This window comes from Xylona heveae, assembly GCF_001619985.1.
Source record: "Xylona heveae TC161 unplaced genomic scaffold L228scaffold_4, whole genome shotgun sequence".
NCBI classification, from domain to species: Eukaryota; Fungi; Ascomycota; class Xylonomycetes; order Xylonales; family Xylonaceae; genus Xylona; species Xylona heveae.
Window position 1 is genome coordinate 1,799,326 of NW_017264196.1, and position 403,736 is coordinate 2,203,061.

The window sequence follows — 403,736 nt, forward strand, 5'->3', positions numbered from 1 at the left end:
CAGGATTGTAAGACAACGGGAAAGCGAAGATAAAAAAAAAAAAAAAAAAAAAAAAAAAAAAAAAAAAAGGAAAAGAAAAGAATGGGAGAAGTAAATAAAAAAGAAAGAAAAGAAAAGAAGAAAAGCAAAGGGCCGCAAATGGAAGAAGGAAATGGTAAAGACCAAAGGGATGAAAGAAGTCAAGGAAAGACATACCGTTGGCAGAAACGTCAGGGTATCCACGGGTAGTACGAGAATTATTGTAGCGGTCCGCGCCATACGGAGGATTGTGGTTGGCAAAATACGCTCCGACGGCAGCGGCCTGGTATGATGGCAAGGGAAAGACATTTGAAAATCCACCGCCAGAGTAAATGACTTGTTCGGCGGCGCTCTCGGGCTGGAAAACGCTGGCGCCGGGGTTGACCTGCGTAGCGCCCACAGAGGTAACGTAGGGGCAGGTGCCAGGGAAAGAAGGGTTAAAAAGGCCGCTGGAGCCGTCATTGTATTCGCCCGTCGTGGGATCGATGCACTGGCCCCCGTTTCCAGCAACGCCGTAGTCACCAGATGAATAGAGGATGGTGACGCCCTGAAGACCCAATTTGAGGTATTCGTTGCACTGGCGCTGCTCGTAAAAGGGCGTGAGGTCGGCTTCGTTGTAGCCATACGAAGTGGAAATGACCTTTGTCGCGGAGAAGCCACCGCAGTTCTCGGGTCCCTTGTATCCTCCTGGGTAGGGGTCAGGGTATGCAGCATCCTGAGTGTAGTCGTCGCCGCCTTCGTAGGTGCAGTAGGAGCCGTCAATGGCGTCGAGGAAGTTGTTGAACGAACCAGACTCGACCGGGTCGCCGACTTGGTAGAGGGTCACTTTCTGCGGGTAGACAAGACTCATGGCGTATTCGAGATCCAGGTCAGATTCGCCATTGTACTCGAAGCTCTGGTTGGTAGTTTGTGCGTATCCACCGTCAATAGAGTTGAGTATTGGAGACTGTCCAACGAGCGGCTTGGAAAAGTTGCGGAAGAAGAGGTCCAAGTCTCCCTGGAGGTACGCTTGGGGAGAATACTCGACGATACCATAGCTGTTCTTGGGGTTCGCGAAGAGGTTGGGAGGAAACAAGTACAGCGCGCGCAGGCAGTCGGGGGTAATGTACTTGTCACAGTTGGAAAGCTCTTCGAGAATGCCAAAGATGTCAATGCTCGCACCGAGCTTTGGAAGAGAGCCCGATCCGGGTTTGGAAATCGACTTTGCCGTGCCGGGAACAACATTCTTGCCTTCGGCAGACTTTTGGCGCTTCTGCAGCTCGTTTTCATCGCGCCGACGGAGCTTGGCATCGAAGTGAACGGTAGGCGAAACAAAGTCAATGTGCTTGCGGAGATGGCTTGGAAGGCTGTACTCCTCGCAAGCAACGTGAGGCTGGCCAGTGGCATGCTCGTAGACGTAGTATTCCGTCTTGAACAATTTCTCGGCCTCTGCAACCGAAGCGTCGAAATGAATCCAGTTCAGACCCTGAGAAAGCCGGATACGGTCCGAGGGAATTCCTGAATCTGAAAGCCAATCCTTGACAGAATTGACAGTCTCTTCAGATGGAGCAAACATTTCGGCAACCTCCTTTGCAGTCCAGTGTTTTCCAAACTTATCAGACTCGGGATGTGAGACTTCCATCAAAAAGTCATCACCCTTGTCCAGGTTCCTTTGCGCAAGTGCAATGCGCACAGGCAGGATTGCATCGCTGCGGAGCTTGACACTGCGGCTCCAGTCCGCAGGAACTGCGTCTCTCTTCTCGTGAATGACATGATTCGAGGCAGGAGACGCCAGCGCTAGAGCTCCAAAGCTCAGTGAAAGAAAAGAAGAGAGACGCATGGCTGCAATGAAGGACCAATGTGCAGGATTGCAGCAATGACGCTGGGGAAGCTGGCGGAATGGCGATCATGTTGTCTCCTTATATTCCTCTATTGATTCTTATCGTGGACGCGACTTTTTCTCCTTTCCGTTCATGGCAGGATGAAGTTGATAGCACGAGCTCACGCGGGCGATGTCGCATGTCCTGTATCTTGCATGCCCTGCTGTGACAAGGATTGGCCGTTGTCAAAAGAGGCTTGGGGCCCGGCTCAAGCGGCGAGCTACAGGACGGATAGGAGCTATAGGGTACAGGGAATAGAAAGGAAGTATTTGAGTGGATCCCGGAGAGAAAGACATGGACAGCAAAGTTCAGATGTCAAAATTGTTCCAATAGGGTAAGACATCCGTGCAAACAACTACCGTAAGAGGAGCAGCCATGAATTCGGACTGTGCCAGTAGGTCTTTCATCTGCCACCACAGGAATCGGAGAGACCATTGACAGAGACTTTGGCCAGAGGGGCCAACCAGTGGCGGTGTGGGTGCCATTGCGGTCTCTGGATACCTCCAGGTTGTCGGATTCCAACCGACTAACTAGGAGTGTTCAATTGACGGCCCTGCGTGTTCTGTTCTTCGTGCAATACGTAGTAATGTCCTTTCGAGCTTCCCAGAAGGGATCATATCCCTGAATACCCTTGAGACGACGAACCTGCTTAGTCTGGCTTAGCATCCGTAAGAGGCACGAGGATTCAGACCCTGTCGATTCAACCCGAACCTTAACAGAACTAATTATATTTCGCCGCGAGGTCGCAGACTGGCCCTAGGCCACGCACAAGGAACAGCACATGTCCGTGCTTATCACACCTCCCAAGCGTAGATATGACAAGCACCTTCTAAATCAGCATAGCGCCGGGGCATTTGCTCGTTTCATTTCATCATGATGTCGCTCCGCCCCGCATTCTCGCAGAACAATACCGGTGAAATCAAGCATCATTGCTTGGCGCTCACGCATCTTCTATGAGATAAAGTGCATTATTTGTTGAAGTGTATCCAAAGGGGTGCCTTTCGACTTCGGTTAGAAAAACAAGGCGTTTGTGGTCTTGCGAATGAGCTGGGCTATGTGTACAGAGTACCCTTTCAGCCATTCAGATAGGCGAACATCCGCACCATCATTGGCCAACCTAACCAACATGCAATTAGCACTCTGATCCAATCAATGATCGCAGTGACTTCTAGTAAACAGGAACAGGAAACCCGTCCGAAGTTTCCAATATCAAGCATGACTGAAAGAGCGTAGGGATAGCCTTGTCAATCAGAAGCATGGCTTACTCACTTTGGATTGCATGTTTATCGCTTTATCCAGCGACACACCCTGGCTCATTTGTTCATGGGTCAAGTGTATGATGTGATTTACTGCCGACAAGGCTCCATGATGATTGCACTGCTCGCATTGCTCCATTCCCCACTCAGTTCGCTAGAATCGGACCGCCGAGCATAATAATGATCATATTCCATCCAACTCATTACATGCCGCTGAGATCCTCTTCTACCCCGCCGCGATTGCGGACCGAATGAAAGGTCCAAATTTGGATGCATGACTGCATCTTCTCCCGAAGTTGATGAAACCTTCGGGACGTTCTTGGCGGAGTCTAGGGCCATGCCGCAAGCCTTTCCATTTTCTCCAACCGCGGCCAGCCGTGAAGAAGTTTCGGGTATATGAGAGCATCGAAAGGCATCATCTGACGATGTGTATCGCATTTCTTTATTCATGCCCGACTTGGATTGTCGCACGGCTGCCCTTTCTGGCCTCCCAAGAATCTGCGGCTCCCCGTCCCCACCTAGTCGTACACAAGCTGATCCGTTTGGACCTTCTATTTTGGACGTCTGAAAGCCATTATTGCTTCGATTGCTGCAGAAGAAATCTAATGCTTGTCAGAGTCAGATTCCCTGCCGCCCCTGTTTCGGAAGGCTGTGTCAACTAAGTAAACTGGGAATACCCTTACCATCTTGGTTCGTGAGGAGTTCTCCAGCGCGATTAGCGTCGATGCCTTCATGTCGGGGATCGCTTTCAAGTGCCTGGAAACTGGTACGACTTCGACGCTCGTTTCTCCGTCGTCGACATAACCATAGCAAAGCAAGTAAAATTACCGCGAATGCTGCACCGCTAACAGAGCCTACCACCACAGGAACTTTGGAGGGACTGGCACTTGATCCGTTCGATGCATGAGGCAAACTCGATACGGATGGTGCAGCTGACGATGGTGATCCAGTGACAATGACAACTGTTGTAGTGGTGCTTCTCGGGAAATGGCTTTCCGAAGATGATTGTGTCACTGTCTGTTGTGAGGATGGTCTAGACGTAACAAAGGCAGGAAGTGCTGTAGATGCAGATCTGCTTGTCTTTGTAAGTGTGGGAGGCGGCAGAGACAATAATGACGATGTGCTTTCTATTTTGCTTGATTGAGCTGGCTTCTCCCGGCTTGTGGTGCTTGTACTCGTTGCACTCTGTTCAGTCGTCAAAGTATTTGTTGTCGTCGTAGTCGTCAGTATAGTAGTTGTCGTTGTCGTTGTACTTGTGCTGGTTGCCCTTCCAGGGTTCAAATCACTCGCTCTTGGAGTAGACTCCGTGCTTGACACTGGTCCAAAATCCGGACATGCCGGTAACGCACATGGATCTGTCGAGCAACAGCCTCGAAACCCGTTCGAGGCACAAATATAATATTGCCTTGGAATATCGCACGATTGCCGCGGAAAGTTGACAATCATCATGCTTTTGACATGTTATTATATCAAATCATCACCAGCAAAAAATGCTGTCCGCCCGCCTTGAGCTTCAAGGAACCAGCCTGAAGTCAAAGGTGTGAGGCGCCACATCCCAGAGTCGTCATCTGGGACAATTCTACGGGGACCCATTGCTATAAACCTCTCTGGATCTTTCTTTAAAAACATTTTATCTTGGGGTGGAATGCAAGCGGCGATGGGATTATTCTTGGCGGGTGATGTAGGGCGTCAAATGCCAAAACGTTGTTTTGTAGCAAGGCGTCTCGCTGTTCTGATTGGCATATCTGGTGTGTGGTAGAAGTACTGTACAGTTATACCAAGCTTGATGAAACCTCCAGTTGTTACAGCGCCTTCTCGCCAGGGGCAACCCTTGGCGGCTCGCCATGCGATCTTATATCGCGACTGCTAATCTTTACTTTTTTTGCATGAAATGGCGTCAAATTTTTAAAATTTAATGGAACATGTTTCATTCACGGCAGCAGCAGCAGGAAAATGGCATTGGCCGTTGACAGCGATAACGAGACGCTATGTATTGACTCAGCATGTCGCTGCCTCTGTTATGCGTCAACCATCCAAAGCGAACGAGCACACACTCAAATGACAAGCTGCATATGCACTAACACCCTGATAGATTTCAGGAAACAATACAAACACATCGCGTCCTCAACGTTCTCCATTGGTCGCGGATTTATATCTCGCCTTGGCGCAGGCGCAAATCTCTTCTACAAGAACTCGTCCTTTCCTAAAGTTCAGCCCAATGCTAAGACTACCGTTTCCCAAGACATGTCGATGAAAAGAATGGGAATAAATATTCCCTGATCCCAATCATGGCACCGCAAAGTTGTCCTCAGTCATGCCACTATTGACTCCTTCCTGCAAGCCCCAAGCGCACCTTAACCCCGTTCGCCGGCGAAATGGTCAAACTGAGAAACTTCTCAATGGGGGTCGAAGAATCGACAGGCTCAATCTTATCGAAACGTTGAAGAATCCGGACGACAACATAGGATGCTAAGGTGAGAGCGAATTGTTCTGTTCATGTTTTGTTAGCTACTATCTTCGTGCTCCACAATCAAACCAATGATGATAACCAAAATTGTGCGAGAGGGCGTTAAAAAAGGTGCCAAAAGAATGCAAAGACATCAATTTAGAGGTCGGGCGAGGGGGAAACGTACGTCCGAGACAGATTCTTGGTCCTCCATTAAAGGGCAAAAAGGACCAGTCCAACTTCCGACCTTGCCATCGCTCGGGGCGGAACTCGGCCGCATCATCACCCCATATATCTGTACGACGGTGCATCGCATATACCGAGTACGCAACGACCTGACCCTTTCGCACGGCTACGGGCTTGGTTCCATCTGCCCCTCCGCCGACGGGGAGAACAGTGTCCGCGGTCGCGCGGCGGTGATTTGCCGGTATGACGGGATAAAGACGTAAGGCCTCATATAAGACGTGCTGCAGATATGTGCAAGACTTGAGACGGTGGAAGGTGAGAAGTTCCTTGTCGGCGGAGCTGCCTGCGCCAAAATCCCGAATGATCTCCTTTCTCAGGCGCGCCCAGACATGTGGATGCCGGGACAAAAGTAGAAAGGTCCAACTGAGCAGGGATGCGGTGGTATCTCGCCCGGCAAGAAGGATTTGGAGAAGATGCTCGCGCAACTCTTTCCGGTTCTGTGTTTCCTCCGCCAAAGCTTCGAGAAGCACATACTTTTCATATGTTTCTCCACTGTTAGATTTTTCCGGCTTCTTTTCTTTGTGTTGACGAAAATTCTCTTCGATAAAGTAATCTGCAAAGCGATGGCAGAATTGGCATGCCCTGCGGTATTTGGTGCTAAAGAGATGAATGAGCCAATAAAACTGCTGAAATCGGAAACTCCAGGAGATGTAGTCTTGGGCAGTAGTGAATGCTTCACCAAAACTGTAATTTTCGCCAGACTTGCCCGCTGCCATGAGTGTGGCGCGGGTCTGGACTGTCTGAGCATCACCGGTAGTAGCGGGTGCCATGGCAGTCAATTGCGAGTCGACACTTGTACCGAAGAGAAATTCTGTTGCGTTGTCCATGGTCAGCCTGAAGAAGAGCGGTTGCAGATCAATCTCGTCGCACCATCCGCTCGTGGGATCTGCCGGGATAGCCTTTAATAAGTTTTGCATGTGTCTCTCCGTGGCTTCAAGGTTGCTGATATGCTCTCGCATGAATTGTGGCCGCATGATGGCGCGGGCATGACTCCAAGTTGGCCCGTCGGACGTAAAGATTCCATTCCCAATCAAATATCTTATCGGACGGTGGCGCTTTTCACCAATTTCAAAATCCTTGAACTTAACCCCGAGGATGGTTTGAATGTTTTGCGGATCCGATGTGTTGATCACTTGGTCCCCGAAAAGAACATTTCCCTTCCAGGTGGCGCCCAATTCGTAATATTGTTTGCAGACCCAGTCGTCCAGAAGGTCGCCCTTGAATGTAATAAGTTTGTATATGGTGTCGATGCCCCAAGGGAGCTTGTCTTTAAATAAAGGTGGATCTTCACAACCATTTTCCCGAGCAAATTTCTTGAAGCGACGATTATCAAGGACACTTCTGAAAGCATAAAAGATGACAAAGGAAACACCAGCGAAGAACAAGTTCCGAATTGTCAGAACGGAATCCATAGCTACGCTGACACAAGATCCTGCACGGACAGGGCGTGCAGTGTGCTGGTCAAGGAATGGTTGGACTGCGGACCACAAACAGGTTGAAAATTGCGATAGAAACAAAACCAAAAATTTTGCCGCCTTAAGATAATAAGAAGAGATCCAGAAGGCTTAAGGATTTCCCATGGAGCAAACGGCAAAAAATGAGCAGTTGGTCTGGACCGCTAAGCACGAAGTAGTCGAGAAGATTTATCATGCAAGTCGACGAGACGAAGAGATCCAAAGGAAAATATTATCTTATATGCTGGAAACACAGCTAAAGCAGACAACGAATGAAGCAAGGTTGAATTGGAGGTTCGACAAGAAACCAGCGGGGGGGGGACTTTTAAGTTTTATCTGACGAGGTCATTGGTTTATCGATCCCGCGCGAGCACTGGAGAACGGATGGGTCCTCATTCCCCGACGCTCGATTTTGTCGCAATCCCTGTGTTTCCCCGCTCTTATCCCGTCCGTCAGCAAGGTTAATGTGCAGGATCCACCGCATCAGCTAGGGCCACTGTTGAGGCTCGGTTTGTACCGATAGTAGAAGCTCGATTTGGTGCATGTTACCTCTCATCTAGTTTTCTTCAGTGTCATGGCGGAGTACTAGTGAAAGACGTAGTTGGGCCCAGGAAAAATCTCGCATTGTGCTCATCAGTGTCGCGATCAATCGGCCGGACGCGTAGGAATGGCATAACGCAATAACCTAATTGGCGGCGAGGCCCCACGTCGAGTGGGACGCACCATGGTGATGGGAGGGCAAATGTGGTCAGCCAGACGCGAAAGCGACATCGCCGGGTCCAAGGACAAACATGCTGCTCGCGAGGTCTTTGCCTAACTTGGTTGGTTGCCGCTATTGAACGTTGGAAGGGTCCACGACGGGCCTCGCTTCTTCGCTATCATCTCAACAATAATGGAGTTAAATTTGTGGTCCTGAGTCATTTAACACGTTGATCTCAGAGGCTCAAGCACTGCAGAACTCTGTCACTGTATCAAGGCTTGTTAGCATCCGCGGAAATCTGAGCCAAATCCTCTCTTCTGGATTGCAGCGGAATATATTAGTTCTTCAATTTGTATGAAGCCGCCGAATACTTCGTATCTCGGAAAGGGCACAACGAGGGGTCCCAGTCGAGAGCATCCAGGGAGATCGTACATAGGCATCCAAGCGACTGCCGATTTTCGGTCTATTCCGTGTATAGTAACGATCTCGCCCTTTCCCAGGGAAGAAGCTTTCTGTGCAGATTCAAGCATTTGCTGCGGCTGCATAAATGGTCTGAGGACTCTTCCCGCCATGGCTGGTTTCTGGGTACTATTACGGCCGTATTAATTAACCTAACGTCTATGATGACCAAAGTAAATGATGACGTGAGAGAATTTGCATGTAGAGCCAATTGTATTGCACGGATTAAAGTCATCTAAACGTGCTTTGCATGTGCCGTACACCCTCTTCCCTCGGAGAAGGATCGGTTCTAATTTTGGCGCGCCCTCTTGATTGCAATTGGATCAATTGGGTGCTGTACTGTTATGTGAAGATGGTGAATGATGTTTCTCAGTCACGAGTAAACCTTTCTGTCTGAGCGCAACTACGAATTGGTTAAATAGGGACCATGCCATGCCCAAAACACCGAGGTCCAGCAACGCAGGCTGGACCTGGGTGTAGTTTCGGGTCAATAGCCAACCCGAAGCTTCCCCTATTTGGTTTTATATCCAGGCATTGCCTAAAATGCACATTTAACGCCGAGGGCATAGGGATAAAAATTTGTACTTTTGTTCGTCTAGTATACAATGGACAAGGATTAAATGAAATCTCAGGGAATATATCTGTACAACTTAGAAAAAAATAAAAAATAAAAAATAAAAAAACATTTTGAGTGCAAAATATACTGGACCATATCTGGCCATTATCCTTGACACTCCCTCCACACTCCGTGCTTCATGCTGTCCGGGGAAATGTTTCTTTATCATCGAGGTCGACGAACAGAGGATCTTGTCGGTGCTTCATTTTGATTCACCTTGGACCCATCGACTTTGAGAATCTCAGGCACCGACAAGACGAGTTAAGACACCTGGTCTGCGATGAGATTCCATATCTTCTGCTTCGTTCCGACGTCGTAGCTTCCCACTTTAGCCCCGAGGCACAGACTGTCAACTAGCCTTTAAACGAGTTTACCGCATTCCTCTCAAGAAGTTATCCTCCTTGATCAGACTACGTCTCTTGGTACGCATAGCCTTGGTCAATTCGTCTCGGCTGAACTTCGCTTCAATGGCACCCTGGGCTGTTCCATCACCGGCAGGCAAATCGATACTCTGCTCCTGCAATGGCACCTTGGGAGCAAGAGACTCGGGGTTGAGAAGGGCCAGCTTGCGGAGACGTTTGGCCGCAAGTCGACGCTGCTTTCGAGATTTTGCTACCGACGTGTTAGTAGTTGCTTCAAGGAAACTCGAGGAATAGGGAAGATAATCGAAATGAGAAAAATTAGATAAGACCACATACAGTATAAATCTCCCACCTCAGCCTCCTTCTCATTAGCCGCTTCTTTTTCAGCCAAACACTTCCACAACCAAGCCGGGTACTCTGAATCCTCTTTGGCAATGGGATCCGGCTGGTTTTTGAGAAAAGCTAGACCCTTAAGAGGGGTGCCTGCGGGGACCGACGATACCGGGATAGCAGGTGCTGAAGACTTCGCAGGAGTTCCCTTGATACCCTGTGCGGCAGGCGATGGCGTCAATGGCGTGGAAAACGGTTGAGCAGCAGACGTGGATGTAGCAGAAGAAGGACCGGCTCCATCAGGACCCTGGCGGCCCTTAGCTTGGGTTGCGGCGGCGGGCGAGATGGCCTCGGCGGCATGAGTAAAGGATGTAGAAAAACCTCGTCGCAGTGAATTCAGGCGCGAGACATCGCTTTGAAGGGACAGAGATGGAATCCTCGAGGATTCGGCGACAGAAATAGCAGTTCGGATAGAAGAAGGCCGCGAAATCGCCGCCGCAGCGCGAAGACAACGGTGGCAGATCATTTCGAGGAGCGGCGAAAAATACAGTCGGAAGTTAGATATTCATGCAACAAGGCCGCGATCAGCCTGATTAGGGGAATTGGGGTCCTCGAATGCCCTAAAGAGTATGCTTTCCAATAATGCTTCTTGAATATTCCGGACCGGCTTTGGTGTTGTCTACCGATACGGAGTTTTGGTATTTATTCGCTTAGTCAGCGGTCGTTGAAAGGGAACTGCCACAGCATACGGAGTACGCCCTTGAAGAACCCAGGGTGATGCAGTTCCGGACCTCGGGACTCAGTGGAGGAGCTTTCGCTCACCCAGCTATTTTTCCAGTGCATTGAAAGTTGGAGAATGGTATGTAGAAAAAAAAAATGAATGTATTGTATGGGTATTGTTAAGATAAACCCTGACAAAAATAGATATCCAAAGATTCCAGGAACACCCCCACAACGCCAGCAACACTATGATAGAGCAAGAGAGAAAGTCTCGAAAGAGCAACGCGCCACAGATATGCTGGACAGACCAAATAAATGCTGTGTCCATTGCTGACACCATGACCGTCCTTTTCGGTCCATTCCTCTACAATGAAACCTTAGATGACGTAAGACCCCAACTTACCAACCATCATCATCATCCCAAACATTAATTCCCTCGTGAACTCGTCGACGTCGTAAAATGGACCAAAAATATAAATCAAACAAGAAGGAAGAAAGAAAAAAATGGGAAGTATCGACGGGATAAGTGTCCCTGACAATATGCATAATGTGAAATGTCGTTGCTTTTAGGCACGCACAGACGCCGAGGCCGCGCCCCAACGAAGCTTCCGAAGCCCACCTTTCATTGCCTCTTGTCCACAGCTTGATCCTTCACTGGTACCGAGGACGCCCATTTCAGCTTTGCCGGCTTCCTTGCCCATAGCATAACCAGCCGAAAAACTAATGGCACTGACCAAGACGACAACACCAGCAGAGACAATCCAAGTCAACAGAGTCGGAGAAATGTTTTCATCGGGACTACGGCGGACCTTCTTTGCTACACGCCGCTCCTTTCCGCTGCTGGATCGTCGCTTTCCCTTGTCGGCGGTGACGCTCGCGGCAGCGCTGGTGCTGCGCGACGAGGCGCCAGATGTCCGTCGGGCAGGCTTAGGGGACTCTTGAACCTGCTTGACACTGTCTTCTTCGCCCATAAGGTCCGATTCGGGAACCATCCTCAGGGTGGCGGGTTCAACCCGACCCGATGCGCCCACAGCGGTCGCACTGGGCTGATTATGTTTGGGTAAGCCGCGGGCAGCAGCGGCGCAAGAGAGTAAGGTGGAGAGGCTAGCACGCAGCGCCGCATCGTTTTCAGCCTGATAGGAGGGAGATATGACGTTGAAAGGAGCGTGCTGTCGTCGACGCTGACCTGGATAGGAGTGTCTCTGGAGCGGACTTCGAGAAGCGGGACGCGGGGCAGGAAAGTATGATCCGGGGATCTCGTGCCGGGGGCGGTCAGATTGAGATTGTGGTGGGTGGGAGAAAGCGTTTGGTTGAGGTGTGAAGACCATTTCCTCCTCACGAACGCCAAGAGCGGTGCCCTCCTCATCAGCATCATCCCCATCGAAAGTAGTTTCATCCAAGAGAGGCTCTGCGAACGGCCTGTTAGATCCCTGATTACGCATTGTTTGAGGAGGCGCAAGCTCTTCGTTTGACGATGTCATGACAGGGTCGACGTCGCTTTCGCTCTCGTCATATTCCTCTTGGCTGCTTCCTGCGCTGGCCGGACGAGGAACCAAGGAAGCTTCAATCAAACTACCGGGAGGACCTCTGCGGCGTCGGCGGGATCCGGACTCATGTTGCACGCGAAGACCAGTCGTCACGACTTCATCTGCAATCGAAGAGAGCGAGGAGGAGGACGGCTGAGAAGATATCTCAACCCAGGAGTCTGACATGGCGAATCATCAATATGGGAGTCTGGCAGCCAGCAATAGGGCCGAGGCTTGGGAATATAAAGACTTACCGTCTGATCGCTGCCTGCTAGACTCGGATCTTAACTGGCTGACTGAGCGAGGCGAGTCCTGAGCAGGTCTCCGATGTCCATCCTGGGCTTGCCCAAGAAGTTCAAGGTGCGAAGGATGCATCTATTCAAGTGTTTCTCTTGATGCTTTCAAGTAAGCTGAATTATCGTAAAGAGAGCAAGTTCCTTAAGGATTGCTGAAGGGCCCTGTACGTCAAATGAAAAGTTGTGAAGCAGGAAAGTAACACAGCGTGAACAATGTGACACTTCCAAATGCCTAGCCAGGAAAAGAGGGTGGCTGAAGGGTCGGCCAGGTCTTTGTCTGAGGGTCGTGGAGAGGCGGCACTAGTGAGGGGAGGGGTCACAGTTGGACCCCTTTGATGCAGTCAATACACCACCTGCGGGAGGGGCAGAGTGTTGTCTGAACAAGCAGGGGAGGGGGTGATCTTGCTGAAGCGGAGATGAGGTCAGATGTCAGTCAGCCGAGTTCAGCGGAATCCCTGCCTCAGGAAGCAAATCAAGCTGCTTCCTGGAACGAGGTTTCAGCTTCAGTCGGATGATTTATGATACGAATGGATGAAGATGATAACAGAAACAATGATCAGATTCCCGACAGGAGATTCCTGGTTTTGTAACTGCTCCTAGTTGCCTCTGCGATAAAGAGAATAGAGGGCAGAGCAAGGGGAGTTGGGTCAGATAAGAGCGAACAGCCGAGGATCTGGGGACGATGAGGGGTCTCCGGTGAAAGGAGATACCCCGCTTACAGGTACCCACTACCCGTCTCACATATCGTGAGTCCGCCAAATTTGAGCGGTGAAGCCTTAAATGCTCGTGGTTGCTTGTACCCCATGTCAAGTCGCCAGATCACGACAGGGACGAAGAGCGCTTTGAATGATGACGAGGCGATGGGGAAGGGTAACTTAAGCTTTGTTAGCCAGGGTGCCTTTGATAGCTCTCGGAAACGCGACCGACTTCTCATTGCAGAACTAGGTAGGTAGGTAGGGTTGGTATGCCGGTCTGCTCTTTAAAATTAGGTGGATTTGCCAAACATGAAATAATATTGTACCTTTCGATTTCCATTGTCCTTTACCCACCTTCTGCACTGTCAATGTAGCTATGGTATGTTCTCTGAGTTCAAAAATAGCTTGTCACCTGTCATGCCGCTACTATATCGCCCTTTGGACGTCTACCACCCCAATGCCTGAGTCAACATACCACCACCTGATGCCCGCTTTCCCCCCAATGGGCCAGCTCCACAGTCAGCTGCGGGCAAACTGATCGACCCAAATACAGTGCAGGGCGTGTTCCATAATAATATCTCTATCCGTGAACAGCATATCATTCGCTTGTGCACTTAGCTGTTGACATTTTTGTAAAGGGCGGCGCAATCAATGATTACGATGATCATGAACAGAATCATGTTTTTCTGTCCCTGGGCGAGTGTTCTTATCCGTTTACTATTCTTATAGCCATAATCCTGATCAGTATTTAAATTGATGGAGCTTGATGACAAAAACATCCTGGATACACCGTAAATACCTTTTGGCAGCTACATACTTAACTACACAACATGACCCATTAACGGTCGAAAAATCCTGCTTGACTCGGACACACGGGACCCATGCCGCAGTATGTTTCAGGCTCTAGAAGATCCACAATCTGAAGAGGATGTAAATTAATTCGCTGCGTACCTTAAATACCTAGATATTGCATCAAGTACGCTTGGCCCGATATCGGGGAAGAGCAACCTCAGACCGAAATTCATCACGAGCCGATATCGGTCTTCACACAAAGAGCAAGAGCAAGTGGAAGACAAGTAAGCAATTTAATCTCATTCAGCGTTGTACCCGCATAATGCAGAAACCTCAGAAAGTAATTAAAACAAACCACAAACTTTTGGGCAAAAGGAAACAAAAAAAATTAAATGGCAACAAGCCATGCAAAACCAGAGGTGACGATTAATCCCAGTGACGTAGTGTAGCCCAATGGTCCGTACACCTAGAACCTCTAGACCCAAAAGACCCTTACCTTAGTTCGACACAAAAAAATGAAAAATCAACGGGAAGAAGCAGTTTAGAAAGTGACCTTCCGGCCCTGGAAGTCACCGAAACCGCCACGGTTTGTCGTACCGCCACGGCCTCCGCGAGGACCGCCGCGGCCACCACGTCCACCACGAGCACCACCACGGGGGCCACCACGACCGCCACCGCGGCCACCGCGGCCACCAGCATCACCACCAGAGCGGGCCGAGGCGAAGTCGCAGCGGATGGGGCGACCGCAGATCTCAAAGCCACGCATGTTATTGAACGCCTCCTTGGCCTCCTCGACGGAAGAAAACTGGACGTAACCAAATCCCTTGAGGTTACCGGATTCACTGCCGACAGGATTAGCTAAGGCAATTGATTGAAAAGTATGAATGGGCTTCTTACGGATCAGTAGGCAGACGGACAGCGGTGACAGTACCGTAGTAGCCGAACTGCTCGCCGATGATGTTCTCGTTTGCCTCGAAGGAGATGTTACCGACGAAGAGGGTGTCGCTTTCAGAGCTGACCTGGTCGCCAAACTGTTGGGCCCGCGAGCTTGCGCGGTTTCTAGCACCGTCATCGGAGCGGGGCGTGGAAAAGTCGACATTGGCCTCACGACCGTCAATCAGAGCACCCTTCTTGGCCTCGAGGGCGGCGGCAGCGTCCTCAGGCTTGGAGAACTCAACGTAGCCGAAACTGGATCGTGTTAGAAAACATCTTCAAAAGCTATTTGCAAGCACTTACCCCTTCGAGCGACCAGAATCTCTATCAGTGACAATACGAGAACCGACAACCTCGCCAAATTCCTCGAACTCCCGTCCAAGCCACTCGTCGTCAATATTCCAGCTCAAGTTGCCAACAAAGAGTGTAGTTGTGCCTTGAGCGGCGGCCTTAGGCTTCGACTCGGAGACCTCAGTCTTCGACTTCTTAGCAGCAGTGTCGTCCTCGGCTTCCGCCTTGCGCTTCTTGGGGCTGGACTCCGCCTCGCTCTCATCAGAAGACTCCTCGCTGCTGCTACCAGAGCCGGACTCAGAATCAGAGTCAGAAGACTCATCAGAAGAAGCCTACAAACGGGACCATTAACTTAAGAAAAGGATATTAGATCGAAGTTATGTCAAAATTTACCTTCTTCTCAGTCTTCTTCTCGGCAGCCTTGGCTGGCTTCTCTTCGGCGGAGCTCTCCTCAGAGTCGCTGTCGCTGTCGTCGCTGTCGCTCTCAGATTCAGACGAGGCTGCCTTCTTGGCGGCAGGCTTGGGGGCGGCCTTAGCCGGCTGCTTCTCTTCCTCGCTCTCGCTTTCGCTAGAGCTCTCACTGTCAGAAGAAGCATCCTTCATTTCGACATCCTTCTTCTCGGCCGCCTTCTTGGCGGGGGCAGGCTTCTCATGCTCGGAGTCGGAAGAATCCGATTCAGAAGAGGATCCAGACTCGGATTCGGACTCGGATGAAGAATCCTTCTTAACAGACTTCTTTCCGTTCACCTTAGCCTTGGGCTTCTTAGTCTCGACCTCAGACTCGCTGCTGGAAGAGCTAGAGCTCTCCTCGCTCTCGCTTTCGCTGCTCGACTCAGGAGTGGGCTCCTTAACCTTCTTGTCCTTTTTACTCTTCTTGGACTCGGTCGAAGCGGCAGCCTTCTTGGCAGCCTCCTTACCCTTGGCCTTGGGAGCCTGAGAAGGCTTGGAGATACCACCAGACTTGACGGCAGAGAGAGACTTGTCGGCGCTCTTGACCTTCTTCTCGGTCTTCAATTCCTTGGATTTGGCCATTATGAATTAAGTTTTTCGATCAAGATCTGAGTTCAGTTAGCAACACGGAAGCGACCAGAGGCAAATTTTGCAAGAAAGAAAAGTTCTTCCGATGACCAATCAATTTGGTCAATGGAGATGATCCCAGCCACGATAATGAATATCGCTCACAAACTTCGTAATGAAGTCGTAAGGATGTGAGAAGCAACACACAAAAGGTTATGTTGCTCAGTCTCACTACGTGCGGCAAGCCCTCAGAAGTTCACAAGCCCACAGAAGTTAAATGCCCCCGGATGCCCACAGCCCACAAGAAGACCCACGATTCAAAAGCGAACAAGCCACTCTCAAATGGTACCTCAAAGTAGTATGCGAACGGTCAAAAGAGCCCACTGTAGCCACTGCCCACAGGTCCAAAACAATTCTGCAGCTGTTGCGAAAAACAACTGGTGAATGCCCACGGAGATATTATTGTAGCTTGGCAAAGAGAGAACACTCTCTTGGAATAAGAATATCCGACTCACCCACAAAAGTCAATAGATTTCACGATGGTTCCTAGAAGAGAATATCGCGATGGGGAAAGGAAAAAGTAGAAACGGCGGAAAAAGTTTCTTAAGGGACTGAGAGCTTTCTCACCGCGCACGGGTTTACTTCTTACACCATGCCTAATATAGTCTAGTCTGGGGTGAAAATCACATCTCTTGTTCACCGAGGCGACACGGGTGGAGCAAGCGAAGAGTGCAGGACACAAACACTTCTAGTACTTGCGAGGTTGCTGGTAATTTCAATCTTTAAGCGAACGGGAAAGGATGAACCGAGACAAGGCTACACCCAAGATGGTATGGGCAGAGAACATAGGATCGAACGAAGATGTTTCTGTGAGCTTACCAAATCTGTCAAGTTTACGGCGATTACCGAATACATCCCTGAACACTTGTCAATGTCTACTTTGTTTGGGGGGGCTTTCGAGGGGAGCTCAAAGGAATACTAGAATCGACACCTTTTTCTTTGTGACCAACGCGGCCAATTTGTTCCCCTTGTCTGAATCATGTCAATATAAGCAGGGGAGATTGCCCACCAAAGGCTTGAGATTTTGCCAAACATCTCGTACTCCTATCTATGGCAATTTTGCCCCTCATTCACTAAAGCCTCGATATGCCGCCGAAAACTCCAGCTTCAACTCATCGACCGCGACGAAGAAACAAGATCTCCACTGGTCTACCTTCCACTCCAGGTCATGGAACCTCGATTTTCGATCCTTTAACACAATCTCAGCGTCCTGCATTTCCTCTAGCGGCATTCCTTTGGCCCGCAAGAGGAACGACATCGCAATGGGTTCTGCTACCTGTCCTGCTCATGGTCGTAGGCCTCTTTCGATGGGCGATAGGTTTATGGGGCTATTCCGGTACGGAAAAAACATAAATTGTTTAGCGAAGGACGAAATTTTTTTTTTATAAATTGCTAATGTGTTCTTTGAACAGGATTCAATTCTCCTCCTATGCATGGCGACTTTGAAGCGCAAAGGCATTGGATGGAGATCACGAATCATCTGCCTGTTTCCAAATGGTACTTTTATGACCTGCAATGGTGGGGCCTCGACTACCCACCGCTGACGGCATACCATAGCTGGCTGTTGGGAAAAATGTATGGACGAAGATTCTTCTACTCTTTCACAAATATATTTCTCTAATCATCCGCAGTGGTTCAAAAGTCAACCCCGCTTGGTTCGCCCTAGACACTTCGCGGCGCATGGATGACCCAATGCTAAAAATATATATGCGAGCGACGGTCATTATCTCAGAATATCTCATCTATATTCCAGCGATTATAGTATTCTTCCGCCACTTCCGCCGCAGAGAAGCCGTCGATACGTGGGAGTCCTCAATTGCTCTGCTCGCCTTTCTCATGCAACCGGCAACGATTCTCACTGATCACGGGCATTTCCAATACAACACTGTCATGCTTGGTTTCTTTCTAGCGGCTTTGTCGAACATTTTGGCGGGAAGATTGTTGTGGAGTTGTATCTTCTTTGTTGCCGCGCTGGGCTTCAAACAAATGGCTCTCTACTACGCACCGCCAATTTTCGCGTATCTTTTGGGGGTCAGCGTCATTCCAAGACTGCATCTGTCACGCTTTCTTGGTATTGCCATTATTACAATCCTCTCCTTTGTTCTTTTGTTGGCACCCTTTATCATAGGGGTGGCCTATGATGTGCACCGGCAGATTCCGATGGACGAGACCGAACCCCCTCTCCTTTCCATAATCCCTTTCCGTTTGGATCGACAGGCATTCTACTATCCATTCGTTCTCCAACTTGGGCAGATGGTCCACCGCGTTTTTCCATTTGCTAGGGGTATTTTCGAAGACAAGGTTGCGAATATCTGGTGCGCGCTTCACACATTCCACAAGCTGCACAAATACCCCCAGATCTGGCTGCAGCGTATATCTCTCCTTGCCACATTGGCGGCCATTGCGCCTTCTTGTTTGGTTATTTTTCTAAAACCTCGACGCGACTTATTACCTTTGACGCTGGCGAGCTCTGCGTGGGGCTTTTTCCTATGTTCTTTCCAGGTGCACGAGAAGAGTGTCTTGTTACCACTCTTGCCGATGACTCTTCTTCTGGGTTCTGACAGTGGCCTTGGACCGAGCAAGCGCTCTTGGATAGGCTTTGCAAATATACTTGGCGCATGGACTCTGTTCCCACTGCTCAAGAGAGACGAGCTGCGATTTCCCTACTTCATTTTCACTCTTCTCTGGGCATATCTACTTGACATTCCGCCTGCCTCTCTAGGCGTTTACACGTCCTACCATTCCCAGCCTGAGACCGCAGTCGGATTGCCAACCAAGTTCTTGCACATTTCCTTCTACTGCACCATGGTAGTGTGGCATTTCTTTGAATTCTATGTGGCGCCGCCACAAAGGAAGCCTGATCTTTGGGTGGTAGCCAACGCAGGCATCGGCGCCGCCGGTTTTGGTATTTGCTATCTCTGGTGCACGTGGCACTTGCTCTTACAAAGCAAGCTTTTCTCGGATGCTTCGCCCCAACCAGCTGCGGTAACACCACTGAAGCAACGCTTGCGGTCAAATGGCAGAGCAAAGCAACTTTGATGCCGTTGTTGTCACATACAGTCTAATAGAGCCGTGGGTACAACACCCCATTATTTCCATTACCTTTGTTGGCGTTTCCATTGGTCAATTGAGAGAAGAGATGATTTTCTAAAGCTACAGAAACCTGTATAGTACAGCCTTTTCGTTTTATTAGAGTAGAAAGTATGAAACATGTTATTCTATGAACCAAATCCGTCAATGCTCTTGCGCCGATTCCATGCTGCCGGTATGTATAAACTTCCCCTCCCTATAGTATAGTACGGGTATTGTACAGCGCTCGCTGCGCGTCAATCATTTGCTTAAGGGAGCTTGAACCCGTAGCCAGCCATGCAGCTCCTGTACTTGTCGACGAGGCTCTGGCAATCTTTTTCGGCGTTATCGCTCTTGGAGAAGAGCATGCACTCGTCTCGGGAAGCCTTTTCGTCCTTGCAGACACAGCAGGGCTATTGATAACTCATCAGCAAAAACAAAGATCGAAATCCGGTTCGTAGCGGGATAGGACGCACCTTGACCTTTGGAGCTTCCTCGGCGGTCAGCTTGACATCGTTGCCCAAGTTTACTGCTGTGGCGCAATATCAGTAATGATCCAAAGTGCGAATAGGGTTCAATTGGACGGCTTACGAGCAGGCGCAGGAGCAGACATATTCGCTTGAACAGACAATTGTTTTCCGAAAAATCAAGAGAAAATATCAATCAATGAAATGACAAAAACAGCAGATGAAGGAGAAGCATTCGGATTGAAACTCGGAATCGCAAATGTCGCAATAACCCGTCTAGAAATTACTAATAATCTGATTTGTCGGTCTCGGGAATCGGGATTAGATACTCCGCGCGATAGAGACCAAGATGGTTGATTTGATGTAGGTCTGAGGTCAAGTGCCCTCCATGCAACATCAATGGTATTTCTAGGGTACCGTATCCACACAAAAGCCGCCAGGGCCGCCCGAGCCCCACGATGCCCCACTAGACGCTAAGGGTTCAAGTTATTGGTCTCGATCTGCCTCGAGCAAAACAGTTTTGGTATTCCCCCCTCCAAACAAGCAAATCGCCAATCTCTCCCAAAGAAGCATTGACTTTGGTCTCTTTGCTATACGCTCACGTTCTACATTCTTCTCTGCGCGCATCATACACAATGACCGTTACTAAGGTCTTCTCCCTCGAGGGCAAGGGCCTCAAGCTTGACACTGCCGCCGATATTGAGCCCCACATTGTTCCTCTCCGCGACAATGACAGTGTCGAGGAAGTCCGCTTTGGCGGCAACACGTTTGGAACGGAGGCAAGCAAAGCGCTAGCTGAGGTTCTCGCAACGAAAAAGTCTCTTCAGGTGTGTGCTCCTTCTCAGACGAGCTCCCATTTTGCCTCTTTCGCCGAAATCCATTGAACGTGTTTTTCAAAACTTTCGCGTCTCTTCTTTTCAGCCCATCGCATGACTAACACCTCTGCTATAAATCACAGATTGCAAACTTTGCTGATATCTTCACCTCCCGGTTGCTCTCTGAGATTCCTCCAGCGCTCGACGCTCTCCTACAAACGCTTCTTGCGCTTCCTCGCCTCCATACCGTCGACCTCTCTGACAATGCCTTTGGACTCAATACTCAAGCGCCTCTTGTCGCTTTCCTTTCCGCACATGTTCCCTTGCGGCATCTGATTCTCAACAACAATGGTCTTGGCCCTCACGCTGGTGTCCTCGTCGCCGACGCTCTGACCGAACTCTCGAAGAAGAAGGAGGCCGCTCGGAAGGAGGGCAAGGAAGTTGCCGAGCTTGAGACTGTCATCTGCGGGCGTAACCGTCTCGAGAACGGCTCGATGAGCGCATGGGCCCAGGCTTACTCTGCTCACCGCGGCATAAAGCTTGTGAAGATGGTCCAGAACGGTATCCGACAAGAGGGTATTTCGCACCTGCTGCGCGAAGGTCTCCGCCACGCTGCCGGCCTGCGCGTGCTTGATCTCCAGGACAACACGTTCACTATCATGGGTGCCAAGGCGCTGGCCGAGGTTGTTGGCGGCTGGACCGCTCTGGAGGAGCTGGGTGTTGGCGACTCGCTTCTCGGTGCCCGGGGCGGTGTGGTGCTCGCTGAGGCTCTGGCAAAGGGAACCAACGACAAGCTCGAGACTCTGCGCCTGCAGTACAACGAGATTGACATCAAGGGTGTGACTGCATTCAAAGACGCCGCGAAGGCTGCTCTGCCTGCCTTGAGACGTATCGAGCTTAACGGCAACAAGTTCAGCGAGGAGGATCAGACTGTCGACCAGCTCCGCGACTTACTCATGGAGCGTCGCGAAGAGGCTGGTGTTGAGGAGGACGACGAAGACAAGTGGGGTATTGACGAACTGAGCGATCTGGAAGAGGAAAGCGAAGAAGAAGAGGAAGAAGAGTCTGAGGAGGAAGAGGAGGAAGAGGAAGAGGAAGAAGAAACCGACGCCAAGGCGGAGAAGACGCTCAAGGAAGCCGACGAGGCAGAAGCCGAAAACGTTGCAGAGCAAAAAGACAAGAAGGTTGATGATCTCGCCGACTTGCTCAACAAGGCCGAGTTGAAATAGAGCTTCTAATTCTCACTATCGGTATGATACAGTGATAAGTGGGCGCTGCCGAGTAGACGCTATACACGCGCCTCTCTCCCTCTCAGCACTCTGGATGAAGCATTATGGCCGTTCCTCCTAATAGAGTCCGTCGACGGTGACTCGTCTCTGCAGACTGTACTCAGAGTGAAGGTTCTCAAGAGAGCTCTGGTATCATTCATGTCCAACCGATAGCTTTTCTTCCCATCTGTCCCAGTTGGTTAACTCGCCATATGTACACTGTTCGTCTTTTGCTATATCGTTCATGAGGCGACTCATCTTTTTTCTCCCTTCCCCTTTCTCCTCTTTTTTCTTTCTTCCCTATCATATTCTCTCACCAATCGGGGTCTCGCCCATCCTGTTACATTCCCGTTTCTTCATACTTTTCTCCAATCTCACAGGTTCCTTCTCCAGCCCCTATTCACCTTTCGAATATTAGTTTTTTATTCTGATTTCTGGTTGGTTTTGTTCTCATTTTATTTTTGTTAAAAAAATCTTGTTGGCGTTCAGCGGTATTTATCACAGCCTTACAAATCCTAGAACCCAATCCAATTCCAGAAAGATCTCTTTTCCCCTCTCACACACTTTCTTTCTCGCGTCGACCCCTCCAATGGCCATCACATGCATTTTACAAGGTGTTTTTCAAAGCCGTTTTAGAAATCTTCAATTTTATTTAAAAAAAAAAATGAAATGATATATATAACCTACGTAAAAGAGACTGGATTTAAACTACATTAAGGTACTATTGCCGGGATACTAAATCTACTGGTCCTATCTCGACATCGACATGTCCCCATCCCTCTCAGCCTCTCTCCTTCCTCGTCTTTGCCGCGTCATTATCATCGTTGTCACTGCTTGGGGATTGTGGCTGGGTCTGGGACTGGAACTGAAATTGGTCCTTGATCCCAGCAGCATTAACAGACTGCTTATCAACGTCCAACGTACCCTTAGTTTCAGATGACAAGACAAGTCTCTTCGGCGCGACGCACAAACTGACCAACGTCCCGACGCTCACCACGTATGTATACAGGATCCACAAAGACACCTAGGATGGAAATGCTTCCGAACCAGTCGAGTGGAAATGATTAGAGATTGTTGGAAGAGCTGGCGAAACGGTGTCTATAGTATTGTCAATATATATATATATATATCTATTTCAGATTTTCTGCAAGGACGAAATAGAAATGCTTTTACTTAACAAAATCCATAGCAGCCAAGAACAGGCTCAGCTGACACATGTGAAAGCTAGAACTTAGCATGATCAAATATGCCATAGATCAGGATATTGGTCTCTGCTTTGTTTCTCGAACATACAAATAATGCAGCAATCATGACTAATATTTGTGAGCGTAGCATATGCAGAACCTCCCTGAGTTGGCAAGCACCATCGCTCAATGGCACAGCACAAGATTCCTTGCTGTCGAGATGCAAATGCTCTGCAGTCATAATGAGAACCTGTTTGCTAACATTCTAATTGACAACATTTTTGGATTTTTCACTGGTTGGCATATTAGACATGGTGTTTGTTTTCACTGTTATCATGCTAAGATCCACCTTTCCCCTGTAGTATCTGATAAAACACACAAGTTCACAACCTGACAGATGCCTGAATTGTGCAAAGGTATTTTCTTCAAAAATGAGCAAAATTCAGTTGAGCATTTTCACGGCAGGATCGAGGTGCAATTGCATGAAGAAATAGAAGTAGCGGCTTTGGCTTCGGCTTTGACAGCATCATATATCTGAGAGACCGAGAGATTGATAAAACAGTCAATAAAAGTGCTGTTAAGAATCCTATATTTCCTAGTCTCCTAGAGCTGGCTTAATCATCGCATGTCCTGTTCTCAATTAGATTAGTCTATAGCAGATCAAATATCATTCATTCTCAAAGTATTCCCAAAGTCGATTTTCTTGGAGTTCAGTTCAGCTTTAAGGATTCTCTTTGCTGGTCATTTGTTGGAAGAGAGAACGCCGTTACAGTTATCAGATGAAGTGGGAGGTGGGTTAGCTAGGCGTTCCACTTATTTGATACCCGCGTCTTAACTGTACTTAGGCGAGCTTTGCGATTGATTTAGCGCCTGGGCGCCTGGACTGGCGGTGGAGTCTCCTGATGTCTCAAGGCCCCTAGCTCCCGTTTCGTGAAAAAGTCACAAAATTGTCTGGGCCAGATTGCTTTAAAGAAGAGCGGAACTTCAGTTGGGAAAATTGCATCCCATGATGATTGCAGTGATAACTAAGTCCTTTAAAGTATTATCTTTTTTTTTTTTTTTTTTCCCAAATGCTTTGTAATATGGTGCAATATCTATTCTTGATACCAATATTCTCCGAATACAATTTTACTGTATAGGATCATGTTAATGCACAAGCAGTTGATTTACCAAAGGCGTTTCTCTGGTAGAAAAACCAGTCCATGATTCAGGAAGAAGACAGATGATATGGCATACGGCGGTGGAAAATATCCGACATGTTTTCCTAATATTCCTATGTTCAAATGGTAACCAAAGGGAGAGAGAGAATCATTGTTGAGTTAGAAACAGTCACTTCGTAACATGTTTACTACGTAGAAGAATTTCATTTTCATTTTAGCCAGTACAACATCTAATGAATGTACATGGAAAGTGTCAAGATAATATTCTGGCAATGTAAGAAACGTGCAGGATGGCTTATCACATGTAAAAATTATCTATTTTCAGACTAGCGGATTGGTCGCTCTCACCTTCATGTTTCGGATCATCAATACACCGAATGTCTATCTTCTAACTGATAAGACAGCGCCGACGATAGCCGACTTGTCCACCCCAGTTGGGTATTCATTGACGAGGGAATCCTGGTGACTACTAATTTCAACTATCGAGTTGCTCCTGAAGCTAAGAAGAAACTTGCATTTAGGCTGATTTGAAGGTGCCGAGAGCCGGGCTCATTGTTTATTGATTTTTGAAAGAATAGAATTTGCCAATTTGGCAGCGTTCCAGATATGTGAAAAGGTTGCATCAATTAGTTGAAGAAAAAGATGTAGCTGCTCATACTCGTAGATGACACCTGAGTCGGGATGTTGCAAGAGTTGCCGACAGCCGCGAAAGACTTGTACTTTAGAAATTATTACCAAGCGTCGTATATCCCTCGATACAGTTGGGCTTCCTCGCAATGGCCAAAGGTCAATCCCGCGTGGGGGTCTAATCAGTATAATTGATGTGCGATTCGGTTATTTGCTTGGTTGTCAAAAGAACGCTACACTGATAGTTAGCCTTAGCTGCAACTATCAAGGACCGATAGCTCTCTCGCCCGTGTCTTCTCGACACTCTGGGCGGTGACAAGAACGACGACTGCTCTTTATCGTTTCGATCGTTTTGGTTCCAGTCTCATTGGCAACGCACGAGTGAACGCCAGTTTTCTACTTAGCTCGCCTACAAAGTATACAGAAGGAACGCTGCGTTTGATTTCTTAAGTCAATGTTGACCTAATAGGTGTAGAAATCTTAGATGGTATTAGCGGATAGCAGGCCAGCGCTACGTCGACAAACCACCTGGTTGAGTGGCGCTTAAACAAGGGCGTTACAACACGCGGCCATTCAAGGATCGACATCCTCGTAGAGTCGAATAGGATTGAAAAGTCAGCGAACTTATCATGCCTGTTCGGTTGACTAGTACAGAGTATAGGCTTCATTGCCCTCCTGTGGAAATTTTCCGCGGGATAGGATTGCAGGCATACCTCGAGCCGATCAGAGAATAACCCAGCGAGCTAGCACCATCGGCTGAATCTCGTCCTCGCCTGCAGACTCAGCTGCGCTCTGGCCATCACTCTCAAGCATGGCCGCTAGATACATCCACCGAACCCCACCTAGTTGCCCTTAAATATCCTCTGTGGCGTCGACTCGGCCCTGCTGCATTTCTGTGACGGGTCTCGTGCCAAATAAACGGACCGCAAAATCGCCCTTGTGGACAAAATTTGCACGAACTCAAAGAACTATACTGTCATTGTTCTCTGTGATTCGAAACTCAAAAGTCAGACAAGAAACTTGTGCGGGGATCAACAGCCATGCTTATGGTTGTTTATCCAGCTTGGTAGAGGTGGTTTCGAGTAGCTAATAGCCCTTTTCCCGGGTACCAGTGTCTTAACAAACTTGGCTTTTTCGCCGTTCAGGGTTAGTCTGAGAAAGTAATGGCACTTTAGGTTTGCAGAGTCGAATATTTGCGGTTCAAGCTCTGGTCATTATCAACTTGCGCATATCGCATCTATGCCATTGCTTCAATTGCTGTTTGGCTTGATCAGTCATGCATCTCGAAAAGCGAATGGGCAAGAAAAAAAAGTCTCGTATAGTTACCATTATATTGAATACGATATATCTCACAGATGGTGCAGCAACAATGTGACACCCTGTTGTTGGTGGTGGTTGGAGTCACTCGTACTGGTTGATTGGAGTTGTTTCGGACCGTTTTTAACCGAGAGCGAGACTAAAAGCGGAAAAAGGAGTTTCTGACACCAACGTGACGTGTTTCCCAATGGACTTGCCGGTCCCGCCAACCGTGCGGTCAGGACGTTTTTCGAATCAGTTAGTCTTCCCGTTGTTGCCTCCAAAGAGAGGGAAAGGCAGGGCGAGATATGATCAAACTAGCATGGTTACCCCCCTCCAAGCGTCTCTTGCAGGGCGCAGTAGGGCGGGCTGCAAACTTCTTGACTTGCAGAGGGGGAAATTTACTAATGAACAGGATTCACCTCAGTGTGACTCGGCCATTTATATGCTAAACACGTCGCTCGTTCTCTCAAAGCTGTTTATGGATATATAGTCGACCTGTGAAATTTGCTATTCAGCCTGATTGAATATTGAACAGATAACAGTGCCGCTAACGCCAGTGACAACTCGGACATTGACGACATAGTCGACTGCTGGCCAGTCTGTCTCTCATGGAACACATTTCTACCAACTCAATTGACTAGGCCACATTTCATTCCCCTCTGCGGCAAACATTATGGCGACGACACGGACGAGCCATGAAACGAGCGCCTCGAGATCCTCGAGCTCATCGAATTCGTCGAGTGACTCGAAAGAGTGGGAACAGGGTCATGACTCCTCCGACTCAGAGGCATCCCATGCAGACATTGCAACTCCGGCGATCGAGACTATACCAGAGATCAATAGCGAGCCAAAGGGAAAGGAAGAACTGGACCTTTCGCTGCAACAGTCGCAACGGGGATCTTTGACTCGCACCTTATCTCGTATGTAAACTCTTGTTCCGGCGGATTTGGAAAGAATATGTTCATGGAACGAACTAACGTCGATTTTCCAGGGACCATGTCCAGAGTCCGTACCAATGCCTCAAGAACGATACCTCCCGTGTCAGAAGAGGACGATATTATTGCACAAAGAGCAAATGGAAGGACTGTTGTAGGATTTGAGCTCGAAGATCCTGGGTATCCCGGCAATTGGTCCAATGTAGGCGATCTTTTCCGTTGGATATATTTGATGTCTAAATTTTAGCCGTTCTATCGAAACACTAACATTATGAAACAGAAATGGAAGCTAGCCATTGCCCTGGGTGGTATTTTAATGACTCTCAACAGTACTCTGGGTTCGGCCATGCCTTCCGGAGCTATGAAGTGGATTGCTTCAGACTTTCATGTCACTAATGCCCAGCAAAAGGTTCTACCCATCTCCACATATCTGCTGGGTTATGTTGTTGGACCTCCGTTTTTAGCTCCTTTTTCTGAGTTCTTCGGCCGACAGCGTGTGCTACTGGTCACTTTTCTTTGGTTTACAGCGTTCACATTGGGAACTGCTTTGGCGCCCAATTGGCCTGCATTTCTCGTTTTTCGATTCCTGTCCGGTCTAGGAGCCTCGGCCCCCTTGACGCTAGCCGGAGGAGTCTATGCCGATTGTTTTCCAAATCCAGTGTCCAGAGGACGTGTTATGGCCTATTTCTCTGCTGGAACCGCTGCAGGCCCCATGGTTTCTCCAATCATTGCTGGATTTTTAGGCACCGTTTCATGGAGATGGGCTTTCTGGGTGGAGCTCATGTTTGCCGGATTAACTTTGCCTTTGGTCTTGTTTCTTCCAGAAACGTTCCCGCCGGTCATTCTACGGAGACGAGCAGCAAAAATGCGAAAGGAGCAGCACACCGATGCGATTGTTGCCCCTATGGAGCTAGAGGATAAAAGTCTGGAGAAAACGCTCTTTGTGAATATCTTGCGATCTATTCAAATGTTCTTCACTGAACCGATTGTCTTGTTGGTTTGTCTATACCTTGCCTACACATATGCACTGCTTTATCTCTTCTTCGAGTCATTTCCGATCATCTATCAAGGTATGGCGCTCTCTCACTGGCACTCAACCACGCGAATCTAATGGTGGCAGGTATTTATGGCATGAAGCCTGGTATTGCCGGTCTTGCCTACCTCCCGAGTAAGTTAATTTTTCGCTTCGCCATTGTTTCTGAGTACCCGAGCTGACGTTTTGGTAGTTTTAATCGGAGCCTGCTTTGCCATTTTTATTGTCTATTACTGGGACGGTCATGTCGAGAAGAGGCGAAAGCTTCATCCCGATCAGGAGGTTTCTATTGAATATCGACGTCTTCCCCTTGGTTGCCTTGGTGGCCCTTGCTTGGTCATTTCCATGTTCTGGATTGTGAGTAGCTCTTATTTCATCTCGTCACTGATCGGCCTTAATTCTAATGCGATCCAGGGCTGGGCATCCAAGAAGTCCGTTCATTGGATGGCACCCATTGTTGGTGGCTTTCCTTTCGGAGTCGGTCTCACGACCATTTTTATCTCTCAACTTAATTACCTGGGTGATACCTATGAGATTTTTAATGCTTCAGCTTTAGCCGCTTCGAACTGGTCTCGATCGCTTTGTGGCGCGCTTCTCCCCCTCGCTGCTGCACCCATGTACGGCACCTTGGGTGTTGACTGGGCAAGTAGCCTTCTGGGGTTTTCGGGCATTGCTCTTTCCGCTATTCCATTTATTTTCATGAAAATCGGCCCAAGAGTGCGTGCTCAGAGCCCTTTCTGTCAGTATTTGGCGGAAAAGAGGGCGGCAGAACAGCGCAAGGAAAAGATTCGAATCGAGAATGCCAAGCATGAAATTGCCCTCGATAACAACCTCTCCTAGGATGTCGTTTCGAGAGCGCCCGATCCTTGTATCATTTGACAGCTTCATGGACTATTCTGATAATTCGACGACATTTGCATTCATAGCGACGGCGTTATCATGGTTTCATTATGTTCAGACGGGCAACAGAATATTTCTCGGTCTGGCCTGCATCGGGACGGCGCAGGGGCAAGTAAAAAGGTCGATTCATTTCAAAACTCGGTCTACACAATCTAGATTTTCATTATTTAATGCTCCTTTACAAATTAATAATAATCATATCCCTGAGTGTTCTACTATCTTAGGATCGCCCATACCTTTGTGGCCTTCTCATCTAGTAAGCCAGTAAAACAATGCGGTAGACTCTTACGGTGCCGCTTCGTGCTTCTATCTTATCTTATCTCTTATATCAATCGCATCAGATCGACCTTGTCGCCAGTGCTCAGCCTGGGCGTCCCCTCGACCTCCCTGCTCTCGAAAGAATACCTATTCGCGCAACGTCATTTCTTTGTTTGACTTTTGATATTTGGGAAGGGTGGGTATGCTGCATAGTCTATGCGGATTCCTTTAACGCCATATTCTGATTACGATCAAGCGAGTTAGCTTAAACGCGCATGTGGACACCTAGCTATTCATGACGCCTCATCGCGCTGGCGAAGAACCTACAGCTAACGCTATCACTTTCATGACGAATTGCTCCATGGCGTTACCTGTAGCTTGATCGAATAGTTTAACAAAGTAGTCAAGCAGACGGATACATCATGCCGGGCGCCGACAGTGCCTCTATATTCTCCGCCGCTACCACAGCACCTACAGTTGCCGAGACAATCTTTCCCAAGGGACCAAGCTTCACGTTGGACAATTTTTCCAGCCAAGATTTCATTGTCAAAGAGTTCATCGAATCGCTTTCTGACAGTGCAGTGCCAACGAACCGGCGATCTGGGGCGTCGTCTCAAGCATTCGATCCTAAGCCTTTTATTCGGACATTCGAGTATGCCCTTTCCCGTCTTGGATCGTTATCGGAAGAGCTGGAGGGCCATGAGAATGAGCTCTCAGCGGCAGTACGCCGGGCCGAATTACAGCATAATCAGAACGTCGCCTCATTAGGGAAGAAGCTCGACCAGACCATTGCATCCTTTCACCGACTTGATACTTCGTTAAACGGCAGCGCAGGCGACATTGGGCAGACAGAAGCTGGAGGAAATGTCGCTATGCGAATTGGTGAGAGGTTGGAAGAGTTAGATAGGCAACGGCAAAGAGCACAGGATGCGCGGTTTTTGATACTGTGCTGGCTAGAAATTAGCGAACGCGGAGAGCTGGCCTCTCTGGAAGACGTTCGGAGACAAGGCGGTAGCGAAGGGAAGCTTCGATGCGCACATATTGCCAGGCAATTGCTACGAATAAGCCAGAGACTTGATCCATCAAGCTGGGGACATTCGAATGGGACCAGCCGAGCGGTCAATGGCGATGCTGGGCCCTCAGGCCGATATAATACAAAGGAGCTTATCGAGAAGTTCCTTGAAACATTGGAGAAGGATTTACTCAAGCAGTTTGATGACTTTTACAGGAAGCAGAGCCTTGAAGGGATGCGGGTATGTTTGGATCATCATTGTAATATGGGGCTTGATGCTTACCACGTCAAGGAATGCGCGATTGCGTTGCGGGATTTCAACGGCGGTGCCAGTGTGGTTGGACTGTTTGTCAACCAACATCAATTCTTCATCGACCGAAGTCAACTGATCAGCGAGGAAGTCAGCTCAGATGCTGAGATGTAAGAGCCCATTAAGGAAGATACTGTTTGAGCATTTTGGTGACCAATTTGATAGCTTGGAACGGTTGGCGGATCCAGATGCGGAACCACCAGGAGTCGAGCCGAGCCTGCAGTCGCTTGTCGATGAAGTGAGAATCGTGGTTCAGGAGGAATCTTTTATTATTAAACGAGCTTTCCCTTATTATGAGCTCGTGCTCTCCAAGTTTCTTCAAAGAGTGTTTGAGCAATCGGTGGGTATTTACAAACGCAGGGGTATCCTTCTCCGCTAATTTCTTTCTGCTTTTAGATCCAACAACGTCTTGAGTTGGTACTTCAAAAAGCGAATTCCATTTCATCCATGGCATATTTGCGATCTCTTCAAGCTTCAAGGAGCTACATTCATTCCCTTGTAGATGATCTCAAGGCTCACGGCCTTACCGAGCACCCTGAATCCATATCCTCCCAAACAAGCACCGTTCTAGACCAACAATTTGACGACCTCTTTGTTCCCTATTTTGTTGGATCATCCTACATTGAACGAGAAAAAAAGAGTCTTGAAGAGCTGTATTCCTCGTTGCTTTTCAAATTTACTACATATCATGTATGTCCTTCTCTACACTTACTCGGTACACAGTAATTTTAACGTATACTCCAGGCCCGCCGACGCAGAGTGCCTACTACGTTCATGGCCTCTCTGGCGAAATCTGGCAGTGAACTTCTTGCAACAGCGCGTGACGCTTACATTGACCGCCTAGACTCGTCAGACCTCTCTCCGGCACAAAAAGCCATGCTCCTACGAGTTGCGGGTTTAAAGGAGGGAGATGCGAATCAAAACAAGACCGACATCGAGGTCTCTGAACAGGACGGCATTCTCAGTATTCCCAACGCCAAGCGAATGCTCAGGTGGCTCGCAGAAGCTGTTGGCCGGAGTCTCGAACTTGGCGGAGGCAGCGACACTCCAAAGGATGTAGCTGCCCTGCTCAACCTACTTTTAGCCAACATGGGCGAACTCTACATTGAGACCGCATTGGATGCGTAAGCCTTTTCCCCCTTCTTTTCTTCTCCGAGCTGTAAGCTAACGAATAATTCGGGCAACAGGGCAAATGACTTTGCTGCTTCACAAGAAAACATCAAATCTGAACCTGACCTTTCTTATCTCCCCGATCTTCGCAATACCATTAGTGTTATGCATCTTATGATTACATGCATCAATACTGTGCTTGTGCCTCTGGCAGGTTCCAAGCTTGTCGTACGCCGCGACATGGAACGCACCGCAACGCTCGCAATTAACCACATGGAAGAAAAAGTCAGCACGGTCATGCAGCGGACTATCGATGTCATTTTGGCATGGGTCACCAAGTTGCTTGCCAATCAGAAAAAGATCGATTTCAGACCAAAAGACTCTGACGGCAGCAGTGGAAGGTATACAGAACTGTTGCAGACGCCGGTACGTTCCTTCCCTTCCTCCTCCTCTACCCCTTTTGTCATCCTTTTTCCGTCTCATTTACCACTTTTTCTCGTTGTGATGTGTACCGTTTCTCCTGATTCCATGGTGCTTGCTTCTCTTCTTCATCCCATCTAATTCCAAGCCTCTCCAGCCATGCCTGTCCATATATACATTTGTTTCCCGCGCCCGAGACCTCGCCTCTCGGGCGTTTGACGGGAAAAATCTCGAATCATTCACTTCGGAGCTCGCCATTGGTCTTCGGAATCTACTGCTCGACCACTTTAAGCGCTTCCAAGTAAATGCCGCGGGAGGCTTAATGGTCACCAAAGACGCAACCAAATACGCCGAATTACTCCGCTCGTTCCCCTTACCGTCCTATTTTGCGCCTGCGATTGATGTTCTTCCAGAAATCGGCAATTTGTTCGTCATTGGACCAGAAGCCTTGCGCGAGCATCTTCGCGGCGCCATTCCTGCCACTGGCACGGGTCCTAGTACCAGCAGTGCCGGCGCGGACGCTGGTGCTGGAGCTACCGGTAGTGTAACGCAAGGCGCATCTGCAGGATCGGCTGGGCCAGGCGGAGCGGGACGTACCTCTGCGCTTGTCACGGCGCTGGATAGGAATGATTTGCGTCTGTACATCCAGCGGAGAGAGGACGCAGGGAGCTTGGCCGTGCAGTCTATTCTGCAGGCTTTGTAATCTGGCGATGAAGTATGTCTGAAGGGTGAGAGTAAATGGGAATGAGGTCGTGATATTGGTCGCGCGACATTATAGTAGGTGGTCATTACCATTGTATAATTACAATTGTAGCTAGGTATAATTGTAATCTAATTATCGTATCTGTTACATTACAATTACCCGTTACAATATAATCAGACTTCTGATATTGGCCTTTTCCCTGTACATCAAGCCATGTCATACCATGGCCGGTTACTACTTCATCCTTCTTTCCTCGTGTCCATTGTATCCGAGACTTTTATGTATCAAGCACAGTGCACGACTCCGTTATCATGCGTATGGCACTCTTTCGCCGCACTCTGAGTCGTCGTCGCTGTCTTTGCCTCTTTTGTCTCTTTTGTCACTGTTGAGCTTGTCATCGTCGTCATCGTTGCCGTCGCCTCTACCGCTGTCGTCTTTTCTACCACCGTCGTTTTCTCTGCCGTCACACTCCCTGTAGATGCCGCTGCCGTCGTCGTCGTCGCAGCCGCATGCCCAGCATGTCCATGATCCCCCTCACCTCCATCCACTTCCCCAACCCCTGAACATCCCTCCCGCGGCAGGGCTACATCCCACGCAAACACATCGAGCGCAAAATATCTGAGCGTCGCACTATTCCGCACCGCCAGCTGCGGCTTCGTCTGTGCCAGCTCAAGCACCTCTTCATACGTATCCGCATAGTGATCTACTACATTTTCGCTGATGCGCGGCATGTGGTAGATTCGATGGAGCAGGTCAGACGCAAAATACGCAGTATTAGGTGCCTGGGACACGGTGTAGCCGTTGCCACATATCCCCGTGAGGGGTCTCCGCGAGGTGTATGATAGTGGACAGATGACGGTTTCGTCGGTGGCGTTGGAGCCGCGCCAGTGGCCGGCCCAGGTGGTTTCTGATGTTGTTGTTAGTTTGCTTCGGTCTCCTCTTTTTGTATGTGTGTGTGTATGTGTGTGTGTTTGGATTATATTGGTTTGTTGTTTGGCTTTTTCATCCCCAGAATTTGTTCTTGGAAACTTATTTTTGGGGGGGCTGGTTGGGGTTGGAAGGTGAATAGGGGAACAAAATCGGTCTCGGTTTCAAACGCCCATACTTGGGATACTTGGGATACAGGATATGGCTGTGGGATGACCAACTAAACAAAAGGGACAAAAGGGACGGGACAGAAAAACAAGGGAAAGGACATAAAAGGCAAAAAGAGACAAAAGTAACAAAAAAGAAGGGAGGGAAAAAAAGAACAGGAGAAAAAAAGGGGAAAAGGAGAAAGAAAATACCATGAGCTTTACAATTCCCATCAATGTCATCGCACCGAAACCATATGCCGCCCTTATCCGCATTGACTACGCGGTCGAACCACCCCGCCGGCTCCGCGGTCGATGCGTTGCCGAAATACTTGGTGTAGAATCGCGAACTGGCGCCGTGGCGGAGAATATGGTCCCGCGCGTGGCCCGCGAGAACCATGGCCTCGTCGAGCGCGAACTCGAGCTGGCGTCGCTCAGTCGCGTTGCAGGATGCGTGGATGGGATAGCGGGTCACGGCGCCGAGGTTCCATGACCACGGGATCTGGACCTGGACCTGGTCGTGTTGAGGTGACGATGAAGAGAAGCCGAGTCCGGCGACGACGGCGCCGGGAATGTCGGCGCTGGGGAGGAGACCTGCGGCGCCAGAGCCGGGTGCAGATGCAGGTGCAGGTGCCGCATGTCCGAGAGTAGCGGCGAGTAGGATCACCGCAAGACTGCCGCTGCTTGGAAAGGAGGGTAGGGTTGTTGGGAGTAGCATTTTGAGTCTTTGACAGGAGACGCAAGATAAAGGTAAAGGCTGGATGGAAAGAAAACAGTAGTAGTAGAGAGGGGGAATATAATTGCTGGACTGGTTTGATCTGTTGATGAAGAACTAGAAAAAAAGGGGGGAGATCCAAAAGATATATATATTATTTGAAAGAGGTGCAGATAGAAAGATCAATGATGAAGACTATAGAATGAGACACACAGACGGACAAGTCATTTTGCGAAAGAGAAGTGGCGTAAATTGGTTCTAGCGCAGAAATGCCATCTAGATGCAGGCATTCGAAGCTTCATCGGAAGGGAAACCAAAGTAAAACGCGCAATAAAGCAATGATGCAGGAAAGTCAAAAGCATCAACAAACTAGAACTGTTTGCCGTTCCATCAAGGTCCTCAAGAAAGTGGAAACAGAAGCAAAGTAAAAGCAAAGTCATTTCCGTGGAAAGTCCTTGGCAAGGCAGAAATCAGAAAGCAAAGTATTCCTTCGGGAAGTTAGTCAACGGTAAAGAGAAAGATTCAAGGTCCAAAGTTAGGGATGGGTTGGTGGTAGGTGAGCTGATTCGATGGTGAGCAGGGACGAGTTTGACAGGGCAACCATGGTCAGATCCAGACCGCCATGCCGCAGCGCCAAGAAACAATACCTCGAAATCATGCGTGTAAGTCGAATCGATTAAATAACAAGCTGTCAAAAGAAAAAAGAAGGAATAAAATGAGGAATAACGCAACAATTATCGTTACGCCATGCGGGACGAACGTCTGTGGTGGTTGGAGCGTTTGGAGAGGTCGGCCGTCGGCCGTCGGCCATCGTCCACATCGCCAAGCGGAGCGGACTTTGTGCCAAGAAGAAACACCTCCAAGACTCAACGACCAATGCTCAACATCATGAGGGGGAAAAAAGCCTTCACTTTCGAGACAAAAGTGTCTGAATTAGATTATTCAAGGAAAAAACGAGTGAAGTGATTGACAGCAGGTTTGGTAGCAATGAGGCGTGCTGAACCTGGCCAGCCAAGACGTGGCGGCGGAGGGCCAAGAGAAAAAAGGACCGAAGGATGGAAATGGTATATCGCCAGGTTGAGGGCTTGGCAACCGGCCTTTTTATAAGTCAGTTGATTTCCACTTCCCCATCAAGGGACTCATGTTTAATGTCATTTCTATGGTGTGCATACTTTCGAGAAAGAATTTTGTTGTCGTGGAGATTACTTTCTTAGTGGAGAGTGGGGATGAGTCTCGAACAGTGTCGTTTTACGAGACAGAGAAGCATTGGAGGATCACGATTGGAAGTCGACGCACGTGGCGCCCACATGTATTTCATGATGCACGGAATATACTCGATAGAATGTCGAACGCCAGCTGAGGGCGCAGGCAAATGCATCAATGGTGGTGATAGATAGTTGTGACTCCGCTATTATTCATCGCCTAAAAACTTCTTTCTTACCTTCGCGGCGGAGCGAACTTGCTTTCCTCTTGGCAGCGGGTCAATCGTGCCAAGCCATGATCAGATCCTGTATCGAGCCATGGCTTGAGAAAAAACTGCATTTTGAAAGTAAACAGCAAAAAATTTCAAAGTCCATAGGAAGCAAAAGGTCTAGCTAGAAAATGTTTGCATCTTGGCAGTAACCACCAAGGTGCTCTGATTGTGATGATGAAGTCTTAAATTTGTCAATTGTAGCATTTAAACATGCATGAGGGACATTGTCCGGGTGGTTAGAGAATAGTTTACCAGTCAGATATGTTCTTCGCGACGACAGTGGTGCTGTCTGTGCTTGCAGCGCACTCCGTGCAGGCGCAGACCTTCACCTTGACAGGTTGTCACATACACGGCGATGTAGAGTGAGTACTGTTGCGATTGAACGTAAACCCGCAGGAGAACGGTGACTGAATGGAGTATCAGATACTGCTTTCTTCCCAATGGCTCAGAGGTGCCATGGAAGACATATGAGCCACGTACCGCAGCAACGCCGACACCATCAACGACAATAGCAAGCGCAAGTGCAATAGCCACAAGCACTACAGCCACCACAGCATCGGCAAGCAAGACAGTACCAGCTTCAGTGACTGGCTGTCACTCTCATGGAAATAGCCAGTGCGTAAAATCTCCCATCTGATCCGTATTTACTGCTGATTGTTGTGGTGGTCCTGGTAGATTTTGTATGGCAGGCGAAACAGAGTACCTTGTCCTAAACTCGCCCACTGGAACAGGAAACCCTCCATCGCAGTACTCTGGCTGCCATGCCCATGGTTCGGAGGCGTGAGTGTCTAACGCTTCAGAGTCGTCTTTGAGCGTCCAGCGGAGAGATCTAAAACACGTCTGACTTTTTTGTGACCAGATTCTGTATGACGGAAAGTGGTGAAGAGGTCCAGATAGAAGCCGCAATGGACGAGGAAGAGTCTCATGAAACACATGACCACTCCGAAGAGAGTGGATCTTCTCCATCAGGCAATGGCAAGGGCAATGGAAAGAAGAACTGTCATTTTCATGCTGGAGTCGAGTAAGTTGGCAATGAAATACATTCCCGTACCAACCAAACAAACCCCAAAGAAAACATTACCACGACAGACCCTCGAAGAAGGAGCGTCTATGCCGTAGCTCTTTTTGACTGACGATATAAGACATTGTATTGAAGAAGGAGAATCGGAGCATAGCAGTGACACCAAATCTTGCGACCGCATCGACAGGAATTACAATATTCCGCTCCGTATCGGACTGCTTTTCGTGATCCTGGCGACAAGCGCAATAGGTATGCCTATAGAAGACCCTTTAGGGACCGATGAGCTGACTTTGACTTAGCTGTCTTCTCTCCTATCCTCCTTGCCCAATTCACGCAAGTAACGCTAAACAGCTTAGCTTTTACGGCCCTAAAGCAATTCGGAACCGGCGTAATAATTGCAACTGCATTCGTTCACGTTAGTCAAGAACAGTCAAACAGAAATAGAAATTTCAGGCTGACAGGATTAGTTACTTACACATGCACAACTAATGTTCGCCAACGAGTGCCTGGGAACCTTGACGTATGAGGCAACAACTACCGCCATTGCAATGGCCGGAGCATTCCTCGCATTTCTGTTTGAATACATTGGCGGCCGGCTTGTCATGTCTCGATCTTCTCGCAAGTCTTCCCCCGGCACGGATCATGGTTCAGATATTGAACAAGTGACTCCGAAAGAAGATCAAAGGAAACATGGTTTGACTGCCTTGGGGCACGGCCATGGACTGGCAAAGTCGGATGATCACTTCAAGGTTGGCGTGATGGAAGCCGGCATCATTTTTCACTCGATTCGTAAGAGGGCCTTCCTTCGAGGCAATCGGATATGCTGCTGACAAACTATGTAGTAATTGGTGTCACACTAGTCGTAGCTGGCGACTCGTTTTTCATAACCCTATTCATTGTCATCCTTTTCCATCAGATGTTCGAAGGGATTGCCCTTGGTACTCGAATCGCTGCTTTATCATCGCACATGATAACAAAATTTGGAATGGCGAGTGCCTTTGCAATCATCACACCAATTGGAATGGCCATTGGGACTGGTGTGTTGAAGCAATTTAACGGCAACTCAGCCTCGACCATAGTCGCGATAGGCACCTTGGATGCCCTAAGTGCAGGAATCCTGCTTTGGGTGGGGCTGGTTGAAATGTGGAGTCATGATTGGCTCCATGGCGATCTAGCAAAAGCCGGTGTTGTAAAGACTATCGTTGCTTTGTCTTTTCTGTTATTTGGAATGATCCTCATGAGCGTGCTTGGAAAATGGGCGTAAATGCGATCATCGTATATGATATAGATGCGTTATGTCAGTGGGAATTTAGGGCGTATCAGAAAGAGGTGATAATCTTCTTATTTCTTTCACTGCGGCGTCACTTCAGCCATTTCTGGGTAAGGCAACGCGTCTCACGAGAAGTTTCTGCACCGTGGGGTCCAAAATCTGTTCCTGGTTAGTTTGGAGAAAAGTTTAATTTAGCTGAGGTGAGATCTTTAGCATAAGAATGAGAGTAATGAAAATCTCCATGATCTCATTTGGTAACTGTCCATTCGTAATATGCTGTCAACTATGGTTGGTCGAATTTTCAGGTTATGCGCCTCGCAATAGCCCCAATGTAAATGACAGGAAGAACTCGGCTACATGTCTGAAAACCAAGACACTTGTCCTCAGAAACTTGGAACCTTGACCGGTGACAGAAATTTTAGAAATCTTATCTCATATATTGCATAACAAAGGGGTCGTGCGTAGATAGAGACGCCACCGACAACAACAGGAATGACAAATAGAAGCATGAGCAACGTGACGATAAAAGCAAAAGGGACCGGGCTTGTTAAATTCAGGATATGATTGGGTCACATAAAAATATTCCAAATCAACAGCAGATGATGACAATTAACAATGCGGGTCTCAGAGTCGGGATAGAGTGTCGTCGGTCAGCCGCATGTGCACCCGATCCGCCCTTGGCGGGAAACGCGTCTCCGGAAGATTCCAAATACCGATAGGCGCTAGGATCACCAATTGATCCGCCCACTTCGCCTCGGTTCCCACCCCCCCTTATGTGCTCATCTCCACCCGGCCCCCCCAAACCTCCCATTCACATTCATCCACCACCAACATGCTTGAGTCCGATCCATACATTATCGGCACCATCAAATAGGAGTCACGCACAGCAATTCAATTCTTGTGCTGGGCCCAACAAAAGTCTTCCTGCTATTTTGGTACGTTGGATTTCATGAATCATACGATGCTTTGCGTTCAGGGCCGGTGCCCACATGGTTCCATGCTGCTATCATATGAAATTAAACTCGTTCGTCTCTGCGATGAGGTCTGCTTACTTGTTGTCGCTCCCTCTTTCGTTTTGGGAATTGTTCCTTTTTTCCCCTCTCGCTTTGGCCCCTTGTTTGATTTAAATAACTTGACCGCTTCCTTTTTGTTCTGGTTATGTTGATGTACATGTATAATTTGGCCTCCGTTTATGGAAGTACTGCTTCGTTATACCTGTTCTACCTGCTCATCACGCGCCCGAAATGACGTCTGCTGTAACTGATCGCCCTTCAGTGCTCCCACTCAGAGCTTTGCTCTCACCTTTAGAGAGCCCTGGCAGTCGTCGGCTCTCTTTGTCTTCGTCCATTAGTAGCAGCGGTTGGTCGTTTCTCGGTAGAGCAGACGACAATCGCGCCGGAATGTCGACGTTGTCCCCTCCCGAAGGGTCGGGAGGCGGTAATACGAGTGGCTATGGTGAGTTCCTTCTTTGTTATACTGAAAGCTGTGAAACTTTATCCCCGCATTTACCCCTTACGTATTGCATGTGCAAAACACGTTTTGCAGGAGCTCCTTACAGTAATCAATGCCCTTTGTCTTGCTCTAACAACGTAACCATCCGTCATGTTATGCTGAGAGATCTGGATCTTTTCCTTGGCTCACCGTTCTCTTGCCGTCGGCACTCTCACACGCATTTGGTTTTCTCCTTGCTCGCTGCTATACATTTTTACGATGCTGTTTGCCATCAAATTCGGGCATCTCTCTTCGAAAAATGAATGCTGATGAGTATCTGGTGCTTCATTAGGCAGTGGAGAATCAAATAGCTCGAGAAGTCCGCTTAGTCACTTGAGCTTGTCACTATTCAAGAGCTTTTCAGATAGGAAAGCCACACGAGGTATGTCGGTTGTCTTCGCGAAGCGTTCGGCTTTTTGCGGCAACAATTGTTCTGCACGGCCATCTTCTGTACAGGGAATGATACCTGACTCTTTGCAGATGGACAGGCTCCCAAGAAAAGAGGACCAAAACCAGACAGCAAACCTGCTCAGACTCGCCGACAGGAGCTGAACAGGCAAGCGCAGAGGTATGATTTCGGGAGGATCTACATTTGTTTCTACCTTGTTATCGGATTTTATGCTTACTCGTATTTCCAGGACGCACCGCGAGAGAAAGGAGCAATACATCAAAGCACTAGAACAAGAAGTGCTGCGATTAAAGGAAACCGCAAGCACTGCCGTCCGTGAGAGGGATGCGATCGCTGAAGAGCTTCGCAAGCTGAAGGCGCTGCTGAAGCTGCATGGAATCACCTATGATGAAGGCGATTCGCACCTGCGCAACGACGACACATTTAGCGGCAGCGCTTCAGGAAGTTATGCCGGAGGCATCTCTGGTACATCACCATCCACTGGTGGACATGCTTTCTCTTCGCCGCCTACCAACCCGAGTGTGTCGCCTTCCGGTGCCCATAATTTGCAGGCGACTCCACAATCGCAGCAAGTGCAAGGAGCCCAACCACAGCTCCCTCAAGGCCCAGATTTGGATCAGCTTGGAATAGATTTCGTTTTAACGTACGAGCGAACACCATATCTCTCGCCTCCACCGCAGTAGTCTTGTGTAGTAAGCTCTGGTGCACATTTGCTGTTTATGTTTCGCCTCTAGGCTGTTTAGCATTTGTCATGTATATCTGTGTATATCAAGTTCTGACATGTGGGCTTCTTACAGTCTTGAACATCCATGCATGGATCACATTCAATTCCTCTTGGTGAGAGCGGAAGGGTCGGAGGAAGACGTGGCTGGCCATGTCGTCATGGCTAGCTGTCCCCCTCATGATCATATCAAGAATCACCCAGATGTCCCTTACACGAAACCTCCTGAGTTGCGCAAGGCCGACCTGCGAAGCCTTTTGGATGCCAGTATGAGGGTTCAGTGGGATGGCGAGATCCCACCGGTCAATGCATGGGCGATGATATTCAATCACCCGAGAAATAGCGAGTTCACTCTTGAGGATATCGAGTCGATGAAGAATAATCTCAAGGGAAAGGTTCGATGTTATGGGTACGTTTACTTCTTCGGACATTGCCTCCTCCTCTTTGCTTTTTTATTTCTGGTGTTCTTCTGCAATCGTGTCTTCCTTTTTCAGGACTTTTGCAATCCTGTGGTCACATCTCATCAACAAATCCTTTTGTGATATTTCTATTCTGGATTTGCTCCTTGCCCACGCTGACAATCTCTATACACTACAGGTTCGGTGCTGTTTTGGAAGATTTTGAGGTCCGGGACGCTATCAGCAACGTCCTCGCCAGCAAAGTGTATTGATTGATTTCGCTTAAAAGCGTGTAAGGGGAGCGCGGTGTATGTAATATTTGTCCGATAGCAGATGTGTATCTGCAGGCGCAAAAGGGTATAATTGGACATTCGTTCATCCCAGTGATAAAACCCTGAGACTTCTCGTAACGGGCTTTATAGTTCCAAATAAATTCCTAGTGCAAGCTTAGCTGATTGATTCTGTGGCAGAATTATCTGCAGCTTCTCAAATCATCACTCGCCTAGATCCAGCCCCAAGTAGGCCAAGACTAAATCCTATAATGCGTGATACTCATTGGGAAACCGAACTCGCGGGATTCTCGGTATTTTACCTCGGAGATAAGCGAGTGTTTAGCGCGCGGCCGGCAGGTAGCCGATCGAACAAGGGAACGAGCGAGGAACGAGGGAACCCTGCCGGGCCCTGACGATCCGAAGGGTCATGAAGTCATGAGTCGGTGGGGAGGCTATCGAGGAAACGACACCCACGACATGCGTGCTAACGTGGCCGTTATTTCATTTCCAAATAGTCTCTAAACTGGAAACTTGAGGTTCGAGCTCTAATTCACAGTCATTTTTTTTTGTTAATACGACGGAATGTGAAAACTAAGAAGAGCGAGAATAACTACTTTTTACCACGGATAGACATCCAATATCAATGTTCTGTTACCTGTTCCTTGTCGGGCATTGCATTTCCTAGCCCTTTACTCTTTTCACAACCACAACAAATTCCGAGACTGAATCTCTCAAACCCAGCCTGAACCCGCAGGTTTTGCACCTCTAAACTCACCTGTGCTTGTTTACTTTTCCCCACTTTCATCTTCCCCTCACAAACCCTACTACAAGGCAACTATGCGAGATTCTCCCCCGCAAATCAGCGACGTCCTCACTTCGCTGCGTCGTTCTTCTTCTCCTCGTGCCTCTAGGATCATATATACCATCTATACCACACTTCGCGGAACTGTCATCCTTACTCCGTGGATCATTTATCTCGGCGCCACAAATATTCTCCTGTCTTTACTACTCCCCTTTTCATTTCTTTTCCCCACAGCCGTCTACGATATTTCTTCTCTTCTCGCGTGGTCCGTATGGGCAGGTATCCAAGCAATCTTCACAAAGATCAATGGTGCAGAAATTACCTTTTCATACTCATACAAAAATACAAGCCCAGCAGCGGGAACGGCAGCGGCAGCATCAGCTGATACAGGAAATCGCAAAATTCACAAGGTTCATGGAATTGGCAAATCCAGTGGAATCGACATTTCCCCGTCCATTGACACGGAAACCACTACCTCTCGAAAGCAGAACGGCGCACCTACAGCATTAAATAATGCCTTTATCCAAGAAGACGTGGGAAAACAAAGAGACGGCGCAATAGCCGCTAACAAGATCTCTACCAATAACATCAATGATATCCTACCACAGCACGAATCAGCCATTGTGATTGCCAACCACGTGTCCTGGACAGACTTTTACATGATCCAAGCGCTGGCGTCGCAGGCCGGCATGCTCAGTCGATGTCGATGGTTTGCGAAGAAGCAGTTACGCTGGGTCCCGTTTCTGGGATGGGGACTCTGGGCCATGCGCATGCCGCTGGTGAGTAGGAAGTGGATGGTCGATCGGCGGGAAATGGAGCGTGTGTTTGCCGGAGTGGCCGAACATAAATGGCCTCTTTGTATGTCACTTTTCTTCCATTCCATTCAGATTTATTTTGTCAATGTTTGCGTTGTTGTTCATTTTCCTTCCCTTTTTCTTCCCTTTTTTTTTTTAAAAAAATTTTTTTTTCGTTATCTTTTTCCTTTCTCTTCATTTTTTTATTTTATTTCTTTTTTTTTTTAATTCTCCATTTAGATTTCCCTTTCTCATTCCCTTAGTCTTTTATCATAGCTCATTTTCCTTTCGGCCCCTTTGACATTTTAATTCATTGGGATCTGTATAAGTCTAATGAGATATGTGTAAATCTAATATGTATATTAACTGACGAGATAGGGCTCATCTCCTTTTCCGAATCCACGCGATACACACCCGCCAAATACGCCGCCACGGCCGAGTGGTGTCGCTCCCACCACCGTCCGGTCCCGCAGCATACATTGTACCCGCGCACAAAGGGCTTTGTGGCTACTGTCCAGCAGCTGCGGCGGAGCGCACCCCATGTCAAGGCCGTGTATGATTTGACTCTTGCTTATGCTTCCCTGTCTTCTTCCTCCTCTCCTTCTGAGTCTCTTTCTGAGTCTCCTTCGTCAACCCCATCTGCGTCCCCTTATTCATCTTCATCTTCATCTACCGCAGATCCACATTCCTCCTCATCCTCTCCTGGCCCTTCTTCTTCAACCCCCTCAACCTCGTCTTCCTCTTCATCTTCCTCTCCCTCTTCCGTTTCTACTTTCCCGTCACGATCAGCAGATACAGCAGATACAGCAGGCGAAGGAGGCGGCGATGGAGGAACAAAACCATCAGTCGCCCCAGTCACACCAATCACACCAGTCGCAGCAGCACCAGCACCATCATTCGCATCGGAGGTACCGGCAGCAGCACGCGAAGCAGGCGGCAAAGCTCGCTCCGGTAGTGGTGGTAGTGATGCCCCTCTATCGTCGCCACCACAACCACCACCACCAACAACAAAAACAACAACAACAAAAACACCCCACTTCATGAACGCACCAAGCATCTACCAGACTCTCTTCCACCCACACTTACGCCACACATGGCGCTTCCACATACACGTCGAGCGGCACGAGCTGGCCGCGCTGCCGGACACGGACGCCGGGCTGGCAGAATGGTTAGAAGGGCAGTGGATACGCAAGGGCCAGAAACTGGAGGAATTAAGACGGGGGTTGGAGAGAGGTGAGAAGTGGGGTGAGAGGTGGGGAAGGGAATTGTAGCTTGGTTGGGTAGTCTGGCTCTTTTCTTTTCTGTTCTTTTTTTTTCACATTTACTTTCTTTTTTCTTTTTTCTTTTTCTTTTTCTTTTTTTTGGGCCCTCTTGGCATGATAGGCCTTGACACGTTAAGCGCACACAAAGACGTAGTATACGATGGACGTGGAGAGACAGATATACATATACATATACATGCTTTCTTCATTCACCAGTCACCATTCACCGTTCATCAGAATCAAGGGGAGATAAAAAGAAAGGAAGAAAGATTCCATCTACGTTCGTGATATTCGGGCAACATCGGAGTAAATGATGTGTTAAATCGCATCATATCTTTCCCAGAGACAAAAAGTCCAAGTGAAAACCGATAAATGACAAAATGACAAAATGACAATACGACAAAACAAGTGATAAATGATAAATGATAAATTGATGATATTCTCCCTACCAAGTAGTCCATAATTCATAATCCACAACCATAACCCTAATGCCTCATCCATCTCACACATTCAACGGTCAACTGCCGTCAATACTTTTATCTACCTACCACTGCGCAATCCGGTAGCCCTCGATAAACTTAAACCTAATATAATAGATGGACTTCAAGGTTACTAAGTAAAACACACCCCGCTAATACAAATGAAGAAGGAGAAAGAAAGAAGAGGTAGAAGAAGAGGAAGAAGGATGTGCCATCTACCAGCACCTATCAATAACAAGTAACAAGGTAAAAGGGTAACGACATGAGGTAAAATAGAAAAAAGAAGAAAAGGAAAAAGAAAAAGAAACAAGGACCTCCCATCTACCAAGGTGTACAAACAGCCCCGTCAAGACGACAACGGGGAAATGACTCCGTCGACCTACGAAAGAAATGAAATAAAAATAGAGGAGCAAATAAAGAAGAATAGAGTGAGAGTTAAAGATGGGATGAGGGATAAATAAGATAGTAGAGGGACGGGGAAAAAATACACCATCTACTTCGCCTTTGGCGTGGGCGACATAGAGGGCATTGAGCTCTGTCCTTGACTCGGTCGGGGTGTTGCCAAGGCTGCCAATGTCGGTGTGGATTCTTCTTCCAATTCTTGAAAAGCATAGTCCTTTTCGTCAATGCCAGAATCAGTAGAATTTTCACGTCCCAGTCCTACTGCGCCACTGGCACGGGCGGCACCTTTAGCACTACCACCAGCATTGCTTCCGTCGTGGTCATCAGCATCAATGTCGACGGCAATCTCGTCTCCCTTTACTTGTTTGCCACCAAGTGTCTTTGAAAAGACTTCAGGGGGTGTGAGCGTTGTGCGCGGGACTGGCGGAGTGACTGGTGCACTCGCGGTACAGATGGGTGGTTCGCGATCCAAAGAGAGCCGCGGCGAGGTAGGGGTAACGTCGTCATCACGGCCTTGGTCTTCAGACTCGGAAACCGCATTCTCCTCGCTCTCCTGGCTACTTGTTCGCATCATTTCAATACCAAGCCTCGAGCCGCGGTGGACGCGCGGTACCGGACTTCGGGGCGGCGCAACGAGCAGAGGGTTTCGGTGTAGTCGAGCAGGACTTCGTGGACGGCCCGGACTCCGTCCTAGTTCCTCGTCTTCATCATCGCCAGACTCGGCACTCTCGTGGCGGTACCGCTCCAATGACGTGCGCTTGGCCTTGATAAGTTCCATCGACTTGGGACTCTTTAGTAATCTGGTTGACATTGCTGGCGGCGCGGAATTGGCATGAATCAGATGTGGCGTCAGCTTAGGCGATAATTTGCTTGGCTCTGGTGGAATTCCTTCCTCTGCAGAAATTATTCCAAGCCCTTTGCCCGCCCAGTCGTCTCCTTGCTGTCTGCTAATAACCACTGGAATGTCCTCGGCCAGCGCAGATTCGTTATCGCCAAAGAAACTTGAGCTGATGGAATCGTCCCGACTTGACGCGTGGTAGCTGGCTTCTGGAAGTTGAGCAAATCCCGACGAGTTGGAACTCGGGCTGTCTTCATCGCGTCGCGATTCTTGGCGTAAGTTTGATGGGGGGAATGACGGCGTAGGTATGTGTGGCATGAGCCCTGGTTGAGGCGGCTTCCACTGGCACAGTCGCGACATGACCTCGGTCAGCTTGGAAATGGTCGGGGGTTTCTCAATTAAAGCATCAAAAGAATGAGGAGCTTGCAGATCCTTGAGATAGCCAGTGACTGCCACAATTGGAGTCTGCGAATTGACATTTTTGGTGTCACGGATCATCCGTGCGACGTCCGCACCATTGATGTGGGGTAGCTTTGATTCCATCATAATCACATCAAACTTGACTTCACCCATGGCGTACCGCATAGCCTCAGAACCGTTTGGAACTGCTATTGTTCGACATCGAAGCTTTTCCAACAACCTCTCCATGACCATTCTGGAAACAGGGTGATCTTCACAGATGAGCACGTCCAGCGGCCTGAAGACCGGGCCGTCCACGAGTAGTGAGGCGTGAGACAATTTCCGTGAACTCTGTCTCCTCCTCTGCACTCGCAAAAACGCCCTTGTCCTTGGGTCTTCATTGTCAGATGATGACGGCGATGCCTCAATTACTTGACTGCGACGCTTATGATGGAAAAGAGGAGTCTCTCTAGTCACACGATCGCTATCTTGCGAACCAACCGTCTGGCTCCTTGCACGAGGTGGCACGCTGCCTGATTGACGATGGGGATGAGGATGAGGCATGATGAGACTCTTTTCGGGTGATGCGACTTGGAGTGGAGGCTGATTCTTGGTTGTCTTGATGGGAGAAGATGCAGTCGAAGCGGTCTTGAAGCTCGTTGACAGCCTTGGCAAATCAAAAAAGCTCGGCTGAAGACCTGCATTTGGCTGACTCGTCGACATAATAGAAGAAGAACTAGACGTCTTCCTTCGCTCATGATGTTGTCCCGTCGAAAAGGAAACCAAAAGTGGAGATGAAGGCTGGGAGGCCCGGCTGGGTGAAGAATTTGCCTGGCTCGCATTGGAAGGCGAGGCAGGCCTGGCACCTTTACTGGACGACAGTGTCCGCTTGAGTGGCATTGGAAGCATTGGGCTTCCGTCAAGGGATGGTGCGTTGCTGCTGCTCGAAGCGGCAGCAGAAGCTGGAGTTTGGACTGAGCCCTGAGATTGGCTCGAAGGTGGCGGCGGCGGTGGCGGCACCGCTGCATTGGGTAACTGAGTTGCCTTGTTCAAGGCGTCGGCTCGCAACTTCTGAATAACATCCCTATTCGCCTTTTCCAATACAGGGAGATTCTTGAATGCGAAATTGCCAAAATCATCCGTCGCCACAGGCTCACTCAGGCGCCGGCTCCGGCCATCCCGTACATGCGGCGGGATGTGAAGTGGCATCATGCCCCGTTTGATAGAATTCACTTGATTGCGCACCTTTGATAATGCATCGTGTGGTCTCTCCTGGTAGTCGCCACCAGGTGTCGCGGCGGCAGGAGAAGCCTGGTCTTCAAACTCTTCGGCAAAAGTTTGCAGGATCGCACCACGAGGGTCAAAATATTCCGTATCCTCTGGATGCCCCGGAGCTGGTACAAATTGAGCCTCGTCCTCCAAAAGCGTGTCCCAAGTGACGCCTTCAAACCACGGGTGCCTTTGAACCTCTTCGCCACCATTGGCATACTTTTCCTCGAGATTCGATCCCAGACGAGTCTTTGGATCACTACACATTAGCCGTTCCATCAAATCCCGGGCTTCTGGCGAGACTGGTGCTTCTTCTTCTGTCGGCCAATCAATCCTTCTTGCCAAGATATTATCAAACACCTTGTCTGGAGTATCAGCGTGAAAAGGAGGGTATCCGAACAAAAACTCAAACAGAATACATCCAAGAGACCACCAATCGCTCATTTCATCTTGGCCAACGCCACTGATTGTTTCAGGTGCCAAATAGTCAGGTGTACCAACAAACCTTCGATCCTTGTCTCCAGGGTCAAAGAGAGCCATGGGCGGTGGAGCAATCATGGTAGACTGAGGCGGGGTGTGCATATGGCTCAAGCTGGAATGGCTAAGTGTTGGGTGAAGGGCATAGGGATCGCCACCAGATTCCTCATTCTCACTCTGCGTCTCCTCTTCAATCGGGGTTCGCCATCGGGGCATCGACTGGGGGTAATCGAGTGGTTCGCTGAGGGAAAAGTTGCGAAACATGGAGTGGAGAGCTTCGCTTCCCCCACTATCGCTCCGATGGCCAGATGTCCGCCGTGAATTCTCGCGGCCAAATGAGCTTTCCCGACCCAATGTGCTTTCACGGCTCAAGCTAAAGTAAGAAGGTTGACTGAGACCTGGGTCAGGAGTCAGGTGCGGTGTCGAACCGGGCGAGTGCCCCCCCTGCAGGTCAAATGAAGCAGATCTTGACGATGCCATGGATGCAGAGCGAATGAACGAGCTTTGCTTGAGCAAATCAGGGCCGGAGTCGTTAGATTTGCTATCCAAGATACGCTTCTGACGACCAATCAAACCCATTCGTGACAGCCCAAAATCTGTCAGCTTTAAATGGCCTTTCTGATCAATAAGAAGATTATCAGGCTTGAGGTCGCGGTGCACAATGCCTCGATTGTGCAAATGTTGAACTCCAAGCACCACCTCGGCCAAATACTTTTTCGCCCAGTCCTCGGGCAAACCGCCGAGGACCTTGATCAACGACGCACAGTCACCACCGTTCAAGTATTCCATGACCAGGTACAAGTAATCCTTGCTTGAAAAAGTCCAGTATAGCTTGGCCACGAAGTCACTCTCACCCTGCCACATCAAAATGGCTCGTTCAGCTTTGACATTGGTCACCTGATTCTTGGCTACCATGTCAGCCTTCTTCAAGACCTTCATGGCGTAGTAATCTCCCGTGACCTTCTTCTTCACCAAGTACACACTACCAAAGGCGCCTTTACTGATCGGTTTGATTATTTCAAAATCTTTGATAGAGGGAGGTACCGCTGGAGCCTGAGGTTGACTAATTGACGAGAGACGCGGTGAAGGAGGGGGCCGCATCATATCCGACGAAGCTGCAGACGATTGCCTTCGATGATGGTGGAGAGCATGATGTTGCGGTGGTAACGTGAAAGCCGGCGATGAGAATTCTCCGGTCGAGAGCAGCGGTGAAATAATAGGCGATGTAGCAATTTCTTGCGCAGCGCTCAGCCGCGGCTTCGAGATGCGCAGGGGTGACGACGGCACTACGTTCCTGGCAGGAGATGGTTGCCGTCGCGGCGAGTTTTGGCCGGGGAGACTCAAGTTCGAGCGCGAGCGTTCCCGCGAGGCCGACGTTCGACCGAGACTGAAATCCGTAATAGGAGATTCTGTTCTCCGGATGCCCGGAATCACTGAAGATCGCATGCTGGCATCACTGTCATTGGCATCGCTTTCAAAGTTGAGCGAAGCCTGCTGCGACAGCTGGGATGGCGCATTGATATTCACGGCACCCTTGTATGACCGAGGTGTGGCCGCCTCGCGAGGGCTATTCGACCCTGTGGATATGGCAGCTGAGGATTTCCTTCGATCATAGCCGAGTGAGGGGTCAGAGAGGTTTCGCAATGCGCGAGCAAGGGAAGAATGTCCATCAAAGGATCCAGCAAAGATACCCCCAGTCTCTTCATCAGTAAATGCAGAGGCCTGCTCTTGCGTCTCGTCGAGCCCTATCTCTGAACCACGTACAGACTCGTCGTAGCGGTCATCTGGCATTGGCCCATCTTCGTCTGCCTCCACCTCTTCCTCTTCCTCATCCTCGCCATCGTCAGTAGAGTCACTCAGCTGACCAGCCGCAATCCGAGCCGCCTTACGTACAGCGGCGTCGATACAGTCTTGCACGAGTACGGTGAATTCGACGCGAATACGTTCTGAATACTCGAGAATCTTGCGATGGCGCATGACCGCGTCCACTTTGGCGCGCGCGACTACCTCTGTATCAGCGCACAACGCAGCCAGACCCTGCTCCTGCTCAAGCGTATTGGTGCCAGGAGACTGCCATTGCATGACTTGCGAGATGCGACTGTCGGATTGGGGCGATTGCACACGAATCTCTCCAATCTCCAAACCCTTGGAATCCTTGATGGCTGGTGTGTTGATCTCAATGGACGTGTCACAGAGATCCAACAAGAGCTCGACGATGCGGGTTAGAGGCCGTCGGATGGCAAACGACCTTCCCCGAGCATGACCCAAGCCGCTGGTCGAAGATTCTCGGGACCGTGGGCCGGACACGGCAGGCGATGCCGCTCCAGACGACGGGCCCGAAGAGGATGGCGTGGAAGAAGGTCCGATGGGTAAGCCACGGTATTCGGCGGGAACCGTGGCCGTTAGGGGCATCTCTGCTGGTGTCGAACGGTTGCTGTGCACCTCGAGCGCATCGAGCACCTTGACAATGGCATTGCGATGCTCAATCAAGCCCTCTTGGGCCATTTGGACCTCGAGCTCGGCTCGATGCTCCTGAAGACACAGCTCCGAGTGCTTTTCAAACCACCAAGGTGTGATTTGACGCTCGCAAATGCGACACAGAACAGGCAGCGGTGGCGGGAGATTCTCAGGGTCGTCGACGCCCACCTCTGCCAGCTTGGTCAAGTACTGGGCAAGCACTTCTGCGCCAATGCCCAGCGCCTCCACCAACATGGGGGGCAGGTCGATAGTAATCTCTCGTGGTCGAGCTGAAGGCCGAACCATCCACATCGTCTAGTCCAATAGAAACTTTGTTAGATTCCTGGGGAAACTGCCTTTTTGGGGAGTAAATCAGTCAAAGGACAAATATTGTTACTTACATGACTCACTTCACCCGAGGTCCGGTCATAGACAAGAATGCCCTGGGCCTCGAGGCTGATGACCGAGGTCCCCTCAGTTTCGCTGACCTCTTCGGGGCGGAAACCCTCCTCCTCAGCATGGACGGCAGCATCAATGGGGTTAGGCTTCAGTCTTGAATCCGGGCCCATGCGGACGGAGAAGCGAATGATGTGGCTGCGCGAGTCGTCCTTCTTCATAAACTCTGCAGCATCGGCGAATGCATTCTTGTTGTCAAGCAGAACGTCTGAAATAGGTCTTCCTTGCACCGACTCGGGAGCGGTGCCAATGACATCTCTCCACGAGGGAGTAACCCATCGTATGACGCCGTCTAGGTCGACGTCCAGGATGACAACGAGCGTTTGTTCGGCGGCTTCCTTCAAGTCTTCTCGTCCCTCACGAATATCTGCACTCAACGTGCGTTCGACAGTGACTCGGTTCTTGGAGGGATCGCGCGGCCGTCCCTCCTTCAAGGCCACGACGGCCGGGGGCAGGAGGAACTCTTTTTGCTCAGATTCGGCCATTGTCAATATTACAAGGTGTTCGTCGCTGTTGCGGCGGGGGTCTCTGTACTGCCATGCACATCAATCGGTTGATGAGGGTGTGCCTGGGTGGGCAGTCCCCCTCGAAGCGGCTTCCAGTCTGTCCAAGGCAGGGCGATTTGTCTTGTTTCGACGCTGATGGTCCTACTAGGATCGATCCAACGAAGCCATGCTGTTCCCGAATGCAAGTAATGTCACTCGGATTGTGCTTCTCAGCGCATCAAAAAAAAAAAAAAAAAAAAAGGTCGTGTTGATAAGAAAGGGGACAGACGAGCAACGAGAAAGGTCCAGAGGTAATGATTGATAGCCGTCGGAGGTTTCGATAATTGAGACACGGCGGGGAGGGAACACGGACGCGGAACGAGACGAGCTCGGTCAGGATCGGCAGGACGAGCCGAGGGCACAAGAGAAAGGCGGCAAAAGGCACACAACCCCCTGAAGAGACTCGTGTTGGAGAATTGCTCGAGCAACGCGTCGTGAACTGTTTGAAAAGCAGTGCTAAGATTTCAAGAAGATATGAAAGGGCTCGTGGGAAGGGGGATGGATAAGACTGGTATGGAGGGGTTCGTGGTGGTAGGTTAGTCTGCCTCTTAGGTTAAAGTGTATTGAGGATGACGGGGGTCGGGTGCTCGGTGGTGGACGATTGTTGCTGCTACAGCACTACCGCACCTTTGTACCGAAACTCAGAGCTGCGGCTACTGCGAAAGAGCGGGAGATAGCCGAGCCAGCACGTCGTCACCGATGGTTCGATCCAGTATCTCTCTGTTGCTGTTCTGTGAGCTACACCTGTCGCCGGTGTAATAGTAAACATCAGTTTATCAGTTGTATTATTCATGTTATCAACAGCTTTTCATGTGTAGGGTTGCAAAGCCAGTAAGCACAATAATTATTTTAGCGAGGAATAGTAGTAATATCAGTGCAAAACACCAAAGTCAGAAACCTTAGTGCACTGCGCCATGCATGCAAAACCCTTGCCCCGACCCATATCCACACACTCACACTCCACTCATACATCCATCGACACCACACTTGCCCCTCGTTTCATCCTCTCGGGTTGTGGCCCGTTGCCCAAGCGAAAGCACACTATATGCAGGCAGACGCAATCGGAGGACGACGCTCACAACATTTCTACCTGGTGCTCACAAGATACCTACCTTAGTACCTTAGTACCTTAGGTACCTTTGGTAGGAAATGAAGCACATCACCCAGAGCCGTATACCTCCAATAGGCTCCAGTACGGCAGTCTCCCCATTGAGACAAGACATTAGAGGAGGAACATGCCCTTTTTTTCTACAATGTGTGATGGTTGCACGGCTGCTGCAACTTCAGCAGTATTCAATGCTGGATTTGAGTCTGTGTGCGTGTGAACAGATCATAGAAGACTATGGTTTAGAAGATCATTGCTGTTCCCACACGAGATCATATGCCTCCCGAAAGCGAAGCCAAATCAGTTGTCAGATGGGGGAGACAAGATATGGATGTGCGTGCGGGGAGGAGGGTTCCAGCACCGAGCAGGGGACCCTTGCAGGCTCGCACGCCATTCCTACCGGAGTACGTTGCAGCTTTTTATGCATTATTATTATGTATTACAGTACAATTTCAGCACTGTGCACCCAACCACAATATATATAAAAGAAGGGATTTATTGCATTGTTTCCCCTCACTGTTGCAAAGGGAGGACGGACACGGTTATCAGCCACTCAGAGAACGAACGCGGAGACGACCCCGACAGTGTGGGTATTGGTCATCAAGTCCGTTGCGGTCATTGATCTTCCCCCCACCATAGGGAACGCCAACGGTCATCACTACGGTACAGATGAGCATTTATGGGGATAAATAGTATAACTTCTCAAAGGTCTGATTAATAATGTGTGCCGTCTTAGGCAAGTAGTTCTTCCCTTCCTTCCCTCTCAAAAGTGCCTGCTCGTATCGTCCATGATGAAATGTCTAGCCGGGTCATCTGATCTCCATCTTCCCTCCCATCTCTCGTCTAGTAAGCCGGGTCCGGCTATCCACGCTAAATTACGGGCCAGTTTCTCTTTAGACTTTCACGGTTAGCGGAAAAGGTTAACTTGTCCCATGTTTCCACACCACCCCTCTACGGTACTTGCTTCTGATCTATAGCTTTTGAGAGATAGACAGAAAGTGTACAACAACAATTGCCAGATGTGCCGACTACCTGTAATCGCTACCGTTGATCCTTGCAGTCATTTCCCCGGGCCTTAGGCCCCCCCATTCGAGCATGGAAACAACTGTGCGGATACAGGGCATACACTGCACATATATCTGCTGAGTTTTTATATGCATGCCCCACGCTTTTTAGCAACGAAAAGCCACGAAAATGGACGGGGGCTGCCGATATTGCTCCACTTTTCGCATGACTTTGACTGACAGCCACACGCGGCCACCAGTTTATTTTCTTTTTGACTTTGTGCCCGCCCCTTGGTATGTCTCTTCACCTGATCATCGTGATCAAAAAGAGTCATCATGTCCCCTTTAGTATTTGCCAAAACATGCAGGTCATTAAGAGACAAGCTTTGTTCTCCACAATGAATTTCTCTTGGCATCGGCCCATGTATGAATTGGTTGGCATCGGGCCTCGAGCGCGTGACACTCTCCGTGCTTCGGCCGACACTCGTGCCTTCCCGTCCCGGGTGCCTTAATCTGCCTTTCCGTTATCGCCTCCTTATAGCGTGCAGTTAAAGTTGCAGACGATAGAATATTCGTGGCTTTTCATACTGTTGTTTGGGAGGCTTTTGTCACTAGCCTGAAGCTGATGTTAGAATTTTCCCAGTTATAGCTCTCCATTGCCGACTGTATACGGTAATCCCTGAGCTTGCATCCGCAACGTCCGTCCACGTCAAAACCATGATTCTTATTAAGATACGCCCGTTACTATTAAGATAGCGTTTAACATATTAGTAAACAAAAACCCTTCCACGGAATTTTCTACTCAATCCACCCCATCCTAAGATGCTACCTTATACCTTAGTCAATTGATATACATTGTTCACATGTACATTGGCCGAAAAGGTTGCACCAACCCCGCTCTAGAAATTAGATGGCCCCGATCAAGTGGCAAAAGGAAAAGGCATCGGTCGGTTCCTGATATCTTCTCAACATATAATCTTGTTCGAATCATGGACCAGCTTTTTTACTGGTCCTTCTTGGCAGCAGTTGCGGCAGATTGTGTCAAAAACCATTTCGTCGTGCGCTCAACCCCTTCATCAAGGCTGACAATCGGCCGATAGCCGAGTCTTTCCTTGGCCTTTCCGATATTATAGTACCTCGTCATGCACGAGTATCGGACTTGCTGCCTCGTCAAGGTCGGCTTCTTTCCCACCGCCCAGTAAACCCATTCCAGGAGGCTGGCAAGTGCCAATCCCCAATCCTTCTGGATCACGGTAACATTGAGACCAGTGGTATCGCCAGCAATATTCCAGATAGCTCGAGGGAAATCCCAGAAGTAAACAGGCGAGTCGTTGGTAATGAAAAAGGCCTCTCCGTCAACACGCTCGTGGTCTAGCGGAGCGGTAGTGAGGAGGTGCGTATTTAGCAACGCTCGCGCAGCAAGAATATGGGCATGCGCAACGTTGCCCACATATGTAAAATCAAAGAGATTGTTGTTGTCACCCAGCTGAAAGCCCGTCTTCCGCTTTTCATAGACATTGATCATGTTGTTAACGACCTGCACATCCCCTTCGCCGAGGATGCCCGCTGGACGGATTGCGGTGGTGAGCATGTTTCCGTACTTGCGGTTGGCGTTCAGAACAGTCTTCTCTGCCTCAATCTGATACCCAAAACATTAGCAATAGAATACAGAATTCAGTCTTGCTGAAAGGAGGAAAGAGCAAAAGAGAAGAACCAAAGCAACGACAGCACGATCGGTGAGCGTACCTTGGTCTGTGTGTAGTATTCAGATTGCTGCGCTCCTTCAACATACGGCCACCGCTCATCGGCATTTATTAAATCAGTCGCATTATCACTGACAACACTTGCGGAACTGGTATACACGAAGGCCTTGACTCCGCCCGCTTCTCCGGCAGCCTCGATGAGATTCTTTGTTCCCTTGACGTTGACGCTGTACATGAGATCTTTTCGATGTTCAATCAAATTGGGACTCGCCGTGTGTATGATAACGGCAGGCTTCACTTTGTCGAGCACTGAGCGGACCTCTTCAATAGAGGTGATATTGCAGTCATAGTAGGCGACGCCTTCGTGGCGGTTGCGGGTTGTTCGCAAGTCCAGCACTGAGACATTCGCCTCGTACTTTTCCTTGAGCATTGACACAATGTGACTGCCAACAAAGCCACAGCCGCCAACAACGACTGTATTGCCCAGGTTGGGGCGACTTGAAGTGGCCATTATGGGCAAGAGGCGGTTGAGGTTCGGTTTTGCGAACGCACGGTTTCAAAGGGGTGACGAAATACAGCAGGATCGAGACGATTGAAATGCAACCTGCACTGTATGAGACGTGATTACTTGGACGTTATAGATTGGTTCTATGTCAACCAAAAGTGCACTCAAGAAAAGATGGATTCGGGCAAGAAATCGACGGAAGAGGACATTCTGTTGGAGGGAGCTCCCAAGTCTGGAGCAAGTCTCATTGGCTGGCGCCCCTGACCTCAGACGATCAGACCGGAGTCGCTTCGTGCCGATGTCGCTAGCGATCCGAGAGATAAACCTCCCCGCTCGCTCCCACATGACACAATAATCCTTGGCCTGGGGGTGTTCCAATGCGGGCGCCTCGTGGGGGAGGACACAGACCGAGACGCCCTGGCAGCTCGTGGCATATACACATACGCATTGTCATGTGTGCATTGGGTGCAAGAAATTCAATTTATTAACCGTCAACATAGTAGATATCTTTTAGCAGATGTTGACTTTGGGGTAAATAGAAAAGCATACGTTTTTACACGAAAGTACGCGAGGGATGCCTTCTGGTAAATTAAAACAAAAGAAAAAAACCCCTAAGCATAAGAACATTTGCCCATGCATGCCATTTTGCGCCGAAAGTGCAACAGTAAGCAAAACCATTTCTTGGCGGATGACCAGACTCCCGTGGATAAAACATCGGAATGTAAGTGCTGCAATAAATCTTCGGGTAAAGCCAGAGAGAGGCTTAAGAAGATTAATAGGCATTCGATTGACAAAGTGAGGGCATTTAAAAAGCCGTAGCGGGTCCGGTCCATAGATTGCATCAAGGCGAGTGCAATGAGTGTGGAAGATTGTTCTACATAAGATTCGGAGGTAAGCGGTCAATACTGCGGCAACCTCCCGTGCGGAATGGGATTATCTATTCTCTGCTTTCGGGTCAGCAAGTCTTTGGCGTTTAGGTACATCCGGAACACCCATAATTGGGCTAAGACTCACTCCATACTCCTCTGAACTGATCTTCGCAGACGTCTATTGTAATTCTTTTTATCTTCAGCGGAACCCCAGAAGAGCTTGGACGCTTCCGGGTTGACCAGAGTTCGCGGGTCATAGGGAGGCGAATCTTCTTCAATTGCTTCGATGATAGCCTCTATATGAGATTTGACTTCGTCCTGGCGATGTGGAAAATAACAAAGGACGCCGTCCTTGGAAATACGATGATGGAAGAGATGGGTCTCGAAAATCACCCTTGGTTGCTCATCAGGGAAGCGAGGACTGAAATGAGCCTTAATCCTGAAAAGTCCACCATCCAGGTTTGTCATGGGCCGACCAAAGTAAGTCAGCTGCCAAACAAAGGGATTGTTGTCAATCAGCCCAATATCCATGGTGACGGTATCGTTGCGCTTGTAGCTTTCGACAATCTGTTCGTACTGCCGCTGAAGAAGATGCGCAACGCCCAGTTCCTTTTGGACTGCAAGGATTCCTTCAGTAGCCCAGCGATGCGTTTCCTCGTCGAGCGCCGTTCTGATGACTTTTACCCTCCGTTCCAGTTCCGAGTAGAGGAACTTTCCATCCATGCTATTGCCAGTCCCTTCAAAAGGCATTTTAGCAAACTGTTGTCCCTCACTTACTGATATTTTCGCTTTTGCAATAGTCTGAAGATATGAGTCGTAGTACATAATGAACCGTCGCTTGCAGAGGTCTCTAAAAGGCTCGAATGACAGCTGGGCTTCATCTAGAACTTCAATTTCAGAGTCAGGCGACAACTGGACGGGTGGATCAATTGTTCCATCTGGCATAATGCCAAGATATTCCTCAAGTCGCTGAATTACTGAAACACGGAGGGTTTCATGACGAATCTGGTCCAGAGAGCTCATGTCAGCAAACCAGAGAACTGATGAATCGCGCATGGAATGACCTACTTTGGCAATGTAGTCTTTCATGCTCTTTTTGTCGTACTCGCTTTTGGCGTCTTCAAATCCAGGCTCGTTCTCGTATGGATTGGCAGACATTAAGCTCTGGATAGAGATCAAGATGGACTCCAATCCTTGTGCCGAGGACCACTCCTCGCCTCGCTCTCCGCTCCACGTGCTGAGCGCATCACTGCATTAGTCTGACTTCGGTCAAGCAACCTACGGAACAATAGCATACCCTAGGATGGATCTAGATATAGTCATAAGTTATTCATCCATCTATTTGCAAAAAGCATCTCAAACCAAGGTTTTGGGTAGCTTACAAGCAAACCTTTCCCCCCGCATAAATGTTGGGGTTGAAACGGCATCGGCCCCCATTTGTTGTGATGGCCAAAACAAGTGGTGCCTTGCCCGGATACTCTTTTCCTCGCCATCAGAAATACTTTCTCAATGAAATAAAGCTCCTCAGAGTCCAGCTAACCTTTCCCAAATTTTAAAGAGAACTATATGCAGAGTGGTCAGATATTTTGCTCAGTGGACATGGTCAGACAAAACTCACCTCAAAGAAGCCAAATTCGTAAGGCGTTTCAGGTGGCCCAATGATGAGGGCTCTAACGTTCCGCACGTCGACATCCTGGCAAGCTACGGCAATGGCTTGAAAAGGTGCGTTAGATTCAAAGTAGCAATGATTTTGACAATTGGAGGTCTTACAAAGGTCGGAAGTTTTTTGAATCTCACTCAGTTCCTACAAATTAGCGTTTTGATAAGCCGAAAGCTTCTAGTAAATGTGCAGGCAGCGGAAGCAATGACTGACCCGCGTTATGCGGATGATGGATTGATTCGACATTGGACGTCAAGGCGCTTCCTAGAGCAACGTTCAAATGAGACACTTGATGGCCGGGGCAAGGGTCTGCGCTGAAAGCGAGAATGAATGAACCCCTTCAGGGGGGATTTCGATATTATAGAAAGGTTTACGCTCATGCGTTACAGGAGTGAGAAGAAGTCGCAATTAATAAGGCAAAAAAAATTGAAGTTCGTGGCTAAGTTGAAGTTTGGGATCGAGCTGATAAAGGTTGGTTGCACCAAGCCCCTCCACGTCTATCGGGCAGCCGAGGAGGGCTCCAGCAGCCTTATTAGCAAGGTGCTTGTGCAAGGGCAGTGAGCGACTAGGTATTCATTCACTGGCGCCGCTCTCTCTCTCTCTCTCTCTAAGGTAAATAAAAGACGTGAATACAGCATCAAGAGAGGGAAGCAGTGCAGGCCTTCGTTGTCACGGGTAGAGATAATTACTGGGTCAGGGCAGGGCTCGGACATGTATCAGGGAGGTTCTGGACTTTTTTTGGATCGAGCCTACCTGACTGGGGGCCTTGTTGACCCCGCCTCAGCTTGCCCTGCGGCCCCAGCTTTGATGTACCCAAGACTTTAGGAGACTGCGCTGGTAGCGAGTCGTGTCCATTCTCTTTGTGGTTAGCTTCTCACAAATGCCATTGCTTTCCCGGCCCCCAGAGACAGGTGTCACACATAAGGGTTACTCGGGGAACAAGTATCTGATACTTGCTTTGGAGCACAGGGAGAACAGAACAGATCTATCATTCAATTCTGTATCTCTCTTTTCCGGTATGCACAGCTTCAGCCACCTGCACATAGCGGCAGTAGCCTTGCAATTCCCATGGTCTGGTTCCATGTTCTGGGTAGATACAGCCTGTTCCAACCCCTCGGGCGTCTCCACAGACATGGGCGCGTTCAACAATGCTTACTTTGCAGGGACCTCATTCTCATGACGGTGCTAGGAATATAAAAGCCTAGTGCCTCACTTGGCCTCTCGTTGTCGGGGACGGCCTCCCAATCAGAGTGTCTTGAACTGCATCACGTGTGTCTAATACTGTTCTGTTCTTATCAACAACACGTCTTCGATTAAGAGGTGAACTAGGTCGTATTCCAGGGCAAGCGATCAACAAGCTGTCAAAGCAAATAATAGCCAGTAGGAACGGTTGTAATATATCGGCTTTCAGCTACGTGTCCGTGTTTCAATCATCCATGAAAATTCTCTGTATCCTCTGGGAGGATTGATAATGACAGCGCGGGAAGGCCAAGGTTCGACGCCACAGGCGGGCGCCAGGGTCCAAGTCCCACCCGAGCCAATGAGCTTTTTCTGGTCTGTTTCTTAACTGACGGTGCAGAGTTACGGACCCTCATAAAAGCACCAACACATACTATAACTTTGCCTTTGATTTTAGAATCACGATTGAAGGCTATTCTGAGCTTCTCTGGCCCAGCATCGTAGGGTGCACATATCTTACTAGCATTTTTCTCATACAATCAACGCCAGTACAATAGTTGCACGTGACTAGCCACCTAACTCCAACTGCTGGGTTGGGAAGAGGTGGTTCTCAGCACTATTAATAGACCACTTCCGGTGACTACACGTACTAACATGGTACTCTTTTTCGTGTTCGATTAACCCACGTCAAATACGCCATCATCATATCATCTTGCAACGAGAAACCATTGATTCAATAGCTTCTTCTAGTCACCTTTGGTGGCACAGAGTGATGCGGGCTGTGCAAAATCTAAAGCGTGTCTTTGGTCAATTGAGAATCCTTGGCATAGCCATGTCTTGCTGTCCGTAGTTAGCTATAATCTCTTCGCTCACCAACGTTTGAAGTGACAGCCGCCGGTTACATTTAGATTGGGACGAAGGCACAACCTCACTTGGCCGGATTATAATCATACCTTGGTTATTTTATTTCTGGCAATTGAGATTTCGACTCCATGAAAATACCCTTATTTTAGCACACGCGGCCCTGCTTAGAACAAGCGTTTACCCATGGCAACGACTCGTGGCCTTCAGCGAATATTAAGCCTGGATAAGGACACAGGTACAGGAACCCCCAGGACATAACCGAACCCATTCGACGTCGACATTCCACCACCATCACCAACCCCAAGGCCTGACCTTTCTTGTCCTATGTTCCCCCATTTATCGCGTCGCATCACGGTGCATCTTCGTTCGTTACTTTCCGACTTTTGAGTTTGCCTCCCACGTCAGACTCTTCCCTGCTACTGTTGCATTTCTGATTTTTTTTTTTCTTCAGTCTCTCTCTTCTGCCCGATTTTGCCTGCTGGTGCGGAGACCCTTTTCTCCCTGCCGTACAATTCCCTTTCCTCGCTTTCGGTCGTTTCAAATTGGACAGGGATTCTCTCGACCCCAATTCACACTGCGCGATTCGTCGGAGCTAATTTTACGTGTTGAGGGCATCAGAGATTGATCGTGACTTCAGACAGCGACTGAGCAACAATCCTGCTCTTGGTCCTCGCCCGTCAAACACCATCGCGCGTTGACAGTTGCACATCGCTTCTTGTTTGGTCACTCCCCTGGATGGTGAGGTGCCTCACACTCTTTTGATCGGTTGTGGGCGCGACGTGACACCATCAAACCACAACTCCATTTCAACACTCGGCCGCGACAAAATTTCCAAGATTTCACCATTGCAACCGCTCCTTTACCAGCCTGCCTGGGAATATTTCGACCACTTCTGGATATCGCCATTGTCTCTGCCGAAGCCGATCGCGCTGGACGCCCCACGCTCCTTCGATCAACCCATCTCGGCGGTCAGCCCGAGTAAGCCCCCATAGCGCACACAACACTGTCTCGCAAAATCTGAGGGATATCCAGAGAAGAGAGTGCAGACATAGTTGCACGTGGTATAATGTGTCCCCAAGCCAAAGGTGACACGGGCACGGAAGGCGGTTCCAATATCGCGTCAGAGCCGCAGCGCTTAAATCCCCTGGGGAGTTCTGAACACGCCCCTTCTCGCCCACAGATAGAGAGCCTTGGTATCCCAGCAAGTCGTACCTCGAACGATCAATCTGCCAATCTCGGTGGCTCCGCGAGCCTTACCCCCGGCAGTGAACCCGCTCCGCCGTCATCCCCAACTCGCAAAGGACGAGATCGTGCTGGCGATGCTAAAAGGGCAAACGGCCGTAGTCGGTCGCGTGCCAGTGGCAGCCGTGGCCCGCGAGATGCGCATGGTTCTCGAATTTGTCGGAAATGCAATGAACCGTTGACTGGTCAATTCGTTCGCGCACTTGGATCCACGTTTCACCTGGAGTGTTTTAAATGTCGAGTACGTTGTCGTGCCGCCCTCATACCGATGCCTCTTCAAATTTAGAATGACGAGGTGCTAACCTTTTGCTTCCCCGTGCGATAGGACTGTGGCCAGATTGTGGCTTCGAAATTCTTTCCGGTAGACGAAGAGGACGGATCTGGCCAATACCCGCTTTGTGAGACCGACTATTTCCGTCGGCTTGACCTGTTGTGCTTTGAGTGCGGAGGGGCTCTTCGTGGCTCATATATCACGGCGCTGGATCGCAAATACCACATTGATCATTTTACCTGTTCTGTCTGTCCTACCGTATTCGGTGCCCAAGACAGCTATTACGAGCATGAGGGCAAGGTTTACTGCCACTACCACTACTCAACTCGGTTCGCTCAGCGGTGCAATGGATGTCAGACGGCCATCTTGAAACAGTTTGTCGAAATTTTTCGCAACGGTCAAAACCAGCATTGGCATCCAGAATGTTATATGATTCATAAATTCTGGAATGTTCGTCTGTCTCCAGTTGGCGAGAATGTTCAACTTCTTACGCACAGTGTTGATGCTACTAGTGAGGAGCGTGAAAAGGTTCGGCTGGAAGAAGAGCATATGGAAGAAAAGGTCTACAGAATCTGGAGCGTGCTGTCCGCTTTTGAAGAATCGTCGGCTACTTGCATATCGAACATGTTACTGAATGTCAGCAATGGCGCGTATTTTGATGGCGTTTTAGTCGCCAAACAATTCATCTGGCATGTGGACATTCTTTTTGCATCAATCGATAGACTAGAGAAGCTCATGACTTCTCACGGCATGAAGGGTACGTATATCGCACTTTCGGCCGCAGTGCTACCACATTTTCGCCCTTTGTCTCCGCTCGATTAATCTTTGCTTCTCTTTCTTTTGTCTCGAAATGATATGACCAGTTTTCTAACAGTACTTTTAGGTCTCTCATATTCTCGGGAAGCAAAATTGCTGTGCAAAAAGATTGTAGCATTCTTTTCTTTACTCACTAACACCCAACATACCGGTGTGAAGAAGCTCGGAGTCACACAGGAACTCCTCTCTCTCGTCACCGGTCTCGCCCACTACCTCAAGCTTTTGATTCGCATCAGTCTCCAGGGAGCCCTAAAACTTGAGCGAGAGAAGGGCAATCAGGATGGATTATGGCACTTTTTGGAGGAACTGGGAGACTTGGAATCCATGAAAGAAGCAGAAATGTCGCTTGAAGCGGCAGCCGGCGTCCAAGGCCTTGCTGGAAAGGAACCCGATCGGTGTTCTGGCTGCCGAAAGCCGGTTGAAGATGCTTGTGCCCGCCTGGGAGAAGGAAGATGGCACATAAATTGCCTCATGTGCAGCGGCTGCGCGCGGGAATTGGGGAAAAGCCTTGCGGATGCGCGATGGGATCCTCATGAGCGGCGTGTCTTATGCTCTACTTGTGCTGAAACGGTCCCTGGAGTAGACAATGAGTTTCAAGCCGTGTCTCGGCTACAACAGTTTGTGTTTCTACTACGAGTAGCTCTGGCTAGAGTGCTTGTCATGCTCAAATCTATGCACCACACATCTGGTAAGTGATACAATCATGCGCCCTCTGCGCAGGGGTCTAAGTACTGATTGGGAAAATTTTCATCCATCCAGACGATCCTAATCTGACCGACTACGACTCGAATGAAGGTCACCGTGTTTCTCCGACCGGACAGCTCGACCCACCGATGCTCAAATCTAATACGCGGTCAAAATCTTACGGGGCCCCTGTGGAGGAGCAATCAAACTCGTCTTACGCGCAGACCATGAGTGACATCCAACGGTTGCGGTCCACCCGTATGGAGAAACAAGTTTCTTCTTCCATCAGAAAGGCACGCACTTCCAAGATTATCGAAGCACCAGAGAGTCGAAACATTCGACCTGGTTCAGCGGGCGCGGATGGGTCAGACGCGAAGAATCATGGCTATCAAGCCGTCGACGATCGTGAGGCCAATGCAAATAGGACTGCCGAAGTGACGTTTGGAAACCAGGATTCGCTTACCCTTGATGACATTCCGCGAATTGTAGCAGCAGAGCAAGCAAGGGAACAGCGACCGAATGCATATAAACATGCCCGCAACCAACTTATTCAAGCCTCGAGCGTTCAGCAGCCAAAGCTCGTGGGTGGCCACCAACGAGGAGTCTCTGGAGGGAAGGAATTGGAAAAACTGGCAGAAGAGCCCTCGGCCCAAAGAACAAAGCGGTATTTCTCGGAGTTATCCGCTCTGGAATATTTTATTGTCCGACATGTTGCTGTTCTTTCAATGGAGCCGCTTTTGGAGGGCTATTTCAACCTTGAGGAACTTCTTGAATTGATTGAATCACGGAAGCCCACTTTCTGGGGCAAGTTTGGGAAAGCATTCAAGACCGAGCCTCGGCGAGGGGGCAAGAAAAGAGGCGTTTTTGGTGTGAGCCTGGACGCTCTGAATGAGAAGGATGGTGCCGAGTCTACACATGGAGTTGGACCAGGTACTCTCAAAGTACCAGCACTGCTCGACGATGCAGTCACAGCCATGCGGGGAATGGACATGTCAGTAGAGGGTGTGTTTCGAAAGAATGGCAACATTCGTCGCTTGAAAGACCTCGCCGATCAGATTGACAACAAGGGATGTGATGCAGTAGACCTCTCCAAGGAGAGTCCAGTGCAAATCGCTGCCTTGTTGAGGAAATTCCTCCGTGAACTGCCGGAGCCGCTACTGACATTTAAGCTACATCGGTTGTTTGTCACTGCACAACGTACGTATCGCTAGTGAAAATTTTTGAGTGAAAGAATAGTTTGCTAACATTTTATTTAGGGATTGCTGATGAAGAAAAGCGCCGTAGAGTGCTTCATCTCACTTGTTGTCTCCTGCCCAAGAGTCACAGAGACGCAATGGAGATTCTTTTTGCATTTTTAAGCTGGACTGCGTCCTTCTCACACGTCGATGAAGAGTCTGGAAGCAAGATGGACGTACACAATCTGGCTACGGTGGTGACGCCCAACATTCTTTACGCTGACAATAAGGCTATTGGCATGGATGATAGTTTCTTGGCGATCGAAGCTGTTCATTCGTTGATTGAATTTAACGAGTCCATGTGCGAGGTATGTACACCCATTGAACATTACTAATGCTCTTTTTAGGCCTCTTCTCTGACACTCTTACAGGTTCCTGAGGATCTTCAGTCCATTCTCAATGACACTGCTTTGTTTAATGGCAGTGCAGACATTACTACTAAGGAAATCCTAAAGCGGTATGGCGATGTTGGTCGTGCTGGTCGTCAAATCCCTATCGTGGAAGAAGTTACTCCGCCCCGATCAAAGGAGGGCCGAACTGCTGCGCCAACATTTGCCCGTGTCGATACAGATCCCTCGCAGGTGCATGCATGGCAGAAAGAGAGCTCCGTCAGGCACGTAACGGGACCTGGAAACCAGAACTCCATGTATGGGATGTCGGGCAGCAGCCACACCGCTCTTCCGCAGCACTTTCACGACTTTAGCAGCCAGACAGACAGCCCAGGCCGCCCACGCGCAGGTTCAGATAGCAGTACTGGTGGCCATGGAACGCCTAGTAGAATCAGCCAGTACCGCAATTCCGGATGGGGTCGGCCCCCTGCGACAGCGTCGCCTAGCCCTGTTGGCGTCACAGGCGCGGATTAAACCATTTTCACCGCAAGCCTCTCATCGATTCTTTGTGGCTTGTTCCCTTGTTTTTTTTTTCAACCCCTGGTATCTTTCAACTTGTGTTCTAGGGTACATGTTTTATCTTATCACTGGGGGATACAATCATCATCATCAACGCTGTTTTCGCAGCTGTTTTAATACTTGATAGCCTTTCCTTCTCATTTTCATTTTTTTTTTCTCGTGTCTCTTGTTTTCTCTTCTACATTTACCATATTCTTTTTCCCCTTCATGTGTCGCCCGGTGTGGCTAGGCGTTTTATTTTCTCGTCATCAATTCTTAACATTCTTCTTTTTTTCTTTTTCTTCTTTCTCCTCTCATCTCGGCCTTGTAATCAAAGAGAAGAGACGTGTTTTTCCCCTTTTTCCCTTTGCATGCCATAGCCTTTCCTTTTTCTATGGTATCTGATCATCTTATTCGCTTTGAGCCTTTTTTTTTCTTATAATCATCGCCCTGTGAAACATTTTTTATTCTTCTTCATCAGCCGTTTCTTTTCTTTTTCTCTTTTCTTTTTCTCTTTTCTTTTTCTCTTTTCTTTCTTTCTTTTCTTCTTCTTCGTCTTCCCTTTTACTATTTCCTTTTCATTTATTTATTTATCCCTCGCCCCCCTTTCTTAACTTTCTTCCTAAACATGTTTAAAATTCTCCTTCAATTATATTTTCACTACTACATTAAATTCCCAATGTGTTAAATCTCTTTTCTACTTTCCCCCTCCCTCCCCCTCCCTTTTGTCCCCCTTCTCTGTGGGCCCTTGTCTAGAAATCTCCCGGCGAGGAGTATTAGTGAACAACAATTATTATTATTACTATTACTAGTTTTCAGGTCTCATGCCTGTTTCTGAAATATTTTTTCATGGCCCGTCGGTTTGTCCATACTCTTAAGGTTACATTGCCCATTGTCGGTCTGTCCATACTCCTGACCTCCTGACCTCCCGTCCTAAGTCCTATCTACAACTTTTAATTTCACGTCGTCTGCAATAGAATCTCCCCCTTTTTTTCCCCCGCTTTGGTGTTCTGTTTCTTAGGACTGTTCACTTGATCAAAAACGAACCTTCGATTGTGCAGTAAGTTAGTAATGAAATCAAGTGTCCGTGTAACTCTCTAGATAACCGAACTATTCTGCATGCGCTCCTCGGCTTGCTTTTGCTTGTGGGAAAGTGTCGTTCGTTTCATTATTTTCGCCCCTTTTTTTTGGTGGGTGTGGGGAGGGGGGGGGATACAACAATACAACAACACCAAAACACAAAAATCTGTTTTGCACACACCGCTCAGTGTTCAGTCCGTCGACAACGAGTGGAAAAAACCCGACGTCAAAATCTGCGCCAGTTCGTAGTGCGAGATATGAAAAACTGAATTGCAACTGTGATTTCTATTTGGGATATATAGCATACCAATACAGAAACCATGCGTCTGCCTTACGGCGCGCTGATAGAATAGAGATAGCGTAGAATGAATGGGTGGGACCTGGGTGACTGACTAGATGAAACAGTAGAAACGATATTTAAGTGCAAAAAGGCAAAATACGCAGATGGGGTATTTACAATATCGTCGAGGTAGGTATGATAGTGGTAGATACAGATAAGTTGGTTTGAACATGTACGAGAAGAAATGAATAGAAAGGAAAAAAAATAAATAAAAGAATAAAAGAAAAAGTAAAGAAGAGATAACCAAAAAGAAAAAAAAGAAGCGAAAAGAAAGAGAAAACGAAAAATAAAGGCGAAAGACAAAAAGGAAAAAAAAAAAAAGGGAAGACGAAGAGAGGTTCAATACATTTGCACAATGGTTTCGCCCTTTGCGTCGATCCAGACCGGCACGGGCGGTGAGGGTGACGGTAGTGGAGGTTGTTGCGGAGGGGCATTGATAGATGTGGTATCGTCGATCAGGGGCTCTGGCAATCCTGACAATCCTAAGGAACCCGACAATGACAAGTTGTGCAAGTTTGCCAATTTGGCAGACCGGGGAACAATGCGGCGCTGACTGGCGAGATACGCGACGAGGTAGATGTGCGGGATGATTTCGCCCCAGCAGTATATTTTGACAATGTTCTGTTGACTTGCCTGACGATGATGGTGATGGGCGATGGATGCTTGAGATGCTGCGTGCTGCGACGCAGCACCTGGGCCAGCATCAGTATCCGCATCCACATCGACGGTACCCCGCCAGCACCACACGCCCCATCCGGCTCGTCCAGTGCCCACGAGGTCTTCTAGAAATGCCCAAAACGCGTCCTGCACGTCCTGGGACCACGGAGAAGTACATATACGCCAGTATCCGCGCTCGTTGGGCCGGATGCTGCGCGCGACGCGGACGGGTTTGAAGCGTTTGGGCAGGTCGAGTTTATCGACAAGCAGAGCGAGAGAGGGGGTGATGTGTGCGGCTGGAGGCTTGTCGGTGATGGATGTAGGAGGGGGCGGAGGATGGATTTCGCAGGAGGATGTGGAAGGTGGGATGATGCCTGGGGATGATTGGAAGGATTGAAAAGATGCTTGGGAAAGCTGGAAAGCATGAGGATCGGTCGTAAGTGTGGGGTCAGGGGTAGGGGTCTGGAAAGGCGTTACAGTAAATTCGAGATTAGGAGGCGTGGATTGAAGTATGAATGGGCTGGATGGATAGGAAGGAGTTTGACGGTGGGAACTGTGCGGGGGCAGTTGGTGAGGAGTGTGCTGTTGTGATTGTTGGGAGCTAGGAATAGGAGGAGGAGAAGAGGGTAGTGAAAATGGAGCTAGAGATATGGTAGAATTATGTAGATCTCGGGGTCCCACATCGTCACGAGGTTGCTGGAGAGATGGTGCAGAAGATGTTGCTGGTGCCTCTAGCGGAAACGCGTCAGGATGTGAGTGTATTCGTTGAGTGATTGGTTGGGTTGGACTGTCTGGTGGAAGAGAAGAAATTGGGGCTATTTGATCTTGAGGAGAAGGATGTCGAGGAGCAGAGGAGCTGGAAACCTGGGATATATAGGGAACCGAGCCTTGAGAGGACGCAGATACAGGGTATGACTGGAATGATCTGATCTCGTCCCTTGTTCCCGAAGATGTTGAAGATGTACACTCTGGTTGCGACGAATATACTTGTGTATACGAAACTCTAGGGACCTGAGACGAAGGTAATATCGGTCCCTGGGAAGGTCTGAAAGCTTGTGAGGATACTGAAAATTGATCGGCTTGCGAGGTTTGAATTGATTGAGATGCGTTCCGTGTCTGGGAACTCGACATTCCTGGGGAGAATAGTTTGCGCCTTTTATTTGATATTTTCAGAAGCGGTGATTGCGGTAATGAGCCCCATGGAGGAGATGAATCTGTTGTTGTAAGAAAAGGATACGTCGGCACGGGAGACGGTTGAGAGTTTGCGACTACGCTTGGTGGCGTATCCCATGAGTCACGTTGAGGATGTTGATCGTCTGTTAGTAACGAGGATCTTGCGCCCGTCTGAACCTCATTATCTGCATCTAGGAATGCAGAAGGGGTTGTGTACACGGTCGAGTCCTTTTCGACTGGGGCGGTCTGGTCCTTCTGGGGAGTTGCTTGGGCCGTTTGAAGCTGTGCCTGGCGGTGATGTTCCACTTCAAGGAGGATTCGACTATAACCCTCACCGTCAAAAGTTCCATCCTCTTCTGCAGAAGTAGGAGCAGACTGCGTTGATGTAAGTGGCGGGCACTGACCGTCTCGAAAGGATTGTTCTTCAGATGATCTTTGGGCCTGTGAATCTTTGGTCTTGGTTCCAGCCGTGGGAGTGGGACGTTGAGCAACTTGATAGTCGGCAGTAGGATGGTCTTGTATTTCTGTACTTTCGATTCCTTCCTTCGCAGAAGCATATGGATCGACATTTTTGTGACCATTTTGCAATGTGGCCGTCCCTGGATAGCTGAATTTCAGGCTGCCCAAGCTTACGCTTTCCGCCGTTTCGAATTCCAGATAGCTCTTGGCTTGGCTTCTGTATAATGCATCATCTCGCGTGCCGCTGGGCGCCGAGACGTGCACCCATATTTCAGCTTCTTCAGCGCCCATGACGATCTCTTGCTTGAATCATTCCACCTCGATCATCCGTTCCAAGCGCTTCAAGCCTGTTACTGAATAAAATCATAACGAGCTGCGAGCAAGGATAAGGCAGACGGTTTCCGAGTGCAAGGCAAATTTTATTGCTGCAAACTCCACTCCGTGCTTCCAGCAAGCCACATGGGGTTTGCAGATATATGCTAAGTTCCAGAATCCCGTAAAATTGTTGCAAACCAAAAAAGTTGCCTGTAATGATCGAGCACTAGAGGTTGCCTGTTTGGGTTCAGCATGGCGTCAAGAAGCTCGGACAGTTGCCTACTACGAAACACTCGACTGTGGGTTAACTTACCTGATCTCGCTTAGCCATTAGCTTACCCTGGGTCGCCTGTCAACGCTGTGCGGGAGTCACCCGCGTTGGCCGGCGAGCAAGGTTTAGCACACTGCACTAAGCGCTGGTACAAGAGATCACAGCCTCCTGCTCTCCTCCTTCTGTGCGGCAACCCATTTCATGAAGGCCTGAATGCCATGATGGATCTGCGCGCTGAACATCTTTCTGTCAACCATCAAAATGGAATTCTCGATATCGCCCGTTAAAACCGAGGACGTGGATTTGCTCGTACGAAAAGTCGAATTTCCTGCACATCAAGACAATCCGCTCTATCGTATAATGTTCCCGCGCTCAATAGAGCATCAGTGGGAGCAGAGAGAAGACGAAATAAGATGGATGATTGATGGCCTCCTTGAGGCAGTTCATCAAGACGATGAAAGTCTGTACAAAGTGTGCGGAGTAAATGGATTGCCTGTCGGATTGATAGGTTGGACCACTAGTCCAGGCGCTTTTGCAAAGGGGATTAATGGTGGAGATTGCTCTCAGACTAATCTCACAAATAAGTCTGCATCGGAGCAGGGCACGAGGGAGCAAAACCAGAACAGCTGGGTTCCTCCTAATTTGGACGTGCTTTCATGGCTCAGTATCTCGAAAAAGCTCAGAGAAGAGAGGCAAAGAGTTCTTCGGAGTTGCCCCAGCAAGGGAATATGCCGTAAATCTGCAGCCAATTTAAATGATCTTAGGCCTTGCTAACGTCGTTTAGGAATTACTTTTATGGCTGTGGATCCGGATTATCAACGACAAGGGATTGGGTCTATGCTCATGGAAATGTTTTGTCATGATGTTGATAAAAATGTACAAGATGCTCTTGTTTTGTCTTCTCCTGCTGGGGTCTACCTGTACTCCAAGTTCGGTTTCACAGCCGTGGGTGTTGTGGAAACAGACCAAGGAAATTTTACGAGTATGTTAAGGATTTCAGGCTCTGGTCTCGGGGAACCCAGGAAACAATAGCATTTTGTTTGTGATGAGCAACAGCAAGCCAGGCAGCACGGTTATGAAATGCATGTCATAATTATCAAAAGTTTCAAAGAAAGCAAATCATAAATGACAGTGTTGCTAGTATATAGAAAAGAAAACTAAATATAAATGGATTACAAATTAATAGCATGCTCAAAAACCCAAACCCCAACACCCGCTGTACAAACAATCTTAGGAGCATCCATGGTTTCGAAGGCTTTCTCTCAGATGTCAAGCAATAGTCTTTGCAATATAGTATCCTTTTATAGCTATTTTATAGCTTTACTCAATTTACTACTGTTTCTTTCATAACCCATTTGGTGCTCGATGCGTCCCACTTTCCCCTGGACAGAATCAAGTAAAGATAGATTAGATTAGATAGACTTCTTATTCTAACGAACACCAGCCACATACTGCCGAGAAAGCCACACCCACACAATACACGGCGGAATTTGCCATTTGCGCAAAACCACAAGCGACACCAAATTGCTTCCATATCGACTTTCTCCATCGACATCAAACGGGTCAATACTGTACAAGTACAGGACCTCAAAATGGCACCGGCAATCTCGCTGACCGACCTCGTGTCGGCTCTCCCCAACGATGAGTCTTGGGGCCCGCCCGTCTCCGCTGAGACTATGGTTGATGGTGTGCCCTACGCCCCGTACTCCAAAGGCGACAAGCTCGGGCGCATGGCAGATTGGAATACCGAGGGCAAGGACCGCGAGAGAGGAAGAGCTGGCTTCCAGCGTGGCTACAGAGGTGCGTTTATTTCTGTCTCGATACTCTTACGTATCGTATCCAGTTCCAGTTCTGTGTTTTCTTCTCAAGCCGGAGATCATATTTGTCGAGAACCCGTGCATTTGGGCATGGCTATTTCTGTTCGAAAATCCTGCAAGAAATACTAGCTTTGAGGCAACATTTCCATCACATATTACTATAATCGGGAAAGAAACGTGGGCAAACTCAGGATGACCTGATTTGCCTTGGATTTGATTGTTTTATTGATGTTCAACATTTCAAGATAATTCATTTTTCGAATTAAGACTGATAGGTGAACAGATCAGCAGGTCTACGGAGCTGGCAGTGGCAGCCTCTTCGCCGTCCAAGTTGCCGAAGACGAATCATCCTTCTCGGTCGTCGACAACTCTCGTACTTCCACCAAAACTCGTGGTTTTGGTCGTGGTGGTGGCACTGTGTTCCGTGGCCGCGGTCAGCGGGGTGGCGCGGCTGCTCGGGGTCGCGGTGCCTTTCAGCGTGTTGGCGGACGCCAACAGGGCGGTGACCGCTATTCTGACAACCGTGGCGGTCGCGGCGGTCGTGGCCGTCGTTTCGGCTGGAGAGACTACGACAAGCCCCAGCGCACTCGTGACTCTTCTGTCCAGATCAAGCCCGAGTGGCAGATGCTGGAGGAGATTGACTTCAACCGTCTGACCAAGTTGAACCTCGAGACGCCCGATGGCGAGGACCTCGACGGCTACGGATTCCTCTACTATTATGACCGCAACTACGACAAGCAGCCTGGAGCCAAGACTGCTGAGAAGAAGCTCAACATTGTCGACCGCGCCGCTTACAACGTCACAACCTCTAGTGATCCCGTTATCCAGGAGCTGGCCGACCGCAACGAGGCCACCATTTTCGCAACCGACCAGATCCTGTCTATGCTCATGTGCGCTCCCCGGTCCGTCTACTCTTGGGACATGGTCGTCCAGCGCCAGGGTAACAAGATCTTCCTCGACAAGCGCGATGGCTCGAGCCTTGATATGATCAGCGTCAACGAAAACGCTGCTGACGCTCCCCTGGAGACTTCCGAGGGCAACAAGGATTCGCTGAACAACCCCGGTGCTCTCTCGCTCGAGGCCACTTTCATCAATCACAACTTTGCCAACCAGACTGTCATCGAGAACGATGCCCAGAAGGTGCAGATGGCTCATGAAAACCCCTTCTACAGCCCCTCTGAAGAGTCTGAGCCTGCCGCCTCCAAGGCGTACAAGTACCGCCGCTTCGACCTCTCTCTTGAGAAGGACGAAGAGCCCCTCAACCTCATCGTTCGTACCGAGCTTGATGCTGTTATGAAGAACAACATTTCCGGCGAGGACCAGTTCGTCACCATTCACGCTCTCAACGAATTCGATAACAAGGCCCAGGGAAGCTCCGGTGCACTTGACTGGCGCACCAAGCTCGCCTCTCAGCGTGGTGCCGTTGTTGCCACGGAGATGAAGAACAACAGCTGCAAGCTTGCCCGCTGGACTGCCCAGTCAATCCTCGCCAAGGCCGATGTCATGAAGATTGGGTATGCATCCTTCCCTTCTCCTCCGTCTTGACTGAACTGGATAATCTAACACTTGTAATAGTTTCGTCTCTCGTGCCAACCCCCGGTCGAATGATCGTCACGTCATTCTTGGTGTTGTCGGCTACAAGCCTCGCGAGTTTGCCAGCCAGATGAACCTCAACATCTCCAACGGCTGGGGCATTGTCCGCACCATCGCTGACATGTGTCTCAAGATGCCTGAGGGCAAGTATGTGCTTGTCAAAGACCCTAACAAGCCCGTCCTCCGTCTCTACGACGTTCCCTTGAACACCTTCGAGGAGGAGGTTGAGGAGAAGGAGACTGTTGAGGAAGAGGAGGAGGAGGAGGAGTAAATTTATCCTTAATGGTCGATTTATCCGGTTTTCTTTGCATCTTTTGGTAAAAAAAATTTTATGAACTGTCCTGCGGATAGGGAGTAAAAGCTTGTGGACTCTTTTCGTAGAATAGATTGATGATGACAAAATAATCTGGTTCTGTCTGAGCGAGCCAAAATTGGCGGGAAAGGAATCTTATGGGTATTATTACTGCTATAATTTAACTGACCTGATGTATCGATGGCATTAAAGTGTTACTTTCAATTCCACGTGGAAGCATCCGTGATGGATAATCTGTGACGGCATTCTCCGACATTCACACCTGTTTGTCCGGCGGGCGCGTGCCTTTGTGTCGTCGGCACGTCGGGGGTTTGGGGGGGATGCGGCCGACAGGCGGATGTTTTGTCTCTACCCAACTCGGAGCTATACAGACACCAACCAACAATTATCTAATAGTGCATGTCCCTGGAGAGCCAAACGTGGCTGAATTGTTTAGCCAATAGAAGAAGTATCTCCTGGGCATTGTATTATTACTCGAAGAAATAGAGAATCACGTTGCAAGCTTTCGAGAACGCCTCTCGTCAGGAACGCGGGAATCGGCTCCGCCGCCTATTAATTGACGAATATCTGTCGACTTTATATACCTGTCATCTCAGCTCACAAATATTTAAGGAGTTGCAATTTCGTTTCAAAGGGGCATTGCGAAATCACTACTATTTCAAGCACAATATTATTCTATGGACTGCCGCCGAGCTCGTCAACAAGTAGATGTCATATTCATCCAAGTCCTCTTAAGAATAACTTACGCGACTCGAGCGACTGTGAAATAAGCCAGACGCGATACTTCGAATACAGTGGACATAAAACGAAGCAATTTGGCTAGCTGGATAATATTACGCTCAAGCTTGCTACGAGGAGCCCGCTATCCAACATTGAATACTGCAGGTGGCAGTTTTCCCTGAGCAAGTCTCGAGGGCAAATTCTGACAAGAGGGGGAAATAGGAAGACTTAGGGAGCCATATTTGGAAGCACTGGCAACACAAGGGGATACTGCTGGTATTGACGCTTTGTATCCATATTCGGCAGCAGGACTGCTGTGGAGCTGGGCACTCAATCATTGCTTTTGTGTAGAAAGTACATGAAGGATTGCCACTATGGCTCCAGTTGGAGGTGGAAACATTAAGGTTGTTGTGAGGGTGAGACCGTTCAATAACAGAGGTAAGTGAGATATTGCGAAAATCCAGGAATCCAATCAACGAGTTGTGATGCGATATGTTGGGCGTTTGGAACCAATACCTCGCAGCACACACGAGTTGGGTTTAGGAAGAGGCTCCATTCTCGAGGGTTCCTGACAATAAATATAGAGATTGAACGACGCGCAAAATGCATTGTTCACATGAAGGACACCCAGACTGTCCTGACGCCTTCTGGAGAAGTCGAGAATCATGATCGACATCGCGGCGGCAAGCCGGCCAAGGGCCAAGGTGGAGATGGGCACAAGACCTTTGCTTTTGACAAGAGTTATTGGTCATTCAACAAAAAGGACTCCCATTTTGCTGGGCAAGACGATCTCTTCGGAGACCTGGGTCGGCCATTGCTGGACAATGCCTTTCAAGGATACAACAACTGTATTTTTGCGTATGGTCAAACGGGCTCTGGAAAATCGTATTCGATGATGGGTTATGGCGAGGAAGCAGGAGTCATACCCAGAATTTGCCAGGACATGTTTGAGCGAATCGCGGGGTTGCAACAGGAGAACGGAAACCTAAACTGCACCGTCGAAGTCTCATACCTGGAAATCTACAATGAACGTGTCCGCGACCTGCTCAACCCTTCGACGAAGAGCAATCTTAAAGTTCGTGAACACCCGTCAACTGGACCGTACGTGGAGGATCTAGCCAAACTGGTCGTTCGCTCGTTTCAGGAGATTGAGAACCTCATGGATGAGGGTAATAAGGCGCGAACCGTAGCCGCGACGAACATGAACGAAACATCAAGTCGTTCTCATGCCGTCTTTACGCTGACGTTGACTCAGAAGCGTCACGATGTGGAAACAAGCATGGACACCGAAAAGGTTGCCAAAATCAGCCTCGTCGATTTGGCTGGCTCAGAACGAGCAAATTCAACCGGAGCAACTGGAGCACGATTGAAGGAAGGTGCAGAGATTAATCGTTCCTTGTCCACTCTCGGTCGTGTAATAGCGGCTCTAGCGGACGTGTCCGCTGGGAAAAAGAAGAATTTGTCCATGGTTCCATATCGTGACTCGATTCTAACATGGCTGCTCAAGGATTCGCTAGGAGGTAATAGCATGACTGCCATGATTGCTGCCATCTCTCCCGCGGATATCAACTATGAAGAGACCCTTTCGACATTAAGATATGCTGATTCCGCCAAACGTATCAAGAACCATGCAGTCGTTAATGAAGATCCAAACGCGCGGATGATACGCGAACTAAAGGAGGAGCTGGCGCAATTGAGATCGAAATTAACCAGCGGTGGAGGTGGCGGAGGGGGCGTAGCTGTCCCTGCGGACGAGCAGTACGCGCCAGATACGCCTCTTGAGAAGCAGATTGTCTCAATAACCCAATTGGATGGTACGGTCAAGCGGGTATCCAAGGCTGAAATTGCAGAACAGCTCAGTCAATCGGAGAAGCTGTACAAGGACCTTAATCAGACCTGGGAAGAAAAACTCCAGAAAACGGAAAAGATTCACAAAGAGCGAGAAGCTGCTCTTGAGGAACTTGGCATTAGCATTGAAAAAGGGTTTATTGGCCTTTCAACGCCCAAGAAGATGCCACACTTGGTCAATCTCAGCGATGATCCGTTGCTCGCCGAATGTTTGGTATATAATATTAAGCCTGGGACAACAACTGTTGGTAATGTCGAGACCGCTACCACAGCAGAGATACGTTTGAACGGGTCTAAGATCCTACATGAGCACTGCACGTTCAGAAACGTTGACGGGATAGTCACGGTTGTGCCGAACGATAATGCGGCCGTCATGGTGAACGGGTTACGTATTGATCAGCCCAAACGACTGCGAAGCGGCTACCGTGTCATTCTTGGAGACTTTCACATATTCCGCTTCAATCATCCTCAGGAGGCACTTGCAGAGAGAGCAGAACAGACAAGCTTGTTACGACACTCGGTTACGTCAAGTCAGATTGGATCCCCAGGACCTCGTACAAATGGGCATGAGAGGACCATCAGCAGGACAAACTCTGAACTTGAACTCGATAGCAGTGCGCCATCATCGCCTTTGCCTCGGCGATACGGAGAAGATTTCGACTGGTCATACGCGAGAAGGGAGGCTGCGCGAGCAATTCTTGGGCCGGATCAAAAGATATCTGATTTGGCAGACGAGGAATTGGACCATTTATTTGAAGACGTGCAAAAAGCCAGGGCGTTCCGAAGAGGATTCCCAGAGAGTCGCCTAGAGCAGGAAGACGATAACGAGTCAGCGACTTCATATCCCTTCAGAGAAAAGTATGCTTCCACTGGGACAGCGGACAGTTTCTCTGCCGATACGGCTCTGACCTTCCCTTCTACCCCTCGGGAAGGTGAGGCTGATGATAGGCTGCGGGCGGCACACGAGGAGATGCAGAGTCAGCTCGGGAAGCAGAAGCAAGATTTTCAGGATGGGCTAAGGGAGTTGGAGACTACAGACACAAATGCCAGCGATGTTCAGGGCAAGGAGGGGCGCTTGGAAGAGGCTCTAAAGGCCACAAGGGCGGAGATGCAGGCACAGATGGAGCAGCAGAAAGCACAATTCGAGGAACGTTTGCGACAGATGAGCGAGCAGGATCCGAAACAAACAACGAATCGCAATCTGCTGTACCGAGACAAGGAGCTTGCCGTGGCAAAAGACAGCTTCCAGCATTGGAGGCGCCGGAAATATGTACGCATGGCGGAATCCATTCTGCAAAATGCCGCGGTTTTGAAAGAAGCACAGGTAATGAGCCAAGCCATGGACAAGAATGTTGTGTTTCAATTTGCTATTCTTGACGTTGGACACACTTTTGCTTCGTCCTACGACCTAGTGCTCAGTGATATTGCTGGCGAGGATGACGAGGCATTAGACGATGCGGGCAAACCATGCGTTGGGGTTAGAGTCTTGGATTATAAGAATTGTGTCATCCACCATTGGTCTCTAAAAAAGCTGGAAGACCGAGTGCGGTCGATGCGTCAGATGTATCAATATATTGATCGGCCAGAATACCTACAGCATTTCCGGCTAGAGAATCCGTTCTCTGAGGCGTTTTTGCCAAGATACTCTCTTGTGGGCGACACTGATGTTCCTCTCACTGCAGTTTTTGAATTAAAAGTGCAAGACTTTGAGTTGGATATAATATCACCGTACACGTCGAACGTTGTTGGCATTCTCAAGTTCTCGCTGGAGCCATCCTCTGCGGAGGCTCCGTCATCGACGCTGAAGTTCAACGTGGTGATGCATGAGATGACTGGTTTTGCAGAGCGCGAAGGAACGGAGGTACATGCACAACTTTTTGTACCAGGAATATCCGACGAAGGCGGTGCAACCACGACGCAGATGATAGCTGACTTTGATGAAGGTCCTGTGAGGTTTGAGAGTGTTCATAGCATGAGCATACCACTCTCGAGTCCAAGGACGGCTTCGCTGCGGATAGCAATCTTTGCCAAGATTACACCGATGCACCTCGACATGCTGCTAAGTTGGGACGACATGCGCGATTCTGCGCCGCGGAGGAAGCAGAAGAAGAATGCTCGGATTCCAGAGACGGAATTTTATGCCGAGGAGCGGCATGATATCTTTTCAAGGCTGCAAATTTTGGAATTATCTGAGCAAGGTGACTACGTACCAGTCTCCGTATTGCAGAGTAACCCACTCGACGCTGGTGCCTTTCAACTCCACCAGGGTTTGCAACGGCGGATCGTCGTGCAGCTAACGCACAGCTCGGGCGATGCACTGGAGTGGAACAATATTTCACTGTTGCGCGTTGGAAACATTCGCCTCGTTGATCCGCTTGGCAAAGTTCCTGATCTCAGCCCTCCAACACCAGATATTCCTCTCAAAGTGTTTTCCGAGCCCGTTGTTAAGCAAAACGCCAATGGAACGAGCAATGTCACTATTTGCGGACAATGGGACTCCAGTGTTCATGAGTCTCTCCTTCTTGACAGAGTGACAGCCGACAAATACCGCGTACAAATGACGATTCTATGGAATGTCCCGTCAGCCCGACTTACGGAGCCGGTTGAGTTTTCATTAGATGTATCGGTACAGATTCAGCCGCGAGCTGCCCCTCAGCCATCCATATTCATGCAGCTCTGGAGCACTGTGCGGACGGTGCATTGCGTGGTGGGTATGTTCTCACTCGCTATCCGTCCGACGTCTGCGAAACGGGCCGTGGATCTATGGCGGATGAATACACAGCACGACTATGTCAAAGGAGAAGAATTGCTCACTGGCTGGGCCCCAAGAGGCGTGTCTCTTGTCAGAGATTACATCGCTGCACGGAAACGTAGACGAAGAGTTGCCGAGATTGAGACAGCCAGGGGCGTGCTTACGAGTAAAGCTCTGAGCCCTCCTGAACCTCGTTCTTCCTCCAGCGTTCCTCCATCTGATTCAAAGGATGCTCCCGTTCCTGCAGCCGAGAATAACGTACTCTCAGGAGCAGTAGATGGATCGGCAGATGAAAACGAGTCACAACTTGATCAAACACAGGAGCAAGACCAAAGTTTGCAGGACCAGGACCTGGAGCAAACACTTTACTCTCCACACGAAGAAGAGCTTCTCAGAAAATATGTTTGTCTATGGCAAAGCTACCGAGACGACCCTGGCGAAAAGATTCTCTCACAACAAAACACGGAACCACCTCAACAAGGCGCCGCCTTTGCTCTGGGAACCCCGGATGGAGAAAATGCCGCTGGACCCCCAACTCTAGTTGCTGAGGTCCAGCACATTGCCAAAAAGTGAGTTCATCCTTGCATCGTAGATCAGCGACCTTTCCGCCTTTTTTGGGTCTACACATTTCCGAGACTCGCACTGTCTGCAATTTGTTCCCAAACCAGCTGACAACCCTTTCTAAAATAGCCCCTCCGTCCTCAAATCCGGAACCCTATTAACCCCCAACGAGTCCAACACGCACTGGGTCCGGCGACACGTCGAGCTACGCCGACCATACCTGCACGTCCATTCTGTCCCGCCAGATGGCGACGGCGACGAAATTGACGCCATCAACCTGAGCAACGCGCGCGTCGATCACCAGCCGCAAATTGCAAAACTGCTTCGCGGAAGACAGAATGTGTTTGCCATTTACGCTCCGCAGAATACATTCCTCTTTGCGGCCCGCACCGAGCGTCAGAAGATTGAGTGGATTCTGAGAATCGACCAGAGCTATTTTGGTAATGGAAACGGCAGTGGGAGTATGAGTGGTAGTGAGTACGAGGGCGAGCAGTGAACTGAACAGCCACCGGTAGATGACACTGCTTGGAGTGATTTAATACCCTTTTTTCTTCCTATTTACTAGTGGCTTATTTCTGTCATCTTTTCACTTTTATCTTTCATCTATCTTCTATTCCTTCTTCATTTTTTCCTTCTTTCATTCACCTGACATCTTCGTCCCTCTCTCCCCCCTCCAACCCCCTTCTTGTCCCCTTCTTACTCAGAAGAGCAAAGACGGGGGTCGTTGATTTTACACACCCCAGCGCATTTGAGCGTCCCAGCATCTCAGCAACTGCCATCTAAGCATCTCCGCATCATTTGTCATCTTTACTGCATCTTTCTGCATACTATATAAACTGCGCCATCTAGACTCACCCACACACGCCCATACGCCACGAGGCAGATATACACCTATCTTATTCTAGAAACTACTCTAGGTAGCCACAGCGGATATCTACAAACTGAAGAAATAAAAGCACTTGATAAAAAAAAAAGGGCTAAACTTTTCTAAACGCCACTTCCCGTGGTAATCTGAAACTCGCGCAAAACATTCTCTTCTGCGGCGCCACGTCGCGGACATCGTGAATGACCAGCTCGTCGCGCTCGCTCACGGGACTGGCGCCGCCCTCGAGCACCCGGCCCTTGGGCGCGACGAACGCGTGGCCCAGCTGCGCCGAGAGCTCGGCGGCGATTTTGACGTACGCGTCCTGGTTGTCGTCGGATTTGGTCGAGAAGCAGTGCACGTGGATCATGGGCAGTTGTGCTGTCGATGGCGCGGTAGCGGCATCGGCAGCGGCGGCCCCAGAGGTAGCGGCGGCGGCGGCCCCAGAGGTAGAGGACAAAGGAGAGGAAGATGAAGAAGAAGGATCGGGCTCAAATAGGTCCTCGTGGCCGGCGTAGACGCCGATAAAGGCGGGCAGGAAAGAAGTAGCTGTCGCGGGGAGGTTCATGACGTAGTGCTGGAATGTGCGCGGGAGTTTTATCCTCTTGATTTCTTTGGGGGGCTGAGGGACGACAGGACCAGTACCACTGCCTGCATTGGCCTTACTGCCTGCACTGCCTGCACTGCTCGCTGCGCTCGCTGCTTTAAGCTCGCTGCGGCGCGGAGGTTTACTCATAATCACAACATCAGACTGCGGATCCTGCGCCGCCTGGAGAAGCTGTTGCGCCGAGGAGCGAATAAACTCCATGCCGTCGCCGCAGAACGCGCGGACATACGGGGAGACTTTATTCCGGGCAATCGCGTCGGACAAGCTGGCGTAGCTGGCCGGGTTGAGATCGTTGGCCCAGACAAAGACGCCGCGCTTGCCGGCGGGGACAGCAAAGGGGCCGACGCCGGCCATGACGTCGCACACCGCGGAGCCCGGCGCAAAGGACTCGACGAGCCGGCGGTGTTCCGTGTTGAGCCGGCTGTTCCAGTACACGGCGCTGTAGTCGAAGTGGAACGTGCAGTCGCCTTCCTTGACGACCACGTCGAGCGACGGGTCTCCGGCCAGAAGCTCGTACGAGAATGTGCGGTACTCGGACACGGTGCCGACGTCGTCGGTCTTGTTGATGACTGTGCGCACGGACGGGTTCTTGTCCACGAGCACGCTGGCGATGAGGTGCTTGTATGGCAGGTACGCCGGGCGCAGGTTCAGGTGCGCGACGTGCCCGACGATGCTGAAGCCCGTGGGAAGCTCGTCTTGTTCGTCCTCGGGCAGGATCGAGGTCATGATGTCGTCTATGTGCGGTTAGTGTAAGTGGTATGCAGAATGCGTATCCAGTTGTGTATGGAAGGAGGAGGGGAAGAAGGGAGGGGGTAGGGAAGATGAAGGAAAAGAGGTTAAAAGACGTACGATATGTCCAATACTCGTATTCTAGCTCAAGATTGTACGGAATGACACGCACGCTTTCTGCTTGCGCCAGCTCAGTGAGCACGGGGCCCCATGTGGATGCATCTGTCGGTACCATCAGCATATGCCATCCTTCATATATAAAACCAATCAACGAGTCTACAAGGGAGAAACGCCTCCCTCGGCGCTCTAACAAGGATTGCATACCATTATGTCTAACTTCTGGTTCCAAGAGCAAACACTTCTTGCCCTGGGCCGCAATCTCGGGCTCCGGGTCCGGTCTGATAATCGTGATGCGGTCCAGCTGGAGCGCCTCTCTGCTCTTCTCCAGCGCGGACCGGCACTTGGCAATGTTGCGGTTCTCGAGCACCCGTGCGGCAGAAAGGGGGACCGTTTTGCGGAAGAAAGGCCGGTCTAGCACGCGCATAGCGCGGTTGATTGGCGGGCGGAACATTTCCTCTCTGGGTACCTCTCTTGTAGACTTTTCTGCTGTCCCATCAAATGTCTCTGTCGATTTCTTTTGTATCGTCTCGCTTGGCGATGTTGCCGTCTGGCTGTCGGGCTGCTCTGGCTTCTGTTTCTTCTCCGGAGGCGCACTCATGTAGCCCTACATATGTTCGGAGTGTTAGCCATACGCTTTCCCTCCAAGCTTATACAGAAAAGCCCTGTCACGATTTCTTGCTCCAACGGCATTGGGCCCTTTCCAAAGGAAAGTAAGAATTCAAAGACTAGTACGAACCTGTTGCGCATCCATTGGAGGTATCCCGATAGACCCAAATGAAGAATCAATGTCTCAACAAAATTCTAGAAAACACAAGACTCTATCATGTCATATCATGTCTTGTAAATGCAGTCTTCTTTGCTTCTGCCCTGGTGTTGGCGCTGTTTGCTGGGTTCAGCACAGTATATCGGAGGTTTCTACCGCTCCCCGCGATATCAACTTTAGAACACCCTGCGAAATTTTCCAGTCAGCGATATAGACCATTAGCGCGGTTTCCTATACCTAATTCTGCTCGTTGTCCCTCGACGTCGCAGTTACAGACGCGCATACATCAATGCATTTGACACTACAACTCCAAGAATAGTCTTAGATGAGACTCACTGGTTCTTGTCAAAATGATACGAGGGTAGCTAAAAGGAAGCAAAAAACATATAATTCCATGTAGTTTGACATTACAACTCCAAGAACATTCTCAAACAACACTCGCCTTCTTTCTTTATTTTTGCTTTACTTTTCCTTTTATCAAAGATCGCACAAGACAATTAAAATAATAGATGCCTATAAAAAAAAGCATGACTAAATAAATGGGTATAAAACATAGCAGCCGAAACAGAAACAAAAACAAAAGGTTAAAAACAAAGGACAAAAGAACCAAAAAAAAAAAGGAAAAACATACAACAGCGGGGATTCGCTGGTCGTCACCGACCCAACTACTAGTCCGCCGATCTGAGGCTTATGTATGGCAGAGCGGACGGGATGCCCAGTTCTCCTCAGTCTATGGTCGTATGTACTCATTTGTTCTTTACTAGAAACTATATCCCATTCCCCTCGCATAATTCAATCTCATAGTTCCGTGTCATTTTGACATTGCGTCCGGCAGGGACCTTCAGCACGGGGGCACGGGGGCACGGGTAGTCGAAATGTTGAAGAGTCCAACGATTTGACCAGGAAGTCGTGAATCTATTAACAAGAAAGACTGTAGCTAGAAAAAAGGGAATCACAACCTAAACTACTTCTAGAAAAGGTGGATGACGCTGAGATATGGGCCGAGTCGGTGGTCAAAGGGGTGAAAACAATAGCCAATATAGGTAGTTAGTGATTACAAATTCAAATTTGTATTGTCTTATAGAGTGATTAAATTGAAAGAAAGAGGAAAAAAGAATAAGCAGATAAGCCCGTCCCATCCGTCCGTTCGGCCGTCGTTCAAACCATCGTCAATCCATCTAAGGCGTCAAAAGAAAAAAAAAAGAAAAAAAAAAAAAATTCTCTCATCAGAAAAGTCCATCACACTTGCAGTTGACAACACATTGCAGATGCCACCCCTATTCTCAAGTTTCCAGCCCGTTTGGTTGCATTCGCGCAAAGAAACAACCAGACTAGCAGTCTCACAAGTGCAACTGTCACTTCAGTTCCATCCAAATAAACCACGGGAAGAGTTGAGAAAAGGACAAGACAATGAGTTGCATTCTTGACCTCGAGTCTAGGAGACAAAATTGCACTCCATACAATTTGCAATCTTGTGCCAAAGCAAGTCCATAAGCTGTCAAATTCGTGACTCGTGACGGTATGGTGCGGTGAAATAGTATATAAATCACAAGAGGTGAAAACGTGATAGAGGCGTAATACATGGAGTAAAGGGTGAAGGAAATAAAAAAGAGTCTCAAAACCGCAAAGCGCTGGCGTTATGAAGACGAAGAAGAGAAAGTTAGACAAAAGCAACCATACAATAGAACAAAGAGTTGGGGGTTTTGGAGTAAAGATGGAATCAGACGTCAAGGCACGCCTAATGTGAGACAGACGGCGTGGACGCATGGGTATAATGAGTTGTAAAAAAGCATGGGAAAGAAAAGAAGATGGGGGCCTGCAAAAGCCCGTCCCCTGAAAAAAAAAAAAAATAAAATAAAATAAAGAACATTTGAAAAACGCTACTCCTCCTGACAACAGTTTTGCGCTCAGGAAGCGCCAGACTGTGCCTTTCAACCGGGGTTGCACCCAGACGAATGGAAATCTATCCGTCTTCTTCTGCATCCTCGTCTTCTTCCGGCTCCTCACTTTCGCCTCCTCCAGTACCACCAGCGACGAGACTGGCTTCACTGGCTTCATCCGACTTGCTCTTTTTGGCCGGTGTCGTCGAGTGTCCTTCTGATGTGCTTGCTTTTCGCTTGGTGCCCGTTCCTGTGGCGTTGGGAGCAGTCGCGAGCTTGGCTGGTGTATGGCTGATGGCATCTTCCTTTTTGTCACTGCCGGCCTCGCTCAGCGGTGCACCGACGATGCCAGTGCCCTTTACCCGCTCCATCTCCGCTACTTCGTCGGCTGTCAAGAATCGCCCACCGGGTCCACGTGGCCGTCGCATGGCGTGATTATGCCGTGACTCGTGCAGGTAAGGTTTCCGGCCCTTGGACGTTAACCGCAGCGCCTCCTCCAGCCGTTGTCGTGCGACGCGTCGCTTCAATATACGGTGGAATTGTTTGGCGTTGACGTAGAGGGGTGATTCCTCGGCCGCACCGCCAGCAACTTCGGGTGACGCACGATGTTGCGCCATGGCAGGCGGCTGCGACATGGTCGGGGGAACAGAGCCTCGCGGTCCCGCATGGTTCATGATCGGGTGCGAGTTAGCCACCGCTGGGCTAGGTATTTGCTGGCTCGGTCGACGTTGCGCAACCATGGCCGCCTGTCCGGGAACAGCACCGACTTGTGACGGCAGCGAGGGCTGTCCTGACAACTGCCCGGCAACGTGCGGCGGCGTTCGGCGCATGGGCTCCTTCTTGGAGACGCCTGCCATGCGTGGTGAGGCTCGAGGATCCTGCCCGAGACTGGCCGGTAAAGGTCCTTCGGGCATGGGATAGTATGCTTGTCCTGAAGCCGCTGCTGTTGCCATGGCAGCTGCTTGCGTCGGAGAGATGCCATAACCTTGATGCATCGCCGGTGCGGCGACGCCATATGGGCCAGGGTAACCCATTTGCGGATGTCCGGTTTGCGCTGCCGCCGCTTGCTGTTGAAAGGCGTGTCCCTGAGACGGTATTATGGGTGATGCTTGCGTATGTGTCGGATGTGATTGATGCATCTGTGGCGTCTGTGTGGGAGGAGAGGTGATGGAGCCGCCGGGCGCGGTGGTCTGCGTCGCAGGTGTATATCCGCCCTGAAGGCGCGACTGTGGATGATGGCCGTGTGGTGGCGGCTGCTGGTATGGACCGTAATCCATCATCTCGAGGTCTGATTGTCAGACAGAGCGAGATGGCGAGAGGATCGTCGAACGAGCAAGTGTTTCCAGCAACGAATCTTCGTCGCGCGTAGTCGTAGAACTATCGGTGGGAAGGAGGATACGAAAAGAAGCAACTCGATATAAAGTAACGGGTGTGGCGGTGTTGAGTCGCAGTCGTCACTGACCAAGAGGAATTGCGCTCGCCACAATAATGTGCCGGTCGAGAATGGATAGCGAAAAGCTGAACAATTACAAAGTGTCCGAATCCAAGGGCACGGCCACAGTGAAAGCGCGTCGCTCTGTCGTCAAAACAAAGGCAGCGGATGCGGTTGGTCGATTCCGTCGAGAGCGACTCGGGGTTGTAATGGTCGGGACTGGAAAAACTACAATCCTGCAAAGTTGATTAGCTTAGGGACATGTCCGCCCAGCATTGACCTCGCTTTGGCCTTGATCATTGCTCGCCACCGCGCGCGCAACAAAAAAAATAAGCATTCTCTCACAGCCTTACTTTGGCTTTCGTCAAGGGCAGCCCAACTGATCGACGTTGCGCGCGCCGGGGCGAAGCCTTGGCTTCAAAGGATTGGACCAAGAAACCCAAAGAAAAGGGGGCCGGGGCGTACCTGGGATGAATTGGGACAAAATCAAAGGTGAAGCTGTCCGGTTGGAACGTTTGTTGTTTCTCTCGCGCGCGCGCGCCGAGGAGATCTGGTATAGTCTGCGACCCAGCTACTATAGGCGATTGGCGTCACCCGGCAGTGTGGTGATGCGCTGGCAAATGAGGTGGCCACGGCCAGGATCGATGGAGGGGTGGGCGAACGAAAGAGAGAGCGTCGTCGTCAGAGGGAGGGTGGGAGCGGCGTCGGTCGTTCCAAAATAGCCGGTTGATGTCAGCGCAGCAGAAGCTTGTGCTGTGTGTCTGTCTCCCTCGGGGGCAACCCAGATTCTAGAAGAGCGGGATGTCGGGGACGCTAATCGACGACGGCAATGGTCATCAACGCGCTTCAAGGGACAGAAAGAAAGGCGTGCGGGAGCAAGACAGTTCTTCGCGCTTGATCTCAAGCGGGCGAAAATCTACGTTCCCAAGGTCTGCGCACAATGGCAACGATTCGCTGCTGGGGGTGGGAGGCCGACGAAAGAGAAGGTGTCGGTCCGTCAGGGTCCACGGGTGATCGCGTGTGCGTACAATGTGGGGAACCGACGCTTGAGAATGAACTGGGAAAACCGTTGCTCGTTAGCATCGCTCAGGTATACGTCTCAGAGGGCCATGGGCAAAGGCACCATGGACATAAAAGGGCTGGGTGCATTCATAGTTCGGGCAGTACCAAGGAGGGGGCACGGTGTGGAAGTGTGAGAGTGAGTTGGTGGGTGGGTGTATGTTTGGGCGTGGTGTGGTGTGGTGGATGAGGGTTAATGCGGTATGCGCTGGCAGCGACATAGCCCCAAGAAAAGAAGAGCGAGAGAGAGGGAAAAGACATACTTTGAATTGGGTCAGCTCGCCGAGCTGTCGGGACACCCAAAAAGCAATGATGCTTCGCCTTATTGTGCCCGATGACGTGGGCTCGCCTTTCTTCTGGGACAGTACCTGTTTGGGGAGCAAATGGACTGATGGTCCACCCGAGAAAGGAAAATAGGATCCAAGAGCGGTCAATGTCAATGACGATGAGGATGATGATGATGATGATGCGAATCCAACGTAAAGCGTGTCTTTTCAGTCGCTTCGGACGCGTCTCGTTGAGCCTGATGCGAAGTAGCCGATCACGGAAGTTTTTTATGAGCGAAAATGTGACCGGGATCGCCGCAAGCACAGTATGGTTGAACAACCAACCGGTTCTTCCTGGCTCAGAGTCGAAGCGCGACGTCAATTGAGCGGTTCAAACGGAGCGCGTCACGGGTCGGCGCGACGTTACTTCGGTTTCAGGCGGCAGAGGGCAGACGCCTCGCGGTTGCAAAGGGGAAAAGAGAAGAAAAATATTCCGATGGTCAAGGACGCAACACGGTCGCGATGTCACCTGGTCTGGACAGTGCGGTCGGAAGTCCCGTTTTGGCGTCTGTGGGGGGGTGTTTCGTGGTGTATTCGAACCAACGCAATGGGGCGGAGAGTGACCCAAGAAGCGCGGAGTCCGCAGACGATTTCAGTCACGAGCGTTGGGAGAGCTTTTGTGGCTGCCCGTTGAGCTCACGAATGGGAGAAGAGGAAGCAAGAAGTAGGACCTGGGGCTCTGTGTGTGTCTGTGTGTGGGTGGTAGGAAGTGACCGGCAGAAGACCTGATCAATTGGATGACGAGGTTGGGCGGCCAAGCGAGAGACGTGCAGAATCTCACGACTTGGGGGGGGAGGGGGCACAAGTGAGAAAAGGACCAAAGGAAGCCTGACGGCAGACTGGCGGAAGTTGTCGCAACTGTCTTGGTGTCTCTTTCCGCCTTTTCTTTTTTTTCCCCTTCCTTTTTCCTCTTCCTCGTTATCTTTCTCGACTTTTCCTTTGTTTGCAGATACCTTCAATGGCGTTAGAGGCTGTCAGCCTAGCCCAGCCTGGCCAGCCAGCAAGCAGAGGCAGCAAGCAAAAGCAAAGAAAGCACCGAGAAGCAGGCAGCCCTGTCAGTGCACGCGCGTGGGAGCTCTAGAAAACAGAGCGTGGTGTCGAGATGCGCAATCGTCAAGGTCGATGACGATGATTGGTCGTTGAATGTTGACTTGGGAGGCTGGAAAGGAAGGCAGCGAATGAGTTGGACTGATTGGGTGGAATTGGGGGGGGGGCCAAAGGTGAGGAGGGAGGAGGGAAAAAGGGAAAAGAGAGAAGAGATTGGATCAATCAGGATCGGGCACAACCGATGAGAATATGATTATCGCTGTATCGGTTTAGTGTCGGGAGCAGGACCAGATGGGAAAAGCATGGCCGAGAGTCAAAAGAGACGGAGTGAGAGGAGCCAAAGTGGTTGGTCCCACTGTATCTCTAGTTACTCTCTCGTCCCCCTCGCTCGGTAAGGTAGCTAAGCTTAGCTGTCAAAGCAGAAAAAGTCACTCGCCTAGCGTCATCAGCCACGACCGAGGACCAAGGGCGACAGTTGTCAAGACTGGACTACGGAAGTAATGTACCGTAGGTAGTGATGAATGACATGACCTTGGAAATGACGGAAGATGAGGATTCCGTTCATGGGAAGATGATAACAAGTACGACAGCGGCAGGAAGAGCAGTGCAGTACCGACCTAGAAGAGTCAAGAGAGCCGAGAGAGAAAAGTCGAAGAATACCTACCTATAGGCATGCAATGATGATTAAGGACATGCATCCATTCTATCGTCGTAAGTTCCGGAGGGCAGGGGAGAAAAAGAGACCGTGGCCGTGTCTCTCGGGCACAGCAACTCTGGCCGTCATCCGAGGCAGCCTCACTGACTTGATACCCTACCTGTATCGCCCTCTACTACGATATCGATGAAAGCCCCCGGTCATAGAAGCACAGGATGACGAATGAGTTGATGTGACAAGCATCCTTGACCAATTGACCAGCTTTCTTTTTTTTTTTTTTTTTTTTTTCTGAGCCATTAGTTAGGCCGTTATATTGGCTTTGTAGGCTGTCCTTCATCATCATCAACTTCTTCATCAACGGCAATGAGTTGGAGGGGGGTGGTGAAAGAGCATCTGCCATGTTCTATTACCTGCGTAAAAGTCTAAACACTGTGCCCGGGCACAGAACGCCAAGGGTCACGGCGCCAAAAGGAACACGGAAACGCCCTGGAGCCACCACAGTAATCTCAAAGGAAAGCGCATCAGGATTCATCAAGAGAACGGCCCCCAAGTAGTGAAGCATCTCGCCATGTTGAGCAAGGATTAGGCACTATTCGTGGCGCCCCGGTCAAATCGGGGCAGCGGATGCCCTCGTACTGTTCTGTACCTTTTCCCGTCCAGCATGGTCCATTTCTCTTTTGAACCCTTCCCGCGTGGGATGGCTGCCGCCTCAGACTCTTTTAGTTTCACGATCATCTCCTTGCCAATGTCATCATTGCACCCGCCCTGCTATTAATTTAAATTGTTATATGACTCTCTACTCACCGTATAGCCATTGACAGCATGGTCACAAGCAAAAGAGCATTAATACGGTCGGTATATATGCCTCTGTCCCCCTGCTGAGACAAGTCGATCCAGGGGAGCCGAGAGGTCGGGCAGAATACTTAACTAACTTATAGCTAGTATTATTATTATTATTATTATTATTATCATCATCATCAGCCTCGCCGCTGAAAAGGTGGTCATGGTCGCAATGCAAGCACCAGGACAGGGACCAGGGCAAGGACCAGGGTGATATGACTGAAGATGTTGTAAGCATTTCATCTTTCTTCGTCCATACCTCTGTACGTATCACCGTTCCTTTGGGTTGCTGCTGTGTCCCACCCTCCCCGTCAGGGACCAGGGCACGACATTGTCCCGTAAGAGTAAAAGCTCCTAGACATGCAGCAAACATGGACAAGGACAACGACAATGACAACGACAAGACAAGAATGGCATTGTCCATCTTATCCTTTTTACTTCTTCTGTATCACCAATGTCCTCGTACATATGTCAGGAGAAGAAAGCAAGACAATGTAGCTGCACATCATCACCGTTACATGCGAGAAACGTTCCGAGTACAAAAAGTCGGTGAACCGCTGCTGGTCTTGAGCCTTGTACTGCCCGACATCTGCGGGCGCCGGCGGCAACAACGGTCATTGTCGCACTCTGTTGAACTGATCGTACCCAGGCTTCTAATGAGACTCCTGAGGTCAAAGGCCAGGCACAATGGGGCAGAACCCTCATTCCTTTACTATTCCGCATATAATACTCCGTATATACGTGAAGTTACTTAACCGGCTCATGGTACAGTAGCATTGCCGAACGTACAAGGATGACAGAACTGCGGCATGCGGACTAAAGGGATAATGACCAAACAGATATAACTCAGTAAAGAGAGAAAATCAAATAAAAAAAATAAAGGTAAAGTAAAAATAAAACTCGTCCTTGTGTTTAATGATCAGATCTATACAAAGTAATCCGTGCACCAGGTTCTTGCACGTGTTCACAGGAATCCAGCGACAGGGAGCCACGCCGCAAGCCACCAGGTCATTCGCCCCCCGCGTGCAAAATTAAGAAGGCGGAGATCATGACTCTGTAGCGTCACCAATAGAACACGGGCAACCTGTATTACGAGTTGCGGACACGGGTATGTCTGGCATACGACGACCATGTATAGCATCAGCCTCGCATTAGTAGGTAGATCTCATTTCAATGAGCAACACGGGCAGACTGTAATTCCGGATCTGTCCCGCTGAAGAATATCCCATGCCGAGCCGCTTCTGCCACAGCGGCTCGTCATCTCTCTCTCTATCTGGGAAATGCCGTCTGGGGTCCATAGTCTTGACCAAGGACGCGGCACGAAGGCCCTGGGCGGATTGGCAGGAGTACAGAGTATTTTCTTATGACCCTCCTCCACGAGGGCGATCGGCGGTTAATGAGGCATCGCCGCATCAATGCATCATTTAACCTGAAATTAATGTGGAAATTGCATGTCCTGGTGTCCAATATCATGACCACCGTATATACTACCTAAGCAGCAGCAACAACAACAAAACAACCACGACCATACGGAGGTATAATGTGGAAATGAGCTACCTTGTCGTTTCGGGCATGACGAAACTTGGAGCTTGGAGCTTGGAGCTGTTCCTGGTTATATACTCCATCTTCGACCTATCATGGCCTCAGCCTAGCCCTCTGTGTCTCAAAACAATATCAAAACAACCCTGACTCTCTGAGATCCGATGTTCCGCGAACCCTGTCAATTACAATACCTTACCTTACCTTACCTTATATATCTAAGGTAACTTACTAGGTATCTTATGTTATGATTGCACAATCCGAATCCATTATATAGGATAATACAACAATCCTTGTCCACAGACGGAGGTATCCTTACTTTATATATCATATCTCATGTGTGGCACTTATGTGGCTACTCCGTACTGAAATGATCTTCGACACATCCGCCACACATCCGCATATCCGCATATCCGCATATTCGCATGCCTTACTCCGTAGCAGGGTAGCATGTCCGCATTATTAGTAACGCACGTCCTGTAGATCATTCTGCTATACTTACAGAGTATACCCAAGTACTGACCTTGTAAGCCGCTACTAATGGGACGCGTACTCCGTAGCTATCCCGAGGATCCCCAATTAGAGAAGGAGACAAACTCGCTATTCGCACCGTACGCCAATACGCCCCAGACTTTAGTTCCCTCAACATGCTCATTGGCAATACTCTGGTAGTTTTGGAGTTGGGTGCCATTGCCGCCCAACTATTTTACGAGTAGCATATCTCACACCATACGGTATTTTATACGCTTTCTCTTTTCGCTGAAATGGGGGACGGTTCCGTACGTAGCGGGGAGATCTAGTTAAGCGCTCTAGGCTTCTAGTTAATAGCTTAATTGCAGCGATGAGATTAATCGTTTTTTTAATTGATTTCATCGCTGAAATAAATTGATTTATTCATTTCATTTATTAATCCAACCTATTGAATCACTACATATAATACTTTAACAGGGTAATTCAACTACCCATTAATATTAGCTTGGCCTCAATTTCGGGGAAAATCCGAGGAAGAATGGAGAGCTGAGTGCTCAATTGCTTTTATTTGAGGCTGACATGAGGGCGGTGGCAAGGATCCAAGATGAACTGCAAAGATTTACATGGTGGTAAAAGTAATGCGGGATAACAGAATATATCATTGGGTGAAACACTTGAAAAGAAAAAGGGAAAAAGTAATAATAAATAGAAAAGATAAAATGGTAGAGAACAACGAGATAATATAAAGGGTGACCTAAACTAAACAGTAGAATATGCTAGACTCGGAACAGTTATTCCTACAATCATCCGGCGCCTTATTACCTGAACCTAGAACCTAAAACCTAGAACCCAGAACCCAAACCTAGAATGTCAAACCTAAAACATAGAACCTAAAACCATACATTTTCTGTGCGCCAAGCAGTAGTATAACCTGCATGAAACCCGAACCCGAACAATAACTTCCCTTGCAAACCCCGTTCGAGATAAAGAAATAAGTAGCTAAAAATGCGTGTATACACTCTCCTCCTTCTCCCCGCCCCCACCAGCACCACATGTGACCAAGACTCCACACAGGATGCCAGCTTTTCACAAAAGCCAACGCAGCCAACTGAAGGAACCTAGAAAGAGACAAAAGATAACAGTGGCCTAATTCGCCTAATTCCTATGCCGTGCGGATATCACCGCCATTAGACTCTCTTCCGAAGAGTCCGTTTGGCGGTACCGGTTCCAGAGACCTCGGGTTTTGTTCCGGTGGCGGTAGCGGGGACCTTTCTGATTGATCCCGTTGCAGAAGCGGAAGAGGCTTTGGGAACTGGAGGTTTCTTCGTGACCGGTGGCTTCTTGGTCTTGTTTACAACCGTGCTTGTCGTAGAAGTCGAGGTCTCGCTGCTGTTGCTGGGCCGACCGCGACCTGCCCGGGATGGTGGGGCTGCTGGTGGAGCTGGAGTTCGTCTTCCTCGCCCGGGACCTGTTGTTGTCGAGACTGACGCCGCCGAAGCAGCAGGCGTGACTTTTCGTCCAGCTGTACGAGACGTCGTCGTCGTAGTGCGGGTTTTGTCAGCTTTGGCAGCCGTAGAAGATGGTGCAGGAGCAGTCGTCTTCATGGACGATGTTGGCCGGGCGAATTGAGGCTTGGGAGGAGGCGCCGTTTGTCGAACGGGCGACTTGGGGAGGGTCCTTGAGTTTGCTGAACGTGGTGACAATACTTGAGAAGACTGCAATTGTGTCCTAGAAATGGCGCGGTTGTTTGGAGCCGTAGCCGGTCCAGGAGTAGTGCCGGTCTTGGCACGTTTCTTGGGAATGTTCAAGTCATTTCCGGCATCTTCATTCTCTTTGCCTTGAACTTCAACGAGATGCGCACTTATCATGATAATGTTAGCGAGATTAAATATGAATGATGCGATTGAAAAGCAAATGTACCTGGAGCGCTTGGTGCCTCTTGAACGAGGGGTGGGAATCTGTCTAATAGTCCCCTTTTTCGGCGATTCCACGCGAGCTTTGGGTTCAGATGTCTGAGGGTTAGGTAATTGACCGGCAGAGCTGGAGGATTCTGCCTTGGCAGGCTTGGTGGTAATTGAAGTGGAAGGCTCTGAAGCGGGTATGGCGATGGCATCCTTTTTCTCGTCGGCTGGTCGCTTGGAATGCTTCTCTAGTAATTCTCCCATGGTGATCTTACGAAGAGCAGTGGGAATTCGATTGACGCGAATCTCAACGCGGGTTTTGAGGCCTTGCGCTTGAAGAGCGTATTGGGCACGAAGCTTTCTCGCGCGTTCTGTGACTGAGAGTATACTGTCAATAACGCGTCGCAGTTTCGTCTATGCCAAGATTATGCACATACTCTCTAGTTGAAGGTTGTTGATAAGCACCTGCTTCTGCGCTCGAGTGATTCCCTTTCTTGGCCTTGAGTCGTTTTCATTTACCGTCCGTGACGGGGTTGCAGGTTCGATTGAAGTCATGATGTTTTGATCCGCGCGGGACAGGCGGACAACAATGATTCGCGCGTTTTATGTCGAAGAATAATGTCTGATGTGGGTAGAGAAAACTGCCTTGGTTGTGCGAGCTGAAGTAAAATCCGTAGTGTGAGAACAAAACTATCCCTGGGTGGGCGACAGTTGAGGATTGAAAGAGCAGCGAAAGTGTCGAGGTTGGTTGGAGAGCAAGAGTGTAAACAATGGGGGCTGGAGGCTCAAAGTCTTGGCAGGCACGTCAGCGTCTTGGGTCTTTGTCGGTTCGCCGGAGAGCTTCCCTAAGCAATCCGGGTGATAGCTACAACCACCAGTACAGCAACACTTACGGCATCGACTCTACGCCGTTTCTTTCACTCTTTCGCCGACCTTGTCATCATTTCCTTTTATTTCAGCCTTTTTTAATCTATTAACAGAAGACTGAGGTGCCAGATAGGCCCAAAATACCGTCAATATGGTCCTCGAAGCGACGATGATCATGTACGTGCATCTGCCACCATTTCGTCATTCGGATATGAGAAGCTTACTATGACATGAAACAGCGTCGACAACAGCGAGAGCAGCCGCAATGGAGATTATGTGTACGTTATCTGCTTCATTTTTATCACTGAATCCGTTGAAAATTTCGTTGCTAACGTTGGAATGCGCAGTCCTTCACGATACGACGCTCAATCGGATGCTGTCAACCTGATCTTCTCCGCTAAGACACAAGCCAACCCCGAGTCATCAGTCGGCCTTATGAGCATGGGTGGAAAGGGACCCGAAGTGCTGGTCACTTTGACGACAGATTTCGGAAAGATCCTGGACGGCCTGCACCGGACCAAGATAAAGGGAACATCACACCTGGCGACAGGCATTCAGGTGGCCGGTGTATGTAATTTTTGCATTTTCCTCTACAGAGAAAATGGCTAAGATCGTTGCGCGCTAACTCTCTATATTGGCATTCAGCTCGCTCTCAAGCACAGACAGAACAAATCCCAACGCCAAAGGATAATCGTTTTCACATGCTCGCCTATCGAGGAGGATGAGAAAACCTTGGTCAAGCTCGCCAAGAAAATGAAGAAGAACAATATTTCAATCGACTTTATTGCTTTTGGAGAACTCGACGATGAGATTACCAAGAAGCTTGAGGCCTTCAACGAGAACGTCAAGGGTGGAGACGGTTCGCATCTGGCCATCATCCCGCCTGGCCCCAACCTGCTTAGCGACTCAATAGTGACGACGCCCATCCTTGGGGGAGATGGTATGGGTGGTGCCGGAATGGGCGGCGCTGAAGGAGGCGAAGGCGGCGCCAGCCAATTCGAGTTTGGTGTTGACCCGTCTATGGATCCCGAGCTGGCTTTGGCTCTCCGGATGAGTTTCGAGGAAGAGAAGGCGCGGCAAGAGAAGGAGAAGCGGGAGCAGGAAGAGAAGGAAGGAAAGCAGAACCTGGAAGGCATACCGGAAGAGTCGCAGCCTCTTTTAAACAATCAGGGGGAATCTAGTGGAAGCGGTCAAGGGGACAAGCAGGATAAGGATGGCGATGGCGGAGACAAGATGGACACGGCATAAACACTTTACTTTCAACCTAGATGGACATGTAATTTCTATTCTCTTCTGCAGCATAGCTGGCGTATCTATGTACTCAAATGCCAGAATCAATTGAATTTTGATACTCTGAATGTATAAATCTAATGATGGGGTATTGAAGAGCATCTCTAGATGCAAGATTACCACACTCAATCATATGTAAATGCATCCAAACCCGCTAAAACGCCTCTCCATGTCTAACGCCAAGAATATGCAATTCCGCTTTGCCTCCTTCCATACCAAATTGACTTAGCACCACTTTATTGCCGGGGCTTGATGTAACTTGCCAAATGCCTGTCAAACGCGTCACACCGTATCGGCATTTCAATCTGATAGAAGGGGTTCTTCATGACATAGTCCGAATAGAGCTCGTACACTTTCCGAATAATACCATCGATATTCGGCTGGTGCGGTTCTGTAAATAGGAGAAACTTGGTGCCGGTCAAGGTCTGGAAGCATTGCAGCCTAAAGCTTTCACTCTCAAGGACTTCGATTCCTGTCGGCGGCTGTCCAGGGGTTCGAGGTAGTGGACAGAGGTTCTTTGTGATGGCATGCACTCTGCAAGGATGGTCAGCAAAACCAGATACTAACACGGCACGACGTTGTGTAGTTGAGTCCCTTCAATGGCGTTACATACCCATGAAACGTGCCAGCAAGGACCAGATAGTCGTTAACGCTGAGCTTGTTCAAGCCCTCGTGGAATTCGCGGTGGTAAATGAGACCACCGGCCTTGTTAATGACGATCAGTGCAAAGACGACCCTACACGTTTATTAGCATCCCAGAGCACAGAATTTCCAGAGTGTCACAGATAGCTTACATGACTTTCCACTACTGCACGACTCTCAGTATTCCAGACGTTCGTTGGCGCAAGGGCGGGTTCAACACATGAAGCTGGGAGGGTAGTCTGTATAGGAGCAACAGTAGACGATTGTTGTTGACTCTCTTTCCTTTTGCAGATACAAAACGATGTTGCAGTCTTTAATACGGAATCGTAACAGATTTGACCTCAAAAGATCCAGGACAACGTCGCCAGTTAATACTCCACTATCATCTGGTATCAACCTCCGCAACGTCGGCTGCACCAACGTATCGCGGCCGCAACGGAGCTTCAAGCGGCAAGTTCCGCCCTGCCATCCTTCCTTTCCATCCCACTTCACTCTCCCGAATCATATCGACCATCAACTCTCCACATTCGATCCAGGACATAGATTACGGCGTCTATTGTCCTAAGCCTCAACGTATACTTCTCGCTCGTCGGACACTCATCGTCTACAAACGCGCCTTGAAGCCGCCCAAATAGCCAATCTCAGTAGGCATCGGCAAAAAGAATCGCAACCTGATTCGCGGCACGGATTTATCTTGGGAATAACAATTGTTTTACACGACTCCACGAGCATATCAAACCGTCGCATTCAGTTATATCTACTACCCCGACGCGCCCAAATCCAAAATGTCTATGCACGCGCCCACGTCTCGCACGCGCGAGAATCCCCCGGGAGACGAAGAAGCCACTGCAGAACTCAGACTGGGAGAATTCCAGAATGTGCCTACCCTGACGCTGTCGGAAGCCAGACTTCTTATCAATGCAGTCATGGATCATCGAAAGGCACAGCGCAAAGTGGAAGAGACGGAGTGAGTCCTTTCTCTTTCCCCTCCTTATCCTGCTTTGGAAAGCCACCAAACAACTACGAGAATCGGCCGAACCATGAAAGATAAATACTTCGTTCTCATATACGCCCAAGAGAGCAGTCAAACACACCAGACTATGACCGCAAGAAAAGAGGACTTAAAAGCTGACGGTACTTCTTCGCGAATAGAATGCTCATCAAAACCCAAGATTACCTCGACGTCTTTGCGCGGTTCAAGCAAAAAGAAAACATTGAAGCCGTGGAACGTATGCTCGCGACACATGTCGAGCTCGAGTCTTTTGAGAGATCACAACTCGGTACGTTCTTGCGCTCCTGCTCCCATTTCATATTACTAGTTCCATACATCCCCTGCACGTTTGATTGTCCGGACGAACTTCCATTGAAAACACAAGTACGTGCAAGATATCAAACTAACATTGATGCCATTCCCCCTCTAGGCTCACTATGCTGCGACACTGCCGAAGAAGCCAAGACCCTGATCCCCAGTATCGCGAACAAGATTAGCGATGCGGACCTGCAGGAGCTGTTGGACGAAATTACGAAACTGAGGAATTATACTGAGTGAAATCCACTCTAGTGATTCCTTTGTTTTCTTTGCTTCTCTTTCATTTTCCCTTTACCTTTTCTCTTATTACATTCAAGACGGCCTCAAAAAAGAAGTACGCTGCAAAATCATTTCGGTCATAAGCAGGCGAATGGCGTCCCTTTTTTTAGCCCTTTTTTCGTTTTGGCAATTTCTTCATCCAACACGGCGCGTATTTTTCCAACTTCCTTCTATTCACTTCATTTATGCAGCCGGGGCATATTTGGAGTCCTCTTTCTCCTTTCATCCCCACTTTTCTGTTGGCTTGTTGGCTGTTCACAAGAGCACAAGATCAAAAACGGCATGGCTTTTGCAAGAAAACTTAAAATTGGCGGATTGCAGATTCTGCTCCCATCATATGCAATATTACCAATTAAGGACGGGGGTCATAAGCTATTATAGAATATATCAATAAATACAATTTCTTATCTTTATCTTGGATTAGCATGGAGCATGTAATGCCTTACTGGATCTCAGAAGCAATTGACGTCAGGGACGTCCTCCGTATTGCCACATATTTGTTGAACGTTGACCAGACAAGCCGTTAAAGGGCTGTGAACAGTACGCATGTACACTGTAACGTCAGTATTCGACTGCGTTGTCCAGAAACCGGTTCTTGTTTTCTTACTCCCCTTATATCAAGTATCGAATAAGAAAGATGCACATCTCAATTGGAATGGCTGAGTGAATTCCATGGCGGTCCAAGACAATTCACTTAGGCAGGTTTGGTGCATCTTACATGGTTCAACGCATTTATAGAAGGCACAGTATCTGATCCTTAGATATCACTTTAGATAGAACTAGATAAGATCTCCCAACAAAAGAAAACAAAACAAAGGGGTCTCAGATCCCATAAATTCTTCTCCGTCCATTTCCAGCTCCGCGCATTAAACGAGAAATGAAAGGGGGCAAAAGTAACAAAAGAAAGAAGGGAAAAGAAAGTAATAAAAAGAAGATTGATAGGTGAAGTCAAGAGGCCTTCCGATGATATGCTCAAGATAGCAAAATGGTCGAGTGAGCTTTTCCTCTCCTTTTTGGGAACCAAGAAATTGGCAGGACAAACGGAGATATGATCATAGGAAAAAAGTCCGAGTGATGTATACTGCATTGCAAACAAGAGCCACCCCCAACACTTAGTCTCGAAAAAGTAATTTGAAGGTAAAGCAGTGAAAAGCAAGCGTGCAATTAATAATTCAGATCGCCAGCGCCGCCTCCGTCGACGGCATCCAAGTCTTCGTAGCTCTTCAGGCTCCGGCCTTGGACCGCTTCGCGAGGTCCGACAGCGGCTGCACCGCCATCTCCCCACTTTCCAGGCCCAGCCGGTCGAGCTCCAGCACCACCACGAGGTGGGCTAAGTCTGCCTGCAGCATTCCACCTTGCATCGCGTGGATTTTGTCGTCGATCATACGGGCCCGAACGAGCACCATAGCGACCGCCGCCGCCTGCTCCTCCTCTACGCATTGGCCCAGGAAGATGACGGTCATCACCTCCTCCCATGTCTGGAGGTAATCCATTCCAGCCGCCAGGGGCTTGCACGGGGTGGTGTGCCATGAATGGAGGGAACCCCGACGGGACGCTGCCGGCCATTCCAAACCCGAAGTTCATCGGCATGTTTGCAAGGCTGAATCCGCGCGGGGTGCCTGCCGGCATATGGCCCCCACCAGCGGGAAAGTGGCCATTACTGCTGGCATCTGGTCGGCCCGGTCCGATGCGCGCAGGATCAAGACAGTAGGCGTTTACGAGTGTGAGCTTAGGAGCCATGTTAGCGCAATCATCAAAAGGGGGGAATGGAGAAGATATGCTACGTACATCCTTGGTCAGATTCTCAAACCAGTCAGCGTGACGCTTTTCAACGTGTTTCCTCCAAAAGTAGTCGGCCTTGAAAAGCTTGGTACATTCAGGAATCTTGCACCTGAACTTGGCTTCGTCCTCCTGCTTCACGTATTTGTTCATTTCTTCTTGGGCAGCATCTTCAACGGGTTTCCCTCCAATCTTCTTGAGGTCGACATTCTCTGGTTCGACGATCTGGAGGATTTTGTCTTCAAAGGTCTTCACCCAATTGAAGGCCCTCTGCAGTTGCTGTTCGCTTTTCGAGCCCGGTTTGAAAAACTTCTTTTCTTCGGTCACAATTTCACCATTCTCGCCTTCCGTAATGGAATCTTTTCGGCTGAAGGGGAACGGCAATCCATATGCACTAGCCTTGGCAGCTTCTTTGGCCGCACTGCTAAGGCTGGCTCTCGGCCGACGAAGATGACCACCAGGGCATTTCCGCGTAAGCTCATGCACTGAGTCGCTTTCAAACACACAGAAGAAACAAAAGTTGAAGACACGTCGGAGATACTCGACAAGAAGATCAAGCTTCTTCTTTTTCAGCAGTGTATCCTCATCGTCTATATCTTCATCATATGTTCCCTCTTCTTCTGACTCAGCCTCCACCGCTTCCCCTTCCTCATCTTCGCCATCTGCATCAAGATCAATTTCCTTCTTGGTCTTGCTCACCTTGGGCAAGCTAGTCTCCGGTGCTTTGATCAGTCCGCGATCTTTGAGTTCTTGGACTTTGTCCTCAATTTTAGCCAGAGCACTGACTTCCGACTCGAATTCTTCATCAAACTTCGACGCCAATCGGGAAGCTAACTCTAAGTCTCTGTCGATTCGTTCCGGTGCCGAAAAGAGATCCCAAAGCGCCTTTTTCCGTGGTACGTTTGGAGGCACGTGAACTCCAACATGGCAAGTGAAGTCGCCTCTGACTTCGTCATGAATAGTCTTTCCATTGATGGCTTCCAGAGCCTTCTCTGCCGGATTGACGTTCACGTCAGCAGCTCCTTCCTCACGCGTGTTGCTCTCAGCAGCTTCTTCCATTTCTTCATCGCGGCCATCTCCTCGCTCCAAGCCCACATTCTGCTCCGACGATGGATGGAGCATCACCCAGCCAATTCTGTGGCATTTTTTCAGTGGATTGGGATCACTCAAGCTCAGCCATCTAAATCCGCCATCTTGCTCGCCTAGGTGTTCTTTACAGAATTCTTCAATCTTCTCCCGACTCACAGTCGGTGCGATTGTCTTGATTAACAACGCTGGCTGGAAAGCGGATTCGTCCCTGACGTCACCGCCCTTGACCGGTAAGAGGTCTCCCACCTGCAAAACCTCAGCAACAGCAGTGGTTTCTCCTTCCTCCTTTTCCACAATACCACCCTGCCCGTTGCTTTCACTCTTGTAGATTCCCTCGAGAGTAAATTCGTCAAAAATACCCGAATCCAGGTCCTGCTCCCATTGCGAGTAGTTCCCACGTCGAAAATCCGTGAGGCGACGACGAAAAGGATCCCTGACTTCTGGAAGATAACGCTCCTTGAACCATTCCTCTCCTTTGTGATGCTGAACAAAACTTCGCGACAGCTTCACTTGGAGCTCCTCTTTGTAAGCATCGTAGGCAGCTTGTATCAGCCCTTTCTCCTTTTCACGTTCCTCGCGAGATTCACGCTCTCCCTTGACCCGATCGTTCACTCGTCTACCACCAGTCTTTTGTCGCTCTCGATCTTCCTTTATTGATTCATTGACTCGCCACCACTCCGCGAACCAGTTGAATCCGACCTGGAAGTCGAGGGTCAAAGGATTCGGCAATGGATTGACACGGACTGCGGGCTTCCCTGTATCCTGCCCCGGAACATATCGATCAATATGAGCGGGCGGGGGCGATGCCCGTCTCCGGTCATCCCGATCGCGTGTGGGCGTATAATGATCATCTCGGCCGGAACGTGAATCAGGTAAGTATCGATCTATGGCAACTGGAGAACGGGACCGACCTCGGCCTCTGGTACGACGGTCTGAAGGTCCTACACATGCATCCCAATTAGCCCAGCAAGGAACCAGACGACCATGTAGTGAGGTTATTGGAGCGCCGCAGATGTAATAAACGAACAGAAAGGCAAGCCACATTCGACCAAAGATGCATGAAAGACTGTAGTATCGTTCTCGGAGCTTCTGCAAGAATGTCCCAAGTCTCTCTAAGAAAACAAGGCCTTGGAGACACATGGATTTCAAAAAGAAAAAAGGATCGTTTGATCTGTGAGGATCTAAATAGCTGCTTACCAGGAGACCTGCGCCGGTAGGAATCCACCGAAGGCCGATCTAGAGTATCGTCGCGTCCGGTATACCTGGACTCGCTCCTCAGAGGTGATCTTTGGTCTACTGGAGACCTGTTCGGCTGATAGGTGTCCATGCCTGTAGCCGGGTAGGTTGCCCACAACGTCTAGATCCGAGCTCGTAGAGCACGCGTTTGTTTGGGTGTCCGTAGGCAAGTCTTTGGATGACGTAGGGTATACGATTCTGATATCTCTTTAAGAGATTTGAACAAGAGCGAACATCAGGTGATGCCAAGTGAATGCGAACGATGCAACGAGTCAAAATTGCTGTTTGCCGACATGACCGCAGGTTAGAAGGATGATCTCCAAAATATGTGTAGATAAAGTGAACGGTAGCACGATGCAGAGAGATAAAAAATTCAAAAGGACACGAGAAAAAGAGAATGATTGAAAGTGCTTGTCATAAGAGATGAAATTGAGGGAAGCTACGACCGCGGAGGACGAGGGATGAGAACAACGAGATGATAAGGAACGCTTCTATGCGGCCAATGGAGATACAGACAAGCAGGGAGAAGACGAACAAGAGACTCTAGAAGCAATAGGAACAAGTAGTCGACTCACGAGGTCAAAGATGCCTCAGACTTGGGGGCTTATAGACGCCGCCTTAGAGTTGGTGAAAGAGCAAGATCAACGATTGGGAGAGCAATTGCGAGTTGGTCCTCCGCAGGGGGAGCTTTGATTATGTCAGCTGAACTGATTCGCTTGTGAAGAATAGGGTACATTAGAGTACGATGGCGTATTCTCCAGTATTCAAGTGTCGATGATCAATCCCGGGGCGGATGAGAGGGCGGGAAGCCGAGGTTGGAGCAGCCAAAGAAGGAATAGTCTCGGTCGGGGTAGCTGTCTTCCATTTCGGGTAAAGACTTGTCAAGCTTGGGACCCCTCCCTTTGCTCAGTTGTAGGATGAGCTCATGTCGCCGCCTGGGCCGTCTGGGCCGTGCTATTACTATTGTAATGAACTATCCCGCGCTCACGGGGCTTGAATATCCGCTTTTTACCTGCCATTATCAACCATAAGACACCCAAGTAAAGTTCTAACTTGGATTTGATCTTCTCCGCTACCAGAAGCTTTACATTTTTTAATATCCTCCCACTCAAACACCCAATTCACATCGCTTTCGTAAGGGCAAAACGCCCAAACAAATATAATATGACGTCTTATATTCCATCAATTACCCTACCCGCCCAGGTGTTTGCTCAGCCTGCGGTATCTATTTTGCTGCCCATTGCGCTTGGTACTGGCGTTGGCTTTTCTGTGAAGCGTAGGTTTATTCTTGCTTGTCTACTTTTGTTTACCGATCCGCTGATTGAAATTTGCCCTTAAAGCCAAGGAGACACAGGAAACTTACCTTGCATTGAAGCAGCCACCGTATCGGCCTCCTCCAAAAATATTTCCGCCAGTTTGGACTGTCCTGTATGGACTGATGGGCTTTTCCGCGTACCGTGCCTGGACCACGGGCATGGCATCTTTGGATCCGCAGAAGGTCCTCCTGACCAAGGTACTGCGCCTTGCTATCCCACCGCCGTTGGGGCCATGTACTAACGAACTTTCCTTCTTTCAATGCAGCAAGGAGCAACACTTTACACGATTCAGCTTGCTTTGAATCTTGTCTGGATGCCACTCTTCTATGAGCTGAAAAGACCAATTGAGGCGACTGTTGATATCGTCGCTTTAACTGGCGTGACGGGCTACTTGACCTATATTTGGGGTCAGGTTGATGAGGTCGCCGGATGGGCCTTGACACCATACCTGGCGTGGCTAGGATTTGCCACCTACTTGAGTGTGAGTTACACTTGGAAATTTATTTCTTGAAACTTGCTGTAGTGCTAAAATATATCTTGTTCTATAGGCTGGCACTGGGTATTTGAATGGCTGGACTTTCGCTGATAAGGAGCGCAATGTTCCTCCATCCACGAAGAGCGAACACACCAAGTATGTTGATGAAGAGCCTGAGAAAAAGTAGAAGTGTCTACGCAATGTGAACTTACGGGTGGGAAGGCGCAACTAATCGGGTGGTTTTATTCGATTCAATATCTACGGGTTTCCAGTATGTTGTCTTTCGCACTTACAAGTTTTGTAACACGCGTCTCGATAATTGTGAGGTTTTCGCAAATACTGTATGTTGAGCTGTTTCATCCGCGCGAGGATTTTATAATGACCCAGGTGCTATGAATAGCCTGTCTGAGCAATGCCAAGTATTCATCGTAAGCTAAGGTTGGTCTTTGAAGACTTTGGCGCCAGATGCCTTGAGTAAAAATGCCTTTCTCTAAATGACGAATATGAGGTTGGCATCACAGATGGGACAATGCTGAAACTTTGAGCTAAATATGGGCAACATATAGGGGGAAAGTAAATTGTCCACTGTATATTAAGTTTCAATGTGACTTGGCAACAATATGGAAGCTCTCAGTCAATCCGGAGGGAGGCAGCTTCCTTGCCGTTGGCCGCCTGTAGAAACTGAAAGATTAAAATGCTTTTCAAGGCCCGCCACCCTTGGATCCCTGCAACGGATAGCTTCAGATTGTTTTCCTTCCTCATAACTACCAAAATATAACGCAAGTTGGACAACAGGGCCATTCGGCCTTATCAACCGTTGTTTTCGGGTATTAACGGCGGCTTTGTAGGGTTTGGTCTACTTGGTTATCAAGGCGGGAATTGCTCCTGGGTAGAAGTTCTGGAACTCATTCTGAACCAATTTCAAGGGTCATCACGCGTGTCAAAAAGTCACAGAGCATATAGCTGAAGTAAACGGATGAGGGGAGTTGCATCCTCGCCAACTTACTAGTTATACCTTAGGTACCTAAGGTACCTAGCCAAGACGTTTGAAGCTTCCGAGAATTCACACCTCGACAGAGTGTGCTTTGCGCTCCAAGGCAAATTGAGGGTACAATAATTACTTTTGTTGAATGGTTTTTAACAACAGCCCTTGGTGGTCTAGTTGGTTATGGCCCCCGGCTGTAATCGAAGTCTCTTGGACTCGAGCAAACTCGAGTATCCAATGACACCTGCTTACCGGGTGGTCGCGTGTTCGACTCACGCCCGAGGGATCAATTTTTTTTTCTCCCCCAGAAATGCCCGTCGGCGGTACGACGATGAAAGGGAAATATTTCTTTGCTTTTTATTTTATTTATTTTTGTCTTTTTCGAAATCTGGTAGAACACAGTATCTTCATATTAAATATCCAGAGATTTGCGATTCATTGCGAAAAATAAGTTATTATGGTCAAAACATTTTGTTCCATTATTTTTCGAAATCGAAAATAAGTTTTCTTTGCGGTCACGAAGTCAAAGGATTGATTCAATAATGATTTCGTTTTGATCAAATTATTTTCTTGACCAAGCCAACCAAAGAATGCAAAATATTAAGATATATATTAATAAATACCTTTCCTAGCGGCAACAATCTTGATTAACAGCAAAGACAAGAATCCCAACTCCACACCCGTGCAGGGATGTCGCATAAGGCCGAGGCGGCTGGAGTGGAAATGCTGTGGCGCACGGCATCGCGAAGCGCCGAAATTCCGACTTCGGGAACAATGACGGCGTCAAGGAGGCTCGGAGGTCAGCCCTCAACAATAATTTGGGACCTCGGCGTTCTTCCTGCTCTGAACATGACCGCCATATCTAACTTTGCTTCAAAAATAGCCAGCGATAATTTTATTTCCTATACCTTTTGACAATAAAGTGTAATATAAATGCATTAGCAATCAGCGAAGCTGCTTTCTACACTAATCGTTAGCTTTAAACTGAGTATACAATAATCCAAAAGCCTTGCATGGTCTTAGCAACCATGGCGAGCAAAGCTCCAGACCTACCTAGGGTATCATTGATCTATGATCTAATCTTGATGATTCTGAATACCCTGGTGGAGCTCTTTTTTAGAGCAATAGAGGTTCGCGGAAGATGGAAAATACCACGCAAAGGCGGTGTCATACTGGTCGCAGCGCCGCATGCAAATCAGGTATGTCAGCAGCTCATTGCAGCCCTGTTGTATCACCCAGTCAAATGTCTTTTCCCTGGAGCATCTTCTTGTATCAAATTCCTTGCTAATCATACCTAAAAAGTTCGTTGATTCTGTGGTCCTAATGCAGATCATGCGAAACATGAACCGGCAGGTCTCTTGGCTGATGGCCGAGAAATCATTCGAACGGAAGTTTGTTGGCGAAATTGCCAGAAAACTTGGCACTGTTCCTGTTGCCAGGACCATGGATAGAGCTAAGCCTGGAAAGGGCTCTGTTTACCTGCCTGATCCGATTGAGAATCCTTTGCTTTTACGCGGCATTGGAACTGATTTTACCGGACCAGATTTTGCCGTTGGGTCAACGATTTACTTACCAGCTATCAATGGACAATCTGAGCGGCTAGATATTGCAGACATCCGGGGTCCTGAAGAGGTTATTCTGAAGAAAGCACCGAGCTCCGCAGATGCCCTTTACCAGCTCACGGGAGAGCATAATGTTTTTGGGCTTGAATCGAACGTTGATTGCAAAAAGGGATATCCTAGCTTTGCAGGTTCCAGATACAAGGTTGCACCCCATATGGATCAAAGTCATGTTTACCAGGCTGTCTTCGATAGACTAAACCAGGGCGGCTGCGTTGGCATTTTCCCTGAGGGTGGTAGTCATGATCGGCCAGACCTTCTGCCACTGAAAGGTGTGCTTAAAGTATCTTAATATTTCACGAGAATCACTTGTTTGCTAATTCTACTCTAGCGGGTATAGCTATAATGGCACTCGGTGCAAGAGCCAATAATGCCGATGTCCAAGTGATTCCTGTTGGGCTCAATTACTTTCGCGCGCATAAATTTCGATCTAGAGCTGTCATAGAATTTGGTGACCCGGTCGAAATCCCAGAAAAGCTTGTTGAGATGTACAGGAAGGGAAGGCGACGCGAGGCTATAGGGGAGGTGTTAAATGATGTTTACAAATCACTCATCTCTGTCACGTTGAATTGTGCTGACTATGAAACATTGATGGTATGTTGGCGGTGGATTACCATAATGGAAAACTGCTAAAGCTTAACTGTGTAGGTCATCCAGTCTGCGAGACGTTTATACGCTGCAAGAAATCCGAAAATCTCGCTGTCTCAGGTTATCGAAATCAATAGGAGGTTGCTCAAGGGCTACAATGAACACCAAGGCGACCCAAGGATAATGAGACTTTTCACTGCCATTGATCAGTACAATCGACGGCTACGGCAATTGGGAATTCGCGATCATCAAGTCGAAACTGCTCGGCTTTCTGCATCCAGAGTTCTTTCCACTCTTCTCTATCGCTTTGGACTCCTCGTCGTTTTGAGCGTAGGGACATTACCTGGACTCGTTCTCTTTGCACCCGTTTTTGTTGCCTCGAAGATCATCTCAGACAAGAAATCCAAAGAGGCGCTCGCCGCGTCAAGTGTCAAGCTACGAGGACGCGATGTTATGGCCACTTGGAAGCTTCTCGTTGCACTTGCTTTTGCGCCTCTTCTATATACAGTCTATTCATTGCTTCTTGCCTACTGGACTTCTCGAAATCGCATCCAGGGCTATATCCCCGATGATGTGCCAATTTGGCGAATTATTTTTCTCGGATTCATTATTTTCCCAGCAATCAGCTTTGCTGCTTTACGCATCGGAGAAGTTGGCATGGACATTCTCAAATCCATGCGGCCATTGATTCTGTGTCTAGTTCCGACATCGGCCAGTACATTGGGAGAGCTCCAGGAACAAAGGGAACATTTGTCAAAGGAGGTCACAGATCTAATCAATACTTTTGGTCCCAGCATGTTCCCTGACTGTATGGCGACCCAGGCCAAGATTGCACAGCAACTGAAATCTCAGATCGCTAGCATGGCTCTAGACCCAGATGACTCCTTTGATCATTTTTGGATTCATCATTGAACTTAGGCATGTCATTGCCTGAGCAGTCTCTCCATTAACGGGGAGACTCACTCTACGATTATCGCATTCTGCGCATATTCCTGCTCTCTAGCTCTGCATTGAGAAATTTAACGCATCTGCCAATGTCAAGCATTGCAAAGGTGTCTAAGTAGAAAGGGACCTTCATGAGATATTCAAATGCAAAGACCCCGCAAAGCTTTGCCATAATAATGATATGAATGTTCAGACATTATTTCCACCGCTAGCGGATATAGAAACCATTTATCCTTCGAGAAGATTTGAGCGCCATCTCAAATTGCTTTTTAAAATGCTTGAACGGGCGTAGAGCACTACGACGGAGACAAAACGCATACGGTGTACGTGAAGGAAAACAAAACTTGACGGGATGGTCCCATGCAATGTGTTGGTGTCCTGGTGTGTACCAAGGTACTTTACTTTGTACCTCGTACTCGACAATCTTGTGATGCTGGAAAACCCAACTTGTTCCGCTTACATTGTGGTAGCGCTGATTGGTTGGTCGGTTGTGTGGAAGGGTACTTTGGCCGAGGGCCCGGCAACGAACTGAGGAAAGCTTAGCGGCATTATCTCACGACTTTGAAGCATCCCGATTCCTTCAACCCCATCCCTCTCATTCTCCAATCCACAATTCGGCATTCTCTTGTGTTGCCGACCACACGTCATTCCCTTCTTTCCTATTCAATTTAATATACTATCATCTTGATTGGAAAGCTTTGGTTGCCTTCGGAGGCTGTGGTCAAGATGAGCTCCATGGGAATGCGGAGCTTTGCCTCGTCAAAGGTTCGTAGCATCGCCTCCGACATTGAGCAGAGAAACAATTTCCGCAATTGAAGCTGAATATACTGGGGAATATGTTGCTGATTGATGTTGCTGTACAGCTGTCGAGAGGCATTAGAACGCCTGCTCGATACTTCTCGTCCACGCGACCGGCCGGTACGTGATTTACGGATTTCCTCGCACTGTCCTGTGTCAATGTCGAAATATTTCTGATCAATTGGAATGTTAGCTCGCATCATTGCGAATCAGCCGCTGCGCGCCAAGGAAGCCTCTCCTTTCGTGAGCAACAAGTATCCTGTTGTTGTACGTTTCCCCCGCATGAAAAAGGGTGCTTTGAGGCTGTTCTGATTGTTTCCCTAGGATCACGAGTACGATGCTATCGTTGTTGGTGCCGGTGGAGCAGGTCTCCGTGCGGCTTTCGGTCTGGCCGAGGCTGGCTTCAACACTGCCTGTATATCAAAGCTTTTCCCCACCCGTAGCCACACTGTCGCTGCTCAAGGTGGTATCAACGCTGCGCTCGGAAAGTACGTTAGGTCAGACACACGGTAGAAGAGATTCTGGATGCTAAATCTTCGCCACAGCATGCACGAGGATGACTGGCGGTGGCACATGTACGACACCGTCAAGGGTTCGGACTGGCTCGGTGACCAGGACGCCATCCACTACATGACTCGTGAGGCCCCGGCCAGTATCATTGAGCTTGAGAACTACGGATGCCCTTTCTCCAGAACGGAAGATGGCAAGATGTATGAAATATTTCCTGTTCGGACACAATCTGGATTCAGTTCTATTGACATTGTTCTAGTTACCAGCGTGCTTTTGGTGGACAGTCCAAGGAGTACGGCAAGGGAGGCCAGGCCTACCGGTGCTGCGCTGCCGCTGACCGTACCGGTCACGCTCTGCTCCACACTCTCTACGGCCAGTCCCTGAGACACAATACTAACTATTTCATCGAGTACTTCGCTATGGATCTGCTCATGGAGGACGGTGAGTGCAAGGGTGTCATTGCCTACAACCAGGAGGATGGCACTCTTCACCGTTTCCGTGCCCACCACACTGTTCTCGCCACTGGTGGTTACGGCCGTGCCTATTTCAGCTGTACCTCTGCTCACACTTGCACTGGTGACGGTATGGCTATGGTTGCTCGTGCTGGTCTTCCCAACCAGGACTTGGAGTTCGTCCAGTTCCACCCTACTGGTATCTACGGTGCTGGATGCTTGATCACTGAAGGCTCTCGAGGTGAGGGTGGCTACTTGCTCAACTCTGAGGGTGAGCGTTTCATGGAGAGATATGCCCCGACTGCCAAGGATCTTGCCTCTCGTGACGTCGTCTCTCGATCCATGACCCTTGAAATCCGCGAGGGCCGTGGTGTCGGCCCTGACAAGGACCACATCTACCTCCAGCTCAGCCACTTGCCCCCTGAGATTCTCCACGAGCGTCTGCCCGGTATCTCTGAGACCGCCTCCATTTTCGCCGGTGTCGATGTCCGCAAGCAGCCTATCCCTGTCTTGCCCACTGTCCACTACAACATGGGCGGTATCCCGACCAAATACACCGGTGAAGTCCTCACCATTGACGAGCAGGGCAACGACAAGGTTGTCCCTGGTCTCTTCGCTTGCGGTGAGGCCGCCTGTGTCTCTGTCCACGGTGCTAACCGTCTCGGTGCAAACTCTCTGCTCGACCTTGTCGTCTTCGGCCGTGCCGTTTCCCACACCATCCGTGACAACTTCACTCCTAACACGCCTCACAAGGAGACGAGCGCCGACCTTGGTGCCGAGTCCATTGCCACCCTCGACAAGGTCCGTACCGCCGAGGGGCCCAAGAGCACTGCCGATGTCCGCCTCGCCATGCAGAAGACTATGCAAACGGATGTCAGCGTCTTCAGAACGCAGGAGAGTTTGGATGAGGGTGTCTCGAAGATTCACGAGGTTGATGCCATGTTCAAGGATGTTGGCACCAAGGACCGCAGCATGATCTGGAACTCTGACCTTGTTGAGACTCTTGAGCTCCGTAACCTCTTGACTTGCGCGTAAGTGACTTATTTCTCCACATTTGGAGAATTACCAGAGCTTACTGAACTTTTTTCGAACAGTGTCCAAACCGCCGAGGCCGCTGCTAACCGCAAGGAGTCTCGTGGTGCCCACGCCCGCGAGGACTACCCCGACCGTGACGACGAGAACTGGATGAAGCACACTCTTACCTTCCAGAAGAAACCTCACGGCAAGACTGACTTGACCTACCGTAACGTCGTTGGCCACTCGCTCGACGAGAGCGAGTGCAAGTCTGTCCCTCCATTCAAGAGGTATGTTTCTGCACTTTCCACTTCATCAACGCGAAAATACTGACTCAAATTCCGCAGAACTTACTAAACGCATTTTCTCCGACAACCGAATAGACTCTCCTACACTTGAGAGTTCTAGTATATTTACCCCACGATTGTTGGCATGTAACTTCTTCATGTATTCGACCTAAATGCGAATGCCACTGGCAGCCATACACGCGTCAGGCATTACAGTAGGCTTTTTTCTTTTTGAGCCTCTTACTTTTTTTTTTTCCCTTTACTCTATAATTTCCCCTGCGTTTTTGTAACTTTTTGCGCCGTGTATGGAGTCAGCATCCCTTGTAAATGGAATGAATCTGTCAAAAAGAAGAAAGAACAAAAGCAAAAAAACTAGCATTGTGTGTGTCCGTTCGTTTCAATGCTTAAATGTGAGAAGATGTCCACAAAAACCGTAAAAGTTGTGTCCTAGTACTACCGGAATTTGTCTCGACAACGTCGAGTTCTTTTGGTCCTTTTCCCAGTCTGCCCCCTCGCTCTCCCATGCAGCGCCACTTATCCTTTTGCTAGTAAAATTCATTATTGGCGCTTCCCTGGCTCACACAGCGAGTATATAACCCAATTCCTGCCCTCCCCCACAACCCCGATTCCCTCTGCATAGCTTGATACTAAATTGTGAGGATGGAGTGGAGACTCCGTACCGCAGGCTGGCTTGTTATAGCATTGTTTCTCATGTGCAGCAGATTGTTCTTTGTTTCTTTCCGGAAGGTAGCTTTGGGTTGATATGTCCTGGCCCTTAGCTAGCAGAGATGTCTACTGTATTTATAAATCCAGGCTCTGCACCCTTTTAGCTTGGGATAAGAAAGTCCAAGTACCGGAATTGTCCGGGTTGGAGAGATGATGACAGTGGGACAGCCCAAATTTATTGCATCATGTAACACTAAAAAACGTGTAATTTGCACCATATATCATTGAATGGAAACGCTACCTGCTACCTTATAGATGTAAGAAAAGAAAAAAAAGGGTTCCCCATGCAAAAGTAAAATACAATCCGCCGTGCCCGAATACTAGCCGGCATGCCCAACCAAATGTGAGACAAACTCTCGAAACATGGGAAAATCTCGTCTAGTTGTACTGCATGTACGCAGCTGTCGAGTTGAATTTCAAGTTGCCCTTGATGACCTTGTCAACTGCAGCCAAGAAGTCCTTCTCCGTGGCAATCTTTCTCCGTGCGCGAATGGCGAACATGCCTGCTTCCGTGGAGACACTGCGAAGCTCTGCACCCGTGGCGTTGGGGCAAAGACGGGAGATGAGTTCCCATCGAATGTCACGCTCCACAGACATACTCTTGGCGTGGATGCGGAGAATGTTGGCTCGGCCCTCCATGTCGGGGAGGGAGAACTCAATCTTTCGATCAATACGGCCTGGACGCATAAGGGCAGGGTCCAGAGTCGAAGGCCGGTTAGTAGCGAACATGACCTTGATGTTTCCTCGCGAATCGAAACCGTCAAGCTGAGTGATAAGCTCCAACATGGTTCGCTGTACTTCATTGTCACCACCAGCACCGTCATCAAAACGGGCACCACCAATGGCATCGATTTCATCGAAGAAAATGATGCAAGCCTTTTTTGTTCTTGCCATTTCAAAAAGCTCTCGGACCATTCTTGCACCCTCGCCGACGTACTTTTGCACAAGCTCACTACCAATCACACGAATGAAGGTCGCGTCTGTTCGGTTGGCGACGGCTCTGGCGCAGAGAGTCTTTCCAGTTCCAGGAGGTCCGTAGAGCAGAGCTCCCTTCGGCGGGTCGATACCCAGGTTCACAAATCGTTCGGGGGAGAGCAACGGCATTTCCACAACTTCTCTGAGCTTCTCAATCTGGTCTTTGCATCCACCAACATCTCCGTATGTGACGTCTGGCTTATCCTCGACAGTCATCATTGTAACGCTGGGATCGATCTTGGGAGGAAGAGGAAGAAGAATCTGATACTTGTTGCGGTCCACACTAGCGGAGCGTCAGTAAAATAAAAGCGAAACCCAAAACGCAACGATCCTTCAGCAACATACCCGACACGCATGCCCTCCTCGATATCTGTTGGCGCAACTCGCTCGCCGAGGTTCACGACGAACTTCGCTATTTGCTTCACGTTGATGACATATTTGGACTTTTCCGCATCCTTCTCATCTTGGATAATCTTTGTACATCTTGCAACCTGAAGCGGCTGCTCTTCCTGCATACGTTGTCGATCGGCAGCAACATCCCAAAGGTGTGGCGGGGCGAGACCGGTGTCCGATTCCTGGTGCGATATTTAGTAAAAGGCGACATGATTGACAACTTGGACTAGCTACCTTAACACCTATATTCCATCCATTACAATTAGCAAATCTTCTATCATTTTTCGACTGGATGGAAAAAAGACATACCAATCTTCTCATTCACGCTAGTTTGTTTGTCCTTGATTTGCTTCTCAAGCCTCTTCAACGCATTAGCGTACGGCGCGGCACCGTAGGTTTTCAGCACCTGGATGTCGCTTTTGGGTGCGTTAGTTAATCCGTCCGTGAAAGCGCAGCGTGTCCATATTTGGTTCCATCTACAGAAGCTTTTGTAGTGGTTAAACATACTCATCTGATAGAGGAGTGATCTTCTTCTCAGGCTCCTCCTCGTCGGCGTAGTTCTTCTGGTACTTCTCCCAGTTTGCACCTGTGGCGCTAGGCATGGTGCGCTATGTGATGTGTTTGGATTGAGTTTCGAATTGCAGATAGAGTTTTTAAGCTTTTCTCTTTCCGAGATGGATACAACGATGACAGAAATGGTGAGAATGACCGATGCGTTGTAATTGGAGGTTGTAAGCTAGCTGGAGGTTGAGAACGAGGTAAGTTGGGTATGATGATAGTGATGCTTACCAAAGAGAGTCGTGCCGGGTAAGCGTCGGTTCAAGGAAGTTCACCGAAGCATGTTTCCCGAAATGGTGTTAGCGCGTTATCAACTCTTCAGTAATTCCCATTCCGTCGCGTCCTGTCGACAGAGTGGAATAGGTCGTGGTTATCTGTTGTTACCTTTTGTGCTTCGAATTTAAGAGTGTCTTCACCGAACATGGCCTCAGTGCAAGCGCCCTCATCAAACGCCGGCAACAATGCCTTCAGAGTTCGTGAATCTCAGTTTTTGTGGGCTTGTGACAGTACTAAGCATACTGCAGGATAAGGCGAAGCCTCAGGCGGTGCGGACCGCCAACATCGTGGCTGCAAGAGGTAAGGAAACTCTATTCATATTGACTTTATGAAACTTTGCTGAGTTTTAAATAGCTGTCGCGGATGCCATCAGAACGGTGAGCTGGACAACCGGAAATTCGCGGCACTTATACTAAAGCAACGTACAGTCCCTTGGACCTCGAGGAATGGACAAGATGGTGAGTAATAGTTCCTCACGCTCTCTTAAAAGAAGAAATACTGAAACTTTACAGATTCAAACTGGCAAAGGCGAGACTCTCATCGTACGCAAGCTCCAAAATTATACTCTTTTCGGCGAACCGACCCCCGCTAATGAAGATAGACCAACGATGGTAACACAATGCTGAAAGACATGAGTGTCATGCACCCGGCTGCAAAGATGCTCGTCGATCTCTCTGCTGCTCAGGATGTTGAGGCTGGTGATGGAACAACCTCCGTTGTCGTCATTGCAGGAAGTCTACTTGGAGCGGCGGAGAGACTGCTCGGAAAAGGCAAGCGACCCGGAAAGACGATTATACATCATTACATGCATTCTAATACTGTGAAAAGGAATTCACCCGACCGTCATCTCGGAATCTTTCCAGCGTGCTGCCGCCGCTGCTGTTCAGACTCTCCACGACATGTCACAGCCTATCTCTCTGACGGACCGCGCTACCCTTCTCCAAGCCGCTTCTACGTCTCTTTCGTCGAAGATTGTCTCTCAATATTCCAACCTCCTCGGCCCGATGGCCGTCGACTCCGTTCTTAAGGTGATCGATCCTAAGACTGCTGACAATGTCGACCTCCGTAACATCCGGATAGTGAAGAAAGTTGGCGGCACTATTGACGAAAGCGAGATGGTGGATGGCCTTGTCCTTACACAGCCCGTGATTAAGAGCGCCAACGGACCTACAAGAATGGAGAAGGCCCGGATAGGATTGATCCAGTTCCAGCTAAGCCCGCCGAAGCCTGATGTATGTCGCGCAAACGACTGAGCGTTGAAGAAAGGGCTGACATTTGTGCTATAGATGGAAAACCAGGTCGTTGTCAACGACTACAGGCAGATGGATAAGATTTTGAAGGAGGAGCGAACGTATCTTTTGAACATGGTCAAGAAGATCAAGAAGGCCAAATGCAACGTTCTCTTCATTCAGAAGTCTATTCTCCGGGACGCTGTTAACGACTTGAGTTTGCACTTCCTCGCCAAATTGAACATCCTCGCAATCAAGGACATTGAGAGAGACGAGGTTGAGTTCATTTGCAAGGTGAGCCACGCAAGAAAAGAACCGTATGAGTTAGTATTAATTTGAATATAGAGTACCGGCTGCAAGCCTATTGCCGACATTGACTCCTTCACGGAAGACAAGCTCGGCTCAGCGGAGCTCGTCGAGGAGGTCCAATCCTCAGGCGCCCGCACAGTCAAGGTTACTGGCGTTAAGAGTGCTACCCAGACCGTCTCCATTGTCTGCAGAGGAGCAAACTCTCTGATCTTGGATGAGGCTGAGCGTAGTTTGCACGATGCGCTCTGCGTCATTCGCTGTTTGGTAAAGAAGAAGTAAGCTGTACCAAGCTTCTATTTTATGAGCTATGGCTAACGTGTACACTTGCTAGGGCTTTGATTGCTGGTGGTGGAGCTCCCGAAATTGAGGTCGCTCAAGCTCTTGCAAAACAGGCTCGTTCCCTGACTGGAACCGAGGCCATCTGCTGGAAGGCATTTGCCGATGCGATGGAAGTCATCCCTACCACTCTCGCTGAGAACGCGGGCCTCAACTCGATCAAGGTCGTCACAGACCTGAGACACAGACATGCCATCGGTGAAAAGAATGCTGGTGTTAGCATCCGAAGTGGCGGCGTCAAGAACAACATTACTGAAGAGAAGGTTTTGCAGCCTTTGCTTGTCAGCACGAGTGCTATTGAGCTGGCTGCGGAGACCGTGAAGATGATTCTGAGAATTGATGACATTGCCCTTGCGCGATAAATCTAAAAAGAAGTTCTTTGATTTATTTGTATGATACTTGAGCCTCATTAGACATTTCATCAACGGGAACACATCATTCATATTTTTGCTCAAATAAGACCGGATTTGCCATTGCGTTGGAACACTGTGCATTTCGTTACTGTACACCAGATGTTCTATGAATTGATATATATATATATGCTTTAAACGACTTTACTCTATTTCACTGCCTTTGTTCATTTCACGTTGCCCCAGAGATAATAAGCTTAAACGTGACTTGGCGCCGTCATTTAAAGTCGATGACGCGCCTGACTCGCAAACGACGCGTCTACCGAGCCCGGCCTCCGCCATAACGTCCTACCGCATTGTGTCCACCAACGTATGGCCATGATTTTTCAAGCAAACAATAGCTGTTCCAACCCTATCAGAATGTCCAAAAGAAGGACCCTGGATAGTTTCTTCCAGCCGCTGCGAAAGAAGCAGCAACTATCTCCCGAAAATGGGACGGCACAGCGCAATGGCATTCTCAATAACCACCGTGTTTCAGGATTAAGCCAAGACAGCATTCGGCCAGAGGAAGCAAAAATTCTCGAGGACGGATCTGAGGGCGTCGGTTTACAAGATGCCCGGGAATTATCATCTCACACTACTTATCCTTTCCCAATACCGTATCTCCCCTCCAACATCCAGTCCATGTTAGGGTTTGCGCCGGCCGCAGAACCAAGCGTGATCAAAGATCAGCCTGATTTGGATTTACTTTATTTTCAGCCGTATATTCCAAAGGAGATAGCGAGAGACTTGTTTGAGTTTCTCCGCCAGGAATTGTTCTTTTATAGAGTAAAGTATATGATTAAAAGAGGAGGCGTGGAGACGTTGATCAATACCCCAAGATTGTAAGTGTAACCACATCACGATGGAGGTCGCTGGTTGGCCTTTTATCTGCTATCATTTGAATTGTATCATACATGCTTCGATTGCTTGTTTCATCGTGGGATTATAAGTTCAACTTGTCTGTTGACTTGCGTTGCGTTTAAGGGTTTCCCTTTATACAATTGCTTGTTATTCCGTTGTGCTACGTATTTCATCCTGCACTGATTTAATTATTTGCATCCATGATTCGAGCATTCGAGCAGGATTGATTTTCAAATGCCTTTTTTTGTTGGTTTTATATTCCATGTTCATTTTCCCTATTCAGGGTTTCGTATAGCAACCCGCAACGTTTGTGTACATGCGCTGCCTCTTATCATCTTGCTCTTTGTAAATATGCTCATGCTTCAGCGTAACATTCATACTGACTTTTAGCATTAGTACCACGGTTTTTGGCGTAGACGAAACCTCCCGCTTTACCGCAGACGGATCGCTGGTCGATTCGTCCACAGGAAGACCCGTGCCTAAAGATCGATATAGATGCAAACCACGACCAATCCCACAATGTCTTAACGAGCTTCGAAAGGTACGGCTCCAATTTGACTTCCTCCTGCCCAAACAATCGCTGTTGGTGTTACTTTTCTTGCCCTTTCTCTTTTCCTTTCCATACTGCAGACTTTGAAAAGCCAATGTCACTCACACCTATACCCCGCATAGCTCACAGAAGGAAGTACAAATACTACTTATAATTTCTGTCTTGTCAATTATTACGCCAGCGGATCGGACAGTATATCCTATCACAGCGACGATGAGCGCTTCCTTGGTTCAAATCCAAGTATCGCTTCCTTTTCACTGGGCGCGAAGCGTGACTTTTTAATGAAACATAAACCTCCTACTGAGAGACCCGGAGCGCCAGGAATGTCCACAGCAACATCGACGTTGTCGTCAGAAACCGCAGGTCAACCTCTCAAATTTCCACTCGCATCAGGGGATATGATTCTTATGCGTGGCCCAACGCAAGCGACTTGGCTGCATAGCATTCCGAAGCGTAAAGGCAGAGAAAGTGACCGCGGAAGGATCAACATCACGTTTCGAAAGGCAATGGTACGCGGCGGCACGGAGAATTATTACACGTATAATGTCGGGATGAGTGCAAATGCAGATGAAAATGGAGGCCGGACAGGGGAGAAAGGGGAGGTGTATCGTTGGGATGGAAGGAGGGAGGAGATGGTGCAGTGGCTTCCTCCTGAGATTAAATCAGAGAATTAGTGATAGGTCACGGAAAGGAAGTAAAAGTAGGAGCTATTCTGACGTTTGCACCGAGCACTATATGCTTGAGCAGCAAGATCCCTGTATCATTGCAGCTATGTACGTCCCATGAATTGAAAAGGATGGAATGAATTATACAGCCTTCGCAAGTGTAGGTCTATACCTGGGAGAAACACAATCACAAGATGTCTAATGTGACGTCAGAGAAGATACATAGCTGAAGCCTTTCAATCGCTGTAAAGTTCAACCACGTGGGCGGGCAAAAGGATAGCAAGACCAAAGCTTCAGTCATAGGTCGAGATGGGTATGATTAACGTCATTGCGGGTGTTTGGCCATCTAAGGACTCTGGAAGATAAGGCATATTGATATTCTCTAATGGCATTCTTCGGAGAACGTGAGCACGGTAGTCGGAAGCCAGCATTTAGCTCATTATTGAAAGTTCGCAAACTCATTCATTTCACTTTGCCGGGTGCAGTAGATCGGAAGTAATTTGCACAAACTCCATGAACAGCATTTATTCCATATCCCTAGAATTTTATACTGCTGTTGCAACGCTCGGCGAGCACGAGAGCCTCATCGTGTTACACTCGTATCCCTGCCTAATGTTTTGATCTCCATCACCCAAGCGCGAGAAACACAACATCTACTTCAGAGGAATGAAACGAGAAGAGTGGGTGGCACCAATACCGGGCCGACCGTGCTTGACGGGCTTGCTGCGGGGTCGTTAGACGCTGGTATTCCACAAGAAAATTTCGTAGTTGGAGTGAAACGTACTATGAGATGGAGAACTCTCCCAGGTAGTGGCCAACCATCTCAGGCTTGATCTCAACCTGGTTGAACTCCTTGCCGGAGTAGACACCGACGACGCTGCCGATCATCTCGGGGACGACGATCATGTCACGGAGGTGAGTCTTGACGAGGTCAGGCTTCTCGTTGGGTCTAGCCTCCTGCTTGGCCTTGCGGAGCTTCTTGATCAGGCCCATGGGCTTGCGCTTAAGACCACGGTTGAACCGACGGCGAGCACGGGCGTGGACGACATCCCGGAGCTGTTCAGAAGAGAGGTCGAGCAGCCTGAATCGCATTCCATCAGCATCCTGTTTCCTCCAAATGGCTAATATATCCAAACTCCAGACGGTGATATAGGCGAACATACTGGTCAAGGTCGACACCACGGTAGGAAAACTTCCGGAACTGTCTCTTTCTCTTGAGCTCTGGATATCGAAAGTCGGGTCAGCGTTTATTCGTATATAGCGGTTTCGATTTCGTCGTGGTAAAATTGCCCGTCCAAAAAGATTCCATCCTTTTATCCAAACTCATGTCGCCCAAAGGTATTTCCGGGTATCCATATAGCGCGTGTAAAATAGGGAAGTTGAACATACCAGCAGCCTCCTCAGCGTTCTAGACAAAATTGACCGGTTAGCGATGCGTACTGATATATCGAATGACGGCTTGCGGAAACCATCATTTGAAAGTAAAACTCACGTATTCAACGTCAGCCATGATTGCGATTATCTCTTCGAAGCTGGATTGACTCTCTTCGAAAAGCCCGTATGGGTCGCTGGGTGTTGGAAAGGCGTCGTCGTTAATCGTTCGTCGAGCGTAGGCAATCCTCACACACACTCTCGAAGTTGCGTTGAGCCGGGAGCTAAGCGAGTCTTGGCGTCCAGCAGTCCAGAGCCGAGAGACGGTAGGGTAAGGGCTTGCCCAGCTCGCCAACCTTGGCGCCTCATGCTTAGATACTACGATGGATACGAACAAGGCGTTATCAATGGCGAACGTACGTTCGATGACGTTTTGAATTATCCGTATTGTAGCTTTGGGCTGTGTGAAAATTCCTGGTGGCTGTTCATAGAAATTCTATGAGCATCTCTTGATATGGTTGTGGATGGCGACGAATGCCTCAGTAATTGGCGCTACAATATTCTCTCCCGATCAATTCAATCAACTACGCTGCTCCAGTATACACTTGGAATTTATCAGAAAGCGGCTTTAGCTGCGAAAACTATTCACAGCAAAAGAAAGCAATTCAGGGATTAACGGAATTCGGAATGATAAAAGTGCATAAATGATATATCATCCAGCGAATCATTGATGCAATTTTGGCCACAAAATCACGAAACAAGCGCACAGCATAGCACACAAGTAAAAGCCAGTGATGAAAAAGGGTATCATCCTCAAAGGACTTTCCATTTTGTCGCAGCGCTACATAATGCCTATATTTTGCATAACAGTAGTCTGCATGGCCACAGAACTTGGAGAACGCGCTTAGTCGAAGAGACCGAAGCCCATGTCCTCGTCAGACTCCTCCTTCTCCTCCTCCTTCTTCTCCTCGGCCTTCTCCTCAGCAGGAGCGGCGGCACCGCCGGCAGCGGGGGCGGCAGCAGCACCAGCGCCACCAGAGGGAACGCTGGCGAGCTTCTCGGTACCCTGGGAGATCAACTGTTTGGTGCATTAGCGAAGATGTATTTCTCGAGTTTCGACAGTAAAATCGTACCTCGGCGATGTCCTTGCCTTCGAGCTCAGCAACGAGCTTGTCAAGGCGGTCGTTGTCGGCCTCGATACCAACAGACTCAAGGACGGCCTTGACGTCGGCGGCAGAGGGGTTGGTGTTACCACCAACACCGAGGAGAAGGTAAGCGGCAAGGTGCTTCATTTTTATGGAGTCTGTAGGAGTCGTTGCCGTCAGCGCATCTGTTCCAAGGATCCATCGTCACGCACGAGCACGGCGGAGCATTTCAAATTTGTCCGCCGTAGAACTCGCGGGAGTGAAGAGAAAAGGTATCGCATACTCTTAGTTGATCGTTCAACGAACAAGAGAATCAATCGATTTAACCGCGAGTTGAGCGGAGACTGAAACGTCAAGTTCTGTGGGTTGAGGTTTGAAGAGTCGGAAAGGTTGGAGGAACCGCACGCGAAATTCAATTCAACTCGGCTCGGGCTCTGGGACTTTGCCTTGCAACGGCAAAGTCTGAGTGCGCTGCTCTAACCGCTTCGGGCCAAGTGATGCTAGGGCTCGCTTATGTCTCGTCCTTGCCGGGTAACACCTCTACTCTTCGGACTTAGCCACTGCCTGACATTTCTTTGTCCAATTATTGGTTCGGGCCCGCTTTTGGGCTTAGTTCTCGGATCCCAATCTGTAACTTGACGTCCACTTCTTCTATCATCGTCGACGGACCCTTCCCTTCCCCGCAATTCACTGACACTGGATCTTTCGCTTTCGAGTTCTCGCCCAACTCGTTCTTCTATAAAGTGCCGGTGGTGCGCGCGTAACTCTCTCGTTCTTCCATCTTCCACCGAAACCGAAGGTTGCGTTTTCTACAACACAACTGTACCCGGCGTTATGCTTAATTCCCAACAAACCCCTCGACAGCGGTGATATTCGTGCTCGAAACTTCTATCGAGAGGAGGAATACTCCCTTAAGATGAGTGTATGAACCTTCTCCTCTCGTAAAAGATTTTCTAGGATCAAACTTATCTTTTGTGCAGTTCCTCAACTCTGTCCTCTCCTCTATCGGTGGCGGGACACCACACATCCCGACACCACCGCGCCCTGCTCCAGCAGCCACGGCTCCTAGATCCACTCAACTACCATCAAGGAATGCGAGGAATGCCGCAATATCTGTGACATCCAACGAGACAAGGCCACAAGCGAATTCAGGGCAAAAACGAAAGGCAGAGGAAGAGATTCAACGCAATACGAGCAAGGCACCAAAGAATGACTCTGCGCGCCCGGCTCCGCCACCGAACCGGTTTCAATCTTCAAAGCCGATTGCACGACCTAATGGTACACTATCGAACACGCCCACATCGACAGCCGCTGCAAGAACCTCATCAGCGACCGCAACAAAAACCGCTCAACCTCCTCCAGCAGCTGCCGCATCATCCGCGGCAAAAGCGCCCCCGAAGAAGGGGTCCTATGCAGAAATTTTAGCCCGTGCCCAAGCAGCACAGAGCTCATCCAAACAGGTCGGAGTCATCAAGCACAAGCCTGTGGAGAAACTTACTCGGAAGGAGCGACTAGCTCAGCAGGCAGAGGCAGCGGCTAAAGCGAAGCAAGGAGCCTCTGGTAAAGCCCGTCCTGACGCCAAGGATAGGGCAGGAAAAGGCGCAGCTGTGACCAGTGGGAAGGGATCCGACTCAGAGATTACCAAGAAGAAGCAGCCTGTTGATGTCGGTTACAAGGGAACGATGCGGCCCAAATCCGAGGAACCCGTTTACAAGGGCACCATGAACCGAGCACGAGAAGCGCCTGCTCCAAAGGCCAATACCCCACGACCTTCTTCGAGACATGCCACTTCAGAACTCGCAAAAGCTGGAATGCCCCTTCGTCCTCCTTCCCGTTACACTTACGCAACGTACTCGGATGAGGAGGAATCAGAAGGGTCGTCTGATATGGAAGCTGCTGCGTATGAACTCGAAGAAGAAGAGCAACTAAGTTTACGCACGGCCCGCAGGGAGGATGAAGAGGCACTGAACGAAGAGAATGAGCTCAAGCGTGTCAAGGAGGAAAAGAAAAGGCGGCTGGCCCAAATGGCTGCCAAACGGAGATAAGGCCCTGCAATTGCCTCGATTCTACCCTCTTTCAACACTAGCCGTTTGACGCCCTTTCATTTGACCACCTTCCAAGTTCAATTGAATAATTCAAGACTAAATCACACTTACGTCCTAATATCTAACACCACACTCGTCCTCTCGAAACACTGCATGGCGGAAGACGAAGCATTTTCGGCGCTATCCCCTTTTATTCTCTTCTGTTTCTGTTTGCTTTTCTCCTCGCCATCCGTTCTGCATCGCTATTTGCTTTTTTTAAACACCTTCGATGAACGAATGAGCGCCAGTGTTTTTTCTTTCTCGTTACATATTATCAAGCGGAGCAAGGAGAAGGGGCGTTTTCTGAGATTATTATTCTTATCACCTGTTTATCGTGTTCAGTGGTTCTTTCCATTTGTTCATTCAATCATCAACTGCGCCTTCCATTCCTGGAATCATGCTTATTATTAACTCTGCAAACCATGCACATTCTCCCATAACGCGTTTGAACTCAAGTCCCTTCATGTTTAGTGAACCCAACAATACATTTCTGAGTTTGGGAACAAGCCGCGCATTTATTACAGACTTTTCATCGTCTGCGATACCTACCGCGTATTTGGGTAGCAGTTGTTCAACAGCATGAAATTAGTTAGGATTAGTACCAGACTGTGTTCGAGTTTGGATTAATATTTAACATTCTCATCATTATCATTATCACTTAATTTATCATCTTCATTATTTATCAATTTTACCATTATCATTATCATTGTCATCGTCACTGTCATCATCCCTTAATCTATTCTTATCAATAAATTGGTCATTGTTCTAAGTTTTTTATCCTTTTTTTTATCTCACCAGTATAACAATTAGGGCGATCGTCTCTCTCCCTCTTCATCTTTGAATAGGACATGGAAGGAAAAGCTTACTATCAAGGAACACTGTAAAGTCCACTCCGTTTCGACATTATAACGTTCCAGGAGATTCGGGCGCAGTTTGTAGCCTACCAATTGTTGCCGGACGCCCAAATGACCACTAACGGTATTGAGCAAGTACATTTTATCTAAACGATACTATAGACGCCGTATATTTTATTTCCTAACATAAGCGTGCCCGTAAAGAAGGTCTTGTTGCCATTTTAAATCGAATGCAAATGATTCGTTACTTTGCTATCGTTATCACATCAAGAGAGGCATTCTGACCTCTTAATTTTATTTTACAGCCGGCTTTCCTCCCTTTCACCAATCAGGTTCTGGAAAGCAACGGTGACTTGCTCCGTTAAATCACTCGCCTGGAGACTGCGGCCGTGCTTCTTATACGCCAACCGCGAGCACTCGCGAGTAATGCTAGACGCACCAAACGCGACGAGAGCCAACAATTCGGACTCGTCCATATCGTTTTCGTGGTCCCAGATACGGTCCAGATAGGCTTTTCGGTATGCAAGGAGTGTACCCAGAGAACCGGTCAGCGTGTCACCTTGGCCACCAGAGCGCTTGTATCCGCCTTCAATGTCGGAGACGAGCGTGCGTTCGCCATTGGAAATGTAGTCCACTGCGCCCTTTTGGATGATGGTCACTCCACCAAAAGCCTTGGCCAGAGTAGCGCATAACTTCGTCGGATCGCCATTGGTGTCGACACCTTTTGCCTTGGCGAGACGGCCGAATTCGACAACGTTGGGAGTAAGAATGCATTGCTTGTAGCCCTCAACAAGCTCAGGTCTGGTTTGTGCCAGATACAGTCCGTCAGCGTCAAGGACAAATGGCAAGTTTTGCTTCCGTGCCTCTGTGAGGACCCTCGCGCAAGTGTCGAGCATGAGTTCGTCTCGACCTAGACCAGGTCCAACAACGAGGACATGAAGACGCGAGAGCATCCCGATGACGGACTCAGCGACAGTGTCGGCATTCTCGTTTGCTCGGAGATTCTTGGATTGTCTCATGTAAGGGTGTACCATGAGGTTTGGGGAATACGTTTTGATGACCTGTGAAGGAGAAGAAAAAATGAGTATAACAGTGAGGGTATGGAATTACCCATTGCTTAGAAAGACTTACTTGACCCGCTTGAGGTTCACAGATAACATGGCTCTATTCGCTGATGGTTAATTTCTGACATTTTATTGATTTGCAGCAAGATAAGTGCAATAATTTCCAAAGGGAAGCTGGGCCATACCATATCACAGCCCAGCCGTGCCGAAGCCATCGCAGAGAAGTATGGTGCGCCAGTATAACTGCACAATGGGTGTTAGTCACGAGTAATCCAATCTACACGACCCTCATCTAGTCTCGCAGCTTGCCAGACAATAACGGGGAATTTACTTACTCTTCACTGCCGCCAATGACAGCTACTCGTCCCAATTGACCTTTATTCGAGAATATTTGTTAGATCTCATGAGATCCATGCCTGCAAAGGCAACTCTCAGGACTGAAGGACCAGATCACTCTTACCTTTATGAAACTTCTCAAGCATAGGAGGTACCATCTTGTGGACCTTTGTGAGTAGGTCCTTGGTAGTTTGGGAGACCATTTTCGACTTTAGTTGGTCTGATGCTTAAATTAAAGTGTTCGTGGAAAGTATATCGCAAATTATAGATCAGACAGTTTCCGACTGCCTTTTTCAAATTATGTCTGTGTAAGAATCAATGATGCTAAAATCTGTCCGAACGAATGTTGTAAAATCGAAGTTCAATCTAAGCTTATTAGTAGCAAGGTCCCTGGTCTAACACCAACATTACGTGCATCTGTTGTCAGCGTTGTGCTGTGTACATAGTAAACGAAACTTGGGGTGGCATGATGTCACCTCGATTCGGCAATGCTTCTTTCGGCCTCGATCAACGCTCGGACCACGTCGAAACTCCGTCTACAGAATAAGCTGTCTTTCCTGGGCTGAGGAGTCTATTATAGAATATAATAATTGTAGTGAGATTGAATGGTAATGTAACGTATTTTTATATAGACTGCTAAAGCAAGTTTGAAAAATGCAGACCAGACAACTTTGGTCAATTTGCAAGTCGTAGATAGAGTGACCCAATTCTCCTCACTGTTTGAATATATTATTATATAGATAAATCCCTAAATTAAAGAAGAACTTCTATGCTCGTAAATCACATGGACCAATTGCTTGTAAAAAGTCGTAAATGAAGAAAAATGAGAAATATGCGCCTTCATATGCCAACCAATGAGAGAAATATGCAATGATGCGGAAGATAATTTACAGGGAAACGGTTACGCCTACGGTGGCGTCGCGATATCCAGCAACGGCATTGGATTCTCTGTACGAAGCCATTCGCCGTTAAAAGCATTGATCAACCAGTTGTTGAGTTCTGATTCATTTCATCATAGTCAGCGTCCGTTAAAATTTGGTACGACAGCCAGGTCGTTCATAGTCTGAGGCTCAACCGCCAGCACATTCAGATAAAACTTACTATCGAAGACGATCCGGTACGCATTATGGAAAGAGATGCCATGGTCAGAATCAGGGAAGACGTGAACGTCATAATTTTCAATTCCAGCCAAGTCGAGCTGATCGAGCAAGGTGAGCGAATTTTGCATGTGCACGTTGTCATCGGCGACACCGTGCATGAGCAAGAACCTGACATTTTGACCGAGAGCGGTGACATTGCTGATGGAGGCATTGGCATAGCCATCAGCATTCTCTTGCGGTGTACTCATGTAGCGCTCGGTGTAAACAGAGTCTGCGCGACATGTTAATCTTCTGTTGAGCAGCATTGAGAGAATTTGACCCACCATAAAATCTCCAGTCCGTTACAGGAGCAACAGCCATACCATATTTGAAGGTCTGCCCAGCGTCCTGTTCAAGTGTCTTCAACGTCATGAACCCTCCGTAGCTCCAGCCCCAAATCGCCATTCGACTTTCATCAACATAGTCCTTGGCTGCCCAAATCTTTGCAGTCTCAATCTGGTCATGAGACTCATAATGTCCAAGGTTGTCGCGCACTATGCACCGGGCTTTCCGCCCAATGAAGCCAGTACCACGCCCATCAACCGTTACGACGATATAATTCAATTTTGAAGCCAAGTATGACTGGAAGTCAACGACAAACTTTTTGTCAACCATCTGCGAACCTGGTCCCCCGTACAGATAGAAAAGAACCGGATATTTCTTATTCTTGTCAAAGTGGGGAGGCCGACGCTCAACCACATTGAGTTCAGTACCATCGATTTTGACCGTCTGATAGACCTTGGGAGGCAGTTCATGTTCCCTTGCCAGTTGGGCGAGTGCCTTGTTTTCTTCAATAATATCTTCATACTTCTCGCTGTTACTAGGCGTGTTGATGACTTTCTGCCACGGAACGTTCGGTCCTTGGTAGGTCAATAGCGCAAACTTTGCTCCAGTCGAAAAGGATACGCTGTAATAGCCTTCTTTCGACGTATCCGTCATAGATTGCAGATCAGTACCGTCGAGCTTCACGCTGTACACGTGTCTCTGGGTGGGGCCTTCTTTCGTAGCCACAAAATACACACGATTGTTGATGAGGTCCACAGCGGATGGAGCCTGTACAACCTCCCAGCCACCGGAGGTGAGCAAGGTAGGCTTCGGATTGTCCATAGGTGAAAAATATGCGAGATGATCATAATTGTCATGAATGACGGTATCGATGTACCCATCATACGGACGACCTTGAGCGTTGCTTGCTGGAATGTATCGTGTTTCTTGGGAGACTTCAAACCAGCCGCCATCTAGAGCAGAGACATCTTGCGTCCGAACAACTTTGCCTGACCGGGACTTGACATCGATCAAAACCACAGCTAGTATATCGCTCACTCTGTTCGTTTCCCTGATCAGGACTTGTCCTGAAGAGCCTGCCCAGACGACCTCAGTGATAAGGCGATCTGAGTCAGGAAAGTCATCGTCAATTCTGACAGAAAACACCTCCTTCTTTTTGATATCATAGAATTGCAGATCAACAATGGGGTTCGGTGCTCCGGCCTTTGGATATTTAATCTCTCGCACCTCGGGGTAGCTCTCCTGTCCTTCTTCGGGCCTTTTCCCACTCGGCCTCGAGACAAAATACTGAATGGGGTATTCAGGAACGGTGGACTCGTTTGTCCGAAGAAAAGCCAAATACTGCCCATCTTCGGCCCACCACGTAGCGCTGTTTCCGCTGAAGACCTCCTCCTCGTACACCCAATCGGGAACTCCGTAAAAGAGTTCAGGTCCGCCATCACTGGTTATTTGTTCAACTTTGTCAGAAGAAAGCTCGCGGATGAACATGTTGTTTTCTCTTGTGAAGACGATTGCATCTGATTGCGGAGACCAAGATGCCAACTGAACTCTACCTTCAGGATTTCCTGGATCAAGGGCTTGCCCGGTTTGAGATTGAACGTCGAAGATCCAATACCGACCAGTGAAAGAATGACGCCAATTATGCTCTTGGTGAGAAACAACCAACACTTTCCGAAGATCATTGCTTGGCCAGACATTGCTCGGTTGCACGAGTCTGTTCCCAACCTTGAAATCGGGCTTTTCCATTAAGGTTGTGAACGCCGTCGAGGACGAATCTTTTTTCCGGTTGCGTATATCTTTCACAACCAGATATGGCTGACCATTCCCGCCATCTCTTTCGAGAAGCAAGCCATCTTCGCCGTTTGCGCCTTTGATCCAGGATATGCCGTGGGCTTTGGGCCGCCACTGTCCCGTGAGGACTTGATCGAGTGTCACTTTATGTGCGGATCCTCGAGAAGAAGTCGCTGTCGGATCATGCGGAAAGCTCGAAGCATGTCGATAAGAGCCTCTAGCGATAAGAACTATTAGAGCGAGGGCCCAGCTGCCAATGAACGCTGCTGTTAATATCCATATGATTCGTTTGAGTTTCTTTTCAACCGGTCTGGTACGCTGAGGCAAATCAAGTCCCTCTTCAAGGCTAGCAGAATCGAGCTTATCATCCTGAAAGTGCTGACCTGACTCGAGACCTTCATGGTATGAGCTCCGCGACCCGTTTCTGCCGCGCCCATTTATGTGTTCTAATATCAAGGATGTCGTTGAGGCCGATGTCACAGAATCACAGGACGGCCGACCTCCGAGATCACCTGCAGTCAACGGCTGCTTTTCTTCTTCATCATGTGTACGTTCTCCGGACATCTCGGAAGATTGTATGGCGCCGAGGGACGAGCGGGTTGATACTTTAGCTGTGGTAACCACGAAAAAGTAGAGACCGCATGTGACTAGAAAGAATGAAATTGCAGTCAAAGAGAGCTATAAACCGTCAAGACATTTCACAGTCACCAGAATGTGCCAGATGATTATATGGAGGAGGAAAGAACGAGAGGAGGCAGGCCGGGGCGCTCCAAAGGGCACGAGCTTGTTGATGGTCCGCCAGCCAGCTACGGTCGTTGCGTTGCCTATCGAGAGATATCATCGCTAAATTGAGTCTAGTGCGTCCTGATAGGGGTCCTAGATTCGGCGCTCCAGCAATTTAGATTCCTTTGTCTTAACACCTTATTGATGCCTCGTTTTAGTCAAGCCCCAATTCTTCCATTGGCTTGCGTTCACGATGATCCGGGGCTTCTTGACACAATTGCCTGGGGAATGAATAAGTTTACAATGATTAGATTATTTTGCAGTGTTTCTTTAATAAGAGTTACGGAAGCGGTCTCCACCTCAAGACCGCTCGATCCTGTTGTGGAATTTAGCTCCAAAGTTAGAGCAATGTGTTTTGCGGGGACGACTTAGATCTCACTCCGTAAAAGAAACCTATAGTAATGCCTGGTTGCATAAGCCAATCATAGGCAGGTTGCTGGCTCACAGGTGGACAGGTCACTGCATCAACCTAACATATTTCAAATAGGAACTACTTGCCCTGTCAAGGCGAGAACCATTGATTTCCAGTAAATTATTGAGTGTGACTAGAAAAGCGCCCCTTGGGTTAAAGTTGTTGTATTGGCAAGCCGATGTGAAAATATCTGATTGTATAAGGGCTATCGAACAAAGGTTGCCGGACATGCTATTAATTACACAGAAGCCGAAGTAGTTAGTTTTGCTTTTATGGATGATGGTCGAAGATCTATTGTGTCGATTGCCGGGAAACATCCCAGTCATCAATTTGAAGCGTGAGCTGTCCGCCAGTTTGATACTCAATGTGGGCTGCAGAGCCGTCTCTCGGCCGCCAGATTTAATGCAAGACTCCAATGCCCGGAAACAAAGGAAAAGAAAACAAAATATTACAAAGTCCTGCGAGGGTTGTCAGCCAAATCACCATAGTTCCGTTTCTACAGAAAAAATGAAGTATATACCCTAAGAAGTCCTGTACATGCTATTAGCAAAGGAGACACCGAGAAACTCATGGATACTGGAACACCTACTTCTTTGATACTTCCGATAGCGTACATACTGCCAACGTCACTTCTCGTACCAATGAGTTTAATGCGAATATGCGTCCCTTTCTCAATCACTTGGTCTCCGTTGTCGGTAAATTGAGGCGGTGTGGCGTTAGCATCGTACTTGATCTCAGAGGGGATCAACTATAGTAATATTAGCTTCCACGGTGCTCAGTTAAAGCCTCGAGCTATAAGGCGCTATACATGGGTAGACACGAAAACAGGTAGAGGCCCAACGTCAGCAAAAAAGCCCATCTTGTTAACCGAATTAACAACGGCGTCAACCTAGACGAAGCGGAAAAGTTATCTCAGCTTCAGAGTTCCAGCCAGAATAAATATTGGGCTTCCATACTGTCTCTCCTTTGAACGGTCTCCACACAACCGCTCTATATCGGACGGTGTATTCGGCGACACCGCTTCCAGGGATGACACGACCATCCGAGATATCGTAAGTGTCCATAACGCAAATAATGAAGTATTGACCGGTACATGTGCCCTCGACATCCTCCAGAAGGCGGTTTGTCAAGTATTCTTTGACGCGGGGCCCGAAGAACGACGGATGGAGGGTGATGACCCGCTCCAATTCGTAGAGGAAGAACATGGCGATTCCGTTATATATTATTTCGTTAACGAAACTGTATTCTTTTGATTTGCTGATTTCGCAACCAGGCCGCAGGAGAGATCGCGAGGGCAGAAGCAGGTGTAGCGGTCTACGTGCGAATTGCGCCTAAGAGCCGGAATCGTCGCAGTCCATCCGTAGCAACGAGTATGACTGCTTATCTACAGGGAAACAGTCCGAATGAATGCGCAGGTGAGCGCGGGCGGCTCACAATAAGTTGAAAAGCGGCCGACGGCACTGCTAACTATTCCTGAGATGAGACCCATCCCATATCTAGGGCGCCAGTAGAGCACTGGATCACATACCAGTCAACCTAGGAAAAACGAATGACGATGGCAAGCACTGTCGTCCACCCTCTGCTCGCTCTGCGCCTCTATGTCAGAGAGCGTAGAGGAATAATCGAATTGGAGGACGACGTTCTGGCCGCGCTAAGGGCTTGATGGAGCTGAGAATGTTTGCTGTCCAAGGGAACTTTTCCCCATGACGATGTTGGTGCTGCGATATTCGCCTTGAGCGCGTATAACGGAGAGCCCCGAAGTACCGAAGGCACGGGCCTCTCGCAGGACTCTTACCAAATGCGAATTCAGTACGGAGTAAGTTACCTTACTTTCTCCAGCTGCCGACCTTACGAAGCCCAAATACCTCACAGGATATATAATTCAACACGTTTTGAAGTGATGGAACGAGGAATGAAAAGTAAAATAAAAATAAAAATGGAAAAATTAGATGTTGCATTTAATTTAATGACTCTACTATTCTTGCCCTGAAGTGTAGTGTGCTAGTGCCCATCGAGTGATCCAATCGCACATCATCGAGTACTGTCCTCGGCAGGCATGGAAGGTAAGGTAAATCCGTCATTGGGCTGGTAGTTCAGGTGCTCGAACCACATCATTCTTTCCCCAGTTCCCGCTCCCGCTTCTGCTGCTGCGTATATCCCTTATCCATTTGATACGTCCGAACACGCACTAGATATTCTTTTTCGCTTTGATAAAGATACAGTCTTGAGAGTGAGCCTCATTTTTGAGGCATCTTCCGCGGTTCTGCACAGTTTATGGCGATTTGATCTTGGTCGCCTATCAAGGTATCATGTCGCTCAATCTGGAGAAGCAGCTTCTATTCGTACGCGATTCTTCTGACATTTCAATTGCACTGATATGCTCGACTAACCACCGAACCCGCAGTATGGGTCTTACCATCATCATCCAGTAAGAATTACGGGGGTAAATCCCTGGCACTATGTCGGCTTATGCTCAGTCTCGAACCTCAGGTCAACGTCGGTATTCATATAACATGCGTGCCGCTGATTTTGATGACGGCCTTTCTCTTTGTGAGTGTATCCCCATACGAATCTAAATATCCATCCTTTCTAATGCACATACCCAGGGCACGAATACCCCATCTTTGCCTCTACCAGACTGGCTCGTCATTGACAGCCTTCCACCAAATTTAGGCGTTATATCCTCCATAGTATATGCTGCTCTTTATATATTAATGGAACCAGTTGCCGGAGGCCTTGCAGCACCACTCCTGGTTGGTGGTGCTGCATATATGAACAAGCTCACATCAACGTACGGCATGACTGCCAACTACTGGGCTCTGGGAGTCCACATTGTTGCATGGATCGCTCAGTTCATTGGGCATGGCGCTTTCGAAGGAAGGGCGCCAGCTTTATTGGATAATTTGGTCCAAGCGTTGTTCTTGGCACCCTTTTTTGTGTGGCTCGAGGTTCTCTTCTTCCTTGGATATCGACCGGAGCTTAAAGGGAGACTGGACAAGGCTGTCGAGCAGGAAATCACCAAATTCAACAAAGAGAAGGGAGCGAAGGCCAATGGCACCAATCCCGAGTATTGAAGAAAGCGAGGTCATAATTGGTGCCGTCATGACTTAACATGATCCTCAAGAGGGCGAGTATGTAGAGAATTATAATGTTGTAAGTGGATCGATGCAAATAGTAAATAATTGTTGAGGGAAATGCATTGCGGCTTGATCAATAGTACTTGTAGGGGTAGAAGGAAGCGTGGGTTTATGCAGAGGATCAAGATTAGTCGCAAGCGATGCGATATCGAAGAGTTGTTCCTGTTCTCTATCGTCTATATATAATGATATTTTGAGATCTCCATCTTTCGTCGTCGGTGAGCTTTTCCGAGTTCCCTCGCCTTTCCCACAGCTCAGAGAAAGTTGGTGTCGAGAATGTCTTGGCAGTGGGTGGTTCCCACCAATCAACGTGGCCCACCCGTTAGCCGGTTCCCTCACTCCCCTTCTTTCTCTCGACGTCTTCTCCTCGCCGTCCTTGCACATCTCCATCCGCCATCACAATCTCCCCTCAATCCCCGTCAATTGCATCTGCAATTCCGACGGACATCTCTTAATCGTCCTCCGAATCTTTTCGAAGATGTTCAGGAACGCCATTCGCCAGTCCAGCCGGACCGTCGGCGCCATCTCTGCGACCGGCAGAATCGCTGCGGTACGTCCATCAAATCTTCATCCTCTGCGGGCTTTAATAGCCGCCAGAAGGCCCAAAAATCATCATCGCGTGTCTCAATTGGCTCAATTAAGCTTTTTTAAAGCTTGACCGACATCAAAGAGGTGTTTTTGGGACCTGATGGATGATGTGGGAGCTGGTTCTGCAGCTTTGCCTGTCCTAACCGAAGCGCTGACATTTCTGCTCTCTTTAGGCCCGGCCCGCCGTCCCAGCTGTCTTCAACGGCGCCACCAAGCAGGTCCGAACCTACGCCGCTGATGCCAAGGCTTCTCCCACCGAGGTCTCTTCGATCCTCGAGCAGAGAATCCGCGGTGTCCAGGAGGAGGCTGGTCTTGCTGAGACCGGCCGTGTCCTTTCGGTCGGGTAAGTACACTTTTGGTCGTCAATGGCGTTCAATCACCACTGCAAATTGCAATTGAAGGTGTCATAGAACCGTAAACGAACAATGAGCTAATGGTATTTCAATCTAGTGATGGTATCGCCCGTGTTCACGGCATGAACAATGTCCAGGCTGAGGAGCTTGTCGAGTAAGTTGAGGGATTTTCCCAATACCTTCAACCGGATACTGATGACTATCAAAGGTTCGCCTCTGGTGTCAAGGGCATGTGCATGAACTTGGAAGCCGGCCAGGTCGGTGTTGTGTTGTTCGGTTCCGACCGTCTTGTCCGTGAGGGCGAGACTGTCAAGCGTACCGGAGAGATCGTAAGTCTTGACCTCGGCTTGTTTGAGAAATTGGTCCGTGTCTCTAATTAATATTCTAGGTTGACGTCCCCGTCGGCGAGGCCATGCTTGGCCGTGTTGTTGACGCTCTTGGTAACCCCATTGATGGCAAGGGTCCCATCAACACCACTGAGAAGCGCCGTGCTCAGCTCAAGGCTCCCGGCATTCTTCCCCGTCGCTCTGTCAACCAGCCCGTGCAGACTGGTCTCAAGGCCGTCGACGCCATGGTTCCCATTGGCCGTGGTCAGCGTGAGTTGATCATTGGTGACCGTCAAACTGGAAAGACTGCCGTCGCTCTCGACGCTATGCTCAACCAGAAGCGCTGGAACAACACCAACGACGAGTCGCAGAAGCTCTACTGTGTCTACGTCGCCGTCGGTCAGAAGCGTTCCACCGTCGCTCAGCTCGTCAAGTCCCTTGAGGAGAACGATGCGATGAAGTACTCCATCATCGTTGCTGCCACTGCCTCCGAGGCTGCTCCTCTTCAGTACCTTGCTCCTTTCACTGGCTGCTCCATTGGTGAGTGGTTCCGTGACAACGGCAAGCACGCCGTCGTTGTCTATGACGACCTTTCCAAGCAGGCTGTTGCCTACCGTCAGATGTCCCTGCTGCTCCGTCGTCCCCCCGGTCGTGAGGCCTATCCCGGAGAGTAAGTAAGCTCGATTGTTGAATGCATGATGTCTTTGCTGATCGTTTCTCAGCGTCTTCTACCTCCACTCTCGTCTCCTTGAGCGTGCTGCCAAGCTCAGCGAGAAGCACGGTGGCGGTTCCTTGACTGCTCTTCCCATCATTGAGACCCAGGGTGGTGACGTGTCTGCCTACATTCCCACCAACGTCATCTCCATTACCGACGGTCAGATCTTCTTGGAGGCTGAGCTGTTCTACAAGGGTATCCGCCCCGCCATTAACGTCGGTCTTTCCGTCTCTCGTGTCGGTTCCGCTGCCCAGCTCAAGGCTATGAAGCAAGTCGCTGGTAGCTTGAAGCTTTTCTTGGCCCAGTACCGTGAGGTCGCTGCCTTCGCCCAGTTCGGTTCCGACTTGGATGCTGCTACTAAGCAGACTCTTAGCCGTGGTGAGCGTCTCACTGAGCTGCTCAAGCAGAAGCAGTACACTCCCATGGCCGTCAACGAGATGGTTCCCCTCATCTACGCTGGTATCAACGGATTTTTGGACAGCGTCCCGGTCAACAAGATCCTTCAGTGGGAGCAAGACTTCCTTGCTCACCTGAAGAGCAACGAGTCTGACCTTCTCTCCCAGATCGAGAAGGAGGGCCAGCTCAGCAAGGAGGTTGAGGGCAAGCTGAAGGATGTTGTCGATTCTTTCACCAAGAGCTTCCTTTCTTAAATTTGACGACGTGTCGATGGGCAGCGTCGACTGTCGAAGGCGCGGCGTAGACTAATATGGTTGATGCTAGCTGTACAATAAGCATGCTCATTTCTTTGCGAGTTCTACCATTGTAACATCTCTTCTTTCTCCGCTCGTGTATTTGTTTTGTGCCTCATTGTATCCCATGGGAGCAAAGATCTTTGTGCATATTTGCTGCATCAGAGAACGTAAAGGCTCACGACAGGCGTCGAGATTAGGAAGGATGAGATGATGATTGGAGGCCCAAAGGACGAGCTATGAAACGGTTGTACTTAAATAAAGTTGTTTTCTTTCTTGATTCCAGAATTTTGGGCAACCAAGGACATTCCGTGACGGTGGTATACTGACAATAGTTTACGAGTACGTCGTAGATTTTGTAATGTGATCCGTGTATTTGCCGCGTGCAAGCCAATGCGCATGAATGCCTTTTTAGCACCTCTTATTGGAGATTGATCAAGTTTCAATGCTACAATTACGGTAGACTAGAATTTTTGCATTTCTCGTGGATTTGCCACTCATAGATATCCAGCGCCATTGAGGCAAGAGGGCCTCTTTAGTCACACGACTAGGATCGTCTTGGAAGTCAGTCGTCTGATGCAAGTTTCAACAGATCTTAATCTATAGGGACTGTCTTTTGAGTATGATTTTGAGTATTGTTGGCAGCATGTCATTCTCCATGAACTGACTTTAGTAACATCTTTACTAAGGCACACTCTGCATCACCAAAATCAAACGTTTACGCTCAGCACCATATGAAAATTGATGTAGAATATAGGTAGGTAGGTACCTGAGGTATTCGATAATCAATCAAGCCTGGATTCGGCCGGTTCCAGCATCACTTTCGGTGCGGATTCGTTGTGTCACCTCTATGCCAGACCAGCGAACCCCCCTCTCGTTCGCCCTGAACGAGGGTGATCAGACCCTTTGTGTTGAAAAATTCCCAAGGATAATTGTGTAGCTTTATTGATAATTCGAAAGACATTTCCCGTTGAATTCCTTTTCAGTTTCGCTGAATTTGGCGCAGACTCCAGTCAAATATCGACGTTAGAATTTAAGCCACAGTAGTACTCCGTCATGTCCAACTGGGGTTCTAGCCGAGGGAACCGCCTAGCCGCTCCGAGCGCACCTGATGGTGGTGCCTCCGCGCTCTCGTCTGCAAGTCTTGCTTAACTCCTCTAAACCCCGAGGACTGCAGCGGACTCTATTACTTGCGAACGCCTCAAATTTTGAAAATTGCCCGTCGGAGGTAACTCTATCCTTCGTCTTTTCCGCCACCTTATCAGGTCTAGTCTCGACAGAGGTACGTTTGTGGACGGCTTGTTCAACCTTCTCCCCCTCCGCGGTTGCTTCGCACTATGACACACGCTGATGTCTGCGGCGCAGATTCCTTTGAGGCCTTTTCGAGCGTTTGAATGCGCCGTTCAACCTAGACCAATTGGCCGCACGCTTTCCTCACGATTTTCCATTACTTTCGCAGTCTGGGCCAAACGCTTGTTGCCCACAGGTTCTGCAGCACTGGGGCGCAGAACTGTACGAGTTCGATCACATCAAATTTCCATTTCGAATTCGCCACGTGGGGGACGTAAAGATTCCTGACCGCTTCCTTCCATAGAGGTACATCGCCACTTCTTCCTTGCATTTTGCGATAAGACAGTGTGGAGTTGGGATACCGCTAGGCTTTCGAAGAGGAGTAGCGCGTCCCGTAGATCTGATCGATCCTGGACGAGCTTCTGGTGAAACTTTGATTCGACCAACCCAAATAACGGAGTATCTGAGCTCTGTTCTCTTCTCTACTGGGAACGCTTGGACAAATACAAAGGCGACCCAGGGAGCCAGTTGTGTGGCGAGCCACCATTGGAACCAGGGAATGTTGTCACCCCGGTGCAAGGCTGTCCTTTGATTGATCGCACCATTTACCCCACCCCAGCTTCGAAGAGAGCCAATCCAAATCCTTTGACAGACGCAAAGGAAGATACCTGCACTGAACAGCCTTTGGAGCTTATTGGGAAGTTCCTAAAGGATCCGGCACCATAAGCGCAGAATTGCACCATATTGGGTTGCTTTATATCGACGCCTGGTCCCGCCGATCGCGCCCCCAGCTTGAGCACCCGCTAAATCCTTTATTTCTCCGACTTTCACTGCACTCGTTATGCCTCCCACGCCTCCCTCGACCACGCCGTCAAGTGGAGGGAGCCACTCCCCTGACGTTCACTACCGGGTTGTACGAAAGAGGAATCGAGTGCCTCTTTCCTGCGGGCCTTGCAGACATCGAAAGTATATGCTCTCCCGTTGCTATCGCGTCTAGAACGCAACAATGACTTTGCTGCTGTTTGAAATCAGCTAATAATCTGTCTAGGCTCAAGTGCAACCGGGCACATCCTTGCGAGAATTGTGTAAAGAGGGGCGACGCGGAATCATGTAGTTATGCCGCTGCGGGGGCTAGGAAGCGAAATCAGTCAAGTCATGACTATGCTAACTCTCCAGACGAGATGCAAAATCGTATTGACCGTTTAGAAGGCCTAGTTCTTTCACTGATGACCAACGGCAGTCAATCTGCAGGTCCGGCAGCAGCCACTGCAGCAATATCAACCCACGCGAGTACGACGTCACCTGAACAATCACAAGGCAATGACGAAGAGGATATGGATCATGGTGAAAATGAAGAGGAAGAGAGTGAGACCGATCAGGTTGCTCGTTCATTTGGAATATTAAAGGTGGAAAACAACAAATCCACATATTTCAGTGATGAGCACTGGGCTTCACTTCTCATCGATGTACGCGTTGGCCTCCATTTACTCAGCGAAACATCAAAAGCATGACTCATTAACGTTATTTGTTTTGCACAGATTGCTGAGGTGAAGAACTTTTTTTCCAATCATAAAAGGCAAATTGCCGAGCAAAGTGACCGACTGCACCAATCCAAGGTGTCGAGCGATATGAATCCTTATCCTTTTGTCTTCGGTGCGACAAGGCCGCCAAACCGAGCAGAAATACTTGCTGCGATTCCAAAAAAGCCGATGGTAGATAAATTGGTGGAGAGGTACTTTACCTCATACGATCCAGCTCTTCGTAAGAATCTTTCTCTCTTGCTCCTTGACTCCTGTCAAACTAACCTTTAGCAAGATATCATACATGCGCCGCTCTTTCGAAAGCAGGTGAGTCGGGTGGCCCTGGACTGGGACCGTTTGGGAACAGTACGAGATATGAGCAATCACTGACTCTTCCATAAGCTTGAACAATACTGGTCTGACCTTCGACAAGCGAACGATATATGGATTGGATTGCTTTACGCTATAATGCGCCTGGCGATGCAGTCATATACTCGGATTGGCGACGAGCCACAAGAATTTCGGTTCCGGAGCGTAGAGCTTGCGAACCTTTACCGGACCCTGACGTGTCAGTGCTTGGTGCTTTCGGATTTTACTATGCCCGTGAACTACACCTTGGAGACAATGATTCTCTACATCCAGGGAGAGTTCACCAGAAGCCGGGAAGCGGAAGTAGGCGTTTGGGCAATGGTGGGTATGATTGTACGACTGGCAATGCGTCAAGGCTACCACCGCGATCCCTCGCATTATCCCAATGTGACACCTTTTCAAGTGGAGATGAGGCGTCGCGTTTGGACATATATTCGAATGATGGATATTTTGTTCTCTTTTCAGATGAGTCTACCAAACATGATCCGGAAAGAGGACAGTGATACGCAGCTGCCGCAAAATTATTACGATGACGACTTCGACGAGGATACCAAGGTGCTGCCGCCGCCAAGACCGGGATCTGAGTCGACACCGGTGGCATATATGATTAGCAAAGCTCGGCTTTCCTTTGCTTTTGGCAAAATTGTTGGCCACCTACATACACGGTCCCTTTGCTCGTACGATGAGGTGATGCGGCTTGACAATGAGCTGCGCGCGGCGTACGCGATGATTCCACCTCATCTTCAGCTTCGACCGATGACTGAAATGGGTCGTGATCCACCTAGTGTCATAATGCAGCGATTTAGCCTGGACTTCCTGTACAATAAAGGCCAGTGTGTGCTTCACAGGAAATTCCTCGCTCGGGCTCGAGAAAATCCTCGATACGCGCATTCGCGTCGCACGTGCGTCGATTCAGCCATGGAATTGTTGCATCACCAGACTGTGCTACATACCGAGTCTCGACCACAGGGCCGGCTACGAGGCGTGGAATGGTTCGCGTCGTCTCTCACAGCACATGATTTTATCATGGCAGCAATGATCGTCTGCTTGGATCTGTACCATGGCACCGAGGTCAAGAGCCCTAATGGCACCTCCGCTGACTTCTACACGTGGGGGCTTGAACGGCGACCGGATATGATTCAGGCGCTTGAAACTTCTAAGGCTATTTGGGATGGTCTCAAAGAACGTTCTGTCGAGGCGTACAAGGCCTCAGGGTTATTGTCGGTTATGATTGATAAACTTCGCCAAGACCGAGCTGGTGTACCTCCAACTCCGCCCTCGCAACCATCACCGGCCATGCGAGGAAGCACGTATCCAGGCGGTGGCAGCTTCCCTGTCACAGATGGAACTTTTGCATATTCTCGGGAAGACCCCAAACCTGAACATTCCGCTGCCATGACCTTGGGCATGCTGAGCGCGGGTGGGATGACTCCGAACTCTGGAGCCATATTTGACCGTGCTTATTATCCTCCAACACTGGGCGATGTAAATATTACGGATGCTACCCCAACGACCAACCCAGTTGGCAATGCAAATTCGAGCCTGACAGATTTGGCGCCTCAAATGTCACTAGACCCACCAGTAACTAGCTCAAGCAGCAGCGCACCAACAAGTGGATTGGATACATCGACGGGAGTAGCAGCGAGCGCACCAAGTCCATTCTCCCTCTTCGGTAGCGGCATAGCACCGACAGCAGCAATGGATTTCTCCGCACCGAATCTTGACTGGGTAAGTATCCACTGTCTGCGTGTTCGTTCATCTAGCATATTGCCCAACGGAGTCGCTTTTGTAAAAGTAACAAGCCCGTGCTTTTGAACTATGCTGACAATTATATTTCAGGATGCTTGGGATTCATACATACAAAACAACAGCCTCGATCCGAACATGAACCCCTTTTGGTCAGGGAACAATTTTGACATGACGTTATCTGTATCTTCAGCTGACATGGGGTTTGACCCGTTGCGGTCGCCTTCCACAACGCATCAACCATCACTTTCTCAACCGGAGCCGCAAACTCACCATCCAGCCGCCTCACAAGCTGGAGGTTCAAATTTAAGCTTCACTTCTGCCCCCGCTGGCACGGGAACCGGGTTCTCGGGAATGAATCCTTCGTCCGGAGCGAGCTAGCGTTGAAGATGATTGTGCAATTCGCGTTGACTGGAATGCAAAGCGAAACCCACAGATTTGATGTACCTCTTTTTCAGTTCAAGTCGACTTTTGAGATACCAGATACCATGTCACGATAACATTTCGGATCTACTAATGGAAGGGACATGGATGAAATGCAAATAGGATACGGCGCCATGGGAATACGATACGATAGCACTTTTCTTTTACTTTGATCTATGTTGGCTTACTCGCTTGAATGGTATAGCTTAAAATTTTGTTCTTGCCAATGATGAATCCCTTTGTTTATACTTCGACCCTTCTGCAGCAAGTTTAATAATATTTCAATTCAACGTGGAAGAAACCCTTTTTTCCCCTTCCTTCTCAACAAGGCGCATGCGCCACTGGATTTTGGTTCTTGATATCTCCATTGTCGTTTCATGCTCAGCTATGGGGTTACAGCCATACTTCTTTTGTTCTTTTCCCTGATGACTTTTCCTTTGCTAAATGGGGTTTCGAGGTCGAAAAGAGGACATTGGCACACAGAGATGCATGGATTTATGAATATGACATGCGAATTATTGACGTCACATTTTTGCTTATTACATATCTTATCGTTGCTATATATACTGTATTTGAATTGGGGGGTTTTAAGAGGTTGTAGAGGGTATTCTTGATATCATCATGGTCTACAGTCGTACAGTATCTACAATCGTTCAGTGGAGGGTTTTGATCGACCGAGGCGAACCGATCGTCTTCTCGGTTGATCCCCCGCTTAAGTCCGATTAGACCCTGGACGAAATAGCATGAACCCTTGACTGTCCACTGCCCCACAGGATGCCCTGCAGAGTGTGGTAGCTTGCAATACTTGCCGTAATGCATGTTGGTTCAGTCTCCCTGCATTCGAAGAATTCATCAGTAGTAGATACCTAGATAAATGTCGTGCTTTTTGAGATTAGTGAATCGATGGTGTTTGGGCAGAGGGTGCGCGTTCGCCGGGTAAGGAAGGAGCAAAACAAACAGGGACGAGAACCCCCCAGGGTGACAGTGCACTCTAGGTAGGTCGTAATCATCTGGCCCCTCTCTCTCTTGAAACACCGGCCACGCCACTGATTTATTGGCTTGCTTCAACTTCCGTCTCAAAGTGATCCTTGACCGGAGTGTTTATTTTCCAGAGTCGAAAGGCTTCCATCATTTTCCGTTCAAGTTTAACAAGTTGTGACCATCCCTCGTCATCGCTTGAGTCTCAAAACAAACGACGTGCCGAACAACAAGATTTGACCTTCACTAAAGAGCACCAAGCGGCGGGAGTTTTGACAGGCTTGCTGCTTGCTCTTGTGTTTCACCATCTACGTAAGCTCCTAATCCTCGTTCCTTAGGTTTATCATCTTGGGCCTATCCATTGGCTTCCGAGGTACACTTTCAACCCGTGGCATCGGAGACTTGGGCGTGGATTCAGAAAGGCTGACACTACGCAATCATAGACAGTGTCAGATTGGCTGAGAACTATTCGACGCCATCGCCATCATGTCGCTCAAGGCCGCGTATCAGAGCTTCCTGGCAGACCCAGCGGCTGCTGGGTTGTCTGAGAAGGCCGCAATTAACTATATCCCAACCTTGACTACCATCAACGAGCCGTCTTCTATTCTGAAACATTTATCTTCGCAGCAGAAGCTGCTCAGGAAGAAGAATGAGAAGGTTGTAAACGCAATTGAGAGCCAAGATGCCCTCTGCCTCGACGTCGAGACCACCCTCGAGTTTATTAAAGGCGGAGGAGCATACTTGCCCGGCCTGGATGACAATTTCCTTGCCGATAGAACCGTTACAATCCCCATTGTGAGCAGTCCAATTTCCTATTTCTTGACCATGTACAGACTAAATTGACATTGCCCATAGATTCATATTGTCCTTTTTGATCCACAAGGGAAAATTTCTCAGATTCGCCTTCACTGGGATCAAGGCGCGCTGCTCAAATCTGTAGATGTCATTGGCTCTCGTGGCCGGAACTGGCCTCTCCATGACGGTCTGGAACAGCTTCGCTTGATAAACAGCAGCACCAAATCTGTTGGGAATGAACACTCTTTGGCACATAATGCTTTCAAGACTGACCCAGCAAGCGCGATGGCTAATGGCCGTCCTCAATCACCAAGCAAGATCACTGCGACCAAAGACCCTCACGCCAGTCTTTCCCTGTTTGAGCCAGTCGACGACCCCGAGCCTACTCCATCTCGTCCTGCTCCCGTTCTCCCGAGAGCTTCGGCGAAGCCACCACCGCGAGAGTATCACGATTTGTTCGCTGAGCAGGAGGTAGTTTACTCGCCCAGCCCCTCAGTGAACTCGCCCGAACGCCGACCTGGAAGCTCCATCGCACCAAAAGGAGGCAACACTGGCAAAAACTTTCAGCCTTCTCGACTGTTTGATGCCGAACTTTCACCAGCAGAGAAATCTGTCAAAGCGTCCGAGCGATTATACCGGCCGAATCCCAAGCGGTACGAGCACTTTACCTTTGGCGATGGAGAGGACGAGCATGCAGAGCCCTCCAAACAAGCACCAGTGCGCTCAAAGTCCGACAAGCACGGCTCGCAGTGGGACTTTGAAGATTTTGATACTCCGGAAAAGGTGCGCACCAAGGTCCGCGCTCATGAGGTTCGTCACTTTGGCTGGAGTGAGGAGGATGGCGATTATGTTGTCACCCCAGTGAAAGACGGCACCAAGGCGGCCAAGCCCAGACGTGACGCAGAGAAGCATTTTGAGTTTCAAGACGACGGTACCCCTCAGGGTGCAAAACGCCCGACGGGACCGCCGAGGGGTGCCAGCCATAATGCCGGACTTGGATTGTACAAGAATAATTTGTTCGGGGACGAGGACCATCCGCCGCAGGAAGCCGCCCACCCAGATAAACCCCTGGGAAATGTAACAAACATCAATCGTAACAAAATCTTCGACCCGCACTTTAGTCTTGCCGATTTCTCACCTGCCGCGGGTGATAAGGCTGACGCGGAAACGAAGCCCGTGCCTGAGGATCGGAAGAAGGCGGTCAAGATGATGATGTCAAACTGGGACTCGTATGATCGTTCACCCGATCTCGGGGCGGAGAAGACGAAGCCCGCTCCCGAGGATCATAAAAAAGCCGTCAAGATGATGACTGCCAACTGGGGTTTGTACGACCAGTCTCCAGATGCGATGGGCGCACAAAAGGAAAATGTCACCCATCGCGGGATCAAGACTGGAGGAGACGGAATGGGTGGACGCAAAGGAACCCGTAGCTGGGCATTTGGAGAAGAGAGCGATTCTGAAAAAGTATCGGGACCAGTGCCTACAACTCGACGGTTCCCTGGCGCGACGAAGCAACAAGCCGACAAGAATTTCTGGGATTTTTAAATGGTGAAGTGATGTACGGTCAACATCGGAAGGTCAAGGCAGATTAAGCATGCGACGTCCTGTGCATGAAGATTAGACACTGTCTTAATGATAGTCCTGAAACTGCAGGATTTTCTGCCAAGATTGAAGAATTTTTCTGAATGATGGCCACACAATCTTGTTCCCTTTTCCTTCTTCCCGTCAAGCTGTCGGAATTGTTGCAACCGAAAATTGGCATGGAGTCTTGGGATCGGCACATGCATTTACACGATTAATGTGATACTCTGAAATTTCCTCTTGTGCCTGATGCGCTCTTGTCTCTCTTTATTTTCCGTTTTATATTATCTATTCTTCTTTCCACCTTGTTTTATTGAATGGACATGCCTCGAATGACATGTGATTTAGCTTAGAAAACTACATCATCGATGCTCTGCTCTAACAAGACAATTATTCCACTTGACTCATACGCAAATTGATCATTCATGTCTTCTCTTATCATAAAGCTCTTTTCCTATTCTGCGAAGTAGAAGTATTTGAGCATCTCGTCTAGACCCCTCGGACTTGTACGTATCATTGAAGAAAGTGGGCCTATGGGTTACTTCCAGCGGATGAAACATGCTCCTTTACGCATTTTCTTTTCCTTTTTTTTTTTTTTTTTTTTTTTTTTTTTTTTTTTTTTTTTTTTTTTTTTTTTTTTTCTCATTTTATTTTGATTATTGCTCTGCTTCTTAAACGTGTCTCGTAAAATTTTTTTTTCCCAAAGGTTCAGGATATAATGCAATGCCTCTCGACAGCCGTGTCAGATGGGACTCCTCCACCACAAAAAGAGGGTAATTGACAATTGTAGAAAGGCGGATCAGATCATACGTCGTGTCTGTGTCATGCCGTGTCGCTCACTCTTCCTGTGCCCTACGTACGGTAGGTAGGCGGAGTACAGAGTATGAGTTAAGTTAACTTACTGTTTTGTAGCTTTGTTATTATCATTGTACACCGTAACCGTAGTACAGCACTGCAGCAGTGACACACCGACTTTTTAGCGGCCCGGCGACCAGCACTCAGGTCACTGCGACCCATGGTCCCACGGTCCACCCAGATGGGCTTTCTGTACGTTAAGTGACTTGGTATAATACTGTCGTACGCAGTTCGGGAGCCCTTACGCCGGACCTGATTTCTCTAATGGGGCAGAAGTCCGTGCCCTCCCAGAAGGAGATGCAATGCAGTGTAATGCGGATCCGCACTGCTGGGAATTGCTTCGTACATGGACATGGACATGGACATTTATTTTATTTTTTTATTTTTTTATTCTTTTTAGGAGAGAAAAAAAAAGGATGGGGAAAATGCGGAGGTGGTGCGTTTAATTTTTCCGTGTGATCATCCATGGTAAATTTGATGTTACGGAGTTCGTTACTGTCAATGTCATGGAGCAAATTGCGTATTGTGGCCGGAGTTATACGTACAGTAGCACGTAGTAGGGTTTGTTGATTTTTCGACGTGGAAGGGGGCGAGGGCGGGGGAAAGAGGGATGATCGACTGCTCGACTGATCGACACTGTGGAATCGTGGATCGTTTGTAGGCCAAGGTGCCTCGCTGTAGCGGGAGACAGACCGTGTTGCCACCGGGCAGTTGACCCGTGCTGTACTCTGTAGTGTACTTCGGGGTACTGCTATTATAATTAAGTTGGACCTGAGCGAGTAAAGACGTCCACTACAGTATTTACACTGTATACTGGGTAACTTACCTAAGGTAGATAATTTAAGCCCTGAAACCCTGAAGGGGAGACGTTACAGATCACCAGCTTCTTAAGGTAATGAACCGCAAATACTGATAAGTTGGCTATGACTATCCAACTGACCTCGAGATATCTCGAAAGACTTCCGGCCTTGCGGGATATGCTCTAGACGGCCTCCTGAATAAGGTAGACATGTTTATACGACGTGACGACCACCATTCATAAGGTCAATATGAAATACCAAGACAAGACGAAAATGCTAGGTCTCAAGGGCGGGAAAGAAATAAATAAAATAATACGAAAATAAAAAGAAAATAAAAATTAGAATAAAAATTAGAATAAGAATAAAAATAAAGGATTTAAACTACTCCCTCATTCTTGGAAACATGACGACGAGGCAGGAATTGTAGGAAGTAAAGATGAATAACTAGTACGATTCTACGAATATATATTCATTGAAATTTTCGAGGCCCTAGCAGCCTAGCTACATCTACAAGTAAGAAAGGTAAGCTACAAAATATATTACTTGAATCCGCGAGCCGCGAGCCTCACTAGGAGAGGACTTAATCACGGAGTAATACTCCACTCGCCCCAATAAGTGTCACTAATATTCATCTGCCCGAGGTTGTTGGACTGGAAATTGTCCATGGTGACTTGCTCCCCTCCCACAGTCCAGTTCGAAATGTGAAGGTCCATGACTACACCAGGAGCAGCTGGAATCTCACTCTGACCGATATCTAGGCTGTTGTTCAGCAAACCGTCTGGGAAGGCCACATTCTCGACGATGAAATCCCGGTAGCTTTGTAAAGGCGTGATTCGGATCAGCAAAGGACAGAGCCCTTCACAGACCACATTCGAGACTTTCAGACTGATGGCCTGATTTGGGTCTGGGGTTAATCCATCTGCATAGAATGGGGATGCGCCAATGATGGCCGGGGGCACGATCATATAGGGACCGAGATAGCGTGTGTGAATCACGTTGAGTGTATCGATGACTATCCCGCTAATATTTCGAGTGCTCCAGCCCATCTGGATAATGGGGTCATTCAGGCACTTCCAGATAGTGGTGTTGATGACCGAAGCGCCACTATGGTATACCTTGAGGGCGTCGTCATTGACGTGCCAAAAGACGTTTCGAACAGTGCTATTCGGGTAGAGCTCTGGACCATCAGTCTGACCGAAGAACGCTCCAACTTGCTTATAGTCAATGATCTCGCTGCTGATGGCGGCGTCTTCCGGGAGGAAATCCATAGTATTGAATGGCGGCGCAGTGATGGTTGGCCCATGGCAGAACCACTTCTGGCCAGCTTGAATATCGTTGTGCCACCACATCCGGAGGCTTGTCGCATCGCTCTTTATGCAGTCGTAGTTCTCGTCCACATTGGCTTGAGAGACGTAGTTCTCACCAGACAAAATACCGTGTCCAGTGGCGTAGAAGTAAGAGGCATGGGTGGTATACTCAATCGCACCTTTGACATACGCCCCTGGGGCGAGGTATACCCAGTAGGTTTTCGGATCCAGGACCATATGGTTTGAACCTAGCTTGCCCGACTGTCCAGCGGTGTTTTGGTTCATATAGTATACCCCAGGAGGGAAATAGAGAATGGGCTTCGAGCCCCAGTCTCCATTGTTTATCGGGCCAGGCTTCATAACATGAGTATCTGGCCCGTGCATAGGAGGAATCACGTCCTGCGGGAGAGATGGACTCGCAAAAACCACGAGGGCGTTTAGAGGTTCAGTACCGACCTCGTCGCCTCCGGAAAACACGTAGCCGGTCCCGTTGGCACGGAAGGTGTAGAGGTCATTCTGGAACTCGACAGAGAACCTGCGCCCATTCGGGTCCGATGGAACCCTAACAATGAACTAAAGGGGGTTCATGGCGGTTGAATTGAACCGGTGGCTGCACTGGCTTGTGGAGTCGCGTGGCTCTTATCTCCCCCGGAACAATCCTCGGAAGGTTTGTTATACTACGAGTAGTTATGGTCGACTAACTTGCTTAGTTGAGGCACAGCTTATCTATGGGACGGCCACTCAAGCCCTGATCCGGACCCTGAGCTTAAACTCAGGTACAGTACGGAGAGCTGTCGACTTCACCATGTTTGGCTGGGCCAATGGCGTCAGCAGCGACGTCGCAGTCGTCTCTCTCTCGTCATCGTGGCCAGATAGCCTCTGATATCCAGGGCACCACCAGCAATGCTGCACGAACTGACGAGGAACAGGCAAAGGACTCTGATACGTTCCAAGCGTTGGGAATATGATGGAAACCCCTCTGAGCGCCTCGCACAGTCTGTAAAACACTCAAGGCTTCCTTCAGACGAGGCAGCTGGCCTTGGAGGAACAACAATGAAGAGGCTGGTCGACTTATTGGCTGTCCGCTGCGTATTGCACAAGTTCGAAGGAACCAGGGCCATGGTCTGGCTCAAAACGGACAAGCCCGTTTGAAGGCCTTTGACACTGGGTTTTTGAAGCGGCAACGTGTTTGCGCTCTTTGCCGGGGAAGATGATAAAGAGGAGTTGGATCCAGCTGAGACTAACGATGAACTTTTGTATCTTCTCCTTCTTCACCCAATCTCTGACCTCAACCGGGGAGGCGACGAGCTTCACAAACTCGGAAACCTACAAAAGAGCAACTCGGATGGCACTACATATCCTTTCAGGTTCCTACCCGAAGCCTCTATGCTTTGATCAAACATCACAGTCCCCAGGATGCATCAATCTTCCTTACTGCCTTACGCTGTGAAGCCTCAGAGAAACTCTGGATGATACTCTAGTATGATTACACTAAGATCTCGGTAATATTTATATTACCACGAAGCAGAGACCCGCGGTGAAATCGATGCAACGCCAGATCTTCAGCGCACAAATAACATTAAGCCTCAGATCTGATCTTAGACAAGCAGTCATCTATTCGTAAATGGCGGGCTTGGGAGGACTATAGGTATTCGTCCTAACTCTGCCGAAGCTCATGCCTCTGGAGTAAGGGACGTGTTTGATGCTGTAGAGGTCGCCATGGGGTTGTCATCCTTACATGTCTATGGGTATCATGATACTTCAAAGGGCCTTCAACTCCCTAGTAGCCACCTTGATTTATATGACCATGAATATCATGAGGCTGTCTGTCTTGAACCAGCCCGGGTGCTTCAGAGGATGGGTACAAGTTCTGATATTTCTGCCCAGGACCTGCCGGACGAGTAGAATTATCTTAGTAGAATAGATCAAAAAGAGCTGATTGAATAATAGAGAGCTATATAGGCCTTTTAGCTGTATTCTTTATTGGGCTTGAGCCTGTGATAAAGTGTTTTCATTCGAGATCAAGTGGATGGGATCAAAGTAGAGTTATAGCTAATGTTAAATTTAACTACGTGCATTGCTGGTAGACACCAAGATTCTGTTTGAACAAACTCCTAATATTGTAAGATGATGGATTAACAGTATTTTCTCTGTACGTGCGTCTATGATTATCTTCATAGGCATATAGCATGGCAGTAAGCTAACAGCTGGCAACTTAGAAGGGGATTCTTTACCAGCATAGGTACTGAATATTTCTTCAGGATATAGATCAACTATAAACCTTTACAAGGAAAAGAGTGCAGATAAGAACCATCTCCTTTACAGCCTTTCCCGCTCTCCGCCCTTAATGTTGGGTTATTACCTCGATTCCTCCAATGCTGAAGCCAGAGCTGACGGTTAACGAGGTAGCTTACGTACTGGTACCGCTGTACTGTACTGGGTGATCCACCCGTCATCGCGACCGATACGCTTAAACGCCTTAGAGCGATACCCGTCCCGTCCGTCAGATTTAGTCTTCGTTTAGCAGGGTCTTACCGCTCTTTTCTTGGCTGTACCTCGGTACGTGCACTCGCTGGCGCGTCCTTCGCCTCTACGAGCCCTCGGAGGACGACAGAGGAAGCGAGGAGCTGGAGCAGGATCTGCCTGGCCCAATACAAAGCACTGTACGCAATGTACAAGTCGTGGTTTTTGTCTGAAAGCCATCTATCATGGCTGAAGTTTTCAATATTACTTGAATAGTGATGTAAGACAATCACTGAGACTTTTTTTTATTTTTTTGATAAGGGAACATTGAGACTCGAGTTCGCATGGTGTCTCGAGCACAGCTGAGTTGGAAGTGGAAAGAGCAATAATGATACACGAGTAGTCCTCATCGGGAAAAGAAAGATTAGTTCTTCTGGGTAGGCTGAACACTACTACGAGCGTAGAGGATAGTGCTGTACGACACAGTATGTTATACACTAGCGCTACTGCGAGCGGGGGCTGGCACGGGCGTAACGCCTTAGACTTTCTGTTGTTGAACAAGAGTCGAGACAGGCGAGCAATGGTGAGATGCGTATGGATTTTAGTTTACTAGTACCTGTATACGGGACAAAAGTAGCAATAGAATAGTATTGGATAAGCTAAGCTACAAGTACGATGCGATCAACTCCTCCTGTTTTTATCACATCGCGTGTCGGTTGTATCGGGTAAAAAGGGGATAATCCCAACGTGTTTTTCCAGTTGGAATGAAAATATTATACCGGAAGATGCTGCTCATTGCCATGTACGGAATATTATAATAAAGCGAGAGATGGCAATAAAACGGAGACAGAACGAGAGATGAGATGAATTAGGATATGGAATACTCCGTCCGTGTGGGGACATGTGTGGGGTCACCATGGGGTTTTTTATTTTTGATATATTGTGCAGCACAAACTTTCATAAGGTATTTCAGAGTCTACCTTGTATATTTATACCTTGACGAGCAAAAACTTCCTCGGTCTCGCTCCGCCTTTTCATGGCCTGCATCCTGTGGCCCATTGAACATGGATACAGGCCATGTTTTGGAGGCGGTAAGGAACAAGACCTGTGCGTACAGGATACCCTCGAGGGTCTGGGCGGGAGGTGACACGGATGAACTCGCGACTATGACTAGAAAGGGTTGAGGCGCATGAAAAGCGTGGCAGGCACGACATGACGCGACCTCGTCCCCTCGAGCCGGCCCTTAGTCGCAAATCTTTGTCTTGTATTTCTGACTCGCCTTTTTCGCGTCGGTTTCTCCACGACTCAAATCGAATCGGGAAAGAACCAAACTTGTTTGTTTGTGCCCACCTTTTCTTCTCCTTCTGTCCCCCCTTCCTCTTCTCCACTTCTCCACTGTACTTATTGTACTAAAGTTCAGTAACTCCATATTGGTCATTCGCTCACTTAGTCGCTCAATTATTCGCTCATTCATTTGATTGCCACTTCTCAGTCTCTTCGGTTTGGGCAAGGTGTTCAACATGGCAATTGGTCCTTTTTCTGCATTTGGTCTGCCCCTTTTCACATTCGTCTCTTTGCTACGGTAGTAACCATCTTTTGTCTACCTAGATGCTGTTTGATTTGTGCTACGTTCAACTTGTTTGGGTATCATGTACTGTATTGGTATTCTACCTCGAGCACGCGCCAACTGAAGCGTATCATCGACCCTTGTCAACAACCCCGGTTGACATGTCCTTTTTCGGGGACTTTCTCTCTGAACAGAAAGGAAACTGCGCCTCACGACATGGGTACGCGCTCGCTGGCGTTGCCATCCTTGTCATTCTAATATGCCACCCTCGTACGAGAGATCTTGACGGTGGTGGAATGGTACAGTAGAGAGGCCCAGTCGGACGGACAGCCCTGGCCATAAACCATCTAAACTCCCGGAGGTACGCGGTGCTATACCACACTCGATTCTTGCTTTCCCCCACCCCCAAATGATCCATGACACGGCCGTTGTGGCTTTTGCCGGTCGTTGAGAGCGACGAGGGAAAAAGGGAAAATGGGAATCGACTATTTCTTGTAGGGGTCCAGGCCAAGACAATTTGTCTACTTGATTCCCCCCCTTCCTTTGATGCTGTACCCGCAGTAAGCCAGGGCCCCGTAAATTTATTATTACAATTATTTTTATCATCGTTTGACGACACGCCAATGATGGTGACGACCGAACATTCGCTGCGTCGTTGCCGTCGTTGTTGATGACTTTTGTTGTAAACTCCTTGTCGACCTTTTCTTTCTATTCTCTACCTACTCACCTAGATCGTCATTTGAAGATTTACCACTCGAGACGGTTGTTGTAATGACGCCTGCCCGTCATCGTTCTCGTCCGCCGGAGCAGACCGCACTTCCTTCCCTGTCAGGTTTTCTTCGCTACCTGCCAGGGTAGCTCCAGGGCAGCTCGCACCACCCCAAGAGCTTCCGAGCAACGGTTCTGGGGTGAAAGGACCATTGCGGGGCAGTCCCCCAGCTTCAACCCAGAGCTCCCCTTTGACTGCAGGCGGGACTCAGCGGTCAGTAGACCAGGCAGGAAAGGGACGAAAAGGAGAAGGAGAAAAAAAAAAAAAATTAAGGTGAGAAAAAACCAATACGTGATCATGGCAGAGAATGGGATGTCGCTTCACCACTGCCCATTCACTTCACCTCTCCTTCACTGTTTCCAACCCCTTTCTCAAGTTTTCCCTCACTGGATCTCACTGTTCCCAAAATTGAAGTAATGTTTGACTGCGTTCTGCATGCCATTGATGTTTTATTTTGACATGCTAGAGTGCAAATTGCTCAATCGCTTGAATTATCTTTAGCTTGCTCTTGTTTGAGTGGTATTGCTTGCTCATGCGTGAAAACAGTCTCGCCATGGCGCGCCCTTCTTTGGATATTCGGAGGAAAACAATGGACCGCAATGTGGACCTGGTGTCTGCTCAGCGGACCTTGGGCCATCGCCGCACTCAGAGTCAACGAGACGGGTTTCACCCTCCTTTCCACTTCACCACCGCCTTCTACGTTCAACAACACCAACCACAACAACGATCATCGTGCTCCACGGAGAAATCACGCACGATGAAGACTCCCAGATCATCGACGACAGATTCGAGTATGAGCTCACGGTCCCCGCCCGCTCGACCGCATTTCATAAAACGCATATTTCATCGAAGCTCTGGCAACGAAGCCGGCTTCGCTGCCAAACCTGTTGAGGCCGAGATGTCAAGCTCACTCGACCTTCAGAGGCCCTTTGCCAGCCATCAGAGAAAATCCTCCGTCTTGTTGGATCCTTCACCCCACACACGTCCATTGCTGAGCAAGCCGCGGGCAAGAGAGGAAGCAGCCGGATTTACCTCCGCTAAGATCAAATCCCCAACTCCTCAAGTGTCCCCTCAGACTTCCTCATTTCCATTCGCTGCTCGGTCAACCCCTCCCTCAACCAAAGAGACTACCGAAGAGGTCGTTGCTTCTTGTGGACAGTCAACAACGACTGCAAACACTCTTGTTCCTCCTTCCGCTCCCCAATCCCCCGAGCTACAACGCGAGTTTAATACCCTGTCGATCGAAGCTTCAAAACGTCGAGGCGAGATCGCGATGGCTGCTGCCGCGTCTTATGAATATGTTGAGCCGTGGAAGGACTACCTTCATTTTTATGCTGCGGTACGTAGAGAAAGTCTCATGACGCAAGATCCCTTTCCCTTCCCGCAAAGAAGATTGCCCATGGCGAACAGCCGGCCGCAGCTCGCCTCATCTGAAGCGCAGCTGAAGACTAACACAAGAACTTAGGGAGCCTACAACCTCTCAAACCCGCCGTCGCCTCCTCGCAAGCACAAGAGTTTCCCTTACCTCCCTGCACCCATTCCGCCTACTGAAGCCGAGCGTTGGGAGCAAGTGAAAGGTCTTCATCTGAGAGAGTTCAAAGAGGACATCATGGAACCGCTTAGCAGTGTCGTCAGATGGACCATGAAGAAGCTAGGCACACAAAACGCGGTCATCAGCCTCTTTAATAAGAAGTACGAGGTGATCAAATATCAAGACGGCTATGTCTTCCCCAAGAATATTCTTCGCGAAGAAAGTTTGGCCGCACATGTTATGGTGAGCGATCAGCTTGTGGTCATACAGGACACAAACAAGGTAAGACTGGTCAGGTCAAACAGCATTGATCCTTTTTCTAATACTCTGGCTAACGATCTCAACCTTAGGATTGGCGTTTCCGAGGTCATCCGCTTGTTGTTGGTGAACCTTTTATCCGATACTTTGTTGGAGCTCCAATCATCTCGTCTTCGGACGTCATTATTGGAGTTCTCTATATGTTCAGCGAGCACGCCCGTTCCGATTTGCCTCGCTCCTTCCGTCAGAATTTTACTGAATGTGTTGAGTGCATTGGGAGGGAACTAGAGCATTGGCTGCAAGACCTCCCAGACATTGAACAGGGCATGAACGAAGACGGTCCCCCATCGCTCCAACGACTACTGGCGCCGCTGCCAGCTCCTCCCGCAGAAGCCCCGAAACTTGCCGGCGAGGTTTGGTCCCTTGAGGAAATGCTCAAGATGACTCCGGAGGAACTTGGGGCTGAAGCTAGCACGACCGATGCAGCCGGGTATGGGGACCTCGATTCTATTATTTCCCTTAGCATGCAAGACGAGAACCTCCATGAAGACAACAATGATGGAGTCGATGAGGAAGTTGCTGGTAATGAAGACGTGGACATACCAGCTCGCCCGCCCACCTCCAGCTCGATTTATTCGGTTCCTGGACTTCACCCGCTGGAGATCAAAGCTCAAAGACCGTCGGCCGCGCGATCGGAAACAGAAAGGACCTCAGGCTACAATTCTTTTGCAGGTGCAGACCCTGCCGAGCAGCCAATTAGCAGTGATCTGATCCACATGCCACGTCCCGTCAGCCCCATTTACGAAAAGAGCGACGAACCGATTTTGTATCCGGCATACAATGCGCAGCCCAGGCTTGAAGAAGAGCCGGGAGCGTACCCGGAAATTCCCATCCTTGAAGGGACACTCATGGCCGGTGCTGTTGATGAGGCCAATTTTGCTCTCAACCTGATTGCAAATAGACTGGGGTTTGACTGTATTTATTTCGCTCACGTTACCGCCTCGGAGGACCCCGAGCGCCCCATCCCCGTCCATGTGCGAGCAAATGTAATCGCAAGTTATCGCATGAGCAAGCCGTTTCCTATCTTAAACGGCATGGCTCACTTGAGAGCTTTACGTGATCAAGTTGGGTCTGTTCATATTCTTGACGAACATGAAATCAACCGCGAAGCGATGCCATGGCGAGTCGGAATTATGGTTCCAATCCTCTGGGATGATAGACACATTGGGATGACCAATGAGGAGATGGGAAGCGTACTCAGTGCTGGGGAGATTCCAGGACTCCAAAGCTCGGTTGACAGTGTTCAGGCGCGTGCATTGAAAGGCATCGTGCTCGTTGGGCTCCGATATCAATTTCCTCCCCATCGCCAGTTCAAATGGTCTTCGGTGGTGAACCTCTCTCTTGCTGGCCAACGCTTCTCCGATCTATTCTTCCGGCAGGCCTATCCCGACTATAGGGTTTCGCATCAGGAGATGTGGAATATTGCCTCCGATGGGACGGATTGCGACATGGAGGATGGCAGACCGGACTTTGCGCTGATCTCTGGGACAATGGGCAAAGCCAATACTACCCACAGCAAAGTCCACGACAATTGGCGTGCTCAGGAGCTCTTGTCCGCGAATGGCTCTGACCCCGAAAATCTCGACAACATCATTGCAGAATTAGAGCGTCAATGGTACGTTTCGGATGAAGGTCTCCAACATTAGAAGACTGCAAGGCCCATAAGCCTCACGGCGGATTCAATATAATCTGATAATTACGACATTCGAAGAAGTTTTTAAAAAAGATACGATACCCCCGATTTGATAAAAGTTTCTCAGCGAGATTACGGTTACGTTTGTTTTAATTCGTTTCGAAAACCTGATGTCAGACACAGGCACGGTCTGATATGGAGTTACCTGGTGTACGCGCGTGTATTGGGCGGCATATTGAGCGTTGTGTGGACTCCAGTTCCTATTTGATTTGCAAACACTTCGTGTCTCGCGTTGCAATTTACACGACATTAGTTCTGCCATTTGCATGCATGACTGGTTATGTTACTATTGGTATTACTTGAACGACAACGACTGGATTCAGATAATCCGGTGTCGATGCACATGCTGTGACCAGGATATTCTATCTGTCATCAGATGTTTCGACCTTCAGTTCTGGATACTCATCCGGATGATTATGGAGTAGCTCACCATGGATAGCTCTCCCATTGCAACGACGAACAAGGTGGATAACGGTACGAATTTACGAGAGCACGGAATAGGATAACAACGAGATACGAATGCCAACTGCTCATCAGCTGAGGCTTTTCCCTTCTCGAGGCTTTCTCCTTTGCATCTCGTCTGAATTTTCTATTTTTCTCATTTTCCTAAGGCGGTGTTTCTTTTACGGACGGAAAAGCTTACAAAAAACCCTCCTTTTCTTTAATCTACGGGCCTGGCGTTTGTTTTTCCAGCTACCCGCGACTTTTAAGTCCTGGCTGTAGCTCTTAGTCTTTACCTCGTTTCTCTCGATTGCCTAGTACCTCACTGCTGTTGTTTTCCCCGTCTTAGTAGTTGTGGCTCTGTGTTTTTAGTCTCCCTGGTGGACAGACGTACACTTGTGCTGCGACGAATGATGGAAAAAGGCATGAATGGGAGGGAACGCGTCGAGGTCGAGAGATTTGCATTTCTTCCTTTCCCACTTTCCACATAGTACTATCTTGCCGTAGGTAGTTTAATTTATCGGACAATGGGGTTTGCTAATTATTTACTTTATTCTGAATTTTGTCTTTGTCCTGAATCACTCAAAATGCTCTACTGTAGTGTCGTAGTGGCCGTTACAGTGAAAGTCCAGTTATTTTTTGGCCGAAGTATACTAAGCTAAGTTACCCGAAACCAACCCCAGCCATTGGATTTTCGGTTCGGTTCTCCTTAAAGAGGCTGGGGCTCGGCAACTTCCCCCGGATTCCAAGTGACAAGCGGCTAGAGGTTGGGAACGAACGCGGCGAACTAATGGCGTCAGACCGAGGAACACTGCCTTTATCGATAACCAAGGTAGCCGTGTCTGTTAAGGACTTGGGACAGAGCATCTGGTAGTCCAGCTTCTCCCAGACTCATTCCCGATAGTTGCATTCTTCCTTACTCTTTTATTCTCTCTTGCTAATAGATGCACTGATTCTACTTCTGCAGCGTCGTTTTATTCGGAGAAGTGATGAGCTAGAATTTCTACCAAGGCGAACTTGATCGTTACCCAGCCACCGCTTCACCCCCACGTTATCGCGGCGGTGTCTATTGGGCAAAACCTGCCAATTACACACTGTTAACTCCCGCCCAACAAATTCCGGAACTTGGAATTTGACTCCGACAGGGGAAATTGAACCGTCTTCTTTGCGACGAACGCGTTTGTGAAATCGGGAGATATCTTGATTGAGTTTACATTGATTAACGCTGGATTAGAAGCCCTATGAGCCACGACTGCACGGCAAACATCAAAGATATTGGAATGCTGGCGGTAAGTTAAAGGGCTTTAGGTCCCTGCGAGGTTATCATATTACAAAAAATTGAGAATATTGAAAAGTTGAGCTCAAGGGAGCTGAGAAGGTTGGGTATATATCGTATATAGAGGACGAAACCACAAGAGGAGGATCCGAGAGTTTCGTGGTTGAGGTGCTGTGAAGGAGGAAAAGGAAGTGCAAATATACTGGCCCGACCAGACGCAGGAGGGTTCGAAATGTACAGAAACCAAGGAAATGACTTCGGAGCCAATAGAGGACAGGGACGGGCTGCACAAGCACAGGGAGCAGGACAGCGACAAGAGGGCTGGGGAAGAGGGAGAGTTGGATACTCTAAAGTTCCTTTAAAGGGACTCTTCGCTGATGGGGTTTGGTACTGCAATTGCGAACCACGTTTACCGGCATCGCATTTCCAAACGAAGAATGGTGGCAAGAATCACGGCCGGTGGTTTTACACCTGTCAAAAGCCACAGCATCAACGTTGCAAGTTTTTTCTATGGGAAGACGAAGCAAAACCGCGAGAGGCAGCTGCTGTTCTGAACAATTCGCGCTCAGAGCCCGAACCTGTGTCCGGCTTACATGCGCAAGCTAAAAACGAAGCTCCTCGCACCCCAAACCAACAATATGGTCATAATAATACAATTACACCTCCGCGAACGGGAAGAGCTGCGCTACGTTCTCCGTCTAACACGGCTTCTCCATCTCCTTCCAGGGCGGCGAGAGGGCCATCAAACACCGCAGCTGATGAAGAGCCATTCGAGTGGCCACTGACGGGAGAGGAAGAGGTGGCGCTTACCCAAGAAGTGGACTCAGCTTTTGAACATGGGGCCAAAAGGTCTGATATGGCATCAAATAAAGATTCCGCCCGCAAAATCCCACCTGATCCATTCCCAGAGACGCCGAAAAAGGGAAATGGTGCGGGTTCGGAGACATTAACCACACCCGGGAAACGGCGGCGGTCTCTGTTTGAAGAAGATGGAGCCATCGGATTACCAACCCCAGTCACAGAACGTAAAATTGACAACCCATTCCTGACTCCTTCAACTGACAAGACTCGTCGGAAACTCTTTACTAGTGGTTCTGAAGCCGTGATAGCTTCTCCAAATATCAAGACGGAGTTTCCATCATCTCCGTCTGCTACACCAAGTCCTTCACGCTTTCGAGATGTTGGCGGCACGGAGGAAAAGCAGTCAGAATTGATCAAGGAGGTTTTTGGCCTTCTTGAAGAGCACGACGTGCGCTTGAATCAAGCTACAAAAGATGCGTTAGGGCTTTCTTTGGGTAAACACGCTGTTCGGATGCAAGGTATTGCAAAAGGGTAAGTTTCTGCAGCGATGAGCTTTTGCATGGAATGTTTACATTGCTGATGGGGGATAGACGAGACATTTCCCGAGCAGTGATCAAAGAGCGAGATGCCAAGATTGCCATGTTGCAGCATCGCATTGAGACGCTCGAAGCAGATCGAGAAACGGACAAGGCCATGATCTATTACTTGAAGCAGAAACAGCACGAGAAAGATTGAAAGTGGTTCGTCCTCTTCGTGCGACAGGAAACCTCAGATACGAAATGATCGCGAAGATGTATCCATATTGGATGGCATCCCCTTTTGACGCTGCCCTGGCTATCAAAAGAGGGTTTTCCATGTGGAACAGATTACGCTTATGGCACTTTTGCGTACGGATTACTCGTGGACGATTCTCGATCACGTTGGACAATATACATCGCCTACTCACTCTAAGCTACAAGGTTCGGAACGAAAGGGTCGAAGCCTTATAGGGCGCACTCAGATTGGGCCGTCACGGACGTCGGTGATTTATACAGACAATGCTGAGTAAAAGGAGTCATGACTCTGCGTTCGCGGGACCCCTGGTCAAGGCTGTGCATCCATGACAACGCGTGGGCCTTGATCGGCCTTCGGAAAGAAAGCTCCTCGGAGGTCGGCATGGTCAAGGGTTTGCCACAAGAGATGAGGTGCTTGAGTATTACATTGGTCTGATCCACATCTTCAGGGACGATGATGGGCTTTCTGATACAAATTATATTACGAAAATTAACGCTTGGATGATTCAAACGTGAAGAAGAGAGACATCATGGGCGCAGTTTGGCTTCTCGGCATTTCTGGGCGCTTAAAGGCGGTCGGGAAAAGGGACCTGGCCGCTAAGTTACGTCTAAGCCCCACCAGCTTAGTTTACCTCATGAATACCTAGACCCGCTACCAGTTTTGATGAAAAATAAAGTTGCGTAAAAGTAACTCAGTTTTGTTTCTGAGGCTACCGAGAGCGGTCGGAATTCGCCCCATCGAAACCGGTCGTCAGCTTGCATTTGATGAGTCTTGGGCCTAACAAAACTCAAACGGATGCAAATAGTAATTCTTACTACTATCCGTAGAGACGCCCTCTCCATCCCTGCTACTTCTTGTCCTTATATGGTCCCATCTTGCTGTTTTTCTTGTGTCCTGTTAGAGGCCCTATTTTTGACTGTAAAATTAGTCTGAAACCCTCAGCCAGTGAAGCAGGATTTTCTGGAGGAGCACGCGTACAAGTTTACGTCCTTGTTTAGACCGTCTCGGGACCCTACGTCACCCCAGGCTCGTCCCCACCACCGTCGTTCTCTCCACGATCTTGACTGTGCCGCCATACCGTCGATCACGACGTGAGGGAGAAAGAAAAATATCAACGCAGAGAGAACAATGGCCGACCAGGCCAAATCAAATCCTCCTGCTGTCGTATTGAACGGCATGACTCAAATGGAAGCGCCTGGCAGCGGCGTCGCCGTTGAGAAGCCTTCGCAAGAGGATCCGACGGTCCCGCAGGAAGCAGCTCCGAGACCCTCAACAGATTCAGCTCCCGCACCGGGCCAGATACTGACCGGCAAACAAGAACACTGTGAGCTGCGATTGTCATCAGACATTGTTCTTCATTCAGTTTAGAAACTGTAAGCTGACCGTATCATTCCATAGACCTCAAGCGTGAGCTTCTTTCGCAGCAAGTGCGTTTTGAAATTTCCGAACTTTCTTCGCCTACTGCCCTGCAGCGTTTCGGCGCCCCATTTCGGTCAGAATTTGGTGAAGTAGCTCCGATAGATTCAGACCTGCCGATATTGCGATACATTTTTGTGCATCATGTGCGAAACTTTCCATTTCTAGACCAGGCGCGGGAAACGGAATTTTGGCAAAATAAGTTACAAGTGGTATGTCAAAGTCCTCTACGCTGAATTCCTTTAGGTTACTGTGCTAATAACTTCTGGTTGCACTAGTTTCTAGAGTCGTTTGCCAACAAGCATGTCTCTTCGTCGGAAGATCGGCTGGAAATGACCAAGCGTCGGAAGCTTGCGATCAAGGCGCAGAAGCTGGTCGAGCTCATGATGGTTTCCGGTATACCTACAGCGTCTGGATATGAAGAGCGGATCCGATTTTCCGAGATTGAAGTGGTTGATCGCGGTGCGCAAGAGCAGGGGCTTGTGTTGAACATGCCCAATGGCCATGAGATTAATGGGTGGAATGTGAACATTGCTGGTGTGCGCACGACATCTGTGAAGCGCACTGTTCGATACCATCAGCATGCTGTAAGTTGAAGCGAGACAAAAAAGAGGCTGAAACCCGGCAAGAATTGGAAACTAATTCAATGAATTCGCTCGTCTAGGAATTCCTCATCAGCGTCAAGCAAGGAAAAGGCCCCGAGATATTTATCGGTCGACGATACGGCGAGTTTGCACGCCTGCATAAACGTCTTCGCGTTGAGCTCCCCGGAAAGGTCTTGCCACCGCTGCCTCGAAAGAATAAGAATTCGACGACATCAAACTTCCTTGGCGTCAATGGCGACGACGCGTCGTCCGTGTCGTCCGTGTCGACACAAGATAATACTCCATCTGATGAGGGCAGCGGTTTGAGGAGCTTTGTTGGGTTAGGTCATCGACGGGGTGGGTCCCTCAACAGTGTCAAGTCCCCACGAACCTCAGTTGAGAGTGTGCGAGACTCTGTGGTACTCTATCGGGAGGACCAGCGTGTTTCGCTTCGCGCGTTCTTGAGGACCTTATTGCAAAACCAAATGATTTCAGAGACAAAGGCCATGAGCGATTTCTTGACCGGCCGTCCCATTCAACTCAATGAGGAAGAAAAGGCAGACATTCAGCGACGAACCGAAATGGACGAGCGACGTGTCGAGGAGCAACGAAAATTCTATGAGATTGCACGGCAAAGGGCGAAAGAACTTGATGTGTATATGGAACGGTTCCGACGGGATATCGTTGAGAGCAGTATGTCAATTCATGCTTGACCTGATAGAGCCCTTCATTTTACGCTGACCATTTTCGGACAGACGGCTTGACCAAGCTCTTTAGAGAAATTCGGGTCAAACATAGCATCGACGAGCTCAGCGTCGAATACAAGAAATTTGCTGAATGGCTCCGTATAGAGTAGGGTTTGAAGCTCATATCTTCAAGGGTCATATTTGCTAATATCTCGTGCAGAGTTGCTGCCACGATATACCACCTTTTCCTGGCGGAAGACAATTCGCCAGAGATGTTTGCACAGGCAAAGAGAATACACTCCCTCATTCCCTACACGCTCCTGAAGAATGTTATCCGCATTGCAAATCCAGCAGCAGTCATGTCTGGTGTCTTAGACCTGTTCCTGGCTCAACCCTTTGGATCTCGCTCGCTGTTGCAACGCATCTTTTCAATGGCGCTCAATGACGGCATCAGATCATTCCAGAAAGCTATTGATTCAATAGCTCTCAAGATTGATGATCCGGTCTTGTGTGAGAAATTGAAAAAGTTTTGTGACTCCGATGAAGAAACAAAGGACATCATCCGAGCAGAGGCTGCTAGTGAAGACATTGACCTCTTGGTGGCCATTCTGCGAACGGATCTTCTTTCGCCGCCTTTGACGCCTGACCAGATTGGAAAGGTATTCAATGCATATGTCGCATGGAACAATGCCGTGGAAAACGTATGACGGAATACTCTAGATCTTTCTTTTTGAATTACGTGCAGCTGACATTTTGTTTTTCTTTTCATAGGTTGATGAGGAAATGAAACAAGGAGCACAGCTCTTTGCATCCTTGAAGCAGCTACTCAAGCTCTACACTCGTCAGAGGGACAAGATGATGATGTTAAGCATCATTGAAGAGGTTTGTCACCAATGTCTCTGGCCTTTTTGCTATACCTAGCGTTTACTAATCGACCGCCACAGCCTGTTACACTACAGCTTTTCCGGGACTTGTTCACCATCTTCTATGAACCGCTTGTTCGGGTGTACAAGTCAGCCAATGTGTACAATAGTGTGACCGACTTTGCCGCCTTTTTCGAAGACATGATCCATGTCGTTGAGCGCGCACAGCGACAGGACGTCGCCGCTGACCCCAACCAGACTGTCCAATCATTCATCGACCTCTGCGCTCGCCACCAAGACAACTTTTACAAGTTTGTTCACGAGGTGCATCTCCACGACAACGGCCTGTTTGAGCAACTCATGGGCTGGCTAGAGGGCATTCTTGAATTCCTCCGAAACGGGCCCAAGGGCGGCAAGCTCGATATGAATGCCTTGTTCCAGGGCGCAAAGGACGTTGGACAAATTGACAAGCAAGTGGCGCTCAAGGAAATTGACGCCTTGATCCACTGGCAAGAAGAGCGGAAAAAGTGGCATTACGACAAGACCAGGCAGAAGATGGCTGCCGATGGAAACGCTGCCACCGTAGCAGATGCCCCAGGCGCGAATACCTTTAAGAGTTCAGACTTTGGCCTCAATGAGGTGAGCACCCCTTCCCCTCTCTTCCCTTTTAATCTTTCTAATCTTTCTCTCCTTCTTCTCCTGTGGATTGACTTTTAGCTAACATAATTCGACTGTAGATGGACCTCCAAGATCTCAACATCGAAGATGACGACGAGGCAAGCGAGTCTGAAGACGAAGACGAGAACCTCGACCCCTTTGCGGCAGAGCGTAAACGTCGCGCCAAGCGGCAGGACCGCTTACGGCGCACGGCCGGCGAACCTATCAAGCCGCCCGTCAGCGAGCTTCTCAAGCTCCAGCCTGGCTTCCTCGCCATGCTGAGAATGGTCTTGGCCGATTAGTTCTTGCATCTGGATGTCCATTGTATGGTTTGATCCAGGAGTGCATTGCAACTTTTCATTAAACTTGGCCCTTGCTCTATTTGTACTCTTTTCCTACTTCTTTCTTTCCAAGGCTGGTCCTTGTATTCTGTCCTTTTTCACCGCTTCCACCCTTTTTTTTTTTTTGTAGTTTTGCTCTCCTCTGCTCTGCTCTGATACCTCCTGTGTCCCTGTCTCCTAATCTGTTTTTTAACACTTATCACTTTTTACATTTTCACATGCAGCTTACGCCTTGATTGTTCGTCTTCGATGCGTTTACGGGGGTTTCGTGAGCAGGTGTGAGCCGATTCTTCGTTGATTCATTGATTGATACGTGTATTGTTCTTCTGTTCATATACAATACGATATATCAGCGCATATATATAATACATTATCCGTGCATGACAATCACAATTACAATTGGATATGGGAACACAGTACATGTGCTTGACAGCGAAGGAGGGGATCATGAAAAGAAAATAATTTGCTTTGCTTCCCAAAGGGAGAAAAAAAAAAGAGTTCAATGGCATTACACGTACGGGTATCAATAAAAAGTTATTTCACACTTCATCGCGCTCTATCTCAAGCCTCAAGCCTCAATTGCACCCGCACCGCCACCGGCGCCGCCGCCTCCTCCAAAATCCTCATACCAGTAATCATCATCCAGGCCTTCGCGGCTCGGGACTTGCGGGAGGAGGAGAACGCCTGACGCGTAATCATCTGCTGTCCCTGCACGTGGGTTTATCCCGCCTGCGCCTGCACCTCTAGTCTTGACTTCTCTGCTGCCTCCTACTCCTACTCCTTCTCCTCTTGCTCCTCCTCCTCCTCCTCCACCACCACCAACCGCCCCCCCAACTCCGCCACCACCGCCATCATGACCATGCCCGTGCCCATATTCATCAACATCATCATAATCACGGTTTAACGCAAAGGTAGATCCAAAATGGGACGTGGACGGGGACAGAGAATGCGCATCATACCGGACATTAAGTAGTCGTATCTTCAATCCATACGAAGCAATCAGCTCGATAAGACGATGCGTGTGGGCCGTGAGGGGCGGGTGGCCGAGGAGCATGAGCAAGGAGTCGAACCACTCGGCCGCGAGGTCGGACGAAGGGGTGGAGAGGTTGAGCAGGACGGTTTCTGGAGCGGGTGCGGGTCCGCTAGAACTTGCAATGGCTGTGCCTCCTCTTGTTCCGGGTGCTTTTCCACCACCACCACCACCACCACCACCACCACCACCAGCAGTAACGGCAGCTCCAGCAGACATGCCCGTGTGACGGCCTTGGACGGCGGGTTGGCTTGGATGATGTTTATGCTTAGAATGGTGGGAGGAAGAGGCGGTAGAGGGATGTGGGAAATGAGATTTTGACGATGCTGATGCTGGTGGGTTGGATGATGTGCGCGTGAGGATGGCGATGCGGTAGAGTTCTGACGATGTAGCAGCAGCCGCAGCCGCAGCCGCAGCTGCTGATGAGGATGATGGGGAGAGTAATAGGGATGATGAGGACGATTTGGAAGTTGCATGGTTTGGATTGAAAGATGATGTAGGGAAAGAGGAGGAAGTATGTTGTGGTTTTACCGCGGTGTTTGTAGCCGGGTCGGCGTGGATAGTGGACGAACTGCTCGTTGTAGCAGTTGTCAATGGCCGCTTTTGCGGGGACGAGTCGTTTGGATCGAAATTCGACACGACGGAGGACACAATGGATAGGTCGACTATATTTCGTCATCGGTAAGTAATGCGTTACTTTTCCTTCTGGAGAAATGGAGAGAGTGACCCAGGGGCCGGATGGGGGAGGAGGAGGAGAGAGGAAGAACTCACTCTTTTCAGAAAGCATCTCTAGACTCGGATCCAGCGTCGACTTTTCGTTAAAGGTCGCATAGTGGAGATATCGTCGATTATGCGACAGTCGGACGAAGCGCCACGATGCAGGCAAGAGGTCTTGCGGCTTTACAGGCCCATTCGAGGGGTTGGGGTCTGGTGCGCCAGGAAACCAGGCGCCCTGGAGTAAACATCTGATTCGTTGTTCCTTGACAAAATGTAGAGCTTCGTAGTCGAGCTCGTCACGAACTTGCCTAGATGCGAAAATGATTTAATTTTTCGCAGCAACAAGATAGTCTCGAACAGGGGGACAGTTTACCTCAAGTGCTTGCCCCAGACGTCTTCATAAGCCATTTCCAGCAGCTCCATTTGAATCTCTCTCAATTTTGCACAGTCAAATGCTGCGAATTCCTCTCGCACCTCGTCGAGATCAGCTGTCCGTGCAGCCTGGCCGACGACCTGGTCAACAAGGATGCGCACTAGATCCACTATTTTCTCAAAGTCCACCTGTTCGGCTCCAGTGGTTTTCCATAGGCGGAAAAAGGCTTCCAGAGCGCTATTGTGCAGTCTAGGCCACTGAAGAAGCAGTGGCCGGAAGAGTTTCTCAAAAGACGTTCGCGACTCAAAAGCAATGTAGCCCTTGGCGTCTTCAATCTCTGACTTGTCAATCTCAAAATGCTCGTACAGAATCAAAGTAACGGCAATGCTCGCTCGGGCAACAGGACATCGCTGATCCTGGGGCAACGCCAACTCTTCCAAAAGTAACTGCTCGTGGCAAAAGTTTTAGCACACGCTACTCTCACTTTTGATTCTAAAAAGAAAATCACTGCAACTCACCTTTTGAAGTTCTTCTTGGCGCTTGTTCGCATAATCTGCCAGATCCAACATTCCGAGGACGCCTACTTCGGCAAATTCTATCGCCGGAGCTTCAGACTCGAAACCGAGTCGACGCCATTTTTCTGGATGGCTCTTTCGGCTTCTCTTTGTGTCGCCGTCGTCTGAGGCGGTTCCAGGAGGGGTCGGGTTGCTGGCTAGATACACTCCCTTCAGTGCCTTCCTATGTTCCGAACTTGCTGGGTCGACCATGACATTCCGCCATTTCCGCAAAAGCACTTTGGTCAACGCCTGGAATTCCAGCAGCGGATGAGCCAGTTCCTGTAATGCACTGCTTTGCATCAATAGATACACTGCTTTAAACGCGCCTGATTCTTGTAGCCGCTTGACGAATCCCTGCCAATCCCCTTCCGGGTCTGTGCTGATCGCATCCCGCATCAACGAATTGATCAATTGTAGCGAGTTTGCGCACAGCGCGTGGTCGGCCGAGGATAATTTGCCGACCAAGGTCTCAAGGAATTTGGGGTGACGGCTGATGACAGGTTTAAGTGCTCTAAATCCAAACGAATATGCTTGCGAAGACCGACCCGCGGCGAATGAATGTGAAACGATGGCGACAAGAATCGACATTGCGCCCCGAAGTATATTGACGAGAGGGTGCGTTACGATCAGCTCGACGACCTGTGGCAAAAGCAGTCCTTATTAGCGCACTGTTCCATATGATAATATATTCTCGGCATTGACTGTTATACCCTCTCAACCAAATCCTCTGCCACAGCTTCCCAGCCGCGATCGACGTCCAAAAGCCTCGAAAACGCCGTAAGCCCATACGCCAGAGTATTTCCCGTCGCATTCATAATCAAATGTCGTAGTCTCACGAGACCGCCGGATGCGACGAACACCTCTGCAAAGGATGGATCTCCTATACTTGATTGGAGCTTGAATGCAGCCATCTTGCGCACGGAATCCTCGTCGCTATCGAGGCCGAGAACGAGCTCGGTGAGGTCGAACAGATCGCCTTCCACCCCGTCTGAAAGGCCAGCCATCTTGTTTTATTCAAAAAAATTCCCAAAGATAGTTTGAGGACGGCGTTAAGCTGGGCTCCCCGTGAATCTCCCAATCTCGGGAGCTACTGCATGAAATCGGTGCGGAAGCTCTCCTGAATTCGATTCTTGGCCAATATTCCGCTTCCAAGGCGTTGCAATCGTGATTTTCAGAGCCACCTTTGTCCGTATTTTCGTGAGCTCGTAACAGTCGCGTCCTCTTAGCTGGGGTTGAAAGTCTCCTTCGTCAATAAAATTGTAATCCAATATTGTTGTTGTTGTTGTTGCCGTCCGAACTATCAACTGTCGTTGGCTCAACCATGTCCGTCGGCCTATGCCGATTTTGGTAAAAACAGGGGTCCATCACACGTCGTTATCGCGTCTTGTCGGCTATCCCTCTTACCTCGTCTCTCCGCGGCAGGAGATTTAGCTAGGTACTAGACTTTGAATCGCTCTACAATGATATCACAGGCATGGTCATCCACATGCCACTCATATGTGGGCTATGGAATAATTGCTACAAATTATTCGTTCAGCAAGGTGTCAGTTATAGAATACAAATGTTGCCTCAACCCAATTCACCAGGTCAGCTGGAGATTGTCATGAGCCAGAACTCTAGATCCAGACAGTCGGGGGAATGCAAAAGCCACCAGCATCATTGTCCTGATTTCCTCACACATACTGATTGGCTGGCACTTCTAAAGATGGAACGATAAAAAATTTGCAAATTTAGAGTTTTCAGAGCCACAAGTTGGCAATTGTATGGAAGGCTATGACAAGTACAATGTGCTTGTGCATAAATGTGTCGTTCGGTAAGTACAGTCAACATATATTCAGTTAGATAAGGTAGCTGCCTCTATATAAGGCGTCAACGCCGCTCCACCAATGGGTTTTTACCTCGATGTGGAATCCGTTGAGGTTCCTCCTCCAGAAGCCAATTCTTCATAATCACAGAATTTAATTCGTCATCCGATCTATACGTAGTCCCATCCCGGAGGCCCTGAAGCATATAAAGCATTTTCGGCCCAACAATGCTGGCCACACTGTGGAAGATCTGATCAGCCCACTTATCAAACAGCCAATGTTGGTCTTGGAAGACAGGTATGCTCCAGTGGGCGATGATGATGAGAGCTAGGGGATGGCGTGCCATGATGAGATCGAGGAATCTGTCTGAGAGAATCAACGGCCAAGTAAATAGGATCGAAAAGTTTGGTTCGAGTGGCGTGCTTGCAAAAAAAGAATAAAGTTGCACCAGCGCCGCACGGGAGATTCTCTTTTCTTCAGCTGAAAAGCTTGCCGTGTCAATAGCGGCTGCTAAATGTGAGAGACGACAAAGGATATCAGTATTGTGCGAATGAGCAGGAGTAGAAGAAGAAGAAGAGTTATCTGGTTTATCTTTTAGCCAGGCGGTGACTGCCGGGTCCGTTACATATGGACACGATGCCGGTTGAAGATGGTAGTAACCGCGCAGTGCGACCAGCAAGTCCCGTAAGCTGTCAATGGTTTCAGAGGGTCTTTCACCTCCAAGTGCAAAGGGCGTTGTGAGGCAGAGGAGTATTTGGAAGAACGTAAATGTTAACGTCGCCGTGGCATTGTGCTTGTTGATCCGGATTACGGACGAGCGAAACTTGGCCAATCCAGCTGCATTGCTCAACCGCGCTAGCTTGACATATCGCGGCGCATCCTCTGGATATAGATATGCGCAATGAAACGATGAGAGGGCGTCTACGGAGTCCATAAGGAACGGGTGGGCCTGGGCCTCTCCAAGGACCATTCTCGTCCAGAGCCCTTCCCGACAGGGAGATGTTAGGGCAAACAATGTGTCTGCCGTGGCACTTAGATAATGACGTGTGCACTTGGATATGTGGACGGATAGTTCAAGCTCCGCACGGAGGCGCGGCTGTGCACGCGCTGCTTTGGACACTTCCAGAAACACCCGTAGTTGGGCATGAGGCGGCACGTCGAGCGCGTTAGAACGAGACAAAGCCACAGCCCTCGCCTGCTCATAATTTGAATCCTCGGGAGCAAATTCCCAAGTACAGGAAACCCTGTTGCGTGTGCAAGCCACGCATTTGGGTTTCCGTTCATCGCACTTCTTCCGCCGTTGGCGGCAAGTCAGACATCCCGTACGCGTCCTAAGCCGCCGAGGCTTCAGCTGGGGAGGATTTGGCATATTGAATCAATGGAATCGATAATCTTTGATGAGACATATAGACAAAGCAGTCATGTCAAGAAGTGAGCTGTTCAGTTCCAATTTAATACGGCCGATGGGCGCGATATTAAATAGGAGGGGCATTCTTCTCATCTCCAATAAATAAAATGAAATGGTCAGATCGACGAGCTGAAGGAGGTTCAGCTCCGCCATTGCAAGGCTGAGTGGGAAAGCTGTTGTCCAATATAAAGGGAGAACTAGTAGTTAGAACCCTGTAATAGATGGAGTTGAGCCCCACATGGGGGCGCAATGACTTTTCCCGCTCAGCCCTGTCGGTCCGGTATAATAAGTTCCCGGCTGACCAACAAATGCCTTGAAAAGAGCCTCAAAATGCAGGACACCTCACTGACGATTCAATTTCTAAAGATTGTGTATGGCGAGTTATCGGCCCAAGTTGTTTGACTCACGATCAGTAGGAGCAAAGGGACACCTTACCGGCATACAGAGGCTATATATCAACCCGATTCATCCATAAATAGACCAGCAATGCCATGCTAACTTCATAAGCAAGACGGGAGCCCCAGAGTAGCGTTTATTTTCCTAAAACAACAACTTCCAGTAATTCAGTTACAGTATTTTAGAGGAACAGGATATCCAACTCAATCTCTCGCTGTCAAGCAGCAAGTTATATTTACTATATTATGACTGTGAATATACACTCCTGCTGATCCAAAAAGGGGGGGGAATACGGATATACTCACACATTCCCCGAATTCCCCGGAAAACAGAAGACGTGAGCAAGGACCAAAAGCTTGTCTACCATGGATACAGGGATAGATAAATCTTATTTCCCCAGGTATTCCTCTTATCCCCAGGGACCAGGGTCCCCCCCCACAGACGGACCCCTTGCTTCCAGATCCCTTTTTCCCACAGTCCCACCCCCGCATGTCTCACAAATTCACACAATACGTTGTGGGCGGGCTGCGCCCTTCAATGCACGTACAAAAAGAAAAAAGAAAAGAAAAGAAGAAAAAATATTCCCGGTCTCTTATCAGGGTTTGCCAAGGATTGTGAACTTGTTGCGTACCTGAAGGTTTCAATTGAACCTCCCACAATTTTCTCCACACGGGCCCCATGGCCCCCATGGGGATGAAAGATAAGAAAACAATGACAGCTACAGAACAGCGAGCACACGAGCACAATGTAAATTTTAGCGAGAAAAGGGGGGAAATAATAATGCTTTTACATCACGGTGTAATGAAGAGGTTCAGAATTGATAAGGTTTTAAATTTTTTTCTTTGCTAAGGTATTCGTGTTCTTCTTCTACGACGTTCTATCATTAAGTTCGTGTGCGTGCGTTGCGGCAATGAATAGGTACAACGAAAAGTGGACTGGTATGTTGTATGCGTGGTAAACTTGGGAGCCCCCCAGATCGTAGAACACCAATCAGTATCTTTTCTACATTGGATACTGCGAGCAGAAAACCTTTTGCTCCTCCTTTTCGTAGGATGGCCTCTTCTATAATCTCTTACCGCGCACCACGGTCACCTCATTAGATTACTTAGGTTCTGTATATGTGGTGCGCGAGTAAACCGATCAAGGAAAAATGCGATCAGAGAGGCGGACCGTAAATACAAGACGTAACGATGAAAACGATGACGAAAAGCCAGGGCAAGGCTGTTACTTAGCCAAAGGTCAAAAAGCCCAATGGACAAAGGAAAGTATTGGGCCCAGCAACCCCGGCACCGGGCTTCTCGTTTCGGTACGGTGCGTAATGTAGAAGGTGAATAGGGAAAGGCAAGAGCAAAAGCAACAAAGGAAAAAGGAAAGAAAACTGTCCGCAAAGCTCAGAAATCCTTCCTTCCCAGGATATGCCTCCCAAATACAGAGGAAACGGAAAATTAATGAGGATGGGAATGATGGCACGTGAGAAGAAAAAAAAAGCAATGACTCAGGAAACGAGAAACAGAAAAAGAAAAATGACCATCCTGGTAAGCGCTCGCAATGCAAAGTGACCCAAAGGAAGCGGGTGCACAGACAATGAGAAATCTTTGGTATGAGGGAATTAGAAGAACGTCAAAGACATTTTGCCACAGAGGAAACGCCGTGGGTTCTAGTAAACGCCGCTGCCGCCATAAAGATGCGATGGTAAGTAGTCACCCTCTGGGGAGAGAAATGCAAAGGGAAAAAAGAGAAAAGGAGAAAAAAAGGTCAAAGGAAATTATGTTATGAGTGCTTCCGGAATTTGCACCTTTCCAATTAGTTCGTAGAGCGAGCTCTGGTTAGGTGAATGCTGATTGCCGAAGACGACAAAAGAAGCAAAAATAATTCTCGCAACCGCGAGGACTTCATGCAAAAAAAGCAGTTTTTGGTTTATCGTCGCCAGCCAACGTTCCAGATAACGTGGGCTATGTCCTTTGCGGTATTGACGGTATCGACGACTCTGCCGAAGAGGCCGGCGGCCACAACATCATCTTCGTCCTCCTCATAAGGCATAAACATGCCAGAAGGAGTGCGCCGAAGACCGCTTGGAGTACTCGTACCTTCCGATTCAGTTGACGAAAAGTGGATATGAGATGACGCGTCGTAGCTGCTGTTCTCGCGATGGGAGACTCTGGACGGCTCCCAATCCAAATCCACATCTTCATCTTCCTCGTCAAGCAAAAAGTTGCTCGATGGCCGGGAAGGTCTGAGAGTCTCTTGTGACGGCGAAGGGGACAGTTTCGTTCCCCAGAACCCACCCACTTGTTGCTTTGGAGTTTCGTCCTCGGGGGTATCCTTGTATTTGAGCGTCGTAGAGGGCAACTTTGCAATCGTCTTGTTTTCTCCATTGGTGCTGTTGCGGGAACTGTTGCGCCTCGGCGGTTTGGGTCTGCGAGGGGTCTTCTTCATCATCACGAGTCCGTCGTCGGATGAGTCATCGTCGTCGTCTTCATCCATTGCACTGTAGTCATCCTCCTCTTCTGTATCCTCGGCGCTGTCGACGGCAATGCATTGCTCAACCTTTTCAGCAAATCTGATGTGTCGCCGCTCGCCGCTGCTGGGTGACGGGATCCCAGATGATGAAACTGACTCCAAAGCACTTGAATTGCCACGACTCATGGGAGGAGACATGACACAGGAGGTAATATAGTCGGAAGCAGCACGGCCGACAGGGGGGCGGTTTCCATCTCCATTTCTGGCACTCTGTTGAGCCTGAACTGCCGCAGCGGCTTGCTTCAGCAAGGACGCCGCGGAGATGGACCGCTGCAGCATGACTTCCGACATGCTTCGCTTCTTCAAAATGGGTTTCTTGTTGAGAAAAGAGTTGCTCTTCGAGAGACGACTTTGCGGTTCCGACACTGAGGGCGAGAAACTCTTATTGGAGCCTGGTTGCAAGGGGCCATAGAGCCAAGTCACATCACAATCCTTGAGCCTGCAGAGGAACAATTAGCAAGACAAACAACGGGGGGAAAAGCGGAGTTTAATTTACCAGTTTAATGTTTCTGGCGAGACGGTTCGTAGATGATACTTTGACTTGGCCCATGTCCGCCAAGACGCATTCTCCAGTCGCGAGCTCTGACCGTATAATTTTCTTTTCGATACAATATGTTTCCATGATGACCAGATATCCTCCTCCTTCCAATCGTGCGACAGGTAATCCACATGTCGAGAAGGTTCTGATCGGATGGCCGTGTCATCCTCGGCAGCAAGCGCAGGCGGTTCTGGTGATGATCGTCGAGGGCTGTTACTTCGCACAGAGGAGTCATCTTTCGGATTCTGTTCTGTATTTGCCGGCTCTGATTCATCATTCTGCGGCTCAAGGCTCGATGACGTATCCAAATCCTCAATCTGCTCGTAATAGCCGACATCGTCATACGACGGAAACACTACGGGATCATCTTCGAGTGAAAATTTGGATTCTGACGAGAGGCTGCTCACTGATGTCGAGTCGAGAGAAGAGGGATTGGAAAAATTGGTGTGAGAGAAGTGCGGTGGTGATGAGGGTGCGGAGGAGGTGGTCGAGACGGAAAAGTTGTGATCTCGGTCATGACGGCCGTATGACGATTTAGATTTGGAGTAAGATGATTGCGGGTTGTCAAAAAACGAGGACTGCGATGGCGCCGAACGACGAAGATGGCTTGTGGAGAAGTAATCACCATCCCGTCCAGCGGGCACCGAGAGTACCTCGGTCATGATGAGAGAGTATTGGAATTAATATGAACGAAGCCCTCAATCAAGGCTTGGGCTGAGGCGTGAGAGACCAAGAGAGAAAATAGGTGTCAAGCAGCCTAAGCGGAGAGCGGAGGAGGATGAATAATTTGAGTGGATATTGGTTGTCGTCGTCGAATGGACCCTGAATTAAATCAATCACCTCCACCTACATGAAAGAAACAAAAAAGATGGAGGAGAATTGAGTTGGGGAATGATAAAATGGGGATCTCCAGACCGGCGTCTGCAAATCTCCAGGCGAAGAGGTTTAGGCGAGACTCTGTGGCGAATGTGTCTCTTTCGCGTGGGGTGTCCCCAGTCAAAGGCTGGCCGTTTCCGCCCGTACGTAGTGCGCGCCCGGATAGATAGCAATCCCCACCCAAGGAACGTCAGAACGACCCAGATGGCGAAATGACCCAAAAAGCTCCCCAATTGTTCCAAGGACAAAACAAGCAGATTGTGAGATTCCGGGGGTGGCGGCCAAGATATTGTGGATCGATGTGATTGTTTGTTCCACGAGGGAGGAAGTCGCCGAGGATTGCAGGTAGGTGATTCTAGGGAAGGCTCGAATGGGCGATTGGCGCTTGGCTTATCAGAGACCTCAGACACTCCAAATTGCCGCGCGACACAGCGGGGTGAATGGAATGGGCAGTAGTCAGGAGAAGAGAGAAGAGGGAGCGAGAGGAATTGAGGCTTCACGATTGAAGACTGAATTGTGAGATGGTCGAGAAAGAGAGAGGTGAGAGTGTTAAAGGGAATCAGAATGACCCCAAAGGTGACGGAGCAGGTGAGGAGGGGGAAAGCGTAGTGGTCATGCAAGTCAAGAGAGTAGGAGGGATAAGGGAAAAAGGAACCGGGTCGATCAATACATAAAAACATATCACCATCATGGATGATCGCAAGCATGGAGAGGATGGGATGGATGGATGTGGATAGTGCCCTTTAGACTCCACCCTTTCCGATCCGCTCAAGTACCCGATAAGTACTGGCAAAGTCCAGCGCTATCAACCCCAAGGCAACGCAAAGGCAAAATGGATCAATCGTAGTGAGGCATGTTACGCGGTCGGATGAACCACACCAGCCTCTATTCCTCTTTGACACATCTGAGAATACCGTGCGCATCCTCCCATCGATCGCTTGCGGTAAGTTGCCTTGGCAGCTACGAACAATTGAGAGTCCCTCGATGGACGAGTCAATTTCAAGGAACGATAATACCAATGGGAAAATGATCTCGAAAAAGTTACCTGGATACATAACGCACACCCACATTCTTATTTTGTCCAAAGCAGGATCAAGAGAGGGGTCCCGTCGTTGCTTTGGAATCCCCTGGAGAGCTCACCGTCGCACGCCCTGTCTTCTCTAGCGGCAGCCTCAGTCTCCGCATCTTTCAATTTCCCCCCCTCAAGCCAGGCATCGATTTGATCTTTGCCTCAGTCGGACTGGGAGTGGACTCTTAGATTCGCTTGTCCATCCATTTAAACACATGCTCGATAACGGGTAGCAGGGATGAGAAGTATACAATCTCCTTCTCTGGCTCTTACTCCTCTGTCTGCTCCTTGAAAGGATGGATGCTAATGGCGTGGGTAGTGCACGGTGCTTTCAAAGGCGATGGAAACGGAATCGCGCTCTAGACGCCACCAGGACGCCCAAGCTCCAATTGTTTGTGCGCGTGTGAGTGAGGTCTGGAATGTGTATAATACAGTATCCACACTGCATCTGCATGCCCCGTGGTCGCGGTGCAAAGACGCTGCCTCTCTTTCCCCCACTTGGAGCGGGTCAAGTTCGGACTACGTGCGTGTTGTGTGTGTGTGGGGGGGGAGAGGGGGAAAGGAGGAGGATATTGTTTTAACGGTGCAACGGGGGGCGCCATCGGATGGCATAGCGGTCGTCTCTTGACCTGATCGCCGTCGTGGATAGGCTCGGAGAACAGCCAGTGAGGATCCACTCAATTGGTCGCTTTCCTAAGCTACATTGTTACGCCTTGTTGGTCTACGAATTGGGCTGCACTGCTCGACCAAACACAACTTGGCGATCTCTTAACACGAATTGCCCTTCTACTGACCTGGGTACTAGACGAGCAGATTAATCGTCAATTCCATCCCATGGTAATACATAAGGACAAGCAAAAAAGTTCCTTTCTTCCCGTGCAATAACTCTGGGTGTCGACTACCACCTTGGTGGGAGTTTGAGTTCGAGCTGACATGAGGGTAGCGATAACGAGAGTACGGGGAAGCTACAGAGACAAGAGGTAGATTTGGCTCGAGTTCAAACGACATTGGCGATAAAACCTGGGGAGACAAGAGACCTCGTGCTCCAGTGTCGGGAGCGTACTGGCCACACCTAGCCTAAGGCACTGCTATCGTGTCCTTAACAGGACCCTCCCCCGGTCGCTTTCCCGGCTCTACTACGTATTCGGAATACGGCGACGAAAATCTCTCTCTTTCGAGTCCCAAGGTACTCGGTAAGTAGCCAATCTACAGCCGCGCCACCACAAAGACGTATGATGACATCTCGGGGATACTGTGAGAGTACTTCTCTTAGCCTGAATAGCACGCAGCCCAAAATTTCCCCGTTTGAGCTTTCGAAGTCCGACCGGGTGACACCAAATTGCTCTCGGTCTACGGAGCCAATCATACCGTGATTGGGATATCATTTCTTCCTTTTTATCCGTTAAACGCGTGATCATTAAGAGCTCTTCGCCGGGCCTTTGCTTTTTGCAAGGCAAAGGCGAGCAAGAAAGATTTGTTGTATTTTATTGGCCATTCCTCCAGCGGGTTTTTTGAGAAACCAAATGTGAGCTTGAAGGACCCAATCTCTAAGCGGGATACTTGAACATCAGTTTGTTTCCTTGGAAAAATACTTTTTTTTTGTGGAATGGTTTATCCTAGGGCCAACTACAAGGCGACCAACAAGGCGACAAACAGATGCTCCTCCTCTGCTCTCCCCCACGTTTCTTTCCCACTCCCGTTTTCCCCATCGGTGGGCTCGGCGTTAATCCCTACCGCTGTGGGTCTTTCTCATTGGCGAACAATGCAACGAGTGTCTGTCAGAGCAAGTCGGTCCGGACTCGCCGCATGCTCTCTCGTCTATTTCCCTCCCCTCACGCCATGTTCCAGCAAGCAGGACTGGGGTTTTCCTTGCGGGCTTTGAGTGTGGCTAGAATCACTCACCCATGTCGCTGATGTGTTGTTTATCCCTCTTGCAAAGACGCGAAGAGATCCGCCTATCCTCCTGCGTCTAGAAGCCGGATAAAACGTTTTATGCAAGTCACACACCTCTTTTCAAATGGTTAATCGCCAATGGTCCTGTCACCTGCCAATTGGAACAGTTACCAAGGTCTCTGTAAGTTAACTGTATACCCAAGATGACTAAGGTAATTTCAGACATTTTCTCCGTCGCTCATTCTCGGGAATTGACGGGACTGACCAAAATTCTCACTTACCTAACGTGCTACGAGAGCCCGAGGCAATAATTCCCCCATGAAGTTGTCGGCCCGTAGTCCGCGAAGTGTCATTACTAGACCCTTTTGATGGCGACACTCTGCAGTTATTCATAGCAGGGACTTTCCCCATTGAGAGCGGTCGACGTTGCTGCGTTCGGTGTGTAATGTCATTGGTGTCGGACTTGGGATGAGCTAACAAGTCCCTCCACCTCGCCTCGGGGCGTGCGGTAGCGCAGACCTAGTGGCTGACGTACTGACCAAGTATCTCACTGTAACTGCCCTCCCCTTTCCCATTGTCTCTTTGCGCAGAGAACCCTAACCGTGAAGGAAGATCATAACGAGTAATCATCCACCAGTAGGATTGTTTGCGTTATCCATCTTGCAATTCTGCCCGCTAAGTAGCCTTTTGATCCCTTTTGACGGGAGAGCAAGACGACTATTATTGAACGCTTATCTATTGACGCCATTAGGTCCCGTTCCAACCTGGATCCATCGATCTGATGTTCAAATCCAGTCGAAACCCCGTATTATCATCAAAACTGGCGTCCTCTTTCGATTGCTATGATTGGAACAGATGACGTTTATGCTCTTCTCCCTCTCTTGGGTTCTTGGTTCCGAGCATTGAATGGTTACAATAGCGACGATGATAACGTGATGGTGGCTGATTTTCTCTTTCAAAGACTTACAATACGACTTTCTGAATGCAACTTCCTGAAGAGGGGACAATTCCACACTACGGCAATGGATGAGCCGAAAAGATGCCTGATTTTCTCAGGCCATTATATTTCATCTGTTATGACGGTGTGAAAGATGGGCAATGTTTTTTATTTTATTTTTGAAGTGGGAGAGTCACTGGCTGTTTGAATTTAGCGGCGGGATTCTGCTCAGGGAAGTTCCCTGCTGAGCTCGCTCCGCTTTCCCCCCTTGTTGTTATTGGTATTTCTTTGCCCCCATCCGCCAGGCCACTCTTGCTCGTTCGTCTGCCTCTATCACCGGTGTCGAAACGGGCACAGGGAAGACCCTCGATGATATTCTGCAAGCCATCGCGACCCGATGGTAGAAGATCTCCTTTGCCTCAGTCGACCGTCGTTTCTTCTGTTTAGGCTAACAGGTCCCTTTCGGAGTATACGTAGTCGTCCATCCACCCTCTTGAAGGCGTGATGCGATGACTGGCTGCCGAATTGATCAGCAGCCCTGCGCCAATACGGCTCTACTGCAAGCCATGCATTGTTTTTCTAGGCGACGTGTGGCAGCAACTATTCTTCTTGAATGATGAAAGATATTTGTCCAACATTCTCGGTCAAAAGGCAATTCGATATAGCCAGAGATAGTTATAATTTGCTCCCCGGCATCATGGATAGAGTTTCGGCATCAGCCACCCGATCAAAAGGGCATTGAAGAAGCGGTGACCCGAAACATTGCCCCCCGTATCATCCTGTGCTGGGCCATGGCAAGTCCCCTCAGGAAGCTTATCCATTGTGTAACTTTGCATCATTGTCATGCAATTCTGTTTTGTATGTTTGCGAGAAAAGAAGAGCGTCAATTGAGGGTGTCAATTGAAAGGCGTTCAGTCTTCGGGCGCTTTGTCGGAGTGTTAAATGTCGATCGCAATCACATCAAGCTTCCCCAACAGTCGATCATAGAACCACGGACCACGAGTGGTTCATTGCCACACACGCGCGTGCATCGTGAGGTCGCGACAGGGGACTTTCGGTTGACTTTTCAATGTTCGTTTCGACTTTCCGGGGATCAGCATTTAGAGCCGATTGATTGCCTCTCTACCAGCGCAAGTTGAACGATGGAGAATTACCTTTGTACCGGACTACAGTAGGTGATCTTCATAGTTCCGTGCTGTTCTTGCACTCGCCAGCAGCAATGTCTCGGAATGCTGTAGTTTTGAACATTAAAAGTACCAGTATTGTATCATCAAAAGCACTGTATCACAGGACGAATATTAGTTCCGAGACTCGCAGGCCCCAGTCCAAATAGTACAGACAAACAGGTCCTACAATACAATGGCATAACGACACAGTATTTAAACCAATATAAATATCCAAAATGCCGTCATCGGCACTCTGCAGCTCTTTTCTCGTCATTGTCTCGGGACATTTAGCTTGGCTATCACCATGCAAGTCATTTTACTGTCACTGTCACTCTCCCTCCCCATCGTTTCCCCCTTGCTGGAGAAGGACCCAAGCTACTGTAAAATGACATTTCCTTTCGTCACTCACGTCCAGCCTGAGCACCGGAATAGTAGGGTTCAGGGAAAATCATTTCACTGCATGACTCGAGCATTGACAAGGTAAAAGGGTAATTGTGGAGAACCGTCGCGTCCCTGTATGAAATTGGGAATATGTTCCTCGTCCCCCCGCCCCCGGGGCCCCACTCTTTCCCCACTCCCACTTGCGGAACCTAGGTACATAGTCTCCCTGTCAAAAGGCCAGCCTCCTTACCTTCCTACCTAACCTAAGGTAACGATATTTACTGCTCGTAATGCTCTGTATCTTTTTTTTATTGTTATTCATGCGATCCGTGTTATCCATAAAGTGGAGAACGCAGTAACGCACTCGGGTAGAAAATCGACGGTAGGCGCCCAGTGCGCATCGCAGGCTAAGCCAGCACAGTTTAAACGCCATGGACCGCTGGGTGTTGCCGTCAGGGTCGCAGGGTCGTCTTACGTGTCTCGCAATGATCGTTCTCGATTCAGTTTAAGTTCTCTCTGTATTGCCCTAGCGTTAGGGTTTCTTATGCCCTGTACTCTAACTTGCATAACTTGCATAAATTTCATTAGTATTCCCATCCTTCTCTCGTCCCTTCTCATTCTCAATCATGTCCTTATACATCTTCTCTCTATATTACCTGCTGAAATCTACACAGATAGAGTACTTACACAGCTACATAACAATTTTATTTTGCTGTCCTGTTCTCTACCTCTACATTTGAGGTGCATGTCCATCATCCTCTTGTCATCTATCATCTATCATCCATCCTCTGGCATCTGTCCATCGTCAGTCGTCCGTCCGTATTCTACAATGCCCAGTATACAGCATACAGCACACAGCACAAAACATACAAGCATACCGTCTTTTGCATAACTTATTCATTATTAGTACACATCTACTTATACAGAGTAACAGAATACTCTATACTACCTGAGGTATGTTATGTCTGCACAACTATAAGTCTATACAATATACACTTTTTATACAGATCCTTGATCCTTTGATTCCTGAGGTACAGACTAAGAGTATGTTGAACTCGGAGCTTCATGTAACCAGTAACCAGTAACCAGGTAGCCAGGTCACCAGGTAACCATTTATATCATAAGTCTATAATGTTTGGATAGGTATAATATTACATATGGATATGGCCATATGTTACTACATAGTGCACTGACCTCAAGTTTTGACTTTTATTCTCTTTTGGCTGCTTTCGTCTGCGCCTCTTCGGCTTTTCGACGCTCTGACACTGACTCTAGCTCTTTGACTCTGCATCTTTGACTTTGATCTGCAAGTTGTATCGCTGAAACTGCAACCACTTACTAGAGTTGTAAGTTGTACCACTGCTCCCATACGTAGTCCGCCGGTGCCAGTGCCTGTGTCTGTGCCGGTGCCAGTGCCACTGTAGCGGTGAGCAGGCACTAACCTCTCCCGTATATATCCATCTACATCTGTACGTTTGTCTAGGTATGTTTACGTCTATATGCGTCCCTACGTCTCTGTCTCTACATATTATCCCACCAAATATCTACCTTACATCACCGCATTACTTGACCTTCTATACTCCGATTCCCGATTCCTGATTCCTGATTCCTGTAGATCCGCCATTTTCGGGGATCGGGTATACCCAATACCCTGTAACCTACAACCTATACGGCATACCCTACGACCTATGACCTACAACCTCCATGCAATCTACTATGTAAAATCTACAATCTACAGTTTACAATCTACAGTTTACGATATACAATTTACGGTTTAGGATTTACAAGAATATGTTTGTAGAAGAGCCCGAGGACCGAGGGTAAGCAATGTTAGCAATGTTAGCAATTGTAGCATTTAGCTACCTGCCTAAGCTTAGATACTATACCGTATACCCGATACCTGGATACTATTTATCATTTCTGGTCAGTAGTCATGACTCAGTGGTCATTAGTCGCCTGGTGACATGATGACTGCCGACGTGACTAATTGACAATTTGGCAATTTGACAAGTTGATGATTGAAGCGACCTTAACTTACAACAACAACAACAACTATAAGAAGGCAGCGGAAGAGCTTTACTACGTTAATGTTTATGCGGAATAGCAGAGGTCTATACGATCTGGCTCATCTTATATGAGTCCATGACACGCTTCTGGAAAAAATGTAAATTGTAATCATACAGTGCGCAGCAAGGAATACTAAATAAGACAAGTAAAAATAAATAAACGCAAAAACACAAAAACAAATACAAAAAAGATATCAAAAGAAAAGAATGTCACAAGGGAACAAAAACAAAAACAAGAAACAGAAAAAAACAAAACAAAAAAACAAAGGAAAAAAAGTGAACAACGCACAACAGCGGGGATTCGCTGGTCGTCACCGACCCAACTACTAGTCCGCCGATCTGAGGCTTATGTATGGCAGAGCGGACGGGATGCCCAGTTCTCCTCAGTCTATGGTCGTACGTGCTAGGAATGCAAAAGATTGGGAATATATACCTTTGACTTTGGAGCTGTTTGGGCTTTTACACTCAATACGAAAATTGGAATGAACATGCCCTAATGCTAATGATACGAATGCCCTTTTACGGACAGATGGATTAAACCCAGCAATTTCTTCAGCATTAAACCATGCATAGGCTGTCAATGTCTATCCTACAGAATAAAAGTAACATGTGAATTCACTAAAAGTAGGTCTAATAGTCATGCATCAATTCGCATCGTAATACCCCAGTAATCATATCTACTGATCCAATAACCACGCTATACATCCTCGTCGCTCTCGTCTCCTAATAGCTCACCCTCATCCGTATCCACCACCGCATAATCATGTCTACCCCTTGCAAACGAGCTTCTTGTCGTGTAAGTGCGCTGGCCGCCAGACCGACCAAACCTGCCTGCGACACTTCTCCATAGAGACGCAGCGAGGAGTGGAATGGCAGCAAGGACGGCGACGAATCCTGAGAGTGCCGCAACTGGATATGTGACCCAGGGACTGTTGGTGTCGAAGCTGGGACCGGATTCGCCCAGACGAATGCGCCCAAACTTACCGTCCCAGTTACGCCAGACCCAGTAGCCGATACCTGTGGCGACGGCAAATGGGACAGTGATGGCGAAAAACAGTCCCACGCCGGAAATTCCCTTGCGCTTCTTCTTGAAGTCTTCTTCGCGGCCAGGGCAAGGGTGGACTTGGCCTGTAAGTTCGAGCTCGCGACCGCCCTGGCAAGTGGAGAGCGGAATACGACGGTAGCCAGTGGGCTCGTAGAATTCGACTGCCTCAGGATTGGCAGCGCAGTATTGGGAGTGGTCGGGTTCAGGAAGGCCTTTGATGAGTCGGCACGCACCATCGTTTTCGAGCTCATAGTTGTAGTCACTGCAAAACATTTAGTATTGCTGGCTTGGAACGTAGAAACGGTGAAAAACACTCCACAAGAGGAGCGTGCATAATGTCAAAAGAAGAACATACCATTCAAAGTCTTGCCGGGTGCAGGTGCAATTTCGTGAAATTTCATGAAGATGCTGGATCTTCTTGCCGTTGAAACACACTGCATCCGGCTTCTTGCGGTGGTATCGTGCCACATGGCCAAAGAGACAATTATCTTCCTGAAGAGGGTGCTTGGGTTCCCAAAGGTAGTAGTCAGACTTGGGATCCTCAGGGTCATCCTCGTTCAGGAAACACTGGGTATCAGAAAGTCCAGTAAAGTCAAGGTTCACGGTTGCAAACTTGTCACTTCCACTAGATGTCTCCTTGCCCCAGAGGAGGAAATTGCGAGAGTTGTCGCTTGGAACAGTCGAGATATCCTCAACCAACATCTTTCCTTCGGTAAATTTGTATTCACGCCAATTCTTGCCTTCATCAAGCGTGTAGAAGACAACGTCAGTCGGAGTACTCTCAGAGACAATCACAATGATAGATCCCTGGTCACCATATTCCCACATGTACGTTCCCTTTTTAGCAGCTGACCAGGTGATTCCGCCGTCACTAGTGATAAAAGTGTCACCGTCCTTGTACCGGCCAAGGTACTCGCCGACGTTTCCAACTGCCATCATAAGGCCAACCGCTGATGGCGACGAAAAGGTGTCTCGTGGGTCCTTGCGCTCAGTGTAGCCATGCAGATGCAGCGAACATTTCTGGATATCTCCCTTGCAGTCATACGAGGTGCCATCGGCATCCTTGGCTGGTGGGTCAATGAAGCTCCACTCAGCCCCGTCATTGTGCGTGATCATGCTCTTGAGCTTCTTTGCCTCACCAGTAGTAGCCCCCTCGGCGTTATCGACAATGTTCACAATAGCAACACCGTCAAGGCCCTGCATCTTTTCAAAGTCGACATAGCCATGGCGGTTTCGATTGACTGCGCTCAGACTTAGGACATACGAGGTGCCGTTGGAGTTGCTCTTGATGATCGAACCGTACTCGTGGTCCTCCAGCGTATTGACAGTCACATGGAGAAACACAGAATGAGTAGAGCTGTCCAGCACAGTATATGCTTGCTGATGTGGCACCCGGAAATTGGGGGGGAATAGAGCATCGGCAAAAGTCTTTCCGTCCACGCTGGCATCGACCTTGAGCGTTTTCTGATCCTCATCTTTTGCTGCCACAATGATAAATTCGGACATGGTAGCGAAATCAACAATGTCATCAAAGTAAATCTTGCTATCCTGAAACCAGTTCTCGCTGGCAATCAACTGCAATGGCTTGTCCGGATTTTCATCCTTGAATTGTTCACAATAGACAAGCTCTTCGCTGCCAGCACGGTCATCATCGGCAACGAACTGGCATTTGCGAACGTAGCGGAGAAGTGAATGCCACTCATCGCCGAGCGAAGTCGAATAGTACGCCACAGCGTGACAGTCAGTTCCAAATCCATCGCAGCCTTTCGATCCCGTCCATATCAGCCAGTCTTTCTTCTGTGGATGGAAACCAATAATTTGCAAACGATGCGTATTTGGTGGAACTGGTGCCTCAAATTCGTGGATTGTGTAGCCACGGTCAGTAGAGTAAAAGACCTTCTTGGTGCCGGTAATGAAGAAGACATAGTCGTTAAAATAACGATGAGGGTAGATGGCCAGGATACTTTCGCCCTTTAGTATCTCTTCCCAGGTCTTCCCATGATCATGCGTAATGAAAACATCTTGTTGGTCAGTGCGCAGGATGATGGTCTCATCCTCGCCATGGCTCGTCTCCGTCCGCTCGAGGTAATAGTATTCCCTGTAGCTATTCGAATCAAACGTTGTAGGTTCATGGGAAACCTCGCCACTCGCTGGCACCTTGACCGTGTCTCTGCAAGGTCTATCAACAGGCTTTTCCTTGTCGACAGAACCTTCCATCCGTATGTCGCAGTGGTCACCGGGAATCAATCTCCAACCCGAGCTTCCCTTGAACGTATCGTCCGCACTCTTACATTCTCCCTCCGGAACGGACAGCCTCGCAACAGGTAAACACTCGGTACGGTCCCCAGATCGCACAAAGTTATAGTCACATTCGAAATCTTCTTCAGTGCATTTGCATACTTCATACTGCCGCACGGGATCTTTGAACTCCTCATCGATGAAGCAATCTGCATCAGGCTTACGCCTCAGGTAATATTCCTTGTGGCCCATGAGGCAGTCGGGTTTGCCCTCCTCATCGAGTCGGGCATACCACTTCTCAAAATCCTTCTCGCCACATTTGCGCTCATGCAGTCCCTCAAAATCGAGAGAAATGATTTCATGTTCAACCTTTGAACCGGTTCCTTTGTCGGCGATCAGGACAAATTTCAAGCTGGTCGAATCTGGTGTGGTTGAGAGTTGCATTGCTCGGACCTTTTCATCAAGATCAAGGGATTCCCAATCCTTTCCGTGATTGATTGAATACTTGACCTTGCTTGTCGACTCGGTATCTTTGATGGCCACCAAGACAGAGCCTTGATCGCCAAATTCATATATATGTGGCTCATCCAAGGCCTTTCGCCAAGTCAGCCCGGCATCGTCCGACACATAGAGGTCTCCATGTTTATATGGTTTGAGGAATTCTCCAGTGTTGCCAACTCCCATGACGAGCCCAGGGGCTGGACTAGAAAAGATGCGCCCGGAATTGCGCATTTCCGTGACAGAGTGTAGATGAAGATTATCTTTGCCGACTTTGAGATTTTGAAACGTCCGACCATCATCAAAGCTAATCCGACTTTGAATCTTCCTGTCTGTGCCAATAATCGTGTCCTCAACTTCTTTCCAATTCTCGACTGTATTGACCAGGACAATTCCGTGAATGCCCTGGACCTTTTCAAAGTCGACCAGGCCGAGAATGTTGCGATTCGTATGCTCGACGTTGCGAGTAAAGTATGTGCCATTGGAGTTGCTGGTGAAAAGAACGCCCATAGGATTCAAAGGTCTGGTGGTCATAACATCCAACTGGATGCTATAGTTGGTTGACTCAAGTATAGTATAGGCATCTTGCTCCAGCTTATGCTCTGCGGGGAATTCGGCGCGATGCCACGTCTTTGCATCGCTTGTGACGTAGAGCGCTAGCTCGTCCGTGTTCTCAGCCTTTGCTGCTGCCACAATAAACTTCTTCACAGCAGCCATATTGATGACACCGGGAACCGTGCGACCACTATCCAAGAGAGGCTCAACTTCTTCAATGAAGTAGTTGTCTGATACGACCAAGCGGAAATCCTTGGGCAATGGAGAATATTTTCCTTCCACAACACAAATGATTCGATCTTCTTCTTCGGCATCTATTCCGGAATCAAAGACATTTGTGGATTGTGCAAAAATGCACATTCGAGTGCTGTCGCGCAGCTTTCGAGTCGTCTCAAAGCCATTAGTTGTATAATAGGTCTACGTATTTCCAATGACAAGCACATTGTTAGCCCGTTTGGGATCAATCTAGGAGAAAAGAATAAGAGCAAGACTTACCGCATCTTTGCATGTCCAACCCTCACAATCGCTTGCATGATACAGCACCCGGCTGCTGTCGGCAGCGTGGAAGCTAACTAACGGCGAGGACAAGCTCGGAGGTGATTCCGTGCTGAATTTCTGCCAAGTCTCACCCTGATCTCTTGTGATCCAGTGATCGGTATCGATGCCAAAGACGTAAGCAATTTTGTTATCGTACGGATGCTTTATTAACTTCCAAGCTCCATTCTCAGGAACGTCTTTGAGGCGGTCCCAGGATGCGCCAGCGTCGCTGGAGCGGAAAACGTTAGATGCTTCGGCATCGTGAATTAAAATCGTGTCTGTATCGTCAAAGTAAAATAATTCAGAAGGCACACCGTCGAGTGTCGTCTTCGAAACAACCGGGTCTACCTTCTTTGCGTCTGCGAACCAAGCTAGGAAGAGACATGCCAATATGGCACACCAGGAGGAGCTCAACCTCGTCATCTCGAAATACTTGAGAAACTGTTGGCCGTCATGGAGAACTGCTGAGCTGGTCCAGTATGCCTTGAGGCACAAGAAGCTCTTGATGATTGCTGGCTTCGTACCTTGTCGTGAATGTTTGGATGCAAATGGTGGCCTAGATGAGTACGGAGTAGGGGACCGGTTGGCCTAATGTCGGTGGTTGGACAAAACACGTTTGCAGCTGACGGGAAGCAAAGTTTCGGGTACATAATTTTACTCATGTAGTTGGTAGTCGGAATAGGTATCAGTACCTTCGGAAGCTCATCCCCGAGACGCCGCGCCACACGTCAAGGCAGGCACCAGGCGCTGTTATTCAGATGGTTACTAAGGTATCTGATCCTCGAAAGCTACTGCCGACAACAACTGACTCTCAGATGCGGACTAATCTGAAGTTAATCAATGACTCCTCACGAAAAGTCCATCAGAGAAGCTGGCAGTTTATCGTCAGCCTGTCAATTTTTACTTTCTGCTCACGACAGGATAGAGCAGAAAACAAGAGCTGACGTGGATGCCACAAATGATCCATGGAGGCCGTGACAATTGGGCAGGACCCAAACAATTTACATGTCAATCTAAATGCGTCTGTAGCTTAATTCCAGGCATTGGAATATGCTCATAGCTGGCACGATTCACAATCATTTGATCATCAAAAGTTCGACACCATGAAAGTCCTCTATAAGTCGTCTAACAAACATCTTCAAAGATGAAAAAGCGAACTGCCAAAAAATGCTCCAAACCTTTTCCCAAGTGATATCTACCCTCGCCATGCAAAGAAACGCCTATGAAAATGCACCCCTCAGACACTCATAAATCGTGAATATAAACGCTGAACTAGGGGCGGAGCGAGCCACGGTAATACCGCAGCCTCTGTACAAGCCCCCAAGTCCCTGTTGGCGCCAGAGAAGCTTTCCGGTGCCCAAAAAGGTTCGCTTTCCATGCGTAGCTAAGCTCACATCTTCGGTCTGCATACGCGATTTAATCGTATCTGCGGGATAAAAGAGAAAATTATAAGAGATGCCGGCCGCGGCGCCAGCAATGAGTTGCTGGTAAATGGGCAGCGAAGCATCTGGATTACCGTGCGCCGATGAATAGGCGCGGAATAGATGAGTAACCCCTTCGTAGGCTCCAAACCATGCGGATGACCCGCCAGTCTCTCGGATAAGTGTGCCTAGCTGACCATGCCAGAATCCGCCAAGTCCCTGATACTTATAAACTGATGCAATGACTGCCAGTGGACCAGGAGCTCTAAGCTTTGCCGCCGAGGGTGTCAAAGGGACTTGCATCTTGCATTTAACGAGCTCAATTGGCGTAAGCAGGATAGAGGTGAAGGCTCCAGATGCGGCTCCGCAGCCGAGAAGAGCAGACATTGGAAGGGGCTGTTCAGCCGGGAAAATTGTTGCTCGTAAAATGTCTTGAGAGAGCCGGTACTACAGATAAGGTTTTAGCTGAAGGTCTCAATCGAGAAATTGATTACTTGAATGCGTACACTGAAAAATAAGCTACTTGTTTCTACAGCAGCGCCAAATAAGGGCGCACTGATGCCTCGGTACAGTCCTCTTACGCCATCGTGCCGAAACGATTGTCGAAAGCAGTCGAGCGGACCATTGTATCGTAATGGCTGGTGGTCAGGCTGCGATTGGAGGCGTACTTTAACGGTATCAAATGGGTACTCGACGAATTTCCCTGCTATGCCCGCAGCCTTCATACGAGCGGGTCGTTAGCATACTTGTGCAGAGAAGAGGTCAAATCGAACAATCACAGGGACAGCAGAAACTCACTGATCCAAAGACAATATCTTTCGCCGCCTCAAGGCTCTGGTTGCTTGATTCTGCTCTTCCAACCATCTTTTCGGCCGAGATAGTATCCTCAATCATCACGGCCATCGGCCGCTCTGCGGCTTCCATCCTCTTGGGTTACTTGCAAAATGAGGGGATTTTTCGTAGAGACGTTGCGAAATTTAAAAAGGCACAAAGAGAAATGGGAAACGACGTAAGACAGAGTGTTATCTCAGACCCATTGCATTCCAACGAGGATCCACTGCGGAGTCGAGCGGTGTGCCCAAAAGAGAGGCGGCCTAAATTGTGGGGTCTTTGTCGTGCTTGGCCGAAGATGTGACACACTTCAGACCTCTCGAAGTCTAATCAGATGGAGACCACAATAATAATTCCCTTGTCTTGCAAGGCAAACGTAGAGTCTTGGGTATGTAAAGTACAAATGTATAAAACAAAATAGATCATGTAGCAAGCCAAAAAGAAAAAGCAAAGCAGTTGGTCTAAAGGCAACAAAAATTTTTGGTCTAGGAGGGGGCCAGATTGTGCAAACGGCAGGGATTCAATTTAGGGCGGAGTGCGATCGGCATGTGCAAAATTATCTTATCCGATGGAAGCCAATCAGATAATCTTTCCGCCATGCCGCTTACGAGAAATTTCAGGCCGCTCAATCTTCTAGTTCCAAGAGAAAGAGCCGGGAAAACAGGGAACAATCACCCCCTCGTACTGAATTATTACTTCATTTTTGAGGGTGATCAAAATGTCTACCGACACTGCAGCGACTGCTACGGCTTCGACGCCGGCTGAGCAGCCTGGAAGTACCGTTGCACCTGGCATGCGCAAGAATGGTACGAAATGCTCTGAAATCGTCCCGCCTTTTGGCATTTCAGTCCAAAAGACTCTGACATGTGGAATACAGGAAAGCAATGGCATCAACCTAAGAGGCCATTTCGCCCCCATGCGGGACTCACGAGCTATGCCAAGCGTGCTGAGGAACGGAAACAACTTGCTGCTATCAAGTCCAAGGAAAAGGAGATGAAGGATGAAAAGGAAGCCGAGCGCAAGGTAGGTCCAATCTAGATATATTGGTTACATCCAGTCGAATTCGACCATTTGGGAAGGCGCAACTCATCGCTAACTGATTTTGCAGCAACGCATCCAGGCCATCAAGGACAGACGGCAAAAGAAGGAGGAGAAGGAGCGATACGAGATGCTGGCCCAGAAGATGCACCATAAACGAGTCGAACGGTTGCGACGCAGGGAAAAGCGAAACAAACTTTTGAACTCATAAAATCATCATCATTCCTCTTGACCTTTTCAAAGGTTCATTAAAGCGGCGTTTTGGGAGTGCTGGCGGCAGAGGTTTAGTTCGCAAGACGGGTCTTTTCAGTTTCTGAAACCAGCATGGAAATATTCATATACCTGGAGCATCAGCACCTTCCTAATTTTCTTCTGCCTCTCTTATACAATGTATACAATGCGGAGGATACAAGTTCCATGAATGTTTAGCCCATAGTGCAATCTGGCATTTATCTACGCTCTGAGAGTTCTGCTCCTACTTCTCTCGCTCACTAAAGAGCTTTGGCATACATCCACACATACTATACAATGCAGATTTTCATTATGAACCAGTCTTGATAGACCTACTGCTTTGAATTTTCAAAATCGTTGCGAATCCTTGTTGCAACCAGCCATCTAAAACCGCTTGTAAATATCGTCTTTTTCCACATCGAGACTGGGGCCCTGACGGGCCTCGGGTAACTAATTCGCGATGACGATATGGGACCTGGGAAGCAGCCCTTCCCGCCTCATTGCATTGTTTACGGCTTCGATGGATAAATATAACGAGCTTGCGTTTCCCTCGAGGACAAAGCTCAGCCGTACTCAGACTTCAGATGGCAACCTGACGCCTTCGAGGTCGGCCACTACGCCGATCACCGGCAAGCGGGCGCATCGACACTACCCTCATCGGCACCATCATCACCATCATCATCATTTCCGCGACAAGTCTGGGCCGCAGTCTGCAACTGCAATTCAACCGTCCTTTACTTTTGGCGAGTATGGACATTCCAAAGGGAGTTGGAGCCTGGGTGGCACGCCCGAGGACAGCGTGCCGGTAAGTCGCAGGGAGAGCTTGACCCCAGGGGTAGAAGGGAAAGTAGCCCGGCGGCCCCCTACCGCGGAGGAGAACGCCCAAGCATATGAAAAGGCAAGATTGCGAAACGAGTGAGTAATCCAAGAATAAGTCCTCGTCCTGTTGGATACTGCCTACGGTGAATTCATGGCTAACTGTCAGCTTTCCAGCGAATTGCGCGCGACTCTCAACAACCTCTCAACGCAGTCTACGATTACTACTCGTCGCCTTGATGAGACCTACTATAGCATTCTTGAGAAAGTGTCCACGCTTCAGTCTAGCATCCACGCGTTGAAGGAGCTGACTGAGCATGTCTCCCGCCTGCGCGACGATTATGAACAGGATACGTCTCAACTGGAGGCGGAGATGAATGCGCAGATCGATGCACTGGACGGTATTGAAGCACAGGCGGATCGTATCAACGCGCTGCAGGGACGTGTCAAAGAAGGACGAGCCAAAGTCGATGCACTGGGGAATCGGCTGGAGGATGTAAGGGCAAAAGTTGAGACCTGGGAGAAACGAGAGGGAGAGTGGCAGTCGAGAACAAGTCGGCGACTCACCATCATATGGGGCACGATTCTTGGGATAATACTTGTCCTTTTGCTCGCCTTTTTCTTCCCGTTCAAGCACATCTTCCGTTCTGGTGGCCCGCCGATCATTCCGAAGCATCCCAATGACACTTGTTCCGGGCCAGACGTTCCAGATGAAAATGCTCTGGGTGCACCACAATCGCAACTCTTCTACGAGACAAATCCTTGGAGCCTGAGCGCGGCAGTCTCTTCGACTAAAAGCGCAAATGCGCGCGCCACAGATGCCAACGCTTGGGAGCAGAGGATATTTCGAGCCTTTGATGAACTATGACATGGAAGATATTATGTTGCCATTGGCTCACGCAAATTACGATAGAAGTCAATTTCTGTTCAAGAATTGACTCTTTATTGAAGCTCTCTGATATGACCTCTGAGAGATTTCTGAGTCTCTTTGGCCATAACCGCTTACTTTCTCGGGCCTTTTGGGCATTACCAAGAAGACTCCCTCGGAAAAACTTGGTGTCAAAGAAATTCGCACAGTACTCCCAAATCAAACACACCTACACCGCCTTCATCCTGGATATATAGCACCGACTCCGCCGTTTCAAGCAAACACCAAGTGTTCAGAAAAAGGTTTCTCGTACGCATAGCGCAGCCGCGCAATTAGGCAGCCAGATCCGCAGGGCCAAAAGACATAGGTAGGAGCTATTGATATCAATGATCAGCGCCAAAAAGAATAAGTCATTGCTCCTTATGCGGTGTACCAACCTCCTCAACAGTTCGGACAACGCAGTCGCCATTCTTGTCATACATGAAAATGGGCATTTTAAGGTCGCAGAATTCGCGGATGCTAGAGTCCTCAGTCAGCGGCTACCATTTCCGTTATGTCTGGACAGATTGTTGGAGCTTTCTGTAATGCCATAGGAGATGCGGTGAAATAAAGGATTAAAGGCGGTAGAGATAGACCAGCGCGAATGTAGACTTACAATTGACGACACATTCCGCATGGCGAAGCTATTTCAATATCAGCCTGCTTTGCATCCAATCATGCTTCATTCAAGATTCTTATTATTGGCCTTACCCGGAGGAGTGATGTTTGTAGAAACGGCGAGCGCCTTGAAAGACCTTTGTCCCTCTGTCTGCATATATCATATCTCATTAGCCGCTTATTCTCTTCGGTTGATTCGTTGTAGATCTCCTCGCGCAGCACTGATTCCCGACAACCCCGGAAACCAAATTATCTAGGGAATGAGTCCTGAAAATCATACCACTGCCTTGGACAACGCCGTCCGCTCGGCGCATAATCCAACTGGATAGCTTGCGTTCTCGACATTTGCTCCGGATATCAACGCTCCGTCATGAGTAAGAAGACATGCGCCGACTTGGAATTTCGAGTACGGGCCTAGATCAAACACCAATTTCTTAGCATATTATTTTTTTCCCCTTTCTAAAAGAAATCATTTCGCCAATTCCCCACTGGATAATTTATCAGAGGGATTGTTGGATTTTTCTTCTTCTTTTCGCAATCATAAAACCTCCTCCCCAATCAATACAACCGTGATGGAGATGCTGAAAGCTAGCTAAACATTGAAATAAACTCACAGTAAGCCCTTCCTTTAGCACTCGCGCATTCATCCCGCAAATTTTGCAAAACTGAAGGCTCAATGTCCCATTTCGAAGCAAGTGAATGCGTCTCGGTGTTGATAATCTGTGTCATATTGAAAGGAAAGAAAGGGAAAGGAGGAAAGGAAGGAGGGAAGGAGGGGCATGCGGGACATTGCGGCGCGTCGGATTTAAAGGGCCAGCTGCAGCTAGATTACGTCCATATTAGGGAAGGATGAGATCTGATAAGATCTTATGACTAGCTTTCTGGTTTAACTTAGCTTCGGAAAGCCTGGCGAGGGGCCGACAGGCGTAAGAGATAAGGAACGTAAATGCATGAAATAGAGAATGTTGAAATTACTGAGACCGGCCAATGGAAATTATATGGATCTATATCTAGCGTGATTCACATGGTAGAAGGATATGAAATCATCTTTATTTCTTGAGAGATTGAATTTTTAATATCATAATTTTTTTCCCTGCAAGTTATATGGGAAAAAGCGTGAGATACAATTTTCATGTGAAAGGTACAGCACGCATATGTTTATCCTAGTGCAAGTCCATCAATGATGTCTGTCTCTTGCAAATTTCACAACATTCAGGATCAGAATTAAACATTCGAGCCTACTCCTAGATGGAACTGCATTTCTTGAAGATAGCTAATAATTATCCAAAGTATTCCATTGAAATAGCGGGATCACTGACGGAAAAATATTCCTCCGGCACGGGCAATGACAGCACCATACTCTAGGCCAATTCTCGCGGCGCGATAAGCAGCGGTATCATTTGTCTATCATTGACGTTGTGTCAATCCGCCTCCGAGGAGATACAGCTCCGCATTGGACAGCGAAACGTGACAAGTCATTGGAAGCTTTTTCTTTTCTCTCGTTATAGTCGCCGACTCATCATGTTCTTAATTTCTCTTTCCTACTCCAATACGTTCAGCTTCCTTTTTGACTGGCCTTTCCATTAATTCTTGGTATTTGTTTCTGCCTCTTTCGTTTCGCGAGCATAGAGAGCTACACCTTCCGCTGCACTCCAAAAATGGACTCAGAGTATTTTTCGCCTTATCGATCAGACGGGAAGCTTGTGTGTAGCCGTGGCCAAATTGTTAATCATTTAAAGCATTTTATTCATTAACACGGGTGAAACTAGTACGGCTTCGTCTGCGTCGTGACTGGCGCGACTCGGCCAGTGGGTAAAGCTATTGCTCTAGAATTAGCCGGTTAGTATTTCCATCCCAATGTACGCGAATACGCCAAATATAAGACATGTCTATCTGATGGTCATGCTAATTATTACACGTTGTAGCTCACGGGGCGGCTTGTGTCTACGGTGCGAAACACTCTCTACAAACCGCCGATTTGACTTCTTATGGACTGCATAACTTACTTACACCTAACTCCAGCATGTTCGGTTGCACCGAGCGAGAATTATCTCGAGCTTGCGGAAGAGGTCAACGCAGCTTACCCGAACACGAAAGTTATTGGATACCCGTATAATATCTCGAATGAGGAGGACACACTTGGGCTAATTGACGATGTGTTGAACACCTGGGGAAGGTGAGGTCACGACTCCGTTTGAAATCCGCGCAGGGCCATGGAGACGTTTGGGCAGAAAGAGGTTTTCCTTTCCTTACCGATTCAGCCGCTGATCGTACACACCTAGGCTTGACGTTTGGGTCTGTAGCTCGGGGCTTCTTGGTCCGCCCTCGATTGTGGAAACAACCCCCGACGACCTTCGAAAGTGCATCGAAGCGAATTCGATGGCGCCCTTCTATGCGCTCAAATATGCTCCGCCGGCAATGAGTAAGACGACACCAAAGGGAAATTATCCTAATGCTGCGCCCAAAGATCAGAGCTATGGTAGTATTATCGTGGTGAGCTCTGTGGCGAGCACCTATGGAGGTAAAAGTCCCTCGATTTGGTAAACCTGGACCATATTTTCTGACCGCCTGTTTTTCTGAGCAGGTTGCTGGGGACCATGCTTCACCATGAGCTCGCATGCGGCCTTGGGTGTTGTCAGAGCTGGCGTTGCAACATTGAAAGGTATGGTCCGCAACTGATTGGGCACTTTATGGGGCTCCCTGACAAGATTGACAGGAACCGGAATTCGGATCAATTGCATATCTCCGGGCCAGATTGATGTAGGTGTGGACCTGAAGGATGTAAGTATATCCTCTTTGTAAATGAAAATTTTCTCTTCAAAACTGACCAAAAAGTTTGACGCTCGGGGACTTCACTCTCAACTCCCTCCGGCCGCGTTGCAGTCGAACGAAGTAAGTTTTCGGGAGACAGCATACGCCCTTTCTTCTAGAACAATTTGAGCTGAGATTGCTAGCAGGCCCAAAAACAGCACATTGGCCTCGAACGTGCTGGCTTGCCGATGGAGGTGGCCCGGGTAGCGGGATTCCTTGCTAGTGGCTTCAGTAGCTATATCACTGGAGCCAATTTGGTTGTCGACGGTGGAGCATCGTAAGTATTTGCTGTTGGGATTCCGTGCTGAGCAATTCTTGACACTGATGGATTAACGCGTAGGACAATGTGCCCATTAACTGTACCCATTTGAAATGACGTGATAATTTGCTCGTCGAGAAGCTCCATTATAGATTCGTAGACTTAGCTCGAGATCCTTGAGATCCTTCCAAATTTTTTTTTTGAACTTGTCAGAGACGCGAAGACAAACAAGCAATTATTCCAGACCAATCAGAGCCCAACAATGTCTGTCTGCTAATAATGCCTCCTTCGTGCGGCGAAGAAGGACGGCTTAATGGATCCTGTGACACATTATAAGCAATCTGGGCCATTCAATCGGAAACGCTGCAAATGGCGGTTATCATCTTTGCCGCTAGCGACAAGGATGAGGCCAGTAAGCCAGACTGGCGTGAGCCTGCCACTACGGCACTTCCAGCTCCGGTCTTTGGAACAAAGAAATGATCAAGCGAAATCTGCCAACAGTGGTCAATCTGGCATTCTGGAGTCAATTGCCATTTCCAACACGTAGAACAGTCATGCAGTATGCTCTTCATGCTTTCTCCGCGTTGGCGAAATTGCCAGGCTGATGCTGCCATTGGAGCAAGCATTGGACCTAGAAAGCTTAGATCTGAGCGAAGGAGAAAGTGTCCATGCCGCCGTTTGATCTTACAATGCTATTTCGTCCTAGAGGGTGTTTTGGAATTAACCTGACCCTGTCAGCAACTTCTTTTCGAAGTAGCGAGGTGGTTTAGACACAAACTATCCCGCGAGGGTAGGGAAGAGCTTTGGAGGGTCTTTCTTTTTTCGAAAACTGCTTGTTAAACTAATAATTATGGCCTTCAGGCGATGGGCTTCTCAATCCAAGTTGTACCGCTGCACGATATTGATAGCGACATTTGAAAGAGGACTGATTTTACCTTAGTATCTCACAAAACCAGACTGACCTGCCGTTGTCGCTCACATTACACAGCGTAATTGCTGTCGCCCACGCTGTCGTAGCTGCGGGGCCCGTGCAGCAGGGCCATGGGTTCGAACGGTGCTGCCTGCTTGCGCGTGGTTATGCCGCCACTCTAACCATTCTCCACAGCCATTTGAAAAAAACCGATTTTGATTGATCGTGCTGTATCACTGATGAACTTGTTCTATTCCATTTGCTGCGCCGCGATTAAACGCTGAAAATCCAGAACAGGTGGTCCTTCGGTCATCGCCGTCAGGTCCGTATGGACGGTCGGCGAGCTTCAGGTAATATCATCCGTATGGCGGCCCATAATGATCTGATCGCATCTGACCCCCGGCTTAGTTGTCGCTTCTAACTTTTAGATGGTGCCTTGGCGACAAACGAAATGCTCCAGGGTCCAGGGGTCCTAAAGCTAACGGGAGGAACGTGCTCAAAGTTTTCACGTCTCGAAAATTTTTTATTTCGCCGAAACAACAAAGAGAATTCGGCAAAGTTAGCTCAAGCTCCCTCCTGCCAAATCTTCTTGGCTGAATCTAAAGGCGACTCTAATAGATTGCAACAAGCGCGATCGCAGTGAAAGCCTAGAAAACGTTAACGTCAATGAGGGCTCAGGCTGGGGGATGTCCGCCAAGTCAATGTGAATGACAGCTCATCACACGTACCATATATGAGGCTATACTGCGAGTGCTTTATTGACCAGGATGAAGGGAGAATACGTCTAACACCGTTCTCCCACAGAGGATTACTGGGTTCACATCTCCGAGTTGGTGGCTGGTCGTCTATCTTGAAGTCAGGGGAGGCTCCCGCTATTACAGGGTTCAATGCTAGTTGGCAATGTTGACATCAGTACTTTGTAGACGCGATCAATTTCAACCATCATGGCAAACAAGAAGGTAATATGAGACAGGCGAGTCTCTCTGGAATTAACATTTATTGAGCTTGGATCATAGCATGACATGCCCGACGACTTGTTGTGCTCTAGTCCCAATCCAAAGCTCAGGTCGCGTGGGCCGCCCGACGGGACGGAATGGACACGCTCTTCAATCATCATGTGCGTGTGTGTCTCTGTCTCACGAGAAAAGCGCCCTGAATGTCTCGGTTCAGGCAAGTCTGAGTCGATTTCCACCTCGTCACTTCCCTAAACAGCCACAAATGACCCTGGCCCAGGAGAAAAGATCCTGCTCCCAAGTCTGGTTGTGTCCCAATTTGAATTGTTCTAAGTAACTTTTGATTTTTCCTAATGCGGGTCGTCTTGGATAGAGTAGTATTCTCTCGGGACGTAACTGTTCTCCACGAGCCCAATGATCTCGGAACCATGGTTCCTTCTCGAGCTACCGAGGGGCCTTCCCAACCACTGCCGTAGTAAGCTTCGGATGGCGGGGGCAGCACGGAGCTTATGGACGGACCCAACCGTGGTCCATCAGAGGTTATTGGGCGATAGCCTGGTTCTCCTTTTGGCTGTGTGAAGCCTTGAAAGCACTCAGCCGTCCAACCCTCTTACACCGACTCTTCCTCCATACATGGGGACAAAAAGGCTGTTTGGATTACCCCTGTCTCTTTACTCTCCTGGCTCAACAGCAGAGGGTGTCGAGATACCAGGAAAAGGGCGATGCTTCTTGGGAAGGACCTGTAGACGGGGGATAGAGATTCCCGAGTTCAAAGGTCGTATGCGCCCCCAACTATTTGATCTACAAATACGAAAAAGCAGCCGCACAAGGTCACCAACATGAAGATTCAAGATTACTCTATAGAGCACAGGGCAGAGGGAATGATGGTGAGTGCCTGGGAAGTGTGCGCAGGAGCGCCTGTGCTTCCTAGTGGCTTCGTTCTAGAACCAGAGACAAAGTGCAGTCGCCCACCCGCGAAACTCTCAATCGACTCGTTTTGGTGGCGGCTTTGCCCACCTTTCCTTATTGCTCATCTTACCATCCCGTACGTTGTTGGTCCTTGATAGAGCCCATGCCCATGCCCCTGACCATTTAATTCCCAGCAGAGAGGTTGAGAGGGGCCACTCTCATGCTCGGCGCATGCAGGTTTGGGGGGCAAAGGTCGCTTCTTTTAACTAGCTGGCCAAATGTGATGGAGCAGCGGACTACGGCACACTTACTCTTGGTCGTCTCTGCTCTGTCCCCCGTGTGTTAATCGCCCATCGTCATGAAAAAAGTTACTTATTCGCCCTGGCCTGCCCCCTCCCGCTCGCTGCTGCCGATCCTGACGTTGACCAGGTGCAGCTTCCCGTTGAAATGCTCCCCACTGCCCACCTCCTTCTGTCTTTTCACGTCCTAGATTCTCTTTGATCATTTCTGTGCCACATAATTTCCCAGCAAAATCCTTGAATGGTTTTTCTTCTTCTCTATTCATATTCGATACGGCTGTTTTGATTGATTCGATTGATTTATCCCATTATCTCGCCCCTCTCTGCTCGGGCGAATCACCTTTCATTCGCCAATTCGCCCGGTCGGCCGTTGGTCCCCTCAGCGGGTCCTCCTCACCAATACGAATACTAAATAAGTCGCGTCGAAAGAAGCTCTGACCAGTTCAACGCGGGACGAAAGACGAAAAAGGAACAAAACGGTCGAGATCATGGGGGACTTGCATCTTCCGCAAGATGAGTTTGAGAACCTCCCTCCGGCCATTCGACGCAAGGTACGTTGAGCATTTCCCTTCGGTACCTTGCATTTTATGAGACGAAACGTCGATTGGTATCTTTGCTTTTCAAATTGTGTTCATCGTTACCTATGTTTTGTACAATTTGTCCTCTTCATTTTCAATCGATTGGTGGGGGATTACGTCTATTCGGTTTCGCCGCCGTCCCCCCTTAGTTTCCAGTCGAGGGGCCGTCGGTCGATCGGCACCCTCATAACTGGCGGTCAAAAAGAAATGAGTTCATTATGCTGTGGCAAGTGTCCCGGTCTCCTGCAGGGACAGCACACAACTGCCGACGTTAGAGTGCTATCTCGGTATTTTTATTTGCTGTCGGATCCCATTCGAGCTCTCATTTTGCTTAGCGTAATTGAGATTTTCTCAACGACAGATATATCTGAATGCTGACCCTGAAGGTCAAACTCTTCAGTATTTTTCTTCTTTGGAGCGCCTGAGATTGGCTCAGAATTCTGCCGCTGTTTCTCGACAAGGCCATAGTGCCGGCATGCTAGAAGCTAGACCTTATCATCCTCTAAGAAAACACTGGGTTCCTCCAACACCTATCGACCGTGAAGGACGGCCGGTGGGGAAAGCGAACGATAAGAAAGCACGCAGACGCTTGCAAAGGCCCATACCTCTCCAGCTTCAAAACCTTATCACCCTTGAGGAAGCCAAGTGGTTCATTTCTCTTCCCGAGGCCGTCCGGAGAAAGCATTTCACGAGGGAAGAGCAAATTTTGTTGGCCGGTTGTTGTGACAGCTGGATCCTGGACAGTGCCGACCAAGCACTCTGCAAGGCTAATCGCCCATCCACATCGACTGGGACTTCATCAGAGCTATCGTCTTCAGCTCGATCATCGACTGAGTTCTCAGACTCGTCGGAGCCTCCAAACTTTCTCTTTACTGATCCGGATCCCGACGAGACCATGAGCCAATACTCGCCAGACGAAGCAGCAGACCAGGTCCTGGACGACTATCATGCAGCTCAAATGGATTTTTCAACTACAGCAAAATCTCGTTCTCGACGACCGTCATTCCGAAGAACAATTGCCTTGGGGTCCCGGCCTACTCTACGAACATCCTTTTCATCTACCCGCGCTCCGTCTTCACCCGTTTCCCCCCGATCTTCTGTCGCCCCGGATTTTAAAAGCCACAAGTCGCGCTCGTCGTACGCGCCCAAGAGTATCCGTCCTGCACCCGTCATTGTTGAGCCCGAGGCCAAATATTATCAAGATCCCGATGCTCGACTGAAGCTGCGAGTGTACCTTGGCTCGCCACAAAAGTTTGACGAGGCGCTTGAGTTTGGATTTCCTACTACGGACCGGGCATCCAATGGCCCCCAGCAAATACGGACCGAGACTCGACCCGCCAAGATTCATCCAGAGACATTCCTTGCAGAAAAGGACACGTCCTTTCTGGACGATCCCGACGAAGATGCTAAAGCCGATGATGATGATGATGATGACGACGACGACGACGCCGACGCCGAGGACGATGATGACGATGGTCCTTCTGAAGATGACAATGACGTTCCGGCAACACCATGCGATACCGATGGCAGGTTCCGTTCAGTTTATCCACTTCCTTCGATCAAATCTACGTCGACCGATTCTCGACCGTCGCGTTCGACGGTTGGCCGGAACCAAATCGATCCACTTGCGCCGACTCTGGTCGGTCACCGTGAGATGACTCTGCGGATGACATTGACTCGGCCTGACCTCCGTGCTGACGAGAGCCTGTTGTATGGCTGGCAAGACAAGGTTAATGATGACCCGCTTGCTCTTGAAGAATTGCCGCCCATGACGGACGACACTGAGGGCACATCTGGACCCTTTGGCCCCGATGGTCGCGGTTCCTCCAAGGACGGCAGTGTCGTTCGCAAAATTTGGAGCAAAGTGCGATCAAAGAAATGAATTGCATGATTTTCCTCGCTCCATCTGTTTTCTATTTCTTCCATTCGCTTCGATCCACCTCTTAAATTCTCTCCATATTTGCTTTTTCTTAACTCTCTTGCTGCGCTTCAGCGTCTTATCTTTTGAGCGCCAACTTTGTACGACCTTGTAGGCACGGAACAGCCACCACTAGGAACCATATCTTTTACTCATACATGTCTGGGGGATTATTGACGGAGTTTGCACATACTTTTCATGTCATTACGACTTAGACCTTTCTGGCTTTCGCTTGCACACATTATCGCATATCTTTTGCAACACATGCTTCTACAGAACAAACCTTTTGACGATGATTCTTACATAGACTGAACTCTATTTGACGCCTCGATACGTGCACAGCATTCTAAGCTTCTATCTTGCATCCATTTCTGTTGTGTTCGTTGCCTTGTAACATTTGCTAACAACTCTAGTTTGTTAAGTAATTATCATTTTCCATGACGTTCATTAATTATTTCTATTGGGCAGTCAGTAGGTTTCCCGTATCTATCTAGGTTTACTGATTGATAAACGACCCGCCATCTCGAGTGGCGTGTGGCTCGCCATACAGGGTTGATGATAATGTGGCAATAAGTCGGTGTAGAAAATTTTGCGTACCTGTAGGTAGGAGTACCAATAGTAGTCTCACATTAATTATTTATCACGGGTATTACCTCAAGGCCCCCGGCCCTGGAGGCCTAGCCGTCTTGCGAGCCGTTCGAACGAGGGGGAAGGGGACGAGGAGACGGGTACCTGGAACTAGACCGTTTCTGGACATGCGTTTTGTGGTTCAGGGGTAAAATCGACCAGGGTGAAGACGAGCAGCGTCAGGGTCTGGCTCGCCTGAGGTGTCTGCCTAGGTGCTCCGAGGGCTCCGATAATCATTTCAACACCCTGAACACTGGAAATTATTCAATGTGGATATCATTACTTTGTACAAAGTACCTTCCGTACAGAGTGTACTGTGCTAACACTTTTATTCAGAGAGTTGATCCTCGAGGGACCCTCGCATGATCGTGGGTGGGGCCGGCCTTGGAGAGCATCAAGCTCCCCCCACCGAGCACCCCCTTCTCCTTGCGTCGCAGGTGTCGGTTAGTAGATTGGGGGGTCGTGCAAAGACACGCGACAAGCCACTGATGATTGTCTTACCTGTCACTCGATCCCGCTCGGCAGGTCGGCCTTTGACGTGATGGCATGGCCACCACTTCTTTGCTGTAATTTACTGCGAAGGTACAATTCACTATGGCATGGATACTTGACTACTGAAGCACAGGCACAGTGGAGGAGTCTATTGGCGGACCACGTCTTGACAGAGGCTGGATAGCAGGGGCTTGAATCGAATGTTTCTGTCCAACGCAGCGTTTGCGCCCGTGCAACGACAGGCTGAAGGATAGTTTCTAGACAGCTCTCGGTCGGGTGCGACGCGTCGATAAATACGCCCCTCAAACAAGCGCCCGTTGATAATGGTGGATGATGATGGTGGATGATGATGGTGGATGATGATGGTGGATGATGATGGTGGATGATGATGATGATGATGCCATGATTTACATCTCCATTGATCTCACGGTGGGCAAAATTAACAAATGTGGGTGGAGTAGAGGAGTCTGCGGATCCAAGTCACGTGTAAGGGATACCGGTAGGATTGCGCCACTGTTGGTGGTTTGCCTAATCGTATCGTTACTGCAAAACATGAGAGCCAAAGGCAAATGGCCGTTGTTATTCGAGACGAGGCGGCAACAAAAATCAACAATGGTAAAATACAGTACAGAGCTCTGGTATGATCGTGGACTGCAGCTGCAGACTGGTGTGAGAAGGACGCCATTTCACTGGTGGACGGGCGGCGATTAGGGGGCACCGTGTTGGAGAAGTTGGCGCATCTCGTTCGCGCCAAACGACGCCAGTTGCAGCGTTCCCGCTTGGGTTTCCCCTGCTAAGACCAAGCAAAGACGGATGGCGTAGCTAATTGTACAGAGTACTCTTCGCACCGTGAGCATCTTGAGACGACGGCTCTGGTAGACTAGAGTCTCCACGGACCACCCTGAACCACCACCACCACAGCTCGTCGTCTCTAAGCTCAATCTCTTGGCGTTTCCCGTCACCTCTCTCCTCTTTTCCGTTTTTCTCCCCCTCATCATGTTATCACTGTGACCTCTTTTTTTCTTGTGTCTGTCTGTCTGTCTGTGTGTGTTGTGTTTTTTCTGTCCCGACAGCTTCACTCTTTCTGCTGCCGTCACAGTCTAACCGCCAGCTTACTCTCCTTTTACCAGCGCCTTGTCGCTCGTGAATTCTGTGAACCCCCATTGATCTGTATTCGTTACAGTTCGTCCATTCATTCGTTTCAACTTCGAATTCCTTGCGTTTCGAGTTTTACGCGCTCGTGGATCATTCCCCACCTGTATCACGTCGAGTCCGTTCTCGCCCAACTCTATACCCTATTGATAGGACTCGTGCCATTTGTCAATCTCTTCCGCCTATCAATATTTTGAGGTTTTGTTTTCACCCAGAGCAAATCTCCGCGGTCCCACTCGACGTCCCATACGTTAGTCGTCTTCGAGCAAAAGAACCAAACGCAGAAGCTGTTGTCGATATTCAATACCTGGCAGAATATTAGCAGAGAGGGCTAGTCCTGCTCTGTGCTTTTCTTGTCAAATCACATTCATTATCTACTCCGAGATACCTTTGACGGTGTTTCGTTTGACTGGACGTAGGGGTCGCGTCATTGACGTTGATCCAATCCGCTACCGTTCATCACCCACATTCTCTTGAACACTGAACAGCCGAGTGCTTTCAGCTGTCAAACCACACATCCCGAGAACCCTCGTCATTGACCGACGCGGTTGTTATAATCTGCAGCACTTGTTCGCGCCGGACGCGGGTCAAGTCAGCTCGACGTCATTCCTTTAGTCGAGCCATACCGAAATTTAGAAAGCTCTGAAAAGCAAGATCAACCCAAGAAATCCAGAAGACAAAATGCTTGGATTCCACCGAAGAGCCCGCTCGCTCATCTCCGTGCAGCAGCTGGGCAAGCACGAAAAGGTCAACATGGCCGTATACGAGGTGCACGATGATGAAGCCGATCATCAAGCCGCTAGAAAGTCATCGTGGACCGCTCGAAAGCAACTGATTGTCATTTACATTTTGTTCTTGGCCGAAGCGTGAGTACCCATCCATCAAGATTATCTGTTGTGTTATCCCAATGAACCTACCATGAACATAGTTCCTGACCTGCTCCAGAATCATGGCGTCCTCTCTTCAACCCCAGCTCAAGATGCTCGTTGGCAAGGACGACTTTTGCAGCACCCTCTCGGCTTCTTATATCCGCAGTATTCTCGACTGCGCCTACGCCTTTGGCGGTATCGGAGGACTATTCTGGGGCTGGCTCTCTGATCGCATTGGTCGACGTCCCATTGCCTTGATTGGTATCTTGGGCATGTCCGGCTGCTGCATGTCAATGGGCTTTGCTACCAACCTCCCCGTGTGCGCATTGCTGCGCTTCTTTGGCGGTTTGCTCAGTTCCTCCAACGCCGTGACTACGCTCGCCATGATTGGCGATGTCAGCAACACTCGTTCTGAGCGTGTCAAGAACGTTGCCCGTCTCCCATTCATTGCTGCTTGCGGATCCGTGGGACCTCTTGTGCAAGGTCTCGTCCGCAGCAGCGTCAAGTCTGTTGGTGAGATTTGGCAAAAGTTTCCACTCCTCAGCAGCGAGATTGCCTGCGGCGGCTTGGTCCTTCTCATTGGCATCGGTGCCGTGTGCTTGCTGGACGAGGTAGGTTATATCCTTTTTTTTTTCTTTTCTAATTATTGGCTCGATCCATACTAACTTGACCAGACTCTCCCTAGCATTGCCAGCCCCGGCGAGCCGCTGACACTGAGCACCGACTCCATTGACTGCGAAAAGGCCGCCTTTCTCAACCAGGACACTATCCCCGATGACGCCTCGCAATGCCAAATCCAAGTCATTGACGCGGACCGCCCAGACCCCATTTCCCTTTGCCAGATCATCAAAGCGCCCTCTCTCCTGGTGCTCCTGTCTTCCTTTTCCTTGCTCTCGCTACACTCCTCCACCTTTGACACGCTTCTCCCGCACCTAGGCCACAGCAGCATCCACTCAGGCGGAATGGGCATTCCGTGCTCCGCGCTCGGTCTGATTGTGCTGTGCCTCAAGCTCGTCGCTGGATCTATCGTTCTCGCCATCATTCCCAAGATTGTCGAGCGCGTGTCCTTGCTCAGGCCGTACCGCGCGTTCAGCGTGACCTTCCCCATCATCTACCTCGCCACTCCGCTGGTCGCACAGATTAGCTACACCTGCTTTGGCGACTGGCTCGCCGTGGTGTCTACTCTGTCGATCCTGCTCAAGAACATTTTTGCCGGGTCCGCACAGGTCCTGGTCGCGCTGCTGATGCTGAGCATCGTCCCGGACGCGTACAGCACCGGCACCATTCTCGGACTGATGCAGTCGGCCAGCCTGTTCAAGGCCTTTGCCGTTGCCGTGTCCGGAATGAGCTTCTACTACTCTGGAGAAGTCGGCATTGCCACGACAAACTATGTGCTCTGGGCGTGCCTGGTCGCGATCGGCATTGCCGGCGCGGCTCTCGCTTGGTTTGTCCGCGAGAGACCCAGCCTCGCCAAGGACTACAGACCAGAGGTGCTCAAGTGGGAGACTTGCTTTGACGCAGAGGGCGACGGACTCGTCTGATCGCCATTCGTCTATCGTCCATGTTTCCATTCCTCTCAGTCTTTGCCAGTCTATTTTTACTTTCTTTTCTCGTGACATATATTCTTGCTTGTCTTTTGCATTTGTCCCTTGACCATATTTTCGTCGTTGATCTTGTCCCTTGACCGCATTTTAATTGTTCATCATGTCCCTTCATCCAACCATTGTCGGACAATCGGTCAATATGCTACACAGTCTCCTATCTTTCTGATTAGGCACTTGCACTTTGGCTTATCCGTTATTTCTGTCTCACTCTAGCCAACTTACTACCTTACTTCAATAGTACATTTAATATACTTGTATGCCAAAACCGTCCATCTCTTCGTCTCTTCTCTTACATTCAGTTATCTTATTTTTAATCGTGACATGATATCACCCGTGAGTCGTGAATATGACCTTGCGCTAAGCATGACCCTCCTCTCAGTCTTTACATGAACTTGACCTGTGTGCTAGAAAAGAAAACACAATCTGTACTCCGTATAAAGGTACTTTGTGGTAAAGAAGTGCGGATGGCCACATTATTTGTTGAAGTATCTACTTGATCCGAAATGTCCGTATTGGAAGTTGACTACGAAGTACTTGGACAACGAAGTACAGTCTTAGTGTTTCGTTCGTGGGGGGGGGGGGGGGGGGGGGGGTTTGTTTCTGTACCTGGTCGGGTATAACTATATGTCAATGAAGTCTAGTTCATACTGCCAGAAGGATCCTCGAGGAGTCCACAAGACTACAACACAATTCCATCACTGTCATAGTAGCATGAAATATGATCGGTTGAGCCATAAGCGCCCTCCATAATAATAAGGGGGTGGAAACAATTTAGATATTCGAGTTTTGGTTATACATTAGCTAAAGCCATAACCATAAAGCGTAAAGCGTAAACCATAAACCATAAACCATAAACCATAACCGCATACCATAACCGTACCGTAAAACCTTCAACTGTAAACCATAAATAAAGCGTAAACCATAACCATAAAGCGTAAACAGTAAACCGTAAGCGCTAGTCCACTAGAAATGGTAAATGCCTTGAGCTACCCTTTGCCTTTTCCTCCACAGTATTCCTCCACAGCACTCCTCCACAGCACTCCTCCGCAGCACTCCTCCACAGTACTCCTCCACAGTACTCCGTACTCCGTACTTTGTACTCGGCTTGCATTTTGCAGCTTGCATGCAGAGAACAGCCAAACCAGGCCCACCGCAGTAGGCGACCTTTTGAGTTCATTGTCCGACTTTCTCCTTCTGCATCTCCGTCTTTTGTCTTTTGTCTTTTGTCTTTTCAAAATCCAGAAACTAGAATTCAGAAACCAGAAACCAGAAACCAGAAACCAGAAACCAACTTGTTTCCTGTCTTTATCTTTGTCTTCCATTCGCCTCTCCTTCTGCATCTCCCTTTTTCTAGAATCTAGAATCTGGGAACTAGAAACCAGGAACCAGAATCAAGAAACCAACTTGATTCCCCTCTTCGTCTTCATCCTCATCGTTGGCATTGAACCACGGTTCAACTTCCACCAATTGAGCTTTTCCCAGTCAGTCCGCTGCATACTGTAGACTGTAGACTGTGCACTGAAGACTGTACAAAGTACAACAGTCCACTGTAGACTGTAAACAGTACAATTGTTCATGCGTATCACCAGTTTCTGTACAAACGTACAGTATACTTTGCACTGTTTGCAGTAGAATGGGACAAATGAATCGATGACCATACTGGTTGCATAGCTTTCTTAAAGCCTTTGTGTTCCAGTACACTGTACGGAGTATCATCTTCATTCGTTTCTCGGCTTGATCAAGGCTTGCTGCTCAACTTCTCAAGTCTCCGTTGAATGATTCAATCTCAATTCTCAATTTTCAAACGGAATATGGTCTTGACCACAGTCTTTTCTCCAAAGTTCATACTGTACAACTGTACAAATGTATATGGACCTTTGTGTAGAAAGGTGCTTTGTGGCAGAGAATCAGGACTCAGAATTCAAGACTGATGACCACGTTTGTCGCGTAGCTTTCTTAAAACCTTCGTGTTCCAGTACTGTATCATCTCCATTTGTTTGTTGGCTTGATCAAGGCTCAACCTCTCAACTTCTCAAGTCTCCGTTCAATGTTCAGTTCTCAATTCTCAAATGGCTGTAGTTTTATAGACTAGAGTGCTTGCTTATAGCCCGACAGCTCCAGTCTTTCTCATGAGGAATCTTAATTCTCGAATCCTAAATCTCGAATCTTAAATCTCGAATCGCGAATCGCAAATCGTCGATTTTCAACAAGCAAGGGGCCCGCCGCCCGTAGGGTTTGGTGCTGGAATTCTCTTCTTTGTGTTTAAGTATTTACTCGATCCCGTGTATGAAGTCGAGTGACGGGAAGTGTTCTATCGTTTACCAAACAACAAGGTCTGGTCTGTACTGTCACCTGTAACCCACTTGCACGGCCTGCCAGCCAAGACACAGCGGCACAGCGGCACAGCGGCACAGCGGCACAGCCAACCGCAAAGTCCGAATATGATATCACTGCACAGTGCACTCAACCACGTGCATAGTCAAGAGTCAAGACGTTTGGAATTGATATCAACATGAGAGGACTCGAGCCTGCGGAGTCCGGACCTGCGGTTGGACCGTTGGAGCACAGCCAGATTCCCCAGAGTCCAGACTGATAGGCGACCTTTTGAGTTCGAGTTTGAAACTTTATATGTTACTTTGAAGGTGACTCGCTTTTGAGTCTTTTATATTTATATCTTGATGCTTGATGCCTCTTGCGTTTCCAGTTTTGGCATTGTTTTTATTTAGGCTTTCATTTCTTCCTTCTGCTTCTTCATCAAAGCATTAGTTGATCCAGGTATCCAGGCCCATCAGGTCACAGATTGAGCCTTGGAAGTTTTTGTCTGAATCAGTAGAGTCCAGACCGTAGAGTCCAGAACATAAAGTTGTAGACAAGACAAGTGTTTCTGGATGGTTTGAGTGTTGTACCAGCCAAGCAGATATCTCAGCTTTCCTGTCTTCTCGGGTTGAAATCGTTCAATGTTGAAACTGTATACTTCAAGTTAACTCCTTTTCGAGTCTTTCCGATTTCGTTATTAATTTATTGTTTTTGTTTATGCTGCCACTCCTTCTGCTTCTTCGTCATTTCATTGTCGGAATCGACCCAGACCCCATCAGATCATAATTGAGCTTTGGGAGTTTTTTTCCCGAATCGGTAGACCGTAGAGGATAGAGGCCAGAACATAAACTTGTAGACAAGTGTTTCTGAGAGATTTTGGTATTGTGCCATTTCAGCAGATAATCTCAGCCTTCCGGTCACTCGCAATTGCAATTATTTTGTGTTGCTTGCTTCTCTTCCAGATCGCCATTAGATCTGTTTCGGATCTCTGGTATGTCTCTCTCATGTTTACAACTTGACATGTTGACATGTTGACATGTTGACATCTTGATACCGTGATAGTTTGGCATCTTGAACTGCTGAAATGCTGACACCTAGGAACCTTTGCACCGTGAGCGGCGAGCCCGTGAGATGCTGATACGGTCTATGCGTAGAAAACCGAGGTCCGACTCAGGAGTGGTCACAGACTCACATCATTTCCAACTGTCATAGACGCTGACACTGGGTCAACTCAAAGTCCTATAATGTTGCATTGGTGAACAACGCCCGTATTGTGGACTTAAACGATTGCCTGTCAGCCTGTCGGCAAGCCAGTTCCGCGATGACATTGCAACGGCGATGGAAACGGCCGCGAGACGACGCCAATAGGCGACCTTTTGAGTTCGACATCTGCTGTCTGGTCTAGCTTATAATCTGTCTTGGGAAGCTAGACGTATAGTTCCAATAGCAAGAGCGTTAGGTAAAGGATTTGTTGATGAAAGTATTTGTTGATACTCGTTAATCGTGAGATTTGAGAATTGAAGCTTGGCTCCGTGGCTGCTCGTGAGATGACGAAATAAGCAAAAGATACGATGCGAAAAGCAGCAAGCCAAAGCGGATAGTCCGCAGCAGCAGCAATATTCTTGCAAGACAGATGCTTCGTCCTCGGCATCAACTTCAAGTTCGAGTTCGAGTTCGAGTTCAACTCCAACCCCAACTCCAACTCCAGAAGCGGCTTGAGAATCGGCTTGAGAGCCAGCTTCAGATGTGACTTCACCTTCAAACCCCATCAGTAAATAAGGACCAAATCCTGGCCACAGTCAGGCGCAGTAAGGAACACCCACAGGACCGACCGGCTGGCGACCTTTTGAGTTCAAAACGTATAGTTCAAAGTTCAAACATGTAAACTGTTCTAATAAACTGTAAGTCTGTATACGGTATACCGTTTAGACTGTTAGTTTGCAAGTAAGATATAATATCTACTAGACAATCGTGAGCTTGTGACTTGTTAGACACTCAAGCAAGCGGCACGCCAAGCCAGGACATTGACCGCCCGAACAGTATCTCTGCAAGGCTGCAGGGCTTAGCTTCAACTTCAGTTGTTCTGTAGCGGCGGAAACAACCATCGGGTGACTGCTAACAACTCGACCAGAGACTGCCGATCAGCGATCAATGGTCAGGTCCACACAACAGAGTTGCTGCTTGGGACAAAGATCTCCGCTGCAAATAGACAGAACAAGAAAACGCTACTTTCCACCTGAGCACAGGTGTCCCGCGTTCTTGCGGGCGCGGGGGCTTGGGACCTCAAGATATGTTTCCATGTAAGCCTAGAGACCCAGACGGTCATACCTTGTCAACGTCGCCAGTCGCACATATCTGCGAATAATAGCCAGCTTGTCCATCCGGTCATCAGTCCATGTCCAGAAACACCGAGCACAACCCGTCGGTCGTGGAGGAATAAGCCTGGCGTGGTCCGCGGATTCGAGCGCGGCAGAGCAGTAAAATGCTGAATAATTTGGCAATTTGGTTTCGCCAGTTAAGCTTGGAGTTTTAATGATCGGAGGCCCGCAAATCGTGACGAGAACGTTGAACATAAAAGATTGAATGGAGTGGTTTGAACTGAAACATTCCAGCTTGAAGATTTCATCGGCGGTTAAATTCCAAACAGCAGCAGCAGCAACAGTGCCAGACTGTGGTAATGCTGAATGCTGTTTTTGAATTCTGTAGTGGTTGGCATGTAACCAGATGCCAAATATTTGACCAGTTAGTGTTCTAGTATTTCTAGTTCCGAAGTTCTGAAATATTGTAATTTGAAGTTCAAGAAAGAACCAATTGAGTTGTTTTGATCTTTCGAATTGAGGTTGCAAGCCTCTCGAGAGTCATTGTTAAAACAGCAGCGGCAGCACAGCGGCAATAGGGTGGTCCTGTTATAAGAAGTTCTTGAACTCTCTCTGGCTCTGCTGTTTTCATGGAGCTAGATGCCCATTAATTTTGCAAGTTAAAGTTCTAAATCTTGTGGTTCCGAGATTTTAAAATTTTGAAGTTAAAAAGCCATGAAGTTGTGAAACCTTTAAAGGGAACAAGTGAAATGTTTTTGGTTCTTCGAATTGAGGTTGCAAGCCTCCCGAGAGTTGTCGTTCAGACAGCAGCGGCAGCACCAAGCCATACTGGTGGCCATACTATAGGCTGTTTTGGATTCGAGGGTTGGAGCTCTAAAGTTTTGTAAATGTAACCAGAACCTAAAAAGAACGAATGGATTTTAGGTCTTCAAATCAAGATTGCAATAGTCTCGGAGTTGATGTTGAATAGCAACAGCAACAGCATCACCACCAGGAACACTCTGTAGTCGTGCTATAAACGTTTCTTGAGTTGTGGTGGTCGTCGCGGGACTAAATGTCGAACAATTTGGTCAACTGATCTTCTTGATGTTGTAAGTTCATTGACGACAAGGCTCCTAAAAAAGAATGAATGGAGGCTGGAGCTGTTCTAATATTTTCAATCAAAGTTGTCTCGTCGTTTCGAAGTTTGACTGTTCAACGTTCAAGTGGTGTCTAATTTGATGTTACTTTGAACTTGCTTCTTTATTTTTGCTGCAACTCTGCGAGTTTCTAGCTGTATGATGCACAGCACACAAACGCAATGGTTGTGTTTCTCGGCAACCGCCTAACATGTACTAGTATCAGTGTAAGCGCTTCCGTCATTATTTTAACATTATAGCAATCCAAGCACTGAGGCGTGTTGAACTTGGAGGCTCGAGCCTGCCGAAAAGCGTCTGCCGCGAGGATGAAATCTTGAGCAATGAGTGCACAACTCAAGAGGGACTTCATTCTCCGATTATATTCTTGTTGAAATTTTTTCACTGTTTCAAACAATCCACTTCCATGTGGTAGCAGTGGGCCTGGAATGTCCATGGAGAGATATCAACCATGATATTCTGTTCCGTTTCTTCTCCTGTCCTTGTTGTACACTAACAGCTCGTCTGACTTGATTGACAGATCCCACACTTTCCAAACACATTTGCGGGCGTTAGATTTGCTGAAATGACGGCGGAGAAGTCTTGCTGAATATCTTGGCCTTGGCGCAAGCGAAGAAGTTGCTTGCGGGGCATACCGCAGCATTAGGCTCTATGCTTCATGCGTAAATGTTAAAAAAACATGGTCGATCCATCGAATAACAGTTGAGTGTTAATCTAATGATAAACCATTCTCTCTCGTATACTAGAAATACTTTACAACCGTAAATTGAGTTGAAAGTGGGGCGCTGGAGCCAATTGTTTGGCAGAGCAATGAGTCTGAGGCTCTGACGGTTGATTAGACAATGAAGGGCCTGAGGTTATGCCTTGATTTCCCGCTGTGGGTAGTGCAAATATCGTGGATATCTCCGGTTGTTGAAATGATTCTGATATATATTGCTGCTGGCGTATTTGCGTCTTCTCTGAGCAAGAAACACAGTCAAAGTCTCTAGTCCCCAAAGGAGCAGGGCTCGAATCGCTGAACCTGTACTATCCCTCCACCAGGGCCGCAAATGCATTGTCCAGAATTCAGGCATCTACTTTACTTCACCGGTTGACTCAGAGACTCAGAGTAGCGTAGCGCACGCAGCAAGCAGCAGGCAGAAGCCTAGCAGCAGCAGCTTCCGGGTAGTGAAGAATGTTCTAGCACTTCGACGGGTAGGGTATGCTTTAGTTGCCTTAAAGTGGGCGTTGATGCACCGCTACACTTTAAACAAACTGCCAAAACGAGGCCAATGGTACTGCAACGTAAGCGGGTGTCTTTCGAGCTCCGTGACTCTGACGGTAATTCAGCGCCATTGCAGAGCCCGAGCTGCTTGAATCCCAGAAACCAATCGCGCATTGCCATGGCTCGTGTTCAGGATGCAGCCCAAGGCTAAAGCGGTCTGAACGCCGCCAACGAACCCAATTGGTTCAACATGATTTCATCCAGCTCATGAACATAGAATATTGTGTAGGCATGTCCAGGATCCTGAGAAACTCAAGCCAGCGCGCCTCCAGTGGCAAAGGGCTACGCCAGCAGCGGTTCTTCCAAATATTTCAAAAAGGCAAACCAGCAAATGCTGCTCGGATTCTCCAACAGAGGATGATCTGGATTCTGGGGCGTGGGATGGCTCCAACATTTGGGAAGAAAGCAATTCGATCGAGGTAGACTACTCCGCTATATTGCAAACTTGTAAAACCTCCAATGAAATAGTAGCGTCCACGCCCTCCTTCGCTTTCTTCAGCATTGCTATGTATCCCGTAGACCGAGGTTGTTCTGGGAGGCGGAATGAAGTATTGACAGCATAAGACAAGTGCGTAGATCTCCGAGTGCCCTGATCTTTAATTCTCGAAAGAAATTCGACGTAAATGACAGATATGAGACCAAGTAAGGCGTCGGGGTTTACCAGTTTCGAAAAGACCGCCGTTGGAAAACTGAGATGTTGGCTATACTGGTACGTTATTGCATATTTCAGGAACCGGAAAACGTTGGGCCTCTTGTTGGCTTTTTGGAGTTCGGATGGACTTGTGAGTGGCCCGTTGAGATTTGTAGTAAAACCTTCGATATTGAGAAACGGTTGCCGCGAGAACATGCTCAAACCGATGAGCTTGGAGCAGTCCAGTCTAGACATGAAAATTCTGTCCCAAAATTCTGTCCCAGAAACCTAAAGGCGATAAAATATGATTTATCGTGCATAAGAGATTCCGTTATGAGGGGTAAAGGTCAATCAAATTTGCCGTTTTTTGAATTTTTTTATTGTTCTGTGCCGTCGTTTTCTTCCTCAACTTCGACTCATGGTGTGAAAGTTCTGATTTTCCGATAGAGGGTTTCATATATTTAGCAACGTCGCATACAGCTTTCTTTGAGATGGACCAGGTTAAGTCCGACCGTACGGGAGCTGAGTTCCAATTCTACGCCATTGATGTTCAAATGGCATGTTCAATGTGGCATGTTCAATGATAATATAAAGCGCAAGTTGCAACCACTTGGGATAGAACCATCGTCCTATAATGGTTCGGAATGTTGATACTTCATATTCAAAACCCAAGGCGCGCTGCCGCGGTACCACTTCCATTCTGCCGCCCGCGGCATTGGGAGAGCCAGAGATCAGGCGCCTGAAATGCATTGGGATAAATAGACCAGTTGCAGAGATAATGCTGCAGGAGTATCAGCAGAAAGTCGGCCTTGATGAGATATTCCAGAGATCATCCAGCGACAAGCGTTCCGGTAGGAGTTGCTTTTAACTGATCGTAGAACGACTTATTCTCCAATAAATACAATGTTTGAAAACGTGTTCTAAATGTGTATTTCCTTTCACCCGGTGACCTTGAATTTTATTCTTGCCGACATGCAAAGAGGAAAGAATCGAAAGATTATACAGCTTATATAGCTGAGCGAATATTTTTCATCCTCTGAGACTGAAGTCTGAGAGACACTGCAAAATTGCAAACTTTTTAGGAAGCCAGGGACATGTCGCAGCCCAGCTCCAGCTACTCTTGCAGCTTGCTCTTGATTGATAGCCATTGTCATAATTGGTAGACCGTTGGTAACAAAGTATTAAGGTTTGAGAAAGTCCATCCACAAGATGGACAAACCTTCGACGGTATCTATGTATGTCGGCCTTGGCTGGGAAGGTATCAGAACCAAGGTACGAGGATATTGAATTGGGTGGAAATTTTGTTTGATGTTTGAATGTATTAAAAATTTTGTTCGAAAAAGACAAAGATTAGATTGCAAGGTAGGGAATGGTTGTTTGTAAACGATTGTTCAGAGAATGTTAAAATTGTAACGAGTTAAAATGGAGAAGGGAGAAGGGAAAGAACTGAAGCGGAAATGGGCGGATACTTATAGACAGGTTCGCGGAGGGTAACGCTGCTGTCTGCTCTGCCAAGAACTTGACATTAACGCTGAATTCCGTCACTGAGGAGACCAATTCAGAGAATAACGCGTACCAATAGGAAGAGTGACGAGCCCAGTTTGTTTGGTGGTGGCAAAATCAAGATTCACACAAAAGCGTCACAAAACCACGCCATTGAAGTAGGAACATCTTCTGTTTCGGTTAGGTTATGAGTCACTATTGCAATTGAATTTAGAAAGTAATAGAGTAAAACGTATGTATAAACTTCACAGTGTAGTCAGTGTATGACCATGCAGGGTGGATAGAGTCGTGTGCAGATTTGTGCAGCCAGCGTCATTGGAATCCACAAGATACATTGTGTAGTGTATTGGAAGACAAATAACAAGCCAGTATATTGATACCTAGTTGCTGTACAACACCTTCAAAAAGACTCTTGGAGCCGTGGCCTTGCGAGGTCTGGTACCAGGAACCCTAAAGCCTGGTTTTCGTTCAATTCGTGCCCCATACATGGCTCTTGTTGCGCTGACCATCATTGAATAACCTTGACATGTCGATTCACAGTGGCGTTTACCAAGCTGTCAGGGTAGAGCCTTACTCTTAAGGCCTTGAGGGGTTGAATCACGGATTTTTCCGAGCGAAAAGCTCAATGATGCCCACCAGTGGCAGAATGACCCAACAAAGAGCTTTATCTGGTCGATATCCCAAGAAATATCCAGAAAAATCAAGACTTAGAGACATCTAGGACTGCTCTTGCGACACCCCGCCCAGCCACATCCAGCTCCACCTCTTGCGCGGAGCCTCCCATCTTGGCCAACACGTTCTTGAACTCCTCCACACCACCGCCAACACCGAAGTACATTCTCTTTGCCGCAACATAAGCTCTCGGCCGTTGCGATTGTGAGAGAATGTCAAGAAGAACTTTAGTGAAAGGGACAAGGCTCTCGGGAGAATAGATAGTCTCGCTTGCCAGAACCAAAACTCGACCAAGATTGCCTTCCGGTGATACTAGATTGAGGAACTCGTTGCCCCAGCTGCCAGAGATAGTCCGTATTGATATGTCCTTTTCCTTGAGATCATCGAAAAAAGCTGTGATCATTTCAGGCGATATGTCAAGCTCGTCCTCTGGCTTAGACGCATCAAGACGTTCTGTGACAACTGCCCATGACAAAAGCAGGTTCGGAATTGTCACTAATCGTAGCACTTCCGCATTGTAATCTGCAAGTGTAAAACGCGTGTTGGCACGGCTTTTGCTTAATGCCATCTGGAAAAGTGCAAGCGAAGGTAAAGCAGTGCCGCAGCCCAACTAAAGTAGACTTAGTATTTGATAAAAACAGAGTGGAAAGTTCAAATCAAAATGATTGCACTGTCGAAGCAATCACGGGTTGGGTTGTATGGTAGGGTTAACATACCTCAATGCAATGCAGTTCCTCAGTTCCGACCCCACCTTCCTCTCCTTCGTACTCGTCTCGAAGAATTTTTGCTAGGTCTTCGGAGCACTCCCAACTTTTATAGCCGCCTTCGTACACGTTCTTTTTGATATCATCATTACCAAGTCCGGTCAAATCGGCCCCTTGGCCGTGGGAATCCTCAGCAATAAGTTGGACACGGACATCAAAAAGCTCCCTTCGAGGAAGTTTAATGGTGCGACCGGCAGCTGTCCGAAGCTCTAATACGCTGTATAATATTCTATCAGGCAATGATTGGTACTTTTGATAGCCGTTAGTCAGGGAAACAAGAGAAGTAAAAGATCATTAGGCTTTGGGGTAACGCTGTATGCACTGAAATAAGAAGAAAAAAATAGGCAGGCAGAATGAGAAAAAAGATTGTTCATGACTCGAATGTATCACAGAAAACAGAAGGGTATTAGATAGAGTTGCTCAATCCAGCATGCACGATACAGGCGTTCATATTTGGATTGGAATAAAAGGGCTGAACGCGCCGAGACAAGCCACCCTCACCACTTCCACGAACTGTGGAAAGAGAAATAAGAAATTAAAGCAAAAACAAGTACAACAATGAATAATTGTTTAAAGCCGCAATCCATGCTCCAAGTAGAAGGGAAATTGGATTCAACATCAAATAGAATTTAAGACTGTAAGGCGATCACAAGAAACGCTTTTGCAGTGGCGTTAGTACTTACCAGCTCTTCAAGATTCAGCAAATTTGGCTCTAAAGGAACGGCCATTGCTGCATTCCCAAGTGCATTTTCTTGCCTATTTCCATTTGCGTTCTCTGTCGGAAACACCTGGGCAATTTCAGGGCTAACAACCTGCTCGATTTCGTTGTCGAGCTCCTGCTCAATATCATCTCCGGCGAATGAGAAACTAAAAGCCATAGTGATCTTCGAGATTTAATTGAACACAAGCGCAGCTCATTGTCAAAATCTTTTGGAAAGTTGCTGGCGTGTTCAGACTTTTGAGGCCTAGAATTCTTTTGACGGGCGCACTGATTGGCCGAAAAACGCGATTGAGATGCGATGGTGAGGAAGCGAGCGAGTAGCGCAACTCGGAGCTATAATGAAACAGGCTGAACGACGCAACAATCGCGCAACCACATTCAATCTCACAGAAACAATATTATGATGAAGTCTCGGTGTTGAATTGAGGTTGGGATTTGGATTTGATTCGAAAGGATTGAACTTGATCAAAACCAGTTATAATGCATTACTAGTTCTTTCTGATGCAAACTACTGTATAACTATAGACGATTCTCTTCCAGTGTAACCGTATAAGAAAAAGCCCCTCTAATCTCTAGATAACGCCGTAAAATATGGTATAATTATTTCCAACTTGTAAATCTTCATCGTTTAAGCGTGACCGTTGACGCCGTTGACCTTGGCGCCGCTGACAGCCTTCTCCAGCGCTTGGAGAGCATCAGCCGTGAGGTCTTCGGCATCTTCGATACCGCAGCTGAGACGGACAAGGTCGTCAAAGACACCAGCAGCCTCACGCTGTTCCTTGGGAATACCAGCGTGAGTCATGCTGCTAGGGACTTCGCACAAACTCTCGACACCACCCAAACTCTCGGCCAAGGTGAAGATCTTGGTGTGTTGGCAGAATCGCTCGGCGGCCTCTTTTCCACCCTTGATACGGAAGCTCAGCATACCGCCGCCCATACCCTTGCGGTGCTGCTTGATGGCGATGGCGCGTTGCCGGTGGGAGTTTAGACCGGGATAGTTGACGGCAATGACGTTGGGCGAAGCCTCAAGTGCCTGAGCGACGGAAGTGGCATTGGTGGTGGCCTCGCGGGCACGGAGATGGAGAGTCTTGAGACCACGGTGGGCAAGCCAAGAGTCAAAGGCTGAAGGAACGGCTCCAATCGCGTTCTGGAGGAAGGTCAAGCGCTCCTTGAGCGCATCGGAATTGAAAGCAGCAACACCCATAAGGACGTCCTGAAACTGGTTAGTCACACTGTCGATACATGATGTACTGAAGTGATAAAGGGAACTTACAGAGTGGCCATTGATGTACTTGGTCACTGAGTGCACAACGATATCGGCACCATGGTCCAGAGGGTTCTGGACGTAGGGGCTCAGGAAAGTGTTGTCAACAACAACGAGAATGCCATGCTTGTGGGCCGCAGTCGCAATAGCTCGAATGTCCACCAAGCTCAGAGTCGGGTTGCTCGGGCTCTCAATCCAGATCAGCTTTGTCTCTGGGCGGATGAGCTCTTCAATGTCGAGCTCGATGCTGGGCGTAAACGTCACATGGACGCCGTGGGCGGCAGCAACCTTGGTGAAGTATCGGTGGGTACCGCCGTAAACATCGGAGACGGAAACGACGTGGGAGCCGGCAGCCAGGGACTGCAGGACGATGGCGGTGGTGGCGGAGCCCGAAGAGAAAGCAAGCGCATAGCGGGCGTGCTCAAGCGCAGCAACAGCGTTCTCAAAGTTGTCTCTGATACGCAGATCCCGTCAGTAACACCGTGACACAAGAAGGGTATGATCCTTCAATAACGCTCACCTGTTTGGATTGGAGCTTCTAGTATACTCATAAGCGCCCACCGGCTGTCCAACAGCCGTCTGTGCGAAGGTCGTTGAGAGAGAGATCTGGGATATGATTAGAGAGACTGGCCACACCCACAGATATTAGATCTTCAAGGGTAAAGAAGTAAAACATACAGCTTCAATCACAGCTCCAGTGTGGGGGTCATGCGGGGCACCAGCATGAACGGCAAGGGTACCGAATCGATGAACGGGCGAAGGGGCCCGGGGAGGGGTCTGAACAGGATGCTCGTGCTGGGTCATGTTGGACAAATGGACGCTCGTCGCGACAATTTACGTTGATTAATTGAAGTGTATAAATATCGACCCTGCAAAGCACGGGACCGTAACGTTCTGATTTTGTGGAGGATTTGCTGGCTAATGTACGGATTCGCTTCAGCGGGACGATCCCTGGGGAAGCTTTGGATGGAATGACGGGAGCACGCAATCGATGGCTTTTCTGGCCTAATTGACGTTTGTGTAGGAAAAGAGTTTAAAGATCATGCCAGGAATCTATTGAAATTTTTTCTCCTTCTTTCTCTTTCATCCTTTTGTACCAAATAATCATGCTACGATCAGACGGTTGACATTGGTCATCAGCTAGCCATGTTTTTGCGGGAATGTTCCATTTACATTACTTGATATTTCCGAGATTTTTCACCTTGTTGGCTGACAAATGGACCAAATGTCCGCGAGTAGCCGCACAGAGGGGCGAAACGTCAAATGTCAGCCAATTATCCGAAACCTGACAGAGTTTTGCAATTTTTTCACCTGTTTGAGAATAATGATTCTTTTATACTTTGCTCGAGAGCTTCATCAAATATTCCTCCAACCGATTAACACACTATTATATCGATATATACCAATTCTTTTGCTAACTCGATATTGCAAGGGCAGGAAGATGTATCATCACGTGACTAGACTGTTCAGGCAGATGTCAACTGTAAGGGATACTGAAACGGATGGTCCCTCTATATAGGAATATGCTGTTTCATGTTACAATTCCAGTCGCAAAAAGGCTACGAGACAATTAGGATTAAATCAGACAGCGCCGATGCTTGGTCGCTTCTAACACGACAAGTGAATCCAACTCGCTTTGCGCAAGTTTGACCTCACCAGCAGGGTTGATTCCTGCTCGGGCCATCCGTCCCCGGGGCTCATCCCCATTGTGGAAAGCAGTGCACATCAGCTTAATATTAATGCAGTACAAATGTCTTGTGCCTTGCTGCAGCTGCGCTTGTTCGTGGATACTTCAATTCTTCAGCGACTGCAAAACAAAAGCATGTCTCGAATCTTCAGATTGCCATGACGATTGAGCCCCAGTGTCCCCAGCATTAGAATATTCGTAGATCCCTTGAATGTTGTTGTAATGATTTCTTCGCGCAGTCAAGCAACGTGGTGTGATCATAGCACATCTCGATTTGGGTCTCGGTCACTTTCTCTTTCGCCATTTGATGAAGCGAAATAGGGCGTGCTCGAATCCATCTCGTTTGCTCTCGGACCACATTGAAGGCTGACCTGCCCCCACCCACGGTAACCTTAACTGTGTCATTGAGCGAAATGACCGTGTGGAACTCACAAATCAGCTAAGACGGTGCCCCTGAAAGCACTCGGCGCTTCTTATTCGACGTTCCCTGGTTCTCTCCTCAATTAGCACAGTCCAGGCAAGTCCGGAGGGAGGCTAAGGAAGGATTCAGATTGACATTTAACCCAAGCGGGAGTCGGGGAGAAGGGTTTCCGACCCAGAAGGCTCACTAGTTCTTTGAGACCGAGCAGCAAATAATTCGCGCCACAAACTGGAGGGCTCTTCTCGTATAGAAAGCAATTGAGAATGGGAAAGCTCCACTCACGCCCATGCCGAACGTCCCGCCCACATCGCCAGCTTCCCCAAAGCGCCACTTTCACCACTCAGCTACTGCGGTCACGGCTAGAAGGTGGAAAGAGCAAGTAAAAGGGTGGCAAAAAAAAGTTGAAGAAAGGATGAACTCGATCTAACGCAGCCCGCGCGGGCATATTCCTGGGAACAGCCGCCAGGATCTGACACCCCCCCGAAAGTTGAAAGACATCACTGGTCCGTAACAAACAAACGAACCAACGGCTAGAAGCCATTTCCAGTCAGCTCCAGGTTTTCACACCAAATATAGGCCCCCCTAAGATGGAAACTAACCGTAATGGCACTCTCTCTGCGCTTTTGCCTCATACCGCGTTAGAGTATTTTGGGCCGAGAAAGGGTCCAAATCTCTTGGGCCCCAGGGGTAAGTTTGAGTGGAGATGCCGAGGGAATGAACGACTCACGAGAGTTGGGACTCCCCTTCTTTAACCCTCGTGTCCTCCACCTCTTCCCCCCTACTCTCTCGTTCCTTCCTCTTTCTCTCAATTCTTCTTTCGTCTCCTCTGTCGTCATCTGCATTCTTCGCTGAAAGGCGTTCAGATCTTCTTTCCTCTTCTGTATACACGCCTTCGGCAGTCTTTCGTTCAACGTCATCACAAACTCTTTTCGTGTCTGTCGCTTCTAGAAAAAGGACCATTCTTCCATTTGAACGCGTCTCTTCTCTTTATCTAAAGAAACTCTGAACACTTTGTGACAAAAAATCAATTTAATCCAACAACCTACCAAAATGCGTTTCTCCGTCGCTGTCATCCTTTCTGCCCTCGCGGCCGCTGTTGCTGCGCAGAGCAATGACAACCCGTTCAAGTACCCTACCGGTGGCTGGGGCTTCAAAGCTGGCTCTTCTACTGAGATTGACTGGGACCCCACTACTTCTGGCACTGTTACTATCCTCCTCCGTGAAGGCGCCAATTCTAACCTGAGCCCTGGCACTGCTATTGCTAGTATGTTTTTCAACCACTCTCTTGTTCCCTCTATCCTACGACCAGACGGCGTTCGCCGTGGCTCGTTGTTTTATAGCAAAGGCGGATAAACACAAGACTAACGCTCCTCCTTTCTTACTATAGAGAGCATTCCCAATAATGGCAAGTTCACCTGGGCCGTCCCCGCGGATACTGTCCGTGGCGCCAACTACGCTCTCGAGATCGTCGACGACCAGGACTCGAGCAAGACCAACTACTCTCCTCAATTTGTCATTGATTCCACTGTCATCGCTTCTTCTTCTTCTTCCTCGAGCGCGTCTGCTTCGTCCACTTCGGCTTCCGCTAGCTCTTCATCGGCGTCCGCCGCTTCTTCTTCTTCGTCTGCCTCTTCTTCGGCCTCCTCGTCGTCTGCTAGCTCATCAAGCACTTCGTCTGCTTCTTCGTCCAAGTCCTCCCACGCTAGCTCTACCTTGAGCAGCGCCACCAAGTCCAGCGCCACCGCTGCTCAGACTTCTTCTCACACTGCCGCTCCTACCAACGGTGCTATTGCTCGCCAGGCTTCTATTGCCGCCCCCGTGGCTGCTGTCCTGCTCGCTGCCGTTGCTTTGTAATTGAGCAGTCCTTGAGAGGAGGAAAGCCGGGTATTGGGCATTATCAGCATTGAAAGACGTGTCAAATTCTTGGTCGGGATTCGGGAAATGGGGAGTCCGTGAAGAAATTTCGAAAACCTGCTGAAGCCATTCCGGTGTTTTCATTTTCTTTGCGCGGTATTATACTGTACGGGTACGACTCAAGCGTCTTCTTTTTTTTGTTCTTTTAGGTGGAAAAACCACGACATGCTTGGTTCCTATCCAAGTCTATGTTCTTTTTTTTTGGGAGAACGAAGGCCTTCCCGGGTTCCTTCTCCTTGTTTATACACTTTATTATTCTTTTTTGTCTTTTTATTACGCAGCGTAATGCATTGTAATGGATATCAGTAACTTTTCTCTACCCAAAAAGATGACTGCATTGCATTGTGATGGGTTGTACAGTACTGCTAAAAAGCTCTGGAATATGCGCCTTGCAATACAGCCAATACCCTGTACCGTCTTGTAGACATGGAAATACACGTGTACATGGGCCTGATATGTCACGGGCATTGAAGATATTATAATTTACAATATGCTATGATACAATATAGTATAGCGCTTCCCTATGACGAAAGTACAGCCCTAAGGGTAACCTGATATTTGACATGATAGAAGCGGAGCAATGAGCAAGACAGTAGACTGTAGAGTGTAGGATAAAACGGTATATAACCTTTTCCCATCTTCGTCAATGTCCTGCGACCTTTTAGTCCTGCGGCTTTTAAGTACTCTTTAGTAATGCACTATGCTGTATGGAAGTTCTGAAACACTAAAACGTGAAATATCTGATCTCCCTTGCCCCTTGCCAAAAGGATGCTACCGCGAAAAGACTTCCCCCTTACAAACGCCAAACTGGTAGGCTCCGACAAGAAAGCTGTCATGGAAACCGCAGCACAAAAGGGGCATAGGCAGATGCCTATCCAGCTTCCGCCTCGTGACGCCCACGGTGTGCGTTGACACCCATGCTGTGCGGTATCTCGGGGTTGTTAAGAAAAAAAGTGTGAGAAAAAAAGATATAGGGCATGATGCGTTTTCCGGGGAGGAAGTGACATTGGATGGGTTAGGAATCATGGATTGTGACCTGGAGCAACAGAAGGGCCGGGACCAGGACCGGGATCAGGACCAGGACCAGGACCAGGATTAGGACTAGGACCGGGCAAAGGTACAGGAATGGTAAGGAAGCCGCGCTCGCCGAGAAATTTGATTGCTTGGACGACGTGCATATCTTCTTCTTCTTGTTGGCGGTCGAGGAGCTGTAGATTAAGGGGAAGATGGAAAGTCAGTATAGAACCTTGACATTGCAGAGAATTCAAGGAAGAGGAAGAGGGAAATGACGAGAAAATGAAAAGAGGGACAAAAGAGCAGAACAAAAGAACATCAAGCGAAGGGGGCGTAAGAAACAGGGTAGAAGAGATCTCAAAGAGAGGCCAAGAAAGGGAAAGGGAAAAGGAAAGGGGGAGGAGGGGGGGAAAAACCAAGGGAAAAAGAGGGGGAGAGGTTCCGAAACGTACCCGTTGATGCAGCGTCTTCCTGCCGCCCGACTTTTCCTGCAATTGCGCTTGTCTCCGCGCGGCTTTATCCGCAGCTACCTGGGCGGCGCCGGGGGCATGTTCATGCTTAAACGCGCATTTGTTCCCGCGTTTACATCCGCCTGAGCGGGAGAAATACTTGCATACTTGTTCGCGCTTTTCGCGTTTGGGCGGGGGTACGCGTTCGGGACCACCAGTGCGACGGGTAGATGTTTCCTCTGGTGCGGAGGCATCAGAGTCGGAAGCAGCATCTTCATCCTCGTCTGATGAAGATCCGCTGGAGGAAGTCTCGTCTTCGTCTGGCGAAGGTTCCGTGGAAGAGGAGGAGATGGAGAGGTCGCTGATATCTGAAGATGCGTCGGAGACGTTGCCGTCGTCATTGTCGACATTGTGACTGGTTTCGGCGGGCTTAGATTGACTTTCTAGCCGTGGCTCGGAGATATGGGGAGATTCGGGTATCGGGATCGGTTCTGGGGCAGGTGGTTGAAGGGGTGTATTTCCGTCGGTAGTGCCAGAGGTGGGGATGGTAGCAGCACTGTCGGGTATGGTCCAGCCGGCAGACGGATCTGCAGGGTTGCCAATGAGTTTGGCTTCCAGATTATCGAGAAGAGGATTCGCCTCCGAGTCCTGTTCGTCTTTTCTGAGCTTCTTTCTTCGTCGTTTTTCAGCCTTGACTCGCGCCTTTGCAGCGGCTTGCTCTGGTGGTATCTCCTTTTCTTTACGCTGCTTGTTGCGCGCTTGTAGTGCTTCTTTGCGCTTTTGTTTGGCTTCTTCGAGAATTCGCTGCTGCTGGGATTTCTTCTCCTCGACGCGCTTCTGGGTGGGGTATCGTTTTCGTCGTTCCTCGATCCATGCTGCTAGGTCGGTGGGATTGTTGAGAGTAGAAGTTTGGCCGCGGTAGGTGAATTGGAGTCTGCGTAATAAGCTGTGGTTAGTTCCTTTACATCATTCATAGCTGGAAGGGAAAGGGTGTATTACTTCTCGGCTGGCACAGCAGCCCCGGAAAATGCAGCCTCTTCATCAACGTCTTCTTCGCTCTCCTCGTGCTCTTCTCCTCGCGGAGTCAAGCCAAGTAAATTAAATTTCCGCCTCTTGTGGCTCTGCTTGTTATCTGAAGCTTCCGGCGCCGGCGGTTTAAGCGGCAGAGGGGCGCCAAAACTGGGCACAGCTGGTGGTGCTTTTGGCTTTGGCACTGCGCTTCCATGAGAACGTTTCCCACCTCTGGGAGCGTGGTCGTTGCCGGGGGTTCGAAAAGCATTGTACGGAGCGTTGGCCGGGTAGTTTTGGTCGTAGCCCATATGCATAGGCGTATAAGCCGGGACAGACTGCGTAGCTGCTGGCCATGATGGCGGTGTGTATATATTTGTATTGTTGTGTAATGGCTGAGAGCTTGCACCGTAGGGTAGAGGCACGTTGCTGTATCCGGGGACCCCATTTTGCGCACTGACGGTCTGCGACGCATACTGCTGAGGAAAATTTGTCGGAGGATATGGACCGGTTGGAGTCGCTTGTGGGGATGTAGCAGGCGGAAAACCAGTATGCGGATAGCGTGTATGTGGATATGTCGGAGGTTGTGCGTTCAATGTAGACGGAGCTGCATATCCAGAAGATCTCTGTGCGGTGAACGCACCACCACGACCTCCATAGCTTGTGCCTCTTGAGAACCCATGCCCATCGCCTCTACCCCGACCTCGATTGCCTCTTGCGCCTTGTCCACCACGGTTCCCAAAATTATTTCGCCGCTGGGTGTTATTGTTTTGGTCTGGGCCGGCAGCTTTCGGAGGTGGGGGCGGAGGAGGAGGAAAAGTAAAATTGTTGGAGCTCATGTCCTTAGCATGGCTAGAGGAAGACGACAATATATTTGAGCTGATCTGCGTAGCGGTTCAAGTGCTTCGCCAGGAATTCATATAAAGTGAAGGCAATAACGCTGTGTACTTTAGCAATGTTTGCGACTTGGAAATCTTAGAGCGAATCTGATTCTGGGGTGCATCTTCGGCTGAACATTTCTCCGACCCCGGATCATCTTTTTCTACCGGGGTGCTCCCAAGGCCAATACATGATTGAGACTGAAACTATATCTAAAAGAGAGAAATCCAAAAATTTGCGGCCTTATTCGGGACTTTTCATTTGCCCAATGTCTCTATGAGATGAAAAGCGACGATTCATGACGAGAAGATTCTGTTACGCTGACTCGATGAACTCCGCCTGAGCTTGCCCTAACCTCCGACTCTCCCGCCATCTCACAAAATGTTTATTCTTGTATGTCCAGTGGAATTGTTTGACTTCTTGTTGATTACAGACTGCTAATGTGCTATAGACTACAATATCTGACTTGGTGAAGATTTCGCCGGCAGACTTCTCCAAGCCCAGCATCCAGGCAATAGAAGACAATATCAATGCCAAATATGCCAACAAGGTAAGTCAAGTTTCCAACCGTTTAGCTATCTGCATGTTCGAAATGATTCTTACGCAGACACATATAGGTCATCCAAAAAGTTGGTCTATGTATATCTTTGTACGACATTCTGTCAGCGTCTGAAGGAAATATCGGGCACATGACCGGCATCGTCAACGTCAATGGTTAGTCTAGCAGGCTTCAGAATTCTTAAACTCTTATGTTTTTCAAGTTTTCCTTGATGTTCTCGTCTTTTGTCTTCCAATGTATATCCCTATTGTGTACACATTTGTTTATTCGTCTATCATGCTGCTTCGAGCTTTTGCCTTGTCCAGAAAGCTAACTCATCCAGTCGAATTCCGCATGATTGTATTCCGGCCATTCAAAGGCGAAATCCTAAACGGGAAGATTAGCAGCTCATCACCGGCTGGCATTAGGAGTAGGTCACCCATGTTTGGCTCTTCCCGGTCGTTTCCAGCTGTCTTATTTGTACTGAGGTCTTCATGGCCAACGGCAACTGGCAGCTCCTGAGCCCTTTTCTCCATTCAGAAGTCATGCGTCCATAAGACCCTCCTGCTAACCAGACGCAGTACGACTAGATTTCTTCGACGACATTTTCGTCCCGCCACATCTCTTATTCGACGGATCAGTATTGTATGTCCTGTCCTAAGTTTCCCCTATATTCTTCAAGAAACCCCTCCACTTGAAGCGATTACCTTCTTTACCGACAAGCCTCCTGGTTGTGCATCTTCCTCCATACGGCTGCATATAGCTAACCACGCCTTACTTTGGCCAAACAACAGTGACCACCGGGAAGCGGTATTCATCTGGCGCACCGAAGACGGCGCCGAGCTCTTCTTCGACAAGAATGAGACCGTGCGATTCCGAGTGGAGGCCGAGTTCTGGAACGATCAATCTCCCGTGGGGCCGGGATCATTAGAAGCTCAGGCTAACGGGGGTGAGAATGGTCACGGGTCAAGGAAAAGCCCGTATGTGATTGAGGTATGTCGATGAAATCATCTTTACTTCCTGGTTTTTAATGAATTTTCTTGTTCCCCGATCCTTATTTTGTATGGGTCGGGGATTTAATGAAAGTAAGATTATTATCGGATGTTAGACCGGAGATTGATTGTTGTCTAGGCATCAATGTCCCAAGGTGGTTTGGGGCCGACGTTATGGTGGTAAATACGACAAAAAGAACAAGGATATTTTTGCATCATTTCAAAAGGACATAGAGGATAACTATGATTATACTACGGAGTTACTGTTCACGAATCAATTTTTTTTACCGGGTCATCATTTGAACGTGGCTTGCTTTCATTTCAAACTCAAACTTGCATCACTCAAGAGATCATCAACTCTACTGATAAAATTAAAACTTTTCATTAGACTTGTCCGGGTACTGCTCTCAGGCGTACACGCGGCGCCTGCATCCTATGCGATATCCATTAGGCTATAAAATGCACAGCAGCAGCTGCTGCTGCTGGAAGGGCCCCTTCATCCACTAGTCATAAAGCATGGCTAATCTGAAAAATCGCTGCAATGAATTGATAATTCTTCGTCAAGGAATTTTCGTATTCTCGGGTGCGCCCACTAAAGTAAACGCGCAATCGTGGCTCGTATTCAACCGTCAGTCTCTAGGGAATTAAAAAAAAGCATACAGAGAAAGAAACTAATAGGGCTGAGCTGTATGCACGTGGTTTGGGGTCCATGAGCATTGTCAGCTGCAGCAAAGAAGAGAATTGCAAACTGGGGATCCAACTTCAGTCAACACACCAAAGACCATTCTAGTTGAGGTAAGTCAGAGCGGCGACAGCACAAGCCACCAGAGCCAAGGGGCTGGCGTAGCCAACAACGGTCGCACCATTGGTCTGGTTCGGCTTCGAGGAGCTCGACGTCTGAGTACCGCTTGAGCCAGTACCCGAGCTAGCAGCACCAGACGAGGAGCTGGTCTCGGTTGTGGTGGTGGATGCAGTCGAGGTCTTGCTCGTGGTGAGAGTGGCGCTCGAGAGGGTCGTGTTTCTCGGAATAGAGGACACGCCGGTGCCGCTCGGGTTCGCAATGCCAGAGGTGGCATTCTGAACCGCAGAGCCATACGAGGCAAGAATCGAATGAACAATGGAGTAGACGGACGAGGTTGACGCGGCAGGAGCGGTGGTGCTCAGAGAAGCGGCCGACGTGACGGATGCAACCAACGAGGTGGCAGATTCGACCTCGGAGCTCAGCGAAGCGGCAACGGAGCTGAGACCAGCAGACGTCGAGCCGGGCTTTGCAGTGGTAGGGTCAGAGGAAGCAGTTGTGGTGGTAGAGGCCGCCGCAGCCTTAGGCGCACCACCAGCAAGACTGAACTCGCCCGAGTAATTGTCCTCTGAGCCCTGCTTGATCTCCAAGGCATAGTCATCACCGTTGATCAAGGTGGTCGATGGGGTCCAAACGAAAACGCCACCAGACGCACCATCTACAATGTCGCGTTAGCAAGTTTGGTTCTTCCCAGTCGCGCCAGCGAGAGTCCACAGAAGCGTGTCTGAAGCTTACCAGTAATAGTCTCAACGGTGTCAAGATTAGAAGGATCGCCCTTCCTCAAGATGATAGTCACGGGCTATTTGCATCAATCAGCGGTTGTGGTCGTCGACCTTGATGCCTAAGATATTGCTTACCTGGCTCAGATCGCCGCCATCCCACGCGAGGGTAGTGGGGGTACCGGCCACAACCAAAGACGGGTTGAAGGTAAACTTGAGGTTACTCTGAGCGAGAGCCACGCCGACGAGGACGGTAGAGACCGCGAGGAGAGACTTGAGGTAATGCATTTTCAGAAGAAGGATGCTTGAGAATGTATGCTAGAACGTGTGCCGAAGTTGATAACTCTAGGTCAAGACTGTCAGACGAGTGGAGAAAACGTGGAGAGAGGAATGCGAGATATTAAAGATGGCAGCCAAGGGAGAAAATGGGGGTGGCGGGAAGTGGAGGACCAGATCTTACACTGTAGTTCAAAAAGGATGCCGAGTAGAATACAGTATTAAGTTGAGGGGGCTGTAACGCTGCAAGGACTGGTAACACAAAAATGCGATGATGGAAGAAGATGAAGAAAAAGAGAAGAATGGGAAATGAAGGGGATGGGAAGGGGAGTTATGTAGGCATTCGGAGGCGACGAGAATCAACACGCTAGCGAAATCTCAAAACATATGAGTCGGCAGGTGCACACCTCACACAAGCAACAAAACAATGAGATGGCAGCGGTTTAGGAAGCCGCCATTGGAACCATGGGAAAGAGCGGACGCTTTGGCAGGAGCCGCACCTCCGTCATTCCTTCCCCAGCCTTGGACAAACCCATGATTTCTACGAGGGAGTGTAGAATACAGCACAAGATTTTCATCAAGATGATGTTGATAATGATAATGACGATGAACAAATGGTCTTTGCGCGCGCAATGGAATCATCAGGTTGATAGGGCACGCACGATGGACAGGGGACGTTTGGAGCCAAAGCAAGTCTAGTGCCAGCTGGCTAGTCGCGACGGCCAAAAGCTAAATCTTGGTAGCGTTCGGGTGCCTACCGAGCTTCATCGCACCTCTATCCTGTACGGATTGTTATGCTTTTCTCTCACTGCCTTTAAGTAACCCATCTTATTGCTTTCAAGCTTGATCAGGTTGCAGTATAATTGAACGGGAGCCCATTGGATAATGTTATAAGCAGTTGGTGGCTGTTTTAATGGGGGAAAAACGAAATTGCTCATGTTTTAGAATCTGGGTTCTGGGGCGGTCAAGCCCTTTCCTGCTGTGGCCAAGAACTAATCTGCCTTAACGTAATTTCGTGGCGCATCGGCAATGACCACAGTAAAGGGCCTTCCCTTTCAATAGTTGCCCTCATGGAAATTGATGAATAAAACCCTTTACTACAAGTATTGAGGATGCGCGTGGTTAAATCGACTACCATGGCCACGACTGGGGCCATTTGTCCAAACTATATGATATGGCCTGGCCCCGTCGCTTGTTTAGATCTACCTACAGTATGATCCGTCGCTTTGATCCTTGCCAGACCCAGGTGGACCTTGTCGTCATATTTGATGGAAATTTTCACCAACCTAACGACGCAAAAAGCATGACAGAAAACCATTATACTCGGTAATAGAACCTCTCTTCGCCTTTTGCCACAATGCTGCGCCACTGTCCAATATTTCAGGTTCCGTAGACCCAGAAAGGGCCGTTCGAGACAGCGTATGCCAAGCCCTACCGACATGATCCCCTTGACTGACAGGAAATTACCCTCATTTCCAGCGAACCAATAGCCTTTCTGGAATATCTTGGATATACCTAGGTCATGTGGTACAGCAATAATGTAGGATCTGGTAGGTAAGGTATAAAACTATACCATATTGTGCTCAATGGTACCTGCGTGGACCAACAAGCAAGGGGGACGACATGACGTTTGAGACAGTTCAGGAACAGGCAATGCCAAGCGAACCATGCACGGACCATGCACTCGGTTAATCTTCCACATGAGGTCATGCAGCTGTAAGAGTAAGTTAACCAAGTTACTGTGTTTGATGTCTTAGTCCATCTTTTTCGCGTCAAGTCTCGTGATTTTCACTCTTCATCATGTCTTTGGATGAGCAAAATGATTGCGTCTTTTATTCAGCATCGGCTGGCGATGCTGGGATTGGGCTTTTCGCTGCCGAGCCCATCTCCCCGGGCCAAGAGGTCCTGTCGATCCGGAGACCCTTGATCGAAGTTGTCGAGACGAGCAGGCTCAAGGATACTTGCTCTAATTGCTTTGCATGGGTACCCAAGTCTCCCATCAACTCCAGAGGAAGCCGACTAGAAGGCGTAAAGCTCAAGCAATGTACTGGATGTCGAACAGTGGCATACTGTGGCAAGGTAAGTGCTTATGATGTTTGCTCATGTGTCGCCCGTTCATGCAAATAAATATTTTGAGCGTTTTGGCTTTTGCGTCTAGCACAATCCTGAGAGCGCGTTTCTGGAATCAAGAGGATTTTTTTTTTTTTTGTTGAATATGTTTGCAATGATTCTCTTTGATCGTTGGATTATTGTCTTCTTCCGTTTTCTCGCCCTATCTGCTTGAGATTTAGTTTCATGATCATAAGAGAAGTAAATGAAACCCTGACAATTTCGATACAGGCATGCCAGACAGAATCCTGGAAGACCCGCCACAAGTATGAGTGCAAGCTATTTGCAAAAGTATTCCCTAACATTTTCCCAACCGCTCTCCGAGCTGTTTTGCAGCTTCTCCTTCTTCGGGAAAAAGGTGCATGGTCAGAAACCGAGTGGCAGTCCGTTCTAAGGCTCCAGGACCATGTTGATGACTTTCGGCGAGCTGGAAAGTCATGGCAGAGTATCGCACTCATGTCGAAAGGCGCACATGTCTACTCTGGTACAAGTCTCCGTGAAGATCATGTTCAGGCGCTCTTGGGACGAGTATGATATATTCCCCATAGATCATGTCAACCAAAGATGCTGATATACGATATCCAGGTTTTGACCAACTCTCTGACCCTTGTCACGCCAACTTATGATCCCGTTGGAATTTGTTTGGATCCCTTGGCAGCTTCGTCGAACCACTCGTGTGAATACAACACCGTCGTCACTTTTGACGGCCCGCAGGTGTCGATGCGGTCTCTCCGAGACATTCCCAAAGATGAAGAGATAACAATATCTTATATTGACTGTACCAATTCGATATCCATTCGTCAGTCAGAGCTCTCCAAACGCTATTTCTTCACCTGCAATTGTCCCAAATGTACCAGTGGCCCGACTCAAAGGGAAGATGTGTTCCTCAACACAGAAATCAGCCGGTCAGAAGCTGAGGCTGCTGAAGCTGAAGGTTTCTCCCTCTTGGAGGATGCAAATCAATCTGCTGATCATCTGACTGCATTTAACAAGCTCGAGTACGCAATGCAGTTTATGCGGAAGCGTTCCCATTTATGGTCATTTGATAGACAGCCCTGGCCATCGATGCGTCAGCGGATGAGCGTCAGCTGTATCTCCCTTGGGAAATGGGACTTGGCCCTCGGCCATTCCCTGAGGACATACTTTGACGTTGATCCCATTCTATTCCCTCCACCTTTTCATCCGGTGCGCTTGGTCCATAAGTGGACCTTGACAATGCTTGTCTTGCATATTTCTCAGTTGTCTGCCGAAAAGGACCCTTCGGTTGAGAGGCTCCAGGATTTGGATCTCAATTACGGAAAGATTATATGGGGATTGATGATTGAAGTGGAGAATAATGTCGACCTCAGTCATGGACCAAAGAGTACATTTGCCGGTATTGTGAAGGAGAAATTCGAAGAGATCCGGACAGACATGACAAGAAAGGATAACGCTAAGCTTCACTTCAGCCGGGATGACCTTGATGCAGAATGGAAGAAGCTGAGAGAGGTGGCCAGTCAATTGGGGACCTAGCGCCTTCACGGCTTATTATCTCCATGGCGTTGCGTTGAGCTGCCATCTGGAATTCAAAACCTTGTGGCCTCAATTATACGGCTCGAGCAGCACTGGCCTGGGAGGTTGGCATCCGCTGAGACCCCTTCTCTTGTTGGGCCTTTTTTTTTGGCGATGCTTTTTACCTTGACCTTCACTGCACTATCCAATCAGACTAGTCGGTGATGATGTCGTCCTGAAAGGCTAGCTGCTACAGTCACATTTGCACCTTTTTTGCCGCTTTCGACACATAATTATTCGTCCAGGCGTCCCAAACGGTGCGTTTTTGATTCCGCCATGTTCTCTGGGCGGAAGTTTGCATCACACAGACCACCCCAGGACGACTATTTAATCCCCCTTCCTCGCCCCCCTCGGACTCGGTTCATCTTCTCTACTTTCGTCTCATCCGCGCTCAATCTTTTGCTTTGAGCCAACTGCATTTGCATCTCTTTCTCTTCCCCAAATTCTTCTCAATTTCTCGTTGCACTTAGTCAATCAAAATGCCTGTCCAAAGCAAACTCTGCTCAGGACCCGCCGGCAACGGTGCCCCTGTTGCTACTACTGGCAACGGCCTTGCCTTCTTTTTACCGCTAGCGAAGAAGGAGACTAAGGAGAGGTAAGTCTCGCACTCCCGTCTTCTTCCCTGACCTCTACTCGTTGTCCAAACTTTTACATTCCATCTTACTCGGCGGACTTGCTGATAGTCACAGCATGCCTGATGAGGTGACCATGAATCAGATGATTACGGCCATGGTCTATGAATTTGAACGCCTTAATCTTCCCATCCCCACTGGCCTCATCTCTGGAATTTCCCACCAGAATCGCACAAAAGCTGCTATTGAGCATAACCTCAGGCCCTTTAGACGCGCTGCGGACAACCTCAAAAAGATTCTGGCTCAAAACCCTGATGCCTTCCCGGCCAAAATTACTCAACGTAAGCGCAAAGCGCCCGTTGAGAAGCCTGCCGAAGCGGTTACCAATGAGCAAGTAGCCAAGGCTGAGGAGCAAGTTGACGCTGAGGACGAGCTTGACACCGAGGATGAGATCCCGTTCCAGGCGCCGGTGGCCAAGATGATGAGGACTGCCGAGGGCAAGAAGGCTGTTTACTCTCACCCTCAAGCGGAGTAAGCAACCGTCCTACAGTAAGTCCTCCTCATCCTCTCGCCGTCTCACTTTCTTATGCTAACCTCTACATTTGCAGGCTTCATTTTCAGCCTCTCGCTTCCCTCTCGCGTCTGCAATTTGTCGTTTGAGGATTCCTGGGATTGGACTGAACATCTGGAGCACTGCCTTTTTTTACGAGATCTGATCAGGTGATTTGACTTTTAAGCTCGAGATTTTTTTCCTTTGTTATTGAAACTTGCGTTGATTGTATTTAAGCCTATTGTCAAGGCCGGATTGTTAAATGGGAACTCTCTACTCTTTCTAACTTGTCTCCGTAACCTTCTTTACTCTTGACTTGTTTACTCTACGTAGCACTCGCCCTGGCATGACTTGATATCCTCAAGCCTTAATACCTCTTGACCTTTAGATTGTATACTTGAGCTGTGTGCTATATATCCTCGTTTATGTGCCCAAGGAACCAACAACATATGAAGGACATCTACGTCTACGTCTCAACACCACACTCGCACACTCGCATCCTCATCCTCGTGCTCGTAGTCCGTGGATTGTAGAGGCGAGGCGTGGACCGTGGTATACAGCTCAAGCTCACGTCTCGCCAAACAAACAACATTCACCACAGCCCACAGCCCACGGCCCTCCCCATTCCCCATTTCGCGTTCCCTTTTTCTTGGGGTTCAGTGTTCAGTGTTTATGATTCATGGCTTTTCGGCTTTCGGGCTTTCGGGCTGCCGGCTTCGGGCTGCCGATTACCTGCCACCAGCTGTCGGCTGTCGACTGTCCAACTTCTTTCTCATGAATCATGATATACTAGTTAATACGGCTCGCTGAGTCGTTGGTATTCACGTTGACGGTTGAATCAACCACCGCCGCACCGCCGCACCGGTCCACCGAGTACGGACATTCAACCAAACTGGGAAGTCTGGGGACCTGGGAACCTAGGAGTCTGGGAGTCTGGGAGTCTGGGTCTCTGGGACACCTTCCTGTAGCTCGGAGTCGGTAGCTCCCCAAAGTTCAAACGAAATACAAACACAAGGAGTCGTGAATAGATGGTTATACCATCCAATGGCTAGAAGAATAGATAACCAGATGCGTTAAGTCATGTATATCCCATTGACCAAGGTAGATAAAATAAATAAGCCGATTGCCAAAAAAACGATGATAAACCTACAAAAATAAATGATAAAAAATACAAAAAATTAAATAAATAAAATAAAAATTAATAATAATAAATAACAACGCCAAGCCCATCTAATTTATGACAATGTATGCAAATCCACAGGACAATATCCTCTCAGCGCTTTAATTCCCTCTGTGAGTCTGGCCATGGGCAGACTTGTCGTCCGCTCGTCGTTCTGCTTGAATCTGAATACGTTTTTGCCTGCCGCTTCCCCTGCTCCCGAGGCCTCGTGACGCTGGGACTCGGACTCGAGCTCGGACTCGGAGGGAGACAAGTAAGATGTATATGCTGTTTGGAGTGCGTGGCACCATTCGTAGAGAACTTTGTCTTGCTCGTCGGGAGAAGAGATGCTCGGGACGAGGATTGCGGGTTCGGTGTCGTCGACGGCCTCGGCGGTCTCAGCCGTCTCTGAGAGCTCGGTGAGACGAGGTTGAGCTTCGACCAGCGCTTCGACGACGTCATTGACGAATGTGGAAATACGACCGCGTAGACGCTCGCGACCGTCGTCGGGGCGGGTATGAGCGGCGTCGAAGATGGGAAGGAGACGGTTGAGAATGGACAAGGTTTCTGGTGAGAGCGACGGGTCCTCGGTATCTGAAGACGAGGAAGAAGAAGAGTAGGAGGAGGAAGACTCGGAGGAGGAGGAGAATGATGACTCAGAGAATGAGGAATCTGAAGAATCCGAAGCATCTGAAGAGGGCGAAGAAGAAGATGACGAGAAAGAGGATGAAGTAGACGAAGAAAAGAAAGGAGAGGATGCCAGAACGCCAGATCCTCTTGACAGGCTGGAGAGGAAATACACAATCTTTTCAGCAACTTTGGTGTCTTTTTCAGCGGACAAGGCGTCGAGGAGGAAAGAGAGCAGCTGCACTGTAGGGTTCGAAGAAGTCGACGTGTACGACGAGTATGAGGAGCCCGACGAAGATGTAGAAGATGACTCGTGGGACACATTTCCAAAATGGTTTACAAGCGCGGTGAGACCAGCAGGATTATTTTGCACTGCAGACCCAAGAACAAGGGCGGCATTGGCGCGGATGTTTGCGTCTGGGCTGCTCTGCATGAGTGTGAGAAGAGAAAACACAGTGTCTTGAGACGAAAGGAGTCGGTGGCCCCAGTATATCGAGTGCGCTAGTTCCTCGAGTTGATCGAGTGCTGACATGATGTTTTCTCCTTCGGGGATTAGGTGGTCATCGCTATAAGCAGACGAAGAAGATGACGGGGAAGAGGATGAGGAAGAGAGAGGAAGAGAAGACTCTACCGTCTTGGTCTCGCCAAGGACGGTTTCCACAGCGACATTGAAGATGTCGTGTTCCTCTGATTCCGGAGGGGCTGGCTTGATCTTGCCGTCGTTAGAGTATGACGGGGGTTTCTTTCCAGACTTTTCAAGCATGGATTTGTGCTGCTCGTCCTTGTGCACTTGGCCAAGAACAGGCTGGATTTGTTCGGCTCCAGAACCGATTCCGGATTCGTAATCATCGTCCTCGTTTGCAATGACTGCGACGGCGCGGTTGTTTGTGCTTTCGTCCAACGTCATTCGAACGACCCCGTCTTGGTCACTTGAAGGATCAGCATCCATGTCGGTATTGATGCGTCCTTCCTTTTTTCCCGTCTCTAGATTCATCCGCAGATGTATTCCTGCTGGGATATGTTGATCGTCGTGTATGGTCTGAAAGTCTTCTGTCGGTTGGAAGACGCGAGGGTAGCATGTTGGTACAGCCCCTTCAGGTGAGGGATGACATATTATGTCATTGTCTGAGGCTTTTCCGCTGTGTACAGATGGTTCTTGGCTCGATGCATTGGAGAATGAGGCAAACAGCAGAAGGGAGAGAATGGATAGAGATGATGAGAGACGCATTTTCGTCCTTTTATAACGAAACAAGAAAATTTAAAAAGACAAAAGAAGGAAATAAAGAAAGAAAAGAAAGAAAAATAACAAGCAGTAATTATTTCCAGACTTCTGAACAAGGGTTAAAATCCGAAAATGATATAGTCCAGGACACGACGAGAACAGAAGAACAAGGGACTGAGCAGTGAAAATGTGTCAAATGCTTATTTTGAGAGAATCACAAATTTCAACATAAAATAAAGATAAATTCAAAAAAAGATAGATCCAGACTTTCATAGGAAGGAGATGTAAAAGGCAGACAACTCCAGTTTAGATTTGAATGTTGAGAAAAGTGTCAAGAATAAAAGCAACGCTGTCCACTTCTTTGAGCAACGCTGGGTTTCGATCCGAAGTTCTACCGAGGATTGCAGTTAATTTGATGACTAAGCAATCCATGCTCGTCGTCTCCACTGTCACTTGTGTGATTGACGGCAACCAACTCCACTAGAGCGACTACTTATCCGTTACCCCAGAATCTGTTGAATCTGTGGGGACTCACTGGCAATTGTTTATCAAACTCCCACAATTATACTTCTCTAGACTCCCACGTATATCATCTTCAAGATAAATGAAATATGCGAGGACTACGTATCAATCATAGCCGTCTTGCCGCACAGTCATCACGAAGACTACCCTGCCAACTCCAGCAACGCTACGCCAGCTCGGCATCGCACGGACATGGAGAGCACGGCGAACACGGCCATGGACACCCAGCGCCTGTCAATGAGCCTTTAGGTGTACGTTTCTTTACAATATGTATTCACTTTGCTTGAATTCCTATTTGCTCAAATATGACGTAATGTTTTGGGTTGCTTCGATAGCTTGGTGTGTTGAGTGGTGTGAATAACCTCAAACTCCTAATTCCCCGCACTCGCCATCATATGCTCTCTGATTTCTTGTTCAATTTAAATCTATCGGAAATATCAATTATCAGTCAAACAAGTCAGCTCATATCTCACAAAAGCAAGCTAACATATTACGAAATAACAGAAATCATTCTACTTTACCATCGCCGCCGTTCCGTTAAGTTACCTTCTATACGTATTATCCAGGGGCGCCCAGGAGGACGGCAAGACTGGCCAACAAACAAAGCCACTATTTACGCGCGTCATCGACTCGTACTCGGACTACAAGGAACGTTGGGTCACGCGGAATACTTTGCATACGAATATGATGGAGCAAGCGGCGTTTGACCGGAACTTGTTCCAGAGCGCGCCAAAGAGCAAGGCAGTGGACTTGCGATTTCCCGAGTACGTCCATGCCTTTTCTTTACCCTTTATCTCGAATTAATCCGTGCAACTTTTCAACTTGCTCTATTTTATATTGCTCTTAAATTATTTTCCCCGAACCTCAATTCGTTTTTGGGCGATTAGAGATGCACCACCTGCGTCATACATCCCAAACCATGATCCCCAAAATTAACAACTTCTGCTTTGGTCTAGAGTATTTAATACCGGATCCCCATACAATGTCCCTGCCGGGAACGGCGGCGGTAACATTGACGAATTAATCGCGCATTACGAAAAGAAGAATTATGAAGATAATGAACGGAAACTGCGGGCTCTGCAGGAAGGGAAAGTTGTGCCGCGCAATTGAGACACGGGCGTATTATTTTACCACTTAGTCCTTGATTTTCTGTTTAGCTTTCTCCGGTTTTGAACTATATTATGATGGAGCCTCTGCATTCTGCGACTTGGTTTAATTAGACTAGCACTTTGTATCTATTCGCCGACCTGATTTTCACAAGATAGGTATAAACAATATCATCTCGCATTTTAACCAAATCCTTGAGCAAACAACCAAGTAAGAAAATGCTCCTCTGCAAGAACACATCTGATCAATGCACGAGTATATCTAGATTGATTGTATTATGTAGTAGACTGGGTATTTACTGCAGAATAAATGTATGACTGCAGAACATGATATGATACTGCGACTCTGCGCGATAGTGCCTAGATAGTTATCGAATGAGGTGTACTTTATACTACTGTTATAGTGCCCCTGAAATACCATGAAGACCGTGAGACCGTGAATCCACTGTGTTTCTTATTCCTCCCATGTTACCCCGCTTTTATTCCTTCTCAAAATAGTAATAATAGTAATGCACGCTCAAGAAACCAGCTGCTCAAGGGGTGACCAAAACAGTGTGTGTCACGGAGGGGGGATAAAAAGTAGAGAAGAGTACAATTAAGACTATTATCTTCAAGAAGAGGAATATCTTCAAGAAGAGGAAGGGGCGGGAGTTGGAGCAGGAGCAGGAGCAGGGGCAGAAACAGGTACAGGTACAGGAGTAGCGCTATTTGATGCGGACGTGACGGCTCCAACTTGATCTTGTTGTTGCTGTTGCTGTTGCTGTTGTTGCAAAACCTGGGGACGCCATCTGGCAAGTAATTTTGCAGCAGAGGAGCGCGCGTCTTCGTCTGATTGCATTGAAGGATATACGTTAGCTTTGAACATGTACCCGGGTGAGTGGAACAAATGACGGCATAAAAGGAAGAAGAAGAAGAACAATGGGGAGATGGTTAAGAAATGAAAGCTGGGCGACAAATCTCGGAAAGGACTTACAATTTCTCCATAAATCTTCTAGTGCATCTATGCAAATATCGCGAACAGGTGGGCGTAATAAGATGAGATAGCTGCAGATGATCAATGATCCTGTTAGTAAACCTGCCATGGTGGAAAGAAAAGTAGGAGAGAGAAAAAAAAAGGAGAAACGAACTGCAAGGAATTGACTGCCAGTGAAACACGTTCTGGATCGCCGGCCAACTTCTTTACCCTCTCCAAGACTGCTTCGCTCACGGCGGGCATTTCGGAAAGTAGCCGGATAAGCATCTTGTCTTTTGCGTCAAGATAGGGCAGGATTCCGTCTATAATCTTCAAGGCCCACTTCTCATATGTAGGCTGCGGGTCGTTTCCATTCTCTTTCTGGACACGCTCGTTGTACCACTCTTCGTTGAGCCAGGCAATTGCGATATCCATGCGTCGACGGAAATCTTCGATGAAATACAGATATAATGCATCGCGAATGGAATCGCTCAGGCTAATGTCCGTCGATTTCGTCATGGAAGTGGATGGTCCATCTTCAGTCTTGATGTTGGCTTCCGGGTCGTAGTCATCGAGTCCAGTGGATGCCCGTGTGGCCAAACGAATAATGACTGTGAGCCATGCTTCGCGATCGTAACTGCTTGCCGCTAGCCGGTTGATGCCTGTTTTGGTCTTTTTGCTGACTGCTGATCCAGACTCATCAAGCATATTCATCATGCTAAAGACTCGCGCGACAGTGCCTCTGCCAATATTTGCGGTTTCGTCTTGACTCATTGGCGGAGGCGGGGGCAGCTCAAATTGCCCAAGCGCGACGTCTGGTGGCGCGTACGTGTCTTCAGGTTCTTCAACGTCATTGTCGAGCTTGTTCATAATCTGTTCAGGATCTTCGGTAGGTTCGAAATCCGGCTCATATGCCTCGTCATCTTCATCGACTGGTGCCGCTCTTGGTGCCGCTCGTTGTTGCTGTTTTACATAGGTGTCGTATCGTGCTCGAAGACCCTGTCCACAGGTTAGAGCAGGTATAGTTTATTTGAATGGCGCTGTTAAACTCACATTGATTGCTGGGTCTAGGACTTTCTGGTCTAGACGATATAGGACTGGAAGTGCAATCTTGATAACAAGGTCGATCGGGAGCTGCGACACGTCAAATGACCTGAATGCTTCGTCTCTTGTCAAAGTGAAGAGCTGAGCATAACTTGCAGGCCCTGGCGGTAATGGTGGAACCGTAATTGTTGGGGTAGGTGTATCAGGAACACCCGCTCCAAGGCGCAAACGCTTGGCTTGATCCAGCCCATCGGTAGGTTCAATCGGGGGTCCGCGCTTCCGATTGGCATCATCGAAGAACTCGAGTCGCGACTGCGCCATTCGCTCCATGTATTGATGTATCTTTCCGGCCAATGGTCCATTGGGATTCCTATAGAGCCTGTCAATATGACTCCCACGTAGTCCCGAGAGGAAAACTTCCCCACACACCTCTTATTGATATTCAGCAGCAGTGCCCTTGTTGTCCGCTCCATCGATTTTACAATAACCTTGACCTTTGACGTCAACGGCATAGAGGCTTGCTTGAGCGGGTTGAAGTTCAGTATGGTAGATATGATCTTGTTCGAGATGGAGGGACGAGAACGGATGAGACCGCCGAGACAGTTGAGAGTGGCGTTGACCAATATCGCATCACTGCAGCCGCCAAGTGTTAGTATTTAGATATCAAGATTCATCCTTCGTCGAAGCTTTTACGTACAGCGGGTTTTCATGGAACACATTTAGCATTCTATCCAGCAGCCCGAATGTTTCGGCCTCGAGGTTCGTCGTCGGGATCAGCGGATGATTTCGAGGAACAAGTGTTAAAGAGGTCTCAGATTGCTCAGCACGCTGTTCATCCTGTCAGTTTTATGGACATTGACATGTATACAGACATGAGGATTTTCGCACCCTTGGATCGGCCGGCGCACCCGGCGTTTGGACCTGAACAACACGCTGGACAAACTTGATGCAGCACACCCGGACGCCTGCAGGAGCCGTATCCCACCTTCGTAGAATGTTTGACTTGATAGCAGCCATCTTCTCCCATGTTGGCGCATCATCAGGATTCGCAATTCTAAAAACAGATCTCTACATCAGACGCTGGTCCAAACTGACAAAACCCTGAGTGTGCCAGAAAGCAAAAAAAAACCATACTCTCCTTATAAACAAACTCGTGCTTCGATATTGTTCGGAAATGCAGCTCACCTTCTGCATTCCGTCTACGATGGGAAGAAAAATGCAGAGGTAATCAAGGGAAAGGGTCGAACTATGACAAGAACACCTACATGTGTCTAAAAACCAAAGGGTATATGCTGGCTGAGGCTTGGACCATGCTCTTGATCACGGAAGCATCCTCGCTGGGCAATTCCAATATCTCCTTTATCGTCTGCAAGACTAATAGACATAACTGCTGTTTCTGCTCCAAAGAAAGGCCCGGTGAAGCAAAGGTTTCGGCGAGGAAATCTGCACCCCAGCGACGGAGCTCGACACGGGCATGAGCACCAACAATGGGGAGGATACCCTGAACGATCTGCGAATAAAAGGCAGAATCGCCGAGAACCAGCTTGCGAGCTGCATCGAGCTGCGCCAGCTGGTCCGCTACTGATGCCAGCGGCTGGCTCATGTTGATGTACAGTCGTGTCTGTTAAGGATGCGGGGACCGGATGTATTAGGTAAATGAACTCGATATCAAATATTCGTAGAGTGTCTCTCTCTGCAGAAGTATCAAGTTGCAAATCTGATAACCCGGCTGTCAGTTCCCTCTACTCTGCTGCAGCTGAATAGTTATTGATTGTTGTCGGCGTAAAGCGCATCGAATCTAAGCATCGTAAATCTATTGCATCGACTGTAATTCGTATGGATGACGGTAATTTGATGGCTTCAATATCGAAATGCAGTGGAGGGTATCTCTAGATATAACGAGGTGATTTTGACGTGGTTAATGGACGAAGAGAAAGTTGGTAAAACGCGTTGTCAGTTCAAACAACTACACGCTGGAAGTGGTGCAGCCCAAAGAAGCTTGTCGCTGTCTCTCCACAAGCGAAAGTCTTCGCCAAGCCCCGACTGGCCGATGGTGATTTGAGTCCCCTCGGTCCGCCTCTCTATCAACTCCTAGTAATTAATCACCTTCATTCACCATCCTATTGCTTGGTTGCACTTAGCTCTCTTGCGTATACTCACAATGCCTATGTACGTCCTTGGTTCGATTGATTGTCCGTTTCTCTCCCAATTTTCAATGGGACCCCCTCACAATGTCTGGTCGTCGCATGATATTCTTTTCCGACTTGGCCGCATTTTCCAACGATCATGAAACTTTCTGCTAATGCCTGCACCTTTACTACAGTATTCCCCGATCCTCCTACTACGATAGGCACTATCGCCAGGCCCCGGCGCTGGTTCGCGCTCGGAAGCCGTTTCTGATCAAGAACATTCTGACTGGTGGCGCCATATTCGCATTCGTTGCTGGTGTTTGTACGTCCGCCACAGCGCAGTCTCCTCTACTTCATGCCTGGCAGATTTCCTCATATGTGCCATTCAATGGCAGGAAAAGATTTATATAGCATTTCTATGAGGATACACCGTCTCATGTTAGACTCATGCTAATACGATTGTTTAAAAGACGCATTCACGATCCGCGCTGTCGCGCAAGACGAGTTCGAAGATGTAAAGGTCCCTGATGCGCCTTTGCAGCCGGCGCACGCCCCGAATGCCACACCCGTGCGATCGGCTGGTACGATTGGCAGCGCACCTCTAGCCAAATAATTTGTGGCGGTATGGGGCAGCTTCTCGTGATAGGAATCGGCGGAACCCTCTAGAATTGGTTTTACAACCGGTACATTATATAATAGGGGAAAGACGAGCGTTAGCGGAAAGACACGCGGAGACAAGCAAGCATTGGGAAGGCGTTTTCTTGATTTAAAGGGAAGGATAGTATTGAATCTCACAACTTATCTCTGAACTCTCTTATCATCCAGCAGAATTGTGAAGAAGCGGCCAAAGAGTTTTTACGCATACTTGTAGGTTGAAAACGTAGAATTATGGAAGTTTTTAAAGATATTTGAAGATACAAAGTTTTGCAAAATATGTACTCTATTTGTAGAATAATCATAGTGACAATCCGATACGCTTCTTTGCTTCAAGTTGTTTGCTCTTGGATCCAGCCACTGTAGCAGACTTTCTCGCCAAATGTAAACTTAAAGTGTAATGGCAGTAACCAAGATGGCAAAACAACACTATTCAAAACGCTCAGACTTTTCCAATTGGTTGCAGGACGGGACAGGAGCAGAGCTCGGTGTGCATTTGGTGCAAATTAAAAGATGCAACTAGTAAACGCAGAAAATAAAATAAAAATGGCGATATCGAACGAGACAACAGCAATAGCAGTTTCAGGACGCGAATGCAAAGATGCGATATAATGCAACTATGCTCAGCTTTCAGCGATCAATGCATTCGCTAGATCTTAAAAGGAGCTGCGCAGCTAGAAATTGGATGCCGCTGTCGCCTTGACGGGGAAAAGTAAAGCGGGGTGGAAAGATGAGAAACACTAAAAGCATTCAACACCGCCTGATCCGTCTAACGCGTGTAAATGATTGGGATATCGAACATAAGGAAAATCTTGAAAAGGAGATAGATAAGGAAATGTTGGTGAGAACGTAAGCCTGCTCAGGTAGCGGCCATTTGCCGAGTAAGATTTTACATCCTCTTCATTTCAAAGTTCTCGGTCTGAGCCCGTCTAGGAGGCTGCACCCAAGAGTGCTGAGGGCCAGGGGCTTCTGATTCATGCACGGCCTGGGGACTCACAACACCGCTTCTCGGGTCAACACGGCTAGGTTCTCCGACCCCCTGCTCGAGATCAGGCTGGGCGCCCTGGGCACGTTCGCGGGAGTGGCCGAAGAACCGGTTGCGGTGGGTGGACTGATTGCTGCGGTTCCGGATAAGAGAGTCCATCGATGCACGTGCCTTGTTCGAGGAGGTGCGGGAGGTAGTGCGTGCGACTCCTTCCTCGGGAATAGTCTGTTCATGCGACATTCTCGAGCGAGAAGGCGAAGAACGGTAGTACTCGGGGATTCGGACGCGGGGAGTGTCCTCGTGGACGTCTGACATGGCATCCGCAGCGGCCATGGACTTCATTCCAAGAGAGAAATCCACTCGCTTGCTCATTGCCGACGCAGACTCGCCCCGAGCACGCGAGCTAGAGGGGCCCCGTCGCAGAATCGAAGGGTGTGAGTGCAGAGACTGGTTGTCATCGGCGGTGGGAGATTGAGGCCCGTCGGGGCCACCGGCAGCGGCACCAGCAGGCGCAAGCGGAGGAGCCATAACGTTTTGCAGATAGATCGGGTGGCCTTCGCGCTGTCCGGGCCAGCGCATGCGGGGACCCTCAATGCCACACTCTTGCATGGAGACCATGAGCGCGCAAATAAACTTGTTGCGACGCATGAGACGCAGACCTTCATTCTGCCAGTTGGACTTGTAGAAGAAGATGACGTTGAGAGTGATGGAGTGGCATTCGTATACTTCCCGAAGTTCAGTCAAAATGTTGCGCTGGAACTCACGCTTTTCCAATGCGACAAACTCGACGAGGCGGTTGCGGAGCTCTTCGATCTGATCCAAGGTGGTACCAAACTTGATCGTCACAGGGACAGCCTCTGCCAGGCCGCCGGAGCGGCGCTGGTTGAGGATGAACAAGGTGTTGAGATAGCTGTTGGGTGCTTGGACAATGTGGCCCTCCATCTTCTTGAATTCGGTATAGAGCAGAGCAATCTCCTTCACAAAATAGTCGTCTCCGCGGCCAGAGGCGCCTGTGTTGCCGTAGACGGAAACGCGGTCGCCGACATCAAAGGGGTGCTTGACGAAAACGAAGATGACCGAGGCCAGGAACTCTTGGGCGGTACCGGAGAAAAGCCAGGACAGAGCAAGGACGCTAGATCCAAGCGAAGTGAGAACGCCAGAGGCAGCCGTCGAGATGAGCGAAATGAGGACCAAAACGGTAATCAACAGAACGACGAAGAAGAGAACATCGTCCAATTTCCCAATGACCGAATCCAGGTCCTTGAGGGAGGCAGTAATGGACTTTCTTTCGCGGCCAATTTCGACGCAGACGGCTTCGAGTTCTTCCATGGAGATATCGCCGTTAAGATCCTTGTCGAACATGGTGAATGCTGCTTCGGCTTCGTCCTCGTTATCAAAAGCAAACTTGAGATCTTCAGCAGAGACAACTTCACAGTCCTCCTTGGCGAATGTGCGGTAGAGCCGACGCGCGAGAACCTGGCTACCTTTGGTATTGCCCAAGAGCGTGAGGACAACCTGATGGGGGTGAGTGCTCTTGTTCAGCGTTTTACCGGTAAAGTCACCGGCGACTTTGCCGGCAACGTCGCCAATCCTGTTCAATGCATCCTTGGTGTTCTTCTGCGCCTGGTTCAACATGGCCATTGGCGTTCGCGCGCCCGACGTCAGTCCAGATCCCTTGGCCTTCTCTTCAAATTCCGAGTCGTCCATGGCAATCTTTTCCTTGGAAAAGGCATACAGCTTAACCAAGCTTCCGATTTGGAATTTGTTCAGCTCAATGCGATCAGCATAGGTTCGCAAGTGGAAGCTAATGGCAATAAGTTGAATGATGACCTTCTCAATCAGGTTGAGGACGGTGCCCACAAAGATTGAGATGATAATCTTGTTAACGACCTTTTGCCAAGTTTGAGCAGTTATGCCAACCTTAGGACGCTGGTGATGTTTCATGATGGGCAAGAAGGAGATCATGATACCGAGCCACCATAAGAACAAGGTTGCCGGAATCTCGAGTTGCCTTCCCATGTCCCTCCATTTCTTGGCGCTGTTGGTGAACAAACTGGCAACCATACCGATGGGATAAGGCAAGCATTTTGCGACAATCTAGATGCAATTAGTCAGCCAAATTCGATGATTTTCTTTTTTCCGGCCAAAGATGAGGCTACTTACTCTTCCGGCCCAGAGAGTAAGCCAGACAATCAGGAGCCAAACGCAAAACCAGTCCATCTTGACGCCGCCAATGTAGGCATTGTGGAACAGAAGAGAACCAAGCAAGAGGGGGATCAGAATGGCGATGGCGACCGGTAGAATGTAGGTCAGATATCTGAAGATGATGTTTGAGTTGTGAATCTTGATGCACATCTTGGCAAAGTTCGTAGTAGGATTGGCCGGTGGATGGTACACAGCCGCTATCTCGTGGACAGGAACAGTGTTGACGTCGAATTCATCCACCTGGGAGTTTCTAGATTTGGAGCGGTTCAAAGACCGGGACCGCTCGAGATCTTCGTCAGCACGGATAGCATCTTGTTCTGCTCTGAGCACTTCCAAATCATCGTCGAGGCGATGGCTGTCCGCGCGCGATTGTCCCGTGTTTGAAACTATTGGGTGCAAGTGGTCGTTTTGGTCATGGTATTCATGATGTTCATATTGATCATCGATGTCGGCATGCTCATTGTGAATGGAGCCATCACCGACAAAAGTGTGTTCCTCATCAGATGACCCTGAGCGGGGCTCTGGCATCTCGTAGGTCTGTTCGGGCCGGTCACGGTCGTGGTCGTAAATCGGTGAAGACATTTTGACGTCCGGCCGGTCAGTGTCGCGGCTGCCTTGAGGTGGTTTAATTATTCGAGTTATTGCCGCAAAACTCGATCAACGAGATTGATAGGGCGTTCCTGGGAATTACACCCTATGATGATTGAAATACAAAGGAAAGAGAAAACAGGAAACAAGAAAAAGAGGTGAGTGAACGAAGGGCAGTAAAGACAGTCTCTCCCTGGTTATTCTGGGGAGGAAAAAGAAAAATGGTTCAGGAATTGAGAAAAAAAGATCCTAAGGAGAGGGAAGAGCAGGAGCCACAAGTAGGTAGATAGGTCCCACGGATCAGAGTCCCTCACCCTCTCGGTGTCTCCCTGAGATTTAGTGCTTGGGTTGAAGATCTCTGGGTCCTGGGCTTAGGACGCGTATCACTTCTCTTTAGATCGAGCGGGTACGGTGGTTCGGTCCCTTGTGGGAACCGCACGTCCAGCGAAGAGCTCGGTCGTTTAATTATGGCGTCTGCACTTAAAAAGATTGGCCGAAATGATCACACATGTTAGTTCTTGGCATGCTCGAATCGAAGGGAGTCGGCGTGTGTCATCGGTCGCAACAACGGGGGCAATTCTGCAAGCCACCGGAAGCCGGCGTTGCTTGAGCGAATAGCCCTAGTCAGGGCTGCTTTTCTGACCGAGAGTTATTAGAATCCGAGAATAGAATACTCTGGTACTGACACGGCTGACCTTTGACGACCCATGGATGAGGGAAGATCCTTTTTGACCACTCAACCGTCGGTTACACGGGGGTCCGGTACAGTAACTGAATAAAGTACAGTTCGCTCCGTAACTACTCCGTACATTTATCTGTAATCGGGCAAAGCAATTGGCTCGTTCGCTGCAGTAATATTGCCCACCCTGACCCACACCCCCATCGCGACGTCACTTTCCTCATTTCTCCCCCCAAACTGCCTCCCTTTCTTTGTGTGCATCATTCTACAGTAGTCCTCTGTAGATCGCCAATGGATCTGTAGAGAAGCGTATGGGCTGCTTGCATCTTCACGCCAAACATGACCAACGACGCAACGTAGAGGCTCAACTGCGTCAATTTTCGGTGGGGGTCCATTGAGGGGTTGACCTCATAGTTCCCTTTGCCCTTTCATGCCTCCCACCGCTTTCAATTAAGTTATTGACACCGATTCAGATCCATTCAGCAAGGATGTCTTGGACTTTTTAACATCAAATACCTCTATACCAAGTATATCTAATCCCATATCTCATATCTCCCTCCTTACACTTCAAATCATGACAGACATGGTCGATGGGGATGCTCGTTTCCAATGTCCAAAAATAAAAATTCAATTTAGACCGAGTAGTAATCTGACAATTTTTTTTTTTTTTTTTTTTCCCAGTTATAATAATAATGACAGGACCCTTTATTCGCAATTCACCGGCTTAGCCAGGACAGTTTGGAAGAGGCCGCGTGCTCGCCGAGGAGGAAGATAAGACGTCACCCCAAGTTGATGGTGAGAATTTCCGCGCCAAGCTTAACCCAATGTAGCAGGGTGGCTGATAGTTCGGCATTTACCGGACGACATTCTTCTTTGATGCAGGGGAAAACGCCACTCCCCTTGTGCCCCCACCCAATTTTCGCTCTTTCAGCCTATCACCCACACGTGCTGCCACGACCTGCACTTGAGACCCTCTACACAACTATTACTAAGGTACTTTATATCGTAGATACTGTATTACTGTAACTTGTATACTCAAGGTTCAACATCAAACTCTATGCTGTCGTGCTGTGCCAGGCTCTGAGACCTGCAATACTTTTCCCGGTGTTAAACTGATGCGTGGGGGCTGGAGACACAGCGTCAAAAGCCTCTCACCCTGCCACGACATCTTGCGGCGGGACCCTGAGAAGGCTCTCTCAAATTCGATTACTCTTTTTACTCTTCCTTATCAAACCTTACCCTATGGTGGGTCCCTTTGTTCCATTTCTGTCACGTCAATCACAATAACATTACAAACATATACCTTAGGTAGTTTTGTGCATGCTAAGATCAGACGCTTTATACATGATCAATCTGCTATGACAAGATGCTATTATTTATTCGGCCAAACCGACAAGCAGCCTTGAAGCGTACGTACAGGGGCAGCATCGTAATTCTCATGACAACCTGCATTAATTACCATCCCGGTCATCTGCAGAGAATACAAAGCCTAGGATGATGATGTTTCTCATGTTCTATCGACCCAGTTTGGCTTGTCGATAGCTGAAATAATAAAATGTCTTGCACTAAACGCCACCAGGCCATACGGTCATGCTAATTATTAAGAGGATCATAGCAAATCCGCCAACATACTCGCATTGCAAAAGACAAGCTTCGTGATTCCCTTCAACACGAAGAGATTATATGCCGCTCTAGTTGATAACAAGGTGCTATTGAACCGTGAAGGATCTAAGGTTCAGGATTTTCCAATTGTTTCTCATCATGTTTACCGGTGTGTACTTATACGTGAAAGGGTAATGGATGCATGTTTATTACTACGGTAAGCTATCTGGTTAAGGTTGAACGGTAGGGCCGCCGTTGCATGGCTTTGAGAAGATCCTTTGGTTCATTCCAGAGATGCCAGAACTCAGTTCAGTATCCACGCTGAGACGAAGCATGGGAAAGCCAGTGGAGAAACCCCTGTGGCGTGCAGTAGTGTCAGTTGTCCCGCGATCTGGTGTCGATTCGGCGTTTCGTCCGCGCTTCCGAGGATCGAATGCCGGGGTTTCAGCAAAAAAAGGGGCTTTTCAGGGATGCGCCTGCTCGGTGGCTGACCCTACTCCCTCACCACCAAAGATCGCCAAATGGGTGACTATGTGTTGGAATCAAAAAGGGACCATCAAAGCTCTCTGCGATGTTTCATAGTAGACCAGGAAAGTATACCGAGCACGTACCATTTGTTGATTGGCAGCTATCGAAAAAAAGATTTTCCATGCAGCCCTTCAATCCCTGCTGTGCTGAAAATGAATATGCGGCGCGAATCAGCCAATTTGATCGAGGTCTTGGGCAAAGAATGATCTACATTAATGGACCGTGTACGCGCCTAATCGCCATTTGTTTCCCAGTGATATTCTCGTACGAGTAAATGCTCCATTGCAATGTGGAACCTCGGGAGTGCCTAGAACACGCTCATCGGCTCGCAAACGCGACATCTTTGCTCAAATTACTGTTCAGAGGCCCTTGCCTGGTGGCTAGCTTGCACTATTACAACTGATACTTGCCTGCTTGAAAGCCCCAAAAAATGACTTACGTGGGCTATAGCTGTTGTAGATAATAGGACCCCAATTTCAAGCTGGATCCGCCCGTGGACACGGGATTGGGGAACGCAGAGACACAAAACAATAAACCGCTCCTGAACAGGAAAATATATGATATGCTTCGCGAAGCAGTCAAGTGAAGGACGGAGGTACAGGTCAGCTTTAAACATTAAAATGGCTGGAAAATTAGAAAGGAAGCCAAACAAGCTGTTTGACCTAGGTAGGTTCGTTTGCCGTGAGTATGCACCTACTCGCTTCACGGATATCCCACCTACTGGGAGAACATGAGACTTCTTCCGAGTCTTCACGATCGCGTTCACCGCACCTGCCATAGATGCTGTGTGTAGGATTGTGGGCATTGTTCGCCAAATTGCCTAGGGTTCAATGACAAACTTGTGCTTCATTGATCCTCGGAACTCATCACTATTCACTCCCGTTCCTTCCCTCATCTAAAGTGAAGTGTAAGCGATCTAGAAGCAAGTGAAGCCCACCAAACGCCCATAGATGAAATAAAACACAGAAGAAACTCCACCAAAGCATCCATGCCACCAAGCAAGCAACATCAATTGAGACTGTTGAAATGGCAGCTGTGGCGCCGGAATTCGCGTTTCTGTCAATTTACCAATTCAGCCCAATAGCGGTAGGGGTTTCCCGCCTGCAAATGAACGCCCAAAATGCTAATATTACTGATTAGGCAGAAGAATTGAAGAGAAGCTTTGAGTAAAGAGACAAATTCCAAATTAGTTGTTGACCATTGCAACTAACGACTTCAGATCTACCGCATTGGGCAAAAGAGCCATATGTGAATACGACCGTAACAAAGACGTCCGTATAAATATCCTAAACAGGTTGCAAAAGGCAGGAACTATTACTAAAAGATTCCCAGCTCTTTTATATCAGGTTTCTAGATGCATCCGAACCACAGGCAGAGGAGATATTTTACTCGTTCATAGACGTCTTCAATAGATATATCCAAGCTGAGCTTGGGAACGAGGAAAGCCAGGTAAGGCACCTGTCTGCAAGGATATTATGAGCTTTAGTGACGCTCCGCGTCTGCAGGAGAGCACAAAAGTTAGGCGGCTGGAGGCTACGCTCCCTGAAAGATACGACGTCAGCGACGAGGATGCCGAAGAGCAGGAGGATGCCTCGGGTCAACACGAAGAGTCGTCCGTAGAAGCTTCAGAGGCGGGCGGCGATGCCTTTGTGCTTTCCTGGAAACCGCAAGACTTAAAACTTCCTTTGGTGCAGGTGTTCAGTGACGAAGTCTTGAGCAACATCGGGACCTTAACTAGTTGTGCGCTGTCCGTGGAACCAGGAAAATCGGTAATCGCTATTTCAAGTTCTAGTGAGCATGGACTGCAAATGGCTGAGTCTAGGTTAGACAAACTCTGGCATGACTCTGTAGGTGTTTCACGAGAAATCATAGGAGAAAGCAAAAAGAAAGCTCACAATTATAGTGCACACGTCCTCTCGCAATACACCTTATAAATTGCGAAGGTGAGGCAGACCATATGTCACAGTTCTTCCCTCTCAAGAAGCTCGAGAAGAGACTTACCAAAACCACCCTGGTTGGCCATGTGCCTCATCTTCACAAGAACTTGCCCAATCTACTCGTCTTGCGGATGCTTAAGCTCGACAAATCAAGCCAGCAGTATCTTGTAACTAAATATAAAAATCAGCCAGTTCTGCCGGAGGGGAAAAGGACGACAATGCCGCGCGTTTGGGGCGGATTCGTCTTCAAACCAGCTGGAAGCAGTATACCTTATAGACTTCATCCGCCACCACTATCGCGTCCTCAATCACCGCAGAAGGTCCCTCAAACTCCTATTGCCACTGAACCTGGCCACGGACGCGGCATGACGGCAGAGAAAGCCGCCCAGGTGCAACAGTGGGTTCAGCAGGGTGCTGATGCTCTTGAAGACCCGTTTACTGCGGATCTTCCAAGTCCCAATATAGAGGAGAGTTTGGAGAAGGCCAAGAAATCGGAAAGCGAGGAGCAATCGCAGACTCTTCTGAAAACTGATTTACATGCAAATTCAGCCGTCCCAAGCCAGACTTCACCGCTCGAGCAAACTGTGGAAGATCCTCGTCTTGACGAGATTATACCCCCAACCAAGCCAGTTGCATCCTCTCATCCAAACGTACCTCGTAAGCGGTATGGAAAGATTAGAATCCCCAAGGGAATGAGATCAACGATTCCTGAGCCCGAGCAAGACCCAGAACCATTGCCGTCTTTGGGGGATGAATTGGCTGCAGAAGCTCTACCGTCAGATTCGAGTGCAGTTCAGGACCGAGCAGATAGTACCGCAGATGTATCACTGGCACGCCGCCCAGCATCATCTCGGCAGGCATCCTCAAATTCCTCGCGGCGATCAACGCCGTTTCAGGAGGTTCGCGCCTTTCATCCGCCATCTGAACCGATAACGAATGGTCCACTTGTCCGGACCATTTCGTCGGCGGCACAGGAAATTCCATCTAGCGAACCGCATCTGAAACCCTCTGCGACGACGTCTGAGAGAGCATCCGCACAAGCATCCATTTCCGGTAGCCTAGTTGATCTGCTTGAGTTTCGTGATGCATCGAGCCGCGAAGACACTGGATCACAGACTGAGCAGCCATTGTTACTAGACCTCGCAGACGATGGAAGAGGTTCGAATGGTGGCATCGCGAAAGGATTGCTCGCTGGTAGTTTGCTTCCTTCTCTGAATACAGCGCCATTGATTCCAAGGGTTGCGTCGAGATGTGAAAGTCGCGCATCTAGGTCGTCCAAGCTCAGCTCAGAGCAAAATATTTTGGGGGAGCGATTGCAAGAAACAAGTGAGGTAGAATCGCGGACTTTTAGAAAGACTATGGAACAACAAAAAGCCCCCGAGGATGAAGATTTTACCAACTTGGAGAAAAACATTGCGCAAGCTCAAACAGACGGCATGAAGCTATTGGAATATGCACAAACGTACAGCGGAGAGATCAAACTTCAGGTTGACATTGGGAGGATCCTAGTGGATGGGGTTCAGAAAAAGTTTCGAAAGATGCCATTCGTGGATGAAGAGTTTGAGGAAATTTTCGCAGGCGTTCAGGGTCAAAATGGGCCACTGCCTACGGCATCATTTGTGAAGATGTAAGCAACTGCCATGAAAGCAGGCTGGTGCCACTGCTAACACGATTACAACGTACAGGCTTACTACATCCTTTATTGACGCAGAGTTCATTACAGACTTGAAGTCTGCTGGTGGTCAGCGTCTTTTTCAAGATACACCCCATGAATATAGGATCACATATGAGTTCAATTGTCTGATGAGAGATAATACATCCATGTAAGTAAAATCGAGGAATATGGCTTTGCCAATCGGTTGAGAGTTCAGTTTTCTAACATACCGCCTAGTATGATTGAGGTGGATGAGGATCTGGAATTCGAGGTATTTAGCTGAGAGACCTCACGTTGTCCCTTCATTCAGTTGCTAAATATAATACAGGTTAAAAAGCATCCCACTACCCTCGGAACCATATACACTCATTTTCCGAAACGGTAGGCTGTCAACTTTGTATTGCATGTGTTCTCAACACCACTAATGTTTCGTAGAAGTTGGGACACGCGACTGGCATTGACAGGAACGGACTTTGTCACGGACGCCGAAGTTTCAGAGGGTCCGATCAAATCTATTGTCAAGAATATCAATATTCCGTAAGTTCGCCCCAGCAGTACTTTTCCCTCTAGTGGCGAATGTGAGTAATTGACTATGCCCCCAGCCCTGGACGAACATGTCTCGACCTCGTGACGCAAATCAATGGCAAGGCACTGCGCATTCAGAGTGTCATGCTCCGGCGGCAAGCGAATTATGCTTCTCGACAATTTCCTCATGTTATGCTCAATGTGACAGAGGTCCAAGATCTCTGTATCCAGGTCAATAAAGACGACAAGGACATGGTCCGGGCATGCGCGATGCCTCAAGAGCAAATGGTCAATGATGACCGCCTCTGGTACGAGGTTGCAGTTACAAGTAGCCGCGCAGACGAAGTCTTTCGAGAAAATCTCAACATCCCGCCGGGGGATATGGTTAAATGGTCCCCGTCTGAGTTTGTGGACAAGGACATATTCGACTCTCTCATTCGCGTCGCCAGTGATGTAGTCCAGCGGATCGATTCGGTTGGTCTCAATCAGCCAGGCGTCCTAGCTTCTGGTCCCAATCGCAGCGACGAGAGCGCAGGGCCCCCGCCGACTCTGCATCTTCCTGTCGCCCCGCCGATGGCATCAGTAGCGACTATTGGTCCTAATGGTGAAATCCGTGCTGGTAGAGATTTCTGGTAGGATATTCTTTACGGAAGTACGAACAATATATGCATTCTAGGCGCTGAAAAAAAAAAGTTGTTCAAAAATGCATTTGGTCTGGATTACTGCTTCCCCCCTCCCTAAACTGCTTTATTTCTTCCGTGCATTTCGAGCATTTCTAGCAGCGTGGTTACGACTGATGACCCTCTTCAAGAATTACCCCGTAAACTAGGTACCTTGGGCAGCTTCAAATAATATTTACGTAGAACAAGCAGACATCCCTGTTACAGTACTTCTTTTGATGAGAATGATGAAGTGATTGGGTGGGTGGTTTGGGACCGGCGACGCAGAGCAGGCCATTTCTACACGGTCGTTTCGGGCATTCTTACAAGTGTGAGATATCATGGCTGTCATAATACCGCAGCATCCATCTCTCGTTATTCCCATACAGAGGTTTATAGCTCATGGACGTCGCTGACTGCCAGGATCCGTATTTAAGAAACGGGTACTATCTCTTGAAAGTCTAGAATCTCTAGATACATTAGATAGAGTAGCTTCATTTCTTAAGCTCTATTTTCTAAATGTTTCTCCCGCCTCCATATTCGTGTTTTTAGCTCTGTTTTTCGTCGCGCTTTCTATTCTGCGCATTGGTCTTCTCTTTCCTTTTTCTCTCTCCTTTCCTTTTCTTCCCCCTCTCCTTTTCTTCCCCGTTTCCGTTTCCGCTTCCCTGTCTCCTGTTCCCCGTTTCCGCTTCCTGCGGGAGGATACGTAACAAGATATGTGACAAGATATGTAACAAGATACTTGCCGCAGCTGACTATCACATCGCTGATGCGGAAGTTGTTGAAAATGAGGTCCTTTTATTGACTAAAAAGGCTGCGATGATGAAAATAAAGTAAAAAAAAAAAAAAAAAAACAGACTACCTCCACACGCGAAGCGGCAGAAACAGAGATTCGTGAGACTGACTAAACTAGGTAGCTCAGAAAGCTATAAAGTCCCATGAGGACCATGAAATCCATGAAATCCATCACTCCCGTATTTGCATTGCCCCCGCGACCTTGGTCCGCATCCCCGCGCGTGTTTATGCAATTAAAAAAAATGAGTTTGTCATGTCATGGCGCCTTTCCAGTTTCCAATTTCCAAGTCGACACAGTGTCATTCAAGAATTTGTCCAGGAGGTTGCAACTTCACCAGCAAAAGCAACGATGGCTTGTTGCACCTGTGCCAGGCATGCGTAGCTCAGAAGTTTCAAGAAAATGCGCTTTCCTGAAAAAGAAAAGCAGAAGTGGCGCAGCGCCCAAGTCATACAACTTAGGAATTCCCAACACTGGCTCGTTCGGGGTTTCCATATGCCTAGATCCACAATGATTCTGCGATGTAGCCATTCATGCGGCCAGTCCTATCTCAACAGACAGTGTGATTGCAATGCCTCCAGATGGAATTTGCAATACCAAGGGAGACAACCACGTAGGCAGTAGAGGTTAATAATAATGACGGCAGGTCCATTGTCGGCATTCCCAAAGCGTTACTTTCACACAATTACTAAATATGTAGAATTGTCTTCTCCGATTTTCTAAAAAGCATGCTTTTTTTCCCTTCATCTGATTTTCACTTCTTTCATTTCTAGAAAGAAAATATTAGCAATTTAGTATTACTTAAAGGAGAAATAAATAGTCGCAAAGAATATAACATACCTGTGTTTAGATTGCACTCATGATTGTCTACCTAATTTTGAGAATGTCCATCCACATGAGGGAAAAATACGTATGTGAGCTTTACAAAAGCCTTTATGGTTTAGAATAGTATGACGGCAATTTCCAGAGAGATCCAGCTCTCTGACCTACACAGTGGTGACTTGTGAAACCAGCTCCTGAATTTGGCGCCTAGATTGCACTGATGGAAAATGTCCACCCACACGAGGAGCAAATCCTCATGTGGGTTTTGCAATATGATTTTGTCATTCGCAGTGGCATGACTGCAACTGCCAGAGAGTCCAGCTCTCTGGCCTAGGCAATGGTGATTTGTGGCATCAGCTCTTACACCATTTGCAAATGGTGTACCAAAAAGCGATGAGGATTGAGCAGACGAGGAAGATCGGTCCGACGACCAACTTTGTTCGCTCTGAAAAACCGGAGCCGATAATCGTCCAGGACCCGGCCACGGCAGGGACACAGGCCAGAATTTTCGCACGCGCGTCACCGCTGCTGAAACGCCGGACTCGACTAAATCTTAATTAATTGAACTGAAAAGGATGCGAGGTTGAAAAACTTATGACCCAGAAACTTTGCCGGCGGACAAATTGCTCTGAGATCTTCGTGAAGAAGATCCCCCGGCTCTGGCCGAGCACGGTCTGCCAGTCGCTCGTGGTCATTCTCAGGAAGCAGTCCCCGTCTAGACACATGCTCCTCGCGATCCTGAGCCCTTCGACCCGGGGAATCCCCATCCTCTGCACGAGGACATACGTGATGAAGGCTCTGACTTGCTCCTCGGTTCTCGTGCGCGTCGGGTATGCGGGCGGGGGAAGGTGGCCTTGCGTGCGTGCGCGCTGCGCCTGTGCATCCATGGCAACGAGCAGTCAAGCAGTCTAGTCGTTGTCGGCGCCTTCATGAAAGGAGGAGGCTTCAGCAGGAGCCCGCTGCAGCTGCAGACTCAGTGATAGCCGGAAGACGAGCTCTAGTGGAGGGACCAGCAGAGAAAAGAGCAGCGGCACGCTGCCAAGTCAATCGTGGCCAGTAATGCTGATGCTTCATAGAGGAGAAAGGGCTCAGCCGACCCTTCGCTGGTCGACATTTTGCCCCTTCTCCTCGTCCTTCTTTGAGCCATTCTACTAGACAAAGATTAGAAGACGATAATAGAACTCCTATAGATTGATATAATTACCTTGCAATGGCAATCGAATTACTCAGATAATGAATAAAAATGGATTCCATGCACTAAGCCAGAAAGAGCGCACATTCTTTCCTTTTCAGCAAGAAGGGAAGGGAAATATAGTTGAGATATGTATGTTTGATAGTAGTCGCTGACATATTCAGAAGATAGAACAAAGACGAAACGGTATATTCAAGTTCTATATATTTGGTGTTCTATTTCTAAGTTGTTATGATTCTATAATATCCGACTTCTATCTGTCAGGGAATGACATTAGCAAATTATAACCGTTTTCTGCGAAGGGGTGGAGCGCCATTCTTATAGCCAGGCGGGACGGCCAGCGCGGAAGGGAATGGAAGGCAGTCACTTACCTAGGTGTGTATGAATAGCCACAATCACCCGGCGGACAGTTAATGTACTAATGAATCCACATATTAAATTATCTCTTGTCGTTGCAATTAATGTTGGTAATGGTGGTATTTACGGTGTTGTTGAGGTGGGGTCAGGGAATCAGTCTGGGGGAATTTAAGCAGCTGACGTCGTCCAGCTGTTTGGGTGAACGGACCTCTCGGGAGGCCACCCGAACATCCTTTCTTAAATCCCCACCAACTTCTCGCAGCCATCCTACGTCTGTTGATTGCCAGATATATTCTCAAAACCATTACAGAACTTACCCCAAGCGACGTCAGAGTCTGACGCACAGATATTTACATTCCATTGATTTTAGACATCCAAGGAAAGAGTGACAGCTGACGACTGGCAATATGACAAGGCAGCAGCATTGATTAAAGTAATTTCACTACCTTAGTTTGCTTTTCTAGACAACCATGGGTATACGCGGCCTCCAAAATAAATTTAATCTTAGGACAGACTTGTGATCAGCGTGGCTGCATACCAAGAGTGCCGGTAGCAGCATAAGCAGTTGCCGGGATATCAACAACCCACAGCGACATCGGAGGGATGTGGCGCACATAGCGTGGCCTTGGACATCAACCCATTTTCGACATTTAATGCCTGTGATTGTTGCCTGAATACTTGAATTGGTGGCTTCAGAATCACATACGCGTCTTCATGCTGTCTGGTAGCCTAGGGCATCTTTGTATGGTGTGAGAATTTGTTTGCGAGAGGCTTCACTGGCGCTGCGATTGACGCTTTGATGCTTGCTTTGTGTGCCGTGTATATAATTGATCAGATAGAAAATGATGGGATATATAGTTCCATGAGTCCTGCAAATCCGGAAAGAGGCCCTACTGAATCAGACTGCAACTGCACATTGCAAATACCATTACTTATACTTCATTGCGCGCCTTGGAATCCAAGTGCAGCGAAATATCTTCTATCCGGTCCACTCATATACTTCCTACAACTGCCAGGCAGTCCAACGTCTTTCCAGAATTGCAAAGCTCAGCTCGTTTCTTTGTTCGATAACCATATTCCGGGTGAAAAATAAAAGAAACCCCCGAAATTCGATTGTGACTTCATCTAGACTTTGGTCCCCCGGATTCCTCTATTCGAACAATGTCATCCGTTTCAGGCAACTCAGATTCCAAAGAGTCTAAGCCCGCCTCCTCGCTGGGAAAGCTCAAATCAATCTTCTCCTCGTCAGGCTCAACGTCTTTGTCTTCGGGCACATAATCCCTGGCCGGCAGCGAAGAAGAGTACTTCAAGCAGCAGCGCAAAGAAGCTGAGCGCCAAAAGCGCAAAGCAGATTATGACCGGCTTGGGTTGGCAGAACGGACAAAAGGCGTCGGCGGAGGCACCGCGGGTGGGTCCCCGGTGGTGGTGGATTTGGTGGTGTGGGAATGAGAATGGGCTGAATACTCGAGAATTGATTTGATACATTGTTAGGAGGGGCGAGAAACTCGGCTCTGTGATCATAATTTCCTTTTGGCGGACCATCTTTTCCGTCTAAGGGTTTTGCGAACATGCGAAACCTGCATTGGCGCGTGGTTGTTGGACTGGGATCTGTAAAGGATGGGATGATGGCAGTAGGCTTAGGTTGTCCAAGCTCTCTAAGGGAGAATAATAAAAAAAACTTTGCGATCACCTCTTGCCATTTTGATTGTCATTTGGCTTGCCCTGAAGAGAGATGTTTTGCGGCGGCTTCAGTGGCTTGACTGGGAGTCTCAGCGGCATGAATTTGTCCAGCAGAAAAGACTGAACCAAACCAAAAGCTGAGCTGGATATCCAGTAAATCAACAAGGCACTGGGCATCTGGAGTGTGGCTGGACCAACAGCCAGGGCCATTAGCTTAAGCGTATTCGTGAGCCATCTTTGGCGCTTTGTCCTCTCCACCCCTCTGGCGCCTCCTCTGCTAGCAGAGGAAATATTGGCGAACATGACACCAGAAAGCATAAAAGGGAGGACGAGCATCGGGTCAGACGCAATAAGGTCTGGAAACCAGAGCGCGCCTTCATATGACATAGACGTCTCCAATGGAATATTCGCATGGCTCGTTGCTAGAGCGTCAAGCACGTCTGAACGACCCGCATCGATGCTTTTGAGAGCTTCGGACGCCATCAAAAATGGCTTCGACAGCAATCCTAGCAATCCTTCGTGCGTTCCACACATCTTCCGCAATGTTTCGATCACGAGAAGGAAGACCGGGAGCTGAAGAATGGGCGCAAAGCTTGCATACCATCTGCATCCCCACCGCTTGTAGATCCCGCCACGAACCACGTACTGCAGGCTTTTCATGACCTCTTGGGAGCGGGGGTGGCCGACTGGATCTGGCAATTTCGCCACTTTCATTGCCAGAATTGATAATTCCCGATCTGGCGTATTTAACCCTTTTACTCCACGACGTACTATTTGGCGTTGCCAGGCATTCACTAAAGGTTGAAGTTCCAGTCGTTTTTGGGCAGATTTTCGGCCCCAAATGGAAAGCGGTAGCACAACTGCAGCTCGAATTGCAAGTGCTGTGAGTGGTATTGCAGCTACCCAAGGAAGGCCGGTAGCGGTGTGTATAGTCTCGAGTATTAGGTGGGTTTGTGCAATGGCTGGCTCAATGAATTGCTTCGGTCGTGAAGAGTGAAACGACCGACATGATGGTCGCAAGGGCGTAGAATATGATATTCGCTGGAGTCGGAACGACTTCGATGATATGCCTCGAAGAGTTGACATGATGAACGCTCAATTGGCATGCCAAAGCGGACTGTTATGCCTCTACAAGGTGGTTGTCAAAGATATAGCAGGGCCAGCCAACTGCCAATGATGAGTGTAGCCGACCGCGCTTGTCGCATATCGGTAATTTAGCGCGCTAAGCTCCACGAAGGGTAGAAAAAGCTCACCAGAAGCGAAAACACAACTTCTTTTTCTTTTTCTTCTCTTTAAGCATCGTCCTTGCCAATGCTGCGTTTCTTTGCTACAAACAGATATCAGTCCTTCTAGGATTGCTATCCGGGATCTGCCTCGTTCTGGACAGTTTCTCGCTTTTGCAAATGAGAAATTCGGAGTAATCTTCATCTCTTTATAGCCCGCCTTGTCTTGCCAAGCTCCCTCGGGAGTTTGGTGTTGCAAGGGTGGCTACTGCCCGTGAGGGTCTGGCATGATTTCATGTCTGCAATTGGCATCAGAAACTCAGGGCTGGCTTCTGTACCCTTGTCTACTCCTGCGGGAGGAAGAAGGGTCGGATGGTCAGGTTTCCCTATGGGAGAGCCGTTGCGAAGATTGTGTGTGTCCCGTAGTCTCTGGTTTGGCGGTTTCCCGTTATTCCAGTAGATGGGGTACGACACTTTAGTGCAATACGCGGCGTACTCGATCTCCGTCTTCCTTTTTTTGGTTGGTGGGGAGAGGTATCATTCGATTCCGATTACTCTGGCGAGGACGATGCTTCATTTCTTCTTTCTTCCTCGGTATGTCACTCTTCCTCTCTTTCTGTACGGGTTATGTAGAATACTCGACTTTACAAGGATACTGCTAACAGTTATATCGTGGATCTTGACTAGGACCTGCTTTCCCTTGCCCATTCCACGCAATTCGGCGAATGATTGCATCTCCACAATTATAGGTTCGAGCCGACGGACTATGTGATTTTGCCACGCCTTTCATATATGCTTCCCCGTGGACTCTTGTGCTTCTTCTGTAGGCAAGATCCTCTTGACTGCTAGCAATCATCGATACTAAGGTGATGTGCGGAGACAAAACCGCATCGTAGTCATTCATTCTCTGCCCTTTTTTGAAACTCATGCGAATTCATTCAATTATCGTGCCCCCACTGGCAAGCGTAGAACCCCGCCATTCGATCAATGTCCTGTTCTTTGATAGCTGTAAGAATGCTATTCTCGAAGCAGAGCTTGAGTTTGCCTCTCTCTGAGATGGTAATTTGAGACTGGACATCCTTTAACGGGTGCTAAGTCCTAATCAGTCACTACAGAGAAGCATCGGAAGTTTCTACGGCACGGACGCCCGCAAATGGGCGAAGTGATCCGAATCCCCTCTAAATCATCACTGCAATTCAACTGAAATAGTGAAGCATTGTGTCTGGTCCGGTTAAAGAGGTGCTTTTCACTGATCGGCATGAGAGAGTACCTGGACTAACCTTCTACCGGCCAAAGTTTAGTGGGCGCGGAGGGTTCTTCGGGCCGAGGTCTAGCGAACTGCGGGGAGAAGAGACGCATACAGTTCCAGTATTTACCCCAGAGTTAAACCCCCCCACCTCAAGGGCAAACAGCCTCGCATTCGGCTTCATTGCAACCGTCTCGAAGGCGATGAGCTGCTTTAGACCCGTCCAGGTTCGCTCTTTGCAACGAACCTGGCCATCAATTTGTTCAAGTCATCATCGCTCAATTCGACAATGCCGGTCAATGCTTCTCCTGCGCCATTACTCCTCAACCGCGGCTTCAGCACCGCAGGAAGAGCGTGCGTATGAGCTTCGGGAACGAACAGACTCCAAATTCGGCACAAAAAGAGATCATGTGGATCTCAGTCCGACCGCGCGCTTTGAAACCGTTTCCGTCAAGATCTACCCAGCTCGAGCCCCCGATCAAAAGGAACCAGAACCACACGTCCAACCTTCACCCCGCGACGGAGAAAGACCACCTATCCAGAAGCTATACGTGGAAAATATAGATGCCAAATTTCTTAATAGCATCAATAAAGAACGCTCTGGAAGGGTTATTCGCCAGAAAATAGCGCCTTCAAGCAACAAGGAGGAACCGTCCATTGAGGCGGTTCAAGAGTACAGATTCCGGCGTGAGTCGTCTTGGCTAGAAGTAGTACTTCGTCTACGAGGAGAACTCCTTCTCATTCGCTTTGAACCTCTCTTTTTGCGTGACGCATGCAATTGCAAAGAATGCATTGATTCTTCTACCCGTCAAAAGAACTTTCAAACCGCAGATATCCCGGCGAACATTACCATCCGAAAACTCAGCTTTACCCACGGCGGCAGACTGCGAATCCACTGGATCAATGACATTTCTGGATTCTCCGAAGCGCATACTTCATACTTCACACCGCAAGACCTGGCCACCTATGCGGACAAGCAGTCTCGAGCTCTCCGAGCGCGCTACAACGACTTGCCTCGAACGTGCTGGAACAAAGCATTAGTCTCGTCCAAAATTGACAACCTCTGGCTGGACTACAGCGACTACCTCAACTCTGACGAGTCGCTCTATGCTGCACTCAAGAATTTGCACGAATACGGACTCGTATTTTTAAACAATGTCCCTTCGACCGAAAACACTGTCGAGCACATTGGTCAGCGCATCGGACCGCTCCGAGACTCGTTTTACGGACGAACCTGGGACGTTCGGTCCGTGCCCGACGCCAAAAACGTTGCATACACGCACCAGTTTCTCGGACTACACATGGATCTGCTCTACATGGCGCAACCGCCGCAGCTGCAAATCCTGCACAGCCTGCGTAGTTCAAGCACAGGAGGTTCTTCCATATTCAGCGACGCATTTCGCGCTGCACAGCATCTTCGCGAAACAAATCCACGGCAATTCAACGCCCTTCTCAAGTTTCCAGTGACATATCACTACCGCAACGCAGGAGAGCATTACCATTTCACTCGCCCGACAATTGAACTGGAACCTCAACATTTATATACTCCGGCCAACGAAAGGGAATGTCAAGTCATTGCCAAAGTCAAGTCATCTGCCGAGGGAGAAGCCTTGGACTCGTCATCTTCTTTGCCGCTATCCCCACAAGTCTCCGCCTCTTCGTCCGAAGCCGTCGAAATATCCGACGATCCAGAAGCTCTAGAAGCACTCGAAGCAGCGAAAGCCCTTTCTTCGTTTTCTTCCCCTACCTCTTCCTCTTCCTCCTCCCAAACCACATCCACCCACCCTCCGATAGCACACATCAACTACTCCCCTCCCTTCCAAGCGCCCTTTGAAATCAACATTGGCCCTAAACTCCGCGCCTACCACGACGCCATCTCCGCCTTTTCATCCATCCTCGAACACCCCGACAACTTGTTCGAGCTGCGTCTCGAGCAAGGCCAGGCCGTCATTTTCAATAACCGCCGCGTCCTCCACGGCCGGCGCGAATTCGATGCCCATTCTGGAGAACGCTGGCTGAAAGGTGCTTATGTCGATGTCGACCCCTTCATGTCGCGCTATAGAGTTTTGCGAGAACGCTATGAGCCGTGGAAAGTAGTATAATAATACCTTTGTATAGATGATTGTAGAATATTTTATTTTTACTTTTATTTACTTTTATTTTCTCTTATTTCTTTTATTCCTTTTTTAATTTTTTGTGGCATAGTATTAAATTTTTGCATAGTATTCAGCGCTAGCGTATTCCATTGAACAATTTTTTTCCCTTTCCTGGCATTTTTTATATTTATGTTTTATTTTTCTCTTCTTTTATCTTATCTTCTTTATTTTTTTTTAGCTTATCCAGTTCCGGTCTGATTTTTTGGAAGTTAGGTCCAGTTTGTATATCTGGCATATATCTGGCAGGTCGATTGGAACAGTTGTGAAAGAGTCATTCCGATCAATAACAATAAGAAGAAGAGAGAGTTGTGATGAATCGTCTGATCAATAGAATATGATAAAAGTTGACATACATGAAGAGAGTTCGCTGCATCGCTTTATGCGTTATCCGAAGGGGGTGCCAAAAGAGGAATTTTCAGATAAAAGCACATTTGAAAACTTATAAAGGAAAAAAAAGGGGGGATAGGGCATGATTTTTTCAGTCTGAACAACGGACTTAAAGGGAGGAGAGAAGATAAGTAATGATCCTCCGACATAAGTGCTGACAGGCTGACAGGCTGACAGTCTTTGGGACAACAAGAAAAGAAGAAAACCGGACAATTGCCGCCGTTGCTACTGCTGCCTTCACACAAGGAGGGGTTCAATTGTTTACAAAAGGTATAAGGAAAACGGACACCACCGGGTCATGCCAAATTAGTATTCACCCTCCTCGTCAACCAAAGTGTCGCCAGCAACCTCCTCATAGTCCTTTTCAAGGGCAGCCAAGTCCTCACGGGCCTCGGAGAACTCGCCTTCCTCCATACCTTCGCCGACGTACCAGTGAACAAAGGCACGCTTCGAGTACATGAGGTCGAACTTGTGGTCGAGTCGGCTCCAGGCCTCGGCAATGGCGGTGGTGTTGGACAGCATGCTGACGCAGCGGTCGACGGGAGCGAGCTCGCTGTCGGGCACGCTGACGGGTTTCTGGAAGTTGATGCCGAGCTTGAATCCGGTCGGGCACCAGTCGACCAGGTTGAAAGAGGTCTTGGCCTTGAGCGCTGCAATGGCAGCATTGCAATCGCGGGGGACAACGTCACCACGGTAGAGCAGGGCCACGGCCATGAAGCTACCCTTGGTGGGATCGCAAACAACCATCTGGTTATTCGGCTCGAAGCCTACAAGTTACGGGTTAGAAACCAATTCGGGGCAGATTGACCAAAGATTTGGCAGAACGTACACTGGAACGTGAGATCGTTGACCTTGAAGCTCTCGTGAGAGCTCTTGGACTTGGAGACGACGGGGGCGTAGCTGACGAGCGGGTAGTGGATACGGGGGAAGGGAACCAGGTTGGTCTGGAACTCGTTGAGGTCGACGTTGAGCGCACCGTCAAAGCGCAAGCTGGTAGTGATTGAGCTGACGACCTGCGCAATCAAGCGGTTAAGGTGTTCATAGCCGGGACGGGGAATGTCGAGGTTGCGGCGGCAAATGTCGTAGACCGCCTCGTTGTCAACCAAGAAGGTGCAGTCCGAGTGAGTGATGGTGCTGTGGGTGGAAAGGACAGCATTGTACGGCTCAACGACGGCAGTGGAGACGCGAGGAGCGGGGTAAACAGCGAATTCGAGCTTCGACTTCTTGGAGAATTCGGTGGCAAGGCGCTCGAGCAAAAGGGCACCAAAACCGGATCCGGTACCACCGCCAAAGGAGTGGAAAACGAGGAAACCCTGGAGGGAAGAGCAGTTGTCTGAAGCCGGTCAGCGACTTACAAACCAACCCGCGCTTGTCTGCATTGTTTGTACGTACCGGCGACGCGACGAATGCGATCCATGACATCGTCCACGAGCTCTTTTCCGACGGTGTAGTGACCACGGGCATCTGCAATCACCGGTCAGCGCTTGTTGTCTTTGCAAAGATTTCACCTTTCGCTTGCTTACAGTTGTTAGCAGCATCCTCCTTGCCGCTAATCAGCAGCTCGGGGTGGAAGAGCTGGCGGTAGTCACCAGTGCGGACCTCATCAATGGGCTATTAATATTGTCGTCATCAGCGTCGCGATTCTTCACCATACGCTCTTTGGTTCATATTGTACTAACCGAAGGGTCGAGGTCGACAAAGATGGAGCGCGGGACAAACTTTCCGCTGCTGGTTTCGGTGAAGAAGGTATCATAAGAGCCGGTGTCCAGGTCCTTGGCCTCAGGGTTCGGGCGACCGTCCTGGTTGAGGCCATGCTCCAAACAGTAGCTGTTGCAACATCATTAATAGGGACTCGATGGTACACGCTCGCAATGAATGGTGCTTACAGCTCCCAAGCGCTGTTACCCAGCTGGGTACCGGCCTGACCGATATGAAGATGGCAAACCTAGATAGAAAGCGATTAGACTTGGTGGTTCGTTGCTATCGCATTTTGTGGTGAAGAAAACGCGTCTGAAGCCTCACGCGTCGCACAGTGCGGGGGCTTTAGGCATCAAGATTTAAAAAGTAAACACGTACCTCGCCTCTCATGATGACAGCGAACGGGGTTCCTCAATGAAAGACTTGAGTGCTGAGAGATGCGAAGCAGGAGATGAGCACCCAAATGTTCCGAGGGAAGCAAATGAGTTCGCGAACGAGAGATGAGGCTTGTGTAGGGTGGAGACGGGGGAAGAAAGTAGAGAAGGGGAATCGGTGGGGTTTGATGGGTTTCAGGGGAAAGCAACACATGAACCACCAACCACAGTCTCTCGCTTGTTTATCTGCTCCGTTGTTGTTTATCCTCTTTCGTCTTCGCTTCTCCCGCTCACCGCCATCTCCAAACGTCAAATCACACCGCCACCGCCTTTCAGCGCATTCGATTTACCAGCCAGATCTCTATCAAAAGCGACAACTTTCTCTGGGTTGAACAGAAATATATCATCGCCCATTGCAAAGAAATACTCCGTGATATCGTCTTTGTATCTTTACGTGAACCACGGAAGCATATACCCGCACAAGCAATCCGTTCTGATGTTATGCCCAAAGATCATATGAAAATATGCATTATACCATTTTGTTTTGGTCATAACCTCATCAGTTACCAAAATATTCATTTTTGTCCACTATTGCCACCGTGTCAAGGGGAAAAAATAAATTATGTTCCCAAGAAAGCATACTGATATCCTTTTCAAAGTATAATGCCATCTAAATAGGATCGTACAATGCGAGAATGTAAACCGGCCTGGTCAAGCCCTGCAATACCTACCGCGGGCTCCTTCCCTTTTTATTCGACTTTTTTGACTTATCTCCGTGCGCCGCTGCGTCCAGGCCAGCAAGCTCTGTGGCCCGTAGAGCATTCAGCTGGACATCCACAGAGGAGCTCTCATTGCTTGCCTTGCCCGCGCTTGCCGGATCAGCTTGTCCGATCACCGGTATCTCGGTGGCAAGCCACTGTTGGAAACGCTTGGCGACAAAAGCTCCATCTGCAGAAAACCAAGTGTTGAAAGGCGCTGAGGTCTCGACCCTTTTCCACTCGCTTCCCGCCTTTGACGACGCCTTTGGGGGCTTATATTGGACCGCCAGATCGTACACTGGTGTATGCTTCTTAACATGAGATTGTAGTTTGACCTTGTTCTGTCAGCATTTCGCTCTCAAATGAGCAGTAAGCAAAGCAGTTCGGCCCTACCTGTGTCCCTCTCCACTCGCCCACATAGACTGTGCCGCGTTCCACTGCCCAGATCCAGTATGTAAAGACAGAATTCAATATAAAATACAATATCACCGCCCATAACGTGTATCCCTTTGTCTTCTCGAACCCGAGCGTGTAATCAAAGTAGAATGTTCCGCCGGCAATCGCAACAGCTGAGTACCCCAAAGCTAATCGTACATCGCTCAGATAATGTGACTGTTTGAATTTCAGGGAATTGAGGTAGTTTGGGAGCGCATCGTCAGTGGTATTCTTGAGGTCTGTAACGATTCTGTGAGCGTCATTCATATAAATGCGGCGCAGCTTGCAACGTACCACTCAAAGAATACACTGCAATTTTTGAACCAGCGCCGGACGCCATTGATGGTATATTCTGCCCTGATATTCAAAGCAATCGAGAGGTCTAGTAATCGTAAATATATTCCGAACTGGCGCAAATTCGTCTCAAAGTGTGATTACTGTTGTCGTTGTTATAGCTTCGTAAAGTTGCCAGCGTTGCAGCCTAGCAGAAAGGTGTCCGCAACCGCCCGCCAGACACGCCGGGTAACTCTCTCGCTCAGCTCCACATCGGAGCTTGATTGAAGAAGGCCCGAAGCTCACCACCCACCAGGCCACCAAGAGCACTGGGACGAGGGAGTTTCGTACGTCAAGCTCCTGCTTTGTGCCTTCAGCTTCAAATAATAAACCCCGCTGTCATGGCTCAAGCCCTGACGCAGACAATCTACAGGGATCCAGCCCTGTTGTACGTTTCCATTGACTCTAGACTACGAGAATCTTTAAACTAATGCACTCCTTTGCAGCTACTGGATCCTCTTCCCAATTACCGTGGTTATGGTAACGCATCTACCTCCCTACACAGCTCAGATATCACCTGGTCTTACCAAAGCTCTAACCCTCAAACCATTTGTATAGATCTTGACCGGTATTCTACGCCACTACGGTACTGTTTTGCTCCAGGCAGCTCCCAAAAAAGAAGACATTAAGGGCCGCCGGGAAACGCGGTCCTTGCTACGGGGCATCACACTTCGCAACAATGCGCCTGTACTCTCTCGATCCTCATTCCAGGCTCGCAAGAACTACATTATCCCCGCATACCAATCGGGCCAGTTCCTCAAGGACCCCGACGCCAAGGGCCAACCGCCGCCAAACCCAATGACGGATCCCGCAGGCATGGAGCAAATGATGGGCATGATGAAGGGAAACATGGCGACCATGATCCCGCAGACGTTGATCATGAGTTGGATCAATTCATTTTTCTCAGGATTCATCATCAGTATGTTTTTACTCAACCCATCTATGCGACATGATATTTCTAGCCTCCACACAACTCGTGGCGCGCTTTTTGAAGTGTCTTGAACGATGAATGGCATTAACATGATTATCTAGTGAAACTCCCTTTTCCTTTGACTATTAGATTCAAATCAATGCTGCAGTCCGGAGTGGCAACTCGCGATCTCGACGTCCGTTGGGTATCTAGTTTGTCGTGGTATTTCCTCAACCTGTTTGGGTTGCAGTCTATTTTTACATTTATTCTTGGAAATGACAACGGTGAGTCCCTTAACTATCCCCTCCGGCGCCCAACTCCCTCCCTCCCTCCCTATTTCTATCCAAATTTCACTTACATCCCTTTAAAATTATATCAATACACTTAAGATCCTTCCCGCTGACAATATTCTGTCCATCCTGCAGCTGCAAACCAAATGGCAGCGCAAATGGCGCAAATGAACCCTGGCGCCGGCGCCGGCGGCTTGTTCGCGCCAGGCCAGGACCCCGATAAAATGTTCCAGAACGAAGCCGAGAATCTGGAAGTCTTGGAGCATTGGACCGTGCTTGATGGAGTCGAAGAGCGTCTCTTGGATGATTTGGACATTGTGTAAACTACGCTCAAGCTATGAAAAAATGGTATGGGACAGGCGGAATAAAGCTTTTTTTTTTTCTTGGCACTGTATTATGCATAGACGGTTTATATTACACATGTGCAGAAAACGAAAAATTAGATTTTATCAGGTTTTATCCAATCTAGCAAGTCTAGCAAAGTTCCGAGTCTAGTAATAATGCAATCCATCACAACGCCTTGAGTCACTGCCTCGAGCTAGCCAGCCAAGCCACCGAACCCAGTAGGCATCTGCATGCTTGAGAAGAAGGTAGCAATAACACAGCATCGATCTGGGAACGGATATGATAAGATGTAGTCGTGGCCGTGCAAGCAAGCAGTAATATGCAATAGCTCTTGCGAACAAAAATTTTCGCGTGTAGGAAAATTCTACGGAACCAGTCCATAGACGGAGCCCATACCACAGACGTCCACCGTAAAATTCCGTCCGCTCGTCAGTCTTCAGTTTTCGATTGGCGGTATGAACCCCTTCCCTGAGTTTTTCGAGAATGTTGCGCCCCGACGGCTGTTGTTTTGACAGACGAGGCATAGAATACAGGTGGAGACGATGAAGATAAAGTGACGGTTTCAAAGAGGGTGGCGAAAGCTTGATGCGAGATGGCCTAGGTGGTGACGAAGGTGTAAAAGGATCGAGATATTGAGTAGACGATGACAGCATCGCAGGCCGCTAGAACGGCTTTGAAAGAGAGAGGACCATGAATGTGGCCCGACTTGGCAGGTCCCCAGTAGAACATGTGAGACCGACGAGTGAGAATCAATCGGAGGAGGTTTTGTAAAGTAGGCGGCGAGAGTTGTAGAGAATATTGGGTAGGAGATGGGTGCAGCTATGTTATAATGGCGAAGAGACGGAGTGGAACAAAAGTGTTATCAGGGGTGAGTTGCTATGGAACAAGAGCAAATGTGTAGAGTACAACAGTAAGGGTATTAGAAACAGACATGAGCATGGAGGGTAATGTCAATGTAGACGGATGTGAGGACATCGATTATCATTAAAGAGGGGAGAAAAAAGAAGACCGTCCACCGCCAAATGGCCCTCCTGAACGCCGTATTATGCAAAAACTTGAAATTCCTAGATGGGGCTTGAATGCCGCAGAGATTCCGCAGGCAGTCTGAAGCCGAATTTCCTCGACGCAAGCCGTAGAAATTTGCCCCGCTGGTCGTAGAGTTCATGGCCGAGAAGATCGATGGCATCAGTCGCTCACTGCATAGAATCTCCATCGCGTGGCAAGCTCAGTGATGGCCGTCGTTGGGCTTCAGAGAAAGATTGCGAATGAAACCAATCTGCTGAAACACGGTCTCGCTCTCCTTGAGGACTTGCTCCATGGCCACGTCATTGCGGTTGGCTTGTTCTTTGAGCTCACGCAGAAAAAGTTCGTTGGTCTCGCCGTATTCTTGGGCCTTTTTCATAATCTTCGGCCGCTCGTTGATCAACCCAGTCGATACCTTGCGCTGCTCCGCGACAACACGCTCAAGACGATCCATCTTCGCTCGGGCTCGTTTTGCCTCATGGTCAATACGAGCAGCATCCCACCTGAGTTTTTCAATCTTTGCTTCGAAATCGCCCTCCAAATGCTTCCAGCTGGTAGCGAGAACATTATATTGGCTTTCTGCGAAACGTGCCTTCTCTTGCTCTTGTTGCACCGCCCTTTTAGAGGATGAAATCGCATCATCTCGCTCGGTCGTCATGATACCCGCGGCGTGCTCCGCCTTCAGGCGACGAGCCTTCTCGACGGTAAGATCGGCCTTTAATTCTTCGATTTTGCGATCTTTTCTCGAAATGGAGATCCGATGTCGTTCCTCTAGAGCCTTCATAGTGTTTACACTCTCTTGCAATTGATCGGCGCGCATCCGTACAGCTTCGCCCCGGCGCTGTTCCTCCTCGCGGCGTGATGTCTCCAAATTCAATTCTCGTTTGAGACGATCATTATCGGCCATAAGCTTTTCAATCACTCTGCCTGACTTGCCGGCTGTTGCACGTCCAGAGGCAACGGCTGATGGTGACGTATCTCCGAAGACTGGACCATCTTCTGAGACGGTCGGCAGATGAGAGGAGCCACTGGTACTCGAAGAATCCGAATAGTATCGAAGAGTTGGGGCCGAAAGACTTGAGACCAAGGGCACTCTGCCATTGGCATCCGCTCCATTTTGCATTTCATCTACTGGATCGACTTGTGTAGAAAAATTCCCATCGCTCGTACTCGAGACGAGCGGTGAAGCGTCATGGTCGGAAAGTCCGTTTATATGCGTCATACCGGTAGAGTGAACTAGGTCGCTATCTCCAGTCGTGGCTTTGGGACGGCGTCCTGAGAGAAAGTTAGAGAGCCGCATATTTTCAGCGAGGCAGGTAATGGATGGACCGGGTGATTATATTTGATAAAATTTTGTGTTTTGCCAATGAGATTGACGAAGAGGAATTGCGCTTGGGGAGCAATGTAGAGGCATTAGGGCTGGGATAGAAAAGACGAGGTCGAAGAAAAAGTGGAGTGAGCGCAGGAACAAGCTTGGACAGTGTTTGTGTGGAAAGTGCCAGGGTTTAACATGAAACCAGGCCCGTTTGGAAGAGGAGCAGGCATTAAGACATAGGACGATCGCATTGCTGACCTCAGCACTTTGAGATTCATGCTGGCTTGTTTGATCAAGACTGGTTGTTGTCCTGTGTATGCACTACGTACAATATGATTGCGGCCAATGTTGCCTCACTGTGATCGATGGACTGAGCCGTTCAACTGAAAGGCCATCACTCTGATTGAGCCTTTCTCCAAAAATGCGTCGATATATGGAGTATCCTGTTCTGTATATCAAGGATACGAAGTCTGTGATGTTGAGAAGTTGGTGTTGCATGCGCGGAGGACGGAGGAAATATCAATCTGTCCGGACTCAATTTTTTGCTGTTGTACCAAATACTTCGCTCCGATCACTTATTTCCACGCTCCATAGGAGTGAATTTACTGGGCGCTTGCCCAAAACATTAGCTCCTAAACACCCTTTCAATGACAAACACTCTTGAACGTACTTGCCATTTACATGGCTTTAGATGTTAATAATTTGTAGTACATTGAACAAGCTCAAACTAAGATATTCTTATGATACAGGATACCAGCTGTGGCAATATATTCCAGTTGGGAGGGCAACGCTCGCGTTCCTGGCACGAGGCATTTCGCGTCCACAGACCCAATCCCCTGCCCGCGGCTACGCAAAGCACTCCAACGGTCGCTTGCAGTTACCCCTTGTACCAACGGGAGTCAACGCCTCGTGGTGGCTGACGCCGAGCTTTTGTGGCGGACGGGATTTGGCGGCATTACAGGGGCAGATATATTGTGTATTTCGGAAGTAAAGTCCTTCAAAATAGATATTAACCATGCAATGTTTAAATACTCTATTTTCCAGTTCCTGTTCACCCTTTGTAACTCCGTCCTAGCTTAGCATATCACTACTTAAAATTACCGCCATAGAGAAGGAAAAAGCGAAATGTTGGCCCTTGCAATCGTGCCGCCTGCGACAATGTCCCAGAATCACTTGGTGCGCTTCTGGCCGCCTGAGGCTTTCCATGCCGTGCCTCGTCTGCTGCTTCTGGTTCTCGGCTTGCCCTTTTTCTTGCCAGAACCGCCTAGCTTGAGTCCCTGCTTGCCCGACTTGTTGCTGGCCCGGTATCCTTCGAAGACGAAAGACTCCGGTGGGCGAGGAACAACAGGTCTCTGCTTCGCATTGCCCGAATCGCCATTCTTCATCTTGGCAGCACCGGCACGGCCCAGCAATTTTCCAGCGCGACCTTGAAGGGACTTTTGTTCTGGCGTCAGTTTAGGATTGTAAATTGCTTTCGAGTTGACCTTTGCGGAAGAGTTTTTCGCTGTGGCCTTCTTCTTCATTGCCTTGGCACGGACAACGCGCAGCTTTCGAGGAAGCAGAGGAGGAAATTTCTTGTCGTTGAAGAGTAGCGCAGCTTCAACGGCATTGGCGTCCTGTACCATAAGAGTAATTAGAATTCAATTGCCCAAATTTGACATGAGAGAATGAACTTACGTTGAACTGTACGTATGCGAAACCCTTTCCAACTCGAGTCTTTGGGTCTCGGACTACTCTCACACTTTCAACAGTACCGGCCTTGCCAAATTCCCGCCACAGTCCCTCCTCCACATCAGAAGGCTGCTTTTTCTTCTTCTGAGGCTTCTTCTTGCCGTTCTCGACCTCGGCATCATCTATAAAGCTCTCGTCATCGACGAATCCAAGGTTTCCCACAAAGACACATCGTTTATGATCCGACTTGGCTGGGTGTGAGACGCTATCGACTCGCAAGTGACGATCCAGCACGATGGTGCCGTTGAGGCGTTTGGTTGCCTCGCGCGCCGCAACAGCCGTCGAATAAACAGCATATGCATTGCAGCTCTTGGTGGTTGCCTCCATCACGTCTTTTCGAGCAAATGCGGCCTTCTTAGGAATGCCAACTTCCGAGAACGCTACTGAGCGGAAGCGCAATGCTTCAACTTTGTGCGGTTGATCTGACGCGGGCAGAGACGAAATGAAAGATGCAAGATGATTGAGAAGTGTCTTCTTGTCCGACTTGGACTCAACGGCTGAAACAGCAACGTTTCCCAAAAAGACTGTCCGACTGGCCCTTTCAAGCTCTCCCTCGTCTTTGGAAGAAACCAAACTTTCATGCTGAGGAATCTCATCGTCCCCATCTTCCTCTGCTTCTGAACCACTCGATCCATCTGAATCCTCTTCATCCGACAGCCCATCTGCATCTTTTTTCTCATCCTCCTCCTCGGACTCGTTTTCTTCGGAGCCGTCACCCGCTTCCGTGTCTCTTCTCTGGCGCTTGCTCGCCTTTTCGGCCTGCTTCTTTTCTTTCTTTGCGGTCTTTTCTTCCTTGTCTGCAAGCCGACGCATATAGAGGTCTTCAAGAGCCTCTTCGGCATCGGCGCGCTTTCGCTTCCGTCCTTCTTGGTTCTTCTGTCCATTGATCTCTACTTTGGTAGGTTTAACATTCGAGTCTTCTTCTTTTTCTTCCTCATCATCGTCATCAGTCTGAGATGAAATTTCGGAACCATCGTCTTCGCTCGGCAACTCAGAGAGCTCCTCGTCGGCATCCGGGAGATCTTCGTCGTCCTGTTCGACAGCTGCTTCGGCTTCTTGATAACGAGAGAGAGGCGGAGGCCTCACAGCACCGGCCTATGAGAATTATCAGCATGCCTCCTGACGGTGAAAACTGAGTTACTCACACTTGAGGCGAACAATGATGCCAAAGATGGATCAATGGCTTTTTCATTGCTCAGGAAAGCCGGGGGGGCTGAAGGCTTGGAGTCGCCCGAGGCTCGAGAAGTTTTTCTCTCTTTTGATTTTGCCATCTTCCCAGCAAGCCTGAAAAGCGAGGGGGAAAAGTCCGATTCGATACTTGTTTGTGGTGAAGAAATTATCGCCTCCTGGGAATTGTTGCCAACTGCAGGAGATTTTCTTGGGTGCAGTCTCATGCGAAACAACAAAATTCCCCCATGTCGGCGATTTTCCGTCGCAAAGACCGAGTGATGCCCTGTAGGGGACTGATGATTGGCTGGAATTGCTCGCGTAGCTCACCATTGCGTATTTGGTCTGTGTAGATGTCCGTGATCGTGACCGAAACAGTCAAGTGAGAGACACTTGGGCCTGTCAAGATACTGAGCAGCAACCAGCATCTGCCCATCGCAGTTCAACTCTCTCCTCTTTACCCTCTCGTCTTATTTTCTTCATCGCTGACCTTTGTCGGGGATCATGTAGATGCCCCTCTGCAGCTCTTCGAAAGGCAGCATCTTGTTCACTTCCCCAGTAACTACAGCTCTCTTTGACTTTCGTGGACTTGCTCTGCTCCCACCCTCTCTCAGTCCTCACATGGGGGAAGTTCCCTCGGTCAATACTTTTAACACGACACGATTCACTCTCCCTTATTCTTTTCATTCCGAACCGTTTGCGGAGAATTGCATGCAGCTCGAGAGCGCGGGAGTGAAATCTCGACCGTTTAGCTCTCGATATTCTCATCTTCTCATAGCGACCGTGATCGAAACAAGTGTGCAAGATTAGCTCCCAGAATGAGTGGGATCGGTCGACGAAGTCGAACGAGATCGAGGCCATCGAGTGGCAGTGGCAGCAGCCCTGCTCCCGCAGAAGGTTCGTTTTACCCATGATTCTGTTCCCACGGGTATTACCTGAACAACCCTTGGTCATCTAGTTGAAGTCGGTGGCTCTCATGAGGGAATCTGGTTCAAACAAGTCATTCTTCATCGTGCCAATCTACAGAATAGAAATGACAATTGCTAAACATTAATCGTGTTTCATAGGGAACGAAACCTTAGAACTGCCTCTCAAAGCTCTTGACACAGCCCAACGCGCTCCAGACGAATCCTCAATCCTCTCCGACGAGGCACCCTCCCCACAAACAGACGTACCAATGGATGAAGCGGGCATCCCAGAACCAGAGCTTCCTGCTGATATAGCTGATGACCTACCGGCTTTCGCGAGAGATGATGATGCCCTCGAACCAACTATTTCGCAGATCGATAACAAAGACGACGATCGGTCCAGTAGCTTGAGCGACCCGGACGAAGCGCCCGAAAACGACGAATTGTTGCAAGACGAGTCGTCCGACGAGAGCGATATCTCAGATGCAAACGACTCCGAAGCTGAGACGGAACGTTTACACAGCTCGCCTTTGAAAGAAAGGACGCCTCACGATGTGGTCTTCGACCCCGATCGATCAATTCCCGCTTCCCCGAGCAAACTAGCTCACGTCATGACGGCAGATGATACCAATGAAGAAATTGAGGCTCCTGCCAAGGTTGAGGATGACAATGTGTCCGTGTCCGCAAAGAGCGTCAATGATCTAGATGATCTCCCTTCTGCCGTGACATCTCTGGCGGACTCAAACATCGCAGCTGGTCGCATGCCTTCGCCGCCTGAGCTAGCAGGCAAGAAGAGAAAACGGCTTAGTCCGCATAGTCGCAGCATCAGCCCAGAACAAGGAAACAGCGCTGAAGCCACGAAAAAGCGATCGATCCAGGAAGAGATTAATGGTAATGGGGTGGTGAAGCACGATAGTGACATTGAAGAAGAAGATGATGAGGAAGAAGAGGAAGAAGCTGTCTTACCTCCCGAGGAAATAAAAAAGGCTGACCACGAAGCGTCTGATGAGGACCTGGACAACATACAAGCAGATCTTGGTGAGCCCAAGGAGTCGGAGGAGTCTGAACAGGAAGAAATACCTGCCGTGGCCAAGGCACCCAAGGGCCGAACCACGAGACGCCGCGCTAAGCAAGCCAAAGAAGATGAGATGGAGGATACTGAAATGGCCGAGGAGGAAGCTGAGGGTCGACTTGTAGCGAACGAAACGGATATGGTAGATGAGAGCGAAGACATTGGTGGCATTGAAGGTGAGACAGATATTACGGCAAGAACTGAGGAAGAGGGTGCGTGAAGAAGCTCCTTCCCATGTCGTTTCATGCTATTGGTGCATAAGAGCTAACGTTTGGAGATTTAGTGATGAAAAAGAAGGCTGCTATGGATGCTCTGGGCGCAATTGAGAAGAACTTTGCGACATTCAGGGACAAGTACGTGATTGAGCCACCTACCCCGCGATCGCTGTGAGCATCTACTAATGTTGCATTACTCATAGGCTTTACGATGAGCGATTGGCTCAGCTAAATAACGAACTTGCGATGCTTTCCGACCCGAACTGCGTCCATCCCGAATACTTAGCTATGATGCGGTGCATCGATGCGCGCCGGGATGAAAAGATACAGCTGGAGCAGACCCTTCTGGCATATAAGCTCAAGGCATTGCAAGTGCGAAGTGTTGCGGAACGGGCCCAGATACATGCGCAGTATTATCAAACGGTTCGGGAGATCCGTGAGCGAACCATGGAGGAGGTCGGTAGGGAATGGTACAAGATCCAAAAAGACCGACGAACTTGGGAGGGAAGCGTGCCTGAATTCTCCTATCAATTCCCGACGCGCCGTTCGCAGCAAGTCACACAACAGACGGCTTACAATCTCGAGGTCTCTGTCATATCTGGCGTGGCCAAATACGTGGGATTCCCTGCTGCGCCGGAGCTCGAAGGGGCTCGACCATCCGAAATCGACGCAGACTTTGAACGTATGGCGGTGAGTCTTCACACCTGATTCGCGCCCAGTATGCCTTCGTTTGCTAAGTGTATTATAGATAAAACCTCAAGCGCGTCGCACAAATGCCCTCCAGAACAATCAGATGCGATCGGCCGCCTCAACGCCTTCGACAACACGGCCCAAGCCTACTGAGGAGCAATTACTCGAGCAGGCCGCCTGGGCAAACCCACATCAACCAGTTCATCAAACGGCGCAACAGCCACCTCGACCCTCGTCGCATCAGCCGCACGCAGGCGGGCCCTTTACTACTCCTGCCGGTCCTCGTCGAAACACTGATGCTCCACCTACCAATGGGTCTGTGTCAACCGTAGGAGCTTCTACTTTACCTGCTTCATCTGCTGCTGGTACACCGATGACGGGAGAACGGCCCAATCATTCGAACCAAGCGAATGGGAGTATGTTTGGCGAGAATATCTCTCCGTTTCCTCGTGCAGGTAACTTTGCTTCTTCGGGCGGTAAAGGCACAGGCAAGCACGGGTCCCCAAGCGCGACTCGCGAGACGGGCGAAGTTCAATATCCCGATTCTACATCGAACCGACCCCCGCATGATCCGCAGTCGGAGTCACGCCGCCGCTCCTCCAATCCTTTTGATGGACCCTTTCCGACTTCTCGTACTGGCAGATTCGGAAGCACTTCTGGGACCCAAGAGACGCCAGCAGTCAAGGACGAGGAAGGTACGGAGCGGAAGCTAATGTCATCGCCTTTGAATCATCACTCCCATGGTCCACCTGGAGGCATCGCCGCCGGCACTGGTGGGCCTCGTTTCGGCAGCCGCTGAGAGTCTAAATTTGAGCATCTTTATGGTCTCTTCATCTTCTCTTCTTTCTTGAGCCGTGGAAAAGAAAAGTATTAAATAAACAACGACGATGACGACGCGAGTGGATTGGGCGTTTTATTTGGCGATGGTCGCTTGGGCAGCTTACATGGACTCGGTCTGGGTTGGACTCTGCGCATTATTTCGATGGTGGATTCGTTATTTGTTACACGTCGAGAGCTTGTACATCATGACATGAATGGGACGATCTGCGGAGAGGCATTGTTATTATCTGAAGTCAGGTCACGGCGTCCAAGTTTGCTTTATTTCCTGCTCCTTGTACTTTGACTCGCTGTGCTTTTTGACCTTACCATATGTCCATTATTCTCTGGTAGGGCATAATTTCAATTCCAATGTAACTATAATCCTGGTAGTCAAAATAGATGCCAATTCCTTGTCGATCTTGACGTTAGTGCACATGGAATTGACATGGATGTGCTCCTTTTCGTGTTTTGGTCTTCTCTCTTGCTGGTGATTAGTGTATTCACATGTCGACCGATGTGAGCCGAGACAGACGGTCCTCTTCTCTCCAGGTTCCTCGGCACCCAGACGCTCATTTTCTCCCATATTACTTTTCGAATGACGTTTGGTTGCCCAGACTTTTCTCTGCTTCTTCATCTCATCTCATTTGCATCCCGACGGAGAATCTCGGGATCTGGATTCTGGCGCTTTGCGGGGTTCTCGGCACTCGATGCTTCTTTCCTGCCCAAGCTACACTTTTTCTTCTCATGACATCTCTTTTCATCCGATTTTAACATATCTGGTTCAACCTCGTCTCCAGGCACCCGCAAAATTAACTGTTGTCTTCTACTTATACTATTGTACATTCAATTCCTTCCTCCCTGTTTACTCCATCGTCGTCGATTTTCCCATTCTACGATATCAGCGGTGCAAGAACACAATTAAGCCGAGGTAAGTAAATCGCATGTCCTGGTTATAGTTTAGCTCGGAAATCGCCCAATTTTCCCCTCGTTTTCCCTCCACTCTCGCTCCTTCCCGCTCCCACGCGACGTGGTAGGGAAACCCATCGCCCGACTACGGTTAACTAACTGCTTATTTCACTCGTTTCCCGGTTGTTCATAGTACTAACCGCACCATAATGCTGTATTAGTTTCCCAGAAGCTTGAGAAGCTCACATCCCGTGATTCCTCGCCGTGCCTGTCCACAGGTTTCTACCACCCCACTCCTCTCTATACCCAGGTCAATTTTCCAAAAGATGGACGGGCTCAAGGTACGCCAGACAGAATGTTAAAAATAATTATAGCAATCGAAAGGTTGGCTTTTTAGGGATGCAGCCGCCTAAGTGGACTGACCTCGCGATTCACACAGGATGCGGTTGATCGGATCATCCTAGATCCCAAATATGCCGACCTCCTCGCTGTCGTCAAAGCTGCGCGCAATGGCGCCGTATATGGCGCCAAAATCCGATTTCCGCATGCTCTTGTGTACGTTATCTTACCCAGCGTTTCAGTCAGATATTGGTCTACTGGTGGTGTCGCTCTCCAAGCTCGGCGCAAACCAATCCGCACCACTCCGAGGCACAACTCCTTAAAGTAACAAGGACATTTACTAACATATCTGGTATCTATGCTGCAGAATGGTTTTCCTCTTCCGATCAGGAACGTACGTCTAGCTCCATTGCCTGCCCTTTGCGCAACCCAAATTCAAACTAAACATACATTCGAAACCTATCCTTGAATAATACTCAGTCCACACAGCTCTCCCCTCCGGACCATTTTACCTCACTGCTCACACTAACGTCTTCCTGTCATCAGCGTCCGTGAACGTCTACGCCTTGTCCTCAAAGCTACGCGCCAACATGCCCGCAACCTGGCCAAATTCGCAGCCATATACAAATTCAGCCTCATCGTGCTGCGACAACTCTCGCTGTTCAACGACCGCACAACGCCCGGCGGCAAGCCCGACGAAGCCCGATACGATACGTTTATTGCTGGGTTAATAGGCGGATACTATGTGTTTGGGCGCGGCATCCAGAGCAGCGTCAACCAGCAGATTGTCATCTACGTGTTTGCGCGAGTCGTCCTGGCGCTGGCGAAATTGGCAGTCATGAAAATGCCTGCATTATCTGGAGGCATGTCTCGCACAACTTCAGCTGGCGGTAGCGCAGGAGGAGCAGGATCAACGGCAAATCCGCTAGATCTCGGCACAGCAATCACAAAGCATTCTTGGCCCGTGTTTGCCAGTCTCAGCTGGGCGTTTGTCATGTATATTTTCAGATGGCATCCTGATGCCGTCCAGCCCAGTTTGAGAAGTAGTATGAAGTACATGTATGTTTCTTCGTTTCCATTTCATTGTTCTCGGTTTTATCCCCCTTTCCCTCTTTTCTTTCCCTTTCCCTTTATTCTTTCCTGTTCTTCCCTTTCCCCCCCTCCCCGCCCAGCCCACTCCGTTCTTCTTGTTTCTGCCGAGAAGAAGAGACTAACAAAATCAAACTAGCTACGTCAATGCCGATTACTGGGATTCGTTCAAGAATTTCCTCATCTATAACAAATAATTTCATTTTTTGGGGTCACGCTTATTTGTTTAGCTATTTACGATGGACGGCACGGCGTTAAATGGGCAAGGTCAGGATATATATTACTGCAGCAGGGATCCTGTTTCGAATTTTGGGGCAATACGAGCGTGTCTTTTTGGAATCTCGGCGCTTTTTACGATTGACTTGTTGCAGACTACGGACCCCCATTTGTACAGTATTGATAAGTTAGGGCGAACTAAGAATGAGTTGCATGCATTACTCCTATCTGCTGTTTGGACACATCATGTCGTTATTGTTTCCCTTCAGCACCGATCACCTTATGAGAAGGCATCATGCCGATAATGAGTTTCATATTTTCCGTTCTTTTTTAAATCTAAAAGAATCAGAAGTCCACGCGAAGGAAATTCTAACTATCGTAAGTAAATCTATCGAATTTGATCGCTTTTTCGTTCCTTCTTGGTATCTACTAGATTGGTATCTTCGATCGTATCCAATCATCTTACAGCCTGTCCTCCCTGTCCGTCTTTATTCCACCACGCCTTGGTGAGCCATTTGCTGCTTTGGCATAGTAGTCGACATCAAGCTGCCACAGGCGGCAAGTCTAATCGTTTTTACTCATCATCCTCGTCCGGCTCGTCCATGCCTGCCCACTCCTTGCGGCAATCGACCGCGGTCTTGCGCACGTCGCGTCTCGGGTCGTCCAGCATGGCGAGCAATCGGTGCATGACTTGCGTCTTGTAGGGAAGCAGAACTTCGTGGCGGATGCGGGTCGGGAAGAGGCCGAGGCATCTTAGGGCCGACTTGCGGACGGTCTGGCGGTATGCGTTAATACCTTGAGCTTCTCTTGCGAATGCGAATCCTTCATCTTCATGGCTTGTGCAGTACTGCGGTTCAGAAAGACTGCCATGTGCTTCCTGGCGACGATGATGACCATGATGGTTGACCGTACCACGGTCAAAATTCAGGTCGTCAAGACGTGCAGAATAGGTTGGCGAAACAGAGGGCAGTAATGGAACAAATAATAACCGATATGCAAAACTTGGTGGAGTCGCTGAAGACGACGACGAAAGCGATGATGACAAAGTACTGATACTTACTGATGGATTAGACGGTTTTACTTCTCCGCACGAAAGGAGCCGCCCGACAAGGCTGGCGATGTGTCCTTCTAGTCCCTTGGCGTTCTGGACTGCAACGACGGTAATCGTATCGAGAGTGGCCGCGCTAACGCTAGGGTCGTCGAGGTCGAGACTGCGCAAGAGCAAGGGAAGAAGAGTCTCCAGCTCGGGCATGATGATTTCGCTGGGTACGTCTTTGAGAAGACCCGCAAGGGCGACGAGATAGTTTGCGCGAGCCGATACTGGGGCGGCTTGGAAGCCAGTAGCGATCCTGGGAGTGCATACGTTAAATACTTTCTGCTTGTGAAGCTTTCTAATAATGGCATGGTTAGCCTCAGAAAGTGCGTGGTCTTGTGAAAGCAGCATGTCGAAGCCGCGGGCGATAATCTGGCCATATTCGGCGTCGGCGAGCTGCGAGACGAGGAGCTCCAGAATGCGCGTAATGGAGGTATCCATGCGGAACACTAGGCCTTTGAGAATCCAGAATGCAACACGGCTGGCGTTTGGTGTTTTGTTTCCCGGCAGTAGTCCAGAGTCGGGACCGTCGATGATGCTCGCAGGGAGGGCGGCGCCAGTGGGGAAGAATTTGTTGGTGAGGACGGCAAGGGTGCGTAGAAGCGCCATGCGCACGCCTGGAAGAGTCTCGTCGAGGGCGAGACGGACAATGTCTTGGAAGTATGATTCAATGCCCCAGGTGATATGGTCCAGCTTCACCTAAACTGGTGTCAGCTCGTGTAGGAGTAAATGGAATTTTGGAGGAGAATTGTACCTTTTTGGTGTTTATCCCTGAGAGCAGGTGAGATGACAAAACAAGAGTTTTTCTCTCATTTTCACTTCTCTGATTCGAGAAGGGCACCGGTGTAAAGGAATCCGGAGTCGTGAAGAGACTCCAGACCTGGTTAAGGACTTCAGCCTGTTTGTTTTCGGGAAGAGCTCGGACGATAAGGTTGCAGAGCCGTCCATGAGCATCGATTACGGCTTCGCTCTGTCTCGCATTTACGGGGCAGCCAGGCTTATTAGCGGTTACGATGTCCCTTGTTTGCTCCTCAATGACCATTCTAAAATAAAGGTCCAATGATAGATCCTGCGAGAGGTCTGGTCGACTAAAAATGTGTCTTAATGTTGACAAGATGGAAAGAGCATATTCGGAAGACGAGCCATTATTAAGAATGTCGCCAAGCTTTGAGAGCAACCTCCGTTGAATGAGGATGAATATCGTCTTCTCTACACTCAGCTCAGCCAAGATCTCCAAACTAGGCACGTAAGTGAGCATTTGACCATGGTCTGCGCTCTGTGGTAGCTGCGCCATGAACTTGGGAATGCTAATCTCAAGAATAGGATCAGATTTGTATTTTGAGATTTGGACAAGCGCCTCAATTGCTTCCTTTTGAAGCCTGTCCTCTCCCGTCGATTCTTCCAGCGCGACATCGTTCAGATACTGGACAACAAGCCCGATCTCGTCACGATCCAGGAAGCCGAAGATGCGGCACATCTGGAGCAAACCCTTCAGCGCAACAATGCGGAATGACACTTCGCCTTTCGAGGTTCCCATTAAAGCCGGGCTAAAGACCTCAAGCATCTTCTCCTTGAAAGGCTGAAGTGGGTTGTAGACTGCAGACCGTGGCTGTTGCGGAGCCCATGTACCCCATACTCTGGTATTGGCTTCTAAAAGTTCCACAAGAACCTCGAGCAATCCTCTCTGCTTGGCGATACTGTCCGCAGTCCTATAGAGCTCATATAGAGGAGGCATCACATCTTTGATGACCATGAGATAAGCATTCTCGCCAGCAGCAGCAATAGTTGCCAAAATTCGACTGGCAGCCTTGGCCTGCTTCTGCTGTGGATCCTGGATGCCTTGGTTGCATTCTTTAGTGATTGGCGCAGTGTATTGACCAAGGTATGACTTTGTTTCTCCAAAGTTTGACTCAAATGAAAGACCAGTGGCGATTGAACGGAGTGCGTTGAGGGCATCATCGGCCAGGTTTTCCTCCTGGACATTGAAGATCTCGTATTTCAGAGAATCCCAGAGAGGAATGGAGTATCTAGAAAGGACCCTAGAGCCGTAGGATAGCGCGCATGCGGATATTGTCTGCATAACATCTTTCTGTTTTCCAGTTTCAGCAAACGACTCAAGGCTGATATTGAAAAGAAGTGCCAACCTTGACATTAGGAGATGTGGAGTCCAACTTATCAATCAAAGCCGGTATGGCAAATGGGGCAAAGTCACCAGTAGCTGCAACGCATGCGCGAAGACGCTCCTTGAGATCTTGTGCAGTAATTTTGTAGGGATCGTTTGGCGGCGGCCTGAAGGTAATTGGGAAATAGCAAAATACGGACTCATAGAGGGGCTTGATATACGTTAGCAAAGTACAATGAACATAGAACAAGGAATGCTTACTTCGGCGAACTGAGTAATTTGCCATTCCACCATGATCACTTTCATAAAGGAAAAGATGATCATGAGATTGCGAGGATCTTTTTCGCCGCTGACGAGGTCTATCACGCCAGGGATGACCTGCTCTTGAATGTCGACGAGTGCTTTACTTTTGTCAGGACGATCATCTTTATATTGAAAACTTGAGACATACAGGTGCGATGAACCGCCAGGAGATAGTCCACCAAAACGTAAACAGCATATCTATCCGATTGGGGCGATCGCTGCAGATCTTCAATTGAATCCAGTAGTCTGCATATATTTAAGCTCTATATTCTTCCTAAACCTCCTTGAGGGTACCTACCTCGACGTGATGCTTTGTACCAGCGCGTCATCTGCTCTGCCCGTCCGTAACAGCTCCTGGAGACCTTCGGCGGCGTATTCAAGCTTAGGCCCATCTTTTATACAGGACAGATACCAGGTTGCAAGTACCTCGGCTTTGCGTAAAGGAGAAGCATGAGTAAGAAGTTTTCTGAGTCTATTCGAATCCATATTGACAGGTTGACATACTCTGTTGCCTACTGAGAAATCTCGAGGGCAATGCGGCTAAAACAGTGGAGAGGTAGGCGATGGCTGAGAAGTGAGGCTTCATTAGTGCAAGACCGTGGTTGAGCGGGGCAACCAATACACACCATTGCTGCGTATTTCGACATTCTCTTCGGTCAGATAAGGTCCCAATTCCTGTACAACGTTGAGAATCCCCGATTCCTTCGTCTCGAGTCCTAAGTCTTAGGTTTAGCCAATCTGTGACTGTCAAGCAAGTATTCTGCACAATTCCTCACGTTTAGCTGTCGACGCAGCTATCTCCCGTGCCTCTGTCTTATCATTCTTACTGTAAGCCAATAAGAATAATTGGACCTCAGACATGATGAGGTGCGAATTGCATGGAGCAGTCTCGTCCACACGCAAACGAATAATTGCAGTCCCATTTCCGCGGCGGGACAATATTCGGTGCCGCCTTTGACGTCAAGGTTTTTCCGGCCGGATCAATTTCTTGTCTTATCTGATTTTTATCGATAACTCTCCGCCGAAATTTTTGGGCGGCATCGGAACTTCACCCTAAAAGTCTTGTCCCCCGCGTGCATCCCCCCCACTTTGATGAATTGATCTGAATCACGTCTTCTGGCAATTACGCTCCATTGGCAAACAGTGTTTGCCTGTGGCAGTATTCCAATAATACATTCTGCGGGGTTTCAATCTTATTTGACCCCGCTCACTTTCCCGCCTAAATTCTAGAGAGTTTCTGACTCGCTTCGCTGGAAATCATTCAAAATGGCGGCCGCAGACGCTCCTGCTGGCTGCAAAGTCGTGCTCGCCAGCACCGTCGCAAAGTCTCTCTCTTCAGAGGTTCAGGAGGGCCTGAATCAAGTAGGAAAGGCTCCTCTGCTTGTGGGATTCCTTGCCAACCACGACCCGGCTGCCCGCATGTACGCAGACTGGACTGGAAAGACATGTAGGGAAAGGTGAGTTCATTGTGGTTGAAGTGTTTAATTGCTTCGGTGTTTTTTTATTTTATTTTATTTTGTTTAATTTATTTCAGTTTTAAAAGCATCTTACTCCAATTTATCGTTCTGAGTCTTTGCCTTATTTTGATCATAATGTCACCTGATCCACAATCGCAACAAATTCCGAGATATTGTTTGTTTTTGGGAATTGAATTTTTCTCCCTTTCTCTTCTGAAACTTCCATATTATCAATCCGTTTAAACATTTTCTATGATATTTGCCTTTGAGCATTGGACGCTTCCGCTAACATGGGCTAGCGGTTTCGAGTTCGACCTCCGTCAGGTGGACAAGGAGGAGCTCGAAGACCAGATCTTGGCGGCCAACCAGGACGACAAGGTTGACGGTATCATCGTCTATTATCCTATTTTTGGCAACCGTCAGGACCAGTATCTCCAGCAGATTGTCGACATCAACAAGGACGTTGAGGGCCTTAGCCACCGATATGTCTTCAACATGTACCAGAACATTCGTTTCCTTGACGAGGCCAAGCTCCAGAAGAGTATCCTTCCCTGTACTCCCCTAGCCATTGTCAAGATTCTTGAGTACCTCCACGTCTACAACCCCGTTCTCCCCTACGGCAACCGTCTCTTTGGCCACAACATCACCGTTGTCAACCGCTCGGAAGTTGTTGGTAGACCGTTGGCTGCTCTGCTGGCCAATGACGGTGCTAATGTCTACTCTGTCGACATTGCCAACATCCAAAATTTCACTCGTGGCTCCGGTATCAAGAAAAAGCGCCATGAGGTCCACGACAAGGACGGCTGGAAGCTTGAGGACTGCGTGCCTTTGAGTGATGTTGTCATTAGTGGTGTGCCCGGCGACAAGTTCAAGTTCCCTACACAACTGCTCAGAGATGGTGCTGTCTGCATCAATTTCTCAAGCGAAAAGGTCAGTACTTATGGTTAAACTTAAATTTCCAATGGCGCTAACGAATGTCTAGAACTTCGGCCCCGAGGTCAAGGAGAAGGCCTCAATCTATGTCCCTGCCATCGGCAAGGTCACCATCTGCGTTCTCCAGAGAAACCTCCTGGTAAGTATCCATGCATAACATAGAAGCAGCCAAAAGCAGCTAACAATCATCGTAGAGATTGATTCAAAACCGGAGAGGGCCTTCTGTTCCATCTGGAACTGCCACGGAGAAGCCCGGAACCCTTGAGGCGCTTACGGAGTCATGATGTAAAAGAAATCCATATGAATTTATTATTAGCTTAGAACGAATATCAAAATCTTTTGAATGAATTCGATTTTTTAAATTTCAAGCAAAAACGGTGGCTAATGCCGTACAATCTTCTTTTCCCTTTACCCCAACGCCTTGCCCAAATGTCACGTCAGATACAGGAGATGAAAGAGTTATGCTTCAGTGCTTCGTCCGCTTCGACGTAGTGTCATCGTCTGACACCAAGTCCTCCTCATCATCATCATCATCATCGTCGGATTCGGCCTCCGCAGCTCTGCTTCTCTTGAGGCCCTTCATCTTTCTCGTCTGCAGCTCGCCGAGATCCTGCTTGCCAAGGTGGATTCTGCCGACCTTGTCGCCAACAATGTCCGTCTCGACATTCTTCTTTGACTTCGGCTGTATCATTGTCAGCAATTGCACTTGCAAAAATACATTACTATGAGGGGATGTAATACCTCAAGACCCTTGGGTTTCCTAAGAGCATCCTTCATCATCGACTCATCGGCCTCCTTGACACGGCCCACCCTGAAGTCCATTCGGGGACCCATCTCCTCAATCTCAACACGCGGCAACTTCTGTCCGCTTCTCTTCGTCCGGATCAGATACACGCGCAAGTGGATCTTTGGTGGGGGCTGTCCATCGACCTCTTCTCCGGCCGAAATGGATACCATATACTGCAATCCCTCGACATCAACGGTCTGGGTCTCTTCGCCGCGGAAGAAATCAGTGAAAACACTCTTCGCAAGTGTATAAGCGTTGGGCGTTGGCGAGTCGAAAGGCGTGCCCGAGAAGACCATCAGAGGCTTGAGGCCGACAGCGCACTTCTTGTTCTTGAATTGAGCCAAGGTGCGGAAGGAGTCGGGCTCCAGATACAACTCCAGCATGTCAAGGACCTTATAGTTGAATAACCGAACGAGGGTCATGCAGTGCGCTCGCTTCTTCGAGTGAGCACCAAAGACCATCAAACTGCAGTCGTTCTTCTCGCTGAAGAACTCGAGAGACGAGACATCCTCAAAAGGGTGGATGGCGTTCTTCTTGGTAAAGCGAACGGACAGAGTGCGCTTGAGCGAGTAGAGGTCGGTCATAGCCAGCTGCACAATTTCGCTGCAAGAAGTTCCACGGAGAAAGAGACATTTCTTCGGATTTTCATGCACCTGGGGCGCCTTCTTTTCGAGCGCACGCTTGGAGCGCGCATTGCGCGGTTGGCTAACAAAAAGGATGTCAATTCCGAGATCTGCCAGTAAAGCTGAAAAATCATGACAGTAACTTACATTTGCCGGAGCATGATGGCGGCAGAACGGTATGTAGAGGTTTCGGTGATGAAATTGCGAGAAATACTCAGCCAGACGAATCCGATGGCTTTTGCCCCAGAAATTGCTGAAACTTTTGTTTTCGCCTGGAAAAATGTCCTGTCTGATCATCTGATTAGATAAAACACCGATAATCAGATGGCGACATCGATCAGCTCGCATGAATGATGGAATCTTTCTCCGGTCTTCGGCCGCAGCGAAATACTTTTGGCAAGAAAGTTTCCAAGAGAATCGTTCCAGCAATTGTGGCCAGCAAGGGATATCTATGTTATCTACGTAGTCAATAGAAATATATTTGATCAGTCAATTAATTCTTTTTTTTTTCTTCTGAGGGAAGCGCATTTTTTGATCCGTAATCAATACCCCCGCGGGGAAGCTTTCTGGCCGCTGCATTAATAAATGTTCCCCACCACCATTTGACACGCCTCCCGCCACTGAAACTCCTACCATCTACAAAAGCAATAAACTTCCTACGAAACACTCCTCTTACACAAACTCTACGAAGTTACGAAAAGTCTCACAACTGATTGTTATCCCATCCTCCGTCACAATGTCGACCGTCACTGAAGTCACCACCATCGATGCCTTCAACCAACACAGGTCTTCGCTGCCGGCGTCGACTCTGTTGGTGCTCAACTTCCATACGCCATGGGCCGCACCTTGCGCGCAGATGGCCACTGTCCTTGCGACCCTAGCCTCCTCGTTCCCCGCCACAAGCCCGCCCACAGTCTCTTTCCTCTCCATCAACGCTGAGGAGCTCCCCGATATCTCAGAGGACTTCGACGTTACCGCTGTTCCTTTCCTCGTCCTCCTTCGCGACGGCAATGTCCTTGAGACTGTGAGCGGCAGCGACGCATCCAAGGTCCGAGATGCAATTGAGCGACACGCCGGAGCTGGCGCAGACGGCGCTGGAAAGACACAGCTGCCTCCTCTCCAGCAGGTGACCCCCCGGGCTGCTGCTGAGCCCGCTCCCACCACCAACGGCGCGACCAAAGATCTCAGCGGCTATGCGCCTACCGCTAACGATCCCGCTACTGCTCCCGCGATGACCGACCCGGCTCAATCCTCGAAGGAAGAGCTCTTTGCGCGTCTCACAGAATTGGTCAAGGCTGCGCCGGTCATGCTCTTTATGAAGGGCTCCCCGAGCGCTCCCCAGTGCGGTTTCTCGCGCCAGCTCGTGGGTCTCTTGCGTGAGAACAGCGTTCGCTATGGCTTTTTCAACATTCTTGCCGATGACGATGTGCGCCAGGGTCTGAAGGAATTCGCTGACTGGCCTACTTTCCCTCAATTGTGGGTAGGCGGCGAACTTGTGGGTGGATTGGACATTGTGAGTGCTGATTTCCCTTCTTAAACTTCCAGCTTTCATCGTCAAATCTAATCAATTCTTTTTCAAAACGATTAGGTCAAGGAGGAGTTTGCCAATGATCCCGATTTCCTCAAGGACTACAGCGTCAAGGCCTCTGCTTGAACGACCGAAATCTTCTATTATTTTTCCCTTCTGTAACCCAACTATATCCATCGACCCGACACACCAGGTCATCCCCGTATGCTTCGCTTCCACGAGCTGAACGGTGAACCTGGAAGTCTTGCAAACTGGCCAGGTCGGACCCAACGACTCTTCATGGTGCACAACCAAGATCATTTTCCTTCAATTTCACATTGTGAGCATTTCTGTATCATGAGTTTGAAAATTCGAGGTGGACGGGCGAGTCGTTTTGTTTAGGGACGATTTCCATTGCTGCGCTGGCTTTATTACGTTTCATGATAATGTTATATAGAATATTAAGCGACGCTATCAGCGTTTCTTAATGCAAGATTAATGTCGTTGTCCGTTCATCATTAGCATCCAGAGAGTATTTCCAATTTCACATTGCGCTTGGATATATTACCATCACAGGTGCGCCAATATCAAGCCCAACCTCCGCACGGCCCTTCCTGCCATTGTATCATGGTCGTCCTTTCTTGCCTGCTCGATTTCTTCTCTCGCATCCTTGACAATAGGTAACAAATCGCCCCACACTTCATCTGTGTACCGGTTCAGCACGCCTTCCCATTCATTCAGCCACTGCTCCCGCTCCGCTGGGGAACGATATGCACTTGTCCAAGGAGAATCCTGCATGCTTCGCCTGCCATCCACTTCGCCAAATTCTGGGACCATATCTACTGGATTCGTCTGCTCCATTACCCGATGTTCCGGCGGCGGTGGAAAGAGTGTGCGTATCCGCTCCACTTCTTCCTTGGGGATATTGTGATGAAATAATTCTTCCACCGAGTATGGATGCTGGTCCTGCGCTAAAGAATCTGCTTCAGCAAAAGACGATGAAGGAACGTCCTCGAGATTGAGATTCGGATCGGCCAGGAGTTTGACTACTTCTGCGCCATCCTGTGGATTGATACCATGCTGCATCTCTTGCGGCGAGGTTGGACGAGATTTCTGCCGGCGCTGATCAATGATGTACTGTTGATGCTGGACGTGCTGATGGTTGATAAGGTGGGCGTTTAGATCGTGGTAATACCATGCAGTTTGGGGATCGTATTGTGGCGGTTGCTCTCTATATACGTGTTTCTCCTGCGGTGGTTGTGTCACGGTTTGTCCGGGGTACGGCAACGCAAAGTGGCTATCTTCTAAAATGGTTCCATGCAATTCGACATCGTTATCCCCATTCCATTTGGAAAAGAATTGCTCAAAATCTTGATGTATTTGGTCATGTGATGAGCTTGGTTGTGACCGGAAAGATTGAAACGCAGGGCCTGAACCCGCATCATGAGAAGCTGATAAACTTGAAGAAGATCCAGTAAGCGGTTGAGACAATGACGAAAAGTGTTCTGACTGAGATGCGGATGAAGATGATGCTTGTTGTCCTTTTGATCCATTGGACAGGGCAGATGCGAATGTAGAAGAAGCTGTACTGGGATGCTGATTCGTAAAAGTATCTCTAGCAAGGCCAGATGCAGAGGATGCTATGCGTGATGAGAGTGAAGAGGAGCTTTCGGGATTTTGTGTTGCTCTAGGGTGGTTGCGTAGTGGTCGTTTAGCCAGCTTTGAGGGGTTAGTATCTTGCTGAAGGTTGGTCGAACGATCCATGTTCCCGAAAAGAGAGTCTTAAATAAATATAACAGCTCCAAGAAAAATAAGGAGAGACAGAAAATTCAACAGAGTCCAAAGGAGATGAAAGAAAATAGGTAATTGATCTGGAAATCGTGCATTGAATTAAATAAAGAAGTGAGTATTTGGAATAAGACGGTCTCGAATAAATTATGGACCATTGGGCAAAAAAAATTACAAAAAAAATTGCCAACATCAACTTCAATTCTTTTGGAAAAATAAAACTAAAACATCAAATTAACTCAAGAAAAATATTGAATTTTTAAACACTGAAAAAGCCAATAAGGTAGAGTATCTATCTCGACATTTCCTGGGTGGTTCATAACCGCGGGGCAGCGGAACCTCCCGAGCCGGCGATACCGAGGTGCGCAGGAGAGAACGGAACGAGGGGGGAGAAGTCAAGGTCCAATCGTCACACTAAGAAACTCGTTCATTAGCTTGTGAAAGTCAAAGCACCTCCCATGACTAAGAAGCTTAAGATGCATAAAATATCCCGAAGATAAAAACTGCGGACGTACTGTAGTTCTCTTTGACCATTTCTCTTTGCGACTGTAGAAGCTGGCACGCTTTCGCTGCTAGTGTCTCGTTGTGGTCAAGGTCCTCGGTCGATGATCGGGTTCAGTAGGGACGAAACGCCTGAGAAGTCACAGACACACAGCAAAATGGGCGAAACCAGTCTGATACGTCATCAGGCGGGAGACCAACGCAAGGTCCGAGAGTTACCGTCAGCCAGAGAGCACAGTACAACATCCCCCGCCTCATAGCTGTTGTCATTCGATAAGGCATCGCCGCGTCCCATCATTATTGCATGAGGATCATCGCTTTCCGGAGGATCTACCTTATCGCGCTGGCCTTCACAATCTGCATCAAGCAACACCTTTAAGCCGATGCTGCTGTGTGGCCTGACTCTGTGGAAGCCTCCTCGTCCTTGGAGAATATAATTCATACTGTATCTCTGTGTAGTGCCTGCAATCTGCTTTTGTTTGGTTTGACATGAATTAAGTTATAATAATGCTGCATTGTTGTAGTTGGTGGGTCAAGATGGCAAGCTCAAAGATGTAGGTCTAGGCAGATAGTTCTTTGATATGCCAATACTGTATGCAATGCAGCCGCCGTCTATAACTGCGGTATATTATCGCCTGATCCTTGACGTGTATGCCTTTGCGGATTGCATCTCATGCAACGGTCCTTTATTGATAGGACATTTCTTTGTTGCTTCTACTTTGCCTATTCAAATCCTGCCATTGTTCTTCCAGAGAAGCAAAGGAAGGACTAGCAGAAGAAGCCCATTCATGGCTTCTTGTGAGCCACGCTTAACCATTGTTTAGCTTGCTTTCTACCCAAAACTAACTTTCGCCCGCAAAAACTGTCTCCCTCTGCTTCTCCCACCCCACCGCCTTGCAAGACCAGGTTCTAGTTCCTCTCACATCACACACACTGGCCCTGCGAAACTCCCACGCACTCCCACCCACATACGTACCTCTCGTCCAACACTCCACCGAAATCTTCTTCGTTTTCTCCCTCATCGTATAGTGACGACGTTCTTTTGCTCAAAATATTTCCCAACAATCGTTGCCGCAAATCCCCAGCTGCGGTCGCTTACCGAAAGAGTCTATCGAACCGACGAACGGGATTCGCGCTTAATCCAAGCACAACGGGACTTGCCTGAACCAGCGGGTTCCCCCATCTCATCCATCAGCTACCCAAACCATACTTCCCCCCCATCGTAAGGCTCGAAGAGCCTCATCTTACCTCAATTTAGCCCGTTCCGACCAAGAATATTTCTTCGACTTGCCTGATCGACCATTCCTCGCTCGCCGGCATCGATTGAATTGATTTTTCCCGCAAACATAGGAGTCACGACCGACCGACCCACGGCGCAGAGGTTGAATATTCTCTCCGTGGGCTACAAAGAAAGATGGTGGACGGAGAAGGCACGCCCACGTGGAAATTCACGCAGTAAGTCCACAAATGCCCTTGTGCACCCTTTTGTGTGAGGAGCTTGAAGCTCTGCTTGCCAGCCGTCATGGAAGACGTGGAGAGAAGGCGGGATGGCGGAGCACGTCCGAGCTATGACGAACTACCTTATGCATATCCACATTATGACGAGTTTCATATCTTGGGCGGCATGGGTGCTAATCATCCTTTGATAGATGCTTCGGAGATAAAGGAGATGTGGAAGACATTACTGAAGGTTCGTAATACCTCATTCTGACAGCTTTCCCATTTTTTCTCTGCTTCCTTTCCTGCTGCTGCTCCCGCCGCCCCACTATGTACTTGGGTGGGATGACCAGCTGACGCCTTCTGTAGCGGATATTATCTCTACAGTCGAATTCGATCACACCGGCAATTATCTAGCAACCGGAGACAAAGGTGGAAGGGTGGTTCTGTTTGAGAGAAATGAAACTGTAAGCTTCATCCATACTTGGCCGCCACCTACAAGCAAGAGATACGTCATGGCTAACTACCAACTTCACAACTAGAAAAAAACCTGTGAATACAAATTTCATACCGAATTTCAATCACACGAACCCGAGTTTGACTATCTGAAGTCGCTCGAGATTGAAGAAAAAATCAACAAAATTAAATGGTGTCGGCGACAAAATGCCTCGCATTTCCTCCTCTCGACCAACGATAAGACCATAAAGCTATGGAAGGTCTTTGAGAAATCTCTTAAGGTTGTGGCCGAGAACAACCTTTCACAGGACCTGACACCTGGTGGCGTCGGCGGTGGTGGTGCCCTCCGACCTCATCCTAATGTCCATTTCCCATCTGCATCGTCATTGAAGCTTCCCCGACTAACGCATCATGACACTGTTGTCGCCGCCGTCCCTCGGCGAACGTACGCCAATGCACATGCCTACCACATCAACAGCATATCCGTCAACAGTGACGGCGAAACGTTTATCAGTAGTGACGACCTCCGGATCAATCTCTGGAACCTCAATATCCAAGATCAGAGCTTCAATATTGTCGACATCAAGCCCGCTAACATGGAGGAACTCACCGAGGTCATTACGGCTGCCGAGTTCCACCCGCTGAGCTGCAACTGGTTCATGTATGCCAGCTCCAAGGGAACCATAAAGCTTGCCGACATGCGGGAGAGCGCTCTCTGCGATAACCACGCCAAGAGTGAGATTCTATTCCCCAGCGTCCTCGCTGAACCCTTTTCACTGATGAAATCTTGTAGTGTTTGAGCAAGAGGAAGATCCCTCAAATCGATCATTCTTCTCGGAAATCATTTCCTCCATTTCTGATGTTCGATTCTCGCACGATGGTCGCTACATTCTCTCCCGTGACTACTTGACTGTCAAGATCTGGGACATCAACATGGAACGGCAACCCGTCAAGACGATCCCCATTCACGAGCACCTCCGGCCCCGGTTATGCGATACGTATGAGAATGATAGTATTTTTGACAAGTTCGAGGTTGTCTTCTCTGGCGACGCTAAGAATGTCATGACCGGTAGCTACAATAATAATTTCATGATTTATCCTACAGACCCGGAGAAGGAGTTGGAGGTGGTCCTGCAGGCAGACAAATCCGCCTTCAAAGCCAAGAAGGTGGGCGTGCCGACGCCGATCAACTCAAGCTCGAGCCCGACAAACAGCAAAAAGGGGGGTTCCCGTGCTGGCAGCCCGGCTGCTGGTGCCGGCGGCCAGGGTGGTCGGATGCGGAAAGAGACGGACGCGGATCAGATCGACTTCAACAAGAAGATTTTACACATGAGCTGGCACCCGTACGAGGACAGCATCGCCATTGCGGCGACGAACAATGTAAGTTTCGTATCCATTTTGTGACACACTCCTGCGGTATCTGTTTGTCTCCTGCTAACCGTTGCTGTTTGTAGCTATTTGTCTTTTCGGCACTGTAGATGGCGGCTCGCCCGAGGCATCATGCCGGTCATGTGGGACGGCGTTGCGCGTTGTCATTTGGTCTCTTAATTGCATTACTGTTATGCCACTTTTCCTTCTGATCATTCACCTGAGCATACACACAACGTCCGATACGGGAGCGAGCACGAAAGCCGGAATGTTGCGGTCTGCCTCCAGAGGCACAAGCTTTGAATCAAAATAATACGAGAGGCAAACAATGGTACCAAGCTCATCGGGCTCATAGATGGACTGCGGCCACCCTGTCTCCGATGCCTGATGGGGTCTTATGGATTGACTTGCCTCGACACGATTGGCCGTATCTCAGACGCGCATCGTTCCGTGTTGTCTCGTTAGAGCAAAGGTCATTTGGGGCAAGTCAGTCCCAGCGCGAAGACGAGTTGCGCACGGAGTGCGCTTTTCAGTTATGAGCGAGGAATAGCGAAGCGGTGCGATGCTTGAGTTTTCTTAGAGGCGTGGGGGGCTCATCTTAAGAATTTTAAGAAATCAAAGTTTGACAAAATGGCAGGACGATTATGAACATCAAATGTAGACTGATATCGTTATGTTGTAAACATGCGCTGGCAATTGTCTGGAATGGGCTCTGAGGCGATGCAATCATGGACTGGACTCAAAGTAGACAAAACCGATATTGCATAACCCAAAGAACGGAACCGTAGACGGCAGGAAGGATATCGAAAAGGGACGAGGGGACGAGGTGAGGCAGGAATTGCGTTGGAAAGTTAATGCTTTGGTTGATGCTTTGGTTTGTGACTACATATGGTCCTGATCCCTGCCGGGTGAGTGAGCAGCCTGCAGCTACGGGCCGTCCGGGCCCTGGACAATGATGTGCCGGTACCGACGATGGAGGGGCAAAACAAGGAGCTTCGGGGGCTAAAAACACTTGAGACATGACTAGAGGGCGCGATCGCCACCCCTGAAATGATGAATTTTCAACATTTTATGACCAATTGAATAGAATAAACTCAATAATTTGTATAGACGGAAAGAGTCTTCTGACATCATTGCCATCATGGTGATGGATATCAGTCATTAGTTAGATGAATATCTTGAAGCTGCAGCGTTAGATCCGTTATGCGTAGAGGCGCCACCTTATCCGGCACAAATAAAGCACAGACTGTCAACTATGGCCTTCCCACTGCCTTTCTTTAACTGACCTCGTCCCGGCTGGCTTTCGGAGGGGTTCCCGTTCTGGAACTGGCCGAGTGCTTAACTGTAAGGATCCCTACTGCTTACCCGACCCGCGTCATAGTGGTCACCCCGTCGATCATCGCTTGCTATGTATAACTAACCCATTACTCACCCTTGCTCGTCTTCATTGACACACACCCACACACACACACGTGCCCATACCGGATTCCTGTTGTCGTTGGTCACCTTGCTTGTCTCGTCTTGTCTCGTGTTTGGGATTTTGCAATGCCGGCTGGTCCCCTTTCCGCACTGACCAATTAGTAAAGGGAAAATCCTTATCCAGGTGAGTAGCCAACTATTACGGTCAAGGTCAAAGCAAGAAGGGGAAAGAGGGTCACACTATGGACTTCCCTTCCTTGCCGGGCAATCTGCCATGCAGTGAAGCTCGTGATTCTCTCTTTTCCCCAGACAATTGCTCCTTCCGTGCCCCGCCAGTCTATTTTGTTCTGCCATCACTCTTTCCTTTCTTCGTTTTCCTTTGCGGGCCCAGGCCGCTCTGGCACTGCGAAGTGCAGCTCTTGTGCATTGCGTTGCTCGTGCGTGCATCCTCTCGCGTGCTTGTTGCCAGAGATCATTGTGTCTACACCATAGACATATTCTAGGCATGGGCCGATAATTGATCATTCCTACCTGCCGTTGGATGGCCTCTTAACCCCACACCTTCCGAGTATTCTACGCTGTTGCCCGTAAACAACCCAGAACATTATATCCACCAAAACGCATCGAGTGGCTTCCGCAGCATATTGCACCACGCGTCGACATCATGGCCAGGAGCCGCCGGGCTAACCTCCTCTCCCCTAGTGCAATGACGACTGCGCAGATCCAGCGCCGCCGAAGTGCCCAGCATGGCCTTCCGTCCGGTGCGGGCTTCGACGGACTTCCGCAGACGCCCAAGGAGATCAATGCGGCACCCTCACTTGAGAATGCGCAGGCGGCAAGACGACAGATTGGCCGACTCAGCATTAGCAATGCCATGAGCTTTGCCAATGCCGTTCTGCACACTACCATTCCCGCATGGTTTAATATTGGTGTTATGGTTGCGTGGATATTTGGAGGATGCTGCTCGAATGTCAGTGGAAATTCCTCTTCTGCTTCATTGAGCCCCATGGCACGCCAATCTTGCATTGAGCTTGGGTCATGTCCGGAGCGTCGCGGACATTCATCTCATAGGAACATTTCGAGCTAATGGAATATACGAGTTAGGTTTTCGCGTTGGAGGCAATTGTGAAGTGAGTTTTTGAAGCATAATATTGAGGGAGCATGTAGCTCCGAGAGGCACAGAAGCTGACTATTAACAGGGAAGAGCCAGACAGCGGTAATTGACCCTCAATGCGATTTTCCGACGCGCATGTACGACAGTGCTTTACTGACGCTTCTGTCGCATTTGTACAGGTCTTCTCATGACCCTTGCCCAATTTATCCTTACTGCTCTGTTTAGTGTCCGCCACCAGTTCACCCTTTCAAATCCACCCTTTTTTCTCAAGTCCAGAGCTGTTCCCCTTCGTCGATGGCTCGTCAGCATCGCTTTGTTCTTCTCAGTCAATGTAATGAACAATTTTGCCTTTGGATATGACATCTCTGTGCCTGTACATATCATTCTTCGAAGCGGTGGCAGCGTCACTACTTTGCTGGCGGGGTGGCTCTGGGGAAAGCGCTTCACAAAGCTCCAAGTGCTCTCTGTCATGATTTTGACTGTGGGAGTCATCATCTCAGCCATGGCCGACGCACAAGCAAAGGTACGATACTATGTGTTTTTCGAAGTGGCGCACTTTTCCTTCGTGTGTCCATATGTTCTAACTTTTCTTTCTAGGGCAAAATAAATTCCGAACACTCAAGCCACGGCCGCTCGTTTGCAACAGGTCTGGTTCTGCTCTTGATCGCCCAGATTCTCAGCGCCATCATGGGTCTTTATACGCAAGCTACCTATGCCAAGTACGGTTCACATTGGCGCGAAAATATGTTTTATAGCCACTTTTTGTCTATTCCCCTCTTCTTCCCTTGGCACGTCTCGCTGCGCGAACAATTCTCCCGTCTATCGTCCTCGCGACCTATCTCTCTTGCATCGTTGTTTCCATCAGCTCTTGTCGAAAAGCAACCTGCGCTTCAAAAGCTACCTTCAGTCCCGCTTCAGCTCGCTCTGCTGGCAGTGAATTCTCTCACGCAATACGCTTGCATCAAGGGGGTGAACTTGCTGGCTGGCCGATCCTCCGCACTAACGGTCACTATTGTGCTTAATATTCGCAAATTGACGAGTTTAATGCTGAGTATCTGGCTCTTTGGAAACAACTTGGCCCCTGGTGTCCTTTTGGGTGCAATCGTTGTGTTTGCTGCTGGCGGATTATATGGTTGGGAGAGCCAGCGCGCCAAATCGAAAGAGGAAAAGGGAGGCAAAGAGGACAGCAAAAAGAAACAATGACTATTTCTCTCTTCTTCAAAATGTTTGGGCCATGGCGTCCAGCCCTATCGGTGCTGCGCCTTCGTCTCTTTATTGGCCTCTCTACGAGCGAATTTGCATACGGTCTCCTCGTACGATGCCATTCTAGACTTCATTTTCAATTCATAAGACTGACAGTCTTGCATAGATCAATAACAATGGCAAAACCATAGATGATTGAAGCTGCATTTCTAATTTTCTCGCTGCATGTTTTTAGTATTTGACGACCATTACTTATGTAAATCCGGAAAGCGCCTTTGAAAACATCCTTTCTCATATTTTAATCCGCATTACCAGATTCCTAGTAGCAAGGGCAAAACTTTTTGGTATCCTCAACCTTCCAATTACCGATCACGCCCCAATTTTCTAAAAAATCTGCATTACCATCATCATTATATCCGACGTAAGATGTCGTTTTTCAGTAACCAAAATCCTCATAAATAATCCTCTCACCCGCCAACCAATTCAACACTGCGCTTTTGAGCCTTGGACCTACGCACATATACCATTCATTTACTTCTTCTTCTTCTTCTCCTCCCTTTTCAGCGTCGGCAGCGCTCAGCTCATCTACGTCTCTTTTCTCAAGTCTTCTCAACTCGACCTTGACGCCGCTCTGCATGACCTGTTGAAGACTCTTTCTGTCTTCCTTGGTCTCGATATCCGTCTCGGCTTTACCTGTCAGAAACAATTGGACGACTCCAGGATGGACAAGCAGTTCTGGATACCGCCGAAATGTGTCTGCCACGAGACCGATATCTTTGATGGAAATAGACCATAGCAGGCGCAGGCGACGGGAGTCAATGAAGGGCAGTTGGCCGAGTAAGGGGGTGATTCCGATGCCGCCGGCGATGAATGGAATAATCGCGTGGGACACGGACTGGGAATGAGAATTGGGAGAATAGGGAGAATCGGGAGAGTGAGGAACTGAATCATAACTAGTTGCAAAGCTAAAGTCTCCGCCAAACCCCTTCAATGGAATCTTGTATTCCGTCTTGGTTCGCTTTGCGCGTGCGGCTTGATCGAAGAGATAGCTTGTCACGCGCCCTACTCTTCTGATGGTCAGCTCGAATTCTGTGTCGTCTTGAGGAAGGACAGGAGGAAGAGGACCGGTGGCGGCGCTTCTGGTGGTTCTGGCGGGTCCGGGTGCCTTTGAGGATTTGTTTCGGCCGAGGCTCGGCGGACTGGAGATGGTAAATGTTCGCATGTAGTCGTCGTTTAAGGACCTGGGGTCGTCGTCGCGCATGTGGCTGTATCCAATGTCGAGGTCGTCCGCGAACGACAGGGCCGCGTATTGGCCTGGTTTCCACGGCGCGTGGACTGCAGAAGGGTCTTGGATTTTGAAGCGGAATCTCGAAATGGTGGGTGTTAGCCGCTCGGAGTTTATGAGCGTTGCGTAGGTGCTGGGTTGTTGTGTAGCGCCTCCTTCTGAGCCTAATTCTGTTCCTGCGGTGTGTTTCTCGGTCGTGGCAAATCGAACATTTGGATTGTATGGAGATGGCTCTCCCACAATACCCCGGAAGGAGAGGCCATTCTGGACGAACCGTGAAGACGTGATTGTTACTTTGACGGCTAGGTTCGATCGAGGCAGTATTGCGGCTGCGTCGTGGCCGATAAGGACCTCGGTTCGTCCAGTCAGATAGATTGCGTCCCCGGTATCAAAATCCGGAATGGCTAGTCCTGCGAGTGGTGTCGTTTGGAGATTTCCTAGCGTCTGGTAGAGTCTGTTCCCAGAGTACTCGGGGTAGACAATGACAGCGCCGGATGGATCGTTGGATAGCACTCGCACAAACCCTGGCGGTCCGCCACGGTGGTTTGTGTCCATGTCATGGCTTCCGTGCGAGGAGGAGATGAAGAATAGATCTGCCTTGGAGAGTAATGAAATTGCCTGTGGTGATAGTTGTGGTGAGTCGGATATCAGCTTTGGAGTTGGTGTAGCTGGTTGAATTTGTTTTTTGTTGAGATATTTTGGACAGTTACCTGAGATGGATTGTCAGTATAGGTTTTCAAGAGCTAATTGAACGGTAGACCTCGTCGTATATAATGCATGCTGGAAGTTTCATGTGTTTTGAGCATTACTGCAAAGGAAAAGAAGAGAACTTACCTAAACTTTCATCTATCCGCACAGCTAATTGCAATTGCCCTATTGCGTTTGTTTCTCTTGCTCCATGCTCCTCAAAGGCTTGAAGTGAGCCGGCAATCATTTTGCCATAGAGTTTCACTCGCATTCGATGCTCAAGATCAATGGCCAGGCCACCAATCATTATTCCATCTTTTCCAGGCTGAACTACTTCCCCATCATCCCGTCCCTTCAAAAGTGATTCAATCACAGGGTCATCTTTCTTATCCACAAGTGTGCTGATTCCAATTATTGAACTTCCAATGGGTCGAGCAAATCCGGCTTCTCCGCCAAGTATAGTCGTCCATGGCCGCTTCTTTGCGTCAAGTGTTCCGAGAGCGACCAATGGAGACCTTTGGGTCATATAGCCTGCTCCGGGGGAGAGAAAAGGTGAGCTGGGGTTGTCTTGATCAGGCACGTGCATGAGCTTGTGCATCTGATTCTCACCCTCATGCCAGGGCATACTTTCAGTCATATAGAATGCCATATTGGTAGGGAATACTGGAACAAAAAGAATTGAGCATCGATATTTCACATTTTCAATGAGTCTCAGAGGAATAGCTGCTCTCTATAAATACTTGATGGAGTTTCAATTCATTCCAAATATCTCAAATAGTCTGTATCGTTATAAGTAACCTATTGTCATCAATTGGAGATAGTAATCATGAGCACCCGTGGTTTGGGAATCTGGAGTTGGAGGGGCGGATATTCCTTCCGCGGGCCATTCTCGGGTGGAATGACTAATCAGATCTCCCAGCGGCTGCCGAAGTAGCTCCTACGCTAATATTTGCAGAAACGATACTTTGATGATTCAGGTACTTCCTTTGTAACGGTTTATGCAGTGGGAGCACAAGTACCGTACTTCCAGAAGAGTCTCAAACCTTGACTTGGCGCCTCACATCAAAATACTGGAACTCGTTTCTGGTATCCAAACATCCACACCTCAGGCATCCTAATAGGCAGGACCTGCGCCGAGTCTATACGAACCCCATTTTCCACTATCGCGTTTCATCCTTTCTTTTCACCATCTGGCGTCTTGGAACCTTTTCATTTTTGCGGTCACACGTTAGCAGACTTCTCGTAGTCCTCGGAAAAGTCGGACAGACCTTCGTTGCCCCCTTCTTTCCACCCTCAGGAAGTGCTTCGTCCTCAGACAGCAACGGTTCGTGAAGATGGCCTCCCTGGGAGAAGATCTCCTCGGCATTGTCAATAAGCTGCAGGACTTGGTCTTTAACACCATTGGCAATGACTCGTTGGACCTTCCGCAAATTGTATGGCCCGCCATCTATTGAGCATTCGCGCTCCACCTTTTCGATGCGGCGAATGACTTGCTAATACATGCAACAGGTCGTAGTGGGATCACAATCATCGGGAAAGTCGTCGGTAATTGAGAATATTGTTGGCAGGGATTTCCTTCCTCGAGGAAGCGGCATTGTCACCCGACGACCCCTCATCCTGCAGTTGATAAACGTTCCGAGCGAGAGAGATGACCGGCCAGAGGGCGATGAAATTCATGTGCCTCACACTGCGGCCAGCGTCGATGGCCAAGGCGAGTGGGCAGAATTTCATCACCGTCCGGGCCAACAATTTCACGATTTTGGTGATGTGAAGCGGGAGATTGAAAATGAGACTGCTCGGATAGCTGGTAACAACAAGGGTATCAACCGGCAACCGATCAACCTTAAGATCTATTCCCCCCACGTTCTCAACCTCACCTTGGTCGATCTTCCTGGTCTGACAAAGGTAAGTGGAAGCTATAGTATTACGCCTTACGGGACAAATCTAACAATATACTTATCCAGGTGCCCATTGGCGATCAGCCATCCGACATCGAGAAGCAGACACGAACCCTTATTTCCGAATATATTGCAAAGCCCAATAGTATCATCCTTGCTGTCTCCCCTGCCAACGTTGACCTTGTCAACTCTGAGGCATTGAAGCTCGCCCGCCATGTTGATCCTATGGGCCGCCGAACCATTGGTGTCCTGACCAAGCTGGATCTTATGGATCACGGCACCAACGCGCTTGATATCCTCTCCGGACGTGTATATCCTCTGAAACTGGGATTCATCGGTGTGGTAAACAGATCACAGCAGGATATTCAGGGCAACAAGTCGCTCTCCGATGCGTTGCAGGCTGAGCGCGATTTCTTCAGGCACCACCCGGCGTATCGAAACATGGCGAACCGATGCGGCACTCAGTTTTTGGCCAAGAGCCTGAACTCGACTCTCATGGCTCACATTCGTGAGCGCCTACCCGACATCAAGGCTCGTCTCAATACGTTGATGGGCCAGACCCAACAAGAGCTGGCCAGCTACGGCGATATGCAATTCAGCGGCAAGGAGCACCGTGGTTCTCTGATTCTGCAACTCATGACCAGATTCGCAAACTCTTTCATCGCTTCAATCGATGGTACTTCGTCGGAGATTTCCACGCGTGAGCTCTGTGGTGGCGCCAGGATTTATTACATATTCAACTCCGTCTTTGGCAACTCGCTCGAAACCATTGACCCTACTACCAACCTCTCAGTATTGGACATTCGGACCGCGATTCGAAATTCCACCGGACCTCGGCCCAGTCTCTTCGTGCCCGAACTCGCCTTTGATCTCCTCGTCAAGCCGCAAATTAAGATGCTTGACATCCCCAGCCAGCGTTGCGTTGAGCTCGTTTATGAGGAGCTGATTAAGATTTGCCATACGTGCGGCTCAGCTGTAAGTCTTATCACCTCGCCTCATGACTTATCCCTCACCCCCTTTTTGCCTTTACTCATCTAATCAGAACCAGGAACTATCTCGTTTCCCTCGCCTGCAAGCTAAATTAATTGAAGTCGTTTCCGACCTCTTGCGTGAACGGTTAGGGCCATGCTCTGGCTATGTCGAATCGCTCATTGCTATTCAGCGGGCATATATCAATACGAATCACCCCAACTTCCTCGGTGCTGCGGCTGCCATGTCGTCGGTTATCAACGACAAGAACGAGAAGGAGAAGAAGGCTCAGGCCGCCCTCGCGGAGGAGAAGCGCAAGCAAGAGCGGAGACGATTAAAGGAGGCAGACACCGTCAATGGTGCCGGAGGACCGGATGATGACGAGGATGGTCCGGAGGAGAAGCCTCAGTCGTTGCCTGTCCGCCATCGCGCGTCAAAGGCTACCAGGAGCATGTCTCCTGCAGTTGGCCGTGGCTTCGAGAATGGCCATAGCTCGATCGCTGCTTCCCTGAACGGAAACCAGGGCACTGGCAGTGCCAAGGACAGCTTCCTGAACTATTTCTTTGGAAAAGATGGCAGTGGAATCGCTACGCCCACTGGAAACGCTGCTTCAACGATGCTCGGTCAGAGACATGTCAGCAACCACCTTGAGCCTTCTATTGCGCAGAGCATTCGCCGTGGCGAGACGAAGATTGAGCGTCCAGCTCCTGTGCAAGCCGTTCAAGACGACTTCGACTTCCCAGCCCCGATGGCTGATGATAACCCCTTCGTAAGTAACTTTTCGTGTAAAATTTTAAGAGGCGTTATTGAGCTAACCTCATTTCCCCCTTAGCCCGGCGAAGAGACTCCAGCGTTGACTGAGCGTGAGGCCCTCGAGACTGAGCTTATTCGTCGCCTTATCTCATCGTACTTCAACATTGTTCGCGAAACTATCGCCGACCAAGTCCCCAAGGCTGTCATGCACCTTCTTGTCAACCACTCCAAGGATGTGGTTCAGAATCGGCTTGTTAGCGAGCTCTACAAGGAAGACCTTTTCCAGGACCTGCTCTATGAAGACGACGCCATCAAGGCCGAGCGCGAGAAATGCGAGAAGCTCCTTTCGACCTATCGCGAGGCCGCCAAGATTGTTGGCGAGGTCTTGTAAGCTGGCTAGCTCTCTTTTCAGTCCGTTAGACCAGGTTTGAATTGGCAATAGGTTCTGCCACACATGACTCCGGTAGACATTAGAGGGATGACGTTTTGTGTTGTCGCTTTTCTGGTGACTGAAAGTTTTTCTTTTTTCGTGTGTCTGGTTAGGATATGGAAATAATCATCCTGTCCTTGGCCCGTCTCCGCTCATGGAAAGCCTCATTCCGTAGGCTTCTCCCCCCTCTTATACCGATCTCACTCATCTCATTTTCCGCATGTCCGGTACGCTGAAGTCTCTACTCTTCATTTCGCTCTATGCCACATCCACTTTTCCTTTGAACGGAATTTGGCATTACGCCGCGTCCCATATCTGCCGTACGACAGGCCTGCACAGGACATGTTCTCCGAAACTATGTTTTATTTATTGTATAACATATCTGGCTCTTCCTTGGAGTCTGTATCTTTTTTTTTTTTTTTCCTTTTTCACCGCCTCTCTGCTCTCCTGAGCTTGAACTCTACTTTCATATTCGAGTTGTTCGGAGCACATGATTTTCCAGAGGACGACCTCTCAGCGCCATGGGGATGCGATGTAGCTTTGTACTTTGTACGATGGTTGGATGTGTAGATAAATACAATCTGGGCGAACTTTTTATGACTTTTTTTTTGGCGCATATAAAATCTCAAACGTGTTTGAACTGGGTCGAGAATCATTGAGCGTAAAAATACAACCTTGCAATCGAATGGCCATGCCATGATTACCCTATGTTTACCAACAAATCATCAGTCGGACGTTGAATACTACAAGCTGCTTTTCTTGGACGAACACCGTCAGACCCCTGAAAATAGCGCAGCAGGAAAAAGTCCAATTCTAGTCTATATGATCTAGTATAAGATTGGATGCTAAAGTAATGGTCATCATGAACGCCGCGAAGAGTTCCCTCGAGAATTCTTCATTCGAAAATACCCAGTATGCAGAAGTACGCGACGATGAGAAATGTGCAGAGTTCATTGCTCTGACTCAAACCCAAGAAACCAGAAAATGCTGAGCAGCAGAAAATAGCTAACAGTACATGAAATAATATATACAGTATAGGTATCTTGTTCCACCATCGCCGTGAAGTCTCCAAGCAAAGACAAAAGTGCAGTGCGCGCTCTCCTTACTTCGCTTGCACAATTTCTGTGTGATTAAGCTCCCACAGTCCCAACGGCCCGATACTTTTCTCGATAAGTCTCGAATGCTTTGATTTGAGGTTCTGTAGCGACGCCGAGAATGCCGTGATAAACATCATCCAGGGTGAGAATGGACAAAATCGGTACGCCGGTCTCGAGCTTAAGCTGCTCAATGGCACTGAGGTTTGAGAGTCGAGGCTCATTTTTGTCCTCTTGAACATCGAGGGCCATCCTTTCTTTCCGATCCAGTGCAACTATAATTCCCGCCAAAGTGCCTCCCTGTTTCGCAATAATGTCGATACTTTCGCGCATTGCCGTGCCTGCGGCGACTACATCGTCGATAACTAGCACCCGCTGTCCTGCAATGGGAGCACCGACAATGATTCCCTTTTCGCCATGGCCTTTTGCCTCCTTGCGATTGAAGCTATATGAGATACGCCCATATTTTTCAGGCTTCATGACAGCTAGCTGCGCCACAACGGCAGTAGCAAGCGGAACGCCCTTGTATGCGGGGCCAAAGAGCACATCAAACTCGAAATTTGTACGCTCTGCAAAGTCTATGATGGTTTGTGCATACGCACGACTGATGCTGTGCAGGAGGTCGGCACGGTGAAAACATCCGGCGTTAAAGAAATATGGTGTCGGCCGTTGGCATTTTAAGGAATAATCTCCCAACTGAATGACTGACTCGCTGATTGCCTTAGCCAGGAAATCGGCTTTATATTTGGGCAAAGTTTGAGGCACCATCTTGACGGTTATAAATATGTGCGTGAGGAGATAAAAATGACGTGAGCGACACAAAAATAGAAAATATGTGTCAAGGACCAAAAGAAAAGGAGTCCTCAAATGACAAGAAACTTTTTGAAAACCCGTGCGAGAAAAGAAAGACCAAACAGCATCTGGGGCGGCATCCAGAAATATGTTTCCGAGGTGAAGCTAATTGACAGCCCCACGGCTCAAGGGGAATTTTTTTCTTCTCCGCATTTGTCAATTTTATTGATGGCACCATCGAAGCCATTTCTTGGCCGAAACCGAACAATCGATCATGGTAGATTACCGTGTGTCGAAGAAAGCTATGATTTTCTACTGTGGGGTTGGTGATTGTGGAGATAAGGGTGTTGATAGACGGCTTTGCAGCCTTCTTGGCTCAGATAAGGAGTTGACAGACGCCCCTTGGCTGCGATAGTCCCGCGGACATCGCCAAACTTTAGCACCCGCAGCGAATAAGACAAGGGGCATGCTAGCATGACAGATGACGATAAGGCTGTGATTTCGACCTGACAACTACTGTTGATATCTGATTCTCAAGATCTATACCACCACACCGTCACGGTAGTCGAGACCAAATCGCATCATTTTCCCTGTGCACTGTACCTTGCGGTGATGGAGAGATTTCTATGTTACTTTCGTTCGAGTGCCCACAGGCGGGGCGCCATGGGCATTTGATTCTCTTCAATAGGTTGACTGGCGCTCAGAGACTCAAACATATTTCCATTCTCTCTCAAAAATTTTTATGACTGCATTTTATAGAGGAATAATAACAGGAATTTTTATTCTAGAGCTTTTTTTGACAGAAATACTCCAATCAAGAGAATCAGCAGCAGGCTCTCAAGTTGAGTGGTGTTGTTCAAGATGGTTCGCAACTTGGTTGTCCTGGGCGGCAGCGCACATCCAAGTCTGACACGCAAAATTTGCGACTATCTGGATATTTCACCAGCAGAAGTGTTACTTGGAAAATTTGCCGTTGGCGAGACAAGAGTGGAAATCAAGGACTCGGTTCGTGGTAAAGAAGTTTATATAATACAAGCAGCTGGCGAGAACATCGATGACTCTCTTGTTGAACTTCTCATCACCATTTCCGCATGCAAAATCGCATCCGCAAAGCGAGTCACTGCAGTCTTACCGCTGTTCCCATACTCCAAGCAAGCAGACAATTGCTATGAGCGATCTGATAGTCCTCTTGGGAAAGCGCCAAAAGGCGTGGAAATGACAGATTCTATTACTTTAGAATGTGATCTCCAAAACACATCTATCTCGCCGGCATCTTCGCGAACCAGTCTTGACGCAGAAGGAGACGTGGACGAATCCGACAGCAGCGACAGCGCTTCAGCATCTCCTGTTCTTAGAGGCATGAGCACATCAACTCGCGGATCCGCTTCCCCACGACAATCAGCTGCAGCATTGCACCCTGGATACAAGCAATGGCAGGCCAAACCCGGTACTTTGGTCGCTAATCTCCTGACGTGCGCCGGCGCGGACCATATTATCACCATGGATTTGCATGACTCGCAGTATCAAGGTTTCTTCAATATTCCTGTGGATAATTTGACGGCCAAATCCTTGATCAAGAGGCACATTCGATACCAGCTTCCCGAATTTTCCAGCACGATCATCGTCAGTCCTGATGCTGGAGGGGCAAAAAGAGCTACCGCTATTGCTGATGAGCTCTCCTTGGACTTTGCTCTGATCCACAAGGTAGCTTCCTCAATTGTAAGTGTACTAGTATATCATTTGTGCTCTCTATTTCGGAAAGTCTTGGATCTAACATGAGCTCTCCAGTCACGCGAAGAAAACCCAACGATAGCAAAGGATGGCATGATTCTGGTTGGCGACGTGCGTGGGCGCACTGCAGTCTTGATTGACGACTTGGCCGACACTTGTGAAACCCTCACACGTGCTGCGCGTCTGCTTAAGAACAAAGGAGCTAAGAACGTATATGCGTTTGTCACCCATGGAGTTTTCGGTGGTGAGGCGGTAGAAAAGATTGATGCAAGCGCAGTGGACAAGGTTTTCGTGACGAACAGTGTCCCGCAAGAGCAGCATCTGCAAAGATGTAACAAGCTTGAGGTTCTGGATATCAGTACACTACTTGCCGAAGTAAGTTGTTCTGCAGCACATCTAAATATCAGACGTTTGTCTAATCCTCGTCTCGCAGACAATCCGCCGGATTTACTACGGTGAAAGCGTAAGCGCACTTTTCTCACGAAGTCTTTAACGGAAAGCTTTGACATTTACGTTATTCCCTGGTTATTTTTCCTCATAAAAGATGTTGTCTAGTATAAATTTCGAATGGCTCTTTCGAGCATTGGCAAGGCAAAAGCTGCTCAAAAATTCTTTTTTTTTTGACTTGATTTCATTGCACTTAAGGCTAAAGTGGTAGTTTTTACTATAGTAATTTGCATAATTATTCAATCCTAATTTCCTAACGTTGTTGAAATATAATATCTCGCTGAGCCAGTGACCGGCACCTAATGTCTCAATTTCCGCTTTGTTCTCTGCTTCTGCTGGAAGAGTGCTAGTCCGAAGATCGGAAGCAAGATTTTCCATTAAGTAACCCCAAACCCTTTCTCTAATAGAAAAGAATTTTGAAAGCACATCGAAATTATGGACAGCGTATTACCCAGGGTTGGGTTGGAGATCAGGAGGAAAACAGATATCCAAGAACGGTATAGCGTGAGATATCATTCCTCGTGGACTTATCATTGCTTATCTCTCACCCGCGTGTCAAGCTTTCTGGTCGTGATAGAAGGATTTTGGAATCCCTCGAAAGGCAGGATAAGCGAGATATACCTTATCAACCCCAGGGATCTGCCAAGACCCCTAGAAACAATAGTTTGGAATCTATTTCTTCTGGCACAGACGAGTTGATGAACAGGGAATATTTTACAATCGTTAGCTTCGAAATTGAAGACGAAACGTACCTGATCATTCGGTCACAATGTACGATATGCTAGCAGCCAGCCAGGAAGGAAAATAATATCCGGATCTGATAGTTGGACCCTCTGGATAGGATAATACTGCCATGTGATTTTGATGAGTGCAGAGAATAATCTCCGCGCCTTGACAAGACTTGCATGGAGTGCGCTAGGAATACCTTGAGACTGGCACCCGGCGCCAATTGTTTCACCGTGCTGATTTAATCGGAGAGAGATTTGTTGATGTTTATGGCCCCTTGTGCTAAAATTCCTTTATTTTTTTTTTCGGCTCAGGCTCATGTTGGTAATCTAAATTATCTCTACAAGCTGTATACATTCACTTATTCCTTCTTTGCTGATTTGCTATTCTCTTTTCATTTCGTCTGTGGTATCTGAACGTTGCACATAATCTCAGCATTGCTTTCGTTTCATAAAGATACCCTTTACTGTTTTTCTCAATTTTTGCCGAAAATTTCACCAAGTCGAATTATTGAGACGATAGGCGGATTGCTCCTCACTCAGGCACTGAAGCACAGAAGGATAATATGGCGACAAATACCATTAAGCTTTTGACAGGTAATAGTCATCCGGTGTTGGCTCAGAGGGTCGCAGATCAGTGAGTTTCCCGTACTCGATACCGACGAATATTTCCCTCATAGGACTTCTGAGGAAGAATTTACTTTCACTCTTTCACGGATAATCATGCTGTTTAGACTGCACATACTGTTGCTAATATATATTCTATTTTCAAGGCTCGGTGTCCCTTTGACTCCGACGTTTATCACTCGTCATCCAAATCAGGAGGCAAGCATTACTATCGGCGAGTCAGTCCGAGACGAAGATGGTATTTTTATTCCTTATTACCCCCCTAACGAGTTGAGCACGACGGGAAAGAAACAAAACATAAAACTCTAATAGCTTTTCAGTATTTATTTTGCAATCACCAGCGCCCGGCAGAGTCAATGAGGGCCTAATGGAGCTTCTCATCATGATCAATGCTTGCAAATCCGCGTCCGCTCGTCGGATCACCGCCGTGATACCCAACTACCCCTACGCCCGCCAAGATAAAAAAGACAAAGCGAGAGCACCAATCTCGGCAAAGCTTATTGCAAGTATGCTTCAGATGGCTGGATGCAATCATGTAATCACGATGGATTTGCACGCCAGTCAAATTCAGGGATTCTTCAGCGTCCCAGTAGACAATCTATATGCTGAACCAAGCACGATTCGATACATCAAGGAGGAAATTGGGCTGGAAAACACAATCATTGTCTCACCGGATGCAGGTGGAGCAAAGAGGTGAGGCCACACGTTCAATTCCTTGCCTGGCCATATATTTCGAGGGCCAGAAGCTAATAGTAATTCGTACAGGGCAACGTCAATTGCCGATCGTCTCAAGCTTGGGTTTGCATTGATTCACAAAGAGCGAAGTCGTCCCAACCAGGTATCTCGAATGGTCCTGGTGGGCGATGTTACAGGAAAGACAGCAATTTTAATTGATGACATGGCCGATACGTGCGGCACGTTAATAAAAGCAGCAGATACTCTCATTGATGCAGGAGCGCGCGAGGTCATGGCCATGGTCACGCATGGAACATTAAGTGGCAATGCTATTGAGATGCTTAACAAGAGCCGGTTATCACGGCTTGTTGTGACGAATACGCTCCCGACAGAAGACAAAGTGGACAGATGTCGGATATTGTGGACTTTGGATATCAGCCCGACGGTATGTTAAAGCCGTTTTATGTTGCTCTTCTACCCCAGCGCAAAGAGATATTGGGAATATCTGACTAACTTAGTTACAGATCGCGGAGGCCTGCAGAAGAACGCATAATGGTGAAAGTGTGTCATATTTGTTCAGCCATGCTCCTGCCGGCAGCCTGTGATATAATGATAGTTTAGCGTCCTTGTTTTGTTTAAGAAGTATGTGCGTATTATTTCAGAGCCTTATTTGTAGAACTAAAAAGCCAGCTTGATGGTTATGTATATCAAAGCGTACTGCATTAAGGTTCGAGTATCTTAAATTCCTCAAGAGTATTTATTTTTTTTTTTAAAAAAAAAAATGAATGCCAATTGAAATGAGAAGATGCGTATTTGTTACTGCTAACAAAACATGACCATGCTGGCAGCTTTGCGGTCAGGCCTCATTTACGTATTCAAATGACAGCAGCGGAATGGCCTGATGGTTAAAAGAGTGTCTGTAGATAAGGCTGCTCCTTCGGTCCGATAGCGGGAATGACTAAGCCTTATATAACTGGAACAACGTCAATATCGCATTACTATTGCGGTAAACGGAGCGGCCATCCCCCGATCTCCTCCGCCCAATTTGTCTTTATTTTGTTCCTTGACGTCGTGAAGAAGAAAAGAAAAAAAGACGTACATAGTTTGAACGTGACGTTACGCGTTTTGCATGTCCCATTGCCCTATACTCCAAGCTCCTATCGTTCGGAGCTGTTCACCTTCTACAAACTTCACCGAAAGGTCGTAATAGCTCAGACCAGGCACGCATTGTTGCATTCATGCAGCGAGATCTATGATAGACCTAACGCCTGCTATTCTTGAATAATCTCGCCATGGAGAGCCCAAACGGCGCTGCTTCAGCAGCTTCGCCTCCCAAAGGATCGCCGCCGCCTACACCGAAAGAAGCTCCTAAACGGCCAGAACCTGAGCCAGAATCCAATTCATCTCAACCCCGTAAACGTCAGAAGAGACGCCAGTCTTCTGCAAAGGTGGAATCCCCAAAGCCCGTAGTGGACGAGCCTAGTCCGAAACCTCCAAGCCAAAGCCCTGTTCCATCAAAAACAACGCCCGTGCCATCATCGACTCCCAAGCCGCCGCCAGGACCGACTGGCGTTATTCGGAATTTTATTGGCAACCAGTTCATCGCGTCAAAGACGCGCAGCTGGAGCCCTGCTTTTGACCCGGTATGTTGGTGCTTTACTTTGCATCCCAATGAGAAGACTTGTATTTCTAATATATCCGACAGTCAACTCAAAAGTTACTCACGCGAGTTCCTGAATCCACGCAAAACGAGGTGCACGAGGCTGTTGCAAGTGCAGAACGAGCTCAATTATCATGGCGCAGACTGCCTCTCACGAAGAGGCGAGAACATTTGTACCGTCTCACCGAAATATTTCGAGTCAATCGAGCTAAGCTGGTGCGGAATACCCTGGGGGGGTTAGATTTAAGCTTCCAGGCGGAAGGCTAAACGGGAATATTCTTGCAGGCCCAAACAATCTCACTTGATACGGGAAAGACCCTTGAAGATGCTTCTTCAGAAGTCTCGCGGTCTATCAATATGTGCGAAGCGGCGCATTCGGTCACGAGCGTCATCTTAGGTTACCATTTCTACAACGAGTCGACCGCAACCGATACGATCAACGAGCCTCTGGTCAGTACCTCCCCGCATTGAACGGTTTCAATTCAGTCATAGATGAAGTTGCTCACAATTTCCCTTGCAGGGCGTGTGTATGGCCGTCACACCCTTTACCTTTCCACTGATGATCCCCATGTGGTTCATCCCATTCGCACTAGCTACGGGCAACACGATGGTGCTCAAACCTTCTGAGCAAACGCCCATGGCAACCACTCTCTTGGCCGAGATGATTATTGAAGCAGGCTTTCCGCCCGGTGTCTTAAACATTGTGCACGGTGGGCCCACCGTTGTCGATCAATTACTGGCGGAGCCAGCGATCAAAGCCGTTTCTTTTGTGGGTTCCGACCAGGCCGGCCGACACGTTTACGACATTGCCGTGGCAAGTCGAAAACGTATTCAGGCAAACTGCGCCGCCAAAAACCATGGTGTTATTCTCCCTGACGCCAGCAAATGGCAGACATTATACGGTTTGGCCGGAAGTGCCTTTGGCGCAGCCGGCCAACGTTGCATGGGAATAAGTGTAGCTGTTTTTGTTGGATCTAGTATTGACTGGCTACCGGAGCTTGTGCAGATTGCGCAACGCCTGAAAGTAGGTCCCGGATACGAACCGGGCATTGACATAGGACCGCTGATTAGTCCAGCGGCCAAGGCAAAAGTTGAACAAGCAATACAGACCGCTATTGACGACGGAGCGACGTTGCTGCTTGATGGCAGAGGATTAGAACTTGAGGCTTTTCCGGATGGGAATTTCCTTGGGCCCACCATTCTAAGCAATGTTCAGACATATATGCCATGCTACCAAGAGGAGATCTTCGGCCCAGTGTTGGTCTGCCTCCATGTGGATACACTGGAAGAGGCCATTGAAATGGTCAATGATAATCGATGTATGCTTCTCTCTCTTCTGTCTCCAATATTACCCTTTCGCTTCGTTGGAATTGCAACTTTTCTAACTAGTCTTATTTAGACGGTAACGGCGCATCAATATTCACCAGCAGTGCGACAAAAGCACAGCAATTCCAGCGAGATGTCAATGTCGGACGAATAGGGATCAATGTTCCTCTGCTGGGTGAGTAACTTTGACAGAACCAGATAATAAGCTGTTGAATGACTAACGATCAGTTGCAGCTACGTCAGGTCAAGTTTCCAACAGCAGTAATAAAGATTCTTTTCTTGGAGGTGAGTAGACCATCTTGAAGTTTCCAGGTTTTCGTCGTTGGCGTTCCGCATCCCCAGGACAGAGCTAATTTTATGTCGCAGAAATCAATTTCCACGGCTTCAAAGGATACGACTTTTATACATCTATCAAAACAGTATCGTCTATCTGGCGAGAAGATCCGCCAAGTCTTTGACCGCGCAACTTCACCTTGATACTCTCTGGTGGACCGCAAATTATTTTTTTACTATTCAACCTATCATCTGAGGTTTTATGGTTCACTATCATGTGAGCATAGCCTCTGCACCCGTGCATGCTTTTGCGCACGGGATTCCAGTCGGGCAATTCTTTTTTTGGGAAGCAAAATCGGAGTTGGAGTTCATTGCAAAAAGGTTACCAAAGGGAGGCATTGTTATCATTTCCTCCCCTCTGCTCACTAAAAGCGAGGTATCTTTTCTTTTGACGGAGTTATCGTGGACTATATCGCCATGCTGTCGCATATCAATTTTTCTAGGCTACTTTCTTACTTCGCTCAATTCTGGACTCTGGCTTTTGGACATTTGATTCATTTCTATGCCTCTATCAAGGTCTACGTAAATGCATAAAAGGCGATAGTAAATAATATATACAAGAAGGGAAATAAAAGCAATAAATCTTGAAAGGGAATAGCACCAGTGATATAAAACCATGCCCGAAACACGCAATATGCATGAGGAGTTTCAACGTCCCAGAACCAGAAAAAACAACTTCCACAACCTCTAACGACAACTTTTTTTTAATTCTCAATCTTCTCACCCGTCCATGCTTAAATCTCCTTTCGCTAACCCTTAACCCCACAGCAAGAACAAAAGCGGATAATATTTAATGCATGGATGTAAATCATGTCGCATTTGATTGAAACTGGCATTTTAACCAGTCTTGGCAAGAGCAGTGCCGTACAGACGGTCGCCAATGTCGCCGATGCCGGGCTGAATGTAGCCCTTCTCGTCGACAGTCTCGTCGACGTGGCCGACGACAAGATCGACGCCCTCAGGCCAGACGTTCGCAACGGCAGCAAGACCCTGCGGACTAGCGAGGATCGAGAGGAAAGTGATGTGCTCGACGCCCCAGTTTCTGAGAAATATCCATTGTTAGCTCGAGAGTTCTCTCGTAGATAAGTTTATCAAGAAAAGGGGTGGGAAAGAGCGGAGGCGAAAATGGACAGGACGCATACCTCAAGATATCAACAGTCGCGCCGGCAGTACCACCCGTAGCAATGAGCGGGTCAACCACATAGGCGTGCTTGACGACCGGCGCCTGGGCAGGGAGCTTGTTGTAGTACTCGACAGGTTCGAGGGTGGTGCGCTCGCGGTACAGACCGAGATGGTAGACGGCCACGTCGGTCGACGGGGGCAGGTGGTCGAGGAACGGATCGCACATGGGCAGACCGGCGCGCAGAACGACAATCAGGGCGATCTTCTCAGACGGAGGGATCTCCCGGGTCGCTTCAATGGCAATGATGGTGGACAGCTCGTTGATCAGAGAGCGCACGGGCGTGCCGCTGAGAGACTGGTCGCGCAGCTGGTCGAGCTTGGACGCGATCGAAGGATGCGAGAGCACCTTGACGTTGGAAGGGAGAGAGGCTTTGGTGGTTCCGTTCATTTTTGCAGCTTGTTTGCAAATGGGGTATCTCAACTGATTATATATATAATGTGGAAGAGAGAATGAGTTGGAAAGTTGGAAAAACAATGTGGTTAGAAGTATAAACGCAAAAACGCAAAGTATGCGATGGATGGACAATGGACGTGAATAGGATACGGACTGAAGACTTTCTCAGGGTGAGGGTGGAAGATGTATAAATATTAAAAAAAAAAATTTTCTAGAGGGAATAGAGGGGATAGGAGGATAGGATCTGGACTTCTAGTGCTAGAGCTGTATGGTGGTGCAAGCGGAGGTTATTCGGAGACAAGGGGCCAGGGGAGGAATACGGTATGGGAAACAGGTGTGTGATTGTTGGATAGTATCATGATGGAGAGATTTCTACTAGAGAGCCTAGGATAATCCATGGCGATAGTCAAAAGATTGACTGATTGGAGAAGCATTGATTGTTGAAAGGGGAATAACATGTTGTAAACACTAAGGAGAGGTAGAGGTGGAACCGCGGAAAGGTGAAAGTTGTTGTTTCTAGCACAGTTATTAGCGTGTCGTAGCACAAGGAGACTAAGATAAGGCTCTGACTTGATCAATTCTCCGCGTTGTTCTACAGTAGTGAGAGAGAGAGAAAAGAGTGTGAGTTGGTTTATCAGTTGAATTGATAGAGGAGATCAACTATCTTGATAAGCCGAGCACCGACTCGGTTGGACCCGCCAGGAACAACAGGGGGGAAACGAGGGGCAGGCTGGTCAACCAAGACAAACGATCCACCGATGTCAAACCACGGCAACAGACCCTAGAAAGATCAAATCTGGCAATCTTTCTAGTCGCATTCTATCAATTATCTATACTCTAATCTGAGCCGTTGCGGAGAAGGGACTTGAAGAAAGAAAAAAAGAAGGGGAAAAAAAAAAAATTGGTCATTGATTGTTTTGATTTACTTTTGCTAGAAATATCTCATTGCGCGCACCCTGTCTTCTCCTCTTCTCCTATCCCCTCTTTTTGGCCAATTCTTGTTGTTGTGCTGCCTTTCTGCCTCGACCACAGCGCACCTGACCAGTTGAGACATAGTTGAACTTTTGTCTTCAGTTGATCAAATTTTCCTCATTCGTCATGTCCTCTCCTTTTGAATATCTCTCCTCCCTCAAAGCTGTGCGCGACCGCTCGACGGTTGTCTATGAGGCTGCCGAGCGGGGTGAGACGGCCAACTTTGACCTGCACAAAGAAAAGCTCGACGAAGCGGCCGACTATGTTGCCAATTTGATTTTGGTACGCTTATATCATCGTTTGAACACAAAAATGGAAATTGTATTCTCATGCAAACCGTTTGGTTTTTAGGATAGCTTCTCTCCTGCCCAATTCGACCAGATTCCCCCTCACGGGAGATGGCAGCACTTTGAAGTCGAAGGCCAACCGCGCCTTGGTCAATTGCTTGAGCAATGGCAAAAGCAGGGTGTCGACAGTACAGAATGCACGCGCAGACTGATTGATATTTTCACCGTCTCTGTTCTGCTTGATGCCGGCTCGGGCGATTTTTGGAAGTTCACTGAGCCCTCGACCGGGCTTGAGATTCGACGAAGTGAAGGTCTGGCAGTCGCCAGCTTCTACATGTTCAAGGATGGTGCATTCAGCAGTGGCTCGGGCGAGGATGCTTTCCGAGTCGATGGTATGTTGCATGAGATTTCTCTCCCCTTTTCACCCAAGATTTCTAACCCTGTTCAGGTGCCGGTCTCAAGAAAATCACTCCCGAGTCTCTCGCTATTGGCATGCAGTCGAGTCCAGAGAACCCTCTTACCGGTGTTCAAGGACGCGCCGACTTGCTCAAGTGCCTTGGTGACTCGCTGCTCTCGAACCCGGAGATTTTTGGCCCTCAAGGCCGCCCTGGAAACCTCGTTGGTATGCATCTCCAAAATTTTAAAGGTTGTTAAAGCAAGAAAAAAAATGCTAATTTCGTACTAAAAGACCATTTGCTGTCGAAGCAAAAAGACTCTTCGCTTGATGTAGCGGCGCTATGGTCTGCTCTTCAGATTCTTCTCCTTCCCATCTGGCCCAAGGATCGTACCTGCATTGAAGGCCAACCTATCGGCGACGCATGGCCTCTAAGCACGCTTGAAAAGATTGCTGCTTCCAAAGGCGAGCGCAAGCCTTACGACAATATCCAGCCCTTCCACAAACTTACTCAATGGCTCGCCTACTCCCTCATGGTCCCCTTTGTGCGTCTGTTGGGTCTGAAATGGGCTGGTAACGGCCTCCTTACTGGTCTTCCCGAGTATCGGAATGGCGGCCTCTTCGTCGACCTGGGGGTCATCTCGCTCAAGAAGGATGCGCTCGAGCGTGGCTGCCAAAAGTCTGGCCAAGACCTGCCCCTCTTCTCTCCTTCTGACGATGTCATTGTCGAATGGCGCGCTCTGACCGTTTCCCTCCTGGATCGTCTTCACCCCATGGTGAATGCCCGATTGGCCCAAAAAGGCGCGACCGTGGAGCTCTCCCTTGCACAAGTTCTCGAGGCTGGTTCATGGAAGGCTGGCCGTACCTTGGCAGCCAAGTATCGGCCGTCGAGCAAGTCAAGCCCCATCCTCATTGAGAGTGATGGAACATTGTTCTAAACGTGACGGTTCTGGTGTTGAGGTGAATAATGGTTTATTAGTTACATTTCTCTGTATATATTATTTGCATTAGAATTTACGATATCATGTTAGAACCGAAATAGTATTTAAATAAATTGTGGAGAATTGATTCTACATTAATCTTTTTATTTTATATTTTATTATTTTTATTATTATTGGACTTTTTATTTGTCCAATTTCTAATCCTTTGTGTTTGCTAATTCCTTGACATCTCAATTACGGGCCACCTACAGTAAAACATTCTCTTTACCATCTGTTTCCATGTGAGAACTGTAAAATTAAAAAATCCAAGGGTCTTTGCACATCAAGTCAATAAATTTCCTATCAAGCAGTAGCGTTTGGCTAAAAGGCACTAAGAATTACTGGACTCGTTCTAAAATTGTTTACCTGTTTTATATTGCAGAGTCAAGGAAATGAATTTACCAATTATTGGAGAAATAATACCGGTATATCTCATCTCGATACGCAAATTTTAGATGGAAGGGCTCTAGAAAGGCACCAGAATGTGATTGAGACAAGGGTGCTGGATGGTGGATAGGATGCTATCTCTGGTGGGACTGCTTATCTTGGGGCTATCTGGAACCCAAAGATAGCACCAGCGCCAAAGATAGCCGGTGCAAGAAGGTTCAAGTACCATCCATGTCACTACCATCACGGCAAGTTATAGGTACTGATACCTCCGTTGTGTAAAACACTGTACCCCGCCATATCAGCGATGGGATGACTTATGCAGTGCATACCGTAAGTAAACAGCTGGAGTGCTGTGAGACTGACATCACTGAATGGACACCCTGTACCTATCGCATGTGGCTGGTGGCAGGACAGCTATTTGACAAATTAATTGTTGCTATTCTGACTGGGGAGAAGACCGGGGAGAACTGTTGTCGGGCCGACATCTGTGCGCACCCCCGAAATCACATTGATCAATCAGGGGTAAAGGATGATAGGATGGCATACACAATTGATAGGACCCAGATATCTCTCACACACACACACACACACACACTGACTGTGGTAATCTGCCCTGCAATCGACAGGGACGGGTACACAATCTGCAAAACAACAATCTGGCGCATCGTGTCACGTTGCATCTAATCAGCTTTATCTCTCACTCTGCTGCTGAGCTCAGCCATTTCCTTACTCCCCCCAACCACAATCACAACCCGCCTGTGTTTCCGTTGCTTCCGCTGGGCGCAATCCCCCACCTCCTCTCCATTAGCTCCGTCCTTTGAAGCGCAGTTTACTCTGAGAGTTTTCCAGGGGTTCAACAGCAATCATGAGGCTATATAATGAGCTTGTTCGTCCCTCCTCGAGGACAGCATCATCACATCGTTCCATTATCATTTTCGTGACTTACCCGTCGTCTTTCGACTCTCAACCTCTCCTGTTGCCCACTCCTGCTTGAGAAAAGCGCAACATAACAAATCCACCGAAACGATGGCCCCCGCTGCTACTTCTCCCAATGCCACCCCTGCCCCTGTGCAGAAGGGCACTCCGGCTCCTTCCACTCTTTCGAAGCGTTTTGGTAGCCGTGTCATCTTGACTACCTATCCCAAGCAGAGCGGTGTTGAGCCCTACCCTCTGAACTGGGCGGCCGAGGACCCCGACGAGCGTGGCCCCGTCATTGTCTCTCGCTATGGCAAGACCATGAAGTACCGCAATGCCATCGGTGCTCACGGCGGTAGCTACATGATTTACAATGCCCTCGCTGTCGCTGGCGGCAACCTGGACATGGATTTCCGTCCCTCGTTCCACAACACCGAGCCCGTCTTTGACTTCCCTCGCCAGCCGGCCTGGTTCGACAAGACCAAGATTGTGGCCATGGACCCCTTTGGTCACGAAGTCCAGACTCTCTACAAGAAGCACCTTGACGATGGTCTCGACATTCGTCCCTCGATCGCCATCACTCGCGCAACCATGCGTGTTGCTGAAATTAGCGAGGCTATCAAGAATGACGTCCTGCCTGTCGATGGCAACATTGTCCTCAACCGCGACGGTGACGTCCGTGTCACCAAGGTCGCTGTCGAGCCCGTCTGGTATTTGCCCGGCGTCGCTGAGCGTTTCGGTCTCGACGAGGGCACTCTCCGTCGTGCTCTCTTTGAACACACTGGCGGTAGCTGGCCTGAGCTCATTACGCGCCCTGATCTCAAGGTCTTCCTGCCTCCCATTGGCGGTCTGACCGTCTACATCTTCGGTCCTCCGGAGAAGATCTCGGATCCCAATGTCCGTCTGGCCTGCCGTGTCCACGACGAGTGCAATGGTTCCGACGTCTTCCAGTCCGACATTTGCACGTGCCGCCCCTACCTTGCTTTTGGTATCCAAGAGGCCATTCGCGAAGCCCAGAACGGCGGTAGCGGTATCTGCATCTACTTCCGCAAGGAGGGTCGTGCTCTCGGTGAAGTGGTCAAGTACCTCGTCTACAACTCGCGCAAGCGCGGCGGTGACACTGCCGACAAGTACTTTCAGCGCACCGAGAACATTGCTGGCGTCCGCGATGTAAGTTTGACCGCTTTTGTTCCGCATCGAGCGCTCTCTTCTATTGAATCGAGATGCTAACAAATCTACAGATGCGCTTCCAAGAGCTCATGCCCGACATTCTCCAATGGCTCGGTGTCAAGAAGATTGACCGCATGCTTTCCATGTCCAACATGAAGCACGACGCCATTGTCAAGCAGGGCATTCCAATCTACGAGCGTGTGCCTATTCCCGACGACATGATCCCCGAGGACTCTCGTGTCGAGATTGACGCCAAGATCCACTCTGGCTACTTCACCACCGGCAAGCAGCTCAGCGAGGCTGAGCTTCAGCAGACTCGTGGCCGCGGCTGGGAGAAGTGGGAGGACGTTGCTGTATGTTTCCATGTCCACGATGAGTCAATGTTGATTTCAATGGCTAACTTGTTGTGAACAGCACTAAACGATTCATGATTCATGATACCCCACGTTTTATCTTTTCTCTTTAATCGAAGTCTCTTTTCATTGTACATATTTCTGCTTGCCGTTGAGTGTCTGGTTCGGCTAGAGCATTGGATCTGATATTTTCCTTTTGCATACAGCATAGAGCAGAAAAGGCATTTGAATGCATCTTGGTGTTGGAGAGGTTGAGAATATATACAATAGAAAACTGATCATCTTCAATTATTCATCGTTGAATGTGTTTATTTTGGTTATATGTGGCTATAGTGGTAGCGACCACAAACATGGCAAGTCCATGTACTCCGTGAGGGGACTTTTTGAACAATGATAAACACAATTGAACCTTATTCTCAGGCCCAATCTGTAAATATAAATTCTATATTTTTTCAAACTAAAATCCAATATTCGTGTTTACTTGATTGTGTTCATGACATGTCTAGAAGTCCCTTGATGACGTCGCTAAACATTGATAATACGAGCACATGCTTCCTTACCGCCTTCGTCGCCGCTTAGGATCATTTCGTACCAGTGACGTGACGTCCACCTTGTTGTTAATCAACCATGAGCTGATCATCCTGTCCAGCTCTCATCTTTCCCCCGCGCAAGTTTTCCCAATTCCCTTAATCAACTCGAGCAAGCCCTTGGACAGCTTGAGCTCCTAGAATAATATTACACGGCCGGCCCCCCCGGTTCGCTTTCCACGGTTGACCAGTTGCACTACCCCGCATAAACCCCCTTTTCCATTTGTTTGTTCCGCTTTGCCCTTTTCTGCCACCCTCATCGTAACACACAAAACGTGCATTTTTGCATATTTCCATTAACTTATTATTACCTTTCGTATTGCAATAGGAAACTTTAATATTAAACCCGTCCAACCATCCCTTTGTATCTCATTTTCCCCTCTCCTCTCCTTCTCCCCCTCCTCTTCCTTTTTCTATCTCCTTGTGCCTTCTACCCTCGGTCATTGTTCACACGTCATGCTGTGTCGATCGCCGTCTTGCGCATTGCGTTCATCCTCTGCAGTCAAGACCAAAACTTCGAAGCTCATTACTACTTGCGCGACGAACTCAAGACCAACACCAACACCAACATTCGCAGCAGCAGCAGCAGCAGTACCATTCACGTACAACACTACTACGGCAACGACAACCAAGTCGAGGAATATTTTAACAGTAACACCATTCTCACCTGCGTCTGCAGCAAACCACCGCAATTGTTCATTATCTTCTGTGAGAATAGATCGACTGCATCATCATCATCGTCGTCAGCGATTGCAGCCTCGGACCCAAATCATGTCTCTTGTAAAGCTCCCCTTGCTTGTTCTTGTATTTGTGCTCCTCCTCGAAAGCAGCCATGGTCTCGTGCATGCAAAGAAACAAGAAGATTCAGTTATTCAAGGCCAGGGCCATCAAGTTACTCCCATTCATCTACAAGACAGTGAGGCTGATCAGACCATTTTCTTTGGCGATCAGGGAACCATTGGACAGAGTGTGCGCGACGAGTACGTTCCGCTCCTCTCCTCTCCTTGATATATACTTGTTATCTTCCACCAAGCTCTCGCGCCCGTCCCTCGTAATCCTTCCTGTCGGCTTCTGGATAAAACTCTTTACTTTTTTACAAGCTACCTACCTTGAGAACCACCTCTACGTTGTTACTTCCAGTCTGAATCAATTGAGGTATATCCCTAACGCGAATGATGTGAAACGTGTAGGTTGAAAAAGAGCAGCATCATTGACGATGGTAAGCTTCACCCACCCTCTCTTTTCCTCCTCTCTTTTTCCGCATCACATAGCTTCTCCGCAGGGTTGTCACTTCTCTCAATTCAGCTTCCCTTGCGATTTTCCGTTTTCCTCATGCCGTCATATGCCTTCATCTGCCTTGACCATATCCCTGAATCACCCTGTAAACCAGCACAGCAGTACTAACTAACCAACTAACACATGACAGTAATCGACGACTTCCATCCCTCTCTGCTGCTCACAATCACGTATCCCAAATCCAACGTCTCCGCCAATCTCGGCAACACCATCAAGCCCTCTGACGCACAGCAACCCCCCGTCGTTGAACTGCACTCCTCCGACGGCTCCGCCAGCAGCCACGAGAGCACATACACCCTAGTCATGACCGACCCGGACGCCCCGTCGCGCGAGGACCCCAAGTGGTCTGAATTCTGCCACTGGATCATCACCAATGTGCCCCTGAGCAATACCAATGGCGGTGCTGGCGCCGGCGCCGCGAAAAGCGCAGAGGCCCAAGAATCCGCACACGGATTGAAAGAGATTATCGAATACAAGGGCCCCGCGCCCCCGCCCAAGACGGGAAAGCATCGATATGTGCTTTTGGCATTTGAACATAAACATCATCATCACAACAAGGGAAATACAGGTGGAGGTCCGTCGTCGTCAAGCCATTTGAGCGCGCCGAGTGAGAGGAAGCAGTGGGGAACAGGCAAAGTCCGACATGGTGCGCGACAATGGGCCGAGAAGAATGGATTGGTGCCTGTCGGTATGTTATTTCCTTTAACCCATACTTTTCTTTTCTTTTCCTTTTCTTTTTTTGCTTTTTTGTTTCCTTTCCCCCCTCCCACCCCCTTTCTCTCTCTCTCTCCTCTTTTATTTTCCTTTGTTTTCCTTTGTTTTCCTTTGTTTTTCTTTTTTTCTTTTTTTCTTTTTTTCCCTCGGTTTTTATTTCCGTGGCAACTCGTGAAATCACATTTGATCCGACTGCTGATAATGACTGGACTGATAGGCGCGAATTTCTTCTACGCGCAAAACAACGAGCAGTAAGCTCCACTGATCGACTGATCCACTGATGATATTAGTCCTTTACTTTCTTATTTTCCCCCCTTCACATTTCTCGTACTCGGAAGAAAGTGTCAAGTGGAGTGAAACTAGTCCTTGCAAAGGACAGTATGGGAAAGGAAAGGACAGCACGGGAAGGAAAGTATGCAACGGAGAGTCGAAAAAACAATGGACTTAAGTAGTGCGCATAGTAATGGACTACAAAGAACCGTTTTGTCACTTACGAGATCAAAAGATGATATTATACTGTGATTCAGCCTGGGGCCACAGATTCAGTGGAAATAGTAGCAATATATATATATATACCATTCAAGAAAAAAAAAAAAAAAAAAGGAAAAAAAAAAAAAACAAAACCCCACAGCACAGCACAATGCACAATTCACGCCACGATGCTTGACCAAGCAATGTTTCATTGGACCAAGTAACAAGTAATTTGAACATTTCAAAATGGGCATTCAACTTTACGACTTTACACTATGAGCAGCATATAAAGTAAAATACAGTCCAGCGATTCACAAATGTAAAAAAAGGAATAAAAAATAAATAGATAAAAATAAAACTAGACGGAGCAATTCTTTTCATTTTGGCATTGGAAGCGCAGGCCATCACGCTCGCAAGGAAAACAAAAAAGAAAAAGAAAAAGCGATCAGGCGGGATCACTGACGAGATGAGACCGAGAGCAAGTACAGAAGTAAAGCAAATATAGAAACAGTGTAGAAATTGATTCAATCATCCTACAAGGAAAAAGGGGGGAAAAAAAAGCAAATAACAGCGACGTGCCGCAGAGGACGGTTTTACTCCTCAATCTGGACATAATTGGCAGGGAAGAGACCAGATTTGCCATTGTACTCGCCAAACCACCAGTCGTCGTCGGGGAACTCCTACAAAGTGTTGTTAGAAAAGGGGGTGCAATTTGAAGAAGTGGGGCAAAAACTCAGATAAAAATACGAGTGGGAGGACTTACGACATTGGTAATCTTGGCGCCGTCAGGGAAAGAAAGCTCATTGTCCTCTGCTGCTTCATAGTCGTACATTGCTAGGGCGGTGGCGCCGTGCTGAGTAGAGCCCACGGCGCCTGGGGCAGGGCCGGCTGGAGGCGCGGCTTCGGCCGCAGGAAAAGGGTGAGGTGGTTCGGGCACAGAGGCATGAGAAGCACCGCCAGCAGCATGCTCGGCTTCATCGTCCTCGAGAACTTCGACGTAATTGCTGGGGAACAATCCCGTTTCGCCCTTTTCGTTTTGTCCCATCCACCAGTCTTCGTCAATCATTTCAATGTTTGTAACGTACTGGCTCTCGACGAGATCGATTTCATTGTCTTCGGCCTTTTCGTAGTCGTATTGAATCAGCGCACGCTTGCCGCCTACGTGAGCGCCGGGGCCGGGGCCAGCGGCTGCCTCGTGGCCAAAGGTAGCTTCTGCAGCAACAGCACCGGCTTCGCGAGCCGTGTCGTGGTGTTCGGGCTCTTCGGTGAGCTCTTCCTCATGCGGAACAACTTTGGCGAGAGACTCGGTTGGAACGGGAGGTGGGGAGAAGCGCTCGGCCGGGGGCTCAATTTCTGCGGCCTTACCGCGGCCAACGGGCATGGCAATCTGGATCGGAGAACCAGACCGCATGATTGGAGGCGTGGGAGGTGAAGGGCTGCGTGGCTGCGGTGGCGGGGTCGGCAACCGCGGTGCAGCCTGAGGAGCAGGTGGTGCCGGTTCCGGCTCAGGTTCAGGCTCCGGCTCAGGCTCATACTCAGGCTCGTGTTCGGGCTCAGGCGCCCGTGTGGGCAGGCCCGGAATTGGAATGCCTCGTGCAGCGCCTGCATTAGGCTTGGTTGACGCCTCAAGCGGTGGCGGACTCGGCGCGGCAGGCTCTTCTTCTCTCGGAGGCTGCTTGGGTAGCGCAGGGGCGCCCATGGGCGGCGCGCCTTGGAATCGATCTTTGAGAGAGCCGATACCCGCAGTAGGGGCCGTGGGTGCCTCTGGCTCCTCTTCTTCATTGTCCTGGCCGGTACGCTGCTGTCCAAGGCTACTCCCAGACTTGCCGGTGTGGGTTGTCTGGACGGGGGCCCATGACTTTCCGGTATAGCCACTCTTCCACTCTCCTCCAGAAGGCTGACTGGTCAATGGAGATGCTGGTACACCGTAAGAGGGCGAAGGTTGAGTGTCAGCGGCTCCACTAGCGGCACGCTGTCGTGCCTTTTTCTCGGCCCAGATCTGTGAAGGTGTTTTACCACCTTCATCGGCAAAGGCTCGACTCGCAGCTCCGACAGCGGGAGCACCAGCTGTTGCTGCCGCAGGCTTCGCTGCAACCGGTGCAGGTGCCTTTGTTCCTGTGAATGTGCCGGCAGCGCCGCCAAATCTATTAGACACTTTGGGTTTCGGCAAAGAAGTTAGACGCTCTGAAGTCGAGAACGCAGCTGACCGATCAGCAATAGATTTGGATTGCGGGGGTTCTGCGCTGGAAGCAGGAGGTGCGCTTGGGAGAGAAGGAGCATCCTCGGACGGTGGCTGAGCCTTTGCCCTAATCGCTGCAATGTCTACTTTACCGACAGGCTCATAGGAGCCCTTGACGGCAGTAGGGCGATCATCGGAGAGGTTTCCAGATTCTTGCGCCTGCCGACGGATGGCAGCAATGTCGACTTTACCAACAGGCTGGTAGCCGCCCCTGACGACATCGCTTGCGCCGGAGCCGCTCTCTTCCCGTTCTGCCGAAAACCGGGACGGCTCAGGCTTTTGCGAGGTGAGCTCTCTCATATTGACCTTTGTAGGTTTGTATGCCGACTCAACCTTTTCCAATTGAGTTCGAGTTACAGGTGGCGCATCCTCACCCCATCCATCCTCATCGGTGTTAGCAGGTTTGGACGGCCGAGACCCGGCAAGAGGATTGAACCCAGGTGCGGAACCGCCAACTCGGGTAGGTGTATACGCTTGACTGGGCTTGGGTGGGTGTGGTGGGGGGACGCTGGATGGTGCAGATGGCTGTGATTCTAGGTTTGAGGAGTATTTTGAGCCCGAGGAGTCTGCAACCTTCTGAATTATGCCCTCTGGGGATAGATGGTCCGCAGAACGAGCAGTGATCTGGACATGATATCCCTGATGAGCCGTGTCAGTAGAGTGAAAACAGAGTGGGGAAGATGCCATCTATACATGAAGAAGTTTGGATACAGCTGCCAAATGACTGGTAAAGTATCCTTTGGTCCGCTCGGGGACACCCTCTCCGCACTGAGAAACGGAACATCAGCTGCCACACCCGTCTTTCGCAATCCGAAGATACATACCCACGCAATCAGAACGTTCTTTGGAAGGCCGGTATTGGGATCCCGGACTTTGACGAACGCAAATTGGACTTTACCATCGGAGAATTCTTCAATCAAATCCGCCAGCTCGCCATCTAGTAGTATCCATGGTTTAGCCACTTTTATTCTATTGTCAAGCTTGCTTTCGAAGGACTCTTACCACCAGATGTTTGGACTTTCAAAACACTTTCCTTTCCACCAGCATTCGGCTGGAAGGCATTCACGAGCGGAGCAGAGACTGAAAATAGAGCCCAAACTCCGTAGGTTGGCGAGTTGGCAGACGTTCCCGACGGAGGCGGGGCATTGACCACCGATTGGTAGCTCCTTGAGATAGACGCGCCATTTGTAGAAAGGTTGAGAGAAGCCATTTTTATCGGATTGGTAGCTTTCAATGAGGTATGAAGCCTCAGGTGGGGTTCAAGCAGTGCAGGTCATAAGACAAAGTAGGCAGAATAGTAGCGGGGATCGAGGAGAGGATCGAGGCAAGCCGGCCTGTGAAGGGACAAAATTTTAACGGCAGGAGCTTGACCAGATCCGACTTCGAACTGTGAAAATGGTTTGAGAAGCGTATGAGGAGAAGAATGGAAGCGTTTCGTCCCCTGAATGTTTGGACAGATGGAACAAGATCCAAGGGGAAGCTGACGTTGGCTGTGGCTGTGGCTGAGGAGTGTGGCTTATTGTTTGTGGAGCTGCGTAAGTTGATGAGGCTGAAGCTCTTAGCTTGATTCGGCAGCTAACTCGATCCAGCTCTTGATAAATGATTGTTTAGTCATCAATAGCATCATCGCCGACTCAGCCACGTGATGCTCCCCCAGTTGAAAGTGAGGCGGTGTGTTTCCCGTATTGTAATTGGCCCACCTAACTCACCTACCGGTCGCGGGCCAACTTTGTTACGCAGGGAATCACCTCCAAACTATGCACAACAACCCACCACAAATAACCTCTCAACCCACCTTGTCCTTTGTGCCCATTCAACAGGGAAAGGCTAGCCCAAATACAATTTTGTTTTCTGACATATGTCTGTTCTGTTCCTGCACATTTATTGAGGCTTTTTAGCCCATATCTCATTTCTCCCGGTCACGTTTAGGCTGGACATGATTTCTCTGAGACTTCGCTGAGGGAGTCCTTGTGTTTCTTCTTCTTTTGCTGTCTCGTTCACCTAGCGAAGAGTCTGCTCTAGACCCTCCGCTATTCGCTTTGCACGGCTTCTTCTGAAGACGACTGTCTTTTTCTCGGACCGCCTTCAGGTCCTTCTGCTCTCTGATAGAAGAGAGGTTGCTTTCATGTCCGCGTTTTGCTCTCGTTCGGGTGACGTGGGCTCTCTGCTTCTCGTGTCTCTTTTCTGTTTCCGCGCATTCTGGTCGCGGATACCGTCATGACGGGGGAGTCAAGGGTCGATGACTCTCCTGCAAGCAATGCAAGCTCTTCTTCTTCTTCTTCTTCTTCTAACTTATACTCAGCCTCGGAGCCGGGTGCTGGGAAGCTAGACTCTCCAAGCCCACAGATTCCACGACCATTAGCAGATGATTTTCAATTACCATCAGAAGACGACAAGGACCCTTCAAGTGACCTTGGCCTTTCGCCCACAACCGGTCGTCTCAGTCAAGTACGCCCACAGAGCGTCCTGGATACTGGTGGCTCAGCGACCCAGACCAATAATAAGCGGAAATGGGCTGGAGATTCGACAGCGCACACCGGCGCACAGGGCACCAATTCCAATGCGCAGGGGTATCTCTTGAGTGATGGAGATGCTTCCAGAAAAGCCAATGCGTTATCTGCCAACGATCGTGACAATGCTGATCCTGAATGGAACGAACAGACCCAATTTAGACGTGTGAAACGCAGGGCCACGTCAAGGGGATCCGCTCCTGTCTTTAGCCGGAATGGAACACAGGATGGTCCGAGCTGTATTCCATATGATAGGTCCCAATTGCCCGGAGAGATATGGCAGCATATTTTTACCCTTTTGCCACCGGTCACGCTGGGCCGCATGCTACGTGTCAATAAAACTTTGCGCTCCTACCTCGTCCCAGAGCTGCACACTGAACCGAGCTCTGTGACTCCAGGTCTTCTGGAATGGCAAAGATCCGACGCCATTTGGGCCTCGTCGCGGAAACTATTCCACCCCGGTCTACCCAGACCTCTCCGACAGCTTTCAGAAGTAGAGATGTGGAGACTTTTGCTTGGGAGCCGTTGCCAGTTTTGTGCACAATCCAAAACACCGTGCTCCTATGACACCGCGCAGGATCCTTGGACGGTCGGACCTGGGTCAGACGGCGTACGCGTAATCTGGCCGTTCGGAGTTCGAAGCTGTAGTTCTTGCTTTCAGCTTAGGAGTGAGAAGGTCTGATTTAAAATTTCCTTTACTGCGGAGAAATTAAAGGACGGTTATTGATATTTGTTCCAGGAAATCACCGTGTTGTTTTCCTCCAATATCCCTTCCTTTGTTTTGCCGGCTCTCCCTTTCGTCCTTTTCGCTCAGACAGAAAATGTGATCCTCTCAGTCACGCTGCAAAACGGGACGCCACCCTCTTCGTTGCAGATGACTAAATACTTCTACAAACCGCACATTGAGGAGATACGACGTCGATTCGACGAGGTGAAATCCCTTGGTCAAGCCGCTGCTGAGGAATGGATGAAAGGACTTGAGGGAAATGGAAGAGAACATGTCAATGATGCTTCCCGTTGGGAACGTTGGGAGATGAAAAGCGGCTTTCGGGATCTCAATGCTCAGATTGATCGCTTTAACTATCCTCAAGAAGCCCGAGGCAACCTGGGTTTACCCTTGTTAGTTGCCACCCATTTCAGTCCGGCTAATAGCCCACTTGATAGCACCCCTTCAATGGCCGAACAAGTAATCCCAGAGGGCCTCGTTCAGGATCCATTGCGGACCGCAGGTACGGATACCGCCTCCAGTCGTCTTAATTCGCACGTATGCTCTCTTTCCGAGGAGCGTTTGTTGCGTGGGCGACTTGTATATAGACCATATCGTACGCTAACAATTTCTTGCAGCTTCGGCTTCAACTCTTCATTCTCCCACCATCCCACCGCTCCTTGCTTCTGGTCATTCTGAACCTGGTGTTTTCAACGCGTCACGAGTTGAACGTAGCATCCACGACATCAATGAAGCCAAAGGGGCTCGTAGAGCAGAGATCGAGAAACGCTGTATGGAAATTATACCTCCTTTGCTACCTAATGTGTTGAGTCACATGGAAACTTTTCAAGCTGCTGTACAAATACCCGCTCCGCTCACTGATAATGCGTGGCGCGTTCTCAAGCCTCGTCTTCTTGCGCAGAGAGAGCTGGCTGAACGACGAGAAGACGAGCGTACTGCACACACCCGCACTTCTCAGGCTAAAGTTGAAGAGAGGAAACAGCAGGAAGCTCAGCTCAAGGAAGCGAAAGAATTGATTGACCGCGAATGGGAGGAAATTCAAGGACCTATTCGCCAACGGCTTGCACAATTCGCTGACGAGATCATCAAAAATTCGTGGGCCGATGGTCGCGCCATCACAAAAGAAAAGAGTCCAAAGTTCGCAGCCGAAATTCTCCTACATGTTCGAAAAAGCTTTTACGACGAGATTGCCAAAGAGGACGAAGCGGCCCGTGAAAGGGGCCAAGAGCCAAAGCTTGACCCTCCTGAAGGACCACCAACCCGCAGGCTCATGTTAGAGAATATGAAATGGGTATTTGACGTAAAAATCAAACCACTGACGGAGCAATTTCGAAAGGAGCTCTTCCTTTGTAATGGCTGCGAGAACAACTCGAAATTCTATGGCTTCGAAGGTGTTGTTCAACATTTTGCTGCTAAGCATACTAACGCACTCAGTTTGGGAAGCATTGTTGTCCACTGGCGCGCCGAGTGGCCAGAACACCCTCCTTTTCATCCTGACCCGAGCGCAGCTAAAGCGGCATATTACGCCGCACCTCCACCAACTTCTCATGGCCCTCTCTCGAACGCAACCTTTAATTATACCCCATATTCTCAGCCACCTATACAAGGCCCGCATATCGCACTTCATGGACACAGTTCCCATGGCTATTCCCAGTATAGTCCAGGACCATACAGACAACCGCCTTTTATGGATCAATATCCGGCCCAGTCTCATGGGCCTTTTCCTCCGCCCCCTTTACCAGTCAGTGTGCAAGGGTACCAGGGCCAGGCTCATCCTTATTCGGGGTCCCAATTTCCATATCCACGTGGTCCACCAAATCTAGCCGGATTCCAAGGAGGACCACTTCCATTTCAACCTGGACAACAAGGGTATGAAGCTTTTCATTCACCTTATCAACCGCAGGCCCAGAGAATGTATGGCTCTCCGCATCCGCGCCAAGGATTTCCAGCTCCGGCCGTGCCAAAGGATACTATAAGCCCACAAGAATACGGAAAGCCACCAGGAACCTTTGGTCAGTCAAGCCCGGTAGAAACATCTTACTCGGGTCACCTACGAGCAGGAGCAGGAGCAGGCGAACTTGGACCGGGAGCCAAATCCGGACCCTTACTAGGAACCATGAACTCGCAGTCCTCAGGAGAGCCAAATGGAATCTATCAGGTCCAACTGGAAGAAATGGCCAGAATAGCTCGTGAAATTTGGTTCGGTACCTCCGGTATCAAGGATCTCCCTGGAAGCGTCAGGATGTATGCTTTAATTCAGCTCGTGAGTTCCAGATTCGAGGCCAGATTCACAAAGGAGCCAAACCTTGCTATGTTTATTGATGGTCTTAACAACAACGCCTCGATGAAGCCGATAAGGAATGTCCACGGCCTTTCCTGCAAAGCCTGTCTTTATCATGGGAATCCTTCCGGGATTGTCGTCCACGGACATCCACAAGGCCCAATTGGGGACAGAAAGTTCTTTTCTTTCCCTTCTCTTCTCAGTCATTTCCAATCTACTCATGTTGAACGCAACAGGCCAAAATTTGTACCTCAAACAGGAGTTGAGGTGCCAAATCTAGAGTGGAAAACAGACATGATTGAGCTGCCACGTGAACATACCATCTCGGGTCTGATTGCTGCTCAAGGAATGGATGACAAGAAACTGCGTTTACTTGCAGATGTTTTCCCAAATGCGTTCCCCTCACCGCTCCCTAAAATTGACTCGAAGAGCAAGACTGGGGCTGTTCCCGTCTTAAATGAAGGTCCCAGCATTGAGGTTGATGCGGCTAATGAGAATTTCATCCCTGGATTTGATGGTCGTCCCGAGTCCTGGTCGACATATGAGCCACATTCGACATCAAATCACTCAAGGCCTTTCACCGCTTCTGATGTATCCACACGGCAGCTAACACCAGCCACCATATCTATTCAAGGATCTCCTCGGCGCGAACCTTTCCCTGATGATGAATACGATCCACATCGGCCAGCGTTCCTTGAAACCGCACGCTATTCAAAAGCAAACTTTGGGCATCAAAGGTCGGCATACCATCATAGAACGCCTCGGGATATCGAGCGCGTAATTTTCGTCCCTGAGGGCCCGGAAATCCGCGAAATTCGCCCGGAAGACAGGCGAGAATCGACTTTTAGGATGCAACCCCGGTCTTTCTCAAGGGGCGTATACCATGACCGCTACGTCATTGCTCTGGACGGGCGGAGGCTACGCTCAGTCTCCCCCGAGGGCTCACTTGAAGATGTAGTCTATGAGAGACGGGGCATGGAGGCTCAACACCGGCCGTTTGGGTCGTATATTGATCGAAAAAGCGCTGTCAGTGAGGACCCTGTGCTTCACGGCGCATCTCCTCCCAGGACCGAAAAGCAGCCGGTCGTGGGAAATTTGGAGTCCTTAGCAAACGAGAGAATACGGGCTGGCTCGGAAGATGGCGAGATTGGAGAATCCAGGAATGGATCAGCTGTACCTAAACCCGCTCCAGAGAAACCTCCGTCACTTGAAGCGGCGAGCGCGGCCGAGCGCTTTCTTAATGAATTAGCTCCTGGGCACGATACATCGGTTTCACAACCGAGTGTTGACCGACCCGAGGCTGAAGGGTCTCATGAAAAAGGAGGGGTCCAGAATCCCGAAGCTGTGTCAGAGGACACCTCAGACATTCGTGTCGTAAGTGGTCGCGCCGGTGGGCCTTCTGTGGAAGCTTTCCCCACACAATCTAGCCGCCAGAGGCGCAACTCGGTTTCTATCAAAACCGAGAGTAGCCCTCGGGCAAATCAGTCAGACTTTCCCCCGGAAATATTTGAAGCCGCAGGCTATAAGAGGACCTACGAGGCGGAGATAGCCCCTAGCTATATAGATCGTGAGTACACGAGGCCAAACATCGTATATCGACGCCGCTATGCAGACGACCCTCGCTCGCGACGCTCTCGTAGTCGCTTTAGTCGCTACGAAGCGCAACGATACCGCACGCGCTCCCGCTCACCCGGCCGAGGGGACCATGATTATATAGAACGCAACCCACGTATGAGGAGCCCTCCACGTGATGCAGCATACGAGCCTGCATTTGTCGATCGGCCATCGCATGACTCCTCTGATACCGTCCTTGTATCCAAACCTGCCGCTTATGCGCGTGTCCCTCCGCGTGGTAGGTATCATTACGTTGAGGAGCCAATCTATCATGAACCCGTGGAATACATTCCAGTGAGGTTTACCGAACGTCCGTCCCATCAACAAAGCTTCGTCTATGTTGACCGATCAGCCGAACCAAATCGGATGAGCAGTTACGTCACATATGAGGAGCGCCCATTAGCGCCGCCAGTGTATGAGCGGCGGGATCATTACTACACAACTGATTCGCTGCCTTATGAAGACGACCATGTCATGGAAGAGGAAAAGCCAAGACACAGCAAGGTGGATTTGCCGCCTTGAGCAAAATGTCCGCCATTTCTGTTGTCCATAGCATTATTTTGCTGTTATTCTTGTCAACTTCGCCTTCATTTTCTTCGATTTTGCATATCATGTTACGATTTACGAGGAGACGTCAGCATTTACTGAGTAGCTTTTCAAAAGTGATAAGTGTACGGAGTCTGAAAATTAGCCCGGGTGGTCTTCGATTTCGTGTTTATTCCTCTTCATGATCTAATACCATGTACCATTATCTGGTTCTGCTTTCCCTGCTATCATTCTTGGGCATCAAACTGGCGTTGGTGTGCTTTCATGACATTATGAATATGCTACCTAGTTCGCTCCCCTTCGAAAAACTCATAAGAGACCTTTTCGTTACAGAATTTTCTTCCAGTTTTGAGAATTATGCGCCTGCTGTTGCTCTGTACGAGTGAACTGAGAAAGACACACGCTGATTTTCTCTTCACGTCGTTTTCCGATGAAACCTCAAGATTCTGGCTTAGGCAGTCTCACTGCAAGCTCCATTTCTAGCCTCTCTTTGCCATATGGCTCCGTGCGCATCGTAGCCATTTGGTCGGTACCAGGAGGGAAGTCCGTTTCAAACAGCGGCTCGCCTGCTTCCCGCATGTTAGCGAGGACGGACTGGCGGAAATGCCAGCGAAGGAGTTCGTCCGAAACGTGATTCGGGTCATCGGGGTTGCGACAAGAGTATTCAAGAATTCGTCCGTCAACCCGGAAGGGATTGGGGAAGAATGTGATGATCTTATATCCGTCCTTGCTTTCTATTAGTGTGGCTGGAAAAATAGTAATGGCGAAGCACTTACGTCCGGGTTTACGGATAGGAGATATTGGTCAAAGAGTGTGTGCAGATCCTGTCTTATGAGAAAACCGTTCTGGACGGAGTTGATCCTTGAGCTGGTATCCGTATCTGGGATATTGGTGATCCACCGCTGATAGTTAAACTGGACCCACAAACTTTCGGATGCCAGAGGAAAGATATGAGCAGCTTGAAATCCATAGAACCAACCATAATCATATACATAATTTTTATCTCCTGATATAACACAACTTCTGTCGCGTAAACGAATGCCGTCCCGGAAAGAATCTTCTCTTCCCGACGCACTGAAGCTATTGATTCTCGCATACCATGGCTCGTTGGTTAATTTAATATCGCCTAGATTAATAAGATTAGGTATTTCGACGTAATATCGTAAAGGAAAAGACAAACCTGAACAATATATGTCATAGTCGCCAGCAGTTAATGGGCTGCTTGTCGGCTCGATTGTGCTACCAGATTCTCGGTTCTTCATATGCCAATCATGCTCGACGATCAGAAGGACATTTTTTAAAATCCATATTATTGTAGCTTGAGTAAGAGACCCCTGTTGATAAACGCCTCCGAGGACCTCCCCGGTCGATGCGTTGTAAAAATGCACATTGCGGATTGGCGCTCTGTTGGATGGCATTTTCAGAGAAACAAACGGCAAGGTGGCTATTGCCGTAGAGCGAGTACTCAGATTGTTGCGGCGGAGGAGTCTTGCCCATGCCAGGAGAGTTGATATGCTGACTCGTGCGGAGGAGGATAATGATGATAATGATGATGGAACAGAAACTTCCTTTAAAATGAGTGCTGTTCGGGGAGGGGGACGGCGGATGGCTCCTTCCAAATTCGAAGCTAATTCTTGGATCTCGTCTTCCCTGCCAACCTTTTCCAGCAAGAGTAGGGCGACTTGACCCAGTAATCGAAGCCTCAATGAGGATAATTCCACCAGAGGGAAGGAGATGATGATGCTTTGCCAGATGGCCAAATGCTCACCAAAACGTCACAAGAGGATTGGTATGACGCCGCCCAGATGGTTTTGTGACTGCCCAACGATGACTACGGGGCGAAGTTCTTAAATCTTTGGCGTCGAATAGAGCCTGGTTTTTAGCTTCATAGAATTAAAAGCTCGTTTAAATCAGAGCAAGACGATGTGAAGATTTGATATGTCATAATGTTCTCCTCTGCTCATCGACGAAACCTAGTACTTTCTTAAAGTATTTCGTTACCAGACGAAGCGAGTTGATACCTTAGCTATTAGGTGCTCTTTATAAAGCAGATTGGACTACTTTTAACAATAGGATAGTTGGAAATATACACTCAAGCTGTCATTTACGCACATGAAACTCTCCCCTTACAAAGGTAAAAGATGTTGTTTTCTATCTACGTATGAGCTCGCTTATTTAGTGGTGGATCTTCGCCTTGATAGAGACGGAGTCCTTTGAACCAGACAACGGCTGTATCAACAATTGATAGGAGGAAGCGAATTCATTTCTTTTCCTCATTTGATCTGTAAATAATTTCCATATTTGTTCTCACTTGCTCTTACGAGAATAACTATAGGGTGCCAGAAAGTGGCTCTTCTCTATAAGCGCTCTCCAACGCCACTCTCGTGTTCTGAATCCGGCCCTTATGACATAGTTTAGCGCATCGTCTGTTCCACGTACAAGCTTAAACAAACCTCTGACGGTGTCTAATGAGAGTATTTCAGCTTCTCGAGCGGGCTGAGGTCGCAGCGGTATGGGGCCAACGCCCGCCAAAAGGCAAAAACAGCTAGTCGAACCGCCGGACGACGAAGTAAAGCCAACGAAAAGGCGGCAAACTGAGAAGCCCGTATCAAGCAGCGATAGCAGAAATGCGCCTAGCATCGACACTGAGAAACGCGGAACGCGAAAGCGTCAGCCGACAACGCGCTCCCACGGGAATTTAAGGCATTCAAAGACATCGACAACAAGCCGTACGTCCGAGCTGACGGCATCCCCACAGAAGGAGAAACAGAAGCCCAGCGCGAAGGGCCAGGGGTCGCAGTCGCTTTATACTTTCTTCACACCTTCAGCAGAAAGACAGAGGTCGCCATCGGCCAATCGCAGTTTGGAAAAGGAGGATGTCGAGGAGGACACAATTGAGGATGATTTCCCTGACGAGACATCGAATCTTCGGCTTCCAAGCAGACAAGCTTCGGCCCCCGAGGGTGCGACGAAAACTGAAAATGTGAAGACAAAGTCAGTGCTGCCAGCTAATAAAGCGCCTAGAGCTAGCCAAAGGTTCCTTAAAGCCTCAGCCGATGGCTCGACTTCTGCAGGCAGCTCCGCTAGGAGCTCGAACGTTTGGCAAGTCGATGACAATCGTCCTTGGGCAGAAAAGTACGCACCTATCTCTCTTGACGAGCTAGCTGTACACAAGAAGAAGGTTTCCGATGTCAGCAACTGGCTTTCAAGGGCTTTGAAAGGCCTGGACAGAAAGGTGTGTCATCTCTCATGCAACTTCTGAATAGCGATGCTAACGTAGCTCCAGAGACTGCTCGTTTTAAAAGGTCCGTCCGGAAGCGGGAAGACTACCACCTTATCGTTGCTTTCCAGAGCACTCGGGTTTGACATACTTGAATGGAGAAATCCATTGGGTGCTGAATATTCCTCCGATGGATATGTTTCCGCGTCTGCACAATTTGGAGACTTTATTGGGCGTGGCGGAAAGTTCGGAAGCCTTGAGTTTGCTGGAACAGGAACTCCTTCTGCCAGCAAACCGACTGCGGCAGTAACACCGACCCAAGCTTCAGGAAAACAAAAGGTAATTCTCATTGAAGAGTTCCCAAGCGCCTCATCACGACAATCTGCTTCACTGCAAAACTTTCGATCTACTATTCTTCAATATTTAGCTGCTACCACCTCATCCACTGGGAATTTTTTCGCCTCTTCCGAATCTCCGGCAGCACCGATAGTGATGGTCATTACCGAGACCCTCCTTACAACCAGCACTGCAGCCGCAGACAGTTTTACTGCCCATCGTCTCTTGGGTCCACAAATTATGAACCATACTGGCACCAGTGTTATGGAATTCAATCCAATTGCTCCTACATTCCTTTCAAAAGCACTCGACCTGATCATAAAAAAGGAAGCCCGCATTAGCGGTAGGCGAAAAGCCCCGAGCTCTATAGTTCTCCAAACATTAGGTGGCGTGGGCGATATTCGGAGCGCTGTTGCTTCACTAGAGTTTCTGTGTCTTCGAGGGGACGAAGCCGGGGATTGGGGCGGTCGGGTTGCCGTTGCCGTCAAAGGAAAAAGGGGTGCTACAGATGGGACGAAGCTCACAAAAATGGAACGGGATTCTCTCGAATTGGTCACGCAGCGAGAAGCCAGTCTGGGGATTTTCCATGCTGTCGGAAAGGTCATGTATAATAAACGGGAGGATCCTGCAATCAACCCCGCAGAAGAACGGCCTCCTCAGCCACCAAACCATTTACCTCAGCATCATCGACCAAAAGTTTCTCAAGTATCCGTCGATGACCTGATTGATGCAACTGGGACTGATACCCAGACGTTTGTCGCCGCCCTCCATGAGAACTACATACTTTCGTGTGATAATTCATCATCTGAGGATGCTATGGATGCCATTAACGGCTGTATTGACGCAATCTCAGATTCGGATTTACTAGCGCCTGAATGGACAGGTGGCTTTGGATCTGGACGAATGGGCGGCGGGTTCGGACGTGGCGCCTTTCAGGGTGCATCATCAGATAACCTTCGGCAGGACGAAATTAGCTTTCAACTTGCCGTTCTGGGCATCCTTTTTGCTTTACCGTATCCTGTCAAAAGACGAGCACCGCCTGCTTCTTTGAGTTCAGATGGCCGCGGTCGCTGGAATAGAGGCCAAAACTCCAGATCTGATGCTTACAAGATGTTCTTTCCAAGCTCTCTCAGGCTTTGGCGCCGCAGCGAAGAGATATCCGATATGGTCGACCTTTATATGAATCAGCTCATAAAAGATCAAATGACTGCGGACTCTTCACACACCGTCACCGAAGAAGTGGGCAGCGTTGAATCAAGAAAACACAACACAAGCTCCTTCAATTCTTCTATTGCTGAGCATTCATCATCTACTCCTACTCCATCTTCACAAACGAACACGTCACCAAAGCCAAGTTCCCTCATGATTCCGAGTGGCAACTCGGCACGACGAGAGATGCTTCTAGAACGTCTTCCATACACAGCTCTTATCCAGCGTCGAGGAAACAAGTCAGCATCATCCAATTTGCAAATGCTCGATCAGATCACCTCATTTCGTGGCATTGGTGGGGCGAGCGACGAGCTACTTGATGATGAGGGTGACGAGGATACAGTTCCGCCGGTCCGGGACTGGACTACTGATCGCGATCCTGACTCTGTCTTTCCAGGTTCAAGATCCGCATCTTCCTTCTTGCCCCTCAAGCGCGAGCCTCCAGCACGCCGACAGCCTGCCCATTCTTCCAGGCCTCCTGACACCTCCGGGATTCCAGGACTTTCCTTTGAATCCCAAGTGCAGAAGTTGGTACTGAGCGATGATGATATTGAAGATGATTAATTGCTGGGCTTATGTAGATTTAACGAGGCGATTTGGCGGTTTGGGAGGGGGAGGTTTCTCTCATATTTCCTATCCTCCCCTTTATTTATTCTTCGAACGGCCTTCTTCTGGACTATTATATACTTTTCGGAGCGCTATTTCAGGAGGCTCTATTTTCGGATATCAAGGTTTTTTCTGGGCTATTTACACCTTACGGCGTGAATGAATGAGAGGGTAATAGGTAAAGCGTGGGAATTTTGTTGGTAAAAAATGCTTTTTCATTTCCCCTTCTTCAGCGCTGGACTTTTAGTTCTTTCTTAGGAGTTGTAAATGGGAAACGCACGGCTTATCCTCCATCCGGTTTTCTGTAATCAGTGAAGCTTCCCTCATCAGTTTTTCCTATCATTGAACCGTTACGACTGTCGTGATTAGACTTAAGCCGCTAAATTGATCAGCCGTAACATGACGAGCTTGTTTTGCCAATGCTCTCGACCATGGATTCTATATGTTCCACCATTAGCTTCACACAAGCGGCTTGGAAAGGCTCGAAAAATTTTTCTTTTTGATACATTGATCATTATAAATTCTCCAAATATTAAAATACCAGTTTTTCCGAAAAACTCTCCAAAATTTCCCTCCATTGCAGGTTGAAGGGGAACCAGCCCCGAAGTCCCGACATACCGACCCGGTCTCTCCATTCAAGCCGGCCGTCTCTCACTCTGCAACGTCGTGGAAAGGGTATCACCGTGCTTGGATCCTGATCTTATCTTTTTCAAATACTCCTCGGCTTCTTGTTCCTCCATATCACTGAGGTGGTCAATAATCTCAAAGCAGCTTTCATCTACGAGCTCCTCTTCATGAATCTGAAAAGGCGTATTGGCATGCATGTCTGCCTTGCTCTTGCCCTTCACTTTTTCCTCAGTCTCAGTAATATTTTCACCTTGCTTCTTACTAAGTGACGATACAATCTTCCCTGAGAAGGGCCCAAAGAGAGATCGAACTGTCTCATCGGATCGAACACTACGACTGGACGAAGAAGAATGACGAGACAGGCAAGGACTATTCTCAGTCCGCTCGTTATTAGAATTGGCGCTAAAATACGGACGAGGACCAGTAAAATAAGTGCCGGAGGTCATTACGTCCAGATCTCGAGCAGACAGTCTTTCTATTGCAGTGGGTTCAGATTCAGCGTTAGACTCAGACACCGGTCCAAGTCCACGTTTGGCTCTAGGACCAGCTACCGGCTCACGCCTCGATGTTGACATTAGGCCGCACCGTTCTTCGAAATCATATGCGAGCGATGAATCCGAAGAGACTCTACTGAGGGGGCTCCGGCAAGATATATTATTGTAATATGGAAATGCTGGCCCCCAACGTTTGGGCACAGTTTCCGTGGTATGGGCTGCAACAATGGCCTCTTCTTGCAGTTGTAGCGTGGCCTGCGTACGTTCGTATTCGTGTCTTTGCCGTTCATAGTCGAGTCTTCGCTGCTCTTGCTCACGAACAATCGTATAGAGTCCCTCCAGCGCTGCACGAGATTTGGGCAAATTCCAATTCCGATAACGGGCAAGAAAATCAGTCATTATCTCCCTTGCAAAGTCATCTGCTGTTCTCGCATATGGATGTAGACACGGATTGACAGACTTGGGAGCTGGCCATACTCCTGGCCAAATCCGTTGAGCGGGTTCGGCGGGCCGGCTTTTGCCTTTCCTCGCGTGCACATCATCTGTTCCGGCTACTTTGGGCGCTCCATCTGAGTTGACCAAGACCGATTTCTCAGGGGTGCGCAGAACACGGGTAGGTCTCTGAAATTGAGACTTTGCGTTGAAGTAATCTGGAGGCGGTGCGTCAGGAGCCAAAGCACATTCCCGGGAAGAAGATGGGGATGTCACCGGAGATAGGCTCGATGGCGTGTATTGCGGCAAAGGCTCCGGTGAGGACAACAAGTTGTCATCTAACAGTGGCTGTGCACAGCGTAAAGGCCGGCGTGGGGCCCTACCACTGTCAACGGGCGAAACGGTGATTGAGGGAGCACAACCGCCAACCTGCCCGTGAGGATAGACTTGCTGATGATGTTGACCACCAGAACAGTGGCTCGGCGGTGGCTCGGAAGAATCCTTAATGGCCTCAGTTTTGGAAAGTTCTTTCAATCGAGCAGGCGCTGCTTCCATGACGGCATACTCAATGTGGGAGTATGCGACCCCAGTTAAGGGATCCTCTACATGGACATCTGCTGGGAAGGCACCAGGAGGAGCAGCGGGAGTCTCGAATGTGAAAGGCATCATTGCGCAGCGGTGGATCAGCAGGTATCTAAAAGGTAATAATCTCGAAAGCGATTTCCCTTTTGAGTTGGAGTGGCTGCTGAGAGAGGCAGGAACAACACAGTGGGTAGCGGCTTCGTTAGAAAGGAGGAGTCTTAGCAGAAAACTAATCAAAAAGGAAGGAAGATTTAATAAAGAGAGTACACCTACCCTGGGCTCGGGCGGAAAGATTGTGAGAAGAAGGCTGGTTTATATGTTCATTGTCAACTCTTCAAGCTAGAACATATGGAGATGATGTTGACGTGGTGCAAGCATCAATTGTTTATTGTCACGGATCACATGTGTCCGCAAAAAAAGATGATGCAGGCTGACTAGAGCGGAAACAGATATAAATGAAACGAAAACCACCACAGAGGAACGTGGTAATTCAAAAACTTGTGCACAACAGTCAGGTTTTGACTCACGCCATAAGGATGTGGCATCGTCGACAACCTGGATGGCGAAGCTAACGGTATCTAGGCGGTAAGATAATCTTTTACATTTTGCTGATTCTAGCTAAGCATCAGGACACTCTGTCGAAGCGGTCTAGTAATCCTACACACCAGTCCTGAAACCTCTGCGCCGAAACCGGCAAAAGCGAATTACTGCTTTCGAGCGCTTCGTGGACAGCTAGAAACGCATTCAGAGGGAGATATATCTCCTCGACAGACATGTTCTGCTCAGCTAGAACATTTTCTGGATTTTGAAGTGTTTTGAAAAATACTTTCATGGCGCGCTGCGGCCCTTCTGCCTTTGTGGAGGCCGAATAGCGGAGATCTGGGGTAAACACCCAACACTATTGATTTTTTTGTCTTAGCTTGGATCAAAAACTCAACGCTTCACCGAAGGCGGGACATACTAATAAAGCAGAGGCTGGTCCTGCAAGACCTTTACAATGCACTACGAATTTCCTTACTGCCTGGCTGTCAATAAGAGCCAACATTTGCGCGGCGATGAAGCCCTCGATGGCGTGAGATTCTTTTTGTTCTCCGGGACGTTTCCGTACAGCGAGAGCCCACTTGAAGAGTCTCCAGCCTTCAGCGCGTTCATCCACTACGCCGATGATGCCATTACAGCAAGAGCAAACAAGCTCTTGTGCTGTTCGGCCATCTGTAGCAGACGATTGGAACTGTATGCCAAATTAGTATAGTTCGTATTGGATGTATCTCGTGTAAATCCCGTCAACTCCGACTGATTGAGGAAATGTCACGGTGAAATGCCGAGATGAATTATCAACACAAGAGGTGGCCAGCTTCATGAGGAACCCATCTAGAAGCCGTAACTCCTGAGGGTAGCGCTTATTACTCCCCAGCTCGACCCATTGCTTTTTTCTGGGGCAATTGTATCGGAGACCAGGTCATGGCCAATAAGATTTATCGGGGCATGGCCTCCTTCTTGTTGCCCGGTGAAGGTGATTTGGGGTGGAATATATACACAAAAGCAAGCAAGACAATTGACAGTATCAACGTACCTCGACTCCTACACAGTCCTGAGATGTAAAGAGAAAATGGCAGGTATCCAGAAATCCAGTTTGTGACTGTGCGACTAGTTTATTTGAAGCACTATACCCTTTCGTGGCACTGGGGCCAGTGTTTTCGCTCTGCTGATGCCCGTGATCGTGAGGTTTGTGGCAATGCCAAAAATCCATCATTTCAGCCCAATTTTCACTGGGAAGATCTTTCCAAGTTTTGATCGTGCCTGCCTGGATAAAGGCCTGATCACATTGTCTGCAGCATACTTCTGTGTCCGCCGTCAGACTTCCCGCTGGCCAAGGTGCTCGTTCGTCAGACGAAGCAACCAGGAGGTCTCTTGTAAACAGGGGTTCATCCTTTTCGGCGATTTGTAGACGAAAGGAAAGATCTTTTGTCGCAGCTTGAGGTAGCTCTAACGCAGCTGTTCCTCCGACCTTGGTAGGGAGATGGATTGTCGCTGATCGTCCATCGTGGCTCAGCGTGATGGTTTCACGGTCCGAAGAGAGCTCGACTTTGGTCGCATCGTTGCGAATCGAGTCCAGTGACGCATATATGGTCAGCTGCCGGATATTTACGAGGAGCTCAGCGTAAATGTACGGCGTCGATGGTGATGTGACAGACATGGCATTCGTTTATATTATATACCGCGACGGGGGTTTCATCCGCCATCGGGTCCGCAACGATCGGCGCTATAGAACACCGTTCACCGTGGGGTTTTTTAAGGGAAGGATTTGAACAAGAATGATTGGCTCAGAATGGGCTGGATCTGTTGGGATGAGCTGATGTCAGTTCAGACACTCTTTGCACAATCAGAAATAAATCAAGTGGGATAGATCAAAGAAATATTTTCAAGCTGTTCGTACGTTCAAATTGCGGATGTCTCTATGAGCTTGTGTGGAACTGTAACCCCCGCAGAACGAGCAGCTACATCATCATTCCACGGAGCTCTGTATTGGCTTTAAGCTGCTCATCCACCAACAAACAACAGAAACCACAAACACATATATCTAATTTGAACTCATTTGAATATACTGGTCCCTTGTGGACAGTAATGCATTTCATGATTTGACATATTTAAAAGACGACAGACTCTCAAAATGTCAATCATCCCGAGCTTCCCGAACCCATTGAAGCTTCTGAAGCTCTTCACTTCGGCGCCGCCACCGGCCATAGATCTCCCGTCAGTTGAGATCTACGAAATTGAAACATCGCCAGAAAAAAGTCCACGAACACTTAAACACTTGCTCCGGCTTAATCACGCAAATCATGCAATTCTCTACCATAATCTCCAGTTTCACAACCACTTGCCACACGTAAGACGTGCCCCAATTGCCCGCTCTGTTAAAAATCAGCTTGAACTGACCACAATTCAGATTCTAGGATCAGCGTACATTCTCGGCGCAGGACCTCTCCAGCTCGGAAATATCTACGATGAAGAATCAAAGACGCTCGAAAAATGGGAAGATTCACCAAACGAAGTATCGCGACATGACTGGCGGGACTATCTGGGCGACAAACGGTCCGTAATAATATCAGCCTTCCATAGCAACTCCTACATTATCGCAGACACAAGCTCATTTTTTTACAATTTAATAGCTTTCAGCGCTCATACGTGGATTTTTTCGAAGACGAACTGGTCCGATTAGGCTACGACTGGCGAAACGTCGTTGCAGAATACTTGTTCAAGGGAAAGGAGCCTTTGATCAATGGAATGATTGGTGGATGTAAGCTTCTACCCCTTCTACCTTCTACTCTCCCCCATCAACCAAAATCCATATATCCTTGCCCAGTACAACTCTGACATCAGAATCTAGTGGGCCATCCTCTCATTCATCTTGGCTACGCATTCGAGCTCTCCAGCCGTGAACTCGGCATGGAAGCTCTCAGTCTGACCGCAACAAACTACAACTTTCTACACAAATACCTGGACAAAGCCTCCTCATATTCCACCAACCCTTCCCTCTCATCACCTGGGGCAACACACACAAGCACTTCCCCGCTGGAAATCCTGGAACGCGTCCGTGCCGACAAGCGCTTCGACGGACTCTTCGAAAGCAGAGGCTCCAACAATATTCAGACCCTCTTTGATGAGCGCGAAGCCGCTGTCCTCGAATACTGGACCTCCTGGAGCATTCAAGATCCCATTAAGCAGTTCAAGGACAGCCAACGGGCAGCGGCGGCCATTCTCGTTGCCACTGACCGTGCTGCCAATCATCATCATACCTTTGACTTTTTCCTCGTGCATCTACTGACAACGAGCCATGCCGTGCGCATCCTCCTCCCATTCATCCCCGCAAAATTCCACATTCCTTTAGTGCGACAATGGTGGCTCTTCACCCTGGCAGTATATATCGCCCAGCTCCGACCAGAAATCAAACTTGACAGGATCAACGATTATGATCTCGCGGGCCGAGATTGGAAATGGGCAGTCGACCAGGCCGTTGGCGGAAAACATGCCCTGGATGCGCATTATGTCAAGGGTACGTCTTCTGTCCTCTCCTAATTCTCCCTTTTGTCTCCCCTGTATCATTCCTACCCTTCCCCCCTTGTATCCCCCCTCCCCGTTCCGTTACCGCTTGATTTGACTCTTTGTCGCGCTCCACATCCATCATCCATGCAATCACGCACTTTATTGTCAATTATCGACTCAGCATATACTAACATACACCTCAAATAGCAATTCGCGCCATGAAAGAAGCCGCACACACATGGACAGACCACGACCAATTCTACCTCAAAGCAGCCGTGCAATTCGCCGACGAGTTTGAGTCGTGGGGCGGATTCGGTCCCGAAAGCGCCAGCGACGTTGAAATTTACGATAAGCAGCACTGATTCTTACTCTTTCCCACTTCTCTCTTCTCTGATCATTCGTTTCTCTCTTATATATGTATATGTTCTAGTAGTACGATGCATGTACAATTTTCTCTTTTACCAACTGAAATCTAGCTCGGCCCGGCGTCATTTTTTTATTTTCTCTTCTTCACCATTTGACGAGTCACGCATAATTTCAAATTCTCAAAATTGAAATACACAGAAGATTATGAAATCTCTTTATTATATGATATAGAGAGAGTAAAGTGGTGATGATCAATGCCCAAGAAGTAAATGAAAACTCTGAAAATTTGCAAAAACGCCATCCCGTCTATATGAAGGAAAATAAAAAATATATATCGTCGCCTAATATGATACAATTAAATGTAAAAAAAGGCATGGAACTCAACGCGTTGCCGCTCAGCCGCTCCTTTTCACTACGCTGACTGTATAAAAGCGACCGCCTGTGTTGACGATACTTATTGCTCGCATCGCCCTCAAGATGGCCCATGCAGGCGGAGCGTGGCGGAAAAAAGCCCCATAGCAACAAATTATGCACCTTGGCTCGCCACTACCTCAAGATATAATCCGTATGCACCCCGGGAGTGGGCGGCTCTTCCTCTTCCTCGACGACCGAGCTATCGAGAGCGGTGCCACTAAGTCCGAGTCCCGCACGAACACCCGCAGCGCCTTCGGCCTCGACGATACTATTTCGACGATCCTTGTCCTGGTGGTTATCCTTTTCCTTGCTTCTCTTGACGCCGGGCCAATCAGAGCCCGCTGCTGCTGCGTTGGAGACTTTGACGTCCGGGTCGGCTTCAATGTTGCTCCAGCGTCGACGATGGGCAGAAGTTGCTGCGGCTGCGGCTGCGGCGCCGCCAAAGCTACCTTTGCGTCGACTGACCACGCCAGGGAAAATGCGTGGTTCGCCGTCGAGCGGGGCGGGAGACGCACCGCGGATACTGGAGGCGGCGGAGAATGTGGCGCTCCTGGGTGGACCGGCAAAGAAGGGATCGTGAGAAGACCCGGATGGAAGAGGCGGGGAGCCATGCGGGCCGTGGTGGGTTTGAATGCTCAGACGGGCGGCGCGCGAGGCAGCGTGGGGATTAAGCTTGTTGTTCGAGGACTGACCCACCGCGCCGGAGCCATTGCTGCTCGCAACCGGCGAATGCGGGTGTGTCTGGATGGCGGGTGGGGGCAGGGTTTGCGAAGGACTTTGGTACAACCCTGATGCGTCCATGGAAGGAATGGTAGCGGATGGGTTAGTCAGGACCGACATGGACGGCGAAGGCGGGGCTTGAGGATTGTTTTTATTGAGAATGGCAGCGGGGTTGAGATATTCAGGGCCGGAATCAGCGGATCCGTTCTGCTGTTCAGTTGGGGCAGTCATAGGGTCCGAGAGATTCGTGGTCGTGATGGGCCGCGTCTCCGGGGTGGCAGTATACCGGTCGATCCTGTTTGCGCCATTAGGTGATCAGTTGATATTGCTTTCGCAGTTGGTGAAGTGAGTGGTCTGATTTGCATGAGATTGAACAATTTGAAATTTGGAATGACACCAAAAAAAAGACAATGCGTTGGAAACAGCAAAAATGGATGTCCTGTTGTCAGTTTTTGCAATCCGGGTGTTTGGGGGCTAGAAAAGACGAAGGCTGTTTGGGGTAAAGATAAGGTGTCAAGGGAAGTGCGCACATTGAAAGCTCCTGCATAAGTGTCTCATGTCTGAAAGCTTCTCTGATATTCGGTACGTTGCTCTTGGCCACATTATTTCCTCGCACGCCTGGCATCATATAGTCCCGTCCAAGCCAATGTTGTCTGACAGGATGCTCGAACCCACTCTGATGAACAGAGTTCTTGGCCAGCTCGCACATGTCCACAGCACTGAGCTTATAGATCTGTGCGGCAACCGAATACTCCTCGATGAGTGGCTCCTTTGTGAAGGCGAACTGTAAAGGATCGTCCGTGGACAAGGAAACGTTGAGACCACGTCGAAAATATTGCAGGAACGGATTGCGCTCGTAAGCCAGAAACAAGGCGTTGTTGCTAAGCGGCGACATGGCAATACCAATCTGCTCGAGGTAAAAAATATACTGCAAGAAAGGAACCTTGCGCAAAAGCAGGCCGTGACTGATGCTGTGACAGCACAAGGCTGCCGACGCAAGATGATCTGTATCTCCTGCCTCACCGCAGTGAGGTCGAAGAAGGAAAGTGTTGAAACCACGCTGCTTCCGCCACATGTTCAACGAAGCAATGTTAGCAAACAGGTAGTAGATCCAATAGCTGTAAGGCGGGTTTTGCATAGTGTTCCAGGCTCTTGGCAGAGGGAACTTCCGATAAAGTCTGCGCTCAACTTTGCTCTCATCGTCAACGCTGTCAAAGCCAATGACACGTTGCAGAAATACGTGGAGCTTAGGATGACTGGAAGGATCCTTGGTTACTTCAAAGAGTGGCTGGAAGAGATTGACGACAACCTGCTCAAAATTGTCCATGAGACCAGAAGATTTGTAGATATCAAACAATCTTGGCACTTGAATAAGCCATCGGACGTTGGGAGAGAACAATCTGTTGTCTACTACCCATGCAGCAAGCTTATCCCACTCATCAAGTGATCGCCCATAGATTGAGATTCGCCACTCCACCATTTGATACTTGCTTGACTCCACATCAGACATTACTTCTCTGGTAATTTCGGCCAGATAACGTCCTTTGATGAAGTTGTCCGTCTTGAGGAAGATCGTTCGCAGACGTGATTCGCCGACGGGATTGTACTTCAGGTTGAATTTGTCGAAACGGTGGAAAGAATCCGTATGGGCCTTTATATCGTCAGTACAGCACTATCGCAATGGCAAGGATCTATGATATTTGCAAACGTACATGCATATCCAGCGTATCAATACTCAAGTCATACGCCGTGAGATTGATACTTTCAAAGACCTCCTTTAAGGTGAGATGCTTGCCATCACGGAACAAAACCACTTCGTCGGGTGACTTCTTCATCTTGCTCTTGATGAAGCGGAGAAGGTGTTTCTGGTTCATACAAGCTGAATGATGAACGTGGGTATCTACTTTTCGTACATTGTAGAAGTCTCGATGAGGAACTTTCTTGCTGTCGGCCATTTCTTGATATTCGTTCAAGAGGACATAGAGATTGAATTTGCCTTCAAGGTATTGCAAACGTCGGAACGCAAAGCTCTTGCTTGGCCCATCTGACGAAACATTGAGAATTTCATCCAAATCCATGTAAAACTCGCGGATTGTAGGAATTTGTAAAATTGGGGTGCCCATCTCAGCCGACTTTGATGTCTCATAGACTTGAAATACACTGGTGTCATCCAGACGAAAGTCCATCTCGGCCTTCTCCGGCAAAGGCAGAAGATCATTCATGTCGAAATCCTCTCCAATATTGTGACCAGCCTTCCTTCTACGCAAAGGTGCAGCGTGCAGGCGAGATGTGCTTGTCTCCACATAGTCTCCTCTTCCGAGATGTTCGTCCTCCCCTTCCGGTGGCGGTAGAAGGCCATTGTCGCCCATTGGACGAGGCCTTGTCTTTTCGTCGTCCCAAACAGGCTCGGGGTGCGGAGGATATATCTTCCAGCTTGGTTCATCTTTTGGATTATCGCCTGGGCCTTGCAGTGACAAGCGAATGTATCGATTTCGAATATCCAATACCTTCTGGATGTTGGTATATATCGCGCTCAGCTCGGAAGTAATTTCAGTCTCGTGCGCAGCGAACCCCCCAGCACCAGTTCCCAGGCCCACACCAGCCCCTGCACCATGAATACCTTGGTCAGCCAGCATTGGCGGCTTGTACTCATGTGGCAGCCCTGGATGGTGTGAATGCTCACGCGCAGACATATCTGCTTCGACAAATGGGTCCGGGGTCGACGTTCCCGAGACACCTCGCGAGCGCGCATCCCCGCCATCCTTGTGCTGATCGAGGCTCACAGGCAATGCCGATTTATAGCGGCTTCCTTGTGTTTGTCTTGACTTGATACTCTCAGCTCGGCTCGGTGCTGGACTGTGACCAAGGCTAGCAGAGAAATTTCGAGCCATGATGCTTGGGCTTTGTAGCTCTTGCGCATCCATCTGATGCCGCTGATAGAAAAGCTTTGCCTCAGCTTGGCTCATTTGTTTCTCCGAAGCATAATCGTAGAATGCAGTTCGCCGTTGCTTGTCCCGAGGCAACACCACCTGGTTCTCGTCAAGTGAAGGATCGACGCTGGGATCAAGCTCGACACGTCCGATGTCTGCGCTGAGGCGATCGACCGTATGATCACGGCTGGATGATCCATTCACCGCGCCTCCATCTTCAGGTTCTGGGGACTCATCGTGAAGGTCCTCATCGTCTGAGAAATCTCCGGCTGGCTGCAGATGTGCTGGGCCGAGCTGCGGCGTATCGGCCGCCGAAGGAAGGTCGGCCATAGTAGAGAATTGACGTCTTCAAGACACAAAGAGTTCATTAGCAACACTTTAGCACGAGCGAAAAGAAACTCAGGTGGAGGAGAATATCTTACGGGAGATTTGATTTTTGATCAATGACGAAGTATCCGTGTTGACGTTCCTTCCTTTCCGTCATTCAACCTAGTGAGCTCGCCGACGCGTGTCGGCATTTGCCGCTGCCCAGTTGTCAGGCCGTTCCCGAAGTGGGGATTGTACAACCTCAACCGCTCCACTGATCATCAACATTGGATGCGGAGAAATATTGGACCAAGTGGGGTAAACTAAATCGCATCTCCGCAGTGCTATCCAATGCTCTCAATCCCTGTGACAACGTTGACAATATGAAGAAATGACAGACCTTTAGTTCTCCAAAGGTCCTGTCTTGACATGACAATTCCAGGTCTCTCCCCAACTTTAATTTGCCTGAAGAGCACAGCATTCCATTTTATATCATATATTCTCGTCGTCGGCACTTTAATTATCTTATGTAGGACTTCGGGCTATTGCATAAATCTGATATACATTGAGAAATCTAGTTTCATTATGAAAGAAACACCCAGGAGACAGAACCCCCCTGTGAAGCGGAGACGAAGAAAAAGAGAGTCGGGCAGGAGACCGATAAGGCAAATGTGTGCTATTGAACTGCTATGATCGCCGTGACTATGGTCCATGCAACCTTAACCCTTCTAAACTCCAATTACAAGTAATAACCAAACCTTCAACAATCAAAACTTGTAGATAAGTCAACGTTCTTGCTTTAAATCTCACTATCAACTCCTAGAAATTAAATTGCAACCGGTTCAGATATGTGCCTAGTATGTCTCGAAACAGTGAACAATCCGATGCAAGATATGTGCATATAAAAGCTAAGGCAGCAAGTGAGGACTAGAAAACAGGGCAAAGATACAGTTTCCATCCAATGATCAACTGTGTAAACAAAAGTTGTATATTGAGCCGTGACTTCGTAAAGGTATGTATCATGCAATATGATGCAAGACATGTCGATGCATTCTGTAAGTAGTTCGATATCATGCTTTGGTTATGCTTAACCAATGAATACCGGTTGCTGGCTACCGTAGAAGCGTGAAGGGATATGGATCGAACCTTCGACAATGTCGTGACACCGATGCCAACAAAAAGCACGGAAGACCATGGTGAGCCAAGCGTCCTCAATGACTTCCGCATCAGGAAATCCGCATTGTTGCATGTAATCGACGTATTTCGGAATATAATCAAAATAAAAATGCATGGCCTCTGGGATCCAAGGAACTGGAAGGTGGAATCCTTCGCGCCTAGCGGTTTGAGGCTGGCTTATCGCTGCCGCGTAAGCGTATATTGCATGAGTCATATGCGCTCTCATAAGATCGAAGTAGCGAAAAGATGCTGGAGTCTTTTCCGACTCGTGCATACTTTCTAGAAACTGAAAATAGGACGTTGTTGATTTGTAGCAATCCTGCACATCGTCCAGAAAATTCACGAGATCGGACATGGGTAGCTTCTCTCGTCTTTTAGATTCTTCATTCTCCCACATGTCTCCATAACGGTCTTTGAGTGTGTCATATTGATTAAGAAGCCATTGCCGTTGTGGACGCGGCGGTGTGTTTTGCTGCACAAGTTCTTTCAACCGGTAAAAATAGACAACGAATCCCTCCTTTTCCCTCAAAACACTGCTGATTGTATGAGTCGGGGCATGAAGGCGCGTGATTGGGGAACCGCGAAGGCGAAACATTGGAGCTGCGAGGGGAATGAGATCGGCAAAGCTGCCTGTCCATCCACCATTCGCTTTTGAGAGACCCTTGATATGCTCCATGGCGCGCTTGCTTTTATCTAGCCTGAGTAAAGTCGCAAGGACCTTGTCCTCCGTACCAATATGAAAGTCTTGGATATTAAAGTCTCGATTCCCTGCAAGAATGCCGAAGCCCAATTTATCAGCTTCCGTCGTAGGAACGTAAATATCCTCGAACCAGCGGCCGCCATCCTCACGATTACTGTAGGAAGAGCGGGGTGCCCATATGGCTTGCGTCTTCCCGGTAAAGGTGTATTGAACTATAAGTCCAATACTTGGCACCATCACCGATGTCAACACATGTCCGCAGCCCTCCGCGCGTAACGCACCCTCATGTGGACGGTAGTCGTACCATTTCATACCCAATCGCCAGGCGATGATAGTGATATCTGAAAGTGTGGCGGAAGCAAAGGGGCGCACAACATCTGGAGGCATGAAATCCCACGAGCGCTTTTTGAATCGCAATGAGGGAGACGTTACCTTGGTCAAGTCGGTGTTGCCATATTTTTGGAGGAGATCCAAAGTAGCTCGATTCCGGCGGTGCAGCGAATGAAGCAAGGCGATCCAGCATACCTTTTCATTGCGAGGATCAGGGGCTTCTTTGGCGGAAATCAGTGTTGCCTTATAAGACCATTCTTCGCCAGTGATGATCACACTTGGCATGTGTTTGTTGGTTTTGAAACCCGGCAAATTGCGAAACCAATAGAGTATACTCATTATCAGAGTAAAAATTTCAATCGGCTCGGTACTAGATGGCAGCACCTTGAAGTTCTCCTCTATAACTTGATCAACGTTTGCCGGAAGGCTATGGAGTGTGATTTCGGGAGTCACAAAGATTGTCTCAAAACGGAACTGCGACCAGCGCCATCGCATATGCGTATGTTTAGCCCAGAGGCCCATGACTGAATGTTGACATCGCCGATAACCGTCAGCCGTAGCAAAGATTTGACCCAGAAGCTGACAAAGAGTCACAAAGAGTGCGACAAAGGCGATGACCAGTGCAGTAATATTAGTGTCGTTAGAGAGATCGCCACTGCTATTGCTGCTCGCTGCAGTGTTTGTGTCGTTACTCATCTCCTTGGTGGCGCCGATATTTATTGTAAGGTTTCGTCTTTTTCACGTGTGTATATATCACAAGTGCAGGGCTGGATCTCAGCGTCGCAGGTACACCAAAGAAGTACCGCAACAATAACGATGACTCCGCTGAAGACCTGGATGAGGATGATGCGGCGATGCTCTGTGACAAGTTTCCAGAAAATAGAAAATTATAAGCAGATGATGCAGGCTGCCGGCGCAAGATCATATAAAAGCATCCACTATTCTATTCAGCAGTCTTATTGAATCCAAGCCGCAATGGTGGTGGCGCAAGCTGACACATTCTCTCAGCCTTCCTGCATGGTGATGGCATATATTCAGCGTTTCCACCCCCACGCTTGCAAAATTGTTGTATGTACTTTAGTTATTAAAAGGTCTATTATGATATAGTTATAGGTAAGTTGTTTATAACCCAACTCAATCCGGGAGTTTGTCAAGCAGTCGGGTTTTTGGGGCCTTACCTGACCCGATCTCAACTCATTCCGCAGCCTGATTGATACAACTAGGTCATAAATTTAGCCTTCAAAAGATCCGCAATTGCCGCAGCTAATTTGATCAAAGAGCCTGTTCCCATAATTTCCAACACACTGAGCTGCAATCCCATGGTCTGTTTCAGCCATCTCCGCAATTCAATCGCCATCAACGAATCCAGCCCCATCTGTCCGAGACTGAGACTGGTATTAACTTCTTCATCAGGCTTCAGCATGAAATCGTAGATTTTGTGCCCGATTTGATGAGCCAGAAAACCCACGTTGTCCGCGTCGGTGAGGAGAGACGGATCATCAGTGGCTCGGGTGAGGAAGGACTTGAGGACGTTGGAGTTTTCGCTTGTTTCGCCGCCAGTCTGTTTGTGGACATTATGATAAATGCCCATGCGACGGTCACGACGCCAGTTGGTGCGGTTATTGGGGTCATCGAGATCAAGCTCGGATCGGAGACCCATGAGAAGCTGTCCGGGGTTTTTCCAGGACAATGGAGGGGATATCGATGGACCTGACGATGCGGGCAGTTCTGCATGGGAATTGAGGATGCTGGCCTCGATATAGTCAAGGAATTCCCTTTCACCCAGGAAGTACAGCCCCTGTGCCCTCATGTTTCGTCTGGCGATGGGATTTTCGGCTACAAAACCGACACCGTCAATGGGACAGATGTTGAGCACGGATGCTGGAAGACCTTGGCTGTGCCGGTACTGGCAGAAGGCCTCAAGAAAGGTATTCGCGGCATTGTAATTGCCTTGACCGGGCTGATCGACGACCGTTACCAGTGAGCTGGCCAGCCAGAAGAAATCCAGCGATTGACCCTTGAAAGCCTCATGGAGATTCCAGGTACCGTCGATCTTCGGTCGACTGGCGGCTTGCCACGCAGACCATTCCATGTCGACGATGGGTGCATCCTATTCATTGAGTGAGATAAATTAAAAAGCTCTCATGGAAAAGTTGGACGCATACCTGAAGCACCATTGCTAGTTGAAGAACTCCTTTTATAGGACCATTTGAGACGCGAATGGATTTCATCACATCGTTCATGTTTTCAACAGCTCCTGCGACGGCTTTTACTGAACATCCCATAGCTTCGAGTTCCCTAAAAATCTCCTTGCTCTTTTCAGACACTCCAGCACTCCGGGAGAGGAAGGTCAGGTGTCTGGCCCCTGATTCCACCAGCCATGTAGCTAGAGATCTTCCCAGACCTCCCAAACCGCCGACGAGTAAGTATGTCGCCGTTGGATCTAACTTTATCCGATGAGGATTTTGAGATGATGGAATGGAAGACACGTCTTTCGGCATGCACAACACGACCTTTCCGATATGTGTTCCTTTCTGGAGATAACGGAAGGCTTGGCATGCTTCCTCTCCACTGAAGATAGTTATAGGCCGGATAGGCTGGAGACCTTGTTGCAAGAGGACACCGAGACTTTTTAACATTCTACATTATGTTAGTTGGCTGTTCGTATCATCCTGATCTGTATCATGATCATGCTTACCTTCCCATATGTCCAGGTCGCTCTCGGATAAATTGAGCAATATCAATGCAACTGTAACTTCTGTTGGCCAGGAAAGGTTGCATATCTAGTTGTCCGTATCGCACCAAATCACGCTTGCCCAGTTCAACCATCATACCGTACTCGGCCACACATTTCCATGATGCATGCAGCAGTTCACCAGACAGTGAGTTGAGTACCAAGTCAACACCACGGCCGCCTGTTTCCTGCATGAGCCCAGCGACAAATGACTGGTCACGGGAGTTAAAAATGTGGCTTCGTGGAATATCATAGTTCTCGACCAGGAAGGTGATCTTCTCCTCGGTGCTAACCGTCGCGAATACCTCGGCGCCGATCATCTTCGCAATTTGGATGGCAGCTATACCAACACCACCACACGCGGAATGGATCAAAACCGTCTGGCCTCTTTCCAATCTGCCTATATCGATCAAGCCTCGCATGGCGGTCGTGAAGCAAATGGGAAGCGTGGCCGCTTCTTCGAAGCTCAGGTGATCAGGGATCCTGACAACCAAAGAGGCGGGTAGAATGGCATTGGCCGTGATGCATCCATGAGGAGCCAATGCCATGACCCGATCCCCTGGAGCCAGCCCTTGGACCTTGGAACCAACTCTTTGGACAATACCCGCAGCCTCCAGACCCAGAGGAATAGAACCGTCCGCTACCGCGGGAATGATACCCATGGCAAATACGATGTCTCGGAAGTTGAGTCCAATTGCTTGAGTTTTGATATCAACCTGATCATGTTGAAGGTTCTCTGGGAGACCTTGGTCCAGCCAGTGCAATGTCTCGAGAAGGCCTGGCTTGCCGATTGTGAGAGTCTTCGTAATGGATACCCCTTGTTTGCTCTTCTCGCAGAGCTCGTTGGTCAACGAGAAAGGATGGTATCTTCCTACACAGATGGTTCCCTCGTGCACAGCGAATTCCTTGTCAGCAGCCAGTTCATTGTGATTCTCCTCTTTGCAAATTTTATTGAATACTCGAAACACCAGGTCCGTGAATTTGCTTTCTGTACCATCGATCTCAAGAGTGAAGAAGGGCATGGCCAGTTCTGATCGAATTGTTCGGGCCACACCGATTGTCTGTGCAGAACGGGGATTTCTGCACTGGATCTGGACCGGGCTTGTGAGCCAGAGGATTTTCTGGGAACCAATTGACTTGAGAAGCGATTGGAATGCAGCAAACCGGTTTGCGGGAATGTTTTCGAAAAAGTTTAACTCCAGATCAAGACAGGAGATTATATCTTGGTCTTCAGGCAGTGCATCTCCCAGTTGGCAGGTGGTCACTGTGACACCAGACCGCTCCAGACCGGCCACCAGGGACTGAGCTATACCAGTGTCTGGACGTGCGGCGAGGATGGTGGCCTTGGGTTCCTGAGATTGTACTGCCAGCTTAGGAGCAGGCTTCGACACGATAGCTGCACAGTATTGGTAGGGCTCTTCTTCGTCATATACGGCAGTGTCCACACCAGTGAAGCCGGCGGCCTTGAGTTCAACATCCCAACGGGACACAGGGATATACGGCTCATACGGCCGATTATCAGCCTCACCCAACCACCAGCCGGAGAAATTTCCAAAGATATAGTTGGGAGCTCGAACGACCGCGCAGAGTTCGGTCATTACCAGCAGTCCATCAGGGCGCAGCAGTGGCTGCAGGTTCTTCAAGGTATCCTGAAGAATGGGCGTAGCGTGGATGACATTGGCAGCAAAAATGAGATCATACGTTCCTGGCTCGAACCCTTGCTCCGCGTAACTCTGAGAGATATCAAACACTTTGTACTCCATGTTCGAAGCATAAGCAAATCGGTCCTTGGCCTGAGGGAAGAAGCCAGCCGAAACATCAGTGAAGGTGTACGTGGAATACAGAGGCAACCCCCCTTCGTCAACCAAATCGCGCAGAATCAGCTCTGTGGTGCCCCCTGTGCCTGCTCCGACCTCTAGGATCCGCAGTGTTGGCCTAGTATTGCTCAAAAACCGCACGAAATCACTGTGACCAAAGCTGACCACGTTGTAGATCTCTGTGAGCACATTGTCTTGCATCAAGATATCAAGAGTGTCTGCCTGTCCCGTGAAAATCTGCTTCATGTTATCGCAGATTCGCAGAAGGCCGATAGCAACGGCTTGCTTGTTCATTTGCATCAGTTGATTGAATCGGTTCGTGATCATTTCACGTCGCGTCTCTGCAGACAAAGTCACATAGCGCTTAGAGTCTTCAACGAGCGTGTACGTTCCGCTCTTTGCCCGCTCGATTTCACGGTTCAGCCAGTCTCTGAATTTAGCAAAATGCGGCTGGCATGGCTGGCATCCTGCAATCTTTTCTGCCGATTCCAGAATACAGAGGAGGGTCATTTCCTCCTGCAACCGGGTCTCGGCTCTGTCCGACACGGGGGGTTTGAACAAGGAGCCGGCATCTATAAAGTCGTAATCGGGAAACCACTCTAGTCGTGCAGCAGCATGTACATCATTGCTAGTTTCCTCAAGGAGTCTGTCGTCATCAAGCGGCGTGAGTTGAAGTCCCGCCATTCGAAACACTGTCGTCCCATCTACGACGCATTCCACCCCAGCGCTTTGAGGGTTGTCCTTTGGTTTCCATGCAATGGCCTGCATCTTATCTGCTCCACGAGCAATCTCAAGCTCTTCAATGATGGTTGGAACAGATAGCTGATCAAAGTTTCGACCGAGGCCCTTTGCCATCGCAACAAGTAGAAGCTGGAGACATGCGTCGATACAAGTTGGATGGATGAAAAACGGCGATTCTTGATGAGAAGGATTCTTCCTCACAATTTCAGCAGTGGCCAGCCCTTCTTTAGTTGAGGAGGTAATGTTGGTCAAGCCTTGAAACTCGGGGCCGTATACGATACCCACGTTGGCCATTGCATCGTAGAACCGGGCTGGTTCAACACGGCGAGGTAGTGTGTCTGGTCTGGGGCCACTGGCTGGAATAGATTTCTCAAGCTTTTTGATTTGTCCCTTACAGTGCTTGATCCAGGTATCATTGGTGTACGACATGATGGTAAAGTCATACCATTCGCTATCATCAGAATCCGTCAGTTTGCGCGGGCGCAGCCCAGTCAGCATCTCAACCGGCTTTGACTCTGTCAGGACAAGAGCTGTCTGTGCAACAACATGTCGAACACTGAACCCATGATCTGTGCCGTCAATCTGCCTTATTGCCTCACCGGCCATGGCGATATAGCCCGCAAAAGGAAACACCACATCCTGGCGAATCTTATGGTCCCCCAGCCAGGGCTCATGCTCCAAATGCAGCATATTTCTCCACAGCGGCTCCATCTCTGGTGTTTCCGGTACGCGACTTCCCAACAGGCAATGGTGAGCGAATTTGCGGAATCGCCATGCTTGCGACACGCGGCTTTCGTACCAGTACGAATTGCCATGGTCCCACGGATACGTAGGCAGTCCCGAAAGAGGTTTTCCGCCACTTGAAAACAAGGAGGAGGCAAAATTAATGCTTATTCCTTCTTGGAATAATCTCCCAAACGCCGAGAGAAGGCTATGCGCACAATTCTTACCCCGGATCATTGCAGCGGCATAGACACAGGGCCGGGACTCAGCGGAGGTGATCTGTCGTAACGGACCCGCGAGAGTCGAGTGAGGGCCAATTTCCAAGAAGACGCCATCTTGCTTGGAGGATTTGAGGAGACTGGTGACGGCTGGCGAAAAGAGAACAGGGGAGGTAAGGTTGGCGACCCAATACTCTGGGCCAAAGAAAGTTGGATCCTCTATAGGTTCCGCAGTCACGCTCGATATGAAATCAGCCCTTTGCTTGGGCGCAGCGAGGTTGGGGTGTCGTGCCATCTCTGCCTTGATGAGACTACAATACTCGCTGGCTAAAGACTGCATGTGGTGCGAATGATATGCCATATTCACCTCCAGCCGTCTGGCAAACGCATCCGGTGCGGCTTTCCGCACAGCGGAAAGAACCTCTTCGACCTTGGCCCCGTCGCCGGAGATTGTTGTGCTGGATGGACTGTTCTGGCAGGCCAAGGTAACTCCATCAACTAAGTATCGAGAGACCTCGGCCGCACTCAAGCCGACGGCTGCCATTCCTCCGTCCGAGGGGGCCATCTTGGTGGTCACATAGCCACGATAGTATGCAACAATCATAGCTATTTCCAGAGGAATGATACCAGCCGCATAGGCAGCTGCAATTTCACCACTGGAATGGCCGATTACGGCACTAGGCTTGACGTCCGCGGCGAGGAACCGATTGACCAGAGCAATTTGGACCGCGGTGCACAGCGGCTGAGACAGTTCTGCACGGTTGATCTGACTGCTTTCCTTGGGCTTTTCGAGTTCGCCTAAAAATCCGTCAAAATGGCCCATCTCTATGAGGCTGTAGAAAAGGGGACCGCCTACCTAATATCGTCCATTCGGGGGCATATTTGAAGCTCTGCAGAAATCCATCCATTTTACTGATATCAGAGCGGAAGTTTGCATCGGTTTCAATGAGTTCTTTGCCCATCTGAGCCCACTGAGCACCCTGGCCGCTAAATATCATCGTCACCTCGGGGGCACGGTTTGCTGCTTTGACTGATCCAGAAGTCTCAGCAAAGGTGCCATTGTCCAAGACTGCAAAGGCCCTGTGAGGGAGATTTTCTCGACGGATTGCCAGAGTATACGCGAGGTCTGCAGCGCAGTGCGGGTTTTCCTGTGCAAACTTCTGATATTGGTCGAGTTTTTTTGCCAGGGAAGGCTGTGTATTGGCCGAGAAGAGCAGCAGTTCCGGTTTGACCGTTTTCCTCTGGGTTTCCAATTGAACTGGGTCCCGAGAAAAAGAGTCAAGAATGACCTAGATTAGCTGGGTTAATTGGGAAAGGAAGGTTCTTTGGAAAAACAATTTTAGAAAGTGACCTACATGGGCATTCGCACCGCCAATTCCAAATGAGTTGATACTGATGCGATGCGCCCGATTTTCCGGGAAAGGCGTGGGAACCAGAGGAACCTTTAATTGCTTTTCAGCAAAAGGAACTATTAAAGCCAGTCAGTGAATCAGTTTCCTCTGCAATGTGGCAGGATAACTCTTACTTTTCGGATTTGGCAAAGAGAACTTGATGTTGGGGGGGATGGTGTTGTGTTCCAGTGCCAGCACTGCCTTGATCAGACTCGAAATGCCCGAAGAAGCTTCGGAATGGCCAACGTTTGGTTTGACTGAGCCAATATAGACACCCTTGTTGCCAAATACATTTCCGACTGCGGTGGTCTCAATGGGGTCACCAGTGGGAGTTCCGGTTCCGTGACACTGATATCTTCGTCGTTAACAATGGTGGCTTATTTAAGGGAGGGGGTCAGTAACATAAATACCTCGACGAATGCCGTCTCTGACGGATCCAGGCCCGCATCCTGATATACCTTTCGCATCAGAGATTCATGGGCCTTGCCATTGGGGCTCATCAAGCTTTGACTCTTGCCGTCACTGTTGGTGCCGGTGGCTCGAATCACAGCGCGGATGACGTTTCCGTCCCGTATGGCAGTCTCAAGCGGTTTGATATATATCGCCGAAATGGCCTCTGCACGGGCAAACCCATCAGCATGGGCATCAAACGTCTTGCACGACCCATCAGGGGAGAGAATGCCCTCAGCGGTCATGGCAGCCGTGGTTGTTGGGCCCATAATCAAGTTGGTGCCAGCAACGACGGCCCCGTTGGCATCACCACGTTGCAGCGCTCGACAGGCCTCGTGAAGGGCAACAAGGGAAGCAGAGCAACCAGTCTTGATAACCAGGCTAGGACCGCGGAGATCGTATTCATACGAGACTCGGTTGGCGATCATGAGGTCTCCATGGCCGGTCATGATGTATCCCCCGGAATGTTGCGACTCTTTGGCACTCATCTGCAGCCAATCCTCACCAAAGGTCCCTACGTAACAGCCAATGAGTTGGCCTCGATAATTGACCTCACCGGCGTCCTCCAGACATTCGCGAGTCACCTCGAGCAACTTGCGTTGTTGTGGATCGCACTTTTCGAGCTCATTCTTTGTCAATGAGAAAAAGGATGTGTCCAGGGTGGTCAGGTCGTCCTCGATAAAGTAACCATATCTGGTTTTGATTGCTTCCTTACCCCCGAGGGAGTCGTTGAATCCTTCCGTATTATATCTGGTAGAAGGAACTGGCCCACGTGCATCTCTACCGTTCACCAGCAGATCCCAAAATGCATCTGGTGATTTAATGCCTCCTGGAAGGCGCATTCCAATACCACAGATGGCAATCTGGTCTGTCATGCCACGGTGACTTTGGCCGTTGACCAGACCATTCGAGTGTCCATTGATCCCATTCCCGTTGGTCTCCTGGGGTTTGACTAGAAGCGGTACAGGCATGATCAGATGAAGAAGGATCCGGTGAGATCAAAAAGAAAAAATGATAAAAGAAGCAAGACAGTTCGTATAGAAGAAGTTGGTATAGAACTTTGGTAGTCTTCAATATCGAGGTATATATAGACACTAAATCTAGTTCAGCCATGTCTTTTGAGTAGCTTTGCTTGTCATTGAGCATCACGTACTAAAGCTCTCATGAAATCATCCATACGAATCCACCGAGTCCCTTGTGTGCATGACGCTTGCAATGCCATTGTCTCATCAGCTGAGTTGTATCAGCCATTCCACCTATTCAATAGAGAGAGCATCTATGTGGAGATGCTACATGAAACAGGTTTGTCAATGATGGCTGCATATTCTCACCATCCGGAGATCTATCTTCTACAGTTGATTGATTGATGGATGGATCTATGGATCCTTCAACACAAGACCGTTGGCAGGGAAGAGCATCGGGATCGCCGAAAGACGCCACGAAGCATCTGTGTTTTCTACTCATAAGATTAAATTTGTGGAAACATATGCACTACGACCAAAAACTACCACTCCATGTACTTCAAGGACCCGCACATGCATTATCCCATGTGTATTTGTGGCTGGCTGAGCTGATCTGATCGGAAACAATCTCTTATTATTATTATCAATTTGAGAGGGGCCAAGGAGATCCACTGAGTGAAGCAGGTGGTCTTATGGGCCAATCATAACATTCAATCTGCGATTTTGCAGAGATACATGGTGATGAATGCTTGCATTTACACCGTTTCTATATGCAGCAAGCAATCTCTTCATGTTAACACTTTTTCCATCACAACCTGGGAACTCAGCAGAGCGAAGTGGGACTGGCATTCCGGTCAACCGTCATATTACAATCAACTCCAATTAGGTCTGACGCGTCCGCCTTTCAGCCCGTACTTTTGCGTCTTCCAGGATTTTGATGATGCACAGTTTAGGAGGTTGGAAGGAGGGGAAAGAGGCACGTCATCCACGATCTCTTTTTTCCAAATCAACATCGCGAGACCGGACAAAGGCCATCCGTCCAATTCCGATATTATGTTCATCTGAATTGTGTGGTATTTTACTTGTATGTCTTATTGCCTGTAACCCTTTCCGATTGATGGCATACATAAGAGCCGTTACGGCTCTGGATCTATCTCGAATATCCCGAAAATCAATCATACCATCTCCTCTTCAATTGTTTACTTTGTATTATCCGACTATCTGAGTCAAGAGAATTTCTTGCAAAATATCACATCCACAATGTCTTCCAACAAACTCGTGGAACACAATGTTGCCGGCATCGACATGAGCGGCCTCTACCCCGCTCCTTTTCCAGACGATGTGCCCATTATCGAGTTGAAAACCATCTCGCTGGCTAAGCTTCTGGAAAAAGACCAGACAGAGACCCAGCGGATGTTTGAAATCTGTCAGGATCCAGGATTCTTCTATCTAGACTTGACGGACCATCCCGAAGGTCTGCAGATGCTACGAGATGTAGTAAGCTGTTGTCGACTCGGCCAGAGTATTTTCCCCAATAAGTCCATGGAGGAAAAGAAATCGTTCAAGACGAGAGAGCGGATTGGAGTTTTTGACATGGGGTGAGTCAGAAATGCTTCAACCAGAGACCAAAAAAACTTTGCCCCCTTTTTTTCATACGTAAGAGTCTGATCTTTTTAGCTACTTTACCAAAGATGTTTTACCGGATGGGGAACCTCGATACAGTGAGACTATTAATGTACAGTTTCTGGCTTACAACCAAAAAGATAAGGAATCAAGCTGATAGAATGTATAGATTCCGATGACGGAAATGTTTTCTCCACCAAGCGAGCACGAGAAGAATTTTCGACTTCCTCCCTGGCTGGCCCCGCACGTGGATCTGTTTCGTACGACAATGTCCCAAGGCAACAGACTAGCCAATGTAATATTCAGCGTACTGGAAGACGCTCTGCAGCTGAAGACAGGGACCATTACTTCTGCCCACCAGTTGGCAGACCCGTCGAGCGATTTCCTGCGGCTGTTACGCTACACGGGCGTCAAGCCAGGCAAGACGGTTGACCAACTCACCTTTCCCGCCCACAAGGATGCCATTAGTCTCGCCATTCTCTTCACCTGGCTGGGAGGCCTGCAGATCCCTGCGCCCGACGCCACCTGGATCGGCCCGGAAAAGGTGACCGAAGACAGCTGGAGATGGGTTAAGCCGATCCCGGGAACGGCAATTGTCAATCTGGGAGACGCAATCGAGATTCTAACGAACAAGGTGCTCAAGTCAGGTCTGCATCGGGTGGTTCGGGCGCCTGGCAAGCAGGCGCCGTTTGACAAATACAGTGTGCTGATTGGAACTCGGCCCAACAATCAGCTGCCAATGGTTCCATTCACAGACAGTCCGTTGATCCCTGAGCAGACTGAAGAGCAGAGGAATGCACCGGTGCTGACGAGTGAAGAGTGGGGAACAAGCAAGATCTTGGGGCTGGAGAGACTGCTCAAGAAGCGTGATGAGGACAAGGAGGTGTTGACTTTCAAGCATTGACCAATCCTGCCTACCTAGGCCCTAGTGATATTGATGGTTAGACTCTTGCACGGCCCGAGCAGCGGCCCGGTCCATAATCGGTAGACGGATTTTAGTGTTACTCTTAGTATACAATGGTAATATTCTTTGTTTAATATTGTGCTACACACTATAGACGTACCTAGTTGCAACGGCAATAGACATAAACAGTCTATACCAGGTCTAATGCCCAGGGACTCTAATTTAACATTTACAGGTACATACTCCGAAGAATGAGACTCCGTAAAAAGCACTTTATTTTGGGCAAACAAATTTTACACGTGGTCAGAGATAAGGAATTCTAGAGTGAATTATTCTATACTATGTGTCACACTACAAGACTTTTTTTTTTTCTTTTTTTTTTTTTCTTTTTTCCAAGCACAAGCCATACGGAGAAGGCCGACATCATATCATGCCTCGTCCGCTTCGTTCATTTGTCTCGGCTTCTGTATCCTTTTGATAGAAAAGATAACCAATTGACCGACTATAGATTATATTAATAACTTAATGAACAATAATCTTATGTCTGTCTAGCTCTATTACTCGCTCGGAGAAATTAATATTAGAGTGGTTGGAAACAGCTTATTTCTGCCGCCCCACTAGTCATACACTTTTTATTCCCTGCACTGCTAGTGGCTAGTAGTTACGGGAAGGGAGCGAGTATAACGCTGCCACGGCACACCTTCTCTTTTAAGCCTCATGCGATCCCAGCAAATTCGGAAATTAAATAATCAGCTAACTAGTTGGCGCTCTGTTCCAGGAATATCCCCGAATGAAAAACTGAGCCCTGGTCAACTCCTGGAAGCTTGGATGGGTCTTCGAAAGTATAGAGCGGAAAAAATTACATCCGAGCTGAGATCATCTACTCCCCATCTCGCGAGTTACATACAGAAACCGTCCATCTTCCAATAAAATTTGCCATAGCTACCCAAGATATCTATATGCCCAACAGACTAGGTATGCACAAGGCACTAAACCAAAGGGTGATTAAATCGAAAAACATTTTCGGGATCCCAAAGCTGCTTGAGGCTGCGCAATTTCGGAAGTTTGTGCGCGCCGTAAAGAACGTCTGGCGATTCGTCTCCATGGCCGTAGTTGACGTAAATCTGCTGGGGAGAGAAGCCGCTGCTAGCCTGGAGAGAAGCGCGAGCACTCACGGCAAATTCATTGACGGTATCTTCCAGCGATCCGGCGGGGTAGCCGAAATTCCACAGCCTGGTTGATTTGTTAGTCAAGGATCCTCTGTCAATTCATGGTGGAGGTAGTTGGGAAGGCGGGAAATACAGGTGGGCCGTGATATCCCGGTAAGGATAAGCAGTGGAGCCGGCAGAGAAGGACATTGTCTTGTTTCGGGAAAACTGCTCAATGAAAAACACGCTGCTCTGAGCATCTGGGTACTTTGAGTAGAATCCCTGCATGTCATGGAAAAAGGAATCAAAGCTGGAAATATTGTAGGATTGAACACTTCCGCCGTACACGTTCCGATACAATCCCTTGACGCAGGCAGCCATGCTCGGCTCGGCGGCAAAGAAACCCGCGTATGTCAGGTCCTTCCAGGGAACAACGGAGATGTTTTGGCGGAGTGGGGCGATTTTGTCAAGCAGTGGATTCAGCAGCTGGACCAGCTCCTCTTTTGGCCCCGGATAGGCCGCGTTCAGTGTAAAAGTCAGTCCGCCATACTCGGCCACATAGCTGACGAGAGCAATGAGAGACAACTTCTCGGGCATTTCCGTCTCCAAGGATTTCAGATACGACATGATGGCGGTACTTGCGTTGAGTGGAAAGTTGAAGTCGGCGTTAGCAACCAACTGGGACGTTAGATCCGTGACTCGGTAGGTGGCTTCGATGACGATCCCGTAGTTGAAGCCAGCCCCACGAACAGCCCAGAAGAGGTCGGAGTTTTCCATTGTCGATGCTGTTACAACCTCACCTGCTGCCGTTATCAGCCGGACGCTGATCAGTGCATCTAAGATCATCCCATGAATTCCGTTATATCGACCGACACCACCGCCCAGGGTGGCTCCCAACATGCCCACGCATGAGGAGGTACCGGTAGCTAATTGGCAGAAATGAAGTAGTCAGCATGACAAGGGAAACAAATAAAGGGAGCAAAGAACGTACTAATTTCCTTTCCAGCATTGTAGAGAGGCTCATACACGTCCCCAAACCGGACTCCTGCACCAATGGTCATGGTATTGGCATCTGCATCCACAGATACAGTCCGGAACTGACTGAGGTCAAGCAGGATTCCATTGTGAAGGGCACCATAAGAGGTTGTAAAGCCATGAGCTCCACCAGTCGCAAGAAACGGAATCCTATGCAGAGCAGCGAACACGACCTATGGAATTGGAACGTCTCAGAATAAGGGTCCCCACAATCACTTATTGGCTCCGATCAACCTACCAGATTCTGAACGTCCACCTCCGTGGCAGGCCTCACCCCTACAACATATGTAGGAGCATCATGGGTTGTCCACCGTTGGGTCTCATTAGGGTCAAAGATCTCAGTCGCAGGCGAGAGATTGAGGTGTAGAGATGACAAGACAGAGGAAAGATTGGCGGAAGGGACCAAGGCTGAAACGATATGCAGATGCAACGCACAACCAAGGACCAGCAACCAGGACGTGAAAGAATGCATTTCTGGTGATGAGTGATATAGACGACCCTTTCAACTGGGTGTTAACAGCAGTGAACCATGTCTTTATATCATGGATTCATGGGTTAATAGAGCTGCAAACTCCTGCATCTTGATCCCTTTTACTCGTACGCATATATTTTGCTATCCGCAAAGTCATGAGTAGCGGGCCATGTTCAGCTGAATCCGCTTCACTTGGAGAAGCATCAATTCGATATCCACAGAGTCAAGCGTAATGGACCATGTCCAGCTGAATCCTAATTCCTTTAGTTGTACAAGCATCCTTTGCTATCCACAAAGTCAAGTATCACAAGGTGACAAGGTCAAGGGTGGTGGACCATGTCCAGCTGAAGATTGTTTCTTTTACGTATACATACATACTTTATTATCTCCAGCGTCAAGAGTGGCTTACCATAGCCAACTGAATATTGACATATCCATGTCTTTTGAATATGGTAAATTGATAATAGATCGTTTGGCATACAGGGATGATATTGGCTTAGTAATCCACGAACTTGCTATGGATTTGATTCCATTTTCTTTGCTTCCTCTGCACGGCACATTTGCTTGTCTCCACCTTTCTCTGCCTGTTGCTTCCTGGCTTAACTCCACCAAACAGTAAACTCCGTCATGTCTCTTTCATCCTCTCCTCTCCTCTCCGTAGCTGATTTTTAAGAGAGACAATCCTCAATGCAATGACACATCCGATGCCCCTTCCGTACCTTTTTTTTTTCTTTTCCTCTTTCTCTCTCTCTAACTGTCCAAGCTATTTGAACACTTGCCAAATATTCTTGTTCAATCATGTCTGAAAAAGTAATCCTCTGTACTGGTGCCAACCAGGGCTTGGGTTTTGCCATCCTCCAGGTTGCTGGGCTGCGCCACCCAACAAACACCTATATCCTTTGCAGCCGTGATCTGAATGCTGGTCAACAGGCGGTCCAGAAACTCAAAGACCTGGGCGTGACTGCCAAGATTGATTTGGTCCAGCTGGACGTCACCAATAACCAGCAGATTACCGCCGCGGTCAACCATGTTACCAAGACCTATGGAAGACTAGATGGTATGCCTGCTTCTCATTACATACTTTATTCCAACGCTATTGCCACCCACTACCATTAATCACTACCTCATGCTTCACGATAATAAAAACAACAATATTATAAACGATAACAATAAATTACTAACACTTGCTAAACAGTCTTGATCAACAACGCCGGTATCATCCGTCTTCCATCCAAAGACGACCTCTCAGCGGCTCGAAACGCCTACAATGAAATTCTGAATGTCAACATCACTTCTGTTGCCCTCGTCACCACTGCCTTCACTCCTCTTCTCTACCAGTCTTCCGCCCCCAAGGTCATCAACATCTCCTCCGGCCTGGGCAGCATCCAGAACTCTCTGACCAAGAAAATGGGCCGCTCCCCGCCGTACGGTGCCAGCAAGATCGGCATGAACGGCCTCACGGTGCACATGCAGGTTGCCGAGAACGACCGCGTGGAAGCTGACGCCGATAAATCGGGTGGCAAGCCGCGTATTCAATTCTACGTCTGCGCGCCTGGCCCGCTCAAGACGGCATTCACAAACTACTGGCCAAATGGCAGGTCTCCCGAGGAGGGAGCAGAGGTGGCCGTGCACCTGCTTGCCGACGATACCGACAAGTATGAAGGGGGGTCGTACTGGGAGTTTGCAGATGGCGAGATGAAAATTGTTCCCTGGTAGATATATCTTCACAGAAACTACTTTTGCAGGGTCAGGAACGAAGAGGCAGGGCACACCAAATATTCAGATATTTTTACTGTCATATACACCGTAGGCAGCAGGCTCGAATTCGCAATTTCACCCAAAAAGCCAATTAAATTAGCAAGCAAAAATAAAAAAAGCAATTTACCAAAATTTGGTCGGACCGGATTTGGTGAAGTAATATATTCTTTGACTTTTAACTTGGCCCTTGAGTATTACCCCCCAAATTCTATTTCTTGTAAAAAATTGTACCCGATTTTCAAATTACACGCTATTTACTGTAGTGGTATACCCTCTATTTCTAAAAGATTTATTACTACTAACTACTATATACCATCTTGATTTTTGACCCTAACAACTTTTTTCTAATTACTGAGATATATCTATGGACCATGGTCCTTGGAAATACATGTAATTACAGTGAGTCTGCGACACACCCCTGTAAATAAAGTAAATAATGTTCTTGAAAGTCGACCCATTATCCTAGAGTGTGTCCTGACTCCTAGGAGATCGTAGTAACGTACTGTCAAAGAGAGTGCCCTGGCCTCTGGTGCTTAGGCTTGCTACTTTAGCAGAGGCATTGTAGGTGTTGTGGCCCTGCGGGAGCATGTAGCAGTAGTAATAGTACAATTGAAGGACTATCATACAGTATGTAATTTGGTGAACCATGAACCATGAACCGTGAACCATGAACCATGAACCATGATAGAGTTATAGACTGTCACTCTATATATATCCCGGATTCCTGCATCCTCTTTCTCGAAATTAAGTAGACCATAGTCCCAATGATATAACTGTAGCCTGTAGCGGACCGTACACCACAGTAACTGCCGCCTGTAGGAGAGCGTAATTCTATGGGTATATCTGATATTCTGAGAATAATTACACAAAAGATTTCAGGGTATATAGTATTATGGGGCAACACAAATAAATAGTACTGTAGTAATTTATTGTATAGCAGGTAAGTTGTAAGTTGTAACATATACCACAATAAATAGCACATGTATATATATATATATATATATTGGGTACATTGTACATTTTTGTAAAGTTTTTGGATTTGGGGGGTATACTCGTGTAAAAAGTCATATTATTCTTTTTTGTATCCTTCGCCTGCTCCCCTCCTTGTCAACTACCTTAGGTACGTACAGCTGAATGTGAAACAGTATAATTGTATAGCACATTCGATACCTTACACGATCGATTAAACACATGATACATCCCACACCCCATCAACACATTCCCGGACCAAATGCTGTTCTGAAACTTTTTTGAATTGAATGCATCTATTATGCCGCCCAATCTAAATATGCGCTACTCGATAAAGGAGCAGGGAATTTCTAACGCTAGATTATATGCGGAATGCGGTTTCGAAAAAGAAAGGGACATTGCCTCCTGCGTGAAACCAAGAACAGGGGTGTAAAAAAAGTAAAAAAAATAAAAGAGAAGAAAAAGAAAAATCCGAAGACGCGCCTATCATATTACATGCTGCACGAATACAGCAAGAGGAAAAATTATGCAGAAAAAAAAAGAAAAATGAAAGAAGATAATAAGAAAAAAAAAAAAAAAAAAAAAAAAAAAAAACTCCAATCCACCACTTCATTCCTCCTTCTTCTTGCCCCGGGACTTCTTGGGCACACGGGCAAGCCAGTAGAGGAAGAGGGCGGCGGCAATGTTGAAGATAACATAGACCCACATGAGGCCAAAGTTCCTCCAACGATCGCTAAAGTCGGAGCTGACCTGCTTCAAGAAAATGTTTGTTTCGGAAACCTGGCAGAAATTGCAGCCGCTCGTCGCGTCTGGGTTCGTCAGATATCCGCCAAAACCGCGAATGTAATCTTTCATGTACTGGCCACAACTTTGACCCGAAAGGGGTTCAAAGTGAACCAGTTCAATGTCTGAGCACACGACTTTCGTGTTGCCCACACCAGTTGATAAAATGCCGCTCACCATATAGGTAAACGGGGAGACGCGATACATGAAGATCCAGAAACCAGGAAGAACTGTTGGACCAGCAAGAACACTGTTTGCACAAAACGTTAGCTTGATATATCTAATGACAGAAAAAAATTCCACATTCGGGGAAACGTACCCGCAAAAGATCAAAGTCAATGAGAATAGAAGCTGAGCGACATTTCCTGCGGTTTCGGCAAGCTCAATACCAGCGACAATCATGTGTGTAAAAGTCGAGGTAAACAAGAGGAACACCCAGATGTAGAGGAACATCAGAGCCCCGCGTTCGTGGACGGCATGCGTAGGGATTGCGTTGCGATACATGCCAATCGGATAATACCAACAGAAGAACATGATAACAGCCATGAGAGTTTGCCAGGGCAACTCAACAAGAATATTGGAGAGCATAAAGGCTTTCCATGAATAGCACTTGGCTGGCCGTTCACGAGCTTCATAAAGCGCGCGCTGAGTGACAAAATGTGGCATGATCTGCTGAACCAGATTACCGAAAATGGTCATCAACATGAAAATGGCGAACATTTGGTTTTGCAATCCTTGCATGCTGTTTGGGGCATTGAAGAATGAGAAACCAATAAAAAGAGCCTATATCGAACAGAAAAGTCAGAAAGACGCCCATTCACAGTCAAACACCTTGCATCTGGCCAAGAGACTTACGGTGAAAATACATAGAGCGAGCTTCGAGTAAATGTAGTTGGGAGTCCTCCAGTACTGAGAAAACACACGTTTACTGCATTCCATGAATTGCTCCGAGAAAGGAGCAGCAAACTCCCGATAGCTGAGCTTGTCAGACGTCGAAAAAACAGGCGAAGCAGTCTTTGGGAGCTCTTCCTTCATCTCAGCAAGTTGGCGCTTAACATCAGCATGCTCTGGGCTCTCGTTCCAGACCACGGGCCAATCAACATCGCTGTGTGAACCCGGTGCTGCGCCGATAACTTCCAACATCCATTCAGCAGGGTTTGCCGTAGGCGGGCAGGGCGAGGCGCCATTTTTCTCGAAATAGTTTGTCAGGGTAGACGAGTTCTTGCCAATTTCACCAAAGTAGACAGTCCTTCCTCCTTTGGCGAGGAACAAGAGACGATCAAATCGCTGAAACAGCATGGCCGAAGGTTGGTGGATGGTACACAAAATAGCTTGACCGTGTTTGGTAAGCTTCTCCATGAGATCACAAATAGACCATGATGTTTGACTGTCCAGACCCGAAGTAGGTTCATCCAGAAAGAGGAGGAGCTGAGGCTTGGCAACCAGTTCGACGGCAATCGTAAGACGCTTGCGTTGTTCGACATTGAGACCTAGAAGTAAGGGAAGTAATGAGTATGGGCACCGGTGCAATCAGGAGTTTCGCAGAAATCGGGTTTACATACCTTCACCTGGCACACCAACGACGGCATCGGCATATTCTTCCATCTCCAGAAGTTTAATGACCTCAGTGACATATGCCAGTTTTTCAGCTCGTGGCGTACTAGCGGGCTGGCGGAGAAGTGCGCTGAAATTAAGAGCCTCTCTAACGGTGCTTGTGGCAAGGTGTAGATCTTGCTGTTGAACATAACCAGTTTTACGTTGGAAGGATGCATCGCGATGTTGACCATCTACTAGCATCTCACCCGAAACAACTCCCATGGTTACACGCGTAGCGAGTACGTCTAGAAGCGTTGTTTTGCCGGCGCCCGAAACACCCTGATTGTATTACATTTTAGCGATAGATTGTTAAAAATGACCATTCGAGGAGCTCTCACCATCAAAGCGGTCAGTGTTCCAGGTTTGACCCATCCATCCACATTATCCAAGATTCTTCGAGGTTGGCCCTTGATCTTGATGTCGTAGCACACATCTGACCAGTGGAAAACGGCAGTTTGTTTCTGGATCGTGGCAACGGCGTCTTCTGAGCCATGTCCGCCTTTTTCAACTGCTGCGCCAGGAGAGGTTGCCACATGCTCCGCCGATTCTTCATCATCGACAGACCGTTTCTTCGTGACTGCCGATTTGTGGCCCCGTCGGAACAGAAGAACTTCACCCTTTGATTTCTGAGCAGCGACGTACTCGGTTGCGAAAAGATAGACGCCACAGAAGAACACCATGAAGGCAAAGAGAATGCCAAGATTCCTATAGAGAATTTTGAGCGACAGGTTCAAGTCTTGTAATGCCCGGGGAAAAAAAAAAAAAAAAAAAAAAAAAACTTACCTCCAGAGATTCTTCCTGTAATACTTAAAGCTGGTATTGATATAGGCGTCGCCTTCCACGAACCCTTGACCAGGAACAGATCCAGTCGTAGAGCAAACATGATTCAAAGCCCCGACATGGTCATAAGGACCCATTGACGGGATAAATTGGGCACAGGGGAAGCGCCGATGGTGGAATTCATTGACCATTAAGCTTTCAAAGGCGTATGCGATAGGATCGAGATAATTGATCCATCGCGACCATCCAAGCATGTCGCGAGTTGGAATCGTAAAGCCAGTGAAGATGATCAGTGCGAGAATTAGAAGTGCCGCCGGCGCCATGGCTTGCGCAAGCGTTTTCGATAGAGAGCCAATAGTCCGGAAAAGCATGGACATTGTAAGCGTAACAACAAAGTTGAAGAGGAAGAAGATGAAGAAAGCGCTCGGTGTTCGACGTAGGTTTGTCAGGAAATAGAGCGTCAGGTTGAACACAATGGCCGTGATGATTTTATTTGGCAAATCACAAAGCATTGACGAAATAGCCTCGGCAAATGGGTGGTAAAGCGCATATCGTGCATGTTTTTCGACAATTGGACGTTGTGCATATAATGTCAAGATCTGCAAGAACAGGAAATCAGCATTGATGCGTATTATTTGTCAAGGATGGCATGGGCACTGTTACCTCCAAAAAGCTTGCAAATGCATTCATGAGAATGGCGAAGAAGAGCAAGGCTCCTCTGTAATAGAAGCTGCCTGTGTCATCGTGGAGGTTGTAGAACACACTACCAATGACCAAGGCCATGATACAATTACCGATGGCAGAGGTCAAGGTTAGACTCATATCACCCCGAAGACGTTGGAAGCCACGGTCCATGCAAAGGGCTACCTGCTGGGGTACCGAAAGAGTGTATGGAGATTTGATTGACCTAAATCCATCCATGAGCAAATCGCCCACCGAGATGATGCACATGTGAGAGTGACGGATACTTACTGGTGCTTGGCTTGTTGCGCTCGTCTCGACGCAACAAATTGTTCATAGTGCTCGCCGCCAATCGGAAATCTGCGTTCGTACTCTTCAATATCTCGCAGGAGTTGCGCCCGCTCCGGACTGTTTTGCCAGGCAGCGGCAAATTCGTCAGGAGTTCTAGGCACCCTATTCTCGTATCCCGGCCTAACAATGCGCTCAGCCGGGCTGGTCAACGATGTCAAGAAATCGGCCGTTGTTTGTCGGTCTGGGCATTCGAATCCCATATTTGTGAAGAACTCCTTGGCTTCAGTCGTATGGCCAAAATAGATCTGACGGCCTTCATAGAGCACAATAACCTTGTCGAAAATCTATTTCAACTGTTCAGCATATCTGGAGCAATCCAACAAGTTGAGAGGCAATGACTTACATCGTAGGCGGATTGAGGAGCCTGGTAGATTGCCACACATGCCGTGGTACCAGCGAGCTCCGTGGATAGACGGAGAGTTTTACAAAACTCAATCGCGTTGGCACTATCCAAGCCACGGGTGCTGTTATCCCAGCACTGCATTGGACTGCCGCTCAGCGCAGCTTCCGAGATACTCACACGTTTTCGCTCTCCACCACTGACACCGCGAATGAAGTCATTTCCAACACGCGTGTTGACAGTGTGTGTGAGACCAAACATGGCCATCATGACGTCTTTCATGTGCTCGGAGTATTCGCGCTGGGAAAGACCCTCAACACTATGACGAGGGGCGCGGGCGCGAGCGGCAAAGGATAGGGTTTGACCAACGGTCAATTGAGGAAAATGCACATCGGTTTCAGCGGTATAGATGGCCTCGCCTCGAAACTGCCCATGCATCTGTTTTGCGGAGATACCTGATTTTTGTCAGCGGGGTCCCTTCTTTTTCTTTTAACCAACAAGACTTGCCCTGATAATTTATATAAGATTCTGAGTCGATCTGGAAACCGTACGTCTCTCCAGAAATGGTCTTCAATAAAGTTGAGCATCCACTGCACGCAAGAAAGATTGTTAGTAAAAAAAAGTTCGGATGCTCAAAGAGGTGTAAGATGGGGCCTCTAGCATACCTTCCCGGTCGACCCAGGACAACGAGCATCTCGCCACTGTCCAACAGCCCCTCAAAGTTTCTCAAAATCTGAATCTTCCGCTTTCCGATTCCGAGCAAATTCTTTGCAATTCCAACGGCTCCGAGAATGACATTGCCCACATCTTTTTGGTAGTCGGTGGGCGTGCCAAAGCCGTAGACGCCCAAGTTTCGAAAAGCAATACCGGCCGTCCGCTGGGGGAACTTTTCAGGGTCGCGAGAAAAGATCTGGAAGAGGGCACGATACCAAGCTTTGGGATTGAAATCCTCGGAACTTGGGTCTAGTTGCGGATCTCGGTTTCCGTGAAACAGATCGACTGGTCCTGCGGTCGAGCCGGTCGTCAGTTGCCGGGCCAGGCTCTGGATTCGGCTGGCACGCTCCTCTTCTTGGGCCTTCTCATCTATTTCGTCGGGACTCGACTCGCTGGAGTATGACGGCTCTCGTCCAATCTCGCCGCCATGTTGTAGGCGAGAAGCGGCTTGGGCGGTTGCCCTGGAGGGGTCATCCCCCTCCATGTTCACATTCCCTACTAAAGACATGTGGTTTGTGCCATGCAACTAATGGCGAGCTGAAGGAATCAATGAAAGGATTAAAAACGGTTAAATGCGGTAGTTGAAGCTGATTAAGGTTTTCGAATGTAGCGGGCGTGCACTGGTCTATTCGGACTGAGATGAGGTAGATGAATCGATCGCGAGGGTCGAGATATGCCTGGCAGAGTAATGTAGCGAGGCAAAGGAAGATCTTTTGAAGGAAAGGATCAAGACGGTTGTCAAATGAATCTAGAATGAAAGACAGGAAAGAAGATGGGTTGAAGAAAAAAGAAAGATGCACAAGGGCAACAAGGTCTCTACAAGGAAACAGTGGCTAAAGGGTATTTGGGCGGGTATATGTATCATCAAAAGATGAATTTCAGATGCCTTATGGGAAAATACGTAGACATTATTATTACGAGTATTGTTGACGGAACGGAAGACTGGAAAGGTCCAAGCCGAAAAAGGGTCCCCGGGAAGGATGTGAGATTCTGTTCCACCGATCGCGTAAGGCCGGGGCGGAATCTTTTTCTGATAACTTAGCGAATGGGGGGGGGGGAAGTCAAACCTTGGGTCCATCTTTCGCCCGCGATTCGTCCGTCCGGAGGGATTGGTCCTTGGCGGACGGTCTCTGTGTCAAAGCATTGTCATCCAAATTAGTTACAAACCCTTACTACGGTAAGGTTACTCTTCGTAGTGCCCGCTTAGGAGTCACTCCTCTCAGCACCAGGGCGTTTTCTAGCAATAAGCACCTTCGCACCTTAGGCAGCTCTGAAGAAGCGGACTGCTGCCAAGTCACAGCACGAATTGATTGGGGAATCCCGGATGAGGGGGCATCCGTGCTCTCTACTACTCCGTAATGACCTTGGGGATTTGCGATCCATGTCCCTTTTGGGAAACAAAATTCCCCAGAGCTGATCAGGAGCAACGTGTGAAAGAGTCAGCATGGCGGATGAGTGGCTTAGCGAACGTTAGTTTACGGAACCTCTTTCCTCCGGATCGCTTCTGAAGAAAAAGCCTTCAGATGAAACGGCCAGAGTACGGAAAAGCTCTGTACGACCTCGTACGGTACCAACATTGCTTGACTGTGCCTCGCTTTCCTCAACTTCCCCTATCAAAGTAATGAATCAAACAGGGGTTCCCATTTCGCTTCCTGACTCACTCTTCACTTGTCGGAATCCCCTTTTGAAGGAATCCCGGATAGCCGGATACTCGACTTCCCGAGAGCCTAACCTCAATTAGGAAGGTTATCTTAGGCCCCCCATAACGTACTGTGGGGGGGGCATGCATGACTAAGGATGGAATTGCTTTTGTTTAACGCTTGCTCTTGCTTCTATCGCTACCACAGTTGCTATTGCAAAAGGATAATGGATAATGGCTTAACCATAATCCATGATTAGCTTATATCTATGCTCCATAAAAAGCTGGGATATTCCCACTTTTTGGGAGACCTGAGAGATTTTTATGAAAAAAACTAGCATCTCCCCATTCTACCATTTACATATCATTGAAGATTCTCCTGTGTTCAGATATATGATAGTGTGACCCATTCTACCAATAGCCCAACTACCCACTGATCAGTTATCCTGCATCTTGAAGCTGAAGGCAGGGTGGTAGCTTAGTGTGTAGAACAGCCTCTCTATTGGGCATTTGATACAGGGATTTTCAACCTTTGTCATTGTTTGATTTGTTTACTCATTTTTTTCCCCTAATTACATTATGATCTTTCACAGCTCTGTTTAGAGCCCATCAACATATGTCTGCTGCAATACTTAGATGGAGGGTGTGTTGCCTGAATCTCCTTTACCAGAATTGCCTTGATTGCCATCACCTTGACAACTATACAAACTCCAAATACTGATTACCACCTTACAATCTACCCCTCAGCTAAGTCCTACAAGGACTAGCAATAGACCACTATCAATGGGCCTTGAATTTTTGCAATTCAGGGACTCTTGTTCTGAATCAACCAATACTACATTGTTAATTGACAATACAACTTTACTGTCCACCAAGATGGAATTGCAAATGTGCATTTCAAAGTTCATAGGAGCTCAAAATGAGTTGGAAGATACAGTGGAGTACTTGGAAGAAATACAGTTGGCTGTCCAATTGTCAGGCATCCCTGAGAACCACCAAGATGAATATTCAAGAATCCTCTTTCAACAGAACCTACATGGGGATGCATTAAAGTGGTTCTGAACCTTGGAGGAGGATATGAAGAAGGATTAGAAGACTTTGGTTGAGTACTTCCATGAGGACTTTAAACCAAAGACAAACTAATTTCAACTTCATACCCAAATCATGAACCTGCAGCAGGGAACTATGGTTATTCAGGAATACCTGGAACTGGCAGCCTTGTTAGCCAGATACACAGATGCAGAGACCATGCATATGCTCACTCACCAGATGGTGGCAGGGCTTTGTGATGAAGCTAAACAGACCTTGGTCTCCTTATGACTACTAGATAATGGTGTTTTCACCTATCAGCAAGCCAAGGAAGCAATTATCCAAGTCTATACTCCTATCAGAAAGCCTGATCCATTTGGCTTCACCCCTTCAGATAGGGGAGGACATGTTAATCAACTCAATGTAAACAAAGGAATGCTAGATCTTATACAGAGCATAGCAAAGATGGTTATCAACCCAAAGCCATCATCTACTCCTGCCAGCCCTACCATTATAACCATGGCCCCAGTCTTGACTAGCCAACCACCCATGGCCATTGTCCAACAACCACAGACACAGCCCTGGCATACCTGCTACAATTGTATGGGCAAGGGGCATACTAGTCAAATTTGCACCAAACTACTTGTTTCTGAAGAACAGTGCAAAGTAAATCAGGATGAGGTTAATCAACAATGAGAAGTAAGTCAACACAGACAAGAGGCAGCAGCAGTAGCAGCTGCAGCAGCCACTATTGTTACTACACCTCCTAATCAACATGACCAATCAAATATTGATGAAGTATATCCAGCTCAATGTAGAATTTTAGAAGTACAACTGGCTATGCCTGTTACATGTACCACAGGAAGAAACCAAGCATGCCAAGCACCATATCCACCACCAGCTGTAACCAGGCAAGAGTCAGCTCCCATGCAGACTGAACCAACTAACCAGGGGGACACATCAAATCAGCCACCTCAAACCCAAGTGAGAAACACTTGACAGAATGGTCAGAACACAGCCAGCCCCAGAGTTGAGCAATGGCTCAATTATAATAACATGCCCATGCCTATCCAGCTGTTTGCCAGGGGGGAGAATTGATTAACTATGGCAAATCTTTTCCACCAGATACAGGTAACTATTTCACTAGCTCAACTTCTAGATCTGGCTCTACCTGCCAGAAGGGAAACCACTTATCTACTACAATCTAGTCTTATCAGAAAACACCAGTAGCAACCCTGGGTTGTTCATGCAAATGTAGTTACCAGGGGGCCTCCAGCAGTCATTACCAAGGTCTTAGACCAGTATGACATTGCTGAAGTCCTATACATAGATAGCTGGGTGGGTGATAAGCCAGTACCAAAAATGCTTGTCAATGGAGGTGCTGTCATCAAACTTATCAGTGACAAGTTAGTCAAAGAGCACAACTTCAAGGTTTATACAGAAGATACCTGGCTGGCAATCAGGACCACTATGGATGATGTTCATCCACTGAAGAAATATGTATGGCTGCCAATCAATGTAGGGGGGGTCAAAGCAATGGTCCAAGCTTATGTAGTACCAGGAGGGACAGGATATGACCTACTGTTAAGCAGAATGTAGATACAATGTGTTCAAGGATTGGACAACCTGACACAAGATGCCATCTCTATCCAAGGGGATGATGGGATCAGGCATGAAATACCCACTTCCCAGGCTGCTACCATTACACTAGAAGTTATAGTAACAGAACCACTGATTAACCCAGATATTATTCAGTGGACCAACAACAACAAACTCACCAACAAAGAAGTCAGGCAACTCTTGGACAAACTTGATGACTATGATTATCAACATGACAACCAGGGAAAAGAGCAACACTAGTCAGTCAACAGGCACCTGACTGGCATTATACCATGCCTGAATCCTTACCCAAAGACAATCCAGCACCAAGTCTGGACTTCAACAATTTAGCAATAATCAAGCCACTCTACCAAATGGCAGCCTTTTCCTCTACCCCTGTTCATTCTAAGATATACAAAGTTTTCACTGCTCAAGAAATCTCTCATTCCTTAAACAATTTCACCTCACATACACAACAGTTAAAACAACAACCAACACCTATCACCATGCACAAGGCTGGACAAACATTTCTAGTTGACCAACAACCAGAGAAACAAGTATTATCCTACACTCCCATGGACAAAATACTAGTATGGTTCAACAATAGTGGCATTACATTAGGAAAGGGTGCAGACACACTTGAACAACAAGACAAAGTAAAACACCTACTATACACCTATCAAGATGTGTTTGCAACCTCTCTCAAAGACATGAGAGCCACCAATCTTATTGAACATTCAATTGATCTGAAACCAGATGCAAAACCAATATACACCAAACAGGGACAATACAATGACAAAGAACAGGCCTTCATGGCCACAGTCTTCCCCAAAATGGAGGAAGCTGGGATCATTGTTCAAGGTGCAAGCAAATGGGGGGCATGGACCCTTTTCCCACCTAAAAAGAAAGGGTCAGACCAACTATGAATAGTCCATAACTATAAGCCAATCAACACATCCACCATCAAACCATGTTACCCAATGCACAATTTGGAAGAGGTAGTAGTGACCATAATCAAACCACAATACACCCTCTTCTTTTGTGCAGATGCAGCCAACAGCTATTGGGCTGTACCTCTCCAAGAAGGGGACAAGCACAAAAGCACAGTGGTCACCCCCAACAGACAGTGGTTATACCATCAGATGGGACAAGGACTAGTGGGGGCCCCACATACCTACTCCCAGTTCTCAGACCTAGTATTTGGACTGCTACCATTAACAGAAAGTACTCCTACAATGGAGTCTATCATTGGGGAGCATAGACAATGGGCTTTCACTCCATTCATGGACAACCATTTAGCTGGGGCTACTGATTTTAACTCACTTTATGATCTTCTTAGTAACCACTACCTCCCTCAAGTAGCCTTTGGGCCAGTGTACCTTTCACCACAGAAGGTTTACCTCTTCATCAATACATTGGACATGATAGGGTTCACTGGAGTGCCTGACTCAATTTGCCCATCCATAAAGCATCAGAATCAAATACTTTACTGGCCAACACCCTCTACATGGGCACAGTTGGATGCTTTTATCTGGATAACCCCTTTTCTCAGATGGTTTATCCCTGGGAGAGCAGGGCATGTAATGACTCTAAAAGAAGCATATTAGCAACAAGAACCCATTCAAACCACTAAGGGTTGAAAATCAGTTCAAACTAAAATGAAAGATACTAGGGAATTCAACTGGACAGATCAGCAGCAGAAATTGTTCAATCATATCAAACAAAGCATAGCTACAAATGCTATGAAACCTATCAACATGCAGAAACAATTCCATATCTCAGTTGATGCTTCCCAATGGGCAATAGGCAGATGTTTATTCCAGTTGGAGGAATATCTACCTGGAACAGTAGTTGACAATACACATAAATGAAATATGAGATTCACCATGTTTATGTCATTTCAACTCTCAGATACCAAAACACAATACCATACTACTGAGCAGGAAGCATTAGCTATCATACAATGCCTGGCCAAGGTTAGATGGATTATTATGGGAAGTCAGTATCCTACAATCATCTATACAGACCATGATGCCTTGAAAGCAGTATTATCCAAGGGGTCAGGAGATGACCATGGGCATATATCCAGATGGCAGGATCAGTTATCAGAATACAACATTTTGTCAATACATCAGCTAGGAAAATCCCATGTAATGGGCATAGCCAATGGATTGAGCCATTTACCTACAAGTGACACTACTATCCACCATGCTGAGGACACCAAACAGTTAGCTATAATGGTCCAGCAAATCAGAATGATTGTGCCTGTTATTCCTGATCATATTGCCTCAACAATAGACAAGTAGTTATTGCCTATTATCCAATTGCCTGAATATGGTGATGTGATAATGTATCTACTCAAGGGTATCATGGGACTACAGCAACTCAACAAAACCATAGCCAAAATTTAAGGCATCAAACATCAATTGTGATGATTCTAGTTAAATCATACTACACTCCTCTACAAAGAAGCAGATGGAAAGTTGGCAAAATGTATATTGACCAATGAACAACCAGGAATTCTCCAACATTTACATGACAATCATGGCCACTTCTTGGACACTATCACTATGGAAAGGGCCCAAGGCCAGTTTTACTGGCCTACAAGGGTACAGGATATACAAGCTTATTGTCAAACATGTCATGCATGCCAGTTGGCCAATCCTCAACAGCAACCAAGTACAACACTACAACCAATAGTACATTACCAGCCAATGGAGATGATAGAAATTGATTACTTAGGGCCCATAACACCTCCATGCAGTCTAACCAGGGCACAATATATCATAATCACTGTCAACTATTTCACAAGATTTGTCTGGGTAGCTTCATGCCAGACCACTACCATGGATACCACCATGCAATTCATCATGATGATTGCATAGGTGTTTGGATGGCCTATTGTCATATATTCAGACAATGGAACCCATTTCTGTGGCTTGGAAATCCAAGACTTCTGGAGGTTAAAGAACATAATACACATCACAGCCCCTGTTAGCCATCCATCATCAGTTGGGCTTATCAAGAGGATGGTACAGCTGGTGGTTAGCCAATTGAGGATAAGGACAATTCAAACTAGGAATGCTGCCTGGTCAACCTTCATTCCAGATATTGCTTTGAGCATCAATACTCATCATGTCAAGATACATGGTTTTACCCCTGCTCAAATGATGTTCAGATATCAACCATGTCTCAACAACCAACATGTGGATGTGGACCCAACTGTTTATAATGAACAGAATGCAATAGCTATCCCATCCCACAAATGAAGAATACATGATGACACTAGACAGGAATTCAGGGAGCTGGCCAATATGGCTTATCTAAACCATATCACTAGACTACAAAACCTTCAGAACCCATTGTGGACAAAACCCTAGCAGGGGGACCTAGTCCTTGTTCAGGATTTCAGTTTAGACAAGGACTATGGACAGAAACTGGATCCTCAATGGTCAGAACCACAACAACTAGTCAAGATTAACACCAACAAGGTATCAGGAATGGTCAAGCCATTATACAGATCTGGTCTAACTGGTTAACAGCCTCATAAGATTCACCTTGACAATCTTAAAGTGTATTTCCCTAGTGATCCTCAATTGTAACCAACCACTACCATAGAGTATGGAAGGTTAGCAATGGCATATTGTGGAATCCCAGGTCAGAGAGCATTGATTCTCTAAATCATGACAAACTAAAGATTTCCTCTCACTTTGATTCTCATTTTTCTTTCACTTTTCCTTTTGCAAAGTTTCATCTCTTTTTTCACATGCAGCTTACCTTTAGCTTACCAACTTCTCTGTACACCAAAAAACCTGTTTTGAAGCTGTACTATCAAGGCATTTCCCACTTGTGATCACTTAAAAAGAAGCTCAACTGCCTTTTCACTTTTTCATTCCTACACATTACATCCTTAACTGTTTAACATCATTACTCCTCCACTTTGCAATATTGCATGGTCAACACTCTGCATTGCTTTGCAGGAGACCACTTCTATCTCCATGCTCAACTATTTGGCTAGCAATAAGTTATTTCAACAAGTATCTTGCAATGGCACTCACTCACAAGCTCAAGAACACCAAACAGCAGGTCAAACATGCTGTTGAAGTGGGCAACATTCCCAGTGTGGACAACCTACATGACATCATCCACTACTGTTGGGAAAACAACAAGCATGAAGATAATGATTACATTCACATTATGTAAGACTTCCATTACAACCATTGAATGTCTATTAAAGACAATAGACCAAAGCATTTTCCTTCACCCCACCACATCAAACCAAAGAAAAAGCAGAACTGTTAGAAAGTCAAGGTGGAGGAGACACCTACTCCTTCCACCAACATTGACATGCCTATCTATATTGATGAAAGTAATGATGACACTGCTAGAGAGGCACTCCATGGCTTAATTGTTAAGCATTTCAACAAGACCAACACAGACAAAGGTGGAGAACATGATAATGACAAGCCACCAATGGTTGGTGGCTTCAAAGCTCAGCTATTTAAACAAGGAGGACAAGCAGTGCATGGTGTACCCACTGTTGAAATTAAAGATCCTATTGCTGGTTTCTATACTAGGGATCTGGTAGAGAAATGAACCATTCTTGTGGTTGTAAACCCACAAGATGGCTCAATCTCCTTGCAAGCAATCCCAGTCAATCATTATGGGAAGTACATCCCTCAGAGCACAACTGTTGAAAACATGGACCCCAAAGACATCATATGAGGAAGCAAATGGGAAGGGTAGGAAGACCCTCTCACCTTCAGGCAATTGGTATACCAATACAAAGAGGGGGCAAGTGATTGGGAGTGGTTAGATGAGGACAATTTTGCAGTTCACCCTGACAAACACTCAGTCATACAAAAATGGAAGGCAATGGTGGTTGAGCATGTACTAGACAATCTATTCAACACAAAGGGGGATGAGCATCTAGGTGCTAAGAGAGCCATCCACTTGCTGCAGGAGATGAAAAGGATTGTGGGAGAGGGGACACAGATTTTCCAACACATGGCTATCAATCAGGATACTAGCATCACCCTTCAAACCATGATCACTAAGCTGCCAATCTAACTTAGCCTTGCTAAACACTCTGCTCAACAAGGCAAATACAACCAGGAAGCTACAGATACTCAATACAGTCCAAACTCAACTCCATCCACCAATCAGAGGGTTATACACACTACCATCAATGACCCTGAGTTACCACCAATCCCACTAACTTTTGACAAAGAGCTGGCTGCTTTTCTCCCTCAGTTTCCTTCCTCCTTCTTTGATTCCAACAGAAACTTGAGGTCAAAATGACAGGTTAAGCATCAACACAGACCAACTAGCATCCAAGGTCAGATGGTGGTTTTGCTGGGGTGCTCCTTGTGGGGGGGGCATGCATGACTAAGGATGGAATTGCTTTTGTTTAACACTCACTCTTGCTTCTATCACTACCACAGTTGCTATTGCAAAAGGATAATGGATAATGGCTTAACCATAATCCATGATTAGCTTATATCTACACTCCATAAAAAGCTGGGATATTCCCACTTTTTGGGAGACCTGAGAGATTTTTATGAAAAAAACTAGCATCTCCCCATTCTACCATTTACATATCATTGAAGATTCTCCTGTGTTCAGATATACGATAGCGTGACCCATTCTACCAATAGCCCAACTACCCACCGATCGGTTATCCCGCAGTACGTAGTAGGTTGCCTAACGACGGAGGCCCCGGTAAGACTTCGGAGGAGCTCTGGCCCGCCATTCAGCCATGTGGTCCGTCTCATAACCGGAGACTTCGTACCACTCTTCTGGCCTTGTCGCTTCCACCTGAACTACGGAGTATAAAGCATCAACTATATAGGGCTGTCCAACGGTTCGACAGCTGTTGCGTTAATTAGTAGTGACACTAACATTCTGCAGCGACAACATCAAGTCATATTTTTCGTTTGTCTTTTTGGCAAAGGAGGCGCATACTGCTCAGAATTTGAGTCAATTATTACGAAGCCAAGGGAACTCAAAATGCATGATTGTAATGGCAGGGATTCGCCCAGCTATGTTGATGATTCCTACAGCACGACGAATGACCATGGTCCCCGTAAGCGTAGACGAAACTTTGTTGTCCCATTACTTTTTGAGGCAACTTTGCCAAGACATTCCTCTCTTTTCCTTCCCCTTCCCTTCCCTACACGATGGAATAAGCACTACTACGCCCGCTGTGAGAGCAACCATATTTTTCAGGATCAAGATTGAAGACACCTTGGATTGAAGCCAATAAAAGTAGCTAGAAACTAATTCTTCTCCCAAGCAGAGTACTCATAGTTCGGTCACACACACACACACACACACACAAGAATAATCAATAAACAGACACAAAGTGGCTGCAAAGAGATGAGGAGTTTGGATTTCTTGAACTATCGTAACCATTACGTGCCCGTCAAGTAACAAAGTCCATGTATATATCCCTTCGCGTCCATGACAATTTCGTTCTGTAAGATTTTCCTCCAGAAATGTCCAAATTTTGGAAATAAATTATCGGCTGCAATCATTGCATAGCCATTAGATATCAAATGAAAAAAAAAAAAAAAAAGATAAAGGGGAAAACACGCTGAAATCGAGGCTAAATGATGATGATGAAAGGGGATCTTCAGTGCAGCGCTAAAAAGGAAAAAGAGGCCAAAATCTTTCATTACTCGTCAAGCTGCATAGTATCAACTCCCCACTGAGTAGGGTCAGTTGTCATAGTCTGCGCTTGTTGATTGCCCAGCAAAGACCAATCCTGGAACATTGGGGTGTTCCTCGCCATGGTCTGGCTTGATTCGCCAGCGTCGCCATAGAGTGAGAAATCGGCGATGGGCTTCCCATACTCTCCGGTGAACTCATCAAAGCCTTCGTCCGCCGACAGGTCATTGGCCGAGCAGGGCGAGTACAACATGAGATCGGGCTGTACCCCGGATGAAAGCATCGAAGCTTGTCCCATTTGGTTGGCATGGACAGGTAGCATCACGCCAGAAGGGAAGGAATGAAGCAGCTGATGCTCAGCAGAATATGATGGAGTCAGGAGCTGCGCGTTGTAATTGATCAAGTCTGCGTCGCCACTAGACAAGTTGAAATTGTCATTGAAGTTCTCCGGTATTTCCGGAGTAAAGGTTGGATCAAATGCATTGGCCATATCAAGCTCGGTATTCATGTTGTTTGAGTCGAGCGGCATATCGTCAAAACCACCCATGCCGAACAAGTCATTGCTGGCATTACTCCACGGCGCGCCCAACTCAGCCCCTAGGTCATTCGATCCATACTGACCCTCAAGGCTGTTTAAAGCGTCGTCGAATGAAAGGCTGGTTGCAGGAGAGATACCGAGTTCCAAAGCCGGGTGCTGAGTAGAATGTTCGGTGGAGGTTTCATCCATCAAGGGAGAATGGGTGTTTTGCGTGACGGGCGTAACAGGATCAGGCAAGAATGAACTGGGCGTAGCAATGCCTGCTGTTGAGGGAGTTTGCAGCGGAGTCCCTGTCTGAGCTCGTTTCCCATTATTCTTCGTTCGTACGTAGGTCCAGCCATGACTCTTTTCCATGTGCTGTTTGCAATTACTCTCCCGTTTTGACTGGTATGTACAAGGAGAAAATTGACACTGGAAAAGCTTTGGCTCTTTACAATGCTTGTCATTCACGTGACGATCACGCTCCTTCTCTGTCGGCCAACCCTCAACAGCATATTTACAACCTGGCTCTGAACATTTCCAGGGGCGAGAGTGAGTCTTGACGTGTTTTCTGGGAGTGAACATTAGCATAGTGACCATCAATAGAATTCGGGGAAGACTTACGTGAGATCACATGCACGCTTGAACACTTTCCCGCACTCACCGCAGGCTGGGGGCGCTTCAGGTTCAACACCCAGCATTGACTTGCGTCGCCGAGCCATTGAACGCTGAACGCCATCATCCTCTAATGACACCTCGCTCAGGCTTCTCTTCATTGCATGAGAAGATTCCCCAAAGTCCGATTCACTCGAGAAAGGCCTTCCATCCTTCGAGGATGAAGGAATTGGAATTACCTTTCCGTTTTTGACTCTGACGAGTTGAGCAGGACGTCCAGTCTCGCTCAAACCGCCTCGTAATTCAAGCTTTTCATTCCTACGAAACACGTTAACGAAACTAATACAACAACGATGGAGTGTGGAAGTACTTACGGGTCATAGTCGGATTCTCGCGGACTCTGGCCTGACTGGGCCCTTGAGCGAGCCGAAGTAATCATGCTGGCGTACTGACGAATCTGTTCCACGAGGTCAAGGAAATAGCCGTTAGTATAAGGTCTGTCGGTCGGACGGCGCTGATCTTTCTCGTTGAGATATTTGACCGTTGTATGAATGCACTGAATTGAGGTCTCGCAGAAGTCGAGATAAGACGATCGAGAGACGGCCCAACCCTTAATTCGAAATTAAAACAGATAAGCAAAACGACTTCTCCCCTCCTCAGGGGTTTTGTACTCACTGGTGCCAAGTAAAGCAGCGTTTTTTCCAAGTCCCGGAGACAGGTAATCTCTTTATTTTCCATCCGTCGAGGCATGTCACGGACAAGAGGATGGAAGGGTTTCAGACCCAACTCCTCCAAGAGGGGGTCGATGATGTGCGCCTTGATGTGCTTGGCGGCGCACTCGGAAAGACATTGGCCGTGATGGTCAGCAGAAGGGTCCAAAGACCGTGTAATTGCAGAGCGAGTATTTGTCCGGGACGGTGCGCCAGCATGGCGAGCACGCTCGTGCTCATATCCTACTATGGACTTGTCAGCTTGAATCATCATGATGAACATCCCGTAGAGCTGCATACGTTGATTCATCTCGTGTACAGGGTTCGACTTTGAACGGACAGAATCACCGATGCTGGAGCCGAGTCCGCTGTCAGAGGTGTGTCGCACTCGGGCGCGGCGTTGTTGCTTTTCAGAATGCTGAGTAGTCGTTCCAGTGGGTTGAGAGTTTACACTCTCAGACATGGCGGGGTCGATGAGGCCGCGAGGAAGGGGCAGAGCATCTCTGTGAAGAGTGTTGAGGGGGCTCGAGGCGGGGGAGCCGTTGCCCGCGATGGTTCGGTCCAAGGATCCAATCAGTGCGGCCATACGACGTTCGCCGGCGGCGATAGCTGCTTCCAAAGATTGGGTCGAGGTATGAGACCGTCTCGGTAGTAGAGAAACGTTGATGACTGGGTCGTCGTCCTTGGATGCTGGCGACGATGGACTATGAAAGGTCGAACCCTTCCGTAGAGACACGGATGGTGATAAATTCCGCCAGCCTTCATGGGTGTTTGTCGAGATGGATTGACCAACGGCAATTGGGGGGATGGCATTTGGCTTTAAAACACGGCCGCGGCGGGGATGAGTAGAGTTGGAGGCCATGGTGTCGGGTAAGGCGTCCAAAATGGAGTCCTGGAGGCGAAACCTGGAAGAGGCAAATGGCAGGGAACCTAAGGGAACGCGGGATTAGTGTGGTGCCGAGCGTGGGAGGAAGGCGACTCATTCAGGATGACTCACGCCTGATTGCTAGGTGATGACACAAAAGGTAGACACCCCAGATCGAATATATAAACTGCACAGCTCAACTGCATCAGATGGTCAATGGGAAGTAATGCGAGACGAGATATGAGGGGAGCGTACTTGCAGTAAGGAATGTTGCCAAGTTGATTGCGCTGCTAATGCGGTTGAGAGGTGTAAAAGGCCTCAAGGAACCCACGAAATGAGCAGCAGGATGAGGATAAAGCGGTGGCCCGGAGGAAAAGAGGATATGGCACTCCGGTTGAAGTTATTGCTTCAACAGAAGTGGTCTCCGGAGCCGTGCAGCACGATTGAAGGCCTGAAATCACAGGTTCATGGAAATGAGGCAATGAAAACACTCTAAGAGCTTGAGATTGGACAAAGAGTGCGGATCGGTTGGTATAAAGAACAAGGAGTGCAAGAAGCAATAGTTGCGGGCCAAACACTATTATCACTCGAATGATAACACAAGCAGACCAATGGCCTTTTCCTTTCTGGGACAATACTGACAGCGCTAGAAGACGACAGAGGGCCAAGGAAATCGGTCACGAATGCATATGGGGTGGCAGAAAGGAAAAGCAAAGCGTACAAGATGGAGAGAAATGGGAGAGGGGGTTTTGGATGGTTATTTCTTACGACGGGATCGAGGTTGAGCCGAACACAGCCATCCGCTGTTTGGTGGAGCATCATTTAGGCAGCAGCCTTAAGAAACGTGAGCACGCGGGTGACGCGAGCGAAGGGGAGTCAGTCAATCCGACACTCCGACCACCGACACCACCGACGGGCTTACTAAACCATTCTCTTTGCCCGCCCTGCCCCGGTTTGCATTTTCAACCAATCCGAGCGAAGAACAAGCGAAGAAAAGCTCCCTCAACTCTCACGTCCTGTCCTGTGTACGATTGAGCCGTCACTTACATTCTTCGGAGGTGTCACACGTAGTTCCCCACGTAATTGTAAAGCATCGAGTTGCGTAGTCTGCTGGCCAAGAGACGTGGGGTTGCCGCGGGTGAATAAAAAGGGAGACGCGTTGCCCCGATGACGAGGTGGGAAAAAAAAGGAGAGGCGATAGAGTTCGAAGCAACAAAGGGAAGTCGAAGGGGGGCAATGGTCGCCGCCTTTTCAGCGTCCTTTTTGCCCTTGACCAAGCTGTTTCTTGGGGCAAAGAGTCGGAGAGGCTGCCTGCAAAAGTCCAGATAGACCAACGAGGTGTCCCTCTGAGCGTTCTCCGCTTCGCCGCACAAGCCGCTCACTTGTGAATGTTCTTTGGACCTCCTTTCTGTGAATGAACCTGGCATAAGCCCGGTATTGAGTACGGCAACAAAATGATATGGCATGATTGATGGCCCACGCCAACTTTTTCGACTTTGAAAATAGCCGGGGGGTTCACAAGCCTTACTTCAAAGGGCCTTTTAGCGCCGTAAGCAAGGCTTACCTAGATCCGCCACGCATCCAATGTGTACTTTTGATATCAGAGAATGGGCCACTGTACTTTACAGCGTTCACCAACGAAAGCTCACCCCCAAATCATTGTGCATTGGTCAATAATATTGTGTTTTTTGCACGGAACAAGGAGAAGGAGCCACGGGATTATCGAAGGAGGCTTTTCGTCATTCCCCAAATTGCCCAACCCAATGAAACCCTTTGACTCATCCAGTTTCGCTAGCCTCCATTTAGTACTTATTGGACTCTCGGTCTAGTTTTACCTAGATTGCTTTTGCCAAAGAAAATACGAGCACTGCTCGCTACAATTCAGCAAGACATAACTACAGCATGAAGCGATGTATGGGTTATTAGGAGTAGTATCGGCGAGCAATATTGGGGGCCGCACGGCTTCAACGCTTCCACTTTGCCACCCCCCATGCTTTGTTCACTCATGCCATTCGAAGCTTGCATTTCATTGTTACCTCTGAATTCAGTGACTCCAGAAAGGTGCATCTCTCGATCCAAGGGCATATTTTGCCTTCTGTTTGAGCGAGGTTAGTTATGTCGTGGCCAAGATGTTGACTGCCCGAGCTCGATGTCGCCCCCGTTGAAAGACTTTGGGGAAATCTCTGCCTTAAATCATCCAAAAGTAAACATAATTTCGTCCATCGTTGGCAAAGTCAGCCAAGTCATTCCCTCACCGCATTCGTCATGGCGTATAAGCTTAATTTGCCCCCGAGCCCGAACTTTGTCTCTTCGCTTTCGTTTCGCTTCACGAGGCGCCTAAACGAGCAGCTGTTGTCATGATCTGCATGTCCTGTAACTGGTTGATTGGATGAGAAGCTGCTTTGACACTGGTGGCCAACTTGTGGACATCTTCCTTCTGATCATGTCGTTGATATACTGAGGCGCGTGGAAGTTTCACCTCTCATTGTGTAAACAATGTTGTCGCTGTCCGATTGAAGCTCGAGGCGCTTTGGTTTTGGTCATCTCATTTGATGCCCGTTGTTGGAATTGCAAAAGAGCCATGTCGCCAACATGAGGAAATATCATAAATCATTCATCTTTCTTTCTTTAACAGCGAAGTCAAACAATTCCTTTGTATATTTACTTTCTCTACGGTCTTTATCTCAGTCTTTGTTCTGTGCATTCATTGTCATCAAGCATTGTTTGCTTCACCTGTACACAATATCCCTGACAACCATGAACAAGAGCCCCTCGATCAACATTCACGCTCCTATTGCCTATTAGAATATCCGTTTTCCCTGCTTATATTAAGGAGAGCAGGGATGAAGCCGCCCCATTCCAGCAAATATATCATCATTTTCATTCGAGAAAGGCCCTATCCCGGAGATATCTCTACTGTCAAACCTACGCATTTTTAACGAAGACCATAAACCAGCTTACCAAGATGGGATTTAAATCTCCATCGTTCTATTTCCTTTCTGCCACTCTCATGTTCATTCTGACGGCATCGGCTGGCCCGATTCCATCCAGTATCCCTTCCAATCCCTCATACTACAGCATATCTTCTACAGCCGCAGAATGTGCAGCTCCCACGCAAACTGCCCAAACACAATCACAGCCATCTTTGGCTCCGAATTCCCACGCCATCTCCGAGTCTCAGCTCCTCCAGATTGCTCCCAGCTCCGGTTCCTGCTCGGGAGCCACCTTCGCAGACGAATGCCGAACAGCCGCTCAAGCCGTGCCATTCATCAATCAGGCATTTGAAACGTACCGTATCACATCAGCAGGCGAGAGAGCTGCCGTTCTCAGCATCATGGCTCACGAGAGCGGCGAATTTAAATATAATCGGAATCATTATCCCGTGCCTGGAAGGCCCGGTCAGGGAAGTAAGTAGCCTATGGTACCCTTTTGGTTATTGGTTGCGGATAATGTATCTTTGCAATTGAAGCTGACATGTTATATTTTTCTTAATTAGCTCGCAATATGCAGATGCCGAATTACAACCTTCTGTACGCTCGCTCGATCCCGGCGCTTGCATCTCAAGTCCAACAGAGCTCTTCTGGGAACGACGTTGCCAGCTTCACGCCAGATCGATTGAATGCTGTTCTTGAATTGGTCATGCCTGATCAGTATTCTTTTGCCTCCGGATCCTGGTTTCTGACTAGTCAGTGTACAGATGCGGTGCGTCAAGGACTTCAGAAGGGCGATCAGAATGGATTCGGTGATTTCATTAACGAATGCGTGGGCACGACACCTTCGGCTGACTTGTATACGTATTGGGAGCGTGCTATGGAGATTTTAGAGACAGGTGATTAGCACAATCATTGATCAGCATTTAATACCAAAATACCGTTAATATACACTAAAGTGTAATGGCAGAAAGGGGAGAAAATATCCCGTAAAATTTGCTAGGTAGACGCAAAATGGAATCGTGTTAAAAGAGTCGTAGACATTAGAGGCACTTTGGTCTCTTTCAACTTCTTTTTGTTCTAAAATCTAAGTGAGCATCAGGAAAGGAATAGGAGACGCGGTGAGCCTTGATAAGTGGCCCAACTCAGGCCATAGGGCCACTGATCTTCTCTTTAGATCTCGAAATTGTGGTGTGTGTCTGATTTCCTTTCACATCCTTATTCCAATACTGTGTCGCCTTTGGAGATCTTGGATCTTCATTGTTTACCCATGGATACATTTACAGTGATCAGTGGCACATAATCGGGCATGTGTTTTAGGTTCCAAAATTCATATATCCCACCATTCATAAGCATCACGAATTGACGACGTTCAATCTCTATGACACCTCAACGATCATTGACTATTCCACAGTTGCTATGTAACAGGTTCTAATTGAACATTTCTCTTCAGCAAAGACAACTGGAGATGAGGAATCTACTGGGTCTTAGAGGCGACAATTCCTACAAAGAATTTAGTAAATTCCATAAAGGCCATTCGTCCATTCGGTTAGGGAAACGTACTCTCAACGTCAGCGACGCTCTGGTTGAGGATCTGCTGAAGGTTCTTGGGGTTCTCGAGCTCCTTGTTGATCTTGGCGATGATCGACTCGGCAAGCTCACGCTGCTGGCGCTGCTTAACCTGGCCCTCATAGCGAACCCAGGATTCGAGGACGGTCTTGGCCTCGGCGGCCAAAGCAGTCTTCTGCTCGAGCTCGAAGGCCTGAGCCTCAAGGTGGGCGGTCTCCTATGGAGAAGTGAGAAACAAAATGCTTAGTGGACTTCGCAGAGCTCTACTCGGATCATACCTTCGAGACATCGAAAAGAGCCTTGGTCACGTCAACGACGCCGCCAAGCTGCTGGACGCTCTCGATGCGGGACTTAACCGCACTGGTGTGATCCTCACGGGCAGAGTTCAGGATGCCCTTGAGCTTGGCAACCTGACCATCGGCCCACTCCTTGTACATAGGACCACCGTACTTGCCGACAGCCCAGAAGACGCTGAGGAGACAGAACATGACGACGGATTCCTCGTTCACGACGTAGAGCTCATTGCTGATGGCGGCAATGGAGAGACCGGCACCGGCGGAAAGGATCGCGGTCTTGGAAGCCAAGGAGCTTCCGGGAAGGGAGTCCAAGATGGACTGAGCCTTCTGCTTGGGGTCCTCACTCGGGACATTGGACGCGAATCGGGTCGTCGTCAGGGAAGAGAGTGCGGGAAAAGAGCGAGCCGGGAGAGCTGGTCGGAGCCGGGTAGCGCCTTGAAAGCGTCAGTAAAAGCTCCAATTGCACATTGTCTCATTATACGAGCTCGAATTGACTGACCGACGGCGCTTCTAGCCAAGCGGGAGGCCATTGCGATGAGAGTGGAGATGGAATTCGTGGTTTGTGAAGGATGTTCGACGATGGAGGTTATGGCTCTTGCTCGGCTAGGATAAGCGTTTGTTGGGGAACGTCTCTGCGTACAAAGAATCACTAACCATTCAATTTTCATGACGATATCCGAGCAAAGCGAGTTTATTCAATTAAATTTCATTCAAAACACGATAAAATGCCCGGCCTCGTCGATAACAAACTCGCGGCGAAAAAGAGGAAGAGAGATACGGAAGTCCTTCCCGAGAAGAGTTCTGCGAAGAGAAAAGTAGGAAAGGGTTCCAAGAATGAATCTTCCACCGAAGATTCTCAGTCGCAAATCCCTCTCCTCGAGAGCCAAATTCTAGAGTCTAGGCGCCATTACAACAATATAGCCAAATTAATTGGCCTTTTACGGCAGCGGACCTCGAAATCTGATGATCATTTGACCGCCGCTGTTTCATTATGTCGAGTCTTTTGTCGCCTACGGGCTGCGGGCTGCATGACGAAGTCGAAAGGATCGGCAGAGAACGAAGTTGTCATTGTACAATGGCTTAGAGAGCGCTACGGGGAATACATCACAGGCTTGTTGGACCTTTTAGACGACGGAACACCTGGGGATCAGGTATGCCATGGATTTCTTCTTTCCCAAAGCGAAATTCTAACAAGAAGTAGACTACTGCGTTGTCTCTTCTCATGCGCTTGGTCAAAGACGAAGCAAGCAATATGAAAGGTGGTGCAGAGGATTATCCATGGCGCTCGTCGACATTTTCGAGCTTGGTGCGCAAGCTTCTTACGCTCGAGCACGGCACGGATATTATTACAGAATTTGTGGAGACTTTTGTGACGGCGTGCGATGATATCAGATTCTACACGTGTGCGATTGTTGCGTAAGTACAAGAACTCTCTTTTTTTTTTTTTTTTTTTTTTTTTTTTGATAGAACAGTTTCTAATCCTTGTACTCAGCGATTTAACCTCCGACGCACTCGAACCTACGCCTGCTCTATCACGAAATGTCTTATCAATACTTTCCGCCATAGAAGATCCGCCAGAAAAGAAAGACGACTTGGAAGAATTCTACACGGAGCGCCCCAAGAAGCCAACGCATGCGCTACTTTCGCCTACATCACAGAAAAAGCAGGTGCAAGAGGCATGGTTGGCTTTGTTACGTTTGGGTCTGAATAAGGAGCAGCGAAAGACCGTACTTGGGCTTATCTCCCATCGGATTGCGCCATGGTTCGTGAAAGTGGAGATGCTCATGGACTTTTTAACGGACTCCTACAATTACGGCGGAGCAACTTCTCTTCTGTCTCTTTCGGGACTCTTCTATCTTATCCAGGAGAAGAATCTCGATTACCCAGCGTTTTATCCGAAGCTCTATTCCCTGTTAGATGAGAACATTCTCCATTCGAAACATAGATCTCGGTTCTTCCGGCTTCTCGACACTTTCCTCGCATCTTCGCATCTTCCAGCTGCTCTGGTTGCCAGTTTCATCAAGCGGCTCTCACGGCTGGCACTTAATGCACCACCCGCTGGCATTGTCGTTATCATTCCTTGGATCTATAATCTCTTCAAGAAGCACCCAATTTGTACTTTTATGATGCATCGCGAAGTGAGGGGGGATGATGCGAAAGATCGTCTTACACGGGAAGGCATGAACGATCCATTTGACATGGCAGAGGAAGACCCGACGAAGACCAACGCTATTGACAGTAGCATTTGGGAGATTGTGACTCTGCAGTCGCATTATCACCCGAATGTAGCAACCCTCGCAAAAATAATATCAGAGCAGTTTACAAAGCTGTCTTACAATTTGGAAGATTTCCTGGATCTTTCATATCAAAGCGTGAGTGATTTCCCGGCTCGTTAGGCAGTAATCCTTACTAACAAATGATTTAGATGCAAGAAATGGAGCTTTCGAAGGAAATGAAGAAGACACCAGTGGTGGAATATGAGATACCCAAGACGATATTTACAAAAAGTACGGATCCGGCATATCAGGATAGTCTACTAGTGAAATTGTGGGATTTTAGCTAGTTATCGGGCACAGTATAATCCAATCATCCTTGTTGTCGCCATGAGCGACACTTTCACCGTCACATCGTAATAACATATCAACTACTCATTGTGATGATTTTGGAGCTCCTATCTGAGCATAAATATAATGTGATTGATGAGACGTCCCCAATCATCGCGTCTCGAAGATGAATATTATGGATCGGTGCTTCCCTTCTCTCGGTCTATATCTGAGGTTGTGCCGCGTGTATTGTTTGCACAGCCTCATTCGCAGTATAAAACCCCTGTGCTTGCTCTCGACTGAGTGTCAGAAGTAAGACTGAGAATAGTACGGTTTAAGGGTAGCCTGGCGGGTGCTTTGTCATGGCGATCATATGCGTTGACGAGTATAGCTCCATACCCGACCCTGCCACCTCTTATTTTCTCGACGCAGCCACCTTCGGTGCTTGGCAACAATTTGCTCGATATAAATAAAACTCCTCATGAAACAACTACCGTTTTGGAAGCAGCCAGAGCTTTCATTTATATGTGACTGAGCGAAGTTTTTTCTTCTGGCGAGCTACATTTGGTGTCAGATAGCACAATTCAATCCACTTTGTAATACCCCGCAATTTTGAGGCGTCTAAGCTCGGATCAGCCCGGCAGGCGTCAATTACGACAATGCCTATGTTAGACATTTTAAAGAAGAAGAATAAGATCAGTGAGGATGCGGCAGCAAATGACAACGACAAGGTATCTGCGCCACCTGAATTTACGTTCATGCGGACCACGACGACAACGCAAGAGATCATCAAGCCGCCAACGTTTTCCGGGGACACCAATGAACCAGTCTCGTCAGAGAAGAAGCAGCCAGAAAATCAGCCGCTGCGGCATAGATTGTCACGGAGGTTCCGTCGCAGCTCCCCTGCTCCGGCGCCGCAAAAGCAGTTAGAGTCAAGCTCTCCGAAACCTCCGGAACCGGGGAAGCTCCAGAGAAGCTTTTCACAGAAGCTCCATATCAAATCCAGCTCTCGTGCAGCAAAGACAAAGTCGGTCTACGTCCCTTCAAACTTACCAGTGATCAATGATGAGGCGTTCAACACAAAAGATGAGCGAGAGATGAAATGGGAGCAACGAGCGACAATGCTCGCGAGAGAAACGCCCCACTCCAGACCTAAAACCGCGCCTGGCTCATCGTCGAGTGCAGCGCAATCCAACGGAGCTACTCTAGATATCCGTGGAGAAAAAGGCTCAAGGTCAAGAAGATCCAGCATCAGCGACAAAGCGGGAGACGTATGTTCAATTGAGATATTGGATATCTATTGAAGAGGATTATAGATACTGAAGTTGTGTGGTTTTACCAGGAGAACATTCAAGAAGCTATCAGGTTGCATGAAAATGGAGGTGGGTGGAAAAGCTGATGGAAACCGACAAATCCTTCTATTGGAGCCAAGCTAATTTTTTACAGACCTTGAGAGGTCTACGGCAATGTTTGGCCGTCTTGCCGATCCAGAAGGCGAAAACAATGCCTTGAGTCAGGTCTTATACGGTCTCGCCCTGAGGTATGCAACTCCCAACCTCGTCACGTTGTATATTCTCAGACTGGACTTTCATAGTCCTATCAACACCACATGTCATTTGCTGACAATCATGCCCTGGTCCAGACACGGGTGGGGCTGTCCACCAGACTTGCCCCGAGCAGTCACCTATCTTTCGTACGCGGCATCGAATAGTGCAGAGATAGAGGCGCAAGCACTAGCATCGGGCATGAAGAAGGGTGGCGCAGCAAAGGGCGAACTAGTACTGGCAATCTATGAGCTGGCAAACTGTTTCCGTCATGGTTGGGGTGTTGACAAGGACCCTGTCGCAGCCAAACAGTATTACGAGACAGCAGCGAACCTCGGAGACACGGATGCCATGAACGAAGTGGCGCGGTGCTATCTAGATGGGTTTGGTACGCGCAAGGATAAGGTGAGTGCTGATGTTGATCCATTCAATCCTGTCTCATGATTCGACATGGAGAGCTTCTTTTTTTCCAACCTTTGCCACATTTCCGTCTCTTTTCAAATCCCAAATCGGTGGAATCAAGCAGGCCGTGCATGCCTCAAATGCATCGATAATGCCGCTATTTGGGATCGTCACCTTAGTCTTTCGGTCAGTTATCCTACTGGCTTCCAGACTCGGTGGGCTCGCAAGATGAGACGGAAGGCGCTCTGTACGCAGCGTATTGCAGAGTAGGGGAGAGAAACATTGTTACGAAGTCGCAACTAATGGTTGGTTGACGGTTGCTGATTGATATTAGTACACTGCGGCCAAATACTACCGATTAGCGGAACAAAACGGCAACAAAACATTAGGAAACTCATGGTGAGTTAGCGTCCATCTTTGGTCCAGTTAAATCCTTGCCCTTTTCTCTGTCTTCCCCATTTCCATACTCCCCCGTCTCGCCCTTTGTCTGCTCGTGCTGCCGTTCGTCCCGTGTTGGTTTTTGTGTATAGTCAGTAATGGCGTGGCGGGATTGCATTGTTGTCGTTTCAGTCATGATCCCTGCAAGCGGGTCTCCAAGGATCGCCAGCGTTTCGCGTGGTATCCGGCGCCCTGGCGCCAAATCCGACGTTCACCGCCTGGAGAAAGTCGCTGCATTGCATTATTACTCATTCGTTTACTATCACTTTTGCCGCACTTTTTCTTCCTGTCGCCTTCCGGATTTTTGTCTTTGGCCGTTTGGTCTTTTGTTGCTAATTTTCATTTTGCCGGCTTTCCGCACCCTTGTCTTTGTTTGTTTCCTCAAATCGATCATACCCACACACCGCCACGTGACGCCTTCCCAGCGCGGAAGTTGCACATTGACGGATGATCGAGCAGCTTTATCCTGATGACCTTTTTTTTGTTGGCCTTTATGTTTTGACATTTTTTGTTCCGACATTTTCTGTTCCTTGGCCTACTTTTCCCGTGGCTTGAAGGTCTTGTAGAAGCTGACATGCGCCCAATGACACAGGATATGGAAAGACAAATATAATCCAAAATAGTCTTGAATTTTACACGCATACGCATACGCATTCACGCCGTTACGCATCTTTCTTTCTTTCTTTCGTTCTTTTCTTTCCCAAGTTCATCTCATATTTCTGGATACGGCATACTGTATTATACCTCTGACCTTTTTTTCTGCATTGCATTTCGCGGGCCCTTGGGTATATCTCTTCTCTCTGTCTAGTCACGCCAAAAACCCTCATCGAGCGATATCTTTTTTTTTATATATAGGGTCCCCTCTCTACGGAATTTAAGATCTATACCACCACGTTCCTATCAGTATCAGTCATTTCAAAACCATTTCAAATTTAAAAAATTGCATAAAATAAACATGGACTCGGTTCTTGGATCTTTGCTGCTTATTCCATATAATGAAGAAATATACCGTATATATATATTATATATATAGAGATAGATGATCCCCAAGATTAAATACCGGATTGTAGAAAGATAAATAAACCAAGTATCCAAGGACCCAAGTATAACCGGACAGTAAAATCCCATAGTCAATTCCCCCCCAAAAAAGACTATTCCCAGGTAGCAAATATGTGACCGACCAAGTAAAAGAAGAAATGGGTAACCTAACCCGCCCCAAGACAAGCCCCGATTCCCCGAATCCCCGAATCCCCGAAGACCCCACAATGCCCAAAACGTCCAGAAGAAAAGGTCAAACATCCGAAAAGAAAAAAAAGAGACAAACGCGATTGATCTGAAAATTCATCCCCGATAAAAGCACCGGCGGGGCCAGGCCACACAAAAAAATGTTATCAGACGTTCCTTCGTACCGGTCATTCAAGTATCATATCCGTCATATGCGTCATAGCATAAATGGTTCATAAGAAAAAATGGTCATGCATGTCATAAATACATCAAAAAATAATCGCTCATTTCGTTTCGTTTCGTTTTCGTTCCTTCGTTTGTTCGTTTGCAGGGGATAAAAAGAAGAGGGAGAGATAGAGAGATGAGAACAATACACGTGAGTGACGTTAGTGGCGTGAGGGACGGGAGAAGGAAAATTAAAAAAGAGGCAAAACACAAGTGAAAAATAAGGACATGATCCAACTATTTGCAAACAAAGACAAAGAGGATTCCAAAAAAAAGAAGCCAAATAGGCAGAGAAAGAAAGGGAACTGTCCAAGATCCCGAGGAGAAAGGGAAGGAAAATCCAAGAAGAAAACGAATGCAAGCCCGAAAAGAAGAATAGAAAGTTTAAAAAAGATGAGAAGAGATGAAAGAGAAAAGAAAAAAAGAAACTAATATACTATAAAGTCATGAACCTCCCGTATGTATCATAAGTATGCCATCGCTTGCTAATTGCATATAGAAAAGCTAACAAGAAAATAAACCAAAGATAATACCCAGTAATGGTACCGCTAAATAGGACAAATCAACCGCAAACTGCATAATAACAAGTTACAAGAGATACCGAAAGTGAAAAAAGGATTGTAGATGGACAGCACGATTGGTGATTAATCGTCCAATGTGTCCGTGAATATACAAAGTTGGGAGGCAAAAGTTCAAAAGCACAGGACCTAGTAGTACGTTGGGCCTGAGCATCGTAGACAACGGAAGAAAAGGAAATATATCAACAGTGGTGAGGAGGGGAGAAGACAGGGGGCTCGGTATGGCTAGTGGTGGGCACATCTTTCACAGTTCGGCTGCGACATGGCTCGGGTATTATATAACGTAGCGTACCGCAACCAACACCGAACTGCTCATACATGGCCACTAATAGCGATGGATCGCCAAATGAGTGTATGAGTTTGCGAATCTGATTGCTGATTCGTTCGGGTTCACAATTCTGGCGTATCATCAAATACCGTCTTTGGCGCTCACTGTTCCGCGATGGTCGTCATTGATTTCGGCCACCATCTTGGCAAAGTCACGCACGACCTCGGTGGGAATCTTATCCCACATGAGCGATCGCGTGTAGACTTCGGCAGCGGAGCCTTTGTCGTTGCCGCGCATGGCAGCCAGTGTCTCGCCGAGATTCCGTCGAGGGGGAGTAGGCGCATCACGGCTGTGGAGGAAATCTTGTGATGTAACGCCATTGTACTGTTCTGCAGAGAGAGAAAACAGTTGCTCTCCCTCTTGCTCCCTCGTCGGTCCTGCGAGTTGGCCGTGTAAAACGTCAAGCGTTGATGGCCCTGCAGACATACTGGCCAGCTCGGAACCACTCATCGTCGTCTTGCCCGTTGGCGCCGAGGACCATGACATGCCTGAAGGGGCAGGCTCCAGAGCCTCAACACGGCTTACGCCGGCAATTCGAGAGTCTGAAGTCTGCAGGCCAGCATCTTTGAAGATGTTGTCGAGTACCGTTGCGGACGCAGCGCGAATGTCATCAGGGACACGAGGAATGGATGGGGGAGTCGGAGATGAACTCTTGGATGCGACAAAGGCGCCAAAAAGCAGAAGCTAAAAAGCAGAATATTAGCATGCAATAACGACAGCAGGAAAACCAACATGTCTCTGCTTACCATAAGCAACAAACCAGAGGCGGCAGGCTTGTCTTCGTCTTTGAAGGAAGGTTTCTCGGGTTTCTTCGCCACGACGAGGCTTGTTTCCGTTGGCTGTTCCGTATTGTCGATGCCAAAGTCGTTGACAAAAAGGCTATCCCAAGGAGATTCATCCATTGTTAAGCCATCCATTTCAGAAGAGAACTCGGCAGAGAAGCCTGAAGAGCTTGGAGCAGCCGACATTGCAGTGTTTTCCATTTTCTGGATATGCTCCGTAAGATAGGCATTCTTCTTGCGAAGATCACCCGTCTCAAGAGTGTGAGCGCGGACCATCTCCTCCTTCTCGAGGACAAGCGTCTCAATGTATTGCTTGCACTGCTGTTGCTGCGAATGCCATTCGTCTTTCTCATGCAGGTACTCGGATTCGCGAATCCTCATGTCTGCGAGCTGCTCCTCTAGCTCATTTATCATGGCGGTAAACTGCTTCTTCTCATCCTCAAGCCTCTCAGTGTGTTGTTTTTTCCGCTGACGAGAGTCGAGGCTAGAACCAAAAATGTTAGTATTTCAACAAAGGTGACGGTACACCTGACGCGGGGTGTTAAAAAAAAAAAAGAAAAAAGGACAACAATGATGGAGAGGGTTCGTACGCGGCCTGCCTATTTCTCAACAGACGTTTTTGCTGCTTGAGTTCCTTGATTTCCTGATCGTCGTTTGATTCGGATATTAATCGGTCAATGTTGTTGAGATTTCGTTCTGGGGGAATTTCAAAGCGAGCATTCTTTTTCCGAATCCCGTCTCGTCGCATGTGCAACGTTGACGACGGTCGGGGCGGGCTTTCCTGGCGCATGCGCTTTGGGATTGAGCGAGCTGCCAAGCTTTCCGATGATTGCTGAGCCATCGATGACATCCAATCCTTGGTGGGATGAGGCGACGGCGGAACGGATACATTCGTTGCAGTCGATGCTGCCGATGGAACGTATACAGAACCAGGTCTGAGAGGATTCGTAGATGGCACAGCAGCTTGGAATGTGGCGGTTGCAACAGGAGCCGTAGGAAGAAATGAAGAGGGTGTCCGGTTGTCATACTCTGATGGAAAACCATCATAGACGGCAGTTGGAGTCACCGCACCGGGATCCTCGACCATGGGCCACGCAGACGTCTGCTGGCCGTAGGTGGCAGCTTGAGCGGCCTCGAGACGCATAAAAGGGTTGTTGCTCTGCTCAATAAAGGGATTGGTGGAGAATGAAGTAGAATTTCGGTCAGGAACACCCATGAACTTGTCGTCAAAATCCGCCCAGCCTACACTCTGCTCCTTGGGCGAGAAGAAAGCTGTCGTGTCGGCAAAGGAATCCCTTCGCTGGCTGAATTGGGGGGACATGGCAACGGCGCTGTCGAGAATGTTATCGTCGAGGATACTTGACTCCTCGTCCTCAAAGAATTGATGCTGAAGATCAAGCGAAGACGACGGCCGGAAAAAATCATAACCGGTACTCTGAGTAGCAAAGGAAGTCATGGTTTATTTTTTTTCGGGGGTGTGGATGTCCCAAGTGACGGGACTTGTGATGCTTTGCAAAATGCGGTGTAGACTCGCTTTGTCTGTTTTAGGTGTGTGGAGAGTGGTGGTCGGTGAACGTCCAAGCTCTCGCGACGATGTGATACGCGGGGCGGGCAGAAGCAAGACCGAGACGACTCAGATAAGTTTCCGATAGAACTGCGGTGGCAGGGAACAAGGTAGAAACGACGAGACCGACAATGGACTGTTTATGCTGTCGCCTTTGAAGAATGAAATATCCGTAGGGCGAGTTTGTACAGACAAAAGTCTTTGTGTAAGATGTAGATGGAGGTCAAGGTAGGAGTGGGTGAATTATAGACAAAGACGATCAAGAGATTGGGGAGGGTTTGTGGGTAGATAAATCTGAAGGTCTGTAGGAGAACTGGGAAGGGTGCGTCAACACTTCCCGGGAGAGGCTTCTTTAATTTGAATCTGGGCTTTGCTTTGGCTTCCCTCCGTTGAAAGTATCCAGGATATCTTTAGTGGGAGAGTCCGGGCATGGGGGAGGGATGGGTAAAAGGGCGACGGGAGATAACAGGCGACGACGAATCTCAAGGCATAAGGGTTGCGCGAGATCCCAAGAGCTAAACGAGTGGCAGAGCGGCCAAAAGCAAGTCACGGATGGGGGGAGAGGGGAATGGGCTCAGAGGGACAATCGAACATCTGCCCAGAGAGAGACACACAGAGCAAGAGAGAGCACGCCCAGGACGAAGAGCACAGAGAGAGCGAGTGCGAGAGAGAGAGAGAGAGAGGGCACGGCGATAACCCGAACGAGAGCCACAGGTGCAATCGGGGTATCAGATATGGATGACAAGGGGGGG

At 48.6% G+C, this 403,736-nt stretch overlaps 130 protein-coding genes and 1 non-coding gene across 131 annotated transcripts in view; 65 read left to right on the forward strand and 66 right to left on the reverse strand.

The window, feature by feature from the left end:
• L228DRAFT_122834 (hypothetical protein) overlaps window positions 1–2,011 on the reverse strand; it is a 2,624-nt gene extending 613 nt beyond the window's left edge. The window contains exon 1 of the mRNA XM_018329018.1: window positions 196–2,011. Coding sequence (XP_018189278.1) covers window positions 196–1,837 — 1,642 coding nt within the window. The 5' untranslated portion in view covers window positions 1,838–2,011. The remainder of the gene's footprint in view (window positions 1–195) is intronic.
• Window positions 2,012–3,685: 1,674 nt separating this feature from the next.
• L228DRAFT_122842 (hypothetical protein) lies at window positions 3,686–4,721 on the reverse strand. Its single transcript, XM_018329019.1, has one exon. The coding sequence runs from the start codon at window positions 4,580–4,582 to the stop codon at window positions 3,788–3,790; it is 795 nt and encodes a 264-aa protein (XP_018189279.1). The 5' UTR covers window positions 4,583–4,721; the 3' UTR covers window positions 3,686–3,787.
• A 732-nt stretch (window positions 4,722–5,453) lies between these two features.
• L228DRAFT_238249 (cytochrome P450) lies at window positions 5,454–7,237 on the reverse strand (the record flags this gene model as incomplete). The annotated part of the gene is made up of 2 exons (XM_018331027.1): window positions 5,454–5,623; window positions 5,767–7,237. The coding sequence occupies 2 exons, from the start codon at window positions 7,235–7,237 to the stop codon at window positions 5,454–5,456; spliced, it is 1,641 nt and encodes a 546-aa protein (XP_018189280.1).
• Window positions 7,238–9,027: 1,790 nt separating this feature from the next.
• On the reverse strand, window positions 9,028–10,502 carry L228DRAFT_260497 (hypothetical protein). The gene is made up of 2 exons (XM_018334264.1): window positions 9,753–10,502; window positions 9,028–9,666 (listed from the first exon to the last, which is right to left on the reverse strand). The coding sequence occupies exons 1-2, from the start codon at window positions 10,270–10,272 to the stop codon at window positions 9,425–9,427; spliced, it is 762 nt and encodes a 253-aa protein (XP_018189281.1). The 5' UTR covers window positions 10,273–10,502; the 3' UTR covers window positions 9,028–9,424.
• Window positions 10,503–11,032: 530 nt separating this feature from the next.
• On the reverse strand, window positions 11,033–12,367 carry L228DRAFT_267697 (hypothetical protein; the record flags this gene model as incomplete). The annotated part of the gene is made up of 2 exons (XM_018335017.1): window positions 11,033–12,171; window positions 12,247–12,367. The coding sequence occupies 2 exons, from the start codon at window positions 12,365–12,367 to the stop codon at window positions 11,033–11,035; spliced, it is 1,260 nt and encodes a 419-aa protein (XP_018189282.1).
• Window positions 12,368–14,039: 1,672 nt separating this feature from the next.
• On the reverse strand, window positions 14,040–16,162 carry L228DRAFT_122925 (RNA-binding domain-containing protein). The gene is made up of 4 exons (XM_018329020.1): window positions 15,393–16,162; window positions 15,012–15,331; window positions 14,673–14,963; window positions 14,040–14,617 (listed from the first exon to the last, which is right to left on the reverse strand). The coding sequence occupies exons 1-4, from the start codon at window positions 16,029–16,031 to the stop codon at window positions 14,317–14,319; spliced, it is 1,551 nt and encodes a 516-aa protein (XP_018189283.1). The 5' UTR covers window positions 16,032–16,162; the 3' UTR covers window positions 14,040–14,316.
• An 826-nt stretch (window positions 16,163–16,988) lies between these two features.
• L228DRAFT_260500 (glycosyltransferase family 57 protein) lies at window positions 16,989–19,290 on the forward strand. Its single transcript, XM_018334265.1, has 3 exons — window positions 16,989–17,412; window positions 17,489–17,651; window positions 17,708–19,290. Exons 1-3 carry the CDS (start codon window positions 17,163–17,165, stop codon window positions 19,113–19,115), a joined length of 1,821 nt encoding a protein of 606 aa, XP_018189284.1. The 5' UTR covers window positions 16,989–17,162; the 3' UTR covers window positions 19,116–19,290.
• L228DRAFT_282420 (cytochrome c oxidase copper chaperone protein) lies at window positions 18,931–19,855 on the reverse strand. The gene is made up of 3 exons (XM_018335993.1): window positions 19,737–19,855; window positions 19,622–19,677; window positions 18,931–19,558 (listed from the first exon to the last, which is right to left on the reverse strand). The coding sequence occupies exons 1-3, from the start codon at window positions 19,756–19,758 to the stop codon at window positions 19,415–19,417; spliced, it is 222 nt and encodes a 73-aa protein (XP_018189285.1). The 5' UTR covers window positions 19,759–19,855; the 3' UTR covers window positions 18,931–19,414.
• A 224-nt stretch (window positions 19,856–20,079) lies between these two features.
• On the forward strand, window positions 20,080–21,798 carry L228DRAFT_122963 (putative Ran GTPase-activating protein 1). Its single transcript, XM_018329021.1, has 2 exons — window positions 20,080–20,439; window positions 20,571–21,798. The coding sequence occupies exons 1-2, from the start codon at window positions 20,248–20,250 to the stop codon at window positions 21,654–21,656; spliced, it is 1,278 nt and encodes a 425-aa protein (XP_018189286.1). The 5' UTR covers window positions 20,080–20,247; the 3' UTR covers window positions 21,657–21,798.
• A 4,409-nt stretch (window positions 21,799–26,207) lies between these two features.
• Window positions 26,208–29,041, forward strand: L228DRAFT_246573 (MFS general substrate transporter). The gene is made up of 6 exons (XM_018332447.1): window positions 26,208–26,885; window positions 26,957–27,102; window positions 27,181–27,970; window positions 28,021–28,068; window positions 28,127–28,290; window positions 28,348–29,041. The coding sequence occupies exons 1-6, from the start codon at window positions 26,639–26,641 to the stop codon at window positions 28,771–28,773; spliced, it is 1,821 nt and encodes a 606-aa protein (XP_018189287.1). The 5' UTR covers window positions 26,208–26,638; the 3' UTR covers window positions 28,774–29,041.
• A 196-nt stretch (window positions 29,042–29,237) lies between these two features.
• On the forward strand, window positions 29,238–32,819 carry L228DRAFT_246576 (exocyst complex component Sec10). The gene is made up of 7 exons (XM_018332448.1): window positions 29,238–30,344; window positions 30,396–30,523; window positions 30,579–30,753; window positions 30,810–31,103; window positions 31,158–31,537; window positions 31,601–31,949; window positions 32,101–32,819. Exons 1-7 carry the CDS (start codon window positions 29,514–29,516, stop codon window positions 32,644–32,646), a joined length of 2,703 nt encoding a protein of 900 aa, XP_018189288.1. The 5' UTR covers window positions 29,238–29,513; the 3' UTR covers window positions 32,647–32,819.
• Window positions 32,690–34,578, reverse strand: L228DRAFT_246577 (zincin). Its single transcript, XM_018332449.1, has 2 exons — window positions 33,933–34,578; window positions 32,690–33,553 (listed from the first exon to the last, which is right to left on the reverse strand). Exons 1-2 carry the CDS (start codon window positions 34,435–34,437, stop codon window positions 32,931–32,933), a joined length of 1,128 nt encoding a protein of 375 aa, XP_018189289.1. The 5' UTR covers window positions 34,438–34,578; the 3' UTR covers window positions 32,690–32,930.
• Window positions 34,548–34,965, reverse strand: L228DRAFT_123001 (hypothetical protein). The gene has a single exon (XM_018329022.1). The coding sequence runs from the start codon at window positions 34,872–34,874 to the stop codon at window positions 34,659–34,661; it is 216 nt and encodes a 71-aa protein (XP_018189290.1). The 5' UTR covers window positions 34,875–34,965; the 3' UTR covers window positions 34,548–34,658.
• A 1,169-nt stretch (window positions 34,966–36,134) lies between these two features.
• On the forward strand, window positions 36,135–38,346 carry L228DRAFT_260505 (Zip-domain-containing protein). The gene is made up of 8 exons (XM_018334266.1): window positions 36,135–36,270; window positions 36,332–36,523; window positions 36,584–36,688; window positions 36,768–36,929; window positions 37,051–37,178; window positions 37,229–37,344; window positions 37,397–37,718; window positions 37,772–38,346. The coding sequence occupies exons 1-8, from the start codon at window positions 36,170–36,172 to the stop codon at window positions 38,191–38,193; spliced, it is 1,548 nt and encodes a 515-aa protein (XP_018189291.1). The 5' UTR covers window positions 36,135–36,169; the 3' UTR covers window positions 38,194–38,346.
• Window positions 38,347–39,443: 1,097 nt separating this feature from the next.
• Window positions 39,444–41,490, forward strand: L228DRAFT_238259 (hypothetical protein; the record flags this gene model as incomplete). Its single annotated transcript, XM_018331028.1, has 6 exons — window positions 39,444–39,654; window positions 39,983–40,072; window positions 40,171–40,258; window positions 40,329–40,742; window positions 40,873–41,229; window positions 41,418–41,490. The coding sequence occupies 6 exons, from the start codon at window positions 39,444–39,446 to the stop codon at window positions 41,488–41,490; spliced, it is 1,233 nt and encodes a 410-aa protein (XP_018189292.1).
• Window positions 41,491–42,327: 837 nt separating this feature from the next.
• Window positions 42,328–44,792, forward strand: L228DRAFT_282428 (hypothetical protein; the record flags this gene model as incomplete). The annotated part of the gene is made up of 2 exons (XM_018335994.1): window positions 42,328–43,150; window positions 43,465–44,792. 2 exons carry the CDS (start codon window positions 42,328–42,330, stop codon window positions 44,355–44,357), a joined length of 1,716 nt encoding a protein of 571 aa, XP_018189293.1. The 3' UTR covers window positions 44,358–44,792.
• A 528-nt stretch (window positions 44,793–45,320) lies between these two features.
• On the reverse strand, window positions 45,321–51,610 carry L228DRAFT_267709 (kinase-like protein; the record flags this gene model as incomplete). Its single annotated transcript, XM_018335018.1, has 2 exons — window positions 45,321–50,984; window positions 51,071–51,610. 2 exons carry the CDS (start codon window positions 51,608–51,610, stop codon window positions 45,321–45,323), a joined length of 6,204 nt encoding a protein of 2,067 aa, XP_018189294.1.
• A 3,172-nt stretch (window positions 51,611–54,782) lies between these two features.
• Window positions 54,783–55,993, reverse strand: L228DRAFT_267710 (hypothetical protein; the record flags this gene model as incomplete). The annotated part of the gene is made up of 2 exons (XM_018335019.1): window positions 54,783–55,418; window positions 55,526–55,993. The coding sequence occupies 2 exons, from the start codon at window positions 55,991–55,993 to the stop codon at window positions 54,783–54,785; spliced, it is 1,104 nt and encodes a 367-aa protein (XP_018189295.1).
• A 1,004-nt stretch (window positions 55,994–56,997) lies between these two features.
• On the reverse strand, window positions 56,998–58,762 carry L228DRAFT_267711 (ubiquitin-conjugating enzyme; the record flags this gene model as incomplete). The annotated part of the gene is made up of 8 exons (XM_018335020.1): window positions 56,998–57,861; window positions 57,925–58,093; window positions 58,154–58,165; window positions 58,239–58,335; window positions 58,397–58,418; window positions 58,475–58,569; window positions 58,627–58,660; window positions 58,730–58,762. 8 exons carry the CDS (start codon window positions 58,760–58,762, stop codon window positions 56,998–57,000), a joined length of 1,326 nt encoding a protein of 441 aa, XP_018189296.1.
• Window positions 58,763–61,531: 2,769 nt separating this feature from the next.
• L228DRAFT_282432 (RhoGAP-domain-containing protein) lies at window positions 61,532–65,670 on the forward strand (the record flags this gene model as incomplete). The annotated part of the gene is made up of 6 exons (XM_018335995.1): window positions 61,532–62,042; window positions 62,127–62,829; window positions 62,956–63,576; window positions 63,648–64,769; window positions 64,829–65,115; window positions 65,179–65,670. Exons 1-6 carry the CDS (start codon window positions 61,626–61,628, stop codon window positions 65,668–65,670), a joined length of 3,642 nt encoding a protein of 1,213 aa, XP_018189297.1. The 5' UTR covers window positions 61,532–61,625.
• A 1,712-nt stretch (window positions 65,671–67,382) lies between these two features.
• Window positions 67,383–69,855, reverse strand: L228DRAFT_260512 (hypothetical protein). Its single transcript, XM_018334267.1, has one exon. It carries the CDS (start codon window positions 69,692–69,694, stop codon window positions 67,454–67,456), a length of 2,241 nt encoding a protein of 746 aa, XP_018189298.1. The 5' UTR covers window positions 69,695–69,855; the 3' UTR covers window positions 67,383–67,453.
• Window positions 69,856–70,125: 270 nt separating this feature from the next.
• On the forward strand, window positions 70,126–71,063 carry L228DRAFT_246589 (hypothetical protein). The gene has a single exon (XM_018332450.1). It carries the CDS (start codon window positions 70,251–70,253, stop codon window positions 70,761–70,763), a length of 513 nt encoding a protein of 170 aa, XP_018189299.1. The 5' UTR covers window positions 70,126–70,250; the 3' UTR covers window positions 70,764–71,063.
• A 474-nt stretch (window positions 71,064–71,537) lies between these two features.
• Window positions 71,538–73,898, forward strand: L228DRAFT_229472 (translation initiation factor eIF3). Its single transcript, XM_018330501.1, has 3 exons — window positions 71,538–71,789; window positions 72,090–73,320; window positions 73,382–73,898. The coding sequence occupies exons 1-3, from the start codon at window positions 71,582–71,584 to the stop codon at window positions 73,668–73,670; spliced, it is 1,728 nt and encodes a 575-aa protein (XP_018189300.1). The 5' UTR covers window positions 71,538–71,581; the 3' UTR covers window positions 73,671–73,898.
• Window positions 73,899–74,806: 908 nt separating this feature from the next.
• On the forward strand, window positions 74,807–80,089 carry L228DRAFT_238267 (kinesin family protein; the record flags this gene model as incomplete). The annotated part of the gene is made up of 3 exons (XM_018331029.1): window positions 74,807–74,870; window positions 75,017–79,601; window positions 79,723–80,089. 3 exons carry the CDS (start codon window positions 74,807–74,809, stop codon window positions 80,087–80,089), a joined length of 5,016 nt encoding a protein of 1,671 aa, XP_018189301.1.
• A 481-nt stretch (window positions 80,090–80,570) lies between these two features.
• Window positions 80,571–82,509, reverse strand: L228DRAFT_238268 (hypothetical protein; the record flags this gene model as incomplete). Its single annotated transcript, XM_018331030.1, has 3 exons — window positions 80,571–81,796; window positions 81,912–82,013; window positions 82,116–82,509. The coding sequence occupies 3 exons, from the start codon at window positions 82,507–82,509 to the stop codon at window positions 80,571–80,573; spliced, it is 1,722 nt and encodes a 573-aa protein (XP_018189302.1).
• A 1,938-nt stretch (window positions 82,510–84,447) lies between these two features.
• L228DRAFT_123232 (hypothetical protein) lies at window positions 84,448–86,145 on the reverse strand. Its single transcript, XM_018329023.1, has one exon. It carries the CDS (start codon window positions 85,832–85,834, stop codon window positions 84,638–84,640), a length of 1,197 nt encoding a protein of 398 aa, XP_018189303.1. The 5' UTR covers window positions 85,835–86,145; the 3' UTR covers window positions 84,448–84,637.
• Window positions 86,146–92,644: 6,499 nt separating this feature from the next.
• L228DRAFT_282438 (hypothetical protein) lies at window positions 92,645–94,516 on the reverse strand. Its single transcript, XM_018335996.1, has 3 exons — window positions 94,262–94,516; window positions 93,844–94,201; window positions 92,645–93,783 (listed from the first exon to the last, which is right to left on the reverse strand). The coding sequence occupies exons 1-3, from the start codon at window positions 94,377–94,379 to the stop codon at window positions 93,111–93,113; spliced, it is 1,149 nt and encodes a 382-aa protein (XP_018189304.1). The 5' UTR covers window positions 94,380–94,516; the 3' UTR covers window positions 92,645–93,110.
• A 326-nt stretch (window positions 94,517–94,842) lies between these two features.
• L228DRAFT_202458 (26S proteasome regulatory subunit S5A, multiubiquitin chain binding protein) lies at window positions 94,843–95,777 on the forward strand (the record flags this gene model as incomplete). Its single annotated transcript, XM_018329645.1, has 4 exons — window positions 94,843–94,868; window positions 94,931–94,969; window positions 95,039–95,258; window positions 95,337–95,777. Coding segments are annotated over 4 exons (726 nt in total), but the record flags the coding sequence as incomplete, so codon positions are not given.
• Window positions 95,778–96,217: 440 nt separating this feature from the next.
• Window positions 96,218–97,092, reverse strand: L228DRAFT_267720 (Sybindin-like protein; the record flags this gene model as incomplete). The annotated part of the gene is made up of 4 exons (XM_018335021.1): window positions 96,218–96,515; window positions 96,595–96,717; window positions 96,776–96,786; window positions 97,021–97,092. The coding sequence occupies 4 exons, from the start codon at window positions 97,090–97,092 to the stop codon at window positions 96,218–96,220; spliced, it is 504 nt and encodes a 167-aa protein (XP_018189306.1).
• A 28-nt stretch (window positions 97,093–97,120) lies between these two features.
• On the forward strand, window positions 97,121–98,578 carry L228DRAFT_246598 (polymerase II polypeptide D). The gene is made up of 3 exons (XM_018332451.1): window positions 97,121–97,590; window positions 97,776–97,903; window positions 98,045–98,578. The coding sequence occupies exons 1-3, from the start codon at window positions 97,409–97,411 to the stop codon at window positions 98,170–98,172; spliced, it is 438 nt and encodes a 145-aa protein (XP_018189307.1). The 5' UTR covers window positions 97,121–97,408; the 3' UTR covers window positions 98,173–98,578.
• A 797-nt stretch (window positions 98,579–99,375) lies between these two features.
• On the reverse strand, window positions 99,376–102,406 carry L228DRAFT_267722 (hypothetical protein; the record flags this gene model as incomplete). The annotated part of the gene is made up of 3 exons (XM_018335022.1): window positions 99,376–99,939; window positions 100,000–102,020; window positions 102,277–102,406. The coding sequence occupies 3 exons, from the start codon at window positions 102,404–102,406 to the stop codon at window positions 99,376–99,378; spliced, it is 2,715 nt and encodes a 904-aa protein (XP_018189308.1).
• An 859-nt stretch (window positions 102,407–103,265) lies between these two features.
• Window positions 103,266–104,676, forward strand: L228DRAFT_260522 (putative translocator protein like protein). The gene is made up of 4 exons (XM_018334268.1): window positions 103,266–103,591; window positions 103,656–103,828; window positions 103,897–104,112; window positions 104,180–104,676. Exons 1-4 carry the CDS (start codon window positions 103,480–103,482, stop codon window positions 104,291–104,293), a joined length of 615 nt encoding a protein of 204 aa, XP_018189309.1. The 5' UTR covers window positions 103,266–103,479; the 3' UTR covers window positions 104,294–104,676.
• Window positions 104,677–105,253: 577 nt separating this feature from the next.
• L228DRAFT_t62 lies at window positions 105,254–105,377 on the forward strand. Its single transcript has one exon. It is a non-coding gene; the product is annotated as a tRNA-Tyr (tRNA).
• Window positions 105,378–106,119: 742 nt separating this feature from the next.
• On the forward strand, window positions 106,120–108,210 carry L228DRAFT_253014 (hypothetical protein; the record flags this gene model as incomplete). Its single annotated transcript, XM_018333724.1, has 4 exons — window positions 106,120–106,290; window positions 106,421–106,982; window positions 107,042–107,304; window positions 107,359–108,210. 4 exons carry the CDS (start codon window positions 106,120–106,122, stop codon window positions 108,208–108,210), a joined length of 1,848 nt encoding a protein of 615 aa, XP_018189310.1.
• Window positions 108,211–108,798: 588 nt separating this feature from the next.
• Window positions 108,799–111,669, forward strand: L228DRAFT_246602 (succinate dehydrogenase). Its single transcript, XM_018332452.1, has 8 exons — window positions 108,799–109,008; window positions 109,107–109,161; window positions 109,235–109,308; window positions 109,366–109,529; window positions 109,587–109,751; window positions 109,811–111,034; window positions 111,098–111,307; window positions 111,365–111,669. Exons 1-8 carry the CDS (start codon window positions 108,970–108,972, stop codon window positions 111,372–111,374), a joined length of 1,941 nt encoding a protein of 646 aa, XP_018189311.1. The 5' UTR covers window positions 108,799–108,969; the 3' UTR covers window positions 111,375–111,669.
• A 568-nt stretch (window positions 111,670–112,237) lies between these two features.
• L228DRAFT_229489 (putative proteasome regulatory particle subunit Rpt1) lies at window positions 112,238–114,154 on the reverse strand. Its single transcript, XM_018330502.1, has 4 exons — window positions 113,906–114,154; window positions 113,704–113,814; window positions 113,351–113,584; window positions 112,238–113,288 (listed from the first exon to the last, which is right to left on the reverse strand). Exons 1-4 carry the CDS (start codon window positions 113,998–114,000, stop codon window positions 112,409–112,411), a joined length of 1,320 nt encoding a protein of 439 aa, XP_018189312.1. The 5' UTR covers window positions 114,001–114,154; the 3' UTR covers window positions 112,238–112,408.
• A 139-nt stretch (window positions 114,155–114,293) lies between these two features.
• On the forward strand, window positions 114,294–116,571 carry L228DRAFT_246604 (T-complex protein 1 subunit delta). Its single transcript, XM_018332453.1, has 10 exons — window positions 114,294–114,428; window positions 114,481–114,532; window positions 114,587–114,609; window positions 114,661–114,690; window positions 114,745–114,774; window positions 114,834–115,002; window positions 115,061–115,464; window positions 115,519–115,755; window positions 115,807–116,045; window positions 116,102–116,571. The coding sequence occupies exons 1-10, from the start codon at window positions 114,378–114,380 to the stop codon at window positions 116,466–116,468; spliced, it is 1,602 nt and encodes a 533-aa protein (XP_018189313.1). The 5' UTR covers window positions 114,294–114,377; the 3' UTR covers window positions 116,469–116,571.
• Window positions 116,572–116,837: 266 nt separating this feature from the next.
• On the forward strand, window positions 116,838–118,832 carry L228DRAFT_282447 (hypothetical protein). The gene is made up of 3 exons (XM_018335997.1): window positions 116,838–117,340; window positions 117,756–117,900; window positions 118,032–118,832. The coding sequence occupies exons 1-3, from the start codon at window positions 116,877–116,879 to the stop codon at window positions 118,581–118,583; spliced, it is 1,161 nt and encodes a 386-aa protein (XP_018189314.1). The 5' UTR covers window positions 116,838–116,876; the 3' UTR covers window positions 118,584–118,832.
• Window positions 118,833–119,227: 395 nt separating this feature from the next.
• L228DRAFT_267729 (40S ribosomal protein S15) lies at window positions 119,228–120,084 on the reverse strand (the record flags this gene model as incomplete). The annotated part of the gene is made up of 5 exons (XM_018335023.1): window positions 119,228–119,297; window positions 119,359–119,655; window positions 119,738–119,795; window positions 119,964–119,982; window positions 120,067–120,084. The coding sequence occupies 5 exons, from the start codon at window positions 120,082–120,084 to the stop codon at window positions 119,228–119,230; spliced, it is 462 nt and encodes a 153-aa protein (XP_018189315.1).
• Window positions 120,085–120,614: 530 nt separating this feature from the next.
• On the reverse strand, window positions 120,615–121,475 carry L228DRAFT_282449 (ribosomal protein 60S). The gene is made up of 2 exons (XM_018335998.1): window positions 121,079–121,475; window positions 120,615–121,023 (listed from the first exon to the last, which is right to left on the reverse strand). The coding sequence occupies exons 1-2, from the start codon at window positions 121,235–121,237 to the stop codon at window positions 120,850–120,852; spliced, it is 333 nt and encodes a 110-aa protein (XP_018189316.1). The 5' UTR covers window positions 121,238–121,475; the 3' UTR covers window positions 120,615–120,849.
• Window positions 121,476–121,868: 393 nt separating this feature from the next.
• Window positions 121,869–123,353, forward strand: L228DRAFT_123495 (hypothetical protein). The gene is made up of 2 exons (XM_018329024.1): window positions 121,869–122,012; window positions 122,071–123,353. Exons 1-2 carry the CDS (start codon window positions 122,007–122,009, stop codon window positions 123,133–123,135), a joined length of 1,071 nt encoding a protein of 356 aa, XP_018189317.1. The 5' UTR covers window positions 121,869–122,006; the 3' UTR covers window positions 123,136–123,353.
• A 710-nt stretch (window positions 123,354–124,063) lies between these two features.
• On the reverse strand, window positions 124,064–125,848 carry L228DRAFT_282451 (YjeF domain-containing protein). The gene is made up of 5 exons (XM_018335999.1): window positions 125,553–125,848; window positions 125,428–125,467; window positions 125,278–125,335; window positions 125,160–125,192; window positions 124,064–125,089 (listed from the first exon to the last, which is right to left on the reverse strand). The coding sequence occupies exons 1-5, from the start codon at window positions 125,629–125,631 to the stop codon at window positions 124,328–124,330; spliced, it is 972 nt and encodes a 323-aa protein (XP_018189318.1). The 5' UTR covers window positions 125,632–125,848; the 3' UTR covers window positions 124,064–124,327.
• A 279-nt stretch (window positions 125,849–126,127) lies between these two features.
• L228DRAFT_246610 (putative dipeptidyl-aminopeptidase B) lies at window positions 126,128–129,436 on the reverse strand. The gene is made up of 3 exons (XM_018332454.1): window positions 126,852–129,436; window positions 126,530–126,799; window positions 126,128–126,427 (listed from the first exon to the last, which is right to left on the reverse strand). Exons 1-3 carry the CDS (start codon window positions 129,205–129,207, stop codon window positions 126,336–126,338), a joined length of 2,718 nt encoding a protein of 905 aa, XP_018189319.1. The 5' UTR covers window positions 129,208–129,436; the 3' UTR covers window positions 126,128–126,335.
• Window positions 129,437–129,927: 491 nt separating this feature from the next.
• On the reverse strand, window positions 129,928–131,497 carry L228DRAFT_246611 (RNA polymerase II subunit 7). Its single transcript, XM_018332455.1, has 6 exons — window positions 131,367–131,497; window positions 130,795–131,305; window positions 130,647–130,727; window positions 130,428–130,586; window positions 130,359–130,369; window positions 129,928–130,296 (listed from the first exon to the last, which is right to left on the reverse strand). Exons 2-6 carry the CDS (start codon window positions 131,041–131,043, stop codon window positions 130,287–130,289), a joined length of 510 nt encoding a protein of 169 aa, XP_018189320.1. The 5' UTR covers window positions 131,044–131,305; window positions 131,367–131,497; the 3' UTR covers window positions 129,928–130,286.
• Window positions 131,498–131,952: 455 nt separating this feature from the next.
• L228DRAFT_246613 (DUF962-domain-containing protein) lies at window positions 131,953–133,179 on the forward strand. Its single transcript, XM_018332456.1, has 4 exons — window positions 131,953–132,180; window positions 132,243–132,266; window positions 132,329–132,388; window positions 132,445–133,179. Exons 1-4 carry the CDS (start codon window positions 132,148–132,150, stop codon window positions 132,910–132,912), a joined length of 585 nt encoding a protein of 194 aa, XP_018189321.1. The 5' UTR covers window positions 131,953–132,147; the 3' UTR covers window positions 132,913–133,179.
• Window positions 133,180–133,453: 274 nt separating this feature from the next.
• On the forward strand, window positions 133,454–135,607 carry L228DRAFT_267736 (putative ATP synthase subunit alpha, mitochondrial; the record flags this gene model as incomplete). Its single annotated transcript, XM_018335024.1, has 6 exons — window positions 133,454–133,525; window positions 133,737–133,906; window positions 134,014–134,070; window positions 134,125–134,245; window positions 134,305–134,912; window positions 134,965–135,607. 6 exons carry the CDS (start codon window positions 133,454–133,456, stop codon window positions 135,605–135,607), a joined length of 1,671 nt encoding a protein of 556 aa, XP_018189322.1.
• Window positions 135,608–137,630: 2,023 nt separating this feature from the next.
• Window positions 137,631–141,162, forward strand: L228DRAFT_123650 (hypothetical protein). Its single transcript, XM_018329025.1, has 6 exons — window positions 137,631–137,902; window positions 137,985–138,402; window positions 138,475–138,697; window positions 138,752–138,783; window positions 138,859–140,553; window positions 140,665–141,162. Exons 1-6 carry the CDS (start codon window positions 137,778–137,780, stop codon window positions 140,950–140,952), a joined length of 2,781 nt encoding a protein of 926 aa, XP_018189323.1. The 5' UTR covers window positions 137,631–137,777; the 3' UTR covers window positions 140,953–141,162.
• A 1,296-nt stretch (window positions 141,163–142,458) lies between these two features.
• Window positions 142,459–144,312, forward strand: L228DRAFT_238291 (hypothetical protein; the record flags this gene model as incomplete). Its single annotated transcript, XM_018331031.1, has 2 exons — window positions 142,459–142,767; window positions 142,828–144,312. The coding sequence occupies 2 exons, from the start codon at window positions 142,459–142,461 to the stop codon at window positions 144,310–144,312; spliced, it is 1,794 nt and encodes a 597-aa protein (XP_018189324.1).
• Window positions 144,313–145,147: 835 nt separating this feature from the next.
• L228DRAFT_238292 (hypothetical protein) lies at window positions 145,148–146,214 on the reverse strand (the record flags this gene model as incomplete). The annotated part of the gene is made up of 6 exons (XM_018331032.1): window positions 145,148–145,200; window positions 145,251–145,260; window positions 145,318–145,464; window positions 145,749–145,924; window positions 146,030–146,058; window positions 146,144–146,214. 6 exons carry the CDS (start codon window positions 146,212–146,214, stop codon window positions 145,148–145,150), a joined length of 486 nt encoding a protein of 161 aa, XP_018189325.1.
• Window positions 146,215–146,485: 271 nt separating this feature from the next.
• L228DRAFT_260538 (glycoside hydrolase family 49 protein) lies at window positions 146,486–148,608 on the reverse strand. The gene is made up of 2 exons (XM_018334269.1): window positions 148,231–148,608; window positions 146,486–147,883 (listed from the first exon to the last, which is right to left on the reverse strand). The coding sequence occupies exons 1-2, from the start codon at window positions 148,429–148,431 to the stop codon at window positions 146,588–146,590; spliced, it is 1,497 nt and encodes a 498-aa protein (XP_018189326.1). The 5' UTR covers window positions 148,432–148,608; the 3' UTR covers window positions 146,486–146,587.
• Window positions 148,609–152,090: 3,482 nt separating this feature from the next.
• Window positions 152,091–152,473, reverse strand: L228DRAFT_123747 (hypothetical protein). The gene has a single exon (XM_018329027.1). The coding sequence runs from the start codon at window positions 152,406–152,408 to the stop codon at window positions 152,169–152,171; it is 240 nt and encodes a 79-aa protein (XP_018189327.1). The 5' UTR covers window positions 152,409–152,473; the 3' UTR covers window positions 152,091–152,168.
• A 189-nt stretch (window positions 152,474–152,662) lies between these two features.
• Window positions 152,663–155,604, forward strand: L228DRAFT_238294 (hypothetical protein; the record flags this gene model as incomplete). The annotated part of the gene is made up of 3 exons (XM_018331033.1): window positions 152,663–153,448; window positions 153,575–153,922; window positions 153,991–155,604. The coding sequence occupies 3 exons, from the start codon at window positions 152,663–152,665 to the stop codon at window positions 155,602–155,604; spliced, it is 2,748 nt and encodes a 915-aa protein (XP_018189328.1).
• A 1,996-nt stretch (window positions 155,605–157,600) lies between these two features.
• Window positions 157,601–158,904, forward strand: L228DRAFT_267741 (hypothetical protein; the record flags this gene model as incomplete). Its single annotated transcript, XM_018335025.1, has 2 exons — window positions 157,601–158,700; window positions 158,760–158,904. 2 exons carry the CDS (start codon window positions 157,601–157,603, stop codon window positions 158,902–158,904), a joined length of 1,245 nt encoding a protein of 414 aa, XP_018189329.1.
• A 1,024-nt stretch (window positions 158,905–159,928) lies between these two features.
• Window positions 159,929–163,755, forward strand: L228DRAFT_123788 (PX domain-containing protein). Its single transcript, XM_018329028.1, has 9 exons — window positions 159,929–160,267; window positions 160,342–160,571; window positions 160,638–160,946; window positions 161,024–161,636; window positions 161,699–161,795; window positions 161,850–162,330; window positions 162,401–162,511; window positions 162,574–163,131; window positions 163,230–163,755. The coding sequence occupies exons 1-9, from the start codon at window positions 160,072–160,074 to the stop codon at window positions 163,449–163,451; spliced, it is 2,817 nt and encodes a 938-aa protein (XP_018189330.1). The 5' UTR covers window positions 159,929–160,071; the 3' UTR covers window positions 163,452–163,755.
• Window positions 163,756–164,058: 303 nt separating this feature from the next.
• Window positions 164,059–167,171, reverse strand: L228DRAFT_282462 (hypothetical protein; the record flags this gene model as incomplete). The annotated part of the gene is made up of 5 exons (XM_018336000.1): window positions 164,059–165,185; window positions 165,292–165,545; window positions 165,611–166,056; window positions 166,129–166,806; window positions 166,878–167,171. 5 exons carry the CDS (start codon window positions 167,169–167,171, stop codon window positions 164,059–164,061), a joined length of 2,799 nt encoding a protein of 932 aa, XP_018189331.1.
• A 757-nt stretch (window positions 167,172–167,928) lies between these two features.
• On the reverse strand, window positions 167,929–169,555 carry L228DRAFT_246622 (hypothetical protein). Its single transcript, XM_018332457.1, has one exon. The coding sequence runs from the start codon at window positions 169,339–169,341 to the stop codon at window positions 168,037–168,039; it is 1,305 nt and encodes a 434-aa protein (XP_018189332.1). The 5' UTR covers window positions 169,342–169,555; the 3' UTR covers window positions 167,929–168,036.
• A 2,138-nt stretch (window positions 169,556–171,693) lies between these two features.
• L228DRAFT_267745 (hypothetical protein) lies at window positions 171,694–173,496 on the reverse strand (the record flags this gene model as incomplete). The annotated part of the gene is made up of 2 exons (XM_018335026.1): window positions 171,694–172,735; window positions 172,793–173,496. The coding sequence occupies 2 exons, from the start codon at window positions 173,494–173,496 to the stop codon at window positions 171,694–171,696; spliced, it is 1,746 nt and encodes a 581-aa protein (XP_018189333.1).
• A 2,034-nt stretch (window positions 173,497–175,530) lies between these two features.
• On the reverse strand, window positions 175,531–175,803 carry L228DRAFT_246625 (hypothetical protein). Its single transcript, XM_018332458.1, has one exon. The coding sequence runs from the start codon at window positions 175,785–175,787 to the stop codon at window positions 175,581–175,583; it is 207 nt and encodes a 68-aa protein (XP_018189334.1). The 5' UTR covers window positions 175,788–175,803; the 3' UTR covers window positions 175,531–175,580.
• Window positions 175,804–181,759: 5,956 nt separating this feature from the next.
• L228DRAFT_229502 (vacuolar protein sorting protein) lies at window positions 181,760–186,653 on the reverse strand. Its single transcript, XM_018330503.1, has 3 exons — window positions 186,054–186,653; window positions 182,623–185,975; window positions 181,760–182,529 (listed from the first exon to the last, which is right to left on the reverse strand). The coding sequence occupies exons 1-3, from the start codon at window positions 186,516–186,518 to the stop codon at window positions 181,920–181,922; spliced, it is 4,428 nt and encodes a 1,475-aa protein (XP_018189335.1). The 5' UTR covers window positions 186,519–186,653; the 3' UTR covers window positions 181,760–181,919.
• A 538-nt stretch (window positions 186,654–187,191) lies between these two features.
• Window positions 187,192–188,814, reverse strand: L228DRAFT_246628 (amino acid transporter arg-13). Its single transcript, XM_018332459.1, has 3 exons — window positions 188,315–188,814; window positions 188,023–188,235; window positions 187,192–187,963 (listed from the first exon to the last, which is right to left on the reverse strand). The coding sequence occupies exons 1-3, from the start codon at window positions 188,438–188,440 to the stop codon at window positions 187,316–187,318; spliced, it is 987 nt and encodes a 328-aa protein (XP_018189336.1). The 5' UTR covers window positions 188,441–188,814; the 3' UTR covers window positions 187,192–187,315.
• A 162-nt stretch (window positions 188,815–188,976) lies between these two features.
• Window positions 188,977–189,937, forward strand: L228DRAFT_246629 (hypothetical protein). Its single transcript, XM_018332460.1, has 3 exons — window positions 188,977–189,153; window positions 189,225–189,370; window positions 189,456–189,937. The coding sequence occupies exons 1-3, from the start codon at window positions 189,066–189,068 to the stop codon at window positions 189,594–189,596; spliced, it is 375 nt and encodes a 124-aa protein (XP_018189337.1). The 5' UTR covers window positions 188,977–189,065; the 3' UTR covers window positions 189,597–189,937.
• Window positions 189,938–190,076: 139 nt separating this feature from the next.
• Window positions 190,077–191,300, forward strand: L228DRAFT_267748 (hypothetical protein; the record flags this gene model as incomplete). Its single annotated transcript, XM_018335027.1, has 2 exons — window positions 190,077–190,531; window positions 190,610–191,300. The coding sequence occupies 2 exons, from the start codon at window positions 190,077–190,079 to the stop codon at window positions 191,298–191,300; spliced, it is 1,146 nt and encodes a 381-aa protein (XP_018189338.1).
• Window positions 191,301–191,356: 56 nt separating this feature from the next.
• L228DRAFT_246631 (cytidine deaminase) lies at window positions 191,357–192,712 on the reverse strand. The gene is made up of 6 exons (XM_018332461.1): window positions 192,572–192,712; window positions 192,238–192,371; window positions 192,051–192,108; window positions 191,956–191,983; window positions 191,738–191,819; window positions 191,357–191,674 (listed from the first exon to the last, which is right to left on the reverse strand). Exons 1-6 carry the CDS (start codon window positions 192,684–192,686, stop codon window positions 191,633–191,635), a joined length of 459 nt encoding a protein of 152 aa, XP_018189339.1. The 5' UTR covers window positions 192,687–192,712; the 3' UTR covers window positions 191,357–191,632.
• Window positions 192,713–193,261: 549 nt separating this feature from the next.
• On the forward strand, window positions 193,262–195,139 carry L228DRAFT_282469 (NAD(P)-binding protein; the record flags this gene model as incomplete). The annotated part of the gene is made up of 10 exons (XM_018336001.1): window positions 193,262–193,660; window positions 193,727–193,796; window positions 193,883–193,906; window positions 193,980–194,133; window positions 194,240–194,478; window positions 194,542–194,619; window positions 194,674–194,738; window positions 194,793–194,849; window positions 194,915–195,045; window positions 195,109–195,139. Exons 1-10 carry the CDS (start codon window positions 193,616–193,618, stop codon window positions 195,137–195,139), a joined length of 894 nt encoding a protein of 297 aa, XP_018189340.1. The 5' UTR covers window positions 193,262–193,615.
• Window positions 195,140–198,654: 3,515 nt separating this feature from the next.
• On the forward strand, window positions 198,655–200,790 carry L228DRAFT_124062 (hypothetical protein). The gene is made up of 2 exons (XM_018329030.1): window positions 198,655–198,902; window positions 199,063–200,790. Exons 1-2 carry the CDS (start codon window positions 198,686–198,688, stop codon window positions 200,556–200,558), a joined length of 1,713 nt encoding a protein of 570 aa, XP_018189341.1. The 5' UTR covers window positions 198,655–198,685; the 3' UTR covers window positions 200,559–200,790.
• A 2,756-nt stretch (window positions 200,791–203,546) lies between these two features.
• Window positions 203,547–205,275, forward strand: L228DRAFT_267752 (MFS general substrate transporter; the record flags this gene model as incomplete). Its single annotated transcript, XM_018335028.1, has 3 exons — window positions 203,547–203,731; window positions 203,811–204,345; window positions 204,409–205,275. 3 exons carry the CDS (start codon window positions 203,547–203,549, stop codon window positions 205,273–205,275), a joined length of 1,587 nt encoding a protein of 528 aa, XP_018189342.1.
• An 801-nt stretch (window positions 205,276–206,076) lies between these two features.
• Window positions 206,077–207,021, forward strand: L228DRAFT_124077 (hypothetical protein). Its single transcript, XM_018329031.1, has one exon. The coding sequence runs from the start codon at window positions 206,308–206,310 to the stop codon at window positions 206,839–206,841; it is 534 nt and encodes a 177-aa protein (XP_018189343.1). The 5' UTR covers window positions 206,077–206,307; the 3' UTR covers window positions 206,842–207,021.
• Window positions 207,022–214,951: 7,930 nt separating this feature from the next.
• On the reverse strand, window positions 214,952–217,068 carry L228DRAFT_124118 (hypothetical protein). Its single transcript, XM_018329032.1, has 3 exons — window positions 216,626–217,068; window positions 215,895–216,191; window positions 214,952–215,788 (listed from the first exon to the last, which is right to left on the reverse strand). The coding sequence occupies exons 1-3, from the start codon at window positions 216,818–216,820 to the stop codon at window positions 215,207–215,209; spliced, it is 1,074 nt and encodes a 357-aa protein (XP_018189344.1). The 5' UTR covers window positions 216,821–217,068; the 3' UTR covers window positions 214,952–215,206.
• Window positions 217,069–217,291: 223 nt separating this feature from the next.
• L228DRAFT_210141 (cystathionine gamma-lyase-like protein) lies at window positions 217,292–218,731 on the reverse strand (the record flags this gene model as incomplete). Its single annotated transcript, XM_018329841.1, has 4 exons — window positions 217,292–217,876; window positions 217,937–218,381; window positions 218,448–218,533; window positions 218,606–218,731. 4 exons carry the CDS (start codon window positions 218,729–218,731, stop codon window positions 217,292–217,294), a joined length of 1,242 nt encoding a protein of 413 aa, XP_018189345.1.
• A 2,354-nt stretch (window positions 218,732–221,085) lies between these two features.
• Window positions 221,086–221,889, forward strand: L228DRAFT_238310 (hypothetical protein; the record flags this gene model as incomplete). Its single annotated transcript, XM_018331034.1, has 2 exons — window positions 221,086–221,299; window positions 221,423–221,889. The coding sequence occupies 2 exons, from the start codon at window positions 221,086–221,088 to the stop codon at window positions 221,887–221,889; spliced, it is 681 nt and encodes a 226-aa protein (XP_018189346.1).
• Window positions 221,890–222,587: 698 nt separating this feature from the next.
• L228DRAFT_246636 (hypothetical protein) lies at window positions 222,588–225,371 on the reverse strand. The gene is made up of 3 exons (XM_018332462.1): window positions 224,412–225,371; window positions 223,416–224,346; window positions 222,588–223,157 (listed from the first exon to the last, which is right to left on the reverse strand). The coding sequence occupies exons 1-3, from the start codon at window positions 225,257–225,259 to the stop codon at window positions 222,972–222,974; spliced, it is 1,965 nt and encodes a 654-aa protein (XP_018189347.1). The 5' UTR covers window positions 225,260–225,371; the 3' UTR covers window positions 222,588–222,971.
• Window positions 225,372–225,513: 142 nt separating this feature from the next.
• Window positions 225,514–227,123, forward strand: L228DRAFT_260557 (putative DNA-directed RNA polymerase III subunit 22.9 kDa). Its single transcript, XM_018334270.1, has 7 exons — window positions 225,514–225,692; window positions 225,751–225,849; window positions 225,917–226,013; window positions 226,181–226,267; window positions 226,419–226,482; window positions 226,632–226,830; window positions 226,969–227,123. Exons 1-7 carry the CDS (start codon window positions 225,681–225,683, stop codon window positions 227,011–227,013), a joined length of 603 nt encoding a protein of 200 aa, XP_018189348.1. The 5' UTR covers window positions 225,514–225,680; the 3' UTR covers window positions 227,014–227,123.
• Window positions 227,124–227,218: 95 nt separating this feature from the next.
• On the reverse strand, window positions 227,219–229,132 carry L228DRAFT_246639 (hypothetical protein). The gene is made up of 4 exons (XM_018332463.1): window positions 228,808–229,132; window positions 228,486–228,692; window positions 228,364–228,427; window positions 227,219–228,286 (listed from the first exon to the last, which is right to left on the reverse strand). Exons 2-4 carry the CDS (start codon window positions 228,633–228,635, stop codon window positions 227,616–227,618), a joined length of 885 nt encoding a protein of 294 aa, XP_018189349.1. The 5' UTR covers window positions 228,636–228,692; window positions 228,808–229,132; the 3' UTR covers window positions 227,219–227,615.
• Window positions 229,133–230,398: 1,266 nt separating this feature from the next.
• On the forward strand, window positions 230,399–232,383 carry L228DRAFT_260559 (SET domain-containing protein). The gene is made up of 3 exons (XM_018334271.1): window positions 230,399–230,702; window positions 230,964–231,260; window positions 231,318–232,383. Exons 1-3 carry the CDS (start codon window positions 230,424–230,426, stop codon window positions 232,242–232,244), a joined length of 1,503 nt encoding a protein of 500 aa, XP_018189350.1. The 5' UTR covers window positions 230,399–230,423; the 3' UTR covers window positions 232,245–232,383.
• A 413-nt stretch (window positions 232,384–232,796) lies between these two features.
• On the forward strand, window positions 232,797–233,679 carry L228DRAFT_246643 (hypothetical protein). The gene is made up of 2 exons (XM_018332464.1): window positions 232,797–233,404; window positions 233,464–233,679. The coding sequence occupies exon 1, from the start codon at window positions 232,974–232,976 to the stop codon at window positions 233,388–233,390; it is 417 nt and encodes a 138-aa protein (XP_018189351.1). The 5' UTR covers window positions 232,797–232,973; the 3' UTR covers window positions 233,391–233,404; window positions 233,464–233,679.
• Window positions 233,680–234,360: 681 nt separating this feature from the next.
• Window positions 234,361–236,527, reverse strand: L228DRAFT_124332 (hypothetical protein). Its single transcript, XM_018329033.1, has one exon. The coding sequence runs from the start codon at window positions 236,417–236,419 to the stop codon at window positions 234,641–234,643; it is 1,779 nt and encodes a 592-aa protein (XP_018189352.1). The 5' UTR covers window positions 236,420–236,527; the 3' UTR covers window positions 234,361–234,640.
• A 368-nt stretch (window positions 236,528–236,895) lies between these two features.
• Window positions 236,896–238,222, forward strand: L228DRAFT_246645 (hypothetical protein). The gene is made up of 3 exons (XM_018332465.1): window positions 236,896–237,186; window positions 237,440–237,699; window positions 237,892–238,222. The coding sequence occupies exons 1-3, from the start codon at window positions 237,025–237,027 to the stop codon at window positions 238,043–238,045; spliced, it is 576 nt and encodes a 191-aa protein (XP_018189353.1). The 5' UTR covers window positions 236,896–237,024; the 3' UTR covers window positions 238,046–238,222.
• A 224-nt stretch (window positions 238,223–238,446) lies between these two features.
• Window positions 238,447–241,975, reverse strand: L228DRAFT_246647 (mRNA cleavage and polyadenylation specificity factor complex subunit). The gene is made up of 8 exons (XM_018332466.1): window positions 241,303–241,975; window positions 240,926–241,091; window positions 240,735–240,865; window positions 240,467–240,670; window positions 240,047–240,407; window positions 239,169–239,992; window positions 239,015–239,085; window positions 238,447–238,869 (listed from the first exon to the last, which is right to left on the reverse strand). Exons 1-8 carry the CDS (start codon window positions 241,638–241,640, stop codon window positions 238,670–238,672), a joined length of 2,295 nt encoding a protein of 764 aa, XP_018189354.1. The 5' UTR covers window positions 241,641–241,975; the 3' UTR covers window positions 238,447–238,669.
• A 162-nt stretch (window positions 241,976–242,137) lies between these two features.
• Window positions 242,138–243,012, forward strand: L228DRAFT_246648 (hypothetical protein). The gene is made up of 3 exons (XM_018332467.1): window positions 242,138–242,206; window positions 242,361–242,488; window positions 242,637–243,012. The coding sequence occupies exons 1-3, from the start codon at window positions 242,199–242,201 to the stop codon at window positions 242,777–242,779; spliced, it is 279 nt and encodes a 92-aa protein (XP_018189355.1). The 5' UTR covers window positions 242,138–242,198; the 3' UTR covers window positions 242,780–243,012.
• A 697-nt stretch (window positions 243,013–243,709) lies between these two features.
• On the reverse strand, window positions 243,710–246,592 carry L228DRAFT_267765 (hypothetical protein; the record flags this gene model as incomplete). The annotated part of the gene is made up of 2 exons (XM_018335029.1): window positions 243,710–245,902; window positions 245,969–246,592. The coding sequence occupies 2 exons, from the start codon at window positions 246,590–246,592 to the stop codon at window positions 243,710–243,712; spliced, it is 2,817 nt and encodes a 938-aa protein (XP_018189356.1).
• A 3,724-nt stretch (window positions 246,593–250,316) lies between these two features.
• On the forward strand, window positions 250,317–254,519 carry L228DRAFT_282485 (hypothetical protein). Its single transcript, XM_018336002.1, has 11 exons — window positions 250,317–250,493; window positions 250,548–250,573; window positions 250,627–250,678; window positions 250,740–250,856; window positions 250,913–251,254; window positions 251,311–252,971; window positions 253,030–253,167; window positions 253,236–253,269; window positions 253,327–253,379; window positions 253,434–253,535; window positions 253,601–254,519. The coding sequence occupies exons 1-11, from the start codon at window positions 250,434–250,436 to the stop codon at window positions 254,157–254,159; spliced, it is 3,144 nt and encodes a 1,047-aa protein (XP_018189357.1). The 5' UTR covers window positions 250,317–250,433; the 3' UTR covers window positions 254,160–254,519.
• Window positions 254,520–255,718: 1,199 nt separating this feature from the next.
• Window positions 255,719–256,684, reverse strand: L228DRAFT_238321 (hypothetical protein; the record flags this gene model as incomplete). Its single annotated transcript, XM_018331035.1, has 5 exons — window positions 255,719–255,744; window positions 255,816–255,842; window positions 255,966–256,127; window positions 256,162–256,343; window positions 256,584–256,684. The coding sequence occupies 5 exons, from the start codon at window positions 256,682–256,684 to the stop codon at window positions 255,719–255,721; spliced, it is 498 nt and encodes a 165-aa protein (XP_018189358.1).
• A 2,348-nt stretch (window positions 256,685–259,032) lies between these two features.
• On the reverse strand, window positions 259,033–260,112 carry L228DRAFT_238322 (hypothetical protein; the record flags this gene model as incomplete). Its single annotated transcript, XM_018331036.1, has 1 exon — window positions 259,033–260,112. The coding sequence occupies one exon, from the start codon at window positions 260,110–260,112 to the stop codon at window positions 259,033–259,035; it is 1,080 nt and encodes a 359-aa protein (XP_018189359.1).
• A 1,502-nt stretch (window positions 260,113–261,614) lies between these two features.
• Window positions 261,615–263,954, forward strand: L228DRAFT_246653 (Clavaminate synthase-like protein). The gene has a single exon (XM_018332468.1). It carries the CDS (start codon window positions 261,795–261,797, stop codon window positions 263,595–263,597), a length of 1,803 nt encoding a protein of 600 aa, XP_018189360.1. The 5' UTR covers window positions 261,615–261,794; the 3' UTR covers window positions 263,598–263,954.
• Window positions 263,955–263,970: 16 nt separating this feature from the next.
• On the reverse strand, window positions 263,971–266,297 carry L228DRAFT_124454 (tubulin/FtsZ family protein). The gene is made up of 7 exons (XM_018329034.1): window positions 266,115–266,297; window positions 265,925–265,983; window positions 265,718–265,865; window positions 265,562–265,649; window positions 265,431–265,502; window positions 264,868–265,371; window positions 263,971–264,805 (listed from the first exon to the last, which is right to left on the reverse strand). Exons 1-7 carry the CDS (start codon window positions 266,124–266,126, stop codon window positions 264,345–264,347), a joined length of 1,344 nt encoding a protein of 447 aa, XP_018189361.1. The 5' UTR covers window positions 266,127–266,297; the 3' UTR covers window positions 263,971–264,344.
• A 316-nt stretch (window positions 266,298–266,613) lies between these two features.
• On the reverse strand, window positions 266,614–267,754 carry L228DRAFT_282489 (putative signal peptidase complex component). Its single transcript, XM_018336003.1, has 3 exons — window positions 267,598–267,754; window positions 267,262–267,542; window positions 266,614–267,203 (listed from the first exon to the last, which is right to left on the reverse strand). The coding sequence occupies exons 1-3, from the start codon at window positions 267,641–267,643 to the stop codon at window positions 266,838–266,840; spliced, it is 693 nt and encodes a 230-aa protein (XP_018189362.1). The 5' UTR covers window positions 267,644–267,754; the 3' UTR covers window positions 266,614–266,837.
• Window positions 267,755–267,897: 143 nt separating this feature from the next.
• On the forward strand, window positions 267,898–269,327 carry L228DRAFT_246656 (transmembrane protein). The gene is made up of 5 exons (XM_018332469.1): window positions 267,898–268,024; window positions 268,083–268,116; window positions 268,195–268,555; window positions 268,669–268,830; window positions 268,972–269,327. The coding sequence occupies exons 1-5, from the start codon at window positions 267,978–267,980 to the stop codon at window positions 269,157–269,159; spliced, it is 792 nt and encodes a 263-aa protein (XP_018189363.1). The 5' UTR covers window positions 267,898–267,977; the 3' UTR covers window positions 269,160–269,327.
• On the reverse strand, window positions 269,132–270,120 carry L228DRAFT_124503 (hypothetical protein). The gene has a single exon (XM_018329035.1). It carries the CDS (start codon window positions 269,832–269,834, stop codon window positions 269,328–269,330), a length of 507 nt encoding a protein of 168 aa, XP_018189364.1. The 5' UTR covers window positions 269,835–270,120; the 3' UTR covers window positions 269,132–269,327.
• L228DRAFT_124508 (hypothetical protein) lies at window positions 270,121–271,832 on the reverse strand. The gene is made up of 2 exons (XM_018329036.1): window positions 271,778–271,832; window positions 270,121–271,479 (listed from the first exon to the last, which is right to left on the reverse strand). The coding sequence occupies exon 2, from the start codon at window positions 271,424–271,426 to the stop codon at window positions 270,407–270,409; it is 1,020 nt and encodes a 339-aa protein (XP_018189365.1). The 5' UTR covers window positions 271,427–271,479; window positions 271,778–271,832; the 3' UTR covers window positions 270,121–270,406.
• Window positions 271,833–272,264: 432 nt separating this feature from the next.
• Window positions 272,265–274,604, reverse strand: L228DRAFT_246658 (hypothetical protein). The gene is made up of 3 exons (XM_018332470.1): window positions 274,396–274,604; window positions 273,197–274,345; window positions 272,265–273,135 (listed from the first exon to the last, which is right to left on the reverse strand). The coding sequence occupies exons 1-3, from the start codon at window positions 274,519–274,521 to the stop codon at window positions 272,689–272,691; spliced, it is 1,722 nt and encodes a 573-aa protein (XP_018189366.1). The 5' UTR covers window positions 274,522–274,604; the 3' UTR covers window positions 272,265–272,688.
• Window positions 274,605–274,839: 235 nt separating this feature from the next.
• Window positions 274,840–278,583, forward strand: L228DRAFT_260574 (hypothetical protein). Its single transcript, XM_018334272.1, has 5 exons — window positions 274,840–275,314; window positions 275,485–276,609; window positions 276,681–276,750; window positions 276,816–277,302; window positions 277,361–278,583. The coding sequence occupies exons 1-5, from the start codon at window positions 275,236–275,238 to the stop codon at window positions 278,099–278,101; spliced, it is 2,502 nt and encodes an 833-aa protein (XP_018189367.1). The 5' UTR covers window positions 274,840–275,235; the 3' UTR covers window positions 278,102–278,583.
• Window positions 278,220–278,706, forward strand: L228DRAFT_124584 (hypothetical protein). The gene has a single exon (XM_018329037.1). The coding sequence runs from the start codon at window positions 278,337–278,339 to the stop codon at window positions 278,610–278,612; it is 276 nt and encodes a 91-aa protein (XP_018189368.1). The 5' UTR covers window positions 278,220–278,336; the 3' UTR covers window positions 278,613–278,706.
• Window positions 278,707–278,946: 240 nt separating this feature from the next.
• Window positions 278,947–280,889, forward strand: L228DRAFT_246661 (peroxisomal membrane protein 4). The gene is made up of 6 exons (XM_018332471.1): window positions 278,947–279,049; window positions 279,249–279,368; window positions 279,467–279,582; window positions 279,734–279,760; window positions 279,913–280,425; window positions 280,595–280,889. The coding sequence occupies exons 2-6, from the start codon at window positions 279,354–279,356 to the stop codon at window positions 280,650–280,652; spliced, it is 729 nt and encodes a 242-aa protein (XP_018189369.1). The 5' UTR covers window positions 278,947–279,049; window positions 279,249–279,353; the 3' UTR covers window positions 280,653–280,889.
• On the reverse strand, window positions 280,864–285,082 carry L228DRAFT_282495 (DNA repair and TFIIH regulator). The gene is made up of 10 exons (XM_018336004.1): window positions 284,966–285,082; window positions 284,816–284,905; window positions 284,694–284,756; window positions 284,488–284,620; window positions 284,338–284,435; window positions 284,148–284,287; window positions 283,909–284,097; window positions 282,519–283,853; window positions 281,732–282,463; window positions 280,864–281,446 (listed from the first exon to the last, which is right to left on the reverse strand). The coding sequence occupies exons 1-10, from the start codon at window positions 285,048–285,050 to the stop codon at window positions 281,246–281,248; spliced, it is 3,066 nt and encodes a 1,021-aa protein (XP_018189370.1). The 5' UTR covers window positions 285,051–285,082; the 3' UTR covers window positions 280,864–281,245.
• A 201-nt stretch (window positions 285,083–285,283) lies between these two features.
• Window positions 285,284–286,904, forward strand: L228DRAFT_229517 (methylenetetrahydrofolate dehydrogenase). Its single transcript, XM_018330504.1, has 4 exons — window positions 285,284–285,646; window positions 285,946–286,576; window positions 286,629–286,718; window positions 286,774–286,904. The coding sequence occupies exons 1-4, from the start codon at window positions 285,456–285,458 to the stop codon at window positions 286,861–286,863; spliced, it is 1,002 nt and encodes a 333-aa protein (XP_018189371.1). The 5' UTR covers window positions 285,284–285,455; the 3' UTR covers window positions 286,864–286,904.
• A 48-nt stretch (window positions 286,905–286,952) lies between these two features.
• L228DRAFT_219959 (Brix-domain-containing protein) lies at window positions 286,953–288,220 on the reverse strand. The gene is made up of 3 exons (XM_018330232.1): window positions 288,137–288,220; window positions 287,321–288,071; window positions 286,953–287,261 (listed from the first exon to the last, which is right to left on the reverse strand). Exons 1-3 carry the CDS (start codon window positions 288,148–288,150, stop codon window positions 287,046–287,048), a joined length of 981 nt encoding a protein of 326 aa, XP_018189372.1. The 5' UTR covers window positions 288,151–288,220; the 3' UTR covers window positions 286,953–287,045.
• A 505-nt stretch (window positions 288,221–288,725) lies between these two features.
• L228DRAFT_238334 (monothiol glutaredoxin-like protein-4) lies at window positions 288,726–289,643 on the forward strand (the record flags this gene model as incomplete). Its single annotated transcript, XM_018331037.1, has 2 exons — window positions 288,726–289,502; window positions 289,578–289,643. The coding sequence occupies 2 exons, from the start codon at window positions 288,726–288,728 to the stop codon at window positions 289,641–289,643; spliced, it is 843 nt and encodes a 280-aa protein (XP_018189373.1).
• L228DRAFT_246665 (hypothetical protein) lies at window positions 289,633–291,620 on the reverse strand. Its single transcript, XM_018332472.1, has one exon. It carries the CDS (start codon window positions 291,258–291,260, stop codon window positions 290,067–290,069), a length of 1,194 nt encoding a protein of 397 aa, XP_018189374.1. The 5' UTR covers window positions 291,261–291,620; the 3' UTR covers window positions 289,633–290,066.
• Window positions 291,621–293,003: 1,383 nt separating this feature from the next.
• Window positions 293,004–295,291, forward strand: L228DRAFT_124638 (protein phosphatase 2A regulatory subunit PR55). The gene is made up of 6 exons (XM_018329038.1): window positions 293,004–293,240; window positions 293,435–293,475; window positions 293,592–293,689; window positions 293,765–294,413; window positions 294,472–295,058; window positions 295,133–295,291. Exons 1-6 carry the CDS (start codon window positions 293,200–293,202, stop codon window positions 295,154–295,156), a joined length of 1,440 nt encoding a protein of 479 aa, XP_018189375.1. The 5' UTR covers window positions 293,004–293,199; the 3' UTR covers window positions 295,157–295,291.
• Window positions 295,292–297,129: 1,838 nt separating this feature from the next.
• Window positions 297,130–298,782, forward strand: L228DRAFT_238337 (UAA-domain-containing protein; the record flags this gene model as incomplete). Its single annotated transcript, XM_018331038.1, has 5 exons — window positions 297,130–297,435; window positions 297,570–297,595; window positions 297,665–297,681; window positions 297,759–298,102; window positions 298,177–298,782. The coding sequence occupies 5 exons, from the start codon at window positions 297,130–297,132 to the stop codon at window positions 298,780–298,782; spliced, it is 1,299 nt and encodes a 432-aa protein (XP_018189376.1).
• A 146-nt stretch (window positions 298,783–298,928) lies between these two features.
• L228DRAFT_282502 (oxidoreductase) lies at window positions 298,929–301,563 on the reverse strand. The gene is made up of 2 exons (XM_018336005.1): window positions 300,902–301,563; window positions 298,929–300,777 (listed from the first exon to the last, which is right to left on the reverse strand). Exons 1-2 carry the CDS (start codon window positions 301,401–301,403, stop codon window positions 299,219–299,221), a joined length of 2,061 nt encoding a protein of 686 aa, XP_018189377.1. The 5' UTR covers window positions 301,404–301,563; the 3' UTR covers window positions 298,929–299,218.
• Window positions 301,564–301,868: 305 nt separating this feature from the next.
• On the forward strand, window positions 301,869–305,146 carry L228DRAFT_246672 (dynamin-1). Its single transcript, XM_018332473.1, has 5 exons — window positions 301,869–302,187; window positions 302,264–302,659; window positions 302,719–303,627; window positions 303,701–304,390; window positions 304,454–305,146. The coding sequence occupies exons 1-5, from the start codon at window positions 302,089–302,091 to the stop codon at window positions 304,763–304,765; spliced, it is 2,406 nt and encodes an 801-aa protein (XP_018189378.1). The 5' UTR covers window positions 301,869–302,088; the 3' UTR covers window positions 304,766–305,146.
• A 448-nt stretch (window positions 305,147–305,594) lies between these two features.
• Window positions 305,595–306,935, reverse strand: L228DRAFT_246675 (orotate phosphoribosyltransferase). The gene has a single exon (XM_018332474.1). The coding sequence runs from the start codon at window positions 306,664–306,666 to the stop codon at window positions 305,935–305,937; it is 732 nt and encodes a 243-aa protein (XP_018189379.1). The 5' UTR covers window positions 306,667–306,935; the 3' UTR covers window positions 305,595–305,934.
• A 616-nt stretch (window positions 306,936–307,551) lies between these two features.
• Window positions 307,552–308,947, forward strand: L228DRAFT_255814 (ribose-phosphate pyrophosphokinase; the record flags this gene model as incomplete). The annotated part of the gene is made up of 3 exons (XM_018333896.1): window positions 307,552–308,409; window positions 308,479–308,796; window positions 308,855–308,947. The coding sequence occupies 3 exons, from the start codon at window positions 307,552–307,554 to the stop codon at window positions 308,912–308,914; spliced, it is 1,236 nt and encodes a 411-aa protein (XP_018189380.1). The 3' UTR covers window positions 308,915–308,947.
• A 1,212-nt stretch (window positions 308,948–310,159) lies between these two features.
• Window positions 310,160–311,586, forward strand: L228DRAFT_229528 (phosphoribosyl pyrophosphokinase; the record flags this gene model as incomplete). The annotated part of the gene is made up of 5 exons (XM_018330505.1): window positions 310,160–310,230; window positions 310,367–310,458; window positions 310,541–310,913; window positions 310,986–311,340; window positions 311,420–311,586. The coding sequence occupies 5 exons, from the start codon at window positions 310,160–310,162 to the stop codon at window positions 311,498–311,500; spliced, it is 972 nt and encodes a 323-aa protein (XP_018189381.1). The 3' UTR covers window positions 311,501–311,586.
• Window positions 311,587–311,914: 328 nt separating this feature from the next.
• On the forward strand, window positions 311,915–314,784 carry L228DRAFT_229531 (methylmalonate-semialdehyde dehydrogenase). The gene is made up of 7 exons (XM_018330506.1): window positions 311,915–312,538; window positions 312,601–312,771; window positions 312,841–313,005; window positions 313,076–313,874; window positions 313,955–314,056; window positions 314,116–314,166; window positions 314,248–314,784. The coding sequence occupies exons 1-7, from the start codon at window positions 312,188–312,190 to the stop codon at window positions 314,337–314,339; spliced, it is 1,731 nt and encodes a 576-aa protein (XP_018189382.1). The 5' UTR covers window positions 311,915–312,187; the 3' UTR covers window positions 314,340–314,784.
• On the reverse strand, window positions 314,717–316,275 carry L228DRAFT_282508 (uracil phosphoribosyltransferase). The gene is made up of 2 exons (XM_018336006.1): window positions 315,357–316,275; window positions 314,717–315,256 (listed from the first exon to the last, which is right to left on the reverse strand). Exons 1-2 carry the CDS (start codon window positions 315,782–315,784, stop codon window positions 315,052–315,054), a joined length of 633 nt encoding a protein of 210 aa, XP_018189383.1. The 5' UTR covers window positions 315,785–316,275; the 3' UTR covers window positions 314,717–315,051.
• Window positions 316,276–316,601: 326 nt separating this feature from the next.
• Window positions 316,602–318,381, forward strand: L228DRAFT_229534 (DUF1688-domain-containing protein; the record flags this gene model as incomplete). Its single annotated transcript, XM_018330507.1, has 4 exons — window positions 316,602–317,044; window positions 317,114–317,441; window positions 317,498–317,671; window positions 317,738–318,381. The coding sequence occupies exons 1-4, from the start codon at window positions 316,889–316,891 to the stop codon at window positions 318,379–318,381; spliced, it is 1,302 nt and encodes a 433-aa protein (XP_018189384.1). The 5' UTR covers window positions 316,602–316,888.
• A 991-nt stretch (window positions 318,382–319,372) lies between these two features.
• On the forward strand, window positions 319,373–321,629 carry L228DRAFT_246679 (hypothetical protein). The gene is made up of 3 exons (XM_018332475.1): window positions 319,373–320,898; window positions 320,970–321,251; window positions 321,313–321,629. The coding sequence occupies exons 1-3, from the start codon at window positions 319,840–319,842 to the stop codon at window positions 321,316–321,318; spliced, it is 1,347 nt and encodes a 448-aa protein (XP_018189385.1). The 5' UTR covers window positions 319,373–319,839; the 3' UTR covers window positions 321,319–321,629.
• A 710-nt stretch (window positions 321,630–322,339) lies between these two features.
• On the forward strand, window positions 322,340–324,207 carry L228DRAFT_124848 (PEBP-like protein). Its single transcript, XM_018329039.1, has 6 exons — window positions 322,340–322,489; window positions 322,557–322,618; window positions 322,790–322,818; window positions 323,029–323,057; window positions 323,265–323,822; window positions 324,066–324,207. Exons 2-6 carry the CDS (start codon window positions 322,610–322,612, stop codon window positions 324,101–324,103), a joined length of 663 nt encoding a protein of 220 aa, XP_018189386.1. The 5' UTR covers window positions 322,340–322,489; window positions 322,557–322,609; the 3' UTR covers window positions 324,104–324,207.
• A 260-nt stretch (window positions 324,208–324,467) lies between these two features.
• On the reverse strand, window positions 324,468–328,083 carry L228DRAFT_246681 (hypothetical protein). Its single transcript, XM_018332476.1, has 5 exons — window positions 327,561–328,083; window positions 327,383–327,495; window positions 327,252–327,326; window positions 325,083–327,197; window positions 324,468–324,999 (listed from the first exon to the last, which is right to left on the reverse strand). Exons 1-5 carry the CDS (start codon window positions 327,766–327,768, stop codon window positions 324,913–324,915), a joined length of 2,598 nt encoding a protein of 865 aa, XP_018189387.1. The 5' UTR covers window positions 327,769–328,083; the 3' UTR covers window positions 324,468–324,912.
• A 548-nt stretch (window positions 328,084–328,631) lies between these two features.
• On the forward strand, window positions 328,632–334,439 carry L228DRAFT_124952 (hypothetical protein). The gene is made up of 3 exons (XM_018329040.1): window positions 328,632–329,744; window positions 329,808–330,297; window positions 330,413–334,439. The coding sequence occupies exons 1-3, from the start codon at window positions 328,776–328,778 to the stop codon at window positions 334,210–334,212; spliced, it is 5,259 nt and encodes a 1,752-aa protein (XP_018189388.1). The 5' UTR covers window positions 328,632–328,775; the 3' UTR covers window positions 334,213–334,439.
• Window positions 334,440–334,674: 235 nt separating this feature from the next.
• Window positions 334,675–336,048, reverse strand: L228DRAFT_282514 (hypothetical protein; the record flags this gene model as incomplete). Its single annotated transcript, XM_018336007.1, has 3 exons — window positions 335,417–336,048; window positions 335,013–335,362; window positions 334,675–334,962 (listed from the first exon to the last, which is right to left on the reverse strand). Exons 1-3 carry the CDS (start codon window positions 335,652–335,654, stop codon window positions 334,675–334,677), a joined length of 876 nt encoding a protein of 291 aa, XP_018189389.1. The 5' UTR covers window positions 335,655–336,048.
• Window positions 336,049–336,748: 700 nt separating this feature from the next.
• Window positions 336,749–339,565, forward strand: L228DRAFT_238351 (hypothetical protein; the record flags this gene model as incomplete). Its single annotated transcript, XM_018331039.1, has 2 exons — window positions 336,749–337,471; window positions 337,523–339,565. The coding sequence occupies 2 exons, from the start codon at window positions 336,749–336,751 to the stop codon at window positions 339,563–339,565; spliced, it is 2,766 nt and encodes a 921-aa protein (XP_018189390.1).
• Window positions 339,566–340,242: 677 nt separating this feature from the next.
• Window positions 340,243–341,826, reverse strand: L228DRAFT_267797 (hypothetical protein; the record flags this gene model as incomplete). The annotated part of the gene is made up of 1 exon (XM_018335030.1): window positions 340,243–341,826. One exon carries the CDS (start codon window positions 341,824–341,826, stop codon window positions 340,243–340,245), a length of 1,584 nt encoding a protein of 527 aa, XP_018189391.1.
• A 541-nt stretch (window positions 341,827–342,367) lies between these two features.
• L228DRAFT_267798 (hypothetical protein) lies at window positions 342,368–343,939 on the reverse strand (the record flags this gene model as incomplete). Its single annotated transcript, XM_018335031.1, has 3 exons — window positions 342,368–342,640; window positions 342,704–342,973; window positions 343,316–343,939. The coding sequence occupies 3 exons, from the start codon at window positions 343,937–343,939 to the stop codon at window positions 342,368–342,370; spliced, it is 1,167 nt and encodes a 388-aa protein (XP_018189392.1).
• Window positions 343,940–344,180: 241 nt separating this feature from the next.
• L228DRAFT_246686 (hypothetical protein) lies at window positions 344,181–346,350 on the forward strand. Its single transcript, XM_018332477.1, has 5 exons — window positions 344,181–344,629; window positions 344,690–344,835; window positions 344,913–345,040; window positions 345,131–345,796; window positions 345,994–346,350. The coding sequence occupies exons 1-5, from the start codon at window positions 344,414–344,416 to the stop codon at window positions 346,146–346,148; spliced, it is 1,311 nt and encodes a 436-aa protein (XP_018189393.1). The 5' UTR covers window positions 344,181–344,413; the 3' UTR covers window positions 346,149–346,350.
• A 1,381-nt stretch (window positions 346,351–347,731) lies between these two features.
• On the reverse strand, window positions 347,732–350,546 carry L228DRAFT_210226 (AMP deaminase; the record flags this gene model as incomplete). Its single annotated transcript, XM_018329843.1, has 2 exons — window positions 347,732–348,937; window positions 348,999–350,546. The coding sequence occupies 2 exons, from the start codon at window positions 350,544–350,546 to the stop codon at window positions 347,732–347,734; spliced, it is 2,754 nt and encodes a 917-aa protein (XP_018189394.1).
• A 670-nt stretch (window positions 350,547–351,216) lies between these two features.
• L228DRAFT_246689 (hypothetical protein) lies at window positions 351,217–351,828 on the reverse strand. The gene has a single exon (XM_018332478.1). The coding sequence runs from the start codon at window positions 351,811–351,813 to the stop codon at window positions 351,610–351,612; it is 204 nt and encodes a 67-aa protein (XP_018189395.1). The 5' UTR covers window positions 351,814–351,828; the 3' UTR covers window positions 351,217–351,609.
• Window positions 351,829–353,947: 2,119 nt separating this feature from the next.
• L228DRAFT_210265 (putative polyketide synthase) lies at window positions 353,948–361,677 on the reverse strand (the record flags this gene model as incomplete). The annotated part of the gene is made up of 7 exons (XM_018329844.1): window positions 353,948–354,838; window positions 354,894–355,368; window positions 355,427–359,759; window positions 359,818–360,250; window positions 360,317–360,429; window positions 360,487–360,700; window positions 360,763–361,677. 7 exons carry the CDS (start codon window positions 361,675–361,677, stop codon window positions 353,948–353,950), a joined length of 7,374 nt encoding a protein of 2,457 aa, XP_018189396.1.
• A 1,347-nt stretch (window positions 361,678–363,024) lies between these two features.
• Window positions 363,025–364,375, forward strand: L228DRAFT_282522 (oxidoreductase; the record flags this gene model as incomplete). Its single annotated transcript, XM_018336008.1, has 3 exons — window positions 363,025–363,362; window positions 363,442–363,499; window positions 363,557–364,375. 3 exons carry the CDS (start codon window positions 363,025–363,027, stop codon window positions 364,289–364,291), a joined length of 1,131 nt encoding a protein of 376 aa, XP_018189397.1. The 3' UTR covers window positions 364,292–364,375.
• An 874-nt stretch (window positions 364,376–365,249) lies between these two features.
• L228DRAFT_282523 (putative FAD-dependent oxidase) lies at window positions 365,250–366,946 on the reverse strand (the record flags this gene model as incomplete). The annotated part of the gene is made up of 4 exons (XM_018336009.1): window positions 365,250–365,524; window positions 365,594–366,365; window positions 366,431–366,647; window positions 366,713–366,946. 4 exons carry the CDS (start codon window positions 366,944–366,946, stop codon window positions 365,281–365,283), a joined length of 1,467 nt encoding a protein of 488 aa, XP_018189398.1. The 3' UTR covers window positions 365,250–365,280.
• A 615-nt stretch (window positions 366,947–367,561) lies between these two features.
• L228DRAFT_282524 (short chain dehydrogenase/reductase family protein) lies at window positions 367,562–368,809 on the forward strand. The gene is made up of 2 exons (XM_018336010.1): window positions 367,562–368,003; window positions 368,142–368,809. The coding sequence occupies exons 1-2, from the start codon at window positions 367,745–367,747 to the stop codon at window positions 368,660–368,662; spliced, it is 780 nt and encodes a 259-aa protein (XP_018189399.1). The 5' UTR covers window positions 367,562–367,744; the 3' UTR covers window positions 368,663–368,809.
• Window positions 368,810–370,240: 1,431 nt separating this feature from the next.
• Window positions 370,241–375,453, reverse strand: L228DRAFT_260603 (putative ABC transporter). Its single transcript, XM_018334273.1, has 11 exons — window positions 374,870–375,453; window positions 374,712–374,794; window positions 374,208–374,659; window positions 373,805–374,148; window positions 373,496–373,739; window positions 372,836–373,431; window positions 372,391–372,757; window positions 372,019–372,331; window positions 371,312–371,946; window positions 370,776–371,239; window positions 370,241–370,706 (listed from the first exon to the last, which is right to left on the reverse strand). Exons 1-11 carry the CDS (start codon window positions 375,424–375,426, stop codon window positions 370,283–370,285), a joined length of 4,479 nt encoding a protein of 1,492 aa, XP_018189400.1. The 5' UTR covers window positions 375,427–375,453; the 3' UTR covers window positions 370,241–370,282.
• A 7,779-nt stretch (window positions 375,454–383,232) lies between these two features.
• Window positions 383,233–383,781, forward strand: L228DRAFT_238361 (hypothetical protein; the record flags this gene model as incomplete). The annotated part of the gene is made up of 2 exons (XM_018331040.1): window positions 383,233–383,384; window positions 383,556–383,781. 2 exons carry the CDS (start codon window positions 383,233–383,235, stop codon window positions 383,779–383,781), a joined length of 378 nt encoding a protein of 125 aa, XP_018189401.1.
• Window positions 383,782–385,861: 2,080 nt separating this feature from the next.
• Window positions 385,862–388,558, reverse strand: L228DRAFT_238362 (hypothetical protein; the record flags this gene model as incomplete). The annotated part of the gene is made up of 4 exons (XM_018331041.1): window positions 385,862–386,942; window positions 386,996–387,304; window positions 387,361–387,596; window positions 387,662–388,558. 4 exons carry the CDS (start codon window positions 388,556–388,558, stop codon window positions 385,862–385,864), a joined length of 2,523 nt encoding a protein of 840 aa, XP_018189402.1.
• A 2,968-nt stretch (window positions 388,559–391,526) lies between these two features.
• Window positions 391,527–392,398, forward strand: L228DRAFT_267809 (hypothetical protein; the record flags this gene model as incomplete). Its single annotated transcript, XM_018335032.1, has 2 exons — window positions 391,527–391,968; window positions 392,058–392,398. The coding sequence occupies 2 exons, from the start codon at window positions 391,527–391,529 to the stop codon at window positions 392,396–392,398; spliced, it is 783 nt and encodes a 260-aa protein (XP_018189403.1).
• A 77-nt stretch (window positions 392,399–392,475) lies between these two features.
• On the reverse strand, window positions 392,476–393,927 carry L228DRAFT_246699 (hypothetical protein). The gene is made up of 4 exons (XM_018332479.1): window positions 393,856–393,927; window positions 393,339–393,790; window positions 393,055–393,277; window positions 392,476–392,994 (listed from the first exon to the last, which is right to left on the reverse strand). Exons 1-4 carry the CDS (start codon window positions 393,884–393,886, stop codon window positions 392,969–392,971), a joined length of 732 nt encoding a protein of 243 aa, XP_018189404.1. The 5' UTR covers window positions 393,887–393,927; the 3' UTR covers window positions 392,476–392,968.
• Window positions 393,928–394,046: 119 nt separating this feature from the next.
• On the forward strand, window positions 394,047–396,001 carry L228DRAFT_246700 (nucleolar complex protein 4). The gene is made up of 4 exons (XM_018332480.1): window positions 394,047–394,507; window positions 394,558–394,772; window positions 394,849–395,728; window positions 395,782–396,001. The coding sequence occupies exons 1-4, from the start codon at window positions 394,082–394,084 to the stop codon at window positions 395,917–395,919; spliced, it is 1,659 nt and encodes a 552-aa protein (XP_018189405.1). The 5' UTR covers window positions 394,047–394,081; the 3' UTR covers window positions 395,920–396,001.
• Window positions 396,002–396,239: 238 nt separating this feature from the next.
• On the forward strand, window positions 396,240–398,397 carry L228DRAFT_125204 (HCP-like protein). The gene is made up of 5 exons (XM_018329041.1): window positions 396,240–397,170; window positions 397,242–397,281; window positions 397,346–397,439; window positions 397,542–397,848; window positions 398,180–398,397. Exons 1-5 carry the CDS (start codon window positions 396,559–396,561, stop codon window positions 398,246–398,248), a joined length of 1,122 nt encoding a protein of 373 aa, XP_018189406.1. The 5' UTR covers window positions 396,240–396,558; the 3' UTR covers window positions 398,249–398,397.
• Window positions 398,398–400,719: 2,322 nt separating this feature from the next.
• On the reverse strand, window positions 400,720–402,876 carry L228DRAFT_267813 (hypothetical protein; the record flags this gene model as incomplete). Its single annotated transcript, XM_018335033.1, has 3 exons — window positions 400,720–401,322; window positions 401,385–401,904; window positions 402,011–402,876. The coding sequence occupies 3 exons, from the start codon at window positions 402,874–402,876 to the stop codon at window positions 400,720–400,722; spliced, it is 1,989 nt and encodes a 662-aa protein (XP_018189407.1).
• Between the last annotated feature and the right edge of the window lie 860 nt (window positions 402,877–403,736).

Coding starts and splice junctions, on each gene's coding strand:
- L228DRAFT_122842 (XM_018329019.1), bottom strand. CDS start 4,582: ATGATGATTGTCAACTTTCCGCGGCAATCGTGCGATATTCCAAGGCAA.
- L228DRAFT_260497 (XM_018334264.1), bottom strand. CDS start 10,272: ATGATCTGCCACCGTTGTCTTCGCGCTGCGGCGGCGATTTCGCGGCCT. Junction 9,667..9,752: donor TGAGGTGGGAGATTTATACT/GTATGTGGTCTT, acceptor ACACGTCGGTAG/CAAAATCTCGAAAGCAGCGT.
- L228DRAFT_122925 (XM_018329020.1), bottom strand. CDS start 16,031: ATGGCCAAATCCAAGGAATTGAAGACCGAGAAGAAGGTCAAGAGCGCC. Junction 15,332..15,392: donor AGAAGAAGACTGAGAAGAAG/GTAAATTTTGAC, acceptor TCCCGTTTGTAG/GCTTCTTCTGATGAGTCTTC. Junction 14,964..15,011: donor GATTCTGGTCGCTCGAAGGG/GTAAGTGCTTGC, acceptor AACACGATCCAG/TTTCGGCTACGTTGAGTTCT.
- L228DRAFT_260500 (XM_018334265.1), top strand. CDS start 17,163: ATGCCGCCGAAAACTCCAGCTTCAACTCATCGACCGCGACGAAGAAAC. Junction 17,413..17,488: donor AGGTTTATGGGGCTATTCCG/GTACGGAAAAAA, acceptor TTCTTTGAACAG/GATTCAATTCTCCTCCTATG. Junction 17,652..17,707: donor AGCTGGCTGTTGGGAAAAAT/GTATGGACGAAG, acceptor AATCATCCGCAG/TGGTTCAAAAGTCAACCCCG.
- L228DRAFT_282420 (XM_018335993.1), bottom strand. CDS start 19,758: ATGTCTGCTCCTGCGCCTGCTC. Junction 19,678..19,736: donor GTCTGCTCCTGCGCCTGCTC/GTAAGCCGTCCA, acceptor ATTGCGCCACAG/CAGTAAACTTGGGCAACGAT. Junction 19,559..19,621: donor AGGAAGCTCCAAAGGTCAAG/GTGCGTCCTATC, acceptor AGTTATCAATAG/CCCTGCTGTGTCTGCAAGGA.
- L228DRAFT_122963 (XM_018329021.1), top strand. CDS start 20,248: ATGACCGTTACTAAGGTCTTCTCCCTCGAGGGCAAGGGCCTCAAGCTT. Junction 20,440..20,570: donor CAACGAAAAAGTCTCTTCAG/GTGTGTGCTCCT, acceptor TATAAATCACAG/ATTGCAAACTTTGCTGATAT.
- L228DRAFT_246573 (XM_018332447.1), top strand. CDS start 26,639: ATGGCGACGACACGGACGAGCCATGAAACGAGCGCCTCGAGATCCTCG. Junction 28,069..28,126: donor CGGTCTTGCCTACCTCCCGA/GTAAGTTAATTT, acceptor ACGTTTTGGTAG/TTTTAATCGGAGCCTGCTTT. Junction 28,291..28,347: donor TCATTTCCATGTTCTGGATT/GTGAGTAGCTCT, acceptor AATGCGATCCAG/GGCTGGGCATCCAAGAAGTC.
- L228DRAFT_246576 (XM_018332448.1), top strand. CDS start 29,514: ATGCCGGGCGCCGACAGTGCCTCTATATTCTCCGCCGCTACCACAGCA. Junction 30,754..30,809: donor AAAGAGTGTTTGAGCAATCG/GTGGGTATTTAC, acceptor TTCTGCTTTTAG/ATCCAACAACGTCTTGAGTT. Junction 31,950..32,100: donor CAGAACTGTTGCAGACGCCG/GTACGTTCCTTC, acceptor AAGCCTCTCCAG/CCATGCCTGTCCATATATAC.
- L228DRAFT_246577 (XM_018332449.1), bottom strand. CDS start 34,437: ATGCTACTCCCAACAACCCTACCCTCCTTTCCAAGCAGCGGCAGTCTT. Junction 33,554..33,932: donor TGGGAATTGTAAAGCTCATG/GTATTTTCTTTC, acceptor CAACAACATCAG/AAACCACCTGGGCCGGCCAC.
- L228DRAFT_123001 (XM_018329022.1), bottom strand. CDS start 34,874: ATGACTTTGCTTTTACTTTGCTTCTGTTTCCACTTTCTTGAGGACCTT.
- L228DRAFT_260505 (XM_018334266.1), top strand. CDS start 36,170: ATGTTCTTCGCGACGACAGTGGTGCTGTCTGTGCTTGCAGCGCACTCC. Junction 36,689..36,767: donor CATGCCCATGGTTCGGAGGC/GTGAGTGTCTAA, acceptor TTTTGTGACCAG/ATTCTGTATGACGGAAAGTG. Junction 37,719..37,771: donor CATCATTTTTCACTCGATTC/GTAAGAGGGCCT, acceptor CAAACTATGTAG/TAATTGGTGTCACACTAGTC.
- L228DRAFT_260512 (XM_018334267.1), bottom strand. CDS start 69,694: ATGGGCGCTGAAGAAGCTGAAATATGGGTGCACGTCTCGGCGCCCAGC.
- L228DRAFT_246589 (XM_018332450.1), top strand. CDS start 70,251: ATGGAATTCTCGATATCGCCCGTTAAAACCGAGGACGTGGATTTGCTC.
- L228DRAFT_229472 (XM_018330501.1), top strand. CDS start 71,582: ATGGCACCGGCAATCTCGCTGACCGACCTCGTGTCGGCTCTCCCCAAC. Junction 71,790..72,089: donor CTTCCAGCGTGGCTACAGAG/GTGCGTTTATTT, acceptor ATAGGTGAACAG/ATCAGCAGGTCTACGGAGCT. Junction 73,321..73,381: donor GCCGATGTCATGAAGATTGG/GTATGCATCCTT, acceptor CACTTGTAATAG/TTTCGTCTCTCGTGCCAACC.
- L228DRAFT_123232 (XM_018329023.1), bottom strand. CDS start 85,834: ATGATGGATTACGGTCCATACCAGCAGCCGCCACCACACGGCCATCAT.
- L228DRAFT_282438 (XM_018335996.1), bottom strand. CDS start 94,379: ATGACTTCAATCGAACCTGCAACCCCGTCACGGACGGTAAATGAAAAC. Junction 94,202..94,261: donor CAACAACCTTCAACTAGAGA/GTATGTGCATAA, acceptor GTATACTCTCAG/TCACAGAACGCGCGAGAAAG. Junction 93,784..93,843: donor AGAGGCACCAAGCGCTCCAG/GTACATTTGCTT, acceptor TATCATGATAAG/TGCGCATCTCGTTGAAGTTC.
- L228DRAFT_246598 (XM_018332451.1), top strand. CDS start 97,409: ATGTCTATGCACGCGCCCACGTCTCGCACGCGCGAGAATCCCCCGGGA. Junction 97,591..97,775: donor CGCAAAGTGGAAGAGACGGA/GTGAGTCCTTTC, acceptor CTTCGCGAATAG/AATGCTCATCAAAACCCAAG. Junction 97,904..98,044: donor TTTTGAGAGATCACAACTCG/GTACGTTCTTGC, acceptor TTCCCCCTCTAG/GCTCACTATGCTGCGACACT.
- L228DRAFT_260522 (XM_018334268.1), top strand. CDS start 103,480: ATGACGTCTTATATTCCATCAATTACCCTACCCGCCCAGGTGTTTGCT. Junction 103,592..103,655: donor CGTTGGCTTTTCTGTGAAGC/GTAGGTTTATTC, acceptor TTGCCCTTAAAG/CCAAGGAGACACAGGAAACT. Junction 103,829..103,896: donor AGAAGGTCCTCCTGACCAAG/GTACTGCGCCTT, acceptor CTTTCAATGCAG/CAAGGAGCAACACTTTACAC.
- L228DRAFT_246602 (XM_018332452.1), top strand. CDS start 108,970: ATGAGCTCCATGGGAATGCGGAGCTTTGCCTCGTCAAAG. Junction 109,009..109,106: donor GGAGCTTTGCCTCGTCAAAG/GTTCGTAGCATC, acceptor GTTGCTGTACAG/CTGTCGAGAGGCATTAGAAC. Junction 109,752..109,810: donor AGAACGGAAGATGGCAAGAT/GTATGAAATATT, acceptor ACATTGTTCTAG/TTACCAGCGTGCTTTTGGTG.
- L228DRAFT_229489 (XM_018330502.1), bottom strand. CDS start 114,000: ATGCCTAGCGCCACAGGTGCAAACTGGGAGAAGTACCAGAAGAACTAC. Junction 113,815..113,905: donor ATCACTCCTCTATCAGATGA/GTATGTTTAACC, acceptor CGCACCCAAAAG/CGACATCCAGGTGCTGAAAA. Junction 113,585..113,703: donor GTGAATGAGAAGATTGGTAT/GTCTTTTTTCCA, acceptor CTAAATATCGCA/CCAGGAATCGGACACCGGTC.
- L228DRAFT_246604 (XM_018332453.1), top strand. CDS start 114,378: ATGGCCTCAGTGCAAGCGCCCTCATCAAACGCCGGCAACAATGCCTTC. Junction 114,533..114,586: donor CAACATCGTGGCTGCAAGAG/GTAAGGAAACTC, acceptor AGTTTTAAATAG/CTGTCGCGGATGCCATCAGA. Junction 115,465..115,518: donor TAAGCCCGCCGAAGCCTGAT/GTATGTCGCGCA, acceptor TTTGTGCTATAG/ATGGAAAACCAGGTCGTTGT.
- L228DRAFT_282447 (XM_018335997.1), top strand. CDS start 116,877: ATGTCCAAAAGAAGGACCCTGGATAGTTTCTTCCAGCCGCTGCGAAAG. Junction 117,341..117,755: donor TTGATCAATACCCCAAGATT/GTAAGTGTAACC, acceptor TTTTAGCATTAG/TACCACGGTTTTTGGCGTAG. Junction 117,901..118,031: donor GTCTTAACGAGCTTCGAAAG/GTACGGCTCCAA, acceptor TACCCCGCATAG/CTCACAGAAGGAAGTACAAA.
- L228DRAFT_282449 (XM_018335998.1), bottom strand. CDS start 121,237: ATGAAGCACCTTGCCGCTTACCTTCTCCTCGGTGTTGGTGGTAACACC. Junction 121,024..121,078: donor AAGGCAAGGACATCGCCGAG/GTACGATTTTAC, acceptor TGCACCAAACAG/TTGATCTCCCAGGGTACCGA.
- L228DRAFT_282451 (XM_018335999.1), bottom strand. CDS start 125,631: ATGGTCTCCCAAACTACCAAGGACCTACTCACAAAGGTCCACAAGATG. Junction 125,193..125,277: donor CACGGCTGGGCTGTGATATG/GTATGGCCCAGC, acceptor ATCAGCGAATAG/AGCCATGTTATCTGTGAACC. Junction 125,090..125,159: donor GTGAACCTCAAGCGGGTCAA/GTAAGTCTTTCT, acceptor TCTCCTTCACAG/GTCATCAAAACGTATTCCCC.
- L228DRAFT_246610 (XM_018332454.1), bottom strand. CDS start 129,207: ATGTCCGGAGAACGTACACATGATGAAGAAGAAAAGCAGCCGTTGACT. Junction 126,800..126,851: donor AACGGACTGGAGATTTTATG/GTGGGTCAAATT, acceptor CATGTCGCGCAG/ACTCTGTTTACACCGAGCGC. Junction 126,428..126,529: donor GTACCGGATCGTCTTCGATA/GTAAGTTTTATC, acceptor GAAATGAATCAG/AACTCAACAACTGGTTGATC.
- L228DRAFT_246611 (XM_018332455.1), bottom strand. CDS start 131,043: ATGTTCTTCCTCTACGAATTGGAGCGGGTCATCACCCTCCATCCGTCG. Junction 130,728..130,794: donor GACCGTTCAAAGGAGAGACA/GTATGGAAGCCC, acceptor CGCTTCGTCTAG/GTTGACGCCGTTGTTAATTC. Junction 130,587..130,646: donor CTGTTTTCGTGTCTACCCAT/GTATAGCGCCTT, acceptor ATATTACTATAG/TTGATCCCCTCTGAGATCAA.
- L228DRAFT_246613 (XM_018332456.1), top strand. CDS start 132,148: ATGTCGCTCAATCTGGAGAAGCAGCTTCTATTC. Junction 132,181..132,242: donor TGGAGAAGCAGCTTCTATTC/GTACGCGATTCT, acceptor CCGAACCCGCAG/TATGGGTCTTACCATCATCA. Junction 132,389..132,444: donor TGATGACGGCCTTTCTCTTT/GTGAGTGTATCC, acceptor GCACATACCCAG/GGCACGAATACCCCATCTTT.
- L228DRAFT_123650 (XM_018329025.1), top strand. CDS start 137,778: ATGCCTCCCACGCCTCCCTCGACCACGCCGTCAAGTGGAGGGAGCCAC. Junction 138,403..138,474: donor GGGCTTCACTTCTCATCGAT/GTACGCGTTGGC, acceptor TGTTTTGCACAG/ATTGCTGAGGTGAAGAACTT. Junction 138,784..138,858: donor CGCCGCTCTTTCGAAAGCAG/GTGAGTCGGGTG, acceptor CTCTTCCATAAG/CTTGAACAATACTGGTCTGA.
- L228DRAFT_260538 (XM_018334269.1), bottom strand. CDS start 148,431: ATGGCCCTGGTTCCTTCGAACTTGTGCAATACGCAGCGGACAGCCAAT. Junction 147,884..148,230: donor GAGTCCTTTGCCTGTTCCTC/GTCAGTTCGTGC, acceptor AACCCCCTTTAG/TTCATTGTTAGGGTTCCATC.
- L228DRAFT_123747 (XM_018329027.1), bottom strand. CDS start 152,408: ATGATCACGTATTGGTTTTTTCTCACCTTAATTTTTTTTTTTTTTCTC.
- L228DRAFT_123788 (XM_018329028.1), top strand. CDS start 160,072: ATGGCCGACCAGGCCAAATCAAATCCTCCTGCTGTCGTATTGAACGGC. Junction 160,268..160,341: donor GACCGGCAAACAAGAACACT/GTGAGCTGCGAT, acceptor ATCATTCCATAG/ACCTCAAGCGTGAGCTTCTT. Junction 160,572..160,637: donor GGCAAAATAAGTTACAAGTG/GTATGTCAAAGT, acceptor TGGTTGCACTAG/TTTCTAGAGTCGTTTGCCAA.
- L228DRAFT_246622 (XM_018332457.1), bottom strand. CDS start 169,341: ATGCCAAATCCTCCCCAGCTGAAGCCTCGGCGGCTTAGGACGCGTACG.
- L228DRAFT_246625 (XM_018332458.1), bottom strand. CDS start 175,787: ATGTCGTTTGAACTCGAGCCAAATCTACCTCTTGTCTCTGTAGCTTCC.
- L228DRAFT_229502 (XM_018330503.1), bottom strand. CDS start 186,518: ATGACGAGGTTGAGCTCCTCCTGGTGTGCCATATTGGCATGTCTCTTC. Junction 185,976..186,053: donor GTTGGACATGCAAAGATGCG/GTAAGTCTTGCT, acceptor GGAAATACGTAG/ACCTATTATACAACTAATGG. Junction 182,530..182,622: donor ACCCGGCAAGACTTTGAATG/GTATGTTCTTCT, acceptor AATGTTTTGCAG/TGACTACAACTATGAGCTCG.
- L228DRAFT_246628 (XM_018332459.1), bottom strand. CDS start 188,440: ATGGAAGCCGCAGAGCGGCCGATGGCCGTGATGATTGAGGATACTATC. Junction 188,236..188,314: donor AAGATATTGTCTTTGGATCA/GTGAGTTTCTGC, acceptor GCTCGTATGAAG/GCTGCGGGCATAGCAGGGAA. Junction 187,964..188,022: donor CAAGTAGCTTATTTTTCAGT/GTACGCATTCAA, acceptor CCTTATCTGTAG/TACCGGCTCTCTCAAGACAT.
- L228DRAFT_246629 (XM_018332460.1), top strand. CDS start 189,066: ATGTCTACCGACACTGCAGCGACTGCTACGGCTTCGACGCCGGCTGAG. Junction 189,154..189,224: donor ACCTGGCATGCGCAAGAATG/GTACGAAATGCT, acceptor TGTGGAATACAG/GAAAGCAATGGCATCAACCT. Junction 189,371..189,455: donor AAAAGGAAGCCGAGCGCAAG/GTAGGTCCAATC, acceptor CTGATTTTGCAG/CAACGCATCCAGGCCATCAA.
- L228DRAFT_246631 (XM_018332461.1), bottom strand. CDS start 192,686: ATGACACAGATTATCAACACCGAGACGCATTCACTTGCTTCGAAATGG. Junction 192,372..192,571: donor TGCTAAAGGAAGGGCTTACT/GTGAGTTTATTT, acceptor TGTTTGATCTAG/GCCCGTACTCGAAATTCCAA. Junction 192,109..192,237: donor CGGCGTTGTCCAAGGCAGTG/GTATGATTTTCA, acceptor TGATATATGCAG/ACAGAGGGACAAAGGTCTTT.
- L228DRAFT_124062 (XM_018329030.1), top strand. CDS start 198,686: ATGAGACGAAACGTCGATTGGTATCTTTGCTTTTCAAATTGTGTTCAT. Junction 198,903..199,062: donor AATGAGTTCATTATGCTGTG/GCAAGTGTCCCG, acceptor CTGACCCTGAAG/GTCAAACTCTTCAGTATTTT.
- L228DRAFT_124077 (XM_018329031.1), top strand. CDS start 206,308: ATGGTAAATGCCTTGAGCTACCCTTTGCCTTTTCCTCCACAGTATTCC.
- L228DRAFT_124118 (XM_018329032.1), bottom strand. CDS start 216,820: ATGGCTTTTAGTTTCTCATTCGCCGGAGATGATATTGAGCAGGAGCTC. Junction 216,192..216,625: donor TGCTGAATCTTGAAGAGCTG/GTAAGTACTAAC, acceptor GGCTATCAAAAG/TACCAATCATTGCCTGATAG. Junction 215,789..215,894: donor AGGAACTGCATTGCATTGAG/GTATGTTAACCC, acceptor AGTCTACTTTAG/TTGGGCTGCGGCACTGCTTT.
- L228DRAFT_246636 (XM_018332462.1), bottom strand. CDS start 225,259: ATGAGCTCCAACAATTTTACTTTTCCTCCTCCTCCGCCCCCACCTCCG. Junction 224,347..224,411: donor GCTGCTGTGCCAGCCGAGAA/GTAATACACCCT, acceptor CTTATTACGCAG/ACTCCAATTCACCTACCGCG. Junction 223,158..223,415: donor GGAAGACGCTGCATCAACGG/GTACGTTTCGGA, acceptor CTTAATCTACAG/CTCCTCGACCGCCAACAAGA.
- L228DRAFT_260557 (XM_018334270.1), top strand. Junction 226,014..226,180: donor CGGCATCGTCAACGTCAATG/GTTAGTCTAGCA, acceptor TAACTCATCCAG/TCGAATTCCGCATGATTGTA. Junction 226,831..226,968: donor AAAGCCCGTATGTGATTGAG/GTATGTCGATGA, acceptor ATTGTTGTCTAG/GCATCAATGTCCCAAGGTGG.
- L228DRAFT_246639 (XM_018332463.1), bottom strand. CDS start 228,635: ATGCATTACCTCAAGTCTCTCCTCGCGGTCTCTACCGTCCTCGTCGGC. Junction 228,428..228,485: donor ATGGCGGCGATCTGAGCCAG/GTAAGCAATATC, acceptor TGATGCAAATAG/CCCGTGACTATCATCTTGAG. Junction 228,287..228,363: donor CACCGTTGAGACTATTACTG/GTAAGCTTCAGA, acceptor GCGACATTGTAG/ATGGTGCGTCTGGTGGCGTT.
- L228DRAFT_260559 (XM_018334271.1), top strand. CDS start 230,424: ATGTCTTTGGATGAGCAAAATGATTGCGTCTTTTATTCAGCATCGGCT. Junction 230,703..230,963: donor CAGTGGCATACTGTGGCAAG/GTAAGTGCTTAT, acceptor ATTTCGATACAG/GCATGCCAGACAGAATCCTG. Junction 231,261..231,317: donor TTCAGGCGCTCTTGGGACGA/GTATGATATATT, acceptor TACGATATCCAG/GTTTTGACCAACTCTCTGAC.
- L228DRAFT_246643 (XM_018332464.1), top strand. CDS start 232,974: ATGCCTGATGAGGTGACCATGAATCAGATGATTACGGCCATGGTCTAT.
- L228DRAFT_124332 (XM_018329033.1), bottom strand. CDS start 236,419: ATGCGTCTCTCATCATCTCTATCCATTCTCTCCCTTCTGCTGTTTGCC.
- L228DRAFT_246645 (XM_018332465.1), top strand. CDS start 237,025: ATGCGAGGACTACGTATCAATCATAGCCGTCTTGCCGCACAGTCATCA. Junction 237,187..237,439: donor CTGTCAATGAGCCTTTAGGT/GTACGTTTCTTT, acceptor ACGAAATAACAG/AAATCATTCTACTTTACCAT. Junction 237,700..237,891: donor GTGGACTTGCGATTTCCCGA/GTACGTCCATGC, acceptor GCTTTGGTCTAG/AGTATTTAATACCGGATCCC.
- L228DRAFT_246647 (XM_018332466.1), bottom strand. CDS start 241,640: ATGAGCCAGCCGCTGGCATCAGTAGCGGACCAGCTGGCGCAGCTCGAT. Junction 240,866..240,925: donor GTGCGCCGGCCGATCCAAGG/GTGCGAAAATCC, acceptor CAGGATGAACAG/CGTGCTGAGCAATCTGAGAC. Junction 240,408..240,466: donor CTGCTGAATATCAATAAGAG/GTGTGTGGGGAA, acceptor CAGGCTCTATAG/GAATCCCAATGGACCATTGG.
- L228DRAFT_246648 (XM_018332467.1), top strand. Junction 242,489..242,636: donor CGCATTCGTTGCTGGTGTTT/GTACGTCCGCCA, acceptor ATTGTTTAAAAG/ACGCATTCACGATCCGCGCT.
- L228DRAFT_282485 (XM_018336002.1), top strand. CDS start 250,434: ATGGCAGCTGTGGCGCCGGAATTCGCGTTTCTGTCAATTTACCAATTC. Junction 250,679..250,739: donor AATACGACCGTAACAAAGAC/GTCCGTATAAAT, acceptor AAAGATTCCCAG/CTCTTTTATATCAGGTTTCT. Junction 253,270..253,326: donor ATGAGGATCTGGAATTCGAG/GTATTTAGCTGA, acceptor AATATAATACAG/GTTAAAAAGCATCCCACTAC.
- L228DRAFT_246653 (XM_018332468.1), top strand. CDS start 261,795: ATGCTTCTCCTGCGCCATTACTCCTCAACCGCGGCTTCAGCACCGCAG.
- L228DRAFT_124454 (XM_018329034.1), bottom strand. Junction 265,650..265,717: donor TTGTCGACCTCGACCCTTCG/GTTAGTACAATA, acceptor CAATATTAATAG/CCCATTGATGAGGTCCGCAC. Junction 265,372..265,430: donor TCGCATTCGTCGCGTCGCCG/GTACGTACAAAC, acceptor GACCGGCTTCAG/ACAACTGCTCTTCCCTCCAG.
- L228DRAFT_282489 (XM_018336003.1), bottom strand. CDS start 267,643: ATGGCGTCCGGCGCTGGTTCAAAAATTGCAGTGTATTCTTTGAGTG. Junction 267,543..267,597: donor TGCAGTGTATTCTTTGAGTG/GTACGTTGCAAG, acceptor GAATCGTTACAG/ACCTCAAGAATACCACTGAC. Junction 267,204..267,261: donor GCGAGTGGAGAGGGACACAG/GTAGGGCCGAAC, acceptor TGACAGAACAAG/GTCAAACTACAATCTCATGT.
- L228DRAFT_246656 (XM_018332469.1), top strand. CDS start 267,978: ATGGCTCAAGCCCTGACGCAGACAATCTACAGGGATCCAGCCCTGTT. Junction 268,025..268,082: donor TACAGGGATCCAGCCCTGTT/GTACGTTTCCAT, acceptor ACTCCTTTGCAG/CTACTGGATCCTCTTCCCAA. Junction 268,117..268,194: donor TCCCAATTACCGTGGTTATG/GTAACGCATCTA, acceptor CCATTTGTATAG/ATCTTGACCGGTATTCTACG.
- L228DRAFT_124503 (XM_018329035.1), bottom strand. CDS start 269,834: ATGCTGTCATCGTCTACTCAATATCTCGATCCTTTTACACCTTCGTCA.
- L228DRAFT_124508 (XM_018329036.1), bottom strand. CDS start 271,426: ATGACGCATATAAACGGACTTTCCGACCATGACGCTTCACCGCTCGTC.
- L228DRAFT_246658 (XM_018332470.1), bottom strand. CDS start 274,521: ATGGCAAAATCAAAAGAGAGAAAAACTTCTCGAGCCTCGGGCGACTCC. Junction 274,346..274,395: donor CATCATTGTTCGCCTCAAGT/GTGAGTAACTCA, acceptor TAATTCTCATAG/GCCGGTGCTGTGAGGCCTCC. Junction 273,136..273,196: donor TCGCATACGTACAGTTCAAC/GTAAGTTCATTC, acceptor CTTATGGTACAG/GACGCCAATGCCGTTGAAGC.
- L228DRAFT_260574 (XM_018334272.1), top strand. CDS start 275,236: ATGAGTGGGATCGGTCGACGAAGTCGAACGAGATCGAGGCCATCGAGT. Junction 276,751..276,815: donor TTTGCGACATTCAGGGACAA/GTACGTGATTGA, acceptor CATTACTCATAG/GCTTTACGATGAGCGATTGG. Junction 277,303..277,360: donor CAGACTTTGAACGTATGGCG/GTGAGTCTTCAC, acceptor AGTGTATTATAG/ATAAAACCTCAAGCGCGTCG.
- L228DRAFT_124584 (XM_018329037.1), top strand. CDS start 278,337: ATGGGACGATCTGCGGAGAGGCATTGTTATTATCTGAAGTCAGGTCAC.
- L228DRAFT_246661 (XM_018332471.1), top strand. Junction 279,583..279,733: donor CGATTTCCGCATGCTCTTGT/GTACGTTATCTT, acceptor TCTATGCTGCAG/AATGGTTTTCCTCTTCCGAT. Junction 280,426..280,594: donor AGAAGTAGTATGAAGTACAT/GTATGTTTCTTC, acceptor AAATCAAACTAG/CTACGTCAATGCCGATTACT.
- L228DRAFT_282495 (XM_018336004.1), bottom strand. CDS start 285,050: ATGTCTGAGGTCCAATTATTCTTATTGGCTTACAGTAAGAATGATAAG. Junction 283,854..283,908: donor CCACATCTCCTAATGTCAAG/GTTGGCACTTCT, acceptor ACTGGAAAACAG/AAAGATGTTATGCAGACAAT. Junction 281,447..281,731: donor TAAAACCGTCTAATCCATCA/GTAAGTATCAGT, acceptor GCATACCGCCAG/ACCGTCCGCAAGTCGGCCCT.
- L228DRAFT_229517 (XM_018330504.1), top strand. CDS start 285,456: ATGGCGGCCGCAGACGCTCCTGCTGGCTGCAAAGTCGTGCTCGCCAGC. Junction 285,647..285,945: donor GGAAAGACATGTAGGGAAAG/GTGAGTTCATTG, acceptor AACATGGGCTAG/CGGTTTCGAGTTCGACCTCC. Junction 286,577..286,628: donor TCAATTTCTCAAGCGAAAAG/GTCAGTACTTAT, acceptor ACGAATGTCTAG/AACTTCGGCCCCGAGGTCAA.
- L228DRAFT_219959 (XM_018330232.1), bottom strand. Junction 287,262..287,320: donor GGAAACCCAAGGGTCTTGAG/GTATTACATCCC, acceptor ACAATGATACAG/CCGAAGTCAAAGAAGAATGT.
- L228DRAFT_246665 (XM_018332472.1), bottom strand. CDS start 291,260: ATGGATCGTTCGACCAACCTTCAGCAAGATACTAACCCCTCAAAGCTG.
- L228DRAFT_124638 (XM_018329038.1), top strand. CDS start 293,200: ATGGTGGACGGAGAAGGCACGCCCACGTGGAAATTCACGCA. Junction 293,241..293,434: donor CCCACGTGGAAATTCACGCA/GTAAGTCCACAA, acceptor ATCCTTTGATAG/ATGCTTCGGAGATAAAGGAG. Junction 294,414..294,471: donor CTGCGATAACCACGCCAAGA/GTGAGATTCTAT, acceptor GAAATCTTGTAG/TGTTTGAGCAAGAGGAAGAT.
- L228DRAFT_282502 (XM_018336005.1), bottom strand. CDS start 301,403: ATGGCATTCTATATGACTGAAAGTATGCCCTGGCATGAGGGTGAGAAT. Junction 300,778..300,901: donor GCGGATAGATGAAAGTTTAG/GTAAGTTCTCTT, acceptor AATCCATCTCAG/GTAACTGTCCAAAATATCTC.
- L228DRAFT_246672 (XM_018332473.1), top strand. CDS start 302,089: ATGGCCTCCCTGGGAGAAGATCTCCTCGGCATTGTCAATAAGCTGCAG. Junction 303,628..303,700: donor GCCATACGTGCGGCTCAGCT/GTAAGTCTTATC, acceptor AATCAGAACCAG/GAACTATCTCGTTTCCCTCG. Junction 304,391..304,453: donor TGGCTGATGATAACCCCTTC/GTAAGTAACTTT, acceptor TTTCCCCCTTAG/CCCGGCGAAGAGACTCCAGC.
- L228DRAFT_246675 (XM_018332474.1), bottom strand. CDS start 306,666: ATGGTGCCTCAAACTTTGCCCAAATATAAAGCCGATTTCCTGGCTAAG.
- L228DRAFT_229531 (XM_018330506.1), top strand. CDS start 312,188: ATGGAGAGCCCAAACGGCGCTGCTTCAGCAGCTTCGCCTCCCAAAGGA. Junction 313,006..313,075: donor ATACGATCAACGAGCCTCTG/GTCAGTACCTCC, acceptor TTTCCCTTGCAG/GGCGTGTGTATGGCCGTCAC. Junction 314,057..314,115: donor GATCAATGTTCCTCTGCTGG/GTGAGTAACTTT, acceptor GATCAGTTGCAG/CTACGTCAGGTCAAGTTTCC.
- L228DRAFT_282508 (XM_018336006.1), bottom strand. CDS start 315,784: ATGAACGGAACCACCAAAGCCTCTCTCCCTTCCAACGTCAAGGTGCTC. Junction 315,257..315,356: donor GCGACTGTTGATATCTTGAG/GTATGCGTCCTG, acceptor GATATTTCTCAG/AAACTGGGGCGTCGAGCACA.
- L228DRAFT_246679 (XM_018332475.1), top strand. CDS start 319,840: ATGGCCCCCGCTGCTACTTCTCCCAATGCCACCCCTGCCCCTGTGCAG. Junction 320,899..320,969: donor ACATTGCTGGCGTCCGCGAT/GTAAGTTTGACC, acceptor ACAAATCTACAG/ATGCGCTTCCAAGAGCTCAT.
- L228DRAFT_124848 (XM_018329039.1), top strand. Junction 322,819..323,028: donor GGACAGAGTGTGCGCGACGA/GTACGTTCCGCT, acceptor TGAAACGTGTAG/GTTGAAAAAGAGCAGCATCA. Junction 323,823..324,065: donor GAATGGATTGGTGCCTGTCG/GTATGTTATTTC, acceptor CTGGACTGATAG/GCGCGAATTTCTTCTACGCG.
- L228DRAFT_246681 (XM_018332476.1), bottom strand. CDS start 327,768: ATGGCTTCTCTCAACCTTTCTACAAATGGCGCGTCTATCTCAAGGAGC. Junction 327,496..327,560: donor GAAAGTCCAAACATCTGGTG/GTAAGAGTCCTT, acceptor GGATACTACTAG/ATGGCGAGCTGGCGGATTTG. Junction 327,327..327,382: donor AGAACGTTCTGATTGCGTGG/GTATGTATCTTC, acceptor TCCGTTTCTCAG/TGCGGAGAGGGTGTCCCCGA.
- L228DRAFT_124952 (XM_018329040.1), top strand. CDS start 328,776: ATGACGGGGGAGTCAAGGGTCGATGACTCTCCTGCAAGCAATGCAAGC. Junction 329,745..329,807: donor TTCAGCTTAGGAGTGAGAAG/GTCTGATTTAAA, acceptor TATTTGTTCCAG/GAAATCACCGTGTTGTTTTC. Junction 330,298..330,412: donor GGATCCATTGCGGACCGCAG/GTACGGATACCG, acceptor AATTTCTTGCAG/CTTCGGCTTCAACTCTTCAT.
- L228DRAFT_246686 (XM_018332477.1), top strand. CDS start 344,414: ATGTCAATCATCCCGAGCTTCCCGAACCCATTGAAGCTTCTGAAGCTC. Junction 344,630..344,689: donor TTCACAACCACTTGCCACAC/GTAAGACGTGCC, acceptor ACCACAATTCAG/ATTCTAGGATCAGCGTACAT. Junction 344,836..344,912: donor GACTATCTGGGCGACAAACG/GTCCGTAATAAT, acceptor ACAATTTAATAG/CTTTCAGCGCTCATACGTGG.
- L228DRAFT_246689 (XM_018332478.1), bottom strand. CDS start 351,813: ATGCATTTTTATTTTGATTATATTCCGAAATACGTCGATTACATGCAA.
- L228DRAFT_282524 (XM_018336010.1), top strand. CDS start 367,745: ATGTCTGAAAAAGTAATCCTCTGTACTGGTGCCAACCAGGGCTTGGGT. Junction 368,004..368,141: donor GACCTATGGAAGACTAGATG/GTATGCCTGCTT, acceptor CTTGCTAAACAG/TCTTGATCAACAACGCCGGT.
- L228DRAFT_260603 (XM_018334273.1), bottom strand. CDS start 375,426: ATGTCTTTAGTAGGGAATGTGAACATGGAGGGGGATGACCCCTCCAGG. Junction 373,432..373,495: donor CATTTGCAAGCTTTTTGGAG/GTAACAGTGCCC, acceptor CTGTTCTTGCAG/ATCTTGACATTATATGCACA. Junction 372,332..372,390: donor GAACACTGACCGCTTTGATG/GTGAGAGCTCCT, acceptor TAATACAATCAG/GGTGTTTCGGGCGCCGGCAA.
- L228DRAFT_246699 (XM_018332479.1), bottom strand. CDS start 393,886: ATGGCCTCCCGCTTGGCTAGAAGCGCCGTCG. Junction 393,791..393,855: donor CTTGGCTAGAAGCGCCGTCG/GTCAGTCAATTC, acceptor GACGCTTTCAAG/GCGCTACCCGGCTCCGACCA. Junction 392,995..393,054: donor GAGCGTCGCTGACGTTGAGA/GTACGTTTCCCT, acceptor AATTCTTTGTAG/GAATTGTCGCCTCTAAGACC.
- L228DRAFT_246700 (XM_018332480.1), top strand. CDS start 394,082: ATGCCCGGCCTCGTCGATAACAAACTCGCGGCGAAAAAGAGGAAGAGA. Junction 394,773..394,848: donor TACACGTGTGCGATTGTTGC/GTAAGTACAAGA, acceptor CCTTGTACTCAG/CGATTTAACCTCCGACGCAC. Junction 395,729..395,781: donor TGGATCTTTCATATCAAAGC/GTGAGTGATTTC, acceptor CAAATGATTTAG/ATGCAAGAAATGGAGCTTTC.
- L228DRAFT_125204 (XM_018329041.1), top strand. CDS start 396,559: ATGCCTATGTTAGACATTTTAAAGAAGAAGAATAAGATCAGTGAGGAT. Junction 397,440..397,541: donor TTATACGGTCTCGCCCTGAG/GTATGCAACTCC, acceptor GCCCTGGTCCAG/ACACGGGTGGGGCTGTCCAC. Junction 397,849..398,179: donor TTGGTACGCGCAAGGATAAG/GTGAGTGCTGAT, acceptor GATTGATATTAG/TACACTGCGGCCAAATACTA.